The 516590-nt window shown below is 41.8% G+C and overlaps 5 protein-coding genes across 10 annotated transcripts; 2 read left to right on the top strand and 3 right to left on the bottom strand.

The window, feature by feature from the left end:
- Positions 1-25070: 25070 nt before the first annotated feature.
- On the top strand, positions 25071-66256 carry LOC141941654 (TOG array regulator of axonemal microtubules protein 2-like). The gene is given in 23 exon segments (XM_074864624.1): positions 25071-25172; positions 25555-25613; positions 31145-31285; positions 31561-31651; positions 31653-31695; positions 34100-34234; positions 34957-35241; positions 35693-35928; positions 37496-37668; positions 38710-38756; positions 40581-40774; positions 41710-41869; positions 43028-43192; positions 45264-45387; positions 47031-47136; positions 49385-49620; positions 50851-51009; positions 51886-52003; positions 52938-53041; positions 55653-55857; positions 57006-57222; positions 62736-62822; positions 65821-66256. Coding segments are annotated over 23 exon segments (3432 nt in total). The 3' UTR covers positions 66066-66256.
- A 13213-nt stretch (positions 66257-79469) lies between these two features.
- Positions 79470-90422, bottom strand: PCARE (photoreceptor cilium actin regulator). Its single transcript, XM_074863904.1, has 2 exons — positions 86403-90422; positions 79470-82193 (listed from the first exon to the last, which is right to left on the bottom strand). Exons 1-2 carry the CDS (start codon positions 90173-90175, stop codon positions 82064-82066), a joined length of 3903 nt encoding a protein of 1300 aa, XP_074720005.1. The 5' UTR covers positions 90176-90422; the 3' UTR covers positions 79470-82063.
- Positions 90423-98901: 8479 nt separating this feature from the next.
- CLIP4 (CAP-Gly domain containing linker protein family member 4) lies at positions 98902-131499 on the top strand. 6 transcript variants are annotated; one of them, XM_074863901.1, is made up of 20 exons: positions 98902-99001; positions 99537-99669; positions 100482-100543; positions 100987-101052; positions 102384-102441; positions 103026-103172; positions 105988-106127; positions 107023-107116; positions 108014-108175; positions 111505-111623; positions 113875-114111; positions 117433-117568; positions 118298-118438; positions 121028-121111; positions 124288-124428; positions 124879-125013; positions 127195-127318; positions 128111-128175; positions 128850-128922; positions 129573-131499. In XM_074863901.1, exons 6-20 carry the CDS (start codon positions 103040-103042, stop codon positions 129892-129894), a joined length of 2106 nt encoding a protein of 701 aa, XP_074720002.1. In that variant the 5' UTR covers positions 98902-99001; positions 99537-99669; positions 100482-100543; positions 100987-101052; positions 102384-102441; positions 103026-103039; the 3' UTR covers positions 129895-131499. The 6 variants fall into 6 exon arrangements, with proteins under 6 accessions (XP_074720002.1, XP_074719999.1, XP_074720001.1 ...); XM_074863898.1 differs by lacking the exon at positions 100987-101052 and having other exon boundaries at positions 100482-100609; XM_074863900.1 differs by lacking the exons at positions 100482-100543; positions 100987-101052.
- A 2518-nt stretch (positions 131500-134017) lies between these two features.
- Positions 134018-454341, bottom strand: ALK (ALK receptor tyrosine kinase). The gene is made up of 30 exons (XM_074863896.1): positions 453759-454341; positions 373057-373176; positions 361173-361337; positions 308010-308211; positions 245048-245175; positions 216035-216166; positions 207140-207271; positions 205534-205634; positions 194755-194924; positions 183606-183700; positions 182082-182225; positions 170941-171103; positions 166330-166480; positions 163912-164043; positions 162852-162996; positions 161820-162002; positions 160235-160333; positions 159153-159305; positions 157840-157938; positions 156040-156226; positions 153752-153842; positions 152739-152803; positions 151709-151838; positions 145986-146083; positions 144815-144907; positions 142989-143090; positions 141625-141759; positions 141002-141092; positions 137595-139672; positions 134018-134960 (listed from the first exon to the last, which is right to left on the bottom strand). Exons 1-29 carry the CDS (start codon positions 454339-454341, stop codon positions 138968-138970), a joined length of 4794 nt encoding a protein of 1597 aa, XP_074719997.1. The 3' UTR covers positions 134018-134960; positions 137595-138967.
- Positions 454342-501170: 46829 nt separating this feature from the next.
- Positions 501171-507125, bottom strand: LOC141941893 (ankyrin repeat domain-containing protein 9-like). The gene is made up of 2 exons (XM_074864869.1): positions 506005-507125; positions 501171-501783 (listed from the first exon to the last, which is right to left on the bottom strand). Exons 1-2 carry the CDS (start codon positions 506875-506877, stop codon positions 501775-501777), a joined length of 882 nt encoding a protein of 293 aa, XP_074720970.1. The 5' UTR covers positions 506878-507125; the 3' UTR covers positions 501171-501774.
- Between the last annotated feature and the right edge of the window lie 9465 nt (positions 507126-516590).

The raw sequence follows: 516590 nt of genomic DNA, 5'->3' as shown, positions 1-516590 counted from the left end.
TACAAACCACTGACAAATTGTTGGCGAATTTTTCATGCCTTGTGGCAAAACCTTCCATTGATACCTGTTTGAAGGTTCCTCATGATTTACAGAAGGCACAGAAAATGCAAATTTCTCTTTGTCTTGGGAGGCCAATGGAATAGTAAAGAAACAGTCTTTTAAATCCATCACAATAATTTCCCAATCCATAGGAATCATGGCAGGTGAGGGTAGGCCTGCTTGTAGGGCTCCCATCGTAGTCATGACAGCATTAATTTGCCATAGGTCATGTAAAAATAGCCATTTTCCTGATTTCTTTTTGATTACAAATACTGGGGTATTCCATGGGCTATGAGAAGGTTCAATATGTCCAGCAGCTAGCTGTTCTGCCACCAATTCTTGCAGGGCTTTTAATTTCTCAACTGTCAGGGGCCACTGATCCACCCACACAGGGTCATTTGTTAACCCGGTTAATGCAAGTGTTGGTTGTTTAACACCCTGCAACACAGTGGCCCCCATCAAAAATCCGTGGTAATTCTCACACCCCACTGAGATAAACAATCACGTCCCCACAAAGTTAAAGGTGTTACTGTAACATAAGGTCGCACTGTGGCTCTCTGCCCCTCAGGATTCACAATCATGACTGGAAGAGCAGAGAGCTCACAATGAGACATTCCCCCCAACCCCACAATCCCTGCGTCTGCCGCCACTGTGGGCCAATTGATCGGCCAGTCAGTACGACAGATAATAGTTACGTCTGCTCCAGTGTCCAGAAGTCCACGAACTTCAGCAGAGGGAGGATGACTGTCTCGGTTGTAGATGACACATTTCATGGGCGGACGATGAGTCTCAATGGGTTGTGACCAAAAAGCCATCGGCGCTCCGGTCGATCCGAAGCTGCCATCCCCATGGAGGTGCTGCTTTGCTTTCAGAACACAACTCAAAAAAGGTACAAGTTGAGCAATGCAAGTGCCTTTTGGAATTGTCACAGGTGGATAAGGAGTAGAAATCATAGCACAAATTTGTCCAGTAAAATCAGCATCAATAATTCCCATATGCACAATTAATCCATTCAAAGTGCTACTAGGTCTTCCAACCAATAGGGCACTTAGACCTCGCCCTAGAGGTCCTTGCGCATCAAGCGGCACTTTAACAATGTCTTTTGTTAAAAGCGTTCCTGTGTCGGCGGTGGATACATCCCTCCCTGCGGAGCCGGCGGTGGCGGCGGACAGCCGGTCGCAAAGTGCGGTTGAGGAGCCGCTGCTGAGCAGGGATTTCGTATCCTCGCGCGCCCTCTCGCGCTCTTCTTGCCGTGTCCCCAAAGCAGTTGTCCATTTACATGAAACTTAGACCGCCATTGCTTTGCAAAATGGCCTAATTTACCGCATTTGTTACAGGTAGTTCCTGTTTGCATTCCATTCCCCTGTTTCGAAGGGGATCTCTTACGTGGACAGGCTGTTTTACCATGCCCCTCTTGCCCACATCCATAGCATCTCACTGGTGCTTTGCTTTTCATTGCTGCGGCTAGTGCTGTCATTTTATGTTCTATAGTGCCTACTTTAGGGCAGGCAGCAACCATGTCTGATACAGAGGGATCACCCGGCAACGCTTCAATAATTTTCTGACAATCTTCATTAGCATTATCTTTTGCCAATTGTTTACATAGCATTTGCCTCAATCCCTCATCCTCTACCTTCCAGGGCAGCCGAAATCTTCTCTACGAATTGCAAAAAAGGCTCCCTAGGGCCTTGTCGAATAGCCACATACTTCTGTTTGGGGGCTGCCAATTCCATCGTCTTTTTCAATGCAGTGAGTCCCACCTGTTGAGACTGTTCCAATATAATAGGGGGCCAAGTGGCCTGCAGTTGAGGATTACTAAATGGCCCCTCGCCCAACAGTGCACCCTCCCCAACGGCTAATCAGGGGTCACCCTGCAGCAATCTCCGATTGTTTTGTGCTGTGGCTGGGGCCATTTGCCTCCACGTAGATTGAAACACCTGAAGTTGTATAGGTTGAAACAATATTTGTGCCAGATGAGTAATATCATAAGGTCATAAAAGATCTGTACTGATATTTCTGATTAATTGCATCACCTCAGGAGAATTGATTCCATACTTCTGAGCCTTATTCTGCAAATCTTGTAAAACTTTCCAGCTAATTGGAAAATGTTTATTTTTTCCTCAGGAAAACTGTGATGAAGATGAAGAAAAAGAGGAGCAATCTGATGAACAAGAAATGACTGTTGAAAAGGAAATCAATGGTGATTCTGATTTGGAACCAGAAAATGAAAGTGAAGAAGAATAGCAGCACGAAAGAATAATTTTAACAGTTCAAACAAGTGGGCCACCAAACTCTAATTCTGGATCATCTTGCTGAAAGATGCCATATTTGCATATAGGAAGTGCAGACTCACGCGCAGCCTGTGTGCAGAGGCACATGTGGGGCACTGTGCATTTCGGAATCCAGAATGTTTAACCATGCCAGCCTTCTCTTGCCCTATTTCCCTGCGCTTACTTATAGAAACATTTCTTCCACCTCATGGTCAGATTATGCATGTCCCATTTATAGGGACACAAACGTATCCAACGTTTGTCCAGGCACCACTGCACAGCGTAAGGGATTTTTGTTTGTCGTTTTTCATGTGGTGTGGTGACCTTATTTCCAAGTCATGGAAGTAAATAAACTTTGAATGTGATGAGGAGCAATACCATAGATGGCCAGCGGGTGTCACACCAGTTTCACAAAAATTCCTTGGATTACCGGGCAGGGAAGTCAACCTGTGAACTGTGCCTTTGAGGACAGCATAATCTCATTGTTGCTAAATACATCCTGCTGTAAGACGCTGTGGCTCCCATCCTCCCCTCTTGTTATTGTCCTACTTCCAAAGGGACTTAGTACTACTCCGGGACTTGGTGACAGAGGTGCTTCTCTTGCTAAATATTTCAGTGTTTCACCTGATTCTCGGAAGTTTGGTAGGGGAATAGGAACTGCCCATGTGGGATGCATACCTGTGCCTATTCAAGGTTCTGCTGTGTAAGGACTTGGAGTATGGATGTTTTGCTTTTGGTCTCCCTGCATGCTATGGGAAGTCATTTAAAAAAACAAAAGGTTTTTTTGGTTCATCCTTTCAATTACTTCTGCTAATGGCTTCTCTGTCACAAAACAACTATCTCAATGACCTTGGTTAAGAAGAAGCAAGCAAAAGCACAGCATGCTGTTGGAGAGAGGGTGGAGGAGGAGGACATGGAAAGGGAGAAAAGAAGGAAAAATCTAGGATGCACAACTAATTCTTAGAAAATTCCTGATTACTGGGAACATCAGCATGTAGACATTTGAAAATTGCACGTGAAAATTATGGACATGGCATATAGCTTGATAGCCAAGTTGTAGTTTAGGCTGTCTTGTGATGAAACAAGGGCCTGGTACTGTATTCACCCTTCTTTGTGTGGGAGGGAACTGTCTGGTGATAAGGAAGACTCATTCTGTGAACAGTTTTGCCCTTTGACCCTTTAACCAGTGCATACACCAAGATTAAGTCTCTTAAGAAACTCATCTGTGGCCTTTGGGATGTTGGTTCACTGCTCCCTGGAAGGAGGGGGCTGGAGAGAGATAATTGTGGCAGACTCTCTGTTTCCTTGCAGGTGTGTCCAAACTCACAGCTGTGGGACCTTGATGAAGCATCCAGGAGACTCTCAATTTTCCTGGTTTGTAGGAAAATAAGATATTTTGCAAGTTAATTTGTGGTGGGCAGCTCAAAACTTCAGTTTTGCTTTAGAGAGCAGTTTGATTGACAAGCAACAATTATTCCTACATCTCCAGTCTGCTAAAAGTGGGTGACTGCTACTGTAGCTGGTTGCCAGGTGGCCATACCTTTCCAGTTAGGGATCAGGTTTGGGATCAGTCTTGCCATATCCCTCCCAGCATGTAGGTCCCTAAGCTCTCTGACTGGGTGTGCAAAGCACCTGGAGTCACCGGGAGGGCTGCTGGAGCTCTGGTTTGAAGGTGATCTTGTAAAGCAGGTAGTGCGTAATACTGAGTTACGGTGTCTGGGTGCCTCAGCTCTTAAGTTGTGACAGCTGTGGTGGTTTTCAGTTCATCTGAACACCTATAAGGACTTGTTTTGAACCAGAGCGAGAGAGATCTATTCCTGTTAGGGCTGCAGAAATAACGTCTGGGAAGCCACTGCACTCAAGGAGAAGAAATAACTTGCTAAAAACTGTTTGGTTGTTGCCAGCATGACTGTTTTTGACTCGACTTCTGCCTAAAACTTTGTTTCTTTTTTAGGTCTTTTCTCCAAAACTACCTGATACCCAGCACTTGCAAAATCAAGAAGATCATAAAAAAAATCCTGTGTGGAAGAGAGTCTGGGCCTCTGCACGAGGAAAATTTTGTCCAAGTGCCTTCATCTCTGCTTCTGTTTTGGCAGCAAGATACAAAATTGCTCAGCAAGGAGGTATGAGAGATAAATAAGATTTGTGTGAGTGAATCTCATGTTATCTAGGAGTGGAAGTGAAGTCATGGTCAGACCTGGAACCTATCCAAAGCTCTTCCAATCACAGAGATGGGGTTAACTATGTTATTTCAAATACCTTGGCTCAGTAATGAGCACTATAAGTTATTGAGGAATAACTTAAGGAATTAATGGTGCATTTTGTCCTTGAGAAGAAAATATTTCCCTTAAGCTCCACAGAGACTTGGAGGGGAGGGGGTTGTCTCTAGGTTCTTTCTGTAATGATTACTGCACACACCAGCTTAGGACCCCCTTGATCTCTGCATCTGTGAATTGGAGGACTGTTTGCTTTCATCAGCGTTAGAGAACACTTGTCTGTTGGCTATTTTAATGACTTCCCAAAGGCCCTGCATAAAATAGTCAACAGGATTTTGATGCCTGATGGCACGTTTCAGAAGGAGCAGGCTTGTGTGTTTGTCATGCTCTCGCACATAGTAAACTCATTCTTTATATTCAGCTGTTGGCCGACGGGCGGCAATAAATGATTTATAACCATGGCAACAGTTGCTGTGGGAAACTGGCATCAACAAGAATCTTTTTTATGTCCACATCAATGAAAGTATTAAAAATCTTCCCACTCTGAATCGGGTGAGACCATTTGTGACACTTTACAAAAAGGTGGTGTTAGAGGTAAATCAGACTGAAATGATATCACAGAGAATGTCTGGTAGAGGAACCGATGACCCTTTCAGATGCCTCAAGCTGGAAGTTCCTATAATCAGATCAAAGAAATGGTTTTTGCCCCCAGCTGAACCTGGGTTTTCTGGGAAGGGGTATTGACAGCGAAGGTTGGTAGAAGCTGCTTTTGCTGGAGTTGCACTGTGTTAGTTCAGAGATTTCTGCAATGCAAAAAATCTCATGGTGTGAGCTCGGGGAATGCGGGAACACCGGTATTTGTAGTCACTGTTTCAGCTGACTGGCTTCCAGCACCTGTAGGTTGGAAGGAGCTTGGGTTCTCTCCAAACCTGTGGTTCTCTGAAGCTTTATTGTACATTTGGCTCCTCAAAGCAAGGTGTATAGCTGAAACAGACTTTGTAGATACAATTAAAAACTTGGCAAAGCTGTACATTTAGTGAAGGTAACTAACAGGATGAAGGGAAAGCTGTTCTGGAAAATATGAACTTTGGTTGATGCTTCAAACCAAATGACTTTACCTTTAAATAAAGGAAGTTTCAAAGTGACAATTCCTTTTCTACAGTCTCCTTATTTCCTTATTTGTGTTTATAAGAAGGGTTTTTCCCTCAATCTGTAAAGAAATTTCTCTCTAACTAAGGTAATTCCACAGAAGATTCCCTTTGTAAAGCACTGAAACCTGCACTTGCTACTGCTTCGTGAAGGGGTCTGATAACAATTTTGGAGCTTGGTTGGTGCCTGCAGGGATTGTCACCTCCCCCCCGCCCCCCCCCAGTTACATACATTTTAACTTAGTTTGCCAATCTTTGCTTATTCTGGATGATTTTTTCTAACATGTATTAGTGCTGTGATGAGTGATGACCACTGCTAGAATCTGCAAGCAGAAGAATTGCAACCGTGTGCTTGGCACCCAGCGTGCTCGTGAGTGCGCAGAGGACTTTGGCTGCACATCCCTGACTCTTCCAAAGGATCATCCCTGGAGCGATGATAAGCCAGCCAGATGCACACAATGTGCTGAACCTGTAAAAGATGGGAAAAATGAGTGTTTGCATTTCTATACAATTGAAGCCTGAGTGGAACAGCACTAGGTGGCATCCAGGTTCTTCTTGGTACTTCCAAATGTTGCAAGTAGGAAACCGCGCTGCACACGCTGGTGGGCTGATTAACACCCTCCTCCTCTGTCCTAGGCAAGGCCACCCTTGTCTCTGCACCACGGGTCAGAACTGCGGTCCTCACTGCTCTTCACGGATGATCTTTTAGTCTGACTGTCTTTTAGGAGAAATGTATCTTGTTATTGATGTAAGGTTGCTCCTAGCTCAGAAGTGGTGTCTGAATATTTTGCTTTTCTGGAAGCTTGAAGTCTGAAATGAGATTTCAATTCAACTTGGAAATAGTACATTTGCAGAAGAAAAAATGAATTTTGAGCAGACTAATTGTTTGATGCACAAAAAAGGGAGAGGATGAAGTGAATAAGAGAGGGAAAAGTTGAAGAGAAGTTTTGAAGTTTTTTGGCTGTTTTTATTAGGGAGAGGCTGAAGCATTTTATTTTAGTATTCTAACAGAACTGCTGACTTTCACTTTGGAATTGATTGGTTTTAAACTGACTTTAATATTTTCATTTAATCTCTTAGGTGCTCTTAAAACAAACCCCAATTATATCAGTTTTGGGTTTTGGGTGGGGTATTTTTTGTTGTTGGGCTTTTTCGTTTTTAAATTCCAGCACATTGAATTCATCCATCTGAAATTCAGATTTTAATCTGAAAATTTTGTTTCATGCTTGCTCCTGGCACAGAGAACTGCTGAGGGGTAGTACAGTGGGCAGCAGTGTGAGTGAAATCCTGCTCCAGAGGTGCTCACCAGATGCAAGATGCTCTCAGTTTTTCATGTTCAGAACTGCTCTGGGAAGCAGCGGTGTTCCTGGGACTAGTCATAGTCTAGCATCTAAAAATGGATGTGTTGATAACAGTGCTGTAATCCAAGCTATTTTGGAAAGGTGACCAAATGTCAGATTGCTTCTGTTGCTGGGCCAGGCAGTGAAACACCTAAAATACCCTCAGAAGGGGGAATATAGTTTTGGGGGGATTGGAAGAGACCAAATAACCATCAAAGCAGGTTTTTCTTCTTTTTTTTCAGGCTGCAACTCCAAGCTGTTGATTGCTTTGCAAAATGCTGGGGAAAATACAGCTCACACAAAACCGCTGTAGTACTCCATCCCCGTCTGCACTGCCTAGGATCTGTCCCCAGGCCTTTGTGGTCCATCACGCAGGCAAACCTCAGCATGTGCCCCTTTGAATGGGACTTTTGCCTCTTTGTCTCACGCTGCATCAGTCTGTCTTCTCTGTGGGGAAGGCTGTTGCAATGTTCTTAAAATGTTGGAGTGACAGAAAAAAAGGAAGAACTTGATGATCGCTTTTTAAGTAAAGCAGTGATAGCACTTTTGGAAATACGCAGAACTTAAGTGCACTCAGGGACCATAAAGGATGTCAATCCAGTCCTTGTGAGAAGATATCTGTAGAAAAGAGAGTTAGATAAGCGTGGTCTGTGTATCCAAATTAATTTATACAGTGTGTTTCTCTGGTGCATGAAGCTTTGCTAGTGTGCACAGAATCTCAGATTTCATAGATTTTTAAGTGTAATTTGAGTTCCTGTGGCTTCAAAAAACACCTCCCAAGAGAACCAAGCCTACTTTATTGGTGAACAGGCTGAATACACAGGTGGTCTGAAACAGCAAGTCCCCATTCTTTGCTGGCTGGCGTTCCAGTCCTAAAACCTGGTGATGTGGTTTTGTTGTCCACACTTAGCCCTTTCCCTGCTAGTAGGGGCCAGTGTGAAAAGGGGAGGGGATCAGAGCAAAATGCTGAGGTTAGGGCAGGGATAGCCGTATTTCTGTTATGTTCCTCAGGGGGTGCCTGCAAAAAAGCTATTCTAAATAAATGCCTCCATTAGTTCCTCTGTAAAGGCCATATTTTCCCCTTGATCTCTCCACAAGTCTGCTGAAGGCAGTGATGGTTGCAGAGTGGCATTTGCCACAGTTGAAACTTCTGCTCTAGACTGAAGTATGTGGTTAAATACATTGCAGAGGCTGCCCTTTTGAGAGGGTCTGATACTGAGATGTCACTGATGTGCTGGGAGTCGGAACTGGTAGAGAGAGTAGCTGGTATCCCAGAGGCCTGGGACAGTTGTAGGTGCCATCTGCCGAGGCTGTTGAGAGGTAGCGAACTGCTGGAGGGAGTTCAGCATACAGTGCTGAGGCCAGGTACAGGAGACAATGGCACTGTGTCACTCAGGAGAGGAAATGACTGATTAGACAAGCCCTCTAACTTTGAGGCCAAAGATTTATTTTCTCCTGAGGTTTTAAGACTGGAGCCTTAGTTGCATCTGCTAAGAAATGCCCTGAACATCAAAAATAGGGCTTGTTGAGTGGGGCTCCAAGTGTCATCGCATTATGGCTGTTGAAGGATTAGAGTAGATTCTCCTGTACAAATCTTCCTCCATTAACTGCCCCAGTCAGCTCGACACTTTCAGTTGCTGGATTGGCAACTCTTGTTCTTCTCAGCATCTCTACGTTTGTCAGTCCTTCCTTTGGTTATCACCTCTCACTTGCCAGGGCCAAATGATCAGTGCTGTTTAGAAAATAGCACTTAACACTGTTTTGTATGATAGTTCTGTAATATCCTGAAGAAAGGGGAGGCTTGGGGGGTCTCATCTGCTCCAGCTATCTTAACTGCAGCATTCTGCATTTCTGTACTCTAAAAGGGTTTAAAGTATGATTTCACAGGGAACAATTCTGGCTCAGTATGTGAGGAGAGGAAAGGCTGACAGAGCAGAAGGGAGGTGTATGTGTGTGCAAGAAATCCTTGTTCATTAGAAGTTGGGGGGGAACAAAAATGAGTGACTGTGCAAGTTCAACTCTGATGAGTGCCTCGAGGGAAGAACTCAAGTGCAGCCCTGTAATTTCCTTTTAGAAATATGAATAGAGCTGCAAGCAATGAGAAGTCTTAAAACAGCTGCAGATACCTTCGCTGGTTTTCCAGGCCTCGCCAAAGGGGGCCTCTAGGAGTTATCGTAGTGTTTTATACTGGTACCTCTTGCCTTTGTATGTGAGCTATCTCGTAGCAATTAGAGTGGGTTTTGTGGAGTCTGGTACCCCCATGTTTCTCTTGGAGCTTATGTGGAGATCCTATGTTTTTCTTCTCCTCTTGTCACTATAGTGCCAGTGTAGCGATGTCACCTGTGGTGGGTTGACCATAGCCAGCAGTCCACCCAGCTGCTCTCTCACTCCCACTCCTCAATGGGACAGCAGGGGAGCAAGTAAGATGGTAAAAAGTTCATGGGCTGAGATAAAGGCAGGGAGATCACATACCAGTGACCATCATAGGCAAAACAGACCCAACTTGGGGAAAATTAATTTAATTTATTGCCAGTTAAAAGAGATTTGGATGGTGAGAAGCAAAAGCAAAAGTCAAACACCACCTTTCCCCTCCTCTTTGTCCTGGATTGAACTCCACCCCTTCATTCCTGACACCTCTACCTCCCCCGTTGCCCTCGATGGGGCAGCGCAGGGGGAGGGGGGCTGTGGTCAGGCCCTTAACAGCTCCACTCTGCTGCTCCTTCCTCCTCACACTTTTCTCCTGCCCCAGCGTGGGTGCTCTCCATGGGCTGCAGTCCTTCGTGATGAACAGGCCCTCCCTGGGCCACAGCTTTCTTCAGGAAATATCTACCTCCTCCTCCGGTGTGCGCTCCTCCTCGGGCTGGGCGTGGGTACCTGCTCCACCGTGGGCTCCTCCCTGAGGCCGGCAGGGCAACCCCTGCCCTGCGGCCTGCGGCACCTCCTCCCCTCCACCTCCTCTGACCTTGGCGCTTTGCTCGCAGGGCCCTTTCACTTTTTTCCTCATGCCTCTTTGTCTTGGCGGCAAGACACTCTTGTCCTTTCCTTAAGCGTGTTTTTTTCCCCAGGGCAGCCCCGGGCCTCTCCTCACTGAGGCCTGTGCACCCAATACCCCACCAAAGAGTGTGTGCTAAACAGGTGCTATTAACTTGGGAACATTCAGGCACTGCTTCGATTTTGCTTCCTCCCTCTCTTCAGAGGGTTCCCAGTCTCATTCCAGAGGGCCGTTTCCCACAGCTGAGGGTCAGTAATCTGACTGAAAATAAGAAACTGCCCCCTTGACAGCAGTCCTCAGCCCTTACCTCGCTCTGTGGTTTCCTACTCCCTCCTCCCTTCCCCATTAGCCCTCAAATAGGCTCTGCAGGGTGCTTAGGACTTGCACCTGAACCCACAAACCTTTGCTGGGCACTCTGAAACACCCTGGCTATATATTATTGAAATAGCTTTGCTAAAGATGGCACAGACATGAAGGTGTATCCACCCAGCTCTGCCTTTGGAGTGTGCACCTGGTTTTGGAGCTGTGACGACCACCTGCCAGCACTGTGTATGAAGCTTGAGAAGGTATTTATAAATCAGCGATTGATGAGGTGGCTGCAAAGGGCTGTGAAATCAGCTAGTTGAAAATTAGGCAGAGGTTTGCAAGAGTACAAAGCTACAACTAACTTAACTGGCCTGTTTCACAAAGGTGAGAGTCGAGGTGTGCTTAATCAGGAATGTGTGAATGGGAGAGGTGGGATGGGGCTCAGGTCACTAGTCTTGTCCCATCTCTGCCAGTCCTGGCCTTGGTATTTTTGGAGCAAGGCAGGAGAGCCCTGCTGTGGGCAGATAGGCTATTTCATCCTAACAGAGGGCATAAACCCAGTCCTGATCTCTGCTTCAGAGTGCTTCATGTGAGCTGTTGGGAAATTTAGGAAGTAGACAAGAACTGAAGATCCCCAAGGGATCTGGTTTCCAAGTCACACCTCTGTTCAGATCCTTTGCACTCCCTAGGACCCCTCCTTGAAACTTCAGATATTCGAGGAAACAAAGCAAATGAAGCCAACCCCGACCTGTCAAGGCTCTTTTACCTCGCTCTCAGTGGAGTCATCCAGAGTGCAGCCTCTCTTTAAATCAACTTTATATAAGCTCTTAATTAGACAGCTTAAAAAAATAAATGAAGTGATGGCCAGATGTGAAAGAGGATAAGACATTGACTCCTACTTGGAAAGAGGAGATAGGGGCTTTTGCACTGAAATATATTTAACTATTTAAGTGCCAGGCAGGAGTCTAGAGGTTTTGCAGTTTTTGGTCAGGAGACTGCTGGTATGTTAGATGTGTTATAAAGGTTTTGTGATGAGCAGGCAAACCACACTCCTGCATGGTGGTTCTTGCTCTTCTCTCACTCCCTTCCTCAAAATATAGTGGATGGGTCATATGGTGATGCTGCCTCCTATTCAGGATCTGGTCTATCTTCATGTAAGCCTCCTAATATGTCAAAGCAAAACCCAAATAATGCAATAATGGACAGGCGTCGATTTACTCCTTCAGCTCTACTGCTGAGATACGCGGTTGTTTGGGGCTTGTGAGCAGAAAAGTTTCCCTGTGGAGGTAGCAGGGGGTGGGCTGGGTGCCAGGGGAAGCTGGTGGAGATTTGGGGCTGTGGAACTGTGTGGTCTTATGTCCTTCCGGACACTGGGGGCGCGGGAAACAGAAATGCCTTCTCCAGTGTTATCCAAGCAGTTGCAGAGCCCCTGAATATCTGTCTAGTAGGACACACGCAGAAAAAACTTATACTTTAACACAGCTATACCTTCTTTTGCAGCAAATGACTACTTTGTCCAGAACTTCAGACTCACCAAGAGTCCTATGATGAAAAACTAATACAGCAGGCTGGATGGGTCAAAGAAAGGTTGGTTTGTGTTTTTATGAATAAAATGCACGATCACGTTGTGATATCTTCTGTGAAAAGCTGTGCTGTGGTTGTCATTGCAGGAGCTTTTTTGCTTAGCTACTGGTTTGTTCAGTGAAATATTCAGAAACGGCAAAGATTCGAGAATTTTGGTACATATAATTGCTTGTTCAAAATTCAAACTGAAAAGCAGCTGTAATTTAGGGTTCATTTTGTTTCTGTTTTTTGCCCGCTTCAATTACTTGGGAAGCAGAAACAATGCCATATGGCTTGGGCACCCACTTGCGCATGTACCCCGAGCGCAGAGGCAGTAGTGTGGCAAATTGTTCCAAGAATAATTACTCAGCTGAATGTTGCTTCTGTGAGCTATTTGGAAAATATTTGCTAATAATCAATTTCTGCATAAAAGTCAGTATTGGTTTGTAGATAGCAAAATGAGCTCTATTTGTCAGCTAATTTATTCACAAACATTTCAACCAAAGCTTGTTTTTCTAAACAAATATCTGTGTCAATAGATACTGTTTTGCTTTAAAACTTGAGAGCTTTATTAGCCATTACCTGAAGCAGCAGCTAAGTTAAAACTTTAGCAAATCATCTCTTTAAATATTTAGCAGTAGAATTAAATAGGTGTTGAGAGCAACAAAAGATTTTTAAAATAAAACGAGGAAATTATCGGCAGGGGCTCTGAAGTCTATTTGCCTCCCTTGCTTCAGTGGCAATCTAGGTAGCTTTTTCCTGGAGAAGTGGCACATGAGGACCTTCCATCCATAAGTGCAAACCCTGAGTAGAAATGGGCATTACTCTATCACAGTGAGACGGTTGCAGTGTCAGGCTGCGTGGACTCCTTGGATATTGGAGGAAGGAATAAGCATGGAGCTACATGTGTGTAACTGTGTTCTTGCTAGGTTCTTCAGAACTGTGAGGCTGGCATTTGTCTTTACTATAGAAAAATAATCAAGAGCATTAGTTCTTGAGAGACAAAATCAAGCAGTAACTTGGAGAGGAGGTTAAGCACCGCTATGTGCATGCCTGTTCTTACTTTTCATCCAGCATCTACTGCAGCCCGCTGCAGAGGACTGCTGTGGGCAAGGCAGACCCTCGGGCTGACCCAGCGTACGGCCACTGGCCGCTCTTGTGCCACGCAGGGAACCGCTGCGTTGTCCTCTGCTGTATGGGTGCTTTACAGTCACCTTGCAGTGAATGGCATTGCATGTGGTGGGTGAGCAGACTGCAGATGGCTACATCCTATTTGACCAGATCACATGGATAACATTCCTGTACTTAAGTATAGCTATACTTAACGTATGGACCATACAGGTGTGCATTTCACTGATTTCTCCCCCCACCAAAGAAGGCATATTTTGCAGTCATGCACAAAATGTCTTACCAAACTGTTCATAGTCATATCTTCTAGAAGTGTGTTTCTTAAGGAATTGTGTGTCCTGTGTCCTGTTTCACTTAAGGATTGTCCTCCAAGTATCTTTCCAGCCTGGTCCTGCTTAATTTGTGAGGTCTAATGAGATCATAGCCCAAGGTGAAAGTATTATGTGGAAGCTGTCTGTACAAGTCAAATATATGCCAATCATAATGTATTCAAGTGTCCTGCAAAACTGTAACTCTACCAAATTACAGGGCCAATAGCTATATTTATCAGCAATGAAATGTGAGTCTCTGGGAAGGACAGATGTTTGAGTCTCACCACCTGTGACAGCTGGTGCATGCTATGGGCTGTGACAGAATTAACAGTGAAGATACGTGCCTGATGCCAGTAACTGCCTCCCTTTGCCTGCTTTGGTTTGGTGGCCTCGTTGGTTAGGCTGTGTTATTAGGATGGAAGAGCCGTGAATGATAAAGGCTGTAAGTCAGTGCAGCTGCATAGCCAGCAGCCACGCAGTTATGGATGACGAGAGTATTCCCTGTATGGTCCTGAAGATTAATCTAGAGGTGGTTTGTGTCATCCAATCCACGTGCAAGGGACAGTTAGTCCCTTGGGATTTGTTTTGGTCATGGTTAGTGCCGTATTGCCTTTACAGTTGAAATGCCCTGTGTGCTATGATATGTATGGAAACCGCATCATCTCTCCAGAAGGCAGAAGCAACTGATGCCACCTTCTGTCTTTTACTGTCTTGAAATTAGCAGTAGGTTGTAAATTCTTCTAGTGCAGCTTTGTGGAGCTGGTACTTTCTTTCCCTCTGTTTAAGCAAGAACACTGGCAAGCTGCCTGCCCTCCCCTGGGAGCCTCATCCTCCAGGTTTGTTTGCACACTGCTTGCCAAATGCCTAAAAAAAGGAACCAATCAGATTGCATTTGCTTAATGCATTAATGAATCTGCTTAGGTGTCATCAAGTCTCATTTCTTAGTGAGCTGTGACAGCTTAATGCCTCGGGACTGAATTGCTGAGGAGAAGTTGCAGGGTGATGGATAGCCAGAGGAGTGCTGGAACCTGAGGACTTGACCATGCCATGTCCCCCAGCCCAGAGTTAAACTCCCCTGGGTACTAATGGAAGCATGTAAACAAAACACAAAGATGAAGGTAGGTCTCCCTTCTTGTCATTCTTGCAGGAAACATGTTATTTGCTTTGTGGTTAATGCCCTTTGCCAAAGGTGCTTGAACTCCTTGGCTAGCTGCATGGGAATAGATTTTACTTATTAGAGTTTGAGTCATAGTTTCAAAAAATTTTTCTTTTAAATGGTCATTTGGGAATGCAGAATTATAATAACCTTCGTTATTCCTAGCAAATGCATGCTAGCTCCTTCCCTGTCTCCTGTGGTGATGCACCAACAGCTCTGTAGCAGATATGTTTTATGTGTAAGGACTGGTACACAAAATTCTGACACTTCTGAAAAAGCAGCCTGTAGCCAGTGGCACTGGTGTGCTGCGTGTCTTTTCACGCCGGGAAGGCCACTCGGATGCTGAAATGAGAGTGGCTGGCCTTTTGGTCAGCGTGAGGAGGGTGCCTGGATCCATCCATACAAGGGTGCACCAGTGCTTTTGGGGTGAGCCTTAGCAGATGTTCAGTTCAAACAGACTGCATTAGAGCTGGGAGGAACAGGTCTGTGATTTGCCTTCATCACACACAGTTAGCTTTGCCTTAAATGCCCAGTGTAACAAGTTTCAGGGCTCTGCAGCCAGCCTCTGTGCTCACTCCTTTGCTGGCTGAACTGGTGGCACATTCCAGTCTATCCCAGACAAGGCTCCGTTGCTGAATGCTGTGCCAGTGTGGATTGCAGGACTGTGTGCAAGTCTTGTGTGCACCGAGTCCCTCCCACAGTTCCTCCAGGGCTCTCCTTAGGGGATTCTCTGGGGACCGGTGGGACCAATGAGACTCCATTGGGCCATTCCTTTGCTTGACAAAAAAAATGTGCCGAGAACTTCCTCTCGGAAGCTACAGCTTCCCTGGGAAATTTCTAAAACTTTAAACTTCCCACAAAAGCACTAGGCATGTTAGACAAAATATGATTTTTTTTTTTTTTTAGTAGAAACTTAACAAGTCAAGCATTTGACATAAAAATGAGAGCTTTTTTTGTTTCAGATGTTTGCATGGCTTTGTCAAATGTTTCTGAACACCTCAACTGCTGTTTAGCTGAAAATTGTTTTGATCTTTTTTACCTGTTCTGTGGAAAATAACAGATCACAAGCAAACTATGTGTTTGGAGAAAATTTGTATTTTTATTGAAGAATGTATTTCCAGTGAAGCTTTTTATTGCATTTTTTAAAAAATGCACAGACAACAGGCTACATAAAGAAGCTTTATTCTATCTTTTAGTCTGAGTGCTGGAGGTTTTTCCCTGGCATTTAAAATCAATTACAGGTTTGCTATTAGCACTGATGGAAAAGAGAGAAGTCCTAAACTGTCATCTCTCCTCATGGTTTCCTGTGACTCCTACGGTTTAAAAAACCCCAGCCAAAACAAACTCAGAAACAAAGATTTGAGCAGCCAGAATCAATCAGTCCTAGGGTTTATTATAATTTCATGGTCAGTGTTTGCCCCACAGACCCAGAGATCTTTGGCAGCTGTAGAAAGGAAAATGACCTTGCCTGAGCCTCCAGCGGAACCTGTCATAGTATTAAGCTTGCTGTTAGACCCAGACTTCAAGGACACTTCTTTGGGTGCTTATCTTGCTACTCCTCGGTACAAACAATGCAAACCTTCACTGTCTTTCAGTAACTGCTCAAAAATAATCAAGTTCAGCATTAAGAAATGCCCGTGTTGATACAGAGCAGCACTTGATGCCCTACAGCTGAGCACAAAGCTTCTTCCTGTGGGAAGCTCACCTTTTAGTCCTCTCATTTCTTGAGAGGCAGCATGTCTTGTAAAAAGCCTCGCTAAAGTCTCAGAAAACGTTGCTAACTAGATGATGGAGTTTTATGTTTGAGAAAGATGGTGATGTCCTGGCTTTGGTTTATGATAATGGTGAAATCGCCAACATAATTGCTCTCACTCAGATGAGGAATTGAATGACACAGCATGAGTAAGGTGTATGAAAAAAGATTTGTTTCCTTAGCAGCTGAAGCTATCACAGTGGTATCCAAAGTATCTCAGAACTGAGCGATGGGAAACCAGTGACTGTCAATGCTGAAAACTTGTGTTTCCAAGTTCCGTGCCTCAGTTTCCCAATATGCAAAGAAGGGATAACCCTACTTAGCTAGTTTACCAAAATGTTTTCTTATCTGTGGCTGAATGCCTAGAGTTTCTTGCAGAAAAAGGCATGGTGGAGACAAAGTGCATGCTGCTGAATTTCCTTTGTTCCTGAGGAAAACACTGCCAAAAGAACCTCCAGCCTGAGCAAGCTTGCAGTGTAGCTGGGCAAGACCGTCACAAGATGTGGGGAAGAACATGCTGTTGCAGTCGGAGTGCAGAGAAGATATGAGAAGGTACATGACAATGCACTGCAAAACGCAGCACCCCGTTGAACTGCTGACCCTTGTTCTTGGTGAGGCCATGTGGGATCTACTTTGCAGGGCCCCGAGGAGCAGCTGGCTTGGGATCCACAAACTGGCTAAGTCACCTCTACCCAGGCACTAGTTCCATGTGAAATTTTTCACTCTGTTCCCATATTCTCCATTTTTGGCATTCACAAGGTCTCTTCTAGATGTACTGATGTTTCAATTACCTGCCTGCCTCTAGGTGTGGTCATGAGGCCTAATTTTGCATGGAGGCTCAAACTGCTTCAAGTGCTGCCAACACGGGATTTATGGCATTTCAATACACTTGTTGTTTGCCTCTTTTCGTGAGCAAACTTCACTTTGTACAAAAGGCTCAGCACACAGCTACCAGCTTGGTGAAAAAGAGCTGTCTGTTAAATAAGCTGTTCCCACCGTGCTGCCACCACCTCGGAGTGGGCAGGGGCGATGCCGTTCCTCCTCGCTTCTCCCACCGATGCGCTGTGCCCGCAGAATTCCCTCATACTTCATTTCTGGCATCTAGTGTAGATGACAGCTTGGCTATTTTTCATTTGTTATTATCATCTGCTGTGGGTTAGTGACTGGAAATCATTTTCTGCCCAAGACTGACAGGGATAATGCAATTCAGAAGAGGAGCCATTTCTCAAAATGTCCACAGGCTAGGCATGGCGACTGTTTGATTTTAGCAGGATCAGACTTGTTCCTCTAATTCCTACTCTTTTCCCCCCCAGCAGGTTCAACGAAGGGAAAAGAGGGCAGAACTGCTTCCTATATGATTTTATTTCAAGAACAGCTATATAAGCAAAACAAACCAACCCACCCAAACCCCACCACCCCTTTCACAAAAGTTAAGTTCAAGGTAGTCAAACAAAACTCTTCTCCACTGTAGGCACTGAGTTTTGGTTAAAATTGTGACGGTGAAAAGGGGAATATATCCATCTACCACTGCAGTCTTCTCCATGAATTTATTGTGGCCTGTAAATACTCGGATTTTGTGGGTTTTTTTTTAAGAAAAACCCACCAGCCTGTGCCTATTTTTCCTTTCCGTAGTGCTCAGGCAGCTAATTTCTGGAGCTGTAGAGAACTTGAATGGAAAGCTGTTAAAAGGAAATGGGGTCCTTCCTCATCATGTCTCGTCTCCATGTTTATTTTGTCACGACGTCCTACAGTACAGGAGAGCGAGGAAGAAGCTGTTACATCGTCGTCTGTTTGAGACAGGCTGTTACCTGCCTGTGAGTCTGGGTATCCTCCAGCTTGCGGTATGCACCGTGCCAAGCTCTTATCAGGGACTGATGGAAGCTGAAAGAGTTTTTCGGGACCTCTTCAAAGTTGATGGCAGGTAAAACGAGTTGCAGGCCTAATTTCTCTTGTCTCTATCTCCATTTCAAGTCTCCATCACCTTCATTACATGGATGTTCAAATAGCCTGAACAAATCTTTTCATCTGCTAGCACTTCTATTTTTCCATCCAAATGATCACACTTTTTTCTCTTTCAGAAATGAATGAAAGGAGATACTTTCCAGCTGTTTGTAAGACGTAAAGAAAAAGATCTGCTTCTCTGTGTCACTTCTCCCCCAGTGCATTCAGGGCTGGCTGCTGTCTGACCCATGCTGTGCTATGGGGGGTACCGAGAGCGCTTAGCAGGTCCAGCATCCCAAACATGGGTTGGTGGCTGCCACCTGGTAAAACATGGGGAAATGTGGGCTTCTAAACATGCCTGCCCTGCACCTTCATCCTTCCTCTCCATGGTGGTCCGTCTCTGTTACCATGATCATTGTTGTTTTACAGGTTTTGAGGTTTTGTGTTCTCTGCTTGTAATCTTCATGAAGCCTTCAAATCAGATGTGAAGTCCTGAAGCCTCAGCCCCGCACCCCAAAATGTGCAGACTTTCTGCTCGGCATGTGAACGGTATTGAGGGGAAAAATGGGGCTCTTGGGACAAGTGCAACTAATCTTTCTGTAGGAACAGAAGGATTTTAAAGTCTGAGGACTGAACTCTGCATCACTGGGGCTCAATTCATGTTTTTTTTGCCTTGGCTTTAATGTGGTGTTGTGGGAAAGTGCTTTATTTTTGTGCAGCTTTGATGTTCCACAGCTGCCTCATTGCATCCAGTAGCTCACTGAAGCACTTAAAAGCAAGTCATCAAGGTCTGTAACCCCTGCAGTTGCACTTCAAGGCAGCAGAGCAAGTAGAGCAGAGCTGCAGTTAGCACCAGCGTGCTGCTCTCTAGCAGTGGTCCGTGGTGCAGCAGCAGTGGAGCTAATGGACTTATGCCCACCCTGTTAGACGTGCACCAGCCCAGGTCTGCCTCCCAACTGACAGGTACTCATGCTGACGTTCAAGAGACCGGGCATTTGGTAAAAACCATAGCAGCTGGGTTCAGTTTTCAAAATTATTTGGGCTAAATTCTGGTAAACTTGGGGGAAAAGCTTTGGCCTTTTGAGTCATATCTGACCCTCCGGAATATGAGAGGTGTATTTGCAGACACTGCATTTGCAAAGTGGTTCACTGGCCCTGCTTTTGACATGCTTGTGTAAGAACTGGGGTCTTTTTCTTTTTCTTCCTTTTTTTTTTTTTTTTTTTTTTCCTTTGTCCATCTGCCCCCAGACTTTGTGTTTGCGAAGGGTGACCTGAAGTGATGATATTTTTTTTGTTTGTTTTGGTTTTAGGTCGTTTTCCTTGTTATATAATAATAGTTCTATTATGGTAAAGCAAATGAAAGGCAGACTTGCACTCGAGGGCAGGCGTTAGCAGATGGTTTCTCTTTGTCCCCAGATGAGGTGTGGCTTCTTGCAGCTGCTGACTCTTCAGGTAGCCAGAGCAAACAGACAGCGAGATGCCGCACTTGGCAGATAGTTAAAGCCTGCAATTAGCCAATATGCAGTTAACTAGATTAGCAACAGGGAGAACCAAGTGGCCTTGGTTTAGGACCATCTGATCCTGAATGAATTAGGTAGCAAAGCATGGTGCATCTACAGTGTCCTGGATCGCCAGAGGGTGTTAGAGGGGCTCTGGGCAGTCCTAAACTGGGCTGGTTTTCTGCTGCCTCATGGAGGTTCCTGTTCCAATTTGTGGGTCCTATTTGGGTACTGGCACTGGATGTGCTTGTATGTCTGGGACACCTCGTCCTTGTCCTCTAGGGCACACTTGCAGTTTGGAGCTTATTTGCCTTCTTCATCCCTTTGTATCACGAGTGTCCAAGACACATCCTGAAGTCCTTTTTTCAACCCTTACAGAAGTTAAAACATTCTCCATGACTTCCCAGGCATTTTCTACTCCACTGCTATATTTAAGAACCACTGGAAGTGGGCTTTTGTCTCATCAAGGTCTGATCTGGAAATGTGTCTGAGGTAGGTGGTGGGCAGGTTTTCATTGTGTAGAATTAGAGTCACTCAGAATGGAGATAATTTTATAATTTCATGGAAGAATTTGAGAACAAATATCAAATGTTCAGGTCTAAAACTTACTTTTTCACAGAAACAGTTGAAACAAGTGCATTTTCACAGATCACATCAATTTTGTGGAATCACTGCATTCTCCATCAAAAAAATGTGACAAAAGGTAGTCAAGATACTCTCTCCATCAGTCTGAAAGCCCCTAATCCCCACATGTAAAGCTCTGATAATGCTTAGCTGGAAGTTCTTAATATAGTACCTCTGTAAATGAGAACAGTGCCTTTAAACCCTATGTTGTTTTAGACTTCTTTTTGAAACACCTCAGCATTTTGCCCTTCAGCTGACTCAACCTCAGTTGTTGCTAGATCAAGAGAAGCTGTGTTTTGCTAGTCTCACTGCAGTTTATTTACTCTGAAATCCTAAGTGAGATTTGAAGTGCTTTTGCCTGCCTCAGTTTCCCAGTGTATTTTAACACTTCTCCAGTCACCTCATGAAGAGGTGGTAAGTGCCATTTGTGGCAATGCAAACTGCTCTGGGCTCATTAGAGGTAAATTGCAATATAATTAATTACAAGTCCAAAGTATTACTGTCATAAGTTTCCCTGACCTCAGTATTTCTGTGTTTTTATGCTTTCAAGTGTAAAGTTGTCATTTCCTTTCCTGTTTTCTTTCATGAGCTTTGTTCAGAGAACACATGTCCTTTAAGGAAACTGAAGCACTGGTTTTTTGAGAGTTTTGTTTCAGGTGTTGGCCTCAGCACGCAGCGGTGCAGAAGTCTTCCACTGCAACAGAGGTTTCTCAATATGGAGATGCTGAAGCTGCAGGTTTTTCTACCTTGCATGTTTTTGTATCGTAACAGCTCCTCTCTGCTTGCCTTTCATGGCCTTGAGGTGTGTGCCTTGCACACTTCTCTTGTCACTCCTTGATGATTTGATTTATTCTTCATGACAGCACTTGGTGGAGGAAGGGTTTTAGAAGGTGGTATCCCTCTCAAAGGCCTCGGCCTCTGCTAGTTAGGGGACAGTGTCTAATGAATAAGGAAAAGCCAGGAAGGTCTTGATGCTCCTCAGGGCTGGGCAAAACAGAGGTAGATAGAGAGAAGCAGATACAGCAGTATTGTACTCTTCCTGTTGTCTGTCCAGCTTTTTTGTCTCTTTTTCTATTACTGTGTATTCACGATTGATGAAAATGAACATTTTAAAAATAAAAGGCCTTCATACACACCTCTTCTGTATGTTGGTATTTCGGTTCACATTAATTTTTATCAGTGGAGGAGGCATTGGAGCACAGCTTGTACTTGTTACTGAAGCTCAGCTCTTTCCTACAAGTCTGCAAAGCTTCATTGGCACCTCCAGTACTAAATTAATAACCTGCTTCTGCTACTGTAGGTCATGTAACCAGAAGGTCTGTGTAAGCTCCCTGGCTCCAGACCTGTCTGCTGGGCTCTAATTAACATTTACTCATTGCGCTTGGGCTGTTTCCCTCATGGGCTTGGATGCCATGCAGTATCGATTGCCCTTGCCCAATGCACAAAAGTGGTTGCCATGGGGAAAGCCCAAGGGCTCCCAATCCGTCAGAGGTTACTGTGAACAAAAAAGAAGCTGCCTGCATGCCAGGAGGCTGCCGCAAAGGGCCGCGCTGCTCAGCAAGCGTGCTGTGTGAAAGAAAACGTGCTGAGAGGAACAGCTGAGCAGGTTTCTGGATACAAGCGTGTGAGGTGGCATGATTTCCATCCCTGCTGCGGATGGGGGGAAAAGCCCTGTTCAGCCCTGTGCTCCTGCCTGCAGTGCTCCCAGGCTTCAAAGCAGAGTCTGGAGGTTTAGTCAAATAAGTCCAGGATGTGTTTGTTGACATAGAGAGGCCATGCTTCATGTCTAGGGAAAGGGATTTCAAGGCAACTTGTTTTGTTAACTTGTGAGGGATGATTGGACTCTTCTGTCGGGGGGACTGGTGGAGGTTCTTGGGGTGCTATGGTTGGATGAGAGAGAGGGTTTAACCTTGTAGCAAGGTCTTATACCATGTTGTCTCAAGCAATGGCATGATAGCTGTCACCAGGTTCATTTCCAGGACGTATGTGAGTGCATGGACGCTGCCCCTTCCCCGTGTAATGTAATGCATCATTACAGGGTGTGCAGGTGACAGAAGAGCACGACCACGTGAGTGACGCTGCTGGAGGTGAAGTGGGTCTGACCCAAGGAGGGAAGGTACTCTGTTCCCTGATTATGGCTGCAGTTTTTTATTTCCTTTTAGAAAGGATGAAATAAAACTTTGGCTTACTGTTTTTACGGCTAAGCATGTAGTCTTTCAGGTTTCTCTTTGATTGAATCTGTCCCATCAGCTTCAGTATTACTGAACCAAAAGAAAAGAGAGTGTAAGCAGGTGCTCAGGGAGAGAGACTGGACATAGATGCTCCCAGGTGGTCTTAGTCTGACCAGCTGACCATCTTTGCTCTACTTTTGTCACTTTTGGTGATTTAATGAGGGTCACACTTTTCAGTGCTGCTAATGCTGTTTCCCCGTAGAAGTGCTCATTTTGAGACACCCAGGAGCTTAACTTTTTCACTAGAGCTGAGCTGGTAGCTCATTGCTGGCTCCTTAATTAAAGGGAAAAACCTAAAACGGTATTGGGGAAGTCCTTTGAAGAGCTACTGCCACCACTATTTTATGGTAATGTTCCTAGCTGATGGTGGGACCAGCTCTGTTAGATGATGCACGCATGTGTAGGAAGAGACAATTTCCTACCTTAAAGGGTTTATTGCCTTAAAAGAAAGTATTGAGAAAGGTGAACAAGCAGCATTTCTGCTATGCTTGCTTTTCAGGCAGGAGCTGGAGCAGATTGAATCTTGCCTAAAGCCCACAACACAGCTGAGGCAGAATTTTTCTTGTGTCTCCTAAGGTCTAAAGCAGTGCTGAAGTCCGAGGGCAGTCCTCTGCCTCTTGTTTGTAGCAAAAGGGAGAAGCCTTTTGAGAGAATTCTCCTGTTTCATGCAGGAGATGTCACATTTGGAGACCCATTTGCTGCAGTCAGCTCATTTTCTGCCATTCTGCGATATATAGGGTTGTTATTTTCTCACATATCTGATTACTCAGCCTTGGAGAAGCTGAGAGAATTGCGTGGTTTAAGGTGACTCATCGTAAGGCTGAATCCTTTACTCCTACAGCGCTGGTACCTACGGGGTGGCTCAGCAGTGGCAGGAGGATGTTTCCCTTTGGCTTTGCTGCTGCTTTTACCAAGTGATGTGACAGTCATCTCCCCAAATTGCAACAGGGTGCATGTGCTGCCTTTGCTAGTTGGAGAAAGATTGCTAACTCCTGCAGATGGTTTTCTGTGGCCTTTTTTCTCCTGTAGGAGCTGAATTACTGCACATTTTTACAGCTAAAGAGCGCCTTCTCACTTATCCGTTGGCTTGTAGGTTGGATACAATTGCTGAGGACTCACTGCTTAGTGTCTGAATTCCTTTTCTCATAGTACTCATGTGGACACTCTGCGTCCAAATGATTGTAAAGACAGCTTGAGCTGCTGTTACTCATAGTTAACAGAGAACCTCATGTGAGCCCTTGCACCTCTGCACAAAGTTTCTCTCTCTTTTTGTGTACATGGGTGTTTCTAAAAACAGCCAGCAGTGACCTTGTTATGGAAGACTTCCAAACTAGACATGGAAATGATGAAAATGTGATTATTTTTACATTTGAAAGTAGCTTTTGAATGAGCATAACAACAACAAAACACACAGAGTAGAAAACGAAATACCTGCTGTGCGTTGCATATTGCGTAATTTTCCACAGCCCAGGGTGCAGTGACTGTGGCCATGCCATGCTGGAGGGCCAGGCTGAAGGAGTTAGTTCTCCTCTTTTCCTAATCTTGCCTGAATGTGGTGCTTTCTGTAGGGCTGGTATGGATTTACACCCATCTAACCGAGAGGGGCTCCAAGCTCACGCTGCCTAGCTAAGCAATTTACTGTGCAGAGACGTGATCAAATCCTGCAGCAAAGGGGGTGGAAACTTTATCAGTTTCCAGCAGATGCGTTCTTTGCTGTTTGCTTGTGCGTTGTGCAAAGCTTTAGGGATGATTCTCGTGCAGCAGTCACTAGCAGGCAGGGAGGGACCGGGAGCACTTTGCAGTTCAGAGGGTGTCCCTGCCTGAAGGTCTGGGTGCTCCTGAGGTCCCTCGGGTCCTTGTGGCTGCAGCACCCGGGAATCTGCCTGCCAGCCCTACAGGCAAAAGATATTCCTTGCATCTCACGCTCCAGATTTCTTCAGAGAAGTGGTTGCTATGCAGCCTTGTTTATTCCTGGTATGTGACACTGTGTGCTTGCTGAGCTTGTACACCTGGAAGGGGGAACCTGTTGTCCTCCTGGAGAAGGGGTCTGGCTTGACAAATGGCTGTCCCTGCTTCCAGTTTTGGAAACACGGGGTCTGGAGCAGAAGAAATCCTCACTGCCCTGTGGGAGGCAACCCACAGCGGAGCTTTACAGCTCCTGGGGAGATTACGAGCTTAACAACGTGGAGCTAGATTTCCAAAGTGAAGAACACGCGTGTTTGTGAAGGAGGTTGGTGGATAGCCTGTCTCGTGTGCTGTTGCTTTCTCAGCAAGGTGGTGCTCTGGCAGGGGCTGGCAGGAGCCAGGAGAGGGGTTGCTTTTACTGTGCTCTGGTGGAGGTTGCTTGGTGCAAGCGTCCTCTCTCAGAAGGCAATAAAATCTGGGAGAAAGATTTGATGATTTTTCCTTTTATTTTTCTCTGTTCAAAAAGTTGTTTTGAAAAGTCTTAAAGCCACACAAGGGAAGCTTCTGCTGGGTGACTCCAGCTGTGTACCGGACATCTTGGGTGTCATTTAAAAGAGACACGGTCCTGGGAGGTGTGGAAGAAGAGCAATGATTGGGGTGGTGGATGGAAGGAGGGGAGAGGAGGACAGGCAGGAGCTGCAGAACAGACGGGGTGGTTTGCTGACAGGGGAGCTCCTCTTCATAAGAAGAGTGAGAGCCTCTGTCATGCCAGAATGAGAGCTCCCACCCTGGCTCAGCTGCTGCCCTCAGGCTGCCTTTGCTGCTGTGTGTGGGCCAACGGGCAAGTCTGTGCTCAGCTCCTGCTCAAACTTTCCTTGCTCTGACTGGGGCCAAAAAGCAAAAAGTACACCTTTGGTCCTTCCTGGACTCACACTGTTATTTTCCAGGTACAATCTAGGAAGGTCAAACTCAAATCACCGTTCTGAATTGTCCCCTGCCGAGGTTTAGGTCAATGTTATATGGCTCCTAGGGGTGATGGTTCACCACTGCAGGATGGTAATCAAGTCTGCTCTTGTCAATGGCTTAAATTGCTATGTTTCGCTAAGTTTAACATTGACACCTCACTCCAAAGGATGTGGGGGACAAGTGGAATAATTCTACTCCAAGCAAAGAGAGGAGAAGTGAACTCCAGTGAGCTCACAGGCTCTCTGATACGTAAATGTCTAGTCGCAAAGCAACACCACTCTGATGAACATACTTGCCTGCAGGTTAGCCTCTGTTTTCAAAGGGGTTTATTACTAAAAGTATGAATCTCTGAAAACTGGATCTGGGGAGTATGAGGAGGGAAGATCCACAGTCTAACGCATCTTGAATTTCTTTTGGGTTGTGGAGATGCTGACCTGCCACAGCAGCAGAGGGAGGACAAACCGAACTCTCTGAAGGGCTGAGATACAGGGACTCTGCTCATTATCAGGGGTGTTTGCTGGTTACTTTGTCCTGTTTCTCTCCTTCTTTCTGGAGAGAATGCCTTTGCTTCACTTTTTTTCATTCCCTTTCTTCCTGGTAATATCCATGCTCCCTCACCCCTAACAATTCAGCAAGCTGGGGCTCTGCTGCAGAGACCACTGCTGTAATGACAATGGTAACCACGTGTATTTGTGCAATATCTGTCATGCCAGGGCCTTTGAGAGCTTTGCAAAGCTTCTAAGCATCATCTGCATTTTTCAGTTGGAGATACTGACCTGTAAGAAACTAAAGTTGACCTGTTCAAAATCTGTGGCCTGCAGAGGTCACATTTATATGCTCCCAACTTTTTTCTGGCCTTAAGATTTATATTTCTATTTCTCTGCAGACCAGGCAACGAATCAGCAGCAGAGCTAGCCCTGCTTCTGCAGTCTTCCACTTTTCATGCTGTTCTTTGGCTATGTTCACTTTTGGACGTTGGAAGTGATGGCAGTGGGGCAACGTGGTGTTTTCTGTCAGGTCAGTGAGCCAAATTGTTGCAAGGTTTTGTCAGCCAGCTCTACTGTGCTGTGTGTCCAAATCTGGCAGCTCTTTTTTGTACCCCTCCCTGTAAGCACTGCAGTTTGTTGCAGAGACAGCGTGTTACTCCTTTACCTCTTACTGGCACCTGGCTCACCCAAGGTAGATGCTGCCAGCTGGTAGGTATTAGAAAATAGGTGTTTGTCCACCTTGACTGAAGATCCTGCACTGGGCCCTCCGTGCACTACAGTGTGGGGCTCTGAGCAACAGGTCAGATGCAAGACAGCCCCTGTGTTTAGCAGGCATCAGCACGTGGACACTTGGGCACTCTAAGGATTTAAATGCCTGTGGAATTAGATGATATAATATGGGAATTTATGGGAATAAATTCAGAGCAGTGGTAACTGTTGTATTTCAAGGTTAATACAGCACTAAGAATAGTACAGGGACTTTAGTGGAATAGATGTAAGAGTAATAAAATGGATAATTAAACTGGTCTCGTTAGAGGATATGCTCCTGCTTTTGCACATCAGCCCTGCACCTTATGCTCCCAGTGCTTGTTACTCATAATGAAAAATTTCAATACAAAACTCAGATCTTATGTTGCAGCTGAATAAAATTGCTTCAGATCATTGAGGATTTCCCTGCCTGATGATTACACAGGGACAGGACAAGAGCCCTTAGGATGCTCACTTGGAGTTACCTTGGATTTATGCAGCTGTTTGTGGAAAGTTGCTGTAGTCAGAGTGCTTGGAGTTGGTTTGTGCCTTTATGAAAGGTGTGTGGAACAGTATGCAAGGCCCTACCAGGAGAAAACTACTGGCCAGGGAATGTATTTTAGTAGCCCTCTGGGATGGCTTCACACAGAACTATGGGGTCCCTCTCCCCAAGGCAGCTGAGAGGAAGGCACTGAGGGAGAGAAGCCTGCTATTTCTAAGGAAGTGCTTTTACAAGAAAATGACGTGAGCCAACAAGCATCTGGCCTAACATTCTAAGACATGGGCCACTGGTTGGACTTAATTTGAGGATGTATTAGTTCAAGGTGCTGATTGTGACTGCTTCTGTACCCAAACTTTAAATGTTGGGCATCTAGAGCCTTTCCTAGAGTCCTTCATGGCAGAAGTCCTATGTGCCCTGAAGACTTGCTCTCAGAAGCAGCAGCTGATTGTTGCGTGCTTTCTCTAGTGCTAGCCCCTGCAGTTTTACTGCTGTCAGCTAATTCATGTTCATACAGCATTAGCACCCGGAGGCCCCTCAGGGTGAGGACATCTCCGCATGAGGTGCTCTACAACGCCCTGCGTGGGCTCAGGATCTTGCAATTTCAGGGTCTTCTTCAAAGTGCCTCAATAAGGAGGGGAAACCTTCCAGCACTTTTTGTGAGGCTAGGTTATGCTCCAGGCAAAGGTGTGTCAGTGTACTTGGCTCCTTCTCATCTCATTGTGCCCGGCAGTCACAGGAGCCCACAGAGCAATCAATCACCCACCTTTGGGGAATAACCAGTCTTGGCCGCAGCTCCAACAGAGAACGTCGCAGTGCTCAGTGGGAGCAAACTTGTGTACAGTACTCAAATAACTGTGGTGTCCAGCACAACACCTCATTAGAGCTGGAATGAGGGATTGTTCAAGTGCTTTTTGAAGGAGCTAATGAGGTTTGGCATTCAGATCAGCTTATTCCAAACTCTTGATTTGCTTCCCTGGGTTAGCTGCTGCTTGTGGTAACTCTTGTTTCATGGTTGAGCGGCCCTGCTCTGCTGAGAAGCAGCCATTGCAGGAGCTTTTGATAGGGGCATTGAACTTTTAAGATCTTCCAAATGAAAGCTGAGGGCAGAACTTGTAAAAAGAGCATCACATGGGTGATGCTTTTCATGTTACATCTTTTGTCTGTGCTCCTTGCCATGCACAGTAAACATTTGAGGAAGCAAGTTTACTGCTTCAGAAATTCCTCAAAACAGTAAATTCAACGGTAAGAGAAAACAGATTTTGGATGTGTAATCCCACTTGGATCATTGTGCAGAAAGATACAGGAGCAATTCTTGTGAGCTGTGTGTCTAACCTAAGTGGCTTTGACACCAAGAACTTAGAAAAGTGGGGAGAGATGCAATTAGGAGCACAGGGATCTGCCTCGTGATTCTCTCACAGGCCTGGGGAAACTGCCCAGTTCCACTAGACGAGGGCTTTTTACTCTACATAAAAACTTCATGCTACAGATGCATTATGGTCCTGTAAGCTGAAATCCACTGGCCAAAAAACCCCCAAACGACCGTGATCACTCCAATTTCATTTTACCCTCACAACAAGCCTCTGGCTGGTGAGATATTGGGTTCAACATCCACAGCAGCTCCAGTCCTGACAGGTTCTGTAGGGTTGTTGGCATCAGCATGCTTCACGTGACGATACTGTATGTTTGCTGTGCTGGGATGCCACCAGAGAAATAGCGTGTTAGTTGGGAAAGTAAGTAACGATAACATTAAATAATCTCTGTTTTCATTTACTGGGTGCTAGTGATCCAAAGAAGCTGAAAATCCCAGAGGATGCATTTCCTTTTGATTAACCCAGCAGAGGAATGACAAGGAGTACAGTTACTGTCTACTGAAACATCACAAGGGCCTAGAGCTGTTCAAATGCAGCTGGGTTTCATTTTTTTCCTCTTCAGAAACCATTTTCTAACACTTTTTTTTTCACTCAGCAGCGAACCACTGCCACTATTCACTCTACAGAGAATGGAACCAGCTTGTTTTCCATGCTCCTGTCAGCAGTGCCAAAAGATGAATCCTGCTCACTCAGCGCTTCCCCCAGGCTGCAGGCAAATGACTGCCATTATCGTTTCAGTCACAGTGGTGTTGGTGCAAGGGAGAAAGGGGTGACCCTACATAGCTGTACATTTGGGGGTTTTCACATCATGTAGCTGACCTGAATTAGGAACTATGCCCTGAATTTAGGCAATTAAGCCTTTGGGGGCCATGGAGGTGCCATAAGTAATGCCCTTTCTCATTACGCTTTATAGTGCGCTAGCATTTAGGTAGGACAGCCTGGCAGAGTAACAAAACTGAGACATGGAGAGCCTGGCTTTGTGTTACAGGGTAAGTCAGTGGCAGAGACAGCCTTCTAGCTACAGGATACACTCATTTCTGGTACTTACTGTTTTCTCTTGGGCATTTTTAATACCTTAAGCAATGGGGCATTCTCAGCTTCATTTAGGAGGTGATCTTAACCAGCCAAAATTGCCACTGGCATATTTCTTAGATATTCATCCTATGCAATGAGACCAAAGAAAACATACCTTAATCCCTGCTTTATGCCCTAATCCCACTCACAATAAAACCTCCAATCCTTGTTTTAAAGTACACAGTCCAAATAGATTTACATTTGTATTTTTTAGGCCATTTAGTGCCTGCCTTTCATTGAAAGTAATGGGAGCTATCTCTAAAAACCCTCTAAGCACCTTCATTCCTTGACCTTAAGCTGTCTCTGTGAATTATCTAGACTAACAAAAAGAGTGGAAGTCGGAAGTGGGTTAACTGTCTCAGCTAACTCCAGCCTTTCGGAAATCACTTGCTTTACTCTAGATGAACGCTTTGACAGCTTTTGAGCGGAGTTAAATATCTTGGGCAGGGGGTGGAGCAGTACAGGGCCTTATGAACAATTTCTATTGACATTTTCTTGAGGATACCATTTTATCTGATTGTAAATTTGATTGGTAGTAGAGTATCTAAAGTCCTTGTACAGGCACTCTTTGTTATTTGTTTTAAGCTTACAGAACATATTAATAGGGACCTGCCTTTGCTTCTTCCATTGAGCACGGAGGAATTTTTCCTTCTGTAATAATTTAACTGAACTGTGTCTGTGATTGATCCTTCTGACTATATTTAGCTGATAGTCATTCTGTTTGCAGAGATCTAGAGGCACCTAAGAGTGGATTTTCAAAAGCAGTTCACATTGGCACCCTTCTGTACTCACTGACGTTTATAGGAATTTTACTGCTGCCTTACCATCCTGACCTCTTATCCTAAGGTACGCTCTGGAAAATCCCCTTACTTCTCACTTAGACCGTAAGAAACGGGCTAATACGTTTAAGGAAGCTCAAGCCCTGTATGGTGACTGAAGTCTGTGTCAGAAGGTGAAAACAAATTTCTATAGAGTTTCGAAGTGAAAGCAACCAAACTGGTAAGGAAACGAACTGCAGGGACTGAAGCTGAAAAGTGTCACGTTTTGCTATAGCCCTAACCTGAAGGGCTAAGCATAAACCTCCTTTACCCTCATATGCCCTGCGAACTATAACGCTGTCTACATCTCCACTAGTCCTGTGGGATGTGCATTTGCTGATGTGAGCATGGTGGATAGTTTCTGGGTAGCTGGCATCCCTAAATAAGGGTTATGCTGTAGCCTCAGGCTTTCTGAGGTGCTGCAAGTGCTATAGGTACCTCAGCAACACTATAAATGTAGGCAATTTATCTACAACAGCAGTTTTTTTCAACTGCTTTTCTCCCTCCTTTCCCAGTGGGTGGCAGATTTGAAGTATTTGGCTTGTGGTTTGAGTTGTGGCTCAGAATTACTCATGGATGTGTCATAAAATCTTATCTATCCCTTTCTACAGAAAAAATCTTACAGACTGGTAGAAAGTGCTAGACATAGGGGTTACACCAACCAGTTTGCAGTATTGTTAGCCCAGTGCCCCCCCCCTTAAATCCCTGTACATTTGTATTAAAATTGAGCAAACTATCATATCCCTCATTTTTTCAGTTGTTGTTGGAGCAAGTCCAGAGTGGCGTTACAGCTCTTTGTTGTCAAATATGTGAAACGATGCTCCTGCTGCAGCGGCAGTGCTGAGTTCAGCGGGAACCACTCCAGTGTGCTGCGCTGGGCCCAACAGCAGCGGCCACGGTGAGAGACGTGCCTCTACTGCCGTGCTCATACAGCCATGGGGAGAGCAGCTGCTGGGGTGGAGTTATGTTTCCCCCATTATGTCAACAGCGATCTTCCTCCAGCATTTGGAATTTATGGCCATGATTTTGCTGAAAGCATAGCTTGAATGTATTTTTATGTTGTTTTAACACCACCTGACTTGAGCAGTTTCGTACACAGGAACCTCAGTAGGCAGGGTAATGCCAGGGATTGGTGGCTGTGACTTGCACTAGCTGTGTTATTTTTCCATGTAGGCTCCCGATGCTGCAGAGGAACCCACCAGCAGCTGTATCAGGCCCAGCGACCAGCAGCACATCGAGCAGACTCTCCTCTGCAGAGAGCCCAATGCCCCCCCCCCACCATGGCAACGCAAGATGATTTTGCAGCAGGTAAAGGACTGCAGCAGACTGGAGACTTCTTCAGCCAGGGCTTGTTGCAATCCTGTTCCTGCAGCCTTTTCCTGGAGGATGTTCGCCTGCAGCAGCAGTGACAGTGCCCAGGAATGCTGCTCAGCTCAGGGAGGCAGAGCGTGTACAAAAGCTGCATTCAAAGCGCTGATCATGAGAGCCTGGAGATGCTGGCCAGTGCAGCAACTATTCTTCATGCTGTACAAGTGAGGGCCCAGCCTTAGGGGCTGGGTAATGGGCAAGATATTGGCCAAGACAAGGGGCAGGGAAACAAGCTGTGTACAATTTTGAATTTTCAGGAACAGCCAAGATTAGAAATTTTTTGAGGCAGGCCCTGTTTATGTTGGGGTTGTGTGTCTCTGCAGTGAAGAAAGCACAGAATAAACCCCTGTAACAGTGACGCAGAACAAAGGAGAATGGTTGGATGGACAATCTGATCCTACATATAGAGTAATCAAATTAGCCCACTGAATATTGGGGACATGTAATGCAGAGGGAAGACCTTTTAGTTATAACACCTGGTGATTAACTGTGTCCTCGTACTTTCTGTGTTGTGAAGGGAAATAAGAAAACCAACAAAACCCAACTCAAAATTGAGTGGAAATTAAAGAAACAAAGCACTTTCAAACTAGCTTTTGAAAACATCTACTTACTAGACATTGTCAAATTCTAGAGACCATGGTGTGTTGCCTACCCTTTAAAAGGAGAGGGAAGGAATCCTGTAGCCATGGATGCGCAACTGCCAGACATGTGCAAATTTATAGAATGTTCAGCTGTCTGTCACAGTGCTGGAATGCAAGCGCATCACAAAGCAGAATAGCATGAGGGCAAACAGATCGCTGTGGACGCCAGGACTGCAGGTCGCTACTTGGTATGTCTTGTAGTTTAACCCCAGCTGGCAACTAAGCTCCACACAGCCGCTCGCTCACTCCCTCCTGGTGGGATGGGGAGGGAATCGGAAGGGTAAAAGTAAGAAAACTTGTGGGTTGAGATAAAGACAGTTTACTAGGTAAAGCAAAAGCCGCTCATGCAAGCAAAGCAAAGCAAGGAATTCATTCACTGGTTCCCATTGACAGGCAGGTGCTCAGCCATCTCCAGCAAAGCAGGGCTCCATCATGCGTAATGGTGACTTGAGAAGACAAAACACCATCACTCTGAACATCCCCCTCTTTCTTATCTTCGCCCTAGTTTATATGCTGAGTGTGATGCCATTGGTGTGGGATATTCCTGTGGTCAGTTGGGGTCAGCTGTACCAGCTGTGTCCCCTCCAAACTTCTTGTGCGCTCCCAGCCTTGTGCTCTTCTTGTGCTCACTGGTGGGGTGGAGTGAGAAGCAGAAAAGGCCTTGACTCTGTTAAGCACTGCTCAGCAATAGTGAAAACATCCCTGAATTATCAACACAGGTTTCAGCACAAAACCAAAACACAGCCCCATACTAGCTACTATAAAAAAAATTAATTCTATCCCAGCCAAAACCATCACAGTGTGTTAGTCTTCTATGGAGAAGGGGTGTCTGTTTTTTCCTCTCCATATCAAATGCAAAATCAAACACAAAAAGGAAACCTACAGAGGGTGGAAGCAAGGACAGGTAGCCTGGGAGGAATACAGAGGAACTGTCCAAGCAGCCAGGGATCAGGTTAGGAAGGCCAAAGCCCTGATAGAATTAAATCTGGCCAGAGACATCAAGGACAACAAGAAAAGCTTCTCTAAATACCTTGGTGATAAAAGGAAGACTAGGGAAAATGTGGGCCCTCTTTGGAAGGAAATGGGACACCTGGTTCCCATGGATACGGAGAGGGCAGAGGTACACAGCGACAGTTTTGCCTCAGTCTTCAGTGGCAAGGGCTGCAGCCACACTGCCCAAGTCAAAAAAGGCAAAGGTGGAGACTGGGAGAATGAATAACTGCCCACTGTAGGAGGAGATCAGGTTTGAGACCATCTAAGGAACCTGAAGGTGCACAGGTCCATGGGATCTGATGAGATGCATCTATGGGTCGTGAGGGAACTGTCAGATGAAGTGGCCAACCTACAGGGCAGATGACGAGGGGTTTTTTATAAGGGAGTATAGTGATAGGACAAGGGGTGATGATTTTAAACTGAAAGAGGATAGATTTGGATTAGCTGTGAGAAGAAATTCTTTACTGAGAGGGTGGTGAGACACTGGAACAGGTTGCCCAGAGAAGCTGTGGCTGCCCCCTCCCTGGCAGTGTTCAAGGCCAGGTTGGACGAGGCTTTGAGCAGCCTGGTCTAGTGGAAGGTGTCCCTGCCCGTGGCAGGGCAGGGTTGGAACTGGGTGATCTTTAAGGTCCCTTCTAACCCAAACCATTCTATGACTCTACGATTCTGTATTGCAAATTTGAGTAATTTGTACTGTCCTTCTTTTAAAGCTAAGTACCACACCCCGGTTGCTGTCTACTGTGGGAGCATTCCCAAATTCAAACCCAGATACATAGCTCTGCGAGGCGGAAGCATTGATTCAAACTTGCAGTTTTGTGGCAGCAAGTGGACCACTGAAGAAGAAGGTGAGGATGGAAAGGGGTTGAATGTGCATAGGTGTCCTCAGCCAAATGAAAAAAAAAGCTGATTTCAGAGAGAAATGTTCATTGGAAGTCAGTCCTCATGTGCTGACTCTGTGTCAGAGTAGGTGGCTGACAGAGAGCTGCAGATGATCTTGCCCTCCTCCAGTGGTGTGCATGGCATCACATCTCTCTACTAGTTCATTATGCTTTCTCCTTTATCAACAGTAGCCAGATCACGGTGTACAGTACAGAGACTGTGGCCCAACTGGCCGTGAATCAGGCATGGTAATGAGATGTGAGTTCTGTTTCTATTCTTGCTATTGATGTATGGTCTCGCCGTAGGTAAATTCCCAGTTCTTCCTCTGCTTACCCCTCAGATGCTGTAGAAATGCTGGCATGGTCTGCCTGCTTGCTGAGATGTCTTTATGCTTTCCAGAAATATCAGTAGCACTGAGTGGGTCTTTACTGGTAGTCTTCACAGAAGCCAAGTCCTGAAATGGGAAATTTTTTTTCCCTCTTACCAGTGGGGCCTTCAACCTCTCTCTCCTGGCTTGCTAACTCAATGCTGTTCAGAAGAATTAAACTGATGCTAGTTTTATGAAAAATACAAATCAACTGATCTTCTGAATGATTAAAAAAGCCCTTGAATGCCTCACTCATTAGATGGGTTGATTGTAAAGGTGTGAGGTCAGCTCTAACTCACTTCTCTTTTACCTGATCTACAGCTTCTTTTCAGTCCATATTAACAACCGAGATGAAAGAGAAGCCTAATTTATGGGATGGGGAACATCCGTACCCAAGGGCCATTCCTTCCCTGGATGGCTGGATGAAGGCTAGTTTGGACATCCTCAGTACTGGGGATGGTGGTGATCTCTCCCACCATTCTCACCGACCCTTGACCCAGCAACTCCAAGAGAGGGAGGTGAGCAGTGCTGCCCGAAAAACTGTTCCGATCAAGGACAAGCTGAAGATGAGGAGGATGTCTGAGGATCTCTTAGCCTCACATAGAGGTAAGGCGGGAGCCTGCCCACTCTCTTGTGGGAAGAAGGGTCTTTTCCCAGCCTAGAGAGCTAGCTGCCATTCCCACTGAACAGTTCTCCCCTGCATGTGCCCCCCTGAAATAACCTGCCCTGCTCTCAGTTCCCTGTGTAGCCCTCCTGTTGCTGTAGGAGTGCATAACTGGGGGGCAGGGAGAGGAGTGGGAGGTTGTGTGTGCAGGTGACATTCAGGGTAAGCACAGGTCCGTGGGCTCCCTGTTGTCTAACAGGTGTTTCTCTGATGGCTCTGTGGAAGTGGGTAAGTGTTGTCCACTGGCCTGCTTCAAGTGGCTGCCAGCATGAGCATGTTTCCCTGTGCAGTTATTTAGAAGTTTCCAAGAAATCTGTCCAATGAAATATCTAGCGGTGAGTGCTTTATGTTTGCAGTGCTGTTTCTATTACACTTTGTGTCTCTACTTTGCAGGCCTGACTAACGGCAGTGACCCTGGGGGGGTTCCCCTGAAGCCACTAGTTTCCACGTCAGCTTCCCAGAGGTTCCTGGCAACCTCCAAGCCCCTGCCTCCCATCCAGAACAGCCTTCCTCCCTCTGAGCTCAGCAGTATGAGCAACGGAGAGCAGGAGCATGGGGAAAATGGCACAGGCTGTGACGACAGTGATGGGGATAACAAGAAGCTGACGTCAGAGGCAAAAGGAGCTCAAGTAAGGAAACCAAGCCAAATCACATGTGGTGCCTCCTCAGTTTATTGCCCGTAGGCAGAGCTCTGAGATCTTCTTTCCCTGTGGTGCGAGTCCAGGGAAGCAGCTGATCCAAGGAAGAGCTCAGCTGGACGTTGTGCTGCAAGATGTCTTTGCAACATGCATACCACAGACTTCATGTCCTCAGTGTACATCAATAGGAGAAGAGGTGTCTAAATAGTTTCTGTGCTCTCTGGTGGCTCCTGCTGTGTTTTATGACTGAGAAAACTCCAGCAACCAGTTGGAGCAACTAAATGTGTCTAATCTGGTCAAGCATATCCTTCTACAGTTAGTAAAATACAGGCGTCTGTGACACCAGTGCAGACACACCAGTGTCCTGGTGGCTTTTTAATTCAGCTCTGTCTGGTTTAGATAGAAAAAGGTATCATTGCTGGAGCAGGCAGTCCTGTAAACTCAACTTGAGGTTGTCTCAGCTTTTGAGTTGTACAGTCATGTTCTCCTGCGCAGTTATCTCTAACAATATTTCTGGAGTTCAGGGGCTTCTGTGCAGCTTCATCCTCCCCCATGGGTCTGCCCATGGGTAAGTGATGGAAACTGGCAATTCTGGCCATGGGGAATGAAGTCCAGACCCCATCCACTCGATTGCCTTTGCAGGAGGGGCAGAAGCTGCAGCTGATTTGGTTTTGCCGTGGTGGACAGGAGAAGGCAGATGAATAACAGCTTTTGTGAACAGGATAACCAATAAAAGGCTATAGTGTACTTTATTTCAGTCTTACAGATACAGGGGCAAATGTATGCTTGACATTAACTCTGTTGGTTTCACTGGAGTTTGAACAGGTCTTGATCTGGCTCTTTAGCTGTGACAAGAATGATGGGATACTAAGAAAGGGTGTGTGTCTGCCCCCGCTCCCTCCATCCCCCTTCCTAGCCATGTCATTGGGGAGCCTGAAGTAATTTCAGCAGGCAGAGAGACCTTACGCAGAACAGCAGGGTAGGGAGCTCTGCTGAACTTCGTAAATGACAGTGAGCCTGAGATGATGAATTGTGTGGGAGCTGGAGAGCACTGAGCATCCAGAAAGCACATTAGCATCTGGGCTGAAGGCTGGTGGGGGACTGTAGGAAGGGTAGAAGCAGACAAAAATTAGGGGCTTGAGAAAAGCAGGTTTTGACAGCATGCAAAATGACTTTGTGGGGACTTGGCCAGAGTTCAGTAATGGCTGGTAGGCGCTTCAGGGACTGTGAGAGGACAGTGATCTAAACCCGTTCCTGTACCCTCAGAAAGGCTAACAGAGGCAATGGCACCCTAGAACATCCTTATGCCAAGCAGATGGATGCCAGGTGGTAATGCAGCCACTACCAGAGAGGTGAGAGAGGGGAAGAGAGTTGGCAACAGTGTGGGACACAGTCTCTCCCTCACCACTTCCCTTTCCATTGCCCATTCTAGGCCAAGCTACTCCATCCGCTTGACTTTTCCTGCCAAGTCCTAGCTGAGAGCATGGCTAAACTTCTTGTGGCATCAGAGGGGGAAGGTTGGATGCTCAAGCTGAGCACTGTGTTCTTCTATTTCCAGGCTTCCCTGCTGCCCTTGTATTGCAACGGTGGGGATAGGAAGAAGTCACTGGGATTGGCTTTGATTCCCCCTATCCCCAAGACTGCAAAACCATCTGATGAGGCTCCTGGCAGAAGCGCAGTGCCTCCCCCAAGCTCTCCGCACCTGGTTTTCCAAAAGGCCCTGGAAATGAGGTAAGCCAAGGTGTCTGCTTCTCCAATATGCCATTCACCTTGCACTTCTTGTCTCATGAGGTTATTTTGCTCAGTCAGCTCTCCAATATATTTAGGCAAACTTCTGTGCATTCACCATTTTGTGTGTCTGTGATGATCCAGCACAATATCAAAACTGACATCATACACTCTAAGAGTGGTGGTGGGGAGGAGGAGGCAAGACTTAAGAGAACCTTAAAAGCAGGTCCTCTGCTGAACTCTGATACCGATTCATCCTGTAATCTTTGTGGTGCCATTTGGCAACTGTATTGCATAGATCTGAATACAGCATCTGGTTTTGTGTGTGATCTTTCTGTACCTGCAAGAGTATGTTAGGGCAAGTATTGGCTGTTGTATAGCTGTCTGCAAATTCAGATGCTGCTTCTGTAAGTGTCAGTTGTAGCTTCTCTGTGTCTGGGTCTTCACTGTGAAATGAGAGCCCGGATAAATCTTGGTTTATCTCCAATAAATAAGGAGACATAGAAATATAGTTCCATGCTTCAGCATGACTTTTAAAATGCAATCTGAATATACTTACCTCCCAGTTGAGCGGGAAAAACCCTTTTTCTTCTTGGAAGAGCAGGGAGGTGTAATATTATTCTAAGGAGACAGCAGTGGTATTACCATGTATAACAAGATACTGCCGTCAGCTGAAGTCATGACCGGGCAAAGTTAGGCTTCTGCAGCAGAGTAAAGGCAGCCGGCTTAACCTCTCTTGCTGAGTCAGAAAGGACGTATGTAACAGTGAGAGCCACTTAGCTCCAAAAGGAGAGACAGCAGAATTAGATAGAATTGGCCCAAACTGAAGAATGACTTCTGTGTTTCAACTAGAGCTTGATGAGCTCTGTGTGACTCCAGCAACCGAAAGTTTAATAACAATTAATCAGCTTTGCATATTCTTGGGTTTATGAGTTGCATGTCCTCCTTCATCAGGACGACCACGCTAAGAAAGTTTGCCGCCTTTAACGCTACCCCTCCTTCTCTTTCTATCTCCTCATATATTCTTTTATTGTTTTTCTTAAGGCCAAGATCAGGCAGCAGAATTGAAGAGAAGACCGTTAAATTTCAAGGTAGGTACAGGGCATGGCTGTCCTAAAATGACCATAGGAGTCCTGACCCATGGGTGGCACTGTGAAAGTTCGGTTGAAAACCATCTTGTCACTTTTTTCAATTCCTTCATATGCTCAGATGGCTCCCCCAGAACCCAGTCACTGGGAAATGTGCTCTGGTGATTCAGTGAAAATGACTCCAGCATGGGGTTATGAATGGCAGGAGCTGGAGCGGGTACCTTGAGGCCCTGGAAATGCACAGCAGGAAAAGAAAACATCCCTGCACAGTCTCTAATGTCACAAAGATTAGAGAAAAACAAGGCATTTCACATGAAATGAGAAATGTTCCCACTCCTTCCTCCTACACTTGAAGGAGAAAACCTTCCCTTGGTGCAGTTTCTGAACCAAGGTCTTTGAGATATGAGGTAGATTAATCAACATTGCCTATTTTTGCTCTGGGAGAAATAGTGGAACCTTGCGTGATAGGAAGTCCTTGTGAATTTTCCATTTACAGAGAAAGAGACTTAAAAAAGGATCCAGCCTATGCAGGATCTGAGCTTTCCGTCCTCTTAAAGCACAAGCCTAAATTAAATGCTGAGTAATGAACTGAGGTTTCCTTTGTGCAACTCATGTGCCTCAAGCCACATCTGCTAGTTTTATGATTACCAATCTCTTCCCCTACTCTATCTGCATATGTCAGTATTGCAAACTGAGGCTGCGGTAGGAGATGCCTACTGGCTTCTCTCCCCTCCCCGCCTCACATTATCACTAGCGATAAGAGTTCTGCAAGGCAAAATGCAGTGTCTGGTGGATCTGTGTCAGCCAGTACTTGTAAGCTGAAAACCTCAGTGACACCGTTGCTGTTCCTTTGTCATCTGTGGGTTTGTAGCAATAGGAAAGATGAGAATTTAACAAATAATTTTGCTGATGTGAAAAAAGGGATAAGATCCACTGGTCCCTGAGCTCAGTGTTAGTTCTGCCAAATACTGGGCACGCCCCATAGGAATGATTCCTTTATTGCTGATATGCAGCTAGGAAGCTGAGTACAACTAGGGAGAATTATTGCTGAGTAAGTAAGGTGACATTTTTGCTGGATACATTCTGGACTAGAAATGAGCTATATCATGAAACCATTTTTCTCTCTTCTTATTGACCTGACCATTCTGCAGGGATAAAACCTCCCGATTTAAGAAAGTTATTCCTTTTTTACTGCTTGGCTATCACATGATTTTATCATCTGTGAAGCCATGTAAGGAATGATTAGTTCTCTGAGTTTTAACAGCAGTGTTGGAAAGTATTTCAGAATGAGCTGCATTGTGCTATTCCCATTAAGAAAATCAGCCTTTAGTCAGGCTGCCTGGAAGGTGGGCTGATCTGCTACATTTTAGAATGAAACTCCTTGGGGAAAACAAATTCTCTAGCTTCAAGAACACAATTCTGGTTTTGGTAACACTCTAGCAATCCTAAGCTTTTCTTTAAATGCCCTCTAAAATATTCCAGCAAAGAAGAGGGAATGTTGATTCTTCCTCTCTACAAAGGCATATAGCTATTAAAAAACAGGGGTAACTGGGAAAATGAGGATGTTTACTAAAATCAAAATGGATAGGAACAGATAAGAACCCTTTTGTCAAGAGCAATCTCCATCTTTTTGCTCTTCTTTGTGAAGCAAAGCTGCTCACCAGAAGCCAAGGGCTGAGGCCTGTATCATGCAGTAGTTCTGAGTCTGATGGCCAACAAAGTAATGTCATTTCTGCTGCCAGTGCACCATGGTAGTACCCCATCTCTTTGGAGAGGTTACATGTACCTTGCTGTTCTCACACACAATCTATATCCATGTCTTATCAGAGCTCCAGACTCTGGAACCCATCCTGCCTGTTCTCCAGCATCGTGTTGATGGTGGCCTGAAGTCTTCTGGACATTTATGTGAAACTGTGTTGTCCCCGTTAACAGGCCCCCCACTCAGGCAGATCAAGGAGGTGGATCATCTCATGAACCCTTCCCTTCTGAGTGATGACGACTTGAAGTACAACAATGGAAGGGTAAGGGCTAAGGACAGGGGTGAGCAGCCTTCCTCTTCAGTGACTGCTCAGTGCTTAGCACAAAATGTCACTGAAAATCAGTATCTTCCCCTCTTGGGGAGCAGCTTCTCCTGGGAATACATTTGACAGCTACAGAGCAATTGCTTGAGTATTTTCACTGGTGCAGAAGTCACTGGTTGAGACATGGTGGTAAAGTTACATGAGAAGTATTCTTTATGTACGAAGGCCAATTTAGAGCAGATCTGAACGGCAGAGCAAGTTACACATCAGTGAACATGTGCAAAGTGCATGCTCGGAAGCACCGAAGCAAAGATTATAATGTTGAGTGTAATAAGCAAGGCTGCAAACTAAAATGGAAGAGCTTGCTTTTTCTTGGTTACCTTCTTGCTGTATCTCGCAGCTCTCTCATTCTCATTTTTGTATTCATTAAGACCAATGTTTCTCCAACTTGTTTTCACATGACTCCGTTTTTGGACTCATGTTCTCAGAGAGCGTTTGAGTCCGTGAGAAGCAGCTGCGATTACTGTCTGTGAGTGTTAAGAAACAGCAAATTACCTCTCACTGCTGGTTATTGCAGATGGTTTTTATTCCCCGGCCCTGGCCTGTAGGAACTGAACTGCCTGTTCACTGGTAACGTGAGCTCTTCATATGTCTGGAAGTACTCCTCTGACGCTCTTGGTTCAAGCAGGGCTTCCTGACATAGATTGAGAAACAGTACCTTGGGCCAGTGGAAGGTTATGGCACTGAAGTGTTATACATCACTGGGTGTAACTGTATGCCAAGGTGAGGACAGGAGAAATTCTTCTGAAACTATGGGGATGTATATGGAGCTGCATTAAAGACTATGACACTCTACCACTGTGTTCCTGATGAGGTGTTTTATATGGTTCGTGTATCAATCTTTATGCTCCATGATGTATTTTCATTGCAACTAGATCCATGTTACCTTGTCCAAGTCAGTTCAAAAGAAAATAGACGAGAAGCGAATGAGACAGATGGAGATTTTGCGTAGAGAGAGGGAGAAAGAGAGAGAAAAGGAGAAGTCCTTGCAGCTTCCTACACAGAGTGTTGACCCTGGGGATACAGCCAAAGAAAGTAAGTGGTTACTATAGTTGTGGGCCTTTTTGTTCACTTGCTTGCTCTTTAAATAGTGTTGCAAATGTCTATGAAATCACACTGGAAGGCTGTTACAGTTGCATCTGAGTGAAAGTTAGAATAGGATTTATTTCCATTTTCCAAAGAAAAATACAGAGGCATGAAGCATCTTGCCCATGGCCCACACTGAGGCAGTCACAGAATATCACCTTCCCCCCTTCTCCTATCTTTCAGACTAGATAATTCTGTATTGCAAACTACATCGGGGCTTCAGACTCTCTGAGTCTAGCCTCCGGGAAAGGTGAATGGGTGAGTCCAAAAGAATGCTTTTCAACCAAGGTGCACACCAAGGTGGAAGAAACAAATTATTTCTAATTAAACCACAAACGATCTTGATCACATGATAGGACAGATTATGCTGCTCACACCACTCCCTGCTGAGGATCTCACGTTGCAGAGCTGCGCTGGAGCCCTTAGGCAGTGCTTATGTCTTACCCCCATGAGCCAGCAGTGTTACTGACTTCATCACAGCTGGTGGGCTCTGATTGGACTGCTGCATGTGCTACCATGAGTGCAGCAGCAGGGAACTTAAGAGTCAGCACTCAGCCCAAGGGCATTGGACGAGGTTCCCTGCTCTTTTTCTTGCTATTATTTTGTATACTGGTGAGGAGTGCTGAGGTGGGAGCCCCAGAAATGTAACTTCCCTATCCAGCCTCTGAAACAGGAAAGCAAAAGAAAAGCAGTACTGAGTTTTCCTCATTTCTTAGGGAAAGCATCACTGCATTCGCTTTTAAACGAGGGTAGATTTAGACTAGATATTTTTACAATAAGGGTGATGAAACACCGGAACAGGTTGCCCAGAGAAGCTGTCGATGCCCCATCATTGGAGGCATTCAGTGTCACGTTGCATGGGGCTCTGAGCAACCTGATCTTGTTGCTCATTGCAGGGGGATTGGACTAGATGACCTCTAAGGATCCCTTCCAACCCACACGATTCCATCATTCTGTGATCACTGTCCCACTTTAGTGTGCAACTGTTATGCTGGGAGTTGTTTGGGACAACAAAGGGATGTTTCCCAGCTCCAGCAAGAGTTCTAGACCTTTCCCAGCCCACAGCTGTCACTCTCCACTTTACAAGGTCCTTTTCGGTCTCTGCAGGCTTTGGCCCACCGCCTGTCAATGGGACAGATTTCATGTCTCCCAGCACGAGCAACGCACACGGAGAGCGCGCTGGTACTGCCTTGAGGAAGCGGGTCAACGGGCCGCCACTTCCCAGCATCCCTGTCATCAGCCAGGGTGACAGCTTCCCGCGCAAATCCTCAGGTGAGGACAAGGAGCACAAACTACCTCATTCTTTAACCACAGGTAGGATCTTAGGTCCAAAGACTGTTCTGAGGATTGACAGCAAACCTACTTTGGATCCATTCCAGCTTAGTGATACTGGAGCAGTTGGTGCTTACAGATCCGTTGGAAAGTTGAGCTGAATGAAGTAGTGGTAAAGCCTTAAGCTCTAGCTTCTGTCCATACCAAAATATAACACTGCTGCCGGGAGGCAGCTGTAACTGCAGGGCTGAGCTCCGGTGCAGCCTGGCAAGGTGCTCACTGTGCACATACATGTACCACTGTGATCAGTTAGCCACTCACCATCTTGGCCCTCTGCCTGTGCTGCTGTCTGGCTCTCCAGCCAGCTTTTCTGCTGTCACAGCAAGGGTTGTCTCTGCATGGAAGTTAGTGACTTGGTACAATCCTGTTGTTGGACCTACAAGTGCCTAACGGCTTCTAGGCTCTCCCATCCTACCGCCTGCCACGCAAGCTGGGAAGAAGCAGTGCCTCTTCTGTCCCCCCACCCAAATACGGTGGCTGTGTGTAGCAGACAACATACAGGAGAGGCTGTCCGGTCGTCCCAGGCTTCTTGCTACGTGCAGTAAATATACAGCAGATAGTGAGTCTGCAGTGATTCTTGTCTCTCCTTTGTGGGTAGCCTACCTTGTGTTATGATCCTGAGTAGCATGAGTTAAGAAAAAGGGAGCTAGGAATGATACTTTGAATGTTCTTTTCTAGTGATGCTACTCTGCTTTTCAAAATGGACCAGAACTATCCTGACGTGGCTCTCCATTCATATTGAATATAGTTGTGTATATCTACATACTTGTGCAGTGACATCACTGATGTCATTGACAGGGATATTGGTGACACCCAAATTAGGCCCCACCTGAATAGTTTTGATTTTACAGTTTCTCCATCCTCTGTACTTTGTAGAACATGCAAGGTAGCATAAAAACCCTACAGAGTCCATAGCAGTTCATCTAGATTCTGTGCAATATTTATACTCAATACTTTTAGACAGCTCAGGTGTTTTCATTTACACTTTAGAAAATGAGCTTTTGAGTGCAAGACATGAAATTTTTGACCTGTGGTGCTTCTGATGACAAATAGGTTTCATAACAAATGCATTTGTCATCTGAATTTTCTTATACCTTGTATATTTATCATCAAGAGAATGTGTTTGCCAACAATTTGCATTTATATTTACATATTTTTATTCTCAGTTCACATTTGGAAGGCTTTTTTGTCACAACTATCTCGACTAGAAATTGCATTTTTCCACAAGAGAAAGCTTAGGCACTGCAGTTTGCAAACAAGTACATTTGATAACAAATAAATTTCACCTCAGCATCTTCGAAATACAGGTAGTGGGTACCTCTGAAATAGTAAATATTCATAACACTTGGAAAATAGCAAAATCCATAAACTACTACTTTCCCAACAGTATGCTAAAATGTACGTGCAATCAGCTGCCTTCTGTCTAGAATATTTGAAGTAAATGGAAACAGAGGCACTGTCAGATTTAGAGGGTCAGGTATCACTGTTGCCTGGTGGTTGCTCCTTGGGGTTTCGCCCGAGCCCAACAGGACTCAGTTGTTCAGGCTTGGTGCTCACTGGGGGCATCTGGAGATGCTTCCTCGGAAAGTTACAGCGTGTCTCTGTTCCCAGTGCTCCAGGTTACAGGGAGGTGATAGAGGGAGGTATGTGCACATCTCAGGAGCTTACTCCCAGGGTAGCAAGTTTCACTGGGCAGCAGTGGCTCCCAGTGAGCATGAGCTCTGTGGCACTATGAATCTGCAGGCTGGCTGTGGTACCTCTATGGACTTGGGAGCTGGCTCTGTGTGTGCAATTTTCAGGATTAAACAAGGAGCTGGTGCCCAGCTGGGGGTGACTGGGAGATGGTTGGGTGCTGGGGAAAGCAATGAGCCAGACAGCAGGGAAGTCTCTGAACCAATGCCAGTTTGCACCCGTTTGTAGTCTTGGCTGGGAGACTGGCTTGCGGTCTGCTCGGTGGCGGGGTGCCTTGCCTTGGGGTATGCGATGCTGATGTCTGACCCTCTCCTTACAGCAAACTCGCTGCTGGCCAATGATCTGGACTTCCTGGAGTGTGGGGACACCTGGGAAGCCAGACCCGTCCCTAAGCCACAGCAGGAGCTGCTCAAAGCACTCACAGGGCTCAGCAGCGACAATTGGTAAGATAGACCCCTGTTCACTCTTTCTCCCTCTCAGTGTAAAGCTAAACTGGAAAGGTTTTTTCCTAGTGCCTCTGAGCCCAGATGTCCAAAGGGAACTAGTGAAACTACTCCAAAGCAGTCACAGTATGAAGGCGCGAGAGCAGCCTTTTACTTGCCTTGGTCCTAATAGCAGTGCTACAGCTGCAGCAGGTCCATGCTGTTTCCTAGCTTTGCCTTCTGGTCCACGTAACTGCAAACAAAATCTTCAGGGAAGAGGGAAAGTTATGGAACAATGTGATTTGCTGGCTGAAGCCAGAAGCAGGACAGAAGTGGTCTTGAGTTTAGAGTCTTGGGGGCCTCAGGTCACTGGCCCAGGTGGGACTGAGTAAGGATTTATCTCTGGTCCTGTTGTTGGCAGCAGCAGCAGGAGATGGGGCTTGCCTGTGACCTCCTGCATGTGAGTCCCAGGAGTGCTTACAGGGAGTTCCTATTTCTGGGGATGAACTTAGATGTGGTGCAGAGTTGCTCAGCCTGTCATTTCTTCTGAAGACCTCATGGCAGAAGACAAGGCAAAAGAAAAAACAATCCTTTCAGAATCTTGCACTTTAAGAATTCAACTTCTGCCTTCTCACTGCTTAATATGGGCCAAAGATGTTTTGTTGACAATCACAGTGTGTCCTGAAATTAGACGTAGACAGGAGGAGGCTCTACAAATTTCAGATAGTATTGGTTGTCTTTTTGATTTCTGGGTCAGCACACACTAGGGCTCCGTTCATACTGGGATAACCATGAACAATCTTCCACGGTTGCTTTGTTTTGCCCCTCTCCCCTTTCTCTTCCCTGTTCCTGTGTGGTGACCTGTGAGGTACAGAGAGCTGCTGCAGGTGTGGGGGGTCTGGGTTACACTCAGGGACCCCGGTGGGGATGGGTTCCCAGTCCTTGCCTGCAGCCCTGGTGAACCAGTGACTGCATCACGTGCCTTCATGCAGCTCAGGTCTTTCACAAAGGTAGTGCTGAAAGAGGTGGGTTTTTACGACTTTTAAATAACATGTTGCTGTTGTGGGTGTTATTTTAAGCAGGGAAAATCCAGCATTTTGGCTCTTCTTGCCCAGGTGTGCAATCTTTTAGGACATACTGCTTTTTTTTGTGGGATGGGATGGGGTGGGGCAGGTGTGTGTGTACGGCGTGTGGACTAGATTGCAGAGTGCAAACTCATCTCTGGAGTGGCAGTGCAGACTCTCACTCCTGAACTGCCCTCTGGGGATGGCGGAGAGGGAAAATGCCCCAGTAACAGCCAGATGGGACTGTATCTCAGGGACGGGGTACAGGGAGGGTGCAAGCAGCAGAAACACGGCGTAGTCTGCCAGCTTCTAGGAAGCAGCAACATCGGGACTTCATGTGCCAGGGATTTCAGAAAGGCTGTCTTGTTTAACGGTCACAAATTAACCCATCCCCTCTGAAAGCATCTATTTGCCTTTTGGATTTATGTGTGCTTCTGACTGCCACAGCATCCTGTGGCAACGAGTTCCACGACTGAATTAAGTGCTGTATGAGAAGCACCTCCCTTTGTTTGTTTGAGCTGACACTCTGGTAATTTCAGAGGGTGCTGCCTAGTTCTTGGGTGGTGAGAAAAATCAATCTTTTTGGTAATTGCCTTTCAGGGAGCAGAAGGCAAAGGGACTCTTCAGCGTCAGATGCCTGGCTGTCTGCCACTCAGAAGTCCTTCTTTCTAAGCTTCATGCTGTTTCCTTGGCAGTTACCAAAGAGGTAAGAATGTTGTGTTCAATTGCGTCCCTTGTGCCTTGTACATGGGTTGTAGAGTAGATATGTGCTTGTTCATCTACATGTGTGCTCAGTGTCTGCCTTCATTACTCATTTTTCTAATAGTTATGTCACCTATCTCTATGATCTGTCTGTACATACAGCTATATCCACTGGACATCTGTCTCTCTCCTCTTTGAGCTATGCCATATACAAATGCAGAATCTGAGACACTGATCAGGTGATTTGCAACAGTCCAGGTCTCTGCCCAAGCTGTAATTAAACACGGCAGCTTTTGCCTCCCAGCTTCCTCCCACTGCCTCCTCCTCAGCATCCTGGGGGATTGACTGCAGGTATTTATTTTCCAGTGTTTCCTGATATCTTCTCCTCCTTCCTTTCTGCGTGCTTTTTGGTAATTTGTCCTTCCCATTGATCTGTTGCGTCTGTGCACCAGTGGAATTTTGCGCTGCAGCCACTGGGTGCTTGGAGGGGCCTGGCTGTGGATCTGCAGGGCAGGCGCGCACAGCTTCACTATCTCAGCTCTCAGTTAATAGAGAGTTGTCAATCTGAGCTCCTTACTAACATCTGTGGCTGTATTTCCAACTTGACACGTGTCTGTGGCCTGAGCCAGCTGCCTTGTACTCTTACTACACGACTGCCAAATATATTAAGTTTTTCTTTCCTTGCAGAAGACAGTAAGACTTAGCTCATTTCCATGAAAATCAGTCCTTCTGTTATAAATGCAGAGGCAGAACCAGAAAATAGTTTTATAAATTTATTGAAATAAGAACAAGCAAAAAAAAGGCTTGGTGAGCCGGGGGGGGCTTTCCGGCTCCCCACCGACACACATGAGGTGGAGCTGTGCCACCCCCACCCTTATAGACTACCCTCATGCATATTCACAAAATGGGCGTAATTCTCCCCAAAAAGTTTCCACCTCCTGGCTGCGCAAGCGCAATAGAGTTTCTCGAACCTTCCCCAGTCCGCACACGCGCAGCAGAGCTTCTCGAACGTTCCCAGGTCTTTCTGGTGTTGCTGGGGGCTTCTGACAAGGGTCCCTCCAGTACTTTTCCACTTGCGCAATAGCAGTCCATAGGAGTCTGTGTTTACAGAAGAACTCCGAACCATTTTAACAACAAAACCACGGTAAATCCCCTTTAACTTATATGCATTGCAAAGTACCCGCAGCACACCTGCTCCTCACGTTAAAGTCACTGTATTTTATAACACGAATCACCATCATATTCTTCACACTTGTATCCAATATTTAATGATGTGGGAGGCTCAGATGCCCCTTGTGTTATTTCTGTTTAGATATGCAGTACTCAGATTCTCCCACTCTGAGAGCAGGGTTAGGAGAAGCAGCCCTTTCAGCTTAGCTCATCTGATTTTTATATTACTTTTATATTTCTGAGGAAATTTCCTCCTCTCTGTTCTACACACTCATGTTCAGAGACATCTTTCAGCTTTCATTTCACCCCAGTCCCAGATTTTGCTTTCACATGCACTTTTAGCACTTGTGTTGTTCATTGTTATTAACAGGCACAACTAAGTCTGGCAGAAAGAACCCCTGGTCTGTCCTTCAGAGTATCTTTCAAATGAAGCACATGACTGAGATGCTTCTTCCTTACCCTTGTGGGAGAGCCTTTTGGAAGCAGAGATCACTCCAGAACAGCACTGAATCATAGCTGTAATTTCATGTGGTCTCCAGGATCCTTGAGTGCCTTGAGTCCAACAGCTAGGGTTCTCCTGAGCAGATGGACTCAAGTCCCTGCTGTGAATCAGTCTGTAGGCTGGAGCCCGTATTCTCTGTTTCCTGGCTGAATGCTCAAACTGCCAGTGCTGCATTTTTGCACAAGGGGAAAGTACTACTTTTCCTCTATCTCGTCGTTATAAATTGTGCCTTTATAGTTTAAAAACAGCCCTTGCTTTAATTTGTTTGTTTGTTTTCAATAAAAGGGCTAAAATCAAAGCAGTGTACATTATGGGCTAAGTAGCACACTTTGTCCTAGGTGAAACTATTTTTTAGGCCTGCAGTCTCGTTAAAATTGTATTTTAGAAGTGGTCCTGAGGCCAGAGAAGAAGTTGCTATCAGAGTAAGCGTGTTTCTGTGCTTGTGGTCTTCTGCGCTTACCATGCTCTTATGTTCCAGCTGTACACAGCAAGAAGTCTTGTTGCTTCCTGGGACCTTTGTCTAGGGGAACATATTTTCTTTACAAGGTGATTCTTACATTTCCCTTCATGACTTGCCCAGGTGAACAACCTCCGCTCGAAGGTGTCTCAATTTGCCATCAGCACTCTTGGAGAGCTCTTCAGGACCATGAAGAAGCACATGGACCATGAGGTGGATGGGATTGCTCAGGTCTTGCTCCAGAGGATGGGGGACTCCAGCAAGTTCATTCAGAAAGCAGCCGACCAATCCCTGGATATCATGGTGAAGAGTGTGACTGCTGCACGAGCAATGACTGCTCTCATGGCTAGTGGAGTCCAGTATGTTGTTCTTCTCTTAGTGATATCCTTCCCCTTAAATTGTGTGGGCAGAGGGAAGGGATGGGAGGCAGAAGGGGAAGGGATGGGAGGCAGAAGGGGAATGATGGGAGGGAAGGGTCCTTTCTCCTGCATCTTCTGTGAACTCAGCACTTAGATTCTCTGATCAACCTTGCTCCTTTCTTCTTGACATCTACTTCTGTCCTACTACAGCCTATTTTTCCTCAGTCAACACTGCCTAGACGTGGTGAATGATGGGGAAGTGAAAGTCCCTGCAAAGGGTGGTGACATAGCCTGTGGCTTTGCGGGAAGAGGGACAGTGGCAATTCCAGCAGTGAGCGCCCTTTGATATTTCACAACGCTAACCACAGAGGCACTGGGAAAACCCATGCATCATCATTATGCAATTAACTTGAGAAATGAGGAGGCTAATTGCTGGGACATGGAGCAGATCAGGGAGAACCTGCTGGGTGCGGCACAGTTTGCACAGCAGGCGCAGCTCCTGATGAGAGGAGTCTGTCTGACTGTGGTGCCCTTAGAGCTCCACTTTCTATACAGATTCACGCTGCATGTTCGCCTTGAGATGGTGAGTCACTTTACAGGCGCCTTCACAGGCCGACTCCCATGGGACAGCTGAAGCAAATGCTGCTTTAAAATATTCGTGCTGTGCTTGATAGTTTCAGACACGCACCCTCTAGAAAGGACAACCTGGCTAAAATGACTGCTATCCTTTTGAAAAGGGTAGAACACTCAAATGTACCTCTTGCCAAGCCTGAAAGAACAAACTGGCTGCATTGCTGGATATTCTGCAGCTTCATACCCCACAGGGTTTTCAGCCCCATTTTTTTTTTTTCAAGGGTCTTCAGATTTTGGAGATAAACAGGTGGAATAAGCTTCAATCCTGCTGCAGCTCTGTCTGTGTAGTGGGAGCCCTCTGACGAGTCAGCATGAATTATCTTTCATTTCCCTCTTTGTCAGAGTTAATTTGGGAAAAGAAATTGAGTATCAGATAGTCCAGGGAGATTGAATTCCTCCCTCTTCCTTGCAGGTAGTCCCTCTGTACGATGCCAATTTTGGTTTTATCTGAGGACAGGATCTTCTACAGGTGGCTAAAAGTGCAGGGAGAACAGACGGCTCCTTCCCCCAGCAATGAGGGGGAGCATGCTATGGCTGAGGCCTGTGCTTCTGGCCCTCCTTTTTCCTCTGCTCCACTGTCTGTTCTCTTGTTTCCAGGCACTGCAACGTCTTGGTGCGGAGGTGTGCGGCCAAACACCTACTGACTGCGGTGGAGCGAATTGGAGCTGGGAAGCTCCTGTCGGGTGCACGTGACAGGACTGAGCTGCTGGTGTGCACAGTGGTGAGGTTTGCTCAGGACTGTCACCCGGACACAAGGTGATGATCTTCATTTCACCTCCTAAAATATGAAAACTGTTTGATATCTGTCAGGAAATGACTGTACTGGATAAGATGAGGTTGTCCAGCAAGGAGGACCATTGCCAAATTCCTGTGACTTGAATGATTCTTTATGCAGATCAGCTGAGCTCAGATTACTCAGTCAAACAATTTTGCTTGGTCTTATGTGCACAATGCAAAGCTGAAGCGTTGGCTGATGTTCATCGCTGAAGGATCCCAAGCATTTATTTCTGATAAGGTTAAGACTGTCCTAGAAAAATTCCAGCTGTCTTTAACCAACGTATTCAGTCTTTCTACCCCCTTTCTGCAGATTTAGTTACCGATGATAGTCACAAATTGTTCTTGCCAATCATTGTATGATGTTGTCATCTTGTGGCTGAATGACCTCCAAATTTCTTCTTTAAGATAGGTGTAGTTTCATAGTAGCAAAACCAAACCAAAAATCCCTATTTTGATTATTAAATTCCCATTAATAGATGGCAAGAACACATGAGCAACCAGTTGCCTGTGTGCATACATGTAGTATAGAATAATAAATAGTAAGCATGAGGTGATTTGCCCTGGCTTTTCTGCCAGTTAAAGGAAGATAAATTACAATTTCAGAGTGAAATTGAATTTTCCTGTTGCCCTGTGTTCTCCACTTTCCTCTTGTGGTCAGCTGGCAGCATTGTGCAGTGACTCCAAGTGAAGGCAAATAATCTCTCTTTGCTGAATAGGTAATAACCTTCTCATGAAGGTATTGCACAATGATGAATTTAAAATACCAGCTTATTCTCTTAACACGTTTCCTTTGTTTATTCCCAAGGGAGAAAAGACAGTAATAGTCTGTATTCATTTCTCTCTTTCCTGTGTTAGGTCTTATGGTCGGAAGATGCTGACTATATTGATGAGTCATAAAAATTTTGATACGTATTTGAAACAGTCTGTCCCCTCACGTGACTTGATAGATGTTATGGCAAGACTTAAGCAGAAAGTAAGTGCTTGGCAGGAGAAATGTCTCCTTTATGTAAGTGCTGACATCGCTAATATGAGATTAAATGTACCTAATCTGAATATACCAATCTCACTCTTCTTCCACTGAATCATTTTGCTTCTGGGAATGAACTGTTGATCCTCAGCCTGTTTATCTGCAGACAGTGAAGGAAGTAGTATCATTAGAAATAAAGTGGGTGTATTTTGAATATCAGCCACAAACAGGAAAGGGAAGTAGGAGAAAATGGTTTTACCTTCAAGCATAAAAAAACCAACACTACACCCTCCCCAAATGAAGCAAGGCAGTGAGAATAGTGCTTCTGATAAGCTAATAGAGTCTTAGCAACAAAGAAGTAGTAGTGCCAAGAAAATTTCCAAATATACAAAAGATGCACAAGGCAATCACAGTTAGTACATCTATTGTCTGTATTCTGGCAACACTGCCCTGCTGTCACGCACTGTGGAGCTGGAAGAAGCTTTATGAATTCAGCATCCAGTGGAAAATCAACCCTTTTTTTTCCATTCCTCTCCATTCACATTCGAGAAAGGAATGTGCCTTTGTGCAGGAACAGGGAGAGTGAGTGAGAACCAAATCCACTTGCAACGCAATGGGCCACCCTCCAGACAGTCCAAAGGTTTCTCGCTATTCCCTTTCAGGAGGCTTGTTCCCCACCAGTTCGCATTATTCCCATTTGTGCTCAAGACTCATGAATTCAGGATTTTACACGGCTGCCCATTATGGTAGCACCAAAGCCTTGGGTTATTGAAAACAAATAGTAGACATCACCGAATCTCTGACCTGTCTCCCTGTCTAAGTTACGAAGTGTTTTCCTAAGCCTTTCTTGGTAGCAGTGGTCCTGGTTATAACTTGTGTTTTAAACAAGTAATTTCTTGTTTTATCTTCTATAAATTCATGGGTTTTTATATATATGTAGGGCGGAGAAGACCATAAATGTGACCTTCCATCTGTGAAGGCCCCCAGGAAGTCTAGGAAGAGCAGCTTGATGACGGCCCAGCAAAACCTGTCTTCTAATGAAAGGTACTGAGCACTTGTGTTATATCTGACAAAGCACATGACAAGCTTTACATGTCTCTTCCTCAGTAAAATCTGGTGGAGAGGAGCTGTGCCAGAGATTGCTTCCTTGCCCTACAAATCTTTGTCCCAATCCAGTGTCAGGGGAGGTTTCGATATGATCCCAAGAGTGAGATTAAGACACAAACGAGGTCACATGCTGTACACCCAAACCATTTCTATTAGTGAAGAGTGGTAGCGATAGGACAGAATGGAAGGAAAAGACAGAAATCAGGCAAGCATCTGGAATAGAGTTGCAAGAATAGTCACCACCGTGTACCCAGCGGTGTCCCGTTGGTCCTCAGTCTTCAGTTCTTCGGTGGTGGGTGCGCACGCAGCAGAGTTTTCTGTTGCCTTTGAAGTTCATCGTCTCAGATGATTAGCATATCTGCCCACCTTTAGTTTTTCCTCTGGTCCCACAGGTTTTTGCTGACTTTATGCTTCATGGGCATGAAATGCTCGCCTCTTATCAGTCCGTTAGCAATGCATGCATGGTGTCTGGCGTAAACAATAGAGTCACAAATGGCTACAGGATGGAGTCAGTGATAAACATTTGGTGTCTCCCCCTTTGAGGCTTATGTAAGGAGTTTGACAATGCAACTGCAAGGGAGTGGGGGGTGCATCCTTCGATACACTCCTGCTTCCTTGGGTGACGTTCCTTAGACTAATCCAAAGGCCGCAGCTTGTCCTTGAGGTTTGCACAGACTCAAGCAAGCTTTGAGACAGTCATTTGACATTTCAGAGTCTCACAATCTTCTAGGATAAAAAATGTCTACTTCTGCATTAGGCTGAACACAAGTTGTCTGGCTTTCCACAAAAAGTGAGAGAGAGGAAGAGACAGCCACTGATTGCAGCTCAGAAGATCCAATGCAGTGGCCAGCACAGTGTTGTGGAGGCTGTGAGAGGGTCACGTCTGTCCTCTTTGACTTGGGACAAGTAATTTCAATCAGGCTGTTCTTACCTGAGTGGAGTCTTTTTTAGATGGGTGGTTTCATGAGAAGTCCCAGTCTAGAACAAAGATGCCATTCCCCAAAGTAGCACTTTCCATGCATGTGGCTTGCCTTGGCTGAATCATGGCTTTGTGACCCTCAAACAGTACCAGCAAGACAATTCCTGAGTAGTTCTGGTCAAAAGACATCTCAACGTGGACTTTTTCTGTAGCTATTCATGTCATTCAGACCCATTACTAGTTGTCTGGTGGACAGCATGTTTTTTTCCCCTGTGCTGCAATCAGCATTCAAGATAGGAATGTGGTACTTGCTGTCTGCCCATGTCAGAGGGAGATCTACTTGTACCTGTTCTCCTCTGATAACAGAGTGGATTTATTTAGCTCTGTTGCACTCAGTGGTGGCAGGAAGGTGACCACATGCCTCACTAGCATAGTTGGGATCTCCCCATGCTCATGTCAGAGAGAGGTTGATCCAAGAGAATTGTTCCCACTGGGTTTGTTAAGCTGTGGATACAGTACCTGGGGAAGCAATAATGTGAGCGTAGTGGTGGGATGTCTGGCTTCTATTTTTATCTCTGTGTTGTGGTTTAACCCCAACTAAGCCCCACACAGCCATCCGCTCACTCCCCCCCAGGTGGGATGGGGAAGAGAATCAGAAGGTTAAAAGAGAAAACTTGTGAGTTGGGATACAGACAGTTTAATAGGTAAAGCAAAAGCTGCACGTGCAAGCAAAGAAAAAAAAGGAATTCATTCACTGGTTCCCATCGACAGGCAGGTGCTCAGCCATCCCCAGCAAAGCAGGGCTCCATCATGTGTAACAGTTACTTGGGAAGACAAAACACCATCACTTCAAACGTCCCCTCCTTCCTCCTTCTTCCCACTGGCTTATATGCTGAGCGTGATGCCATATGGTGTGGGACATCCCTGTGGTCAGTTGGGGTCAGCTGTCCCAGCTGTGTCCCCTCCGCACTTCTTGTGTACCCCCAGCCTGCTCTCTGGCAGGGTGGGGTGAGAAGCAGAAAAGGCCTTGACTCTGTTAAGCACTGCTCAGCAATAGCAAAAACATCCCTGAATTATCAACACTGGTTTCAGCACAAATCCAAAACACAGCCCCATACTAGCTACTATGAAGAAAATTAATTCTATCCCAGCCAAACCCAGCACGTACTCTTACTGATCCTCTGGATCCTTTCAGATATGGCCCTTAATCTCTCAGGGCAGGATTCATCTGTTCAGATGCATCTGAGCTGTTTATCCAGATTCCCATACCTGTTGTAGAGAGACTTCTCCAGAGTAACTAATTTCCTTATAATACAGACACCTCCCATAAGATGAGGCATTTAAACTTTGAAGTGGTGCCTATTTTTCCCCACAAAGGGATGCTAGATGAGTACCTGGGAAGACATCTGAAGACAAATGAGATGAATCCCATCCTCGGTGCCTTGGTTTCTCTGAGTAAGCACTAGCAATAATGTTACTTGCAGATTACCTCCCGTAATGATTGTCATGAGATCAAGTTGTTTTTCAGGTCAGGATGTAGCTGAGATCACATCATTAGGAGGTCTTCTTGAGATATTTTCCTCACAAATAACTGAAGATATTATCAAAAGGTTTTCCCTTGTTTTTCAGTTTGAGGTCTCACTCTGATGTACTCAGTTTACCCCATCAGACAGTAGGTCGCACGTCTCTTCGGGCTGTGGAAGAAGCTGACCAGCTCAATGAGCTTTGCAATCTCCTGACAGCCAAGGACTTTCAGGCACGAAGGGAGGGAGTGGTGCTCCTCCTAGATCACTGCAAAAGCAGCCCCCGGTTCGTCTCCACTAACATTTTCCAGGTATGTAGAGCCTCTCTATTGCTCCTTTCCTGTTAGCTCCCTTCCCAAGCCTGTACCAGTAAAGTTAACTCAGTGTGTCTTGGCACTACATGTTGCTTGGGACAGGCTGGTCCCTTCTTACCCAGAATAATTTAATTCAACTCCAGGCTTCAGGGCAATGAATTTCAGTCCAGATGGCAGGTGCCTATTGGTGCTGTTCATGAGATGATGACAGAATGTACTGTTGCTGTAGCTTCTGCTGTCTCCTACAACCAGTTAGATTGAAATAAAGGAAATCCAGCCTCTGAAAGCTTGGCAATTATTCTCTAGAACTAAAATGGGTTGGGATGGGGGATAGAACTATCAGGGTGGGTTGATGTAAAAAAAAAAATATTTGTTTTTAAAGGATGCTCCTGTAAACTTTATCTTGTCTTGTGCAGACACAACTCTGCCTATTGAGTTCTGTCCTCATCCCTTTCCTGCTTGGGATTGTTATTCTTCCTGGGGGTCCTTTTTTCTCTTTGGAAAGAGGAGGAAAATGGCTAGAGACAGATCTTCTCTTCCTTCTTCTCCTAGCAGCTGCTTTTTTCCCCTTTTTCAGGAAATGGTGCCTGATAATGTGGCTGCCAAGGGACTGAACCTGCTCTAATGAGAACTGCACAGCCCATTAAACTTCAGAAGTCTACCTGTTAGCTAGGCAAATGGTCTAGATCCTGAAGAGTTCATCAGAGCCCTGCACTCCTCCAGATGCAGGTTCTGAGACAGATAAAACAAAACTTGGATCTCATCCAGCCACAGTTTTGGCAAAATCAAAACTATCCTCAGTACTTGAGACAATTTTATAGGAAGCTGGGCATCAGAAATACCTGGTTTCATACCTCTATACCAAAGATACTATTTTGCATTATTAAAATGGGATTAATTTAGTGATTTATAGGTAAAGAGAAACACCACATGAACTATCCTGTCCCCACCCAAACCTCTTAATAAAAGATGAAAATCTTTTCAACCAGCATGAGGTTGTGCAACCACTACAGGAGAACAATGAAATCGTGCTGGCAAGCGCTGACCTGACAGAAAGGATTACATTCATCTTTTGCATTGCTGGGTACTTGTTTCTACATCCTTTCTTGAAACAAAGACTTTCATGTCGTTTGTTTTCTTAACAGATTTTTGATGTTTTTGTCCTGAGACTTCAGGATTGCAACAAGAAAGTGAACCAGCAGGCGCTGGAGGTGCTGGCTTTGATAATACCCGTGCTCAAAGATGCCTTACACCCAGTGCTATTCTCTCTGGTATCAGCAGTCATCGACAACCTGAACTCCAAGCACTCGGGGATTTATGCTGCAGCTGTGAAAGCACTGGAAGCAGCCATTGCTCACCTAGGTAAGGCTGACCTCTGACATTGGCTCTCCTCAACTGCAGCTTTCTCCACCTTGGAGTTAAGTGAACACTGAGTCTGTTGATAGCTGTTGTCATCTGTGGAAGTATCCAGCTGCTGCAAGATGATTATGAAGTCCTGCCTGCATTCTCTCTATCCCAATCTGTTGTACGATGTTGTGATGTGCGGCTGAATGGATGCTGCTTATCACCTGGATCATGTGTCTGATTATTAATTCAGTAGAGAGGACATTATAGGGATTATTTTAAGTTCCTGCCAGAAGAGCTTGAGGGAAGTGACTAACATCAGTCATGATTATTTTTCTTCCTTCCTCCTGGGAAACTGCATGCATTTTGTTTTTATTGAATTGGATTTCTATGATGTGCTTTCTATTAAGTTTATATCCACGAAAACAAGATGAAAGGAATGTGCTTTTTCCTTGGAACGCATGGTGGGAAGGGTGGTGGAGGTTCTTTGCTCTTGCTGGACTTTGTTCCACACCGTGGCAGTGGCAGCTCTCCTGAGCAGATGCGTCTGGCCCCTGCTGACCTCAATATGAAAAGTTTTGAACTCAGTTACTAATTTTGCAGTTTTAGGTAGCAGTTTAGCCATGTAAAGCCCAAATGAAGATGTCCTTTGGAATTCAAAGATTGAGACCTTGAATGCTGTTATGAAAGATCATAGCAGAGATCAGATGAAGGATGAAATGCTTGTTCCATAGTCAGCCTGGAGGTCTCCACGTGTGTGGGGTTAGAAATGCCTTGACTTCCTTCTTCCAGAAGTGTAAGCAGCCCATTATCATCCCCTTTTCAGGATGCTTGAGCATGGGGCCACATATATACCTGCTGATGTAAAATATGTACCTGCAGTAGGGACAGGGTGAGGTCCCGATCTGCCCTGTGTCCTGAACCATGTCTTCTGCTGCCTGCCAGGGGCATGCTAAAGCTCTTGGGGATCGTCAGGCTTGCTTTGGCTGGGAGCACCTACCCTGCAGAGTGCACCTCCAGCCCATCCCCTATGGCTGTCCAAAAGCTATGTGTTTGCATGCCTTGGACTGGTAAATACAGTGGCATGTTCCTTCATGGGTAGTACTACAGAAGTCTACGCTGGTGTCTTCATAGTTCACCAAAAGAGTTTTTTAACAGCTACTTTTTGGTCAGTGTATTTGGAATTGTTCCCTTGTGATCTGCTCTAGAAACTGATTGTACGCATGTGGGTAGGATGTATTTCTTAGAAGCTATCCTGAAGTCAGCTCCCTGCTTTCCCTCACCTGCCACAGGTTTCAATTTGCCTTGATTTGGAGGCAGTAACCTAAAAAGAAGGGAGTCAGAAAAGCAGAAATGAAAGAACAGGAGTAAACTAGAACGGGATTATACTAAGATTTTTTTCTCTCACACCAGTTTTATGGTTGATATTGATGATTCACAACAGTGAGTACAGAAGGGTCTGATGGGGTTGGTTGCAGCCAGGGGACACGGTTGAAAACCGGACCCAAGTGTGTAGCAAGTGGTGTTCTCTGTGACTCGTAGGTTATTCTTAGGCACTTTGTTTTAGGCAGCTGGATCCCCTGGAGAATCCAGCTGCAAGGATGTAGTGGAGAGGTGTTGACATTCACTGGTTTTCTTTTTGCACACATTTCCATTGTGTAGGGAGACTCAGACTGCTCTGTGTAGCTTGCTGGAGGTGTTTACGTCTGCCCACTGAAACCCCAGTGAAGTGTTTAACGTTTGGTGAGAGGAATCCAGGCCTGAATTTCCCTTTTGATCTTCTGGTGTAGATTCAGCAGCACACTGGCAATACTTGTGTTACCACTGTCATCGCTGCAGCTGTGACCAGAAGTTTGTGGTCCCTGGGGCTCTTCATGTGCTGTTTACTCCAGCTCTGACTTCTGTTGAAATGTGAGATGAGAGCTGGTGTGTGCATACCTAGGCATGCAAGGAATTTGGTTTTGGAAAGATGAATGCCATCAGTAGAAGTGTTCACCAGGAGTGTTTTTACACTGATTAAGATCTACTATAGACAAGCAGGTTCCACATGAAGTGTTTGGGTTCTATGGTTGATGACAGGTTTGCGACTCACTCATGTCATTTATGCCATATTTCAAAGGACCTGAATTCCTGCCAGCTGTAACTGGTGAGCTGGGTAACCAGCAACTGTGGTGATGCAGTCCTTATGCACCAGTTCCCAGACAGGCTTGACTGTGTGCCAGCGTTTCCCCAAAGTCCCAGGAGCCTTCGGCTCTACGCTGCTTGTCTGCTTTGGTGCAGAAGGAGCTGAACAATAAATCCTGGAGTACAACTTTGCTAGAATTCAGGGACGAAGGGATTTTTGGAGGTTGTTTGGCCCCAATTTGACTTCCCAAATGAACTGCTTTGCTGTTGGAGTGAAGGGACACTGACCCATCAGAGCTTCTGCAGAACTGCTTTCTGGAAGGCTTTACATTACAGGCATTAGCTGGTCCCATCTATTTCCCACCTTTCTTCTTTGTCTTCTTTTGATAAAAGGGAATTTATGATTTGCCAAGTTCATTTCTTTAGAACAAACAGGTATAAATCCAGCTGTAAATGATGGCTTGTTCCACATGTTGTTCTGCATGGGGCAAGATTGCTATAGCCAATAACTACATAGCCAAGGTCTGCTGTAAATTCCCTTGCCACGCAGATTTATGTCAGCTGTGAAAATGCAGCACTGGGTGAATATGCCTGAAAAATTTAGTGTTGAAGAGGCAGGTCTTAAAGGGGAATGAACAACTTCCTCCACACCAGCTGCTTTGTGAACTCAGTGAATTTGCTGACCCACCGCCTTTCCGTGTCCCAAGTATAGGTTTGTTCCCAATCATGAAGCGGGGAGAAGGGTGTGAGATCTGTACTGCTTTTGGCCCTTACCCATTTTTTGTGGTGCCTGGTAGAAGGTTGGGGAAAAGTTGCAGAATCCTGCTAACAGAGGTTGTGGCAAACAGATCCCTTCAGGGTTTTGTATGGAGCTTTCTGTCATTCCCTTCTCACCAATTCTGAGAGAGCACTGTAAATTTTCCGTGCTGGTAGATGTCAGAACAGGAGCAAGGCACATCTGTCTCGCATCACACTGCCTTTACCCAGAGACACGTTCAAGCAAACAAGGTGGGATAGATTTTTTTGGTTCTGCTCATTTTTGTGAATGTTTGCAAAAATTCAAACAGGCAGCTGAATCTCAAATAATTCAAAATTCAGTTAGTGGTGGAAAGAAGGCTCTACTGGAAAAATGCACAAGCGAAACCTTCCCACATGCTTTAAAATTGTCTGCCTTTACAATTGAAAATCAAGTGGCAAATGACAAAACCCCCCCAGAACTCTAAAGGATTGTGCAACGCTCGTAGCTTAGAATAAGTGAGCGCAATATCTTGTCCCGTTGCTCCACTGAGTTTCATAGCTAAGAGCCCAGCTATTGCTTTGAGACTGGGTTGTCATGCCTCAGATTCTGAGGCTTCCTCATTTATCACCTTTAATCATCCATGCAAAAATGCAAGCTGATTAGAAAATGCCTTGATCACTTGATGTAAAAACAAAACCAAAAACCCAAAACAAAACCCCCCATCCCCAAGACCAAAATTCTACCTACAAACACACTAATTTGCTTCCAAATAACTCCTGAATAATTTGTTTAGCTTGACTGTGACATTGGCTTGAATGTCTGCAGCTGAAGGCCACACACATTCCTTAGCTGTGACTTGGGAACCTATTCCCACTCAAGGGAGCCACCTTGTAGATGGGGGCAAATCAGCAAATCAAGCCCAACTGCAATGGGACCATGACGTAGATCTTGCTCTGCTCTGACATCTGTCTTACCCTGTTCTCTGTCATGAGAGAAATGCCCTTCAGATGGCCACTGCCTGACGCCAGGGTGCAGAATCAGGCCAGCAGCCCGAGTAGCTCCCGGAGGAACCAGCCCTCTACAAGAGGGGAAGGATGTTTCTCCTGTAGGTGTTAAGGTAGCAAAGAGGGGGACACAGTGAAAGTGAGAGTGTGGAGAAGCAGATTCTTCTTTTGCTTTTATTGCAAATGCTGGGCTGCCTGTCCTGTAGCCAGCAGGTTTAGCTACTATGTAGCGCAGAGAATTAAAGCTGAGTTAATAAGAATTGAACTGCCTGCTGCCTTGTTTTCTCTAACAGCCATTAAAAGCTGCTCTGTCTTTAGGTCTCTCAAGGCAGCGAAAGTAATGGTTGGGTAAATTTGTTATTGACTCGAGCTTTACTGTTTCAAAATGCATGGGGCATTTGAAACCCTTAAATTGAAAGGTCAATAGTGCCTATAGATTCCTAAAAACCAAGTAAACAAATAGTTCTCCCTCACCCGCCCAAAACCCAAGTGTTCCCCTGAAAATCTGTGTAGATCCTGATATTAACGATTAATTAACATTTTGTGCTCCTTCAAGATCTCCAGATGTCAGGGTGTTTTTTTCAAAGCAGCAGCTGCAAGGTAACTTTCTGGGGAGGAACAGCAAGTATGAAACTGTGTCTGCCAATGCTGCAAGTGTGTGAAGCAAAAAGTGAAGTGTTTAAAAAGGTGAATGAGAAGAGGGTAATTACCAAAGCAGAAGCTTAATTAGGATAGCGGGATCACTTCTTTACTGCATGCTTGCAAGAAGATCATTAGGGTCTTCCTTTTTATATCTCATGCAGAAAGGAGCACTTAATAGCACAGTGCTACTTAAAACCACTTTGGGATTTGTCTCTGTAGCGGTTCACAAAGAAGTAGGTTGCTCGCTTTATCGGTGCCACTCCTGGTGACACTGCGAGGTATCGTAGCGCATCCCACGTGCGTTCTGCCTCCAAGAAAAGCTTTGCTTGGCTTATCGAAGCAGTAAGACGGGAGGCTTGCAGACCAATCCGGGCAACAGTTCATAAATTCAAACAAGACCCCAAATCAACAACAGGCAGCATAGGAAAACTAAAATACATATGATAGTCAAGTATTGGAAAATGAGTTTGTTTTCCAGTCTCTCTGCCAAGATCTGATTTGAGAGATGTTACAGGAGCCCCTGAGAGTGGATGGTGTTGGCAATAAGCAGTAATTCTCTGTTGTAAGAGTAACTTGGGAGTCTTGTCCATAGATCCCAACAGGTAACTTAAATCTTTAACACCAGCTTATCTTTAAAGTGTGAATGGATGTGTGGACTTCTGAGCCTTCTCACCCTTCTCCTTAGAGGAGGGAGGAGGTCACTTCTGCAAAGCTCCGGGACACAAAACCTTTTCACTGCTTACTTGGGACTTAAATTTTGAGGGTCCTGATGTGAAATGTTTAACATAGCTCCTTGTACAGCGGCCAACTTTGTATTTACAAATGTGAAATGAAAGCTTTTCTTTTTGAATTTAAAATCCCCCCAAGTAAAGCTGGAAGGAGAGAAGAAGAAAAGAACTCAGAAAATGATTGAAATTTACTTTATTTTACAAAATGCAGTTACCTCTGCCCTTCCCCCTCCCCCTTTCTTTTTTTTCTTATAACCTCAGCAGTGTGAGCAGAAAGAAATGTTTCTCTTTCAGATAACAGACTGATGCTGCAAGCTTTTGGCCACCGAGTGCGTTTCCTCAGCGGCCAGGCTCTGCTGGATGTCACAGAACATCTCTCAGGTATTGCCTGCTTCAGCTAATCTCCACTTCTAAATGAAGAAGTCTTCAGAGGGAACATTTAGAGGGAAAGCCTCTGAATAGACGGTGCAGTAGCTCATCAAACACTGGAAGGTTCTGAGCTTGTCTCTCCTGTGAGATACACGTAATAGGTGTATTTGGCAGGGGTTTGCCTGGCTGCTGCAGAGGTGTGCAGCATGTGAGATGAGGACAGCACTCGGGCTCCGGCGCTGAGCTCTCACTGGGGCATCTCAGGAGCTGCCTCCAGGAAAAAGAGGGGCTAAAAATACCCTGGCTGGCTCCTCTCTTTGAAGGACAGTACCGTAAATGTCGTGGACCTGGAAGAGGTCCCTTTTCTAACGTGAACAACCATCCTTCAGAAAAAATTGTGGTCACTGGTATTTCTGACAATCAGTTTGGTTTGTCATCACGGGATTCTCATTTTTCTGTCGGAAACTTTTGACGCTGAGTTCTGCAGAGCCTGGGGGTCATAGCGTAGGTGAAAACTCAACACACATGTTACAGGGAAGGATTTTGCGCAAGGCAGAATTTGGGGACGGAGGGGCAGAAGCCCAACCCATTTAGCCCAACCCACTGAGGCTCCCTGCCCGTGTTGCAGATATGACATTGGACTCCGAGCATTTCAGGGTGTGCAAACAGTCTATTTCTATATCAGTGGTGCCCGACACACTACAAAGGCAGCTGATAATTGATTTAGAATAGTAGCTTGCTATGTCAGCAATAGCCAGGGAATGGAAAAAATGATAATCTCAATATATACTAGAAAAGACTATTTATACCCTTGCTTCAGTTAGGGCTGAATCCACTGCTAATTATGCCAGCATCTTTTAATCCAAGGTTTAATACACTTTGCTTCTTCATTATGAATCTCAAAAGGGCATGCTTAGCCATAGCGAATGTGGAAGGGCCTTTAAAGATCATTTGCATAAAGTAAATCTCCATAAACATCGAATTAGTTTTACAGTTATTTTAATCTTTTTTCAAATAAAGCATCTGAACATAAATTGGGACTGCTTTAGAGGGAGCAGATGTTCTCTCTACGATTTACTGGAAACAGAGAGCTCTTTCTCTTCTGAAGCTCCATAGTGACCTCTGTGTTTAATAGCATTTAAACTCAAATTAACTCCCATTTTAAAATAGGTACCATAACCCTTCTTAGCAGAATTGTTTTTAGGTACTTTCAGGAGCTGTTTAAATGTTGATGACTTATGCTAGATTAACAGCATAGAGAAAATTGCGGTCCTTCCACTACAGAATAAGAAATGGTTACTTTATAACAGAATCACATTAACATTTTGTCCCGATCCAATATCGGGGCGCGTTCTTAAACGATCCCAAGAGCGAGATTAAGACACAAACGAGGTCAGATGCCGTACAATCTTGTGAACTTTATTTTCTATATCAACTGATAACAGCGATAGGACAGAGAGAAAAGGAAAGAGAAAGTCAGAATCCCTAAGCCAGAAAAACGGTAGAGATGCAGCTAATTACCGCCACCACCAGGGATCCAACGATGTTCCGTAGACTCGGCCTCGGTGCAGGTGGTGGTGCTCCAAGCTCTGCCGAGGTCCCAGCTCCAAGTAACAGGTGTCGAAGAAGGTCCACCAAGAGAGGAGTACGCAGTCCTTTTATTGTCCCAGTCCCCACGATTTCTCCGAAGAGTCCGCCCATTTCCACGGAGCTCATTGTAATATGTGCCGCCCCGTGGTCCTCCATACGCGCATGCCCAGGTGTTCATGCTGGCGGGGGGGGTCGACCTGCGGTGCCTTCAGCCTTTGCACGTCTTCCTCGCCCCGATTTCCTCTTCACCTGGCTCGCGCGCAGGTACAGCTTGGCAGGCACTGCCAAGGCTGTCGTTGTTCTTGCTTTGAGCGGATGTCATGGTTTCAACCAGGACTCTGCGTCTCCTCCAAAGCGTCCTTCTTCAGAGCAACAGGATGCTGAGGCCAAGAAGTGGTAGTCGTGAAGGCAATGTTGAGACAAACAAAGTCTAACACAGTTCCTTACACATTTCCACTGAAAAGAAAATAAGAACTCTGTCTCCAGACCATTTCAGATTTTGATCTCTCAGCAAAATCTGCCGTGCAAGGAGCCTATTGGTCGTAAATTTTTGTTTGTATTCAATATAGTTCAGTTCAGAAAATGAGCTGAGAGCAGACTTCAGAGAGAATGAGAGGGAACGCTTGGTTTTTGTTAGATTTCAGCTCCCTGCGTAAGATTTTTTTCTATCTCTATATCCCTATTTCAGGGAACATTGTGAGGGTAAATGCCATTAAAATTGCGAGATGTCCAAATGCCATGGCAATGGGGTCTGGGTAATTATCTAAGACATCCTGATGTTTGAAACAGCTGTTCATTAGAAACCACCAAGTATGAAGGGAAAAAAACTCAGGTTAGACCATTGTGCCAAAGACATCAGTTAGTCACTGATGTTTCTAATAAAACTGTCAAGTGGCACACATCTTTTGTGGGCTGGAGTTCTGAAGTGTGTTATTACACTGCCGTTTACTGTGTGCCACTGAGCAAAGGGAACTGCCAGATTAGACTGTTGGCATTTTTCATCAAAGGTCACCAAAAGAGTAATCATCCTTTTTATTAGAAATCTTTCAATTACCTCTCTAAGCTGCATTTCAGAATCTTCAGCAGCTGGTTTAGACAACTTCTGAATGGAAGTAAACAGCGATTTGACATTTTTGTCATTTGTAATGCAGAAGTGGATAGTGAAATGATTTACAAAATGTGTGTGATTCACTTTACTAAGTCTGTCACGGATGCAAAGCCTCTGATTTGGAAAAATTAAAGGTCCTCAGCAGTTGGTTGTTCTGTTCAGTGGATGATCAGCCACTGTTGCCTGTTTCTGGATCATCGGGCTCTTTGTGCTTGCTGATATTAGCCAGAAAAGGCTTCCAAGAGCCAAAAATAAAGGTAGGTTCTTGTTTGCATTAAGGTTGTTAAGAAGCTTATCTCTCTCACTTGGCAGTGCTCGTGGCATCTCTTTATCCCTCGAAACCCCAAGCTGTCAAGCACTATGCCCTGCCCATACTCTGGTTCTTTCTGGGAAACAGAGCCCTGCCTGTCAGAAGCAGCAATGTCAGGGCTGTGGTTGCCAAGCTTGCAAAGACCCTCAACCAAGTGATGGGCTTGAGCCTGAGGGACCACGCCGCCACTCAGCCTCAGCATGTGGCGAAGAACCTCTGGAACGTTTTGGGCCTGAATATCGGGTGAAGACTTGGTGTGCTCCAGGGAGCAGATGGAGAGATGCTGACTGGAACAGGTGGAGGCAAAGGTGGACTTGGTGGCGGCATTGGTTTTAGTCTGTGTGTTTGAAGAACGGGAGTAACCCTACAGAGTTTATAGGTACAGTTGTACATAGTATATTTTGAAAAATAAATAAAAGGAAGTATTTTTCAAAAGTTTTAAGAGTTCATGTTCTCTAAGAAACTTCCATAGATACCAGAAAAATAAAAGCCTGTGTGTAAATGCAATTTGTAACTGTAAAAAGGAAAAGAATATATTTATATTTATATACTTAGAAAGTAAGAGATGCACATATATATATATATTTACTTATGAAGTAAGAGATAGGCTTTGGAAGCACAGGGGCTATAGGATTAGACGTCTTGATTTGTGAAGCAAAGAATGAGAGACCAGGACCTGCTAGCCCCTCTGGGGGGAGGGGGTTATAGGAGGATGTGCAGCTCACTGTGTGTGCCAGTGTATGCCATAGGTGCCAAGCTACCAGGTGGCCCCTTTACAAGTCTCTGGTAGCTGCTGGTGCAATGACAGATACCTGAGATGTGCAGATCAAGCTCACGACAGCAGAAATCTCCCCCTTTTTCCCATTTCAGGGGATGCATCTTGTCTGTAGTCCCCTGTGCTCCCTCATGCAATGGACTGATGTGATGAGGTGGTCAGTGCCATTCGACTGCCTCCCAGCACCCTGGGGCACCCCTGGGGAGGTGCAGGAGAGGGGCTCGGGGTAGGGGGCTGTGCCACCTTGCAGGGAGTGCTGGGTGACACACGGGGTGCTGGGCAGTGAGTGGGCTGAGGGTGTCCTACAGAAGCTGGGGAGAGGTAAGCTGTGGGCAGGCATCATTTTTAAAAATATATACATTTTCTAAATATCTTTTTTTCCATCTTTTGAGAATTGAAGGGTTTGCCTTGTATGCAGACCAATAAAGCACTTCTGAACCTGAGATTCAGGAAACTGAGGAAGGAATGTGCCAGTCCTTCACCATAAAAGGTTTGGAAGCACAACGGGAGAAATGATGAGAGAAGAGAGGAAGGGCTGAAAGCAACAGAGGCTGATGCATCTGTATAATCAGATATGAAAACAGAGCAGCCCGATCTATGTTATATAATTCTCAATATACTGGCAGAGTTTTTGAAAGAAAGAAAAATGGAAGCTTTGGGGAGAAGAAAAAATAGGAAAATAATGGCATGAAACACACTGGGCCCATGGAAAGTTAGAAGAGCCTTGACAGGTTCTTGACAAGTACAAGGACCTTATATGAAGCTGGGAGGCCAAAAAATACTTCAGGGAGATCTGCCCATCACAGGGGTCTTACATTTATTTGCTGCATAGTTTGGTATGTCTAAAGCTATACAGGACTCCAACTTGCAGGATACTATTGTTGCATTGGGTCACCTCTTAAGGAATCCCTTTTTAATACAGTACTAAGGTGGTGAAATTATTTAGTAGACTATTCTAAAATGTTTTTTTGCTGATGTTTTTTGTTTTTAACTCCCAACTTTTGGTAGCAAGGAGCAGTCAAGAACTCATCTCTATGAAGTCTTGGCGTGTGATCTAGGCCAGGGACATGGCTTTGAAACACTGGTATCTCTGGAGATCCTGCAGAGCCTGGTGGAAGCCACAGTCCCTGCAGATCTGCTGGAGTATTTTGGAGTTTAGCATCTTGAGAAATTTTTCTAACACCTTACCAGAAACAGGAACAGCCTGGTAGGATGCAGTAGCATCGTTTTGCAGGCATGACAGGGTTCCAGAGAGTACATGTGTGCGCCCAAATGCTAAGGGTGAGATGCTGTAGAACGTTAGAGGGTGGCTGAGTTTAAATAGTAGATCTTGAACTATGTCACTTCATTAAGCACCTGCACTTTGCTTCTGCTCAAGATCTATTTTAACAGGCACATAATTTTTCTTGTTAGGTGGTTGGCATCTCTAGAGGGCCTCCTGGGTTTGCTTTCTCTACCTCAAAAGTTGTTCTTGCTGTTTCCCTCCTCTGCAGATCCCTCCCTCTGAAGCCCTGTAAACGCTGCTCTGCACAGGCTGCTTTTGCTGGGCTGAATAAAAGCTCTTTGATTTTACTTTCTCCTTGTCTGTGTTTGGGCCCTTGGGAATGTGGGGGGAAGCTTCTGCACTTGGGAGAAAAAAAACTTTTGTGCACATCATATGAGGTCTCCCAGAACCTGTTTTTATGCGTTTAGTTGTAGTACTTGCAAAGTAGGTTTGAAAAGTAACCCATGTAAACCGGTTCCTTAATTCTCTTTTAACCTCGAGTGGTGCTTTCATGCATAGTGTTCCCCACAGTCAATGAGAACAAAGCATTGCCTGCTGGTACCTATTTTCTGTCTAGATGTTTTATTTTTTCAACTCTCCAGATGAGACAGTTTCCCCATGAGAGGGGCACTCCTACCACAGCAAGATCAAATCTAGCTGATGGTGTGACTGCAGTGACAAGCAGAGGGGTTAATGGGGAGGAGTTAATTCAGCTCAGGTGAGCTCTCCTGCCACATGTTTGGACAGGAACACATCTCAAGTTATTAAGAAGCTACCAAGGTTTTTGGGTGATACAAACAAAAGGCAAAGCAGTGTTGGACCTTCTTCCAGGATGGTAAGAATTTAAATATTTAATTTTTCTAACTTATTTTTATTATAACTTTAATACAGAAGTCTTACCAGAGAGGATACTGTAAGCTGCACTTGCAGGGTCAGTTTAACTCATTTAATTATTGCATTTAATGTGCAGTGTAGCTGCTAACCCACAGAAGTTAGTATAGCAAAAGGAATGTATACCAGTCTTGTACATTGGCTTACTCTTACCCTACATCCTGCCAGAGCCCTAAGACAGACCCAGGCTCTCACAAATGGTTCCTCCTGCTTGCTGAAGGTAAGAGTTGTCATCAAGGGAAGGTGGGGGATAAAAGTTGACATGACTTCTATCATAAAGGAGTGAAGAAAGCTCATGTTCCCCCCACAGGGTAGGAAGAAGGTGGTCTTGTGCCATCATCCTGTTCAAGGGGGCATTAGAGCTCTGAAGAGTCATGAGCAGAGAGACTGGTGCTATGTAGTCTGAACCCAGTCTGCAAAATTCATCATTTCCTCAAATGGGCATTTTCTTCTCACCAAGAGTCAAAGCACGTGCTTGGTGTCACAGCTCGTCTGCTCTTCAGAGTGCTTGTGCCATGCAAATGGGTTAGCTGTACCCTGAATCTCCCTGTGAAAATGTAACTGCAAACCTCTTCAGGAATGTAAATGCATGAACTTGAGAGTGTCAATAAGACTTTGGGGATGGGCATGGTATGGAAAAATGAATGGCAAATAGGGAGGGAGGACAAGGAAAGAAGGATGAACCTGAAGTCTGGTGTGGAGGCTGAAGGTTCTTGTTGTAAATAATGTTGGTGCTGCTGTGAGAGGTGGGGCGGAGAATTAAAGAAAGCACATGAAGGGACCTGCTTTTGCAGAGATGCAGCTGGGTCAGGGAGTGTAATAGGGTGATTCTGGTAGAATTTGCTCTTGCCAAGGTTAAAGGTGGACTTGGGAATCAGCTGCTGAAGTCTCTCTCTCAAGCAGAGGGAGGGGGGCTGCTCTGAGGTGGCTATTTTAATCCTTGTTAAATAGTGATGATGGGAATAAAAGTGGTTGCATTGATACCAAATCTCTGACAGCTGACACTGAATCCTGATACTGCCTTTGATATGGGCAGAGGTGAGAAGACCACTCTAGTTAAAATTAGAGTTGACCTGAACCTTTAAGCCTCCCCTCTGCCTTGGTATCTTTAGCTGAAAAAAACAGTAACTCTGTTTGGCCAACAAACTGCCCCTGTGTATCCTTAAAATCCCCCCGATAGTTTTCAAATGCAGTTGGCAGTGGTAAAGGAGCTTGTAAAGCCTCTCTCTGCTAATAGCTGTGCCCTGAATAAATGAAGGCTGTGCTACTTTCACAGCCCTTTAGGGTGTTTCACCTCCTCTGCATTTGAGAGCAGAACATAAAAACTCTGTCCCCTTTGGAGGCTGTGGTGAAGGCTGCAGGATGCACAGGTCTGTCACTGCCTGCTGCTGGGTCCTGGAAAGGACGTATGTGCCCAGTGGCCAGCACTGCAGTTAAGCCCAAGCTCTCAGGCACAGCCTGAAGTTTCACGTCCCTTGTGATTCAACTCCTGCTGCTCCAGCTTCTCTACAGACGCGTGCACATCTATACACACACGTCTATGCACGGAGACACTTCCTCTACACAATAGTCCTCCTCTGTGTATACTGTCAGTATGTATAATATATTAGGCTGTAAAACTGCTCGCTGTTGACACATTTCTGTCAGTGCAAATAGTAGTACTTGTTATTTCGAGTAATGAAAATGGCTGTGGATATGATTGTGACAGTACTAGGATTTCTATTGCTTTGACTGCTGTATTATTCTGCAGTTTTTTATTTTCAGTATCGCCCAGTGCAAACAAAACATGCTCCTGTTTCCCCAGGGAACAGCCGTCCTCTGGCTAAACCAGCCCGATGGCTCTGGTGGGTGCCCTTGGAGGCTGGGCCTCTGCAGCTGTGGGCTCCCACTACACAGTCTGGCAGCTGCTGCAGGTACTGCTGTTCCATTCTCCAGTGATCCTGCAATTAATGCTCCATTCGAAGGTCATGGTAACAGCATGTCCCAATTCTGGTCCTGCCTGGGGCTGATAGTAGTTCACATTTTACACCTGTAGGAAGCTTTTTTTTTTTTTCAAACTTACAGATTGCTCTTGTCCCAGTAAATGTTGGCCTAAAATCTTCCTCAATGCAATTCCAATAAGGAATAAATCTGTCCCACCATATCCTTGCCTCACTGGCCCTCTCCTCCTCTTTGTCTTTTGCTGTGGTTTCTTTGTGTCATCTGCTGCTGCTATTGATTATTTGGCATTACAATGGTGCCATTTATTTACATGTTTGGGGGACGATGTACCCAAAAGGTCCTGTATAGAATAAAGTTTCCTAACTAGATGTATTCTGTGCTCACAATAGACCTGAACAAAGAAAACTTGGCCCAAATCCCAAAGCTTTGCACATTTGCAATCTCAGTAATTTCTGGCACATAGCCGTCTTCAATCACAATTTTTCATGTAAGAAGAGGAAACGTATTTCACTGGGAAAAGATGCACTGCTTTTGAAAAGACATATAGATATATATCTATTTACCCAGGACAGCAGTCAAGTAGTGTTGTTTGTAACTTGTTTGCAGAAGGACGAGTTGACCGTGAGGCCAATAACAGGTGAGAAGGGTTTCTCTAATCTATTTATATGCCAGCCTGGGTGCCATTCAGCCCAGAGAAATGTGGTAATTTATTGCCGTGGGTCAGCGCTTGCCAACGTAATGAATTCCTGTGTAGCTGGAACAAGCACTTCTGGGTTCAGCTTCAACTCTTGGTGGACTGCGTGATCATCGACAATGCTGCCTTTTAAGAAAGTATTTAACAGTTTCATTTCATAATCATTTGAATCTTTTAAGCTTACGTTTTAATTTGTGTCTGCCATTATTCCTCTGCCTTAGGGAAAAACACTTCACAGCCCAGTGCAAACTGTAACATTTTGACAGCAAATTCTGCATGGTTGCCAGTTTCTGATGTTACAAAAGAAAATGCATGTGTGATGTGTTAATTTGGTTTTCTGAAGGAAAAAATCTATTTTATGTGGCTGTGTGTGTTTGCTTAGCTATGGATCTAATCCTGCCCTAGTAAAGCCCAGGCAGGGCAGCATGTCGCAGGGAAGAACAGTCCATGAGCTTATAGGATTGCCATTGCCAGCACAGTGAATGTGTCCCTTTGGGTTTTCCTTGGAGACAAAATTAGGGATAGAAACTGTTTAGCCCCATTTCCTGCCCCAATATTCTCTCAGTTCTTTTTAACCCACAGTAAAGGCAGTGAAACTTTACACCTATCTGCACACCCACTGTTTGAAGAGTGGCACTTTTTTCCTCTCCTTAAATTCATTGCTCTTTCATACCAGAAATATTTCTTAGTTTTCAAATGTGGTAGTAAACAAACGTGGATGATGCATGGTCCTCCTGATGATGCTTCAGAGTACTGGTAAATGCTTGGCTTACAAAACTAAATTTAGCTATAGATTGGGTCTTGGCTCAGTTTTATGCAAATTTAAGAGGATAAGAAAATTTGAGATAGAAAACTTGAGATAACTGGATCCATTGGGCCCTGTGCTAGCTTTCTGCTTACCTTTTTGCAGGATTGGCTTGTCATCCGGAAATGGGTGGGCGAGGTGGTCAGCCCCAGTGCTGCTGCTTTGTACTTCTGGAGCATATCAGTCCCCTGGGAAGCATCATCCAAAGGACAGAGAAGCTCACACAAGTCCTCGTCTCATTTTTGCTGCAAGGAGTCTAAATTAAACCTATCAAAGGACTTATAATGTTATTAGTACACTGTTTATTTAAAGAAGTACCTTTCTGTTTTTGCTGGTTTGTAAACAACCTCTGAAGAGGTTACAACAAGCTTCAATGTGTGTTGGTAGTAAGCAGACTGCAGAGCCATTGGTCGGGCAAGGGAAACTGGGAATACACCAAGCATCTAAATGCTTGCTGCACTGCTTGCGCTGTGGTGTTTCCAGTGGCTTTTTTTTTTTTTTTTTTTCCTGCAGAAAAGATTAATCTAGCTATTTTGTTATCAAGAGAACTCTGTGGGCCTGGAAGTGGGAAATTGTTGACTTGCCTGGGCTAGCAGAGCTCAGACACGCAGTACATGCTTTCTCCCTCTCTTGGCTATTGGTAGGATAAATAACTTATCTGAGCTAGTTTCATCTTACCGTCCTCCACGAGTAGACTGAACCATGGTCTCCACTCGCGTCAAAACCACCACCAGAAAGAACGCGGTGACCCAGACGGAGCTGCCATGCAAACATGCAGAGGTCCAGGTCCCGGGCTGCAGGGAGTGCCTGAGCCTGTCAATCCTGTCAGAGGGCAGCAGTGACAGCACGTGTGTGCGCTGCGATCAGCTGGATGACCTGCTCAGCCTGGTGGCAGAGCTCAAAGAAGAGGTCACAAGATTAAGAAGTATTAGGGAGTGTGAAAGGGAAGTTGATTGGTGGAGTAGCACCTTGGAACCCATGAAGCAACAGGAGCAAATGGAGGCTCCAAATGAGGCAGGCGATCCCTCATCCTCTTGCTACCAGGCAGAAGGAGGGGACCTAAGAGATGGGGGAGGCTGGAAACAGCTCCCTGCTCACGGAGGCAGGAAAATCCTCTCCTGACCTCCCTCACCCTCCATGGTGTCCCTTCACAATAGATTCGGGGCCCTGGAACCTTTGAATGAAGGAGGAAGGGAATGAGACAAACAAGGAGGAAGACCAAGGTCCACCAAGGCAGGGTTGTTCTGGGCCAGGTATTAAAACCAGTTCTAAAAAGAACCCCAGAAGAGTCATTGCAGTGGGTGACTCCATTCTGAGGGGTACCGAAGGCCCCATATGCAGACCAGACCCGTTTCATAGGGAAGTCTGCTGCCTCCCTGGGGCCCGCGTCAAGGACCTCAAGGCAAAACTCCCCGCTCTAGTGAGACCCAAGGACTACTACCCTCTCCTGGTTTTTCAGGTCGGTAGTGACGACATTACAAGGAGAAGTCCTAGAGCAATGAAGAGAGATTTCAGGTCCTTGGGGAAACTGATTAAGGGGTCGGGGGCACAAATTGTGTTCTCCTCCATCCCTTCAGTTGAGGGGATGGATGAAGAAGAATACCGGAGAACTTGAGGATCCAAGACTGGTGTTACTGTCAGGGCTTCGGATTTTTCAGTCATGGGTTGGTATACAGGGCACCAGACCTTTTGGCATTAGATGGAATGCACCTGTCCCAGAGGGGGAAGAGGATCTTGGGGCAGGAGTTAGCTGGGCTCATTGACAGAGCTTTAAACTAGATTTGAAGGGGGAAGGGGACAAAACACCTGCCCATCTGAAGTGCATGTATACCAATGCACACAGCATGGGTCACAAAGAGGAGGAGCTTGAAGCCATGATGAAACAGGAAAAATATCATGTTGTGGCTATTACAGAAACATGGTGGGATGTCTCCCATGACTGGAGTGTGCCTGTTGATGGCTACAAGCTCTTTAGGAGGGACAGACAAGGAAGGAGAGGTGGTGGGGTGGCGCTGTATGTTAGGGACTGTTACAATTGCTTTGAGCACAAGTGTAGCGAAGACAGGGTAGAGTGTCTTTGTGTTAGAATCAGGGGGAAGGCCAACAGGGCTGATGTTGTAGTAGGAATCTACTATAGGCCACCCAACCAGGACAGAGAGGTGGATGGAATATTCTGTAGGCACTTAGGAGAAATCTCACGATCGCTTGCCCTTGTTCTTGTGGGAGACTTTAACTTCCCAGACATCTGATGGAAATACAACACAGCAGAGCGGGACCAGTCCTGGAGATTCCTGGAATGTGTGGGAGACAACTTCCTGACGCAACTGGTGAGAGAACCAACCAGATAAGGCGTCGTGCTGAATCTCCTCTTTGTGAACAGAGAAGGACTGGTGGATGATGTGGCGGTCGGAGGACGACTAGGGTACAGCGATCATGAAATAATAGAGTTCTCTATTGTTAGAGGGGCCAGGAGAGGGCTAAGCAGAACTGACATCCTGGACTTCCAAAGGGCTGACTTTGTCTTGTTTAGGCACCTGCTTGAAAGGATACCTTGGGAGACGATCCTGAAGGGTATAGGGGTCCAGGAAGGCTGGGCACTCCTTAAGAAGGAAGTGTTAATGGCTCAGGAACAGGCAGTCCCCAGGTGCTGTAAGAGAAACCAGCGACAGAGAAGACCACCCTGGCTGAACAGGGAGCTTTGGCTGGAACTCAGGGAGAAAAGGAAAGTTTACCTCCTTTGGAAGAAGGGACTAGCCACTCACAGTGATTACAAAGATATTGTGAGGCTATGCAGGGCAGAAATCAGGAGGTCTAAAGCCCAGCTGGAAATTAATCTGGCTTCAGCAATCAAGGATAACAAGAAATGTTTCTATAAGTATGTGAGCAGCAAAAGAAAGACCAGGGAGAGTATCCATCCCCTGCTAGACACAGGTGGAAACATGGTAACAAGTGTCGAGGAAAAGGCTGAGGTGCTTAATGCCTTCTTTGCCTCAGTCTTTAATAGCAAGACTAGTTGTACTGAGGGAATCCAGCCTCCTCAGCCAGAAGACAGACTGGGAGAACGCCCCCCCACATTCCAGGAGAAGATAGTCAGTGACCTACTGCATCACATAGACACACACCAGTCTAGGGGACAGGATGAGATACACCCGAGGGTGCTGAAGGAGCTGGCTGGGGTGCTCGCCAAGCCGCTTTCCATCATTTACCAGCAGTCCTGGCTGACCGGGGAGGTCCCGACAGATTGGAAACTGGCCAATGTGACGCCCATATATAAGAAGGGTCGGAAGGATGATCCAGGAAATTACAGGCCTGTCAGCTTGACGTCGGTGCCCGGGAAGCTGATGGAGCAGCTCATCCAGAGTACCATCACACAACACATGCGGGACAACCAGATGATCAGGCCCAGTCAGCATGGGCTTATGAAAGGCAGGTCCTGCTTGACAAACCTGATCTCCTTCTACGACAGGGTGACCTGCTTATTGGATGAGGGAAAGGCTGTGGATGTTGTCTACCTTGCCTTTAGTAAGGCCTTTGACACCATTTCCCACAGCATTCTCCTGGCAAAACTGGCTGCTCATGGCTTGGATGGGCACACGCTTTGCTGGGTAAAAAACTGGGTGGATGGCCGGGCCCAAAGAGTTGTGGTGAACGGAGTTAAATCCAGTTGGCGGCCGGTCACGAGTGGTGTCCCCCAGGGCTTGGTTTTGGGGCCACTCCTGTTTAACATCTTTATTGATGATCTAGACGAGGGGATCAAGTGCACCCTCAGTAAGTTTGCAGATGACACCAAGTTGGGTGGGAGTGTTGATATGCTCGAGGGTAGGGAGGCTCTGCAGAGAGACCTGGACAGGCTGGAGCGATGGGCTGAGGCCAACTGGATGAGTTCTAATAAGGCCAAATGCCGGGTGCCGCACTTTGGCCACAGCAACCCCCAGCAGCGCTACAGGCTTGGGGAGGAGTGGCTGGAGAGCTGCCAGTCAGAGAGGGACCTGGGGGTGTTGATTGACAGCCGGCTGAACATGAGCCAGCAGTGTGCCCAGGTGGCCAAGAAGGCCAATGGCATCCTGGCTTGTGTCAGAAATAGCGTGGCCAGCAGGGACAGGGAAGGGATCTTGCCCCTGTACTCGGCACTGGTAAGGCCGCACCTCGATGACTGTGTTCAGTTTTGGGCCCCTCACTACAAAAAGGACATTGAATTACTCGAGCGTGTCCAGAGAAGGGCAACAAAGCTGGTGAAGGGTCTGGAGCACATGTCGTACGAGGAGCGGCTGAGGGAACTGGGGGTGTTTAGTCTGGAGAAGAGGAGGCTGAGAGGAGACCTCATCGCCCTCTACAACTACCTGAAAGGAGGTTGCAGAGAGCTGGGGATGAGTCTCTTTAGCCAAGTAACAAGCTATAGGACAAGAGGTAATGGCCTCAAGTTGTGCCAGGGAAGGTTTAGACTGGATATTAGGAAGCATTTCTTTACAGAACGGGTAGTCAGGCTTTGGAATGGGCTGCCCAGGGAGGTGGTGGAGTCCCCATCCCGCTTAGGGATATGGTGTAGTTGGGATCTGTCAGTGCTAGGTTAACGGTTGGACTAGATGATCTTCAAGGTCCTTTCCAACCTAGACGATTCTGTGATTCTGTGAAATAGTTCTGAAGTACTGAGTTTTTCAACACAAAGAATGTAGCATTGTATTTATTTTTAATTGTCCATGGTGTTTTCTAGATTATGTCTTTATTTTGCATCTTAGAGGTACCCTGTTACCTGCTGTTGTTAATATGCTATGTGGACTGATATGATATTTGTCTAAGACTCAGAATTAGGTAACTGCTTACCAGGAGTCCTGTGTCTTACTAGCTGCTGAACTGCAGAGCACTGTGTGACAGCAGGGCATCCCTGATGCTCTCTGTTCCCTGGCTTATCCACATGAAAAACTGCTATGGAAACCTACTTGTATGCCAGGTCTCTTATGCTAATTAATGCATGTATGTATATGCATATGTTTTCTTTGAAATATAAAGATGAAAGGATCTGCCTGGATATCGGGTCATTGATAAAAACCTCAATATTCAAAAATGTCCAGAAAGATGCATTGCCTTGTGCCCTGACTGTCCATGTTAACTATATTTACAAGCATAGAGACACAAAGCTTCAAAGTGGAGGAAAACATTTAAAGAATAAAAAATTAAAGCCATTGTATTGTACTGGCAGGTTTAATTTCCAGTTTGGATGCAAGAGATATTAAACTGATATTAGTTATAAGAACGGATAAAGCTGCAAGCTGGAAATTGCCCCATTAGATGGACTACTTAGAGTCATATTTAAAAGCTAAGCAACTGGTGAATTTGTTGGTTTAGGTTTTATCTGTAGAGTCATCTCAGCCTTGCTACATACCTTTGTGTGTCTGCTGGAATGCTGGGAAAGTTTTGTTCACAGCTTTACAGTTTCTGCTCTGGGGAAGGACAGGTCTTTGTTAGCATCCTTAGGCTTCAGCTTTGGTTCATTTGTGTATTAAAGACCCAGTGGTTCAGTAGTAGTAATAATAATAAATGAAGGGCAGCCTGTAACATTGAAAGCTTTCAGTTTCTCTTTAATTGCTATATAATCAACTCATCTATGCCTCAAGGAAAACTTTATTAAAGCAGGAGGGATTCATATTGAGTAAGATAGGCTTATCGCCCCTTTCTCCTTTAAAATAACCTTGATAAAGGGTGTGCTCTATAGAGTCTAACTTCAGAAATCCTCACAGGGTTACTTAATGCAGTCACAGGGTTGTATATTAGTAAAGAAAGAGGAAAGAATATGATGAGGAGAGGTAAGAGGACAGATTTTGAAATTCAGAATGTCATTAAAGTGGAGAGCAATTAGGGGTGGTGAGGGCTGTAGATAATTTTGTGCTAGCAGTGGTGGAACAGGATAGATGCAGGGTGGGCATATGTGAGGTGAACAGAAATGGGATCAGATGGATGACGTAGTCCTGGGTTTTGATCACCTTGTCCTGCTGAGTATTTACTGTCTGTATCTGCACATCTTTTTTTGACATTAATATTTTCATTATTCATCTAAAAAGGGCAGTGGGCAAGACATGCAAACGTGGGATCTTTGCCCCCAATTTTCAGATGAGCCAATATAGAGTTGTGAGTTTGCATTAACCTTCACCTTTGCCTGAGGACAACATGGAAGTGAGCCCCTAAGCCATACTGTAAGCATTATGAAACCTTCAGGATCTTGCCCAGGAAGATCAAAATCTCAGTTTGAAGTTCATACCTGCAACATACATCTCTACATGTTGTAGTCATGGCGGCACAGAGTATATTTGATGTGGAAGGATTAATGATTTGCTCATCTAGAAAGATTTCTCTTCAGGGGATGTTGGCAGTTCCTTACTGGTGAGACGTGAGAGTAAGACAGTTTACTTTATCTCTGTTCTTTCCTTCCTATAGCAAAGGGGATAACTTCTCAGAATATTCCTCTTAATGATAAAACTTCATAAATGATTATGAAATGCCTTGGATGTTAAGAGGTGTGTCAGTGCAAACACTGTAATACCCTGTTTTTGTTGATAATCTGCATAGCATTCTCACCCATATTGCTAATATTCGAGGTAGTTCTTGAAGTCAGATAAAGCAACTGGAGTGTGTACAGTGCTTTGGTGTTCTAGTCATCTTCAGATGCCGAGGGTATGAAATGACAAGTCCCTTAAAGGTTTGAGATTTGAGCAGTGTCACTGGAAGCACGGTCAGCTGCCAGCTTGTTAAAGGTCTGCAGATAAAGTGCATCACGGAGCTGCTCTTAGTTGCTGCTTTTGCAGCTATGAAGCCCTGGCTGGAAAACAGATACTGCTTCACTCTGTGCTCAACCCCTCTGCAATGAGACTCTGCTGCAGTGGGTGCACTCTCATTTTAACCCTTAGGTCAAAACCACTACCCTGTGCTCGAGTTAGCCGTGGTTGTACCTAGAAGACCTACTGAACTGAGCACAAAATTGCCAGGTAGTTCAAGCTTAAATTGCGGCAGGGGAGGGGTGGAAGCACAGCTGACCTACACTCTGGTCTGTGAGTGTCCACGCTGCATCTTGTGGCCTAAAAAAAGACATATTTGCTTAATGGAAATGCAACCTAAATTAACTGATGTACCAGTAAAACACAAAACAAGACAAGCTTGTGCTGGGGTGGAGAAGAAGGAAGCAAAGGGACGTTTTATAGCACAGAGCACTAAGGAAGTAATCAAGAGTATAACATGGGCTAAGATTTAAGCTGGTTGCATACAGAATGTAAGAGAGATCAAACTCATACCTTGCATATAAAAACTCTGATTTATTTACATCAGTAAAAAATAAATCTTAAAGTTCGGTATGGTCTTATAAAACAATTGTATTCCATAAATGTTGTATTCATGAAAAATGGAAGCATTGTCCAAAAAACCTGTAATGTAAAAAAAAAAAAAAGTATTTTTTTAAAAAAAGTGGTGAGCCAAACTATCATTTTCTGCATACTATAGTTACTCTTAATCTCATGCTTGCAATGCAAATAAAGGGTTTACCTTCAATTTGTAAGAGTCCTGTACATTAACTGTACTGAAGAGAATCCGTTAGCTATACGCAATCATGAGTTCATGTTACAAACATGTAGGTCACTCCTGGAGAAGCTGTTTCTTGAATACGATGGTTAGTTTGCTGCAGCATCCTTAGCACAGCATCAGAATCCTCCAGCAGCGGCAGTGTTCAGGTGGGGTTGTGTTTGCAATGAGCCTCCTGACAACCACAGCCTTAGACAAAGCTGGGAGAGATGCTGTGATAGGATGCCAGCTCATGTACCACATCTTCAGGGGAGCCTGGTTTTTGAGGAAAGATGCTTTGGCTGAATCCATGTCCGACTAGCACATGTGTGAGGAGGTTTCCAGCTTGATTGCTGAAGTGAAGTGTTGCTCCATGTGCTGCTGCAGCTCTTGCACCACACAATTTGTTGCTTGGGGGATATAAATAAATACTTTGTCTTATCACCCATCATGGATGCTGGGGAATTTCAGCATGAAATCATAAAGAGATAAAATGATTGTAGTAGCTGAGCAGAAGCTGTCCTCCCACTCTGTTACATTCTCATCCTCAAAACTACATTTAGGCATGCACAATGCTGGTTTTCTGCTGTCGTGGTTCTGGTTTGTTTCTATTCTGGATGGTTACTGCCAGCAGAACAGACACACCCAAAATGCATGCAAAAATGTATTTGTGTTTTTATGCAGTTGGGAGAGAACTACACTTCTGACAAGGGGGAAGACTGACCTGCTGAGGTTATCCTGCTGATGATCTTTGCAGTATCTCCCTGGTGATTTTCCAACTTGATGGATAGGGGGTGGTGCATCTGCCTCTGTTATGACAAGGTGGATCTGTTGACATCTCCTGGCTGTTCACTATGGCTATGGCTGCTTTGTCACCTCAAGCTCACAAACCCCTGGCAATCCAGAGCATCTGTTCACTGCAAGATACTTTCTTATATTCAAACACCCACCTTAAACATAACAATTAAGGTTTCCTTGTGTCTGTGGCATAAAATGGCACTGAACTTATTGAAGGAAGGTTGTGATTAAGGCACTAGACTAAAACTTGGGGAGCTCAGTATCCAAAGGGGTCCCTTGTGCAGCATAAGACAAGCCTCAGTTCCCCCAGTGTGAAGGTGGGCAGGAAGGGTTAAAAATCCTGTGTGAAGATGAAGTGCCCAGATACCACCATCATAAAACCGTAGAAAAATTTTAAACTTTTCCTATCAAAATAGGACTGCAAATGGCTTTTTTTCTGGATCTTGTTCTGTACTAAAGTTGCATACGAAAACATGTCAAATTAGATTATTTAAAATTACATTAATTAAAAGTTGCATCTTAATTGTGATGATAAATTAGTTAGGTGAGCAAGATCCAGTAAATTCTGAACCTGTATTCCAATGGGTGCTGTAAAAGCCTAGGATTAATCAACTGTAAATAACTTGTGTTTTTATTACAACAATCTGTCTAGACTCTTCAGTGAAATTACAATAAATCCCCTCAAACTGCATAAATCAGAAAGACGATAAACCTGTTTCAGGGAGAACAGGATTCTCTATAGTAGTGTTCTCTTCTTTTACGAAAAAAAAAAAAAAGATACTCGTCCTTAGGTGCCTCAGGATTTATAATGTTGTTTGATTGGGCTATTACAAAACTACTCTAATCAGGATTAAGCCTTGTACCATGGAAACTAGAGGTGATGAGATTATGTGATAATCAAAGGTGATTTAGAAGATCAAAGCCTTTTTGAGGGAGTAAGATCCCTAATTTTGTTCTTTTAAAAGGGGTTATTTTGTTTTAACTTGTATTTGACCTTATTCTCTCTCTGCATGCTGATAAATACCTAGTGTAAAGACGTGACTTTGCTGAAGCCATTGATGTTTTTGCAATAAAAATTGATTCAGGATTTTACCTTCCCCCTGTAAATGCCACAACAGCCCTGTTTGACAAAACTGAAACTGTGATACCTCCTGAATAAATAACATGTCGAATAATGATAATTTCTGATAGTTTTTGAACTCCTTTATCTAAACAGTGAAACAAAGGACTTGGCTTCAGGTCCTGTCTTTATCAAACCGCTCTGCCTCAAACTAGCCCAGCTGCAAAGTGTTTCTTTTGCTCAGTGTAGATCTTTGAGTTAAACCGTGAAATGCAATCCACAGAAGAAGGAGCTGGCTACCACTCTGCTGATACTGGGTTGCTGGGGCCAGTTTGGGTTTTTAGATGCAACGCCATCATATTTTTTTTCTTGAGAGAAAAAATGAAGCCACATTTTGGGAGCTTGGGTAAGGCTGCTTCCTCCCTCGGCGCCCCTGGCCTTGCTCGTGCCTTTGTCTTCGCAGGTGCTTCTGCTGTCAGTCCCTCTGCAGCCCCTGGCCCACAATGTAGAGCTCGGGCTGGGAAGTGGATCTGTTGGACTCTTTGATTTCAGGACCGCAAGGGCTGTTCCAAGAGTCGCCTGCTTTTCTAGGGCTCTCCTCCAAGCTGCAGAAGGAAAGATGCTTAAGTTAAGAGGCTAATGAATTGTGACTTTTTAAAACAGCGTTGCTAAGACCACGTTAACCCACAAAGCACAAATGCTGCACAGTCTCCTCCTGTATACATACATGCTCTTTATCTGCACCATCCAGATTTTATTCTTGTGATGCCAAATGCATTGTATTGTCTCCCTCCAAAACTCTCTTGGGAAGCAAACATTTTGTATGTTCAACAGGGGATCAGTGTGAATCTGGGTTTGCTTGCAGACTGAGACAGGTTTGAGTGAAAAGCCTTGTTCCAGACTCCACTGGAGGAAAAGTCTTACCTCTGTTATGCATCTGCTTAGCTTGGTTACAGTGATTTCTGAGTACACCAACATGACTGTGGGATGGATATTCTGGTGGTATAAATCTGCCACTCTGGAGACAGGACAACTGAGACACAGAAAGTGTAAATGGTGTTCCTGAGGTTGCAGTGGCAATCTCTAGGGGCACAGGGACTTTATGAATCAGGATTGATTATAGCAGTGGAGCCAGTCATGAATATCTCACATCATGGGCCTTCGTGCTGAAATGCACCCTGTGTTGCTGTAACTAATTAAAGCGGCTTAAGCTCAACATGGGGAAATATTCTAGAGTTATCTGGGAATCGTTACTTTATTTTAAGTACATAAACTGCTAAACTGAATTAGCTTTCCACTACAGACAAGCTGTTATGTTCCTATTCTGACTGCTAGGACTTTAATGGTTTGAACTGCTGAAAGAAGAGGTTTGTGATACATGATCAGTCATGAAACTAATCCAGATTCAAATATCCCCTAATTGCAGAAGGTCTCACTTGGGCTGCTTCCTTTGGGCCCAATTCAGTCAACCCAACCCATTCTCAGGCCCTCCTTGAACAGTATGTTAATGGCAATAGCATTTAATCTTCTATCTCTGCTCTACCTCTTGGGAGATTAGCAGTCTCAATGAAATATTATTTCGTTTAACTGCATACACAGAAATCCTATTACAGATTAACAGGATTTCTACAAGCAGAGCAATCGTACATGTTATGCCTTGGTAAGATGCCAATAACTGCCGATGGCTGTCAAATGACCAAGCTTAGAAACCAGCAAAGTTAGCTCAGTCTATCCATCCCCAGGCTGTCCAAATGGAACCAGTTGTAGTGACGTGAGCACTGAAACCTGAACCTGAAACTCTTGTCCGGTATCCTAAGACTAAACACAAAAGCTCTGGCTCCAGCCCTAGTTAGGGCTAACGATGTTTTAAGTCCTGATATTCCTTAGAGCATGGGATGGGCAGGAGATGTGCTTGGGAAAGGAGCGCTTTTTGCCTTCTAGAGGGGCCGTGAGTGTGCAGGAGACACACAGACCTGCACACAGCACTGACATTTAATGCCTGGCAATGCTAGCCAGCAAAATGAGATGGAAGTTGCCTCTTTTTTTTTTTTTTTTTTTGGTGTTTCTGCTAAAATGGGGTGGGTGGGAGAGGGGACTCAGCTGCCTGATGAGGAACATGCTGCTTGTACAAGCTCCTGCCAGATTATCTTTAGCAGTCTACTTCTCAGTGAATGGATGTTCTAACCAGGCATGGAAAAAGTGGAGGGATATATCCCAGAGTTTGGGAGCATGGGGGAAACGGGCTAACTCACTGATTTTCAAAATGTTTTACCTATAAAAGAGCGATGCTCTTGCAGGTTTGACTGTGTCTCCCCTCCCTTCTGCAACTAGTGCTTGAAGCTCCTAATAACACACAAAACCTCCACACAGACAAAAAGAAAGGCATTGTAATATTTGGAGAGGAGAGGTAGAGCAAGGGAAGGAGTGAAGGAAAGGAGACTGACAGCTGGGTGGGAATAGCTTGTGATTTTGAGAGCAGATGCAAACATGGCCTGAATGAGGAGGTTTAGGTGTACAGCATCTGGTTTAGGGAGACCTTTTGAAATTTCCCTCTGTCATCTGAATGAATTTCAAAGTAGAGAAAGCCCTGGATGCTTAATGAACTTGAAGGACTAAGATGGATCAGAGTGTGGTGGTTTGTCTGCTATGGCATCTGCTATAAGAGCAGGGGTCAGCACCTGTGCATGGGGATGTGGTGCCCACAGCTGTGGCAACCGTTCTGGTCCTCAGCGGGAGGAGACAACCAGCAGTGATGTGAGGGGCTCTCAGAGCTTTTGCCACATGCTGATTCCTAAAGTGGTCCTTCTCTGCCCGTTGGCACGTTTGCTGTGGTATTTGTATTTGAAGTGTAAGAAAACACACAGTAGTGTATTGCATCTTAAATCAGTGCATGTGGTAATTAATGGGCTAAATTTCCCTTTTGCTTATATTGATATAAATTAGGACTAACTCAGTAGGACTACTTTTGATGTCCATTCATATAAATGGTAAGCTGAATTTGGCTCAGGATATATTTTGTTCTTCCAAATTGCTGTATATCATAACACTCGGATATGTAATTTTTTTCATGAAAGAGATGATTTTATTTACAGTGGTTTTTTATATTACTTTCTATGCTCTGACAGACTAGAATAGAAAGATAATACACCCCATTGAAGCATAAAGTAGCTAACAATTTATAATAGACTGTTTTTAAAACTGATCCATAAAACCGCCAGGGCTTTTGTCTTGCAAGGTTCGACATAAAGCCTCTTTTGAAAACACTTGTTTCTGCTAGCGGGCACTGGAGTAGAAAAAGCTGACTTCACACAGTACATAACAACAGAAAACCCAGCAACAACGTACAGAACTTTTAGGAAATCTTCAAATGTCAGAATATAATGTAATATTACAACTGGGAATGCAAAACAGTGCATTTCCCAGGGCTTTTTGCAGATTTTGTTCAGCATGTTCCTCTACTGTCAGTGTGGGAAACTTAGCCCTTATTCTGTCTTCGGGGAGGGAATGCCTGGACACCTGAGTTCAGTATCCATGACTGTCCCTGTACTTGCAACTCTCTGAGTGCTCGTGCACTTACACGTGCAATTTTATCTCCTGTTAGGGTTGGTCTTGCAATCCCTACTCATGGAGGTGACTCATGTGATTTCAGCTGTTCTGTGGCAAGAGTAAAAATACTCCTCTCATGAGGAAAGGTTACCTGAGAAGGGTCTTAATCTTCTTGTGTAGCTTAAAGCAGTGGTTCTCCACCTGCGGTCTGCAGACCCCTGGGGGGCCGCGGTGTCATCACAGTGGGGTCTGTGAATGCTTAAAGCAGGGGTGGGGAACGTCCAGCCCAGAAACATTTGATCTGGCCCACGGCAAGCACTGTGCCTCCTCTTCCCACAAACCCCTCTCCTAAATGCTCCTCTCATACTCAAGCCCACCCCCCCCAACCCCCAGCCTGCCCTCACACACTAGTATATTCAGTGCTAGTAGGGTTGGTGGGACCCACTTTGACTAGGCAGTTTTTCTCTTAAAGACATTTTCTTAACCCACCAGCCCTCTTTAGGGCCACAACGGGGCTGAAGTCTGTTCCTTCATTGTCTGTACAATGAATCTCCAGTACCTATGGGGGGTTTTCCACTTCAAAAACTGGGCTTGGGCTTTGGACCCATCAGACTTGCAATCAGTACCTAGATCTAAAAGCCCACACGAGAAGCTCAAAATTTCAAGCTATAAGGATCCATATAGATCCTTGACTACACATTATCTGTCCCCCATTCTTGCCAGCTGATTTGAAACATTCTAATACAGATTTCAGCTGAACAGTTTACTGTCTTAGAGGCTGATGTTAGGAACAATACCCTGTCTCTTTGTCCAAGCCCACCTTCTCATGGTTATTGAAAGATGTTTATAGCCTGAGGGTTAGTTCAGAGCTTTTAAAAATTGAATGTGGATGTCCTTAGCCCCCACACAAATAAGTGGAGTTCTATGCCATGAAACCAAAACTGAATTTTCCCTGGGGTGACTGTCACAGCAGATGTGTAAGTGTAAGGCTAGAGCAAGCCATGGAAAGTTAACTCTTCCCTTTATTCAGACTGGTAGTCTACTGAAATCTGGGCCAGACAATAGAATAGAATATTTCAGTTGGAAGGGACCTACAACGATCAGCTAGTCCAACTGCAATGTTATCTTTGCCCAGCCATCTGTTCTGCACATGAACAGGGAACTTTTCTGGGAAAGCCCTTAACAACATTAATTTCCCCTCAGGCGTTTAGAAAGCCAATGCAGTGCTATACTTCTGCTTTCTTGGTCTAAAGTGGGAAGTTTCTTACCTTGCTTGGTTAAGCATGGGTTCGCTGCCAGATGTTACGGGAGCTGGAAGACGAAACTGGACCCCTGGTCGGCGGTCAGAGAAACTTCTCTTCACAAATGGCTGAGGACTGGTGGCACTCAGGGACAGCTTTCTGATCCGGTCTCCAGGCTGCCGGAAAAGCAGACTACTCTTTTGGGAAAGCGATGAAGCTTCAGGCTGGCTGGTCAGCTCCACAGTGGGTTTGGTGGGTACCAGAGGAGGTCTGGCTTCGAATAAGGAAGAGGTGGCCAGGCAAAATATCGAACAGGCGTTGCTGCCCCTCTTGGAGGATGAGAGCTGGTGCTCGTCCCCAGCATCCAGCCCAGCTCTTGGCCCCTTGTAAGAGCGGGATGGGGAGGTTGGTGGGGAGGGGGTGGTGGGGAATGGAGGGGGGCTTGCATCTCGGCGGTAGGCTGGGGAGCCCAGCAGCTGGTGTGGCGTTGGCGAGCTTTGCTTGTGCCCTGCGGGAGGGCTGAGTGGTTTTCGCTGGGGTGGTGGAGAGGACAGCTTCTTCTGCAAGGGTGGGCTGGGAACCCTGGGGCTAGAGGGAGGACTGGGTTTCCTCTGCATGGTGGGTGAGCTTGTTTGCGGGTTGCTAAAAGCCTTCAGAGAGCGTCTGTGGTGTGCTGGGGGGCTGAAAAGCCGTTTCTCAGTTGGTGGAGAAGAAGGAGGAGTTCTCGTTGGGGAGACCCTCCTGGCAAATGATGAGCCTTTTTCATTTCTCCTGAGCGAATCAGGAGAACCGTGCTTCTGGTATTGCACTGAAGTCGCTTGTGAATTCGGCTCTTTGCTCTCTGAGCTGTTGCTCTGTCGTTTTGAAACTCCACTGGGATTTTGAAGAGGAATAATTTTATGGGTTTGCTTGTACAAATCCGCAGCCTCTTTTCTCTGGGTTGCCAATATCTCCTCCTGGCTAGGGATGTGCACGTTGGTAGGGTTCAGCTCCAGAGAGTACCTCTGCAGTTTCTCGTCCCCTGCTGCAGTATTCCTTAGACCTTTACTAGCCATCACACTGGGGCCACTGATATTTTTACTTGGCAGTAGGTCAATGGACTGAAGGGAGGCTTTCATTTTTGGGGAAACTCGTGATTTCTTAGTAGCATGAAATTCTGTTTTGGTGGGCTTTTTGGCATCTTCTGAAGAGTTCCCTTCTATTCTTGCAGTTTCTTCAGGCTCAGTTAAGTCAAAAGAAGTGTCCATTAACATTTCAGGTGGTGGTGGTGGCAGGTTATCAATGTCTTCATCAGTCTCTTCCTTTGTGTCCTTCTTGCTTAGTTCTGCAGCCAGTGCAGGAGGAAAGGCATTTGGAAAGTTAGAAGAAACTCCACTGGTGTTTGAAGTGTTTGTGCCTTCTACTGGTGAAATACGATGCTTAAGATTTAAAGGTGCCAGGCCTCTCTGAAAGGGAATGGTGGGTGGGATGACTGGAAGTCCAAATTTTCTGATGCACTTTATTGGTCCTAAAGATCTTAAAGGTGCAGCTTTTACAAGATCGTCAGTAGGACTGAATGTTTCAATAAGCTTTTTGACAGACTGTCGGGGGACACAGCTATTGCTACTGAGCGTTTGTGCTCCAGGAGGCTCCTTTTCTTTGCCTTCTGATGTCTCCTGGGGGGGCATAGTAGCTCTGAAAGGTTTCCAGCCTCTTTTTTCATCCAGCTGATGGGCAGGATTTTGATCAACCATAAACAAAGGGACTTTATCCTGGTTAGGCAGGATGCTGAAATTTTTTGAGAGGCACACCTTCAGTTTGCTAGAGGACCTAGATATAATTTGCTTATCCTGCAAGTAAGGTGCTGTTCTTGATTTCCGAGTCTCTGGTTTGTTATCTGTATCCTTCTTTCCACAAAACGTTTCCAGCCTTTTGCTTAGCTCTTTTTGAGTTCTCTGAAGCTCTAGGAGGGTCGGGTCCTCTGCCTGGCTTCTGAGGGACTCCTCTGACCTGGACCGTCGTTGTTTCCTGAAGGTTTTCTGGCTGCCCGTCGCTGTACTGGGCCTTGTTGTTAGGACTGCTCTTCCGCTCTCATCCTCTATCCATTCTTTACGTCCAGATTTAGCTGGGACAAACTTGATTTTTTCACTGATGGCATCTTTCATCTTCAGAATAATTTCCTCTGTCTCTGCATTCTCAGTCCTCTTGATGAACTGCCTTTGTGTGTTATCAGCGACTGCAGGCGAAGACAGGGGCCTCCTCGGCAGAGTATCCTTCCCCATTTCTGATAAACTTGTGTTGTCATCATCCTCCCCCAGGGTACTCTCTTCATCGTCGTCATCATCATCATCAGAAGGAAAATCTGTTGATTCACAGAGTTTGAAGTGTTCACCTTCCTGAGTGGAGTCAGACTGGAACGAATTACAGGAATGGCTTTTGCTCAAGCTTGCATGTTGGGGCATGGTAGAAATGCCTTCTGGTGCTCCACCCTGACAAGAAGTTGCTTCCTTACTCCGCATGGATGAATAAAATATATCATTAGAATTCCTTTCAAGTGCATAGTCATGGGATGCGGCTGTCCCTGGTGACACTGCCCCATCATGCACGTGCCCCACTGTTCTGGTGTGCTTTTGGGACAGATGTCCATATGCACAGGAGTCACATGCTTGTCCTCCATGCTGGCTGAGAGCACTGAACTCTTTGAGGGATTCATTGTCCACACCAATGCCACTGTCCTCAGAATAGAGAGTCCTGTCATCACTGCGGGACTGAGAGGATCCCACCATCGAGGCTTCCAGCAGCCTTACTGTCCGTAGCAGGCGCTCATCAAAGCTTTGCTTTGCTTTCAGTTTTCCTTCCAAGCTGCTTGCAGCAGACTGCAGGTAGCTGCATGTTTCCTTCAGGGCGTTGGATGTGAGGAAGGCCAGTGTCCCACTCAGTGACTGCATTTTATTGACTGTGTACTGCAGTAGTTGTTGCAGAAGATCAGGGTGCTCCTTCAAATTGCCTTTTTCTGCTGGCCATGCCAGATTCCCACCTACATCTTTGAGAAGATTTTCCCCATCATTGGCAACTTCTTCCAAGAGCTGGTTGATTTCATCAAAGCGAAGCATCAGAAAGCTTACCATCTGCTGTAGGAAGAGCTGAGTTTGGGTAGCCTGGTTGGCCATGTGAAGTATAGTTTCATACTTGGAGAGGTTAGGATTTAAGTAGGCGTACGCGCTCTGATGAGCCTTAACAAGCAGTTCTGGGAAATCTACCTTTTTCTCTGTCTCGCACAGGGCCAAAATGGACTTTTCTTTAATTTTGCCAGGTCGACCTTGCTTTGCCAGTTTATGACCTTTTTTCTTCTTTCCTTTCTTTGGGATTTGCTTTGCATTGCTTTCATTCTTGTCATCCCAAATGAAAGCTGATGCTTCTGATTCACAGGAGCTTTGCTTTCTGATCTGTATGGCCTCAGTGATGTGTTTTTGAGACTCAATCAGTTTGGACATAACAACTTCAGCATCTGTGGCTGTCCTCTCAATTTTCTTGTCTTCCCTGGAAATCTGGGGATCTGAATGAGCCTTGGAAGATAACTGCAAATTATAATTTTTATCCTGCTCTGATAGTTTATCCTCCTTTTCTCTCGTGTAGTCTTTCCTCTGGATTCCATATTGGTGGAATTCATCCAGATTGTAGCAAGATGTACCTTTAACCAGCAGAGGGATTCCTTTATCTCCTGGATCAATACGCAAAATACTTTTGGGTATATTCAAAGCCTTAAGATTACTTCTTGCAATAATGTTAGCAATCTCACTGCGAGAAGGTGTGCAGCCCATCTTTTCTCTGTCTTTTTGATTAAAAATCCAGATGAACTAGGGAAAACACAACAAAGAATCGAACTCACTGTTTCATCCCGAACTGCAGACTGGCCTCTTTCTCATGAGTTTTCCATCACAGTCCCAGCTTTGCTGTCAGTTTTCATTGTTGTTTATCTCAATCTCACGTGCTTACTGCCTAGGATCTGCTCTTGAAGTTCCATTGTCCATTCTGACTCAGGTTTTCTTCTTTGATTCAAAAAATGAGTGTGAAAGCTCTGCTGGATTTAGAGCTAATGGATTAAGAGGACTTGCGTGCCTCACTTCTGTCTTGACAGATGTCCATTACAAGTAAGATTTTAAGCTCATTAGGGTAAGCAGGCACCAGCCAGTCAGCACCCGTGTTGTATTTATAAAGGCAGATTTTTTTGCTGCATTATACTGGGAGGCAAAAGGACTTGGTACCTGTCCCTTCTTTTTTCCCTTGTTGCAAAAACATAACATACAATTCAATGCAGAGATCCAAGGAAGAGACTGTAATTTGAAGCCTTTTTGAAGTGAAGCTATTTGAACAGTCACGTAAATGCCACTAGATACTCCTTCACCAAAAGAAAGGTGACCTTGACTGAGTACATACCCACTGGAGAATACAAGACACGAAATCAAATGGGTTAAGAGATGTCTGCTAGACTTCTGCTTTAAGGGTCTTCAAAATTCTCCCCTACTTGCAAGTAACAAGCTGTTTACTTTTTCATTCTAAGACTTCCAAACAAGATTTTGATTTTTCTTCCTCTCAGGTGATCATTCTTGGAAAGTATTTTTTTCTCTTCTACATAGCTTCCTAACCTGAAAATTCAAACTGCACAATAACAGTATCTGTAGAATAAGTATCGCGTATGTTAAGATGGTGTCTGCATCTAGTGGATCTAAACTGTAGAATTTCAGATTAAAAAAAAAAAATTAATTTTTTTCCTTCCTCTGGATGCCCTGGGATAAAATTTGAAGTCACAAAAGTGACTTGCTTATGGTTATTATTATTGCTTACCGTTATTTTCATTGGCCAGGACTTAGTTCTCTTAACTGCAAGACTTTACGGGTTAAAACTCTAAGAAAAAAAGCTAATAAATTAAAAATATAGAGCCATTTCTGAAAAGAAAAAAACAAAGCCTACAAACCAACAAACTGTTTTTTGAATCATTTGTGAGGTCAGGACAGAATAAGACCACTCTGAAAGAGAGATTAAAGAAGCCAAAGTGGGAATTGGACGAAGATATTTATCTTTTCCAAGTGTTTATTTATGAAGGGTGATATGTGGATGAGGGTGATAATACCAGTCACGTCCAATTTCCCTCTTTATTACTCAGACTGGCCTAAATGGATTAATCTTTTATTTTCCAGATGCAGGTTTTCTACTGAAGGTGGCCATTTCTCAGTGTCGCAAAGGTTACAGACAGTGGTGGCCAACTCTAACGCTGGCTAGAAGCCTACTGCTTCTCTCTAGCAATGTGATCTCTAACTGTGTGGTCACAGGTATCTCGTCTGATTCCCAAAAATCTTTACACGGTGCCAAGCCTATAAAACATTCTCAGACTTTAAAGAACTGCTCGCATGCTTCATTCCTTGGTGCTGCACTGCAATAGCTGAACATCTGCATGGAAAGTCATTATTCTCTGTAGCATTATTGTTCAAATATCTTTTTCTGTTCAACAGGGGCAGCAAAATTACCTTGTTTTACAGGGGACAAGGCATTGTCCTGGGTGATTCCCAGGAAAAATTGTAAAACTCTATGCGCTTTCTCCAAAGTAATTTTTCTGGAACACATAAATTGTACTTAATATACATGATGGCCTAATCATTTCCCTCAGTGCTTTTCTGGAAAGCATCAGGTAATTATTTCCTGGCTCTGCTTCTTGCAAGTCATGTAGCTCATGCTCTGGCTGCTTAGGTGTCTTGCCACGATGTGGTTTCTATACAATGGTCCCAGCTCTTTTTGCATTCCCTTTTAGGCATGTGTCTAATGGGTTCAAAGTGGAGAAACGGAGCAGATTTAGGCAGATGTTTCATCCTAGTGATCCTAAGGGTCAGGATGCTGTAGCCCTCTGCAATGTCAAGGAAAACACAGTAGATCAAGCAACTAGCCTTAGTGCACCTCTTCTGTTTACAGTGGGAGTTGAGAGACATCTTTCTGTATCTGCTTAATATTTGTGCTATAAAATTTTTTGCGACTCCTTCAAAAAGCAGTTCCAACAGTTGCATCGTTTGCACTGGGAATTTTGACAATTAACTTTTTCTTTTTATTCACTTTTTCCTTTGGATTTACAGTCATGTCAGTTTTTGGGTTTTCTCTAGCTATTTTCAAGACATGCATTACCATCTTACAGGAAATACATGCATCGTTAAAAAAACGAAAAATCCTGGTTTATGATTATTTACTCTGCATCATTTATTATTTTAAATCAATATTCAGTTTATTATTTATTTATTATTAAACAGAGATCTAGAGTAATAGAAAATGTGTTTTAACAAGGCATCTGTTTTATCCTAACTTTAATTGCAGTTTGCATGTATATGTGACTATTTAATGTTGCGTCAAATTTTTTGGCTTCTTTGAGAGAGCAGAAACGTTGATGTGCCTGTTTCCAACCATGTATGAAACTGCATTTTCCTCATCAATATTCTTGTTACTAAGTAGTTATATTTTGCTTTGCATGTCTGAGGCACTTTAGAAAAACACAAATGCTTTACCTCATAGAAAATGCTAGGGAAAATGCTTTGTCTCATGGTCACGCAACAAAAGAGAAGACAAAACGGATAAGTTAGGAAAAAAAACAGTGATGGAAGAGAATATCAATAGGAGAATGACAAGGAAATATTTTTGAGTGTAAGGGGATTAGATGAATTTGTAATCTGTAATTTATGATTGCTATATGTTGATATCATCCCTAGTGCAGTTACTATAGTAATGTATTTTGGTTTACTGTGCTACTATTTGCAGAACACAAGTTGAAAAGGAAAGAGTTGGTCATGTTCAAGTAGATGCCCAAGTGTTGTTACCTCTGTACTTGCCGACTCAAGCAATTTTACAGGTACCCCAGATGAACACAAAACTGTGTTTGAGGAACAGACCTTAGGAAAGCACCAAAAATAAGATAATTAAAGATTAAAGGAGGCTTTCCCTTGCATGTGGACTGAGTGTAAATTGCCTTTGCTCTTCCTTTCACATACTTTCTTCCTGTTGTTAAAATTAGGAGTATTCTCATTTTGAGGGAGCTGCCTGGTCACGTAGCACTCCTCGAGGGAAGAACTTAAATGTTCAAACCCTGTCAGATATAGTTGGTGCAACAGATGATGAAAACCAAGGACTAGTGGTGAAAGTGGCACTATAAGTGCCCTAGAAAAAGCAAGAATAAGGCCCGAACCTGGATGGAGTTATATGGTACTCAGACCCCAGAGGTGTTACCAGTGCTGTAACTACGGGATAGATTTTAGGGCCTTTTATGGAGGAAGAGTCAGTTGATTAAAAACTGTAAGAAATTTCAGTGTGAAACTAGTAACATAAGCTTAAAAATTATGGAAACAATGAAAAATGATAATGAGGGACTGCTTTTGAGAGGCTGTGGGCTTTAAAAGGGGAATATGCATAAATGCTCATACCGGGTCTTAAAAATTTAAGATTTGTATTTGTGGATGGCTTCTGGGGAAACTGAATTTCTGCTCACTGAGGAGTTACGCAGAGCCTGAGTTTAAAGAACTATTTTACTCTGAAAGAAATTTGCTTTTTCTTCTTTTGTATCAGCAAATTGAATATAACCAGGGAGCTGTTCATATTGTTGGCCTAGATATCACTAAATAAATAAGAAATTGCTGCTTTTTATTTCAGCTCCTCCTGCAGAGCTGACACTGTTCTCGGAGATGAAGTAGATTCTCTCCTTTCTGTAATCGCTAACAGAAATACTTACAAAGCTTCATCCTGTTTCCCCTGTGGAAACCTGTTGACAATGGTAAGGAATAGGAATATCATGGTTTGAAGGAAATCTAGTTGCAAAGAATTAAATGAAACCAGTGAGTCTATACAGAGCCTTTATTAGTGGTGATGGTGCAAGCAAAAGATAAAATTAATCTTGATTCTGGGTCAAGGATAACCTTTTCAGAACTGGCTGTCTGAAGCTCAACTCATGCCTTCTCTTTTTTTTTTTATTTCTAAGTAAATTGCTTCAGACTGATTGCATGAGAATAAATATGAACTCAATGCTTTCAAAAACCTGTTTTGCAAAAACAGAGCCTTTTTTTTTTTTTTTTTTAAAACAGCAGCAGGACAAGAAAAAAAGTTATTGAAAACAGGTAGGAAACTGGTTTCTGCTCCAGAAAAAATACTTTATAAAGGAATTAACAGAGGAAGAAATATAAGTAGAAAATTAAAGAGAGTCAGTTTGAGGGGTTTGCCTGCACAGGGCTGTTGGTACACTCAGATGACCCAAAGAAGTCAAGAAAAACTGTATGACCACTTGAGTTCAGCAGTACTTTTGTGAGATATATTTACATTTGTCTATTATTTTTGGAATATGTATTCTGGTCACTTAGTCATAGTTTCTCTTTGCTAAGAAAACAATGGATATTCAAAAGCTTGCTATCTGTTATAGCTAATACATTCACTGCTTGTCTCAATGGTCAAGACAGTGGCTGACAAAAGGTAAGAGTTAGGGCCAAGAATTGTGTGCAACAGCATAAAGCTGTAAGTATAGATTTCCAGAGTTATGCAAATCTAGAAAATTAAAAGGGAATGGTTCCATTAGCCTAAGCAGTGGTTACATCAGTTCTCACAAGTGGAAGCTGATTTGTGGTTGTGGAGCAGTTTCAAGGAAGAAAGTTTCTATCAGGTGAGGGACTGGCAATTTAACAGGCAGGCAGCGGCTTCTGTCATTTCTAGTGGAAAGTGGTAGTGTTGATACAGGATCTAGAAGTGAGGTCCGGGTAATCTGTATTCCTTAAAAATATCCCAACACTCTATAGAGGAGAGTGCAGCTATTTAGCCTTATGCCTTTTCCAGTGCTCAGTGGGTTCCCTCACCTAAAGCATCTCAGGGTTTCCCTGAAAATTGAGATAGATGCAGCAGTACTCCTGGCTTCCTCTCGCAGAGCATCTCAAACCACAGTGTGCGCGCTGATAGCTGTGTGAAACCACATCAAACCCACAGGTATCTGGGAGCATGGCAGCTGCTGCCTGGCAGCGTGGTGTGCCAGGGCAGCCGTCCTGGTGCGAGTCCTGATGAGTGTGTGTGTGGAGCAGACATTTACTCTGGAGAGAGGATGATCTCCTTTTGCTGCCTCAGCACTAATGAGAGCGGAGCTGAGTGGCTCCTGCTGAAGTGCTAGGCTTGAGGCTGTGGATCCAGAAGCTGTGGATGTGACCTGAGGAGCTGGGAGTTGGCACACCTAGCAGAAACTGGAAAGGGCAATTTACACGGCAGGACGCGGGCTGATGCTTGGAGGGAAGGGTGGCGTGTCCCTCGGGAAAGAATGGGCAGGGCTGGAAAGACTGACGATGACCAGTAGCCTTTTTTGCAGGAGAGAAACCTCCTGACTGCGAGTGGATACACAGCTTCCTTGTTTCACACTCAGCTCTGAGGGTAGCTCCTGGAGTATCATTGTCTTTTGAACATGCTTGCTGTCCTGAAGTCGCACTGAAAGTGGTACGTAAGCGTGCTCACTTTCAGAACCTCTCTGCTGCCCTAATCCTTGCTCTAGAGTGACTCTGCTTGAAGCTGCAATGTCTTCCAAAGCCATTTAAATGATCCCTTTCCTCTGACATATAAATTTGTGAAGATGAAGGAACTGGTTAGTAATGCCCTATTTCTGCCCAAAGGAGAAATAAGAAATGAAATAATATTTTAATTAAAACAGGCTTGTTGCTCACAAGCATTGTTTCCCCATCTTCCTCTTGAGGTGGTCAGAGCTGCTGCAGCCCATTGTTTTGAGTTGTCCAGGTGCTCAGCAACTTTGCTGCCCATGGCAGCACCAAATGAGTCAGACAGGATAGGCTGAACAGACTTTTATTTAGACTCATATCCTGGCACGTAGGAGTGGCTGCAAAAGATATTATGAAAAGGTACAGAATGAGGTTTAAAGATTTTTTTATTTTTTTTTTTTTTTAAATTTCCATTGCAGGGGGGTGGAAGTCAGGACAGGCAGGGCTTTTTTCAGGCAGTGTCCAGTTTCCTTTGCGGTTGCAGCACTGAGTCACAGGATTCACTCTGAGCTAAAATGTTTGGGTTTTTGCCTTTACCGCTCCAATCAGAAGGATGTTCTAGAACCTGAGATGCTTTGTTAGGTTCTTGTTTTAATTTTCTAGCACAAAAATATTCACACATTTTCATCCTCATATTCAACATTACCTTTGAATTCACACACCGTTTTCCATGGTTTATGGCAGATGACAACCATACCCTCTGTCTCAGCTTTCATTCTGCTGCATTAAACGAGCCATGCTCTGGTAACCTCCTAAAATAGGCTCTTCTTTTCCTTGGCTGTGCTAGCCGATCATCTCTGGACATGCTAGACTAGCTGCCTCTCACTGAAAAAGAGTGGTCAGAACTGCATGCAATTTCCCAAGGAGATGGCAGAATCTGCTGGCCTGAACGCTGTCCTGCCACAACTCTCCAGTTATGCATCCTAAGATAAGTGTTGGCTTTTTATGCCATTGCATTGTATTAGCAGTGACGCTCATTGTGTAACTGTTGACTACAATGGCATTTTCTCTTTCTCAGTCACTTCCATATGGTGACCCCGTACATCAATCTTATGGTGGTGGAGTCCCCATCCCTGGAGGTATTTAAGAGGCGGGTTGACATAGCGCTGAGGAATATGGTGTAGTTGAGAACTGTCAATGTCAGGCTAATGGTGGGACTAGATGATCTTCAAGGTCTTTTCCAACCTAGACGATTCTGTGATTCTGTAGTTCATTCCTTTCTAACAGCAATTCTTTCATATTTTATTTTTCTCATCAGCTTGCTGTTTTTTCTGCCAAAATCATTAATGGAAAATATGAAACAAAGATTAGTTTTAAGAATAATACCCCAGGATGTCATCGGTAACCTCTCTCAGCCCAGTACTTTCCATTCAACTCTACTCAACACTGTTTCCCCCTGTGCTTGTGCTTTACTTCCACTGAAGTTCTCCTAAATTCTAGTCTTCTCCAGAATTGCTAATAATTTCCATTTCAGGCACTTCACTAAAGCCCACTATTCAATATCAGCCATAATACATTCCTTTGTCCAGAACATCAAGCATCTCAAAAAAGGTAGACGTCAACTGCCAATCCTAAGCTTGCATTTGATCTCGCTCACATCCATGTCTTTGGTTATACTTCAGACTCCTTTACTAAATACCCTGGAGGTGAAAATAGCAGGCCTGCATTCTCCTGGATTACAATATTTCTTTGCCTTTTCTGAAGTGTGGAACATTTCTAAGAAATGGAAGAAATATCTTAGCTTTTCTCTAGCCATCTGGTATCATGTTTACTGTCACAGCTGCAAGTCCATGTTCCACTTCTTTCAGTTTTCAAGTCTCTGGGATCCAAAAGCACTTGCAGCTCTTGACTTTTCCAGTACTTCACTTGAGGTAATTTCCACTTGTCATTCTCATTATTTCTCCTCCCTCCCCTCCGCACAACTAATGGAAAAACAACAACAAAAACCTGATTATAAACATCAGTTATATTTACTTAATAGTGATGCACATTGAGCATAAAAATATATCAGGACTTGTCTGAGTTTTTATCCAGGTCAAATTCCCCTCAAGTAGCCTGGGCTCAAGCCGTATGAAAATGGGTTTACCACTGCATGGGTTTCTCAGAGATTATCAATCTTTGGATTTAGATCCTTATTATGTTTACAGCACTGGATAAGCACCCCCTGAAATGCCTTCTTGGAAGTTGCTACTTTTGTTCCTGCCATTGGTTACTAAAATAACTGGGAAGTCCAGATTTCTGAGTTCTGTGCTTAAATCTGCCAGTGGTTCTGTGTGACCCGAAGCAAGTCCCTTAGGCAGCTGGTGGTGCAGAACCATTTCATGGCCTTAAGCGTTCCTGAGTGCTCGGCGCTGCAGTCCGCGGGTACCAAGCTCCGCGCCGTGTCTCTCCCTGCTCCCCATCCTTGCTCCCGGCCGTACCCCTGCTCCCCATCCTTGCTCCCGGCCGTACCGCCGAGCCCCATTTCTCTCGGGGGCTGTGCGCAGTGCGGAGCACCGGGATTGTTCCCCTGCTCCTCCCCAGAGCAGAGCCGCCTGACCTGCCGTTCGCTGGCCTTTCCATCGCCCCTTGGCTTTGTTTCTGAGCGCGGGCAGGGTCGTCCCCGCCGCCGGACCGGGGTTGCTGGGGTGTCCCAGGCCTGTCCCCACCCGGGCCGAGCGCGGGGGCCTGCAGCCACCCTGGGCCACACGGCGACCCCGGCCGCTGTTTGGGAAGGTGTGGGGGGGTGCTTAGAGACGCCTACTGCGGTCGCCTGCGGGGCGCTGCCCGCCCGCCGCCTTTTAGGAAACGCGCAGCCGGAACGGCGGCGCGGGGAGGCTGCGCGCCCTGCGGCAACGCCTCTGGCGCCCCCCCCTCCCCTCAGCGCCGCCGGTGCTACGGCTGCTCCCGAAAACCGGACTCGCCCCCCGCCAGGCCCTGCCCAGCCTGGCCGGCACCGCCCGCGGGCAGGACGGGGGCGGGGCGAGGAGGGCGGTGCTGGCCGCCATAGGGCGGGGGGCGGGGCGGGCGCGGCGCCGGGGCCTCGCTCGGCTCCCTCAGCGGCGGGCGGGCGGGCAGGAGGCCCCGGCAGCGCCCGGCCGCGCCCCTCCCCGCGGAGAGCAGGTAGGGCTCGGGGGGGGCGGCCGCCTCCCCGCACCTCCCGCGGGGGAGCGGGCCGCGGGCCGGCGGCCTCTCGGGGTCCTCCCGCCCTCCCTCTGTGCGGGGTGGCGGGGTGGGGGCCGCCGCAGCGGGCGGGCGGGCGGTTGGGCCGCAGCCGGCCCTGGCCCCGGTGCGCGGCGCAGCGCTACCCCCGCCCCGCGCCAGCGGCGGGCACACATCGCCTCGCGGGGCCGTGGGGCCGCCCGGCGGGCCGGGGTTGCGTGGGGCAGGGCGGCACGGCGGGGGCAGCCTGTGGGGAGCGGGGGGGCGGGAGGGGAGGCGCGGCGGCCTCGCGGCGCGGTGAGGTGTTGCCGCCTGCCCCAGCCCGCTGAGGCGGCGGCTGGGCCCCCCCCCCCCGGCTCCCTGGGGGCTTGCTCTGGTGAGCGGCCCGTGATCGGAGCCGTTCCTGGCTTTCTGCTGGGGGAGGTGGCGCGGGAAGCTTTGAACGAGCAGAGCCGGCCGGGACAGCTCCGAAACCTGAACTCTCTTAAACTTCCAGCTTCTCAAAACAAAGTGCCGTGTTGCAAGAGGGCCCCCGCACACCAGTGGAAAAACCAGTCTTGAGTGTACCTAGAGACACACTTAACATGTCCGCCATCCGTGCTGTAAATTTTATGGAGCAAGCAGATAGTGTATGTGCAAGAGTCTTGTTGTCTGAACTTAATTTTTCTGCTTCAACATATATGATACATGATAACTAATCCATTATACATGGTTGCTGTCAAAAGTAGCATCACATCTGTGACATGTTCTCCTGTCATAGTCCTAGCACAATTGTATTTCATCGCTTAAAGTGCTTGTGCATTTGCAAGTTTTTTTTTATAGCACTTGCAGGAAAACTTTGTGCTTTAACGCAAATTGCAAATCACAAAATCTGGAGTACGTAAAAAAGTTGGATCCAGTATTATACAACTTTTTTTCTTTTTTTATGCAGAGGTACCATGCACTTCTCTGTAATGTGTGGGTATCGGGAAACCTGTAGTTGCTTTTCAGTCTTGTCAACATAAAGTGTGTGTGCGTCTGATGACTCCTTCAAGTTTTCTTATTTTTTTTCCAATGATATTTCTATTTTTAATTCAGTTAGAAGAACTGTATGTATGGCTGTCAAATAGTAAGTATGATACTCTCTGCTGTGATAAACTATGCTTAGCAGTGGTTTGGCAGTGTTGTGAACAGGAAAATTCTGTCTTTTCTTTCATTGAATTTCTCTAACCGTTTCTTTCCGTCTGTCTAAACTTGTCTTACTAATGTAGGGAAATCATTGCTCTTCTGGAAGACCTTCCATTCCATTTCACCTGAGTCTGTATGTCTTGGATATTATTAATACCCCAGGCAGTTGTGGTTTTGCTCAGAACAGAAGTCGTTACAAGGACAACGTCTGCTTGTCTCTTTTCCCTTTCTTTGAAATAGTTTTCAACCTTTTGCTTTCCTTTTGCCTTTCCAGGTATGCATGTGTGACGTTAACTGGTTGTGATGTGCTTACACCTGAGCTAGCAGTCTCTGGAGGTAGTCACGGGTGCAGAACATGTTGTTGCCTTGACATTGCATGGTTCAGTACTCTGTCATGACATGGTAATATATTTCAAGATCCAGATTAAAATCCCATGGTGTAAGGCTGTGCACGCTTAGGTCAGTGCGTGTTGGCACTAATCTAAACATGCGGAGCCATTCTTTATGGAGTTGGGTCGACACATATGTTGTAGCACTTGGGTCTTCATGTCACCTACCCAACAGCACGGATTGTTTCCCTGCCTGCTTTGCTTTGATAGTTTGTGGGCTGAATTCTTGTCACTCGTGTGACAGATTGTATTCTGCCCTCTGGCCCATCAGAGTGCAAGATGCCCTGGATACTCGCAAACGCACAGATTCTGTTCTGTTCGGTCTGCTTTTCTGTGTGCAATAAACAGTCTTTTTTGTATTAATTTTCAAATGTCTCTGTTGATTTCTAGTTCCATCAACTTTTGTCATTGTACTTTGCAAATCTCACCTCTTCCTGTTACCATCTGCTCAATCAGGTCTGTCTACTTTTCACTGCGTTTCTTCTTTTTCCTCAGTGTTGTACTGGCAGCACTGTGCAGAAACCTTGTAATTCCTTTCCTGTCTTTTTCTAACTTAACAGGTTCAGCTATTCTCTCTTCTATACTCATGCATATTGTTCCTTTGTGCATTTCATGAGAGTGTCTGATGTGCTACCTGTGAAGAACTTGTGGATTTTTGTGTTTTACAAAGCTTTGTTGTGTTTTGTTTTGCTGTAGCCTCTGAACAATTATCAGATGGTAGCAAACTTATTTTACTGTTGCCCTACAAAAGAGGTTTAATTAATGACTTGCAGCTTAAGAGACTTTCTAGTCCCTCATACAAGAAAGCCGTTGCTGTCATGTTTCATGATGTCTATAAAGCCATTCAAAATGTAAACTCCAGCTTTTCCTTACTGGATGAAAATAATAATTGAAGTAATTAGCGATATTTTTGGCCTCGTTGAATCTAAGAATGCTTAAGCCAATGCAATTTGATAATGCTGTGGGAAGAAATAGTCCTGCTCTTCCCGGTGGCTTCCTTCTTGATCTTCCCTTTGTGCCAGCACATGCATTTGTACAGCTGCATAAGACTGAGGAAATAAACTAGTTGGAGAAAAATGAGCATTTTTCACGTGGACCTCTTTTCCAAGTTGAGTACAGGGTGAACTGTGCATAGTGTGCAAGAAGAGGAGGTTTTTGTTTATTTATTTCAAGATCAGCATCTCTAATCCACTGATAAAGTGCATTTTATATTAGAATGTAGATAATGTTAGGTTCCCAAGTACTGTGGCAAATTTATTTGGGAAATATCAGAATAAATACAGTCACATAGGTTGTTGTGTGTAAGATACAAAACCCAAAATAAGTCTCAAAACCAGACTAGTTTTTTATTTTTCCTGTTTACTCGTGTATAGATTATATGTAATAAAAACAAGCATGCCTTAAAGCTCCACAAATTCTTTCTGTTAAGCAAACTGGCTAAACAAATTCCTGAGTAAAGAGCACTGCATAGCAATCTTCAGAATAAAAATTTACATTGTTTAGTAGAAGTGCTGCTGCTTTTACCCTCACTATTTAACCATGAAAATTCAAGATGCAGAATTTTACTTTTTCAACTGTGAGATGTAGTCTCCAATAGTGCAATAATGCCTGTTGCTATTAAGAATAATGTTTTTGTTACTTGTTACTGAATTTGCCCAAGTAGGTGTCTTACATGTGGTAGCCAGCTCTCCTCTGATCTTAGTGTGTGAACTGTAGCTAGATTGTAACTTGGCCTGGTTGTTAGAAAATGTCACTGTAACTCTGTACGGCCCTCTTCTCTCTCCTAGGTTGCTCTAAGGCCTGAAGAGTTGACTGAAACACCAGGGTGGAGGTTACAACACTGTGGTAAGTATGCTATTTTAAAACATAGAGGGGAGAAGCTGGGAAAGGAGCTGGTATGGAATCATGAGTCCAGGACTGAATCACTTGGTGATGAATTGTCTGCAGCTTTGTGTGGGAAGATTAAAGTGCTGAGAATTTTAAAAGAGGAGAAGGTGATAGCTGGTAGCACATTCTTGTTCATGGTGAAGGAATGGAATATGCATGCAGAGTGTGAGGACAGGTACTTGATGCTTCACATTTTCATAAACCTATAAAACACACTAATCCATTCATCATCACTGTGTGGTTGCTAATTATAGCATTATTGTTTTCATTACTGCTTAAGGGGAAAAATGGGAAGAAATATGTTTTCCATTAATAACATGCAAGTTTAGTGATGAAGTGAAAATTAAAAGTTGGCTATCCTTGACACTGAACTCTACTAGCTTTTGCTAATGAACTTTATTAGTTTGTAAGAACGTAATGGTAGTAATAGTTTATGTTTGCAAAAAGGAAAGATTTTAGTCTCATTGTACATTATATCTTATGATAGAACTAATCCAGAGTATTTCTAATGAGGTTATTTATTAATTTTTTTCCTCCTAAAGTGGCTTTCTAGAAGATGACCATAGAGGATCTCCCAGAACCTTCCTTAGAAGGAGATTCCCTCATTGAAAGAGAACGGTTCTTATTCCCAAACTCTGAAACATCTGTTACTTTCTCTGTTGCTGCAGCACCAATGCCTTCAGACTGTGGTATGTACTTTTAATAGAAAATTAATTTGTGATCAGCAAAGAATAATTTTGAAATTTAAGAAAAGCTATCAACTCTTAATTTATTCCTTCTTTTCAGAAAAAGTTTACTGCTTCTTAAAGGAATTCTCTATTATTTTTTAAAGGAAATGAAAGATGAACACCCATGTTTTTTCTGTTTTTCTTATTGCATACATTTTAAATTATAATGTCCTTTCCTTGTTACTGTTTCTTCTCTGTCTATGGTCAGATGTTTGTGTTAAGATGTAAAATTGCAGTAATTAAATGTAGTTAAGCATCTACATCACATCTAAAAACTCTAGAGTTACACTTTTTGCTTGTGCTTTCAATTACAATAAACAATAAGCTGTAAGGGGATATTTCTATTGAAAGTGTAGATGTTTGTGGACTGTGAAATGAGTTTTAGAAAATTGTAGCAAGTATCACTTATCAGCTTCCAAAATACTGTTGAGTTGTCTTTACATGTATAAATTATAATACTTAAACAGGATATATAATATATTAAATGTCACTGTAGGTAAGGATCTTCATAGATAGCTACAATTATAACGCCTTTGAATATTGCAGATGTTAATAGCATTCGCATACCTTAAAAATTACTGCCTCCACCTCTGTTTTTCCCATGCATTGATTACAGCAATCAACTGTATTCAGGAAAAATAAATACATGTAATGTTCTGGTTTTGACAGCCTCGGCATTCTTGAGAGCCATTTGGTGAGTTAGCACAGGTTGGAAATTTAACAGTTCCATATGATATATTTTAGTACATGAACATGTGTCTTTACATGGTTTAGCCCTGTTCTCATAACATGTCTGCCTATTCTACTCTAAGAACTGTCATGATTTATTCCATTCTGCCTTCTTATCCCTTAGAAAAATTTTTGATTCATCCTTCTTTAAACATTGTAGTGTTGTGATATCTTCTAATAACACTACAGTATCACTATTATCTGTCCTACACAGTTTATGCCTACTCATTTAATAAAAGAAATTCCTTTTATAGGAGATCACTGTCACCTGTGTAACAGTAATGTTACTGAATCTGGGTAAAGAAGGTTAAACCACAACAGACAAAGATTCTTCGTTGTTACATTAAGTGCATTTATTTTTCCTTAGTACAGTTGAGCACTGTAAACAATGCATGGGAAAGATAGAGGTGGACAAAGTAATGTTGTAAAGTGTTTAGATGCCCTTGTCATCCTTTCATGGAACTTTTTGTTTTAAACAGATTTTCTGTAACATTTCTTTGGTTTACAAACCCTACATCTGACCACCTGTTATGATGGTTGTTATTAATATATTCTCATGTTTTTACCCTAGCATGCTGAACGTAACAGTCTGTTATTTCTGATATATAATTTGGTTCTGGTTAGTAGCTAGAAAGCTTCCTGGTAGAGTAAGAGTCATGCATGTTGTGTAAGATCATTAATCTTGTTGGGTAGTTGTCTATTTACTTTATAGCTCTCAGGATGTAATCAGCTGTGGTTTATGTGGAAGTTAAGTATTGGTAGATAAATCAGTAGATCAGTGTCCGTGCATGGCATGTAGGTAAGAAGCACACTTTGTGTAGTGCTGGAAGATAAGGGGTTTGCTTTTTTAAATGTTCTAGGTGCAAATAAAAGTTCATGCTAAATATCAGTGAATTTGTCCTCCTTTTTCATTCTTGTTGAATCAAGGGAGTGCAGTTAGAGGAACTCTAGATAGCCAGGAAGCGAGCTCCGTAGGTGCTTTTATCTGTTAATCCAATCTAAAGGGGTGGTGTGCTCCTTTTGAGGAAAGGTTATGCTGATTCATCCAGAGGTAGTTTGTACCATGTCATACACCCAGATGGCTGATGCTCTATTTTACTTAACCTGTATGTCTGTTCGGAGAGCCTTGTCTCTGCGGTTGATGGAAGCTGACATTGTACATTTTTTTGAAACCTTTTTAAAAGGCAACTCCCTGATAGCTGCAGTGGGGGTAAAAGTTCAGTGATTTCCATGATTCAGTCATTTGCTGATGACAGTAGGTTCTGCTTCCATTCCCTCTCCAAATAGCCATTGCTATCCAGATTCTGTCATATAATTTTCTAGAGCTGGAAGAACTTTCACAAATTTAAAATACAGTATGTGTATACACATGCACACACATACACCTGTAAGTAACATGAAATATCATACTTTAATGATAAGGTGTTTTTTACACCTATACTTTGGGTTGCCTGAAGCAAAATGAGGCTTAAAATTTTAAAAATAGATGTTTTTTCTGATCTTGGTTTGGTGGTTTAATTTTTAAAGATGTTTGTTACCTGTAGCTGCCACCAGCTGGGATTGATACATTCATGAAATATCTGAAAATAATGGAGCCATAGAATGCCTTCCTGATTTGTGCATGTGTTTATATTTTGGTATGTTTTATGTAAATTGTGATGGAAGAAGAAGGAAAAGACATGTTTTGTAGCATATGGAGAAATCATGTACACATTTAATCACTGAGAGCTCAAGAGACTTGTCTGTGCTTAGGAACAGCTTAGAATCAGCAGTCTTTGGCTGCACATCTCTGTTAGCCCTTGCCTAAACTTAAAATCAGTCTTGCAGTACCATTGGTTGCTGATTCAAAGCTTTTTCAGAAGTATAAGCAAGACCTTAGTATTAAAGGGAAAATAGACCAGATATTAAAGAAAATTCTCTAAATTAATTCAACATTCTGTGTGATTAGTAGTGAAGTGACTCTCTGCTGTTCTTTGCCTCTGAGTCCGAAAAACTAGATGTATGTTAAAACTTACAGTTGTACCTAATGATTCCTTTTTTTTAACAGAGTTTTCCTTCTTTGATCCCAATGATGCAGCATGCCAAGAAATACTTTTCAACCCCGAAACATCAGTTTCTGAATTGTTTGCTATCTTAAGGCAGTGGGTTCCACAGGTCCAGCAGAATATTGATATTATTGGGAATGAGGTGAGGTATAAATGAGATCCTTGAATGCTCTTAGTGTTAAAGAAATACTATGTTGACAATGCATAAAACCAGTTCATTCAGAAGCAGAACTAATCATAAACACAGATTCAGTTTCTGCCTTTTAACAAGTAGTTACTGATCAGTGCCTTGTATTCCACATGTCAGCTTTCATTCGGAAAGAGAAAGATGGTGGATAAAAATTCAGTACATTTGGATAGATGGCAGAAATCATGTTTCTTCTCAAAGCAGTTGTTTAGAGCCCCTTCACCTTGGTGTTTCAGTTTCCTGCTTAGCAGTAACTATAAACTCCAATATATAAAGTTACAGTGAAGCCTGACCTTAAGGGCAGTGATTCCAAGGCACAGAATGAGTTAGGAACTGAAATCTCTTTGCAACGTGCAGTAGGCTGCTTTCAGAAGACACCTAGTTTCTAGTAATTCCATCCTACTCTCTTATTTTTCTTTCTTCTGGATTACAGGTTTTTCTAGACAGGTGGGGAAGTATAGTAAAGATTCTTCCTACCGTAGTATGACTGGGGGCTTTTTTGGGGGGAAGATTGTTGAGAGATCAGAGAACAAGGGCGGGATTCATAAAGCCATTTTCCCATTGTTCAGTTAAGCAGTTAACTTTTCAGCATGTGAAATGTATGTTAGAATTAATAATATAAAGAAGCATTAAATTCTGTAAACAATGAAGGTTAATGATATCTAATACTATTTATTACATTTGTGCATGTTGCTCAGTTCTGCAGTTACAGTCTGTTCTGGCAGGCTTCTTTGTTATTAGCCATTGAAATGAATGCAGGAGACAATATATCTGAAATAACTTACTAAATAATACTGATGTCAGAGAGATGCCAGAGCTAAAATATGCTTGTTTCCCATTTGTCTCTCAGATCATTAAAAGGGGTTGCAATGTGAATGACAGAGATGGACTGACTGATATGACTCTCTTGCATTACACTTGCAAATCAGGGGCCCATGGTATTGGTGAGTAAAGAAACATCGTCATAGATGTAAAAAACTAATTAATTCACAAAGGCTAATCCCACTGACTGTTAGAGAATTTTTCCTTGCAGTGATTGGTTAGTGCTTGGTTTTGGCTCTCCTTGTGGCCATTGGAAAGGAAGATACAAACCTGTAGTGCAGTTATTGCTGTGGCAGTTGGGAGTAAGTTGAGTTAGTGGTACAGATATTGCAAGGAGTAGTACCAGTTTAATGCAGCAAAGGCTGTTTCACACTGGGGTACAAACTGTGAACTAAGCTATCGACAGTTTTCTTACATGAGTGAAACTAGAACATTTAGGTGACTGGCCACTAGAACATTTAGGTGACTGGCCGTTCTTTTTTTTTTTTCTTTTTCCTGACACGATCAGGGTGAAAACAATAATCTTTTGTTTGCATTACTGTGATCATAAATACTGGAAATAAGAGCATATTTAACTCTGTTTGAACATCCCTATTAGCTTTTCTGTGTTGTGGTATGTTTTTGTTGACCCGAACCCAGTTCTCTGAGTTTGAACTAAGTTTCTGAGTGTGCTCTGGCATAGGTTAGCTTTTTTCTGGCAGATCTTTTAACATAAACTTCAGCATTGTGTCATATCATTTTATTTCTTCTATCAGATACTAAAATCCCTGGTTTTCATGGATGGCACATTATTTACATTAGAGATAAACAGGTAGTGTTATATACTACAGCAGAGATTTCAGCCCTTTATGATAAAAGGCAAAGATTTCTGCATCCTAATCCTAAGAAGAAAGGTATAGTAATTGTTCTGCTGTGAGCTTTAAGGGTTTAACATACATTATGTGTTACACATAAGCATGGGCATGTTTTTTGAGGTCAAAGAAATCTCTAATGCATATTTTACAAAATTTACCTTGCAGGTGATGTTGAAACCGCTGTAAAATTTGCAACGCAGCTTATTGATCTGGGTGCTGATAGCAGTTTACGCAGCCGTTGGACAAATATGAATGCCTTACATTATGCTGCCTACTTTGATGTTCCAGAACTTATTAGTGTTATTTTGAAAAACGCAAAGCCAAAAGGTAGGCGTTGTTACTCTTGTTTCATGTAGTTGTCTGTATTTTGTTACTCTGTTGCCCCTAGGTTGTTGTGTAGTGTAAGTGTGGGGTTTGTTTGTCCATTATACATTAATAGTTTCTAATTTCTTACTCTTTCAGTCAGCCTCATTGGTTCATTTTTCTCTTAACCTATTTTTTTTTTGTTTACTCTGCTGATTCCATTACTGGTTTTTAAACTTGAGCTTTGTACAAGGTGGTAGAGAATTGTCTAATAGAACAGAAAGCAAACAGGTTAATTCTAAGTTGTTAAGGACTAAGAGAATATATGCAGAGAACCAAAGATGTAACTATTCTGGTAAATTTTTAGGGTTTTTAAGAATCTTTAAACATTAAGAAGTATTCTTGAAACGTTGGGACAAGGGTAGAGGAGAAGTGGGGATTTGGCAACAGCACGTGGCAAATTAGTGACTGAAGCAACTTTGACGTGCTTATTTTTCCCACTTCTTGACTATCTGGAAAGTCATATGTAAGGAACAGTTTGACTTTAGTGTTTGACATAAATAGCTAATACCTTTTGGAACGATAATACAATGGATTGGTATTTGGAGCCCTATTTATACTAATGCAAATGGAAATACCAAAATGGTTCTGAACCAGAACCATTTGTTCCTAATTTGGTCAGGGTATCAAAACCAGTAAGCAATTTTAATGCTAAAATTGCACAAATGTTCATTTGTTCTACTGAATATCATCCTGACTGTGCCATTTTGCAAAATTATTAATACACTTTTTTAGCTACTTGTAACTAAATTGTCTCAGAATTCTGCAAAGCTGATAGGTTTTGGGAGTACACAAGGCTTGCTTATCATGTCTTGAATCATCATGGAGGTAATTGTTAAACAGAGCTGTTATTGGTATGACATGCTTAAGAGGTAGCAGGTGTAGGTTGGTAACAAAAGACAAAATAAGACTGCTCAGTAGTTAAGTCCACATCACATTTCAATAGTCTGATCTCCATAATTGGCATCAGCAGATTAGGTCTTCTTTCAGATCTCATTTGCATTTGGTGTTTTCATCTCCTCCTGTGCAGTGCCTACAGAAGGGGTGGGAATTTGCTCAGATTTCCAAGGAAACCACTCTGGTTAAATGCCTTGGCAGTTGGCAACTCTTGGATAAGCAGATGATTTTTTTTAATCTCAGAAAACATATAAAATTTGTCCTGTGACATGAAAACAATGGATGGTCTGAGTGAATAGAAAGCATAATCTTAGCTCCGGACTTCATCAGGCAGTTCACAGAGAAGAGAGGAGGATGTACGTAGAAGGCAGATATGCCTTGGATGGATCCATACTGAATGGGAGAAAAAGTGGTTGTTAATGTATAAATAACTTTTCAAGACAGTGGTATACTGACTGAGACACCCATTGTGAAACAGCCAGTACCACAGATGTTTCCTTTTGATTTACTGCTAAACTATTTCCTTTATGACACTGCAGTTAAATTCTTTATACGGATTTACGCCTCAATTGTTAGAACAGAGATCTAGTTTGTTCTTAGATTTTTAGAGGTTTTAAATATAAAAATTATTAAAGGCTTAAGAATTAGAAATGTTGTGTGCCGCCATTAGACAATGAATGTAGCCTGCGTGGGTTGGTAATGACAGACCATTGCTGCATAGTTATTTCCCCTAGATAGTTTGGGGGTAGTTACTGGGTAATGTTTAATATATGTGTGTTTCTTTTTGTCACCTGTACTATGCCAACTTAGACCTAGAACATAGCTGTAAGAAAACAGTGTTTAAAAATTCCAAGCATGAAGCTTGCAAATCTGAGGAAGTCACACTAGTCTAATAAAATAAAAAAATCAACTTGTCAGTTACTTTTTAAAATAGGAGTACACGCAACTGTTGCTGACTCAGCAGCTGACATTACTGATCAGTACTTGTGCAAATTAGTTTCTATGTGTGCAGAAAATACTTGATAGCCTTATTAAACGCAGAAGTTTCAATGGTTGTATACAACTACACAACTTCTACTTAGTTTTAAACTGGTAATGGTCTTTTGACATTTGATACATAAAAGGTACATGAGCATATGTAGCTGTCATTATGGTAGCATCATGCGAATGCAGTCTTTTTCATGCGTGTGCAAATTAAATTTAAAATAGTTGTTTGTATTCTTACTAGTGCAATTGTAAAACTGTTAAAATTTGACCCCAAATTTGTTATCTTTGGTCTTTATAAAATTCAGAGTCAGTCTTTATTAGTATATATAAAGTTAAGATATCTATGCAGAGACATCTGTATTCATATATCTTCTGTATATATTGATGGTGTTTTTGCCCTCAAAATATTTATTTAATATAACTATAAAGATGTTAATACAGCTGGGATATATTTTGTTTATCATGCTGTGAGAAGGGCTAGTGGTTTTTGGGACAGAGACTGGTACTGGAAAATACTAGGAGACTGTACAGCCCTGAGGTGGAAAGTTTTATGTTCCTCACCAGTATTTCAAATTGGAACATTATTGCTAATACTCGTTGGCTTTTGGTTTGTATATTAAATCATCTGGCATTTCTAATTAACAGTCATATACATAATTGACTCTGACATCTCTCTTGTATAGTTTAGGAGAGGAGCCAAAGACTAAATAGACATTAAAACTCCAATCTTCTAGAACAGTAATAACTTCATAGCAGATTGGAAGATATATTGGGAACAACTGACGGAAATATACATTATGCTAAATCTCTTCTAGTCAAATGCAGTGCTCCATTTTCCAAACTATCGGTGCAAGACCCTTCAGAGTGCAATTCTGTGAAAACAAAGAAAATATAAAAATCACTAGCTCTTACTTCGTTCTTGGCCATTAGTAATTAAATCAATGTAAAGCAAAGGTATAATCAGATTTCTTTTGCTCCACTACCTGCTCACAAAGGAAAACTGGTTGAAATGCATCTCATTTTAACATTTGACACCTAGAAGCAATAAAATATAAATATTTCTGAAACATTAATTTACATGCAAACCTAAAGCTACTAACTTGTTAATCTTTGCACAGTAGACTGGGCATCCTGAATAGCAACAATTTTGCAGTTAAGTCGTCAGTGTTATAAAACGAATGAAAGTAAAAGCTCATCTTCCAGATTGATTTATGGTGTGAATAAACAGATGCAGATAAGGTTGATACTTAATGTAGAATTACTTCTCATGTGCATTTAGTACATGCATAATGGTGTCTCTGTATAAATGTTAACATAAACTGTAAAAATGAATGTCCTCTCAAGGGATCTGCAGGGTGAAATGTTCATGTTACGGACTTGTGTACCTCACATGTGATGTTTAATTGCAGATGTGGATGCCACCTGTAGTGATTTTGATTTTGGAACCGCTTTGCATATTGCTGCATTTAACCTATGTACAGGAGCTGTCAAGTGTTTACTGGAACACGGAGCAAATCCTGCATTTAGGGTAAGGAGTCAGGTTGTAGATTCACCAAAAGGTGAAGAAAGTACCTGGAAAAATTGAATGGTCTGTCCAGGATTTTGGTTAGCTGAATACGTGTTACATGGAGTGATAGTGCCTCAGACAAATTATCTGTAACTTGTAGTGGATGATTTTGTATGCTTTGTCATGCTTGTGTGTTGAAGTTGGTGTTTTTGTGTCGCAGTCTAGTTCATTAGTTCAGGTAGCTTTCAAGATGCTCTTCTATTTGTTGCTTCAACTTTCATTTGTTAATACTCCTTTGTGTCTTGCAACAGTTGTCATGGCAATGGTGGATCTTCTCAGAAATACAGGAGTGCAATCTCTGACCTCCAGAAATGCAGTGTGTTGCTTAGCAGTAAAGTTAGTCTTAGCATAAATAACTGATAATGAAGAAACATGAACTGCTCTGCTTGCTAACCAAATAATAGGCCTGAGTTAAAGTGTAACCTGCTGCTAGATGTGTCTAGCCACAAATCTTGGGTTTTGATTGGTTTTTGTGGGATTTTTTTAATGTTTTTTTTTGGTTGGCTTTTTTTTTTTTTTTTTTTTTTGCAGAGACAGTATCTCAGTTCTGCATTTTCAATTTTTTTTTTTAATTGAGAAATGATAATTGTTTTAAGGGTACTAAAAAGTCATTGTTTTATGTATCACTGATGGTATAAAATCTTCTGGAACACCTTTGTTTATACAGTTCTTCATGGTATTCAATCTAGATCTCTTTAAAAATCCTGTTTTTCTTCTTTGTCTCAGTATTTAGTGTGCATGTACATGTTTCAAATTCTATGGCACCTGTATGTTTCAGAGCGTGTTGTCACAGGGAATACTTCTTTGTAGTTGCACAAGCATTCTGAGCTGGCAGAAGGTGGCTCTGCCCTTGAGAAAAGCAATCCTGTGCCACTGGCCACTTTTGCCTTGCCTCTGCTCTGCCCCCTACCTTGTGTTGACACAGAGATTTGCAGGGCACCTGGTGGGCTGAATTGTGGGACTGATCCGACCGAAACAATCGCTAATGTGATGACTAAAAACTCAAACTCCCCACTCAACTTTAACCCAGCTATATCCTGTTTCTAAGGTACTGTGACTTGAATGGAGCTGACCTTTTACTTACAGAATGACCGTAGATTTTTAAGGAGTGGTAGGTGTTTAATTCTTCAATCTCACAATAAAGTTCTGACCAGAGACAGTGTGTAGTTTGCCTCTATGATGACAGCACAATGTAAATGCTGTGTAAGGATTATAGTTTTCTAGGACTGAGACAGGGAGATAGGGGGCTCAGGGGAGTTAGAGTTTTTAGTCTGTTTTTTAAGGAAACAAAGCAAATACAGTCTTGCTCTGCATCATTCCCTCTGAGCTTCTGGTAATTTCTGAGTCCGGGGGCTCAGTTGCGACACAATTTGGAAGACTGAGATAATTATGTTTCCACAAAGTTTGTGAAAACTTTGTGAAAATTGGCAGATAAGCGAAGATCCATACTAATGCCTTTGCTGAAGAAAGCGTGGGTAGAACTTGCCATTGTAGCAGCCTGACAGCCTGACAGTGTACTTGCTGTCTGGCCAGCTGGCCTTGAGTTAAGGTTAACTCCAGGTGAGCTGGGACACAACAACTCTGGCCTAGGGCGAGCATCACAGGGGACATACGGGGAATCACTATTGCTGCTCTCTGGGAATGGGAAGTGTTTGGAAAGGACTTTGTCCTTAATTCATCTCTCATGAAATAGTCTGTATCTAAATAAATCTGAACAGATTTATTTAAGCAGTTATATGAGACATCAACTTTGTGTATTCTATATGTGCAACATATGATTAAATTTTATCTTATGTTTGGAATATGCCTCACTAAGGAGTAAACTCATCACTGGGTAAAGATAAAATATGTGGGAAGTATTAGCTTTACAGTATTGGTATTACAGACCAGAATTCTTGCTTACTTTTCTAAATCTGTTCAGGTACACAGATATATACAGGTATGTTTTTCATGTGTTCTGAGTACTAACAGTGTTCTTTAGATAAAAAATGTTCGTAACTTAGCACTTTTGAAAATAAGCCACTGTAAATGCTAGTTTATGTATCTAAGGATGTGTTGGCATCCTTACTTGAAAATGTGGATGTTTTTATAGTTATTTATGTTCTAGGAAAAATGTCTAATGAAGAGGCTTAAAAACTTCATAAACTACTATGGTGTTGCCTAATCAGGTTTATCTCGTCACAACATTAAATCCTGTGCTATGTTTTTGCAGAATGACAAAGGGCAGATTCCAGCAGATGTGGTTCCCGATCCGGTAGATATGCCACTGGAAATGGCAGATGCAGCAGCCAGTGCAAAAGAAATAAAGCAGATATTGCTGGATGCAGTGCCTCTCTCATGTGACATCTCAAAAGCCATGATTCCAAACTATGATCATGTCACAGGCAAGGCCATGCTTTTATCGCTTGGCCTGAAACTCGGAGATCGTGTTGTTATTGCAGGACAGAAGGTATGATGAGCAACTTGGTACTACCCTCATAATTTCTGGACAATTTATTTATCTGTTTGGAGACATATCTCAAATTTGAGGGTCTGAAACACTTTCTGGAAGGTATGAACTCTGGATGACAGTGAGCATCTGGTTTCAGAAAGCAATAAGCTGAACAGTTATGTGTTAAAGAAAGTCACTACTGTGAAAAGCTGTTTTGACAGGCATGGCCTGCATTTTGTGTCTGTAACCAATTTTGTAACAGTCTCCTATAGCACATCAGCATGGCTAAGCTTTTATTAACATTTTTGGTGTCACATCAAAACGGTGGTAAAATTTACAGATTACTTTGTGAGTTGCCCAGCTTTCAGTTACGGGTATACATTCATCAGTTACCCCTAATGGTTTCCAGAAGGTGGTAAAAGAAAACTTCAATTCTGCTTAGCCTGTAGTAACCCGATTTCACTGGTGCAATGCAGCTAAAATATTTGAAGCAGTGCTGTGCCAGTGGGGTTGTTACATGGTTCTGTGGACGTATGAGAATGTAGCTAATACTGGTCCAGCTCAAATGTGAATAGCTTTTAAGAAGCTACCTCGCTAGACACATTTTAAAAAATGTATTTAAAAAATGTAACATTGATACTGCAACTAGTATTCATACTTTTTATTTGCTTTGATAGGAAGGGCTCTGAAATGATTTAAAAGTGCTAGAACTCTTTTAAAGATTCCAAATATTTTTCTGGTAAATACTGAAGGCATTTGTGAGCAAAAGTTTATGTTTGAGTAGCTTTACTTTTAAGATTTTTTCTAGTATAACTTCAGATTTGTAAGTGTCACAACTGAAGTGTTCTAAAGTGAACTCCGAGAGCACCGAGCAGCTTCCATTCTGTATTTTCATTTGGTGTATTCTTGAAATTGGGTCAGGGAAGGTAAAGTAATTGCTAGCTACGCAGAAGGCATTTTAACTGAAGTACATACAGGAAGCTGCTTATTCTTTAAAGAGAGTAAGAAGTTCATGGAAGTTTCTTCTACAGAAAGCCATTGCACAGTGAAAGCAAGGGGAGATAATGTAACTGCAAGTTAATAGAGGCTTTATAGCAAGAAAAGGCAGAAATTAATCCTCTTGCATATCTTTCCTCCAAGTATGGCCCATAGAACTGTTTGTACTGTAATGTGCTTACCGTGTATGGATAAAGCTTCCTGGATTTGGTTACTTTTTTTTTTTTTTTTTGAGTATGCTATTACAGTGTTTTTTAAGAAGTTGTTGGAAGCAGTTTTTCTGCTGCTGAAGGCCAGCCGGGCTTTCCAGCTAGCTTTTTTTAAGGGAGCCAAAGCTGTCATATGGCAGGTGGGAAGGAGGAATGTGATTGTGCTTTTTGGTCTTCCTTTTCCACGTCTGCTTTCCTCCCTTCCTTTCTTTGTGTGCGAGGAGCTGTTCTGCATTACTCCCACGTGTTTCCCACCCACTTTCTCCATTTGTCTGAATGGAGAAGTTGATCTCAGCCTTGTCTTCCCCTCTCCCTTGACACTCATAAATGTGTCCAGGGTGGGGCAAAAGTGAGAGCAGGATGATGAAAATGGTGCCCAATTCTTAACCTCCTCTTGGATCAGTTCTCATTTCCAGAATATGGAAGCTGAGATGAGGGCACTGGAATGGCAGCATTTTTACGTTCCATGTGTTTATGGATTCCTGTTCTCTTTCCTGCTTCTGCAGTCTCCCAACATATCAGCTTTAATGAAGCTTGAAAGCCAAGCACAGTAGATGCCAGAGAGAAAATGGATTCCTCTCCTGATTCCTACTGCACCTGTTGTTGTAGTTGTCTTACAGGGTAGGAATCTGCAAAAGCAGGTGTTCATGTGTACACGATTTGGGGTCCTCCAGCTTCACTGGCTCCTGCTGTCCTACATTATATGTTATCTGAATGGACACTCCATGAAATGTGAGTGCAGGGAAACCAGTAGCTGGGGGAAAACCTCTTTTCTCCCATTCCTGCCATGATTCTCATGTGTGAGATGCCCCCTGCTCCTTCCTTGCACAAGTCCTCGGGCTTGTGCAGAATTGGAGCCTCAGTTTTGCCATCTCCACCTCCAGTTTAAGACGTCTGCTGGTGTCTCCTCTCTGCTCAGTAAGTGCCCTTTGGCTGGTGCCTGGGGAGTGGAGGAATCTGAGGCTGCTTGGCCAAGCCTCCTCTGGCTGAATTTGATCTCTGGGTTGGTAGCTAAAAAGTCTGAGTCTAGATTAGCGTGATGTACCTGCCTATAACAATCAAGTTTAAAGGACATCTTCAGAGTAAAAGACGAACAGGCTCTGGGTCACATTTATTTCTTTACAGAACATTAAGAAAGAGTAGCTGGTAGGTTTTATAGTAAAGAAAAAAAATGGTTTCTGTCTGTTTACTCTCTGAGGGCTGGATTAGACAGTGAAGTCCTAGTACCAAATGAACTAATTGTATTAAGGTCACATGAGATAATGAAAACTGAGCAACTGAAAGATCAAAGGATTTTAGCACAGAAACTATTTAAAAATCAAATACAAAAATGGATTTAAATCAATGTTAAATGCATCTTTGTTAGTTATTCCTCCCCCATTTGGCTGAAGTGTGTGAGCTCATAATGTGTATTTGTGGGGACTGAGGTCCACCAGCAAGACTGGTCTGTCTTGATATTCTTGATATGCTTATCTGTTCAGAGTGTATGGTATAGTATATATTGAAACAACAACAACAAAATGTTTAAAACATTTGCTGGCTTTTAAAATTTTGTTTAATCATAAGGAGGGAATAAAAGGCTTATGAATCTTTTCCAAAGAAAAAATTAAGTAGACTCTGAAGTTTACCCTTTAACCTTTGCAATGTATATAAAAAAATGTATATGTATACTTATATGTATATATTTATACACACAGATATATTTATAGAATTTTTTTCTCTAGTATTTCCATGGAATCTCCAGTTCAGCAAGATTTCTAGGCATGATTCTGGAACTATTGTTGTGAAAGACACTGAAAGTAATCAAACTTCTCATTAGTCATACACTCCTGTACCTTGGTGACTTGGAGTTGTATTGTACTGACTAATGCTTACCTGTTATGAGAGCTGTCAGTAACCACTGCTTTTGTGTAACACAGCATATACGCAGAGAGACTAAGGTGTTTTGGAAGATGCATTGGCTGGCAGTGAAAGATAGGACTGTCAATGATTGGGGGAGACTATTATGTTTGTATTTCTCTGTTCTGATCAGAAGCTTGGAGATGACTTGCCTGCTTCTTTATAATCTATACTGTATTCTCATGAACAGTACTTGTTTAACAAAGTCATTCTCTGTTGATACTTTTTGTGTTAGGTTGGTACATTAAGATTTTGTGGCACAACAGAATTTGCCAGTGGCCAGTGGGCTGGCATAGAGCTGGATGAACCGGAAGGAAAGAACAATGGAAGTGTTGGAAAAGTCCAGTACTTCAAGTGTGCACCGAAACGCGGTATAACCTTTAATTTTTTTCTTAAATTGTTTAAAAACCTGATTTTTAAAAAAAGTTTTGGAAGATATGGACCTTTAGGGAGAATAAAAACACATAACAAATTCTGTTGCTTTTCTTCGTAGTGCTTTGTGTTTGTTTTATTGATTCTTTTAACTGTTCCTACTGTTTTGGCTGCAGCTATTTGCAAAACCATGGAAACAACCAACCAGTCAAAATTTCTGTTTATTTCCGGTTATTTCTGGTTATTTCCTTGAAACCGTGAGATAATAATCTTTCCTGTTTTTCCACCTATATTGTTGAAACTATTTTGTTTGTGTTGTAACAATAATGGCTGTGTTTCTTTACCTGCTTTGTCTTCCTTTCTAAGAGATTCATGCTTGTAGCTGTTTTCTAACTTTCAGCTTGAGGTATTTTAATTGATATTTCATGGACACTCATGATATATGATGTCTGTGTTTTGCAACAGTGGAGACTGAATGTTACCATTAGGACAAAAAGGAGATCCTGCTTGATAGTTTTACTGAAGTCCTGAATTACTTTGTTCAAGTTGCTCAATAAGCCTTTTGGTTTCACTGTTCATTTGAGCTAGTCCTTCCTATCCTACAAGTGCTTTGGCAGCATAACAAGCTATGACTGTGGCTGAAAAAAAACATAAATTAATTGATGTAAGAGATAGTAGCCAGAAAGTTTTCTTACATTCTTTTTTGTCACATACAATTTTCTCTCCAGGTATCTTTGCACCTCTTTCTAAAATAAGCAAGGCTTCTGATCTCAAAAAAAGCTCTGTACGAAGTTCTTCCATGCGGTCTTCACCTTTGGTCAAATCTAAGAAAATAGATGTGAGTCACATAACTTCCAAAGTGAATTCTGGTGAGTATTTTTTTTGTATGTTGAGACAGGGTAGAGAGATACTAATCCTCAAGAATTAGCACCAATCCTGTAAATCTTGGTATTAAAATACTTGTTTGGAATTAGTTCATCACTTGGAATTAGAAGGTGATAAGATGTTTATTAACTACATGTTCTTATTATTATAAGTTCACTAGCCTGTAAACTGGTACTGGAAGGACATTATGTGTAGCTGTTTAGTGATTATAGTGATCTGATGTACTATGACAGGTTATAGTTCACCAAAACATTTATTCTCAAGCCATTAAAGTAATTTCAGATTGGCTGTGATATCAGTTAAATGTCTAAACTTAATGTGATTCCATTTACTAAGATCTTCCTGGGTAACCTGAAACCTCTCACTGAAATCAGTGAAAATCTAGAAACTAATCTATATTCACCTTTATGTATAGTAATTGAAGAAATTTAATTTATTTTCTGGCAAAATAATCAAGGAACTATTTAACTGATTGTGTTTTATCTGCTAATTAAGTTATCTGAGTAAAACCAGAGGCAAATTAGAAGAGAAAGGATGTCCTTGTAATAAGGCCTCAGTCTACTGATTGGAGTTAAAGGCTCAGTCCCCGGTTCTGGTTTAGTTTCTTAGCAGTTTACTCAAATTACTTAATCCTTCTGTGCAAATTCCCTCCTTGTGAAGTAAGAATGATGCATTTTTTCTGTCTGCTTAGGTTCTAAGAGTACAGACCCTTCCCTGCTGTGTGTAGTCCCCACCATGCATAACCTAGCCCTGTGTCTGGCTGGGTACATAACAATGTCATTACGTTTTCATTTCTTTTGCGTTTTGAACCCTGTTTAGGTGACTCATACTAAGGCAGCACAGTGTAGGGGTGGAAGATACGCTTACAGTCTCATCGAGTTTACTCAAACACCCTAAAACACTACACGCTTTACCAGTAATACGCAGGGTTTAGAAACAATGTGCCAGGCTCGTGGAGGAGATGCATTTTGGCAGCATTTTGAATGACTTATGTAACTCTTCTTTACATAGATTGAGGGGGAAGTAAGCTTTAATTATGTGTATTTACAATTAGCACAAGATCTAAGCTATTTATAAATGGACATGTTGCGTAAAAAGCTTCTTGGAATAATTGGTTTGTTAGGAGTATTGCTCAGGAGCAGATCTGAGCTGACTTTTTTCTGTTAAATATTTTTCAATGTTTGATTGAGTTTGTTGTGAACTGTTTGTAACTCATTAAACTGTAATGGAAAGGACTGTTTCCTTTGTCACAGGCAGTGTGTTCCGGACAGTTTAGTCATAAACCACCTTTTCTGTCACAAAGGTGCATTTGTGTCTTTGTAAAATTTAAGCATTTGATACTTGGCTTTAAGTAAAAATCGGAGCAAGTTATGCATCATCTGCCCAGCAGAGCTTACATCCACTAGCAGTCATCTGAAGCTGCCGTTTGCAAGATGCTCTTGCGTTGAAAGCTCCATTAGAATTAATGTGCCTGACTGATTCACTGGCTGGAGTGGGAGGATAAAACTGCAGAGGCAGAACTTTGTTTTGCAGTGTTTGCGTGCATCGCCAGTTTACGTTTCTTTCTCTTAAACTTCATTCCTGCAATACGTTGGTTTGTAATGATCCAAGAAAGATTAATATGCTGCTTGTAGATATGGTTATAAGCTGCAAAGTAAAATATGATACTGTATAGACACTTTCAAATATGATTTGTTTCTACTGGATTTGAATAATCCATCAGATTAGTGATAATAGGTCTTTTTGAAAATTTTAGGAAAAGGATTACTGTGATTAAATTGAGAAATGAGTTATCAGTCACAAAACTAGTTTTTTGATCTGATGGCTTAATGGCTAAACCATAAAATTTTGGAAAATATAGTACATTTGCAAACTAGTTCAGTCCCTGTAGCTGAATTAAGCCAAGAGTTGTAGTTAAATAAAAAAGATGTGATTTTTCTTTCATGACAGGGAGCGGATAAATCATAGTTAAGCTTGTTCTTCTTGAGTTAGGGTAGGAAACTGTCAGAAATGCAAAATGACTGTTCACAAATTATAACTTATGTGGTAGTACTAGTTGATATGCCTCTCACAACATCGCTGCTCTAAGAGTTAGGCTCTTAAAAATCCTATTGGCATACTTCATTATTTGTAGACTGAAGATTTGGCCTCAAATCTCTCTCAAAACTTTTATATATAATCTTTAATGCAGAAATTGTGCAATTCATACTAGTGAATAATATACCTTAAGTACTGAATGTTGTTTTTATAATAGATGTAAATGTTTGAAAGATTTAAGTAAAACTCCTTCAGTATAAACATTAATATTTTGCAGACTATTGTTTAGCAAGATAGTTTGGAATGTTTTAATGTGTTAAGGGGTTTAACATCTGTGCTTATCCATCAAAACAATTCTGTAGTCTTGTTTTACCCATTTACCAAGAGTCTAAGGAATTGTACGGTTTTATCAGCTTTATCTGTGCATCCACTAATCTGCAAATCTGTCAGATTTTTTTTTTTGTATGTGACTTTCCTGCAGAATTATTGTTCATTGTTAGGATGTATATATTTAATTGTATATATTCTTTTTGTAGGCCTAAATATGGCAAAAAAAGACAGTGTTTCTGAAACCAACCCTGTGACTGCTAACAGAGGAAAAACTGTACCTGCAAAAGATGGTAACTAATTTTTTTTTTATTTTTTAACATCTTGAGAAAAATTTTGGATAGGGCAGAGGAAGTATTATTACTGCCTTACCTCTGTAAAAGTCCTATATCTACACTATAGAAAAAAGTTACCTTGCCTGTGTGTATTCAAGTCCCAAGTTGTACACATGTAGTTTCCTAGGAGCAACAGTAATTTGTGTGGACGTTTGGCTGGCGTTCTGTGTTGGTTTGGACAGCTTCTATCCATATACATGGACAAGAATATAGACAAGCCCTTAAAGCTGAAATCTGTCTCTTAGTAAATGATCTTACAGAGGATCTGCAGACTAAGGTTCTGAGGGAGACCTTTTGCCCTGTATCGTTACTACTTAGTTCTTAATGCAGAACTGTGCACATATTCTGATGGAATTTTTATTCTCTCCTCTATCTGTATGCTCAAGCTTGTATAATAAAGTGTTACCATCAAACAGCACTTAACAGTCTTGGCATTGTATTGTGGAAGACTCATAGTAACAAGCTTCAAATATGAAAAATGAAACTCTAGTTTTTTATGAATAATTCTCTGCAATTATCTAGTTTCAGAATTGGATAGTGACTTCTACTGCATCACTATTTTGTTTGCTGAACTTTAAACATAAAGGGATCTCACTTTCAGGGGTGTCTTCAACAAATTAAAATCAGGTCTCCTTTGAGGTTTTGTCTATTAAATCATACTATAAGTGTTGGTAAAAGCAGTATTTCTTTGAAATAATTTGAAGTGTAAATTTGGATATATCTTCTTTGAAGAAAAGCACCTTTTTGTATCCTCTGTCAGTGAACAGTTGTGAGGAAGAGACTTGGGGAAGAGGCTAGTATAAGGTATTTAAGCACTGTCCTATATGGTGCTTTTTCAGAGGTGAGCTAAAAACTTGTGTAGACAGAGGTTTCCAACATTTTGTTCATGGAGGGCACTTAATGGCTTGGTCTTCAGGTTCTGGTCACCCAATGAAATTAGCAGTACAGTGTCCCAGTTTGATGGATACGATGTGGTACCTGCAATTAATAGGATACCAATGGCTTTGCAGGCTGTAAGTGATGTGGAGTGAATTCTGGGATTTAGTGGGTTGGGAAAATCTTTACGAAAAGCCAGCATCCAACTTAGAAAGTAGCTGTCAGTGGTTCTTTGTCAAATTAGAAGGCTACTTCAGCTTGGGGTTTTCTGGAGTTTGTGCCGGGTCTGGGGTTTTTGTTGTTTTTTTTTTTTTTTAATCCCCAAATCCCCCCAAACCCCTTGACAAATTGGAATAAAGATCTTGGGGCAGAGTTGGGGGGAAGATGGAAAGGAGAAAGGACAACTACGAAGTTCTGCAGCAAGGCCGAAACAGTCAGCTGTATAAGGACACCCTGGGAATGGTGTGCCTGGTAACAATTTGTAGAAAAGTACACAGGGTTATTATTACGAGGTAAACGTGAGCCATCTGTGTCATGGCATTGCAAAGGGGGAAACATACTGGAATGTATAAAAAGGAGCGTCATCCGTGAGATGCACAAAGCGACCTGGATGCTCTACTTGGCAGAGGTGAGGCCTCGGCTAAAGCATGGCATGTAGTTTTAGACACTGCACTTCAAAAAGATGTGAATCAACTGGAGAGAATTCAGAGAAGTCACTGCAATAACTGGAGGTGTAAAACATGACTTAGGAGAAAAGACTGTTGGAATTTGTGATTGTGTGATTAAAAAGACAGAAGATTAAAGGGATAAACCAGGAAGCTTTCAGATACAAAGACCAGTGTAACCCATTCTGCATGTGTAACAAGAGTAAGAAATCTTGAGCTAAAACTGTGGTAATTTAAGTTTTATATTAGGGGAGAAAAAAACCTGTAACAATTCAGTGGTGAAATATATTGCTGAGGAAGCCCCGAGATCTCCCTGGTGGGAGGTTTTTGAAAACAGGTCAAATGTTCACCTGTCAGGAGTGATCTAACAAATAGTTGTTTTGCCTGATGGAAGAGGAATGGATTAGAGAACGTGCTGAGGTCCCTTCCGCTCTTCCTTCTCCTGCCCCGTGATTTCCCACAAAATGAAGTGTCTCATGAAGTGTCTGAAGTGGTTTAGTTTCAGCAGTTTTTGTTGCGTTCATGTAAAAGTGTGAGGTGGTCTGACCTCCAGTGAATCCATCACTGGACTGACTTCTAAATACGGACTCGTATGTGGTTGCAAATGCACATGTGTATTTATACCTTGGACTTGGGAGTTGAAGTTTGCCTGTTTAGTCACCATTTATTTAGTAGTTTGCATTTTCATTGCAGCATAGCTGCAGCCAGTATCTCAGAGTCTTTAGATTTCTGTCTCCAGATACCTAAGCTTTTGCTTTGACCCACTCTATTTGCCTTTCTGCAGTTCTTTACTGTTTTGCCACATTGGAGGATTAAATTGTATTGAACACGCTAACCCTGTGTTGATATCAAGGTGCTTTGTGAAAACTAATGAATTAAGCCTCTCAGTATTCTGGAGAGTTTGATAAGCAATATTATCTTAATCTTTCATATTGAGAAACTGAGACATAGACATGTCTTGCTGTACCCTGCTTCATTTTGGGCAGAAGCAGGTAGGAAAGGGGAGAACTGGGGGAGCTTTGAAAAGAAGAAAGCTGAACATAAGTCTTATTGGACAGTTCAGACATCAGGGTTTGCAAATGGAGATAAAAGTGATTTATTTCCCATTCTTATTTTATAGTACAGATTTTAATATTAATACAGTATGTAATGGAATATAGTAGGCTTTAATCCAGACAATAATTCACTCAAATAATGCCACCTTCCTTCCACTTCTCATCAGATCTTTAACAGGCTGGATGCTGAAAGTGTGGTGGTATGATCTCTTATTACTAAGGCTTCCATATTTTAATAAATATGCTCATAACTGTTTAGAAGAACTTTCATTGAGTGATAAAGAAAGGGGCTTTTGGAGACCTCTTCCAGCACTCACCCATCACCTTATTCCCAAGGCAGGGTCAAATGCACCTATGTCATTCCTGACAGGTGTTTGTGCAAATGCTGCTTAACAACTTCTGATTTTGGCTCTTTACTTTGTATTCTGCCCACTATGGAGAACACATAACCTCCTTTTGACAGAAGCTTTCCCTTCTGCTTAATCTGTCTTTTTCCGAATATGGTCTCTGAAGGACTATTTCCATTTATGAATTCTAGGTTTTCCTGGGTACAGCAGCTCTTCCTCTTCTACTACCTCCTTGGAAGGCAAACGGAATTACTCCAAGAAGCGGAACTCGACTGGCAGCAATAAAAAGGCAGTGACTAGAGTGTCTTCTGCCTCATCTAAAATTAGTGCTGGTATGGTCTGTTTTACTGAGGTGTATTGTCACAGGTGGGAGTTTACTGCTGTATTGAGTACTTATGTAGAACTACTTGTGCTGTTTCAGAATCTGAGATAGTTCAAGACAGACACTTGGAAAGTAGTTTAACCATAAACTTCAGTTTGGCAACTTTTAAAAAGTTTTTTAGAACATCTTCAAGAGGAAAACTGTTCTTATAATTGGTCGCTGTACCTTTCAACTGCAGAGAAAAGGCTGTAGTCCACAGTTTTCATGCTGAAGAAAACCAATTCTTTGTCTAGGCAAACTTTGCAATGTGTTGCCATGTATTAAAGGTACGCTATGTTAAAGATAGGTACTTTCTTTACCAATCGGCTCACTATTGAAGACTTTCTTAAATTTTAAAGATATAATTAAATTTTAAAGATAAAATCTCACTAATTTCAGATCTTGTTCCTCTGTTGACCAGGATTGTACAGTTCTTCTCCGACTACGAGGAAAAATCCTTTTGATGAAGGAGAAATTCAGGTTGGAGACAGAGTACTGGTGGTAGGACAGAGAACAGGCACCGTTAGATTTTGTGGGACGACAAAATTTGCACCAGGTATTTGCAGTACTCTTTGTGTATGTTGTAGAATCAATATGGAGTAGCTTACATGTGAGCTCATGAACGTGAAAAGAACTCCACCTTTTTCCTCACTCCCTCCAAAAAAATTCTAAATTTACTGGTGTGTTTCAAAGTTCTTTCTCTCTGAAGTTTCATCGAATGTTTTCCTGGCAGTTGCATTAAAGTAAAAAAACCTAATTGTTTAAAATGTGACTTTTACTTGTCCACTAACGTGGCTTAATTAGGAGAAATATTTTGAAATGTAGGATTGAAATTGTAGGTATTGTTACAAAGCTTTCTGAAAATCCTCAGTTTAGTCTCCATAGTTTATTAAGATCACATGCCTTTCTTTACTCCTTACTTTTTGTAGTAAGCCTTTTTGACAGAGCTCTCTTACAGTACTGGTACTCTTATCGTGTCATATACCTGTGTCATTCTCATCGCTTTGGCATCTTTAAGAGGGTAATTGTGAACATTTAAATCTTAACTAACAAACCTTTAGGTCACAGGACAGATGAAAAGTTACAAGCATCTCAAAAAGCCCCAAACACTACCACCATTTTCTCATCCTTCTCCCTTGCAGCTTCTCCCTCCCTTCTCCTTGCTAAAAACACACTGCAGTGAAGCTGAAGCCAGGCATTTTCAAATGGAAGCGAGTTGTTCTAAATTCTGGACACTAATTTCTGAACACTATTTTTTTGTAATCAAATTCTATGTTCTTTATGTCCTTATCTATAATCATCTTATTGCAAGAGTAATGCAAACTCAGTTGGTAAGTGTTGGTGTAAGCACCTAGTTTACATGAGGTCCATTTGACCGATACGGCAATACTCTGTCTTGACACTTGGGGGCATCAATATTTAAAAAAAAAGTTAGAATGTCAGAATGCGAGATTGTGGTACAAGCTACGTACTTTTTCACTCTTGCCCCTTTCCCCAGTTTCATTGTAGGCAGTTCTTAAGACACTGCGATTAACAGATTCTGCACTTTAATGTGATCACTCTTACCTTCATGTTGGTGCTTACAAAGTAAACAATGAGAAAAGGACTGGTTTTCCAAATACACTACAACAAGTGTAAAATTAGAAAGCTGGTCGACTGTGTAAGTCTCCTTCCTCTCCACTCCAAATTATGGAACAAAATTTTTTTGAGAAAAACATGGTATTGTAAGAAGTGAGGATGGAAGGATGACAAATCTTCACCATTTGCAAAACCAGTAATTTATAGAAAATGTAACAGATGCATTCTTAAGTATTTCAATTTTAATATGTATCAAAGCTCTGGAAGTTACCCAAACTTTCTTTCTTTTGCTGCAATGCAGATCATATTATTTAATTCTAAAAACAGGAAGGGGAGAACTTCTGACATACTGAGCCCTTCTAATTCATAAGTTGTCATTCCTGAGTTTCTTGAGCTGATAATTAGAATTATCATTTTATCCAGTGCCTTAGTACCAAGTGACTTGAATTAAATTTTGAATCTCTTGGGGATAGAAAGCATAAGGACTGCTAATGGAGTATGAAATTTAGCACCTTTACATAATTAGCTCACATTTATCACAGGTTATGAATGATCAAGCTTATTAACATCTTGATGCCTATTCAGTGTTCTGTACGAGATGAATTGCTGGCCAGTTCCGATTCTTACACCCTTCTCTCAATATCGTACAACCAGCCTTGCAATTTGTATTAATTATAACTTGCTAGATGGAGAGAAGGAATGAATTAATATCAAAACTTTAATTTTACTGTTGATGATCTCAGATGAGGCATAAACCATGTGGTCAGAGGACTAAAGAGGGGAACTTGAACCACCACTGCTCTTCTCTTCTTTCTCTTTTTGTCAAATAGCTACTGTTATATTCAGTAACGTTCTGCTTGGCTTTACTATATAGATCAGAGGTTTTATCTTTTCTATATTAAGATGTTAATAATTTTCTTGAAAGCATATAAAAATTCTGAGATAATTATCTTCAGATTTATTCAGATATAAATTTTGCATAGTTACATAGATAGTTATTTTGTAATATATATATATTTACTATTATTATCTAGGCAGTTTCTAACTAGAAACTGTTTTCCTTGGTGTGGGTGAATGCCAACTGTACCAACTGTCTAGATGAAGAAAAGCCTGTGGTCTTTTGTTCAAAATACCATGATTTTACTGTTTCGAAATGTAGGATTCTGGTGTGGAATTGAATTGGACAAGCCTCATGGGAAGAATGATGGTTCCGTGGGAGGCGTTCAGTACTTCAGTTGTCTTCCCAGATACGGTATATTTGCACCGCCATCTCGTGTACAGAGGTAAGCACTGAAGCTGTGGTCATGTTTGTGTTGCCAAATGCTTTCTTAATATGTTTCCAGTGGGAAACAAAGTTTGGCAGCAGATATGGGAGAAATAAATGTTTTCTTCTGCTAATGGAAGTTTATAACCTCCATTAAAAATCTGGTGGGTTTTAGATCAGCTTTTTGAAAGCAGAGTATAAATTGGAAATGCAGCTCCCCATTTCTCTTGCAGCCACTTCGTTTCATTCCAGGGCCTCCATTTCTGATACAGTCTGTGTTCATTAAACCTCCCTTTCATGACCCAATCCTGATATGCTGAGCTAAGTTTGGTTATAAAAGGAAGTTGCCCTTGGACATGACTGGAAATAACTATTCTCATTCCAGCTGACTGCACAGAGGAATCGAAGCATCCACCACTTTGTTTGTAGTCTCTTTGTTAGGTTTCAGGAAGAACATCCGAGGATTACTGTGCTCTTTCCTCCTGCAGTTGTATCTATAGTTACTCTGCCAGACATGTTTTTGCTTTTCTTTCCCTGAATATCCTAGCTCAGGCAAACTGTTAAAGTACTTGCCTCAAAATTATACATGCTCTCTTGCTGAGTAATAGGCAAGTAACTCGAAGAAACTAGTTTGCTCCGGGCCCCTCTTACATACCAGCCTGATTGCAGCTGAAATGTTAGTGTCTCTTGGGGGTGAATGGAAAAGGGAAAGAATCAGAACTTCATCAACATTTGACAAAGAAGGACTCCAGCAGTAGGTTTGTTCAGAGTTGAGTTGAAATGACTTCTTTGTTGTGTTACTGCTTTTCAGACTAACGGGTTCTCTGGATTCTCTCGCAGAGACTTCGTCGAGTAAAGTAAATCACACTTTTCCAGGTAGGAGCGTAAGACGCTGTGATTTGGCTTCGGTACCCTGCCGCAGGCTGCCTGCCATCCTACAGCCACAACCTACTGCGCGACAGCCGCTTTGCCGAGAGCATAGTAGATTTTCAAGGAAACCAAATGGCAGCCAAGAGTCTGGCTGGTCCCTTCCTAAAAACGTAGCCTGCGGAAGGAACTGTGGAGTACTATGTTGTTATTAACCCTATACTGGCAGAAATAATTATGTCAGAGTTAAGATGATTGACACTCTTCCCTTATTACTGTGTTGCATTCTAATCGGAGTTAACCATAAATTGAACCCGCTCCTTAACCTCAATTGGGATGGATGTGTGTAGGGGGGCATCCATATGAAATTACTAAAACTTTTGTGAGATACTTGAAGTAGTTATTTTTCTTTTTCCTTACCTAAGCTTTTTATGAAAAGGCTGCTTCAAATTACCCTTGTTTAATTTCATTTCTGTCCTCTCCAAAAATTTGAACAAGTTATGGACACTTACTTTCATGAAAAGTTTCATCCCTTGTCTTTCCCTCCAATTTGAAAATTGTGTAGTAAGTATAGTGGAAGCAGTATAAAAAAACCCCACAAAGATCTGAGTTCATAAAGGTTTTGTTTGTTTGTTTGTTTTTTAAGAAGTCATACACAACTTAATATTAAACTTTGCACTTAGGTTTTAGACGCAGTCTAAGCACCACTTCTGCATCTTCACAAAAGGAGATAAACAGAAGAAACTCCTTTCTTAGGTGAGTGTTTTGAGTTTAAAATACTTGGGTGAGCTGGCTGTTAGCTTTACTGCTTCTTGTTCAAAAGAAAATCTTTTTGTGTGTATAGTATCTAGAACCTTTACATGTTCATTTTTTTTCTTCCAAATGAACCAGTAGTAGACTGTTTTCCCGCATGTATCCAGGAGAACAGTCCTTGGATTCAGGTTGGCATTAAAATTGTTTTCCAATCGTTCATCACTGCAGCCTGTCCAAATTCTTGTATTTTCACACAGCTGGGTGAAGTTCCGAGGGTCTTGTTAAAGGGCTCACTTTGTCCTGGTGATCCTGACTGGCGCTTGCACGTTGAAAGTTGTTTTGGCTGAACTCTTGCAAACCCCAAATGAGATGCTTAGTACTGCTTAATGTACCAGCACTATCACCTACGGCAGGTATTGTAGATCTTAGCATCAGGTGAAAGGAAATTGATTTCCAAGTGTTTCAGACTGCCACATGTACTAGCCTGTTAATGCTATTACATGTTTTGCTAGTGACACAAGATCAAAACCAATTTTTTTCTTTAAAAGGGAGTTGAGGTTTTTTCCATGCACTTCCCTGAATTACAGATTTGCCCTGGGTGTTTTGTAGAAACAAGACCTTTTTTTTTTTTTTCCCCTTGTGTTTCTAACTAGATCCAAGAGCTCTGTGTTACGGCGCAGCTGGAGCAACACCACGACAGCTACCACTGAGGGACCAGTGAAGCTGCACGAAGGCTCTCAGGTGCTTCTGACCAGCTCCAATGAAATGGGGACAATCAGGTACATTGGTCCGACAGACTTTGCGCCAGGGATATGGCTCGGACTTGAACTCAGGAGTGCCAAGGGAAAGAATGATGGCTCTGTGGGGGAAAAGCGCTATTTCACCTGTAAGCTGAACCACGGGGTCTTAGTTCGACCCAGCAGAGTAACCTATCGCGGGATTAATGGGGCAAAACTTGTAGATGATATTTGCTGAGCCAAAATGTGCTCATACGTAGGAAATAAGTATTTTAAAGCACATAAGAACCCCATCTAGAATGCAAACTTATTTTTAAATTATTAAATCTGCATTTGCGTTTTACATATATAAGTATATATATGTGTGTGTGTATATATAATATATATTTTAATATATATATTAAAAAAGAGATAAAAGAAGTTCAATCGCATTAATAAGTAAAACCACTATTCTCTTTCTCTTACTGAAACAGCCCTTGCCTGGGAAGGTTATTGCAATAGCATCTTGGGTTTGAGATGCTGTATTATTGGAATAATGTTCCAGTTAGAGAATGCAAGTATCTCCAACCTTCTCTAAAGTTGCTTTGTGATTCATGCAGTATTTAAACGATTTTCCTCCATGTAGTAATGTACTGATAATGCTTTGCGATTGCCCGCTTTTGACAGAGGAGGTGGTTAATGAGTGACATTAGTCTGGTTACCAGGCACTTTGTCAATTCCAATACCAGCTGCTAGCAATAAGAAAGAAAAAGAAAAACCCCAAACCCCTTTTTCAAGCAGTTGCGAAGTATTTTTACATTTTATTGTTCAGATCCCTCCTCGTCTTTCCCTCTCCTATTCTCCCTTCTAGAACGCAAAAGGGCTGATAAATACAAGTATTTGCAGCTATCCTTGTGAACAGCAGCAATTAAATAAAAAGCCTTTAAAAAGCACAAATATGCTGCATGTCAGCCTGTATAATAAAAAGCACTTTTTGTTGTATGCATTTGTAGAAAGAGCTACATATAAGAAGCACTCTTTAAAATAATGCACTTTGCGCTCTCCTGGAGAGCTTTCCCTCACTTTTAAACTCTTTTTGTTTGGTGTGCTGCAGGCTGTGAGTATCACAGTTTTTAAATGCAGATAAACCCAGAGCAGAACTATACATAATAGCATCATCATAAATATTAAGTCTGTATAAATACAGCATGGTAATTCCTGCCAGTGGTATGGATTATATGCAGGTTTTTCAAGCAAGCTGTTAACGTTATTTGATTAATTTGTGATACATGTTTCTTTTAGTTTCCTTTGGAACAGTTTCTAGTATAAATTTTTTGTGGGAGTTATGATAAAACTAAGGATAGTTTTAGGTACAGCATTGTAACACACCTTGATGTGACATTACCTGCATATCAGCCTTTTAAAACTGCTAATATTTTGTCCATGTTTTAAACATACAATGTATTTTAATTGCTTAGCATATGTAAACGTTATCTCATCAGGATGGTTTTGTGTTCCAGAACAATCATTTTATTCTTAAATGATCTGCTTGCTCTCTTACCTACTTGAAGAAGTGACACTTTAAATTACATCATAATATCCTATTTTTAGACCGAATTCTGCTGCTGTTACCTTCTTTTAAATATTGCTGTAGCTATTTTTCCTGAGCTATATTTAAAATAATGCATATTGTATTCTAACTTACTTATGGGAATTTTTAATTGAATATAAAAGCTGTAAATTTTGAATGTAAAAAAAAATTGATGCTTTATATTTGAAGATGCAGATACTTAGTGATGTACTGAACTTTACTTTGTCCAATATCTGTTTCTTGCTGGTATTAGTAAAATGAAACCCTGGTGAATAGTATGGCAAAAAGAATTTTCATTAGGTTGTTACAGAACATACATCCTCTCACGTCTGTTCTCACATACACATTAGGCAACCAGGACGCAGCATGGAACAGCAACTGTAGAATATAAACCAGCAGTGTTTATATCTTCTAGCTATGAACTGCCCGTTGTCAAGCAAAGCGTTTGTACAGCACATTTCACTGGTTTGTCCCAGCCTTGTGCTCCTGGGTGGGCAGTTTAGTTTCTGTGATGAAACACTCATTATCAGAAATGCTGTTTTTCCCTGCCTGGCACGATGGAATGGATGTAACTGCTTCATCTGACGGGGAGCTGGAGTTCCTCAGGAGGTACGCAGGGGAGTAAGTGTGTGGGAAGGCAGCAAGCTCAGGCAGTTTGTTATAGTCACACCATTTCTGTGTCGCCTATCTTGCAGAGATGAAGGAATATATGAGAATGACCTCTTTCCAAGAGTTTTCTGATGCACTGGTAATTCTTTTTTTTTTTTCACCAAGGGGGTCAGGCTGCTCCTTCCACAGCTCTGTAGCTACACCCAGTTCAGCTGGAAGGGGGGTCTCAGTGGCCTGGGCTAGCAAAGCCTGCAGGACTTCATTGAATCCTGTCTGATGGGTAGAGAAGAGGGCGTAGGTACTGTCGGAGCAGTGCTGTAGTGTGCTTGCCCTTCAGTTTCAGCTTCAGCCAGCTGCACGCTTCTCCTGAAGGCTCTGGCTGTCATCAGCTCGAGCACTGCAGGTTAGAGGAGCAAGTCAGGACTGTTGTCAGTATGGAGCTGTTTTGGTAGCGCTGAGAATGTTCTGTGAGGAAGCACAAAGCACCGTAAATTTATGCAGCCTGAAATAGAAATAAATCAGTCCCTCCATTCCACAAGGGATTACTGATGGCTGTCTTCAAGTTGGTGCTGTGAAGGGATTTGTGCTTCCCTAAATCCAAGGTAAGTTGCCATAATCCTTTTCTCCCAAATCTTGCAGGAGGACACTTCATGTCATTAAAAAAAAAATCTGAAAATAACTGTCAGTGAAGTTTGAAATTAGGTGTTTTGCTGAGGTGTGTATGATCACAGCCCCAGACTCATTAGAAAAAAGACAAATGATCCCCAAAGTCCCTATAAACCGTATAAATAAAATATCTGTTTTATAAATAAATAAAGAGATGCTACCCAGCAATTCTGTGCAGACTTTCAGACTTGTCCTTGTTGCATGTCTCTGGGGTTCAGTTTCAGAAAATGTACTTCTTCAGTGCTCTTGGTAATGAAATCTTTCAAGCTTTGTTGGACACTGGCTGGAAAAGAGGGGTCACAGGTGTGACAGGAGGAGGAGAACTTTCTTGAGGTGTCCCAGGATGGGGATTTCATTTCTAGCGAGTTCAGGCCAGTTGGATTCAGTGATTGTTCTGCAGATGTCAACAGTAATGGTTTTCTGGGCAGGGAGCCCATGCTTTTAAAGAGTTGCTATCCAGCAAGATCTGAGGCACAAGGATCCAAAACTGGCACTGCAGATTTGCACGACATAACCTAGTTTCTCTGACAAGTTAGTTGTGTTACCTGTGAGAGTGTTGCATAGGTGGCAAGTCCAGCCTTTACATCATGGCTTTTACAGAGGTTACGTTTTGCAGAAGCCTTGTCAAACACCAGGTGGAAACTGAAACTGCATCCTTTTTCCTACCTCACTGCAGGCAGACAGCTCTGGAAAAATGGAAATTAGAGCAAAGATTGCCAGCCAGTGCCAGATTCAAACCAGTGTGTGGTGGCTGTTGGTGACTAGCTCTACGCCTAGAGGAGCAGTTAACAGAGGGAGGAACAGAACGGGGAGGGAAATGGGGGAAGAGGAGAGGTGCCTGCCAGATACCTGCTCAGGAAAAAAGTTTTGTTAACTAAACCACAGCACTATCCTGCGGGAGAATGAGGACGTGGATAAGCAAGTGAAAGAGAATAAGGTTTATAGGTAAGTCAGTCCTAATTTCAAGGACCACTTCTTGAGAAAGCAGATACCTATGGCATAGGAGTGGTACGGGGAGGGGAAAAAAGTGAGCACGTCAGGGCAGGAGCTGCCTCTTCCTCTGTTTGTCACAGAGCTCAATACTGGCACTCCACGGTATTAAAATACAGCTTATAATAAGACCTACTCAAAGTCCATGTCCAGATTCAAAGACAAATGCTGTCTTAGGATAGAAACATTTAGGAATAAAAACACCCAACTGCTCTCTTCCACTGTATACTTTGTTCTCTTTTTATACCGGCCAGTTCCCTGTAGGTAAAAGCCAGCCTTGGTGGTTTGTAATGGAAGGAATGGTGCCTTTCTCTGTAAGAAGCTGGGAGGTATGACACTCGCAGTGCCAACAGCTCTTAAACATGCTGCTGACAGCCAGAACAGCAGCTCTCTCAGTTTACCACCACCCCTGCTCCTTTGTGTGTCGGTGTACCTGCACACTTCTGTAACTTCACCCAGTAAGAATTGATGTCCAGAGACCTCCCTCTGACGTTGATCCAGTCATTACACAGCCCAACACAGAGAAAGCCAGCTACAGTCATTTTATTTGTCTTCATGCCTTGTGGTTCACTACACTTGTTTACAATACAAATACACTATTCAATACAAAATACTCAATGACCATATATTAGTATTTTTCTTCATAATATCCCTGAAGTGCACAGGCCCTTCCTTTATAAACAATGTTGCATAAACTGCTGTACATGAGACAGACACTCTTATAATGAAGCTTGTTACTAAAAGAAGCCAGATGCAGACAATGCAGACATTTTCCTGTGATGGGTTTAACTTTGGGACAGACAAACAGTGGTGTCTTTGCTGCTGTGAAAGGCTGTTTTATGCTATTCCTATGTCAAGGTTCTTCTCACCCAGAAGATCAGCTCAGTAACAGGAGCAGACACGCAAAGTTCAATCCTTCATAGCCTGTTTCCGACCTCTGGCATCACGCAGCGTGTGAACGACTGCGCCCAGCGCTGCTGCCGCTGCTCTCGCGCAGCGCCCGCGTCCCGTTGTGAACGCACGGGGGGCAGCCAGCGGCCCCGCGATACCACACCACGGCGAAAGCCCGACTCGGCCACGTTAACACAGCCCCTGCTCTGTCAGCCCGTGGTGCCTGTACCTCCCCTCGCCGCTGCAAAGCCCCTCTCCTGCCCCCGCTCCTTCCCCTGCTCCTCCAGGAAGCAGAACCACCCGCACTTCTTGTCTCGCTTCGCTTCCAGGCACACGATGGAGAAACAAGGTTCAGTGGTGAAAAGGAAGATGAAGGGACAACTAGAAAGGCAGATAAACAGGCATCCCAACCTCGGTTACCTTCAGCAGCTTACAGCGTCAGAAACCTACCTAACACCTATAGGAAACAGGGAGCATCCACATGGAAATAAGCCATTTTCAGAGTATGAGAGTGGTAGCACAGGATTTTCCCAGTCGTGCTTTACGTCCTGTAGATCACACTGCTTCCCGCTTTTCCACTGTAGGGTGAGGAAGACACATAAGACCAGAATGTAAATATTGTCAACAAAATAGATTAACAGTCTTAGAAACAAGTTCCTTAAAAAAATGTACATTGTCTCAATAAATGATATTAAAAAAACCCCAAGTCATCGACAAACATAGCTAAGAGAGTTCAAATAACTTGAATTTTTCTCTCCTACAACACAAAGCCTAGCGTGGAGGGGTTTAATAAGGGAATTTGGGATTTACACAGGCCAGGGTGCTTTGGTCTGCTGAGCTCATGGTGACTTAAGCCCCTGCTGTCCCCTGCAGCTCTGAGAACTGAACTGAGAAAGGTGAACCTTTCTGGATGTAGAAATTAAAAATTCCTACTTCAGGACTGGACAAAATGCTCTTGCTAATAGTCTACAGCTTTAGGACATGTGCTAGAATGAAATGGCTAGAAATTAGAACAGAAGAAACATGAACACTGAACACTTCCAGATGTTGTAAGAGAAATGCTAGAGTAAATCCTATGAAGTACCTTTTTGTGCAGACGTTAAGCCACCCCACCCTTGCAGTCTGTTACCTTCACCCCAGCACACAGAGCTGAGTTCCTGTGGTTTCCCTCTGCCCTTCTTGGCCTGTCCCTGGGACAGCCCTTCCCAGAAGCTTCTTTCCTACCTCACTGAACAAGCTGCTGCTGGTAATTTTTCCACCCAGGGCAAACCTGTGTGGCAGCTGCTGCCCCCACATGCTTACGGGTTAAATGGGATGTCATTTGTGAGCCCTGCAGCTAAACTGAGCTGGTGTAGCAAGTTGTAGTGCCCGAGCATTGTTATTCTAGTGACAAACAGGTATTGAGCAAAGCTTTCTTTGCACCATCCCAGTGATACACATAAAACCTTGCCTTGCCACTGAAATCCTGGCAATGCTTCGGCAACAGGGCAGATGCTTGAAGTCAAGAGATGCAACTGCAGAATGACCAGGAAACCGATTTCGATGCAGCCTGCGCACAAGTAGCAGAGCACCGCTTGGTCCAGGCAATTAATTAATGGAAATAATTTGTTACTGATGGTAGTATTTGTTTTCTAAGAAAGAGGACAGGCAAATGCACCAACCCTCGCTTCTGAGTGGCGATATTTGACTAGCATCGCTATTTACAAAATGTTTTTGCAAACTGGGGTCTGTGCTTGGAGAGCACACAGGGCTACCAAAATAAACGCTGTAGAAGAGCTCAGAGATGTTATGGTTTTCTACATTAAAAACAAGCCCAAACTAGATTTCTGAATTCCTCTGAATCCCAAGAGTTAAGAGAGCAGATTTAAAAAAAACAACCAGCAAAACCCAACACAAAAAAACCCCACAACAAAGCATTTTACACTGGAGACACGGGAAGGAAGCTTACTTTGAAACCAGCTGCTGGTGCTGAACAGTATTTATCTCAATGCACCGTACCCAGCAGACTGGAGAGTTTCAGTAGTAATTCACCATTTCCCCTGACCAGAATTATCTCCTCACGTACCCCATAGTTAAGACACAGTAATGTGTTTAGCTCCTTCATTTTTTACAACTCCCATTCTGTATTTCAGTTGAAATTCTACGATAAAACAACTGCACAGCACAAGCTGCAGGGCAGTCATCACGCTAGCACCATGGCTGGGGAAAGCCTGCCTTTCCCCCTTCACCCCCACAAACTTATAATTATCTCTTGCTGCTGGTGCTTTTAAAGCTTCTTTAGAAACGCTACCTTTAACACCATAACCTGGCAGCTTATCTGCATTTATGCAGCATCAGAGCTGCTGCCCCAGATCCAAGAATTAATAATTTCAGCTAGTCAAAGATCATGAACTTTGCAACTTTTTGTTCTTGCGTATTCTTTAAGAGCACTCATCAGTATACAGGTCAGATTCTGTCCTCAGTAACACCCGAGAGGCAAGGCAGCAAAAATTCAGAGTGTGCTCCTATGCAAAGAAGACCTAAACAAAACAGTGAGGAGCCTCAGCCCTTCTGAAAATGAGAAAGCTGGAATATTTAAATGAAAAATCGCTATTATACGTGAATAAGATACTAGTGTAAGAAATTGTTCTGATAGTGCTTACCTCCTGAATTAATCAGCTTTCCTGAGACTCTGGAAAACTACCCCATTGAGGTTACTGATCTAGAGACCAGTGTGACATAACACAACCCTAACTAAGCTGGGCAGAACCCCTCCCCAGTGGCTATTTCAGGACAAGAGCTTCGAGCCTAATAAGCCTGGAGATCACAAATATTCTCCGAGTTCAGGCTGAAGAAGCCTGTGTGCAGCAGCAGAACACCGAAGCGTGACCCTCGCTGGCCCCGCGCAGCAGCGGCGCGATGGATCCCAGCAGACGAACACAAAATTCGGAGCAGCCCCTGACTCAAGCTTCCCAACACAAGAGCACAGCCCCGTTAACCAACCACCACACACAACTGTGGCATTCGTCTAAAAAAGAGGTTTAGTCCTGTGTATCAGAGATGTTGGAAAGGCAAGTTAGGGGAGCACACTACCTCCCCCCTCGTCTTTTTTTTTTTTTTTTCCAAGGGTGGTGGCCCAAACCAAACCCTCCATTTCGATCTGCACATCTCAAAGGTCAGGAGTATGTACATGCGGATTCTGGTTTGTTCCCTTATGAAGACGGGAAGCTTACCTCAATGTTTGGATCCAGGGTCACATTCAGGGTCACGTCACTGAAATGAAGAGTCTCGGACTGAAGGACACCTCCACATTCCTTTGCTGATGCTCCAGTATGCCCATTTCCATGGAAATAGACACCCCTTTCTTAGCTAGTGTTCATGCTAAAACAGCTCCTTGCAACCCTAAGTTGAAGTTACTAATGCACATCTTTACACATGAGTTATTTCCTACATCTATGTTTTGACAATACACTTAACTGGAATATTTTTCATGCACAAGGTGTACAAAATGAGTCAATGCGGTGTTTGTCTTTAAACCACTATCGTACACATATTTTGTTAAAGGAACAAGGGTTCTAAACCCTTCAAACAGAGACAGTATCTGGCATCCGGATTGTGGCACGATGTTGTCTTCCGCCTTTATGTTGTTGTTTGTACAGGGCATGTCAAAGGCTACTGTAAACCTCTGAGGTGTGCGGGTGGCTGTCCATTTTCAGGGCACGGGGAAAGGTTCTCTCACGACCATGGTCCTTTAAAACTTCACCTTGGTTCCACTCCACACACACAAGTTCCTGATGAAGGACAATCCTACTTTTGTAGGACAGAAGGAATTTTAAAGGGCTTTACTCAGTTTTAGTGCTTAAGCACGGGAAAAAGAAACCAAAACAAAACCCCAGCCAAACAGCGCCCCCCACCCCAGAACGCCTCATAGCATCTACACCCATCCTCTGTGCTTCCGCTCCTCCCGCTTTCAATCGATGCAGTATGACCAGTGTCTTTCTATTGCCCTGCCAACACCCCCACAACCGCTGTGCATTCAAGGACTTTCAAAGACGGGACTGTAGCTGGAACACAACTTGGGAATGATGCCATCACGTCCCCATTCTGTGCTGTTGTATCCTTTTTTTGGTTTGGCTAGAGGATGCTCTCCCCAAACCCACTACAACCTCTGCCAGCTGCAGGAGATCTCCAGGTGTTCCACAGCAACCACAAGTTTGGCACGGAAAACCCCAGACATGAAACACTCAAGGCAGTGAGCTGCGGCTTGACACTTAAGCAGAGAACGCACAACTGAGAAAAGCTCACAGGAAGGGCATGACAACAACCATGCGTATGAGTTGATGCAACAGCAGCTGGGCCTTGCAGTTAACATCTGTTTCCTGTATCCTCCCTCCCCCTTGTTTCTTTTACTGTTTCGGGGGCTCCGATGATTTGAAGCCGCTCGGGTTAGTTGAAGTTACAGCTTCGAGGGTGGCACTTTTGGAGCAAGTTGGCACAAAATGGAAGGTAATGCTGTCAGATCCCTTGCTCGTGGTGTATTGGGTAACAGGACATCTCTTCAAGGCTCAGGGGCCACGGGGGGAAAAGTCAAGAGGGTCGAGGGCTCTCACGGCCCCTGCTGGGTTATGTGGCTCTTGCTTCTAAGGACGGGGTCCTCGTAACTGCTCGCGCAAGGTGGCGTGGAGGCTTCCAAGGGTAAGCCCTGCTGTTGGTATCCGTAGTTGACATTCCCACAGGGGAAGTGGCGGAGCCTAAAGAGAGGCACTTCTTTAACGCTTGCTGTTAGGGAAGATGGCTCTAATAGCAGGGAGGAGCCTGGCAGCCTGCCAGTCACAATGTTGGGCCCCACAGTACAGTTTCCTTCCTGTCCCACATTCTCCCTCTCGGGCACCTCCTTCTCCAGCAGAGAACTGCTTTTGCTGGCCTGCTTCTCTGCAAACCAGGAACCGTAGGTTGGATTCCAGAGGTTGGTGGGCTTGTTTCTGGAGCCCCGGCTTTTGTGCAGCTCAGAAGGGGGATTGGACTGGGCATAGGCCATGTTGATGTGTCCCCCCGCTGAGGCTGACTGCACCTTCCCCAGCACTGGCGGTTCCAAGGCTCCCACTTTCCCTAGAGGCTTTCCAGCAGTGGTGGCTGACGGCAGGGGTGGTGGAGATGGCAGAGTTTGTTTGTCATCCTTTCTGTCTTGGTGCGTGGAGACCAAGAGAGGAGGAATTCCTTCTGGATCGTCGGGGCGCATCGCTACCTTCTCCTCCTCTTCAGCTGATGGGCCATATTCTACTGGCAAAGCAGTGTTGATGACATCTGGATCCTGCCGGAGAGAACAATAAGAATTTCTCAAAGTCTGCTACCATCATGCAGACTCAGACTTGATTAAAAACTCGACACATCTGATGGCTGTCATGCCATAATCCCAGAGCATCGTCCCCACTACCCAGAGCCCACATTCCATGTGCAGAGGATGCTGACAAAATGCAGTTAGCTGTGAGATGCAATGGGATACCCTTAAAATCGAACTCTTCACAAAAAAGCGACCCTAAAACTCACCACAAAACAGCAGAGGCACAAAACCAATGAAAAACATTTTTTATGTCCAGTCAAATTTCCTGTGGGAATGTTGTTTTGAAATCTATATCATCTCGAAGTTCATAACATTCTCGGATAATATTGAGAAAGTTTCAGCCATGAAAGTATTGCCTCTACTCGACGAGGGAGGAATGGGAATGCAGACAGAAGGCAATACTGGCAGACCCCTTGAAGCCCAAATCTGTAGGGACTGCAGTTCTGAGCTATTTAAGCAGTTGTGAAAATTAAACTGAGAGAAAATGTGGTGATCTGGGCAACCTTTAAGTATTGCTAGATGCCACAGCAAGCTGTAGATAGCACAAAACAATGCCTCCCAGTCCCAGGGTCCAAACACACTACGAAAAACAGACCAAGCCTCCCAACCAGTGAGGGAAAGCAAACTGACTGAGGCAAATAACTGTGTGAGGCCACACAAGAAGCCTGCACTGATGCAGGCAGCAAAACATTTTCCAAACTACTCCACTCCTCATAAACTGAAAATGGTGGTAAAAAAAAAAAATCTGATTTCAGCCTGGAAAGCCAGCCACAGCCTTGCCCCGTTGCCTAGCCTTGGGATCCCCACGCCTTTAGCATGGCCGTCTCCGCCTGCCTTCTCCAGCGCGGTCAGATTCAGAAAATTGCCGACAGCTGCAGAAGGCACCCGCAAAGGGTGCTCTGGGCCAGGACCACTTCTGCTCAGCGCTGCCCATGTCTTAAGGGTTAACCCTGGCACGGAGGGGCTGACCTGAAGCACGTGAAGTGCGTAGGAGTGCTGCCCTGTCTTAGCTCTTCCGCTTGTTGGAATCTGTGCCTTTATAAGCAGCAGCAGAGCTACAGGTCTGCTATTTGTAAAGCTGTGTAAGCCTGTGCCTCTCAGCAGTGAAAGACAAGAAGGATCAGCCACCTGATGAGGTCAATATCCCAGCCACCAGTCCCAGGCCGACATCAGCCTCCCTGGACTGCTGACTGCAGTAATGCAGTGCTGCCTCCTCATCTCGTGTTCTGGCTTGCCTAGACCGCTCCTCAAGAACAGCCCTCTCCACCCATCTCATTTGAGACAAATGAACATCGGTACCTGAGTGCAGTACTCAATCCTCTCCAGGATTATGGCAAAATTTGGCCGGTCTTCAGGCTGGTGCTGCCAACACTGGGTCATAATGCGATAACTGAAAGAGCAGAACGGGAGATGCTCATAAATGGCAGGTCCTGTTGGTACATAACAGCTCGTCACTGCAGCTTAGAAACCATAAGCACACATCACCACTCTGACTTCTAATAAATAAGAGTGCTCTGCCTTCCCCGGAGTCGGACAACTGATGTACTGGGAACCACTGACATGTGGCCACCAGTGGGGTGAAATCCACAGCACATCAGAGAAATAACTCACCCACCCAAAATCCCTTGGACAATTCACTAACAGCAGGAAGGGAGCCCAGTTTTCCCTAGAAATGTTCCCACAGAAATATTGCATCATCTCTGACCAAACAAGCGGTGGCCAGTACTTCTCAAAGGGGCCTTGAATTATTCTCCAAAACAGACAGAAAAATTCAATAGTGGAGAAGTCACTGGCACTCAAGTCCAATAAGGCAGCTCAGCTACAATAACATCAATCTTAGAAGTCATTAATTTTTGACAAGAGAACAGCATTTGAAACAGAAACTTATTTGCATGAATGTATCAAAGTTAAAAATCTCATACACAGGGCCAGGGCAGTTTTTAGGTGGATCCATCCTTCCTCCATTGGTGACAAACTCCAGAACCTCCTGGTTACTTTTGCTAGGGTAGGGCATGTATCCCAAAGAGAATATCTCCCACAGCAATACACCAAAGGACCTGAATACAGAAGCGAAGGAAAACAAAGTGAAGGGTACAGGAATGGCCATCACCGAGGGGCAATGCCCTTGGGTGCAGCACTGTCAGCATTGCTCTTTGCAGTCTGTGCTCCAGCAGCTTGTGGAAGTCACCGCTGCAGGATTCAGACATAAATAAGCTGCATAGTTGAATGGGGACTTGGAATCTAATGAATGCTAGTAGCTGACTGTTAAGTGACTGGAGCCTATGATATAGGTAGGTAAATACGGTTGTTTTGCCCTTGTACTCAGCACTGTTCAACTAGACATAACAAATGTGAAAGTCGGTTTATGCTGAGATCAGTCACTGCTGGAGACAGGGCTGAGTGGAGCAGTGGCCTGATCACTTATGACAAACTTTTCCTCTTGAATAAGCTACCCTGTGTGAAATAACACGCCAGCAATTCCCCACTGATGCTCTGAGCCTCACAGCCCCCATCTGTAGCTCAGAGTACAATACAAACATTGCCTAGCTAACACCACAGCTCTGGGCCTGTGTGCTGTGGCCTGCAAAGCCCTGGGGACAACGGCTGGGACAGGACCCCGTCCAAAGCATTCATCTGGTCAGCTGCTTGGAAATCACAATCTTACTGATTAAAAATGGAAAGAGCTATGCGCAGCAATGGGAAGCTCTTCCACTTGGTGCTGAGACTGGCAGCAGCTCAGCTGTATGACAGAGTGTACCTCCACCCCCCTGCTGGGGCTCGCTCAGGATCTGTGTCCTGACCACCAGCCCCTTCCTCTCCACACATGCCCTGAGCTCTTCCCTCCTGCTCACCTGGTTTCCCTGCCTCTCCTCTGGCCACCAGCAACTCAAGAGCTCACAGTGCTGCTGCAGGCCAGGAGAAAGATGAAAGCCACACTACGTGATGCCCTTCTCCCTCACTGGCAGGATGGATCCCACCTGCAGTCTCCCATGCTGCTTTCCTCAGTGTGGAACTAACACCTTCCTCCCCATAGCAGCAAAGCAGCGCCTGCATCTGCCTCAACCTCCCTTCCCTGCCTGCTCACCTCCCCGGCAGCACCTCCCTTTGCACAGGTCTGATCTTTCTGTTCCCTTGTCTCCTCCAAGATTACTGACTCTGAAAGACCCAGCTTATCTTTTTAGTAAAGGAGAAATGAACAAGAACATGTGTTTTTTACAAAATATTCACACTTTACAAAAAGGGTTACAACACAGACAGACTGGACAGCGAGGGAAAGGAAGCTCACCATGTGTCTGTTTTTGATGTAAATATCCCTTCCATGAAAGCCTCAGGAGGCATCCATTTGACAGGCAACATTGCACACCCACCCTTCCGGTAGTAGCTGGCTCTGCAAAGAACAGACAAAAAGACTCAGCTAAGAATTCAGAAAATGCCATTGATTTGGGATTTTTATAATTACAAGTATTAAAATTATGAGCCAGAGGAGAGACTAATTTAGGTGAAACAGCATGGCAGAGAAGATGCTGAAGAGCTCCATTCCTTCACACAAAAACAGTGGAAATGGGCAGACCATGGCAGAACTGCTCTCATCTCCCTCGCTTTAGGCCCAATCTGGTGAACTCAAGTTATCCTTATCTGTGAGCATACTCTTAGTGAATTACTCACACGATACACTGTGGCTGGCAGAGCCATCTTCCTGCACTTTTCAGCCACAGCAAGATCTCCATCTCACCTCACATCTGGTCACCTTGATCATCCCCAACAAAAGTAAACAAAGCCTGTCCCACATGCATCCAGTCTAAAGCACTGCAAGTGAAATCCAAAACCCTTTGTAAGAGCTTGGTAAGGAGGATGCTTGGCCATTAGAGCTGGGGTAGTAGTACAAAAACCACCTCCGGTGCTCCTAAAACAGGAATTACATCAGTCCTTTAGTGTCCTCATCATTTAAAATAAAACGTACAAGCCCCAGATCCTGCTGACAGCTCCAGGAGGCTGCTCGTGCAAACTGGTATCACTGTTCATAACTACACAGCCTGAGCATACAAAGGATATTCCTGGACACAGAAACATGGGCAGACTTCAAAGGCACCTTTGAAAGCTCAGCACCAAAGTGTTCATCTTGGCAGCCGGTAGTGCTGACTGTGTGAGTGTGACAGATGCTACTTTGTCCCAGCAGAGTCCCACCTGACAGCGGGGCAGAGTGGGGGCTCTTTGTGAAGGGAGATAGAGGAGGGGGAAAAAAAAAAAAAAGCAGCTCTGATACACTTGCATTTCTGAAGGTAGCGCTCTGTTTGCATCACCTCAGGCTGTGATACTGTCAGATCTCAAGCTAAGCAGTGCCATGCCTGGCTTAGTAATTGCACAGGAGAATCCCTGAGCAGGAAAAACAGAAGGCGAGGCACTGGAATAAACAGTGCGGGTGACTGAGTACAAGGTATTCCTTCCTCTGAGTCAGAGGCAAATCAATTCCTCAGCACAGCAGGACATGGTGCTGCACTTCTGGAGGTGCTATCTGGAAGATGAGATATCAAACTGCAGCCCTGACTGCTCATGGTCATTAAAGATTTCCTGGCACTTCTTGCAAGAGCAGAGTAGTTAACCCTGTGTCCTGGCTGAATTCCAGTTTGGGTGATTACATTTTCCTGACCTTCCTCTGCACCTTCCTCCTTTGTCTGCAGTAAATTGAGGAGATTTACTGATGATACCACACCAAAGGGGCAGGGGTAGTATCAAGGAGAGAGATTAAACTCATAATGATTTGGGACCACAAAACAAAAGGGCACATCAATGCCATTCGCTGTGGAGAAAGTAAAGACAAGAAACTGAGGACAGAGTACAAGAGGGAAGAAAAATGCCTTCAGTGACCATCAGACTTCATTACCCAGAAGAAAGCTGTCAGGAGTGGGAGAAGTCTCCAGAGCACAGTTAAACTACGGGTGAAGGCAAACACCAAAAAGCATTAGCTGGGATTCAGCAGGGTGGGATCTCTCTACTCTTGTTTTGCTAGGGTTACATGGAGCAGCACACGAGCCTGCTCTCCTGCACAAATACTGCTCCTCCCTCATTTTAGCGAGCTTCCACTTGCAGATACCCTGGACTTAGCTCTGCTACCTGTATATATCCCGGGCCATTCCAAAGTCTCCAATTTTAGCCACTCTCCCAGGCCCTCGACAGGTAAGGAGGCAGTTCCTGGCAGCAATATCCCTACAAGGAAAGGGAAGAAAAGCAACAGAAAGAAAAGAACCACTTAATCATTCGACAATTTTGCAAGCCAGAAAGAAAACAAAGAATAGTACCTACTTTCCTGAGCTGCAGAGAGCCCACAACAGCCAGAAAAGTCAGTGTGCATGGGTAACTAGTGATGTCCCAAATTCCAATCTACCCCAACAGCAGGAGCAGTTCTGCTCTTCAACATTTCCTCTTTAAACTTCACGTAACATCTTCCAGCGGAAAGGATGGGCCTTCTGTGAGCCTCCCTTTACCCCAGGAGCTATTTTTAAGTCTCTAAGGAGTTGCAAGCAGTGGGGCTGATTTCAGCAATGTACTAGTCCCAACACCAAGCTACCTGGGGAATGATCCACCGACCTGTTCCTAGCGTGCTTGTTCAAATATTGTCAAACAGGTGTCGTACTGGCAGAGACAGGAGGAAAAACAATGTGCAGGTGTTGCTCTAAAGACTGAGGGTATGGGCCTGAATCTGTGTATGCGGGTAAAGCTCCAGCTCCAGCTCTGCTGGGCTGAAGTAAACCTTGAGATCTGAATAACATGGTGGCATACCTGGTGGGTAACTCTTTCAGAAGAGTGAGCTACAATCTCACTCTGCTCATCTCTGCTTAATAGGCAGAATTTTAGACACTTGCCTAACACCATGTTCTGCAGGAGCAGAGTGATGGTAGTCACGAGGTGTTGCACTTACGGCCGTACTTGTACAGCCGTTCTTTGAGAGGGAGAAGAAAAGAGTTCCAGAAAGAGCAGAAAGGCACAAAGCAAAATTCGTGATGGGGAGAGCTTTGAAGATTTCTGTCACGAGATTGTGTTTCCATTTGCAGAGTAGCCAAACAGGCTGCACAAGTGCAGGCACTGAGGCAGAGCCTTTCATAAAGCTACAGACCTCTGCAATCTGATTTATAGCACCTTTTCTGTTAATTGCTTCTATTATTTTGATTTTATCTACCTTGTTTAAAGGTATCCAGCCACTAGAGTGCAGCAGGACATAAACATACCAAGTCCATGCTGGCCTACACAAGCCATGCCCATGCTGGCACAGACCGTGTTCACCCACCTGTGGATGAAGTGGTTCTCCTCCAGGTACTGACACCCACAAGCAATGTCACGAGCGACATGGAGCAAGTCCAGCATGGAAAGGGAGGAGGGCTGATTCTACCGAAAGACAAGGGACAAATGTGGGTTAAAAGCAAGAACATGGCATGATTTGTCACTGATACAGCACTGGGAACTCTCCAGCAAGCGATGTAGCTCAGATGTTAATACACAAAGGGATTACAAAAATACGCAAGAGAGCATTCATATCCATGAACTATGCAAAGGATGTGCAGGCACAATGTCACACAAATCCCAGGGACAGAATCAGAACAGCTGGATCTGACTTTCCAGCTCCGTTGGGATGCCCCTGTGCAAATTTCCACCAGTTCTCATGGGAGATGCTTCTGAATTTTCAGCGTGATTTTTGAGGAGATCTGTAGCCTGAACTGGTTCTCACTCAGTTTCTTTCTATTATTGCTAGCTCCTCTCTAAAGTCACCTTGAACAAAGAGAATGACATTTTGTATAATGGCGTGAGTCACATTTGCTCTTTCCCTCCTCCACATCTGTGTGGGTTTTATCTTGCCCCTCAGAGCACTGGCACAGGTTTGCGTAGCCAACGGCTATGGAAGACTAAGGCTGCCAACTCCCTGCTCCTGCCCCTCTGATGAAGTCCACAGCCCTTGCCAGCAGGAGCCAGACGCTTTAGTGAAAAAGGCAGGCTTAGCACCGGCTTGCGTTTGTTGGCCTCTGAAGCCAAACCATCAGCTTCCGCACTGAGGTGTGAATCAGTGATCCCTGTCGCCAGTCCTGTGGGGGAGGAGGAAATCGCTGCTGCCAGCGGGGCGATGACAAACAACTGGGTGGCAGTGACTGCTTATTCCACAGCAGCCATTTGCTAGCTAAGTGTCTATCTGTGGCCTTGGTTATTGGACCAAACAAGCCTACCCCAGCCCCTGGGTCTCCCTTATGACACCCACCATTCTGCTCAGCACCCAAAAGCCACATCTGCCCAGGGGGCTCCCCCACTGATGAACAAACCAGCACGGGTTCTCCAGTGACAGGGACTGCCGGCTCTGCCAGCCCATCTGCTGCGATGAAACGTATCTCCAGACAGATGCGATGCTGTGCTGGCCATCCCACCTGATCTAAACCACTGCTAACTGGGACTGGAAATAAGTCCAGGCTCTGCAGCAGGCAGCAGCCAGTAGTTAAACAGTGCGCAATGGCTGGTAAAACCTGAAAAAGTCTTAATGTCTTCTAAAGAGATTAACTTGACTAATGAAATAATTGAAAAATGCTGCATCTCTGTGTGAACAAAGCCTGTTTTTTTCAGTGCGGTGCGATAAAATCATTTGTGACTATGTATCACCTGCCTATATTTTATTATTTACACAGTATAGTTCATTGCATATATATATATACTTAACCGATTCTTTAAAACACCAGACTACGTCTCCCCCTAAACCTTTCTTTTTGTAGAGTAACCATTTCCTGAAAACAAAGCCTCTCCCCCCTGCTTTTGTGGGGATGGGGGAATAATGTTTTTTGCCTCTGTGAGTTAAAGTCACTCATCAGCTACACAAGATGGCTACAGCAAGAAAGGATGCAGAAGCCTTCTTTTTCCCTTTCAGAGCATAACCAAAGAGAAATTAATGTCTTGATCTACCCATTCCCTTCTCTTCTGAGCAAGGGTCAGAAACTTTAAGTGAAAACCAAGTGAAAAGCCCAATTCTTTAGTGTGCAATCAATTCCAGATCTGAACTAGACTGCAAGACAGTCAGTAGGCTGAAGCCATAAGCTGATTTGAACAGCATAGCTTTTTTCTCTTTTTCCCTTTTTTCCCCTTCCTTCCCCTCCTTGGATGAATCCCTTCCACCTTTTCTTTGGCTAAACACAGTCCTAAAACAGATGTGACTGCCCAGCCAAGGACAATTTAGCCATGCAATTTGTTTGAAAAATGGAGGTTTGGGATTCATTTTGCAAGGGGAGCAGCCTTGAGACACCAAAGGATTCACTTTACAGCTTTTGCTCCCCAGATGAATGGACAATGGCAGCTGCAATGCACCGCTGCTCAGAGCAGGGGGCAGGTGGGAAGCACGAGTGTGGCACCTCCCCGGGGGGGGGGCTGAACCTTGCTAAAGGTGAATGAAATTCTGTGTATTGTTCAGTGTAATCACTGCTCTGTGCAACAGGCTGCACAACACAAAGGAGGGGAATCATTTATCCGTATATGATTTATCTTCCAGAGCTGTTCTTTGATTGCTGTGCTCTGCGAGAGAAAGATCAGCACTGAACTTCCCAGAACGGACAATTCTGCAACGCTCATAATGAGCGAAAGCTCCAATTCCAGGCGTCTCTGAATCTACCAGATTGCCTGTCTCCAGATGAGGGGGAAGGGGTAATCCTGCAATAGATGTGAAACGTTGTCAGAAATGGAACACAAACTGTTTGGGGCTGTAAATCCTGGACCCATGAAGTATGAATCTGAAGCTTATGGAGCAGACCTGGCTGGCATAAACTGACAATAGTGCACAAGAGTCACTGGTATTGTGTCAGCGATGTTGGATGAACATTTGGCTTACGCTTACGATCATTCTTGTTTAAAGTTCAGAAAAATCATTACATGTTGGTGGAACATTGCCTTCATTATTTACATGAAGAACACAGATGAACAACATGCAATAATGTGTGCTGGCAGCATCCTGATCTCCCATTAAGTTGGATCCCATGTCCAGATACCTCCTGCGGTAGCTCTAGCTTCTCATTTCATGTCCCTCACAATGTCTTAAGTTCCCCCTTCCCTTGCTTCACCTTCTCCTCCACCATTCCCTCTGCTCCCTTCCACGTTTTTCAGTGGCTGAGTGCACAGCAGCATGCTGCCTGTGTCTTGCTCCAAGTCACACAGGTTCTTGCTGGCCAGTGGCAAGCCAAACAAGACAACTGCTTTGCTCAGTGGTCGCTCTAGCACGGCGCTTTCTTCTTTCTGAAGCCTTGGAATTAATGCCAAGTTAATGCCTTTCACACCTCTATTAAATTTCACTGAAACTGGCAAATGAATTTGAAGTTACTGGCAGGGGAGTGGGGAGAGCAAGTAGGGGATGAACATGCAAATCTCTCTTTTGCAATCAGGCTGAAAGCAGAAGTAGGTGGGAAAGACAAGGTAGTAAGGAAATCAGCTGGAAAATACAAAACTGGAAAAAACCAAGGGGAAACAACAACAGTAATTCATACTGCACAGTAAGCAGCGCACCTCTGTTACTGAGTCAGTCAGCTAGGTCTTGAGTGTTCAATTAATTCCTGTTGGAAGCAAAGCTCATCAAAGCCTGTTTACTCTGCAGTGTTCCTGTCTTTCCATTCCTTTAATGGGCCTGGAGAGCTGCAAGTCCAGTCTGCTATGCCTGCCTTCTGCCTGTCTTCCTTGAATGAGCAAGAGGAGGAACAAAGCAGCTCAGGGTTCATTAAGAGCAGTGCAAAGATACATCCAGCGGTACTGAGCCACAGGCCTTATGTACAGAGACTCCATCACACCTCAAGTATGTGCAGAGGGTAAATCCACTTCCACAGCTGGATCCCATATTTCACAGAGCATAATGCCCCGCACACATCTCACCTCTCATCAGCCAGTCTCCTAGCATCATAGTTTCTGAGCCAGCAGTCAAACATGTGCACCAGAGGCTGATTTCTCAGCACTCATAGCTCCTCAGAAGCTGCCCCGGCAGCCAGACAATGAATCACCCTGTCATTCTTGCCAGGCAGCCACCACATGAGATGGTAGCAGAAGCAGGGCAAGGCAAGAGGAAGGAAGGTGTTAGAATTGGAGCAAAAATGTGTGCATCTGTTTCTGCACACAGTCAGGCTCTCCACATTCACCCTACTGTTAAAGAGGGACTGGAAACTGAATTTCTGAATCAGTTCCAGCTTGCAACTGCCCGTCTGCATTTGAACCTCAGCTTTCCCAAGTGTGACAGGCACGAGACAGAGCAGAAAACAGCAGCATCCGTCCCAGGTCTGCTTCAGTCCTGGGAGCATGTTAAATGCAGGAACAGAGGAGGATCTTCAGGTGCTGGGAACAGCCCTTGTGTGTAGTATTAGTTATGGTCAGTCTCAGATAACCTCAAACACATCAGGAAAGACAAGGAAAGGAGAGGAAAGGAAGGAGAGACTGCCAAGGCAAAAAGAGAAATACCAAGGAAGTAACATATGCTGTGCCTGGAGCGAACCATCACCTTTAGCTTTCACAGGGGTTGCACAGAGCTACCGCTAACAGAAGTGGAAGCCCTGGCATGCAAGGAGGAACTCATGAATGGGATAGGGGCAAACGGAAAGAAAGCCCTCAGATCAGAAGGCTCCCATGACTGCATCCTATAAAGATTAAGGGCTTTTCATCCACAAAAGCAACTGGTTCATTTTACTGCAAGTAGGTAAAAATTCCTGCTGTTAAGGACTAATGTTCTTGGTGCTTCCTCACAAGATTCTGATCATTACTGAGTTGGCTTCTCTCTCTAATATAATGAGCCAAAAAGATGCTTCCCTTGCAAAGTGATGGATGCCCTCGCCCGACAGCATCCTGTTTCACCTGCCACTTCACACATCTGGCACAGCCTGTCCCGGTGGTTTTGAACAAAGCACCTACCATGCAGCACACCTTGCCTGTGCCATTTTGCTCTGCACCACGTGAAAGCGGAGCCCACATTGCAAAACAGGAATTTCCCCATTCATCTGCCACCAAGTTCAGCCCATTTGTAGGAGCTAACAAGAGCATCTCTAGGTGCTACAGAAAACCAACCTCTATTTATGAAGACTGCTTCCTCAGATTTCAAACATTTTGGCTTCCTGGGTGTTTAGCCTTCTTATCCAGGCAGGAGCCACTTTATTGCAACCTATCCAAGGCTGCGGTGCTCCTGAGCAACACAGACCATTTTATATGTCTGAATACCAGACTGCAAGGAAAAAATACAGAGTCGATCTGTTTCCAGATTCCTTGAGGAAGAATCTCATTTATAGCTGTTAAGGCCAATTTGTGTGTCTCTTGTACTGATAAGATCCAGCATTTTGCCCTGTGTCAAAGAAATGTAGAGGCAAAGTATGAAGCTGGGTCCTGGTGCTAAACTTCACCACCTGGGTGCCTTTCTGATCCAGGGAATCAGGGGCAAACGTCATTCTTCTGAAATACTGATTCCTCTCTAAAAATTGCAATTTATTTCTCACACATTTCTAACTGACTGTCATTTCCTATTGATGCTGATTTCAGTGGAAAAATCTTTAAAATTCTGGACTAAAGATATTTGCTATTAAGTCAACAGCTCCAGGCCGGATTCTCTCCTTGCCTGTATCAAACTTGCACTGACAGATATCCACAGAAATGCACCTGATCAGCAGTTTAACTAACAGATTTATCATTACTAGCTCAATGCTTCCCCCCAACCCGCCCCCAGCTGGTGTGAGGAAGGTAAGAGTAGAGTTTAACTTTTTTTTTTTATACTTTGATTTTGTTTTCTTTAGATAGTATCTGCAATGTTATCTAGCAAAGTCCAGGGATGAGGCAACTCTGCATAACCCTAGCAGCATCTGTTCCCTACACATCTGTGTCCTGCCCCCACAGTGGTCTTCCAGCAACAGAAATTTTCTGACCCTCTAAAATGCTGGGAAATAGTAGCTGCATGGATCAGCTCTTTTATAGTTATGTATTTGCCTTGTGGCAGCAGCTTACTAAATAAAATTCAATTTTCTCTTTTCTTACCGGTCTAGGCCGTGTCTCTCTCAGGAATGATTTCAGGTCACCTCCAGCCATGAGCTCTAGCAGGATGAAACGGGGCAGTGCCTGCAAGCTCACCCCAATACAGCGCACAATATTCTGGTGGTTGAACTTGCTGTGGAGACACAGAGACTCAATTATGGAGCAACTTTGATCCAAAAAGCACAATTGCAGCAAAGAATCAAAATGTTTTGCTGTGGGGAATGTTTTGTTTTGTTTTTTGGAAAGTAACAAATCTCAAAGATAGGGTAACTGAGTAAAGCTAAAGTGCTACTCCTGCACTCTGTGTCTGTCTGCGTAGTGCAGAAACAGAGGCGGGGAAGGAGTGGCTTTTGGCTGCTTTTCCTCTTCCTATATTCTGCATCCTTTTTTGGGCTACAGCAAGACTTGTGGGCCATAGGAAGCAGAGAATGTCTGATAACAGAGAAAATTCTGCTCCTAATTTCCCTATCCAAGGGGCAGAAGCTGGGCTAGGGCAGAGTTGTTCCAAATAATATACTGTCACAGGGATCTGCTTATGTGGGGGATATTCCTCAAGGTCTAGTCTCTAATACTTCCTTATTTCTCCAGACTTCAATCTGATGGGAAACTATTTCCATGGATTCTAGGACTCAGTCACTGACATGTGACATGACAGCAGCATTAATTCAATGCCATCTGTTAGCTTTGACTAGTCAAACTCAGACTCTTAAGGCTTGTTTTTACCTCATGTTCTGATCTCTAAGAGAAATCAAAGGACCCTGTTATCAATTCTGAAGACTGAGCCTAAAGATTTTCACTTTGGATAGTGAAAACCAGTGTGACCCCTCTTGAAAATTTAGCCCATAATCATCTGGTGCCTCTTCATTTGTAAGTAGAAAAGGATGGTAATGCCGATCTTCTTTGTAAAATGCTGACAGCCATGCGTAAAGCTACTGTATAGATGTGTTGTGTGGACATCACCTCTCAAAGCACCTTTTTCCAGTGCTGGGCTTTGGAAACCTGCACAAGTGCTGTTCATCTTATTCATACACACCTAATAATGAGAGCTTCCATGAGGAAGTCCAGCTCATCTTGCTCCGAACACACTTCTGGCAGTGTCTGGAAAAGAAAGAACAGGTTAACAAGGAGAAGATATTTAAACTTACAGATGTAGAACACCTGGCACAATCAAAAGCACTAACATTGTCTGCAGCAATCCTTGTTTCTCTTAAAAGAAATCTCACTCTAAGGTAATAGCTAGACCATTACTAAACTAGACTGTGAAGCCTGTTGAAAGGTAAAGGTCAGAACACATGGTCCATCAACGCCCCTGTCATCCTCCTCCCAGCAAAGGAAATAGCCCAGAGTGCACAGGGAACAGTGCTCAATATATGGGACTGCTGTATAGAGAATGAGGAATGAGACCACAGCTCCTGAGCGCTCTGACAGTTCAGTACTCCTACCTCCAGCAAGGAACTATAACCAGCAGTAGGACTGTGCTGCTATGTAACCTCTAGGAGAAAACAAGCTAGATAGGCTGCTGAAGGCCTGGAGAACCCTACCAGGGTCTCTCAGGATTTAGCTTCACATCCAGTGCATATCCATCCTGTAAGGGAGTGGTGAGATCCCTGGAAAACCAGCCATCTCCTACCTGCAGGCTCTTTGGTGTATGTGCCAGCTGCTCTTGGCCCTGTGAAGACTTTTGCCCTCTGACTCAAAGGCTTTGTACAGATTACCACATCAGGTGTAGCAAGTGGAGGATGGACAGAGGATGGATTTATTTCTCATACCTGCAGTCTACTGCAGCTGTAAGGGAAATCTTTGCCTATTTACTACTTATTACTTACTTTGCCTATCTACTACTTACTCTTTTAATAGCCTCACAAGCCCATATGCTACAAGCTGTACCATCACTATGATAAAGTGTCGCAACAGAGCAGCAACCTTTCTAGTCACATCCTTCAGTACTATAGTAATGCTTAACTCATCTTCATTTTTATAATGCATTGGGACTCTTGGGTGAAAGGTGCATGAAACCATCATGATAACTCATACACTGTCACTTACTTTCACAGCCACCTGCAAGGGAGTGGGGTCGCTGGGGATCCCTGCCACCTGACCTTCATATACCTCACCAAAGGCTCCGTGGCCCAAACCCCTGGACAGACCAGAGAAGACAAGAAGGTTTTACTACAGAGAACACACATTATAACACTGTGGTCACAGCTTGCAGAATGGGCTCACAATTTTCATGGTAGTGAAACAGGGAGAAGTGGATATAGACACTGACGATACCACTCCTCACACTAGGCAGGGGACCAGACCTCGACATGATCCTTCCTGGACCTACAATGTATTTAACTGGTAGGGAAAGCAATCCTCAAAAGTGAATAGTCCCCAGTGAAATCAACTGGCACGGCAGTGTGTAACGGGTAGCACTCTTCTATGACTTTGGTGTCAGTGCTCAAGTGGTGGGCACTCCAAAGTAGGTCAGTAAAGCTATCTTGGTGTTCCCACACCCTAAACATGTTAACAGTTCCCATGATGTTTATGCATCACCATTAAAGAAAACATTGACTAAGAAACTAGGAAGCACAATGGTTCTCAAAGGACCTGAATTCTAAACCAAATATCTTTCCCTGATTTATTTTGTGATTCTGGGTAAGTACCTTAGCCAGTAAATGGTGATGATAGCACTTTGTGAAGCACTTGGCTCTAGGAATTCATGATAAGAACTGTTTCTGGCACTGATCATATTATGAAATTTACAATTTTATTTTGAATAAGGGCACAAGAAAAAGAGAAAGGAATTAAAGTAATCACACAACAGATTCTGTCCTATGTCCTCGTGATACAGATTTTGCGTATCTATCTATTCAGTCTTCACTTGCTTAACATCAAGTCAACTGGTACAACAACAGCTATACCACAGAGGTGGCATGTCATAACGACATAGCAAACTCTGGCAGAGAATGAGGCTGCATCCCAGATCCTGAGTCCCTCTTAACCCTGCATGGGCTGCACATTGGGCAGTAGTTTGAGCCTCTAAGAGACATTCCTCCATCTCTGTCTGGGTAAAAGGCTTTCAATAAGGCTCTCTTCTACAACATGCACTTTCCTGGTAGACCCAGGTCTGGCCTGAGCGCCGCATTGAATCTGTTCTCTGGTCTATCACAGACTGGTTTTGCATGGGCTGTTGCCCTCCTGTCTGTTCAAACAGGTGCTGCTAAGGGCAATCTGCTCTCTTGTTGCATAAGCTCCATTTGTAGTTTTGCCAGGATAAAGATCAGCCTAGGCAGTGAAACCACAGTGATGACTTGCATTGCCTGTGACTCAACCATTTCTTTTAATAACATTTTGTAGGTATCATCCTGAGACACTATTCTTGGCTAAGCCTGACCAACTTATTACAAACTAAGGGTATAAAACAGATCTCTACAGCTCATAACTCACCCTCCTCCCCAAAAGTTCACCTTCCCTGCCCTTACCAATTCCCAGCTGTATCCTCTGCTCTCTGCAGCTTGCCACACTTCAAAAATCCTTTCAGAGACCAAGTGACAAAGGCAGCAGCAGCGCAGGGTACACTGGAAACTTCCAGATGAAGTCCAGCAAGATGTGCAGGTAAGGGGGAATGAGATAAGAGACAGCAAAAATTTGCAGACTGCAGAGACTGCTCTGAGTATCATCTTTCTTAGCACCATAAGCTCCCTAGTCTTCCAAGCTCTCCTGCTTCCATTTCTTGACGTTTTGTGTAAAACTGCGTGGTATCAGGGTAATGTCACATTCACAAGTATCCTGCAGTAGAGCAAGGTGGGAAAGAACTCTGAATTTTCAAGTTTTTCTTAGGAGACTCCTTCAAACTTTCTAGAAATTCTGATCTAGACACGACTGTCCTGCTGGCTTTATACTCTTGTCTTTTTAATGCTGTCTGACAGTCTCAAACCCATTGCTTTTCCTGCTATTGTACTTAAGGTTGTCATCGTGTTTACCAAAGATCCTATCAAAGACTTCAAAAGAGCTTCCTACGAGCCTCAGCCTCCCCAGCATTTCATCCGTTAACACTGGAAATGGGCCAATCATTTCACAGGCTGCAAGAGATGTGTCTGAATTACTGGTGATGACTCTTCAGTTCCTCTCATAATCCCAGAAGATTAACACTGCACCTGTAAAAGGTTAAGGAGACTGCCAAAGTCTAGTCCTCTCCACACAAGCATAACTACTGCAGATTTACATCTTTCTTATGAAAAGGGGAATGAGAATTTGTATGTGCCTGCACAAAGACATGAGAGTAAGAGAGCCAGCATACGTTGAGTGTATGGTGGTGTGAAGCATGGGGAAGGCAAAGATGAATTTACCGGATGAGGGAGATGTTTTTTCGAGGCACCTCTTTGAGGTCACTAATGGATGTGGTCTTTCCTGCAAAGCAGTAGTTGGGATTGTAGTCTGTCATGATAGTGGAAGTACGCAGCTTGCTCAGTTTATATTCTGGGCTCTGTAATTCCATCTGCATGGCTTGTAGCTCCTGGTGCTTCCGACGATATACTAAATATGGAGAGCACAGTCAACCAGAGACACAGACTGACTTCGGAACAGGACAGCAGCCTGTCTTACACATTTTATGAAGAAACAGGCTTGCTCATGAACTTATTGGAAGAAGTAAAATGAATTTCACTTGCAGAGACCTTTGATTTCACAGTTCTGAGGTTTTTGTTTTGTTCTATTTAGTTTAATTGGACCTTCCAAGTATGAGTCCAGTTCCAAACTTGAGGGAGTCAGGGTATGACCAACTTTGCTAAATCATGCAGAAGTGACTAAAATCTGAAATGAATTATTGCATCACATTGTTCAAAATGGATAGATTAAACTGTTACCTCAGAATAACACATTGTACATTAAACTAGCTCATTTTGCAAAAGTGTTTCTAAACAACAGAGCTGGACTAAATTTGAAATCAGTTTATGGTACTGTTGTATTCCTTGAATCACTTCACTGATACTTCTGAAATGTCATTAGAAATCGCACCTTGAAAGAAGACATCCTGTGAATATTCCTTGAAATAGTAATTGATACTGCAGTCTTTTTTGCAAAGCAAGATGCCAATCCTGAGCAGGTTAAATCACTATTACCTTTACTATTGATTTCTGTGGGAAGCTGGATTGAGCCCAAAGACTGTGATGGTAATAGCTATTGCATCTTCTCCAGCAGATGTTGCTCAGGGGAAGAATTTAAGGGGTAAACATGCACTCACAAAGGCAGACGGATGTAATGACCTATCCACAAACCCTTCCTGTCCTCCATTTGCCTCCTCATTGCTTTTGCTTTGATTTTTTAAACCGCTGCTCTTTCCTGAGATGGCAATGATAGGCTAGTTGGATGGAAAGAGGATTACTCTTCCACTCCCTGAGAAGTAATTAGTAATTTTAAAGGGGTACTGTCAGGCCAGAAACCATACGTGTAGGGCCATGTGTGTGCAACTGATAACTCCTGAAATTCTTAAAACTGAAACAGCTGCACAAATCTAATTTAATAGTTGCCATTTGCTGCTCTGGGTACATCCCTCCCCTCCCCCAGACTATATACAGTGTGGACAAAGAAAGGTGGCAGAGCTGTAATTTGAATCCCTGGCTGTTTTTCATTGATTCAAATCTATTCTGCTTGCAATTGAATGCAGGTGAGCAATTGTTTAAAATAAGAAAATGAAAGGGTGAAAAATACCTTTTAAAATTTAAAATAAAGATGTCAAGAATGCCCACATCCTACTAAGTAACAGTTTGTAAAAGGGGAACCTAAGTGAGAATTTCAAGCTTAAATGTCATACATTAAGAGGCTAAATCTGTATGTAGGCACACAAATAAAGAAGCTTGCTTTTAGGCATTAAGCAGCAACAGCTTTAACAAAACCAGTGGCAGCTGTGTTCTGGCAGCTTTACACTACAACACAAGCAGTAATGTCTCTTTCGAGATGCAGTCAGTAACTGAAACCTCCTCAAATTGGTCATTGTGGTTAGAAACAACCACTGAAATCTGAAGTTAAGGCATGTGTGTGGGAAGGTGTCATTAAATACAGCAGTAGCTAAAAACCTGAATCCAGGGCCCAATTATCCCTGGCTCAGATCCAGCCCTTATATGAAATATCATTTGCAGAGAAACACTCACCTATCATGATTCCTGAAAAAGCCAAAATTAAAGCAGCCACCAATGCTGAAGTCACCACAGACAAGACCAAGGAGAGAGGAAGATGAACCACTGGCTCAGCTGTAACAGAGGCAGGAGAAGAAGGAGTTACATGTTTGAAATAATCTCCCAGCAGCCACTTTTTTGCAGACAGATTTTTCTGCTCTTCCTTCCATTTACTCATCTGCTGCTCCTATCGTGTAGGAGCAACCTCTGGCATGATCAGTTCTCAGGATCTATGACCTCTAATACCTCATTGTTTCACTTTCCTCAATTAGTATCAAGCCATTAAAACAGATGGTTTGCTACCAACGAATTAACATGTGCACTCCCTGGGTATGAAAACAAGACCATAAAAACCAGGGGCAGGAGGTTGGGGAGGTGGAAAGAACATTACATTGCCAGGGTTAAAGTGCTGCTATCAATGCCAATCACAGCAAAAGCAGAAGGAGGACTGCAATATATCATCTTCTAAATGCATCTAATCCAGGCAGAAAAACCTGGTAACACTAAGTGTAGTACAAAGTACTCCATAGCTGCATCCTCACTTGGGACCACAAGGCCTTCAATGACCATCTCTTAAGGTTTACTTCACCCTAGCAAAATGACCATGCTTTTAAGCCATTTTACAGATGGGAATGGTAAAAACACAGAACACTTTTCCCATGCCGGTGACAAAGCTGAGAGCAGGATCCAGAAACCCTGGAGTCAGTTGCTCTGACTGCCAGGCAAGAATATGAAGGAAACCTAGAAATGGAGCTCTGAGCGCTTGGTCTTTCAAGTAAGGCAAGTACAGGCACTGTCTTTAGCTTTCCTCAGGGGTCTCTCATGCAGAATTTCTTAGAGATTCTGCACCTGCGCCTTATAAATCCAAATCCACAGGAATTATATTCTCCTTCACCTTGTACACTTTTTTGATTAAGAGGACTGACCTGGAATTTAAGCTTAGCTGGAAAATTCCTTCAGTGAGCAAACTTTCATGATTTCAGAGCCGAATGTGAGCATCAGCGCAACCAGGCACAACATTTGACTCTCCTCAGTGCTGCCCAGTATGGCAAACAGATACTGTAAAGCAAACCAGCAATGCTGCTCTGTGCACCATTCCTCAGCACTGATGTGTCTATATCCTAGCAAAATAACTCTGCATCATATACTAGCAAGAAAGAAAGTAATTTTCAACAGAAGACAGTTTAAGAAAAACTACATAAAACTTTCAGGATGTCTTAAAAGTCCAAACTACAGATCATGCATTTTCTGTTTCACATGTTAGCAGCCTACCCCATATACCTACTTACCTATGCAAGACACACCATCCTCTGCCAACTCTGTGCCTGGTTCACAAAAGCAAATGACTTTTTGAGTCTCAAGATCAACACGGCACTCGTCCATCTCACAGTGACTGCAGTTAAGATGCAGCCTAATATCCACCTCTCCGTGCCCCTCTGTCACTAGGGAGTGGATGAAAGAAGCTGAGTTAATTACTGTAAAGATCATTCATATCATTCCCTTGGGCACTGACAGAAACATGGGACATGGTGGTCATGGTTGCCAGATGTGGCAGGGTGGGCCCCACCTAAGAAACTAATTTCTCCCCTCCTTCCAGAGCTCCTGTCCTTTTCTCATGTAGAAAATAACATTCAGCTAAATTAGCCCCACTGCAGTTGAGGTGCACTGGCTCTCTTTGAGCAGATAGTCCTACCAAGTTAGCAAGGAGGCTGCTGCTGAGGCTAAGGGAAACCTGCCCTTTCAGCATTCCATGGGGCTCACCCTTTTCTTTCCTGGCCTTTGCTCCCTCTGAGATCAAACACTGCAATTTTTTCAGAACTTTCTGGCTGAATCTATGAGGCCAGAGTGCATCTGTATTTGAAAATACTTCTGCTGTTCTAAAGCAAACATTTTTTTTTGAGCAAATAAATATTTTTGTATTTTCTGAGCACATCACAAACATATTCAAGACACTGACTTCTGGGCAAACACAGGCTGGAGGGGAAGTATTTATCACTCCCATGCACGGCTGGGCAGCACTGCACTGTTTTCTCTAGAAACTCCCTGGTCCAACCTGGATACTTTGTTGAGGGATGCTCTGAGGAACATGTTTGTAGTGAGTAGTCAGGTGCTTTGTGTGTTCCTCTCCTAAAGTATTGGAACTATGAGGCTCTGTTACCACAGAATCTACAGGCTAGTAGACTACTGCTGGGAAGTGTTTTCTAATAGCCTTGATGTTCTCTCCACCTGCTTTCTTCCTGCTACTTCTGTTTATTCTCCACTGGACTATGTTATGTAAGCTGTACCCAAAGGGTTGTAAAGTGTCCTACGGATGGAAACTATTCTTAACATGAAAGACACCCACTAGAAGACTTCTGACCAATGGGAATACCTTTAAGTGCTGGAGTGTATAAAGTACCAACTGGATTAATAAAGGACACACCATCCTCCCCATCCATCTCTGGGTCATTGTCCACTGCAGCATTGCCACCTACATCAAACCAGAGGTTACCTTAACAGACTGAGGCTCATTGGCACTAAAATACAGATAAGCATTGCAACATGCATGACTTCAGCATATTTAGGGAGGCATCCAAATGAGAAAAGAGAATAAATCAAAGTATTTAACATATACGAAACACTTAGCAAGTTGAGGCGTGAACTGCTGGACTTTTATCTCTAGAACTTCAATTTAATAGCAGCTTGTGACAATCAATTTCTAAGCTCTGTTCTAGGCAGACTGTTGCGAACTAAGGCACAAACTTAATTTTTAACCATTTGGATGCTGTGAAACATATAAGTCCTTCTTAAAATTAATGTAGCCAAGAGACTGGAAAACACCAGTACTCAAGGGCTACCTTCAGTGCCCTTGCAGATCAAGGCATGTACTGTGTCAGCGGAGGGAATGAATAATCTGATATCCTTCCTCTCCTTTGTACCCCGAAAGCAGGGTGGTCCACCAGGAGTGGGGACTGAAGGAATTTATGAGTTGCTCATTTGTGCTTGGGCATATAGCACATATCAGGAGCAAAGTATGAGTATAGAGCATATCAGAAGTACAGTATGGGCCATATATTTTGTACTACAAGCATGCAAAGACTCGCCCACCCCACCCAAAAATAGCTTTTCCTCTTTAACCATCTTCAGTGAAATTAAAATTATGTCATGTAAGGCATTCTGTTGGAAAAAGAAGCATTACACAGTAACATTGGTACAAAACATGCACTTAATCATTTAAACTCAATACTTCCTCTCAGGATTTCTAGTCTGTAATACACTTGATCTAAGCTGTGGAGAACTCGGGGTTAAAAAGTCCACCACAGTGCAGATGGCTGAAGAAACTATGTGGCCCAGGAGATTATGGGTTAGTAGAGATCTTGAATCTGGCCCACACCAGTTATAATCAACATAATGCCATCTGACAGCTGTCCTGAGACTCGCAGCCCATGAAATTAGCTCCTTGTTGACTGAAGTCAACACCACCATCGTTATATTAAGAGGGGTCCTGGCTGGCAGCCTGAGCCTCTGCCCCCAGAGACCACCTGTGCAGGACCAAGGCCCACCCACAGCAGGGCAGGGTAGAATAAGCTGCATCTTTCCCCTGGCATAAAGCCTGGCTGCCAGTCTCCAGGACCAAAACCCTCAAAACACAGGTGCTGGCAATGGGAGCACATAGCCTGTGGCTCCTCCTTCTTCAGCACTATAACCCCAAAATGGAAGGCTCAAGATTCACAGCAGGATCTTGATGGCACATTTTGCAGAGTGCAAAGCCAGAATTGCAGCTGAAGGACTGACATCTGGCTATTTGCTCAAAGACTAAATGCCATACGTTCATCTAGTGCTAAAAAGGCAACACACAGACATACTAGTACATAACAGTCAAATAAGCTAGCTATAGGAGAATTATCTATCAGCATTTTGCTGATCATTAGCACTAAAGGAGGGGAAGGGACACCTTGAACACGAAGCCACTTTACCTATATATCCTCCGCCTCCTCCACCTGAGGAGCACCCCCCTCCACCCCCTCCGAAACCCCCTCTTGTCTCCCACCCCCACTTCTTCATGGCCTGGGGGCAGGATGTTCCTCCAGTAGCACCTTCCAGCAAGGATTTTCCTGACCACAGGAAGGAAGTGTTATCATTCCAGCCACCTCCACCACCTGCAGTTAAGAGAAGACAAATGGCACAGGTAGGGGTTATCTTTGTGTAAAAAACACTGCAGATATCTGCAGAACAAGCACTCCTGTGAAGCACCTCAGCTGAAAATAAGAATCTCATGCCTTGGTTAGAAGAGGGGCTGTGCTTGCTACACAGTGCTACAGTGGCCTCTCTGTAGGGCTTTTGACCATGTTAATCATCTGCACCTCTTTTCACCTACCATACAAGGACAAGTATTTTCTATCGAAAATGTAAAAAGATATCCCTGCCTACACCCCAACTACTTGCTTCTGACTTAGAGAGCCTTCCTCTTCTCTTTGCAAAATATACTTCTGAAAAAACCCCACGTCGGTTCTGAAGTGGAACAAAAAGAATTTAGTGAAAGGTATGTGAAAACATGTCCCAGTCCCGCTCTAAATACAACATACTCACCAGTGACTCACTTTCAGTTCTGCTGGTTGTTCAGTCCAAGGTCTCTTCACAGAGACTTCTAGCCAGGGTGCAATTTTGCTCTTTCTGCATAAGCCAGGGAAACTGAGTATGTCTACACAGCACAAAACAGTGCAGGGAGCAGGACGGCCACACTGGCACTGCAAACTCCCACATCAAAAATCAAACAACTTTGCTTATGGGAGGTCCTACATTATTTTGGGAGAATGTTGTCATTGCTATGGCTGTACCATCTCCAATACCTCATTTAGGCCAAGTAGCCTGCACTGTGGGTACATGCCATATGCCAGGTTCCCCCTGAGCTGTGTTTTCATGAGTTTTGCCTCACCTTCTTGTGAGGAGGAATCTGGGAGTACCACATATTCACAAAGGTTTTCTTAAAAAGAATAAACTTTCCTTACCTGCAGCTCCTGAATTTCCATTCAACCCTGGAATAGAGGAATCGTTCTCCAGCCTTTCTGGATGAAATGTGTCTGTTTTGGCTCTGTAGGCCCTGCCACCACCTCCTGCTGCAATTATCAAGGGGACTGGTTCTCCATTCTCCATCTTAATAAATTCAGAAATAAAGGCAGTGTTCAAACTGAGACAGGCAGATGGAAGTTCAAACACATGCTAGTTACTGCATGTTGCACCAAGTAGGCATCTAGGACTGCTCAGCACTACAAATTACCACTGCATTATTTATACACCCACATCCAAAAGATTAATGAATGGCACTAGTCCTACCAAGTTATGCAATGGAGAACAGTGGTATCAGCAGCTCTATGAATTGTCCCTACAGTGCTGATGGCTCTTGGAAAGCTTGTAACGTTACCGTGTGATGACTTTCATCAAATGAAGCAGCTAAGGGACTGCTCTATATAGTCCGATATTGTGTCTCCACTGGTAAAGGACTGCTACACTGGAAACTGAGCATGCAGAGTTATGCAGAGTTATGTAGAAGCTTGGTGATCTAAACATATTGTTAATGCCTGAAACCGGTGCTTGGAATGAGTACAGAAAAGATCAGCAGTCCCTAGCTAGAGGGTTGCCAACAGAAAACACACAGGCTATCTCAGCTTTTCTTGTCATGCACCATATAGGCCAAATGTGTAGCTGAAGTCTACTGTTCTACAATGATAGATTTGAATAAAGTCCTGTGGATTTTGCCCTTTGCTGTAGAATTATGCTTCAGCATCTCAGCTTGCATTGAAAAAAATCCAGCTCAGACTACTAAATTTGCAAAGAAAACTCCAAGCCACTGAACCAAGTGTGGCCATACTGCGTAGCAGTTCTGAGAAGTGTGAAGGGCCAACTCAGCTCACTACAGCTATCAACTGGAAATGAAGCATACCCAGAGCTCACTTTGTGGACGCTTCCCCAGAGGTGTGTAAAGGGTTCTCAGATATTTCAGGCTGCGATACTAGAGGCAGTGGCAGGATGTGTTCATGCTGAAGGTGCACAGGGACTATGTTTCCATACCTTAAATATGTAAGTTGCGCCTCCCCCGCCTCCACCTCCTCCTGCCCATTCATTGACACTTCTGTTTGCACGTATTTCTTCTTCAATCACGTTGTTCTCTCCGATGCAGACTTTCTGTATAACATCATTAGTCTGCAAACAGAAGACCAGGTCTGAATTCTGGTAAGAAATCTCCATGTCCTTGTACACACAACGGCCTCATTGGACCCTTTGCCCTCCCAGACCAATAAATTGTCCTAAGCAGAAGCAAGTGAATGCTCTTCTGGAAGAATCTCACTTTTTGCTTCAACCTTTGTCAGAAGAATTTGTTGCCATTTTAGTTGAATTATTTTGAAGAAAACTCAGTGCTGATATTTATTAGCATGTAAAACAGCTCCATAAACTTCTAACATACAAGATGTACCAGAATTTACTGCAAATACATCCCAGCATTAACTATCTGTATTTCACCAGTGGGGGAAGGGTGTAACTCAGCGATGATGTGACTTGCCCCATGTCACACAACAGCCAAACGGCAGAGACATAGAGAGAACCCAAGTTTCTTTACTCTTCCTGTACCCCACTGGTTGGGGCCAGGCAGCCAATGTGCATCTATCCAGAACTAAGGTGTATTGGTGGCTCACGTAGATGTACCAGAGCCGGCTTTAACCTAGGCAGTCACAGCATGGACAGTAGCAGTGAGCTCAGCATGGACTAGCCACCTAATACTTATCTAGACTTCCAAGCAAGTTTTGTGTTGATCTGACGCTTATGCTGTAGCAGCAATTTTACTGTAGTTAGTTCAAAGCCCTCCGAAAGAGCTGCAGTCCCACCTTTGATTGCAATGTTGACCTAATGTTAAAGAAAATATCTCACTAAAAAGTCTCCGAATTTCCTACTTAGCATTTTTTCCCCTCCGCCAATTAGCACCAAATGTAATGAAACTTCTGTGTTAGGAAAGTCATGAATCCACTAACTGTTTTCAAACACATTAAACCATCATTTATAAATAATTATGGACTATGACCTAAGAGAGATAACTGTCGCTTAGATTTTATACTAGAGTGCATGACAAGTGCATGACAAGCAGGACTCTGCTGTGACTATTTGTAAGTTGCAAGCTGCAAAGCAGCCTCAAGTTACAAATTATTCTGTTGACCACAAAATGTGTCCTAGGTTGTGCCAGAGAATGAATGGCATCCATTTTGTGTGTGCAGACTTGCCTATGGAACTAAACAATCCTCCTTTCCCTAGTCTTCTCCTTAATTGATTCGGAGTTGGGTGGGGATGATTAATAAAATGACAAAGTCAATGACCCAAAGGAACCACTAGATTACAATTGAATTAAAAAAAAAAAAAATCCTTCATGGCAAAGACATAACTGATTACAATCCAATCTAGTAAAAGTCCCTTCTACAAGTCAATGCAATCTCTTTGCCTCAATGAAAGAATTACATTAGCACTCAATAAATTCTCACTAAGATTACAGTGGCCTGCAATTTAATGAGCCCATATATTACACTCAGCTGGAATGTCCTAGTTATAGACGTTAGATGGAAGTTTGAGTTAGAGCATTTCTCATTTCAAAGAAGCTTCATATTAACGCTTTGTTTGTAGATATGTATAATTCCAGTTTTAACATTATTTACTTCAGCACTCAGCCTTGAGAACCCCTCTTTCTTGTCTACAACCTTCAACCTTTCTCTGCTGTAACAGACTGCTAAGCTTTCATCTCTTGGATGGCAGCCATTAACAGTTGAGAAATGCACAGCATTTAAATGTCCGGCTCAAACCTGTAGGTGAAATTTCATCGAATAATGCTCAGTTTCCTCCATAAGAATCTCCTATTCCCTCATTCTCCAAAGAACACTAAACCATTAATAGATTGTTGTGCCTGCAAATGGAGGAAGTTGCACCTTTCTGTCAAGGCATTTGCAGCAACGATTGGTTAGTAACACAAAAATCAGGACTGACCCAGCAGTGATTAATTTGTTTCTCCCATTGCTAAACAGACAATAACCAAACAGGCTCTGCGAGGTGGGTGGCTCCAGAGTTGCAGAGTACTATAATGGCAGGGCTGGGCTCAACAGTGGAGCAAAGACAAAGCCCTCTGAAGTCAACCTTGAAGACTGATCTCCAGAGGGAAGGGAAGGCAGCGTTGTCTCTTCTCTCTGAAAACCCACACAGATGCTCTGAGATATGCTGATCAGTCAGGAACCTGTAGTGTATTATCAACAGGGCCTGAATGTTGAAGAGGAAGTGAGCACAGTGACATGGTACTTCATCTTTTCATACTCATGCCCTTCCAGTAAAACTGTTGCTATTCCTTGAACCATATAACCCAAACCCCCTCAAGAACAACGGGTTTCTCTGTGAACAGACAGAACTCCATGTATTTGTAGAAGGGATTAATGCAAAACAGAAAGGATAATCACTTACACTAGGACAAGCATCTTCTCCTTGCTGTCCCACCAAGATATACAAAGTATCATCCTTCTGGAGGTCAAAAATTCCCAGCACAGACACGCCGTGGGACCGCACCATGGTGTTCTTCCCTCCTTTCCCACCAGCAGCTCCATAGCCTGAGATGCTGCAGGAAAAAGAAAACAAGAGCCTGGCATCTGAGTTGTCCCAGACAGGTGGAAGGCAGTACAAACCACTTCTGGGCACTGAGTGTTTTGCATGCCTGAACTGTACACAGTGTCACAGGGCCATGCCCTGAAGACCTGACACTCTAAATAAATCTAAACCCAAAGCTTGAAGACTGATGTTCTCTGCTCCACGTGGACCTATGAACTTGGGTAGCTGCAAAACAACTTCTTTCACATTGATTCTTGGGCAAACTCTTGCTGAAGACAGTGAGCAAGTCCGTGTAGCTTCAAACTTTAATACATGAAACACATCTTGTTTCCCAGAGGGCATATGCTTGAGAGGTTTGCAGCCACAAAGAGAAAGAACAGAAGCAGGAAAACTGGTAAGTACAGCACATACAGCTAAAGGGAACATTAAGCAGGAGATTGGCAGGGGGAGATCTGAGAAAGCAGACAGCGTAACTGGTCCTGGTAGCATGGACCAGATGGGAAACAGCTCTCCTATTCCCAGGACCAGAGGAATATAGAAGAGTAGATGGACATGACACTACCTGCGGTAAACAAGGAAGGCAGAGGCCCCTGGCTAAACACACAGTCACCATGAACATCCCACTGTCTCCAGCCAGGAGTGGCTAGGTTGCATACACAGGCTGCTGCAGTCTCAATTAAGGCTCTGAGACTTTTATTTCAAGCAGTCAAGATTCAGAGGTCCTTACTGTTGTTGATGTACCCAAAGATTTGTCTGTACCACTGGATTGCTCAGCTCCTTCCCCTCCCTTTCTAAGTACATAAACAATTTACATACTTAAAGCAGCTTTGATGAAAGGGTTTCGAAGCACTTTATAAAAATCGTGATAAAACACACATCTCTGCTGCAACAAAAGACAAGAGTTACTCAACTTTCTGAGCAAGTGAGTGGTGGTATAGCAAGCTGAATTTAGATCTGAAATAAGCAGATGATTCTCTGCTGACATTAGTAGCTTTGCAGCTATTTCCATGAGAGCAAAATTCAACCTGGAGCATGTGACTGCAGGGCTGAGAACACAAAACTTCCTCTCAGCTTCTTACCAATTACAGTATAGGTGCTCTGCTTTAACTCCTCCTGTCCTCTAGCACCTAGCTGGTCTTTGACCAGCACAGTTCTGCAGGCAAACAGGCTACAAGCAGTACAAACCAGCAGTGCCCATCGTTCGTGAGCACCCTGAACAGGTTGGGCAGCCAGCTCACTTTCAGCCAGCAACTTGCCTTAACAATTAGCATGAGGAACTCACCTTGTGATACTGCTCTGAGGCAGCCAGCATGGAGCAGTTCTGATATCGAGGCCGCTATGGAGCACCAAGTGCCTCATAAAGCACATCAGATCCTTGCAATGTGACATGATTACCTTCACGCCACTGCTGATAACCAAAGCAATCATTCCTCAGTAAGGCTGCACTCGAGCCAGCAGAAAAAGTGATGGACACAGCACTGGGCTACCCTGAACAGATGCTGCACGAATCTGAAGACTGAGTTGATTTGCTGTAGAATTTTGTAATGGCTAATGAGGTGCACTATCAGGCACAGCAAGCTGGCGGGGCTAATCAGCTGAAATTAGGGGCCATATTTTTTCTCTGTATGAACAGATTTTGCATACAAAGAATGATGTCAGGAAGTTCAGGAGAACCCATTTTGGTCTCATTCAAAGGCTACAGAAAAAACCCACTAGATTTAGGTGACAGTCATTCCCTATTCAAAAGGGGTGTCACTATTTAAACAGACGGGTTATTTTGACTTCAAGTTTTAGCAGGATCCATTTCCGTAGGCACAATTTTCTTTTACAGGAGGAATCCATTCAACTGTACTGGCCCTGAAGAAAGATTCAGACCACCCCGAGTAGATATAAACAGAACACGGAACACCTTCCACTGTCTTCCTCCTTTTCTTTTACTATGATATTTGTAGGAACTGAAAAAGAAAACTGCATCTTCAGGAAGGATCAGGATGAGCAGACTGCACCGGCTGTGCAAACCAGGGCTGGAGAAAAAAAATCCACCTCTAGGTAGACAGGTCATGGGAAACACCAGAACTAATTTTGAGAATATGAGAAAATGCAGGGCCTAGCCTGGCAACCTAGAAGGACACCTTTTTGCATTCCACTGTGCCATGTTCTTGTGTTACCTTACAAGAAGGGACCAGAGAAAAGAGAGGACAGTGGAAGTGACAACAAATGGGGCACTCAGCAAAACGGACCAAAGACTCTTGCTTTAAAAATGGAAAGAATTCAGATAATGTAACGTGTAATTTATTACAGTTCACTTCTCTCATACTTGATCATAGGCTTAGATATGGGATGACAAGACCTTCTGAATGCTTAGAAGGAAATATGAAAATAAAAATATTATTTTATATTGCCTAACTTTATTGTTAGACAACATGCAGTCCTGTGGAAGCAAACCAGATGATTTCGTCTGTATCAGCACTGGAGCATGTAGGACTCGGTCTTCAAATGAAGCTGCCTACAGAGTGTGGCAGCCTACCCAGACCTTCACAGATGATGGGGTTTTCTGAGTGTGGTTAGCTTGTGTGAGCAGAGTTCTGTGCAAAGTTGAGCTTTCTGTCTTTGCATATACACATATTCTTTGCAATAACACATATTCTGCCTTGTGTTCACACAACCTATATCCCTATGCAATTATCAGTAATGTAAATCACTGCTTCACATTACACAGTGTAAAACACACTGATACAGCGTAACAACAGCTTTCTTAAGAGCCCAACAGCCAGCTGGAGGATTTTATCTCTGGGTCAGGTATATTGGAGATGGCTATCAGGCGAACTTACAGGATCCACATCACAGCAGGCCTGCAGGGGGGAGCTAAATACAGGCAGTGTGTCCAGACTCTGGGAAGACCTAGAATTGATATTACAACTTGACATTTTCCTAGGGCTATGCTATACTGGGGGACTCTGCTGCCCCGTCAGCAGCCCAGAATCAGGAAGATGTCAAGTTAATTTAAGCCCACAATTGCCTCCTCCTTTCCCCAGGCTGTGAATTCTCTACTATAGCCTTAAGAGGTGCAGAAGAGAATGTCATCCATTTATATATAGGTTACCAATGACATTAGCCATCTATTATCTATACAGAACCTAAAAGTCTGTTAGGTCATTTGTAGGACTTAAATAGACAGGTCCTCCCTGCAGGACCTGTGGTTTGTATTGTCTAGCAAAAATCAGCCTAGAGTTGCACTGGAATTCTGGCTCTTCTTGGGCTGTGATATTAAAGCAATGACAATGTTGTAAGTTTATTGCCTCTTCTCTTTTGGGCTATACTTCATAACCATATTTACTGAATGCCAGTCCTGAAAAATTCTATTCACCTCAGGCAGCTCATTTTTGATAGCTGAGTAAAATATCATTAATGTTTTTTTCATTACCATCAATCCCTGTGGTAATAGGCACTCAGGCAGAACTTGCGCCTAGCCTAGTCTAGCCAGTTTCTCAAAACTGTTTTGCAGTAGATTTCTGTTAGAGACTGACATCTATCCTCAATATTAATATTCTTTTTCTATAAAAATAATAAAAAAAAGAGAAGGTAACAGTAAGTTTTAACTGAAATTTGTTCAAAGCCTTCAGTGGAATGTTCTGCTTTGAAATCCTTAACATCACCATTGGTTTCAATAGGGAATGTTGCATAAAAAAACACCACTAGACAGTCATTGATTCAAACAGCCAGTTCTGCCTGCAAACTGATGCATGTATTGGCTTGATGTTACCATTCAGATACAGTGAACTAAACTTTGCTTGTACTTTTTTCCCTAGCAAGAGCAAAAAGAAAAAATGATTGGTAAAATCTGATGAAGTGGCATTGAACCATATCTGATCATCTCCATTTGAAAATAACTCCACAGAGGGATTTAAGCGTTAGAACCCTCAGTATCACAGAGCCTAAAATTTAGGTGGCTGGCTTCCAAAATCAATTCTACAGCGGTGAGCTAGGCTTACAGGCTCAACTTACCATGCCTAGATTCTAAACAGTCAAGATGCTGAGCACAGCTTGATGCAAGCTGTCCCGTAAGAAATGCTGACATACAATTGTGCCTCCTATACCAGGTGGAGAGTGAGAAAAACTCATTCTGATGAATGGCATATGGGATATGCATGCCTCTTGGCTGGGGAGGTCAAAACACTTGATTTACGGTTACTTATAGAGCTCTCCCAACCTGTAACCATTTAGACTAAAGATATGTCTGCCTCAGATGGTTGTTTCCCTCTCTTCTCTCTTTCCAAAAAGTTCTATCTCCCTGACAAGAAATCTGAGACTGGAAGGATTGGAAATCACAGGATCAGGGAGAAGTAAAACCCATGTAGAACTGGCCAAACTTCTGAATATAATACTTCATATATGCCTAGCATGTATCTGCAGCTTGGAGAAATTTCAAATGCAAAGATATATCATGACAATTAGAGATGGTTCTCTTACCTGTATGTGTTGGTTGCTGGTACTCTCCAGATCTGAATGCCTTGGAGAATCCCTTCAGCTCCGACGATCACACTGAGGTTGGAGTTCCTGTAGGCATCATTGCACTGGCTCTGTGTGGGGCCATAGGGTCCACTGGCACCACATGTTGTGAACAACCAGTGATCTGAAATGAGGACATATACAAAGCATGATCTGAACATCCAAAGACCACATAGCTGTTCTGCTCTTTATTCATTCTCTGTTGGACCAAGAGAAGAACCTGGCCCCTGAGGTTTTAGCCAGAACAAATACTCACAGAATTCTTTTAAAAGACTCATAGTGCTGTGTATCTCAGTACTTGACAGCTTTTCATCTACATCTCCTGAAGCTATCACAGCTATAAACATAGCTTTTTCTAAGGCTCAAAAGGCAAAGATCACAGAGTAAAATGCAACACAGACCACCCAGTTTTTGGGCTCTGCTCTTTGGGGTGTAAAAGTGCACGCTCATAACTTCAAGACTGGTGCATTTTAGCCCTTTCAGTTTCTACAGACGTTTGATTATTGAATTTATTTTATATGGGAAAGTAGCTGTTAATTAGATAAAAAACTGTAAATACAACAATATCTCAGTGATTAAAACATAACAACAAACTAATTGTATTTTGAATAATTATTTGCTCACAAGAGATTCAAGTCAAGCTTCAGAAGGCAAAACACCTAACTGAGGCCTGTAAAACAAGCATTCAGCTCTTTGTGTTCTAGGCCAGATCTGTGGGTGTAAATCAATGCACCCCTATTACAGCCATTTTCATCAACTGGAAGTACTATCCCTGTACAAATAGAGTTCTAGAACAAAGCTTTGCTAACTTGTGCCTCAAAAATCTGATTTTTTAAATTTGAATACATGGTGCTGAAAATGCCGTTATTTTCCTTAAGGAATCATTATTAGGGCCAGTGCAGTTGCAAGACCACAATGCTCTTGTAAAACTCACCCTAATGTATTTGCTAGTATATTAGGAAATATTTTATGTGTAATCAAAACTAAGATCTAGATGGTAAGGAAGTGGACCAAACTTTTCTGGTGCAATGATTTATCATTCATACTTATTAACAAGCTAATATACACAATCTAATAAACTCCATTAGTTAACTCTACTGCCATTAAAGACAAAAGACTTGAAATATATCTAAAGAACATTATTTCTACAAATGATGTTGGGCCAGCCAGCCCTCCTTATGGCTTTCTCAAAGGGCACCATTTTTCCCCTCAGCTTCCACTAATGCAATACAACGCATGCAGACTCTTTCAGCAATGATACTAATTAGCTCAAGATAGAGCTTGATCTGCTTCTTAGAATTCAAAGCTATTGTCTAAGCACATCTGGTCTAGAAATGATCATCTGCATGTGTCTGGATGAGAGGCGAGCAGTTTTAGCACTACTACTGTTATGGGAGCGGGGTTCACCCACTAGAAATACAAGAAAACATGTTAGTTTAGCCAGGCACGAGGTCTGAATTACCTTTTCACAAACTAATACTGAAGTTGAGCTAAATTCCTTCTTATAAAAAAGCTCAGTGCATGAAAGGGATCAAATAATATGGCAGGACTTTAAGAAATAAAGCGGACGGTATTTCTAGAAAACCTTTGTAATACAGTCTTGGCTATTCCAAGAAGCAATGCAAAACTACTACTTTAAGAAAGCTTCCCAATCTAAGTACTGCTGAGAGAATAATCTTCTCACTGCAAAATCTACGCCACCCCTCCTCAAAACTCCCCTGTAAGGGTCCTCTTTTTGCTGCTGTTACTTGTTTTGTATGGATACTTATATACATATTTTACTTATTTCTCCAATCCTTCTGCAATGGGTGGTGGTATAAAGCCTTAAAATTAGTAGATAGCAAATGGAAGAATTCCCCTCTCCTCCTCAGCACTCCCAAAAACCCAAGAACAACAGGTAAGAAGGGAAAAGCACCTAAGAAAGCAAGATCTAAAAGTTCCTCAAGCAAAATGCTTCAGTAGCTCTGATATCGACAGTCTTGCACCAGAAGTGACTTACGTTTATTCTTGCAAAAAACCCACCCCAAAACCAAAGCAAAATCTCACACAAAATGGAAGATGAGAGACTCATTGTGTCAGCTATCACAGTGATTTAACATTGCAATATCCCAGAGGGCTAAGCCACCTGCACTGAAACATATGTTTAGTAAAGCAGGCAGGTAAGTGTCTTCGTTTGGAACAATAAGAAGCCGTTTGGATGTCTCTGGTGAAACATCAAACATGTTCCCAAAGGTAGAAGCAGGTGACCTTCAAGGGGACAATAAGCCCCAAACAGGAGAGAATCAAAATGGAAAACTGAAAGTGATAAAACGTAGGACAGACCACAGCATGTGCATACTGCTGCTACGGTTAAGCTTTACATTTCTGATTTATTCCCTTTAAATAATTCTTGTTCCTTAGGCATTTGCTTACCCGGCCTTGGCAAAATTACCTCTAGACTATCACACATGTAACACACAGCACAGCTGGACCTGAAACTGGCAGCTCTCGACTCCCACCAGGTTCCAGCAACAGGGGATCAATGAACTATGTCTTACTCCAAAATGCTTTTTAATGGCCCTCTGTTTCCTTAAAAGCCCAATGCCCTGGTGGAACAGAAGAAAAACGTCCTCCTGCTGCAAACGTTATGCCTTCAGACTTTGAACTGAAGCAACCAGAACAACTTCTGTATTTTCTGCCTCTTGGACAGACTAGAGGGGGCTCACTTCCAGTGCAGAGACAGCGTCAGGGTAAGAGCAAACAATGCTGGTGATTTAAGATTAGTGAATGTGCATCTAGCTCTTAGCTAAAATCTGTCTTTTAAGAGCATGAGAGTGAGAGGAATGAAAACCCACAGATATGTTATGCCAGGGACTACGATGTAAGGAACCTGCAGATGTCTCAGCACAGGAGGTACTATCTTAGATTTCAGAAGCGGTCCTGTTGTAATCGATACTGTGGTATATACAAGACTGTATGTAAAGCCTCCCAGGTTCTGCAGCTGCTGCAGTCAGTGCTAGCAGACATATTTACTTGCTCTATTCAGGTAGATGGTAGACAGGAATGGGAGAAAACACATTTCAGAAGTAGCAGAACTGGGTAGTGGCCTTTGCCCAAAACATTGCAGGACACACAAGTGTCATTGCAGGTCTGGAACAAGTGAAGTCCATGGGGAGACAGCATCTGATTTGAATCAGCAAGGGTTTCAGTAAAACACAGCCAGGTGTTGCGCAATCTCCTCATTTGTCACCGCTGCATTGACTTGCAAACATGTAACAGCTTTGTCACTGAATTAAATGGGACAGAATATGGCATGGGAAGAAGTCGCCCCTCATTTCAACGTAATTAGGACAGATGGGTTTTAGCTACAATTCTAGATACAGACTAAAACCCTCGTACTTACCTCCCTCTGCTCTCTTAAATATTTCACAAAGCCAACCCTCAATCTAGCCCAAGATCTTAAACCACTGACTCAGTAACAAAAGAGTACTGCCCCTCTTAGATAACCCACCATTCTTTTTTTAAGTAAGAATAACCATTCACTCCCTGTAAAGTATTGATTTTCTCCTGATTCTAGAAATGACTGCAGCATGTCTCATGAGCTCAGAGAGAGCATTTCTACAGGTTGCTGCATGCCACAGCAGTTTACAGTAATTCAATCTGAAGCATTATTTTGATCTCCAAAGACTAAAGCAGCAGCACCGAATCGAAGGTCCTTTAGCAGCTAGGTGAGAAGCATAGATTTTTTCCATCAGTGCACAACTGTGGTCTGCTGCATACTGCACAGCGCACCTCTCCTTCCTTCTGCAGCGTGCGACAGGCTAACATGGCCAGCACAATGGGAAAAAAAGCAGGACTCTCCAGTCTAAATCTTCCCCAAAACTAGCAGATTTTGAAATGTTGCCCAACTTCACACAAGGTTCAGATGCCTGGTTTCCAGAAAGACATGAGCAATTCCATGATGAAAACTAACAGGTAGTTAAATGTAGGGTCCCTATATATTCTGTCACTGGCAGTTGCAAGATGCTGACTGTGTTTAAAATCTGGAAATTCCTGTTTGAGGCAGGGGAAAAAGAAAAGGAGTGAAGATTACACAGATTCGCAATCGGGATACTACATTTCAGTGAATAATGTATATATCAGTTCATTTGATGGAATCCCCATTTTCACAAGAAACGTGGCAGAGGAAACATTTGGTCTTCTGCCTGTTCACCCACACACCTGTCCTTTCAAGCTCCCTGGCAATCTCCCCAACAGATTGCTAAGGTCCCAGCAACAACATTCTGCAAAAAATGCCATTTTGGCTCTATTATAACAGATTTTAAAAATTCCTTCTTCCCAACTTTTCTTTCCAAATTACATTTGCTGATATATTTACACACCAAGTCACTCATGCTTATTTTCTTTTGCACAGCAAAAATTCTAGTTTTCACACAGCTTGGCTAGATACATAAAATGCACAGCAATCAAGGCACTGGATTTCAGCCACAGCAAAGGGGAGTGATGTCCTGCTCTTGGAAAACAAAAAGAACAATACCCCACACGACTTAAAATGACAAATTCATTTGAAGCTCTGATACTACTTGCAGCCCAAGGCAGCACTGCTGCAGGCTCTGCTGCAAATAACAGCCAGCCACAATGAAGAGAAAACAGTGGAGCAGAGCCTAAAGCACATTTGTACTCTAACATAGAAAGCAATTTCACTGGCACATACAGCACATAAACTCCATATCACAAACCAGACGTAGGCATTTTAGCTATACCTCAAGGGCCTAAATGTATTAACTGTCATTTGTTAAATTCAGCTGGTTTGAACGGAGGTTCAACTTGTTCCAAACCAAAACTTTGCTGTGATTTGAGAAAATTACCAACCAAGCACTATGGTACTTGGCTTCTTTTGGATCCTTGAGTAATGCACTAGTGAAATGCATCAGTGCTTTAAAACAATGTGTAGGCAGTTCGTAGAACTCGCTGCCACAACCTCTATTCAGGCCAAGAGGTTATTCCTACATCCAGTAGAGTAAAAATACCATTAATAAGGACTATAATAAGGTCTATTGCTTCAGGAGCACAAGAACCTCAGTGGCTAAACTTTGAGAGGCCAGAGGCCCACAGGCTAACTTCTGTTAGTTGTCCCTCAGGGAGCTCATTTTACTTCTTCCTCTAAGGCAGATGTCATCAAACTTGATACCAGGAACAAGCAGAACGCTTGCTTTCTCTATTTATAAAAACATTCACAGGCTCCCTTACAATATTTGGTCAATATGGGAAATCACAGGAAACTGCCCATCTTAATCTTCAGTATCATTTGGCTGCCACTGGCAGCATGGTATGTGGGGAGGGATATACCTTTTACTTGGTACATAAGCAATCTCAGTTATGCATTACCAGTAATTCCAGAGTTGGTCTGTGCTGCAAGTCTGTAGGCAAAATATACTACAACTGTATATAAGAAACACGTTCAGTGATGTAAGGAAGGAAAAACCTTTCCATTTTGCTTTGGGTTCTGCTGTTTAACAGTGCCCTGTGAGCAGTAATTTGAGATTATTATCTTTTCCAGGGTTAAACGTGCCAGAGATTAATGGGGTGGGGAGGGGGTTTGAAAGATGTCGGTAAATGGCAGAACTAGGTTGTGCTCACAATCACAGTCCCTGACTGTTAAGTGCGTCTACATAATTATATTAATGGGATATAAAATGATCATAGAAATTTGTGACCCTTGCCAGCAATACCAGACCAACTTACACAGGTACAGCTAGACTAAGAGGAGGCTGGCTTTTCAACTATTTATGGAGTGGCTATTTCTACCTCTGTCTTCATTTTCTAAATGAGGGTGGTAATGGAAGACTTGGACATGTTTTTCAGTTCAACAAGAGCAGTACCTGCAGTGATGAGAAATGTACCCCAGATTGATCCTGAGTATCATTTCAAAAAAATACTCAAAGCTTGATTCATGCTTTAGATTTTTCTTAAGTGTCCATACAAAAGGAACACTATCAGGGCATCCTTGCAGGAAATTATCTGTGGTCAGTATAGCAGGGCAAGGGCATTGCTGACTTTGAACAGCAATGAGAACAGCTTGTTTCTTGCTACCTTCTGAGCCAGAAACTAACAAAGCAGCATGAAGAAAACGAATTTTTTTCCCTTTCATGTTTCCCTTAAAGAGATAGCAGGAGTCTTCCATAAGGGTGTTAAGTGAGACATGCTACTAATTTGTTGGAATTTGTTTGTCCACAATTACAAAGAATAGTAGAAATGCACGTTAGATAAGAAAGACCAAAGTGGGTGGAGGTGGCAAAATTATTTCAAAACCTTTCCTGAGATTTATAGCAGTTTCTGTACAATTTAAACTTCTGTTCTTAAGAGTGAGCAGCTTTAAAATTTAGGTCTAAAATGTGTGAATTGACCTGTTTATTTCAATTGTATGATTAACTCTGGAGAGCAGTTATGCCTATTCGACTTTGTTATGTTGAGATCTGTTTGTATGTTGATTTTCAGTACTGCACCTTTGCTATTTTCAATCCTACAGAGAAAGCAAGTGTAAACACTGCAATAAAGAAATTCATGCCTACATAATCTGAGACCCCACCATCTATCTCTGAACATTTTCTATCACTATTCAGGATGCTACTTTTGTTGGGGGAAGGGCACTGAACTGTTATTCACTGTGTTAACTGATGCTTAATACAAAAATACAATTGTGCAGATACCTTTATTGCATTATGCCAACAGTTCAGTTAGTATAATTGCACACAAAGAGCAACCAAATGTAATTTTCTTTTACTTAATACTCGTTCCGCTGTTCCTTTCAGCTCCTTCATCTGATTAACTAATATGACTCAGAGTTCTTCCGAGAAACAGCCATGTAAGTACTCGTAAGAGGACTCTCCCTGATGCAGAAGACAAAATCTGTGCAACCACTAAGTGTTGCGGGGAAGAGACTGGAGCTGAAGGAAAACAGTAATCCAGTCTGGATGAGAAAATGATTTGATGACAGTTTCCATGCAAGAAACGATGGTTACACAATGACTGGTGGATATGCAGATCAGATGGGACAAAACAATGCAAGATTTGAGAGGAAGAAAGGTTAATCTTTTTGTACATTTCACAACACACCATTTTTGTACTGTGTGCCCTGACATGAGTAAGTTGTCAGTGGGACATATGAGAAGCTGAAACATCAAAAGAGAGGCTATCCTCATGGTATTTACAGCCTATTCAGAAGCACCAGAAATCTTTAATTAAAGCTTGATTGCTCTGTGTCTTGTTATCTCCTTTTGCCTACTGAGAATCCTGTTTTGTCTCCTCTGGTTTCCATGAGAGTAATTTGTTTACCTAGAGTTCCTCATTATTGCTCACTGTATCTTTATATGCCTGAATTTCCCATATTCTAGCCTTGTCTATAAAAGGAAATTGCATTGGTTTGATATAAATTGGCTTTTTAATTGGTAGTTAAACTCTCTGTAGAGAGATGCTATGGTTTGAGCAGCTTTCAGTTTTACTTAAACTAATACCTAATAAATTTAAAAACAAAGCCAAAGTAAGCTTGGTTTACATCAAAATAAACAGCGCACAGCCTTTGGTACAGACTTAACCATTTCAATCAAAAATCCTAGTTCCACTAAAGCTGGTTCAATCTTCTGGTATATGCAGGCTTTCTTACAACTTTTTTTGCAGGCTTCTTCTAGAATCAAGTTTCACCTGCAACCTTTCAGCAAGAAGCTGGCACTTCAGCAAATAACATGTCATTAATTAATTGAAAAGGAAAGCATTTGCATTGCTCTGTGATCATCTGTCTAATGGCCACCTTAATGGCAAGCAACTGTGTGACTTGAAACCTACAGGAATTTTTCTGTGTTGGTCCTGGTCATGATCAAGAAAGCTGAGAAAGCAACACCACCACATTAGTTGTAGTAATTCGGGGTCTCATTCTACACAGTGCATTCATCATCCCATGTGTGACACATGACAGGGGTTGACAGATTTCTGGAAGCTCTAGGATCTTCTACAGTGTGGCTGCATTATGTGTTTTGAACCTTCACTGTACATATCCTGGAGGCAGGCCAAGCCACGACAAGCAATGGCAAGACTGAGGAAGTAATTCACGGGGTACAGGGCCTGAGAACAGAAAGGACAGGGAGGTTGGTGGTGATGACTTCCAGCTTCTGCTGAAAATGAATTTCCAAGCACAGGCACAACCAGCAGGTGCATGTAAGAGGTTGTTCTCAGTTACAAAGGAGCAAATCGAGGCCCATACCCTTGAAAGCAATGGAGCTTCTTTGGATTTAATGTCATATAAACAAATTGGTCCCTGTCTTTCAGATTGTACTTCCTGCTGTGTAGGCTGAGCTGGCTTGGGGACTTGGGGAGGGCACTTTATTATCCTGTTGTCTCCTCAGCTATAGGAACACAGTTCTTTGTTTTAATATGATTTCTTAAGAAGATAATATTATAGCATGTGATCCATCACACAAGCCAAAGATCACATTAGCTGTAATTACTTTTGGCTGAGCTCATATTGGTCAATGCAGTCTTTGGGACTTCAGGGTGGTGCTGATGCTGTTGGTTCACTCGCACAACAGTGCCATCAAAGTAAAGGCCTTGACAGACTCAGCCTGAGGTTTCTTAAATGTATTACAGGATGCAGAAAGAAACAAGATTAAAGATGGGTAAAATGCATAGCCCAGGGACCAAACAAGCCTCTGCAGTGTCTACTGAGAGCAGGGATTCAGCAACACAAAGTAAAAAGGTGATTCAGTGCTGTGGAGACCCTCAGAAATGCAATGACTTCCCACTGCAAGAAGCTGCAGCTTAACTTCTCTGATTTCTGCCCTCCTGCTCCCTCCCAAAGGGGAGAAAATTGTTGTAGGAGTGATATCAAACCTCAAGGGTTAGAGACAGTTTTAGACAGAACATGAACAGGACCGAGGATCAAGCCCAGGAATTAGGCAAACTGGCTTAGATACCACAGGAATTGCCTTGAATTTTCATCCCAAGGTCATAACAAATGATTTTAATTGCTCAAAGTTCCTCGGTAACCTTCTCTTCTACCCCCATGCAATCTGACTCCTATTATTTCTACTATCCAAGCTTTTCTTTAAATTGCATTCCTCAGATAGGACAGGGAGCAGAAGAGCTACATGTCCCATCATTTCAGGTCTAGTGAGAAGTGGAAGTAACAAACTTCTCAAAGAAACCTACAGCCACAAGATTTCTAGCCTAACACCCATACACCCACTTTACATTAACTTTGCATCCAAACTTCAGGCCGTTCTCCAATCTGAACCTGATACCTAATGTTTTTTTTTGTTACTAAAACAGTAGGTACCCTGGAAGGAAATGTACAGCTGCCTGATGGAACTACATCACCACCTAAGCACTGACATTCCTATGGAAAGTCAGCCAGAAGTCCATAATCTACACCTGTGTATGGATCCTACCACAAGATCACTGACTGAAGAGCAATACTGGAAGTACTTAACAGTAAAACGTGGCTCCACTTTACAGGCAGGAAATGGAAATACAGATATTGAAGGGAACACTTCAAAGGATTTTCAAAGAGGATGTAAGGATCTTTTTGGAAATTATACCTTTGTGACCAGTCCAAGCTAACACACGACATCTGCAACAGAGGTAGACACAACCTTTACAGCTAAAGCACAGGTGAGCCCAGCCCACCATTCTCTCATATGGGCTCATTCCCTCTGTCTCTCTCCTGAGACTCCTGTCAGTGCTCCTGCACTTTTCTTGCTGTATGCTGCTCAGTACATAAAATATCAATACACTCCACTTGATGGCAACTCTTGGCCTACACTGCAGACCGTATCACCAGCCCCCACTTCCAGAGCTCACTTCACAAGAGAGTTCAGGTACCAGCAGCTGCCCTGCTGCGGCAGCACGGAGTGGCCTAATATATCCAGCTTTTCAGGCAGATTTTGAAGGCTCTGTGGAGCTTTTGACCACACTGACCAGACTGTTGTTGGTATCAGAGCTAACACCACTAGTTCATGTGTTTCAACATTACACTTCAGGTAGCAAAGTGAAACATAACCTAGTATAGAACAGACTCAAAGAAGTCTTTCTAAAACGGAGGAGTGGTAGAGGAGGAGGCAGCAGGAACAAATCCCTGGGCTTACTGACAAAGTAAAGGAGGCATATACCAATCACGCTCCTGTTCTCTACCTTAAGAGGGGTGGTATTTCAAATTGACAGGTAACTAGCTAGCCCTACGCGGGGAGAAACAGCTGCACACAGTGCTGAGGGTGGCTGAGTTATAGCAAGTGCTCATCTCTCCTGTAGTCACCCCCCATCTCCATGGTCAGCTCAGCTCCCCCAGGTAGGCTGGAGGTTGTGGCCATCTAACTCAAATCAGGAAGCTGGCAAAGAGGAAGGAAGGAAGCAGACTGAAACGGCACACGTAGAGCCCAAAACAGATATTGTGAATGTGTGGGCAAGCCTGGGAGAGGGAAGAGACAAACATCTGGGAGACAGTGATGTGAGGGGGAGGGAAGTGAAATCTTGCATCTATTTGGCCCACGTCACTAGAGTTAAGCTGGAAAGAGGAGGTGGGGGACAGGGGAGAACAAAATAACATTGACCATATAAGACTGACATTTCTAACTAAAAATCATGTTTTTAAAACAAAATCCAATGTTGTACTCTTTCAAATGGGCAATGAAAATATTACTGAAAAAGCAAAGCTATGTTATTTCAGACCAAGCCTATATTAACTAGAGATGGGCATTCATGTTACCACATGCTGAACTCAGTCAATTTGGCCACTTTGCTTTGATTCCTGATTATTTTCATATGACCACAACACCAAACAAACCTATCTTGCAGTTTAAAAGCACTTTTTACTTCAAGAGGAAGCTCTCTCTGGTTCTTTCTTTCACCAGCTTGCAATCAAAATCCAAGTTACAGTTAACAGCTAAAGGTAATTGCTTTCTAGAGCTTGTTTTGTTTTGTTTTGTTTGTAAGGGACTTGGGAAAAGCTCTGAACAAAGGCTTTGGAAATATTAAAAAAAAAAAGGAATCATATTGCATTTAGCCACACCTAACTGAAATCTGTACTAGCTGGAAATCTCTGCCATCTGCAAATGCTTCTCAGACCAGACAGTTACCTGCTGGACCAGAAATGGGGGCAGTGTTGAGTTGGAGATTTCCCAGAAGCTTTTGATCCCATCCAAACTTCTTCTGTCCACCTCTACTGGTGAGCAAATTGCTTGAGTCTGGAGTTGTACCTCGAGGTATCTTCTCTCCACTGACTAGAAAACAAGAAGTCACAGACTGGTTTACCATTGAGGGTGGCTTAGTCAGTAGGTAGTCCAAAACTGCAGCTAAATTAAGGGCTGCAGGCTCCTCTGCTGAAAATAAGAGCCTGCAGTCACAGGATATAACACTAGTAAAAGGAAAGGGCAGATTGACTTTCCATTGCTGTTATGGGAACTGTGACAGAAGAAAAATAAACAAGAATGAGTGGTGGGCAAAATAGAAAGTAAATGAAGACACAAAGCAGAAATACAGAATACAATCTTTAGCAACTGTTAGAAAGTTTCTCTTTTAGTCAGTAAAAGTACATGCATTCTTTTTAATGACAGCCTAATTTTAAGATCTCTTTAGAATACTGAAACCTGAGGTACATTGTACTTGTGCACAGAAACCAAAGGGAATTATTGGAAAGACTCATACTCCAGCCAATGCAAATTAACATAATACAAAGCAGATGAAACATTCTGACTGCTGCTGGATGAGGCAGTGGCTTAGAGGTTTTTCAGTCTGAACAGGGCTACAGAGGTTGTAGCTTCAAGCCTAGGAAATGAAAGAACACACTTAAATTCTTCTGTTCAACCCAAGGTAGGAATTTCATGTGTTCAGAGAAGCAATCCTCCAGTCCTCATGTAAGTTGTTGGTATAGAGTGACAGATCATTGAACACATTTACAAATTAAGCAATTCACTATGCATGAGATTATGAAAGATGAGCCAGACACAAACGTTCAATAAAAATCTAAAGAGGGTGAAATCTGGCAGCAGAGGTATAGACTGGGCATATTCTAAAGGCCAGTCAATCACAAAGTCTGGATCAGAATCCAAATTTTTCCCAAGAGTAGGAGAGAGTGAAGATCCTAGTTTCTGATTCAGACTTAAATGCATGTCAGTCCAAATAAAATAACCTTGTTCTAATTTAACTGGAGTATTGTGCCCAATGTTATTGCAAAGTTAGTGTCAATCACAGGATGCCTGTCTTTTCCTAGCCAGAGTCCAACTGTCATTCATTTTGATAACTGTCACACAGCAAACCAGGTCATGTGGAACTCTGTAATCACAGATTGGCTTCTGTATCAGCCTGGGTGGATAGGTGATGCTACTGTCTCAGTTGGAAGTTGACTCTCCCACACCATATGTCTTACTACCCATTTACTGCCAAGCTCAGAACCCATTCACTAGTCGGCTCTACTAATAAGGTATGCATCTGAACAGTCTCCTTCATCTAAGCACAGTTATTTCTGAAATATACCTTTACATTTCAAGAGTCTTTTGAAGATAACAACACTCAATCCCTTCCCCACAGTTTCAACCCCTTTCCAAATTTCAATTACATGGCAAATAAAAGACAAGTCACTTGCAGATAAAAGGAAAACTTACTTGTTAAATAACAGTCCAGACTAAGGGAGACATTGTCAAAAGCAATAATGGCATCAGATCCTTCTTCCCATGAAGCGATGATCTGAAACCAAAACCTGCACAGATTGGAAGAACAGGGATTAAATTCTGTTAAAGAGATGAAACTCAGAGCTCTTTGTAATTAAAGCAGTTTTAGAATGGGGGAAAAAAGCTTTTCTTTTCACACATAAAAATATTAAATTGACAGAGAAAGTATCCTCATCCCTAACAAGTAAAGATGACCTGAGGAGGGGGGCTGTATATGAATATAGGTAGACAGAAAAAAAGAATACAGCCCCTCTTCCCTCCAGAGGCATATAACCTGAAGCAGGTGCAAGTGTGTATGTGTGTGTGTGCGTGTGTGTGGACAGAAAATAAAGTCCCCTGGATTCTGGCACAGAAAAAAATCAGACACCTAAGTGATTTTATTCTCACGAGTGATTTACCTAAAGTGTTAAGAAAAATAAGTAGGCTGGGGCTTCTGAAGTCATTTGGAGTTTCTAAAAGGAACTGGCAATCAAAGGCTGAAACCAATTTAGAAAGTATTTGGTGTTGATCCACCCTCTAGGAAGCAAAGGATATCTAACAGTCCTGGCAGTCACAAAAGAGAGGAACTGACACTGGGTATTCCATAGGAAGAGCAGAACTCGTTATCTCCTTGTAGAAGCTGAGCAGGTTTGCTTTAAATCACTTCCACACTCTCAGCTGGCTTTTGCCGGGAAGTTCTGCCACTCCTACATTACCAGAAGAAAGATTGCTGTAGGTTCACCCTCAGTGGTATTACAAGTCAACAGGAAGAGCAAAAATAACCTATAACCAAATACTTCAAATCTGACAGAATATTGACCACGCATTAATTTAGTGCACTCGTGGATTTAGATTTTCTCTTAGCTTAGCAAGTTCATGCTCTCCCAATGCATATCTGTCACGTAAAATCGTAATACTCTGCTTAGGAAGGAGAACAATTTCTAAAAGCAGCTGACCAGGGCCCAGAAGTCAGATACAATGCTGAGAGGTTGCATCAAGACTATAAAAACATGAAACTATCATATGCTGTAGAACAAACTGCACCAGAATATGAAGTATTATTTAAATCTCATTCTCTGTTGTATCTTGATGTTTTACACCAGCGGAAGTTAAGCCATTCATGGGTCTCTAATGTAGATCTATTGCTGGTGGTTCCTGCTCTATCTTACAGATATAAGCGTTTAGCCAAAATGTGAATTATTGCAGGTGTTCCAGTTTAGATGAGAAACTGATGACAGAACAAGTTATTTTTGAGGAATAGCCTTATTTAATCAGAAAGGCTGTGGAAATCCTGTCCCTTCACTGCAGCAAGAATCTAAACACCAGCAGAAATTTTTTCTTCTCACAGACTCTTGTCTTTTATGCATAGCACCAGGTCTAAAATATTTTCTTTCAGCTTTTTGTTTGCTACCAGTATTCTTCCATTAGTTTTGTTGCCTCCTACTGTTTTTAAAATCTACCTCTCCTTTACCAACAAACCAACCTCACAAAATTCAAGTGAAGCTTCTCCGCTTATATGTATATTTACTTTGGGACAGCATATCTGAGTGTTTTGAATGACGGTTTTGACTGTTTCAGCCTCCTGACTCTGTCAATAAAGGTAACCAACTTCCACATTGTTCTCAAATACAGCACAGCTTCCACCACCAGAGATGACGGTGAGGTTTGGCATAAGCTAAAACAGACCCCAGGGATATCTGTGCCTTTTGAGGATATCTAGATTGAAGTGTTCTCTTCTGCAACTGGTGCTCTTGCTAAGCTACAGACAGGGGCACAGTCAGAAAAGCTGACCCAACCAAAGCAAAAACTTCAAACAGAAAAAAACCTCCCAGCAGCCTGTAAAAGGTGCAAAGGGTTTAGAACAGAACACAGTCCATTCACAACAGAGAAGAGCTGATATAGCTACTATGTTCCTCCTTCTTTATTTCTGGTAAAGCAAAACAATGATGCTTCAATACTGAAATTTCTCGCTCCTTGGAGATACACATTGGACATACAGAGAGATTTTTCTCTCTAAAATGGGCTTTTTATGTTCTAAAGACATGAGCAGCTGCTATGACAGAGCAGGTGATTGACACAAAGAACAGTGGATATGGTGAAGGAAGAGCATCCCTAGCATCATAGGAAACTCCAAACAGCAAGACATAATTTTCCTTGTTAAATGCAAGCTCAACAGGTGGCAGCTCAAAAGGCAAGCTCAAAAGGTGGCAGCTCCATCCAACCAAATCTGAAGATCATAAAAGTGCATTTTTTGCGTTCCCAATCCATATGAAGTGCAACTGCAGCCTGACGCTGCCAGAAGCCTCACAGTTCTTAGTTGGTATACCTGAAATCCACTGTGGGTATGTCTAGGAAGAGAACTGGAAGGAATGTAAAATCCTTGGATATTAAACTGGTTTCCAACTACATCGGCTGTCCTTCCCCTGCCTCTTCCCCCCATTTGCTCCACAGCTGACATCCCACAACACTTCAAAGCTCTAGCATAAACATAAACTGTTCAGTTCAAGACATGCCTTGTGAGCCTTAAACAAAAGGTGCTGGACAGACAAAGTGGGCTCTGATCTACTTTTTCCTGTAAGTTACTGTGCCAGCAGCAGAGATGGCTGAACCGTATGTGAACCAGGTCCCGAACCACCACAGATCTGGTATGTTATGGAGAACCAGCACCTACCTTGGGCTGTAAACTACAGGCTGTAGCTCAGCAGAAGCTTCTCCCTCCCTGTTGTGTGCTGCTGAAACCTCCAGGAAGAGGTAAGGTGGAAACAGATTCAGCTACACGTCTTTCAGTTGCTTGTGTCTGAAACAACTGTTTCAGTGTGCCCTGCACACATGAACAGATGAATGGTGCTACACTGAAGGGACCACTGGAACTGAGTCTCTGATGCGTTTGATCTTCAGCCTGTTTCCTGGGGGTACACACTAAATGCCACTTGAAGATGTGGACATTTCGATGTGTATTTATGTTTGTAACATGCTAAACTGAGTCTGGGAAATAAATTGGAAAGACAAATAAGCAGTTCCTTCATGTCAGCTTTTCCCTCCACTTCAGCAGACTTTAGCTCAGGTTGCATAAAAGAAGAGACAGATACTTCTGCAAAGACTACGACACACCTTCTTTGTACCTCCAGGCAAATAAATACGTCTGAAAACAGCTTCAGGCAATTTTGCCTCAGGCCCCAAGGTGTTATCCTCTAAGGTACTGATCATGTCATGCCTCTTCAGACAATAAAGGGTTGTTCTTATGAGAATACCAAATGTTCAGCCCCTAAGCACAGGAAGACATGATACAAACCAGTACTTCTGTCACTGAAGGGAGTGCCATTGAATGTGCCCATATAAGAATGCAATAGGTTGGTTTTTGCTTTTCTTTACAGTTCATTCAAGTTAAGAGACAGCCTTGCTGATTTCACCTGCAGGAGCACTGGGACCAGAACACTTGAGAAGTTTCCTGAAGTTCACCAGGGATGAAAAAAATTACAGAAGTGCCTCCAAAATACAAAAATCATGTGAATGCTAAACACTGTTAGGACCATCAGTGCTGCTCTGGTTGCCTATTAATCTGATTTTTTTTCTAACATGAATGCAGTTTCAGTACAAACCTTCTCTTGAGATCAGCATTTCTGCAACAAATAGCTCATCTTTTTCTCTTCTCAGTTTAATGCCACTATTAATTTAGAAATATGATGTCTTTCAAATTCCACTGAAACAAGATCATCAGTTAACCAACATTTCAATCTTTAGCTTTGGTGGTTTTAGCTTAATGGGCTAATTAAGGGAAATTTAATCAAAACTGAAGATGGAAATGTCACACATCAGTGAGATGGAAGAAACCCCACAGACAATTTCATTCCCTTGCCCCGTCTTTTTTTTTTTTTTTTCTTTCCATTTGATCCCTGAAATCAATGAAACAACTCCCTTTGACTTTGGTAGAAGCAGATACTGAAACACCAGAAGCATATGTTATTGCAGTGACTCAGTATAACGCTGGAGGTGACAACATCTCACCGGTATTTTTGCACAGATCAAAGTGGGGTATACTGACTGCACATCCACTACTTCAGCTGGCACCTGTACAGCACAGATACCGGTCCACAGCACTGTGTAGACGTATTCACTGCAAACACAGACACGGTGGTGGATGGCCATGAAAGAGTATTCCTGAAAGCAATTATACAGGAGCAGCAAAAATAGTGCTGGCAAGTTTGCCATGACTTTGTTGCTTAATAAATCGCAGCAACTTCCTCACATGGAATCACATGGAAATCCTCATCAGGTAAGTCTGTGTTTGTAAGCTAGATTTCTTCATAGGAATGAAAATATGGCTGCTATGAAAGGCTTTAATGGCTTGGATATTAGAAAAATTGTGACTTGACGACTGGTGGAAATCACTTCTTATTTACTTCTTATTTTTTAGCCATATTTGACCCCAGGAGCACGGCTAGAAAAAAGTTCCTTAGATGTATGACAACTGGGAAGTACAAGTTACGTCCTGCAGAGTTGAGTGTCAGCTGAGCTGTGAATGCAACTCATAAAAGGCTTTTTTTTTTTTTTTAAATCTGTTTGAGGCAGATGGGAAATGCTGTACCAGGTGGACAAAAAAAACCTAATCCAAATCTCCCCTTTGGGGAACATCAGCTCGCTCTCTGAAGGATACAAGTTTTACATAAATTCAAAAACCCCTCAAGGGTGACTACTGATCAAATATTTCAAAGTCACAGATAAGAAATGGCACCAAAGGCATAACAAATAAGCTTTTTTTGGTTTGCTTCTTTGGCCCAACCTGTGAAATTTGAATCTAGATGAACAGTTCCTTGAAAGGTAGAACCAAGCATATTCCATCTAAGTTAAATCTGGCAGAAACAGGATAACATCAAAGCTTCTGGGCTGTAGTTTTCCCCATTCCCCAGGATCTTTGAATCTTGGGTTTTATTTCAGTGTGGTCAGTATTTGAGCTTAATCACATCATCCTGGGTTTTCTGTGCAGTTGGTTGTCTTGGCTTACTTATTTTTTTCTTGATCCTAACAGAAGACTGGTTCCCCCCAGAATATCTGGGGCATATTTACAGAGGGAAATACAGAGCTAAAAACATGAAAATACATCTGCAGTTATGTTGGTATAGCCTCCATGAGGACAAACTGTTTGCTTACATCACCTATCCTTAGGGTCCTCATTGCACAGAAATGTTAGCTTTTAGGTGTATTATATCCTCTTCTGTTCGGAGGGAAAGAAAAAACATTCTCCTTGAATTGAAGACCTCAGAAAGCTGATTTTGTGCAAATTCTGCAGCTCCCTCCCTTCAGTAACAACTCTGAATTCTGCCTAAATATTGTTCCTGGCTCATACAGACACTTCAGGTTTCCATTAGCCAGACTCAGGCAGCTGTCTTCATGCCATTATTTTAGAAAGGTTCATAATCATTATTTTTTTTCTTTTTATCATAAAGATAGGGATTATTAACCAAGATTGAACGTTAATCTCCTCTGTACTCAATCCCCCATGCAGTGACACGATCACAGCGTGCCTGTACGTACAGATCCCATTTCATAACTTGTAATGTTTTGCCTCTGATGGAACTGATTTCTCTCTCTCCCTAGCTAAAATAATTACAGCTGAACCTGCTTGAGACCAAGGTACTTATGGAATGGGGAAGTTTCAGGTCACTAACCCTTATTACATTCAGGTTCCCATTAACTGCTCTGTTACAAATGATGCATTGTTAGCTCACTTCACAAAGGAATACTTACTATTTGGGATAAAAGACATACTTAGGTGGAATGAGATTATTTGGAGAAATATAAGCATGTTAACCAAACCCAGTTACAGTGACAGAATTGCCATGCAGGAAGTTACTTAATAGGTAGTAATAAAGGTTGAGATTCAAAGGTGTTATTAAAGGCAACCATGCAGAATATATACACGTACAAAATCTGTCACAGGTACTCTGCACACACTGTCACCAAAACCCCCTCTTTCAGATGAACAGAACAGCCATCAGCAGAATAACCCTATTTTGGAAGGAGGACGGTAGCAGACATAGTTAATGCTACAGAGCAGAAGAGCGATACAGGCATTAAAGTCTCACTCTGTTTTTAACAAAGTAATGTGGGACCATGTCAGAGCACCACCGTCTAGGCTTGTTAGATGGATATAAGAAGAAAGAATAAAGAGATCTGGGTGTAAATGCAACCAATTAATATATATGTGGTAATGTGTAGGGATACGTATGTTGAGTTTGTATGGGGAGTTGCTGTTTCTTCATAGCAGAATGGGAAGAAAGTTCAGGAATAACAGGAGACAAACAGGCCTCTGGGTACAAAATGTTGCCAAGAACTCTCCTTTCCTTTTTCTTCCTTGACGGGAAACCTGATGCCCAGAGACGTTTTAGAAAGAAAATCTGAAAGGAGTGTGAGGGAGAGACAGAGCAATGCAAGAAGAAATTACTAGACAAGAAGAGTGCTTAGCCACACTGGTAGAAATACAGCAGAGTGGTATGACTATGAGACAACTTCTTTTTACTGCTCTTTTTACTGCAGCAATGAGTGAGAGGATCCCCAGCTGCTTTGGCTGCCACTGAGATCAGAGCTGCTGAAGGAGCCAGACAGAACAAAGGGTCTCACTCCCGAGGTCTGAAAGGGAATCCCACTTTGATGGTAGACAAAAAACTGATGCGCACCGGTCTAGTTCATAATAATCCAGCAAGTCAGCAAGACTGGAATAGGTAAATAAGCCAGTTTAAATAAAGAAAGTACAATCATCTGGACCTGAATTTTGACTTGTTGCAACAGAATATCACCTTCTGAGGTAACTTAAGTCTGTAGACTTTTTTGCCTTCTTCCTCAGGAAGGTCACATCCATACCTAAGCTTCCAAGTAAGCCACATTTTTCTCTTTCAACATAATAAAATTCCTCAGTCCATGTTCAGGTGAAAGTCATTGGCAAGAAAATAATTTTGAAGCTCTCTGAGCACAATGGGACCAAAAGAAAATTGTTTTTTATTTTCTGAATGTGTTGCCCTGTTAAAAGGACACAGGGCCTAGTCTTGCTATCAGTGACAAGGCAAATGGTGCTGCTACTTATGACTGAAAATTTAGTTTCTAGCGACCTCAAGTAAACTCCTCTCACTCCTCTTTCCCCCATCTGGTCACTACTACTTAAGACTGGCTACAAATTTAGACTTTGTAATGTCAAAAAAATAAACTTGTGAAGACAGGAATCCAAGGAAACCTTTCTAACCAGTAGACACATTTACATTCCTTTTATATTTCTATACAATCTTCCTCTATCAGAAGACTGTACTGAGGTTGGACAGATTGCTATTAATACTTGTCATTTTTACCAGGTTCCTCTCACAGAAGTTACAATGAAATCTTTAAAGAAAAGGACAGGTTTAGTAGAGAATATAGGCCTTAAAAGACCAGAGCTTCTCTGCTCTGGCCTGGCTCATGCGGAGTCCACTTCCAGGCAACTCCAGCCAGGTGGCAGGTGAACCCACAGAACATTTAGGCTACATGGGACTCCGCACGGCTGGCCTCAGTTTCACCAAGGGAGCAGAAATCAAGAGAATTAGAATTTGTTTCTTAAAGCATTATTTTCCCAGCCAGGCTTAGCCTATTAGAACTAATCCTTTTCCACCCTTTACACTGTGTAGCAAAACTTCTTCTAGGAGGGTTGGTGATGATAAGCATCAGCCTACAGTAAGCCCCAATGAATCACTTTGTTACACATGCTTGTATTTTATCTATGTGATATACCTTGACCATACTGTTAAGCTAACAGAATGTCTAATTATTTGCTACATAAATCACTCATCTTCAATTACATCAGGCTTCTGTTTGCTCTTGCTGTCACATTCCCATGACTATATCACTATTAAAATTTAAACTCACATTTGCTTCTAACTAAAAAAAAATGTATAAAAAAAAGCCCAAACTACCAACTACGCAGAGATTTCAAGACTCTGTTTCGTACTTGCATTTCTGTGAAGTTAAAAAAGAACAATCCTCAACAGGCTCATCACTTATCATTGGAAAACAAATAGTAATTTTCCATCAAATGAAACAATTTTACAATAATGCAGTTCTCTACACTGCTCTCAACCCAGATATTTTAGCACTGCATTAATGTGTAAATTCCAGCAAGTAAAAATGACCGATTCTCTATCTTTCACTAACGTGTGCAGACATCTCATTTGCAGATAACACGTCCTTCAGGGAGGGGTAGGTGGCTTCATGGGGGCCAGACAAAGCACAGCAAGGATTGTTAGTTCATGCTGAGCGTATTTAAGTGGCAAGTTAAAATACAGCACCTCTGGAGACTTGGCCTTTTGCTTCTGGTAGGCACAATCTGTTCATCCAACAGTTCAAGCAACTCTTGCCCACAACTGGCTTCTTTAATTGTAGCTGCTTTGATGGCATATCCTTCACCAAGCCCTTTGCCCTTCCTCCCTCCCACACAGATAACACTGAGCATTTGGAATTGGGTTACAGCTCTGTTAAACCCCACACCACATGAGCCAACTCTCAAGAATGTTTTGCCCACAACTTCTAGAACAAGGAAGGATAGCTAACTTTGGGAAGATGTAAAAAGCTGGGACTTCAGCCTCTTTTAAGTCCACACAGAAAAAGTAAGCCCTCACACATGGTGAAATTGCAACTGGATGTCTTCCTAAGGATCAAATGGGAGGAAAGAAGACAATCTTCTCCTCATCGTACTCCTGGAAATTAAGCATGTGTCCAGGGTTGCCCAGGCTAACACAGTGCTAGAAATCTAACATCCCTCAGTCCCACTTTAGCTTCTTTGTCATACTCCTCCCTACTTTCTGTTCCTGCCAAATCACCTGAAATGTTCTAGCTGTGATTTTCTGCCAAAATATAATTTCCCCCAACAGCCTTAGGGATATCAAACATTTAAGAAATGTCTGTTTCTAAAGATAGAGCTGATCTAATTTCTTGGAAGTCTTCCTAATGATTCTTTGAAGTGCTATAAGCCAAACATGGAAATTACAGCTAAGCAGCTTCTGAACAAGCATGCTTTTGAGCAGTTTTAGAGCATATTATCTTATTATTAATAACACTTTCCATTCAGCCTCCCAATCACAATGGAATGTGCTTTACATTTTGTGTGGAACTGGTACACTGGTGTGCTTTATTCAAGAGCTTTACTTCTGTGAGGTGATTTAAACTTTCAGCTCCTCCTGTAGGAATATCTGCAATATCATGCTCCTTCTAACACAGACCCTCAGAGCTACTGACACAGGAACCAATTAGAAAAAGACAGACACAGGAAGCTTTCAGCAGCACCAGCATTGCATTCACTTCAATTAAATACTTCTTACAGTCCAATAAAACTGTCATTTATCTCCACAGTGTATATATAGATATATATATACAGACACACACTGCAGTCTCCCCACTACCATTTCAGTGTACACTTCCACAGAGTTCCTTCCTAATTTGTACATCAGTCCAGATTTCCTAAGAAACTGGTTTGAAATGGTGAGAAAGACACCTGCAGTATTTCCAAGTCTCACAGCAGATTTCTTCCTTCCCAGGAAGGACTGGTTTAAACTAAGTCAATCTTAGAAAAAAAAATTCATTAAAATAGTGCACTTTATATGAATAAATAAGGACAAAAACTTTTTCAAGAGACCAAAACTTCCAAGTTTTCCTTGCTTATGTCTTAACCTCCAACAAACTCCCTTCCCTCAGTGAACCCAGCTGTCTTCTTCTGTAAGTAATGGGGAAGCAAGGGTGTCAGCACCTTATACATAATAGTCAGTACCGTGTTATCAGCTTGAATCTGTGATTCCACATGAACCACTGCTAGCCTGGCTCCTAAGATCAAAGTATTCTCTGCCTGACTCTGCAACCAGAGAGAATTTAAAGGAAAGCAATAGTATAAGAATACAGAATAATTCAGGTACAAAACATTCCCCTGGCAACATTAGAAAATAAATCACATAAATAATAATGGCAAAATATACCATTCTTCAAAGGAAACACAGCTGAAGGGAATGAGGCAACCAGGTATTTTTACAAATGGTGCTTCAGCAGTGACTGCACAATAAGCCTAATGCTGACATTTTAAAAATCTTTGACGCACACATATTAATTATACATTCAGGACCGAAGCGTTGGCAGTGTCCTTGTTGTATTTGCAGCCTACATGCATCCCCAAGAGCCAGCAAGACAAAAGACATATTCATACAATGTTTGTTCAAACTTCTTATGAGGCAAACTATCCCTTAATGAAATCCATTATTTCTAGGGCACAGATTTCCAAAAAGACAAAGGACACCAGTGCTCATGACACAGATTGTAGATGCATCTTACAGCCTAAGGGCCAGGGCAGCAGGAGGTGAAGTATGGTCTGTGTCTTCTCTATAAACAGCGTAAGCCAGAGCACACATAAAAAGTAAACAATGAACAAGAGTATTCCATTAAAGCTGACTTGTAAGAAACAGCTAAAACAACACTCTTTAAATAAGCATATGCTACCAGATTAAGCATATGCTACCAGATAAACCTTTTATGCTTAAAGCCAGAATACAGTCATAACCGTGACAGTCCTTTATTAAGCTGCACCTCCTGCTACAGCTAACACAAAGGTGTTCAGATGCATCCTTGTCTCATTTTGCACAGGCTCTTCTCCCATCTTTTTGATCCTCAGATCTAGACACATTGAACACTGGGGGCTTTGATACCCAGAAAAAAAAATCAACTATGGAGCTCACATCCAACTCTAGCAAACCACATAAGAGGATCAAACACGCTACATAAAGCAGTATGTGAGGAGAATGATTATTTTCAGTCAATGAAATGGAGACACAGAAATTTAAGCACCTTGCTGTAGACTACCCATTGACCCGGTTTGTGAACCAAGACCATCACTCAGGAGTTCTAAAATTGGGTGCTTCACTCTAACTACTCAGTTATTCTCATTCTCCACCTCTAACAGAAGATAACAGGGGACATAACTGGGGACAAAGTGCTTCCACTTCCTGAGGGAACAACTTCCAGGAGCGATGCTGGCCATTTTCATTGTCAGGTAGCTAGTGATGAAATGAGTGATCACCATGCAGAAGAATGATGAGGAGACTCATACCTATCCAGTATATCTGGGAGAGGTAAGATCATCCACTGCCATATTCCCAAACCTTCACTGTTATCTGAATGCCAGAATGTCCGGCTCTGCTCCTTTCCTGTCTTGTTCTCAATCAGCACCAGGGATATATTTCCCAGCAAGACACCACGGATGAGCCATGACATTCGTAGCTAGAAGAAAGAGAACATACGAGATTAAACATCACAAACATTAGCCAACAGTTAACAAAATTCCCAACTCTTCTTTCATTTCTTTGTTTTCTAAACACCAAAAAGTCTATTCTCTCTCCCTTATGCTTATGTAATCCATTTAGAAAACTCCACAGATGTGGAAACCTGTAATACTTAGTACATACTATACAATATTGGAACTACTGGCTTTTCTTTTTGGTGAAATTAAGTCCAAAACATCTCCGTTTTAGTTTTCACATATGTGTCTGTAATTTTAAAGGGATAAGTTAATACCTCTGTTATCTGCAGTACAAAGATCACACTCCCATAAGATGCCACCTAAGAGATTCAAGTTAAGACTAACAACTTTTTCAGCAATAAACTTTTATATTTTGGCAGCAGCAAAAACACAGGGAGAATAGCTGCAATAAGCAGGCATCACTAGTAATCATATCCTCATCCTCCAGATACTCTGCAAAAATCAGTTTTTCCTTATCTCTTTCCAAGCTTCTACAGATTTTCCAATTAAAGTTCAGTAATATTTAGGTTTTTTATTAATTAAAATACCTTAGGGAACCTTAGTTTTCTAACATTTTTGTTACATTTAATGTAATTGAGCCCATTTCTATGCATTTATCCCTGTATATAAAATTATTTCATGTAGTTTTTCAATTTTATGACTTTCTCTCCCTCATTGTATGCAAAGAAAAACAATCCCTTCCACATCAGGCTACTGTTGAAATCCATGTTATATGAATATAGTCTTCTAATTTTCTTGGGAAGAAGAAGAGCTAGCTCTTTGTTGATAAAAAGCATAAATAAAATACACATATATATTACATGCAGCAGTTGGGTCTCATCTCAATAACCCATAGAGGTGAGAATGATGAAGGAATTAATTTATTAAAGCTACATTAATGATGGATTTTCTGGACACAAGAAAGTGTTCAGCATAGTATCTAGCATCCCTGCATGTTAAAAAATAGTGCTCTGGTTTTTAACACTTCAAAGCGAACACCTATGTCAGGAGGCTAGGAATTAAATTTATATTTTACACAGGAATACCTGATAACATTGCTTACTTTCTTTCTTTGATGGCACAGAATGTTCATATCCATTTCTCAGCATAAAATGCAACCACTAGATTTTGCTTGCTGTTCCTACTTCATGGTGTAACTCTGTTCTGGCAGCCAAGTCAGATTTAGGGGTCAAAAGGATAGCAGTGTTGCTATTATTCCTAGCTTATGCTCACAATTTCAGGGTGGGTGGAACAAAATTCTGGATACCCATTATATTAATTATCAGTACTGAATTTAGGTAAGCAGTGAAGTTCACCTGCCTGTCTCCAAAGTTACAAAGACATCAGTGACTTTGACTACACTGCAACACTATGACAGACCAAAAAATCTAGCTGTGGTTCTTCTCTCTTTCCAGTCCAAAAATCACTGCACTTGCTTGGAATCACTCCTGGGTCTGTTGTACTGCTAGCACATATGACACAAGCACTGATAAGATGTACAAACTGATATGCAAGTATGGGTCCATGAATCTATTTTGTTACATTAGGTTGACCAGACATTCAAGACTGATGTGTAAGGTTTTGAGTGGTTCAGCAAACCATCAAACCACCACAGGGGCCTTCCAGATCACAGCACTTCTGGAGACAAGCCACTGCTCAAGTCTGACTACCAGCTCACTCTCACCTCAAGTTTGGGAAAGGACTTGTGGACCCCCATGTTCATTTCCGTAATGTCAGACAGTGGAAACCATAGGATGAATTGTGAGGATTTTCACCTTGCAGACTGTGAGAGACGACTTGTAACTCCCCAAAACGAATCTAAGTCACTTGTCTCCCTCATCTGAGCAGGCCATGACACAGACACCAGAGAGAAAAAGCAGAGCCAAGCAGGAATGCCAGGAACTGCTTCAGATACGACACAAAGTGATGGTCAGGGAGGCAGCTGAGAAGGGCTGGGTTCATACCCACAGAACCAACACTGGTGGAAAAGGCTGCTGACAAATGTTTATGGTATAGGAGGCTGATGCCTTCGTACTTGACATTTGCATGGCTACTCTTAACTCTTAGTGCATACATAGTCTTAATGTCAGGTGACAAGATGAAATAACTTGGGCATTTTATATTTTCAAGTTCCTATGAAGTAAGGCTATTGAAATTACAGTGAAAATTGCTCTCCATTAAATATCGTTGGAATACCTTTCAGACCCACTTAAGTAATAATGTCCCTTAGAAAACTGATGAGGACTAAACTTTTTCTTTTTTTAAATAACTTTGGAATGCCAGTGGACATTTAAAGCATGCACCTACAGCAGGGAAAGCAACTCCTCTTACTGAGAGTCCATATGGGAAGTACTTTTAGGACCCTAATGCCAACTCTACTGTAAAGCACCATATGAAATTTCTAATACAGGTAAGTTGGAGCAATTTCACTGTGCCATTTTGACAGTTCAAAATTTGAGAGGTAAAGCCCTGAAGCTCCTACTATGCAGAGGCTTTCAGACCTCTGTCTCTTCTGAAGACCTGCCAGACAGTAAGAGGCAACATCTATATGGTCAGAAGTGAGAAAAGAGCAAGCCTTTGATAGCTATTAACGTAACACTAGAGCAAAAGCTGAAGCAATTGATGAATTGGAATGGATGCCTTTGCACACATGTCAGCTGTTTGAAGGAAAGACGTAGTTGGCATTAGATGTGGGAGATCAGCTCGTTGGCAAAGTGCAATATGCAGACTCTAATGAACTGGCTCTGAGTGAATCGACTGGCACTGTGTCCAAATGGGCATTTTTGGCTGTGATTTCCATGGTTTCTAAGCTTCACAGCAGGGCAGTCCAGGTCTTTTCACACCTGCTGAAGTGAACCAGAGCAGATGATGAGCTGGATACCATAGTAAAGACTTCCGAATGGGGCTGGCATTCATTCTACAGGATACGGCATCAATGATGGCAGATGGTACTACATACACGATGCGTCCTATAAGTAGTGCAATGGCACATTTGGAAAAATCTGTATCTGGGCAGTTGGTGGCATACCCCTAACATTATATATCAAACATCTCCCTCTGTGTTAAACCAGCAGCAAAATATTCAGAAGCTAGAAACACCACTGAGAAATTAATTAAGCATTGCAGGTAGACATTGGCTCAACGGCACCTTGCTTTCCAGCTTTAGAACCCACCATAGCTGGTGATTAGCTGTTCATATGCAAACCCACTGACTCAGTAAATGAAATGCTCTAAATTGATTTGGGGAAAATTAAAGGGAGAGAGAGCCCATGGTAAACACACAGCATATTGAGGCAAAACTTGGGTCAGATGGCCACATGCACTCTACTGCAAACACCATCTGGAACAATGTCTTCTGAGAATCCCCTTAGCCTCAGACTTTGTGGAATTTCTGAACCGACAAACAGGAGACTCAATTAATCCAAGAAAGAACACAAAACTAGTCCTTATCAACATCAACAGGGCTTGGCAGGTTTAACAGAGAGGTGAAGAAAAACAAGGAGGGTAGATTTTCAAACATAAGCTGCATAATTTCAAGACCACCTGAGAACTGAGACTTGCATTTTACTTCCTTATGCACAAAAGAAATAAAATACTGGGAACCTTCTGTGTAGAAGATTGGACCTGCTTACACCTGTGAGTCTACTTTAATGGACAGAAATATTCCAGTATGAACTGATGCTTAGATGTCTGATTGAGGACCAATGAAACACACAGCAGCACAAAAAAAGTCTTCAGTAGCCTCCGGAGAGTTGCTGTGTCTTTTCCCTCCCTTTCTGAGTGGCAATGCCCCTGACTATTAGCATTATGGTGCTACCTGGCAGGAAAAGCTTCATCTTCAGTACAAGTAACCAAAGAAAGGGGGAGAAGATGAATCTTCTTCAAACAGGACTTGGAGTCAGGTATTTTTAAGAAGACAGAGCCTACAGGCATCCTGATCTCAAGGAACTGCAGTAGTTGAATCCCACTGGTGGCTATCTTGCTACCTACACTCCAACTCTGCACCACAGGCTTACATCTTGTGAGACAGCACATTACTTGGCTCTCATGTCCCCAGTCCCTCTCCCCCATCTATAATACTTGCTCAAAGGAATTGCTCAAAATTTTCCTGACCAGGAACTGCAGATTCTTGAAATACAGAGATTTATTTTGTGAATAAACGTAACTCTCATCTTGGGTCTTTTTCACTGGACAGGAAACAGTAGAAGTTGTTTTCAGATGTGAATGCGCTGACCCAGTAAATGTAAGTAAGGCACTGAAGAAGGTTGGAAAACACCTCAACGTTGAATAGAAACTGAAACTGCAAGTTGGAATATGGCTTATATGGAATTATAAAATAGCTACAGACACCTTTGCCAAGTCTCAGTAAGTTTTGTACATGAATATGAACTACGTTTGAGGCATGAGTCTATCATATTGGCAATATTGTTTTTCTTACTAGAAATGAGAAATGGTTGCACACAACAGTACAAGCAAAGACACCTATTTGGACTGCTCAGCAATCTAGACTTGGACTCTTATGAATACAAGAGATGACCAAAAGGTCTTGGTCCAATTTTTTGGCCAGATCAACAACTGTGCAAGATCAGTCTCTCTTGTAGTCTGCTGACACTTCTGCTTTTGCTTAGGACTCAGATGTGCAAGCAAAAACCTTATGTAAATGATAAAATGATAATTAATTGATCTGACCATGTAGCTTTTTACCTAGGCAGGCAAGAGAAGCTTGTGTTTTATATGAACACATTCTCATGCTATTTATTTTCACATTATTTCTTACTTATGTTTACTTTTATAAAATCAAGAACCTAACAAAAGCACCTTCATTTCAGGAAACAAACAAAAATAAAGACAACAACAAAAGAGAAAGAAAGAGAAGGCGTTATTGCTGCCAGAGTACTGTGGAGTTTCCAGGCCTTCAAGAAATTTCAGATATTATAGATCCTCTAATCCAATGACACAGAAGGCAGGTGGCAAAGGAAGCAAGAAAACATAAAGACAGATAACAGTGAATAAGCTGTACAGATTTTAAAAACAACACTTTAAAATAAAGAAAGTATGCTAACAACATTCTGCAATATAAAGCACATGAAAGGCTGCGCTAGAGGCATATCTGTGTTGCATTTTTCATGCTCATAAATGTTCTGAGTCAATGTTATTACCATGTAGCCTTCTAAGTTATTCAAAGCTCAAGGAATAGAGGAGAAAGAGATGCTCTGCAGGTATCAACACGGCGCTCAGATTGAACTCAAGGAATGATTTATATTATTGATTTACATGTTTAAAAAAAAAACCCAACACTTTTGCATAGGAAGGAGAACTGAATTAATAACCACAGAGGATGAAAGTATCTTTATATCTATAAACCTGAATGAGGGGGCAAACTTCAACTATCCTGTTTTACATCAACATATTATGTTTATTTTCTAGAGAGAGTATGTTTACATTCAAAAAGTAATTTCAGGCTTAAAAGAAGCCTGGATCATTTAGTACTTACTTATACAACATAATGGTGCCTTTCAAGAAATAGTTAGTTGAAATGTCAAAATAGCATCAGAAAAAGATTTTAATTATTTTAAACACGGCCAAAGGCACAAAATGCTTTTACTATCATAGGAATCTGTTTCCACTGTTTTTCAGCACAACTATACCTTTTAAAATGTTTGACCCAGGATCTAACAGAAAAATGAAATAATCTGGCTCCCAGCCACAATGTAGTCCCTCTTGCAAAGAGTCACCTTTTGTGGAGCTGCATGCAATAACATTTAAGGCTAATTTCAAGTTCATCATCATGCAGTCAACACCACCTCTGTTGTTTTCTCCTCCTCTATTATAGCCTAGACCAAAATTGTTTGCATGGCTTTTACTTCTCAGATATGGCACGAAGGTCTATCACAGATTCCCTTGTGCTGAGCAGAGCACAGCCTTTCTAAAAATCAGTGTCCAGACTGTTCATGTTTCTGCAGTGACTTTCAAACAGAAGTAATAGTCATAATCCACCACAAAATGAAATGTCACAGGATAGATATAACCACTGCTGCCCAGGCAGGTACACACTGTACCAAGCCCTCACAGAATGCAATAGTCCTGGACCTGGTCTTACATCTTTTTATGACAGAAGCCCAAACACTTTGGGAAGACACATTTATGACTCTTGTGATCTACAGGCACCACAGTATCTTTCAAAGCCTGAGGATGCAGACGGCAGGGAGCATCTCTGAAAAATGGAATGAAAAGCAAGTCAATGTACGTGACTCTGCACTCGTACAGCAACAATGCTGGGACTGAGGGAGACAGGATTGCCTCGTTGTCCAGATGTGGGGAGCCAGAACTGAGTCTCCAGCTTCCACATGAAGGTGAGCTCCCTGGACACCTGCAACACTCTTGTGTCAGCTCTGTGACATCTTTGCAAAGTACTGAGAAGTAGGTGGTCATTACAGCCTGGAAACTGTGCACACCTAGGGGCTATCAACTGTGACAAAGCAATTTAGTTTTGCCATGGGCGATGTCTGAGAAGATAGCACTTCCCCTGGACTTTAATTGCAATGTGGTTTCCCAGATTCCCAGACAGCAGTAAAGCTTCTAATGACATGTATATGGATTTCTTCTAACCACCCCACGATCTTCTTTGCCCTGTTGGCCTTGTGCAAGCCAACTGATTCCCACTAAGAGGAGGGGAATCACAGTGTGAGGAGAAGGGGCGAATATTGCTCAAGCTCTATAAATTCTGCCTTTAAATCAGGCCACTGTTTGGATTAATTCTTCACACTTTATGTCCGTTACTATGCTCAATTACACGTGTTTTGTTTCCAATGAACTTTTACACGTGGGTTAAAAGATTTTCACTCTTGATTACTGTGACTCAGTTTGGTTCCTGAAGCGTTCCCTGAGCTTTTTGTTGCATCTCCCCTTTCTGGCTACTTCAGGGTAATGGAGCATCTCTTCATAGACCCCGTGTACCACTTTCTGCATTCCCCCAAGATTTAGTAGAAGTGCCACAGTTTCCCTCTTCCATATAAATCAGGTTTTAAACACACAGTTAATGGGGTCAATAGGCAAAGGACTCCACTGAATGTGCAACATGAAAAACATAACAAAGACTGTCTGGACTGCAAACAAGATAGATTCTCTGAAGCCAGCATACTCTAGCCAAGATTTAATAAAACAACAAAAAGAAAGAGAAAAACTAACTGAACCAAGAACAAAGGGCAGCATCACAAACTAACCGCTCTGACCTGCCAAAAGCACTGAAGAACAAAGAAAATGAAAACATAAAGCTGCTCAAAACAAACAGGACCAAAGTGCAATACAAAGCTATACACAAAGTGCAAGGCATATTAGGGCCAATCCCAAACATGTGTGGGAAAGTAGAGGCTGTGTTTATTATGGTATCTCCTGCATTCATTTTTACTCTCTTCTCATCTTTTGATGCATGTGTGGGGCAGTACAGAGTAGGTCAGGCTGATTTTTCCCTTTCTGAGTTAATGAGGAGCCTCCCACAGGGAGTAAATCCTAGGGGAGCACAGCCTGCAAGCAGCCCAGCATGCTCCTGATGACTGACCTCAGGCTGGAGAGAGCACAAAGATGGAGGGTCGAGCTTGTCCTGCACTTAGTGGCAATATGTATGCCAAGGATCATCCAGGCTCTGAAGTCTCCATGTTCTAGCGTCAGCACTGCTGCAAACAGCTGCCCAGAACCTCAGCAGGACAGGTGTTTGGACCAGGTCACCCCACAAGACTCCAGGGCGTTAGCAGTCATTTTCTCAGACTGTTCAGTCATCACCATTGCCAGTCTATCACAGTGGAAGATTAAACAGCCAGGCTGAGGGAGAAAAAACAAGCCTGAAGCATTAGCAAACTCTTTGTGGCTGGCACCCACTGTGGACTGCTTGTCTGTTTCCTTATCAGTCCTGGTTCCACAGACATTCTGGCCAAACCCCAGGATCCTCCAGCCTGGTAAAGAGCACTGCAGCAGGTAATGCTCCTCATGCTGAGGCTGAAGTAATTAATTCCTATGAACACCTCAGGCTAAAAGGCAGGGTGTCAGCATTTGCTATGGTGGGTGTAATTGTCTAACATGAGTGGATAAAATAAAAGCAAATTAAGGGATAAGGGGAGAAAATAGTAGCTTCAGTAAACAGTGGGTCTAGTAGTGCCCCAGAGCTTCCACGTAGCAGGGAGAGAAGAGAGGGGAGTCAAGATCAGCAAACTGGGGACGTCTGCTGGCCTCTTTGTCGCTCTCAGGGCTTGCAGCATATGGCCTCTGATAAAGTCCCATGCCCAGAGCAGGGGTAAGGCTCCACTCCCCCAGGAGAGGTGAGCGACCTGAGTGGTGGGGCAGCACACTCAGTCTCACCCCCAGGAGTTCAGCTGAGCTGGGCATGTTGATATGGGGGTTGACACGGCATACAAGGAGAAGGAAGGATGTTAAATGACAGGCTTAAGGACAGCCTCCATCATTAATATATATAGGTGCAGGATGTGAATCTGAGCCGAATCTCTCTGGGGTGCTGGAACCAGCTGTCAGAACAAGCCACTATGTAAGCGAACACGCAAGGAGAGCAAGCAGATATCTAAAGGATCACATGAGCTGGATCAAATACAAGAGGGAGGACAGGTTTATGGCTTGCTCTGACTGTGGAAGAATAAATGGCTCTAATTCGCACACACTTGCTGAGGTCCCTTTGCCACATGAATCATGAGTGAGTTTTGTCAGTGGGATTTCAGTTGCCAGAGAATCTGTCCTGGTTGTGACATGCCAGGTGGAGCTGTCAGCAGTGACAGGTAGAAGAAAACTCATCTTTTAGTGCCTGAACTTGAGCCAGTTCAATCAGGAAGTGATTGAGGGTGAATAAATACAGGACAGCATTATGATATTTTCACAACCTATTTTCTGACTATAATTTCACTATAAGGAAGTTTGTTGGCACCTACTGGAGGAATAAGTGCATGGGGGGGGAATATCTCCTTTCTCCTCTGTGTTGTGCTGAAAAGTGGAATTAAATTATTCTGCTCACAGACAGATTGTTCCAGTAAAATAGAATTTGAAGCCACCAGGGGCTCATTGAGAAGAGAAGCTTTTACACTATATGAAAAGGCAAGAGACAAAACCCTTGCCAAACTCCTTCACTCTTTATTACCGACAGCTGCAATGCTGGATGCGTCCGGATGCCTTTTAAGTGCCAAGGGGAGTGACGGAGGTGGGATGGCATGTGAGCAGATGAAATACATGGCAGCTTCTCCCCCAGCGGCAAGTTTAATTATTTGCACTGTTGTATACACAAGAAAAAATATACACATATTGGGAAATCATTCACTCCGATTCCTGTGTCAGGTGGATTATGAAAAACATTCGCTCTTGCTGGTCCACAGCAGAACAAGGTCTTAAAATATTCAAAACCTGCACATGCCTTTGTCACAAAAGGGAGGAAAAACAAGGTAGAATGTATTTCCTAAAGAAGGAGGACATGAATATGTCAAGAGAGCAAAAACAGATGAACTTTGCTATATGAACTGAGATATCCAACAGAAGTGAACCAAAGCAAACTTCAAGCCCAAGAAACACATTCTTCTACGTACTTGTATTTCAGAGGACCTTCTAATGCATCCCTTCTTGTCCTTTCTGCATTTTAAGATCACTGGATCATGGAGAGTCTCATTCTTTTGTCTGTTCAGCGCTCAACCAACAAAAACCAAACTGTGCTTTGTTACGATCAATTTTCCCAAATCCCTCTGCTCCAGGATCCAGGAGCTTATGTGACATTTCAGGGAGACCATTCAAGATGTGAAATGCTCTAAGTCACTAGCCATGGTTCAAAGTCATAAGTCATAAATAAATTCTATCACTGACAATATAATCTGTGAAGCTATAGACTAGAGTAAAAAGATGCAGACAGGTCATCTTTCTGTAAGCTGCAGTTTAAAGGTTAAGTACAACTGACTCAGGAATGACAACCATGTGCAGGGTTGCCTGGAAAGCCTTTAATATACTTGCTTAAGTTGATGTCTTATGACTGTCAATAGCTTCTGTGCTTGAATACAAACCTGGTTCCATTCTACATGAATTTATCTCTCCTGCTGCTAACATCAGGGCTCCTGTGAACAAGGCCTACACGAGGATTGCTAGGTTTGAAGTGCAGCATGATGAAGGCCAGCTCAAATCCCAGCTGTGCTAGAGAAAGCATGCATCATATTTTCTGAGCAGCTCAGGGGCAGTCCTGAAGCCTGTTCTTTTTTAGATCTTGCAAATACAATGTCTGTTCATGCAGTAAGCTGCTTCTTTCTGTTTACGTAATGCTGGCTGCCCTACCCTTACAGCATATACACCTCATTATGAAGATTGTTACACATCATGTGAGGCCATACAATGAGGACAGGATATGCCAGGCTTTTCAGATGACATTTTGTGGTATTTCAAGCAGATAACCATATCTTTCCCCTGCACACAGGGGCATTAAATAAGTATATTTTATAGATAAGCCATCAGAGAATGCGGTTGCTGTGTTACTGACCTAGTGTCTATATTTGAAAACCAGAGTCAGACACACAAAAAAGCTCTGTAAATTGCAAAAGAAAAGAAAACATTACAACTTGCCTCACAGGGGGAGTTCCTCAAAGGAGCTGGAAATGCAGTGCTGGTCATGACAGTGTTTGCTACTGCTGGTGCTTTGCTGGTGTTAAGGAGGAGTGCACAACCTGGATAAAAGCAGGAAGAAGGTCAAACTGCAGCACTCACTTTCTGGTTTCAGGGTTTGCGACAACACCTCAGAACCCATGTTAGCTGGCTCCTACTACAGCAGAATGCCAGAGAGCAAAATGCTTTTTCATTTTACTAGGGATGCAGCTTCACTTACCCAACAAACATAGTCGGGAAAGACATTTAAGGAGTCTGTCTACCTCCCCCCTACAGCTATCTTCCGTTGCTCCATGACTTCAGATTCATTCTTCTTGCAAGGCTGAATAACAACATGTATCTTTTATGAACAAAAAAGTAACTTGGAAGAGAATATTTATCCTGTCCAAAACCAAAACAAAATACAGCTATGGCAAAATACCACCAGGGTAATATTAATGCAGCTGGAGGCCTCTTTGCTCCTTTAATCATTTGTTGTAACAAGAGGAACAAGGGCAGTAGCGACACTAGGGTTTTACCTTGGCAGCTCTGCATGAAAAGGTGTGCATTTGAGCTGTTTCAGCTCTGCCCTCCAGCCCAGGAGGGTACCACTACTTGTTACCGCTACCAAATACCCAGTTATTTGGGCTTTCATTGAAACTGCCACTACAGCACAGACAAATCACGAATCAGCAGCACTTGCCAGCTCCTCACAGTACCCTCTTTCTAGCTCTTTGCCTTCGTGTTTACCTATGCTTCCAACACTTTGGGGTCTGTAATACTGTGGGCTAAACCATCAGATGGCATAAATCAAAATAGCTGCACTGTAGCCTATACCAGTTCACACAGAGGTAGAGAATCTTACTCTTCATGTTTAACTCTGGATCTAACTTTCTAAAGCAATGTTGGGATTATACACTATTAACTCTGTGTTATTATTGTCTCCCTTTAGATTGTCTGTGCCTCAGCAATAAATGCCTCCAATGATTTACATTATTGCATTAGGAAAAAAGCTTATCCTGGCAGGTAGCCTGTTTGCCAAAACTCAACCAGCAGTAGTTTAGTGCCCAAAGTATAAACCTTCAGTGGTTTGTACAAGGATTAGAAATGAACTACTGGGAGTTGGGTAGGGGAACCAAGTATACAGTAATTATACATAGAAGTGGAACCCAAGGGACAATGGAACAAAGAGAAGGAAAATTAGGATGCGAGCAGGGGAAAAAAGAAGCAGTACAGAGAAACAGAGAAAGTAAATCGGAAAATCAGAAAGAAAAAAACAGATGAGTATGGAGGAGGGTCATGCAGATGAACACTTGGTGTGAAGTTGTTTAGAAAGGGTCAAGATTTGTATCTGGTGTCAGTTGTGGAGACTTGAGCTACCACTCTGTACCCTCAAAACAGGAAGCGAGCAGGATAGTCTTTTGCTCAAAGCACTTAGGGTAGAAAAATGACTTTGGTTTCACTGGAGGCTGTATACGTAAGTACACAGGAAAACATGCCTTGTGTTTTATTCCCTTTCCCCACCATTTGCGTATCTTTTTTGATCGCTGATGTTCATTCTCTGCACTTACTATTTACTCTCACACACCTTCTGTTGAAGGAAAACGGTTGTGCTCCGGGCTTCCAATTCGCCATGGAGAAGGATGGGATGCAGAGGAGCCCTGCATCCAGCCGCAGTCCCCTTCTTCAAACGAACAGTAAAAGCCAGAGGGAAGCTTTTCTGCAAGAGGGAAAGACACAGACACATACAGAAGAATCCAGGTGAGCTGAGGAGACTCCTGGGCACACAGAGAAGCTGCAATGACTATTCTGACCTGGTTTGCCCAGGGCATGCGGGCACCTCCACAGCTACTCAGTCCTTTTGTGTGGAGTGATGCACATGCCTAACGGTGGGGAAAGTGGTGGCAAGGGAAACTCCCAGACTGTGACTAAGTGACTCCCCCACACTTTGACAGACCCGAGTGAGAGGACACATCTCAGTGTACACTATGGGGTCTCCTAAATACCCTGTGTCTACAGCTCCACAGGTATAAACCCACTCAATGTTGCATCTTGGAGATGGCTTCCTAATCACTGCTTCTGCAGCCCCACAGAAGGAAATCTCTGAGAGAGATAAGTTCCTAACAGGATTCCCCTCCCTTACAGTCTAGGTCTCTAGTCAGCCCAGCTCAGCAGCATGACCTCTTCTCTCTGGGAGCACTGATGCAGTCTTCGGTAAAGCACTGAATCCTTTTGTGCCTCAGTTTTTGCACCTGTGAATCTGTTTGGTGAGAAGAATGGATGAAAAGAGGATAGTTTATTTTAAACCACACTTTCAGGCTTTGAAGCCCACTCATTCTGTCACAGGCTTAGGATTTCAGGCAAGTTTCCAGCTCCAAACAATAGATACACTAGCTTTTTGCCTTTAAATTAACTAGTTTTAAAGTAATAGTCATCTCATTCAAAGCAGAAGGTAACTTCATGCCTTCCATCTCCTTATCTACCCACATTGCAAGTTCTTCTTATAAGCGTGCAAAGTACTGCTCTTTTTGCCCTGATCCATGCACTTATATTGCCATAGGTAAACATTGTCTACTTGGCCATGAATCACCCACTTCCTTCAAAACTCATGAAATATTTTTTCCCATCATCCTCAATGAATCCTTACTGCCTCTTCCCTAATTTCTACTGTTGTCTAGTTCTATTTTTGCAATTCTCCTCTTCAACATGAGGCCAGATTTTGTACTTATTAAGTAACCTCAGCAGAAAACATAAAACGCCATGTAAAATCACCACCACTATAACATGATTTTCACTTTTAGTGAGTCCATAATGATCCTTACTACAGATTCTGCACTCAGGGTGCAGCTGACAACTCTGCCAGGTACCAGAAGGCTTCCCAGTAATAAAAGGGCACAAACTGGGTTTTATGGGGAAAAAGGTAGAGCACAAAGCCAGCCTGGGTGAAAGAGGTGCCCTTTTAATATAGAGTTATGTTAGGCATTAAAGATGCCAGAAGGGAAGTAAAGAAGAGCAAGCAGTCATTTTATCCTGCTATATAGACTAACCAGTCCTTGGGGCTGGCAGTACAAACTCCCTGAACACACTTGCTCAGTGGGGGTGGTCCTTCTTCCAATAAACTAGAAAAACTGCTGTGACGAACAGATGTACCTGTAAAAGGAATGATGATATTCCTGACTTCTCACAGTTTTTACAGCACTGTGTACTCAAATCTGTACTAAAAACCAGTTTAGCCCATATTTGTTTTCTCCTTCCCTGTTCCCCTAAACTTTTCCTAAAATGATCTACTTTTTTGGTGTGTGTTTTTTGTTTGGGTTTTTTTTTTTTTTTGAAAGAAAGGAAAATAATACAGGAAATCTGTTTAAAATTGCAAGATAAAAATGAAATTTCATGTGCAAACACATTATAAAACCACATACCCAGGAAATTAATTTTTTCCTTTCAAATGCTTGTTAAAATTAGAATAAAAATTTCTTCACTTACACAATGTAGGATAGACTACAAACTCCTAAAGCAAAAGAATCTGCTGGTCAGGTGATACTGGCAATTTCATTAGCTTCTCTATGAGAAGAGGAGGTTCCTGAACTCAGATTTTGTTGTGATTATTAAAATTTTTCCCTCTGAAATTTTCTATCTATAAAGTGGATGTCAGACACTGAGGCACCAGTATTCAAACTCCAGATCATTCAAAATGTTTAAATATCAGCAGAACCCCCTGGCTGAGATTGCAGACCAATTAAACACCTGCTCACAGGGCTCAGCTTTGACTCACACACCTCAAAAGGCAATTCATTGTCAGTGGCACATGCACCTGCTCCTTGGTCTAATCTGAGAAAACAGCTGGGGAACACCACAACTGCAGCACCTAGACCAGAAATATTTGATTTTCTAGGAGCCTGAATCACAACTCACTTCACAGAGGAAACTGAAACAAATCTTACATCTGTGGCTTTTTAGTAGGGCCAAATTTGAACCTGGAACCTGACATGGAGGTGAGCGCCATGTTTTACTGTTATTTTCTGCAAGCACCCAAATCTGTTATGAAAATATCAAAACCTAGACCAGAGTTAAGGCTTTTTCAAGCTTTTCCCTTTAAAAATCTTTGAATTCATTCAGCCTGGTCTTTAAATGTGAAGCTGTTAAGCAGAGAAGTGCTTCCTTGTGTTTTACCCCTCTACAGAACTTGATTATATTTCATTGCGCAGCCCGAGGCTGGGATCCAAAGAAAATGACAAATTATAATGTGTCCTGAATTTCTACTGAAACAGCTTGGCTCAGTGTCCAACCGAATTCATTTCATGGCCATACGCTATCTAGGATGATGTAAACAAGTCAGAGCAGCAGGAGGAGTCATCTAAGTAGCAATCCCTGCCTGGAGGCCAGAAAAAGCTCACTGTTGATGAACAAGTAAGGGCATAAATAAGAAGCTATTACTGTCCCAGAACATTCCATTCCTCCTCCACAAATTAATTTTTTATGATTTTTCAGATGTCCCGTGCACTGGATGCATTTTCTCTGCTGCTCTTTCTTACTTTGAATACATACAGCACCTACAATTCCACATATTGCTACTCCACAAACACCTCTCTGGTTAACACTTCTCTTGTCAACATCTACTTCTCAATTTTCTGAATGTTTATAATTCAAACTCACATTAGCGCAGACGCTGCACTGATGAGGGAAAGCTAATCTGACTTTATTGGAAAATCAAGTAAATGAGGAGGCAGGAGTTATGCCTATTGAAATCTGCCATGTTGGATATTATCATTAGTGACAGAAACCTGAAAAGAATTAGACCTTAGTAAGATGAAGATACAGCTTGTGGATATAGGATGAAGAATAGAGAAATCCAGTGAGATTGGAGCACTGTGAGAACGTAAGAGTCTCTGCTTTTATTTGAGTGATGAAGTACAGAAAAGCTGTAGGGTGTTAAACTTGTTCCTAAGCAAATATTTTCAAGCCTTCATAATGAATTGCCTTTCAAGCAAAATCTAAGTAAGTTTAAGTTTTATTTTGTTTAACTCAGATTCTTCTTTTAATAGCATGAAAAATTAGCAACTGGAATAATTTATGAAGCAGATAGAGTGGGCTTTTGATTCAAAACTAGGTGTAAATCAACTAGATACTACAGTTTAAAATTTTGGGTGAAATTCCAGACCCATACTATAAAGGACACAAGCATAAAAGACTACTCTGTTATCACAGAATCACAGAATCGTCTAGGTTGGAAAAGACCTTGAAGATCATCCAGTCCAACCATCAACCCAACATTAACAGAACCCAACTACACCATATCTCTCAGCGCTATGTCAACCCTACTCTTAAACACCTCCAGGGATGGGGACTCCACCACCGCCCTGGGCAGCCCCTTCCAACGCCTAACAAACCGTTCTGTAAAGAAATACTTCCTAATATCCAGTCTAAACCTTCCCTGGTGCAACTTGAGGCCATTCCCTCTTGTCCTATCACTTATTACTTGGTTAAAGAGGCTCATCCCCAGCTCTCTGCAACCTCCTTTCAGGTAGCTGTAGAGGGCGATGAGGTCTCCCCTCAGCCTCCTCTTCTCCAGACTAAACAACCCCACTCCCTCAGCCGCTCCTCGTACGACATGTGCTCCAGACCCTTCACCAGCTTCGTTGCCCTTCTCTGGACACGCTTGAGTAATTCAATGTCCTTTTTGTAGTGAGGGGCCCAAAACTGAACACAGTCATCGAGGTGCGGCCTCACCAGTGCCGAGTACAGGGGTAAGATCCCTTCCCTGTCCCTGCTGGCCACGCTATTTCTGACACAAGCCAGGATGCCATTGGCCTTCTTGGCCACCTGGGCACACTGCTGGCTCATGTTCAGCCGGCTGTCAATCAACACCCCCAGGTCCCTCTCTGACTGGCAGCTCTCCAGCCACTCCTCCCCAAGCCTGTAGCACTGCTGGGGGTTGTTGTGGCCCAAGGGCAGCACCCGGCATTTGGCCTTATTGAAACTCCTACAGTTGGCCTCAGCCCATCGCTCCAGCCTGTCCAGGTCTCTCTGCAGAGCCTCCCTACCCTCGAGCCGATCAACACTCCCACCCAACTGGGTGTCATCTGCAAACTTACTGATGTATTGATATTATGTATGGACCTTTACCAAATTTAGGAGGAAATCTCAGAAGCCAAATAGATCAGCTACTCAAACAGTTTAAAGAAGCACATGAATCTTAAACATGAGTTTGTTTCAATGGCTGTCTCTATGCTAGCAAAGTTGGTCAGCCAAATTCTACCAGAAATGAAGCATAAAAAGGGAAAATACTTTTCAACAGTCAACAAAGAGTTATCCTTTAATGCCAGAAGGCTTTGCTGAGCTCAGAACTGCCAGAGGTTAGAATTTGTTGCTAAAAGTACAGCTTTTGATCAAGAAAGAAGCAAAAGGATTAGTGTATGCAAGACAGGAACCTTAAGAGAGCACAGCATGGCAACAGGTTGCTACTTCATCATTTTGCTTGCAGGGAGACTCTGCTGGGCTGTATCTATCACTAGGATATAAATTAATCCAGTGGTTTCTTCATGCATTTTTGCCTGGGAAGTAAACTGGCCCCTGTAGAATTAATTATCTATGCTTTTTTGGTCACTTACTCATGTTATCACAAATTCAAACTTTATAGGTTCCTATTCTAGCTGCCATCTGGTCTTTTGACAGATGTGTGCATGCACTCCTCCAACGACACAGCACAGCCTGAGTCACTCCTTTCATGAATCAGATGCTAGCCTTCCTTATCTCACCTGGCAATGTGTTTAACATCCTTAAATATCCAATGAGGCAAAGAGCGAAAATGACCCTATAACCAAGTGGTTATGAAATCTATTTGAAAGATGGAGGACATTACTTTCAATCCCTATTCCAGATAAAATTTATAAAATGGAGAAGAGCAACCCCAGGAGAGACTTGAGTAACCATTTTCTTCTGAAGTAGACCAGAACTCCAGACCACAGTCTTGGAAACTGCATGGAAATAGGAAATATGCATTCAAATTCACTTAGGCAGAAGAAAGAATCAGTCCTGGGTTTGTCATATCCTGAGTGAATCCTCTAAGTTCTGGGTCTCTAGATAATAAATATACTATCAGCACCTCCATTCTTTTTAATATATTTTTTTTTTAAATATAGCCATTACTTCCCTAACATACTCTGACGGATTAACCAATATTTTCCCAGACTGAAATATTTTGGTGAATTTGAGACAGAAACTTAAATAATTTTGGACTAGCCAAAAGTATATGCACTTTTTTTTCAGTAAAATTTTTATTTTTGCCCAGACTTGCTGCCCTGCAACAGAAGATTACTGAACCAAAATCCAAGATACTGTTAACTAAAAAGAAAAGTATAAAACTACTGAAACAAATTCTCCCTTTCTGTAAAGCAGAGCTCTGCCAATCTGCACTAGTACATAATTTGAATTTTCATCTTTGTCTTGTACCATACCAGGTATATTACATGCATGATTACTACAGTAAGAGGAAGTATGGGGGTTTTTTGCAGTAAATTATAATCCATAGATGAAATTACTAGTAAAGACCTAAGACTACCACTATGTGAAGTCTTAATGTTTGTCTGCAAAGTATGCTTCTGCAAAGTAATTTCCAGCATGGGACTTCCATCAGTCTGTTAAATCTGTATGTCTGATCCGAAATCAACACAGTTTGGCATCTAATTCCACATCCGCCTCTTTGAAGCTGTCTTTTGCTCCTGCAAGAATATTTGATTATGACTCAAACAGCAACATGCTTTTCTCTAGGGGTCATCCCTCTCTGATTTTACACTCTCTACACAGACTAATTGGTTGCATGCGGAACAAGCACCATGACATTTCATTGGCCATTAATAAGTAAAGAGATGTTAACAAACAGCAGGCTTTAGGGAGATTTTTTTTTTAGCTAAGAAAGGAACAAAAATCAAATGAATAGGAAGAAAAAAAAAAAATCAGTACCTGCACAGCTAAAAGACTGTGCAAGGAAAAAAGCCCCAATATCTTCTTGAAGCTCAAAGATAGAACCCTTTGGTTAATGGTAATTTTAAAAGCTCTCGTCTCAGTTTTGAGCATGGCTATACCTTTTTCTGACAACTCTTTTGTATAAGCAGAAGCATTTGGGAAACCCCTTTCTCTGCTTTATATATCTGAATCACTTTTTGTCACACTTGCTGATGAAAACATCTGCGTTGCTCGGGAGTAAAATGACAGCTAAAATGCCGAGAGATGACATATGTTTTGTGTTAGGCTGCCATGCAGATGTAACTGACATCTAAAACATAGGATCATTTCTCTGGTTTGTGTAAGAAGTTTTATGCCAACAATATTCAACACAGTAAAGAGGCAAAAGCAGAGAAATCAGCCATAGAACTGAGCAGGCTTGTAAGTGCATAAGCAGACATACCCACAACCCGAGCTCTTGGTAAGGCAAGCCAGTCTTTTTTGTTGCTTTGTTGGAAGATGGTGCTTTTTTGGGCCTTTTGGCCGAAATGAAGAACTCCCATTCCCAGTACCTGTGGTTGAACACAAGCTGCGTGGTCTTCTCCTCAAGCTAGGAAGTGACACTCTGCTAAACAGGCGGTAAGTATCTTCTGCTTTTTTAGATTTTCTCATTTACATTCTCAGTACATTCTTTGCTGACACAACTGTAAGTGCTACACTGCTTCATGCAAATAGCTACAGATGAATGCTGCATGGAGGGGGAAAAGGCAAGCAAACCAACCCCTGTGGAAAACGTATATGAGAGAGGGATTCGTCATATAACCACTGGCTCACCATGGGATACAGGGTGGCAGCTAAGGGCAAAAGCAGTGCCAGCCTCCTGATATGTGATATTTAGTGGTATTTAGATACAGAGATATATATGTGGTATTTAGTCTGCATCCATGAGCGGTACAACTCCACCTTGTAAGCTCTGCTGTTCCCACTGGTATAGACAGGATTACCCTCGCAAGGCAGAGCCATTTATAGCAGACAGACACAACTGTACCTGGACATATAGCTGATGGTAAATAATACTACTCTACTTCCAATTAAATGAAAATGTATTTAAGATTCTGATTATTATAATTTAATAGGGTTTTTTAATTAAAGTATAGAACACAATAGAAATAACATTACGAAGTTTTAGAGCTTTGTTTTAAAGCTCTTTAGGCAAAAAGTAGGTTTCAATACTACTAATATGCAGCATTATCGGTTCTAAGGAGCTGCAAGTCCGCAGTGATGACACTGTTCCTATGAAAGTGAATCTAATGTTCTCTGAGTGTGTGTTGTTAATTAATCTAATTTCAAATAGTAACAATGTCTAACATGATGGAAAAGCATATCATTTCAAGCTTTTAACTAGTTTACTAGATGATCCCTGGTCAAACCACTGTTCTCCACTCCAATAAAATATGTTACTTTATTTCTTTGTTAGCAGGAAAGAACCGGAATTTGCTAGAAGTTGTGTGTCACTCTTATGTTTATGCTAGAAACAGCAAAGGACCGTTAGTCTAGACATCACCTACATCAACACAGCTTGTTTGAATGACCTTACCCAAATTCTCCCCTGCTTTAGCTGTCACATATGAAAGCTAAACTGAGAATAATTGGTTCTTCTATTCCAAAGGCTTTTGCCGGTACTGGTATTTTGGTCAAGGAACACATTTTTTGCATACCAAATCAATGCAGCTCTGTTGATCAAAGTCCATAGGCTAGATCAGCTATGACACATACAATTTAAATTGGTAAATGATGAACTCTCAACAATTATTTTTCTTGATGTATTTGCCCTGTGGATAACCATATGGCTGACAATCCACCACTCCTAACTATCTGTAGCCTGGCAAAGGGAAAGATGCTGGAGGTAGAACATGTAGCAGTGTAGAAAAAGAGATAAGGCATCTTCAAGAAGGTCCTAAAGTATCTAGGTTATTCAGCACAATTACAAAGTATTCAGGCACAGCAAGTTTTCAGAAAACTCAGGCTGCTATCTGTCTTCTGCTGTATTTTATTAGACTACTGACTGCTGAAGAGAGGATAGAAAACAACAGGAATTACAAAGACACAGGAATTGGTCAAATACAAGCTACTGGCTCTCCTCATTTTTCATCTTAGAAGTTTTCTCCTTCCTCTCCCTTCTGCTACATGCTGTGCTACATTTTGATTAAAGGCTCTAACAAACTACGCATTTCATAATTCTGTAAGGCATCTAGCTATTCAGGCTATACTTTCTTTGCATTTTTGATCAGGACTTCGGAAGAGATGAAGCACTAAGAGCATCTTAAGAACCTGCTGCAGAACTAATGCAGGCGAGTACAGGAACATATTAAATGGTCTGCTCCAGGCAGACATCCAGACAAACTGCATGTGTTGTGGAGGATACTGGTCTTTTGATAGTAGTGAATTAGTCTATTAGTGCTAAAGTCTCAGGCATTAAAATTCAAAACAATCAATGCTTTTGAAAAAGGAGGATGCAGCCTGGGGGGTTGGATTTACTCACTGCACATATCTCCCTCATCTTCTCCCTCAGTGCAGTCCCTGATGAAGTCACACGCCTTCCCCAGCCTGATTGCCGTTCCATTCCAGCAGCTGAAGGAACCCTCCAGAGCCATTTTTGAGACAGAAGCATATCCTAGAGAAAAAGAAAACAAAAACCACTTCAGATTACTGAATTGCCTTCCTCCCAACTAACAGGTCACAGGATCCTGGATAACACTGAAGGTGAGAACACCCTGTGAAATCCCCTCAATCCAGTAACTACTTGATAAAGTAATTGTTTTATTTTGTTAGACCTGTTTAATCTTGTCAAATATCTAATGACCCACCTACCAGAAAATTTTGTTCCCCAGGCGTTTCTCATTTTTTAACTTGGAAGACCTCTTGACTCTTGAAAAGAGGGTTGAAATTCTGCAGTCTTCTCTGTGGTACTTCTCAAGAACACCACAATATGCATGATAGATTTTTAATTGTGTGTGAATTTACTGCTAGACTGATGGTCCTGAAGACTGATATCCTCTCTGTCTAGTTTAGGAATAACATAGCTACACAGTTTGGAAAGAACACAAGCTTTCATCATGACCTCCTGTCAACATGTATTACCTATGACTTGGGTGTATCACGTTGTCATATTCTCTCTGCAAGAGAGAAAACACTCTGATCTCTGCTTGTAATTTTCTTTCTCTTCTATATCCACTACTGCTCCTGCATCCTACACTCCCCTTCCCCTGAGTCAGGGATCCCACAGCAGACTCCATCTACCAAGATACAAAAATCACTAATTCATTTTACCTATGCTAAGCAGCAAAAGCCAGCTAGCAACGTGGAAAGGAGCCAACTCATGAAATAAGGTCACTGAACATTACAATTAGAGGCCAGTATCATCTATTCAGAAATCATTCTGAGTACTTGTCGCTTAGCACCATCCTTTTCTGAAGGCACTTGATTCCCTTGACAGCTGAGAAGTCAGAGATCATCCAGCCTGACGGCTATCATTTTCCTCACCGTAGGAATTCTCCCATCCTGAGTCCTTTGATTGTGGCCAAGTGAGATACCTAGGACAAGGCTTTTTTTTTTTTTTTCTTAAGAGACACATGCTCTATATCAGCCACCTGAAGGAGACAGAAGTTAGTTCAGCAACATCCCACAGTCAGCACATATGGAGGAGGCTAAGCTTGAGAAGAGCCAGAGCTCCTTCCACAAAAATCTGGGTGTAGATGCAATTCACCGAAAGCATCCTGACTCTCTGCAGAGGTGTGCTTCCAGTCACTACTCCTAGAAGGCAAGTCAAGAAGTACAAAGAGGTCTGTGCTGCCAGTTCCCCACTGCACCAACTTCTGCCCTGTCTCATATTAAATGGGTAAATGCTCAAGATTAAACCAAAGCCTCTGGGCAGAGTGAGCCATTGTTTGCCTAACTCATCTGTGCTTGCTAAACAGCGCAGCTACATCATGTTCTCTGGTACTACAGGGAGTTGGGAATCACTGGTGATTCAATTAGATGTGCACTTGATACTTTTATTTATATTGCCTGCCAAAACTAAAAATTAATGAAGCATGTAGGAAAACAACCACTATTTTTCTTCAAGCTTATTTTATGGCGCAAATCAATTCAGGAGTGGGGGGAATACATGCCAAACCTTTTTAATAAAGGGCCCTGGCTCCTGAAAAGGGTGCTCTGTGTTATTGTCAGCTCAATTTTTTGACTGCCTTAGAGCTGGCTTGCCGCATACAGGCTGCACAGTGCCCTTGTATTTCAGTCAGGGTCAAGGCATGACTACAGAGGAGAGCTTTGCAGAAAAAATAAGTAACTCAGAGCTGGTTGCTGACAATTTCTGCAGGCCCCTTGGTAAGGCTTTAAGGCAATAAGAAGATATCTTCCTCGGCTTTCCCATGCTCCTTGCAAAAGTGCACTCTTACAGACACCGCTGAGAGCCCTCCCTATGTGAGATGCAAAGCTCTTTGCATGTCAAAAGCCAGACACAGTGGGCTCAGATCAGCATGCAAACAGATGCTAGAAAGCTGTAAGAAGTAACTCTAGTAACTTAGTAGGTGATCCTTTCTCCTGGGGGTATGCAATGAACTTGTATGGCACTGTGTTGCTGGAAGTACCACCTAAAAAATAGTTGAGAGACGTGGCCCAGAGTGCTTCCATGAAGTTTGTAACATCATGACACTCTTAAACAAAATCTTTAAGTCCTACTCAAATTCAGAAGTACTTTTGTCTCTCTGAATTACCCCACAGATGGTTTTGAACCCCACGTTTATTACCAGGTCTCATGTCACACTCAGTTTATCTGCAATCTTTTCAGCAATGTCCGTGTTTTATCCCAGCAGCTGCTGGGATACAATATGCAGAGATTCAGAGGAGGGGTTATTGTAGGCAATGGAGTTGTTCTGTTTACTCAATGCATTATAACTTTGTAAAGGCACTCAGTTTTCCAAGCACATCACTGCATTAATGCTAATTATAATGGAACCAAGACATTCAAGAGCACCTACTGTCTTCCCAGGTGTCTTTGTTGCAGCCCAGGAGCACAAATCTCCTGAAGTCAACTGACTGTAGTATTTAAAAGATGTCAGTTGCAATGAGACATAAAGCAATTCCAGGATCCTTCCCTCCAAAAATAAAGCAGCAGATTTGCATGTTCATTCATCTCTGCAGAGATGGGGCTTGAATTAGCTCAGATTTGCATTAGACGTGTATATACATGCTCCTTGTATAGGTTAGAAAACACAAATAGCAAAGCTGTAACCCAGGGAATGGCTGGGCTCTGTGACAGTGCATGATTTATTCCTGTCTCCTGTTTCCTTGTTTACTGTGTGCACAAAAGCAAAATGAATTGGATAAAGGCGATGATTAACTAGTAAAAGAAATAGATAACAAAAAAAAGCCCAAATACAATTGATCCTTTTAATGTGCCACTTGATGCAGACGTTTGCATCCAAGCTCAAGGAAACTTAATTTTTAATTAAAATATTTGTAACAAAAATAGACATTTGATCTTTTAATTTCCCAGCCCCTATCACTCCTGGAAAGGTGAGACAGAATGACCTGGATCACTGAGTGAAGTGGCCTCAACTCACACACAGAAGATGTGTAAGGAAAGGAAAATGAATGGTATCAAGTAAGTATCAAAGTAAAATTTGTGGGAGACATCCTTTATATTTACAGCAGTGTTTATGTAGCCAGTGGCATCCATAAATTATAGCAGTCATTAAGCTGTACCAAGGCTGGCTTGGAGCTTTATAAATCATTATTTAAACAGCAACATTAAACAAATGGCATTTCAGGCTCTAAATTGAAAGGAGAAACAAACAACTCCTTGGGGGAACAAGTGCTGACTTTGTACCTCACAGGTCCTGTTTCTGAACACAGTCCAGCCTTGGCAGCGTTCAAATCCAGCACCAGACCCTGGACATAAATGACTGCTTGGGCTCTTGGCTGCCTATGCTTTTGGACTTAGTTTCCATATAGCAGAATGGACAAGGGGAAATCTGGCTTAGCCTAACGCAGGATAAGCAACTTAGTGCTCAGACTGTGGGGCCAAAGGGGATGTATTTCACTCTTCTGCAGATTTTCTCTGACTTCAGGTGCCTCTTTTCTCCTCCCCCCTCCCTTGACCAGCAGAGAAATTGAAGTACGCTGGCAGGCTCTGGTAAATCTGTCTCTCAGGAACGTGGCCATAAAGACTGTGATGTTTGATCACTGCAAAATGGGAACCTTCAACTTACTGTCATCACGCTTGGCCAGGTGGGATGGAAGAGTGAAGTTCTTACAGGCACTCACAAAGATATCCCTTATCTTGCAAACTGGTTATGCTGCTAATTATCATGCAAGATTAATCAAGCTGAACATAATTATACCTTCACGTGTTACATTCAACTTCCCAGGCCATAATTTTTAGTGCTATTGAAAGCTTTTGGGACCAACACAGTCAGGTAAAGCCCTCCTACTCAGCACACATTAAAATAAGAGAGCTTAATAGGACAGTACTTGGTTGTTGTTTAAAAACCCTGTCATTTTTACTCTGCAAAAGAAGGTGAACAGAAATTCCAAAGACCTGGATTGAATGTGCACCCGCGTGCACGTTTTGCCAAAAAGCAGCTGCTCTCTGGGCTATCCCTGAGAAGCCTGGTTGGACACAGCTGAATTGATTCCAACGGTTCTCAGGGCAAGACCCTGTATGCACACAAAGGGAAAAACTTCCATTTTTAATTGCACGTATGTAAGTAAGAAAAACATACCCATGGAAATCCACCATGCTTATCCAACATGTAATCCACCCATATGTGCTACTTCTCAAAAAAGAGAAACATTCCTACTATTTAAGTACACCTCTTAAAAAATATTTTCTAATGGGTTAGTGCCCAAGTCTAACATTCCTCCACTAAATGCCACTAAAAATCAGGGACTGTGCAACCAAAGCCATCCTTGGCAAATGACCATCGAACTCCAACATGATATAGGGCAGATCACATAAATCAAACCTTTCACAGGAGCTACACTGTCCTCATTTTCCAGGCACCCACCCCAGGACACCTGTATTTGTATCTGCAGAGAAGCCATGGTCACAGCTGCAAATAAGACCAGTGAGAGATATACTTGGAAAACACAGTGTCCTCAAAAAACTCTTTGAAAAAAGATGGACTCCAGGTTTCTCACACCAGGCAGCCAATATTAGTCAACACTTCATAATTTCTGGCTTTAATCTTTATAACAGCACTGTTACTGTTGCCGTCATTGCCTAAGGATGCAAGTGAAGCCACATTTGTAGGAGGGGGTGATTTCTTTTTACTAGACTATCTGATACAGGCAGAAAAAGCAGCCCATGTTTGTGTATGCCTGAAAGCTTGCCCATTTTTCCAGTTACATAAATTGACTTTCATCTTCTTATTTCACTTCCTATACATAAAACGGGAATAAAGTCATCACAAGAGCTCTGTGATGTTCATTTCATTAACATTTGTAAGGAACTAAGATGCTATGATAACAGAGCCATGAAAAAACCTGTAAGGAAATTATTCACTCTGTCTTCACAGTGCAGTTTGAATAATTTACAGGGTAAAATGAATAGGGCCATACATTTGATGAAGGTAGGACAGAGGATAGTAAATAACTTTCCACTGGGGGAGCACCCCCTGCCCTGCATGCTAAGAGTGCAGCATTCCCACAGTGAGCTAGTCCAAGGTGAGAAATCTTGCTCATTAGAGCCGCGTAGAAACAGAGTTTTCATTTCACAGAAAATGTCAAAATTTCAAAATGTATCTAACCATAAAATAAAATTGCCCAAATTTCTCACAGCACAAAAGTTTCAAAACAATTCTGGGTTGGAAATACTGACTTCAGAGGTTTCAACATATAACTAAATATTGTCAAAAACCCAAGAAATTTGAGAACATTTGAATTCAGACAAAGATAAAATGTTGGGCAGGAAACTCAAGTGGAAGCTTACTGGTTTGGAACTCACTTATGTCAATAATTCCGCCCACTCAGTTCTAACGTGCTGTCTGCTGCTGCTGTTTCAAAGTAGGGATGTTATGCTTGGTATACAAATTTTAAAACATCTACTCCTTCAGCCTTGCCTAATGCCAGTATGATTGCTTACACCGAAGAAAGCTTCATAGCACATGTGAGGAGCCAGCACTTGTTCACTGCCATGTTTCAGCAGCATGAACTTTCTACAGAGCCATACAGCATTCAGACTAGCCAGGCCCCCTGTGTTCTCTTGGAAATGCTTTTGACCAGGTCTAGTTACTTTTCCTACCTTTTGACTGAACGACTTCCCAGCATTAATGTTGATGTGATGTAGCTTTCTTGAATTTACAGCAACAACTAGCTTCCTTTGTACTATAATGGAATAAGAATGTGGAATAAGAAAGTTAGCTATATTTCACACTTTCTCATTTTTCAATTAGGGAAGTTGACTGAGGATCTAATATTTATCTTCATAGCTCCTGAGACAGCAAATAATTGCTGAGTGCAATAAATGACATGATAATGTTTTTCCCTATTAATCTTGCACAAAGTCTAGCTGCTTTTTTGTTTTTGTTAGGGCTCATGGTAACAGATGTATTTTTTCCTCTGATTGCTTACCAGTGAATAAGCAGCTCCAACAGCACATCCAAAAATTAATAGTAAGCAAGTAAACAGCAGCAGCAAAGTTTACAAAGGAAGTGAGATTTTTCAGCGTGCAGTGATACCTACAAAACTGAAAACGGCCAAAAGAGATGGAAAATACCTATTCCCAAACATAACTATACATAGTCCTCAGACCTTTTTTTTTAAAATTTCATCTCACACATCAGATCTTCAAGGTTTTCATCCCTAAATATGAACATCCCGACTTAGAACAATACAATGGGATAGAGTAATTTTGCTAAAATCCCAAATCTCATTTCTTTTGTTTGCTTTTTGTTGCCCTTGTTTCAATATCAGACTGTATTTGCTATTTGATTCCCTTTTCTCTCAGGTAACATTTCATCTTCAGGAGATTAAAAGAACCAACAAAACAAAACACCACCTCACCCCCAGTTTTCATACATCTCCTAAAAGCAGTGATTACTATATTTGTAACAGTAAGCAATGAGTTAAAAAAAAAGACCAAAAACACTTTTCTGTGATTTTCTGTGAATCTTTCAAAATACAAACCTTGGAGAGGGAAAATAAAAAGGTCCAACTTCTATTATTAGCTCTGCCATTCCCATCAGACCTCTCTGGGTCTGAATAGGCTTGGAGACCAGCTCTTATCAGCAGCAACCTCACCCATGGGAAACGCTGGGCAGACTGATTGCTAGCTCACTGGAAGATGAATGTTGCTTGCCACATGCGGCGGACGCTGACAAAATCATGAGGTGGTTAAGATCTCTAAGCTTATTTATAGACAACATGAGCAGATTTAACATGGGTCCACGCTCAACATCAGACATGGAGCTGAATATGAAATAAAAGAAGGCTGCTAGAGAAAGGACATGAAAATAGTGCTTCCAAACTTCATGCATGCCGCTTGGCTAAGAGCATATTAGATAGGAAAGCTGATTAGATAGGAAATATATGTAATTTTCCACATTTTGCTTCTTAGAAGACTTGGCTCAAATCCACTTTCAATTATTAAAGTAAGTTTTATTTTTGCCTATGCAGGTTCTCCAGTTCCAAGCACAACCAGCACTGCCACTACACATAGTGGATTTTTTTCAATTCTTGGTTCTTAAAAACACCACAACAAAAAACCCCTCACCATCAGGAACATCTCAAAGGTGAGAAAACTGAGGTACACATCAACCAATTTAAATTACTTAAATGAGACTGTAAATTACCCAAACCAGACTAACTGACTCCTGTTCTAACCTCTACCAGTTGGACTGAAGTTGCCCAGATACAAGAAAAAAGCCACAGAAAAGAAAGACTGGAGAAGACTGCTTGGCTCATCAAGAGTTGGTTCCACACAGATATAACCTCTCTCTGAACCCTGAAATAGTAGCATCTCAGTAATCTCTCAGTCATGTGCTTTTAGTACTGCCAAACCAGTCAGCAGAGGTATATTTGTATGCCTTGTCATGACAAACGCAAACAGAGGTATGACACTTAATTGTATTCAAACATCATTTTAGATAGGAATCATATTTTTCATTTCTAAAATGCAATTCTGCTTCCATAACTGTTTAAAGCAGTATCTCTCCTTTAGCTGTCAGCAGTATTAAATTAAGGTTTATGGCCTTACTGCAGATCAGTTGCTGGGGGAGATGGGTGGAATATCACAAATCAGCACAATCACGAGCACGTGTATGTGGTCCCTTTCAGCAGGGTGCAGTGATGCAGCCTCACACCACAGCCAAACGCTCTACTGTGCAAAGCAGTGGCCCCACAGTGGAAGAACAATAGTTGTTCCAGGTAGAAGCAGAAGCTTGCTGGGGGAGAAAGTTTCATGTCGTGTTTCTCTCCACTGTGTCAACCTCTTGTGAAACTCTGTCAGTGTGTAAGTGCAACAAATTGTCGTCAAGGAGTTAATTTCCATTTAATTTGAAAACTGAGCTACAATACCTCAAAAACTCGAAGCATAAGCAACATGAAATTGGACGTGAGCACTTGCTGTGAGAGAGAGCAATAGTATTGGTGACACATAACATGGTTTGCCACTGGAAGGGACTTAATGTGGATGGAGGCTGTCCAGCTTTCAGTTCTAGAGAAGCAAAAGGAAACACCGCAGTGTTACCCTACCCCCACACATCCCCAAACATCAGTATGTTGGTGGATGCTGTGACTCACTGGTGACTCTTCCGGCTGAATGCACTGAAAACTGCCTACATCTCAGTGCTCTGAAGCAAGTCCAAAGGGATGGAGAAGTAGCAGTTCTTTGGTCTTGTGAATCAGGCTGTGCTTCAAGGCCTTGTTATACTTGAATGAAATTATACCAGGAGCAAAGCTGCTGAAGGTCAATGGCACTCAGCATCAAAAAAAGCCTGGAGAACTACCCTTTCATGGAGTTGTCTCTCTGTCGAAGGACCTCTGCTAACCCTTGAACATGTGGAAGACTTATGAATTGGGAATGCTTACAGAAGAAAAACATATCAGCAAAGAACATAGTGATTAGTTCTGTGTCAGCTGAGGTACGTACTGAAGATATTAGGCAAAAAACACAAGAAGGGATGACATCACCATTCCAAGACAACCACTCAGGTTTCAGGCAGTCTCTCTACTGTCTTGTGGCATGCTAAAAGACACTTTGATTAATGCTTTCCACGCAAGATCTCTTTCCCAAACACATACTGAGGTGCAGAGAGAACCGTAAGTGTTGACCAATATCATAACTCAGAATTACCATGCCCTGAGGATGAGATGCCTGTGGGTTGCTAGCCACAGTAGAATAGTTAGACAAATGTTAAATAATATTAAAATGGCTTTTTAATTATTTTTAATACTGTGATAGGAATCTTAATAAAACAGTTGCTATGTGTAAAGACAGATCAAGACAGAACACGTCGTAATGTCTCTCTCTATGACTCTAGGTTTTCTTTAAGATCTTTACCCTTCAATGAGTAGACTGTGCAATCAAACTCTCAGAAGATTTTACACAATTACTCAGAAATGACGGTCATTTGTTTTACAGTTCTCATCTTCAAATTTGGAACCATAAAATGTATGCTAACCCAAAATATTCCTTTATATCCACTTTGTCAATTGGCTTTCTGTTGAGTGCAAGCTCCCCTTCAAGGTTCTTCCAACCCCTCTTCCCCTCATTTTGCTAACTGATTCCATTGGCCATTAATTAATCTCTTAACTATCATCAGCAATAGCATTAAATTCTCACAAATTTGCTACTGCTGTTATTATGTAAAATGCTCCTTCCAGCTGGATAGGTTTCAGCAAAGCGTAACACCTTGTTGACTCTAGATAAATCTATTTATACAATGCAAATGTACCTCTTCCTGGCAGACAAATCCTTTATAACTAAATCCTTTATAATTGCAAAACAATTCATTATACAAAATAGAGAAGTAGGAGGAACGACAGCTTACCGTTCATTCTTCATCAAGACCTAGCAAATGTAAACCTTTGGGTACAAAACAAGTAATAAAAAAAGAATATGAAACAGGGGTTGCTAGCCCCACTGCAGAGTAAATGGGGTTAGTCTGGTTTTGTGGCAAACAGGGCTAGTATGTTACCCATGAATAACTATGGGAAGGTCCAGGAGGAGCAGAGCACATGGAAATGACATACAGAACCCAACCCAGCCATACATACATAGTATTCTGGCTGACTTGAAATAAAAAAATAATTAGGCATATAAGGAGCTAAGAAAAGAAAATTATAAACCAATTCAGGAAACAATGACATTCTGTATACTTTCCACCAAAGATCTACTGGATTGTGGTGCAGTTTCAAAGGAGTTGTTGAAAAAAAACCCATCAGTTTAGAAGAGAGTTTCAGTTAACAAGCTGTACTGGATGGGACTCACTTGAAAGCACAAACTGCACAAACACACTGAATAATAAAAAAGAGCCACCAAACTTTCTTTTGGCCATAAAATGGACTAGGGGACACCTAAAAGGTACTTTACATTTAGATATGTCTAGACTTAGTCTTGAAGACCAAATAACAATTAACATTAACTTTTGTACACATTTCATCAAGTCTTCTCTCTGGGTAGTGGCCATCTTGGGAAGGTCAGCCATCTTAGGGAACACAAACTCTTCCTGTTTTTTACTATGATCCACTGGTTGCTCTATATTTGTACTTCCATTCATCTTAAGCTGCCCATGGTCCTCTCCGTGGTATAGTTAAGTTATACCGAGTGCAAAGGTGTTAGATACCCGCTATATATTTTTTACAAAGAGAACAGTTAAAATACCTGACTTGCAGCCCTCCCAGGGCTTTAACTTAATGGGATGTGGATGCAGTTCACCAGCTATAACGAATGTCACTGGCCAACTACTCACATCACTGCAGCACCTCAAAGCCTGGAATGTAACCCAAAGTGCACAGGGAATCTACATTCAGAAAGTTTAAAGAAATACTATCAACAAAATCAACTGCCCTGCAATTTGTACTTAAACCAGGAAAAATGTCTTTTCCAAGATTAAAATGCCTTTTCCAGGAAAATACTTTTCCAGGATTTCTTTATAAACAGCAGTAGGACTCTTATGCAGCAGTAGTTACAGTAAAGGCTCTCAACTCTACTTTGACCATGCCCTTCCTTCCCATCCCACAGGTAATTACTGCTGCATTTTAGTGAGCAATATAATTTTAAACAGTCTGTCAATGAGGTATCACAAAGATGATAAAAGTGCCTTGCCCTAGCATCTACTATGGATAAAATCAATGATCCACTGTCCCACCAGCGGTAACATAGTCAGAAAGCTCAGAGGACTCTGTGTCCACAGCAGCCAGGTCTTTATGGGCAACAGCCGCTGCATTCTCTGAAAAGTTTTCAGCAGAACAGGAGGACAGCTAAGCAAACTAAACCCTGGCAAAGACAGGGTGGCAAATCCAAATTATCAGTCCCCTGTGTGTGAAGCAGTTTCAGCACAGACAATAGCAGTTCAAGTTTTCTCTGCACTGCAAGAACTCACCCATCCTATGATTGTTCAGTCTGGTGGCAATCCTGATGGGAAGGTCTCTGGACAACTGCTAGTAAAAAGTAGAAGTGAAAGGTATCTCACAGCAGTTACTAGGCCTCTTCCAGACAGACCATGACTAAGTTACCAGCTCATCCAGGGTATTCCTGGAAATAAAAAGTCTGGCATCCTTTTCCCAATACCCAACAAAAGGAAGAAAGTATTTTATAACCAAGGACTGGTTATTATCTGGTTATCCCAAGAGTAGTATGGGACAAAGCCCTGGAAGGAAAAGGGGCCCAAGAAAGCTGGTTAATATTCAAGGATCACCTCCTCCAAGTTCAGGAGTGATGCATCCCGATGAAGAGGAAGTCAGGTAAGAACACCAGGAGGCCTGCATGGATGAACAAGAAGCTCCTGGATAAGCTCAGACATAAGAAGGAAACCTACAGAGGGTGGAAGCAAGGACAGGTAGCCTGGGAGGAATACAGAGAAACTGTCCAGGTAGCCAGGGATCAGGTTAGGAAGGCCAAAGACCTGAGAGAATTAAATCTGGCCTGGGACATCAAGGGCAACAAGAAAAGCTTCTATAGGTACGTCGGTCATAAAAGGAAGACTGGAGAAAATGTGGGCCCTCTCCAGAAGGAACTGGGAGACCTGGTTACCCAGGATGTGGAGAAGGCTGAGGAACTCAACGACTTTTTTGCCTCAGTCTTTGTTGGCAAGGGCTCCAGCCGCACTGTTCAAGTCGCAGAAGGTAAAGGCGGGGACTGGAGGAACTGCCCACTGTAGGAGATCAGGTTCCAGACCATCTAAGGAATCTGAAGGTGCACAAGTCCATGGGACGTGATGAGATGCATCTGCAGGTCCTGAGGGAACTGGCAGATGAAGTGGCTAAGCCACTGTCCATCATACTTGAGAAGTCGTGATAGTCCAGTGAAGTTCCCGCTGACTAGAAAAGGGGAAACATAACCCCTATTTTTAAAAAGGGTAACAAAGATGACCCCTACAGGCCAGTCAGTCTCACCTCTGTGCCCGGCAAGATCATGGAGTGGATCCTCCTGGAAACTATGCTATAGCACATGGAAAATAAGGACATGATTGGTGACAGACAACATGGCTGTTGTGCCTGACAAATCATGCCTGACCAATTTGGTGGCCTTCTACGACAGGGTTCCAGCGTTGATGGGTAAGTGAAGAGCAACTGATGTATTTTACCTGGACTTGTACAAAGCATCTGACAATGTCCTGCACAAGATCCTTGTCTCTAAATTGGAGAGACATGGATTTGACAAATGGACCACTCAGTGGATAAGGAATTGTCAAAGAGTTGTGGTCAACAGCTCGATGTCCAAGTGGAGAGCAGTGACGAGTGGCGTTCCTCAGGGGTCGGTGTTGGGACCAGTGCTGTTTAACTTTGTTGGTGACACGGACAGTGGGATTGAGCGCACCCTCAGCAATTTTGCTGATGACACCAAGCTGTGTGGTGCGGTCGACACACTGAAGGGAAGGGATGTGCCATCCAGAGGAACCTGGACAGGCTGGAGAGGTGGGCCTGTGCAAACCTCACAAAGGCCAAGTGCAAGGTCCTGCACATGGGTCAGGGCAATCCCAAGCACAAATACAGGCTGGGCGAAGAGTGCATTGAGAGCAGCCCTGAGGGGAAGGACTTGGGGGTATTAGTGGGTGGAAAACTGACTGTGAGCCAGCAACGTGCACTCACAGCAAGAAAGCCACTTGTATCCTGGGCTGCATCAAGAGAAGTGGGGCCAGCAGGTTGAGGGGGGTGATTCTCCCCCTCTACTCCGCCCTCATGAGACCCCACCTGCAGTGCTGTGTCCAGCTCTGGGGCCCTCAGTAAAAGGAGGACATGGACCTGTTTGAGTGGGTCCAGAGGAGGCCACAAAGATGATCAGGGGGCTGGAGCACCTCCCTTATGGGGACAGGCTGAGAGAGTTGGGGTTGTTTGGCCTAGAGAAGAGAAGGCTCCGGGGAGACCTTATAGCGGCCTTCCAGTACTTAAAGGGGGCCTATAGGAAAGATGGGGGGGGACTTTTTATCAGGGGGTGTAGTGACAGGATGAGGAGGAGTAATGATTTTAAACTGAAAGAGGGTAGATTTAGATTAGATATTAGGAAGAAATTCTTTACTGTGAGTGTGGTGAGACACTGGAACAGGTTGCCCAGATAAGTTGTGGCTGCTCCCTCCCTGGCAGTGTTCAAGGCCAGGTTGGACGGGGGTTTTGAGCCAGAAGTGGAAGGTGTCCCTGCCCATGGCAGGGGGGTTGGAACTAGATGATCTTTATGGTCCCTTCTAACCCAAACCATTCTATGATTCTATGATGACTGAGCACAAAACAGCCAAAACACAGCAGCTCAGCATCATTTTTTTGAGGTACTTCAAACTAGCACTCCATCTGTGTGTGCAGGGGCAAGGAATTGCTAGCAAATCACCTTCAGAAATACTGCCTATCAAATAAGGAATCTGACAGTCAGGATTTCCAAATTGGCTCTTATGCTGTGACCTTGGATAAGTCTCTTCACTTCTTCAAGCTTGCATCTTTGCTGCCCATGACAGAAAGAAATAACACTTTGTGGGGGATATTTGGCCTTGCTATTGTTTAGAACTAGCACTATGTTAATAGCATATTTTTGTTTACACAGAAAAAAAATAAACTCATTTTTAAGAGCTATCTAAAATGAAAATGTCCCCTGAAGAAGAAAAATATTTGCTTAGCATTACTCCAAAATATTTTGACTTGAAATAAAGTATTGGTTAGCTTCAGGAAACTTGTTATTGTTCAAAATTTGTTTCATTTCAGATATTTCATCCTTCCTTTATGCCTTTTAACATTGTTTCAAATAAAAAACCCTAAAGTCCAGGGAATAGGTGTTAAAATTTAGTTTCTTCTCTTACTTTTTTTTTTTGGTCAAAACACTTATCGAGTTTGATCAGAATTTTGAATAGCTTTGCCCCATGAAGTGGCATTTTTAACAAACCTAGAATAAAATGGAGATGCAGCTTACCCTTGTGTAACACATATAGCCACTCTCAAGTGAATGGCTATACCAAGTGTATCACTAAATGCTAATCACAAGCACAGAGGATGACAGAATCACTCGAGTCATTACCACATGCTAACGCAGCACCTGTCTGAGGAAGCCCTGCATCATTTCAGCTTGATCCCGTCCCCTGAAATCTTCTTGCTCGGCCAATGCACCAAAGAGACAACTTTTTACTATGTTAGCAATGACAGGATTGACAACATTCTCTCCATTTGGCGTGTATTAAAACGTGCAAATGTTAGCAAAACATGGATTTAACTGAGGGAACATCAGATTTCAAGAGCAGTGGAAGACAACCATGAAGCCTGCACAGTTTCACATGAGCACTATGGAGGTATCATGTTGCTATTGCTTTCTCAGTGAGAAGCAGTATGGCAAACAGTTAATGTAAACTCAACATTAAAAATTTCACTGACAATTAAGGTGACAGATTAAACTGATCTACATGCAATCTGCAAACTGACTTGGCATTCACTGATTAATGCAGTAAATTACGATACTAACATCTTACATGCAAGGTTATAAATCACTAACTTCACTCAGCAATGTGTATGTGGCGTCAAACAATTTTTGATGCTGTGTAAGTTATTAATTTTTCTGTAGGTGAAGCACTGAGTATCTATTACTGTTTTAAGATGAGATTCTGAACAGAGACTTTCAATTTCTGACCAAAATTACTTCCAGAGTTTGTCACTGGAGTACTTGATACTATTATAACTACTCAGATTTCCAAAATTTAAGTGGAAATTACTTTTCATTGTAGTGGAAAATAACAATAGAAACCTACCACCACGAAAGTCTGGGCCCACACTTCTTTTTAGTGGACACGCATTTGAAGGTGGAGAGATGCTTTAAAAACATGATTTATTTCTCCAAAAAGGTGCTTTCAAAAAACTGCATCTCTGAGTTCTGCTGATACTCAATACAATACAGATCTGCTCTTGAAGAAACTGCAGCAAGAAATGCCACAGAAGGACCCTGAGTTCTGTTATAAGTATTTGGCCCAACTACTGCAAACAAGGCAGAGTCCCTCTCTTAGGCTCTTCTACAGATGTTACTCTCCATGAGGCAACAGACCTCAAGTACTATCAACTATACAGTCACAAATTCACAAGGTAAAGGTATTCCCCTCCACAAATCCCAGGCAGTGCAAGGCTCTAGCCTTAGAACAATACTTCAGCTCACAATTGCCAAAACTAATGAGTTAAACTGGACTGTAACAAGATCCTGGAGTTATTTGTAGCTGTGGTACAGGTAAATCCCTTTGGTTGCAGGCACACATCCTCCCCCAGCTGCACTGGCAGGAGAGGTTATTGCCTCCATCTGTTCAGGACCGCTTTCCCTCCTGATCCGCTGATGAAGCAGTGTGTGAAGCAGTGTGTCCCTAATTTATTTCAGGCAAAGTCAGACAGGTGAGACCAGAACAGTTCTTACCTACTCAAGGATTTTATGTTAACCTGTCTCATTTTCAAATGGCAGCTGTTCTCTGGACTGCATTAAAACATCTTACAGACTCTTGTGACCTGCTGAAAGACTAGAGGAGCAAAGCCACAATACAATGGTGCTACAAGGTAGAGCAACTCAGTGGCTGTGCTGTAGTCACTTTTAAAAAATGTCATTCTAGTACGCGAGATAATTCTGATACATGATAACCTTACTATTCCATACAAAGCAATTTATGGAAGAGGGAGTATTTCCCTTTCCCCTTTTTAAAGAGGGCATACTGTGGAACATCAGACTAATTTCCACTACCTTTGCAGATTTGGGAAAACTCGTAAACACAGTTTGGTCTTTATCTGAGATATTCAGCTCTAGTCTGCTTCTAAAACAAGGAGAATGGAAAAAATTAATTACAAGTATGCTCAAGTTCAGAGGAAATTCTGTCTCAATTTAGAACTGCACAAGAGGGACCTTTCTTTAAATCAAAGCTGAAGATAAAAGGATGTGTTTCTGTATAGGAAACAATAGCAGCTTTTTTTCAGAATAGTATTTAAAATTATTAAAACACAATGCACATATAACAAAAAAAAAGTTTGGTACAATTTTGTGTTCAGAAAATAACAGTTTTTTTACATTTTCCTGATAAAGAACAAACATTGATTGCACTAATGTAATGGAATAGAAATTCCCTGGCATGACTCTTAATGGTATATCATACCTAAGAAGTCCTGTCAGTTGAAATTTAGGCTAGAACTCAATGATCTTCAGGAACTGGATTTGAAATTACTAACTCCTGAATGTAACCAGATATCCTTGCAGAAGTAGGATGAATTAAGGTTCCAGGCAAATGCTGCATATAATATAGATCTTAACCTCATTTAGAAGCAATGTTGTTTAAGGCTTTATTAAGGGATTGAGTTACTGCTTCTGCTTAAACAGAAGTGAGAGAGTCATTTGGAAGGGTAATAAAAATAAACAAGATAATGCAAGAGAGGGAATTGCACCTACTGGTAAGGAAGTAACTGAAAAAATAACATGGATCTTCTATTACCACTCTTTGGAAAGCAACATGGGATCCAATGTCCAAATGCAACTCAATTTAAGTAGATTTTTCAAAAAGCCTTCATTGAGGTCTCACATAAAGGAATGTGGTCAACAAAAAACCCAAAACTTTTACATATATGTGATTATGTGAGGATGCAGAGAAGCAATATGATCTACAGAGCTCCATTAGATGGCTCTTGGCTGTAGCTCTGCTTCTACCAATAAACCACTTCTGTATCTGAATGTTCTTTCGTGCAAAAGAATTGGTTTTGGTGTTTTGGGTTTGTTTTGTTTTAAATATACCTTCCTTTCTAGACCCATTCATAAAATATCTACAGATGGTAAAAACCCAGGGCTGATTTCCTTATACAGGTTTCCCAGAACAGCTCCTGTTTTTGTTTTTAGTCAGAGGCTCCTAGGTCTGACAGGAAGCATCCTGTCAAAGCTGCACGAATGAAGCTTGTTTTGGTAATGCTGGTATTGTAAAGTATTCCTGGATAGCACTATTAATCTTGCAGTCAACAGCCATTTAATTTTTTTCAGGGTTTATCCTAACAGAGTCTGAATAAACTCCTGCAAAATAATTACTATAAAATGATTTATCTAGCATGTTAACCAGTGAGCGTTGAGGATGTTCAATAGAGAATCCGTTTGTTAAAGATTCCTTGCCTGACACTATTCATTCGAAAGTGAGGAATGGGCGGGCAAATTTTATAGATTACCGGTATTAAAGCACCCACTGGCTTTAAAAGGATAGTTCTGTTAGAAATTCCAGGCTACAATTCTTCAAGCAAAGCATTGTCCCCTTTCTGACACTCTGATGATGCTATGATGTTAAAGGTGGAATGAATTGCTCTCTGAAGTGCCTCTTTTTCTCTCTGTTGACTACAGAGGGACCCCAGAGACTAGCTTTGACATGATGCCTAACTTTCAGATAGCTGAAGTCACAAAAGATGAATACCGCCTTGTCTAACTTCATACAACAAAGCATCTGAATATCTGAACTAAATCTTGCCTAGGGAGATTGAATCCCGTGATGTTGTGAATTAGATGACTGGTTTATTATACAGATTTTATTCCCTGACAGTTCAGTTGAGATCTAGACTGAGATTTGTGCTGAACTGCTTAGGAATTAGCTTTGCAAGTTGGAGTTTAGGAGAAGATTTTTTTTGTCTCTGATCCACTGAAAATATTTTCTGGCCTTTGTTCAAATGCTAAAAAAAGCAGCCAGCATCAGAAGAATATAGATGTGTCAAAAAAGAGGTCTCCTATACACTATTAAGACAAAGAAATAAGGAGAAAGGGACAAGTCCATTGCTTGGCTTTGTAAACTGGAAAAGAAACTGTCTTCATTTCATCTAACGTCTTTCCTACGCACTCTTTATGAACACTTGGCACTTAGTAAAACCCACATAAGTACAGCAAGATTCCTTAGGCAAACAGGGAAGCTCTGCCATGACCAAGCTCTCTGCCTGAGTAACTTTTGGAATGAGTGCAGTTTTCTAAAGAGGAGTCTCCAGAGACAGCACTCAATTATACCAACACGGTTGCAGCTTAGGCAATGCGTAGCATCTACTAAAAACTCAAAGCTGACAGCAAGTCTAATCTTTCCTGTTTCATCAGTCAAATCCCTCCACTTAAACTTTTTAGAGATGCACCAGTAAACTGCTGGTTATTGTTGCTGCCACAAATAGCCTGATTCTGTTCACTCACTACTTCTCTCTCATTTCTAAGATCGACGAAAGGGTTATTTAAAATTGTTTCCACTTCTTCACAACTAAATTCCACCCCAGGTGTCAGTTAATCTAATGCTCACTCACTGTGGCCCAGCCAAAGGGCTTTGGTCATCTTTATTCATCTGTTGCCACTTGCCTTTGTATTTGTGCTAAGGAATTCACAATCAAATTTCCTTTTCCTTTGCTTGTACTCAGTGCACGGCACAGACCAAACTCATCTGTAAGGACTGCTCTGAGATGGTATAGCAATATGAATAAATGGAAACAGTAATAAACTTCTCTGTAGTATTTACAGAACAGTATCACTGTGGGCTTGTAGCATAGGAAGAGTAATTTTGCACGACTGACTTCTATTTGGTGGCATCCTGTTGGGTCATGACACTTTGGTTTCATTTTGGCAATTACCCTAATTGTCCAGGAGAAGAATGCACTGTTTACTTGAAAAGTCAAAAATTAACATGAACCAGAGAATGCTCTGACTGTTATTATACTTGAAAAAGACAACTGTAATGCATTACAGACACTGTTGATGTCTGGTACTGCTAGTAACAGAAGAAGCAACATTTATTATAATTTAAAGGGAGCTACATGAAGTCACAAATTAGCCCACATTCTACAAATCAACAATTAAGATGAAGACTACTTGCTACAATATAAACTTATAATGGAGTAATAATTGCCCTAAAGGTTTTGTGATGAGATTAGATAGGCAGGAATGTTTTATGACTACAGGGAAAGAGGAGGAATAGTCTTGTTCAAATGAGTGAAATTGCCTGATTTCACTTGGGAGCAGAGGAAGTTGGAGGTGCTCCAAAGATGAAATTAGAAGAAAACAGAAAACACTGCAAGCATGGAAGACCACCACAAAGCACTTGTGCAAAGATGAGCAAGTCAAACATCTCTTGGAGTAGAACTTTCTTCCAACATACGATAGAAAAGGTTATTTTGCATTTCTCATTTGTCTTAATCAGTTGTAAGTTATATTTTTAGAAAATATACTTTGTACAAAATGTATTTTGCAATTCATTTTTTAAAAAAAATCAATGTAACTTTATAGCAATATGTATCATTGCAAGCACTAAGCGTCAGCTCCATTCTCCTTTACTGACAATAAAATGAACAGCTGTAACTGAAACCTAACTCTTCTTTTTTCCAAACCAAACTCTTCTGTTGGCTATGAAGAGCCCAGCAATGACAAAGAAACCGGTCCAAATTCGTGATGTTCCTATCAAACCTCTTGTTAGGCTCCTCCTTTTTCAAAAGCTTTGATAAATATATAGGGACAGATCTTCAGCTGATGCACACAGTGGAAGCTCCAACAATTAATAGGGTTAACGCGCAATGTGCTTTACAACTTTCACTAGCAGAAGCTCCACCCAAGTAACTTCATAGTTACTTCCTTTACTTTGGGAAATAGCTTGCATGCAGTAAATACTTCCGTTACTTTGCTGTCTAAGCCACTCGGCAATTTTTGTAGACAGGTGATTCACTTTACTACTATTTTGTTACTGATGTATACAATAAAAGTGCCTGATGAGTTAATACTGTTGCCAAAACTTTACACTTAGTGTTTCTGATCTTAGAGTGATTGCTTTCTTTCTGTTATGGTTTCATTAACATATGTTCATAAACACATGTACGTACACTGTTATTCCATGAGGTGCTTAAAGAGTCAACAGTGACTTTCTATAAATCAATAGCAACACTGATAATATTACAGAAATATGGAAATCTCATCCTTTTCATATTAATCTTTTTTTGTACTATATAACATGATGCTGGATTTATGCAGCTGTTGCTTGCAGCTCTAAATGACGTCTTAAAAATCCGGTGCATAATTTAGGCTTAAGTGGATGGAATATTCACTGCTGTAGTCTCCACAAAATCATTTACTCTAGATTGAGGCTCACACAAATCAACCAAAACAGCTTAGATCCCAGTATGCCACAACCCATCATCTCACAGAACCAGACAGATTGCCCCTCAACCCTTCAAAGTTTTTAAGTATTAAAATAGTTGCTTTGTTCATGTCTATTCACATCAAATGAGAAATCCACCATTGATACTATTTTTGGAACACGATAAAATCTCTCTGTAAGAGTTGACTAAATCGTATGTCCTTGTAGATCTAAAAAATATTTCCAAACTTCTTATTTTGCTTACCAATTTGCTGATACCCCATCAGTCATGCCCCATGAACAATACACTTCAACCTGGAACTGGACCCAGAGTCCAGCTGACTCATTTAAGTGCTTGCAACCTCCTAGTTGTACAAAACTTCAGCATTTCAGCTAGCAATCATTTAAAGAAGGGGGGGAAAAAGTATTCTTAAAATTTCTTTCATGTAATAAAACCTGGTTGGTAATTTAAGATCTTGCCACCCGTGTGTGACTTCTGGATCAATATGCCTTACTAGCAGGGCTTTCAAAGGCTCAATTCATAAAAGCCCTGTATGCCTCATTTATGGAGGTACTCCGTAAAACTGCCTCCATCGAAGCACAGTGCACGGTCTGTCCTTTCTCATCCTCACAGGTGGAAGGCATGCCTCAGTGCATTTCAGTAATGATGGCATTTTTGAAAACTCCTGGGGGACTAAGGAGCATGGTTCCCATTAATTTGTGCTCCTAAGTCACTTGGCAGCTTTTGAAACTTCCTCTCTTTCCCCACATTTTTCATTACTTCAAAGTAAAAGAATCGCAACATACAGGTTTAATGATCCTGACTGAGATTCTGATGTGCAGGTACTGGTTGTGAGTTTCCAAATACAGCATCAAGAGTCTCATTTGTTGAAAGGGCACGCACTCCTTTTCACAAAACTTTGGTCCCTCATTACAGATTCTTAAATTTTTCAGGGAAAAATCGATGCATCAGGTTTAGTCAGTTGGCATTTCTATTTATGTATTATGGATTTGTTTTGGAATTACAAGGTCAAGGCTTTTTGGTTTCAGTTGTTCTATTGCAGAGTGTCTAATTCACTGTATCCATCACTGCTGGCACCAACGTGCCACACCTCTCCCATACTAGATAAAGTGCAGAATTATTAAACAATGTCTGTAGCTTGGTGCAGCAATTGGTTTGCTAAGAAAGCTAGCTGCAGTAGACCATGCAGAAACAGAACAGCAGGACAAAGCAAGCACAGCTCCCTGAGGCAGAAAGAGGAAGGTTTTGGACAAAAAAAGGGAAGAGCTGGACAAGGTCTTACAGCAAGACTGGGGCAGATTTGCAATGAGACCTCTCAGACACAGAAAACAAGATGAACTTGAATACTTCAGAAGATAAGCCCTGAAGTATAGAAGTGCCCTGAGCCAAATATAAAGAACTCTTTACTGTGTTAAAGAAAGAGGAAGAATTATACTTTTTCTCAATCTTGTATGCATTGTACCATTACGGTGCAGTGGTACCTCAGAATCCAGCGTTGGTATATATGACACTTATGCAGGCTTTTAAAAAAATAAGGTTCTTGCTGCTGACATTATTTTGTGTTCTACAACTTGGAAGCACACAGAGAAAATCTCTCCTTGTCCCATCTTCTCCTCATTCTTGTTCTTCATCCTCCAAAAATTATTTTGCTCATCAATGCCCATTAGGCTCTGGTGAGACATGCCAGAAAAAGGGATTATCTTTCACCTGAACATCCCACCTATTTATCTTTGCATTTGGTAATTTTAAATGTTAATTGATTATTCCTTTTGCATTTCATTTAATTTTCACAATCCACTGAATTTCCCTCAGTCTCACTGGGTTTCTTTGCTGGTTCAACAGATTGTCCATCTAGTTAGTTCAGTCTGGTTGACTGACTGGCTATCTGATTAAGTTTGATTGCTTTAGTTAATTAATTGGATTGTAAATGTTTATTCCAATCACTTTCTAACTGGTCAAACTCTTTAATCATTTCCACTATCTAGACCAATTATTCCTGTGTGATATCCTGTCATTTGTTTTCAGTGTTACTGGTCTATCGCCATCTCTCCTTTTCTCATCTCTCCCTCTCTCATTTATTCTTTTGCTCACGCAGTCTGACTCCTACCCTTTTTGCTTGATCATCTCCCTCCTCTGTTCTGACTTTCTAAGCTTTCCTGCTGTCTCTCACCTCTTCTCAGAAACCACTGTAATTCTTCACAAACATGAATCAAGTTGCATAGCCAGGTCTTCACATCTTCAAACCAGTCCTGTTTAAATCAAAAAACCTTTCCTACAGCTAACAGGGAACTTCATGGATCTATATAAAACAAAACTCAGAGCAACACTATCCCTGACTATGTTTTAGCAAAAACAAGGTTCTGCATGCCCTCTGTTACAGGCTAGCAGTCTTTCAGAAATGTGGGGGTTTATTATGGAGAGAAAAACAGAGAGATAGACTGTCATCCACGTACACAATGGAATCAGCTTGCATAAATCTTTGAATCTGGAGTAATACTGGTTTAAAATCATTGGGTCATCCATAAATCATCATTGTCCTCCCCATTTCTCAAGTGATAATAGTGAATTCTATGATTGTTTCAATAAATCAAAGCAGTTAAAACATCACAAGAACTAAGTGGCAGCAATTAATAGTAATAAAAATAAGTTCAATTTGGGGAAAGCAGATTACAGAGTTCATTTTCTTTCACTGAATCAATGGCTCCCCTGTTGAAATAAGCCTTAATTAAGGGAGAAGGTCAGGATAAAAATCATATACAGCATTAAAAAGATAATGTATTGGCCAATTCTTCAAGGTGTTAAAAAGTACTTAAGACCCACAACTGCCAACATTTGCAGGGGAACATTGTCTCTCAAGCAGTTTTCAGTACCTCTTATGAGCAGGCCCTTCTCTTTTGATTATTAAAGCTTTGAATTTTAAAGGCTGAAATTTCCCAATTCTCAATGGCTTCTTAACACAAATCACCTGACGTTTTTTGAATTAGAGTAGATGAACCTGCCCACTCTGGTAAGACAGTAACTTTGCCAAAGAAACACCTACATTCATTCCTGCTGTGGTAGACTCCAGTCTTTCCACCTTCTGGATGAACGCATCAATTTTAAAGACCAGTTTTACGAGCATTATTGCACCATTTAAAACATTTCTTTGTACCTCCCTCCTCATTTCTTAAAAAACCAAATATATCATCAGTTGATTACTAAATAAACCAACAGAACACTAGGTTCCATTCAGCAACATACTGGCATGACTGACTTATGACAACCAAATGCTCTAGATATTCAGGTTCATTTCCTGAGCGTCCCCCCCCCCCCGCATTTGGTGAGTACACTAGTGCTCTAAATAGATTAAATTATTTAGCATAACCATCACTGTCTAAATTTGGCTCCGCAAGAAGTAGGTGCTCGCAGTCAGCAACAGAAATGCATAATCACTAATTCATTACTGTGAGAAGCTACTCTACCACTAATTGAGTTACTATGCCTTTCCTAGAGGCAATATTAAGGCTAAATTTGCTTAATTTTTTATTCCTAGCATTACTACAACTTAATTTTAAAAAGATGAAAATGAAAAATGAAAACAAAGATAAGCCCCATAACAAGTGCATTAAATTTATTTTACTTAAATGGGCACAAACCACAAGTGAAATAATTTTCACTTTGGAATTACCTTAAAAGGATTTCACTTCACTACAGCCACCACACTCATCTGTAAAGTGGTTTTGTCTCCAACACAAGATCCCTACAGGATTAACACACTAGCAGGTTAGAGAGAGTTTTTGGCACACTACCTGAAGTCAGAATAACCAGCTGTAGCTCATGGGGGAGCAGAAGTAGATGGGGAGAAAGGTGGTTGCCAAAGCATCTGGAGGCAAATATTCTTAAAATAGTAAGGCCTTTCCAAATGTCTACTTAGTGAAATTAGATCCACGGGAAAACCAGCTCAATGCAACTGTATAAATGGCATAGGCCACTCCAAGGAAAATGCAGCTAATCTCACTGATTTTATTTTTTTTTAAATGAAGGATACTCAGAACTTAATCCAAACATACTGAATAATTCCCATTGACTTGAATTAACTCTAGATCTATCCTCTGGCTTGGTAAGTTCCTTAACCATGGCATTAATGCCAAAGGAAACGCTCCAGCTTCCTTTACACGAAGATGACCTGGATACGCCAAGTAAGTATTATGGTAAATGTTGGTCCTAAACCTCAAATAGAAACAAGTACTTCTGAAATTCAAGACTTTTTTTTTTTTCTTTAAATCATGTATATTTTTCAGATTTATAACAACGGCACAATACTGACTGTGCTCATTGTTCTGTTCACCTGTTCCCTTGAATTTCTGGGCAGTGGTGGACCTCCAAACCATATAAGAGGACATGGCTGGTTCCACTTCTCTCCACTATCCCATAATTACAACTAAGCAGATAATTAATTAAAAAAAATATTGACACAATTAAGTTAGTTGCTTCATAGATGTTCTGTAAATATCTTGCAATTTTACTCAAGTGAAATTTACTTAGAAGTTATACAAAATTTTTGATTAATTATTAACATCTAAATTAGCTGTGTGTCATGTGGGACTTCAATTAGAAACCCCTGTTTAAATTTTTTACAGTGAGAAGAAACAATCACTGGAACCACCTCCCCAGGGACGTGGTGGAGTCCCCATCACTGAAGGTTTTCAAGATGTAGGTGGTCAGAGTGCTAGATAATCTCACTTAGGCTCCCTTTCCCACGAGAGGTTGGACCAGATCATCTTCTGAGGTCCCTTCCAACCTGGGCTGTTCTACGATTCTATTGGATACATTGATATTACTTCAGTTCTCGATTTTGAAGAGGTTAACTTCTCTAGGCAATTTTCCAGTAGGAAGCCTCAAGAACTCATTTTGAAAAGGGGCTCACTGGTATTTCATTAAGTTCAGTTAACCACAACATCCTGTCAGCAAATTAATTTATAAGACAAACTGCAGAAAGTGAGCATACGTGAGAAAACTGAAATGATACATATTCAGGTTTTGTCTGAATACACAAAACCATCATTTTAGTAATGATTCAGATACGTAAGTAATCCTGTTTGGAGAAAGCCCTTATTGATTTCCTGCAGTTGATTCATAAATCTGTTGTTAGACTATTTATCAAACAGAATCATGAAAAATTCTATCTGGCACTTGCTCATATTTCTTCATACATGTTGCAAGTCCATATTCTTACTCCTCCCTCACTATCTCTTTTCCCAGTAAAATCGCCTTCACGTCTTCAAAATTTTTTCTTTCCTGAGAGGTCCTCTGCTTTTGGTCAAGGATTTTGCTTTTAGTACAGCCTTAACTTCAACATTCAGAAATTTGAGTATGTATTATAATCATAAAATCATTACAGAACTAACTTCTTACCAGCTCTGAAGGTAATGAGTGTATTTCTATGTACTTTCAGTACCTGTGAAAAAAGCTAATGCTGAGTGGTCAGAAGCATTAAGTTAATCAACAACACGCAGCCTTTTCCCTCTCCAAAATAAATGTTTTTTATGTTGCTTACTGAGCTTGAAAACTTGAAAGCTAAGTGCTTCCTCTTGGACAGGCTGAGTGTCTGAAATAACTGCTTTTAACAGTCTTGGAGCATCATTAAACCTTTAACAGGTTTTAGAAGCATTTGATCTCCACACCCCTTACTTAAAAAGTTTCTTAGAATTGGTAAATCGAACATTGCTAAGTAAAACAATATCTTGTCATTTACTTGTGCTTACTATTAAGTACTTTAATTAAGACTTTTGGAAATAAGTTAGCAAATTAATTAATTTACAACTGCAATAAAAAAATCACTAAGAAACCCATTAAATATCATTAATAAGTCAATACATTACTTAGGAAATTAACTCTATTTTTATTACTAGAAATTACCATCAACTATAAAATGCCACTGTACCAATTACTTTACTCGTAGAAGGAACAAATTCTTAACTGACATTATTAAATTAATATATTACTTCTCTGTAATTTGTAATTATTTTTTGCTTTGGATACTGCATTTATTTAAATAGTAAGTTGTAAAAAAGAAAATTAGGCAATCAATAGTTTAGGTTTTACACACTGACAAACACAATCTGCTTCACATTGATGACAGTAATTGAAAGTCAATTGGCTGTAGGATAACAGGCAATGCCACCTGTTAACTGTCCTGATCCAAAACCTATAGAAGGCCAGCCTTTCTATTCACTGTAGCGGCTTTCTGATCAGAATCTAATCCTATGGTTCAGGAAAACTTTCTGAAAAAAAAAAAAAAAAAGCAGCACTTAGCACATGTCAAGTGCTAAAAAGCCCTTAAAGAATTAAAGCTAGAGGATGAAGTGCATGAGAAGAACAGTGGTAATTAACTACAGCAATCTATTTGTACCAAATACAGTTTTGGCCTATCCTGAGCATTTATAAAAAACACACACCCCCACCCCCGCCAAGAAAACAAACCCAAAAAACCAAAACCAAATGAAACATCTCAATCTGTAAGAGCTTTTCTCCTATCAAACTAACCCAATCAAGACTGATTATATGATGAGAATTGGGAAATGTGAAGATGCTCAAATGACAAATCACTTTGATTTTCTAATCTGCTGCACTGTTGGATGAAGAAGGGGAAATGTGAAGCACAATTAAGATATGGCATGACAGAGTTATGTTTCCACTCAATTTTTAATTAGATGGGATATGAATCTAGAATTTTTAAATTTAGAATTAAAAAAAATTAAGAATTTTATCAGTATCTGATTTTTTTTTTGAATTTTAATTCCCCATTCAATCCCAAAGAGTCTGTCATTTTTTCAGTTCAAATGCAATAAAAACCCTATCTTTTCCACGACGAAAGAACTCAAAAAATGGAATTCCCAGTGCTCAAAAGCAAATTCCAACCTCAGACTTCCATATTCTTCAAGCCCCTGTTGGCATCTAATTTAGATCCAAGCCTGTATTCACCTATGGAAATGGTAGCATAATTTCCTAAGACTGTCTATGTGCCTTAATTTATTTCTAAATTGTGTATATGGTCTTCAAAAGGCTTAGAAAAACTAGGCTGAAGGCTTGTTACTGCTTCTCAGGTGTTTCTTTCCCCAATTCACCCATGTTTTAGGTGCGTCAGTGACATTAAGTATCCAAGTAGCTAAGCTGCCCAAAGGCTTCTACCAGCTGCAGAAAAATTAATTTAGATTAATCTTTTCTTATTGCTTTCCCTATTTTCTCCAAGCCTAAGGTGCCACCCTCAGCTGCTCATCACCACCTTCTTTCTCGTAAAAGGACACAGTACCACATCGTCAGCTGTGTGCAAAAGGCTTAGCAGTTTCAACCAACCGAAAAAAGAAAAAGTGGTTTTATTCCCTGGGGGTATTATTCATGCACCGTGTCCTGTAAGCAGAGCAGGGGAGTACGCAATTGCTACAAATGTGTAGACAAAATGGGAGATTTTTTCCTCCTTTTGCCCACAATATATCTTAATAGCCTCAGCAACTGACATCTGTCATCTGCAGCACAATGCCCAATACTGGTATGAGCTCACTCAGCCAACTTTATGCTTTGACTCAGCTGACTGACCGTCATGTACCGCTCTCCTTCAAGTGCTCCCAAGAGAAGAATCCATGTACCTTCATGGGAGCTGAATATCTCCCGTAGTCTGTCATAAAATTTGTTGCAATGAATTCTCAAAGCGCTGTGGATTTGAATGACTCTATCCCATTCACTTTTTTTGAGGGGGAGTTGAAATACTTTATTTTCAGCTTTAGAGAGATACCAAGATGCGTTCCATACGTGAGCAGCAGAACAACAGGTGCAGGAACGTCTGAACATGCCTTGCGCTTTCAGCACAATGTCAGGCTGTTCCTTGTTGGAGCTTAGAGATCACCTTTATGTACGGACAGTGCAATAAACCCCTTAATACAACTGGCCTTTGTGGACAGCAACGTAAATAACCAAAATAATGTATATTCGCCAGCAGATTCCCCTGTCCTAGACAGGTTGAAAAGAAGGACATGCAGTATTCCAAATAAATAAAATGGACAAAAGGTGATGTGTTAGGTGCTACAAGTAATAATACTCTTCCCTGACATGTCACTTAAAGATTTCAGTATGATTCACAAGCTTCATAAAGCTGGTAGAACTAAAATGCAGCTGCTTCTGGCATGAAGCACTAAATTTACATACTTCAACTGATAATGGAGCTTGTATTTACAAAAGTAACCCTCATTAATGTTGCCCATTACTAAAATTCCACACACTACATCGAGCTGTTAGGGGTTACTCAGCAATAACTGCTTTGGAACATTGCCAAAGAAAGGCATATTTTACTAGAATCAAGTTTTCCACAGTTGTTTAAAAAAACAACCCTGAAATTTGTTACCAGGAACATCAAAGAGATGGGTTGCAAGTTATCTGTCTAGGAACCACTCATCTGTTCTACTTCCACTGCAGAAAGTGAAGTTGTCAGGATAGTCATCTGGCAAGCCAGGATGAATTCTACTTTGGTTCTCCCCAAATGAAATTTTCCTAGAAATTCTTTCTAAAGCGAAAAAAAACCCATCTTATTTCCTTGAAGAAGTTAAAAACTTCTAAGGCAGCATTAAAAAAAACTCTTCCCTGGAAGGCACCCTATATTTTTAATTTAAATGATCTGACAAGAAGCTCTAATTCTGTGAAGGTCCTTAACAGCCAGACTTCATGCTCCTCTCCAAAAAGGCATCAAAACACTATGAGCTAGAAGCAATAAAATACTCTACATTACCTGTACTGCAGTTCTTCATTGCAAAGGAATCCACCGCTGCTACACTCTTGCTCCCATTAACAACATACTCCAGTGAGATCCGAAATGGTTTCTCTAGATGTCCAACTCTCCTTTGAAGCAACACCCATCTGGTCTCATCATACAGCAAGAGGAAAGAACAAAGAGGAGTGGTAAGAAAGGCTATTTTACAAGGACTAAATCCCCCAAAGCAGCAGGTCCACATGTGGCCCTCACTCCCCTCACAGTGCTCCATGGTCAGGGCCTTTCCCTCACACCGGTTTTGCAAAAGCAAGCTTCTAAGCACCAAGATTTCCATCCAGCTAAGATGTGAAAAACCCAGATAAATAGTAACTTATTGCTCTCTTCTGTCACACTTCTGTGCTCCCGGATTTCTCAGATGTCTGCCTGCTGTTTAAAAGAAGCTGAACTTTCTTTGCAAAGCAAGCTGTAAAGAAATCTGTAGCGCACATGCACACCCCCTTTAAACATCACTACTTCTGCTTCTCACCGGCAAAGTCTCTTAGTCACTCAGGCAATAAGACAGTCTCCAGGGCTTGCACAATAGCTCTAATTCCCAGCACTGCGTCGCTGATTGAGGTAACAGGCTTTGCTTCTAATGTAGCTGGCTGGAATGTCTACATGTGCATGAAGCACTACAACTAAAGCATGTCGTTTCTCCTCCTCGCACTTCCTCCCCCTCCACCTCCCAAACAAACAAGAAGTCCCACCAAGTAAATCAAGAAACTAAAGAACTGGATTAGCAGCCCTGGAGACTAACATCCACATTTCAAGAGTGTTTCAACTTACTCTGCTTCTTGCCAAGAGTAAATGAGAACAAAAAGTCTGTATGGGCTTAATTTATTCTGAGATGCTAGAAGACATCAAGGCCTGGCTGTCTTTGACATCCACCTTCTCGCCTCTGATCCACTGGGTCTGCCGCCCCACCTGAAACACCTTGTCAGACAGCACAAGAACTACTCCTAGACCCTCAACTCTTACACATCAGCATCTGATTTAACTTTCAAATGTTCTGTATCCAACAAGACATGTCTGAAGGTAGACAGTAAAAATATAAGTATCTGTCTTTTCCCCAATATACTGGAATTCTGATCTGTAAGAAAAACTTCTAGGAATAAAATATTTGTACGATAACACACTCTGGCCCATTTCACCTTTCTTTCCTTGGCACAGACTGCCAGTAAAATCACTTCTTGACACCATTTGTGACAGGCGGCTTCCCAAGAGGCGTGTGTTACTTCAGCAGTGATACAGAGCCCATCACCCATTTCTCCCCAGTTTATTCTGTGCCTGCTCGCTAACCATAAATATTGTCAGAGACAAGAGAGTCTGTAAAGCCACTCAGTCACTACTAATCCACTTTTTTACATTTCTTCTGTTAAAGGAAAAATGCAGCACCAAGGAAAAAAGATCTCTTTGTAACATACTGTAACTGGTCAGCTGGAGCCAAACAAGACAAGAGGGGTCTAATAAAGCCTATTAGGAAATGTTCTTTACAGTTCAGCTGCAAGTTTTAAAAGATGAGAAGAAAAACTTGCTGTGTTTCCTTAAGCTGCTTTCAAACACCAATATTAAGCATTTTTGAGGAAGAGTGTAACTATTTCTAGTTGACATAACACATCAGGGGCAACACATTTTTCATTGCTCTTACAAAAATTTTTCCTCATCAAGTACCTCCATCACCCCCCGCTGTATGGGTTTGTGTGTGTATATGGGCTGTGCACAAGAACACATTTCTGGGAAAGTAAACCCACTGGAACAGTTGTTCTGATCAAAAGAAACTGCACAGCTGATCTTGCATCCATAACAAGAACCTCTTTCTCCAGAAGTACGCCAAAATTTGGATGTTATCAAGTTAAGACACGCTTCTGAAAGGAAATATAACAACATATGTGTATGACATCTGCACCAACCAACCATCATTTGTGCCTGCTACATGTATGAATCAATCCCAAATCACAGACCCTATACTGCTACTAGCTAGGAGACTTTTCTTTGCTCCAGAGACAAACACACTGTTTATCTCATCAGGGACACAACGGTGTCATTATGCTTTGCTGAACTGGACAAAATTCCCATCAGGCAAGGAAGCTGCCAACAGGTATGTTAAGGACCTAACGGAAAGTGCTAAGCAAGGGGTGCATAAAGACCCTGCTAACAGCTAAATGCAGTTCAACTTGCAACTCAGAAAAGCAAATGCTGCTTTTTAGTGATTTACTAGGTTTCTTCTTCCTTCTTTCCAGCAAGAAGAGTGAAACTAGACTGCTAAGTTTCATTTTTTGTTTACAGTTATTTTCATTTCCACATCTCCTCTTCTGACTTCTGTGATCGAGGTTCCTGCCTGAGAAGGGGATGCTGGCATCCTTGCTACTTTTCCATTCACTTCCCCCAGATAGATAAATCTGTTCTTACTGAAATTAAATAAAGCATTGATAGTATTTTAAATGCCTAGTTTCTGTGTACATTCTTTTTTTTTGATGTTATCTAAAGTTAGGCATATTATAGGGATTAGAGGATACGAATTTCCCTACAAATAGAGTAAAAAACCACCTTAGATTTAATTTTGGTTATGAAATACAGAATCATCTGTATGTCATGAAAATTGTTCTCCTCAGCTTCAGAAGACTGATAGATTTTAATTCCAAGTACACAGTGGCTCTCAACAATGATTTCCATTTCTGTGCTACTGCTCACCCTCTGGATAAATGTGCCAGGAGTTTTAGGAATTGCTTTTCTGAGTTACTGGTGCAATAACTTTAGTTTGAAATTCTCAGGCCTCTCATAGTTTACCACAGAAACTTTATTAACTCCCAGAGCTGTTGCCGAGCAGGTATTTTATATCACTGCAATGCAAGACTGGAAAAGGCAGACTCACTCAAGTCCAGATTCATTACAAAATATATTCATATTTTGTGGTACAAATTCCTACAATAGGTTGTCTGAGATTCAAAGATTCATGTGAAAAGAAATCCCAAGTATCAGCCTCTTTCTTCAGAGACACAAAAATAAATGAGCTAAAGATGACACTAACTGGTGGATTTATCAGGGACGCTAAAAATAGCCTCTGGGTCAGTAGAGAGACCTGTGGGCAAATTTGGATGGGAGACGATTCTGCTGTCATTCTGTGGCAGATTAGGGATTCTGATCTCCAGACTTTTCCATACAACACCCTGTATTTAACAGACCCATACTCATTTCCAGATCCTGTACTACAGGCTGCCTGGCAGCAGCAAGATCTACTTCAGCATAACTGATACGCATTAGATGTTAATTAGTAGTAGCTTTATTAAATTTCTATTAGTGGCCTATATGTTATGAATCTAATTTTAGAAAATTTTAGAAAGCATTTTAGCAAGGTAACAGAAAAGCTACTTCAGTCATCTTTTGAGACATGGGGAAATATCACATGTGAAACCTCTTCTTACTGACATCATGCTTACCAACCTGATAGCTTTCTACACTGAGATGATCAGCTTGGTGGATGAGGGGAGCAGCGGTTGTTGTTTATCTTGACTTTATCAAGGTTTTCAATGTTGTCTCCCATCCCATCCTCACTGACAAAGTGATGGAAGTACAGACTATGTAAGTGGACAGTGAGGTAAACTGAAAACTGACTGAACCACCAGGCTTAGAGGGTTATCATCAGTGGTACAAAGTCCAGCTGGAGGCCAGTCACTAACAGTATACCTCGGGGCCAATAGTGGGGCCAATAATGTTTTCTGTCTTCATTAATGACCTGGATAATGAGACAGGCTGCACCATCAGTAAGTTTCCAGTCAAACTGGGAGGAGTGTTTGATACACAGGATGGTTGGGCTGCCACTGAGAGGAGTCTTGACAGGCTAGAAATTTGGGCCAACAGGAACCTCATGAAGTTCAACAAAGGGAAATGCAAAGTGCTGTCTCTGTGGAGAAACAATCCCCTGCACCAGCACAGGACAGAAAGTGGCTGTGCAGAAGATGACTTGCGGATCCTGGTGAACAAAATGTTAAACATAAGCTAGCGATGTGTCCTCAATGACAACGAAGGACAATAGCTTCCTGGGCTGCCCTGGGAACAGCGGATCAAAGGGGTGACTGCTCCCTTCTTTTCAGCACTGGGAAGACACAGCTGGAGCACAGGAAAGACATGGATTTACTGAAGTGAGTTCAGCAAACAGACAGAGAGATGATTAAGGGACTAGAGCATCCGACATACAAGAAGAGGCTGAAAAAATTGGGATTGTTTAACCTGGAGAAGAGAAGGCTCAGGAAGGGTCTTATCAATGTTTATATGTTATGGGAAGATGGAATCAGACAGTGGTACCCAGCGAAAGGACAACAGGCAAACACAAGGTACCTTTGCTTGGATTGAAAGACAAGAAATTCCATTTAAACACAAGAGAAAACTTGCTTACTCTAATGGTGATTCAACACTGCAACAGGTTGCCCAGAAATTCTCCATCCTTGGAGATACTCAAAACCTGATCTGATATGGCTCTGGCTTACCCTGCATCAAGCAGGGAAGTTGGACTAGTCAATCTCAGAGGTTCCTTCCAACCTCAACCATTCTGTGATTCTGTGAAACTTAGTTCCCAAAAGCAAATTACAGCAGATAACAGATTGCTCCTGTTATTCTCTGCATAACCTCCAAGCACTCTACAGAGTGATGAATCAGACTGGTAAGCTGACAACTGCAAGGACAAAGGCATCAGTTACTGTGCACATAGCTATCATCTCCACATAGCCTTCAACATAAACCCCTATTTTTACCACAACATTGGCCATAATAACCATGATGATTTCTCTAGATACTGCCTCAAGCAATAAAAAAGACCACAGTTTAACACCTTAATTTAATCCTTTAGGTTGTAAAGCAACAGACTACATCGTATTGTTTAGGTGCTGCTCAGTGTCTCGATATAGCGGGCTAGATCCACCCAACAGGACCTTCACTGAAGTTACAGTAAGAAAGAAGTTGGATATCTAGAATCTGTAATATACCTAGATTTAGACAGAGACTAATAACACCGTGGTCTTCAGTGACAGAGTAGCTCAAAATCCTAGATCGAAATATTTTCAGACTTCAGATGAGTTCAGACATGGATGTATTATCTAGAGAGAATTCGTTGCTTAAAGAAAGCTTGGGCAACACCCAGAGTTTCTTTTACAAGGCTGTATCACTCTTCTCCAAAACAGAAAATGCTGCTGACAGAGCCCGAACACAGTACCAGGGCTGTATTTTCAAATGACCTTCTGTATTCTCATTCACACTCCTTAAACACGAAAGCATGCTAGAAACTACCTCGGGCCTTGCACAGCCCTGCAAGGATTATGTGTTAGATCCTGAACAAGACAGAGTACTTCTCTGTAACCTAACCTTTCTTAAACCTCCCATCCATGACTCAGTTTGCCAGGTACTAGATTTTGATTCCCCACTTCTATTTCACATGTAGTTACCCAGTTGCAGAAGCCATAATCCAGTTTTCACAGGAACTTAATTTCTGAGAGATATTTCTAGTTTAGACACTCTTCAGTTGTTCATGTAGCTTCAGGAGGAACACTTTCCTGATTAATTCTAATCAATACACTAATGCTTGAGATGCCATTTTGCATGCTCCTCTGGGTACTGCCAGCACTGATTAATTACAAGTACAAGTCAGGATGCTCTCATAGAGGCACTGAATTCAAAAAAATGTGCTAGAACTCTCAAGTGAAAACTCAAGCCAAAACACTTGCATCCTGCATTTGTCTGTCTTTATGGATAAATGATTTTGAATCCAATTAACACACACCTACTCATCGAGTGCTCTTTCATCCTGCTAAAGAGGGGTTTCAAAATGCTTGATTCCAGCAAGCTTTGGGACTTCAGTCTTGACATCCTATGTACAGCAACCATCTTTGTGACCATTCCCCAGACATCCATCTACATCTGGAAGGTAGAATTAAATTCCGTGCCATCAGCCAGCCTGACACCTGTGTTGCCACCTACGTCTTCAGTACAGGGCACTGTTGGTTTGCACCAGCGCCTAGGCATACGTTGTTTCACCCAGAACACTATTCCAGCCTGGCTCTGAGAAAGCCACTGCTTTCTCACATTTAGAGGCCAATTTGAAAGCAAAAGTCTTCAACATATTAAAACAAAATGGAAACAATTAGCAAAAACCAAAGAACAGACTCTTAAATCCTATTGCCTTATATATAGTAAATGAGGGCTAAATGCACCTAACTGTGAGGTGGGAAAGGAAGAGCTGCATGGCCCCTCCTGGGTCACGATTCAGCTTCCATGCTCCCAGCAGCTATTAACGGGAGGTTGAGGGAAGACAAAAACTTTGAACTATCCCCTCTCCTTAAGAAAAAAGCTTTCTGAATTCAAGCTGTGTTTTGCTCTCTCATCTCCACTCACCACAGAAAAAAATTGTGGAATTTTACAGACTCCTCATACCTAAGTTGAGTTACAGTGTGATTTTATTTCTCCAGGTCCAGGCTCTCTCTCATCTGAAATACTCCTATTGTTACCAACACTTATCATGGTATGCCTGGGAGGAAAATGCAATGTATCTCGGCAAGAATTTCGTTTTATCTCTTTGGTAAAAGGTTCAGCGAACTTTTGGGAATTACAAAATTAAATAGCAATAACAGCAGCTGCATCAGAGTATTTCACATCAAAATCCACCTGAGGCACGCTAAAGGTAGCGAAAAAATTAGAAGCTGATTTTTGAGAATGAAACCATGTTAAAGGCAGAATTAAAAATTATCAGTAGGAGTCCAAACGAAAAATTTTCCCCTTTTTCTAGATGAACTGGTGAAAGAATGTAACTTTCTCAATCCTGCATGCCATTGCATAATTATACAGGAGTTTATAACAGCTTTGAATCTTGCCTCCATACTGCTCCAGACTTCCTTTTGCTTCAGCAATTAATGGGCAGTGCACAAAGAAAGAACCAGACTAGACCTTCTCAGGCTGCAGCAAACAGAAAATTAGAAAATGTTTCCAAGAAGATGCTAATACAATTCTAAGAGACAAAAGGCGAAAAAATAAAATGACCCATAGGAGGCTGTGTAAACTCTTTTCTCATTAGTTCAAACAATGCAATACACTGTCTTGTAATTACTTTTAATTATCAACTTTAAATTAATTTCAATTTACTGCTCTTAAAACTACTTAAAAGACATCAGGGCCTGAATTTGATGCATGATGATATAGTCTTGAAAAGGATTTACTTTCTAAGATGGCAACAAATAAAGTTACTGCATATTAATGCAAGAGATTATTCAGCATTAAAGGAGGCAATTCTTGATGTGGAATGCAGAAACTTTGCAATGTAAACTCTTCTGCTCACGGAACATTCTACTTAGTAAGAGGAAAAAAAAAATAGTATACATTTTCCTCTATTGATTTAATGCCAATTGTCTTTCTACCCTTTCTATGGCCTTTTGCATAAGCAAGATGTAACTGTTAGTGATAACTTAAATACAGATAAGACCTTTATTAGTGTCATTGGATCAGACCTTTAACATCCCTGTGACTGGTTTCAAGAATGCTTCCCTGCCGTTCTCTCAAAATGCCTTTAGAAGATGGCTTGACAAAAGTTTTGCCATAAAAAAGATTAAATAATTGTAATGATTTTCTTTCCTTTTACTCTTTTAATCCTTTTTAGACAAAACTAGTAACACCACCACCATGCCCCCTAAGAAAATGCTCTGTAATTCTGCTAGTTTTGACCAATAAGTCAGACACAGCATGTAATTACCATGCCTAGAACGGGAGACTAACAAGATTTTGGCTCCAGACTGCAATGATACCACCTCACATGTGTTGGGAAGGAAGTTAACTCTACCCTCCTTTTAGGATTGCAATGCTGGGCTCTTTTGTACAGCTACTCACCTGAGAATTGTTCAACCAGGGAGATATGGCAATAGGGCAGAAGTTGCTTTAGGTTTCAGTGGGACACAAGTAAAGGATATTTTTACGTTATATTTATTCTTGGATAACAATGAAAGTTTGCAATTAAGCCACTAGAGTTTCATTGGTAGTAGAATCTCCTCCTACATTTACAGCATGCTACAAGACCACAACTACTGTACATGGGAAAATTTATTAAAATGGCAAAAGATAAAACCTACAGAAAAAAATATTTTCTTGTTAACTTCCATAGAGTTAAAAATATTAATATTTTTGTATCTCTTTCCTGAGTGTCTCTTAGAAAAATCACTGTTCCACAGACTTTGCTTTACTAACCTTGTTAAAGCAAATTCCCTGCTCTGAAAATTTGAAGACTTACATTTGAGTACTGTAAAGAGTTGAATCAGGTAAGGAACTGAAGAATTGCAGCCTCACAATTAAATCTAACTCTTGTGATTACAAATGAGAATCTTTTAATGGAATTTAATACAGAGGCCCTGGAAGAAAAAGCACAGGAACTGCAGAGAGATTCAAAGACAGACAATGAAATTACACTGTATGGTGGAAGGCAAACGTCTTTCCAACACAGTAATCTGGCACCTTTGCACTGGAATGTAACCTGCTAAATGGCATGGTTATTATTAGCTCACTTTTCCTTTTTAAAATATCTATGGAAAGAGTAACCCAGGTACTTACAGAATGATTTTTGTTACTGACCATTCTGAAATGTAACTTTAAAGCTACACGTATGCTGAGAAACTTGTCTACTCAAAAGCTCTGTTGGCCAAGTGGGGCTGAGCCATGAGAAAGTGTTGTTGTTTTAAACAACAGAACAAATTATTTTAATTAGCCACTTCATCACATCCAATAAACAGTTCTGAGTTTTTCATGGGAGCTCCCCACTGACATGACATGACTAATCACTCCAGCAAGAGACTACTGCAATTGCAAATACAGTAGAGCTAAGCAACTTGCCCAGAGGAATATGTTCACCTGGCACTGAACTTTCCTTTCTGCTCCCCGGTTAAACCTTGCAAGGTGGAACTTTCCTCCAACTCTTGAGAAATACATGGTTGGAGGCACTCCTGGGATGCTACAATTAGTAATCATAACCAAGATGTAGCATCAAAGCTGATGTGAAAAGAACAACAGCGCAGCATACTTTTCTGATGCACAATGGCTCTTTAGTGTCACCTCCTCCTGTAGTCCTCTCCCTATTTGCATATGAGCTTGATTACACTTCCTTTAATGAAACTAACACTGCCAAAAAATGAGATTTCACTGTATGAAAACAAATTACAGTAACTGCTGGCAGCATGTAAGCCAAGGCAATCCCAGGAACACTTAGCATTCATACAAACCATTACATCTTTAGATGCTTATACAGACCTCACAGCACCTTCACAAAGAAATCAAACACCTCATTTTTCAGGTGGGTGAAAAGGAGGCACAGAAGGTTATATGACTCATTTAGTCAATAACTAGATGGCAGAACTAGGATCAGAGATAAAAAATCCTGATTCTTACTCCTATGTCCTAATCCACTGCATCACGCTGCTTCTGATGAGGGTAATTAAATTTCATGCTTCAGGGAGTAACTTAATTGTCTTTGAGGATCAGAAGGAAATTCCATCCTCTCAACCCAATGTACAGCACTGCTTAGGTGTGCCAAAGAGTGGTTTTCATTTTTTTATTTAAATATCGAAAGTAAAAAATAATCTAATCTTAATTACAGTCAAGTACAGTCAAGGCTTCAGAAAGACAGGATGACTTTTCAAAGAGAAGAGTAGTGGCAACGTATTCTGAAATAACTGAGTTCTCAATAGTCATGTCTGGGAGACCAATTAAACTGGGATTTTTACCTCAGCACTCAGCAATGTTTTTTCATGACACAGCTAAAGGGGAGTACAAATATTGTGTCTGCTCACCATCTATATGGTGGAATAAAAGCCATGAAAGATTTCAGGTTCAAAGGCTGAAAGAGTGCATGAGAGGGAAGGTTTTACTTAAAAGAACAGCTGTGCTTAACTCCGTATTCTTTAGGGATATGTCACAATTATCTAGCAGCTTTAATAACCTAGACTTCAAAATAAGGTATCAATAAATCCAAAGAAAGATTAAGGACTAGTTGAAGGACTGTTTGGATCATAAGGTTCAGAAGGGTTTACAGAACACCTACTCCAGGCATTCCCGCTCACTACAAGACAGTCCCTAACCTCCTGTAAGAAGCTTCTAAAACCCCTTCATCAGGTCAAACCCCATAAAAAGCTGTCTGGTTAGAAAAAAATAGCCCGACTGGATTTCAGAGATTCCCAGAAACCAAAAAGGCTGGGAGATAATCCTCAGCAAATGCCACCTTTCCACTAACTTCAGCTATTCAGTGTCTGACTGCAACACAGAGGTAGGTATATGATTGCGTTAGGCATAGGGTGTGCCATACGTGGTGCAAAATAGATAAGTAAATAAAAATAAAACAGGGTGAAAAATAAATAGAAGTGAAATGTCTCCCATAGAACTGCACAATACAGAAGATGTCTATACATAAGCAATGTGAGGGGTAGCATGAAAGGAAATTGCAGGGGTGAAGACAAAAGATGTATTTCCTGATTAACGGCTTCCTATTCCAATTTAATTTGCTTCCTTCAAACAGACTTTTGAAAGAAATGACTAATTAGGAAGGATCTGAATGGGGAAAGATGAGGCTTGGAATGCAGAAAGTTTGTGTGCGTTATTGTTTACGTAGCAGGTACTGTAAGAGTAGTTACCCTGCTGGGGAAGGGGGCCTTTTAATTGTATGACTCTGAATGAAGAAAGATGTTAAAAAAAAAAAAGAGTGACTTAGACAATCATGTGGTTAGTGCACTCTAAGAAATGGAACTTGTGAGGCCAGTGTCTACTTGTCAGAGCAAATGGCACATCAGAAGTCATACAGAGCGTACCGCATAACAAATGAAATGTCAACTTCAAAGAGAGAAACACCATGAAAGTGAGGTTTGCACAGCTTTCAACATAGCAGCAGTCACAGCAATGCTATCACAGTTGATAACAATGTTCTCACAACCTTACCACATTTGGAATATACATGAGAATGACATCTGCTGTGTAGGTCCAAATAGAAGGAATGCTGCCTACAGTCAAGTCTAACTTCTGCCACACGTTGAGCCTGTTTCTGAACCACTGATATAATCTCTTTCATTTAGTACTGGCTATTTCCAAGAAAGAGAATCGTAGCAGGTCACATTGAACATCCAGAAGGAAAGGCAAGAGTAGATGACCACATCTGCTACTGCCTGGAAAGACAAGTTTAAGCCATTGTCTGGGATCTCAACTCCCCAGAACTTGGAGCACAGAGATGTTTTATTTAGCTCAGCATACATTTGCCTGTTAGTCTCAACATTTGGCATACACACTTACTTTGAGCATAAATAAGAAAAGCCTTGACAAGGAACATGCATAGAAAACAGACTCCACAAGATGTTCTAGTATAATTTACTGACTCCTCACAGTCAAATAAAAAGGAACCTAAAGCAAGAAGCTCATTTCCTTGGGTTAATATTGCCAATGAAATTGAAGGTGTTTTCGAACAGTGATTTTAAACCAGCATGAAAACATGATGACTGTCTTTAGTGTTTACTGATAAAGAAAATACCTAGGCCTTTTCATGCATTCCCAAAACACAGCAGTCCTGCCAATGCTGTTCATCTCAGTATCACATGAAATTGTTTTTCAAATTCAAGTAGTCTTTTTTTAAATTTTTTTTTTTTTTAAATGGCATCAGTAATTGCAAGTCAATAACATTCGCTAGGATAGCTCTTGCCTTTAGACACCATTCTGGGAAGCAGACCATGCACTGCAGCATCCTGGAAAGCTCAGAAACATGAGCTCAGCCTCAAAAAGCAAGTCTCACTTGCAAACTCACCTGTATTAGACAAAGACTGGAAAAAAAAAACATTCCACAATTCCCTCACAAGGCAGAAACGGGGTGAAAGGTCCCTGCTATGATATTCCAAGTGTGACTTTAGAAATACTGTGACATTTCTGTGAACTTAGGTATAAAAAGGTATACTTGGTGCCTGAGGATATTGTAAGGCTCAATTAAGTTAACAATACCCAGCTGAGTTAAAAAGGCCAAATTAATCCAGGCACCATTCCTAGAGTCTGACTTAAACTCTATTTTGAATATATAAATCAATCTCTGAACAAGGATGAGTTTTGCTATATGATGCAGCAACAACCTTTGAGCACTTCAGACAGCAAAGGCTGCAGGTATGCAAAGTATCCACGCAGGGGTACATACTGTCAGCTTGCCTACAGGCAGCATAAACTGGGTAGCAACACCAAGACTGCATTTCCTGACATTAATAATTTGTTTCATGCCACATCAAGAGGATTTTTCAATGTACTATTTTCTAGGACCGTTTCCTCACTGTTCCTCTTCTCCTGAACAGAATACAACCATAATCCAAGTGCTGCAGGCTGACAGGAAAGACACAGTAAAATTCCCAGCCCTTTCTTTCTTCCCTCATTGCTTTCCCACATGGGCTGCCTGAGTATTTGCTTCAGAGTAGGATTTTGCCTTTTTCATCAAAATTTAGATTTATTGACTCTCAAAGTCTCACAATGACCTCTAATTTTCCCTAACAAACATAACCACAAAGCTCTCAGGCTCCATATCTGCCAAGAACAATCAATACTGTTAAATAAAAACCAGCCTATGGACCACAGCGGACCTTGCCTCTACCTATCTCAAAGGTTTTATGCAGTTTCAGCTTGTTTATGGGTGAACCAGCTCTTGGGTAATTAAGAGTTCATATGCTTCTGCACAACTGTTTTTGTATGGATAAGCTGTCTCAGGATATACCAAACTCTAGTCACAAAGAGGTTAAAGCTGCCTGAGTCTGTAGGATATGTTGAGCTGAGCAATGGGCCGGAATGAAGACACCATTACGTTGAAGCTCTATCAGAGCAGTCAAGTGATTGTGTTTTAGTCAGTAACTGTCTCCCCACAGCCCAAATAGGTCCATGTTAGTCACTGCCAGCTGTATCCTGGCTTTGCCATTAGCCCACACTAGGATGACTGTCCACTGATTAAATGCATTCATCTGTCACGACAACAAACTCCTCTTTTCTGGACAGTACTTCAGAAATGAGCTAAAAACAAGGAGCAAAGGAAGGTATATCGAGAAAGGCTATGGGTATACTTGCGCTTCTGTTGACTGCCTGAAGTTTGAAGGCTTTAACAAGGACCACAACAGCAATTTAGCCCTTTTACTGCAGTCCCAAGGCAAGAGAGAAATGGGGGGCTGCAGAGCAACCAGTAGCCTGGGGCTTTCATGAATTAGTGTGGGCCCCTCCGAACGCTCTGCTCATTTACAGAACAATTCCAAGAAGCTCTTCTCTGTATGCACTAATTTAAAAATCAGTGCAGAATGTAAAAATAATGACCTTTTGGCCTAGTAACATTTTACATTCACTTGTAGTTTAAGTCATTGAGAATAATAGAGAATTAGGATGTCTGGTCTTGTAGGTAAAGTGAATTTACTCCAAAGAGCATTATGGCCTAAGAGCAGCTTTCCCTCACCCCCTCCCTTTTTCTTCTCCTTTTAAAAACTGAGACAACACACTAAAAGCTGTAGCAAATTCTCATCATTAGTTCTATCTAGCAAGTGGCTGTGTTTGAGATTCACATCTACAGAAAGGGCCCAGAACACACCACAGATCCATCAACATTTTCGAAGGTGAATGAATAAAGTACTTAGAGACCAGAGCAGCTGTTTCAATTATAGCATTAGCAGCCCAAGCCCTAAGCACTCAGTGCGTCTGGAAGCCCAAGGGTGGGTAGGGAACAGAGCCATCTCTGTGGATTATAATTAAAAGACCAAGGCCAATTGCACATTCAGAGCAAACAGGCAGCAAATGCTTTGGTTGCAGTTGGTCATTTTCTGTTTCAGCCTTCCAGATTTTTCTTTTTGCTTTGCAAATGTGAACAAACCCCTTTTAGAGTACGCCAAATACAAGCAACTCCAGCATTCCTATCCTGGTGTTTATATGTTTTGCAATTTCTACTTCATGAAAAGAAAAGATTTAGGCACCTTCTCTCCCCTCCTACTTTCACAGGGACAAGTTTGTATCCTGAGGCGCTTCGTGGATGCAAAAAGTTAATTTCCAAGCAAGTAATGACCCATGAAAATCATCGCTTCATTGTAACAAGAGAAATGGTGAATCTATGTACTACATTTCACACCTGCTGATGTGAGCCATGTAAATTCAAGAACTCATAATTTTTGTTAGTCAGACATCTAAGTTCTCAGACAACAATGATTATACAGAAAATGATGGAACTGGCTCAAAAAATGATGGAATTGGCACACACAGAGATTCCTCCCTTGAGGGACTTTCTGTTCAACCGCACACAATTGAGTGGACAAACAAACTAAATTCAATTTTACTAAACTCTGATAATCAAAAAGTCAGTTCTATTCCTCTGACGATACTGATACACCAGCATAATGTAAACCTTCAGCATTTTAAGAGAGCACTATAGCATAATGTAACCCTCCAAGCTTAAACATGAGGTGCCAGGGAAAGGCCCATTGAAGTCCTCATACCACTACATAAAGCTTCATGATGTCCACTTATGAAAGTGGGGAAGTAGAGATGCAACACACTGTAGTCCCCCACAAGATCTGCTAAAGGCTCACAGAAATTATAGCCTGAGGTCAAAGCAGTGGATGTGGCAACCTGTCTGAGCAACAACACTCTTTCTAGGATGGATGGATGGGGCAGGCCCTCTTCTGCTAGAAGCCCTAAAGTCTGTCTCAGTAAACATTCCACTTCAGTTAACTCACACATGAATTCTGCCAGTAGAAGAAAGATTTCTCAACTCTACAGCCACACGAGGAGGAATAGTTTGGATACTTCGGTAAGTAGATGTTAGATGAGTACCTTAGATAATGACAGTATGGACTGGAGCATCTGACATACCAGGAGAGGTTGAAAGAGTTGGGCTTGTTTATCCTGGGGAAGAGAAGGCTCAGGTAGCATCTTATCAATATGTAAAAATACCCTCCTTTGGCTCTACTTTGAGCAGGGGGGCTGGACTAGATGATTTCCAGAGATGCCCTTCAACCTCAACCATTCTGTGATCCTGCACGGGTAGAAGATGATCTACTGGCTAAAGATCTCTGTCTTCACTGCTGTTTTCTTTAACAAAGCACGCTGAATTACTGGTGCTCCCAGATCAATGGTACTGGAGGCTCAATAGTAGCCACATCTACAGTTTTTCTTTTTCAGCTATAGACTCAGAGCTTCAGTTGAATGAACCTAACTTGCACCGAAACAGGATACATGAATCTAATACAAGAAAATGCATATTATTATCAACTTACTGAAGTAATCTGTGCTTTGCTCCTGTTGATGTAGGCCGTGAAAACGCAAAGAGCTAGAAGAATATCAAGAGTAATTAATGAAGTTTCTGTCAAATGTTTCAAACCTCACTCCCCTCTGAAATTAATTTCAGAGTGAAAAATACATTTTCCTGTTAAATGTGCAAAAGTCAGTCCCTAGCAGCTGGTCCCTGGACCCTTCAGACCCTATTAGACATTCTGCTCTGTGCTTGGTTTACCTTGTACTTTGTTTTTCCGGTCACTATTCTCCATGAACACAGGAGGAAGGAAGAAAGGAGAAAAGGTTATTTCTTCTTGTTACTTCGTGTTAGCAAAGGGCAACATTCAAAACTCTGAAATGTATACACATCTGTGTAAACAGGGTACTGGAGAATATGGGCAGATCATATCCAGGCCAGAAAGTTCATCTGTTGGCAAGTGAGTCAAACAGTAGAGGCCAGGGAGAAGGGGAGAGGGGGAGTTGGAGAGCCATAGCGCTGGCAAGCAATGAATCAGGCAGAGCACAGACAAGCACGTGGATAAGAGCAAGATAGCCAAAATACATGCAACAGCACTAGCTGCTTCAGACACGATGCCCCAGAGGCAGTCAAGACTGTGACCACATTCTCTTTGTGGCTGTAGTTTGGGGTTCACACAAGATGGGAAAACAAGTGCTCTTTGAAGACTTCTGGATGAAGAGCAGCCTAGTACAAGACAAACAAAATAGTGTATTTCAATACTTGAAGGCCAGCATGGACTGACTCTTCCTCTGTGTAAACTTCTGACTCAGCTTTGCATTGTTTTCCCTTTCCTTCAGCCCTTGGGATTTCAGGGTACAGCCATGAGTCAAGAGCAAGGAAATACTCTGTGTGCTATTTAGCATTCTCTAAAGGGCGCCAGGCAATCCGTGAAACATTCCAGGGAAAAAGCCACTGAAAAAAAAATGATCTTTCTAGGGTGGAAAACCAAGCTGCACAAATTACTGTTCAGAGGAGACATCAGTGGTTGTTCTTTTCCTGAAGTAATCTTTATGAATAATCCTGTACTTACAACCTTCACAGAAATATCTGTTAATATCAGAAAGAGCATATAACTGAAACTTAAAGGAGTGAATCAGAAATCCTATCTAAAAATGCCTGAGGAAAAAAATACTATACCAAAAGGAGTTTTAATAGTGAATTTGAACATCATCATTTTCTAGGAAAAGGGGGGACAGAGACAGGGACCCATGAGAAAGGAAAAAAAGAATGGGGACAAGGTGAAGACAGCAGAGTAAAGACAGGACATAGCCTCCTGAAACAAGCAATCTGTCTAGAAATGGGTGAGACTACTGAACTTCAGTTCATGAAGAGAGGAAAAAAAAAATTCCGTTTCAGTGGAGAGACCAGAAAGGCACAAACTAACTAATGCCCCAGCTCTTGCAGTCCTAGTGATTGCTCCCAGTCTTACGTTCCTAACTTTTAGTCATATGTTTTAACTCAGCCAAAAGCTGATGGTGATCAAAAGCTGTTTGCTTCTAATAGCTTCTTAGATTCAAAGAGTTCAGCAGAGTCAAAGCCTTCTCCTCCATTCCTTTTTTATTTCTTTTTCTCTTTTTTTTTTTAAAAAAAAAACCTGTCAAGTCTCTAGATTATCAACCCTAATACAGGTTTTCACCCTCTGAGGACAAACTAGACTTGTTTGGACTATCATTTCAGCTGTGTCTCTAAGTTTGACTGAAAACCACCTGCTAAATATGAAAAAAAATATACTATTTTTATGCAGAACAACTACAAAATTCACCGGAGTTCAATAATCCCGCATCTAAACTTAACCTGAAGAAAAGGTAGTGACAATATGTGGATTATGCATCAGCAACGAAGTCAAGGTGTCAACAGAAAGGTATGTTTGGGGCTAGGGCAGCTGAGGTGGCAGTCAAAAGAAGTCAGCCGAGGCATACAGACAAGGAAAACTTCTAAAGATAGGAAGAAGCGACAGACAGACCTAATCGCAGTAGACAAGGATTCTGTATTCATATTTATGTGATGTCTGACAAAGTACAGAAGATAAAGATTCATATTCTCATCCTAGCTATTCTTTCCCCATTTCAGGGTGAGGTTCTCTTGAAAATCATGCTGGGAGTCTGTGCAGACTAAATCCTTTTCTTGCCACTAAAATTATTCCTGTAGTTTACGGTTGAAAAATACTGGCATTGCAGGAAGGCATCTCTGAATAAATGGAACACTTTGTCTCCAAAGAGGCTAGTTCCACTTAATGCATTAAAAGCAGATAAAAAATGCCAGAAGCATACTAAATGTCTGCAGTCTTTAGAGTCATGCCTGAAGAATAATGAAAGTGGGCATGACTCTGCTTCTGACCAGATCTAGGATTACCACCAGCCACGCTCTGTTGCTCTAACCACCACAAGCAGGGTACTGACAAACTCAGCAAGGATTTGTACAAGTTTCCCATAAAGATTCAGATTCCTATCTAAATTATTCTTTCTCATCTGAACAGATTTACCTACCCTTAGCCCTGATCCAAAGAAAGTTTCTTGATGGGGCCTTTGGAGTAACAGAGTTTTCTCCTAAGTTGTTTTTCTTACGCATGTTTTCTTCATCTCTCTTCACCTGCACAGAGCAGAGAACTACAGCTGAATCATTTATAATTCCGCAGAGGTGGGTTTCTGTGGGAATCATGTATGAAAGCAACAGGTGGCCAGAACAGCACTTTTAGATGTTCTTTCAGCTAGGCCTGCTAAGAAAATGTGTGCAAGCTGACAATGTACAGCAGCTGTGTCCAGCCTGTGTGAGACACTACAACTTGAAACATTCAGCAAAAACTGCCAGCAGCCAAACTTAACATACATTTGAAAAGTTTTTCTTTTAAAAAGCCCACCAGTAACCCAGTAGGGATTCCACTGGCCAATTACTGGGGAAAGGACTTCAATTGTATTACTTAACCTTACAGTCTGGTGTGGAATTAGAGATGAAGTCACCACTACGAACAGGATTTACTCTTGCAACCAAGTAAGTCTCATCTGTAGATGCATCCTTCTTTTCAGGGGATGACAAAGGAAAGCTGAGCTGAAACTCTTCTGACAGTGCAGGTGTCCCTCTACAGAGAGGGTCTGGATGGGAGAAGGAATTCTCATCTTCCAAAGCATGTGAAAACACACAAAAATAATGCTGGGATATAAAAAAAGAACTAGTAAACAGTCAGAATGGTTTTTCACCAGAGCTTCTCTATTTAGAACTGTGTCACTCCATACCAGAATGAGAAGCAGGTATTTTCAATGAAAAGGAAATTCTAAGAGAAAAGACAAATTACATGTCATGAACAATTATTTATGTCAGAGGCTCCTGACACGTGAGGATCCCTGGGTTCCAAAAATTTGTATTAAAGAGCAAGAAAGAAGCCTTCAATCTCAGCTTTATAATACAAAAGCAAAATTCAAAGAAGTAAAATGATACATCAGTGGGCATTTAGTATTATTTGGATAGTTCCTTTGGATTCTTCAGGATTCAAATGTGTACTAGCAATTACAATTTTTTTTTTTTTTTTTTTTTTGCTATTCTAAACTGCAGAAGACTAAATATAGGTATGTTCCTAAAAAAAGGCCTCAACATAAAGTCACAGAAAAAAATTACATGAAACTTCCAAAACAGGCAAAGCATGAAACTGGCAAAACTTGGTTCAGGTCTGGATTCCGCCAAATCAGAACAAATACTATGTCTAATTTCTAATGATATTGTTATGGCAAGAGTCCCTATACAATACTGAGTTTTACAAATCACTTTTCTTATAGCAACAGCTTGGTATGTTCTTTGAAAATGTTATGTTGTTGCTAGCTTTGTGATGCAGTTTATTCATGGGTGAATTTTGGCCTGCAAGCAGACTTTGCTCTTTTTGATTTCTCCAGAATCACTTCTCAAGGGAAAACAAACTGCTTCCTGAGGCAAGGACATTTGTACTTTGATGAAAATTCTGTGAAAAGATAATTTTCAACATACTGTTTGAGCTCACCTCTGCACAAGAACCCATGCTGTAGGATGAAAAGTAATTTCCTGAGCATAAATTCAGGCTTCACATCACTGACTTCTTCAACAAAAAACTTGCATGGAAAGCTTCAGTATCATTTGCTAGCTTGCCAAGATACCTGTTTACAACATTTGTTTGGTCCTTTTCATCCAGAGTTACAGACGCTCATTCCAAACAGGCGCTGGGTATGAGTGTACTGCTGGGTTAGGAAAAAGTTTCACCTTTCACTCTCTCTGGTGGGCAGTCTCTCACTTCTCACCTTCATGTACCTGACTGCATGCAGTCGGAACAACAGGCTGTTGGACTTTATACATCAGCAGGCGTCTGGAAGGGTGAACTGCCCTGTGCTGGGCCCGGGCTCAGCAGAAGGTATTAGCCTACTGGCTCCACAAGCTACTCAAACAGCTCTGAGGTAGGTGCAGCTGCTAAAAGCATCACTCCCTAGGTTGTCCCTGGTCCATCCTGTCTCTCAGGCAAGATGCATAGTAACTCCTCACATGTTCCTTGTTGTTGAAGATGCTTCAGAGTTTCCCCACTGTTATTCAAATTTCTCGATGGTAATTCTCATTCTGTTTGCTTAAAAGAGTATTAGAAGAATCAAATTATATCTATCTCAAAACAAGTGTATTTCTACCTTTAACAGAATAGGTTCAGTGAAGGTAGACAATAAACTAGAAGCAAATCTGGTGACAAGTGAAACAACCTGCAAATTGCAGTTTGAGTTCAAAGCAATTGCGTTTGGATCAGAGATCCTCTTATATTTCTCTAGTGAAAATGAAATACTCATTGCATGTTTAAGTGATGATTTAATTAACCAAGATCTTGAAATGCTTACAATTTAAACTTTGTTTTAAGGTGCTTTATTTTTTGCCCTGTACATAAAAACGTTCAAGTCTTGAGATCACTGCATAAATATTTCAGTAATTCAAGTCTAAATGTTTGTGTCCTGTCCTTCTGGGTGACTAACTCAGGGAGTAATACCAATGAGGTTTAGATTGTTAAAGCTTGCAAAAATTGACAGAAAAAGGAAAAAAATCAGATGTGTATTTATCAAAATATCATTTGGAAGATGAAGAAAGTGCATTGTTTGGCTACAATCAAATGCATGTAACAAGCAAATGAATGATTTGACAACTACTTCAAAAGATATCTTAAATGGTCTTCAGAATAAGGAGACGTAAAAAGAGGGTAGGAAGAATTAAATTCCACTAAGAGTGTGGTAATACCTCAGTGCTCTAACCAAGTCTGAGGCACCTCTCTGTGGAAAACACGGTAGAGACACTGTGAGGATACATCTGCCCCGAAGCCCTTAAACTATTTGGAGATGCTGAGAAAAGGCTGCAGGTCCTTCTCTCACAATCCAGTACTGTCAGAAAGCATGTATTGGCATTGCTACTTCTCATGTTTTCATCAGCCATCCTGTTTCGATTTGAAAATCTATTCAAACTGATGCTCCTATTTCCCCAGCTTTTATCTGAAAGGAGAAAATAATTTGCAAAATTTCACTTCGAGAAAGCTGTATGTGTAAGCTCTGGTACAATATTCTCAGCCTACCCCTGTCATTTTTCATCTTGGTTGCGCTGGATTGATAAGCCTGGCTGTTACCTTCAGAGCAATTACAGACTAGCGGCAGCACTGCAAGTATTTGCTCATTGCCCACCAGCCTGACCCAGCTACGACCTTAACAGAAGCTTTCATTAAGAAGCAGAAAGCAAGGTTGGTATCCAGCATCTCTTTATTCCTTGACCTACCCATTCGCACTGCAAACAAGAGTACCAAGTAATGTCAGGTGTAAGGGAGATTGCTGTGATCTGGGCACTAAGCGTAGGCTTCTCAAAAACAGGCATCGAGATGTGAACCTTACCCCATATGAAATCAGGGATGAACACACCTGCTTCACTGGGACAAGAGTCAGACAAATGTTCATACTTTTGAAAATCCCACCTGGATTCATTAAGAGTTATGCCAAGTTCACCAACTCATTTCAAAACAAAATGAAGAGCCTTTGGACAAAAATAATTTTTGATCCATGCAACAGATGATCAAGTGTTCAAAAATCTTCCCATTTTCTTCACATAAAGAATACAGTATTTCAATTTTCTATTTAACTTCCAGTTACTCTAACCTAGTTCATCAGGGAACGGCACACCACCTGATCCTGACCTTCACCAAGACACTCATGATCAACCAAATCAATCCATTAACTGCACTACCTCATACATCTATATGGCACTTAAGCGTCCACCCACACACCAGAAAACCAATGTTAGTCATAGCTTCGACGCCTTCTAAATCCCTCAAAGATCATTTGCAAACTATGACTTACAGTAGCAGTATCTTGGAGCTCTTTGATTTAAGGCACTTAAGAATCAGACTCTTCCATCCCACAGCAAGAAGTTCTTGTGCAGTGAAGTACCACATGGGATGTTATGTAGCGTGGCTGAAAAAGCAAAGCACTCACAGGACATTAATTAGCTCTAATTGAGTTAGTGCTCTAACCTTTGTCTGATACCAGTGTATGATTTCTTTTAAACCTTTTCTGTGAGAAACCCACTCATAGGTAATCCAGAGCCAGTCCTGTAAACACCTCTCTCCATCAGATTCTTTTATAATTAAATATCAGAGAGGGCACCTGCTGGGCATGTTTCCCTCTGTAAAATTCTGTGTTCAAAAAGCCTTCTGCTGTTAATCAGCACTGATTACCAATCTCTTTGGTGGTAATTGGTGTATCATGCTGCAAATGACAGCTCTGGGAGACATACAAAGTTTCAGCAAAGGGCATGACCATAATCCCGGTTTCTGATCCATGTGGATCCACTCCAGTGCCACAACAGCTAATTAATGCTCACAGCACTATAATTTGACAGAATGGAAGCAAATTTTGTCACTTTACAAAGCATTAGAACATGTCTTTCTGTAACACAACTTGCTTAAATCCTCAGGGCAGTGTCCTAAAAACAGAAATTTGATGCTGTCGGTGTCAAACTCAGTGAATGAATGTGGTGGCAAACACAGCTCTCAAAGTCATCGATCAGACAGTGCTTCTCTGCTCTTTGCAAGTTTTGATTACTTCATGAAATTTTTACATCTTTTCTTTCCTCAGAACAAATGGCATATGTTGAGGAATTCTTTTTTAAAAAATCATTTTTCCCTCTAGGGAAACAGTTTTTCGTCTAGTAAACATGTACTGTTACCTTTAGTTTCATTTTAAAACAGGAAAAAGAAAATACTGAGAAATTCAATGTAGAATGTGTGCTGTGGCTTTAATGGGCAAAGTCTCCCACAGTACAGCAAGAACATAACACAGCAAAATAAAACTAGTTGTTAGTGGGTTTTTAGATTTTGGGAGCAAGAGGATGGGACTGAATATTTACCATCTTTTCCCAGAAGCCATAATGCCAAATGCTCACTTGTTATTTTATGTTCCACCAAGGAAAGGCTGGAAAAAATGTCCTGTACAAATACCCAAAGGAGGTTACCTTAGAGGAAAAGATCTTAGTTTGCAAGTAAATCCTTAGACTAATAATGTTAACAGATGCAGTTCTACTTATTGTTTGGGAATTTAGTAGCTAAGTCTTAGGGAAAACAGGAAGTAAGAAGAAAAGCAAAATTAACAATAATTACAAATAGCTCTAATTCATCCTTCCACTTTTTGAGTGTTTTTGAACACGAATCAGTACTCTTACTGAGGCAGGGGAAGGTGGGAGCTATTTCGTCCATGTCCCTTTCAACACAGACATAGAATTAAGCTACTCTAATCTGTGGTCCACAATGAGCCTGTTCAATGCAACTACACTGAGGCTGCTTGAGGTCTCAAAGATGCAGATAGCAAGTGTTTCTCAAAACATTTTCTTGCCCAAATCTCTGAAACATGCTGATGGTTAATGCTAAGGACAGTATGGCTAAAAGGAAGAGGATTTTAATTGAAAAATCCTTTTTCAGTTTAGAACGACATGAGGGCATTCTAAAATGCACCCCTCTGTGGTACCTGCTTCATTTTATATAATGTACTAAATATGTGCAAGGAGAAAGCAAGCAAGAGGGTGAGAAAGATTGCGATATTCACCTGGAAGTCACCAATCCCTGGTTCAGTGAGCGTTCAAGAATGGTTATTCAGACTGATACTGCTGCCAGGAGAAATCAGAGCAGTAGTTCCAACACACACTGGCATTGGCTGTGAGACCTTCTCTAAAATACAAGTTAAATTTTGCCCCATCAAACTGCACAGATCACGACTTATGAAAATGCTACTGGTTGTCAGAAGCAGCTATTTTATTTCTGTCTTTCTCCTCTTCAGCATTTTTCTTCTCTTCCTCCTCTTCTCTTTCCCCAGTGTTGATAGTGTATGGAAGAAAAGTGGATCAGCACTTCAGTAGGATCAGGCAATAAAATTGTCTTCCAGCTTTTTTATTTTTTATTAAGAGATAATTATGACATTGCCTTTGTCATGCTCTTTTTACAACAGCCAAAAGGTTGAAAGCAGAAGAAAAGTTTGGTCACTGACTCATCTCACTGTGAGTAACAGAGAAACTACAGAAGGTTTTTATTCAGGGGTTTTGTTTTGCTTCTTTCTTCTCTCCTGCCTGTCTTTCATTACAAGATCAGGCCTTCCCTTGTGCTGGAAGGCTCGTTAGACGGTAGGTTATGACTCCACAAAAGCTATAACCTTGCTGTACAAGCAGCCCCAAGGGAATATTAAGTCAGGAAGCACAAGGTTTATTTTCAACTCCTGAGAAGCAAGGTTTAGAAAAAAACACTTTGCAAAAGCTGTCTTGCCATTCATCTGAAGGCTGAAGAAGCTGCAGCTGTGGCAACTATGATAAGGAGGTTCCTCCAGACCAAATGATAAAGAAATAAAGACTTGGTTTTGCTTTTCTCTTGGCTCAGAAATACAGTCCTATCCCTCCCTTTAGAAAGTGTCAGGAGGGAAGGGTGGGAACCTGAAATTCCCTTTAAAAGTAGTGAACCTAAGCAACGCATTTTCTGCACTGACCCCCTTTAAAACACTGAGCTAATTCAGTGCCCGCCATGACCCCTGGGTGCTGCTGAGGTGGCATGTAATGAAGGCAGAGGAGGCTGAAGCAATCAGGCGGGAGCTGCTGCTAGCCCAGCAGGGACAAGGAGGCCTGCTGCCAAACTGGTCAGTGGAGGGGAGGCTCCGCCAGCAACACGAGCTGTAGGCAAGCACAGGGAGGCCCTGGGAAGGAAGAGCAGCTCTCAGGAGAGCCTCGGCTTGTCTTCACACTGCTTGTCCCTGTGGCATCTCCAAATTTGAGTAGCAAAGAGATGATATGAAATGCTCACTCTCCTCTCTTTTTGGACCCAGTTACAGTTCTGTAGCTCTAAAGAGGATCAGCCCAAAAGCATACCCCATATGCTTGGTCAGGGTTCTCCATTCTCTTCTAATGTCCTTTCCTCAAGTACCACAGATCACTGTACAGATGCAGGTAAAATGAGGAGACACTATAGATAGGGGACTGCAAAGCAGAGACTGATGGCTTAAATCTGCTCCAGGGCTTTTAAACAGAGAATGACACTCATTATTTCAGCATTTGCTCAAGTCTCTACCACTTTCTTGTTGCTCTTGCTGTTCTGAAAATCGTGCTGGACAATTTCAAGCATACATTCTTCTGGAGTTCACATAATGTGCCTTGAGCAAGTCTGCAATGAAAGCCTAACCTTCCTCTGTACGTAACGATGGAAGAGCAAAAAGGTCTATCCTACTTTGCAGGGTTTTATAAAGTATGGAGGGAAAATGATCTTATTTCATTCTCCTTCTGAACTTTTCAACTCCTGAGAAAATGATTCTTCATCTAGTCTAAACAGAAGTGAAGCGTCTCAGCTGCTTTGACCACAGTGCCATGCTGTCTAGGAGACACTGGCTGATAGAAGGTATTGATGGGTCCCTCTTAGGATATCATTAAAGTTAAGTTCCTTTTGCATGATGAACTTGAGTACTAAGGAAGAATAATTTCCATGAGCAGCACAGGGAAATTCAGAAACTGATCTAAACACAAAGAAAGTCCAGAAGTATCTAAACCAGTGCAATTTATACCACCATTTGACCTTCTTCTTGAACATACTAGCAAAATCTAAATTGGTAGATTCTCCAATGTGGAGTCTTCTACCTTAATATCCTGGGATTCTCTGGTATCATCATTAAGTTGTCAACTAAGCAAACGTTACCAACTGGTAATAGAAATATAACAAAAAGCCTAAGAACACAAGAAGGGATATAGAATAGGGGATTTCTATAGTTATATGTCAACATACTCTGTCCTCTGCCACAGATTACACCTTCATAAATTTCTGTTCCTTTGCACATACACGACAAGTTTATACCCAGTTATATACATTGAGAGATGGAGGTGGACTGCACTGTCTCTTGATACTGGCCTTTTCCTACTGATAGAAGTTGTTTGACCTTGCAGAGAATACCAGAATTCTGGAAAGCTGCTGAGAGTTGTTCACCCCACCGAGAGTTATGAGAAGATCAGGATATACAGGCCACAGGATAACAGATCATAATCACAGAATCACAGAATCATCTAGGTTGGAAAAGACCTTGAAGATCATCCAGTACAACCATTAACCTAACATCAACAGTTCCCAACTACACCATATCCCTCAGCGCTATGTCGACCCGACTCTTAAACACCTCCAGGGATGGGGACTCCACCACCTCCCTGGATGGTCAGAATGTCAGATAATCTGGATGGTCAGAATGATCACTCATTTTTGAAAACTGAGGCATGATTTGTTAATGCAGATCTGTTTCAAACTTTTTAAAGCTATTTCCTTGTTAGTCAGTCTAGAAAAATTCTAGATGAGGGAAGGTCGGTAGGGCAGAACTTAAAATAGCACAAATTAGCTCATAGTAATATAGGGTCAGTAAGTATGCACCTGGGGTAAAAAGGTTGTGCAAATTTCACTGGCAGTCCTTAAGACAAACCATGGCTTGAGAACTTAGTGCTAAAATGTTGACATGTCTGGTTTTGAAAGGGTACAAGTGGGTGGTAGCAGCACAGAATGAAAGGAAGTGTCCTGATTGGAGAAGAATTACAGACACTTCCAAAATTACTCAATTTTGCAGTCCTAAATGTATATGGAGAGATTTAATCTAATCTAAATCTAAACTCATGTTTAACGTGCCCTCTGTTTCCATTGTTGAAATCTTAGACACCGAAATAAGGCTTTAGTTTGGCCTTACAATGCATTAAACATGGCAGATTCTGCTTTCAGTCATGCTATCATAAAAAGAGGACCAGTGAGTTTAACTTATTCAGTCTGGGTTTAGACCTGTTTAACATACAGAGCAATGACAGAATGGTTGTACTTAAAAATGTAGCACACCTAAGTTGAAAAATCACACTATGTAAATAGAATTAAAATTACTAACATGATTTGCTGTCATTTACAAAGAGATTTTTTTTCCTCATTTAAGTGAGAAAGCTAAGATAAGATCACAGAACACAACCTCATTCTGTTTCTTAAGCAAAACTCTTTTTTACACCAGGAGGGATTCCAAACAGCTTAGGTTGGTGTTTTGCCTATGCGGAAACTGTAGCATTTAGCCTGTACCAGAAAGAGAAACTCCTTCCACACAGCTCTAGCGAAAACTAATATCACCTCAGAGAAAAATCTCACGTAGTTGTGAATACCCTTTCTTTCAAGATATTTATTGACTTCCATACTTTTGTTTAAAGCAGAATAATAATAATCAGGCCAGGGCATTTTTCCTGCTAATAAGGACAAAGAATTAACTACTCACCATGCCAGCAGTCAATTTTATGCGAAGGAAAAGGTAAGTAACTACTTTCAAGAGATCAATACATGAGTTACAATGACAAAATTATAGTGGAACAGCTCATGGATGCAATCTCAATCAGTCAATTAAAAAATAAAAGGAAAAACATAGAGGTATAAGAGGTGTTACTGGTGCTTCCTCAAGCCCTGTCTACTGAGCTGTTGTTCAAATGAACTCTGCCAAACAGCCAGCCAAGATATTTTTAAGAATTAATTCCTTTTCAAGAAATGCTGTTTTGTTTAAGCGAGACCTTTTCCTATGAACATACTGTTCAGCTGGGGAATTCAGATTCCAGCAGAATATTTTCTGAAGCAGAAATCCCCTTTCTCCCCACACAAAAAAGAATCACAGAATCGCAGAATCACAGAATCATCTAGGTTGGAAAGGACAGTAAAATCAAAACTGTGGAATGACAAAGCCATTGGAAAAAGAATGATACGCTGTACTTTTGTAATGCCTGTATTCACCAGAAGCTATTAATAAAAAGTTTACAATGAGTAGAGATACTATAATGACTTATTAATGTTTTCCAACTTCTCTCATAAATGTGAATTTCAAATTTGGGGAATCATGGGGGTAGATTCCCATCCAGTCTGATTTTTTTCATGATAAGTAGTTGCCTCAGGCCAAGCACAAAATAAAATTTTCCAGGGTAATTATTTTCTCTGGTGTTTGGGATTTTTGGAGGAGGGTTTTTTGGAAAGGCAGGAAGCTTGAAACTGTGCAAAAAGACTGCCTTTCTGTCAGTTTTTCACAGTCTTAGGGGAAAAACATGGGAGATACTTTTTGAATATTCAGTGTCATATAACAAAAATCTGCTCATGTATGTCTCAGATTTGTCTCTTAAAAACCAGTGAATACTTTTGAAGCCCCCTTTTTCTCAGCTCCCCTGTGGAAAATGGCAACACGCACAGGTTTTATTACCAGATTTATGACCACATAATAAAGATAATCTCCCCACCTGACTGGGCCAGGGCAAAAACAAATCAGTATCTGAAGTATTCGAAATTCTAGTCATGAGTGTGATAAGAATAAAACCCCTAAGGAAATGAACAACTTTGTCTTCTGAGCAAGGCTTGAATCATTTCAGTAAATAAACCACAGAGGCATTAACTGAACAATGAGAGCAAAAAATTATTGCATAGCTGCTCATTATGTGAGCATCATCTATCCTCTGTGCTGAATCAAGTAAGTATCTTGTACTAAAAATACTATGATTCATATAATTAAAGACTGTACCATAATGAATATAATTACAAGAGGTAGAATTAAGATTGGACAGGAAAACATTCTGGCATTTCATAAATTTTAAATGCTTGATTTTATCCTTCAGTAATATTATTTGAATGTGCATATATATGTAAGAGTATAGTAAGAAGGAAAGAACACAAACAATAATGTCAGAGACTAATGTTCCAAAGACAATACAGATTTAAATCTCATTTTTAACTACAAGGTTTGGAGAATAAGATCACACTGAAGGGGAGAGAGGTCATGAGATCTCAGGGTGGTTTTGGTAAAAACGCATGATGCCTTATGCATGTTGCCATCTCAGACTAAAACTGAATTAAAGCAGTTTTTAGCTTCTGGATGCCTGAAAACCAGAGAAATGCCCCTGTTCTGCTTTTGCTGTGCCAAGGCAGACCCAGAAGTAAAAAGCTGACGTAGATTTAAGGATTTGAATACAGAAAGGCTAAGATTAGGGGCTCCAGTGTTGTTATTTAATTAAATACATGCAAACCCAAAAGCAAACCAAAATACCCATCCCCAGAAAAAAAAATGTTTGCAGGTGGCACAACCAAATAAAAAAGCAGTACAAAGGCAAAGAATGGAATAAATTCGTTGTCTGTTTAGAAATATCTTTTTAGAGTCAGGTAAAAAAATACTCATTTTTTTCCAGTTTAAGTTTTAAATTTATCTCCTGACAGCTTAGAAAGTCTGCAACCAGGCAATATGCTGGAGGAAAATGATCTCTTCTACAGCAAATCTCTGAAAGTAGACTTTTCTCCACTTTTAAAGACAGAACTTCCCGATTCACAAGGCAATTGTCTGAATGTTCTGCCAGGCTGCTGTGCTGGGCGGGAGGGAGTTAACTTTCTTCATAGTAGCTTTGGATTTGTGCTGAAAATAGTGTTGATATAACACAGGGATGTTTTTGCTATTGCTGAGCAGTGCTTCCACAGAGTCAAGGCCTTTTCTGCTTCTCACCCCACCCTGCCAGTGAGCAGGCTGGGGGTGCACAAGGAGCTGGGAGGGGACACAGCTGGGACAGCCGACCCCAACTGAGCACAGGGATGTCCCATGCCATATGGCCTCATGCTCAGCACGTAAAGCTGGGGAAAGAAGAAGGAAGGGGAGGATGTTTGGAGTGATGGCATTTGTCTTCCCAAGTAACCATTATGTGTGATGGAGCCCTGCTTTGCTGGGGATGGCTGAGGACCTGCCTGCCCATGGGAAGTAGTGAATGAATTCCTTGTTTTGCTTTGCTTGTATGTGCGGCTTTTGCTTTGCCTATTAAACTGTCTTTATCTCAACCCATGAGTTTTCTCACTTCTACTCTTCTGATTCTCTTCCCCATCCCACCTGCGGGGTGAGTGAGTGAGCAGCTGTGTCGTGCTTAGCTGCCGGCTGGGGTTAAACCATGACAGCTGCCCAAGCTAAGCTCACCATCCTGAAGCAAGCCTCCCAGCAGCAAAATCCACCTTGTGTTATTAAAGGATCACCATACTCAAAATATCAATCCCCTTTAAGATGCACATTTGCAAAAAAGTAACAATTCTGTTCCTTGACTATAGAACATCAGAAAACAATGGTGGGATAAATTTACCAAGAAGATGTTACCGGAATAACCAAAAGGTCTTGTCTTGCACGTGGCCACATGAAACAAGTAAGATGTAACTATGGTTCCCTCCTCCTGAAAGCAAACCAACCAGAATTCACTCCAGAATGTTCACCCTGTTCTAAATAGGGCACTAAACCACAGTGCTAAAGAAGGTGGTTGAGAAGTTGTATTGCACATTTCTCCCAAGAAATCTCTTAAGGACCAACTCTATGTGGATCACTTCACCTGCTCTTGGGTAAGGGGGCCGAATCAGAGTACCCACTGAACTGAAATCACAGAGAGAAATTTTGTTAATCAGAATGCAGTTCTGGAGTTTGGAGCTTAATCACACTGCTACAGACTGGAGAGAAGGGCAGGGAGCACATCTAACCTTGAGAATGACGGCATTTCCCCTCATTCTTTAAAACCCATTTCTATATGCTCCCAGCCTACCTTGCCAGATTTGTTTTCTTTCAGTTCTGTATCTTATACCTCTTGCTCCACTCTAACACAAACTCAAACTAAGTTTTTATTCACCATGTCTCCTAGCCCATCGCTGCTGGTACAAAAGCCACCCTGTACTGCAGATCTTGCCTCTTGGAACAGGTCTCATACAGCCTCACCTCGTTACTTTCCTACATCTGCTCAAACAAGATTTGAAATACAGTCTTTTCTCTGCTAGGTATGCTTTTCAAAATTTTATCACTTAACGTCCCAAAATGCTTTGGGCTACAAAAAGTGGCCCAAAAATTAATAAAGATGAACTGTATTAGTCTAAACACAAACTACAGCTAGTCATAAAATAGCATGCAGTTTTTTTGAAAGCTTCCACAAATCCTTTTCTTTTTCTGTCAAAATCCAGAATTCCACAGAAACTTGGAGTACAAAAGTTTCTGAGCAGCTCTAATAAAAACTAGAAGTTTTAGCTCTGTAGAGTATGTTTGTGTCTCCCTCCAAAAACCATGCACTAAGATGAAACCTTCATAGTGATCCCTTTCTTACAGTAGACAAAGTTTAAGAGGATTTTATCCTCTTCTGTTCATTAAGGTATTGAGTAGTATGAGGCAGGGTTTGCCTTCAGATCTTGTGAACCAAAGTCTGACTCCTGCCAAACAGAACTGACCCATCAGCAGGACACAGCTCAACCATAACTCACAAAGGTAGGCCAGTCTTAGATAAGGAGGACTGTGTGTTGTTAGAAGGCAAAACAGTCATATATCTGCCTTCATGTTCATGAGCTACAGCTGTAGGAAACCCTGCTGAAGCTTGCAGTGGTAAGAGTAGAACTCTGCCTGGAGGAAGAGGCAGCAGAGCTGACCAATGTACCGACTCCCAGGCGCTGGACAAAGGGCCGGCAGGTTCGCAGTCTTGTTTCATTCCCTGTCAGACCCCTACTTTACTACTTAAAGGACAGTCATGTTCAGAAACCCTGCTTGCAGGCCATTTCTGTGTGCATTAGATACTCCCTACTGCATTCTTTTGAAGAAGTGGTTGAACCAGAAGTGCCCAAACCATGAATGGTATGCTGCAGATTACGCCCATTCTTTGAGAGGTTTGAAGAGACAGCACTTGTTTCAAAGGTTGGGCATTTGTCTACAGGATCCCCTTGATTTAGGAGGGCATCAGACACAATGACTGGCAACAGAGTTGTACCTAGAGGCCCGCTGGCAGCAACAGCCTAAAACCAGCATACTAGATGCTTTTGCATTCCTTCAGAACAAGGCTAAGGAGCATTCAAAAGAGAGAACTTTAGATATATCTGCAGTTAGTTAAAGAAAAGGCAGATTCAGAAAGGGGTAAATACCTGGTACAGATAATCAGAGAATGAAATGTGTAAGGCATGTTTCAAGTTAAATGTCACTGCAGAAATTAAATGAAAAACCGGAGACTCGGTTTTTCTCTGACCAGTTCATTTGCTGCATCCTCAAGGTTAACGTTTATCTGGTTTTGTTAGACCAGTAACATTATCAGCTGCACTGAGGTTCTAATAACCATTGTATAAAACAAGGGAATTAATCTCAAAATACACTGAGACATGCAGAACTCAGGTACATCAATGCAAAGCCAGGGAGACTTCAGTTAATTGCATACATTCTTCATATATTTGTATCCAGAGTACATGGGAACAAAAGGTGTCATATGCTTTTTTTCTGCCTTCATATATTGACATGCCACATAATTCTGAACATTTCATGGAAACAAACAAACAAAAAAATATCTATCACTTCTTACTTTTGCTTGTATGTGTTTGTGTGCACACTTGTTCCTCCTGATGCAAGAGGAATGGGTGATGAACTTTTCACCCAGAATATAAAAGCAACATCAATGGCACAGTCAAAAACCTATGGACAATTTTCCATAGTTGATGTTTAGCTGATTGAAGAAACAGTGAGTTGGAAAATGAATCCTTTTCAAATTTAAAATATGAACATAAACACAGGCAAGTACTTTACTAAGCTATTCTACAGATTTGCAAATAATCATCAGTTTAGTATCAGGATTTTATCATCTATTTAATGCCAGGATGAGCACAAGTAGGTTTTGGTGCTGTTTTCCTTCCCTTCTACCAGGGAAAAAAGATGGCTTTGTACATATCATAGTTAACTAGAATTCAAGACATGGAAGTTTAACTCCTGAGCGTGTTCCCTGTTAGTAAGAGTGAAGAAATGGAGAGGGACCTAGCTCTCAGATGTGGGCTCTGTGGGTTGTTTACTTGAACGTCTGATAAGAATTCAAATGACAAATCCTGAAGAAAGAAATTCTCATTTCCAAGTACTTCTGCTATCCCTATCCCAAAGCATCACCACACACCACAAACAGTAAGTTTGCTCACCTAAGACCCCTAATTCCTTCAACTTAGATAACCCTATTGTTGTGGAAAAGTAATAAAATAATAATTTGTGCAAATGAAAATAGAAGTAGCAAAAAGCTGGATTAACCTCCCTTCCTACTATTTCTCCTTTTAAGCAACAGATAATGCCCTAATAGCTACACAAACTTTCCGAAGGAAGACAAGACAGAAAAGATACAGAAAAGATACCACCACTACCCAATGTAACCTGTTCTTTACTAATCATTTCCAAAGGACAGTCAGAGATGAACTCATGGTCAAACTGCACAACATTTTGAGAAAACACTTCTGAAAACAAATTTCACACAGCTCAGAACTTCCTGCAGTTGGCTTGACCTCCAAAACATTTACCACAACATCAGTAGCTTAGAATACATCACAGCTTCAGGTTTAAAACAAAGACTTCTGAGAAGTGTATAAACCTTTTCAAGTACTCCTGTTTGTAAAATGGAGATGGAAATTTCTTGAGTAGCTGTTCCAAATCCTAGCTTAGAGTTCTTCAATTCCTGGTCACAGAGGAACCACAAACACCAAAATAAAACTTAACTTTTGTAAAAGGTCAGTTACAAACCCTGAACTTCTGCAAAACACAGGGTTGAGTTTGCACTCGAGTTTCTTACTCAGTCATATTTGACCTGACCCTGTCTGGCCCTCTTCAGCCGTGACAGGTCACAGTTACTATTAATGTACCGTAAGTTACATTATTAGATGTAACTAGACCCTTGCTAGAAGTAACTAGGCGAGTAACTTCTTCCACGATCAGCTGGCAAGAACAAATACAATACTAACAGAGCTCAGGAACAACTGGGCATAAAGGACCCATGAAGAGGCAGGATTCAAACACTTCAATCCGTTAGTGACTTCAGCAGCCACTATACACGCTCACTTCCCAAAGCTCTGGGGAATCATAGCTTCAGAAATCTCTCCCTCTGCTTCTTCCCCCTTCCTTAATTAAACTAAAAAGAGTAAATAAGAAATACAGCACATGGAAACTTTTGATGTCCCTCAATAAATCTACTTGTCATTTTAAGACAGTGTTAAGATACTTTAAAATAAGGTATTTGCTCCAGGCTCTGCACATCTTCAGTCAATATGGCTTTGTAGGTCATTTTACGGAAGGACAAAACCCAGAAATGTACAGCAGAAGTTCAATTTAACCAAATTCAGATTCTTTGCATAAAAAACCCCATGCTTCAACAGTACAAACAGAATTTGAAAGAACAAATATTATGCCTGGATTTTGACAGTCAAACTAAAAAAAAATAAACCTAAAGTCTGCTCTGAAGTTTCTGAAGCAACTTAAGACTCTGTTCCTGAAAAATCTTAAGATGTGTGATTATTAAATGCTAAATACAGAAAACAATCCAATTTATTTTAAAAGGGCAGACATAACAGTAAATCAGATAGACAGTTTTACATGTTCCACACCTTGTTTAGTTCTAATTTCAAGGCAAAAGAAATTACAACAAACAAGAGGTGGTGGGCTACTTTGGAATAAAGTATTTTATTTATGGAATTAAGTGTTATTCTTGTGAGAGTATTATACATCTGCATAAGGTAGTGAAATGACGATGCTGAATTTTGGTCAACCTTCCTGGGAGCAGAGGGTGTGTAATACCCAGCAGGAAGAACCCTCAGTTTATATCACTTTAATAATCCTGCTAACAATAAATTAGGCTTGACCAAAACCATAATAATGCATTTCCTATAAATGAGATTTTAAAATGTTTACTCTGTAATCTCCAAGGAGCCACTAAAATTACTGCTGTTGCAGGTCTTGTTAAAGCCTGGTCCAGTTCAGTAAACCATATTATTCTGTGTATGGGGAGAATTACACCACTCCGAAAGTAATTTTTGCCTTGGGGATAATTAAATGCATATTGTGCCTTAAAGTTACAGCACCAGGAAGCCTTTGTATATTGAACTACTTTAATTAGAAGGCAGTTTACATATTTCTCAGCCCCAGTTTGTTGTCTTAAACATGCTGGTGAAAAATTTAAAGATGGCTAAAATTCCTCCTTCCATTTTTTACTTTGCTTAAATTACTGTTTATAAATAGTACAATGAATCAGGACACTAGAGCCAGAACCTTTCACTTACAGACTGGGGAGTAGTTTCTACTTACAGTTCTCTTCAAGGCAAGCCTTACAATACTTGTGTTTTAGAGGAGTTTGCTACACCCTAAATACGGCACGCCAGGGAAATGTTAGCAACAGGCGAGGAGAAAAATTTTTAGCTTTTTGTTCCAATTAAGCTCCCTTTCTTAACAGGTGACAGAGTGAACTCTGTTGTGACTACACAGCCCAGCCTCCAACTCCAACAATTTGGATTAGATGGATCTTTTTTGAAATCTGTATATTTTTGCATTATTAATAGGATACAGTTACATTAAATGAAAAAGACATGTGGGATATGCATATAAACAAGTAATAACAAAGTGTGATGGAATTAGTTTTCTCCACCACCCTAGCAGTTCACAGCCCTCCCCTCTGGGCTAGGTACTTTACTTGCATTAGCATGACTTGATTCACGTCATCTCCTCTTCATCCTCTTTTCACACAAAACATTTATTAAAAAAAGCATGAAAGTCTATTTTTGGAATGTTTATCTGAGAAGCCGTTTGGGACTCATGACCATAAGCAAGCAGTGCAAAGAAGCTGTTGAAATCACATTTCAAATTAGGTACCAATTTTGCTTTAGCTCCTGGGATTATACAAATGTGATCTATTCAGGTAGCAGAACGTAACACAAGTAGGATAAAGACCTGTCCATCAGAGCCCAAGCAGGCAACCCCAGCATGTGGTTACAGCAGGAAAGCAGGGGAAAGAAGTGATGTGCTGCCTATTCTACTGTTAAGATGACGACAGATGTGTGGAGACCCATCATTTTGAGACCACCAAAGCTAAGCAGCACAGAGAGCTGTGCTCATTTCTCCTCTGTTCTACTGCACTACATTCCTAAACCACAAAGATAGCTGTTTTGAATTAAACGGAGTCAGTGAATTTTAGGATGGCTGAAAAGAATGATGGATTGCAATTTACATGCTGCACGATACCTTCAGTTTAATTGGACATGTGTACTTGATGTTTCTTTCAAATCAGCTTTAACTGTAGACAGATTTGAATGGCCAGCAATCTGATCTGAATGCAAATTGAAATGCAATCAAAGAGTCTGAGTTGTTCACATAGAACATGGAGATTTGGCCCATTAAAGGGGAATTCAGAGGGATTTCATATCCTGATATGTTCAAGTGATTGGATCCAAGATTTCAAGACCCTATCACTACCTTCAGCAATTTTTGAAGGAGAAAATATTTGCTATTGAAGAGAAAACGGAGTAAAACAAATATAAATATAAGCAGAGACCTATGAAAGCAGAACCAGCTAAAAAAAAACCCATATACTGCCAATTCTGGTGTTGTGGTTCAGGCATGTGGGGCCTTAGGAAGTTCCCTCTGGTTTTTGTGCCTTAGTTTCTGGTCTCTGCAGAAGGTGGCTAAAATGCTTATAAGCTTTATACTGTTTTGGTACCTAGGCAAAAAGCTTACCATTTCAAAGGTTATTTGGAGGGATAGAAAGTCACTTACTGGTAGTTTTAAATCACACACCTTTTGTGTTTGTAACCAGAGTCAGCACATTTTTAGACAGCATGCGAAGTCATTACAGCTTGAACCAGGCTGCACGGTGAGGCAGGAGATACTGCACAGAATGAAAAAGCATTTTGCTGATGGTGTAGCCTAATGCCATATTAAAGCCAGAAAGCATATCAGAATGATGTCTTTCATGTATCACGTTTAATACTACATCTCCCTGATTACAGATATTTACACTGAATTTTCTTTTCCTGGAAGTTAGGTGCTTTTTTTAAAGATAGAATTAAATATAGGCAGAGTAAACCACTGTCCAGTTGGAAACTATAAGCAAGCACTGTAAGTACAAAGTATAACAAAATGATCCTAACTTTGCTTTCCTATGCTGTTAATAGAAACCAAGTTTAACTCAGTTTTGATCAAAGAATAATGGCATTTATCATGCCTTTGTTAGAAAAACCAAAAAGCACAGCACCACAAATGGCTGCATCTCACAGTTAGAGGCTAACTGCTTTCCAACTTTTCCTTGAACTTTGAACCACGTAAATGGACAGACAGCTGCAAAACGAAATGCAAGTTGTCCTTGAATTTGTAAGTCCTTACACATCACATGAAATGATTGTAAACCTCAGCCTAATCCCTGAAGCACCTGAATTATTACTTAAAAGTCCGTATTTGTATTGCCATAGCACGGTATTATGGCACTCCACCTCTTCCCATGTCATCCCAGTCCTGTGGGACTGAGATCCAGAAGGTTCAATGCTTTCATTAAGTTCATATGCAGGTACTTCCATTTGTGCACTAACACAGAAATGAAGCACACTTTGTTAAAGCTGCACATTAGATCTTTCCAGATACAGTCACGTGTCAACAGCAGCAGAGATGAAATGCCGGGCTGCACTGTGGCACTGACATCTGATACAATGCTTGAACACCACGTTGGGCCGCAGTCCACAAGGAGAGTCAACTTAGCAGTTGGAGGATAAGAACATCACTTTGCTGATCATTTAATGAGTTTGGTCTTCCATCAGAAAAGAACAAGCAACAGCATCAGCACTAAGTACAAATGGTTTCTGTTATGATAAAGAAAAAACATTGCTTTTGATTGTGTGATAGATTTCAGCCAGGCTTTCAAATGCAGAAACCTCATTTGTACCCAAAACAGACCCCTTGGGCTTTAAGTAAGACAGATGCTTGAATGTGAAAATGAGCAACTACTGAGTGACATTTTCTGTACACAGCTACTTACTAATAATTTAGAAAAGTGGATGTAATAGGTACCCAGTCATCTACGTCTTCAAAATGCTCTGCCTCGCCATCTCTTGTGAATTCATTACAAGTCTTGCAATATTTGATGTCTTTCTCAATGTCAAATAACTATTTATCTCTAAAAGTTCCTAGCCATCATTGCTTTGGGGAAAAAAGGTTTAAAAATGTGAGGTAAGGTTTTAAAAGCTTGAGGCAAATTAACAGAAGTTGCCAACAGTATTATATTCAAGCCAGACACATGATTTATGAATACTAGGGAGTGGAAATACGACTAACAAAAAGAAATGAGAGAAATTTAGTACAAAAGTGTATGCTTTATAAAGCTCATGGTCTAATTAAGAGTACTAGGTACACAAAATAAAGTATTTGAGCAGATGATAATATATAAGGACCCAAACCAGAGCCTCACTCTCCATTAATAATCATTATAAATTACAGATATTTTAAGGCAATCCGAAAATTAACCTCCAACACAAGCAGGCATTGCTTGGGTAGGTCCTGCCCCTCTTTCTTCCAGAGCTGCAAATTAAAATGTGCTAGTGAAGCAAGTGAAAAATATTATACTATTTCAAAATCCACAGTGTGGGAATTAACTTTGTTTTCATTTAATGTCCCAATTCTGATCATTTCTGTAACGACACAAGAAAGAAAACCAAAATTCTGTCATCACCCCCGAAAAGATCATTTTAGCAGAACTCAGTGCCAAGGGCACTGATTTACAGCCCTAAAGCACCTGTAGCTTAAAGCATTTCCCCAAGGCTTCTTCAGAGAAAGCATAACTAAATCAAGCCAGACCCTCCCTGAGTACTGGCTGGTGAGGCCAGAGTCCTGCCAGCGGGGGCAACAAGATCACCAGTATGCTGGTAGTGACCCAACTGAGTTTGGTATATTCAATATGGCAACCTTTGACTTAGTTCTGAATGTAATTGAGGCTGGAGAAAGCATTTATCCTGTGAATGTCTCCCCTCAGATGGCAAGTTTTTCAGGCAATTCTCCTCAAATATGCTTTTGTGATGGCAATCCACACCGTATGAATCTCAATTCAATTGCACACCACGGGATCATGCTGGATGAAGAATACCAGGATTCCAGAGAGCAGTAAGGGAAAAACATTTATCCCCAGCAGACCAAGCTGTTGAGGATTTGATAAAATACAACAATGATTCCTTCTCCTCCACAATGACATGCTGACCCTATGGGTATTTTCTCCCATGTCTCCATCCTCACAGATCACTCTTGTTGATAGAATTGCAATATATGGGGTAGAAGGGAACATAAATACAGAGCCAGCAGCAGCGGTATCATGCTGAAGCTGATCAATAACAGCACAGAGCTTCTGGGGGTTTTGTTTTGTTGGGGGTTTTATTTTCAAGAAATAAAGCCATTCTCTCCCTTAAGTTTCACAGAAGGCGGGGAAACAGTAACTTTCGCATCCTGCAGAGGGTTTGTTTCTGGAATCAGACAGTTTGGGCAATCCCCAGTCAAGGGGTAGCACAGATCTAGTACAGGTAACTCCTGCGAGAGTCCTGTCCGAGTTGTGCTTTCAGAAGGCAAGCACACCTACACATTCAGACGCGGACTGTAGCATGACGGCTTCAGCCACTCTGGGCTGCAGCCACAGCATGTGCAAACTCCTACTTGGTGCCATCTGCACACCTTTGCAAGTCCTTGCTGCAAAGTCCTACCCCCTGGGCTGGGCTTGCTGGCGAGACCCAGTCCCACGCCACACGGTTACATGGCATTCAGCCCCAGACTGAGGGCTGTAGGCCCAGAGCAGCGGCAGCCCCCACCAGCGGGGGAGCCTGGGCTGTCCGTCTGCTCAGCTCATACCCATGTCTGCATTAAAGCAGAAGACCAGGAAGACACTCGAAAGGGCGCAGGAGGAGTGAAGTGTAAGAATGAAAATCAGCCTTGGCACCAACTTTTCCAGTGAATCTCTACGTTACAGTATTAATTACTTTCATTTCACGTGCAGGCTGATTTACCCAGGACTGGTTATGTCTGACATAGATGACAGGAGCCCCGACCTTGCCGTGTCCCCTGACATTCCATACCCCAGCAAAAGATGCGTATAAGAGACAGGGGCTCAGGAACTACAATGCGACATTGCCAGGGCAGTAGTTTAGTGTTAACAGAAACAGTCCTGGAATGTGAAATGCACTTTTGGGTGATTACACTGCCTTCATTTCATTGAGAACATTGGCATTTCACAAATATTATCTCTCAAACGTATTCACTGGATTAGGAAAAAACCAAATTATTGTTAATTATGAGATCCTGAAAATATAATCATCAGACTTAAATTTCTGTATCTTCTATTTAATCAAAGTGTACAAACAGCAACAAAAATGTCCTTCTCAATAAATTGAGAAGAGTCTCCTCATTTCAGAGCTGTTACCATTTAAGTATACATTGAAACATTTAACATTGAAACTGTAAGATGTAATTGGCAAAATTGAACTTGATATTTTTATACCTAAACTAGTAGTAAATAAGCTTACACTGTGCTCTGGAAGTGCAGTACGCATTTTTCTCCTTGCACATCACCTGAACATGAGATATGCCAGACTGTTGATCTCACTAGTTCTTCAGTCTGCCTCTAACATACAGCCGCTACACAATACTTGGGAAAGAGATAAAAAACAGCAAGGCTGTAACACATTAAATAATTGTTACAGCATGATAAACTGAAAAGAGATCAATCTTTCCTGACCTCTGCAAGATATTAAATTCCCTACATTTATTCTCTTCCCAGGTACTGGATGAACCCAAACTCAATGATCTCACAGAAGGAAATAAATTCACTTTTGAATACTCATTTCCTAAGGAAAATAAAGACGAAATAGAAACTCTCTAAGCTGCAACGTGTGGCTTCAGACCTGACGTGACTTTTCTGAAAGTTCACAGGAATTTTGACTGATCAATTTGAGGTCCATCATGAGTATGCAACATTTAGGAGAACACAGCTAGGGATACAAAACAGAGCTTCAGCTGAAATGAAGCGATGGAAATCAGAGATCAGGGTTCCATTTCAGACAACAGAATCATACAAATATTGGTTGGAAGTCATCTAGTCCAATAGACTCTATGATGATGTGCACCATGCCCTTTTCCAGGGACAGGAATGAAGTTTGTGAGTTCCTCAGGTCCTCTACTTTCTTGCCTTTCCAAAAAACTTGTTACACTTGGTATAACACTTGTTATTTACAGTCATCAGGAATTTGCCAGCCGCCTTCTCAATTACTATAATTTGTCATAGATATTATACACCAGCCCCACAAACACATCAGCCTAGTTTTTCAGGACCTTTGGGCACATCCAGCTCCATGGATTTGAATGCATCAACCTTCTGTAAGCAGTCCCTGACTTGTTGCTCCTCTGATGGTGGCTGCACGTCTCCTTTCCAAGCTGTATTCATATGCACATAGGTCTCAGATCAGGCTTTGCTTGTGAAGACTCAAGAAACTGTTGAATTTCCTTGTACTACTAGAGTACCTTCTCATTAGCTTTCATTTTTGCTACTCATTCATCTCCAACTGGGCTTTGGTATGATTTTGGATAAATTACGTAGGTCAACGTTTTCACAAATGCCCACTAGTTTGGGTTCATAATTTGACTTGAAGGCAAGAACTGACACAAGCTTATGATATAACTTAACTTGGGAGATCTATGTAAGGAACCTAAGCCCTTGAAACAGTCAACAGACAGTGAGGTTGAAGCTTGTGGAAGTGGTGTGAAAAGCCCCAGTGACATTGCCAGCTGGTCAACCACAAATGCAGGCAGACTTAGCAGATACGAAGGTGGTTTACAGTGCCTCATGACTATGATTTCTATGAAACAACGAAAGTACCTCCTAACTAGGGCCTCATTTCAAAACTACACATGAGCACTCAAACATTTCCAAAAGATATTGCATCAGAGTGTTTATGTTTTGGGTGGTTCAACATCACATAGTCTTTAACAAAGTCCTAACATTCCTCAAGGCTGAGGAAATCAATACAAAAAGCCTTGCTCAGCATCATCCAGCAGGTCAACATCTGAGCTGGATGCAGACCTTCCTTCTCTTCCTGGCTCAGTCAAAGACACTGGAATGCATTGCTTGTACACAAAACTGAGTGCACATTATATTATTACAAAAGGATGAATTGCTTAGAAAGCAACCGGAGAAACATTTGCACACCAAGGACACGCTGTAAAGTGAGAACACATATTCTGTAGCTCTTCATAGAGACACAGGCAACAACAACAACAACAAAAAGCAATTGGAACTCTGAAGTGGCATAAATCTGTTTGTTATATTAGATGTGTACATGGTATAACACAATCTCAAGACTAAGAAGTAAGATCCCAGTCAGTCAGACAGAAGATGCTAACAAGCTTCAAGAGCTACTTGAATTTAATTCAGTGTGTTAAATGGATCTCAGGAGGGGTCTGTGAGTCAGATCCTCCTGCAGGGGACTCTCACATGAGAATCTGAAAGCCAGCAGCATCAGCACTGTGACAAAAGTTGTATGGTACAGAGAGGGTGACACGTATGGAGAGCTCAAACAGACTAATGTCAACCAAGCAGCAGCTGGGGAGAGAGGTGGCAGCAGTGCATACAGAAATGCTCTAGTGAGTCATGGTGGGAGGAAGGGAGCAGATTAAGCTCTTAACTCACTTGCACAGACATTTACTCACTACTCATAAAACCAACACACAGTTATAACAGTTGTCACAACTCAAAGCCTCCTTCCACAGTAACAATGATTATTCATATGGCCAAACAACACAAGCTGGGAGACAAGCAATGCTTAACAAACAAGCTATCAGTTGTAATACATGGTATTAAAGCTACTTAGTCAGAAAAGAACTAGAACTTTGTAATAGCATCTGATGTTAAAATTATTAAAAATAATTTATTAAGAAGACTCTGTTGGGAATTTTCTGGCTAAACATGTTTTTGTCTGAAAATGAAAATGTAATGGAACAAAACTTTTGATAGAAATATACCAATCTCAAGTATACTTCTGCCTCAAAAAAGTTTTTCATTTCATGGTGGAATTTCTGTTAGCAGAGAGAGGGATCAATACTCACCTCACCCCAAACACCACTAGAATAGACAAATCCCAGCTACGAGCCAGACAGAACAGTATCTCAAGGCTGATACTCATGGAGAAGTGAGTGGTCTAGGCTGTGGGCCTACTGTGTGCGCCAGGACATATCCCAGGCTGTTCTGCAGGATAGAAGAGAATGGCCTGACAAGGAAACACATACCTAACACCTGAAAAGGTGTTGGCTTTGTTACAATATAAAACAATTAAAGGTAAAAAATGAATTAATGACAAACAAAAACTTTCCTAAGATGTTCTTTTATTAACATAATTCTTTCAAAGCCTAAAGCACCTACTAGCTATAGAAAATGCTAGGGTAAAAAAATTAAAATCTAAGATGTAGAAAAGCAGATAATCCAGCATCAACTTAATGCAAAGTTTTTTGAAAAGCTCCTGGAAGCTTCCACTCCTGGAAAAGCCTTGAAAAACTTCCACTCCTGGAAACACAATATTAGACAGAGAAACTGGTAACTCTCAAAGCCAAATCTCAGCTTTCACATTTGGGTCAATTTGCCTGTTTGGCCAACTCTCAAAGTCCACATGGGAAAACAAGGCAAGTCATATTGCACATCACACAATCCTACCACCTGTGTGCTTGGATCTGTCACAAGATGCTGGCAGCCTGCAGAATGTAATACTGAAGGCTAAATGCCCTCCAAAATTGCTGTATGCATTTCTGATTGAATACCATGTGGGATATCTGTATACTATATGCTAGAAACGAGAAAGGAAATGGTAGAAAGGAAGGGTACCTAATTTAGCAGATCACAAGTGGGCATCTCACCACTGATTCAGTCAAGAGCAATGAAGTAATGAATTTCCAAAGACCACTTTAGATTTGAAGAAACTGTGTAACTTAAGGACGTGAAAGTTTTCATCACCAGCACTCTGTGCTGTGAAGATTGAATTTACGCTTAAGTATCATGCTGAACTAGAAAGCTGATAATGGTGAGTGAGTGAAAAAGAGCTAAAGAATAAAAAGAGAGCTCAGCAGACTTCAAAATTTCATTCTTTACCACTGTACCTCTGCACCACTGGTATTGCCTATCTTTCCAGAACAAGGCTCTCCTGCCACTTGTCCTACTCAAGGAAGCCTGGATTGATCTGGCACATCAACAACTTCTGAGAGAGATGAATGTCAACTGTTGTTTTAATGAGTAGAGATTTGGGTTAATCTTACAGTCTTTATAGCAGCAAAGACTACACACAGAATGTTTTGGATTGGTCTCTTAATTTTAATTACTGAGTTTTATTTGTTATTCTGATGGGGAAAAAAAGATTCCCTGTGCTAGGAGACAGGGGAGTACAAAAGGGAGCAACAGGGACACAGCGCTAGTTAGTGGTCCCAAGTCTGACCTTACCCTCCCTATGCTGTATAACTATCAGGTGTTTACATGTGAAGACTACCACCTTTTCATACAAGGCAACAGCAAAGGCTATGAGCAATGCTAGGAAGAGCATATCCCAGCAGGTCAAGTGAGAGTTTTCAACTAACAGGAAAATATTCTTTCCATGTCACCATACTGACTAGTGCTGGCAACCTGTATTCAGACTTGGCAAGAGTCCACCACTACCACCACTGATAATTTGTTGAAGTGATTACACTCGTTGCAGCAAGATAGATGGATAATAATAATGAGATATGGAATTGTCATAGGTGTGTCTTCCAGCCTCTTCTAGTCTGTCTGAAGGCAAAAACCACCTCCAACCTCAGAGGCGGTGGTGGTGCAGAGTACTATACTCTCTCTCTAGGACTCAAACATTTCGGAATCTCTATAAATTTCATGCTTTGCCCAATATTCAGAATTAGGGCAGGTTTCACTTCATGCAGACAAATTTCTCTGTTCCTGTTTCCCACTGAACTCTGGAAGATATTTTAAGATATGATACCTGCTCTGGGCAACAGTTTATTTTGAACAGTGAAGTGATGCCATCTGTTGCTCTATTTTATCGGACTAAAGCCATAAAATCTCTCATTATAAAATTTGCTTTTAGCACTTGGAGAGCTGAAGGTTGGGATCCCAATTATGGTGGTGTGATGAAGACACAGCACTCACAGAGAACAACAAAAAAAGAGCAGTATAAACAACGTGATGACAAAAATTCTTTAAGGTTCAGAGCAAGCGTTCAGCAGGACAAAGGCTCAAAAATGAAGAAGTCTAAGAACACACACACAACTGACACAGGGCTGCTGGACTCTGAATACAGAGTTGTGAACAGTCCCTTATGATTGCTGGTCTTCTAATCAGTTATCTGTAAGACAGCAAAATGACTTACTATTACAAACTTATTATTTGATAAAGTCCTGCAGATTTTTACCTGAAAGGTGTTGTGGAAGTTCAAAGCATTAAATTATATATGGATAAACCATGTCATATATTAGCATAACTTCTTTGTTCCTCTAGCAATTTGTCCTTCTGCCTTAGTGAACTTCTCATAATATCTCCCCCCACCCCCAGGATAAAATTTGCTAGCAGTCAGAATTCAGACCTAAATCAACATCTATATACAAAATTCACTTGTCTGACTGTTGCTGCTTGAAACTGATGTATTGAAATTTACTTTCAAAAATTTCACTTAGAAGACAAAAATTGCAAGGCAGATCTGGGGACAATTTCTCATTTTTCTTAAAAAATTAAAAAAAAAAAAAAGAAGGGGGATGACATTTAGGTGGGTGAGAGATTTCCACAAATTTCTTTCACTAAACTTATCTGCCACATGTTGAATACATTAAAACTGAAAGATGTAAAAATACTCCATCATCGCAGACCCCGATTCTACATATTTCATGTATTAGGAAAGCAAAATACATCTAAAACATGGTTGCACTCCTGGCTGATGATTTAAGACTTGACTGAAAGACTACTAAACTCTATGGACAGATTCATAATCAAAAGAGCTTGAAATGGGCACTGAAAAGACCTGATGTTACCTTGTTGAAGACATACACCATAAGATACCCATTTTTCTAAACATTAAAAACCTCATGCTACACTTAACTGATGTTATGCACACCTGATGACACACTTCCAGTTGCCAGCCTCTTTAAGTGTTTTACACACATTGCTGAATTCAGCCTTATGGCACCCATACTTGACAGGTTATCATCCACTGAAGAAAAAGCAGGTATGTTTCCAGCAGCTATTTGATCTTTTAAAATCAGCTTGTTTTAATTCAGATTGTACCTGCTACATGTGTGGTTCCTGCAAATATCCTTATAAACACGTTTACTATTACAAATGGTCATGGAAGAGTAATTTAAAAAGAAACAGCAGAGTACTCATAACAAGCCCACTTTGGTCTCTGTTTTTTGGGAACGATGAACACCACAGGAAAAACCTAATTTCAAAACATTAGAAATATTCAAGGAAATAAAGAGGGAAATACAAAAGCCTTTCTTAGATTATTTTCTGAGTCAAGCTGCTTTATTTCTAGTCAGCTGGACACTGATAAGCACCTGTGTAATATGCTGTGCTTGCATCATAGATGGGGCAGCCATGTATCCTCTACAAAATTAAATTACATAGTCTCATCACAGTATGTCTTCAGTGCAGTGCTAATTAAGATGTCTTCATTCACACCTGAGCTCCAAGATTACCTTGGATGGGCAACCTCACGGCAAATCAACACTTGTGTTACTCATTCTGCAATAGTGCTTCACTCTCACCCTCATTTCTCCAGAACTTTTGGGGCTTGTATCTTGACAGCGTGTGGAACTGCAAGTAAATTGAGTGGCTCCGATCATTTACCAGGCGATTGTGAAGAAGAAAGAAATTCACTGTCATTTTGACTACAGAGGCAGGATATCTGGGGGTGCCACTGTGGCTTGCAAGCTCAACAGAAGAAAAAAGAAAATTAACTACTTTCATTTAATTAGAGAGTATTTCACTGATTTGCTAGAACCATTTCTGGCTAGCAATAAAGTACTTAGCAAATCTCTTTCAACAAGAAGCATTTTGAGAATACACTGATAAGGCTGCACTATAATATCACTAAGATGTTAATGATACTGTTAACATAAGTGTAATGTAAATATAAATGAAGGAATCGTGTTGCTGATACGGATTAGACATCCTACTGTCTTGATGCAACATCATTAAGGCACAATGCGAGCAGTACGTAAGATTTAAAAGGCAAGCTTTAGGCAATGCTTCTTTGGAGCCTTCTTCAAGGAAACTATGTCCAGCATCCCATTCTGCCAGGCCACAACAAAGGGTAAGACACTGGAGTGTTTCCAGAAAGCAGTAATTATAACAGTAGAAAGAAACCAATGTTAACTGCATCTCTTGATTTCTACTAACATCAGCCTAGGTCTTCTGTAAATTCAGAGTGATTTGTCAGTCAAAGTGTTAAGATATTACTTTGACCCCATGTAATCTTAGGCCAGCCTGACAGTCTGCCAAACTGAAGAACTTTAAAAAAACCACCATTTCTTCCTCATGCCTTTTATATAAGCTAAAGCAGAAATTAGAAATAGGACCCAGTTCCCCGTAGACTCAGTTTTCTGCAGCTTAATGGGGCAAACACAGAACTAGGAAGTTCAGCGGCACACCACTTTTGGAACAACTGTTGTCTCTAAGACTTTTCAATTTATACACCCAGAAACTAACACACTAAGAAAACATAATTTCTCTCTCTCTCACTTTCACACATATTTGAAGCCAAATTCCAAAGTGCAAGTACATATCAATAATTTTGTTCAGAAATCACAAGATGGAAATTGAGGTACGCAGTCAGAGCCAACTAAACACAGCTCAGAGAGAAGAGTTGGAGGCTGTTTCTTGGGAGTATAAAGGAAGCCAAGTGGTGGACAGCTTGGCTCTCCAGTCAAGGGAGGACAGTAGATGAAGATGAAGAAGGGACACTTCTTCCTCTAGGAGGGAGGCTAGAGGAGGAAGGAGAAAAATCAGCATTCTAACACCACCAAAATAGCTTTCTGCTAGCAACATGTTAATACAGAAACTCTTAATGATATTTTAAACTTTCTTCCAAATTGTTGTGAAGACAACTGTGACCTCCTGCGCAAGGTCATAAAGTTAATTACAGTGTAAGAAGGTAATGAAAATAACCAGCTTTCCAAATGTACACCCTTCCTGGGTGGAGAGAGGGGAGTGGATGAAACAAAGCATTTATTTAATTCACAATTTTTAGGCATGGTGGGAAAAACGCAATTTGCACTCATAGCACAAATACTATTATTTGGTAATATCCAACCTCTACAACATGAGGTCTGTCAATTCAGTGTGGGAGACTACCCTTTACTAGGTATATCCAGCAGGTCACATTTTCACACTGGAAAACCTTCTTCCATTTAAGCACAGTGAAAGTGACAAGATTCACATATTCAGACACTATTAGTGTAATCCAAACTACATGTGTAAGTCCATCAAGTATCCTAGGGACAACAGACTCATCATTCTGCAAAAGTATTAACTTAAATTTATAGGGTAGTACAGATATAGCCAGATGCACAAAATCTTAATTCTGCTTACAGAAGAAATATTAACTATATCTTTCTTCCCTCGCCCTGTAATACACACAATTCTCATTTGAAACAATAGCTGAATATGCAATAATAATTTGTAATATGAAATACTGTTAATGTGTTTCCTCTGAGAGTTCTTTTTCTAGAATATAGCAGAAACTACTTTTATTGCTCAAGTTTTCATTACAGAAATGCCATAGTACATATATCTTTGGTCTCCCATGTACCTTGCTACAGAGCATGACAAGCTAATGACAAGGCTTTTTTCTTGCCTCCCCCGCCACCCCCCTTTTTTTTTTTTACTATCAGCAGTGCACTAATATTTAGATAGATTTACTTTGGAGCAGATAGTAAATGACTAGGAAGCTGCTTCCATTTCTCATTCTCATTCTGATTAATGAGCTGGAGGAACACTCCCTCCTTTCCTCCTCCTTCTGTGGTTGAAAACATATTGAGCTTATGCCTCTTCTACACCATTAAAAAATAATTTTAGAATTGCATTCCCTAGCAGATGGATGGGACTTGCATAACACTGATGGCTTTTCCAAAAGGAAATAAGGATCAGCAAAGCCACCTTTCAGCAGCCATTCCAGGATGAAGGATGTAAGAAGATACAGTACCACACTGTTGAAACAGAGTCAGAAAGCCAAAAGTATGCGTGCATGCATGCGTGTGTGTGTGTCTCTCTTTCACACATACAAATTACGTGCACAAGCAATGACCAGCCCATAAACAAAAAAGCCCTCACTCCATATAAAGTCAAGCAAAAAGAGAAAGCGAGAGAAAACAGTAGCTTTTTAGGGACTAGAGAGAAAAGGCCGGTTCCATTATATAGCATAATGCACTTGCAAAGAGAAATAATGAGGAAGAAAACCAGGAATATCACATGCAGAAAGGAGTAAATATCAAATATAGCTCAGTGAGTACTGAGAGTGGTCCAGAAACAAGACTGGAGAGGCTTCTGGGCTACATGAGCTGCGAACAACAAATTTTTATAGTAGTTCATGTCTCCAGTTTTCAGGAACACAAGGATGACCAAAACCATTGGCCTTATTGCCAACTTTTCTTCCTGACAGACAACCTGGGGATCTTCAACACTGAAAAACTATCCTGGTCAAAAGAGCTAATTGTATAAAAAAGCAGTCAATAAAAGCTATGTCTTTGACCTTCAAGAACACCCTGAAGTTTCCAAGAGGATGCTTCAAATACTTTTCCGAGGTAAAAAGGCATCAAAATCCATTTTACACCTAAATGTCAAAAAAACCCACAAACCTAAACCACTCACTATGGCTGTCACAGGCAAGGAACAGAAACCAAGTTCCCTTCTGATGGATAACTGAGCAACAGCTGAGTAAAGAATGACATTAACCTGCAGAAGTTATTACCACTGCTTGCTGTGCCAGTACTGAACAGTTACATTGCAATGAATGTTGTAATGTAAAACAAACTCTATTATCAGTCAGTAGATAATAACTGAGCACAATCGTGGCATAAATTATTACAGAAGACTACAAGCAGAAGTCATTAAGAAAAAGTCAATACTGGGAAAAAGCAGCCATATGAGCCCTAGTAACAAAACAAGTCGGTAAAAGGCAACAAATTTCAGATTTGAAATCTAGCAATATGACAGACAACTTCTTTTTCACTCAATAATTAATAAACTTGTCCTACACCAGGGTGATTTTTCTCCACAAAGTAACTTTACTCTTAAGTCTGAGAAAACATGGGACCCTTTTGCTTTGTTATTACACTTCATTAAGTTCAAAAACCCCAATTTGTAAAGTAGCATCACAATTGCATTTTTAAAGCAAAATATGGATATTAATTTATCAGCATGCTTTACTTTGCTATAGTTGACCTGCAGTATTCCTCTCAGAGTCAGTTCATCATTCAGTTGCACACCTTATGATGCCATACTGCTGTATGGCACAGCCCTACACAGACACTCAAATGGTGGTGTTACTCCTTGTATAAGGAGTTTTCCCATCAGCACTCATGATGATGCTCCTCAAGTCATGCAACTTCCATGGCATGCCACACCATGGCTGGAGAAGATGTGCTGCCTCATCAGAGGGATAAAGAACAATCCCTGGGAAAAAGGACGTACAAACTTTGCTGCGCATGAACTAAGGCAGCAAAATGACATCCACTGTAAGCCTGAACAGATAGCTAAGAAAGTATTTGGGATCAGGCCAAGCAACCAGTATTTCATCTAGCTCGCCATAAGGAAAAACACTTAATCAAAACTGAACTTTTCCCATGAAAAGTTCTGATTCCATGGAATATACAATTACTGGATAAAAGAAATTGTGCAATTGTCCTAAATTACTTCTGGCTTTTCAGTTGGATACAACATGTTTTATTCCTGGTTTTGCCCCCTCCATGACATCCCTGAGACTCCATTATATATCAGGGGTTTCAATCTTTCTAAATGGCAGTTTCTTGAAAGTGAGAGCTCGTTTCACTGACTTGCAACTTCTCTCCCAGAACGCAGGCAATGGAGAACATGTTCCCTGTTCTGGAGCTAAAATGTAGCCTATCCATTGCAGTTAAGCCAGTGGCTCTGTCAGAAATGGAAATCTAAGACATTCACTTGCTTTTAAAAAAAAAGAAAAAGAAAAAAAGCCCAAAAACCATACTATTCAAGTTGACTGTGAAGGCAAATAACTCAACTAAAAAAGCCATCAGGATTTTGCAATTTTAATTTCTCTGCTCATTGAAGCTTTCTACTTTAAGGCAATTAAAACCAGGCATCAAAGGCACACGAAATTGGGCTTGGGTAGTGATTAATTTGAGAAAGAAATGTTCACAATTCAGTTAGACAGACATAATTCAGACATCCGTGTCTTAGGAGTGGGGAAGATTAATGCAATAAGGAGAGCTGGGAGGGGCACAGGGAAGAGAACATGGAAAGAGTATGTAGAATGCCTGTCCCCTGCAGGGTAGAAATGTATCTGCCATGTGCTGCTCATGATGAGGACTCAGAAACAGATGCAGAGCTACAATTTTCCTAGGCTATGAACAATTCTTTTTTTTCTTTTTTCTCTTAACTTTGCCTTTACAAGTGTTTCTGCATTGCAACAAATGCATAATCTAGACTTTGTGCATATGCTAAAATCCAGTGGATTAACGCCTGCTCCCCAAACAGTGCTGATATCAATTGCTTTGACTCCGAAAACCCAGACATCAACACTATTTTTCCCCATTAAAAACTACACTTTACTCTTCTAGTAAAGATAATGCCATAAATGCAGTGCCACTCAGCTGCACTTCTACTGAATACCAACTTCACTAATGATCTGCTAGAATCTCTTTAATGCTTGATTGTGTCCATCTGTATAGTACCACCTACTTCAGCCAGGGTCTTAATGTTTTTAAGAGTCCTTCAGATCACTTGATGAAAGCACTGCTGGAGCTATAGCATCACTTGTTTCATTTGTGTGGCCCTTTCTGGGAAATTTACCTCAATGAGGCTGGTTTGCAAGCCTCTAACAAGCTGGTGTTTGTGTCCTCTTGGCAGAGATTTTCCTCCAGAAGTGGCAGCTGAATTGCACAAGGGAAGGTGTCCAGTGCTCACCCGGGGCTGTAGCAGGCAGCACCAGACCTGGACACACAAAATAAGCTGCTCTGTGCTTCCCCCAGTGTTTGGAGCCAGAACATGTGAAGAAAAAAATATATCTGAGTTAAAGGCAACCAGGACAGAAGCTAGAGACAGGGAGTGAAGATGAAAGGAGAGAAAGAATGAGACCTGCTGAGGAGCTGGAAAGTCTGTTTAAAAGAAAAGCCTGTAAGACAAAACTAGAAGGGAAGAGTATGTTGAGATAGAAGGAGCAGGAAACTCGCTCTGTTTTCAAATTAAAGAAGTCAGTAAAATTATATAGGATTTTTTTTTTTCCTTTCACAATAGAATACTGGCAGCAAGCAATAAGTGAAAAGAAAAAAAGGTGTTCTCAAAAAAAACATTTACAAATTGATAGCAGTCTGATTGTTGATAAACGTTAAAGTTAACGGTATCTCTCATTGTTTGAGAGGGATTGTTTTACCTGGCACTGTCAACTGCAACTGCCTTGATACTGGTAATCAAAATCCCCTATCTAAAACAGAAATAGTAAGAGCAGAGTCATTCCCTTTCAAACAGTCCAGATATATGCCCCAGCCTTGACCTGGAGAAAATACCTAAAGGAATGAAAGAAGTTCCCAGACAACTGGCTTTAAAAAAAAGGAAATCAACTTGTGTCAGATGCTATCTAGAGACCTCTAAGAAATGAGCCTCTGAATAGCTCATCTGGCTTGAAATAATAACAAATTGCAATCATCATGGTTTTGATAGGGATCTGAATTGTCAAAAGCATTAGCCCACACTTCCCACACCACAGCCTCCTGAAAGCCAGGCATTTAGAAAGGAAAGGAGCAGAGATGCAAAAAACCAGTTGCTAGACTTGAGAATGCTGTCTCCATTCAAACTAAGACAATATCCAGATGGATCATCTCATGTTTTGATTTTCTGGTGTGGTACTACATTTAGCTAGACACTCTTCAGATATTTAACATCCTAAAAATAATCAGGTCATCCATTGCACTTAGTGTACTGATAGCAATCTTCCAACTAAAGTTATCTTAACATCAGAGCAAGCACACTGCACAGGGAAAACTTTTCTACACTTTGTATTTTTCTTCTGCTGAAGAAAATCAGATTACTTGGCTTCTTTATTAAAAAGTATTTCAATGTAAATATTTTGATAAAAATCTTCCCCTTAGTGTAATACTGTTCTGTTATAAAGGCATCATAATAACTGGCCACCGACCTGAATATGAGGGACAGCTGAGTTTGTCTCATTTACTGTACTGCTTGTATTCTTTGCTAGAGGAAGAGCAGTCATGAAAACTTCATTGCCTTGTGAAAGATTTAGACTTGCACCAATCTTCTGCAGTCTTATCCTCATGCAAAGTTCATCAAGGATGGCAGACAGTGCTGCTGGTTCAGGTCCCAGTTTAGAATAGCTTTTCCTTGTCAAAAGGAACTTTATTACGGGTCTTTGTGGCCTCAATCCACCAGCGTGAATGGCATGCCAAGCCAGGGATGTTCAGCAAAAGCTCCAATTACATTCAGTAAACAAACTTCACTACTGCTATTTCCAATAGAAAACCATATTTAGGCAGCCTGATATAGGAGGCAACAAATACCATAAGGTTACAAACTGATGTTTATAAAGAGCTGGCAACTGTACTCGGTGACTTGGGAAACTCAGTGTCCATAAAGAAAACCAGATGAACACAACCATTACAAAAAGGTAGGGAAAAGGCAAATACTTTGAAATGCAATGAAGAAGACTGTTCATTTCTGTATACAAGATAGCAAAATGCTACTGTGCAAGCCATGAGTGTTTGTGACTTTGCTATATTGATTCATTTTAAGAACACACATTATACAGCACAGTGTGTGGAAAAGCCTTCTGCCACAGTGCACCAGTCAAGAAATAGCTGTATAAAGCAGATCTGACAACGTTGTCTGAAACCTGTGCCTTTGGTGTTGATGTCAACCCAAAACCATGTTTTTGCCAGACTAGCCTCTGACATTAATGGTTTGCCACTGCCAGTACAAAAGAGCCCTTGAGACAGTATTTTGTTACAGAAATATAATTTCTACTGTACCAGACATGTGCCACAGAAAACAATAAAATTGCAAAGCAAACAAAGGTAGCTATTTGACAGAAAAATGACAGAAAAATGCTTTCAGGCATTAGCAATAGTATTTAACAAATATGGTACACAAGTTTTAAATTAAAAGCTCTGCAAAGTGCTTCACACTGGTGTCAAACACTGCAGTCCTCACTGTATTCCTGTGGAAAGAAAGCCTGTTCAGTACTTTCCTCAATCACTGAAAAAAAACCCAAGCTGCCTCCTCTGCCACCACAGCAAGCGTCAGAATCTAAATAGTTTCTTAGCCTTCATTTCCTTCAAGTTTCCAGGAGGGAATTCATTGAGAATTAACTTGCAAATTCCTGTTGACTAAATCTTGATTTCTTTTTAATATGCAGAAATAAATTGTAAATTAGTGGTCAAGTTTATCAGAGTTTTCTTTCTTCTTCCTTGAGTGGAAGATACCCGATTTACCAGCACTTGAGAATAGCAGGAACCATTCTGGGTGAGGCAGCAATATAGACAGTGTTCTTTAAAGTGAGGGTGCAAAGCTGCGCCTCTGGACTTGACCCCTGTGGTGCAAGTCATGAAACACAACTGAGATAATTTAAGAGCAATACCTGAGAATCAGACTTCGAATGCAGAATCAACCGCATTATCTCTTAGCAGCTGGACAGGTCAAGGACATGATTTTTACGTCTTGCAAGGGTATCAGCACCTAGTTAATAATTTCTCTCTGAATTTGAAGGGAGGAGTACTACCTTGTACCTTGTAAATCTTCTATAGTACTTACTACAGCAGGGTAGATTTGCCTTGGATAAGACAGAGATTCTTAAGCATTAGCAAGGAAAGCCCCAAGGAAATTGTGCACAATGACAAAACCACGCTCCAAGGTGGGACAGCCGCAGAGGAGGGTTGCACAGAACTCAGAAGGTTTTTAAGGTCAAAAATAAGTAGGAGATACAGAAAGCAATTATACCGCAGGCTAGTTATAAAACTTTGCCAACAGCAGAATGACAGAGAGCTTAGCTTGAGGGGAGCAGAAAAATAACTAGAAACAAGGCTGGCAATATTAACGAGGTGTGCTGCCTAGTCTCTGGAAAGAAATGATGGAAGCATTTTGGCTGTGGGAAAGCATACTTGGACACTATGTAGCAAAGGATCCTGAAGAGACTGCTTGCAATTCTGTACAGCAGAAGGGACTCCTAAACGAAGAGAAGAAAGATGACAAAATGAAACGTGTGTGCACGCATGGGAAGAGGAGGCTGGGTGGTGTGTGTATGTGTGCTGGGTTGTTTGCCTGTTTAGGTTTTAGGAAAGGGAAATTCATCCTGGCATGTCTACGCTGATAGGAAGTGCAACACGGGCTAGTGTCAACATGGGCCTGTAAAGATTAGTTTGGGATGACTGAAGTAGAAGGCTTGGGTAGAGAGGAAAACAAGAGATCTATAAAACAAGGAAAGCAAGTTAAAGGAATGAGAGAAGCGAACGGAAAAAACCAACCCAGACTTTGGAAAGTAGTAGCTTAACCAGAAAAGAGGAGCCTGCAAACAATTCTGAAGGACACAACGTATAGAAGTTTAAGATGACAGATTTTTGTGCCCAGTATTTGGACAGTATAAAAGTTGGATTAGGTTTCTTACAGTGGTCTGAAGAAATTGTTTCAGTCATGTAAGAAATAATTTATATTAAGGAATCTTTGGTTTCAAAAGAACAAATACCCAAACCAGCCACTTTTAAGGGTGCCCCAATTCTGTTACCATGGTCAGTTTGGCATCATCTCTACAGGGTCAGATGTGCCAGCTTCTGGAGTTTCATGCACAGAAGCAGCTCCCAGAGCCCAAAGAGGTCACCGACAGGTGCTGCAAGTTTTTGGGAAACCACGAGAATCCTTGGGCCAATGCACACTGGGCATCCAGCTCACCACCTTAGCTCTCCTCTGCTACAGTGTATTCAGCACCATGTTAAAATAAGCAGAAAAGGCTACGCCAATAGGTATCTATAAAACTGAACTCTTACCCGGAAAAATAAGTTTATTTTTCTCCTACTGTTCCATTCTCTACACATTAAGTAATTTGTTTCTGTAGTAAGCTGAATTTTGATATGTTTGACAAAAGTTCTCCTCTTTTGCTACTGCTGCTTTTATTTCAACTTTAAAATGGCTTTTTTCCCCCTGTTCTTTCTTATAATTGTAATTGGAAATAGACTACACAACTCTGGCCTTCTCATTTGCATTTGAATCTGGCAAGCATCAACAAAAAGAAGCATTGCCACCTAATAACTGTCTGATAACATGTATCAGAAGACAAGAAAGAGCATTTTCTTCCTGCTACTGCCCCAAACTGATTTGCAGTCAGTTCGGTTTGGACAGTAATCAAGTGGGGAAAAAAAAAAAAAAAAAGTAATTGCAATTACTCATTACTGAACTTACATTAGTTGGCTTTGGTTGGTTCAAGAGGTTATACAATATTTGTGCTTCACAACATGATATACCATAGTGAATGACACTCAAAATTCAGTTTCTGGTAATATTAATACATCATTCTTTGTAAGAAATAGTTCGCTTCCATACAGATGTTTGTAAGAGGAAATAAACTGCTATGGTCCAATCTCAATTGACAATACAGTAAATCCTTCTGGAGCAGTTTGAAGCTACTGCTTTGTTGCACTTGAGGTTACATGCAAAAATAAGACATGCTCTAAAGCAAACCAATGCTGCATAAAATCTACAAAAAGGATTCAAGTTTATCTCAAGAAATAATATAGCACTTCATCAGCAAGAAAACCACTATGAAGTTTAAAGAAGAAGTGTACAGACCTGTACCTACCTCTAGTGCTAAAGTGACAACTTAATCTACGTAATCTAGTGCTCAAGTGGAATGGGCAAACAATCTTTCCACATCTGCAGACATTTGTATATCAGGTTCATACTGTTTCATAAAGCTTTGAAGGGCTCCATTTCACCTTACACATTCTGAAGGGTTTTGATTTAAATCTCTTCATCCCCTGAAAACAAACTCCTCAAGGTGCCACAACCAACAGAGTTAAAGCTTTCTTCAGATCTAAACTTGAGATACCGAAAAAACCAAGGTTGTTAGGTGGAGATGAAAAATTTCTTTCCAAATACAAGCATCTGCTATGAAAAGGACTGATTCTTCACAGGTATCAAGGACTACATCCTTTGAAAAGGGAAAGGGAAAAAGAGACACACCAACATTTTTTCCCTCTTCTTCTTTCTTTGCATTTAATTTGACAGACTGAAAGGGACTAAAAGTTGGCTAATGGATAACAGCACAGGAAAACTTTAAGTGCTAGTTTTCTGTCTAGAACAATTGAAGTTTCCTCTCTAAAAGTAAGGATTAGTGGTGCCTGGCCACCAAGGCAGGAGAATTCTAAGGAATTCATAAATGCAGATTATTTTTCCAGATTACCTGAATTTCTCAAATGTGTAGTTTAGACTGAATAACTTAAACTCCTGATTTAGAATTCTCTGAGACTAAAATGTGCTGTAAATTTTTTGAGACATATTTTGAAGCCTAAAAATGAATTTAAGTGCCTATATGAAATACCCCCATTACACACACTTTGGTCTTATGTTGAGGTCCAGGGATTTGCAAAACAAAGGCTTGAATTTAGAGAAGTGTTTTTTCAAGGAGAAGGAAGAAACCCCATCCACAAAAAACACCAAGCAATTCATATTATGACTAACCTGAGAAATGTACTTTTAAGGTTAAAGGGTTCCAAGAAAGTAAATTCCTTCTACTAAGTCCATGGTCTGTGAGACAGACTAGTGAAGGTACTGGAAAGAAAGAAAGAAAGAAGAAAAAAACAAAAAAAAAACCAAACAAGAAAAGGAACAACACTAGTACAAGAAATAACCTTCAGACTTCAAGCCCCAAGGTCAAATGTGACAGATGCTAGTGATTCCTTCATTTATTCTTCTTGACATCTATCAATGCAATCAATCTTGAGTGAAGTTGTAGATGGCAGAAAGGGAATAGCCTAACATGATTTGTAGTAACCTTCAAAGCCAAGTGCTTTCTATCTGTTGGAAGTGCTCTGTGCAGAAATATACATGTACCTACTAAAGTACTGGCTATATGAAATAGTAGTATTTTATGGCTTCCTTGCTCGTGCATGCATGTCCAGATCTCAGGTTTTATTTAGGAGACACCTTTTACTTCAGATTTTTACACAAAAGTCTTCAGCCGAATCTCAAGTTTGGTTAAGGCTCCAGACTAGTCTAGAGGTCTTACTCACAGTTCAAAAATCATATATGACTGGCAAAGACATTTTATGTGGTTTGTATAGTTATGCTTAAGTCAAAAGATGTATAGCTCAATACCAACAATTCAATGCAGGGCTTCTACAGTCCACATCCCCTAAGCGTGAGGTGACAGGACAGATCATGTTGATCTGTCAGTGCCACAGCCTCAACTTTCCCTTGTCTCTAAAGTGTTGCAAGGATTTGTAGGAAGAGACAAAGTTCCACTAATGTGAAGCAATTACAATCTAAAAAGACACGGAAAAATATCTAAGAGAAATTACTCTGCTCTTTTCTATAGAGAAAAAGCAGCAACACGACAGAACAGGCGGTGTGCCCAGATCATGCAGGAAGTCTGGGATAGATGTCAGAAGTGAACTCAATCCAGTAGTTCAAATCTTATCTTTTAAATCTACATCTGAACAAGGCTGGCACCCTGGTATTCCTGCTCAAGTAGCTGATCTGAGGAGCTTTGCTGCCTCTCCTCTTCAAGGAGACCTCAATTACCTTCAATCATGTGAACAGTATTAACATCCACTTGTTACATTATTTTTTGGACAAAGAACATGAATATGAAATTAGTGATGAGGGAGGTCTGCAATAAAAGGCCAAATTGAAGTTATGCTATCATTTGCTATGGGCTTATTAAAACGTTTGGTTTGATATAGAGCGTATAATACTGCAACTTACCATTAATAGTGCAGGTAGAGATGTAAAATAATAATGGTAATTAAAATGAACAATGCTATTTTTGTCCTTGCCCAACTCTAACTTCTCCAAAATACACAGATCAAACGAAATAAAAATCAATCCTGTACTACAAACTCTAACCTGGTTGACAAGTTTTCCTCTGTGTTTCCCCACTCTAGTAAGCACATTTCCAATATTACTAGCTTTATAATTATAAATTTAACAGATGGGAAAACAAATAAGAGGTGAAATGAAATCAGTGGCCATGGCGACAGTCTGAGAAGCACCCAGAAGTCAACATTCAAATTGTGGAAGTAACTCTGCTTTGCCAAATAACCAATATGCTATGTAAGCATACTTGCTGCCTCCTCACCTTCGGTAACACAAAAAAGGAAGTCCATTAAATAGCAACAAGAAAGGATTGTATACAGCACCATGGGAGCAGAAAACCAGCAAAAGACATCTAGTGGTATTTGGGGTAAATCAGAAAGGGCTGTGCTCCATGGCCAGAATTATAACAACTCTTTTGCCATTACCAAGGATCTATAGCACTGCACTGGTTCTCTCCCTGTATCATTTTCAGGAGCTTGTAAAACACAACAGAATTGCAAGAGATGCCAGAAGAGACTCACCACATCAAAACCACATGCACAAAGTCAGATCATCTAGATACTCTATCATACAACAAATTGAAGTCTAACAGAATATAGTAATGTGTTGTTCCCCATAGAGAAATCCTACTGATTGCTTAGGACCTAAATTAGAGAAGGTCTAACCAACAGTGTTCCAAAGCCCACAGATTAAATACAGAGTAAGACCCTTCTGCTCTTCAAAAAAAAATAAAAAGGTATACAATTCTGTTGAACTGATAAAGAAGGACATAATTATATTTTGAGTGGTAGGCATTGTTGCAATTATTATATAGAAAAGTTATTATTGTATTTGGCAAAGTTCCTGTATAATACAAAACCGGCATCCCTTTGCCAGCCTCTGGTGTTTCATCACTCAGGAACCATTCACAACTATCACTTCTGGCATATTCTTCCTGGTGTCTGTTCCATCTGCCCTATAGTGCTGCTATGTAATGCATCTTAAATTAGCTAGCTTTCTTCCTACATACAATAGATCAGCTGCAGTGAAATATGTCAAGTAAGAAAATAAAACAAATATGCATCTTCCACACAACAATTTCCGTAATGACTATGCCTCATTATGGAACTGGTACAACTCTAGTCCACAGGCTTGGGCTATTTTTTTCTAGAGAAAATGAGACCAGAGGAGCAAACAGAACATCACTAGTTCTGCCTTTGAGTCTTTGTGCGTGCTGAGTATCCATCGAAATCACACCTGGTATTTTGCACACAAAGACAACACAGTTGAACCCTGGCAACAAATAAATATTGGGCGCTGTGCTGTCTCTACTTGACTAATAAAATTTCATAGCTTTACATATATTCTACTTAAAATCAGCTTCAAGTGCTGTCAACTGAAACCTTTGCTTGCCTGGTTTCACCCTGAATGAAATAGTAATACCTGACAGCATCTACTTTTTTCTCTTTTAAACGTAGGTGAACTGTGAAGACCTTGTAAGATATATTAATATATGTAATTCAGGTTATGTGGTTTAAAAAGAAAAAAAAAGAAGGGTGAAAAGATACTGACACTGTGCATAGTTCAAGATATGAGAAAAGCCACCCTAGAATTAATTTATTGCTTTGCCACCCTTCAGGTGCATTTGTTCCAATAAAACATACTCTTCCTGCTATGAGCTTGATTTTAAGCAATGCATGGACTCGCTACTGCACATACAAGTCACTGGGAACTATGCACACTTTATACCTCTTGGTATAACCTACCTCGATAGAATCAAAGAAGTGTCACCTGTGAAACTTTAAAAATGTTTTTATTTCTAGCACAGGCTTATCACTGAGGAATTCAATTACCTTGTGCCCAGAGCTAAAATTCTTATAAAATTTTAGAAATCACGTGGTTATAACACGGTCAAAGAATTCATTACAAAACAACTCTGCAATTTCCAAGACAAAATAAAATATTAAACAGAGCAGATTTCCACTGTAGGATTGCTAGTTCATTTAAGAACTTTATTGAATTATTCTTGACTTGCAATCAGCTATTCTTGATTCCTATTTAAAGAAAAGAAGATTTTTACAAAACTGAGATTTGCATGTTTTGTTATCAAAGCTGGGATAATCAAATATTATTGCTCCAAACAAAGGGCAGAAGAGCACTCATAAATCCTGGAATGAAGGTTTAGGGCAAATGGTAACAAACTGCTACCCTTTCATCTGTGGCTGCAGTCTATGGGTAGATACTTAACTATCCCTACGTGACATTTATGTGGGCACAATATCGGAGCCTTTCTGCATTGCTGAGCTGGGGGAAGAGCTACTGCCCCTCACAGTGAAGAGACAAGACCACAGGGGGGGGGGGGAAATGAACCAGCCAGTTGCTCCAACTGCAAAGTTTTATAGCACACAGAGTACCAAGGACTCAGCCATACAAAATCATGAAAGCCACAGGCACATCCTTACTACCCTGTGTGCCACAGAAAGGCGGCTGGGGAGCAAGCTACACTTTTTGCAAGCATATGGAATAACCAAGCTATAACCCAAACCACCTTCTTTAAAAGCACAGACCCTCTTTACTGTGGTGACAATCTCCATCTGCCACACCCAGCTGAGTAGTCCATATTGTCTGCAGCAGATGGCAAAGGTAGGCATTTGTTACCATAGTTAGTGATCTTTCCCTTCCCTTCAAGGCTCCTCACATTTGGCACTTGCCTGTGCTCCTGGTGAGTTTTGCCTGCCCACAGATCCAAGCTAGAGCTCCTCCATGCAGCACAGGAAAGCATTTTACACACAGCAGTATTCCCTGCAAGTGCCAAGGAACAGTGGCATTGCCAATGCAGGAGGCACTCTGCACAAAGCATGTTTATTAGCTGTGACACAGAGCACAGCATTTGCAAAGAGCTAAGGAAGAAGACAGCTGCTGCAGCTCCCCTAATTACCTTTCCCCAGACATCAACAGTAATTTACAATTTGGATGATGTTGCTGGAACTAAGTATGATCTAGATCCACACACAAGCTCTCCTCCTCACTTTTATAGGCCATGTGTTAGATGAGAATTACAACTATTCAAACTGTTTCTATGAGTTAGGTTATCTCCTGTAAGGTTTTTTATTGCGCATTCTCCTTTTGCTACTGGAAAATACAGAATTTGCTGTAGACAGTAATCAGATAATCACATCTTGTTACAAGCACAAGCCAGCAGGACTTTGCTATTAGAAACTCTATCACACCAAAAGAACATTTGAGAAGCTTAGTAAAAATTATGCTTCTGAACACGCATTTCACAGCAGAAGTAAAAAGTAAAAATAAAAAAGATCACTATATAGAACAGGTAGAACATGAGACTCACATATATGCAAATTCAATTCTAAGTTACTCCACTACTATAGCATTTTGAAATATTTACTGTGTTCAGCTCCTGCTGTTTTGCTGCTAACCAGATTTTAAAAAAATGCACAGGAAGGCTGACAAATTATGACATCATCAACAATTAAGATTAATTACACAAAGAGGATAAAGCATTTCAAACAGTTGTACCCTTGAAAGATCAAAAGCTTTCCTCCTCTGGCAGTAGCTCTGAACTGCTTTATTGACAAAAGACAGCATTTAAACAAACACAAATGCAAGACAAAACTTAAAATGTATGCAGACACATAAAACTGCAAAGACTCAGTAGATATTCTAAGCCCAATAGTATACTTGGATAAAGAGGTAGTAAAAAGAAATCAGATAGAGCAAATTAGACAGAAAAGCTTTAAACTTAGGATGAGTATCCACACTATGTCTGTACTTGCAAGTGCTGAGAATAAAGAGGATGTTGACTCAGAGACTCACTGTTACATGGATCCAGTAGTTTGCTGATGCTTTGTATAATGAAGTAAGCACCAATCTCCAGCTTCTACAATAATTTAGACCCACGTAAGACAAACATCTACTCCATGTAGTGTCCCACTCCCCTTAGTAGATGTGCAGCATGCATTTTGTGCCTGTACTTCTACACAATCATGTGATTCTTCTCAACTCAAGCTGTGAGTCAAATGAGAGGATAAGACTTACCCATGTTTCTCTGGACTCTCCACTGATAAGATTTCACTGCTGCTTTCATCAATCGGAAGGACACGAGCAATATATTCTCCGCTCTGCTGGTAAAACTTATAAACAGCCACTTGAACTACACATTGGTCACTGCTGCTTCTCAGCCAAGGGCTCAGGATGACAGGGCTTGGCCTCTCTGATGCATTGAGAAACAGAAATGAACCTAGAACAGATGAGGCAACAAGAAAGCTTTAAGAACAATAAAAAGCCCAAAAGCCTCACACAGTACAGATGAATACTTGTCATTTTTATGCCACAGCTCACTCTGTAGTCCTTCCACACCTCCCAGTCAAAGATTATCTTTGCCAGCTAGTTTGGAAAGTTTGCCCGTTTTGTATTAAACCCATTAAGATCTTCCCGGGCAGGTCACATTTCAACTCACCTTTGGATGGTCTAAAACAAAGATTACATTTAGATTTAACTCCTGGAATTAAAGGCATAAAAGTGGAAAAAGCCATACATATTAATGGCAGGGCAAAATAACAAACAGTAACAATAAAACTCAATCAACCAAGAGACTTCCAAAGTTAAGTCCAGGCAGGTGATTAAGGAGTTTTAGATTCTTGCTTTCATGTACTTATTCTTCCTGGACTTCATCCCCATCTCTGTAACCTCTCAGGTGTGGTCCAGACCCAAACATTATGGCCTTGGTTCAGTGGGATCCTTATTTGACAGCTCTGATATATACATTACTATTTTTTAAGTAATACTTTATCTATTCCTCTCACCCAATTAAAGGACACAAATTCAATAGCTGTACTTTTGCTCTTCTATAAACAGAGAAGTGCAGCATTTTTAAGTCATTAGAGTCAGGATAAAGGCCTGACATAATTTTATTTCTTCAGCAATTCATTCTAATGTATTAATTTTATATGCAGCTAATCCACATTAAACATTTCATTATTATCCAGTACATTGACTCCCTTGGCCTAATCCTTTTTCAATACAATATGAGGCTTACCCAGTGGGACAGAGGTAATGTATTTTCATCACACTGTTGCTCATATCAGGTAAGTCAAATTACTCCCTTTTGGCAGCTGACCAATTTACCAATTTGTCCACAGAGCAAGCACGCAGGGGTGTGTAGTTGGTAAATGAAAGGTGCAGATAGGTAAATGGAAGGGACCAACCCCTGAAGCAAGAAAAATTGTGATACTCCACTGATTCTAGCAAGACTGGTCAGATAATCAAGACAACGAGATTTTAATTTCCTGGAGCATCCATTAATAAAGCCTGCCTGTTAATACTTAAAACATGCAGATCTGATGAACAGTTTAATTTCATAGAGAGAGAAACTAAGGCTCAACAGGTCAGTAATTTAAACCACTTTTTAAGCGTGCATGAATTTTAGCAGGAGCAGCAGCTTGTTTTTGAAAATACCAAGGCTGAATCTTCAGAGGAATGATTTTCCCCATCACTGAGCATGGCTCAGCTGAGATCCAGGGTGCCTATGAAATCCTGTGGAGGGGCCACAAATGGATCCTGTTCGCTTTCCCCTCGGTGTCTAAACTGTGGCCACAAGGTGCAAACCAGCCACTCTGAGCTCCTGTGGTAGTTCACCTCATCCTAAAATGGATCTGGTGAATTGTCCTTTGGTGGTTCCCATTTCTCTCCACTGAACTGAGGGTCAAGAGCTCAGATTTTAATACCTTACTGTCAGATACCAGTTTAGAAAAGGGGAATTGCACTCGTGCTCACAGATGTCCCCTTTGAAAAAGTCTGATTTGGCAATTCATCTCTGGTCACACACAGGGTAATAATGGAAGGGCTAAAAATGAAACCTGGATTTCTGTCAGTCATCATGTTTCTCTTCCATACACACAGTTATCATAAGCAGCATTTTTGACATACTTGTCAAAAACAGTGGTTTTGACATTGGCATTACGTTATTGACATATCTAAAACTAGAAAACATTTGTACTGAAAGAAACACACAGAAATACATGAGGTACAGCCTGCTCAAATGTTGAGGTTTGTAAACAGAGAGGAGTAAAATGTAGTTGCAGCATTTTTTTTTTATTAATGAGATTCCTTTATGTGAAATAATAGCGTTTAATCCAGTTACTAATGGAATGGTTTGATGAGTTTAAACAAACTCTGCTATTGTCACAATTATATATACACAGTATTTTTGCTGGTCAGTAAAATAAAAACAAAAACCCAGCCACATGTATCATCCTTCCCTGTCTCTCCCCTTTGTTGCAAACAAAAGAGAATTAGAGCACTAAATCTTGTGGCTTTAATTGTACCATCCCCATAAGAACACTGAAATCTATGACATGAAAGGGAGCAAAGAGACTTCTGCTGGTGGCAGAAAGACACTAAGTGTCGCAATAATTACTGATGGTAACTTGCCAGGTGAAAGAGCCATTTGCTCATCTTACTGCCTTGCAACAGGGAGTCAGATTTTTAAAATAATAAACAAAGGCAGCTCTCCTTCCTTCTTTTCTTGCGGTGGTTCTAAATAAAAGAGAGCTTCCAAGGATAGTCCCTCTTATGCCCTAACTTGGGGCCAGGTTTGAAGCATCAGTGAAGTCTAGGAGTAGCCAAGGCTAGCTGCTACAGCAAATTCCTGAGATGGTCACTAACCTCTTTTGTTTTGGCTTTTATATTTCTACTCCCTATTTACAGGGCTCCCTCTTTGCAATTGTGGCTTATTACTTATTACATGGCCACTTCCACCTACTGGATTATATTACTAAAAGAAATACAATGTTGCTATGGTGAGGGCTACCCCAGCACACTCTCCCAGGACTCTTGGAGGAACAGCCCCACACCACGCTGCTCTGAAGCGGTGCCTAGAAAATCACTCTGAAGTCCTGGTTGGCTATTACAATGTGTTGGCCTCATCACTGGTACACTGTCTTGCCAGAAATGTCCTCCTAGTGCATACTTTTGGGGAGATCACCTACCTGGGCAAATACTAGAGCTGTCACAGATTATCTTTTTTAAAAAAAAAATAAAATAAAATTTAAAAAGGGAAAGAATAAACATAACTTTGTTCTTGCTTTTGAAAGCTCAACCATCTTGCGGGTGACTTCCCCGTCTGCTGCGGTGTTCTCCTTTTGCTCTTACTGCTCGTCTAGTCCATAAATGCTAAGGAAAGAACGATCAGCGCCTCATTTGGCTCTGGTGTTACTGGAACTGTTTCCAAAGCTGAAATGAGGGATGTTTGCTATGAAACCACATAGAAAGTGCAGAGGCTTTGTTACACAGCAATAAACTTGAAATGCCAATTCAGACAAATGCAGTTTCACGAATTTGCTGTCTCCAAAGCATACATGACTATCTGTCAGTCAACTGCATATATACACACACATACACAAAGACAACAACCCGCTGACAGAGACTCAAATCCTCTTTCGTTAAAGTTGACAGGACTTATGCTACTGAAATCAATGGCTTCAAACCCCACAAAGGAATAATTAACGTGTCTAAAGTGAGAAATGATACATTTTGAACAGAAATCCTTACACTTCTTCCCTCAAAGGCAAAATCTCTCAGTCACTGCTTGCCACTGTTTCATGCGACAGTCTCCCACGGGATCAATATGAGCACCATTTCCATGATCAGATTGAAGACTACTACTTAGAAAGAGTTAAAAGATCACATGGAGATCAATTCACCATGCATGCCAAGGGAGAGAAGAATATTCTGTTTCACGCCAATGGACTTTCTGGGCAAAATTAGAAGCTACATGTTCACTTGTATTTTCCTCCAGTGGGAAGGAATCCCTGTGGCATGCTCTATCTGAGATCATCGTGCAGACCCGTAAGACTCTAAGGTGCCAGCTATGATTTCCTTGCACTTACTTTCTCCTATTAGCTTGCAGCTCTAATAAGGCTCTTGGGATCTTCCTGGGTGAATAGCTAGAAAAAGCACTGTAGCTTCAAACAAACTTCTGCTGCTATTTAGATATCAAGGGATATAAGCTGAGATGAAAGGCCCCTTCACGGTACATGCTGCCAGTGTCATGTTCTATTGCTCAGGACTCTGAAGGGTCTATTCACTTTTCAGAAAGATGTTCACCAATGAGTCATTTCAGGAGTCTTCTGCTACAGGTTTTAAATCGGACTCTTGCTGCACAGCGCAATGCTGATATTAAAGAGGTGCAGTTAAAATAATCACATAGTAACTAGATATACAGCCACAGACTCAGGCACTTAGCTCTGCCTGGGTCCTGAGCTCATTCATCGTCATCATCACACAGAACCATGTAGTTGCAGAGGGAACAGCATTCAGTACTTTTCACCAAATACACCTGTGTTTGCGTTATATGCCAGAAACCCTACTAGCTGATATTGTTCGGTGGTGTTTCAGAAACTGCTGGTCTAAATGCAAATACTTAATTTTCCACATTTCCCCTAAACGCTCACAAACTGTGGGAAAAACCTACCAATAGCAGTCAGCTTCTGATCCTGTTTTTCCCTACCTTTTTAATACCTGCAGCCATAACGCAATGGTTTTATTCATCCTCATGCGTTGTATCTGATAACATTTCTGGCAACGTGCTGTCACTTCAGACAAACACACATGAAAAGATATGCTCAAGCACAGGGAATTATTGCAATTGACATAAAAGCAGTATTACAAGACAAATTAATATATCTTGCATGAAAAATTGCTGTTGATCCTTTGGAAGCTTGTTTACAACATTTTAACATTCATGTCACAAAAAGGGAAGGGTGGCTTATCAGCTTAGTAGCAAGATGTTTCTGAGATGATGAAGACAGCGTTGAGTTGCGCTGTTCAGGACTAATGAGGTAACAGAGATATTTGTAAACAAGAAAACTGATGCTAATGTGTGTACAGAGGCACGATGAATAAAGCACCTGTCCAAAAAAGTTTTCAAATGAAGGGGTATATACTGGTAAGACTGCAACTCAAAACTACACCAGCAAGGAAGCCCATTCCTACAACCTCTGGCCCAACATCCTTGTTTGATACGGATGCACAAAACACCTGACAGTCATGCCAGTGAATGCTGAGGCAACCCTGAGATGTTCAAAAGACAGAGCCATCACTTGGCCCTAGGAACTGGGCAAACTTAGTATCCTATTGCTAGCCCCTTTAAAAGCTGGTCATCTGATAGGTACCCAATGGCTTTGAATGCACCCTGCTAACTGCTCATACCTTAAATCCTTCCTAGTCAGTCTCAGGGTAAATGCAGTAGAGCCAGGTCAGGTTCTTCTGCTAAACAACTGCATGGTGCTCAGTGAGGTCAGTGCACCCTATTGCATCCTTTGACCTTTCTGAGGCAACAGTCTAGGAGAGTTGACTGCAGGCCAAAAACACAGCAGCCAGAGAAGTTACAATGAAAAATAAAGTTCTCCAGGGAAGTGTTCACTGCAGAAAACAGCAAGCAGCTCTTCTGGGACAAACACATGGACGCAACTCCTCAACTTGCACCTGAGGTCTAGGAGATCCAGCATGAGACGTTCTTGTATACCTGATATCGCACAATCAAATGAGATCCTAAAGACATGACATCAAGCAGGGCAATGGGACATAATCAGTTAAAAAGTGGCGTGCATTAGAATTCATGAAGAGGGAAGTTCACATTATTTGAAAATAATATTTGGCAACACACCCAAGCCAACAGTACACACAGAGCAGACATCCAGATACCTGATACGAATTAAAGTATCCCCATGCCAATTCAAGCAGATTTCTTCCCTAATAACTAAAGACCACAGTTTTGTTATTTTAACTTATTTTCTTGAAAAGCAAGGCTCAAAACACAGCTAGGCTGACAATCTGATCAGTTATAAAGCAGCAATTTAACAATCCTTGGCAAAACGGATAGATTGTTATTCTGAACATAAACTCCATCTTCCTACTAAAAGGATTTTATTACCTTTCACGTACAAGTTCAATACTCTACCAGATTAAATTAGAGCTGTAAAAACTATTAACAGTCAACGTCTGTTGGGGACTGTACAGTAGAAAAAAAAAATTTAAATCAAGTTTTATGGTCTTTGGAGATGCTGACTTGAGAGAACATTTCCACTAGTATCACAAAACATCCCACAGAGCTGGTCTTTGGATTCTTCATTTTACACAACTTCCAAATTAAGTGTTCAAGCAAAACTCTCATAGCAGGAGCTCAGTAGTTGGTAAAAGCCCTGGAAGATCTGGGCGCTACCTGAGTGACAACATTAAGAAAAGATACTGCTATACTTTTTCTAGGCTTATTTATATGGATTTTCTAATTGCCTCATCAAGGCTCTAAAATGTGCTGAACACTAAGAATGTGAATAGTCTCCAGTGCTGAGTGCAATGTGACTGTATAAGAACCAGAAGATTTGCAACATGCTATACTTGCCTCTGACTTAAAATTCATGAAGGTAACAGCCTTTGAATTATTACAGAATTTGGAGCTGAACAATTCTTAACAGTCTAATTATGGTAATTGGATGATATCTTACTTCTTCTGAAGTCGATCAGAGTTCTTGCTATTAGCTTAAATAGAACCAGGACTTCACTTCTAATACCTAGCAGGTATGTGAGCACGTTTCTCTAGATGATGCAAGAGCAATTCAGAAACACTAATGAATTCATACTAACTCTTGTGGGCATGTAATATATTTCACAAATGGACAAGTTAAGGTACACATTAAACAACTGCAAACAGCATGTGGCCAAGATTGGTATCAGAGCAGAGATCTGCAAGTCAAAGATCTTTAAAATTACCTTCTATTCAAGTATTTTTCATTTCCTAAATATAAAGAGGAAGGTAAATAATCCATCAACGCAAAATAAAGTCAAATTTTGTCCTCTCACTAAGGCATCAAGTAAATTTGATTTGCCTCATATGATTTCTCTTAAATTCAAAGACTTCACTCATATAAAACCTTCTCCCTCAAACAACCAATATTCACTGTGATCCTTGGGAACTGCAGCAATGCTATAGAAACATAACTTAAAGTTAGGAAAGACAGAAGTCCTCCCTTTTTTCGTATTCGAGTCCCAGAAATTTTCCTTATTAATTTACCCGTTCTCTCAGAGGCAACCCTGAAGCTTTACATGCAGAGGGAGCAGCCTCCTAGCAGTGACCTTCACACAGCTCTTTTACAGGTTTCCCCTGTTGCTTCCCTAAACTCGGGTGTAGTGTGTGAGCTGAAGACCAAAGGAACATTATTATAAAAATTTATTACTATTTATCAGTTTAAATTCCAATAATCCCTAGCATATCCATATGGAAAATTGAATCCCATCACACTACTTACTTTAGATAGACAACAATAAAAGATGTTTTTCTCACGAAGCATTTTACATCTAGTTTTTCAAAAGGAAGAAGTCAGAATGAAGAAGAAAACAACTAAAAGCTCCAGGTATTGCCTTCTGTAATGGGAGTTAGAGCCAGATGCTTTTACAGCCCAATTCTTAAATGACTCAGCAATGTTTGCTCCCAGCTGAAAAGCACTGAACTGAAAAAAGTAGTTAGTTAATTAAAAACTTAAAATTCAATGCTGAAATTAAAATCTTTCCTAGAGAATGACAAAAGATGTTTAAATAATTCAGTCTTGCACAGCTGATTAACCAATATGCATCCTCCCTTTTGCTCCTGACGGTGGCGAATGGCAAGTTACTTTTGAGATCTCTGTTCCGAGACTAGAGGATGGGAGAATTTTCTGTCACCATGAGCAAGACAGAGAAACAGACCCGAAGGGAAATCTAAGAGGAAGCTGGTTCTGTCAATAAAAACAGAGAGGCAGAACGCCCGTTCAGTACTTCATAGCGTGCACGGTAGTTAAGGGGAGGGTGTGAAAGGAAGCCTAACGGTGTGCCTCTAGTTGCCACTTCGCTCTCGAGTGTGCTTATTCGATTACACTCAGGAGGCTAGAAGCTTAAAAATTAAGAAGTTTGACAATACTCTAATGCGCAAGTACCTGAACAGAAATGTTCCTGGAACAGAATGGGTATTGCAACAACTCACAGTTCAGTAACGTCAGAGACCACATTAAACAAGTAGCAAGTACTGCGAGTTATTCCCCTGAAGAACTAGAAAAGCCACAAGAGAAGGTGCATAATTAAATCTATTTGGTGTAGTCCTCCTCCTTTTTCATTCTGTGCCAGGATTAAACTCATCACATAGAGGCTGCCATTATGTCAGCTTTAAGTGCACAAGAGTCATAACTCAGACCATTGGAGAATCACAAAACTGGTCCACAGATAACATAAACAAGATAAATCTTGAGTAGATGGTGTATTTTAATGTCTCATACATTTTAATCTGTCCTTGTCAGCCTCTCCTTTACATACATACATGTACACTCATACACACAGTACCACAAGACAATTAGTTGGCTAACTCTCCCCAAAATGATTGGGAAAGGTGATGATCCTATCCAGAGCTTGTCGAATGCCTGATAGCATAAAGCATCTGTTGCCAAATTCCTGCCCATCCTGAGGCTCAGCCATCCTTCCTCCATCTCTAGTCTCCATGCCACTTCCATCCCAGATCTGCCTTTCAGCAGCTCAGTTATCAGTTCTGCACTATCAATTCCGCATGCCAGTTTTGCCTGGCAGACCCCTTTCCACTCATCTTTTAGCTCCAGAGCTTCCTCATATTTTCTGTGCTTTCCTAAGTCATCACTGCAGGGATGACAAGACAGAAGAGTGCCTTGGCACACCAGTTGTAGGATGGAAAGAAATGCAGATGGCAGAAACCTTTTGAGGACCACTCTGCTCTCCTGTGAAAACTGCACTGGCTGCTGGTTTTCCTTCCGCTGATTCAAAAAACCCACTTAACATTCATGTATAGGAAAAAAGCAAGCTTCACCCACATATCATTTGTCAAGGAGCAGAAAAGTGAGGGGACAACAACCCTTTCCCCTAGGTCTGACAATGGGCTAGATCTTCCCTGAACATTGACAGACATGCTGAAAAATGACGTGGCAATCAATGAAAGAGAACAGGAGTCCAGGAGCTTACATATAACGACTTTTCCCTGGGCCTTCAGATCATTTATAAAAAGTGTTCTCCAACAAGACAGTTAAACTTCACATTTAGATAGCATTTTATAAATTCAAAACATTGCACAAACATTAACTGATTAAACCCCAGGATTCTAAAAAGCCATTTTTCAAATTGGAAAAGAGCACAGAAATGAGGGGCTTGCCTCCTTAATGCAATAAAATCAGGCATCACACAGAATTAGTAGTTTGAACTGCTGAAGTGCCAACGATATTATTTATGATGGCAACATTCATTTGAAAGAGCCGGTTTCATCTGCTTCTTGCAGTTTGCTCTTTAATGAAAACTCTAACTAATTTGCCTTGTTCATGAAATAAAACAGATTCTCCTTTCTGTTCCAGAGGTAGTGGCACAGGTGAAGGAAGGAGGATGTTTCAGATGAAGGCTATGTGTCCTGGTGAGATCAGATCTCAATAGAATGGACTCCAGCTGTCTGGTCCCAGTCCTGGCTTCTGGAGTGCCTTCCAGCACAAGGAAGGAAATGGCCTGCCCACTGCTGTCACTGTTTTAAAACAGGATCACTGAACCACATGAACTGGAAGGCCCCTCTGCAGGTCTTGGTCCAACATCCTGCTCCGAGCAGGACCACCATCAACACTAGATGAGAGCAGCTGCAGCTTTGTCTGGTCAAGTCTCAAAAGCCTCTGGGCATGAAGATTTGACAGCCTCTCTGGTTAACCTGTTCCACCACTGCACCCCCCTCCTGGGAAAAGTCTTCCCTAAAGTCTAACCTGGACCTCCCAAACAGCAAACTATCGCCTTTGTATCGTCTGCTATGGCTGAGAACTATTTGCCTCAGCTGTCTTTGTATCTCTCCATTGAGGGGCTCTAGGCCACCACTAGTTCACCTCTCAGACACCTCTTTCCAGCCTAAGCAAGCCCACCTCCCTCCAGCTCTCTGAGGGGGTGTGTCCTGTGGGCCCCTGAACACACCAGCAGCCTCTACTGGGGCCTGCTGATTTCTCCACATCCACCTTGATCTGGGAAGGAGAACTGAGGATGGACACAGAAACCCAGGTGTGGCCTTTACCACCACTGGGCAAGCTGGCATAGTAACTTCTCTCAGTGTCGGCTGCCTTCCTCCTATCTTATTTGGGGTTGGATGGCTGCCTACCCTTTTTGTGATGGGTTGGGTCCTCTGTAACCTGCAAGTCCTCTTCAACAGGACTACTCAGGCCACTGCTTCCCAGCCTGAGGGGATGCTGCACCATCAGGTCCTGGTCCAAGGGCAAAGCTTCTCACTGGCAGCTCCATAAGGCTCCTGTTAGACCAGTCCTCAAGTTTACCAAGGCCCCTCTGGAGCAAAACTGCCATTCACTCCATCAGGCAAGCCTCCTCTCCTCTCAGTTGAGGATCATCTACAAATTTGACCAGTGACTCATCATCCAGGTCATGGATGAGGATATTGAGCACTACCAGCCCTAGTACTGGTTCCTGGGGTCAGCTCTGCTCAGTGCCGGCTGCACTGGGCATGAAGCACCAAATATTATTAGCCTCTGAGCCCCAAAGTCCAGCCAGGTTTCAGCCTGCCCAACTGGCTGCTCACCCACCCAGACCTCATTAGTTCCCACATGAGAATGCTGGGGATGATGGTGCCTAAAGCCTTACTAAAGTCAAGGTGAAGTACATCCTTTGCTTACACAGCCAGTCATTTGACACAGAAGGACATCAAGCTGGTGAACTATGATTTGTCCTTGGTAAATCCATGCTAAGTGTTCCCAATTATTTTCTTGTCCTCTACCTGTTTGGGAATGGAGTCCAAGAGGACATGCTCCATATTCTTTCTAAGGACTGATATGAGGCAGATCAGTATATAGTTCTCCAAGTCCTCCATCTTGCCATTAGAAATGAACGTACTACTAATATATTCCAGTTGTCAAGGACCTCCTTCAATTGCAGTGATTTCTCATAGATTTTAGATACAGCACCTTTGGGTGTACCCAGTTCCAGGGATTTGAATGCATCCAACTTCTCTAAGGAGTCCCTAACTTTGTGCTCTCCCAATCCTGGCTGCCCCTTTCCTGAAACCATGCTGTTCCATGCCAAGGTCTGGGGGCTGTCTTGGCCTGTAAATGCACAAGAAAGCCACTGAGTACTTCCACCTTCCCAGTAGCACCTGTCACTAGGTCGTGTTGTCATCTCCTTCTAAAAATGCTTTAACATGTACCAAGGAAGACCAATGGATCGTTTCTAATACTTTTTTTACAGGGTCTAGGAGTCTCACTGAAGGCCAGACCTCTTTACAGAAAATACGTTAGAAAGTCACTGCACCAAAGAGTCCAAGAGAATGAGGGAAAAGACAGCTGTCAGCTATGAATGGACAGACAGTGACAATGGCACAAAAGAAAACAAAGAGGAGCTTCAGTCATGTCAACAGTGACCACTAAAGCACATGTATCTCAAAATATTTCTGCTACAATACCAAACCATAATTCCCATGCCTTGTCTCTCCTCTTCAGTTTGCTATTCTTACTGTGATTGCACTGCAATTCACTTAGAAATTACTTTTCAGCTGAGGAAGAGCCATTTCTTCTTTATTTATTCCGTAAACTTCCTATCACACTTTTGGGCTCTAAATACAATGAACTGACTGAAATAATAAGGACCCTGCTTTTTCCAGTGCAGACAACCAAACCCTCCACTCTTCTTGCAAACAAATACCCGTGGGGCTTCAATGTGGGTTTCACATGAGTATGAACTGTAGAAGTTCAAACTCCCAATGAACATTATGGATGAAAGACTTTACAGCTCTTTTGCTCTAAAAACAAAACACGCAGCCACAGGGGATCTGCCCACTGAACAGGGCATGCCAATCATCTCACATGTATGCCTTTTAAATCAATTCCACTTCTCAAGAGATAAATGTTTATCTTAAAAAATAACAAATTTGGACAGGACAAAGCCTAGCTATAATGGAAAAAAATTACACAAAATTCAATTAAACAGTACTAACTGTTATACTTCATAGGAGTTTTCTTCTTTGTGGAACAATCAGAAAAGAATACTTAAGCATCTCTGAAATGTCATCACAGCCCTACCAAGCATTTCTGCCTCAAAACCAAACTAAGGAAGACACGTACACTATTGTTTGGGGAGAGGTGGGTGGAGGTGTATCTGCAAAGTGGTACAAGGCTCTTCTGATCAAATACATTCACTTTTCAGCCTTATTGGAACTATCTAATGAGAGAAAAAATCAAATAGTCAGACTTATCATTGTGTTGGCATCCTGAACAAATTACCTTTAGCTCACTGACATTCTAATTTTCTAGAAACAGGCATAGTTATGCTAAGAAGGTTATGACTTGTGTATCTATCTTGGTTACAATTATTCCATCCTCTTTTCACTTCCCTAAGATAGAGCATAAATGAGAAATTCCATTCTATTTGTTTTCTGTTGGCTGTAGACTGAGAGAACTACTGTCTTATTAAAAGACTATCTCCCTACTCTAGTTTTAGCCTGAAGATAACAGAACAAGGACTGGATGGCAGGGTGAACTGGAAATGGATTGTGGCTCATAACATGGATTTTACACAGCCCAGGATAGCACTCAAGCGTTTAGAAGCTGGCTCTGCCTGACAGTGATTCCAGCTGACGGTTTCAGTGAGTCCTCATCACAAAGCCATTACCATTATCAGTACTAAAGTGAGACATTTTGGTGAGGTGGCGTAAAAGAAACTTGTGTGGCTCCTGTACTGCAGATACACTGTGTATTTTGACCTCAGTGCTGTCTCATTATATCTGCATTAAGCCCTAAATGCCTCCCAGTGCTTGTCCCTATGGAGCAAAAACACAGTGAATGGCACTTTTGAAATGAAGAGGTACATCAGATAGCATGCGCAAGAGGTACAGAAGTGATTTAGGAGCCCAAAGAGATCTGACCCCTGAGTGGCAACAGCTTACCTTAACACAACTGTTCTCACCCTCAGCTTTTCAATGATAAGATGACATACCTGCTAGTGAAGCACTAGTAGAAACACCTCATTTCACAAACTGATGCTTTATGGTAAAGTGGTGCAGTGTCTTATGCAACATGGTATAGATGAAAGTCAAAAGCAAGAAGAGTGACTTTAAGGTACTTCTGAGAAACCACCCATGTTGTCTTTAAATTCACAAAGGTCACTGGTGTTCTACAGGGCAACAAGGAAAGGTGCTTAGGACTTAGTTTTAATAAGGCTGCTTCTAAAAGCCTGTACTGTAAATCACCATATTATTAAGAAAGGAAAGATCCTACCTGTTAATTCACTTTTACACCATTCATGTAATTTGCCTACATCTTGCATTTCACCTGCAGGTCAGTTTTCTTTGCGTGACTATGCTGCCTTCCTTTCCTAATTGGAGGCATTAGCACAAGGCTGCCAAAACTTGTGGCAAGGGATAAGTTATTTAAACCTAGACAAGATTTTGCTTTCTTTGACTTCAAACAAAACCTTATGACCAACTGTCAGATGATCCAAGGTTCAATAAACCCATGGTTTTTTGAAAGCATCACTTCTGGCCTTAAATCAGTCTGACAGCCTTCTTTTAAGGATGGAAAATAAACTCCCCTAGGAATAAGCTAGTGGAGGCAGCAGACATGTAAGCTGTAATACAACAATGAAGAGCAAACAGAGAGTTCTCCTATTTCTTGTGACATCCAGCCGCATAGGATTTACTGCTATGGCTTTTCAATAACCTGAGCCCTACACAGAGCAAATGTGCTATGGGCTGTTATGAAGTGGTTGGCACAGACTCCATAAAGGTTACAGGAGATACCCAAGCTTCACTGAATAACTCTCCCTCCCTCTTTTCCTTTTAGATAAAGGTAAATATTGCAAGGTCATATGCAGTAGAAATACACTGCTGACAGCACATCACTATGGAGGCACTAATAAGCCCATAGGTATTTGTGCATATATGTCATATTTGACAGCAGGCACTTTTACAGTTCCTGCAGGCAGTATTCTTCATCCTAACTGGCAAGGTTTTAATGTTTTTTTTATTAAGCTGTTTTTTTTAAAAAAAAAGGGAATAACATGTTTTTTCTGTTCATTACAAATGCAGAACTGATCCTGAAGGGAAAAATTGCAGAGACTTTCAGGCCAAGGAGGCTTTCAAACCATTTCCATCTTTGAAGATGAGGTATCAAGGTACTTAACTTAGTTAAGTCTCAGTATGGCTGTAGCCCTTGTTCTAGATGCAGTTGATAGGTTTTTTTCCTTTAGGACAAATGTGTAAAAGGAAACAAACAGAACTGGTGAAATAAAAAAAAGCTGTCTTCTTGTGGTGGCCTTCACCACTGAACAACTACCACCCAACATGACTCTTGTATCAAGAGAAAAGGTACAGTAGTCACTTTCAGCTCTTGCCATTCTTGTAGGAAAGCAACTGAATGGGAACTCTGAACACAGGGAGATGAAGACAAGAACATTGGTGAGATGCATGACACCACCATCCTCTCTCTTCAGGGCTATAATGCAGCATTCAAACACAGACAGATGAGATGGGGAATCAGCACCTTTGTGGTTTAAGATACCTGATATTCAAAGCCTCTGCCAGAAGCTAAGCACCCCTACATGACAGCCAAAAATGGCAGACCTGGCTCATAGTGACCATTTCTTGCTATCCTATAGACACTGGCACCTTCCAGACCACAACCAAATTGAACACTAATAGATGTGTCAGTGAGTCTTCATTAATTTTTAAAATTTGCATAGAAAATAGTATTAAGGCCAGTATGATCACTGGACCTCGTACTTAGGTAGTTTAAATAAAAGGAGACGATTCCAACAGTTTGTTTTGCAGTGGCCCTTCGCTGGGATCCCTCTCTAGCAGTGTTTCAAAGATAAAGGCCTTCACACACTGTAGATACTCTAAGGAAAGTCTCTGAAAACAAGTTTGAAGCACAATGGAAAATTAAGTTTTCACTACTGCTTCATAGACATCACTTGTCTAGTGAATGTGAGAGCCATTACTTGCAAAAATATCAACATGGTACATTGACTAATTTTTCAAAGAAACTAATGAAAATCCACAAACTCTTTCAGGGTGACCCTGAAACAAATTATCATAGGATCATAGAATGGTTTGGATTGGAAGGGACTGTAAAGATCATCTGGTTCCAAGCCCCCTGCCATGGGCAGGGACATCTTCCACTAGACCAGGCTGCTCAAAGCCCTGTCCAACCTGGCCTTGAACACTGCCAGGGAGGGGGCAGCCACAGTTTCACTGGGCAACCTGTTCCAGTGTCTCACCACCCTCATGGGAGAGAATTTCTTCCTCATATTGAATTGAAATTTACCCTCTTTCAGTTTAAAACGGTTACCCCTCATCCTACCACTACACTCCCTGATAGTCCCTCCCCATCTTTCCTGAAGGTCCCCTTTAAGCACTGGAAGGCCGCTATACGGTCTTCCTGGAGCTTAACTTTGAATTATGTTGTACATAATCTTTTCTTCTTTAAAATACTGTATAAGGTTTACCACTTTTGAAGGTTTCAAATACCAACTGCAGAATGCCTTTAAATGGAGGAATGTCTTCCTTTATTTGGAAACAGCAGACAACTAGAACTTGGTAGTCATTTTACATCACTGCACAGCTCACAAAACCAAGAAAACATTCTCTTGAGAAAATACTAACTTGGTACAGCTAGATGGAAATCAGATGACAATTGTATTACAGTAAAAGCATCAACTCTGTAGTAAGCGAAGCATACAAGACCCAACCCACACCCTATATACAAAGCCATAAAAGACAACCTTCATGGTCCTATACAGTTCAGTCTGAAGTCCTCAAATTAAGAGGGCAATATACAGCAAACTCTATTTGATACTATGGCTGGAAATACTAAAGGATGTTCAAGGGTTTGACATCAGCCTGCTATTTGCAGGTTGCAATACCTTGTGCAGGGGAGATGAAGGCTGATCAAGGATCATGGCTCATAAACACTTGGAACATAAACCATTTTGAAATATAACAGCACTCAAAAGAATCAAAATATTTCATATTTTCTAGGAAGCTTAAGTACTGGTTAAAGCTAGCACCACCTACATTATAGCATACAGAATGATCTTGGCTTCACAGAAATAACAGTGACAATTTGTTCCTCGGCCTCTAGACTTCCAGCAGGGCTATCAATTTATGACAGAGGATTTCTGTCATGTGGATACTTACCCAGTCGGAAACCGAGTTGCAGCTGCTATTTATTTCATGTAGATCATCTTAAAACCTTCACAGCTGGTAAATTTTGGCCTTTATAATTCAGATACTTTTAATGTAGTACCTTTTCTCCCCAGCCAGCTGCTTCAAAAAAAAAAAAATCAAATCATATCTGCCTTGCCATTTTGTCAGTGATGCACCCTGTCACAGGTGCTGACACTTTCTTCAACTTTGCAGTTATTATTTCAGATAGATCAAGAAGACATCCCCCCTCCCACCTTAGCATTCAGTGTATCAGGTGACACTTAAGAGGATCTCAGTTATAAGAGAATTGTCAGTTTTAGGGAAAAAAGCACTAATGTCCTATCATAATTTCTTAGTATTGGGGTCTACTTGAAATGAAAACCTTTATATAGTGAGAAAACAAAGACTAAATTAGCCTAACCTTTATCCTTCTACAGCTAGCAAGTTACTCCACTTCTGTCCTGAATAAAATCTATTTTTATCTTCTATGAGCAAAGGAACTATTCCATGCTTTCCCTCTCCCTCTTTGAGCATGTACTTTCATACACAAAGCACCAAGCCTACTAACTACACCACACCTCACATGCACATAGCACTTACTGTAAGGAGAGAAAAAGGACGAAGATCACATACAGACAATGTGTGTGTACTGGTTTTGACAGGAATAGAGTTAAATTTCTTCATAGTACCTTGTGGGGGGCTGTGTTTTGGATTTGAGATGAAAACAGTGTTGATATAAGACAGGGATGTTTTCGCTATTGCCGAGCAGTGCTTACACAGAGTCAAGGCCTTTTCTGCTTCTCACCCCACCCCACCAGCGAGCAGGCTGGGGGTGCACAAGAAGCTGGAAGAGGATACAGCCAGGACAGCTGACCCCAACTGACCACAGGGATACTCCACACCATATGGTGTCACGCTAAGCAATAAAAGCTGAGGGAAGACAAAGGAGGAGGGGGATGTTCAGAGTGATGACGTTTGTGTCCCCAAGTAACCGTTATGCATGATGGAGCCCTGCTTTGCTGGGGATGGCTGAACACCTGCCTGCCCATGGGAAAGAGTGAATGAATTCCTTGTTTTGCTTTGCATGGCTTTTGCTTTACGTATTAAACTGTCTTTATCTCAAACCACAAATTTTCTCATTTTTACCTTTGTGATCCTCTCCCCCCATTCCACTGAGGGAGGGGGTGGGGGAGTGAGTGAGTGGCTATGTGATGCTTAGCTGCCCACTGGGTTTAAACCATGGCAGGGTGTAACTGGACAAAAGGAAGAATTTTCAGTACCAGGCTGCTACTTGTTGATGGGGTAAAAATTGTTAAGACAGAATTCTGACGTCCAACTATTTGGGGATTTGTTTAAAAGGTTGAAATAAACACAATTGTGTACTCTGTCAACCTATAACTTAGTATTGCTTTTCCTGTCCAAGCAAAGGTAACTTCTAAATACATATATCTATAAATATTTAAATATTAAAAAATTAAATTAATAAATTTAATATTTCTAGAACACTGAGAGGATATACAGTTTAAAAAAGAAATCTATCTGTGTTTTTTCATTAAAGCAAATAATTTTTTCCAGGCAGCTGTCTTAACCTCACTGTGCCTGGAATATTCATGTTGACAGGCGATTGCTTTGTGCTACATTGATAACAAGCCAATTACAAAGTATCTGAAAAAAATGGCCTCCTATAAAATTACACTGTAGTTAATGAAGCACAGATACTGCCCCTAAAATGAAAAAGAAAACCAAAAAACAAAACCCAACAATCCAGGAACCTGACTATTAGATGTACTAGTAATCTGGCCATGAAATGATAAAGGTTTGACATCCCATAAATTGCATGCATCCAGTTTGGCTGTCGGGAAATTGCTTGCATACAAGTCACCTCAAATCCAATAAGCTTTCCTGAAAGTTTGATTATAAGTGAGATTATAACTCTATTATATTAATCACTGCAGAAGAAGCAGACAAAAAACCCCATACCAGACAACACCCTAATTGAGAACAATAACAAAGATGAATAACATGGTAGTTCACGTAGGTGCCATGGCTTTGTAATTGCTAAATTCAATTAAAGGAAAAAGAAGTTGGAGATTCTGCTGCTGCTGTGATTTGCATATTACAGTTCAAAAAATAAAGCCTTTCAAAAACTAGACTGTACTGAAATCAATCCTACAACACTAACAGCAAAAAGTTCTGAAAATTTTTGGATTACAAATGTTAATATGAATTTTTAGTGAATATGCATACAAGAGAACTGTACACAAAAGCCATAATAAATATTTTGAATTTCTGTAGCACTTTTCGTCTGAGTCTTAAAATGTGATTCATAATATATTAATTCTCAGTACCTACCTCATGTAAGCAAATGTCATACAGGGATTTAATTTGCTCGCCCGGAAAAGCATCACGTTTTGAGAAAAGGCCAGCAAGCCTTTAATGGTGTCAAGTAACACTACGAAATAGGATAAGAAATGAAGAAGCTCTTATCCAACCAAGTAAGATCTAGAGAGGTGTATCCCCACATCAAGACCTCAGCTATTATCTGCAACCGTCTTTTACAAAAATACAGTTGTCTCTATTTGCTTAGGCAAAAGAAATAAGACTTTTTTGCAATTTCACAAATGTTAGATTACAAACCCTCAAAAAGGAGGAATACCTTTACACTTTGCCATTTTGCTGCTAAATGCAGGCCACCTCCTTGACTCATGTCTTCACTATGGCAAGCACATAATACACTAGCTTACAAATTGACACATTTTGCCCTGGGGAGAAAGATGGAAGCAAAACAAAAAGTTACTGATGTTACTGCAACTGGCCGTTCAGAGAGCATTACTCTGACTGCCAATGCACCTCATAGAGATGTTCTTCAGAAATGTGCCCACCTACAAAATTAATGGAGGGGCTAAACAGACACGTGACTATCACAGCACACAGACATGAACACGTAATCTGTCTGAGGATTTTCCACAGCTAAAACAAAGGTAGCAAAGCAATGGCAGTAGGATCAAGGTGAGTACCTACAGAACAAGATTAGAACCAGGATTACAGAAACCTAAATTTATTCTAAGCCAAACTACAAGATGCCAAAGGTCTGTCTGTTGGTGGGCTTGTCTCAAAATATTATTTTTTAGTATTTTCTTATGCCTAATTTTTAAAGGCCTAAACAAAAGAATGATTTAAAATGAATTCGCATTAAGTGTACCAAGATCATTAACAGGCTAAACAGCAATATGCTTCCAGGGCGGGCACCATGCCGCCTCCAGACAAACCTCATTATCCTTCTGAACTCTAGTTAGAGAATAAATGGATTGACCTATATATTTCATGTCTAAATTTTATTAAAGATTAACTTATTTATTTAGCATTCAGCAATGGCAGCAGCAAAGGTATTTGTACTCTGTGAAGTGGTCTAGAAGAGGTGAAGGGGGTGACCGAATGAACTTTGTTGATGAGACTGGATTGGTTGCACAGTGCAAATTCCTGCAATCAATATCACTTTTTGTATGTATCCTTCTCTCTGCTCTAGGTACTCAGACATAGCAGCTTTCTTGCTCATCTCACACTCTCAGTCTTAAATCACTGGTATTCATTTTGCATTTTTCTTATCTCCAGTTTTGGTATTTTTCCATCCTGTGCAAGCTGGTTTCTCTTTAGCTATTACCTTGCCTGCTGCAAGTAGTCTTGCTGATACTTCATCATCTCTACCAGCTTCTAAATCCTGCTTGCCATCATGATCTTCTACTAATTTCCTTCTCTCTCCCTTCTTTGGGATTCAGCCATGAAATCAAAGATTAATCAGATACCAGACATACACATTATCATCAGATTAAATTTATCACAGCTGCATGTTCCATTGCCTGCAATGAATGAAACTGAAGCACAAAAAAGAGAAAACATCATGAAACATCTGCCAACCACCTAAAATCATCTCTGTGACCAAGCTATGCTAGAAGGGGTACACAGCCTAATAAATGCATAATAAAGGGGGTAGAAACCAAGGCCATAACTGAAAAGTGATCCTGCTTCCAGCACATCAGACCCAGCAGCAAAGACTGCCTTTGAGGAAGTACAACTACCACGCAGTTCTAGTCTCAGTTCTGAAGCATACTTTACGGTCTTTGGTGAGACTTTTTTGTTTGCTTGTTTTTAAAGGCAAGTGAGGCAGGAGTCCTAAAGGAGGTGATGAGAAACTTGACAGTAATAGAGTGAGCAAATGAAAGACAACGCTGGGTCTATGCAACGCTTCATCAGGCTGCTAACGCCAGCTGACCACTCACATGTCCCAAAGCCCTTCAGAAAATTAGTTTCTTTTATAAGTTTTTCTATATACTTTGGATCCCACAATATTGTCTCAGTCTTCCTTCTTCCCCTGGCAGAAAGGAGCGCTTCTCCCCAGCTACATTTGATCCATGCAACTTGCTAGACAGATAATCAACATGAGCACATCTACTGGCATGCTGAAACATGCTACAGAACCTGCTCAGGAAGGTGGTGGAATCACAGCAACAGCTGCAAAAGAATGAGTGTTCAAAAAGCAGTTTTTTCCCCATACTTAATTTGCAAAAATCAGAACAAGACTTTCTTTTAAGAACTTCTTATGACAAGAAAACACTGAAAGGCAACCAGAAATATTTCCTAATAAGTAAATGCAATCCTATAATAAAAAAAATAAATACTTGACCTCACCCAAAGAGCACTCAAATTATTGGAAAATTTTCCATTAAAACATGTGGGTTTTGTAGTCTTCTCATCAGTTTCAGGGAGCTTTGAAATAACGTTTTTCATGTAATCTGCTTCTAAAATAGGAGTGTATTTTTAATTAATTTAGTACTTCCCTGTCCCAGGAATACAGATCCTGGAAGCCACTGTATTACAAAGAATATGAATCATGAAATGTACCTCTGGTGTATCACCGGACCTGGTGGGTCTTGTTTTGTTTTAAATACAGCTGGTCTTTGTAGTACATCTTATCAAGGCATTTCTAAGGTGCACATTGCCATAACTGAATAACGTTGGAATATTCTATTAATTTAGCCATGAATTATCTGTAAACAGATGGAAAGTTTTACAAACATGTTCTGTACTGGAAATTATTTGATGAGTGTTTTGTGTGCAATACAAATTGCTCTTCAACTGCTTAGGAAGTATGTGTCTTAGAGAATTCAATATTCTTAATTTACTGTTTGAACTTTTATGTTTGCACTGTAATGCAAATGCACCCTCTGACTGGATGAGCATTAACTCTTAGGAGGCAACACTCCTTTCTAGGACTGACTGACTAAATGCAACACTTCTATGTAAAGCAAGAAAATATAAAAGAAGAGTCAGACTGGAGAAGAAGATTAAGCCACAATACGAATAAGCCATTTCAAATAGAAATCTTTAGATGAGCAAGCAGCAGGCTTAAGATAGCGTTTGTAAAAGCATTCCATTCTACTCTCTCCAGCTAAGAGACTGCTCACTACATGATGGTCATCTTATTACTGGAGATCTCTCCTTTACTAGAGTCAGGGTGCAGAATATTCTTCTGAACCTGGACAGCAGACTTTCCTTAAAAATCCTCCTTACCAGGATCTTATCCTACGAGGCACTCCATGATCTACTACTGATTTAGTCCCACTAGACAGCTATGCAGCTACAAGTTTTTGTTACTCTCACGCTTGCTTGGGCCTGGGGCAGTGTGCATTTTTCAGTTGCGTCAAAGGAAAATACGGAGTTTTTGAAAACTACTGTCCTGTATTTTTTGAGAAGAGATTGGATATGCACCAATAAATGCAGTGTTCACAGCCAATCTCCCAGCTCCAAGTACGAAAATAATTGTTTTTCTTAGAACAAGTAAACAGCTCAAAATTCAAGAGTGTCCTCACATACTACCTTGCTACCATGATACGAATCCACTCTAAGGACTGGCTGACAGGGTACCTGAGAACCTTTGGCTTCACTGCTGAAGCTCTCAACAGGGGTGGCCGATTAGTGCCAGCTTGTGTGGACACTTCTTTGATGGAAAAGACAATAGTTCTTCAACACATTTCCCACTTACTATCAAATGCCCTGCAGACAGCAATGACTTCCAGCACCTGGTGACTGGACGAATTTGAACCAGTGACCCGGGTTTGAAAAGGTCCCAAACCCATTACCAATCTCCTGTTTTAGCAATATTTTTATTGCTGTGAAGACAGAAGGCTGGTCCTACCAGTTTGCCATTCTGCACCGAAGCACAGACCTGTACTGGCCAGGAAGCAAAGAGCACTTCTCCAAGCACTTTGTTTTGTTTCGAGTTCCTCACCTGCGAAGTGATAGAGGTGTCAAATAGAAGCCTTGGCCAATTGCATAAATCAGATTTTGCTTAAGTAGCTAATGTCAACCTTGGAGGGAAGGGTGGGGGGAGGAGATTAAGTGTTCATTTCCAGAGACCAGCACATCTTTTGTGCTTCAAAAGCATTTGAAAGAATATAAATCAAAGCAGAGTATGAACCAGCAAAGCTAATTCACTGCCTAGCTGTTTCATTTCAGTTGCATCTTTCTCAATCTCCTCAGCCAGGTAACATGGCCTTTCCTTGAAAGTTAAACAACAAATCAAATAAGTGGGTGCTGGGAAGAAAAGAAGAGGGGAGGAGAGGTAAAATTTATTACTGCCTAAAAGGGAAGGTGACTCATAAGAGAGTGGTATTAACAAAGTGACAGTATGAGACGAAGAGGGAGCGCTTTGAACTCATTCTAATGATCTAATGACTAATATAATCCATTAAGAAAAGCAAGGGCAAGATCTTTTTCGCTGATTAACGTTGTACCTTATCCATGTTTTTAATAAAAAATTTAATATATACTGCTCCTCCGCTATCTGCATGTTTAATTAAAATGCTGAAAGCTTCCAGAAAGTGTTCATTTCACACCATCAGATGAAATAGTGAAATATCCAACCCTTCACCATGGATCTGGAAGCAGCAGAAGGAGGTAAGAAGGAAAGGAAAGAACTGTATCATAATAAATATAAGAACACCTGCTGGTTTAGCAACGTACCTGTTAAGTATGGTGTATGAAACCCCTAGACAAATACTACAAGAATTTAACACTAATCTTTTATGAAGCAGATGTTTTATTAAAGCTAAAAATAGCATAAAAATATTACAATTCTGCTCTTATGCTTCAGTGATGTAGAAATGAATGTAATTTACTTTTAGGGACATACACAAACTTCACACAAATATAACCACAATATTTTTAAAAAAAACCCAACAAAACCAAATTCCATATCTCCACACTCCCCATTTACTCTACAACTGTATATAAATCTCTAATGCCCTCAAACTGAAATTAAAGAGAAGACCCACCTTCTTGATATCTATCCAAGCATTATGCAATCACTTAAAACTGTGAGTTTCTGCTATCAGAAAAGATGCATCAGCATGTATGCAACCAAGGTTCTGCTGAGCACTGTATATGTTCAGACTGACCAATTGCTGTAACACATTTTAAAAGCGGAATACATTATTAAAATAAATCCAACTCAAGTGAGCAGTTGAGCTACTTCTTGTTCAAAATAATGGACAGGGATCCAGATCCCATTTCACTTGTCGCAGCTGGACTACCCGATCCTAATCTTGACTGCATTCAAAATGGAAGCCTCTTGCCAAGACAGTGTTCAGCTGATTCGAATGGTGGCGAGCCAAAAGCTCTGTTCGGACACAGTCCATCCTTCAGAGCACTTTGCTACTCTTAAACCAACATATTCAGTACTGATTCAGAAGTAGGCTTTAGTAACAGCAATTACAGCTTGCTTTTTTTAAAAAATGTGTCAAAGTAGGTATGAATTGTACTAAAAGACTGCTTGCTAATTGTTTGCAACTGTTTAGCATTGCAGCAGTGGCTTATTATTCATAGGTATTTTATTAGCAAATTCAGACAACACTTGTGACTTTGTAGAGTTTTGAGCAAATCACTGTTCATTCAAGCCATGCTTCTTTTTGCCTTTTATTTTTTGAACGCAGTCAACACTGGTGTATTTGTGAAAGACATGGCTAGAGTCTCTCTGAAGTGTTAGGGTTTATGTTTAATAACTCCTAGAATAACAGGGAATTTCCAAGAGAAATTCAGCATTACATCAGTATTTTTAAAAGATTTGAAGAGGTGATCCTGTCATTCTGAACACCAGAGAATCAACACAGGACAGGTTAAATGGCTTCAGAACTGACTGATGACTCTTACAACACAATAGACAGGAGATGACTACTAAGTAAACATTTTCATAAGGGGGAGGGGAACAGGTCCTCATATAAAATATACATCCAGAACAATACAATAGAGAATAAAGTCTGCAACTGGCATAAAGGTAAGGCAATCATGAATAAATGTCAAATCATTGATTAAGAAGAAAGCCAGTTCAAGCAACCTATACTTTACTAAAGTTCAGTGCTAAATGACATGAAGGAAGAAAAACATGGCAATAGTGATCCTTTGAAGATACTTGTTCTGGCAGTGACACCAGAAGGGACATGGTCATAACATTGGATGGTCAACTGAACTTGCGGTTGCAGTCAGGCACTGCCACCAGCCATGGTGAGAGGCCCAACTTGTGTTGCTCTGACATGATGACCAGACTGGGCTTCAAGCACAGTCATCCAGAAGTTTTGGCGAGCTGGTACCTCTCGGTATCAGCAACACAGTTTTGGGCCAGACAGTGAGAGGAAGCAGAGTCTGGAAGAAGTTTGACTACATCTAGCTAAACCCTTTTACATAGACACAGCCTGAACTCGGCATTTTTTAAAACTGTTCTTTTATAGGGCAAAAATAAACACTTCTAGTTAAGTAATGAATTACTTTTCAGGAGAACTGCTGTATAAAGGATAATCTGAACATGACCCTTCCACCCCCAAAACCCTTTTCCTATCTTTCAGTCTGTTGAGATCCCCAAATAAATTACAAGTACAATACACTGCCATTATCAGAAATTTGATGTTTTCACCCTCTCTCTTCAAACAACTGAAATAATGCAAGACTTTGACAATGTTTAGTGTGCTTTGCACACTGCCACTCAACACAGCAAGCAAAGCAAATGCTAGCCATCTCTCACCAAGGTGTATTTTTAATAAATAACTTACTGGAATCAATATAGAGATTACTAGATCAATTTCTATACACTGTGTACACAGGAGGTCAGCTGATCTAATGGTCTCCTTTGGCCTTAAAATCTATTAACTAATTTGTTTTCTACAGATGACCAAACATGACTCCAAGAAGAACAGTCTTCATAGTCTACCACCCTGGACAAGGAAAGGGCAGGGGAATCCACCTTGGTAAGGAAATGTTTTTTACTAGAATGTGTCTTCAACTGATACCATTCAGTTTAGGTATAAATTGGGATATAAATGTGGTATCTGAGAGCACTGACCTGCTGAGAAGATGAATGATGTTCTAGATGTCTGCGATGAACTTCCAGACAAGCATACTATCAGTACTGATCCTTAGCTTAAATGTTTTTTCTTTTCCAACATGAAAAGCTATGGCAAAAACAATTAGAAAAATGCGATGTCTCTCAGTATATCCATAGCAGAGACTGTCCAAAGGAAAAATATTAAAGATGCACTAAAGAAGGTGGAGAAGTCCAAAGTAAACATGATTAATATGTGAACTTGGATTTACAATGCATAACATGATCACTGGTCTAGCTTCCTTGGAGTATCAACTGTGGCAGATCAAAAAAAAAGCAAAGTGCTTGTCCTGCATGCAGTTCAACAGTAGCTTATTGGCCATGAGAAATCAGCTTCTCCCAGAGGCTGAAGGCTGCTGTGTTACACTAACAGTACCCTTATTCAGCAAAAGGTTTAGAGAAAAGAATGTGAACTTCCATTAAGATATGCAAGGTCTAGCCTTTCATCTGAACTTATTCACCCATTTTAATGCTTTGTTACTATATAAACTACCCTGCTGCTGCTGTACATGATGGTATTCATTTAGTTTTATTGTATCTATGATCTTTAACTACTTACAACAGCTTTAAGAACCTTATACATTAAATCAAATGTCAAGATGATCATGTCACTCAGAAGCTCTTCTAAAGCTTAAAACAACAGCCTACAAGTGTGATCTCTCCGGAGGCTGACTTGAACATACTGCAAGTAGTCTTCCGAACAATGAGTAAGACTCCTACTACAACTCCCAAGCTACATGAAACTTCTATTATACAAAGACAGGAAATTGTTAGACTACAAAGGCAAGTGACTGCTAAACCTACATTCTGGGGAAGGAAAAAAACCAAAACAAAACACCACCACAAAAAGCAGTCTCCCCTGAAAGGAACTTTCAAGAATGTTCTACTCATTAAGAAAACCCTAACATTCATCCCAAAGGTTTTTAAACCACAGTGACGGCTTCATTTCTTTATACGACCACATCTGCAGCAGCATGGTATGGGGACAAAGTCCAGGATCGCAATCAATACTCAATCTTATTTAAAGTGCTATGCAGTACCACCAACCCTGTGAAGCATGCTGCAAACTGACCGGCAACATCTTGGGAGTAAATCCCCATGTCCAGGGCAAGAATATTTTGAAGCATACTGCCTAGATTTATAAGAATGCAAAGACAGTGCAGATGTGCGACTTCCAGGCTGAAAAGAAATCGTTAGAAAAGATGGAGAGAATTAAGGAACGATGCAATTATATACAGGAAAAAAATTAATCTTACATGAGCTCTCTGCTACTTGCAGCAATATTCATGAAAAGATTTTTGCAGTTTTTCCAAGTTTAGTCCTTGCCATGCCAATACGTACATTTTTATTTTGAGGCCACTGGGCTGAAATATGGAATTGCAAATGTCAACACTGTGATTTGCTAGGCAGGACTACAATTGGAAGTGGGATTGTATCCTTCTGAGTTCTTAATAAAAACATGCCCAATCATTCCCTTTAATAGCACTTTCTCTGTAAAGTATACAGAATCCTCTAAAAAAGGTCATTTCTCTTTTGTAAAAAGGATAAAATTTTTAGTTATTTTAATGTCCTTTCCTTCAGAAAACTATCAAGTGATCTAAACTATCAAAGACCATTATAAATTTTTATTAAGCTGCAAATACAGTTCAACTCAAGAACAGGTAATTGCCATTATAAGCATAAAACCTCCAATGATGATTAATGCATTACAGGCAGAAGAGAACCGGCTGCAGAGACAGAGCAGGAAACTGCTTGAGAGTGCCCAGGATGCCCCAGGGCAGTCCAAAGTAGAACTGATCCACACACCTTCAACGAAACAATTCAAATCAACTAATACATGCAATCTTTTTGAAACCAGGATGCTTCCTAACCTAATTTGACAAATGTTTCACTGGGAACGCCTCTTTATCAGAGATAGGATTGCTAGTCAAAAACAGAGAGAGAGAGATTTCCATGCCCCCCCTCCCCACCCCGCTTTTGGAATCGTTTAATCACACACATCTCTTTAGTCAAGACAGATTACAAGTCAATCCAAGCCCTGTGAAAGGTAGCAGAGAATGGTATTTCTACCAGTGATTGCTATGAAACCCAATGCAGTGGAAAGGGTTTCTTTCTGTGAAACCCAAAGTGATAGTTCTGCAAGGAAAACACAAGAAAATTTTGTGGAATACAAAAAAAAAAAAAAATCTGGTCTGCAGGATGTAGATTGTGCTAAACATGTTTCACCTCCATCAAAAATAAATCAATGTGACTGACTGTGCTCTTCTTGCATCTCCAACAAAGAATTTATTAACTTTCTGCCATTTTATATTGATTTTGTATAAAATCATTTAGAAACCTTCTCTTTCTGTAGAATATAAGATGATACATCGCACATAGAAGTTATGTGGGGTTTTTGTTTTAAAGAGATAGCAAGGACGTGAAAGCTATGAATAGTTACAGGCAGCAATTTTAAACACTTCTGTTCTAAGTATAGACTCTAGGCACTTTCAATCATTCATGCCAATTGTTTTTTACACTGATTCCCTGAAAAGACAGTGATTCCAGAAAAGCCAATTTTACTTCAGATTTTAGAATCTAAGATTTTCAGGGTCTTTTCACTGTAACTCCAAACCCTGGCATATGGTTTCATTAAAAAAACTTATTTCCTAAGACATTTAGATATATAAAAGACTTTTGTCCAAAGTTGCGTGCCTAAAATGTGTGCACCTTTGTATATGTTGTAAAGTATGCCAGTGAAGGTTCCCAGGAAGGAGCTGTTATAAGAGTTCATAGTGACTGCAAGAGTGCAGTCATTACGCTCATTTTATGCCACTGAAGGGAGAGGTCTTGCCCCCTTTTCTGTTTGCAATGCCCTAACCTTTGAAAATCCACAGTTCTTACGCTAAAGGCCACTTCCTCTGCAATAAATCTCATTGTCACAAAATCTGCTCAGCCCCCCTGACAATGCTGCTCCACGCTGTGGCAGCAGATACAACAGCCCCATTTGTGATTCCAACCAACCTCTCTCCTCTGCCCCTCCAGGCTTCCTCCTTTCCTTGAACAGCTCTTGAGAAATACAGTTTGGTCTCACATTAGAGTGCAGAAATCTGTTGCTACCTTCTCTGCTTCGTATTGTTTCTGAAACTTATTATTTAGGTACAAACCCACATGCATTTATTTATGTTTTTAAATACAATTTCAAGAAAAGAGAGAATATGCTTTCCAGTTAGTTAGCTACCATACTGATGGCATGATCTCTTTGCAAATAAACTTTGCTCTTGTAGAATTTGGCTTTGTATCAACTTACATTGTAAATTGCAAACTAATGAATTTGTATTGGCAGAGGAAAATGTTTCTGCTTTTACAGACTACAGCATTTACTAGTAAACAAGATTACTAGGAACAATTCCCAGTTTCCCCAGCAACTTAGTTACTTGTCTCTTACAAGGCTCATATGTTGATTCATTCCTCTCTGTGGTCCCGGTGTAATGAGTCTACTCCTAACCGCCAGATAAAATTATAGCAACTGAATGCCAAGTTTTGTGAGTTCTGATATTCTGAAAAGTTAAGAGTATACCCAAGTGCTGGGCACAGAACTTGGTTATATCTTGATGTCACCAGAGCTCTAGGTTTCTCCTTTAGGAGTATCCCTCAACATTTTTGCATGTCCTTTCGATCATTAAGCTCAAAAAAAGATACACAGATTGAAATAATTACCTATCTTCTCAGGCCTCCTCCCATCTCCCTGTTTTGCAAAACCATGGAGAAACCCTTCAGTTGTGAAGCCAGAATTATTGCGCAAGTGGGAGTCTACCTACAGCTATTTAGCAGTAGCCCTTGTAATATCGTTCCTTGGCCCTCTCATCGGTACCTCCCGAGTGCATTTTCTTTAGAATAATGGGAAGACACTTGTTTAACTTTCCAGGAGCTCCAGCTCGCCAAGGCAGTTTTGTAACTTAAACACTCTTTACATTTGCCTCTGATTTTTATCAGTTACAACTGAGTTTTGTGTAGTAGTTGGAAATATACTGTCAATTATAAAATGACATACCAGTTACATAATCAGCGTGACCAGCTAAAACCACACTGTTGATAAAAGAGCAATTAATGGTCTTTATCTGTATTCTTGGAAAGCTGGTTAATAAAGAGTGATCTAAGAGTAATATGTTATTTTACCTGAGAAGTGAATTAAGCCACACCACTTCAATGGCAAGTTTCTGAAGTAGCACATCTGAAGTACTGATACACATTAAACTATTACAATAATGTATTTCAGCAGAGTTGCTAAGCCCCACTCAAAAGGGAAGCACAAATCACTTTGCAAACTACGGAAGAAGTCCACCAAATCAGTGAAATGCTTTGTCCAGATAAAGAAACATTTGTATGAAACTTTCTAACTATAGTCTGGCAAGGCTTAAAGAAAAAGCACAAATAAATAGCACACATCTGCTATAGACAGATTTTTTACAGGCTGTTAAGAATCTAACAGTGCTCAGGTATCTCAATCCCATGGAGATAAAGGAGATTCTGAAAGCTTTTTTAAAAATAATTCAATAAATCTACTCTTTTTTATTTTTTTTAATCAAAAACACCACGATTTCCTGTATGTTAAACAGATCTCCACTAACATTAGAATGAAGAAAAGTCTAGCCATTGAAATGTATCAGTTTGAAAACTGATAAAAGAAAAACCTTTTATAGAACACACTATTAGCTTCTGGTACTCACTGCAATAAAGTATTGAAGCCAAGAGCATTTTTTTTTTTTTTTAAAAAAAAAAGGAAAAAATAAGAAAGAAATAGCTTTTTATAGAGAAAAAAATATCCACAGCTCTAGGGAGAAATGAATGATTGGTTATGACAATGTAAACCATCCCTGCTGGACATGGCTGGAAGTTGGGTTTAGGTGCTTATTCTGCTTATTCCATACCTACACATTAGAGTGCTTCTTGCACCAGTCCCTCAAAGAGTACGATATAGTACTAGTGTTGGCAACAACATCTTAAATGTTATGAAATGCTAGTTTCATGGCATGAGAGCTCTCATCTTCAGTCTCAAACAAAATTGGAAATGTTATCATTGTCGTTCCCAAATCAGGGCCTCACCACAGGTTAGTTCATTGGAGGTCATCATTAACTCTCAGCCTCTTCACAATTAGCACCTGTAGGAGATTCTGGTTTCATTCTTAACAATTTACAGGGGCAGACAAGTCATTTTACGAAGCTTCTCTAACAGTACAATCCACAGATACCTAAGCATATATGCTTACAACAACCAAAAGTCTAAGGGCTTATAGGGCTTTTGTGCTTTGATGAAATTCTATACGATAATGAGAGAAATTTCCTACAACTTAAGAAATGCTAATTTATCCCCCACATTTTCACACACCTCTAGAGAAAAGCCTGAATTCCTACCAAATTGAACTAATATACTTCATATTTACATGCTTCTGTCCCAAATTAAAGATAGGGAAGAAAAATTAAATTGAACAAGAACATATTATCACATTTCAGGACTTGTGGACAGATTTGACAGTGGAAATTCCATGGTGAGTATTCTTCTTTTAAAAAGTCCAGCCTAGTTTTGATGTCATGTATGATATGGATGGCTGACATTCACAAACATCAAAGATGTTAAGGGAAGTTACTTCTATTTGTTTTCAGTTAAAGGAAAGTTGAGCTTGCCAGTATATCTGCTGTAACAGTTGAAGTTCTCTACAGCTTTTGCTATTTCCACTAATCTTATTAAGGTGATGAATGACATAGTAAGACTTACCTTAGATCAGATGCAAGTTTAAGGCCATTAAAACCCATCAAAGTAGAAGCTGCTACACACAAGAACACATAAAGTACTTGTTCTAAGCACATATATGACTCAAAAAACACAGAGGAAAACACATTCCTCTTTTACAGAAGATGGTACCATGTTCAGCCATGAAGTAGCATTTTCAGAATCAAAGCACAAAATTTAAAAAACGTATAAAACTAATCAGATTTAATTTAGCTGATAATCTCAATGCCATAACCACCTGGTACCCACAGACCTCATGCAATTACTGCATTATACTTTCTATGTTTGTCAACCCATTTTCAGGCACTAATTTACCAAATGATGATTGCTGTTTTCATGTACTATATTAGCTGGAACATAGAGCCCTTGATGTAACTTGCTCTTGTCTTTGAAAGATCTTTGCCAGAAGTTTCATTTTTAGACTGAAATTAATCTTAGATTTTTTCTTATAAGGAAAATGGCTTGTTCCATGTACAAAACTAATTTTTAGCAGACTGAAGGATGTTTATACAAGTTCATGTATATTTTTAAGTTGTCTTGCTACAACTTTTAGCAAGAATAAAAAAATCCAGGTTTAGTTCATTTAAACCAGTTACCATAATTTAATTATGTTCACAATGTTGAGGATAACTTGTAATTGTAACATTTGCTCATTCAGGATAATTACTTCTGTTAATATTTTGAATTTTCTAAGGGAGAAAAATGCAGTCTCTAGAGTATTTTAATTTTTCTCAGCTGACATCTTCAAAAGAATTAAATTTTATAAGTGGATAGCCCTCAATAAAAGCTAATAAATTCCAAAGAGAATAGCTCAAGCAGACATTCAGAGAAATCAGCTCAAGGAAAACGCTGTAATGTAACATAGTTTTTTTCTGTCTGCCTGACTCCTAGATCATGCCAGGCTGACACGGGTTAGCTGTGTGGCTTTCTGTCCAGTATACTGCATGTGCATACAACACTTAACGCTGTGAGGAGTAAATGTTTAATTCCTACATTGGGACTGTAGGACCAATGAACAATAAAAATTTCATCTTTAGGCATCACTGGACAGTGACGCTCCAATTTTCAGGGCTGAAAGCATAGAACTCCACATATTGGCACAAAGGACAAAGATGCTCAGCTATGAATGCTCTTCAAGAGGGCTGGCGTGGGCTTCCAGGGTTTTTACTGGGATGAAGCTATCACAAAAAAACCCCATGTTGTTGAGGTGCTTTATCCAGTTAGAATTCCAATCATAGAACAGCCCTGGCTGGAAGGGACCTCAAAAGATCATCTGGTTCAACCTTTTGTGGGAAAGAGAGCCTAGGTGAGATTATATAGCACCCTGTCCAATCACATCTTGAAAACCCCAGCAGTGGGGAAGTTCTTCCACTAAATGATTGTTCTTACTGTAAAAAATTTCTTTCTTATGTCGAGATGAAACATCTTCCAGTGCAACTTGTATCTGTTGCCCCTTGTCTTCTCCATGTGACTCCTTGTGAAGAGAGACCCTCTGTCCTCTGCCTTTAACTACTGGAATAATGTGATGAGGTCCCCCTGAGCCTTCTCTTCTCTGGGGAGAAAAGACCTAACTCCTTCAGTCTTTCCTCACATGGTAGGTTCTCCAGCCCTTTGATCATCAAAATTATGTTCTGTGTAAAGAAATCAGGTTCACATTTTTGCACATGGGTATGCATTTTTAATTTCAGGGGAGGTCAGAGACAATTCTCATCCCTGAGAAGAGCACCATTAAAACCCTATTATAGCACTGAAAACTCAATTCTCTTCTTTCTTTGACTTTGTTCACTACTCAGCAAAATGTCTTCTTGTTAATTATCGACTTCATCATCGAGGGACAGTTTAATCACAAGACTGTCTGCAGTTCAGGCTATCACAGCCGTACTTGCAGGGAATTTTGCACTGCACATAATTGGCCAGGTAATTAGAATACAACATCCTTAACTGCTCAGTTACCAAATGTAAACGGTGCAGCATGCAGTGCTTGACTGGTGGAGGACTGGGGGGAACCAAGGCAGCTGTCAAGTGCCTTCTTCACAGTATAGCTAAGCTTCACAGTGTACTTTTACTTCTTCACAATGTAGCTAAGCAAAGGGCCTTGGTGGCTTACTGCCTCCCTGTTCTCCTGTGGGATGGTGGAAGCCCTTTCATTCTGTGATGTAAAAAGAAAATCAGCAAATTGACTGTATTTCAGGACATCCAAATCCACATGAAAATAAAACCATAAAACCAGGATTTTTGAAAAGCAGAGAAAAGCCAGCATCCTGACAACAATGTCAAGTCAGTGCAAATATACTTTCATGAAGCAGTATCACTGCTAAAGTTGACAGTGCTACTGTGTGGGACAGCGTGCAGATGCAGGCTGGGAACTTATTACTGGATCTGCATGGTCTGAGCTACGGGCGTTTTCAGCACACCGTAGTTCTGTGTAAGTGGACAGGTGCAGCTGGGAAGAGCAACCCTGCTCTGATAACTGCCTTATGGACAATTCAGAAGTTACCACAGTATGTGGCTCAGAGCAAGAAGTACACATAACAATAATACCAGGAAAGGCAGTTTGTTCATCTGTTGATGGACAATATGAAGTGCTGTTAAAACTGGCTAGATTTACCCATTCCTTCACTGGAAGGCTAATTCACAGCTCTGATACTTTGTAATCTTTTCTTATTTCCATGCTAAATGAATCTGTGGCCTGTATTTGTTCACATGTTCCTCAGTCAACACTTCCTCCTCCTTCAGCTAGCTCTCTTCTGTAATTCAACACTCGCCTTTCTTTCTTCAAATATAAACACCAATATCTACTCCTCATGTCAGGAGACTAAAAAGGACTATTTTATAATCTCACCTGATGTGACAAGATCACTGCTTCTAAGCACCATTCTAGGAACCCTTTTCTACACCTGTTCCCATTTTAGATTTCCTTTCTCAAACGTAGCTGACCAGACTGGTATGCAGTACTCTGCATTAGGCACTATTACTGTTTTATGCAATGGAACAGCATATTCTTCTTTCTTCCAGAAAATCTTCACCAGTCTCACAGCTGACTGCTGTGGCAATTAACAGAAACTCTCAAGTCTCCCTTACCACTTCGACTTCCAGCCAATAAAACCCCTGCTTGGAACAGAAATTCTTACTATGCTCCATGTACAAGATTTTTCATTTTCTGCTACAGTTTTTGCCTCCAGGACTCCAATCCTAAAAGCATCACATTCTTACTTACTTTATCCCACTATTATATTAGCAATGCCTCTCAATCCTATGTGGTCATGTTTATCCCACTGCTTCTGTGTTCTCTACACTGTCTAAAGGCAACGACCAAAATTCTTGTATCAGTTGGTCCAACAATCCTATGCCGTTCTCACTGCTCCTCCTTCAGGAGTTCTCTCTTCAGCTTGTGAAGAATCTGCAATTGCCCACACAGGCTTTCCAAATGCAACTTCAGTGCTTCATTCGTACGGGAACAGGATAAGACATCTCCAGCCATAGAACAGTACTGATAAAATTTGTTTCATCTTTAAGAGAAGAAAGTTGTTAATTCAGGGCATTTGCTACTTGTCTGTGTTCCCAAATTAAGCCTTCCTTTAAGGAACAAATATAACAGCGTGAAATTCTTTAGCAGACAAGCCCTACAGAGAGCTGCTTTCTGGGCAAGAACAAAGGAAACTTTTGCAAGAAGCAGCTAATTCAATTGCTTGTTGCCTTAGTGTCCTGGTTACATTAAACCTGCACAATATGATTCTCACTGGAAGGAGAAATCATGAGCCAGACATAATCATTAGGCAAACTCAATCATGTTTATATTATTCAGATATAATCAGAACCTACTTGTCCTTATCATTGTAAGGTGTTTGAAAAGCACAGTGTTTATAGCAGGGGGCTTGCCACACCCCCCCCCTTCTTCTATTGTAAGGCTACAAAAGATAAACTACTAGACTCTCCATTTCTTTGTAAATTCGGTTCAGCCTAAAAGAAATTACTTTGCTACAGTCTTAAAAAAAAAAAGTAAATGCATAGAATATTTATGATTGGGCAAAGACAAACGCCTTTGAGAAAGTGAGTCAGATCCAGAGTTGTGATAATCTGTGTATGCACTCTGAAACAGAAACACTTTCTACAAACCAGTGTCTTTAAAATGTATCGAAAATATAAACAATACATAAAGAGAACTTATATTCTATTCCAGGTTCATATAAATTTACCATCATTGATATAATTAGAAGCTTTATACCATAGTGTAGGATCAAATATCCTGCAGGTTCTAACTAAATAATTTCCTTAAATTAATTTTCTTCAGAAGCACTACACTAATGTAGAATCTATCTCTTGATAAATAGAAAAAACACTGAATTTCAATAGGGCTATGTTACCTTATCTTAAGGTAGTTTAGGACATTACCCAGAAGCTAATTTGATTTAGCATAAAGGATGGCCCAAACTTGTCCAAATACCTGGATGAAACAGCCAAGCTTTCAGAGGAGTTCACCATACACGTTACACATTTCATGTAAACAGGACTTGCAGGATCTCAGAACTCTTGCAACAGCCAATCTTTTATATTTAGCTACAAAACCATGTTCCAGGGTTTTGGATAACCTCCACTTACCAGGGATGGATATCTTTTAAATCATATTCATTTAACAGTAATATTTTCTTGCTAAAAATCTAGAAAATTTTTTGTTATCTGAATTAATGCAACAAAACCAGTTAACAAAGTGAGTACTTTATAGCACAATGCTTCACAAAAGGTATTTGTTTAAAACAGGGGCCTAGACATTAAATAACCAATCAAAAGGTCACACAAGTCAAAGCTAGAAACTTAATGCATGCTTTTCAAGTTCCATATCTTCTTTGTATCATTACTTTAAAAGTTCAAGAATGTTCTCATTAACCTGCAGGAGTTATGAAAATACATGACTGTATTTTAGGATTCTTAAGACCCCTAGCTACAGTCTTGATATTTAATGGAAAAAAATAATAATAAAAAGAGAATTTGGGACTTTATTTAAAAATAAATCCATTCTCACTGGAATCTAACAGACTCTGGAAATCCCTGATGATAACCTCAGCCTTACAAAGCTCTCAATATTACTCCTATTTCTTTTTCTATTTTCAGAAATAAAACACATGCTACTCCCCATCTAAAGACTTGTCCACCCTTCCCTCAAGGGCAAATGACTAAGACACTCTTCTTATATTTGAAGTACTTGTCCTGCCTAAAGAACCCTGTGATGTAAGAAGTCATACCTATCTCACCGGATACTTTGTACTTTGCAAAGTTACTGTGTCTTTCTTTTACAAACCATAGCTATGCAGTCATACCAGCAGTATAAACTAACATCATTTATCATTAATCTCCAGCCCTCCAGCCTTTACTGACTCTGGCATGGTTCTATTAAACTTCGTGTTTCATTATAATATGATTTCAATTCAGTGACTAAACATATTTACTTTGAATTAAGATTCACAACTACCCAAGACAAATGCTACTAAACCTGTGGCCTGTATCATGATATTGTGTCGAGAGAACAGGAAATAAAAAGTAAAAGTTTAATCCAGAGTGAACTGGGATTTAACTCCTTTCTGAAATCACTGCAGCAAGACCACTCTTAATGCATTTAGCAACAATTAATTCTCAAAGCCAAAACAGCTGCACACTGCTGATGCTCTCCAGATGCAAGCTAAGGAATTAAATCATGGGATAATTCAATTGGAAAATTGCTTGTAATTATGGAGAATGCAGCGTCTGCTTGACTCCTCGTGGTGATTGGTAGTTGCTTTAAGAATAGTGAGGTAGTCTGCGCAATGCATAGTGAATACAAATAAGTAGCTGTGTTAGGAGAAATCTCATTTAGTTTCACAAAGATATGGGTTTAACATTGTTAAAACTGTATTTGCTGACATTAATGATAATCCATTTTCACTGTCCCATTACTGCCAACGACCCACTATCACTTACACACAGAACAGTAATATTAACTTAGAGCACCTTCCCTCTGAAGGAACTCAAAATACTTTGCAAACATACAGAACATGGTCCTACTCTAAACAACAATGATCCAAAAAGGGTTTGTTCTTTCTCACCTCATTTAATATACATGCAAGCAAACAGGCTTGTCCTAACATTTAAATCTCTGATGCCACAGGGCTGACAGCTTCTGGGAATGAAGAAGGGTGCTCCTCCACTTCAAATATTAAAAGTAAAATTCTCAGTTATGATTCAACAACAGAGGAGCAGGCTGCACAAAGGTCTAGCCAGAGACCCTCTAGTATTGCTAACAACATGGAAAAAATCCAGAAGAAACTGGTCTTTTGGATTGACAGTTACCAGTGCAGGAAAACAACTATCTTGTCATCTGTAAACTGAGCACATGTATTCTTAAAATAACAGGATGATGCAGTGTTCTACTCTCTTTGTAAAATAGTCTTAGCAGAACTGATCCTTATTAGCATTACAACATTTGACAGAGTCTGCTGACTATTTTGAAAGAGTCTTGGCTCATTGGCAAACTGAGGGACAAAATGGCTGCTGTATGTGATCGTATTTCTACTGAGTCAGTGATGGAATGGGAAAAACACGTAGAAATATTGATTTCCAGTTCCTGGTTTAACTATTAAAACACACACCTCTTAGTTTATAAAAATCCAGTTACGGTAGCAATGGTTACTATGGCACATTATATTATCTGTGTTTTAGCTACTGAAATGTTTGCCTGATTTTTTTTTTTCTTTACTTTAAAAAACATTAACAGAAAAACCTTTAGGGAACAAAAGATCAATTATTTAAAAGTGCATTCACAAATCAATCATCCAATATTAAAGTTGAAGTTGTTATTTTTAGCACTATTAACTACACAATAATTAAAATTGATTACAAAGTCATAACCCCTCATTAAGTTGCTGTCAACTGGGGGAAAATTCCTCAAAAGCAATTTTTTTTTTTTTTTAAAAAAAGTGATTGTAAAAAGATTCCCATCAATTAAAGAGACATCTGGTAATATGGAAAAGGTGATAAATTATGTCCTGTTCTCAGTGCTAGTACTCTATAAACCAAAGGTGGTGCAGGGGAGAAATCCTTATGGTTGTTATCTCCATCTGAAAAGAAGCAGAAACACCATTGTGTTGGGGCTGGTGACAAGTCATTCTCTTTCTATGAACATGTTCTGTGCTGACCAAAGTGCAGGTCTCAGCAGCAGAGCTGACATGCTCTCAAACAGATAACACGTTCTGTCAATTCAATACTGCAAAAAGGCAAGCCTTGTATTTCAATCTAAGAAAGTCCTTAAGCAACATGCTGTAAGTATTTGAGTAGTCCTAAAAAATACAGAGAAGTTTACATATTTTATTGTCACACAGCAGATACTGGTCCTTAGCAGGACTGAGGCCTACAGGAGAGTTTTTCCAGTACTTTGCTACTCCCCTAGTTTTCCCCTCCCTGAGCTACATGCCACTGGTTTCGGTTTTAATTCTGAAGAGAAATAAGATGCCGAGTCCCCCCCTCCCCTTTAATGTAGTTTTCCAAATTGCCGAGGAGTTCAGTGTTCACAAAATATAATGCTTCTTCCCTCTTGAACTTGTTTCACAAGCTTGCAGTACAGGTTGTCAAGCCACTGTTGGTCTAAGTTGCTGGTCTAACACAAACTCTGTAAGGGATCAAAGATGATTAACTGGATCACACGCAGAAATGCCCTGTGCAGAGGCAAATCTCACTCCAGCCTTCCTCCTGTCCCTCACCCCACGCAGAGAGCGTGGAACATCCACATATATAACAAGCAGTAATTTCCCTTGAGCATACAGAGGTGGGGAAAAGTGACACCACATGACTTCCTTACACTACCAGCTGGCATCTCTAAGGTAAGAAAGGCATTGCACCCATGTTAAAAAAAATAAAAAAAGCTGTGGCTATGCTTGCTTTCAAACCTGTAGCCAGGCTGCCAGTGACACAATGCACATCCCTATCATCTCATGACAGTGTCAGGCTTTAAGGAACATCCCAAATTTCAGCTTAACATGCTCTTTTAGCCAGACGATGAGAAATCAGGAGCTACTTCAGCAATTTCACAAACAGGCCCATTGCAAATACACCTAGGCTAGCAAAATGACACTCCTGCAGTCTGTACCCCTTCATCCAACCAGCCCAAAATGCTTTCAAAGGAGAACAAGAGGACAATATCTGTTAAAGATCAGAGGAGGAGGAGGGAATAGGAAGGCATTTTTCAGAAATCGTAACAAAAAAAAGAACAAGGCTTTGATTACATTGCAGGAGTGAAAGAATAATCTGCAGTTCACTGAAGTTTCTGCAGTCTGTATTATGAATAGTAGTTTTGGCAACAAAGACTTGTCCAGTAACTCAGTTTCCTTAAAAAAAAAAAAAGTTTGGCTTGATGATAAAAGTAGCATACCAAGTAACCAATCAAGTAATCACCGAGTTAGTTAATTTTTGCAAGTCAGTTAGGTCATTCTTGCTGCAACAGCATTAACAGCTTCACACTCAGGGTCAGGCTTTGGTGCCCCACCCTCCCCAAGAGTTAATGGATGCAACATTAAATAACACACACAGCAATCAATTTGTAGCTCTAATGAAGCACGTTTCACCTGCCCACCCCACAAAGCACTCTTAAATGTATCATTTCATACAGATTAAAAAAACCCCAACGTAGTAGAGAGTGGTTAAAGGCACTGTCTGTAATATGCGTCTTTTCCATCAAGTTAATTCCTATCTCTTAATTCAGGGATATCCCAGCCAAACTCCTCCATGCAAAAAAACTCCTCCCCCAAGTTAAGTGGTGCTTTACACACAGGTGAGGTACCTCATCTGGTTGGAGCTCAGTTATTTCAACTACACTTTGTCACTCACTCTGTAATGAAAATACAAGACAACAGTCACTCAAGCAGTGCCCCTGCTCCAGCACATTTTAACAGTTTCCCTTAACCTCTCCAGACAGACAGCTTCTCACCATAAGTCAGTGGAAAGAAATGGAAGTGCTCAGCTTCACACAGACTCATCCATGACATAAATTCCCCAAAAATCTCAGCTAAGCACATAAGCAAATGCACAGTACCAATACTATTAAAAGCACATTAGCTCTCATATGACTTTGCAATGGGATTTCTTATCACTACAAGGAAAACCTGAACGCTGACCCTCAAAGTTTCACCTGCAGTGATACACCCCTTAGTCCTGTCACTGAGTCCTGGCAAATGCCTGCTGTATGGCAGAACAGGATAGTGTTAATGGAAGCCCAAATTCATTTTCTAAATAGTCAACATTTTAACTTTTAGTTCTTGAGTTTTCCTTGGTTTTAAGTCAATCAGGGATAATAGTGCTGAAACCAAGCACCCCAAATATTCTAGAAGTCCATATTCAATTCAGCTTTACATATGACAAAAATCTCTTGAGTCCCTTGGACAGCAAACACCTACCATTAACCATTCATTCTGCACGTTGACCACAGAGAGAACTGCCTGCAGCAGGTCAAACACCAACCTTGAAAAGGCCTGGAGTACATTTTAGTCATCCCTTGCATCAAAGACATTACAATTAACACTATTTTTTCAGGAGGTTTACAGATAACTGGAATCCAAGGTTTCTGTTCTCTAATTAGGTGATCAGTTCCTTCAGAAAGCTAAAACTCCTACACCTCTACTCACCTTCCTCCATGGATGAATAAGACAACAAGTTACCTATCCTACACTAGTACTCATACTTAAATAAATGTCCTTAAAGAAACTTGCTATTAAAAGTGTTAATGGTTGCTCTTCACTCAGCTGTTGCCACTAATTGCAAATGGCTTGGCATCTTTACTAAGTAGTCATTTTTAGAACCTACTCTTTCTTAACAGATACTCCTTTGGCTTGGTTAGTCATTGGAAAGGTCATTACTTTAGGTGGAAGCCACAGCTTCTGAATTAAGATATATAATACTTTATAGTATCCTTATTCTAGGACTCTTGCTTTTAAACCTTGATAAACATTAATTATCTAAGGTGTTAATTCCTCAGGAATCTTGATTTGACAATGACATGATGACACTAAATATATTGCTCTTAGCCAGCTGAATAGATAAACCAACAACCACAGAATTAAAATGGTTTTACACTACGGTGTAATTAGGCAGTGAGGCTACCAGAACAATCTTTTCTTTTCCCCCCGACCTAAGAAAGTTCAGTATGTAAAATTCCAAGCCCTGTATGTCACAGTAAACTTTCCTCTGTAATGAAGCGACCTTGTTGACATGCAGGATCAACTCAGGCAGGCAGACAGAGCCTGCCCTCTCCACAGCTGGCTGCCTGAAAAGCTGTAATTTTTTAGGGCAGTCAAACATAAACCATCCTCTGCCTCCTCCCCAAATAATTCTACACCTTCAAGGAAAAACACTGGAATTAAAAACAGTGGAATTAAACCTGCATCATAATGTTGTTTTAACATGGCCTTTTTATTTCTTCAATGCTCTAAATACACACCTTGAAACCAGAACATCCTTGAACCTTCAGCTGCTCAAAATCAATACCAGAGTTCTGCAGCTCGGGCTTTTCTCTGATAAACAAAATTGCTGTGACACATGAAAAGGATTTGTGATCTAACCTTTATTATGCTGTTCATGTGCCTTGCAAGGCTCCAAATGACTGCCAGAGATGACCACCTGTGGTATGCAGCAAAATGCTTCCCTTCATTGCCTGACCTTTCCACTTCCCCACTGGAAGCACAGGAAAGTGGCAAGATGACCCACACTAAAAGCAACATATGAAGTGAATTATTGTAGTTCTGTCCTACGTGAGGTTTATTCTTTTAATATAGGCAATGGCAAGCAACAAACCCTCTGGTTCTGCTGTTTGAACACCTCTTCAAATCTGGAGAAGTCTATTCATCATCTTGTTTACTAGTGTTTACACCAGATAACTTAGAGAGACAGACTCTGACAGAAGAGTGGGAAGATTTGCTCACAGCCATAGAACAGAAAGAAGAAAAAATGCAGAACAATGGCTAAAAGCTCACTATCACACTTCTTGAATTCTTAAGGAAATGTCATTTAGAGTTAAGTGGTGCTTGCTTCTCTCATCTCTGTTATGACACTGGAACAATTCAGCTAACAAAACTGACTTTCATCCGGGTTTGCATGTGATATGAACAATTAATATCAAGTCAAAATGATTTTATTTTAAAATAGTCTTTTTTCATTTTAGCAAAAGAGACACTCCTATTTATCTTCTTTTAAATCCTGTTTATTTAGGGAAGGTAAAAGACAAAGGTCAAGCATTTCTAGATTGTTTGCATTTAATAGACAAGAAAGGCTGTGCCACTGACACTAAAGGGTCTTAAGGTGACTTAGAGAAAGCGATTTCTTTACAAAGAGAGGGATGTACAATATAATTCACTGCACAGAAAGGCAGTGTTGCTCAACATAGAAAGGGGGTCTAGGATTGGAGATCCCAAATCAACAGCAAGATACTGTAGTATGTATCCCAGCAGACATGCAAGAAAACATGGAGGGCCATATTCTATTGCTCCTCTCAGCGCACAGTCTCTGACACAAGCATGTCTGGAGAGTGAGAGAATATTCTGGAAAGTCTGGTCATAAGTTTGCTTCCCTCTCCTCCTCTCCCAGTATGGCCTTGTGTTCGTACAGAATACCATCTGTTTAATCACTGTGCTCTCAAAACAAGCAAACAAAGAAAACAGATGAAAACTTCAGGGATAACTCCTAACTCATAATTGAACGGAAGATTATTCATTAGAATCTAGGCAAGTTGCCTGGGGCTGCCTAAACAGGCATTGCATGGTATTAAGAAAAAAATTTTTTTAAAGATACAAACCAGAATTCTCACTCGGTAGCTCATCCTTAAACACTGCAACCTCCTGTGGTTACTTCGAGTAGGATAAAATAAGCATGCTCAGTTTAATCTGCTATAAGAGAAAACTTGAGGATTATACAGCTAAATTCATAGGTCCCACTCCCCTTCAAGGTAAAGCTAAATGAAACTACTTTGGTCAGCTCTAATATTAACAATTCCCGTGAGTAAGATTTAAGCTCTGAAGGCATATCTATGGGAATACTTCTTGCTATGCCTCTGAAATAGTACATGCAGTTGGTCTTTCCAAAAATGAGATATTACGCAAGTATTAGTACCAACATATTCTTTACAGATTTGCGTCTAAACAAGTCAAATTTAATCAGAAAACCAAGGACAGAAATATTAAAAATCGACCTTCTCTTTCTTTACCAAAATTTACCTGTCTCGATTAGGCAAAATGGTCAAACTCTACTTGGGTTTAGCTTAGCTTGCTCTAAGATCCCGACTGAATCACGATATTTTCTCTATCATTGAAATTAACAATTTTTTACTTCTGTTTAATTAGTTGGGCTTTGTTCTTGGCAAGAGTCACAGCAGTAAAACCTCTTAGCTTTCAGAGTTCTGTGACTCTCTTTTAATGTATTCACTCAAGCATAGGTGTGTAAGATAGCTATTGCAACGCAACAACAGACACATTATCATTGATGTGAAGGACAATAGTGAAAATATTCCAGTTCCTGTCAATTTACTGATGCTTTTAATATAATCTCACAGAATAGGTCTGTAGAAAATCCCACATGATGATGTCTATTTATTATAAGTGGACCAGGCCAACTTCATGACAAAAATACTGTAGAGCAACAGGTATCTAAATGTCAGTACTAATTAAGGTGCAAGAGACACAAATTTGGCACAGCTAGGAACACAACACACCTTGGTCTATTGATTTAACCACACTGTGCTTTAGTTTCTCTTTGATGACATGGAGAAACACTTCTCCCAACACTTTAAAACTGTATGAGGTGCCTTATTTAGTAGACCATTCTCAGAGCCTCATAGGTAAAGTGCTAAAGAAGCACAGGTTATTGTAGTAATTGGCAATGGATATAACTCAACAATGGTTGGTAAGGGGTGGTGATATGTAGCCAAGGGGCTACAAGGCATACAGTGTCTTGCTGATACTCCTTTGTCATACGTTATATTTTTATGTACAGAGCTGTATGCATGAGCTGTCACTAGCATGGTAAAAAAATAAATACACAGAAAATAGAGGTAGCAGGCAGGCTAGAAAGAAATTAAAACTATCAAATAACAATTTCTTAATTCATTGAATATTCTTTGCTATATTTTTTTCTATACTTGAAAAGTTCAATTTAAAAAAACCAAACACAAGATATGCTTGGATGTACACAGCATTCAGGGATAAAGAACATTGCCCCTACATCACAGAGAAAAAAAAATTACGAATGTGTGTTAATCCAGCAGTCTTTTCCTATAAAAAGGTCAAATACAGACAAGAGCAGGATACACTTCCCTCCAGCTGTCCTTTTATTATTCCTCTCATCTTGCCAAGGAGAAAGTGTCTCTAAGAGTAAGAAAGAGACCATTTTACAACCCATTTATTCTTCATTGTCTATGCCTTTTCTGGATATACTTGTTGAAGTACATTAGTCACAGGTATGCAGCAAACCATTAGAGCATACTAACATCTGATGCACACTGAAATTAATTTTTCTTTTTCAGCTTGGGGAACAGAGTGCTTCACGTTGAGTTGCACGCAAGTCTTCACTGAATTAAGGAGTGAACAAACAGGATTTCTAAAATCAACAAACCCACATGCTTATCCATAGTCCATATAAATACATACCTACTCTATAAACAAACACACTGTCCTACAATGAGACAATAATTTGCCTCTTTAGAGAAGGCTCATTAAAGGGAAATAATTTTCCAATAACAAAGCACAAGTGGAGTACTAATGAGGAGAGCAAGCTGCAAAATGCTAAGAACACCTGGTCCATTTCTTGTACTGACAGAGTATGAGCTGAAATTTGACCATCATAAAAAGGCTCCATTTTTCTTCCTTCACAGCCCAATGGGCTCTGGAAGCAAGTTTGGTTTGCATTTTGTGTATTAACGTTGCATAAATTCCTGTGGGGCTGTGTTGGCAACATATACATATCAAGTGTTACAAATTGAGTATCAAAATTTAAATCTCAACCAGAACAGCCAGAACTATTCACTGTAAATAATATTTTTTATTTTAAAACCCTCTCTGTTTACAAAGAACTTGATAGTCATCCCTACAAATCCATAAATCTCTCATTCGCAATAAGATTGATGAATAATTCTCAGTCCATGTGTTGCTTTGAGATCTCACTTAATTCTTCTACTATTTCATTTGTGGTATGTAGCTGATCCTTCAACTCATACACAACAATTATTTCCACTGACTCAATGACTAAATCTTAAAGAGGAAAATAACTAATAGAAAACTGAATCCCACTCTGAATAAACAAAAGTGTGAAAGTTTACAAATCTTCACACGATACCTGCAGTTTATCTGAATGCTTAAAAATAATAAAACTAGGGTGGCACAATACCACAGCAGGATCTTTTTAAGGACTATTCAACCATCTGGACTGAATCTTTGCAGACTAGGATGATCTGCACTCTTCTCCAGCATTAAAAAGAGGTGTGCAATAAACATTCAGGTCTGCAAGTTTTTTGTCAAAATTTGAGATAGGTTCAAAAACATTTTTCTTCCAAAATAGAAATTCTCATGAGAAGACAATCCTGGATTTTTTCCAGACCTACACTGTCAAAACCTCAGACTCCATGTATTGATTTAGTAAAGGAAAGAAGAAATACTCCGGTATCTTGTTTAAAAGACACATAAGATAGATCAATTCTATGAAATCAAGGCATATCCTCAAATCAGTTTTAAGGATTAATTAAAGGGGAGTCTTCTGTCTGTCTAGTGTGAGCCCAGCTACTCTCTTTACCCTTTATTCTTTTCCCTTGGTAAATACCTATCTTTTTCAGAGGGATTTTTTTCCCCCACTTTTTAGTGTAATTGTTAGTGTTACAAGTCTTTTTTTTGCTTAAGAATCCTACACGAAAAATTACTTCTCAACTGTTTACTTCTGGCAAGCCCACATTGATTTATACTCTACTGTTTTGTTAATAAAGTGATAATCTGAAACAAAATATTATTTATTATCTTTTATTATCTGCCTCATTCTTCTTTGTTTGAGGAATCATAGAGTCAACAGCCATTTTATAATCCTGCAGTTCATTATCTCCCATTTGCTAATATGCTCAGTGCCTTAGCCTTGCTCCATTTCTTTAGTAATAATTACAAAAATCAAAAGCACATTAACACAATGTGCAGATACTTCTTGTTTTAGAACTTAGCATGAGAGCTTTTCAACTAATCAGTAGCTGGTTAGGACACTATCCTCATTCATCTCCCACTTTCCCTGCCATCCTTCATGAAAGTTTAATCTATATTTTCCATTAAGGAGTTGTCTCAATTGGTGTTCACATTTGCAGGGTGGCTTATTACTTTTTTGATTCTTATTTGAAATGGTGGTCGTACCTCCCCAACTTATCTCTTCATCTGAAATTTTTATCAAGCAGCTGCATATTTTCATGGTCCTGAAATCTTCAGATAACAGAAGCAGAAATTCACTTCATCTACAATCACAAGATTTAGAAGTGGAGCAGGCAACCTGCTTGCATCACCATAGTCAGGAGTGGTCAAGCCTCTAATCCTTCAAGTTTAAAACTCCATTTATGGTTGGAAACAGATCACACTGACATTTGATCAAGCACAGATCAGGATCCAATTGTCTGACCCAAACTTGTTTCGGATCCAGCTGCTTCTGGTCCTTCCTCCTTAAATACACAAGATTAACTTTGTAACTAGTGTTTTTACTCTTCCTCTTCCTTGTAAAATTTGACTCAGAAGGTGAAGTGCTAAGGCTTGGACAATAAGCCCAAGCCAGAGTTGACCTATAGATGAATCCTGTACATTTTATAACTGATAACCATTGTGCTAATAGGTATTATACTAAGTTATAGCAAACCAACTATTCTGATGTAAAAGGTGGGAATACTGAAGCCTGAGCAACAGGCCCTGAACTGAAACTGCTAACTCCATATGTAGTCATTAGTGAAATATAGAAGACGTAGCTTAAACATCATAAAACATGTCTATCTTGAATGTATCCTTATATTTCTTTATGTGTGAGCAAGATAACAAGGCCACAGAAACAGTTGTCTGGCCTTGTGACCTTGTTCATAAATTAACTAGATAAGCAGGGAAACTCCCTTAGCTTCTCCCTTAAGCCCTGGCCAGGCTCTGGGGGAACCTAACATGAGATGAAAACCAGATATTTCCGCTTAAAACAAAGGTGCCAGTTATTCTGGCTTGTCGATCTCTGGTATATAAGGCTGGACCCTCTCACAGCGACTTTGGAAGCCTCACCTACGGGTGGACACACCGTGTAGGATTTCCCACTTGCCGGGACAGGCTCTCCAAATCCTCGCTGTAACCGGGGCTGCCCAGCCACTGCGGGTCTGGATGATGGTGACGTAGGCCAGTGGTGATGGATCTTTGTTAATCACTATTCTCTCTCTCAGGTAGTAATGATTTGATGCATTACCCTGTATTTTCCTATTTGTTTAAGTGCACTGTTCTGTCTTTTATTACTGTATGTTTTCTGTATTATTCTGTTATATTATTTTGTTATTTCTAGTAAAATACGCCTGCTCTTTTCACTCTGGTGTCTGAGTTTAATTGATATCCCTAATCAGCAAAACAGAAGGAAGCCATGACTGTGCTGCCACATCAGGGACCACAATTATTGCCCTCCACAAGTCCATGGGCAACACAGCAATGCAATGTCGCTGACAGGAATCTGAGCCCCTGCCTCTCTGGAGGAAGGAAAATACAAGCACTACGAAGAGGTAGCAGGAGACATGAATTCTGGAAAGGCACACTTCCTGATGGACGTTACCTGCTACTCAGAGCTGTATCCTAGAGGCCCTCATAGTACAGAAAACCCTGGGTTTGAATCAGGAGTCGAGAAGCACAGAATTTATGGCTGGTTTGACCCATCTCAAGTTTATCAGAGAGGCAAAGGACTCTTTCACTTGAGCGTGACAAATACATACATCCACAGCTGCAAAGTGCAACTTCCTTGGTCTACAAACTCTGTCATTCTAACTGTAAACTGGGTTGTCTAACCTGCCTCCTTAGGAAATACTGCCACAGTTGCAAGATCTCCAATTCCTCATATTTCATTACAATAGACTGCAGTACATTTGCTGGTATAATATATTATGAAGGATCATAAATAATTAAGAATTAATCACACTTGTCAAAATAAATAAATGCAGTCAGTGATGTAGAATGCTTGAATTTTTTATAGCATCTTTTTGCTTATTCATGAATTAAAAGAAAAGAAGTCGAGTAATCCACAATGGATTGCCTACTCATTACAGCACATACAGGCCTGATTTAGATCCCAACAGTGGAGGTTTTCCTGTCAATCTTTAGCACCTCAGTGGAATTTTAACCTTAAATCTCTGATCCTGCAGAAAGCTACCTAAGTTTGACTTGGAAATATTTGTAGCTCCAGCAGATCTTCACGTACCACGCAGGGCCTAGCTGGCAGATGCACTAGTGATTCTATCACCCACTGGTCCATTTACAAGACAGAGGGGAGGAATTGAGGGAAGTGAAGCATTTTAGCACAAAATTTCAAAAAAAAACCCTACAAAGTACCTTGATACCATCCCTTCTACAGATTTCTATAGACAGACAGTCCTGCAGTTCTTCCTACCCAATATTTTTGCATGGTTTGATACCATTCACAAGGCTTTAGCAGAATAGCAAATAATATTAAATGTTTAAATAGCACCTTTTCTCTGACTCTCCAAATTGGTCTGAAACCCTTAGTGTATTTCAATCTTTTTTTAAAGGGAAGAAAAAACTGGGGTGGGAGGTGAGGGAGGGACATACCACCACACTAACCCTACCAGCACAGAACAAAGATCCATTAACTTCAGACATCTGGCTCTGAAAAAAGACAAGTGTAGATACATAGGAAAGATTATATGAACAGGGAGAGCAAATGGTTGTACTTCCCCACCCCTGGCCTTCAGGGAACTATTAATGCAAGGACTTTCTGAGTCAGAAAAGGTAGCCTTGAGAATTTAGTAGCTGTAACTATTTTTCTTTCCTGTACATAACCTGTCAATTGCACACCCATAGAAGGTTTTAGCACCAACAATATGCTGTGGAAAAAGGTTCCACAGTCTCACTGTTTGTTACATACTGAAGGATCTCCTTTGTTTTGAACCTGACAACTACTAATTTCATCTGATGCTGTCCAATTCTGTATTAGAAGAAATAACCAATATTCCTTCTGTACTCATCCTCTCGGTGCTTTATAAAGTCTTGGGAGTTTATAAACCTTTAGACATCTTTTATAAAGATTTTATAATATTCTGTGACTTTTATAAAACTCTGCCATGTATTCCTTTAGATTTTTCTTGCAGGCAGGGTATCCCTAGTTAATTTAAACGTTCCTTAAAGACAGCCATTACATACTTTAGATCATCCTTGTTTCCATTCTTTTAATAACCTTCCCAGCTGTACTAAATGATTTTTGAAGCATGGGAACCAGAACAGAATGCCATATTCTAGATACAGCTGCCCCACACATTTATACCATAGCATATTGCTCCTATTTTCTAGTCCCCTCTCAGTAAGTCCCAACATCACATTTACTTTGTGACTGCTACTGAGATGAGTTTTCACAGCTCTATTCTTATCCCAAAATCAGCTTAAGTGATTACAACCAGCTCAGCATCTGCCCTTATATATGCCAAACTCTGGTTATTTCTCCCACCACCTCAATTCAAATAATTTAGACTAAATTTCACCTGCCACTATTATCCGGCTAAGCATCTTTTTTCAATTCCTTGTAAACCAGACCTCTAATCATTTACCCCAGATAATTTAATATCAAACTTTGCCACCTCACCATCTATCCCTATTCAGAAGATCAATGATTTGTGTGACACCACCTGCTGAACGTGCCATGTGAGTGGAGCACTCAGATGTGACTGTAACGAAATGCTGAGACACCTAAAACTAGTTCTTCCTCTAGGTAGCTTGATCCATGCTGATTTGTTCCGATTCCTTGAGTCTGAGCTGTATCATGCTGCAGGGACAGGCAAAAATACAGTTCTTCCAATACCCCTCTTTGGGAGATCTACCAATGATTTCCTACTGAACCTTTTACAGAAACTTATATGAAGCACAATGAATCATACCCAAGGCATTTGACTCTATTAATGTCTTGACATGACTTGATAGCCAAGTGACAAGGATGAGCTAAACTACCCCAAAATCTAGTTACGCTATCTGTTTATCTCTGTGCATTACTGTCTGCAAAGGAGATGAAATGAGATTGAGATAATTGGAAGTACAATTTGCAGGAAACAGTGGGGGTTGGAATTACTGTGCTTAATTATTTCAGATTGAAACAGACCACACAACTATCTGTGCCAAGCAGCTGTAATTAAAGTGATTTAAAATAGAGAGATGCTAGCTCCAAGTGTTGATTTTCAAATGAGTCTTTATACGCACAAGAGTTACAGTCATCTATGAGTTGCAGACCTACAGCTCTGAGGGGCTTAAGGGAAAATTACCACTATATCCAACATGCCTGATAATTTAAAAAAAAATGAACAAACAAGCAAATTAAACACCCCAAAACAACCCACCCTGGCATCCCACAAATCTAAATCCACTCAATGTGACACTGGGTACTTGCTCCTCAGAACAGGAGAAAACAGCAGAACACAAGCTTCAGCCTAAACTGCCTATACTCCAGATGAAGAAAAAAAACCCAAAACTTTGGTCTTAGAAATGGAATTCTATTCCAATAGGCAACTGGAAATCATCAAGCAATACTACCCTTGTTTTTGGGCTACAGGGCAGCCAACAGTCTCGCCGCCTTCTGCTTTGACAGACATATAAAACTGAATACAGAGAAAGGTATAACTTTACCAAAAAGAATCCAAAAGAAACATACATTGGCAATATGCAGCACTGCAGCAATCTGGCCAGGCCCTTCACCTGGAACAACACATTTATTTCCTCATGGGTTTTCCCCATTTTTTTCCCCCCATTCCAGGAAAGTGACAGCTACTCTTCTCAACTCAAAACAAGCAGGTTTTAATTCCTAAATTTCAGCAGCAGCCAGCTTCCACTAGAATTTAAGAAAAAGAACAACAGCAGACATTCTGATTTACCTCAAACTTCCGCTTAACTGTATCTCTGTAGCAAGAAATTTAGTATGCGCATCTATGTTCCTTGATGTGAAAATTAGAAGATATTTGCATGCATCACAAATGTGGTCCATCTGCTTTACACACGACAAAGATCCCGCCAAAATGACTTGGTTTGCTGATGAATCAGTGCTCAAGCAATGGGCCTTAAAAGTTAATTTATAATGGCTATCTGGGGAAAAGTACTATACTATTGATATGGATGAGAAAACAGAATTAAAGAACATGAACGAAATCAGTACTGAAACTTTTCCTCAGTATTTGCCTGAACATAAGAACTGTTACAAGCAGTCAGACTGCAGGTCTGCAAAGTCAAATGCCATCTCTGACGCTGGCTACTAAGAAAAGGATCCTTTCACTTGCAGCTTTCTGTATAAGAGGCTTCTTGAGTCAGGGAGTGTAAAAAGACTATTGAATTAAATAACCAGTGATGAGTGTATTCTGCAAGAATTCATCTGATCTTTCTTTAAACTTATGCATATTTCTGGCCTCCATAACATTAATTCATGCATCTTATACCATGGTTTATTCAGGTACTACATAAAAAATATCTCCTCTTGCTTGTTCTATACCCGGCACCCACTAACTTCACAGCTGCTTCCCATTGCTCTTCAACGTGGATTTTCATGGACTCCTAAATCCTACCATCACCGACAGAATAAAGAATCTTTTTTCTGTTTATTTTTTTCTAGTATGGAAACTGTTCCATATCCCTGATAATCTTTGTTGTTGTCCTTCTGTATACCTCTTTGGTGGCCTGGATAAAGCTTGCAGCCCTAACTCCCCCATTTCCATTCTGTAGCTCCATCCTCATCAACACTACCCGACACTCACGGGGTGAGGTTTCAAGCAGGTGTCACTAACAGCAGGAAGGATGTTAAGAATTCTTCTGCTTTCCCAGAATTAGAAGAGCACAAATATACGTAAAAATCTTTTTAGAACTTATAATCTTAATGAAATATGCTGCTGTTCACAGCTATGATCATGAGCGGGAAAAATAATTCCAACAAACCAGATTTCCTTGCAAGGAAGGAGAAAAAGTCTGTTGCACTCCCCTCTTACCAGGCTTCCTAGCTCTCTTTAGAGACAGGAATTTTTTTTCTTATATTAAGGGCAAAACCTATCTTTTGTTTTCTTACCAGACAGAAAACCTAAGCCCTGGACACAAGGATATTGCCTAAAATGGTCTGAAAATACGCAAGCAGTAAACAGGACCTAGAGCAGAGGTAAAACCATACTTGATTTTATTCATCTCTTCCAGACACTGAATGACCTTAAACATAGGCACCACAGTACTGTTCTTATGCAAATACTGTCCATGGCATGGGTCGGCCTGATTCAGATTTTACACAGTACTATATTCGTTGTTTTGTTTCTCATATGCATATATTTATATAGCAGATTGCCTTTAGACAAAAACATCTTTCATGTGTAGAATGACTCCCTTTGTTTGTCACACTGTTTGCATTGTCTGCTGCAGTAAAAGGATTATAGGTGTCTTAAGAGGACATGTTTGTTTGGGTGGGGTTGTGGGGTTTTTTGGGTAGGGATTTTTTTGGCGGTGGGAGTGAGGGTGTTTTGTTTTTAAAACTAACCACTACACTGAAGGCATTACATAGTTGTATTCATCTTACCTTTAGGTGTATTCTCAGAGTGATCTCTCTCTGGCCCATCTGGGATGTTTAGCAGTGAGATGTCCTCTGCACTCAGTCTGAGCCAGGCAGCACTGCGGGTTTCCTGATCTTTTGAGGTAAGGGAATATTCCAGCTCACAAGGAGATTCAAAATTGCAGTCAAATACTGAAAAAGAAAACAGACATAGAACATACCAGGTTAAATAAATGCAGCTTCCTCTGTGCTGGAAGGTGTGTATACACAAACACATGTGTATACACACTCATTTTATACTTTAGTAAGTTAGGGCTTGCTTTTTTCCATAATGAGGTAGAAAAAAATGGAGGAAGTCCATAAAACAGACAGGCAAAAATGTGTCCGAAATGGACCACACTGAGAGGTTCATTATGGAGGTAGCAGCAAATCAGGAGGAGAGCCCAAGAGCCAGTAATTCCCCTTCAGGACAGATAAAAGGGCAGCACAGGCTAAAGCAGGGAAAGGCATCTTCTAGACTGAAAGGGAAATAGTTTAGTCAATTGATAAAATGGGACAGAAACTAATCTCTTCTGGGCTGCTGGTTCAAATTTAACCAGGACCATTATAGTAAAAAGACTGCCAACATGCTTCATATTCATGTTCCACCTCAGTGAGCAAAGGACTCTGCAAAGTGAGTTGTCTATCTTGGGCATGTGGGACATGCTGGTAGCCACAGGGACTGTACCCTGAGAAGCAACCTTCTGACCCCTTGGGTTTGAAACTCTTTACTGAGGCAGCAGAAGCTTGATCTGCTGTCGCAAAAGTTTAGCCTCCAGGCAGTACAGTCAGCATCTGCCTCCAACACAGACGTTCCTTTTTGAGTTGTTTCTCTTTCAGAAACCAATTACCCTGCTGGTGCAACTATGATTCACTTCCCAGGGTCCAATTTACTATCACACCATAATTCAAGTTGCTTAACACAACATGCAGTGATAACCTGCACAGATTATGCTTTTAATCGTCAACATTGCTAAATCACTACAGTTGGCACTCAACACAATATTCAGTAATGGAAAGAAACTATTTCTGAACTAACTCAATGCTTATTAAAAGGCTAGATGCATTTGAAAAAGCCCAACCAAAAAAATTCAGCTCTTCTTTGGACTTTTCTACACTGTCCACTGTCCTGCCATAGCTATGCAAGTGGAACAAATAATCTGAATTGACATTAGTCAAATTAACTATTTTTTTTAAACTTCAATTACATTCTCTATTAAACATCTAATTTCTTCTTAGTGTGCACAGATTTATGTAGTTCAGCCTATTCTCCTGGTGACATAACATTTTCTAATCTGAAGGTTAATACCGTTGCCCTCTCACTATACTTTGCCCAGCTAATTTGCCTTTTTAACAGCAAGCTGGAAGGAGCAGAGTCTATTTTTCCCATTTATATTTGATTTTCTTAATCAGGTGCTTTATCATTTACTCAGCATTTTGAACGCTTCACAACACCATGGAAATCATATAATGTAAGGAATCCATATACACCACAAGCAGGAGTAACAAGGTTTATACATATTTCCTTAAATTTGAATGCACAAGTCGCTATCCTTTTCAAACTTCTATGTTATCAACATAAATTTCATGATACATGAAGCGCACTTCAATTTAGGCAGCAGGGAACAGTGGATATATTCATGCTACACAGTTTACTACTGCAGTATCATACCCAAACCTCACACCACTTATTTCTAGTCCCTTAGATGTTCTTTCAAAAAAAGAAAAACAAACCCAACATTTTTTTAACCCTATAAAGTGTTAAGAGTCTATTAAACTTTGTATCAAAGCCCAAATGGACAAAGGAGCAACCACTCAGCTACATGTTACAGAAGATATATCATCATTACTGTATAGTTTAGCTAGGGGGAACACCTCAACTAGTATGTGCTTCAAGGCATTTCAAGGCACTGTCAAAAAAAAGCAGGGGGGAGAAACACAGCTCATGTAAGGACTTTTTTGACGGAACCCACAGTACAACAGAAGGGAAATCCTGGGCCAAGGACAACACGTGGCAAGAGCAATCATTTCAAATCAACTACTTCATTCTTCATGGGCTTCTCTCCCCCACCCAGTCAGTCTCTCATATTTTCAGGAGCTTTCCATCAGTCACTGCTTGCTTCCACTCCTCTCCCATCCAGCTGATGGGAAGAGGAGCCTTTGTGCTCTCTTACCCTCTTGCCCCCAGCAGAGAAGCCCTTCACAGATATCCACAAGGCACTCTCATTTTCCTCCTCCAGTCCTCACCCCCGACAGACTGATTATGGTGCCTACAAGCACTCGATAGCCAGCTCCTCCCTTCAGTCTCACTTTCCAGAACCTCCTTCTCAAAAGAGAGCTATCAATCAGTTGTGGAGCCCTTAACACAGCAGGCCTCTGACCTACAACTGGGACAACTTAATTGGGGTATGTGATTAAATAACAGTCGTCACATTTAGTGTTATGACCCCTGCAACTAAAGCCTCTGCCTGAAGGGGGAAAAGTAAAGGAGGAAAGGCAAGTAGCAATACTATTCCCTTCCCTTGCAATGAATAGCCTACAGAGAAGTGGACATGATCTAACATGCCTGTTGTGGTCAGGCTGAATGGCCTTTACAACAGGTTATTCCTTGACAGAGGAGACTTTTTGGCTCATACGTCTGAGTGCATCTGCGCTTTAATGAAAACATACTTGCATGTTTTACAGAGCTTGATAGTCCCCCCACATCACCAGAATATCTGCACTCTTCATAGGCTCTTATTTAAATTAATCCCGTATCAGACACAAATTTCAGTGCTATTATCCTATTCAGTACAAAGAAATGATGACAAAGAAATGCTATCTGATGCAGCACAGCAAAGTCTATGCAAACAGCATCCAGTCTTCCAAGCGTAATGTTAACTTCCTACCCTCAGGCTTTCCTTCTTTCACAATGTCCTTCACTATTGACAATGTAATATACTTTATAAAAAAAGCATTATATACACCACATACATTTTTTTCACTGATAAGCTGTTCTTGGTGTGGTAGCTCCTACAAGACCATATAAACCACATTTGCAAATACAGAACCTTCACAATATTTGAATTGCTGCCACAAAGTACCTGTTATTTTTTATGCCTCTGCATAAAAAAGGTCTTTCTCCTTCCTTTTTTACTTTTGTCTTAACATGTTTAAATGCGACATCAAGTTTATTTTTTTCTTGCCCAGCTAAGCACATAAAGAAGTAGCCATGTACCTTTGGAAGCTGAATAAAAGCCATTCTGCCCTTTTCTGAAAAACAGCAAACACTGCAGGAAAGGTAATTAAATCTAACACAACTTTTAGTGATTATTTTTTAAACCCACTACCAATATAAATTGACTAGATACAGAGCTTTAGGACTTGAATAGAGTGCCTAGTCAGTAAAGTGGGGGGTTTTGTGATTTTTGGTGGGTTTTTTAGAGATATGTCACAAAGATTTATATCCAGTATATGCATTTATGCCACAGCTATATTGACATTATAGATCCTAAAGGCTCTATAGGAATTTGAGTTCCAGCAAATTGCAAAGTCTCTTTTTAAATATAGTGCAAAAACCCCAACCCCTTGTCCAACAGTCTTTTGCATGTGCAACCCCTGGACACTAGAGAGACAGAACAGCTTATTTGTTAGAAGCCTACTTCATCACCATTACACCTTTAAAGAGGAAACAAAAGTGATGCTTATAATCAAATTAAGGTAAATACCTGTTTAAGAAAGTCTGTAGATATCAATCATTTCAGTTCCTGATATGTAAGAAGATACAGGATACCAACCATAGACTGAAAAGTAAATTAAGCCTATTCAATTGAAAAGACAGTGGAATCTGTGTATGTGTGTGTCTGATGACGTTAGAGTCTTGTGGGTGCTTCAATTTATTTATTTTTAATCAACGTACCTAACAGCAATAATTTGTGCACAAACAACTAAAATATCTGGCAAGTACATCTGTTTTAATTAAACTGATTAGAGTTTTCTAACAAACAAATGACTTAAAATAGTAGCATAAATAATACGCCAAAACAGAGTAACCTGCAGGAAATACCCTTTTACATTGCTGCAGGTCAGGTGATGAATCATTCACTCTTTGGATCATCTTAGATCATTTGTGTAACCACACATCACAGACAAAAATAATCTCATTTGAAGAGAGATATAGAAAGCCTGTTCTCATTAAGAAGCTATTCTGATTATCCTTTCTTCAGCTGCCCAACAACAGACTAAGTTTATTTGTTTTAAACCACATCTCCTTTCAACCACAAAAACCCTGACCAGCAGGTAATTTCCTCTTAGGCTACTCCTTTCTAGTTCTACGTGTGTCTGACTTAAAAAGGTCCTTCTCACTCCTGGTCTGCCGACTCTTACAAATCACTCCTCCTGCATTACTCTCAGCTGGTCACCCCTGTGAAAAGGTGTGGTTGCTTTCTCACCTGACTACAATAGACAAGGGAGCAGGTGGAGGCTCTCTGTTCTCAGAAGGACCAGCTTACAGATGTACATCCTAATGGGCATCTCATCAGCTTAAACACGACTAATTTGTACTACATCTACAGATACAGATGCACAATGTAGAGGTCACTTACACCAATCAAAACAGGACCACAACCTCCCTCAAGAACACACTTCCTCCAGTGGCAACAATCGCAGCAGCAGTGGAGAAACATAAAATATTCTTGTGCAGGATGTCTTTTTTTTATACAAATATTGACAGATATTCCTTGTGGAGGAGACATAATTTAAATTGCATAGTAGAGATGTGCTCTGCTGAGTGAGCTTTGAGACCTCCATCAATACCCACTAACCTCTATTTTACTGATGTTATAAGGCCTATAAGCTTTTAATTTATGACAGGGAAATGACAAATTGATTTTCCAGTTATTAATCCTAGGGACAGAGCCAGTTCCGAAAGCCCTCCCCATTCCCTCTGGGTAGAAAAGGGCACAGGGCATTCAATCTAAGGGTTTCGATTGCCTCATCAGGCCTTTCTGAATTTCTATCCACCAATACAGGGGTATACACATGGGGTGATGCAAGGAAGCCTGCAGTGATAAAATTTCTCCCCAGAAATGGAGCATAAATAGGAGACTCTGTGCTCTTTGGCTGTCAGCTCCCCAGCCTGCTGAACACCCAGGAGGACACCAAATACAGGCCAGGCCCTTGGAAGCGAGCATTGCTCCGCTGGCACAAAAAAGGGGTGAAACTCTTTGCAGATAGATCCCTAGTGTCACCTTTTCACTGTGCAACTGGAGGTACAGCAGCAATTTAAAATGAGCAAATCCACCACAGGATGGAAGGGCATGGGAAAAAACTCAAGAGGAAAGGAAAAAGGTGTCGGCAGTCATGCAAACTGAAGAGGAAAAACAATTGCAGGGTCTAACTGCCTTGTTCCTGCCAAGAAAGCAAGCCTGAAGAGACATTTTCACCTACTTCCTTCCACTGCTCAGCACTAAGAAAGGGCAAACTAGCACATTTTAAGGGATAGTATGTCACATGTATCTGTGCTGGGCACCCCAGGCCTTACTATCCCTAGCAAATGCCTGCACCAACAGTAACTGCCTGGTCTCTGGGCTGCCACTCCAGGTGCTGACAAATGTGAGAGCAGCAGCATGGCATGACAGGGGAGGTGAGGAACTGGGAAGGCACTCGAGGAGCCCCACGGCATCACTCCATACAGCACAGCTTTGGGGTCCATCCTGCCTGACACACCTCAGTCACCTGCAAGTGAAGCCGTGAGGAGAGCAGCTGGGCAGCCCATCAACCCCTCTCCCTGCCCTGAGACACAGCGTGTGTTCATTGGGGACCTCCTTTTAATTTAAAACTACTTAGCACAAGTTAGCTTATTGCTCTGTGTCCTTCCTCTGCACCAGCAGGTCTTCATGTATGCTCCCCTGACCTTGAGTTTACCGACAGGAACACCGCTGTTCCCTCATGGTGTTGACGTTTGGTCACGATGAGCCTCTCCTCACTCTCTCCCCTCATGACCCCAGCCCACCTCACCCACACGCCACCCCAGCAGCCATTTTGTGACCCCACAGCCTGGGCCAGGCACAGAGCCCCAGCCAAACCCCAGAGCGGGGTGAGGCAGCCGGTCCCTCACCTGGGGGTTGGGGACATGTCCTTTTGGCCAGCTGGGGTACAGAGGAGGATGGGAGGCGTCCTGGTGGGGCTCAGTGAAGGTAAACCCCCAGGGTCTCACCCCATTTGCCTAAGACCCCCCCACCCTCTTCAAGGCAGCACCCTGTCCTTTCTCTGCTGTTGCCCAGGGATTCTTCACACTTCCTCACTCCATGGAAGCTTCCCAGCCCCTCCGCCTCCAGCTCGCCGGTGGGGCTGGGGTCGCAGCCCATCCCCTCACAGCAGAATGGCAGCCCCTGCCCCTGGCAGGGTGGTGGGAGACTCCGAGGGCTCGTCAAAGTTCACTGCGTGCAAGGAAGCCTTCAAAGCAGCCAGTTTCTCCTCAGCATCCCTGGGGGGGTATCACGGGGGCACCACTACCTGCCAGGCAGGGTCAGAGCCGGCTGCGACAGCGCTGCTCACCCCTTCAACACCTGCCTTGGAAGACAAATGTTCAGGTTTCCCTCAGGAGGGGCTATTAAAGCTAGATTGCAATCTGAAGAATAAAAGGTTTTAGAGGAGCAGTACCCCACAGGAGGCATAATTTCACTGCTCTTCACCCCCGGGAAGAGTGCTCGGGCCTCAGTGTCGAGCACAGGGTGAGCTGCCTGCCTCCCTGGGGAGCCCAAGGCTCTCCTCATGCCAGAAGCATTTAAATTAATCCTCTGGGGAGTGAGCCACAGCTCGATGGGCCACTGCTTAGAGAAAACAGCAATAATGCAACCATTCACTTATTTGTTAAGAGAATCTTTAAAATGACAGCATATACTTTATATCCACCCAGCTTCTCAGTGCACACCAGGGACTGAATCACCAAAATCTTTGACAGTTGCTTTGTTCGGTGGAAATCAAGCTACAAAGAAGAGGGCCAGAACTCCTTTATCAATCAATTACAAGCACAGTCTTTCAAGACAGCTACAGAGAGAGGTGCAAGGAGAGGGTGTGGGGAGAACAACCAGCAATAGCCCTCATTTTCATTCCTCCTGCTCTAAGAAGTGACAGAGCTCATCCTCCACACGAGAAATATTTGTCCACCAAGCCTCCCATGCATGCAGCAAAAACAATAAATGAAAGTGCATTTCTAATGCCAGTTCTGGCCAAAAGACTGAAGTACCGACTAACAGCGATTGTTAGAAAACATGCTCCAGTTGGCGCAAAACAGCGGTTGGATGAACTGTCATATTTTGACAATTCATACAAGGGACCTCTTGCATAAAGTTTGAGAGATCTCTAGAGAAAATGAATACTTGAGAGACAGAAAGAAAAGACATTTGTTGTCTTACTGTATGTTATTTTATTATTGAAAAAATGTTGAGCTGTCATTGATGTATTATCTGCAGATGAAAGAGGATACAAGGAAAATAATAACTTGAAAGAAAGTAAAAAATTCTCCCTAATAAGATTTTTTCTTCTTTCTTGCTTAGCACAGCCTTCAGTTTAACTAGGCAGATGCTGCTTTTCCTGTGATTTTCCTCCCCCTGGATTTCAGCACCATTGCACATGGCAAAAATACCATCTAATTGTTAAACAAGAATTCTTGCATATGTATATGGGGTCACAGCATCTGCTGGTTTATATGGAACAATTCTATTCATCTGGTGTGAATAACTGCTGTTAATTGAAGTCTTACCCTATTACATTCATAACACTATTTCTGAAACTATGTTAGAGTACTTCTAAGATTGCAAAAAGGATGTGTTTGAATTGAGGTAGTACACCACTTTTGCAATATCTTTACTAAGAAAGAATTAAGTCATTTTTCCTCTGGGACAAAGTATTATTCTCCTCATTTCACTCCTGACTTTATCTCACCTTCCAAACAGGAACTTGTAACAATTAGTTCATATCCATGCATCTTACTATGCTATGCTGAGCCAAGTATCATGATAGCTTTATCATTCTGAAGGTGTCAGTATTAGTGTGATTTGTTGTAGATTTATAAAACAAGTAGTCATGGGAACCTAACTGTAACACAAATTCATCTGGCTGGTGCCCTCTTTCTCTCCATCTTCCCTTTTGTTTGACGTTCAGACTCATTGAGTTTCATGTCAGCATTATCTATCTGGTATCCAGCTCACATGAATGAAATGGTATTTTGAATGCATGCACATGAGTACTTGAATTCAGCAAGTTGCACACAACCTACCAGAGAAAAAAATTAATAATCTGACACCTCACTGAGCAACTGCCACGCTACTGAGCATCAAATACACAGTGAGAATGACCCCAAATTATTCCACAGTAAAATTAGTCCAACACATTTAATTTTTTTTTAAGCGAACCCAGTTCAGGAAATCATGAGCTCGTCACGGATTACATTCCATTAGAAAGTGTAAAAAAAAACCCAACAACCCTGTCAAATTTTTTCTGAAGACATAGAGCTGAGTGAAATTAATAAGTTGTTATTAGAAGCCATCCTTTGGATTATGCTTTTAGTACCTAAATCAAAGCTGTGAATAATTATGCACTTTTGAAGGTATGTGCTCCTCCTCTGCTGAACTCATCTTTTGTAGACATTTTTAAGCACAGTAGTCATTTAGTAGCTGAATCTGCTATTTCCCCCAGAGTTTTAGTCCCAGTTAACTTTGGAATCCAAAACACTACTATTCCCTAAACTTCAGGGGGGAAAAAATAATCTGTAAACTATATTGCAGAAGTCTGACACAACCTGAGAGAGGTACTTCTGTATTTTGCACAAAGATGGTTCAGAACAGCCAAGGAATTCAACTACTACTGGGGGGATCTGGCAAAGAGATGCACAGACAGCACGGTGGCATAAGAAGAGTTAAAAAGCAAAAGCCATCTCCTGTTCCCAAAAGGTCCAGCATGGCAACACTTATGCCTGTTATTCTCATAAAACGTTGTTTCTTTTAAAACAGATTTTAGATGGGCTGAATCCCATTTGATTTTTTTTCCAATTGGTAGCACTTTCCGCCGTTGCTACCGTATCCTGCCAGGATCATGCTCAAGGTTCAGTGTTGTCGGCTGGCCTGGGGGGAAGTAAAGGATGGGGCAGAGAGGGGTGTATTAACTGCGTGAAGGCTTCCAGACCTTAAGGGGCACCCGTCGTCTGGAACCCCTGTTACAGAAGCTTAATGGATTTTATGCAGTGGACAATTGATTTCTTATACAATACCTATACAGAAGAGAAAATTAATATTCAACCAACCAGGACAAGAAATGAAATATGTGGCTGGGTGCAGTTAATCATGTAAGCCTCAGGACAGAGTTCCATCAGTGCTGCAAATGGGAGATTAATACGCTACCGTAAGTCTACACATATGCAGAATGCATTAAAAGTTTGTTCTAGCCACAGGAAATAGTCTGCATGTACCTCAAAGAGAACAAAAGAAAACACAAAAATATGGAGATTTGAAGACTCCTCCTGCCCTGCAGGCTGAATTCCCAGATAATTTTGACTTCATGTGGCTTATTTAATCTTTATTTTCTGAAAGGCAGGTGGATTTTGCATCTCTGAGATGGTGGATGACTAATCAATGCTTGGATAGAGACAAATCTAGAAACCTCTAGACAAAAGAGAAAAAAGGTCTTGTGAATGCATCACTCTCAAGTATCCTGTTGTGCCAGTGATTATCTTTTGGGATTGCTGCATGTAGTTTCAAATATATCATCAAGCACTGTTCCTGCCAGAACTACTAGAGGCAGTCTGTCAGAACTTTTAATGCTGAGCGAAGGAGCAGAGAACTTAGTTTGGCAGAGGGAGAGGGACCCGATATTTCAATTTACTCAGCCTTTCAATCAAAGAGATTTCTCCAATAGCGGAACACAGAGAAAAAGTAATTAAGACAACTAATATTGCCCCACTCCAGCAATGTCAGCCAGTTAATTAGATGGGTCCCATCAGATGATTAGGCAAACAAAGTTTTGATAGAGTTTTATTGAGCACTTTGTAATCACAGTCACGCTGGGAGCAGCAAGGAAAGCTTCTGACAGAAGAGGAAAACACTCTCGTAGTGAAGGATTGCTGGGTTTTATTTCTGCTAATGATTTACTGTATGATTTTGGATTAGCCACTTAATCAGAAGGCAGGGGTGGTCCTGGGACAAGGTTACTCGCCTAAAGCTTGGATAGTCCAACTTTGTCTTCTGCCTTGCTCCCCTGAGTCCCTGCGTGACCTTCACAGAGTTGCTTAGATCCAGAGCCAATAATCAGCTGCTGAAAGGCACTGTCCATCCCTGTCATGCTCATAGCAGTTCTGGACAGAAACCTGGACAGAAATAATATAAGCTGCAGGTATGTAGAGGAATAGAGAGAAGTTTTAAGAATTGCCCTCTTAAGCTTGGGTTATGCTTACAGGCTCTACTCCACGTCCCCAAACCAGTCCCCTGCACACTGCATATCTGAATCGGCAGGCAGTACGTCCACATAGCGATGCTATGGGGTGTTGCAGTCTGAAATGCGTGTCTTTGAGGGCTATCGCCACCCCTTTAATTTAAAGGAGGTTCTGCCAACTTTTGGAAATTAAGCGCAAAGCTAGAAAAAATGAAATTACTCCTGCCTCTCTTCAAGATTCTCCAGTAATTTCAAGATACATGTCCTGAATTACACCTACTGAGGGAGAAAAGTTTAGACTTGTCCTGAGTGAAGATTGTGTTTTGTGTAACACCTCAGCAAATTCCTGCCTTTCCTTGCAAAACAGATGGTTGGAATATGGTAGAATTTGGTCTTGTGCAACCAGCTAAAATCATAATAAATCATTTCTGCTTAGATGCAGTACATTTATCTCCATGTGATGCTGTCAGATGGAATCAATGCTTTTAGGTTTTAAGAACAAAGCCTTCCCTTAGAATAGTATTACTGAGAAACTGAAAGAGTTTAGGAAGAAGTAATAAAGGATAAATTAAAAATCATTCTTGCAACTTCTGAGAAAACCAAGTGAGGGAAAAAAGATTGTACTACTGTCCCTTCCAAAATGAAATTGGTGTGTCCTCATCATTCAAGCAGATACAACAGCTAGGAGCAGATATTGTATGCCAGTGGAAAGAATATATATTGCACACATAAAAGGCTGCAACATAAATTTGAAGAAATATGGGACTTCTTCATATAGGTAGGTCAAACTTTTCCCTCAAGCAGATAATTACAGGCTTAGGGTGAGTAAATCTTATTAGCCTCTCAGCACCTTATCTCCCCTCATAGAGACTGGTAGTAGATATATAGTAGATATATTCTACTTCAGTCACTTTCTGGATTGCATGTTAGATATTGCTTTATGCAGTCCGGTCCTAACTACGACTATCGTATTTCACGGTGGAATGGCTATGGATAGTCAGTAAATAGGTCATACCAGAGAACAGATGAAAACAGATTCCCAGATTTTGGAAGGGGTGAGAGTTATGAAAGGAGATGGCAAGAAAAAATAAGTTTGGTACACAGCTCCTCTCTTTATAATATCGCTGGATTCCAACATACCACTCAAATAGTACAGTCTGGAACCTTGTTTCTGAGGGAGCAGGGCAGGCTGGGGCAGCCCAGGTTATCGGGTACCTCCGCGGAGATAGCGATGGCCAAGGACACGTTGGGATAGACGGAAATGTGAATCCTGGGCCCGTGGGCAGGGTGGGGAAAGGCCCCAGAGGTGGCTGCTAAGGGACAATAAGGCTTATTAGTGCCCTCAGGGACTGACAGTATGGATATTTTATCATGAATTTGACTTGTCTTGTTTTGTTCCAGTATTATACCAGTATCCTTAGGCAGTTAGTTACAGCCTCCTGAGGATAACATAAATGCTACTCACTGTGTCGTCCTCTATGAGAGAAGTAAGGCGATGTATCTCTCATGACCCAGGTCAAGTTCCAAGCAGAGTAACCAGAAGGAAGAGAAAGGCTGCTTGCTGGGAGATCCGAAGTGCTCAGACCTTTCATTTTTAAAGAAAAGGAGAAAAAAAAAAGAAATATAAACATTACGTATGACGTAGCTGTTTGTACGCTACACATCAAGTGCAAAGATCTTAAACAGCTTTACAGACCATATGCAACAAGCACCAATATTCAACTACTTCTTGGTGAGTTCTTCCTTCCTGATGTGTGCGCACACAGGGAGACAGGAGATTAATTGCTTTATATCACAAAATTATCGTCACCTAGAAAAACTGTCAAGTTTAATCTCACGCTGATTCTAAGTTCTCTTTGAGCTTTCAGTTCCTCAATTTTTTTAAGTTTTGTTAGCATGAGGAGATCCCGTACATGGAACAGGCAAACATCTACCTAGCTTTTGTTCAACAACCCAATGCATCTCAAAGATACTTTTGAGGATTAGAATACTACAGTGACCCAGAACGTGCAAGGATCTGTACAAACCTGCACTAACTCTGCAAAACCGTGATGATATTAAAGGTGCAAGAGAAACAGTATCTGAAATAACATGCAAGGTCAATGAGCAAAGCAGAATTCTATAAGGTTTGAAAGCACAGATTTTCCCTGTGAATGTTTAAGTTGGATGTTCTGAAGATAATAGGATCTTGAGTATTCCCATCTCATTTTCTGAGGTCCTCAGAGGAAAGGTAGGATTTAACTTTGTAGAAATACAGGCAGGCAAAACTTGTGTTTGTAAGGTTTGTTTGATGGAACAAAATAAAACTCTGGATTGGTGATATGTTGTGATTTCTCACAGAAGGCATAAAGAATTTGTTGTTCAGAAAGAAAATAAAAAGAACAGGTTTTGATCTATTAATATTTTTGTCAACTAAGAATACTACAGTTGCTTGCTTGAATTCTAGTTTAGGTGCAACACTAAGCTTTGCTGTAATAACAACAAAACAGTTTGATAATACCTCTCAATAAAAAGTTTGGTAAAACTTTCTGTAACAATAGGAATTAAGTAACTTAGGGTAATAATTAATTCAGAGTGCTGAAGAACTGTGCTCTTGAATGGATAAATAATATCAAATAATAAAAGACACATTTAAGTGGATAATAGTAAAGAAGGTAAATGGCTGAAGCCTTGAGGAAGACACTGCTTCAATTCTGTTGAAGATCTGCATATCCCTGCTTCCCACTTCCACTGAAGAAAAACGTGAAAATTTCAGAGGGACTTGTCAGAAGTTTAAATACCAAGTGTGAGTTGTGCCCTATCTCATTCTCACTGCAGTCTCGTTTTTAGCACGCTCCTGTAACTGAGTAGCGATAGCAAAACCAAGAGAAAAACAACCATTCTTATGTAAGAGCTGTAACTCTTGCTCACTGCTTTGAGCAATAATCTTCAAGACAAGAATGGACTCCACACTGTATTGTAAGCCATTCTACAGTGGAAAAAATTTAATATCCCTAATGGCTCAATTAAAACCGGTCTCTATGCTAAGTTACGGTTACAATAACTAAAGATCCTCTGCGTTGTCTGGAATGTAGCGACACAGAAGATCAGGCCAGTGATTTATGAGGGTAGGTACCAAAACTACTGTCCTGCCTTCAACTGTGAATGATGAAGTGATAGGTAACAATGGAATAATCTTTACATTGGCTTTTCCTTCCTAACATCGAGACACAGCTGACATCTTTCAGTAGCCCCTGATGCAACTGGTTGTGGCAAATAATGTCAGGTTTCATTACCATAGTTATAATAGTTGCTAAAAGCAGACTTTTTCCTACAAATGTGTTTCACTTTGATGCTAATATAAAATAATAAGTAAAAGAAGAATATTAATAAAAAATGACCTCCTGAATTAAGCTGGTTTTAAAAGCAATGTGTGTTTTGCTTGAGTGAGATGTCTGACTAGTATCAATATCCCTGTTATATAACATCTGTACCTAGTGACTCTCCAAAATGGGGAATGATTTAATATCCTAAACACAGATCACAGGTCTCCTACAGATGAGAACACTGGGGCCTCTTTACCCCTAACAGACCAAACACAGACATCATTCATTTAGTAATGACAGAGAGCCAAGCCTTGGGGTCACAATCTAGTGAAAACTTCACACAAATGTGAAAAACTGACCTGCTCCCCATCTCTATTCCCATGGCAAAATAATCTGAAAATCACTGACATGCATTCCTCTCCCTAATTCTGCAGCCACAGAACTCGAAATTAAATCACTGTTACTACCCTGACCAGCCGTACCTGGGAATCAGTAACACAGCGATCAGCTGCAGTACCCCAAATTCCCTGGTACTCCTCACCTTCAGAGAAATGCTTCTACACATTGCATTCTTCAGAAATCATGCCTACGCTCACACTCAGCTAAGTGGAAACGTTCCCTCTGTCACCAATATATGCAGTAAATTGAGATAAAAAATAAAGTTGAACATCTGAGCAGAGAAGACAGGGCTGTCCAGGCACCTGAACCTCCCCTCTATCAGCAGCAAGAGGTACATAAGAGATAGCATAAAAAATTGAAAGTTCTTCTCTATTTTTAAAGAACAGAATGGATTCAGTTCAATTCATTTTAGCTTAAGAACTCCTTTTCCTCATATTCTTTAGGATTAATTTTGGAACTTCATCTCAAATTATTTTCTTGGGCTATTGGTCTGAACTTGAAGACAAGAAGATTGTATCAGAAGTTATGAATCTTTCCCAATTAAGTTATCTTCAGAGAAAGATGCTGGGTAAAAGGTTTCTGTATAGCCAAGAGGCTCAGTGAGGAATGATTTGATTTCAGAGTGAGCTATAGGTTAGGAAAAGGAGAGACCTTTCCTCTTCCACCTCCAGGGCATTTTACGTCCAGAGATGTAACAGAAGACTGTATCAGCTAAATAAATGCTTCTTGTGCAGCAAGGGTAATGCAAATGTAGACCACACTGCACCATTTTACAAAATAAAGCGATTTTCCCCCTCTCCAAAACAATTCATATTGAAGCCAAGAAGCACTAAGAAAATTTTGTCTCCTTTTTAAATATGCTAACCTCCCATTCTGGTTGTCTGTACCAGGGTGCTCTGTCACTTGTCAACAGTAACCCTAACCTTTAAAAAAAATTAATGGATTAGCAACTGGAAGCTGACAGCTCCATTTTTACTAGCCAGAAGTATGGCAAGGTACAACAGAGGTTTCTCTGATATTCCTGCCTAAAGGAATATCCAGGGCCAAATCCTGATCCAAGATACTCCATCACAGGTAGAAACGTGCACCTGAAGAGAACATTTGACATTTCTGGTTTTAAACTTGTGCAAAGGAATTTCCTTAGGGGATGTGAAATTCGTTCAGCTCACCAAGAGTTTTGGTAAAAAAATAGAAAATGGTTCATGTGTACTGAAGTCAAGCCTCAAGGCTACAAATTCATTAAATAAAATATTTATGTATTATTTTAATGAAAAATACCTCTTTAATAGAATAACCCTGCACGTTCATATAAAAATGGAACAACAAGAAAAGCTGTCTACTTGGGTCGTTTTTAAACAAACAGGATTTCCTCCCTTTTTTGCCCTTTCTGAAAGAAGGAAGAAATATCCCCAGCAATTAACATACATAGTTTTCTAAAGTTCTGTGCAGTGCAGAAAAGTAATTGAATTTTTATCAAAACACTATGCCTTTTTTAACCAAAAAGTGCACCTACATGTAACCAAATATTGCTTATTACTATCTTTGGATATTGCTTCATTACACAGTGGATAAGCTTTCTCACTTTGCTGGGCTATATTATTCCCAGTTTCTTGGTGGTAAATCTGAGGTGACAAACCTGCATCTACCTGTTCTCTAGATATCAGAGTTGCAACAGATATGTAAGTTAATAACCGAGATCAATGTGTACTTTCAGCTACATCTACACCCGGAAAAATCTCAAAATCATTCACTTTTGTTTGCATGGAAATCAGAAATCAACATGAGTAGTGTTTGTGCCTCTGGTTTATAACAGCAGTCAATAGAGTAGTTATTAGCAAATATTACAATGTTGTGTTTAGAAACAGCCTCCATTAAGATCTGGATTTTCCAATCTCTGCCAAAGCCTGACATTTCAGAAAAGGTTATTCCAGTTCTAAGTAAAAGGTAGCAATTTTCCACGGAAAGCGTATTACACAATTATCTTTTCCCCTATTAAAAAAAAATTTAAAAAAGGCCAAATGGAAACCTCTGCAGACTCCTCCTATAAACCAGAGGCAGGCCGAGGACATCCTGGAAGAGGCAGATCCAAGACTGTGGGGCCCTGAAGCCCAACATCTCCATCTTGCTTAAGAGTTCTCAAGATCCTGCCATTTATGAGGCCCTGGCTGGCTATGACCAGCAAGATGTTCGGGCTTGCCTCTGTCTAGCTGAAAGCACACACCCCAGAGCTCCTTGATGAAGGTTTTTTGAGCTCCTGTCTCCAAAGAAGTTCTTGGTTTCAGTTTTTGGGGGTAAAGGGATGCAACTGGGGGGAAAAAGATTGCCTTAGAATTCCCTGTAAGCTCTCAAAATCACAACTGATACCCACGATCACACTAACAGTACTCACACAGCCTCTTAGAAACTTTCACTTTTCCCCTCTTCCCATCTGCAAATATAGTCAGTCATCCATGAAAGTGCAAAAACCACATTATATCGAGGTGACCAAGCAGCACCAAAACCAACAAACAGCCCAAGTAAATGCTTCATGAATAATCCAGACTCAATTATGCTCATACAAATCATTGTCTAAATGACATTCAGAAGCAAAATTCAAATTCCGTTTATAGTCAAGATGGGGAACGAGGCAAAGGGCAAGCTCATTCCATGAAGTTTCTTGCTCTGAATAGTTGGTGAGCTTTACTTACAGTAATGGGTGGATGTACTCCAGGGCTTCTTTTTACAACCTCTTCTAAAGTACGAAAATGTTTGCTGACAGTCTGTCAAGTTTATCTTTTTCAGTTGGAAAATGTATTTAATAATGCATTATGTTACAATGATTTTATGTCATATCGAAAGCCTGATGAGTGCAAATAAAACGATAGTATGTGTGTCACCAAACCTGTGCTGGATTACTGCAGAGAAGAAATTTGCATTTAGTGGGCTGTAGCAGACCTGTGGGTAGTGGATTCAGTCAGACGTACTGCACGAGGCATAGAAGTGATCAACAGAACTGACTGGCAGATGCTTGATGGGTAAATTTGGGAATAGCATACACTTCCTGTACATGAAGCATGTGTCACTAATAAAAATGTAGTTAACTCAACAACTGTGTTATCATTCTGGATTTTTTTTTTGTCTTTGTACAACTTATTTTAAAATTTTCTTTTAACCCCTTTCTGTTAGCAAAAGGGGTTTTTTTCCATCTCTTTTTCACAGGTAATATTAACTTTTGATTGAAAAAAACCCCAAATGCCTCAAAACTGACTAATTCAATCTACAAACAGGTACTCCACAGTCCCATTCTTTTGTACTGACTAGGCAGCCCCTCTACCTACCACATCCCATGGACATTTATTGATGCAAGGAGAATCTGTGCTAATCTGGGAGATACGGCTTGATCAACAGACCTTGGCTCTGGAAGAGGAGCACAAAACATCCAAATGACAATTCCACCAAGGCACTGCGACAGGGAAATAATAGCAAAGTATCATGTGTTGCTGCTCATTACAGGAAAAAAGTAATCCGCATTTTCCTGTTAAAAATGCAGGGGAGCACAATATTGTTTTCTTTGCGGCTTTCTGTGAATTCTTCTTAGTATTTGCATGTATATTGTAAAATCTGAGAAGTTTTTTAATTTCTACTTTGAAAGCAAGTGGCACGCAAAGAGCATTAAAAAAAACAATTAAAATGACCAAGTTTATAATCTACCCAGCTCAGCTAATATAGTTTAAAAATATACTGCCATCTAGAGCATACTACTGCATCTCAGATGCTCTGCAGCTGCTGAAGACCTGCCCAGTAAGACACCACAAAACGGCAATGAATCACTGATAAAGAGCTCAGGGTCTCAATTACAGACCAGACTAGGAATGGCTTAAAGTTGTTACTCATCTGCGTATGTACAAGAAACCTCTAAAAAAATCCAGCAGTAGACTGATCGTTGCTGTAATAACCTTTTACAGCACAATTAAGCATCTCTGGCCAACACAGAGAAAACAAAGGACTGAGCATTACTAATTGAACCGCTCTCAACTCTAGTTTGTCCCCTCAAAAGTTCAGGTGCTGGCAGGACTGTGTCAAGGGATGTGCTTCTCCTGCTTGTCTAGCCTGTAGCTTTGCTAAACAAAGGCGAAAAGCCCTTTAGCAGCAAAGCTCCATGTACAAACACATATTCTGAATTTTGGATGCTGGGGCATTGTATCAGCTTTTAGATATTTTAGGATCACAACCAGAAGAGAGGTGTTGGGGTGGTGACTTTGTGGGGCTGTGGTATTTCAACACAGGGCAATACTCACCCTTGTCTTTGGACTGATACCCAATGCGTCTGAATTACTGACCAGGTATGCAGTGAAAACCAGAAGCCATTATCTCCAGCTGTCTCCTGCAGCACAGACAGACCTCCAGACACTGCAGACAGCAGGAAAGAGCAAGATAAAGTCTGTGGAATTGCTAACCTTTCCACTAAGGCACACTAAAGTACTTCAGGTTGTGGATGTTCTGAATTTTTTCTGTATGTGTAAAAATAGAGTGATCCTTCCACTGTTGTCTGGTGTATTTGTCTAGCTTAGAAAAACCTCCAACAGAACAACTGAAAGGCAGTATTAATGTTTGGTACGTGTGTGTCAACATTAGAGAGTTCCTCCACGCGCTGTCACCGGGAGCCCTTGCAGTGCCTGCTGGACTGGCCCCAAGAAGGACTCTTCGTTACAGTGCTCCTCGTCCAAAGGACTTCAGAACAGTTGCTTACCAGTATGATTACTATACCAGTATATATTCTATATATATACTATACTATACCAGTATGATTGCTGTGCCAGTATATATGCTATACCAGTATGATTCTCATCTGTTACAACTGGGGTCCCGATCCCACGTATTCTCAGTGTCCATCTATTTGCACATCTCCGATTACTCCGCTACGTGTACTTTCCCTTTGTCTGTACCCAGTCAACGTAACCTCTAGAAGCATAGTGGCCAGGTTTTCAAGGAAAAAAAATAGTTGTTTTGACAGCGTTTTAATAATTCATTACATATACTGACTTCAAACCATAGAGTGCCTTTACCTCGGATTTCTGCATAGCTACTTCCATATTTAACACACACACCCCCAGTGGGAGTCTCTCATCAGATCTGCACACTTCCTGTATCATTTTAAGCAGTGGGATTAAGGAAAAAGAAAGAAATAAACCCAGAAACACCTCCTGCTCTTTATACACTTAAAACCCTCTTTTGTACTACATTGACTGTTTACTAAACCAGAATGCGTATACAAACTTATATCACTAAGCAGTTATCACTTTAACAGAGCTGCACCTATTTAGATACTCAGTGGCCCACAGTACTGCAAATTTTAATACAAGCCCTTATTTTTCTCAACGTCTGCCTTTTGATCTGTCTCTTGTTTTCAAGGCGTGGCATTCAATGCTCACTTATTTTTGTGCCCATGTTTCTTAAGTGTCAGTGGACAAAGACACATGCAAAAATCCCTTGAACATGTAAACGTCTGGGGAATGAGTATTTGAAGGTTTCAGTGCAGACCTGAATCTTCGTGGTCTGCAGGAGGCTTTTCACCCTCAGAGCAGGCAGCCTGCATCACCTTTTAAAGACTTCTTTGATCAGGAAGAAAATGGTGGTAGGTTACTTCTCTCCCACACTTTCACACCGTGTCAGTACCTCTGGCTCTGGAGACACTCGTAACAAAGTATAGGGAACATTTTCTTCTTTCATATATTGCAACTAAATGCCCCCCTTCCAACTCAAATCCATCTACAAACACACATGACCTGAGCGTTTAAAACCCTCTCTTCCACTGCACTGCGGCATTGAGCTTGGATAGGGGGTGAAGAGGAGACAAAGTTCATTTTCACACACCTATTGCATATCAGAAGGAAGGACAAACTTTTTTCCTATGGTTGCTAATACAGACACAAGAGGCAATTCCCAGTTCAGCCTGAGTAAACCTGGGAGGTGTCTTTACTTCACTCTAGTTGATTTATCCAGGTTTCCCCAGGGAACTCACAGTCCCTGTATCCTATACTACCTGCGACATATACCCCTTTTTTCCTCAAAGAGCATGGGGCAATGTCCAGAACAGTCACTCATCCACCACCTGGCATAAGCCCACCTCAGGTGCAAGCCAGCCTTGTTTCGCTGTCTGGAACCATTCAACAATGCCAGCTGCAAATGGTGGCCAGTAAATTCTGGTTATTTGGAAGAAAGCAACAGCAGTAGCATAAGTCAGACTTATTTTTCCTCATTACTATCATTATTACTATTATTGCTTCTGTAAAAGGAGGGAAATTCTATGCTTATTGCACAAGTGCATGTGAAAAATAATGTTGGCAGAAGGCTCAATCATGGTCCCACATACAGAAATACAAATCCAGGGGCTTATTTTTAAGTCAGACATCCCCACACCTTCACATTTAAAAGAGGCCACAGGCAAAGGAAATAAAATACAGGAACTTCAGGTAAAAACTAGAGATTTCCTATACAAAAGAGACAGAAATCCTGGAGCGATGCCTCCCATAGAAACTATGCCTCGACTGTACCACACAGACAGGGAAAACACTTTTAGAGAGGTCACTGCAGCTCCAGAGCCTTTGTCCAGCTTTAATACATGGAACAATTCTGAAACTGCAATCCAAAGATGGCATTTTAGAAGAAGAAACTTTTAAAAATATGCCTGCTGAATCAAAACATAAAGCAAACACTCTGAGGAATTATATGAAGCCCTACATATGTACCACAGACACAAACTGTGAAGCAGTGACAGTTATGAATTTCCTGCCATTTGTATGGCTAAAACCATTTCTTTACTGCATTAGGCATTTTTGTTAAGATATAGTGTTGCAGAATAGCAACAAATGTGCAGGGTGTTTTGGTACCAGAGAAAATACTAGACATTTGTTATTGGTAGGCAAGCTGCATTTTTTCTAGAAATAGCAAAAGGGTGCGATGACTATTTCAATCTAAAACACAGCTGTCTTGGCAGTAACAATAAAAACTACTTCATATTCCCTTTACTGGGAAAGATGCCAATGTGCTTATATTGTCTATTTTCACTGCAACATTTAATTTTGCTTAAGGTAAAGGACAGCATCTCTGACTACAACTGTGGGGTATTTAGATGTGAAAGTACTTCTTAAGGAAGTTCTGCAAGTGCTGCCAAAATGAAGGCCATAAAGCATCTGAGTGAGGCACTAGAAACTCCTGTCTTCACCCAGATAGACACCTCTGAGTTGACTATGAGTAAAGATTGTAAAAGGGAAATTACTCGTCATTCTTTTTTTCAGGTGCAAAAGAAAAACGAGAAGCAGTATTTTTGGAGATACCCTGATTTTTTTGGTGTGGTTTTTTTTTGTTGTTTTTTACCACTGTGGCAAAAGTTTGCTCTGTACAGCTGCTTTCCAAAGATCTTAAATGTTAACTAATCCTCAGCATTCACATAAGAGAGGTGAGTGATGCTGTAAAGCAGCTGATACCACTAGCCACCACTATCCTCTGCTGGATGGCACCAGAGTGGTTCAGTTATGTAATACGAAAGACGGTGCTCCAGCTCAAGGCAGGGCCTCGTGTGTGGGGCAGGATGGCCCAGGTTACCTCTGCTGATGCAAACCATGCTGCTGTGAAGTCCTACTCAGCGTTATATTTGGCTTCTGGTATAAAGATGACCATGCAAATACTCAACAAGACAGTCTAAGATGAGTAGGAATAGGCAGGTTGTCCTCATCTGCCTATCACAGAAAGAGGAGCTTTCTGTTTTCTCTGTTACTTATTCCCACATACTGCTACAGCCTTCCTCAGATGTGGCAAAACTGGTGAGAAGGGCTGGGCTAAATGGCCCACAAGGAGCTGAAACATAAGAAGCTGTAAAACAACTAGTGGAAGACATGAACCACATGCAAAAAATTGGACATAATGGATTTGATGCAGAATTATGTACCTCTTATGTGTAAGGGTACTAAGAAACCGTGGGATTAAATGACCTGCTCAAATTCACTCTGCAAAATGGTAGCAAAGTTTAGAAAAGAAAACACCCTTTACTGTTTCCTTCTCCCCAGGGTAGTCCAGCCCTGTCTGCCAAATGGCTTCAGTCTATCTTGTGAAAGTGAAACTGCGCATCTGGAACAGAGCCAGTGTGTGGATGGGGCTTTAATCTACACAAAAATAAAACAAAATAACCTTGCAGGAATATCTAGAACGACAGTAAGATATTTTATACTGATTTTTGTTTTTAATTTTTCCCCAAGTTTATGTCCACCTAAATCCTTTCCTGCAAAAGAGAAACAACATTGCTTCTCCCCAGAACCAGCACTGTTCAAAGAGAATTTCCCAAAGTGATTACCGAAAGGCCTGTAAGAGAAATGATTACAAATGGCTGAGTTAACTGCTCCGGACGGCCTCATCAGTCATCATAATGTGGTCTCAGCACCAGAGTCATCAGGACAGGCAACTTGTCATGACAGATGACACCTCTTCAAGAAGACTTCTTCCCATGGCTTTTCCCCAAGAAAGTCCTCCTGGGATAAGGTGCTTGCAAATAGCAGTCATTAAGCAATAATCAAGGAGGAATCATCACCAGCTGCCTTCAGTGAGCTGCTTCAGTGTTGGGGCTTTTTTTTTTTTTTTTTTTGGTTTTACCTTCAGTCTCTGAGTGTAGAATGTTTTATCTGTGTGCACGTCTTGAAATCAAAGTACTTTGGGCAATTGCTCTAAGGTGAATTTAGAGATGATGATAAGAGCAACAAATTAAGAGAGAGGAGGCCAGAAAAGGCTGAGACAGCACCACTAGCCTCCCGCTAGTTTTCCACTGCCAGCCCCAAATGCTGTAAAACAATTTGCAATCTATGCCTCATTTTCCACATCTAGAAGAGTGTACAGACCTATATTGTAAGCCTGCTACGGAAACTTCTAAGTTGAATTTTTTTGAGTGTACAGCACCTTCAGTGATGAGCACCACACTAACACCCATTATACATAAAAGCCAATTTATCATCCCATAGATACTGTTTTATGAAATGGAACTCAAGAGAGCTAATTCCATTCACAGCTCTTCTTATCTGAAATGGAATCTAAGATAAATTGTGTAGTTTCTCCTTTCGCCTTGTTCTTTCTGCTACTAAAATGGAAGTAATGATGCTCACTGGGTTTGGGAATCCTTGGATAAAAAACCGTGCATATTTTTATGAAGAAATGTCTAAGCAAGGTTTTCAAAATATCATTTCCCTTAAAATCAATTGTCCTGCTCCTCACATACAGTTTTTACTATGGCAAGGGTAAAAAGCTTGTTTAAGAAGAGCAGTTGGCTTCTTAATGACACACATCTCAGTCACAGTGAAGAGGCAAACTATTTGCAATGAACAGTTTGTTTGTGAAATTTGGCACTTGTTGGCTGTTTGCAAATTGTTCATGGACAGACCGCAGTTGATGATACTTTGAAATTACTCAAATATTTACTGGGAACAGATTTCAGCCCTTGGGGTTTTTGTTTGTTTGCTTTGTGTGGTACTCCAGCTATGCACCAGTTGGTCTTTCAAATGCCCATGGTACTGAATAGGTGCTGGATCTGAGCAGCAATCTGAATTTCTGCTTTGCAGGAAACTGTGATTTCTCTTTCTTTCCATTCCACATGCTGGAATGAACAAGAATAAATCTGAAGTTTCCTGGAAATAAAATCGTATATAGGAAAACAGCTTGGGAGTAAATGCTTTTGTGTAAAGGAATTAAATTTTAAGTGTTTCATGTCAATTTTACAGTGAAGTATGCTATAGTATAGTTGCAAATGAAGTAAATTATCCAAATGCTTCATTGCGGTAAGGTCAAAACAGTTCATTCTGATTTTCTCACAGGCTGAAAAAGACCCCGGCATTTTGTGTAAATTGATATATTCCCATAGGAAGTCTAGTTTTCAAAATGATATTTCCTGATGGGAAATCTGCCATTAGAAAACAACTTGAGTAATTCTCATTGTTATGCTTCTGACAAGATACGACTTTGCTATGCAGCTGCCAGAGCACCTCTCTGAGAATCCCCTGACAAGGACCTTGAACTGAAGAAGCCACTCAGCTTGGCCAGTCTGAAAAAAACTCGTGGGGAGTCAATAAGGTCTTTTAGAAAATTTAGTAAAGACCTAAACAAAATGAGCACAGTTATGGTAGACTCAGAAAATTCAAATTAAAGAAATTCTCTATTGGCGACAAACTTTAGATGGATATATATTTTTACTGACAGAGAAGAGAGCTGCATGTCAGAGACACCACAACACACTGTGGGAATTACAACAGACTGAATCCCCACCAGAATGATGCCACTATTCCTTTTATCCATACTCTTCCTTGATAACACTGGCAGGCAGTTTCAGAATGAAACACCCACATTTTCATTTCCTTTGCAAAAAAAATTGGCCTTTCTGTTTACACACTGCCTGTACCTGCAGCCCTAGCCGCACCTTTAACTGTGTTACAGTGCAAGCAGCTGATCCATCACTGAACGCAGTGAGCTGAACTGGCATGTGCAGAGCTGCAGAGCGCCGCTCTGTAAGTTTGCATCCCATCAGGGAGGCAAGAGCATTCAGACTTTTCATAATTTCTGGTTTTGAATTGGGAGAAGTCTTCTGAAACAATCAGTTTTAAAAACTTCTTCCAAGGCCTGCCTAATGTCCCTCTGTCAGTGACGGTATTAGCAATGACAGAAACTATCAGGTGAGGAATTAGGGTATTTTAAAGGTTCTTTTCATACAGCGTAGCAAGTAGAAATAAATGGCAGCCAGTATCACCTTAGCAGTCAGCCCTCCAGAATTCATTAATGCACTGACTGTGCATTACCCAGGACTACGGTTTGAGACATTCTGGGAAACTATAAAATTACATGAAGAATAAGTATTTATATTAAGTAACTTGATATTAAAAACTGTTGTAGAGAGTTATCTTGCATTAAAATATTTGCTGCATGCCACAATGCTGTCTTAGAGCATCTTCCCCCCTCTAATCTGCATGCTGTGGAGATGACTATATGGGCTCTAGACACGAACTAAAACTGTCCCGCTTTGCACATGACAAAAGTCACCCCAGATTCCAACCACTCAGATGATCTGTCGTAGATCTTAGAGTCACATATCCATACTCCTACCTCAGAAAAAAGTACTTTGTGAAGGTAAGCAGCCTTCTTGCCAGCCCATTTACTAAAAGAAATCCAGGCAAGAAGAAAAACAGGGAGCTTTTCTCCCATGATAACTTTATCTCAGGAGAGACTCTGGTTCAGCAGGGTGTCTTAAGTCTGTAAAAACTGTAGCAGGTAACAGAGAAAGAGACCACCATCCTACGGACACACTGCAACTTGCAAAGAGAGGGTATGAATAGTTTGATAAAGTTTCTGAATTATACAGAGGTGATCAGATGATGCAAAAGAAAAGAGCATGGTAAGAGGATTTTTACCACCAGATCACTAACTTCATCACCTGGCCATCAAGGCAACTCTAATACCATTTGGTGGTCAGGGTCCTGTTTTTTCTAGGACACTTATCCCACATCTTGATGATAATAAGGGCCCCAATAAGACATTTTAATACCGAGAGCATCCTCTTTCCCATCAGGATCTCCTCAGTGCTTATCTGCCTCCGCCTCAGCTGTCCCTAAGCCATTATGGCCTCCTGCTCATGCGTGTCCTATAGTCATTCTTCTGGGCTGCTAGAAGCAGTCTTCAGGAACTGCATATATCTACTTCAGTTTTGCTTTATTTCTCCCCCTTCCTTCCTCTACTCAAGCGAAGTACTAGGGACAGGCTCTCTCTCCCTGCCCTCTTTTTTTATGTCCCCGCTCCTGCCCTGTGACTGAGCATGGGAGGCCTAGGATTTCTCATGCCATCAAGTGGGAACTACTTTCTTGGCTCTGGGAGCTAGTACCAGAGGCAGCACTGGCTCCAAGGGGAGGTCTCCCCTGGCATTTAGCAGCCAGGTGACTCACCAGGGCAAACCTTGGTCTGAAGCACCTGAAGGACACTGAAGGGATGGCAGGGTATAAGAGCAGACCAGTTCTCACAGTGAGGGACTGAGTATGTTCTTCTGTGGATGAAACCCGCCTCTGCCCAGCTCATGGAGAGTTTTCAATTAGTAGTTGTCATCTCAGAGGCTTGTGCTCCCTGAGCATCCGCAGTCTAACATTTGTCAGGGAAATAGTGCTAACTTGTCCAGTCTGCCCTTATTGCATTGCTAAAAATAGTAATTAACCTGTTTTTTCTGCTCCTTGCTATCTCTGGAGTACACCTGCTTACACAAGGTTGATCAGAATCCAGCTCACTACTCACAGGAATTAACATCATTATCTCCTCGTACAGACTGCCTGAACTGCAAATTCACTTTCCCGGCTCTAATTTTTAATCTGCTGGTAGTTCTTCTGCTTTCTGACCATTGAGTCCTGCGCTGCATGTGAGAACGTCAAGAACTTTCCCTCCTTCCTCTCTGTTTCCTATTCTGAAACTCACTGTTTCCTGCTTTCTCCTTCCTCTCTGTTTCCTGTATCTCAGGGCACTGGCCTCTGTGTCTCCAGCAGCACCTAACCTGCCATTTCCATAATGACCAGATAGAGCTGGAAGCTCCCTACAGTGCATCCACTAAAAATGAAACTAAGACAAACTCCTTCAGTCAAACTCTCCTGAATTTCGAGGTGTGCAAAATCAAAACCCAGACTGGAACCCTGGCTTGGAGGGATCTGCATCATCTCACGTCCAGTAACTGCAGAGTACGATGCCACTTCTATTGTAGTCTAAAAAAGGATTTATCACAGACCTATCACCATTGACAGGTTAATCACAGTGCTGTAATCAAAATCCAAAGTGCTACTTTAAGTCTATTTTTGTGAAACCTTGACACCAGATAATCAGAATTGATATGGGATGAAATAAGAAAGATTGCTCAGAATTTCATCTAAACTTTCTTTAAGATAATGTTTGGCTTTTTTTTCTTTCTTTTTTTCCTTAATTGAGTTCCTCTCTCTTCTAGGTAATGCTGCTTTTACAGTAATACAGATTCAAGCTGTATTTTTACCAGCCACAGAAACAGATCAGAATGCTGCAGGCACACAGGTTCTCGTCTCTTTTTCCATCCAGTTCTGCAAGTGTTGTGGGTCAGTATCCAAACGATCGCTTCCTTAACCAAATTGAATAACACCTCCCAGATTTTAACATAACTCTGGTGCACAGAAATCACCTGTGTAAAAATATTGTAATGGGACATTATATTAATGCAGCAGCTGGACAATGAAAAATGCAATAATTTCCTAACCTGCAAACACGACCTAGGGTCAGAGTTAAGCTGGGTTTCTTCTGTCCTTCTACAGTGTACACAGTAGCAAAACCCCTGTAAACTGAAATAATGATCTCAGTTAAAGCTGTGCAGTCCTAGTGTTTTCAGTGGTCAGGGTAGGTTACCCAGCAGAACCTGGGTTAACAACGCCGTTATGGATAACACTCAGGTGCCTGAGAGCCTCTGTGCTGTGCCAGCTGTTATTTTTGGTGGATATAATACAGGAAGGTGGAGATTGCAGCTTGCTCAAAGCTGAATTGGTTCTGCAATGCTAATAGAAGTAAAAAGCAATAAAACCCATCATGTTGTCACTAACAGATTTTATATGTGTCTGAATGTACACGGGGAGTTACTCTATTGATTAAATAAGGACCTTTTTTGAATAGTCATTCTCTAGAGTAGAATAGCATTTTAAGATTGGTAGTGAATTACATTCATTTGGGGAGTTCATCAGGATGCTGTGGCGTTGATGATTTTAGCATGCTTCAGTCGTGCAGTAAGAACAAAACACCCTACTATACCTGCCTGCAAGGTTGGTTTGAAGTGGAAGCAAAATTCAGACCAATCCATAGCTATTGTGGGGTGAAAAGCCAAAGATTTTGCTAATATATAAAGCTTCCATGTGCTGGCTAAACATCGGGGATATATGTTGCTGAAGAAATTAAAAAAAAATCCTCTAAGTAGTTTAAACATTATCTTTACCAGTATCTTACTAGTGACTGAGCTCCAGGCAATACAGAACTAGTGAAAAACCTAAAACCAAGCGGGATACAACCTAATGCCCGCATCCTCTGGCAGAATCAGAGAAAGAAAGTTTCTCCTGTCAATGTATTGATTTTTCCAGACTTGGCTCTTTTTTTTTTTTAGAACAAATACTCTTTGGAACTTAACTTCATGCTGAAATGGTGGTGGTAGGGAAGAATGTAATATTTGTTTGCTTTTCTGTTTTTAACTGAAGAAATTTGTGATCCGGCAGGTATATGTGATCTAAAGGAGCTAGAGGGGTAAGTTTACTCACTGTTGAAAACAAAGACAGAAAAGGTTTGAAGACCAGTGAATTTCCTTAAACTCAAGGAAAACTCTCCTTGTAAAACATTTCTAAAGAAATTTCTTGCTAAATTCAGCAAAATTAGTGGAATTACATGGAGGATGAATAGCAGCCACTGGTGCTTAGATTTATTTTCAGTTCAGACTAAGTTTGGTTTTAAATTCAAGTATGTGGATGACAGTGAACCAAGGGGTGCAGCTGGTATGCCAGAGGGCAGGACTGCCATCCAGAGGGACAAGGACAGGCCAGGGAAACGGGCCAACGGGAACCTTGTGACACCCAACAGGGACAAAGGCAAAGCCCCGCACCTGGGAAGGAGGAAACCCCTGCAGCAATACAGACTGGGCACTGCTGGGCCAGGGAACAGCTCTGCTGAAAGGGCCTGGGGGTGCAGCAGGCTGGGCATGGGCCAGCAGGGCTGCAAAGATGGCAGACAGCATCCTGGGCTGTATCAAGAAGATCACAGACAATAGATTGAGGGAAGCGATTCGTCCCCTTTACTCAGCGATTTTTAGACCACTGGATCCAGTTTGGAACACCCACTACAAGAAGAACATCAGTTAACTGGAGGGAGTTCAGGGGAGGCCACCAAGCTGCTTGGGGCAGGAGCACTTGCCCTGTAAGGAGAGGCTGTGGGATTGGGGTTTCTGCAGCCCAGGGAAGGGATGGATTGGGGGGACCCAACAGCAGCCCCTAGTACCTAGGGGAAAGTGACTGAGAGGTGGAACCAAGCTTGTCACAGAGATGCATGGTGGGAGAACAACAGACCTGGGCATAAATTGGAGCTGGCAAGGTTCTGACTGGACATAAGGGGGGAAAAGAAATCCCTGTAAGAATGACCCAGCAGCGGGACAGGAGTCAAGAGAGGATGTGCAGGTTTTCAAGCCCTGACTGGACAAAGCCCTGAGCAACCTGGTCCAAACTCATTGCTGGCCCTGCTTTGGGTAGGAGGATGCACTAGAGACCTCCCACACTCCCTTCCAACCTGAATTGCTCTAAGATTCTATGAAATAATTGATGATATCCATAGCACATTTTCAGGATGACTTAGAGGACTGATGAATTTTCATTTAAGAAAGACTTCTGATGGCTTGGTAGAAAACCTATTTTGAATGCTTTCCACCACTGAAAGCACAAAAGCAAATTTCAGCTTGCATGAACCCCAGCAGGTCAGCCTCAAATATTTTGCCTACAGATACCTCTTCTGGCTTCCCTGGGTAGTTTGAGGCACACAATAGTTTCATTTTGCAAATGGAGCAGCAGATAGTCAGTTTAAGCAATTTGCTCATGTTTGTACGGATTCCATATCAGAGACCAGAGCTAAAAGGCGTGATTTGCTCTTATTTTGCACCAGAAACATACCTTCCAAGCATTTGGGGAACATTTTGAATGCTTGGTATATTACATAAAACCTTTGCATAATGATTATAATGTTTTAAAGACAGTTTCTTGGTGCTTCTTTGCAGAATACAATACTGTATAATTCATTACTGAGAATAGCAGAGACTCAAACCTCAGCACTGAGCTTTAAAACAAAAAATAAACAGAATTTCCTCTTTTTTATTTTTGTTTTTCATTCTATTTGTGTTCTAGGAAACTGGCCTAATAATGCCACAGTAATTCTATAAGTACAGCTTAATCTTAAACAATAACAACAAATGAGTTTCATTTGATCTGTTCAAACACAGAGCGTGTTTGACAAAAGCGCCAAGGGCTGCTGGTGTTAGAGGGATATTGGCAGAAGCCGTTTCCTCAGTTATAGAAAGGAGGAAAGGAGACCATTTTTAGCATTTGCTGAGGCAGTTGCAGCAGATTAACTTTAGATCAATGAGTTGCTTGATTATTCTACTTCACTCTCGAGTCTCTTTCAAGGCTTCTCTACCAACCAGGAAAATAAAAATACAAATTTAAAACACTCTCCCAGTCTTTATCTTCATTCACAAAGAAGGGATTTTTCAAAAGTGCCTGTATGTCATTTGCAGCAAGGCAGAGATGCCAAAGTGTCCCTGGGTATCACTAACTACCTAGTGAGGCAGTGGGCACCCAGAGGCATTTTCAGAGGGGCTTTGACAACTCCGGGTTGCAGCTGTGTTCTTGTTGAGAAATAGTTTAAAAAGTACATGATTCCCATTTTTGTTTATATGAATCCCTCTCAATTCTAAACTGCCCTTATAACTTGTTTCCCTCTTTCTCCTCTTCCCCCCATGCTAATGAGTCCCCCCTGGCTCATGAGTCATTTGTAGGACTTGCAAAATATTACACCTGCATGCACATTCTCCTGTCCCACCTTGTGCCCAGCAGAGCTTGGAAAAAGTTAAGCTGGGGAACTCAGAGCTTTACCTGGCATAGTGAGAGCCACACACTTGTAACCATGTTGGGAGGCATCAGCTTTTGCTTACAGCAAACTGTATGATCAGAAATCCCTAAATCTGCCTTTCCAGAGCTCCTTGACTTCTGCTCCAGCCCTCCTGACTCCATGTTGCTCACTTACCGATCCTGCTCAGATCCAGCTACCTTTAGACTCAGTATTGCTCTACCTGAGATCTTCCATGTAGGCAAAAGAGCTGCCTCTTCCACATCCGCTATCAGTAAGAGTCACCCTCGGTCGTGGCCAGGATCCGACCAGCCTCTGGAGCAGAAGGCTTCTAGGAAAGCCTTTTCCCTAAATGCTGAACACAGCTAGGTATCTGGCACTAGAACACTGCGAGACTGGCAAACCTATGCCCTCTGATTTTAGCAATGTTTTAACATGAAGACTACTGTAGAAACTTCTAGGCTCCTCTTGGCTGTCTTAAAAAATAATTTATGGTAATATTTTGAAAGCTATTCTTCAATAAAACTATCTCTAGAACAACCTCCTGCAGCATATAAGACTTCCTATTTTACAGCAAGTAGAAGAAGTCCGAGTTTCATATAATTGTTTTTCAAAGCTATGCCCGTTTCACAGATGAGGTCTGCTTAGCAGACAATTATTTCTCTACCTTTCTATGGCAATCTGCCTATGCCCTGAAGCAGAACTTAAGCCATCTTGAGTTTGTTATTTTTCCCTTTGTTCAGCTCTGGTTTGTTGAATGTTTAAAACAAGATATACCATCCCTTTCTGGGCTGACATCAGGTTCTTAATAAGAGTGCTCTGGGATTTCTCCCTTATCTGGCAAAGTCCTCTGTCCTTTCAGTTACATAAAGTAATGGAATTTGTAGTCATATAAATGCATTAGTGTTGGGCAATGTGATGAACAGACTTATATATTTGTACAACACTGCGAACGAGTATCATAATGTTTTACTGCCTTGCAACTAAGAAGCCAGTGCTACAATCATTTGCTCATCTCTGTACACAAGATATCCATTACTCCTAAAAGGGTGTGAATAAAAAGCTTACCAAACTGAGAGACACAGTAAAACAACTGTTAACAACTGCGTTTAAAAAAACAAAACCATCCACCAAATCCGCCTGCAAGATATCATGCAGACCTGCTTGAAGGAACCTTGTACTTCCTAACACCGGACACAGTTCCACAGCCACTCCGCTGAAAGCTGTTCAAACCTCTCTTGGACTTCCAACACTGTCCACCATAGGAACAAGACCTGGTTTAGGTTTTTTTCTAATAAGCCTGCCAATTTTCCTCAGACTCTTTCAGCATCTTTCTCCCTTTCATATAGGTCTGGTTCTGGCTACAGCAGATATGGTAGCACACAGGCTCAATGCTCCCCAATGCCCCAAAATACTACTCAAGGCTATTGCCACAGTACCAAAAGAAACTGGCATCCTTAGAATTAATGGTGCTTTCATGCAGCCAAGGAGCATCCTGGTGGCAGCTCTCCCTGAAAACCATGTTAGACCAGCTAAGCTCTCTGACAAAATGTAACGGATGAAGAAGAAAGAGCTCTTGCAGAACAGGGGGGCTGAGAGACATGGGAACGCCCACCAATGCTGCTTCACTGTGTCATTCTACATACACACAAAAAATAAAGAGATATTAAAAACAAAGACGTGTGTGTGTGTGTGTGTGTGTGTGTGTGTGTGTGACAAGAGTGGTTTCCTCCCCCTTTCAAAGGCTCCCACTAGCAAGAGAAGTAGGGAGGCTTGGCAAGAGTATATGCCAAAATCAATGCTTCCCAAAATTTTGCTGGAAATAGGACTGTGAGCTTTTTCTGGTGACTTCAAGTGGTAGAAAGAACACAGTCTGTGAATGCAACAAATGGATCGACCTAGAAATCTTGCTGATTTTTACCAGAAATCTCATTGATACTAAGCTTGATTTGAAAACAGAAAGGTGTGTACATGATCTAATATATGCAATAGCCAACACTTTGTTTCTCTGTGGTCTTATAGCTTTCCCATTAATTACACGTACATGAAGTGGGCACAAATCAGTTAAGGAATTATCTCTTCCTTTTTTTTTTTTTTTCCGAAGCTACAGTGAGCCCCATGGAAAAAAAGTAAGGTTTTATTTTGAGCACAGCTGTTCCAGTCTGTTCCAGAGCCTGACAAGCAGTTTCCTGAGCCTCAGGTTCAATGGCTATTCAGGACAGAAGTCTCAGGAATTTGGGTAGTTTAATGTCTGCTTACTAGCAATGTAAGATTTCCCCCCTCCAGTATTAACCCAGTCATGCTACTTCCCTCAGTCATGTTTCTATGTATTCCCACCAAGTTATTTTCTCAAGCCTTGAGAAATTTGAAAAAAACCATAAACATACATATATATGCACGTAATATACTGCACACACTAGCAATTCAGCTGACTGATTGGAGGTAAAAATCAATTATTTTTGTCATGCAATCAAAACATTGACTTTTGGCATCTTCCAGAGACTATTTTTTTCAAATCTTTCACATTCATTGCAATAAAAAAAATGAAGCTGAGTTCTTTATCCAAGAGCCTTCAGATTTCAAAAAGATATTTAAGCTTAACATTTAAAAGTTAATTCTCCCTTGACAATGTTGAGAACTTCCATTAAAGCAAAAATTATTATTAGCATTCTGTAACCCTTTGTAAACGAGCCCATTGTTCAAATAAACTGACCTCTGCAGCAATTGACCTTAACATTGCTCAAAAGCTTGACAGTCAATTATCTTCTGATCTCCCTTCAATGGGCCTTGTGGCTGGAATAACCAATCCATCATCTGGAAGGTAAGTATAATAGTGTCTCACGGGCATTTATTCACTACTTATGCCATAAACACACTGTTGTAGAATAAGTCGAGAAATTCTGTCTCAATCCCACTGAAGTGTACCTAAAAAGCAACAATGCACCAAGAAGCTATTCTCCCTTGCAAATACTTCTGAACACACAATGAGAACCACGATGAAAAATACCTAATGGGTCTAACACAACATCATCTACTTCTTGGCAATACCATCAGACTCACACACAGTACTGGACTGTGACTCCGCCAAATATCTCAACTCCATTAAGTCTGTAGGACATGGATTTTGGGGTGCTGCAGGAAGATGTAATTCTTTTTCTCTCTCTGGCTCTTTTGCTTCCAGTCAATCTGACCCCAGTAGGGGCCTGGGACCTATTGCCAGTGGGGGCTTGCAACAGTTGAGACTACCCTTCCCTCTCTCTGGTTTCCAAAGCACGATCTCCCCTTCCCTACACACAGCTGCGACCCCCATGTTCCCTGTTCAGCCCACAAGGATGGGAGCTCTCTTTCATCACTCTGCCTGGATGAGCAAGGAGACCTCCCAACACAGCACCACCACTTTCACCCTGGGAACACATGCACATGGGTGGATTAATATTGTGGATACTGGAATATCACTGGTGCCTGAGATTCCCCCATTGTTTGCTGCCCTGGGCACTTACAATTGCAACACTGCGATGGCCTTAATACATCACCCTTCCCTAGTGCTGATTCAAAGTTAAAATGCTATTTACCATTACATCTAGAACAGTGAGGAGTTTCTTTTCAGCAAACAAAAAAATCTTCTGCACTCAAACCTTTGAACTTAAGTCTTAAAGGGTGATAGAAAGGGTGATATAACTTCTAATATCACAGACTATACAATATTAAACCTACAGAAATATTGGTTTATTGCTAATAAAGTAAACCTCAGCTGTGCTCAACCTTGCTCACACAACAGAAACTAATCGTATCCCTAGTACACACATTTCTTGAGTAGAAACTATGCATCTTTACAGCATAGGCTTTCATAAACAAGGCTCCATAGAAACATAAAACCCATTGAAGCCTTTGTCCAGGCCTTTTGTGGGGGAAAATACAGACATCCTGGGAGTTGGAGAGCAACAAGGAAGAATAAAAACCCAGGTTTCTTGAAGAGACAAACAAGAAAGCATGGAGAAGGAAGCTGGAGAAGAACAGCAGGCCAAGAAGCAGTAAAGCACATTACACTGGTACTTAGCTGGGTGGTAAATCCTGCACTGCCATTAGTAACTCTCCAGCGATTCCTTAGAACTGAGGCTTAGGAAAGCCGTACAGGTAGCCCTGTATTAGCCAGTACAAACTGCTGCAACCTTCACTACAAGACTAACTTTGAGTTACTCGCATTTGAATGTTTCCACGAGCTAGAGCAGCTCACATGTGCACACACACTCAGTACTGTGCCCACACAAGGCAGCTCACAAACGATGCCAAGACCTGAAATTTTAAGTATGTAAAAATATTCATTACTAAGCAAAGATGGTTCCTGATGGACAGAAAAGCAGGATGATGTGAAGAAAAGGATTATTATAGTAGGATGAAAGCATTTGAAATTAATAAAACAGTTATGAACTGTCTTGGCGCTTCATGGTACCTCCTCTTCTGACATTTAAAACATGCTTAAGATTATCCTGAATGTCAAAAGCAAATATATACCAAGGACAACCACCACAAGACTCATCAGCAGTTTCTCTGTTACTACTGAACTTATTAACCATGTGCAAGAGAACAGCTATGACTAACGGCTATAAAAGAAACCATAGTTTTTTGATCCTCAAAGGACCAGCCACCTCATTTTTCAGGTGTGTCTGGTCTACATAAGGGTCTAGCATTTCAGTAGAAGCCACAGTTTCCTGGGTGTCCCCTGGTATGGGAACTCAGAACTCAACAAACCTGGTACAGCTGCTTGTTAGCTGTGGTGCTTTACAGCAGTGTGAAACAGTTTAGGACTGAGTCTACAGGACTATGCTCCACATTTACCTGCTTGTTCTTTCATGTATAAGATGGAAGGTGCTGACCTGTCTTTTGACTTCTTTTACTTGTCAGGGTTGATATCCCTAACTGGTGATCAGATTTTATAATTCTGTGGATTCTCAACTCCAAAGAACTCAGTCCCCTTGGTGGCATTATACTTAGTAAAACCTTTCACTGCTCAGAGTAAATAATCTTATGCTTCTTGCAGAAGCTGAAGAAGTACCTGTCCTGGACCTGAAGTCAGCCAATGCCAAAAAGGGACATGCAAATTATAAAAGAGCCATCAGCTACTCCAGGGAAATATTAATGACTTTTATCACTTGCACACAGCAAACCCAAAGCAAAATGGCCACATTAGTGTGAGTGCAAACAACAGATTGTAACAGGGATAGAACTCTGAAAATGTGCTGTATATATTTATTATAATGAGTGATCAATTGTAAAATATGAGAAAAGTGCATCTTCATTAAGCTAAGCTCTGTTTTCCAGCTAGAGACATAGCAGCAAGTTCAGATAGCAGAAACGAGATCTGAGAAAAACAGTATAAAGTAGGATTACTTTACTTAATGCTTAGGTAGCCTATGTCTACCAATTAGCTAGCTCCCACTTCATCTTGGCCGTTTCTTTCATTACTGGAAGCTCCCAGAGGAAGTAATTTTGTAAGAGAGAGCACCAGACGGGAGAGTATCAAATAGCCAGCTGCAACAAGTGTACATAATTTATCAGGATCCTAGGAGATGGCGCTGTGGGAAAACTTTGAAACTATATGTAAAGTCCAGCCACAGGGGAGGAGAATTACGTTGGCTGCCACTATAAGCATTCCCTATTTCTGTTGTGACCTGACCTATCATCTCCAGCCAAGATCAGCTCTATTTTTCTATGCACTGTCTGCACACAAAGAGAAATACATTCCCTGCCCCAAAAGCTTTCTTTGTGCTCCGAACAAAGCCACAGAAGACGTGTGTTGGCAGGGAGGGGACTGGGTATTGCTGCACAGGTACTTTTGAAGACATTTGCTAAGCTAATACCCTGGCTCAGCATACGGGCGTGAGTGTGGCGCTACATGTATTAGCGCCAGAGATATGAGAGCAAAGTTTTCGTAACTTCTACTCACTGAAAAACTCTCAGGGTATTTTTGACAAAACTAGGATGTGAAGCACAGGCTACCAGGTAAGTCCTGCTTGGGAGAATTGCCTGGGGCTACATACTCAAGTTTTACCTGTGATTTCATATGCATCATTTTACCTTGTCTTGCATGGCTGGGTAGACTGTTCCTTTATACTGGGAAATAGCTGCTATATTATGGCATGCAAGTGGTTGTTTCAATGATGAAGGTGGGAGATGAATTGCTGGAAATGTGTGAGAAACAAAAGCAAAGCCACTTGGTTGACAAAAGTAGGAAAAATTTTTGCTTAAAAAAAGCTCAAAATGAGAAGATTGTGTAACACATAGTTGATGTAGATAAAGCTGTTGTGACACTGGTAGCACACTGTTACTCATTCTTCATTGCTTGGTTATGATCTGAACTTCCCTCATATCCTACCTTTGGGTAAAGAAAGGAAACACATTGCATAAGTGCTATGTGCAGGCAGGACTGGAGAAAGCAGACCTAGATCACTTACAATTAAGTAAGAAAGTTTCCTTTTCATTCTTTATTTTTTTTAAGGATTAAAAACTTGATTTTTCAACTCCTCTCTGGAAAGTAAATAGGCCTTCAAGGAGGACCATCGAACAGCTAAAAGGTGGTTTTTATTTGTGTGTTTTTAATAGCACAAATAAAGAATCTCTGGCAACCTGTGACAGGGTGACAAATAGGCAACCCTTGCGATTATTATTAGCCCATCTGTGAATATCCACAGTGGAGTGCTCTGAGGAGAAAAAGCATGAGACAGAAAAGAAAGAAAGTACCCTGCCATAATTTAAATTCATAAACAGAGAAAATATGAACACGTTTCATTGTAGTGTGCAGCCTTTAGTGCCGGGGACCTTGGCTCATAATAATTTAAACAGCCAACAATATAAGATTTATGGAAATAATTTAGCATTTCTTAAACAAAAAGTCTGACTTACTCATCTCATACATATATAGAACTAACACTTGAAAAAACAAAGCAGATAACAAAAGCCACTGTTATATTTACCAGAGTCTTAAAGTGATATTACTGGCTTAACTTAGGTCCCAGATACACTGACTTGCCAATCTTAGTATGAATATTTTATAGGTATACAACAGTATGCATGTAGATGGTATTTTTCCAGGCCCAATTAGCATTAACACATGCAAAGACAAACAGATGGAGATATGAAGAGAATTTGCAATGACCGCTGTGTTTCCACAAACCGAGGGAACATTAGATGCCAGCAAATGAGCGGACAAGAAAGGATGTGGCTGTAGAGGTGCTAAAGCTGTGGCACAGGAAGGGTGAAGCTCATGAAGGAACTTGCATTTAGAGGATCTTTGAGAGGGAAAGAACTTGGCCTAGTTGCTGAGGTAGACCAGAGTTAATTCTCCTGGCTTTGGATGCTTTTGTTTGTTTGTTTTTAATGGGAAGAGGAAAAAAAAAAAAAAATCTTCAGGTTGTCCTGCTCAGGAAAAGAGAAGACTTCAAAAATCTCAAATGCACACACTTGCCTAACATGAAATAATTCCTGCCATCACCTTGTGATGAAGCAAGCTTTGTCAGAAATTCGTTGACATAGCTTTAGATCTAATCTGAATTCTTTCATGGCAATGGTCCTTACATTTCACCCAGTTGCTCCTTTATTAAGCCCCATCCCTTCTGTTCAAAACAGATCATCCAGAAAAGGCATTCAGACTTGACCTGGAGGTCTTGGCAGAGGGAGGACTTGCTGTTATGCTTTGTTTCAACACTTCATTACCCGCTCTTCCCTTGATAGAAATCTGTGCTCCAAGTTGGGATTTGTCACTTCGCACATACAGGTCCTTTTCCTACCTTGCTCTCTGAATTAACATCCACAGCTACTGCCAGAAGGAGAAAAACAGGACATGAAGTCTCCCAAAGTGACCCCTTGATCTTTTGCTGATCACCTAAAGGGACCAAGGACTTCAATTCTCTCATACTAAAGCATTTCCTTTGACTATTAAATAATTTTGCAGGCTTTTCTTCATTACGATACAGGTCAGGTGAAGGGAATGGATGACTAGATATGACCTTCAGGTGAGAGCATTCAACCAGGAAATGGGTAACTTAGGTTCTGCTTCAAAGAATATTCAATAGCTATACACAGAGCAAAATAGCTTCTAGAGAAGAAATTGAGAGAGACAGAGTGCTTGGCCAGCTGAGATTATCACAAAAAAAGGTCTTAAAGGTCACCTGGACTTCGAAAGCCCAGTATTTTAATCTGCTGCCTTCCCTGTAAAAATGATTTGTTCATTTTTGCAGAAGCACAAGTTTTTATTTATGTTCTACATTTGCTTTCAGTCCTTTCACTCTTCCACCTCTCTGGAACCTCATTTTTGACCCGCCTATGCGTGTATAAAAAACTTGTGTCTGACGATCATCTGGATCCCTGCTACATAGTACGAGCTGAGGCCACACTCTTCAATAATGCATGAAGCTGCAGCGCTCGCTCCTGTGCTCAGAAATGCAAAAAAGGATGTCTTTTAAATGGCTTGCAATGTGCCAGAGACAAATAAAAAGCAAGTTCAGTAAATATCAGCCTATCTCACAGTAGAAATTCACCTCTCTGTAAGGATTCAGATGCAAGTAAAAAGTTACATCAAAGTCCCACTGCTGTAAATTTAGGTTAGGTACCACACTCTGAATTTCATGCAGGATTTTTTAACACAGTCAAATGTCCCTATACATACTACAATAGCTCTTACCCAAAATTCACTTCATAAATTTAAGGGTCTGGCTGGACAGATATATTATGGCAAGATAAACTAGCATGCCAATTTGCAATGCATTAGCCACTCCACGATAACTGTGCACATCTGTGCTCTTACCCAGCAGTACAGGAGGCAACAGCCTACTCTTTCTGAGGATGCCTTGTCCATGAGACACATCAGACCTGTCACACTGCTGCACTAAGATCACACCAAATACAGGCAGAGCAAGCTCCAGGATGTCTAAACCCTAGATATGCCCTAAACATCAGTTTCAGATGCAGGATACGGGGTCTAGTGCACATGATGATGCCTCTCTAGAAGCTGGGTATAGGAACTTAAAGAACCTGCTACTTCTCCATACCAGAATGAGATCTGTAGCTAGCATAAAGGCCTGGCTCTTCAGTGCTGTTGTCCCTGGTTCAAGCCTCTTGGATGAACACTGTAGCTCATGCAAATGGTGACATGGTACATTATAAACAAAAGATCACTCCTAATAAAATGTGTGACAATAGTATAATCTTTGTAAGAGAAAAATCAGATGGGCTGGGAAGCATCTAGCTAAGTTAAACTGTCTTTTCTGGTGGGGGAATTTCACAGGAATTTTGTTCAGGCATATGGGAAAAAACAAAAGTGGGGGCCTTGGTTACCTTAGGATGGGGTATCAATCCCATAGGGCTGACCCAGAGTCTTAAAACAGGGATTAAATATCTCCAGTGAACTCTAAGACAGGCCAGGTTTGCACATAAACCATTTAATTTTCCTGTGAAGAGGACCAATTTGCAAGTAAAATCAGCTGTCCGAGGCTTTTTTTATTCTGAAGTTGGTAATTTTGTAATTATTGCATAGTTAATTTGGGGGGGGGGGGGGGGGAAACAACCCAAAAATCATCCATGCCTTTTTTCCAGATAGCAAAAATACTCAGAAAACAACAGGAATTTGTGTCAGATTTCAGCAATTCATTTTCACTGGTTTTGTGTAGCCCTCTACACAATGGGAGCATACCCAACCTCAGCTCTCCTTCTAAAAGGTACTTCCACAGAAACTTGAAGTACAGAAACTCAAATGCTACCTTGAGCTGTGATGTTTCCCTGAATCAAGGTCCCTGACAGAAACACTGAGACTCTCACAGTAAGAAATTGCCAGTTGTCCTGTTGCTAAATGAGTTCAGATCATATCCATCATAATAAAAGTAATTTGATCTAATGCAGCATTAATGCAGACACAAAAGGTACAAGAGAATCTATTGCCATTAAGTGATTCATTGATTTGCCATTAAGGTGTTAGCATTTTAATTTATTTAAATTATTTGTTGCATGTTAAATGAGCAAAATAAATATGCACGTTATGTTTTGCTCAACTCCTACTGTTGACAGAAGCAGTGTCAGCAATATGCCCTGCTCACATTTGGCTCATCACAGCGACCTCGATAGAGTAAAAAGTCAAACACAGCATTCAAAGTCAAGGTCCGAAGTGTCAGACAACTCAATCCAGACTGAGGACTTTACAAATGCTCTGAGGCTTAGCTGTGCTAAGCACCCACCAATAGTAAAAAGCAGAAAGGCTCCAAAGGATAGGACCCTGAAGGTGAAATCTCCTTTTCAGTGCCATGGCTTTGCAAAATACTGTATCCTCATCCTACATGGGATAATGAGATGTGGCCCCATTTCTTTAGCAGACTTTATGCCTGGCTGTGTTACAATGCACATTTCTTAACAGAGCTCACCTTGCTACCACTTGAATCTAGTTCATGCACCAGGAGCATTAAGCTTGCGGTTTATCTTGCCTTGCTGTTCATCTCATTTGCAAATTTTGCAATTATTTTACAATTTCTCCAGATCTCCGATACAATAATGTTAGGTAACAAGAAGTTTCTGGGGAATCCTGTGTAGAAACATTCTCTTTGTAAAATAACTTGTTACCTCAATGTGCTTAATTTAATTAATATGGCCTATATTGCTTTATGTAGTGCTTTATCATTCATATCATATCGGATAAAATAAAATGCCTCAAACACGTCTTAAACTGTGCTGGATCAATACAGTAACTTTATGACATTATAGAATCTATGACTAAAACATATACTGAGACGATTTATGAGCAATGTCATTTGAATCTGTTCAATCTGTATTTTCATAGTTTAGCAAGGAAAGGAAAAAAAATAGATGGGCAAAGGGGGAAAAAAAAATCTGTTGGGGATGAAATAATGGTTATACCATGAGAAAGAGGGCCCCAGTAAGTATGATCTCTCTGTGTAATTTATAGCCTGCTGGCAAGGGCTCAGACACGGTGTGAAGATGGACTGCAGTCCCCACTCTGTGTGGCTCAAAGCAGGGCTGAGAAGGCCCAGGGAAATGTCACAACCCAGCTGTTGGGGCAGCTTTACATTTGCTCTCCATCTCAATTATTTTAGGTTAAATTCAACTGCCTTAGGAGGGAGGGAGGGAGGGAGAGAATGCTGAAATATACCCTGCAGCCTGGCCATAAGGGTGGCTCAGAGGCAAACTGCTGTCCTCAATCAACCAGAGATGTGAACATGGGTCTGCTAATGAATGCCTCAGCTGATATTAGGGAGGAGCTATGCTCCTTGGTTTCCAAGTCTTGTGAATCTAAACAGCAAGATGCAATGGTTAATAATTTTTCATTTTTCTTTCATTTTTCATTTTGATTAAACTCTTTACCAACATTCCCCTACTCCTTTCTGCCAACAATTTTAGTAGTTGAGATCACGTTTCATGGCTAAGCAGCCATTCTCTTCAATCAAAATGAAGCAGAGCACACATGCTCCTGCAGCAATGGCCTGGTTTACGCCAGATTACTGATTTGTTCACAGATCTAGTCTCCCCAGCCCATGCTTCATTTGGTCCAGCCACAATTTTGTCCTTTTTCCCTCAAGGACACCTCATTCCTTCCCTTTGTGTTTTCCCCTCCTCCCTGTTTACCTTCCTCACCTTGTACTGATGCAAATGTGCACAGGGCTGCAGCCTGAACTGGATCATACCCAGGGAACAGCACAGTGTGTTAAGCAGTTTGAGGATTTTATTTTTTTTAAGCCCTGCTCACTTCATTGATTGTCTTCCAGTTAAGTCCCTCAAGTAAGAGCTGTGATACAGCTATGGTGAGTGCCAGAAGGACATAGGCAGGAATGAGGGGAAATGGTGAAAAGTCAAACTGTCTTGGCCACTAGAGACACCACAGAGTGAAGCCTTCGCCCCTATCAGGGTTGTCAGAAGATCAGAAGTGACTTTTTAATGACACCTGATAGATTCAGGGCTTTAGTTTTCTACACTCGCTAAATTGCATATCTGCACTTAGTGCAAAATTTGAGCAATGGTACCGGCGGGGGTAAAGGAAAACAGAAAATTAACAAGGCAGATTTGCACTTGTGAATGAACCTTCAGACAAACTGGCAATTTTTATAATGATGAATGCTCAGTTTCCTCAGTTCTTTCTTAATAGGATCACGAAACAAATTTACCGTGATCTATTACGAAATGATCAGGCAAAGCTTCAAAAAAGCCACACAACCAAGGCCAATTTCAACATTGCTTTAGCAGGCAATTTCACCCAGAGATGAAAAATTCCTGGAACAGCTAAACCAATATTATGCAAAAAGTATGTTGTATATACCAAGAGCCAATTTTGAGTCTATCACCATAGCATCTAAGCAAACAAGATTATAGCCTTGCAATTATAATAAGGATGAATTGATTTCGTCTCCCCTCTGCAAGTCCCGGATTTTACGATGGCCTTCAACAAAATAATGTGTTAATTCAATGCCGTTTCCATTTTAACCATATAGAGTCCTTTTTTCTTTGCCATAAGAATGAAGTATTAGGAGTTATACTTTGCTTGTGCATTGATACAACATGATATAAAGGACTGCGTGGTGAATCTTTACTTTCTGTCTCTGTAGCCATGTTCAGTTCGGTTTTTCCACAGCTTGGTCAGGATGTACCAAAAGAAAGGAGTAAGACCATCTATTGTTAATAGTAATATTACAAGGCATTGTAGAGGGAAAAATTATTCTCCTACTGTCAAAGAAGGAACAGGCTATGATTTTGGCTGAAATTCTAGAGAGATGTGACTGATAAAATGATAGCCCCATCCTACCTGGTAGGTGTATTCAGGCCCATGGAACTACGTGATTGAGTTGCATTTTACAGGACTCACAGTCCTGGGCAATTTAGTCATACTGGGATTTTTCTATCACAATCAAGAAGTAAGTATCTGGTACCTGTGGAGCAGCAGCTACACACAGGCTGCTGAAAGCAGTGGTGATGACTCCATGCATGACTGAGCTGTGGTGGACTCCTGCCACAGCAGCCATTCAAAGTGAATGGCTTGAGCCCTCCATCTTCCTTAATCTTCCTGTATGCACTTTCCTATTTTGGATTCTACCGTTCATATTTATTCAGCATTTTGGATTGCTTTATTTCCATCCTCCCTGTGCAGTTACTTGGAGGAAGTTATCGTGCTGCTATCAAACTGCAAATAAAGTCAGGATATTGAATCACAGCTTTCATAATCCATCAGACATTGCAATTCAGAGGAAGCTTTGGAGGACCAGCTTGAAAGATGTGGCAGAATCCGAACACTAATAAAATGTTTCCTAGAGGAGCCGGTTGGATTTGAAGGTATATTACCCACAACACTGCTCACAACCTTTTCAAGTGGCTGCGGCTGCTGATCAGAGTCAGAGAACAGCTGCACCAGCCACTACTCAAGGTTAAAACCACTCTTGTGCCGCGCTTAGGTGTGTACTGTGCTGTGCAGGTGCACACTGACCACAGAATGAGGCCCACAGCATGCCACTGAGTAAATCTAACGTCTCGCATTATGTAGCTTTCTTGATAGGCCTGACAAATTACATCTTAATTTTTGCTTCAGATTAATAAAGCAAGACTGATCTCTGGAAACAAACATCCGTGGAACTAAAGGAAACATGCAAGGAATAGCAATACAAGCCTTTCCTCCTCCATAAATCCTCTCCATTTTCCTATTTAGCTCTTACAGCACTATGAATTAGTAAATCTCAACATGAGATAAGCTGCAAGACATTTTCACCATTGCATGTGGAAGGAAAATCTGAGGTCCAGTTGATAAGAAGGCTCAGATGGGTAGGAGGCAAGAGACTAAATGGAAAACCCTTGTCAGAGTAATGCATTCTCCTTAGAATTCATGGGATGACATCCTGTCAGCATGACTTAGTCTCAGCCATCTCAGGTTGGCTATTAAAGAAAATCTCTTGGAGAACAACCACCAGAATGGGCCTATATTCTCCTCTTATGTGTAACAGCAGGTCAGAGATGTATACAAGTACTTCTCGAATGGGAACAAAATGGTCCAGACAGGGTTATTCCGAAAGTTCTCAACCAGAACGTCACAATTCTTACTCCAGACACTACTTAAGACAGTGAGGCCATCAAATACACTCAAGGAGGGAACTAAAGCACTGTATCAGCAGAACTAGATGTTAGTCAACACAAGGATAACAGGGAGTAGGACTGTCTTACCCACACAAGATGCAGTAATAAAGCCAGAGAAGTCATGTATTTCTCTGAATTACAGATAGCCCAGCAGATAATCTGTAACATTGTCAGTTCACAGAAAGAAAGAACTTTTGGCCAAATAGTTCTGTTTGCTCATCACTTCCATGAGCTCATTGTTCATGCAAACCTCTCAGTTACTTTAAAAAATTAAAGCAAGCACAGGAGCGAGCTACTCAGATGCTGGATAGAGGAAAATATTCAAGTGGTTTAGAAGTGAGCAGAGAGTAGAATTTTAAGAAGGCTGATTATTGCTTCAGCAAGTTTTACGGAAGAGAAAATACATCACAAACGGGACAGATCAGCCTTTTTGAAGGAAATGGATATTGCTTTTAAAAAGCATATCAAAGACCTCTTGCAGGCAGGCAGCATTTGTCTGAGATGCAAGATGTCTATCTGCAGGTACTCAGATCCCTATAAGAGATGTTTGAAGGTTTTGCAGTCACACTGAGGGGAAGAATTCAAGGCTTAAGAAGGGCAGAAGCGACTTTCTAGAAAAGGGACATTGGATATGTAAGCTGAGGTGTTGCAGGAGAACCAAATCTCAGAGCCTCCCTGCTGATTTACTGTGTGGTTAGAAACAAAGCTGGTGGGACTTCACAAAATGCCCACTGGTTTAAAAGAGCTGCTTGGGAAAGTGTCCACTTACACCTACACAAAAGTCAGTGTCTGCAGAACCAGTATCTGAAGAGCATCATCTCCAAGGGCAACAATACAGATACAAAAAAGAAAAAAGAGAGGTAACTTGCATGTTGAGTAGCTCCTTCTTTAAGGCCAACTTCCAGGCACAGGTTGACTAGCTGAGCTCCTTTTAGATGATCAGTACTGTGCTAACAAGGCCAGCCCTTCTTACCAGGCAATGGGCCTAGATGCTGTCTTTGTTACATCCCACTTCCTAACAAATTTAAAAAAAAAAAAAAAAAGTGTAGGAAATGTCCTGCCCATTCCCATCCTCAGGGTGGAGGAACAATACAGATCTCTCTCTTGCCCCAGAAACAGTTTCTAACATTGATTCTTCCAATTCTCACTTTGAAATGGGAACATGAACCATCAAATATTTGTTTAAAAAAATCCTTCTTTTCCAGTGACAGACAAGGAACTACACAGAAGAAGAGACATTGAAATTTCACCTTTTTAGCATTTTAGCTATAACTCCTTCCAATGAAAAGGAACAAAGCAATCAAATATTCTCTGCAGTACTTGTAAACTCAGCATCTAACCAAGGTACCACTGCACAAACCAAGACTGACAAGAAAAAAAAAGCAAAACTCACTTGTCTTATTTCACTGGGGAAATCAATGATGAAGTAATACACAAAATAGATGGTTAAAAGTAATTACACTGACATAGCACAATTCTTTTTTTTTCCTCTGAAAAACAAAAACTAGATTTTCAAAACACTTGTACAACTGATAATTTGCAATGTTGTTCTAGTGAGTCTGCAAGACCGCTTTTTTCATAAATATATTATTTTTATCTTGAGAGCATTCCATCAACAATGTAAATAAAATAGGCAGGCAAAAAAAAAGCAGATGAATAGAAGGCAAGAAAAGGAGGGGGGGAGAGAGAGAAGGGGAGAGAGGGAAAGGGGGGAAAGAGGGGGAAAGCAGAGGAAAGAAGGGAGACAGAAAGAGGAACAGAAAGAGGGCTAAGCTAGCTAGCTAGCTTCAGTAAAGTCAAATAATCCCAGGTTAAGTAGTAAGCAGTAATAGCGAGTGCATATGGGAATCAGGATGCATAATATATGTTTGGAACAGAAATAGAAGGAACAAAATAGATCATATTTCAAGGAAAGAGAGAATTGGAGAATGAAGAGAGAAGAGTCAGGAAGTAATATAGTATTTTTTCCCATTACTATAGGACCAAATCTAGAGGCTGTATATCAGTGAAGGAGGCAGTTAGAATATTACAGAATGGATATAAAATCTGTAAAATATATGCAGCATTATTCAAAATGTATTTTCAAGCAGAATAGTAACGGCATATCTTCTGGCTCTGGCTATAATACTAGGGTTTAGACAAAGCATGCTGGGGAGCTAACCAAAAGGAAGGAAATGGAGAAATGCCCAGCATGTTTCAAGGACTAACAGGAATGTCATCAGCAAATAAGGATAATAAAACCCACAGATGATGCCACAGTAAGGCAATTTGCAACCACTGTCACATCCTAGAAATGCCCAAATGTGATGCAGTCTCCTGGCTTTCCAAATTTTTCAAATCTGTTCTATATAAGGACTCTAACCCCCTCTCCTGCCTCCTTTCTGCCACACTGTCCTCACTTCAGTTTTCCCCAAAATTGGTTTCATTAAAACAAAACCAAACAAAACCCACAAAACTAAAATGAGAATAGAGCAAGGTTTGGCCCAAACAATCTTCTCAGCTTTGGGTTTTCCCAGATCTTCTGCCTCACCTCAGGACTTTATCAAGCGGAGCATTACGTCCCGCCTCCCTCCAATGCACAGTCTCCCCAGAGTGGCATTAATAAATCACCTTCAGGACTCCCAACCCCAGCTAACAAAGATGGTCCACAAAAACTGAGAGTTATTCCTGGGGCTACAGGACAGAATATCTTGCATGTCTTATTTTCTTCCTCAACTAAGGAGTACAGTTCAGCGAACTTCTCCCTTGCTAATCCGTGCTTTACTTTGCAAGTAGCTGTTCCAAGATTAGTGTGCAATGCATTAATTTATCACCCTCACAAGAGCTGCCATCAGGCCCTTTCAGCAAGCAACCCCAAAAGCACAAACTCCCAAAGAGGAAATCCTCTGTCAGCCAAACACAAGTCATGCATCCAGGTATGAGCTGTACCTTTACTATTAGGTTTTGCAATGAGGGCTCATATCATCTTTATACCACTGTCCTTCTCACTCAGCCCACTCAAAAATAGCTTAGAAATGATTTAAAAGGAAATGTTATGAAAGCACCCAGAGACAAAGCTGGATTTGATATTAAGATGCAGTGCTCAAGAAACTTGAATTTCAACAGGTAAATGATAACCCCACTGTGAAATCACACAGCTTTACCTTCACACTGAAACAGTGCAGTGAATATACAACCAGAGGGAGAATGTTCATTCAAAACCAGTAATAATAGTTTTTTGAAAACCTCAGACACACTTGCTAAAGCCACATAAATTGTGATTTCTAACCTAACAAAACTGTGCTTGTAGAAATGGCATCACTGTGTTCCCCAGTCACTGCCCTTCACCAATTTCAAACCCACATCTTTTGATTCTCAGATAAACTGCTGTTTTCCCCTCCCAAACCCTGAGACAAACCCTGAGCTCTTTCCAGTCATCAGTAACAGGAGGACTTGATAGCCTGCATTATCTACACCAGGCAACACAGTCAGAGAGGTCCCCAAGTGACACCCAGAGCTCACTGGTAGCAGGACCAATGTAACCACCTTCAGATTACAACTTCTGCACCTCATCTGCACGCAAGTGCCTGGCATTACCCTCCATACTCCTTCACACAAGGGAAACAGGCATAAATGAGCTTCTGGAGGGACAGGCAGACACCTCCAGCACACAGAGAACAGCAAACCAGCTGCGACCGACTTGAGCAAAGGTAGAGCTGGCCAACAGCTTAGTAAAGAGGGGAGAAGTTACGGCAAAGATCAGTGAGATGCAACGTGCAGGGAAAACTGCAGCACTATTTACACAGCAGAGCTGCATTCTCAGTGACTTTTGACAAGTCACATTAAGTTGTGTAAATAGCCATAAGGCTGGTAGTGCATTTACTTAAAGCCTAGCAATTCGAGGTGGGACAGTCACTGTGGGTATTAGTTATGAAGTTGCTATTCTGCTGGGGTGGGAGAACACAACCACATTTCTCACAGAGAAAAAGAGGACCTGCAGGAAAGGCCACGTGCAGTGTCTGTTCCACATGAAGCACTCCTGAACTCCATGCTTCATCATGCTGCTGATCCAAAACAAAAATAATGAGCTGAAGAAATGTCTGATTATTTGTTATCTTTTGCCATTTACACACATGATATACAAATAACTCTGTGAGGAATGTTCTTATACATCTGGCCCAGCTACAAGTAGAAAGGAAGAAACCAACTACTTGACAATTTTAGCCCAGCCTGGCATTAACGAACAACCTTAATGAGCTTTGGGTAAATATTTCATTCATTAGTCAACTCCCATTCACAGTGTGTGGAATCTGCAGTTACCGCAATGGCTGCAGGTGAATGCAGAGATATACTGTGCTGGCTTTAAAGTAGCACTTGGTATCCAACCCCCACACGCTGCAAAGCCCACCTGAAGGGCAAGGTGCATACCGCAGCTCTGAGTTCCATGATGCCACAGGTAAACCAGCTGAAAGCCGTCTGTTGTAGTCCTGAAGTGCACCACAATACAAACTCTTACACGAGTTCAATTTGACGGCAGATCCACGTGCTTGCTGTGGTCTCTTCTTGCGAATATGCTGCTGGGTCTACTAATACGGGGACTTCCCAAAGCAGCAATGTGAGGGGAATGCTCTGACAGCTGAAAGAAGTCTAACATTTGAAATCACAAGCATTTGCAGTGGAAGTCTGTACCATTACCCCTGAAAGCTGGAATACGGCAAGTGACAGGAATCTGACAGTGCTTTCATTCAATCTATGAGAGTTTCAAATTACGACTGTCAACTAGATTCACTGAACAGCTTATGTGTAAACATAAGCTGGATGCATTGGCATAATAAACGGTCAATCAATAACAGTGAAAGGACAGATTAATAAAAGTTGCTTCTGTCAGAGGACAAATTGAGGACATCAGAAAAGATGAAATTCTATGAATACAATTGCTTCCTGTGAATAGTAACATTCAGCTCTTGTTCTGATTAGATGGAATTGGTTCAGATGAGCATCAAAAACTTCTGAATGCTTTTCTAAAACTGCTGAGGCTTGTCAAAAATGCACTGCGCCAATGCCAGAAAAAAACAACAAAGCAAAACACCAAAAACTCTCAAACCAATTCTGAAAAAATCCATGGGATTTTGCAGCCGTCCTTATCTACCCCATTTGTGCCTTCCAAGTTTTCTTATCTGCTCAGTAAATTTCTATCACACCCTACCTTCAAACTCTGAATGGGTTTGGACGAGTAAACTGTGCGCTGCTTTGCCTCATGCAACTCTAAGAAAAATAGCCAGTCAGTCAAGCCCAGGTTCTAAACTCTTTACCATGGGCAGAGATGATGATATATGGGATGGAAAAAAAATACAGCTTGATTTTTCTAAAAGCAGCATGAGCTAGCCACATTGGCAGTTAGAAAAAATCTTGTTCCGACTTGTAGTGCTGAACAAATTTGATGGATTAGTCACTCACTGAGATCTGATATAAAGTACTAAATTACTGTATTGGACATTCCTCTGAACACAATGCGTTATATTAAAATATATAAATGTCATCATTTAGAAGATAGCTCTCTGGCAATGTTCTTAAAGAAACAAGACTGGTGTGCCCAGCTGACTTGGTATTTAGACACATGAACACATGTGAATAAAAATATCATCTGAGTCTTATCTGAAACATTTTTTTTATCCTATTGACCTAGCAATCCACTTACTCCTCATGAAAGCAAAAGAATATGTTAGTGGTTATACCCCACCTGCTCTAAATGCAAAAAATCCCCAGGCAGAATTTGGAAAGCAGTGGCAGAGGAGCTGTTTTTTGTCTTTAGAGACAGAAGTTATATCCATGGAGAGATGGACATTAATAAGGGAATACCGTCTAAACAGTCAAGCTATCCCAAATGATAATCCACTTCAACCAGGAGTCACAGAAATTATTAACTACTTGCTGCCTTATTCCTTCTGTCTTCTGTCCACAGGGAACAAAACGGGGGTGCTGAGTGAACTAAACAATCACTAACAGAAGCACAACACCTGGGAAAACAGTCAAAATGGCTTCTGACACTTTCAACCTCAGAACTGCTGCTGGTGGCCCAAATACTGGATCTCCCTCACTCCTGCCATAAAGAAGGTAAGATTTCCTTCTTAGCGAGTGAAAACTCATTGAATTTACACTGAACAGCAATTGATGGAATAAAAAACGGAGTATTATATGCAGCATGTAGATGTTATGTTGAAAACTTTATTTTTACACATCCTCTGAGGTCCAAGAGACCTTCCATGTCCAGGATTTGAAGGCACCATTATACATTACATACAGGAGCACAGCGACAGTGCTGCAGGATTAAGGCCACAACAAGATAAGAAATAGCTCAGAAACAGCCAGGGATGCACTCCTGCCCCTCTCCAACCCTAAGCCCATGCATCTTCCCACATTTCTCATTGCATCTTCAAGAGCCAGGTACAGGAAATGCATATTCCCTACAGTGAGAAGAGTCATCAAACTTGAATTGAAGGCTTATGGATTTTTAATATTTATTGCTTTTCATTAAAGGATTTCAAAGTACTTCAGTTAAAAAGGTAGGTTTTACCAGCAGTCCCAGTTTACAGGCAAAGAAAGCAAAGGGGTTAGGCAAATCGGTCCACATACATCAGCTTGCAAATTGAAGACTTAGTGACAGAGTGCAGAACCCTCATATCATCTAGGATCATCTTGAATGACATTTCTCTATCTTACTTTGCCTTCTTTAGTGTAATCTAGCTGCCCTCAAAACCCAAGATTACTGTTACTGCCTGCTTCATGAATATGGCAGAAATTAGGCAGAACAAAGAAAAAACACAAAGCTTTTAAAATGACAATCAGAAGTGCCAAGGTGTAGAGTTGTGGTCCAGTCTTTCCATCATCCCTTCCTAAGTCTACACTATCATTTATCGCAAGCTTCTGAACAGAAAAATGAAAGCATTCCATTTTTTTCTTCTGAAAAAGCAAGGTTTTCATGGAGTCAAAATTTTCAGTTTTGGTAGTGAAAGTGAATTGCTTTTCTTCATTGAGATTTCCTATGAAAAACAGAAAACAATTTCTCAATACCTCTAAATTATGCCATTAGATACTATAGAGGCTGTTTCAGTCTTAGACTGGAAAAGAAACACAGAATTTTGTTTCTGTCCAGCAATCTTTCTGCTGAGTCTCCTCTATATTCATTACAGCCTGTTCCTATTTGTTCTCTGCCATAAGTCAGTAGCAAAGATTTTTTTAAAATAAATCCATCAAGTCAGAGCTGGTATCATATGACCAGAGATATAGCATCTATATTCAGTAAAGAGGTGGGCGATCCAGACATACAGACCTTTTAGCCCGACCCTGGCAGAATTCAAGGCTGAACAGGTTCTGAAGTGTGAAATATTGGGAAGGAATGGAAAAAGGGTTGAAAGCTGTCTTGGGTTTAGCAAAAGTTGGCAGATCTAATACAGATATTTGCTAAGGTAATTGATTTTTCTAAACAAGGGCAGTGGCTTATAGTCCACCTGTGCAGACAAAATATTTGAGGCAGTGCCATGGAGGGAATCTATGAGACTGGGAAAGCTGAAGGTTAGTGGTGGAGCTGAGAGAGTAACAAGGGAGTAGCTAAAAGCAAAGTAGTGATAACTGGCTGTCCTGGAAGGGGAACTCACAATAAGAGGTCTTCAGACCATTCCTGCAAATATTGCTGGATACAAATCCTGTAGCTGATTTCCAGACTGAATTGAAACAACCATATATTACAGAGCTGTAAGGAGTGTTGGGGAAGTTACCTGCACACAGAAACAGGGACTATTTCAGTGTTATTCACAATGACAGTAGCTCACCCTTCTGGGAAGAGGAGGAGGAACATAAAGCCTTAAATGAAAATTTGGATGCCTGGATAGAAGTACCAGACTATGGAGAAAATGCCTATATTGTCATATATTAATAGTAATTACCAGCCAAAACAAGACATAAGACACATCTGAACTGTCAGTCTGAGTACAGATCTGCTCCGGCGTGTTTCAGCAGGATGAGTTTAAATTCAATCACATGCATGGCTGTTAGTGTGAACAGAAAAACGGAAGGGGACCAAATATCAAATAGAAATACAGAGTGAAAAGGTAGAGGACTGTCATCTTTAATAAGCCCGGAGATAAAAAGCAGGGGAAAACAGAGACATTAAAGCCAAACCACGTTATTGGCGTGTGAGCAAACAAATACAAATTGATGTTAAGAAAGTATACCTGTAAATGAAAACAAAGTTTCTGAACAGCAGAGGAATGAGGTTCAGCAATAACCTTTTTGCAGTAGTAATGGCAAGCAGGAAGGGAATCACAGCTACTTTTACAAGGGGTTATTTAAATCTTAAATGGGATTACAACTGAGACTGCAGGGAGGCAAACATGATGATGCAGTATACACCATTCCTCCTCCATTAGGTTTGTCTTTAGTTCTGCAAACTAATGAGTCCTTCCTCTTCTTTGTACAGAGCATCTTTCTCATGAGAGACAAGAGGATTGTTAAGAGTCCTGTGTCAGCAATGTTACCTTTGGCCACTGCAATGGTTAATTGTAATCCCATCACATGGGGTCTGGTCTTGAATGGTTCTGAAGCCCTTCGATTCACATGAAAATCAGTAGCATCTAGAGTAACTGATGCAAGGGACTTCTACTAAGAGGCTTCCTTTAACATGAGTACATCTTCCAGAGAAACACCATGTACATAACAAACACCTGAAAACTATTCAACTCTAACAGCCACTCTTGTCACTGCACTTTTCCTTATTTTTTGCCTTTTATAAAGCATCTAATTTTGGTGTAAATGTACTTGAACCCGCACAGAACAGCACACTCAAGCAACCAAACAGCAAACCAAGCAAAAGGAAGACAATACTATTCAAGTGTTGTCATTCCTGCCTCATGTGAGCAAGGTGGCACTGTCTTTTGAGTTTTCTATAGGCTGTGAAAGAGAAGGAGGGAAAGCTGGGTAAAATGTGGTCAAATGTGTTATTCTCATCATTACATGAGGTTAACCCTGGGCATGTATTGTAATCATCATAAAACATCAACAATCAGATTTCTTTTTTTAATTACCCTGACATAAATTGGGAGTAACTACTCTTAAGACGGCACAGGGACTACCTCCACAGCAAGCAAAGGCTACAGAGAATTGCCTGCACAGCCAGAAAGCCCACGGCCCTTAGCTGTGGCAAGCAGCTCGATAGTGCCTTGGTAAGAGAACTGCAAACCAGAAACAGTGTGCTTCCACTGCTGTAAAGGTAAGTCCCATCTGCATTAAATATCACAGCAGCAGCCAAAAACTGTTGTCAGCCCAGATCTGTTCAGGCATTCAGTGAAGGAAGATGTCCTAGACAAGTTGCTGCAGAGGCAAATTCAGTGTACATATCAGAAAACACCAAGCAGTAGGAAAAGACAATATTCATGTCCACCTAGGCCACAGTCCAATGGACGAGGTGGCACAGGGTCAAACAGTCCAATGGACGAGGTGGCACAGGGTCAAACAGTCCACAGAGGGAGGTCTAGGACTGCTTAAGTTCCTGCTGTCACCAGAAGCCTGCATGAGGCTCTCCAAGAAAGCTGGTGCACAGATCTGTGGATAGTTGGAGCCCTGGTGTGCCAGACAAACATTTTTTTGTGCTGTGGTTCAAAAATTGGCCAGAGAAAGCATGTGATGTTCACTGGGAAAAGGGAAAATACGATACTATCCTTGAGGACCAAGGTTCAGTTCTCTGCCACAGGACTTGTTATGAATTACCTGCTGATCTGATGGGCCTCTAGACTCTGCAAGTCTGGGCACCCACACAGTATGGAATTTTCTAAACATTATTTAAGGTTTTTAACATGGGAATACCAACCATTAGTTCCCTGCATGGTTACTGCAAATATAAGTACCTGAAAAAATTGTGAGGTACCCAGATGTTATGATATTAATAACTTAGATTGACAGAAGCTGGTCATCCTTTTTAACATGGCCTTGATAATTGGCAGATAACTGAAGGATCTATACAAGCCCACTTCACTTCTGTTGAAAAGCAAGATGAAAAAGGTAAATCTTTGAGATAATTGGAGCACACTAATCTTCCCTAATTATCTGTATTTCTCTTTAGTACCTTCCATCCTCCCACTACCAACTCTTGCTTGCTCAGGCTGTTATCATTGCAGGAAATAAACAAGATTTCAATCACACAGCCCCTACTTGTATCCCTGCCACAGCTGCAATGAAGAACAGGCTGATGAACAACAAGAAGAAATACTGACAAGCAGAGGGTATCCGTTAACCTCTTCAACAAAGGACATTGAACACTAGGTTTGATTAGGGAGAGTAGGACAGCTTAAGAGTTAGCACTCCTTCCTGCAAAATTTAATTAGATTGTGATCAACAGTCCTAGTATATTTGTCCAACAGTGACTAAATTAGCCAGTGCTTCTCTGAAGAGAGTTCTTGGACTTCTTGTTCATAGTTGCCTGAAAATACCACCTCAACACTCAACAGAAATCAAAAAGGCAACTTCAGAAAACATTCAAAAAGAAATCAAGAAAAAGCAGGAAAAGTAATTGTGCTACAATTCTGGTCCCATTTTCCCCTCTGAGATGCCTACCTCTTCCCCTCATTCTCAACACAGACATGAAAGAGCTAGAAAAGTTTCAGGCAACAAAAGGCAACAAAAATGATCAGCCAAAGCAGACCTGGAGAACTTAAATAGGCTAGAATTCTTCAGCCTGGTAAAGAGATGGCCAAAGTGGTTTATAATAAGGGAATATGAAAGGATGACTTGCAGGGAAAAGATGGTAATTATTTTTCATAAGTCAAAATGTGGAAGTTCACAGTAAAGTCATCTGACAACTTTTAAAACACAATTGTTTCTCAAATGTTACAGTTATTAAATTGTGACACTCAGGTCCACAAAATGTCATAGAAGTACACAGGGTTCCAAATGCAATGAGAAAAATTCTTGGAAGAAAGGTCCATTAGAAGCTATTAAACAGGATGATGCTGATGGAACTTCTACCTCAGGAAGTTCCTCTGCTACTAATTGCTGGAAATTGGGATATAATACTACTAAGGAATGCACCACTTTATACACGCTCTGTTCTTACACTTTTTTTAAAATAGTTTTTTTTAAAAGCTATGATCATTGGCAGACATAGGTTCCTGGTCTGATCCATCATAATCATTCAATGTTTGAATGATGTCAACTATTTCTGGAAGCCAGCAAGGATGATTACGCTCACTTATTGCACAAGACCAATGAATATTATAGAGCTGCACCATCAAACTCAGTCTCAGATTTGTGGTACAGCTACTACATGGAGGATGTCATTACAAGACTGCAAACGATATGAACCACCAACTACTTTGTGGATTGTTGTCCTAGCTGGTTACCATTCAAAGTCTTTACCTTCTCTCATTTCTGAATTTATATTACTCAGATACTCAGTTCTTTTACTACAGCCATATATCTTGTATCAGCAAGAACTGAAGAAGTCTTCAGTGTTACTTGTACAGTTAATAAGATCAGAAAGTGCAATGAGATTCATCCAAATGAAAGACTCTATTCATACAATCTTTTTTTTTAAGTCATAGTACATAGCTGTATCTAAAGATGTGTAACTGGTCTGGTAGCTGAGGTTAAATATTAAGGGAATGCTGGAAATAATAATGGGAGGTAGAGTGTTTTTTAGGCTGGTGGCTGAATTATCCCAGGAGGGAAAACAAAACATGATGAGCCACCAAAGTATGCTAGCTTATCTATCAGTTCATCCAGATGATAAGACTACACAATCTTTGCTGCTTGCTTTCATTTGTGGTTGTATGTCATGGTTTTAGCATTCATAAGATCATTCAGGCTTACAGAAGCCTCATGCAATATTAAAATGTTTATGCAACCCCTTTCTGTGCTTTAAGCAGCAACAACAAGTTCTGAGTGTGCAGAGAACAAGAAAAAATAGGTTCCACATCTCAGGAGAAAACCTTACTCCAGTCAAACAATGGTCTCTGAGCCATCTTCTGATTAATCAGAGCAGTAATTTTTGTGTCAATTAGCGCCATTTGCATTCCACCACTCTTCCTCTCTTGGCAAGTGTTTTGAAGTTGCTTTTGGGCTCAGATGAATCAATAAGCTAAAGAACATGCTTCTATTTCAAGAAATTGTCTCTTCAAAATAATTTTGTCCCAACGAGTAAAGCATTCAAGCTGTATATCACAAGATAAAGATTAAGATACTTAAAAAAGCATGCCACTTCGATCTAAGTGGTATTTTACAGAACCACTTGATGCTTAATGAGATGTAAGTGCTATAAGCAGCAAGCTTCAGATGAGGATCTGGAGAAGACCTCCACTTCATTGTACCTTGGCTTAGCAGCACGAGTTGCTTCACGGCAAACTATCACGAATGGAGTAAAAAGGGAAAAAAAAAAAAAAAAAAGGCAGAAAAGGGTTCTGCTTAGTGTGAAGGGACTCTGATGTTAAGAGAACCAGCTTGCTCAGATACACAGCTGGAATGGGACTGTTTCAGAGGCACAGAGGGCTGAAACAAGAGAATATGGGATAAACTGAGCTCTACAGAAAAGTGGTACACTTGTACCCCCTGGAGGTTTCATGCCAATTCTGTACTGCTCACATACCCACTTGCAGTCTTGGACCACAAATTCAGATGGAAGCAGCAGACCCTCATCCCATGCAGCTTTCATCAGCATGTTACTTTTCTGGTCCTCTCTACTACAGAAATGCTCTATTTACACTGTGTGCAAAGCTCAAGCCTCAGTTCCCAGCTCATGTTTCTCTCTCGCAGTTAGCTGCAGTTTTGCCAGAGTAAAGAAGTCAAGCTTAGTCATAGGTTGGGGACTGCATGATCCCATCTCCTCACCACTGCATAACACTTAGCAGCATACTTTGTCTACATGGCAAAGCTAGATCCTAGTACCAGTCTGGATGATAACCAAGAAATTCTTTCTTTACCTTCATTTCTGTCAGCTCTTTTTATGATGTTTCCTCATTAGCAGTTAAGTTAAACATCCTACTACGTGTTGCCCATTAAAGATTTAGAACTGGGATAAAGTCAAGCTGAAAAATTGATGCTCTGCACTTAGTTTGACCATCCCTCACACAGCTGCTGACATGCTTGACTGGGGGCCCTCTGATGAACACAATGAGCTGCATATGCACTATCAAATGCCCTGCAGGCACCCCCGAGCTGAGCAGCAATGCTCAAAATGGCACTTTAACAAGGCACCAGAAGACTGTTTAATCCCACGTTGCAGCCTTCTGAGATGATGATCACAAGGAAGCTTCAGTTACTCTTTTTTTTTTTCAATAACATTAAAAAGGTTTTATTCTTTAGAGCAGCAGGGTTTGCATCCTTCAGTAACAGTTTGGAAAGCATGGGTTTGCAAACCTCCTAACAATGTGGTGCTCGCTACAAACACGTTAAAACATGGTCTCCGAATCCCACCTGGTAGCATGTCTGCAGCTGTGTAGCCAGCACTGTGCTGCCTGTTCTGAGTCAGGCCATAATGCCAAGAATGGTCTGAGGTTTTTGACACTTCACAGCCAAGCATGGCCTCTAGTTGCTCATTTTAACCCAGCTGGACACTTCCCAGCAATACACAGTCCAACATGCATTAGCACTGATTGTTTGATCCAGTGATGAACTCCATGTATCAACCAGCCAAGATTATTGATTTTTTTAAACTTGTTTACTTTCAGAGATTCTCAAAAGTGATTCTTTTCTGAAGGAGTTTGAAGGCAGTAGGCTTCACAAAAGGGGAGAAAGAATAAAAGGCTTGACAAGACTATGTAGCATTCGCTCAGTCTAACAAAAGAGCTACAGAAAACCAACACCTATAAATATCCAGCAGTGTTTTCCCCCTTGTTTCTAGGCATAGTATTGCCTCATTTAGTATCAGAGACAGCTAAAAATCCGTCTAAATACACCAGTTCTATTATCACCTCAGCTGTCTGATCTCAAAAAACCCTCACAACACAAAACCCCTGAACTGCTCCTTCCAGAAAGATTTGCTGCCTTCTAGTTCTTTTTTCTGCTTCTCCATGTCCTAACTTGCACATCTCTTCTCAGTTCAGATTAAATTTATGTGAGTAATTGAATTCCCAGTTCTGCTGCAGAATTGGTTGGGGAAGTCTCTGTGGGAAAGAGGGTAAAATCTTTTTGCATCCAATATCCCTTGCTCTTCTCCATCTCTAAAGTTCATCTGAGACTGGCTTCCCAGGAAAGTGCCCTATAACCAGTACGTTACAAGGCCTTATGAGATGGATTGCCTTCAGTTTCTCCTGCTGGAGTTGTCCCTTTTTGTACAAAATGCCTGAATATTTGTGGCCAGTCCAATGGAGAGAAGATGATGCAGTGACCTTCTAGGGATGGGTCTCTCCTGGCAAGTGGGACACAAGCTCCAGCTCTTGCTGAAACGAATACTCAAGAGCTCTGCACAAAATGGAGCAGCATCCGACAGGGATGCAAAGAGCCCTGCGTCCCCCACTGAATGCAGCACTGCTTGAGAGCTTCGGTGCTCTCCTGCGATGTCAGAATTGCAAGTCCAAACTTCTTCAGGCAGAGAAGGAAATTAAACCCTGAATTTCTGCAGCCTGGGTGACCGCTCTAACCAGTTGGTTAAATACAGAAAAGAAAACCATGGGTCATTTTTATAAATCTAACTCCTAATATTTTTTCCAGCTGCAACTATTAGGTTAATATATCCAGAATTTGTAAATAGTTCCAACAAAGAATACATTTCTTTCTTCATTGAAGAAATTATTCTGCAGAGGTGCAGTCAAAGAATACCAGTGAGCTGTAATTTAGACTGTGACTTTTCCATGGCAAGGATGACTTTACCCAGTGATGAACACCAGTGGAGTCAGGATCTTATATCATTCTCAGGCAACACCCTCAAGGAAGAATTAACAATATTTATTTTATCATTTTACACTCAAACAATTAGAGTGTTATCAGATAAAACTCCCAATCAATGCAAAAGGCACTAGGAAGCCTTGTTAACAGCGACTGGTACTCTGACACCCTCAGCTCCTCACAGCCCCTATGAAGTGCTGTGACCACAACTCATGTCTGCAAGCCTTGGTGGCTGGGACCTCTGCAAGCATCTTTCCTTCATTGCATCCACTTGTGCTGAACAACCTCATTTGGAGCTGCCTCAAACAGCTCGAGAGGATGTGGCATGGTGCTGCACGGATAGTTCCCAGTGTACCAGACAGCAGTTTTGGGGTTCTCAATCTTCAGCTAAATTGCCTCAGTGGGATTTATGTGGAATGTAGGTACCCAGGAAGCTTTGTGGATCTGAGCCCAGAAAGTTTTAAAATGTATCAATACAAATGAATAATAATATATAAGAGAGTTAACATCTCTGGGGTGGAAGGTAATTGCCCATTCAGATCTCTCCTTCCTTCCTTCCTGTCTCATTACAACTGCCCAAAGGATATCAAAGTTGTGGCATTTCAATTAAGGTGTTCAAAATACAGCTCTGAAAATTCAAACTCATCTTGAAAGCCAGAGAGAAAGAAAAAAGAAAAAAGCCCACAAGAACAGTTTGCCCAATCAAACACGACAAATTCAGCTCCAGAACATATTTTAGTCTTTTTAAGTTTAACACAAAATACATCAGAATGGTAAATATCTTGTCTGCTTTTTAAAAGCTAGAAAATCAAATATCTTCCGCTGGTGAATTTGTCATATTTGATTTGAAAAGCACTGATTTTTCTCTTCTGTGTTTCATTTCAAAATGAATATATACAATGTAAATGAATTTATGCAATATATACAGCCTCCTCTCAAAGAGGGCCATTTGTCAATGGTACATTAGCTAAGCTCTAAGCTGCTAGCACAACTGACACAAAAATAGAACAACTGCAATATAAAACTATACGCAGCTCATTGCAGATGCTGAAACCTGTTAATGACATATTAGCAATTTACAGAGGATATACTGCAATATTTTCAGGCAGCATGTGACGAAAGTATACACATGTGTACACGAGTGCAGCACCTTCTTCAAATTGGTATTTCCTTCCTCAAATGCTTAAGAAAAAGATCTGAGTTGTGGCCATCTCCTCTCCCTACTCTCCCTATTTCTTCCCTGCCCTTTGACAGGAGCTGGCTGAAAAAAGTAGGAAGAGTGAAGAAACGGGTAAGATGTTCTACTCCCTTACATAAAAATGGAAATGAAAACTCTTTTTAAAAGATCTGGCTAAACCAGGTATGATTCCAAATTGGAAATGTTGCTAAGAGGCTCATGGCTGCCACAGCTGAAGCAAGGCAATCTGCCACGCATTGCTGCAGTCCAGCCCCTGCAGTGCACTAAACCTCCTGGGTCAGGCAAACTCACGTACTGTTGCTGTCCCTGGCTGAGATGCACCACGGACGGTGTAGCTGAGTTGATGCCAACCCCACAGGGGAGCTCGCTTCTCCAGATACTCACAGGCAAGCATTCAAGTCCATACATTTTTGAAAGCTCATGATTTTAAACCCAAATACTGGAGGCTGGTTTTGCTCTACTTTACTTTTCCCCCCTTTGCCACACAAAGAAGATACCGTCTTTTCACAAAAAAAAATCCACGGTTCCCTGTCAATTCCAAGAGTGGATTTTATTTTATTTTTTAAGAAAAGCTATCAAATACTGTAAGGCTTGCAGTAGAACTGCAGGAGTTGGCAAAAGTGCAGCTGTAATTATAAAGCACTATTATTCTCTGTGAAGTTACAGAATATTTATATATGGGTGGCATCCATGAGCTAGAAGCCAACAGACCAGCTGCCCCAGCACCCAGACCCTCGCCGGAGCGGGGCCAGGCAGCGCAGACAGCACACCAGCCTCGCTGGCAGCATCGGTGCCTGCCAATTCGGGTGCCTGATACCAAGGCACCATTTACAGCCCTTACATGGCATCAGTATAGCTCTGCTCCTGATGGCTGGTGCTGCAACAGCCCAGAATACAATTTTAGCTCTATGGATTACAAGAGCGGAGAAGATCTAGCCGTCACATGAATGATATTTGTGATTTAGCACTGTAAGACTCTTAGGAATTATTTTTTTAGGAATTTTTTTTTTTTGCATGCCACCTATCCAAATTTTCAAGACTGCAATGCTTTCTCATGAAATAAAGGCAGTAATACCATTATTAAGCTCTTTCTCTATATGATAAAAGTGAGACAGCTATGGTTCAAAGTTGAGATCAGTTTTAGTCAGTATTAACTTTTAAGAGAATGTACCATGTTTTAGCCATATATTTAGACATGTAGTTGGTTGACTCCTGGGACTTAGTTATGGAGAATTTAGATTCTATTTGATCACACAGGAAGAGCAGGTACTAGAGCACATTCAGATTTCTAGAAAGTAGAATCTGAATTACAATTAGATGTATCTATCTAATGAAGAGCATGTCTTAATGCCCTAATTATACAGTCTCAGCAGCAGGGTGAAATATGAGATATTGAGAACCACTGACCAAGCAATTTTAAAGGTTGGCCTAACATTTTTTGTATTCCTTGAGGAGGAAGAGAACAAGTATTTTACGTTTCTGAGAATAATGAAGTAGGGATGAAAACAGTGATCATGACGGACTAATCCCTAATTGCCAGATAAATCTGTGTAGCTGTCTGACACCTGTATAAACAAATGCTTACTTCACTCCTATAAAGCCCTTCCATACACTGGACAGTTCCTATAACCTGGCTCCAATTACCTTTGAATTAGAAACACCGTTCTGAAATATCCTATGGAAACAGATCTGCAGCCTGATCCTGGTTTTGACTCCCTGGGGGAAATCTGCCAAGTTATTGTAGCAATGTTCTGAAACTCTATCTGCTGAGCATTTCTGGTCCAGAGAACATGGAATTGGTCTAGTGGTGGCAGCCCTCAGGGCTGAACTTCTGCTTAAAGATAATATTAGATGGTCCCTCTTACTACTTTGTTTAGATTTAAATAATTTACATACTAGTGAGTACAGCTGAGAAAAGCCCATTAATAATCTGCACCTAGACAAAAATACACACATAAATAGAAAAGTATCCTCTGAGCTGGCTTCCAATCACTCAGACTTCAGTAAGACTGAACAAGTTAAACCGTAGAGTGAGATCGGGGGAATGAGGAGACGGTGCTGAAGAACACCTTATGTTCAAGGTGAGGGGCAGCTCACGGGAGAGAAGAGGGGACAATTTACCCCCTCACTCCCCTTCCATGCTCCTTTGCAAGTTTCTACCCATGCATTTCCTATGCTATAAAGAAAATCAGAGAAAAGAAGGAAAAAAAAGGATTGGACTACTGGGAAAATATAGTCCTCAGAGGAGGCAGCAATAAATAATACTTGAAAATAATTTGGTTTTTAATTAAAAAACAATTGGGACTGAGGGAACAAGAGGTTCAAGAGGTTCAGCTAAGGTGTGATTTAACTTCAGCACCTAAAATAATGGGGGGGGGGGGGGGTGGGGTGGTGTGGGGAAGATTATAAAAATAAATACAGGTCTACTGTCCAAACTACCTTGTGGACATGGATCCAGGCCTTGATCTGTCAGAGGACTAAATGTTCTTTGTTTTTTCACAACCCCACACTCTCTTGTTCTTGAAGCACATCCCTCACTTGGTGCCTGCCCTGCTCCTGGTGACACCCATGTAAAGACCTGCCACAGTCTTCAGCATATGGGTCTGGGGTCTAATTTATGACATCCGAGACATTATTTGCAAGAAAGAGTTTTTCATTTTCTAAATATACCATCACTAAAGGATCACTACTTTCCCAGCACTGGCCATTTTGCTGGCATGAACATGCTCATATAAAGGTAGATTACTCTAGTTCGGGAAAGAAAGCAAGTTCCACATCACGTAGCGTATATCTGACACACGCACAACACTGTCTGCTCCAGTGTTTGCATTGCCATAACCATGTGGCAGAGCAGCAGGGTCTGGCGTCACACCCAGTTATCTCCAGTTATTTTAGCATCCCATTGCCCTGTGGTTTGACCGTGTGAACGCTCAGACAAAGCAGTACAGTATCCAGGTTTGGGCCACGTGACAAAGCTTTGATTTACACACTGATAAGCAATTGTGTACACAGTTGTACTAGACTTCAGCTATTAGATCACAGATGGAGATCCATTTTAATGTGCTAATAGTCTCATTACCTACCCATTTCAACCATGAACTTAAGAGTATTTGGGGCTCTGGATTTCAGAAGAAATCCTTGATTAAGAGCCAACTCATAACCTTTAATTAATTAGCAGACAGCCAAGCACAACATCCTTGAACTTTCAGGAGAATTAGCGTAAGACATCTGAGCAATTAGTTAGTGCATTTCAGAATCAGACAAGACAAGAGTGCACGAAGGGAGAAAAAACGTTTTTCTGGAGAAATAACAAGATATAATCCCTATTCCATGGGGGAAAAAGAAAGAAAATCAGATGTAAAAGTACTGGTTCTAATTTCATCAACATTTCCTTCTTAACACCCAGGGTATTCTAGGCCTTTTGAATTTTTGCTAAATAATCAAAATGCTAGTGTTGTCTGAACTGCAGTCAGCTTGGCAGTTCAAGCCAGCTCCAGGAGACGCTCATCCAGACTTCCCCACAGCCATCTCTCAGCAGAAGGTGCAGTATGACCTTGCTGATGAACTTCTTTCACACACACAGAGCCCAATTCTGGCAGAACCAGAGATCCCATGAGATCAGATGACAACATGATTGTGCAATTAAGAGTACCGACAGGAAAGTCTGCTTTACAAAGCCACACTCAGTAATCCTAGGTAAATCACTCAGGAGTAGTCTACACATTTATACAATCTACCTACCTAATAGAACTGTAATGAGGATTCATTAATTTTTCAAGTGTTTTGAGATCCTTGAATGAAAGCAGGAACTTCTCCTTGCAGTACTTTAACCCTGCTAATTCCAGACAGGCTCAAAAATGAGGAAACATGGGACATGAACAAAACAAAAAGCCCAGTAAGTATTCGAATCTCAGAAGGGGATTGCATCAATTTAACTTGGGGGAAGAGCTGGATTTCAGCCATATTTTATACCATCTAAAATGAGAGAGGAAATTGACATGTTCCATTCCCCTTCTAGGCCACTTCTAGTGAAATTTCATAACATCTGTTGATGCTAAATACTTCAGACTAGAAGAATCCATTTAAGACTATTTTTTGCAAGACCATACCATTCTCAAGGGTTACCACTTGGGTGCATTTAAGGAAACCACCCCTCAGAACGTTATTTCATGCTCAGAATGGGAAGGAGGATAAAGACCAAGACCTCACTGCTGATTTGAAATGCATAATGTCACTGGGCTACTAGATTATGACACATTCAAATCCCATTTGTTATCCATGGCCTGACATTAGTTCAACAGTTAACAGCAAGTCTGTTTGAACTAAAAATTGATTGAAGACAACTTCTGCACAGTTACTATCCAGCATGTTTTTGTGACACAGACCTGACTGTTAATTCTTTCCCTTCATGGTTTCTGGGAGACCTAATAATTTGCTTTTAGCAAAATCTTTGTCACTCTGGGCACAGAAAATGACCTCCTAATATTTGTTTATTCGGTCCCATCTTACTCGAATCCCAGGTTTTATGTATTGCTTTTCAGACGTAGCTTTTGATGTAAAATCGTAAAAGCATTTAAGCAAATTATGTGTTCGATTCCCACTATGTATCAAACAGAACTTCAGTACATCCCTTTTTCTGGTAAGCTCCTAATCTAAATTTTGAGTCATATGCAAATAGTGAAAATCAAAAGAAACTTAGCTGTTCAGAAAAAGCCTAAGTTCCTCACATGACAGTTAAGCTTCCTAAAACAGGAGACTGGAAGGAAATAATGCATTCTGAGTAGCTTGCAAAAAGCAAAATCTGAAATGCTCACACAAGAGTGCACATTCAAGCACCTGCATATATTGCTTATCTTTGCATGCACAGGTAGCCTGGGCTGCACTTACAACTTCATTTGCCATTTTTCTAATAAATGCATACAGAACTAAGTTCTTCATGCCTCCTTAAGCCCAGTTTAGACTGGGACCACAATGCAGATGTAGAAGCGGGAAGTCATTGCTGTTTCTTGACTTCCACAGAAATGTGGTTATGGCATTTCATATACTATGCAGAAGGCTACATGGTCTGTAGGGGAGAGTGGGAGAAGCCAGTTTTCATTCCAACTGCTTAGGGGTTCCAACTTTTTACTCAAGTTGAAATGTTACATAGAATATCTCTATGGACTTTTCCCCCATCTGGGGGAATTTTCTCAGCCATCTTCTGGCTAGCCGTACATTATCCTCAATACCTTTGACTGTGTACTGTATAGAGTCAAATTTTTTAGTAATTCTGCTAAACTTGACAAAAATCTGACAACACTTCAAAAAATTACGGTGTTACAGCCACCAGTGACAACAAGACACAAGGCGTTTTGATGGCTTCCTTAAGAGCATGCCACAGGGCAGTTGCAGACTCACAGGCCTCTCCTTAAGACAATAACACAACACCTGACCAGGTATTTTTTTTTTAGCCTGACCTTCAAAAATTATCTTCAAGTTACCACAAGATCACTAAGACCTCAGTATATGACTTAAGAATGCAACTACCCACCAGTAGGATTAGGTCTCTTTCACATGCAGAATGAGGGGCCTCTGCAGAGGCTGTTTAAGTAATAAAGCAGGCGGTCTACACGTTCAAGGGGCTGCACTTGTTCATCTTTTTCCAGAGGTAAAGGTAGTATATGGGAGAGGTTATTTCACCAAAGGAGGAGGAAAAAGAAAAAGAGATCATACAAAATGATCCGTCTTCATACAGAAGGTCACAGAACTTTCAGGATGTCCAAATATGTATCAAATGAGGAAGATGTATCTCTTGTTCTCGAATAAAAAACATTTCAGAGATTTCAGAAAAAAATTCAAAACATGGCCAGTTATGCAAGACAGGCTAAATAAATAAAGAAAATAAAGAAAACAAGGACAGCCTAAAGGAAGTGTCTCCTATTGGGAGACAGACTTCGCTTTAACTTCAAGAAGCTCTGTAAAGTTTATCTTACACAGCTGATTATCCCCATCTCTAGAGACTTCAACCTATGTTAGGCCACATATATGTGCTTCAATAGGAGAAAAAAAAAAAAGAAAAACAAAAGAAAAAAGGCAACAGAGAGCAGACACCAATGTTCATTTGCATTCTGTGCAGTATTTGTATCAAACACAAGTCACAATAGGATATTAGGATGATAATGTTATACATTATAATGTCCATATGCATATAAACACATGTCCCTTAAGACCTTCTTTACTTCTGTTGATACTTTAGAAATTATTCATCTGATTAATGAATTATACACTGAATTTATACATTAATGCCTAATACTTAGGCCCAAATAATTCCTGGACTAATATATTATTTAAAAGCACGTAGGAAGATTAGAAACTGGGTTAATTTACTAGTATCTAGCTTCGGGCTCCAATTTTCTTAAAGACAAATTCAGTACCCGAACAGGCAATTGGACGTGCAAGGACATAAACTTTCAGATGTTTCAGTTATTAGAGCTGTTTAAATAGATTATTTATATAAAATGGAGACAACAGTATAAGTCACACTTCAAAACGGTAAACTAAGAACTAAAAACCAAAAGCTCCGAGAAGCATTTTGTGAAGTTTTGAATATCCAAAATCGATTAATATTATCTGCAATAGGAAGAAGCAACGTCCGTGACTGCAGTGACCTTTTAGCTCCTTTGCTCTTAGACACAGCAGAAGCTGTCCATATTCTTGTACTCTGTGGCAAATGCAGTGTCAGATCTAGCTCAACAAAAATGGAAGGGAAAAAAAAGCACTTTGTGTCACAGTTACGTGCAGGACACACTGACATGTAGGTGTACACACTACAAAAATCACTTTCCTTCTGAAGAAACTGTTTCTGTCCCTGCAGTTTGAGGGTGCAATTTTCAGAAAATTGTATCAGACAGAAGCCCGTCTTCTTTTACTAAACCAGACTATTTGATTGATTTTAATCTCATTAGTATCTGCAGATGTCCTTAACAGAGATGGTTTTGCACTTTCACTTCATTCCAACCTTAAGAAAAAACCACAACACACACACACACAAAACCAAGCAAATGTTACGAAGTGATTAAATTGACGCTGTCAAATTCATTGGCTCCATCTCAATTATATTTTTCTAAAACAGTTATAGATCAACTATGTTCGAAGATTTAACAATCACCATGTGATGGGGAAATTCAGCATATAGTTTATATGAGGTTTACAGATTTTACTTATGGAACAAGCAATTCATGTTAATCAATACATTGATTTACAATTGCTGCCAACCTTTCAGAAGCCCAAAGGATGGCTTAGCAAAACTTCTAGTGTTTTATTTATACTCTTGCAAGTAGTGAGACTTTGCTGTTGCTGATGTTGTCCATCAGTCCTTCCATAGCGATGCTAGCTCCATCTTCCCCAACTCAAAGAGAGTACAGAGAGTTGGTTATCACTTTCTTTAGAATTCAAGTTTTCCCACAATAAAATACCTTAATATGCTTATTTTTGAGAGAGGCTAGGACGTCCTAGCTGAGATATTACTCAAAAGAAGTCTTTGGCAAATGATCAGCATGGAGAATTCTCTTTTCTTAAGCTCTGAAGGCTGAAAATTATAAGGAATCAAAGAACACTATAAAGTGGAAAGTTTTGGGCAATGTTTTCTATAGGCACTGTGATCTGGGCTCTTAGAGTGCTGTAAGATGCCTGTTCAAAATACTGCATTTAAATTAATCCTTTCAGTAGCTTTTACACCATGTCTTTTAGTACATGATATGTTTTACACCGTATCACGTACTAAAACGTGGTATTAGTGGTTCCATGCTCTGTATTCATTCAGGAGTTACTGCTCCATATCCATAATATACTGCACTTATACAGTGGCTCAATTATTTCAATATATTGCCAGCTTTCAAGGGAAAACATTCTTCCCTGGATGCACTATACAAAAACAGTTGCATGTACAGACCAACAATAACAGCTCTAAGGAGAGATAATCAACTTTAAAGTGAGGTCGATGAACCACCAAATAGATTACTTGATAATTGCTGCATGAGAGGAACTCTGCCCACCTCGGCGTTTCACATGATTGCACCACATCTTATATCTTTCTCAAATACATTCTGAAGTTTCACAAGCTCTGCATTTTAGGACACTGCAACACAAAAGGAGCAGGGAAAGGCTTATTCCAGCATTTGCTGTACAGCCAACCATAAATATTTTGAATTCAGCTGTCCCTAAGTGAGAAGAGGGTAGAGACTATTAAATAGAAATCAATGGTCATGCTTCATATATTACTTGATGTTTTACTTTTTCCAGGGCTTTGATTATAAAATGTAACACAGAATGAGCAGATGCGCATCTCCTGTTTTATGCTATTTTTCTCTGCTTTGCTGCCTTCCCTGCTCCTTGTCCTGTTGCACTGCATCCTAGGGGAAAGTGGATGAATTTCTGCAGGGAGATGACGGTGCAGTCGCCATGTTTCTCTTTTGTTGGACAGCAGCACTGCATGCACACTTCTTGTGTTCCAGAAAAGTACTTACAGACAGGAAACAAATTGCACAGTGTGAGCTTAAATACAGACTAGATCAGGCATACTTACAAATAATTGACTTTTGATAGTTGCCAAGTGGCATATTCAATATTTAACACTAGATTGAATGAAAAGCATAACGGGCAATCGCTCCCTCCCCAAGACCATCACCACCACAGTTTGCACTCTCCGCAGCAGTCTCAGCAGAGTCCAAAGCCTGTGTGAGCTAAGGGTGATTCAATTCTTTGTTGCTCCTAAAAATAATCCTATAAGAGCAAGAATGAGGTCTCAGAGACAGAAGCTAGTCATACCACCATTTGTGTTACAGCACCACAAAAGGAGTCCAGGATTTTGAAACTTGAGGCACATAAGAGCTTTTGAATATTATATTCTGTGCTATGTGATCAATCATATACTGAAAAGGGTGAATGGCCAGTGTGAACATTTTACAAACATCCCAAGCAGTAAAATATATCCACCAGCTTCTGGACCACTGTTTTTAAATCTGGTGCATGCAGTCACCAGTGATCTGGAAATACAGTAATTTGTTAGAGCTATATAGAGAGTTTTACTCAACTGAGAAAGAAAGGGGGATATAAGCAAAAGGGAGTGAAAGAATATTTTATTGAAAACAATACTCCAGATGCATCCAGAACAGTCATCTGGGAGACATATAAAACCACGACATACGGAATAGAGTTTTTGTGTTCTTCCCAAAGAAAGTAAAAACACAATATAACTTATAATTAGTACAAACAGAAACGAGGTTAAATTCACAGTCATATATTGCCAGAATGATTCTAACAGGCTGAATGAAAAAAGCTTATGTAGGCAGAATTTCAGCTTGCAGAAATATGAGATATTTATCTGAGTTACAAGACAGCGAGAATGACAGAACCACTAAATTCACATGCAGGTTTCTAAAATTAATTTTTGTTCATATAACGAACTGTCAGATTGCCAACATTGACTCTATATACTCTGGAGCCACATACTTCTCTCATATTATGTTGTTCTTACTCTCTTAAAGACAACAACTATTTTTTTCTTGCTTCAAACATAATATTTTAGTGTTTCTCACTGATCAGGTGAATCTTTGACTAGGGGACCTTCCTGATGGAAACACTGCGAGGGGGGAGAAGAAGCACAAGATAATTTACATAAATCTATTGCAATTATTTCTCCTTAATTATGCATGCAGCTGGCTCTATTTTAAGACATGCCATTGCACCGTGCACACAAGCAGTAAGGGTATCTGTCACTCCATGTGTCAGCCTTTAACATTCTCACCCACCTGCCTGCGAATCACTAGCAGCAACCAAAAAGAAGCAGTCAGGCTTGTGGCCACCTGCCATTCATCAGCATTGTCAGAATACTGCTGGTGCCTCTTCATATTTCTCTCATGTCAAGCCTTTTTTGCACTGTATTCAAAATAACAGGTCAATTTGTTCTTTACTACTAAGTTACTCCATGAACTTCTCATTCACTATCAAATTAAGCAGCCCCATTTTTGAAAACAGTCACACAAATCTAAACTGTCAGTTAAAAACAAGTTGAATTAGTGCAAAAAATATACACAGTTGTGTTTATATTAATTAACACTGGCTTAAGATGAAGATATGTTAAACTCAGCTTTAATCTCCTCTCTAATGACACTGCTGTACTTTTTTTTTTTTCCTGGCAAAGATTCTATTTTTAGTCCCAGATGTTTTGTTCAGGTACATATCAAGGAAGTGCTATGTTTGTCCAGGCTTCTAGAGCATGGAGGAACCTTATCATTGGTAGAAGATACCCATGCTGTTGCATCAGTGCTATGTACAGATGCTCAGGAGAATCAGGATCTTTCCTCAAATACAAGGCAGCACCTGGAAACCTCTGCCATCCACAGCACAAGCACACATACCACAGCCGTAAAACACCAGCACAGTAGGTTTGAAGCTTACTTATAAGACCTGGCTGTACTATCTCCCCAGAACAGAAAGAAAAAGTGAGGTAGAAACTTCCTACCTGGCAGCCCAGCAGGTCTCTTCTGCACTATCACATCTGCTCACATATTTACACGGATGCCTGCATTGTTCACTGTCACCTGCCCAACTCCTGCAACTTCTTTGGGACAAAATATCTCATAAGGACATCGCTCTCCTGGCTTCAGTACTGAGGAGCAGTGTCACAAACTGGTCATAAAGAGGATGTCTCAAACAACTTGAGTGGGACACCCTGTGGGGGAGAAGCAGAGCAAGCTCTGTGGAGGTGGGGTGGTGGGCCATTTGTCTCCCCTTCCCTCCTGTTGTTGCCCAGAAACAGAACTTGCCTCACTGCAAAAGTGCAAGCCAAAGAAAATGAGATCCTTCTGGAACAACCTATTGCACAGACATAAGAAAGACTCTTTAAAGACAACACCGCACCTGTGTTTTTGTTGACCCACCACCTACGGACCAAGCTTGTTACTCTACAACAACGCAGGATCCAAGGGTCGTGATTCCCCTTTTTCTATCCCCTCCACTTCTCTTTTCTCTTTCCTCCTTCCTCTTTCTGCTCTCTCTCTCTCTCCTTCTTACATACATGCACGTATGTAAGTTTTGTACAAACTGCAAGTGGTTGTTACGAAAATAGTCTCATTGCCAAACTGCCTTTATTCTCGAAGGTTATCAGTTGACCATTGCCAAATTGTCTATTTGCTTGCTGAAGGTTATCAGTTGATCCTGCCAAATTGTCTCCACCCATTCACTAAAGTTGTCAGTTACAAGCATAATTGTTCCTCTGAGTCACTGTTGTGACTCAACCCACCCTGTGTCTCCGCCAAGTAGAGACTGGCTCTTCCACCGGCACGCAGGCTCTCGGGGAATTCAAAAGATTCACCTCCCTCATAACCCACTGCATGGGACAAGGCAATTAGTCATGATGACCCAACATGAAACTGTTGAGAACGGTTAACAGTCTAGCAAGAGTTAGATACACCTAACAATTCAAATAATGGGTTGTTTCCTAATCTGATATGCTATAACATTTAGCTAGAAGCCAGGGTCTTTTCACATGGAATTCCTATGTATGGACTTGTTTTTTGGCATTTGCAGTACTATTCATTCTCATTTTGCTAGAATGAATTTCCTATGTTTGGGAAATGAGCTTGCATGACAGTCTAACACATACTAACAGCAGGGCAGCATCGCTACCTTCTCTTCTTTCCACTCTTCCTCTCCTTGCCTGCCTTCTCCCAAAAAATAAAAAAAAATTAAAAAAAAAAATATGAATGTAGCTGGTAAAACGAGAGTCAGAGCTCACCAGAGCTAAGTATCTATCTCGTACTGATTGAAAAATGGCCCCTATCAGAGGTCATTTACTTGGTGGGACTAGTTTTCAAAGCACTGTGAAATCCCATTATAGTGGGTAGAAAAAGGTCACTGGGCTTCCACAAACTGTCCTTTCTTATCACTGAAGCTTATTTTTATTTCAAATATCATTGTTATTTGTGTTTCATTTAAACTATTGCGTGTGAAGCTCTGAACTCAACTTTTAATTTGTGATAAAACTGACACACAGTCAATATTGAAAACGATAAAACAAATAGGTCCTTAGATTGCACTAAATTATCGGTATAGCGGTAGGCATTATACAAGATGCTAAAACCAGCATTTTGTTTGGTAACACATATAATAAAAATGATTGCACCTATTTTGAATTTTTCCTTGCAATGCTGCTGTGTAAAGCGTTCTGCCTGTCTTTAGTATTTTATCCTACAGCGAAACATGGGGAAGAGACTGATGATGCATCCATCCAGTAAAAAATTAGTTTTGATCGCACAATGAATTGTTAAAACCATGCGTGTACCACACAGGTCAATAATTGCTATGGCATTCAGCACTGAACGTCATTCATTGACATAAAAAAATGTAAGGGGTTGCAGAAAAACAACACAGACTCATCAAACACCTTGTTCTAACAGCTATTTTTGAAGCAAAGGATATAGGCTATTAGAGTTCAGGAGATTATGAAACCACGCAAAATCCACTCATTCATGGAGATAAGATTTATCGAATCACTAGGACACATTCCCCCTGTTCTTTTAAGGTATTTCATAATAACACTGACAGATGAAAGGCTTGGATGCCTGGCTCCTTAGCCCATAACACTGCCAAAACTCCAAAATTTATCAAAATGACAATTCAAAGCTATTTGCCCCTAGTTATTATAGAAGGGTCAGTTGGATTTTACACAACTCATCTTAAATGATTGATGAAAGACACCGGAAAGACAGTCACCATTGCCTTCCAGGTATGCAATGCATTGCTCCAAGCTGAAATGCTAGACACACCTCAGGATGCAAAACACACTTTAGAAAAGTTATTGATAAAACATAGGCCTTGGAGAAGCATCATTATTTTTTGCTATTAATAATAAATGTTTTCTATTCCTGTGAAATGTATGTGTATCTGAAAGGATGTTTGAGGAGGAAATGGAAGAGAGGTTGGTTACAGGTGAAGGTTGGGCTAGAATTGGAGAAGCATTCAAGGCTAAGGTCTTGCAAACAATTCAGACTGTCAAAACACAATGGTGAAGATATTGTCAGATTCATTCTTCTCTAAAAATCTGGACTGGAATCGTATTTATAAAAAGGACACTGAAAATATTTTGGCCATATGCAATATAGAAAGTAATATTTGAAGCTGCTGTAATCCTCTGTTCTATACCCTTTGTACAATGTCAAAAAAGGCCAAAGGAGAACTGACTCCTTTTCCTGAGATTTTCTCTACTTTCTTAATAGAGTTAAGGCCCAAATAGAATGCAGACAGTTATACGATTAATTATACCACCACAGAAGAACGCAACCCAGCTCAAAAGAGCAAAAGGAAAGCAGTGTTTGTACTTCCACAGCCTGACCTGCCAATGCCCCAGTCTGATCCTAGGAGGCAAAGGTCTGCAACAGAGTTGGACGCCATCTGTGTTTGCATTCCCAGCAACGCTAACAGATGTAGCTGAAAAGAAACAGCAGTTTCTTATGGCTTTTATTTGGGGTTTTTTTGTTGTTTTTTAATTTATTTTAAATATACAGACAAGGATAAATTTCACAAAGAAATTAGCTATCGTCATCAATTTCTTGAAGCTAATCCCAACAGAGGACACTTCTTGTCTCTGAGAGGCTTTGTCACCTATACTCTTAGCAGATGTCTATTCAAAAAACCACGAACTACTTTATGAACAGCAGAAAGCCTTGAGGTCACTTTTACCTATTTTCCTGCAATGCATAATCTTCAAAATTCATTTCATTTTTTCATGATAATTTTGTGATCTCTTTTGATGCTGAAAATATTATTTTCTTTTCTTTCCTGGGAGGAACTGCATTTTTAATCAGGCTTCCCAGAAAGAGCTTTTGCTGATCTTAATGTGAAAAGAAGTCTCCAAAAAAAATATACCCAGGAAATGTTACTTCAGAATGACAGAGTTTGTCTGACAGCATGGAAGATGAAATGGCTTAGGTCCTTAAATTATCTCTTCTCTACAGACCACAGAAGAGTGTTTGGAAAGCTGAACACTGAAATACGGTTATGTCTAGAGACTGCTTGGCTTCTACCACACATCACAGGAACATCTGGAGAGACGCAATTAGAGCACAAACAGCTGCAATGCCCGTGCTTGCTAATCTGAATTGTTTCATTGTCACCTTGTGCTCCCTCACTGACTGCTGCATCTACCGAGTGACCTGCATTTTATAACTCATTTCTCAACTGTGTTGTATTATCATACAAATATTAAACAGCAGTAGGTTCACTGATCTGTTAACAGAGCGGGCAGGTGTCAACGGGCTGACCTGCTGTCTCTGTGAGTGAGCCAAATAGTAGTCCTGTGTAACAACCAGATACCCAAGCCGTGCCCTAAAGCAGTTGGAGAACTCGTGCATGACATGAGATTCGATGATTTCATCAAAAATCTGTCACTCTCCTGATGAGAGACACTGCTTTATTCTGCTGATGTGCATGGTAAGCAATCACGTATGCAGAGTACCATAAATCTGAGCACAATACTCCAAGCAGAGAGACTCAGATTGCTGGCACTCACAAAAAGACAGAATAATACAGTTAAGAACATGTATCACAGGGTAGCACAACACAGCTCAAGCTGCCTTAAAAAAGCCTGGCCAAATCCTATTTGATGATGTCTGCAGTCACAGACCACAGAATCACAGAATGGTTGAGGTTGGAAGGAACTTCTGGGCCTGTTTAGGAATTGCTTAGACAAAACTCATTGAAGTTTTTGGTGTGCCAAGAAACTGATTTGCAGCTCCTAAGACCAACTGTAATGGCCTAGATGTTTGCACTTCGCATATCTCATCCAGGCAGAGGAAAGCCACGATCTTCAGGTACCGCTCAGCTGACATTTTATTACAGCCATACAGTTCTAACTGGGGCACAAGAGCTTTAGTGACCTGGGGAAGGTCACTTACCAGCATAGGCCTAACGGTGGCACCGCTGGCAATGCCACCCATCGTCACCCATCACCAAGCACTGTCCTGGCAGGTGCACCAGGCAGTGACTCACTGCTGGTTTTACCTGGGGTAGTGGCATGCATTTATCAGCCCTAACAGGTAAATTACATCAGACCCCAAAAAGAGGGAGGAAAAGAACAAAGTGAACGATGTGAAGTATTCTAAGATTAAAGAAAACAGGAGGTCAGAGTTTATCATCTTCCCCACATGATCAGAGATGTTCCCCAATGACACAGATAACAGCACAACCTATTCAGCGTAATGCCTTAGGAGAAAGCCAAATTCACTTCTATTCCCTACCACTTCAGGAGAATTGCAAGGTTCACTGATGTCATTATTTAACTGAAAAATTAGGATCGTGAAAGACTATGGATCTGCTACAAAACTTCACTTTCCACCACTCTTAACTCTAGCAATTTGTCATTTTCTTGGGCATCAGTCTTACTTGTTTTGACCTCCTCAACAGCTCCAATTATAAACACTTTTAAAAACTGCATTTCAAGGAAAATGATTGACAGGTGAAATCTTAGTTGTTTAATATATTAGTAAATATCTTCTGTTATTGAATAGCACAGGAATAAGCATCAACACTGGTGAAAAATGGAGTCCCTCACTATCAAGACATCAGTTACACAAGAAGTAACTCTTAATTTTATGAATGATCATGTCTGATTGTGAAACACTGAAACTGCCCTTATCTCTCTCTACTTTAAAGGGTAAAGCTGCCTGCCTCATCTTCCATTTAGCCAGCAAAAAAGTTGACAAGCCAGTAGTTTATCACCTTGCTGTGGAACCTCCCTTAGGTTTGTCACAGATTTAGTGCTACTCAGAGGAACTGCAGCATGCTGCTTTTATGGCGTGCCTTTGAGAGAAGAGTCACTTGTTCAGAGATACAATATAAAAAATGGGAAGTCACATCAATGCAGGTCTGCATAGGACCAAGTCATGACATTGTCAGTCACAGCGAGGTACAATTTCCACCACAATCAGCCTCATTGGAGGAAGAGGCCATTTTGGGAAGGGATTCCCATTTGCTGTAGTACAGTATCATAGCACAGCATGTAGCTTGCTCAGATAGAAAAAAAAAGGTTTTAACAGAGAAGCTTCTGGTAAAAACAGACAAACGAGTTTGCTTGGAAAATAAAATCTGACGGGTCTCTGCATTTAAAGCAGGTGAGATTCAGACCACTAGAGCTGAACTTGCCCCTCTGCAGCTCCAACTTTGGGTCTGATCCAGAAGGCCTTTTATCTGCAGCTTTCTACAGAGGTGATTTTCAAAACTGAGCCTTCATGAAACAAACTCTGGCTCCAAAAGTCAAGCACTCTCCCTGTCCTTGGACATGCATTGAAAGGAACAGCTGAAACTCCCTGTGTGTGACCCCAGAAGTCTGTACCAACAGTAGATGCTACGGAGAGGCAAGAGGTACCTGTGTTTTACCCAGAGAAAACAGAACTGCTTCCAGACCTTGCAGGATTCTGTTCTTAAGAGACACATAATCGTTCCAAGACAATGGAAGTCTCCATGAGGATCTGGCGACAAGCTTTAGTGAAGCAGGGACCAGGGTTGGGAGGCCAGCGGTAAGGCTTTAGACAGAGAACCATGTTCTCAAACCTACTCTGAAAGCCAGGCTTTTGTTGCTAGGCTAGGGACACACCTGGAGCATCTCAAAAAATCACTGTATAAAGCTTTTCTTCTTGGAGTATCAGCATGAAAATCCTGAGGCAGAACACAAGTTTATACTGTCTAAGATGACTCACAGTGCACCCATGAGAGAGAAGTCTTGGTCTTGCCATGAAATCAAAACTATTAATAAAATAGATGTTTCCCAGGTTGTTACCCCAAAGCGACAATCAACGGACCAGTTTAGAACCCAGGAAAAAAATATTTCTGAATCATTTGCTTGAACTAACACAGGAGATTAAAAGGTACTTCCATGTTAGTTGTAAACTAGTTTGGATAAGAGTTTTCATTATATTTTAGGTACTTTGCCTGCTCTTCCTTCTGATAATTCTGTTGATGTGACTTTAATATAATCTAGTCTGATCTTCATATTATTTTTCTTTTCCTTGAGCTTTTAATCTGGACCCCACTAACATCCCCACGTGCTTCTGGCGAAAGGGATGAGAGTGGTGATAAAAGACATGATAAGAGACAAGATCATATTTCAGCTCTTTATCTTTGCAGATGGGTTTGACTATCACAGCCCCTTTGGAACAGATTTTAGAGGCAGGAACAAGGCATTTTCTGTCCCTTCTAGAGTAAAAAGTGGTGTTCTCCATTCAGATGGATATTTCAGGTTAGCTGACTTTTTCTTTTCAGAAAGGACATTGCCTCATTTCCCCCCTTCCAATCCTTTGACCCTATTTTTAAAAATAAGTTATTTTCAAACTTCTAAGTGACAAAAGTGTATTTGAAATAATGTTAGTATCATATACTGAGAACTTTTCATGGGGCAGACAGGGCAAATTTGTTAACCTTTTTCAAATATTTCAAGTCTGGGATACCATGTAAAAGTGCCTTACCACGAAGGCATGACCACAGTAGCATAGGCAGGGCAGAGAAGGGGAAGGGTCCTTATCCTCAGTTAGGAGACCCACCTGGTCTGTTTGTGCTGTACTCCCTGGGGTAAATCAAACATATTTTAAGTAAATGTAAGAAACTTGAAACTAGGTCTTCAGAGATGCAATGCTTAATAAACAGTGGATGTAAAATTTTTAAGACATGGCTGTCAGAACCTTCCATTTCTTTAGGTATATTCTGATAAGTCTACAAGTGCTTTTCTCCTGTCACTGGACTCTGGAGAGCTGACATTTTTCCTTTTGCTTGCACTAAGAAGTTGTTACTACTTCATTCCCCTTGCTGGGCTGATGTTTCCCTTGTTTTCATTCAACTGAAAACCCAGACATAGGATGACAAAGGTCTAAGAGTTGGCTACAGCAGGAGGTGTTTAAAGACTAACAACCATGCTACAGTGCAACAGTTTATGTCAAAAAGCCCCTTCCACAAAACAGTAAGAATTCAAGAACAAGGGCTCTCAGCATCCCACAAGCTCATTTGGCCTGTATCAACAGTACAGACAATACTGGTTTGGCCACTAAACTTAGCACCAATGTCTTCCTTTGCTTACCATCTAGACTAAGTGCTGACAAAATTGCTGCCAGATTGAAAAGAAGTTCTATTTCTCCTCTTCTGACACAAAAAAAATGGGGTGTGCTGTATCTCCCTGTGCACTCACAGCAGATGGCCCGATAGCAAAGAGTGGAAAAGGTGGTTCCTGCCTAGCCTGGATGTACCTGAGGAAAGCAGAAAAGTGGAGTAGATGTACAACAGGAAGATGCCATTGGCTTCAGTAGACTTTGGATCAGCCCCTTATGCCTCCCATCAAATTCCAGTCCAAGGTCTTCAAGAAAATGTAGAAATTATGACTGCATGGAAGAGAAACCCCTGCCTATGCTACAGCCTAAATCTGGGACTTGTCTCCACTCAGTTTGATCATTCTTATGGGATGACAGTCATTGCTTTCTCCACAGGACACAATACTTCAAAGCAAAGTAATATACTGCCTTCAGTTACACTAATGCAATCCCCTTTGATTTATTTCTTCTACCATTTCAGTCAACATCCCAGCGAGTCATCTACTTACCAGCTGCACATCTGCTTGACAGCTTTAGGGATCCTTCTCAAGCAATAAGTCCTGAATGTCTTTCCAGTGTCTTATGCTCCAGCTCTTTACTGTTTAGAGGATATTGCTCTATTTATTCTCAGCTTCATAGTCCTCTCAATGTTTATCTACCAGCACTGCCATCTTTCAAGCCACTGTACTTACAGATAAGGCCTTCTGCATCTGATTACCGGTCCAGTTATTATTTGCTGGTTTGTCCTCTATATTTAGATGTATTTTACATATTTGCTGGCTTCATTTCCACACACTATTATCCTTGTCAGAGACAGAGAATAACAGTTTCAGTCATAACAATAATCCTGTAGCCAGCTCCACTAACATTTTGCTAATTCTGCCTCCTGCTCATAGCCCCTTGGTCATGATATTCAGAGTTAATAACAGCTTGCAACTTACAGTGGAAGGGAAAGATGAGCTACTCTTTCACCTGTTGGGTTTTTTTATTATTTCCAATAAAAATACTGAGATATGTGTTGTCTTTTAAACTTGGTATTTCTACTGGTAATAAAATACACCTTTAAACTTTTATTAACTAACTGAAAAGGAACCTAGGGTATTTTTTTTTTATTTACGTTTCACTTGCATGATCTATCTAAGGTCATGAGTTTTCATCTCCACAGGAAAATCTGGCTAGATGAGATCCAAGGAGGATCTCACCGACTTCAGCCTCAACCTTACAGCAAGTGCTCAGTGAGATACTTAAAAGAATTGTATTTTGGTTGCAAAATAAATCCCAGTGCTCAGACCCAGCTATGTTCTACTGCAGTCTCATCCTGGTTTTCTTATTGGCTTGCACTTCTTAGAACAAGAAGTCATTTCTAGGTTTCCTTCAGCATCCCTATCACCATGTTGACAGATAGCCCTTAGACAATTCGATCCCTTGGTATACCAGTGTACTCACCTGTGGGTGAAGTGAGAATTACAGCACATTTGTCTCACAGCTGTTCTGTGTTTCCTACCTAGGAAGGGGCTCTACGAATGCATAGCATTACTACCTGCAGAGGCAACCTGACCGTCCAACTCCTCAAGACTCAATCTAGTATGTCATTGTCTGTTTTCAAGCCTGAACGGTGTCTTTCATTACACTAAAGGTCTTCCTTCCCATTAATCTTGTTGAGCAGCTCTCCTCTCCAAGCTCTGCTGCCCACAATTTGTGATTCCTTATTGTTGAGCATCCATCACACGTAAAATCAGTCCTAAGCACCCCATTACTCACATATTTAGAGATGTCAAAGCAAGGCCTCCATGTAGCTCCCAGAGCACTTTAGAATTCCCTTCTGCTTTCCCATCAAAAAGGCAAAAAGGACATAAGCAGACAGCATCTTATTTGAACTTACCAGGGAGGTAGATTTCCTTATACAGAAAGTTATGAGGAGGAGCAAGGCAAAAAAGGCAACTATACAGTACAATTACAGTTAATGAGGCATGAACATCACAAGGTTCAGCTAAGCAAGGACCCAGTCCTAGCTCCTTCAGGTGACTTTTTCAGTGCCAATACAATAGGATAACTTTCTGTGACAACCCTGTATGAAAACTAAGGTGAGTCTCCTTTCTCGCATTGTAATTTATATTAGACCACTGTGCACAGCACTTCAGGACTCAGAAACTATCAGAGTTTTCTTCTGCTCAACCTGGTCTTCAGTTTGGTTCAGGGACCATCTCCATAAAGTTATGATGCGTACATACAACTATGACCCAATGAGATCAGGGAAACTGGAGAATATCTGGAAAAAAAAAATCACTAATATAAGGTGTCTGAAGAAGTTTCATACATTCAAGAACTTCCATTATTAGGATAAGCCTCACAGGAAGTTGTTGAGCTCGTCTCTAAATGGCATCTCTGAAAACTTTGAATTCACACTTATTATTAAAGGGGAAAGGATGATCAATTGGTCCCCAGAGTCTATCCACTAATGGATTCCTTCTCCCAGCACAGGATTGCTGTAGCTCATTCATTCACTCATTCATTCATTCATCACTCTGCAGTTGCGCAAACAGACTCTGTAAACAAAAACTCTTCACCAGCAAACTCCCACCGTGCTAGCAATATTAAGTGGCAAGCATATGAACACCCTGCAGAGAAGCAGAGGCAAATAGTTCATTGATATTTCTTTTTCTTCTTATTGGTATAGTTGATACTGCTTTACAACCGATGTAAAAAGATAGGTTACACTGGTAATAAACCTCAATACATTAAGTCTCCATACAGACTGGTTGCTGAAGGCTTAATATCAGTCATAATTATTATCCATAAAATGTTATTGAATCAGATCTTAAAAGTTAATGCTGCTTTGTTTCAGGAGATAAAGGACAGTAGGCTGGCAAGGCAGAGAAGGAAACGTTGGGCTTTTGATCAATCTTTGTGTGATTTAAAACCTTAACCACAAAAGGGAGTGGGCACTTCAAACATTATCCAAAATCCTATGAGCTGGCCTAAGCAGAGTCCTGTGGCAACAGTGATTACTCAGAGGATGTTTTATCTTTGAACTTGATACCACTGCCCAGATGGAAGACGTAACTCTTTTCTTAAACTCAGGACTGGCGAACAGTGCCCTTTTAAGACAGCATTGCACTTCAGACTCTGATGTGCACTTAGTAGGTAAATCTCCTCAGCACAGAGGGGCTTTCCTAAGATGGAACCTCGCACCATCCATTTAAGCCCTTGTTGCTCACAGCATCACCTTCAAAAATGGACATTTGCCTTCAGAGCCCTCACGTTAATACTAGAGCTCCCTATCTGCAAAGCAGGTGCCCTGACAGAAGGCATCAGGCAACTGGTTAATGGAGCACGTAAGCTGCCTTAACATTTACAGCTAATAAAGACTGATATCCTCCCTGTCCACAAACATTTTATTCAGCTTTCCACACTCACAATATCACTAATCCAGCCCTCCCTTTCCCTTTTTGTAGTACAGTACTGCAACAGTCTGAAGCCATTACTCATCTCTACAAAGAGCCAAGAGGAAGAAACATGAGAGCTGGGAAGGAGCACAGGGGACCAGCGTGTGTGTCCTCCCTGCCAAAAGCCATAGTGCTTCCCAGTGAGAGAGAGACCTTGGCTCCTATGTAAAATGAGCCTCGTCTCCTTCTTTCCTTGGTTACTCAGCAAATACTAATCATCGTGTGGGCACCCCAGTGCCCTGTAAAGTGAGACATTTTTAAAGTTGACCACAGGCTCTAGTCCTTTAAAAACAAAGGGAGCAGGTTCTGATTTCTGTGCCAGCTCTCAAGCCAGCCCTGACTAGATTCACTCCCCGCCTCTGTAATGCACCTGTTTTGCAAAGCAACCATTAAATTTGGAAGCTTTATGGAATACGACATTTTTCAAATCTAGAAAGTATGCCAAGGAAATCATGCAGAAGGGTAATAGGAAATACTTGCAGGAGACCTATTCTGAATTGTCTCCACATAGATAAGGCACAGAATTCCTTTCCTTAAAGATTTTATTAACCTTTTGCTGATGGAAGGAGATTACTGATTGAGAGCTAGATGAGGTCAGTGCAGCAATTATATTTCGAATCCTCTTCAAATAAGGCTCTTGTACAAGGTAAGAAAAAAAGTTGACAAAATGAATTGTTACTTAAACCGAGTCTTTTAGAAGAATAATTAACCTATAATAACTATTCTGGCCTCCTCTCCAGCCCTGAAAAGTAATCCTTTCTCATTAGTTTCAAGTTTAATTAGCATCAATAATGAAATGTCCCTCAGAAATAACCACTGCATCGTGCTCTCTAATGCTGACATACACTGCCCTACAAACAGAAAGGCCACAGGGCAATGTCTGAAGATAGGGAGAGGCTCAGCAGATCACAGATGCTCCCAAAACCAAAAAGCAAACAATACTGTAAAAAGCATGGAATGTGACAAAAACAGATTTATTTGAAAGACAAGTGTCGCAAATACAGTGTGGAGCAGAGAAGACTCGAAGATGGTTTTGGCAACAACTGCTGCAGTATTTCCAGTGAGTTACTGAGCCTCTCAACTCTAATTTCTTGTTCTTTCTTGGCCTTTTGGCTGAAGCAGAGAGAGACATCACTATTTAGTATATTCTATATGAGAAAATTGTATTCAGCACTTGCAGTCTAACATAATCAAATAATGCTTTTTCCATCCCTGGCTTCTATGATCTCTCTGTAAAATAGATACAATAATGCTTAGCATTGTCACTGGGGTGATAAGGCTTAAAGTACTTTGAGAATCTAACATGAAAGATGCTATAAAAAGCCCAGACATTCTGATGCATCTGAGATAGCCTGTTAAGTAATGGGCTAGCAGAAACAGCAGGCGAATGCCAACGTACAAGTTGTAATTAGAGGTCTGCTGCAACTTGCAGAGCTCTGAAGGATCACCACAGATTTCTAATAGGTGAAGTCACAGATATTCAGCTGCATGTCACAGGCACTACAGTGACTGCATTCAGAAGAACCATGCGAGCTTTCAAAACCGAGCTGGAATCTTCAATAACAAGTCCTAGAAAGAGTATGACATACGGAGAAACACCATTTCCGATATGGCTATTGATGCATATCATTCAGTATGCACTTAGACTAGTATTACCTCTTCCTAACAGACATCAAGAAATACACAGCATAAGAATCCACACACGGCCATGTCACACCGTACTCCCACCCTCACCACTGCAGTATCCCTGCTTTTTCCATGACCAAGTGTTCTCTGCTCTTCACCTTACACAGAACCATCTTCTCTCCCTTTGCCCAGCCTGTAACTCAGAGATAAAGTCATGGTTTTCTTTCATCACAAGGTTTTGTAAGACATGAGACCAGACAGAGATGCTTGTCAGTAAGAAAATGGGGAAAAGGCTGCAGAAAGAGCCTGCACCTCTTTCTTGACAGTGCACTGCTACTGGGGAAATCCCAATCTAAAATGGATTCAGCATATGCCCTGGTTTGGGCAGGAAAGGTAGTTCTTCTGTCTTGATGTAAACGTTGGACTACCACTGAAAGACTTCTGAGATTTGCAAACTGGACTGAAGAGTTGCTAGAGACAAGTTATAAAGGGGATGCCCCACATTTCTAGAACCATCTAGATGAAAAGTTCCTGCCTAGTATCTCCACTTTGCCATCTGTAATCCACAAAGGAACAGGCAAACCACTGAAGTTTTAAACAATCTCAAATCCCCCATTCCGTGTTCATTTCTGATACCTTACGTAGGAAACCATAAAGGGCAAACCTTCTCCCACCATCTCCACAATGTTTGCCATTCCCAGGACAGCCAGTGCTCAGCTACCCACTACCCAACAGCAGCCCACACCTGCAGCTCCTCACTGCAAATGGAGATGGTGCCCAGGCGCAGCTTCTAAATGCACCCTGGCCACGAGCAGAGGACCCACAGCCTACCCCACTCCCCCTCACGTTTCATGGGGCTCCAAGCAACCCTGACCAAAGCCTCACACAGTATTCAAACTACAAATCTAAATTTGACCATTTGCTTCAAGATAGGTGGCATTTTAATAGTCAAAGGCAGGGCTCATAATTTTTCAAAGAAACAGAAGCTCAATCTCTTGTAGCATCAAACAAGACTGATGCTATTTTAAGTTTCAGAAGTTTGCTGTCACTGAAGTGAAGGAAATAGCAGTCCTATGATCAGCACTGCAGAGATGGGAATAAATCAATATGGTAGGCTGTTTTAGCTTTTCCCTTAGAAATCTGAGAGTTCAGACTGCACCTTATTGTCTTTATTGAGGTTCTTAGAAAGTAAAAGCACTAGTAATCCACAAAAAATAGCACCTTCTACCAACAGAGTTCAAAAGCAATCAAAACTACCCTTGCCTTGCAAAGGAAGTATCTGCCACAAAGGGAAGTATTCCATGTCGCACAACACGTCAGTGGCAGAGCTCTGTATACACAACCCCTCTTCAGAGCCCAGTTCCTCATGTGATTCTCTCCTCCTCCCTCCTCCCTCTGTGCCATACTGATGACAGACCCAATACTGCAAGATAATCGAGTTGGAAGTCAAAGCAGAACTCGATTCTTCCAGCTACTCTTGCAGCTACCTACTGAAGTTCTTTGGCAAAAGGAAAACTAAATGCAAAATATTACCTGATATACTGTTTTCAAACCACAAGGGTCACTTCAGGTTTGGTACCTATTTTTCCATGTTTGATTCCATCTTTGTACAATAGTTTACCATTTTCTTTAAAGCGCCTGGTGTTAGAAACTTGTCTGAAGTCTGTTTGCAGCCAGCCACCAGCTCTCTCTCCTGGATACAGCTAGAACACTTCAACTATGTCATAGATCCTACACGACTAACAAGATGACTCTCCCTCACTATAACTGACATAGTTTATAGCTTCTGAAAGCTGAGATATTTAAGTCCTACCTATGCTATTTCAGGGAATTTCTGAGTAGCCATGCTAAGCAGGATAGTGACCACCATGAAGCTACTTGGCCACCTGTCATAAATCAAAATACTCATGTAAATTAGACTTTAGTCTCAAAATGTGTTTCTTGCCTAAATATTTAAACATATAAATAACCTCCAGCCATTCCAGCTTGTCATTTTAAGCTTTCTGACATTTATTGTTCACAAGAAAAGAAAGGTCAGACTTATCAAATCTGCATTTATGCTTCCATGACATTTTTCTCCGACCAAATTTTTCTGAATTAGAGAAGCAAGACAAATGTGGCACCTTTCATAAAGGACCTTTCTCAGCTCAGCATTGAGGTCTCAGCAGCCCCATTGAGCTCAGAAGTGGCTTCTCAAGAAACAGATGCTGTGGCTCAGCGGATAGAAAGAGATTTGGAAAGCAGGCAACCTGAATTGCTGTTTGCTGTCAGGTAAATCACTTGTGCCAGAAAAGTCCTAGTCTCAGTACTCTAGTTCTGGGTAGCCCAAGTGGATGCTTTGGTATGAGAATTAAAGACAAGAAACGTCCAGGCACAGCGTGGAATTTGCTGCCGCTTGCGAAGAAAATCACAACTTGGACTCCCAAAACACCATCACCCCAAATGAGTTAGCACTGATATATTGAAAAGGTGATACCTTCTTTACTATGATGAGGCTCATTTATTTGGGAATTTTTGAGTAAGTGTTAAATACTACCAATCTCCCCTCACTTCTTCTACTTTTTTGAGCTAATTCACAAACATTGTCACAAACACAGATTTTATTTCCTATCATGTAATGTTCCTGTGAGATGTGCAGTGAACAAAATGACCAGATTACTTCAGGATACAATTCAATCACACACTGCAAAACCACCTCTGATTTTGAAGAAAGTCTCTGCATTTGTATAATAAAGCACTTAAGTCTCCCGGTACACTTTTTTGCTGTAGGTATTTATTCCCTGTTTTTAAGGATGCAGAAATAAAAGCACAGCAAATTTAGAGAAAACATCTTTTTTAAATGTGCCATAAATGTTCATTCAAATAAAAAAATAAATATAATAAACTGATACTTGTGCCCCTTTTGGTGTTTGTTTATGGACATTTTACTGAACATGCTTATGAATAACAACATTCATAAGAACAATGAGCCTAAAAGTAAACAAAATTTGCAGAAAACAGACCTAGAAATCAAACACATTGCGCGTAATCCTGACTCCCACTGAAGATGAGCAACACCACATAACTCTGGTCCAAGCAAAACCATGTGGAATAGTGATCACAGCACGTTTTCCATGAACCGCTCAAAGACTGTGCATCACTTCTAACTATCTGCGAAATAACTGGCAACAAATTTGCAAAGCCCTAAATTTTTGTGGTCAGCAAGAAAATAGTGCATAAGGCACCATCAGTCAAGAGGCTCATATGCTATGAGTTTTCCTGGTGCTGACAGAGTAGGAAAGTGACTTGGAGAGGAACAGGCAGGAAAGCAGCAGGACCAAGGATCATGCTGCCCACAAAGCCAGGCAAACCCATCACTAGGCAATCAGTTTCCTCTTCAAGAGGCATTTACAGTTCAAGAAGAAGCACTGTGGACTGACTAAATCCACATTTCTGGAGAGCACCAGTGACTGGAGGTCTAGAGGGAGGCGCTACAGACCTACTACTCAGGGCAGAAGGACTGGGAAAGATGCTCCAAAGCACACTTAGGATTTGCTGTGATTTAGCAACTGGTAATCAGCATGCAGCACGCTGGCACCCATGACAACCCAAGGGTAGAAAAGAAAAACCTCAATTTGCACTAGTTCATGTCTAGAATAAACTCAAGTGCAACTCGGGCCCGTCCTTAAGCTTTGGACTGGCAAAGCTGGCCTGATAGCCAAGGCAAAGTGCAAAACCCCAGCAGAAAAGAGCAAACCCACTTGCACTACAGTGAAGACCTTTCAGAAGCCCTACTACAATGCTTCAGTCTTATTCAAGTTTTGCCACTGATTTATCAGAAGAGCAAGATCAGATCTCAGATGTCGCATACAGTCAAGGAGGAGAGAAAAACAGAGAGCAGCTGGAAAGTGACTGATGTCTTTTACCAGTTTTCTGCTCAACAAGGCACAACTCCAAACTTTGTTCTTTGAAAACAGAAAAACAAGAGCAAAAAATATCAAAAGATAAATATAACTACAAGATCTTGATTAAATGCTGGTACCTCTAAGATATGCAGCAAGAATTCTGCGGACTTTAGCACAATCCGATTTCAGCTTGGAGATCTGATTTTCGTTTACAAAATGTCCACTTTCAAAACCACATTTTCCTCTAGTCTGAAGTTCTTTCTAATCTTTAGGCAAAAGCTTCCTCCCACAAATGAGTTCAGGTGCATGGTAGCAGTATCCTAAAGATGTAAAGCTTAATTGCCTCAGCATTATAATAGCATTGGTATGTAGTGAATGCAGACAGTTTCAGGGAGAATACATGTGGCAAGTTAATAAAATTTTACATGAAGGCCACAGTGCAAGAGTAGTATTTCGCCTAGCCAGAGGATGAAAAATTATGCATTGCTATTTAGAAAATATAATTGGAATGTTAAATCTATTTCATGAATGAAAGTACATTGACCTTTAGAGGGAGAAATGACTCATTTTCATCCCTGTATGCCCCTTTTTAACATATGCTTCCCACCTTTGCATATGTAAGTAGCAATTAGTTTTCATGGGAAGTTATTTTATGGCCATTTCAGCTTACTAAACTTCCTGAGTAAACTCACAAGAAACCTATTTAGTAACATTTGTGGCTCAGGTGTGCTACAGGGAGTGGATTGGCTACCTGTGACGTTAACATGAAAAAAATCCAAATGCCAGTGCAGGGTTAGGGTGCAAGGGCTCTGGACCACTCTGGAGCCTGTGTGAGTGTAGAGCACTCACCCTGGACTAACCCAAAGCCATGCCTACCCACACCATATTTTCTGTGGGATGGATTTGCCAAGAAGGCCTCTCCAAGACCTCTGCACAACATGCGCTATCCTATCTGATCTTAAAGTCCTGGGAGTAATTTTAGCTCAGCAGCAGGGGATCAGTCATACAAGGGGCTGTCAGTCCTGATGCTCAGACAGTTCTTTAATGGACAGTCTCTATATAGAGACAATTTAGGATTTTTCTTCAAGAAAGCTCAGTAACCTGTCCAGAGAGTACACTGCTACAGAGACCCACTGTGTTCCGACACTATACGGCAAATCCCCTAAGACCAGAACTAAAACTGGCCAGGACCCTTCTGACGGAAAGGTTCGCTACTGTTCAGTTTCCCTTGGCAATGTACTGGCCCTTGGAGGTAGGGTGGAATTTCCAGTCAAAACCAAAGACAGTGAGAGTGAAATCAACAGCAACCTGGTACTTGGGAGGTTCACCTAAAATATGGGAGATCTGCAGCACTGCGATCCTCTCCGAACTCACCCCTCCATTCCTCTGCATCTTTTGTGGTGTGTTTTTCCACAGGCATGACTGAAATGAATTTGACTTTTTTGTCCCAGAGAAGCAGTGGGGGAAGGAGAAGAAGCCAATATTAATTCTGAAAGCATTTCCAAGAGAGGAAAACTCTCTCCTACCCAATTTTGAAAAGGCCAAACTGACACAGAAATGGTAGATGGGCTGAGGACCACAGCTTCTCTAAATAGAAGCTTTTTCTTGCAGGATGCTCTGTTCCCACAAGGATAAGTGTGTGAGAGAAATCTGACATCGAGAGCACCTGCAGGAGAGCCCTGTAAAAATTCCTGTGAACTTTATAGTTTGTCTGTTAAACAGCAGCAATCCAGTAAGTACACCCTTTCCTAATTGTTCAGTAACACACTGAGACAAATTGCTTCACGCTTTGTACGAGCATGCTGTTAAAAAGGAAAAAGGTTCACTCCAGTTAAATATCTTTGAGCTAGTACTGGAGAGTATAACAGTTAAGGAGAAGGCGGCATTTACAGGATTCTGTTGTTACCTTTAAGGTCAATGGGAATTCATCCCTTTGCAATTTTTTCTCATCCTAAAATATAATTCATTCTCCACTCACACAGAGGATAATTTGGTGAAAATAATTTAGCAAGGTAATTATATCTTTTCCTGGGAAGTACTGCAATCCTGGGCATCTCCAGCAGAGGAGAGAAAAAAAAAGGCAAAAAAAAAAAAAAAAGCTAAGCATGTCAACATAAGTGAAGCAGCTTTACATTGTTGATGGGAGGATTGTGTTGTTTGAAATCCATTTCCAATTAAGTTAACCAATGAAGGAAAGGCTCACTTGCCTTTAGGAAGGGCTTTAGTTAAGCCCCTACACATTAGCTGCAACGGTGTTAATAATTGCTGGAATCTGCACGCGTATGGGCTGGTGGATGCTGTTCATGCTGTTATCACTGTGTCAGCACATCCTGCTGTCGGCAGGGCTACACGGCACAAATTTAAGCATGGCAGTGACACATGGTGTTCACATAGGCAGCACCTTTGCAAAGCAGCAAGAATGGATTTTTAATGTTTTTAAACAAAGCCATGTTACAAATCCAGTGCAATGTCATGTAACAGTAAGGTGTCACTGCTGAAAAAGCAGAGATGCAATTTTATAGTGACACAACTTATGCATGTTAGCAACCTTGGTGTAGAATTCAAGAAGACACTAGGATTTTTACAGGAGATTATGAAGAGCTGCTCAGAGAAGTTATCACTGCGATACAGGTAAATGAGGTCCATATTCCTTCCCCCTGCTTCTCCTTTTCCTGCATCCCCTGTGATTGACTTTGCACAACTGTGTTGCAGTAAGAACAGCAGAGCCTTGTCTCCAACGTGATTTTACAGGGACATAGCTAACTAGTACTTATCTGTCTGGAAAAACGTGAATTTCTTCTCAACAGTGAGACAGCAGACAACATCCAGAGCCTGTGGGTTTTACTAACTTGGGTTAAAGCTCCATCTGCATTGTATTCATATGATCAGAGCACCTGTTAGTTCACATGTATACCCTTCACCCAGGTTAAAAACACACCTTCATCCTCAGAGCAAACGCATGCCCTCCAGCTCCCTTACTGCTATAAGCACCCAAGACAAGACAGCATTAAAAACTAAGGCTGTGTCTTCGCTGCCAAAGAGGGAGATCTGTAAAGCAAAGTAACTGCTACTCGCAATAAATTCCCAAAACAGAAAAAAGAGACGGTGGGGTTTGCTGTCTTTAATTTTTATTAATTATTCTTTTTTTACTGCAATGTAGCAAGTCAAGACCTTGCTGCCAAGGTAGGATGATGCATCGGCCTCACCTAGCCACCTTGTGGTAGAGGGTACCCCTGCGTTACCCCTGCCAGAACTGACACAGGAAGAGCTCGTCCAGGTATCTCACTTGAGCCGCAAGGTAAGACTGACTCACGCCCAGCCTGCTCTGACAGTCCGCTTTGATTTTCATTTCAGGTGGAAAGAAAGAAGATGGGTTCAGTTTGTAGTTACTCGGATTGCTGGCCCAGCTTTTCAAATGAGCATCAAAAATCAGTTGCTCCAACTCTGTATTCAAAGCCCAGCACTGACTTGTCTCACCTCTTGTGAATTTACTTAAGTATATTCTGTAGTCCATTAAGTAGGTGGCTACTCAGGGACACACCATTGACTTCTACACAGCTTCATAAAAGCTGCCTAACTTAACTCACCGTGACAAATTATTTGGCCCTGCAGTCCCCTAGGTATTGTATTCTTTCAGTGGGAGAGCCTGAATCACAGCTCGCGTTCGAGGTACAATGCACACACAGAATGGAAATCCCTCTTAATCACTGGCCCAAAGCAGAGACTCGATTTGAGGTTACAGAGTTGCCCCATACTCCTGACTGTAAACCACTGCCGTCCAGAACCAAAATTTTAAGGCAGGTTCTCTCTTCACAGAAGTACCGGTGCTACACAAGCCTCCTCAGCTGTACAACTTCTTGTCTTGCTCTGCGGAGCTGACACAGTGCAGTTCACTAAGGAGCCTCTGTGGTTTTAAAAGGGACAGAAATTAACTCAGATCCAGAGACATGAAACTCAGAGGAAAACCTGCTTCTTGCAGGTTTGGCTGTCAGCCATTAGCTTCTACGTTTAAAGAAGAGCAATAATATTTATACCAATACCCCACAGCATTAATGCACAAATTTGCTGGTCAGCCCCAGCTTTGGAAAGGTTCGTGCTGTTCCCTGAAGTCTGCCGGCATATAACCTTGGAAGCAGTTGCAGCACTTTGAGGAAGCTTCCCTTTTTCAGATGCTATTTTTTAAGTTTCGAAGAACCCGATCTTGCTGTCCTTCGACTAATGACACTTTAACCTTCGGGTGTCGCCTGCGACTGCCTGGCACAAACGAACTCCTGGCATTTCGTGAAAACCCCTCAGCGCTTTCAAGCTCTTCCTCCTGGCCCCACAAAAGCCCCTCCATACACTTCGCGCCGGTAAAGCGCGGCCCGTAAGGCCGAGCCGCTCCGGGAAGCCGCGACTGCTCGGGGGAGCTGCGCTCCCTGCACCCGCCGGGCGGGCAGCCGGCGGGGCTCCGCGGCGGGGCGGCCCGGGCCGGGCGGCCCGGTGGAGACAGCGGCCGACCGCGCCGGGCCTCCGCGCCCGCTGCGCCGGGGGGGAAGTCCGCGGGGGCGCAGGCAGCGCGGGCGGGGGGCGCTGCCCGGCATGCAACGCAGGGCTCACCTGCCGCCGAGACGTGGAAGAGGAGGCGCGGGCGGGCGGCGCGGATGGCCGCAGACAGCCCGCGCTCGCTGCCCGGGAGGGCGCCGCGGCGCTCGGGCATCAGCCGCACCCGCAGCCGCCCGTCGCCGGCGCGGAGCCACCAGGCGAAGAGCTCGGTGAGGTTGAACTCCAGCTGCGCCCCGGCGGAGCCCGGCGGCGGCTCCCCGGCGCAGCCGTCCCGCAGGCTGCCCTCGCCCACCTCCAGCACCAGCTGCTTGGCCCGGCGCAGCCGCCGCCCGGCCGCCGAGGGCCCGCCGGGGGGGGCGGGCGGCGCGGCCCGCGGCAGCCCCCCGCGGGCGGCGCGGAGCAGAGGCGCGCAGTCCAGCCGCAGGCGGCACCGCGCCGCGGCGCTCCCCGGCGGCCCCAGCACCAGCTCCCGCACGTAGGTGCGAAACAGCGAGGGCACGACGAAGTCCACCGCCAGGCTCCTCCTCTGCAGCCGCGAGAGGCCGGGGCTCTCCCGCGGCCCCGCCGCCCCCGGGGCCAAGCTCAGGGCGAGGCAGGCGGCGGCCAGGAGGCGGGCGGCCAGCCGGCCCCCCGCCATGACCCGCCCGCCCGCGGCGGCCGGCAGCGCCCCGCGGGGCGCCGCGCCCCGTCCTGCGCCGGCGAGGGCAGGCGGCCACAGAGCGGCGCCGGGGAGCGCTGCGCCGGGCTGGCCCGCCCGGGGGGCGCCGGGCCGGGCCGCTGCGGAGGCCGGGGAGCGCGGGGCCGCCGCCGGGCCGGTCCGCCCGGAGCCGCCGCTGCGCGGGCTTTGCCGGCTCCAACTACCCGCCACAACGCCGGCACTACCCGGCGAGCGCTGACATCACGCCCGAGCCCGCCCGCCGGCAGCCAATGCCGTCCCCGGCTGCCGTCAGTATGCAAATGTGCCGGGGCGGGGCCGGGCGCGCGGCGGGGGGGCGCCTTCATTGAGAAAAAAAATGGCCCGGCCGCCCCTGCCGCCCGGGCCGGGCAGCGCCATCCCTGTCCACGTCGCCGGGCCGGGGGCTGGGGGAAGCGCCGTCCCCGGGCACGGGGCTAGGGGAGCGGCCGTTCGTGGCCCGCAGGGGGAGGCCCGGCTGCAGCCGCACCTTCACATGGCCCGGCGGGACCGGGCACCGGCCCCCGAGCCTGGCCGCCCCCCGCGCGTGGTGAGGGGCCCCGGGGTCCCGCTCCCCGCCGCTTCTCTCTCTCTTCTCTGTCTCTCTGTGCAAGCAATGATGTACAGAGCTGTTCCTCTTTTCCCTGTTCCTCTTTTCCCTTCCCCTTCCCCTTTCCCCTTCCCCTTCCCCTTTCCCCTTCCCTTTCCCCTTCCCTCTTCCCTTTCCCCTTCCCTCTTCCCTTTCCCCTTCCCTTCCCTTCCCTTCCCTTCCCTTCCCTTCCCTTCCCTTCCCTTCCCTTCCCTTCCCTTCCCTTCCCTTCCCTTCCCTTCCCTTCCCTTCCCTTCCCTCTTCCCTTCCCTCTTCCCTTCCCTCTTCCCTTCCCTCTTCCCTTCCCCCTTCCCTTCCCTTCCCTTCCCTTCCCTTCCCTTCCCTTCCCTTCCCTTCCCTTCCCTTCCCTTCCCTTCCCTTCCCTTCCCTTCCCTTCCCTTCCCTTCCCTTCCCTTCCCTTCCCTTCCCTTCCCTTCCCTCTTCCCTTCCCTTCCCTTCCCTCTTCCCTTCCCTTCCCTTCCCTCTTCCCTTCCCTCTTCCCTTCCCTCTTCCCTTCCCTCTTCCCTTCCCTCTTCCCTTCCCTTCCCTTCCCTTCCCTTCCCTTCCCTTCCCTTCCCTTCCCTTCCCTTCCCTTCCCTTCCCTTCCCTTCCCTTCCCTTCCCTTCCCTTCCCTTCCCTTCCCTTCCCTTCTCTCTTCCTTAAAGTCTGACATTCTCAAAACAATCCTCCATGTCTTTCCTGGGGGGGGGGGGGCGGGGGGGGGGGGGGAAGGTGAGAAACAGGGGGAAGAAATCTTAGAGCATAACTCATTCTAAAGAACTGAGCAAAATTCTTCCATTTCAGAATGAAAACAACAGCCTTAAGAAAGGTTCATGCAACATTTTCCCCTTTTCTACCTTTAATAAATACAATATAATTACTGTAATCACGTTAGTGCTATGCCTTAGGATAGCTAATCATAACTCATTCATATTTCTGGAAGTTGCCTATATGAATTAATGACTTATTATTATCTCTTTAGTTTGATACTTAATGCATGTATATTTTTATAATCCAGGTACTTTAACTATATAATCATTAGAGTGCAATTAGTCTGTCATGCGGTTATTCTTCTGCTTATATCAAATTAATGTTAATACACAGATATTGTGGAGCAGAACCACAGTGTAATGCCTCCATAATTGTAGTGCCGAAGAGTGTAATTGCAGGCGCGATGCTAGAAAAGGGAACCAAGATCTTGTCTGTGCAGAAGAGTTGAGGAAGGAACTTCAGGGCAATCGCCAAAGGACGAGTTAGATAATATACTTCATACAAAAAAAGCCACTTCTGTGCCGTATTCAGCCTCATACAGGTGCACTAATTCAAAGCCCATCCAAGATGGTGGCATGTCCCCAACTGGGCTTTGGACGTACCCTCATTTTCCCCCTGCTCTTCCTATTTCACAGTCCATTAGATTCACTTGCCCAATAAGTGACCCCTAATCCTTTGCTTTTAAGTTTGAGTAATACTTTGGGGCTCAGTCTTCCTTTTGTTAGAAGAGGAAGATGACTGGAAACATACTGAAATACATGCAAGTAACATAAAATCCACAGAAGTGTTTCAAATTGATCTGTATGCTTCTATTCCTTTGAGCTCAGACTCCTTACTGGAAAAAAATGGACTAAATTAATCATGGGTCACCAGTCTTTTCGTTCAGCCTCTTCTTTTACTCTAGTTGATAGCCATATAAATGTGCACAGTCGTGGACTGAGAACTACGTTTTCAAACCTGCCCTCTTCACCGTGTTATTTTGGGCTATCATCTCACTCCACCTGAGTATCACATGCTAGTGAGAAGAATGGCAGTTATTGCAGAACATGGTACGCTGGGCACAGGAAATGTTCTGAACATCTCTACAAACAGTTTATCGTGGGCTGTTTTCCTGCTTGCACAGATCAGATTTCCATCAAATGAAGTCGCTGCTGTGGGACTTCCACAGTTTTCAGTTCTCGGTATTTTCCTCTGGGATTCAATCAATTTGAGCCTAATGCTGCGCTCATTTTGGTGACTGGTAAGTCTCCCGTTGACTGTAACTGGGTAGACACAGATTTTCAACTCGTGTACTAGGAACAGAACAATTTAATTGATTCCTTTACGCTCAACATCTTGCTAAGATAGACCATGCCTTCTCAAATGTACTCTTTATCTTGGAAATGATACAGGCATCTCACTGACCTTCATCTTAATGGGGAAGTCAGAGTTGGCTCCAATGATAAGTCAAGTTGCCATGACTAGAAACTTCGCTCTCTGATCTCTCCTCAGAATGAGATCAAAAATATGTGGTGGCACACTGCAGCCTTCTCCCACACTCCCCATTCCTATTTGTGGATGCTGTCACCTGAAGTGGAATCAGCCACTCTATCTTTTCAGCCTCTGCCTTCTCTACTACATTTGCCAAAAAAGCTGTGGAGCAGGAGAAGGTTTTGTGATGTGCCTGACCTAGGAGTAAAGGAATTTGGTTTTGGTCAGTGTCACTGGTGCGGGCACTGTACAGACCTAAGTGGCTCTGCCACCTTTTGGGGGGATGTTCCCTTGGGGACAATATGGAAAAAGCCCTGAGATGTCTGGCAACAAGACAAAAGGTGGGTGGTCTCTGCCTGCATTTAGGTGGTGATGCAGCTCTGCATTCCTAAAGCACACATGGCACTCAGTGAAATAGTCTGCACGTGCCTGGGAAAAAAAAATAGGGTTCTGAGACTCATGGCCGCTAACAGACTGTTATTTAACAGTCCCAAGGAAATTAGGTAGTGCATCAAAGTATGTAGATGCGTACTTTTCCCACTGCATTACCTTGTTTCATTCCCATGAAACACAAGAAAGTTAGAGCTGAAAACTCAAATGATGAGGTGTCTTTATTAATAGGCTTTAAATGAAATAGGAACAGCTGTTAATACATCGGAAGAGAAAAAGTGAAAATGGACCCCATAATGAATGAAGAGAGGCAAAGAAATCAATGAGGGATCTCCAGTCATTGAGTTGCTGGCCTGCCTTTTTATCTCCTTTTTTAACTGGTCTTTAACAGGAAGAGTGGTATGGACATTTGGGAAGGAATAGAAGCCTGGCCAATACAGCTGCTGCTGAAGGCCAGGTAAGGAAACGCTTTGTTCAACTCTGTGATAGGTTGGGATCAGCAAATCTGGACAATATGCTTCCCAGGTTTTTAATTTAGCTAATGAATTGACTCTGTCACTGGCAATTAATTTTGAAAAGCGGTGAAAAACCAAGGAAGTCTCAAAGGATGAGGGAGGGGGGGATTAAATACAGTACTAACCTTTACAATGGAGGAAAAAGTCACATTAGTAGGTCTACATTTCAGCCCCTGCAAAAGGGGACTTCAGTGGCACCATAGTGGTGTGCGAGAGCTGAGGGTGTGACATCCCTGGAAGGCACATTCTGCCGATAAAAGACTCACAAACCTCAAACACTAAAAAACTTTGTGCCAGGCAAACTGTATGACCTGTTGAGGCTCTAATTGTAACTGTGTAGATGTTGGAAAAGATCCAGTAAATTTCACATATCCACATTCTAGCAAACCTTTGCCAGAACTTCATGGGATATATTGCTAGGGTAATAGAGCTGAGCAACATCGTGCGGCCTCAAAATCAATCAGAGGTATCGGAAACTGGAGTACTGTGAGTGGAAGATGGGTATATAATAGACTGAGCAAGCATCAGAAATCGCTTTGTTTTAACATTTCTGCTTGTACTTAGCTAAGAATGCAAACAGTGTCAGCTCCTTAGGAAGCACTGCCTTGGGAAGGCTTCACCACAGCCAAATGTGGGGATTGTAATTTGGACAAGCAAAAGGAGAGAAGTATTGTTGAGGAACTAAGCCGAGCTATCAATAAGGAGATGGTATTTAAGCACAGTGTTTTTCAGCTAGATTTTGGGAAGAAATAGCAGCTACTGAGTATAAGCACTCCTGGTGGTGTTCAGAAGAGAGGGAGATGCCATTTATGTTTTCCCCCTCCCACTGAGTTCCCAATACAAGTCATCAGTTATCTGTACTCTGGGGATATGTTAGATTGAAGGTGCAGTGGCAAGATCTCAAAGCAAAGTGTCTGTAGACAACAAACATTTCAAAGATTGATCTGAGGATGGGGACCAGTCCCAGACAAATTTTTCTGTGTCTACACATGTCAGCTTGGCAGGAAGAATACAGAGGGAACTGGCAATGGGATATGGCGATGTACGTTTTGTCTGGGACTCTGTAGGAAGAGAGCAGACTTTGTGGAGAAGGAGCCATAGTCCCTCCTTGCAGTGTGGCCTTGCTTCTCAAGCCTGCTGAACTAAACTGCCTGACAGGTGTGTTACACCAGTGGGATCCGGCTGACAGCCCAGCCTCTACTTCTGTAGATCTTCCCTCAGTAGGATTAGGCAGAACAATCGCTGATCAATTTGCATCCAATTTATGAAAGGCATGGCTTGATTTCCTTACTCTGCCTTGCTGCTCAGAGTCCCAGGAAGAGCGAGACTTTGATCCAGGGCTTGTAATTGAGGGGCCAGATCTGAAAGCCTGTAAATCTCAACCTTACTGACTTCAATGAAGCTATTTTGAATTTACACTAATGAGGCAGAAAGTAGATTCTGGCTCTTGCTCCTCACTTTGTAATCACTCTGGCTCCCTGAGACAAAGGCAGTGAATCAACAATGCTCATTATTTCATTTACTGCTTTGCTTAAGCTACCTGCCCTTTCTTTGGCTATTGAGTTTCTAAAGTATCCTTCCATTTGCCAAGCTAAAGCATAATAGCCTCTTTTATTACCTTCTTTTTTTCATCTTCCTCATCATGTCAATTAGTGTGTTTGCATTTTAACAGAGATCCTGCCTGAAAGCATTCTGGCTGCTAATGTCACAATTAGTGTTTCTTTCTGTTGGACCAATTATAGGTGATAATGTTACTATTTGACAGTGTTTGTGTTCTAATTAAGAGCCTGATTGCAAATTTGGTGCTCAATTCCAGCCAAGCCGCTGCATCTGCATTGGGTATCCCCTAGTCACAGCTTTCTACATGTCCCTGGAATTATACATGGAAAATGAAAATAGATGAGTCATCACTTGTATGAAATACTTTCTCACTTTCATCCAGATTCATCTCTCCTCTTTTCTTATTGAATACTCCAAGCATTTTTTCTTATTTGGTGAGAATCTTTATCAAGGACAGAGCATGCCACAGATAAAAGCAGGATGGAGCTTTTGAATGACAAGTTTAATCCATCACTTAATGCCCGCACTTTCAAGTGTCAGCCATGAACCACTGTTTGTTAACATCCCCAGCACCACGATGCATCAGTACAACACTTTTGCCCATTAAGAAAACCAAACAAATCAATGCTGAAGATGTGTCAGGCTATAAAATGGGAAAAACCACCCTGTAAGGCAGGTTTTGGTACAAAAGTGGAGTAAGATGAATTACTGTGTTTATAATAGGAAAAAATGCCATTCTCATTTAAAAAACAAAACAAAACAAAACAAAAAACCCAAACAAAACCGGTCTCATCTTACTTTTAGCACTATGTAAAATAGCATGAGGACATTTGACAGCATTACCTTTCCTGTAATTCTGCTTACCTCACCTTGCATAAACACAGGGGTCTGCTTCTAAGTCTGCACCAGAGTTTACATCCCTTTGGGTGCTGGTGTGCACAAGAGAGGTTATAAAGCATATGGGTAAGAACAGAGCAGGATGGGAGCTGGTAAGCATCATGTTTGTGCAGTCTGTGTTGTGATTTTCATACCATGTAGGATCAAACACATCACCAATGAAGCGTGATTTCTTCCCTCATCACCTGAACGAGCAATATACTGGCACAAATATGAACTTGCCTTGCTTCAGTGCCCTCAAGTGAATTGTGCTCACAAGAGGGAAAAGGCCAATTTTATGGCATTTGAAGTGATGGTTGAAATTTCAAAAGCAGTCAAGCTAGCTGCAACATTCCTGTTTCACACATACCTAACGACCTTGTAGAGGAACTCTGTATCTGGGAAGCAGTTTCTCCAAGAGGACTCAGTTGACCACATTAATTCAAAAGAGCTATAGTGGGAAATCAAAAATGTTTTGGCATATTTTAATGTGCCCAGTGTGAAGCCTGGTCCTACGCTGACTGATGCAACCCACAGTTCCCAGAAACAAGGTCTCACTGAAAAGCTGTTGCTGTGGCTTCCTTTCACACTGGCAAGAGCTCTTGCTGCCCAGGTACTCATTAGGCAGCTCCCAGTTGGGTCCCGCCTTCTCCCAAAACCATTTAGCCGGATAGACTGCAGCACCAATGACGTTTTGGACACAGGTTCCCTGTCTCTGAACCTTGCAGAGGAAGAGCAACCTGTAGCTCAGATTATCTGAGTCCCCAGGTCTAGTGCAAATTGCTTTAGAGCTTAAAGGATTTTCCCTGTAGGTGCTCTGGACTTACAATTCACTTCTTCAGGGTTTTAGTTAAACATATGCGTAAAACATACAGACACGCTTATGCAAAGATTTAGAAACACAATCACTTTTTACTTTAAGTGCTGATGTACGCAAGGAAACAATAAAATACTGTGTACATTTCTCTGCCTCCATTTCCTGACTACTGTCATAGGTTCTCAGGCTTTTGAGGTGCTCAGGAATCCTCTTTGAGGTCACAGCTTTTCCTGTGAAACAGAGAACCTGTCTCCCTTGTATAGCTATGTGCCTTCTCCCTCAGCCAGCCCCCCTCTTAAGGGGGGTATACCACCTTTCCCTTTCTTGTCCAAACTTCATGTGCCTGAAATTCTTTTGATTTTGTCCAGGTTGCCATGTGCTATGATTTTCAAGGCTCCTACTGACACGTGGTCTTTTTGAACAACCTGTCTGGGACTCTTCTATTCTTTGAACACCAGAGTCTGTAGCCAAGCTAGTCTGGAATGCCTTTCATATAAAACCGAAGCATTTGTGGTTTTGCTGTTTGAGAGCACCAGTCAGACTACCTCCTTGGTACGCAGACATACTCCCCCCAAAATTGCTGTGAATAAAATATTTCTAGGCTTGTGGCTTGGCACATCAGTGGCTTTTGAAACAATTTCTGAATTCCTTATAGGCACTAACACTCTTAAATCTCATTCTCCAGAAATGGAACAAGTTCACTGAGGCTCTTTAGATTATCATGTTAGGATCATAGGTCACATCTTATCTTACTGCAAATGGAGTGAAAATGACCTTTTCTGAGAGGTGTACTGCCACCTTAAATTCAGGCAGGTGTATACATCCAACCATCTTGTTTAATGTTTGTTGTGTTATCACAGAAGCATGATTTTTTCCATTTCAAAGCAAAAAATAGCCACAGCTATTCACCTTCTGTCTGTGAGGCTAATTTAATGCTGAGTCAAGCACTGCAAGAGAAATAATGAACAGTTAGCGCAAATACAAGAGACTTTAGGGAGTGGACTCCTCAGTCCACTGATAAGCTGATATTTAGGGCTGACAGCAGAATCAGCAAACTGCTTAATAAAGATGAACCCACTGCACTTTGGGGTTGCTTTTCCTCATTAATTTCCTAAAGTAATACTTCCCCAAAACTCAGTGACTGCCCAAGGGTCACTGGCTGTAAGGTCTCCCTCAACTGTTGGGGTGTGTGTGTGGGGGGTAGCGTCAGGAATTCCTGGAGAGATTTGTGGGGATATTGCCCTTCTGTGTGACAAATCCCTCAAATATCCATTTGCCTTTGCTCTAAACTTTTCAGGTTGGATAAAAAAAGACAGTAATGCTTAACTGAAGAAGGCTTTCTTTTGTATCTGAAAAATGCAATGCTGTTGCAGGCACTTTTGAAACATGTTTGTGATACTCAGTAGCGATCGCAGTGACTAACTTTAAATGGGAATATGTTGGCTGGTGGCCTAATTTTCGTACATGATGAACAAAAGCCTTTCCCATTAGCTTCAGTGAGATTGTTGCTCAGCATCTGTGAGGTGTTACTCTGTGCTCCCAGATGTTGCTGATGTCAGCTTTAGACAGGCTGTCAACCACAGGAGGGTTTTTTTTTATTAAAAAAAAAAAAAAAAAAAGAAATGGAATGCCCTCGTAATAAATACAATGTTTCATTTCATTGTAAATCCAGAAAAAAACAAAGTTCTGTATATTGCAGAGTGCAATGGAAACTGTCCTCAAGAGTCCTCTTCACATGCCTGCCAATTTTAATGAAGCAGTTGGTTTCAGATAATACCCAGTATAGATAATAGGTTGAAGAAACCAGAGATCTGTTTCACTGTTTCTCTTGGTGCAGCATGGCTATGAAATCCCACCATCCTAATTTGGTACTCTTTCACGGGTGCTTTGGGATATATAAAGGAGGAGCCTTGCTATCAGGGTCACAGAGCTCTAAGACAAAGCTAAGGAAGCTCAGCAGCTCTCTTCCTTGGAGATGATGAGGACTGAAGAAAGACCGAGCTGTTCTGGGATAATATATGAAAAAGGTACCCTACCCTCATCCCTAGATTACTAATTCTCTCTTCCTTGGCAAGTTTTTTCTGCTTGGATATTCACAAAAATGAAACTCACTGCCTGTGTACCAAGGTTTACTGAAATTTGAGAGGTACTGAGATACATCTGCCAGCCACTATTATTAGCCTGAAGCAGCTTTTTGTTAATATCTTGAAGGTCTTGGCTTACTAAAGCCCCTCAAATCATTCATGGAGACATGCAAATGTATTTGTAATTGCTTCTGGTTTTCAAGTAGACACAGACACTATAAGTTTATAAACTGTGTGCATCCTTCCTCTGCACTAACTCATAGGAATTCAGTGATCTCATCTGGTCCTCTGTTCCTATAGCAAACAAAATGACAGGGCATAAAACAAAGGCCAAATTTCCAGATCTTTCAGGTAATGGAGAAAAAAACCATTTAATTGAGAACAGGCTCTTTTCAAGAAAGTTCTGCAGCACTGTATGAAGATGTTCTTAGTGATTAAAGAGGGTGTTTTATAAAAGCTGCATAATCAGGCTAGTATTCTGTCTGGAATGTCCCTTTTAGTCATCTTTCTATTCCATGTGAAGCTTTAATACTAACAAGCATAAACAAGCTAGGGTAAACCTTGAATTTACTGTTATTAATAGGTTCCAATCTGCTGCAATATCATCCCATGTCTCTCCAGGCAATTAAAGTTGTTTCTTGCTTTTAAAGAAGCTTTAATGGGTGCAGCCAATGGACCATCTATTATCATGAATGAACTCAATTACTATCTTAGTCACGATCAATATTTGCTTACACCAAGTTAGGAAAAATACTGAAAGCTTACAGAGTGGTTAAATGGCTGCTGATGTTAAGACAGCAGAAAAGCCTGAGAGCATTGAGAAATGTACCCTTAAATAAGTGCAGTTTGTCTTGATATTTCTGAAGTCATCCAGGAAATAAGTGCTGATGATCATCTTTTCTGACACTGGTACTGCGAATTTGCATCAAGGAGATAAAGACTTACAAAATCTCTCAGTGGGGGAAGGTTAAAAATTAACTCGCTGTTTTCCCAATATGATGAAGAATGTGTTCTAAGAAGCAAACTCTCTACAAAATGATCTCCAAATAAGCCAAGCAGATGTACATTCATGTTCACACAGGTGACTGGCCTAGGTGGAAAAGCCACTACTGGATAATATCTCTGGACTATTGCCAACCAGCTCTGTAAGAACTTAGCGGAGGAATACTGTGTCCCGACAGGATGACTTTGCTTCCCCCGCAAAGGCAGCACACTGGGGTCAGAAGAATTGATAGTCTCATAACGGGCTAAAAAGCAAGTTCCATCAGAATCACATCAATGGAGTTGTCTGCATCATCCCCATATGATGATTTAATCATTCCACAGGGGGCTATTTGGTGATTTGGATGTTGGAGGGGGAGTTTCTGAACTCTATGTTACATTTTCTCTGAGTCACTTAACATTTCTACTTCAGTTTGCTGTTTTAAAAACTGGCTTCATACTCTGGGAATTGAAAGGCAGCTAGGAAGGAAGAGGTTGAAAGAGTAGGAGAAGCTAACAAAAGGGGTCACAGAGTTTAGGATAGCTGGCTTCCTTGCGAGTTTGTGTTTTTGTTTTGGTTTTGGGGTTGGTTTTTTTACATTAAGGCTACCTCCAGTGCAGTCACAATGTTATTTTGCCTGGGAGGATCATCAGTGGGAGACCCTGAAAATCTCCACCTTTTCCAGGTTTTACTGGCTGTCCCAGATGATTAAGATTGTCTTTGCTTTAGCACAGCCATGAAAGGCTGACCTATATTTCAAAACAGGCTAGGAGACAATTAATTTCTTCAGGCCCTTCTTGGACGATATCCCAGAGTATCCATAGAGCCTGCCAAGCAAACCATCAGCAAAGGATTGCAGATTTCTGATGGAGAGGTTTGTTGATGGTCTATTCCCTACATGGCGATAGAAACATTCTCGCCAGGTGAAAGGAAGAAAAGAGCTTTCAATTAATCATTTACACTTCACAAATGAATTGTTAAGTAACAGTGGGTCAGTCATTTAATCTTACTGAATCTTAATTGTCTGTCTTGCAGATGAGCTGAGATCACTGTAGTGTACATGGTATACAGTCGAGAGACTGTTGCAAGTACTAATTTGTATCGTGCTTTGCAAAGGTGTGAGAGGTCATGCAAGACTAACATCTGGAGTGACAGTGGGCCTGGTTTGCAGCTACACTGTGTTCACTGAGGCAGCATGAAAAGGTATCGGCAAGGATGGAGCTTTGGTTTTTCCTCCATGAATCTGTCTAGTGGCTTTATGAGTGCAGGTAACACTCTGATTGCTTTCTGTATACCAAAAGACTTAACTGGATTCAAAGGGTGATGAAAAAATGCATTCAAGGTCTATTAAAAAGAAAGTTGTGTCTTCCCCCAAACCTTAGACATCAGCTTTGGGGGCATGTAAGTATGATCACAGTAGACTGTTCTGCAGGTCTTCTGAGACTTATTGGCAGCCCTGAAGATCAAGGGCACTAGCCAAACCAAAACAACAAAAAGTGGTTTGAGTTGTTCAGACCTGAAACAAACAGGCAAACAAAGGAGAATAGTTTCCCAGCATGAAATACTCCCTTATTCCCCTCCTCCATTTCCTCCCATCAATCATTTTCAATCAAATAAAATGTCAGGTTGTTTTTAGGTTGTTTTTGTTTGTCCTTCTATTTCAAAACTTAAGTATAAATGTTTTAATGAAACATTCCCCTTCGGGAAACAACAAACAAACAATTTTAGCCTTCACTCAGAAATGTCTGTTGCTAACAAATTTAATATCAACATCAGTTCACAATCAGATTTGGACTGACCTAAATTTGAATTTTTCAACAAGTGCAATATTCAAACAGAAAACTGTCCAAGCCTGAACTGGCACAATAGTTAGAGCAGCTGCTCTCCTGTCTACAGCCTCATGAAGAATAAGATCTGCTCTCTCTTTTCCAAACTTTTAGCATAAAGAAGGGATCCAATTCTATGTCATCATTACCTGCATCAAACTTCAGTACAACCAGTGTGAAGAAGTTTATTTTCACAAGTCAGTGCAGACTCTGGCCATGCAGAATGCTCACACAGTTTATTAGAAGTGCTGAGAAGTTCTTGGACATTTCTTAACCACCACATTCAGTATTCAGCTTGACTCTACTAAATGTCTGGATGCACATCCAAGCAAGAAAATAAGAAAATCCTGTTGAATCAAGAAATAAGTATATTTTAATCACATGTTGAATTGCACTGTTTCCGTGTATCCTTTCCTGATTGCTTTATAATCTTAAAAACAAGCAAAAAAGCCCCAACAGATGGAAACCTGCTTTGCTACATAATTATTTTTGTTACTATTCCCAACAAACAGTCACACACTTTTCTTAGATATTTGCTTGTTTAAAAGTAATTTAAGCTTCTGTTGCATTCTACACTTGGCACAAAAGAGCCCATAAAGACACCGACCTTGGCAAGAAAGTTTATTTGTGTTCCTCAGGCCCTAATCCAGAGAGGTGCACAGCAAGCTCAGCCCCTCCTGAAGTTGAGGCAAGGCCCTTGGAGATTAGGACTTCTGAGACTGTTTTATTTCCATTGACTTCAGACTTGCAAGCCTTTGTTTTTCATCTTTCTCGGAAGTTATTTTAATTAAAACAAAACAAGTCAGAAAATCACACATTTCAGCAAAGCAAGGTCTAAAATAGCCTTGTCTCTTTGTGTTTACTTACTAGGTTCTCTTCGGAGTTAGGCTTCCATTTTAAAAGCATGTTGTATTCATGTAAAGGGAGACTGGAAATTTCCACTCTGCAAATTTTCCCTAGAGTATTTCTGTTGGGAACTGCTCTGCATAAAAGAACAAATTTGCCATAGAGGAAAGTATAACTTCCATCTTCCTTTGACATCCAAGCAAATCACACAGAACTAGCATGCTGCCCATGTGGAAGACCTGGGTTTCTATCCCAGTACCAGATGACTAGGAGTTGTCAGTGCGCTACAGTGGTGAAAAGCTAGTCTCATTCTAGGGTGCATCAGGCCAGGCTTTGTCAGTGGAGAAAGGGAAATACCATATACAGTGTTGGTAAGGCCTTGTTTCAGATACCGCAGTTCCTGTCGCCTCTGTTCAAAAATGATAAACTGAAATTAGAAGGGGTGCAGAGAAGGGTTTCTAAGATGAGTTCAGGAACAGAACATCCAGCTTACAAAAAGAGATAAAAAGAGCTTGGCTTGTTTGGCCTAGCAAAACGAGACTAGAGATGGGAGATAATGACTCTTTATAGATACATCAAGGAGTAAATATCGGGGAGGGAGAAGAATTATTTAACCTAAATGATAACGCTGGAACAAGATCAAATGGATATAAATTGGTCATGAATAAATTTAGACTGGAAATTGGGGGAAGGTTTCCAACTATCGGAAGAATGACATTCTGGAATAGCCTTTAAAATAGAGTAGTGATGGGCAAAGAACTTCAATTTAAACTTGCGATATGAGTCCTTGAATAACCAAGTGGGTCTGAAAAAAAAGACTTCAACAACTATTTGTTGAAGGTGTTGCTTACACTATATATTTACGTAAAATTTATTCCATGCTCTGGAGCTTCTACTGATTACCTGCCAGGGATAGGAAGAATCTTCTTCCACTTCATACATAATTTTGCTTCTCAGGCTTTTTTCTCCTTTTTTCCTTTGCCCTGAAGTATCAGGGATTAGCCACAGAAGAAGAGAAGAAGTAGAGATAGATGCACAGCCATCCCTCAAAGTATTAAAATCTTCCAGGTGGATTTGATTATTTTATTGTCCACATACCTGGCTTTCCACTGATTGCCAGATCTGATGTCCGTAGCTAATTTCCTCCCAGTTCGGCTTTTTACTGAAGGGCATAGACTTGTCCACCACTTCAGACCACCTGAAGATTTAATCTAACATATCCTAAATATTATTATATCCAAAATATTATTGACAAAGTCAATCTCTTGCTTCCTTTCTGTCACAGATGATGGCTGGAGCTGAAAGGCTTTGACGACAGTCTGAAATTCATGACAGGGTATGAAAAGTGTTCTGTATTGGGCAAGGGCTGGTGCAGTAAGGCCAAGCAGCTGTTCCACAGTGCACAGGATGACACACCAGGATGCAGGCCTTCCAGACATGGATTAACTGTGAGTCTCAACACTTTGAAACACAAATGGTGATAAAGTGTTTTGCTGTTGCTACAAGAATGCCTCTTAGCCAGCATTCATTTTCTCCTCATTGTCTTGTGGCCAAAGAACAACATGTCATGTCTGGTGCTGTTTCCTATTCCTTGCATCCAAAACTTAATCAAAATCCTGATGGTTTTCAGTACAGTGAGACATGGAAAGAGGCAGAATTTTGTCAAGGCAGTAATCATACTGCATCATCACTAGTCAACCATGCATTTTCCCTCCAAGATCAGCTGTAAGTGCAAAGGAAGCTCATGTCCACAGCTTAGGGTCAGTTTTTCCATAGTATTTTCCTTTCCTTACCTGCTAGCATTTTCATAAGACTGTTGAACTCATTCTCCAGCCCAGTACCATCACGCTGAAGCTTCTTGCAAGGCAGAGTTTTAAACAAAACCTAGGCAAAACTCAGCCCTTCCTTTTCCTTTGAAGAAATCCTAGCCTTTCTGCCCATTCTCGATACTATTGCCAGCCTCTCCTTCCCTCTAACCTGACCTGTGTCAGGATCTGACATGAAAGAACATCTCCCTCCTACAAGCTGTCTGTGGCTCCCTACAGCTCAGTCACTGGTCATTTATCTGCTTGATCTGCTAATTGTACAGGGCCAGCTAGCTCCCTGGTCCATGCTGGGGCAGCATATTCTGTTACAGTATTTCTGTAGCCCATGAAGCCCATGTACTTTGAAGATGATGTTAACATTTACAATTAGGAATGCTCTAAATAAAGTCTTTACTCTTTCCTTTACATATCCCAGAAGAAAGTCCACTTGGTCTGCAGATCCACTTGGTCCTGCAGGTTTTGCTTATACCAGTAGCCTGTCGTCTCCAGTATAGACACATGTCTTAGTAAATGAAGGTTAAAGGATTAAGTCTTTGAATTCTGTCTGTCATGCAAACTCTCACCTGCTTTACAGAAACCAGTAGTATAGCTTCAGAGATAAAAAAAGAGCAGGAAGACAGAAGTAAGGGGGAAGGGAGGAGTTTTCAGCTGAGATTTGAAATGAGATGGAAAGCCAATGATGCAGAGAAATACAGACAAGCCTGTTCCAGATGGCAGGAGGCATAGAGGAGAAGTTTCTCATCCCACCTCTGGCCAGACTGCATGGAGGGACAGAGAACAAGCAGTCTTTTTATGAAATTAAAGGGCATTACATGTTGAAAAAAAATAAAAAGAAATACTTCTCTGCACAGGATGCAGTCAACCTGTAGAATATACTGCAGAGAAAGTCATTGAGTTAAATACTAGGTCTGGATTTTTATAAGAGTTTGATCATTGTGTGATTATTAATAACATGCAGAGCAGTGCCAGGTAACTTAAAGGTAATCAAATTTCAAAACTTCCTAGGATAAGCCATCCCCTACCAGAGTCAGCAAGACATGCTAACCTTGGGATGTAAATGCTCAAACAAAACGCCACCACTAACTGGGAGCCATACAGGGAAGTGTTGCCATCTGCAAGAACCAAATACTGATCCCTGCTGGAGACCAGGCACTTGCCACGCTGACCACTGCTTATGCCGTTTCTCTATGACCTTGGTGTTGTTTGTGCTCATCAGTTATGCTGTTCCTGTTCATCTGGGTGTTCAAATCTGAGCATGTCTTCCTTTGTATAGTCAGGGAAAAAGTGAAGTGCTGTGCATCCCAATCCGCACTCTTGGAGGATTACTGAAGGTCAAAGCTAGGATAACCAGCATTTACTTCATGCAGGGTTGCTGTTATCTGAGCAGTTCAATTAAGATGAGGCTGAAAGGAAAGCAGCTGGGGCTTTAAAAATCTCATCTCTCAACAAGCCCGTCTTCGTGCCCCATACATTTTATCTGCTTGTCTCCTGTTCTTGGAGAGCCCTGGGATTCACCAAAATGTATTCAATATATTGGGACCTTCAGTTACTGCCCCCCTCCGACATTTCCTCACAGGGATCTTTAGGATGTTTCAGGAATTTAGCAGGTTGGAATGAACAGGAACAACAAAAATTACATCAATTTCATTTGGAAAAAAATAAGCATAATTTTTTAAGACATGATAGGAAAATTCCTTCTCTCCCTTTTTAACCTGCTACATTCATTAGTTACAAGAACATTCTCTGCTCACATCAACCTTTACACCTGCATTTGACTACCCACAAGATCTGATGCAAGGCAGTCCTTCCTTGTTTCTGCGGGACTTGTGGCTGAACGCTCCTGACATGCACAGACAGTGCAGGGCTCAGCACAAACCGTAGTGTCACAGCTACATGCCAGCTGGTGAGGGGCATTACAGCACTGGTGACCAGCTTTGAATAAAAGCACAGAAGTTAAAACATTTATTCAGGAAGTGAGGGATGAGGATTCGTTATGAACATGCCTAGAAGGAAACTTAAGTTTGGGTAGCAGGCACGGATAAAGCACTCCTGTCTCTGTTGGAGCCATCTCCTATGCAACAAAAAATGCAAAATTCACATGCCATAAAAAAGGAAAGAGAGAGAAACACCAGGAGAAGGAGTGAAGGAGTGCTGGGTGAGTTGGAGGTTGATGGAGCAGGGGAGCAGGAGCATATGCTGCAGGTGTGGAGTGAGCGCATGGGCTGCAGGACACAAGTATTCTGCATGCATCCTCCATTACCAGCTGGAAGCACAGGTGAGACACACAAGGGACTTCCTATTGTGTGCTTATTTCAATTGCTACCTCTTTGCTTCCAGAAGTAGCAGGGCTAAAGGCTACAAATCACATTCTGGCTTACTCTAACTAACTGGGCCAGACCCTAAGGAGTATAACTTTTCACTTACAAAGACAAAACCAATCACCAACAATCTGCTTCTGAGGCCAAAAAGACCAGCTTGCTAATGAGGGACTAAGAGGAGTCCATTCTGTCTGAAAAGACAATTTCACACCATCCCACTGTTCATTTAAATGTCTCCTTTAATAGCCAACTTTTTTACTATTAAGAGTCAGAATACAGTATTTATTCCTATTACCCAAAGTGTGGCCCCAAGGATTTTAATGGCAACACAATTTTTATTCCATGTAATGGAAGAAGAGGTGCCCTCTAGCTGGGATATGAGGAATTACATACTCGGGATTACATACTCTAGCATGGTCTTCCCATTTGGTTTGGAAGCCATATAACAAGATAGAACAAAGTCCAGAACTTGGGTTTTGGAAGAGAGGGAGGGTTTTATGTATTTGCCACTCTAGTTAGGTTCTCTTTACTAATTTGGCCTCCTTGTCCAGAAACAGGACCAAAAATCATCCATGGGAGAAAATTTCCCAATGTAAACTAACAAAACAACCATAAAAAGAGGTCTTGTTTTATGACATGCTCCACTGGTATTGCAGCATTCTGCCTATGTGGGCATATTTTCTAACACATTATGCAAAAACAAGTCAGGGAAGATGCTGAGGATTGTAATTTTCTAATTTAATTCTGCCATTTCCAGTAATGGAAAGCCATACTATGGCTATTTATCTTCATAAGTGACAGATGCATTTCATTAAAACTTCCTTAAATAATTTCTCATGGCACTTGAAGAAGGAAAAAAAGGAGTGAGAAGATATCTATTTTGTAAGCACACACGCATCAGTGTTTTGAGAGCTGTTAAACACACAAATGATCTATGACATTGCATTAAAGAGGTCAAGTAAAAAGACATTTGTCTGGTGTTTTTTGAAATGTTGATGCCTGTTGAACACATCGTGAAACAATCTGACATTGACTGTTGCTGGATGAAAATACGCTAATAATATCACCGTACAGATATAATGACTGCCACTTGGGAGAATCCCAAAGCTCAGTGTAATGCTATGACAGACAAACGCGGATACTGCTGAAATGCTGCCATGTAGGAGCAGGAGGATGCAGCAGCTGTAGAGCAAGTGACTCTGCAGAATAATTTGGCCAAGAAGTGAAGAACTTTGTATTCGGTTGAAACTGTATTTAAATAAGCAATGTTCCATGGCAGGTGAATATTCACCTAATTTTCTTTCTGTGCCAGACAACTGATAATGGAGCAATAAAATGTCTTTTGAAGAAATCTGCATCATGTGCTGATGCACTTCTAAAGGGTGGAGGTTCTGTGTAAAGTCCTAGTCCAGGTCTTGGCATATAGGAGTTACAAGGAAACAATGAAAGCATCGGAGAAGGGAGAGCTGCGGGTGAGATCATGTACCATTTTTCTCTTGTCCTCATATTTCATGCAGTTTAGAGAAGCTTGAAGGCTTGCAACAGTTCCTAGAGGGTCATGAGGTCAAGGAAAATCACCAGTGCTTCTAAATCATTCTCCTCACCCATTCAGTAAGCCCATATGGAAGAAGATGGGATGGAGAGGTTTAGAAGTAGCATGGTCATTACGTGCTCCTCAGTTTCCCATATAGATTAACTTTTTTAATTAAGGGGTTCACAAAAGGTGACAGAGTGGCAAAGAGAGCCTTGCCCAAACTCCTGTCTCAGAAGCCTATCATCCAGCCTAGCAACTGCTGCCCAACGATGCTGTCAAAAAGGCCAGTGACTGGGTGAGCTGTTGAGAAAGAATTCACCTCTAGAACAAGGAAGTACTCTTCCATATGCTGGTGGTAAGGATGAAGACGTTTTCATGGTCTGTAGACAATGCTGTTCATACTCTAGGGTCCCCTTGTTAAGGCCCCAGAGCTGTCAAGCGAGTTGGAAGAGTGCCTGCAGTCCCTGTTGCCATCCCTCTGGCACTCTGTCCCTTTGGCCTCAGCACCTTTCCCTGACTCTATGTTTGCTCTCAGCTCACTGAGCAAATAAACCCAAGTGAATAAGCTATTCAAGAAATGCTGCCCTCTTTTTGGTTCGTGAATCTTGCAATTCCTTCTCACTCTTATTCCAAACTACTCACTGAACACGCTCCATTTGTTATTCTTCCCCAGTGGAGTTTGTTGAGAAAGAAGTCATGGTGAGTACTAGAGCAGTGTAAATCAGCACGGACTAGACAGGTGGTGGTGGTCTTCTTCCCACACTGACTGAAGAAATTCTAACTCTGACTAAAAAAAAGTCACCTTCTTAATGGAAACATTAGCAAATGAGCCAAAGCTTTCTTCCTCCAGTGTGCTTAGAAGAGGTGGTTCCCATAAGTAGGGTGCTCTTAGTGCTTTTCAGAAGGGCAGATCCACTTGGTTCAGAGCAGCATCACCCACGGCTTGGTACAAAAGCCCACAATTTGGGGCCAGGGTCTGCCTCCTCCCTCCAGCCAACCTGGAATCTGCTATGATTGTCAGGGCACCCACTGCCCAATACCCTCTGTACTTCATCAGGAATCTACCTCCTTTGAAAACTCCAGCTGTAAAGCTATTTTAGATCATGTCATTCCCAAGTTACCTGAACCTGTTTCCCAGTCAGCACTGGGGCCCTCAAATATAGAACCTCAGCAGCAGCAGGAGTTCAGCACGTAAACTGGGGTCAGCATATCTAAGACTTACCCCTCCTCTTCCCCCACAGCTCTTGAAGTCAGTCTTTATTCATATATTATGGCAATGCCGGATGAGGTGAGGCAGAACTCCTGCAGGTCTCTTCCCTTGCTCTGTTTTCTGGTGTTATTACCACTGATGCTTAGTCATGCCAAATTCATGACAGTTGCCACTGAGTCATGATGGCAGGTGGCTCTGGTTGGCCCTGGCTGCAGGTGGATGAGACCACCTACTTGGGCAGAGGGACTAGTGCAGAGGAAGCCACTCAGAGAGCGACTCAGGGGAGCTAGGCTGGCAACAAGAGCTGATGTTGTCAGCTCATCAATAAAACCAAGTTTTGGAGGGGGCTGAGCTTTCTTACTCATGCTCTGGTGTTCAGAGCATGACTCAACTCGTTCACACCACAGAGCACTTGGAGGCCAGTCACAGGGAAAGTCTTTCATCCAGTATTTCAGCTGGGCCTTCCTGCCACCGCCTCTTCCTTTCCCCTTCTGTTTCTGTGCAGGTGATTAGTTAGGACTGATGTTCCATGCTTCTGTGGAATGGCTTAGCCATTACCAAAAAGCAGAAGTCAAGGAGGGAAGTAAAAATTTCCCTTGCAGTTAATCACTGGCCACACTGTGGAACTCATCAAACTTTGAGGAAGTAATTGAAGCTATTTGCACTTGTGGAAAATGGGAAAGACAAAAGTACAGGAAATTGCTTGTTGTTTTGCTCTCAGCGCCACAGCTATGATTACTCTCTTGTTGGATGAGATTCCTTTCGAAGAAATGGCTTCCAGCTAAAGGATAAAGAGACCAGTCGGATCTTCTTTGGTTTGTTTGTTTTGAAAAATCCTTTTCATGCTTCCTCTGATCCACAAAGACAATCTTGGTACATGCAAAAATCACCCCCTGGAAAATGAGGAACTGTAAGGCCCAGCTGAACACACTGCTCTGGCAGCTTCACCTGTCAGATATTTAAAACTGAGGAGAGTTAACTAAGAGCTCTTAGTGGATCTGAGACACACTTGGTCAAAAATTGTTCTTAATATGTAAAAATGTAACTTTGCAACAGAAATGACAGATTTGCACTTTTGCTGAATGTTTGGAATGGCCAGTAACAGACTTCATTAAGATTTACCATCATATGAGGCACATGTAGTAAATACAATAAATAGACTGTCCTGAGCATCAGGTCTCTGACTCTGAATGGACAGACTGGTTCATCCTCCCAGGATGACGGATCCCCAAGGTGGCCAGAGATCCCTCTGAACACACATGCAGCCCATATTTCCTGGAATGTCCCTTGGAGATGGCTGTAGCAACAGTCTCTCCCAAGCCCAAATCCCTCATAGTCAACCACGAGACTGGAACTGTGAAGGGAATAAGGGCTTTCTGAGAACTACTTCCATGTGACCCAGGCATGCCAAGAATTCATCTTGATACCTCTATCTTGATTTCCATATAATTGCTGTGAATTGCATCCCTCTTGAGGTACACGTTCATGTAGCAGTACTTAAAATTGTGACCTGAAGAAACTCAGGGTACTTCACAATATTCTGTGTACATGAAAAGCGTCTCCTGCCAGTTCTTCTGTGGCCTCAGCAGAGTATGACAACATTGAAATGACTGGTTGTTTACTAGACCAGATCTTCAGGTGACATAAATCAGTGTGGCACCATGGTCTTCAAGCCATTTGTAGCTTAAAATCTACATCAGTAGGAGTAGCATGCACAAGGAGAAAGTGTCAAAGTTCTATTTCTCTTTTCCCTGCCTATTTCCTTTGTTATTTGATTATCTCTGTAGCAACTGAAATATTTAATTAGATACTGAAATGAACCTGATATGAGTGTCCAAGCCATTTTACATTCAAGTGAATGAGAGCACCTCAAAGCAATGACAGAAGCACAAAAGTGACCACTAGAGGGTTTCAAGGCAAGAAAAGGGTTAGCCTGATTTTTTTGTTAAGGTATGAGACTAGTTTAAATTTATGTGGGAAATCAAATAAATCCCTGTAATAATGCTGCACTGGGTTCTGACATTTTCTGATTGTCAGTAGAATTGAGAGTCACATGGATTTGTCAGATGGCACATGATAAAATGCGAAGTATGGTGGCAAACATGACATGAAGGTAGGAGATAAGTCCTGCTTTCATTTGTACATGCAGACTCTTGGTAGAAAACACTTTTGGATGTTCACTAGGGTGTATGAGATCAGAATTTTATACTGTGACTTGCCTTTTAAGGCATGCCATTGCCTATGATATTTTAATGGCATCCATGGGGATATACACATAATATTTCCATGATGATATATGTGGAAACAGCTCCTCTGAAATCTTCACCCACTTACATCAGTGAAATGTTTGGCTCTGATTCTGGATTTTGTTTCTTTCTTCCTTTATCTTTCTTTTTAAGACATTCATTGCATATAATTGATGGAGTTAAGGTTTTTGTTTTCACCTCTGCAGGGCCCATTTTGTCACTCTCTCATTCCCTGCCCTTGCCTTCCCTCTTCTTTCTTACCCTGTTAAATCAGACTCCATTTTTCCTCCAATTGCTCTGCACAACCTTGCATTCTGCATATTGACCTTTCATATGCTGCCGTTTGGATCACCAGCTCTAGCCATTACATTAGCAACACACAATTACACCCTCAAGGTAGACTCAAGTGCAGATTCTACCTCTACATAAATACCTTAATGAATGGAAAGATGCTGATGTATGTTTGAAGTATGTTTTCAGCTCACGTACTAGAGAAGAAGGATTCTGCAGAGACTTGAAACTGTGGGTAGTGATGGGAGCATTTTCCAAATGTTTCTGTTCCACCAGAGTGCCCTCTGTATGGTGCTGTTCTCTGAAGTGCCCATGCATTATATTTTTTTCTAGAGGTTATTGCCAAAGCCGCACCCAGTTGTCACAGGGGGGCTGTCACATCTTCTGAGCTCACATGGGTAGCTCTTGGCTGGTGTGAGGACATGGCACTTTCAGAGGAAGTGTTCTTGGTGACTTATTTGATCAGTTTTGCCTTTGGTATGAACCACCATCCTGATACGCTGTAGTTTCGTGATACCTGTTGCGGTTTGGAGAGTTTGATGTGGCCATTAAAGTTCCTGTGCCTTTTTTTTTCTTTTTTCTTTCAGAATTCAACATACATTTTTCTGTGAACAAGTAACATAAGAACTGAAGCAACTCCGGCCTCCCTCTCAACAAAAGCACAATCTGACAATGAAAGATGTCAGCTCTGACATATGAAAGAATTTGCCCCATGGCTATGTGGATAATGAACATATAGCTATGTGCGACATAATCTAATGCTTTCTTTATAGTCTTACAGTTGTGTTAAATTGAGCAGTATGTGAAATGGTGATTTTCAACCAGTTCAAGGTATTTTTTGTCCAGATTATCACAAATAAACTTTGCTCACAGCCTCCAGACCACGGAGAATGAACTATCTTTCTCCCTTCTGGGAGGAATTCCACTGTGAGAGAAGGGAATTGGAGAAAAGGAACAGTGTGAGGCTATCCTGTACCATCCGTGTAGAAAGAGATATCAGTCTCCACAGTGTCTCTCAAGGGCCCTGCTGGCCATGTGATACCAACTGTGACATTTGGCCTAGAGCAGAGATTCACCACAGGGTCCAATACCAATTTGTGTCTTCATAGTTCACCAAAATAACCATCAGATATTATTTTACATAAAGGCATGCAATACTGCTTTTCTTATATTCTTTACTACATTGATTTTGCAAATGGGATCTCCAATTTACGGAAGTCTTGCTTTAGCTTTGTGCACAAAAAAGAATCCTTCTAAAATTAGTAAATGTAATAAAAATCTGTGACATGAGTGGTCAGTCCAGTATGTCTGGTTAATTAACCAGTTCAAAAAAGGTAAGGAAAAGAGACCACTTCTGAAAGATCCCAGAAGGAAAACAACTTATTACCAGTGAAGCTGTTTCCCTCCAACATATTCTAGGTTATGCCAGTGTTTGGTGTAATGGCTTCAGTAAATCCAAAGTGAAGTGATGGAATGAGTAAGTGTGTGGAAAGAAAAAAGGGAATTTAGCCTCCTTTTGCACTCATTACAGAAAGACTTATGCAAATCTTGTCCCTCATAGAAAAGACTTTCTTCACCGAGATCTTCCTGAGGGGAGATACTGTGTCAATCAATGACTGCCTCGGTGGATCTTTGATCATGCTATGGCCCTGCTGGCAAACACGTGCAGCCTCCCAACCAAGGCAGGTCTTCCTCAGAGCTAGAGCTGCCTGATAACAAGGCTTTCAAGAGAGAGGGAACTTCAAATATGCAATGCCTTTTTGCTGGGCTTGAAAGAATTAACCACAGCAAAAACTAGGCAAGCTCACAACATGGGCTCTGTCAGGATAAACATGACTCTGAAACTCTGTAAGGCTTCTGGAAGTGGGAGAATGTTGCATTTCTTCGTATATCATGTGCAGAAAGGAAAGCTGTTGCACAGACATTTGGAAGCTTAGGTCAATATTCACCATCCAAGGATTTAAGTCCAATCAATTCACCTACTTTTTCCCAATTAATTACACAAACCTGCTTGCTTTTCAAAAAGCTGGACAAGAAGGCAACCCATAGCTGAGGGTTTCTAAGCAGTTTCATCTCACTGCTACCAGGGTTTGACATTTCTTCTTCCTTTGCCTGCAGGGCTGCAGTGCCACACAGGTAGTGATACTGCTGCAGGTACAGGATGTCCACAGCTCCCCTCCCTCTGATCTGTGGTGTACTGCTCTAGCCTCATCCTGTGCCAAACCTTAATAGCCAAGCCACAAATCTGGGATGAAGACCTTATTTGCAGAAAAATGCAGTGTCATGACATAACCTAGGCTATTAGTGAAGTCTGCATGCATTTGGGATAATCATTTATGACTGGAAAAAAGAAAAAAAGGAATAGAGTGAGGGGAAAATTGCTACTTTTGATTTTGACATTTTCTAATAAAAATCCTTTTCTTTCTCATCCCAACAGGATCTTTCAAGGCCAAATTCAGTCACACTTACTTTTCAAACACTAAAACAAATGAGTCTCCCTGCAACACACAACTGAAGCTCAAAACTAAAGCCTCCTGGTCAGATTTCACTCTGGGTGAACTCAGCCAGATACAAATTTTCCTGCTTTACCTATGCTGTTGCAGAGCAGAGAATAAACTGTTTGCACAGCTCAACCATTAGAACATGCTTCCACATTTAGCCTGCTCAAGAAGCAGGTGCTGGTAGAGAGTACAGTGTTCACAAACAACACACGTTTCCACAGACACACTTTTAATGCAGAACATAAAAATATACAATAAAAATATTTATGCAAGAGTTGAAGAATGGGCTGTGAGCTCTCAGCATATAATTCTGTTTTCAGTGGGATAAGCAATTTTTCATATGCTTTGGCAAATTTTAGCCTAATTAAAAGAACAAGTAGGTAACTACTGATAGTATATGTGGATAAATTAGAGCAATAATCTAGTCATCCATTACAAACCTATCCAAAAATTTATGAGGACTTTGATGAGGTGCAGATGGGCCTCTTACAGCAAAGATCATAAGGAGTCTGGAGGACTCAGGATTCAAAATTTACACATTCTATGAAAATTTGCAACTCAGGGCCAGTTTTGTTCAGTTGTAGAGAAGTAGAGAAAACTATCACTATGTGTATGGTGGGGTCACTGTTACATACTAATGACTTGTTTAATCTGCTGCGTTCTGCTGTCACATTTTTTCTTTCATCTCCTGAAAACTGACCTCTCTTTGTCTGGCTCCACTTCTCATACTTCAATAGCATCTCCACAAAAGGGTCTGGAATGTCAGCAGAGTTATCTTAATGTTAAGATTCCCCTTAATATCAGCAAAAGCTGTGAGCAAGGGGATCTGCTCATTGATGGCAGCAGGTTTCTGAGATTCTGGTCTGACACCACAAGGCAGCCTTGACTGTCCAGCACTCACTCTGTGTCTATGTGGAGAATCGTGGCTCTTTGAAGGACACCTTCCTCACTTGGAAGGACACCTTCGTTGGGGACCTTGGGAATTCTGATTGGATTGTTATCCAAATCTATCCAAACAGACATTTGTGAACTATCATGCAATTCTGGTACAAAAAAATTCCCTCTTCACTCTGTAAGCACTTCCACAGGCATCCACTTTCTGTCATCCTTAATGTACAAGGTCTTGATGTCTCCCTGTGATGCAGGGCTGTTAAACAAAAGACAAGATGACCTGAAAAGCCCATTCTTCTCTAACTACAAGTTTGCACCTTTCTGACTCTCATTCTGGCTCCCCCCACCCCCAGTGCACTTTAACTGCTGGAAGAGGGAAAATCCATGTTGGATCCCAAGATCTGGGCACTGTCTGACACCTTCACATCAGGAAACTCTGGCAGTGACTGTTACTGCTCCTTGATGTTTGATCCCAGGCCTCCCACACAGGGCAAGATACAGGAGGCTCAGTACCTTGGAGGCCAGAATGGTAAGAAATACAGATCCCTGATGAGAATGCAGGAGACGTGAGTCAGACATGAGCAAGACCCAGATTACTGTGAACAACACACCATCTGAGCAATATCCACTTAATAATGGTCAGAGAGTCAGTACGGCTCTCATATTAAAACAACTAACATCTCCATTTTCCAGGATCCATACTAATATTGTGCCATTCAATAATTTGCATTTCAGCCTGTAAAAATCACTATTCTTTTTGCTGTCTATAGCATTAAAAATTGGCATACTTCTCAAAAGAAAAGATAATCTTTTCACTTGTGATTTCAATCAGTAAAACAATCCTATCTCCTGCTTAACACGTCACTTTTCACTTTGAAATCTCATAGTTATCATCAATGAATAGGCTGTATCTTGCTGAATGTATAGGAAAATTGAGGCAGCACCTGTGCTTTTCACACTCTGAACATTTGATCAAAACAGAGCGTCAGGAGGAGATACACACACAACCTCTGCTTCAACCTCTGGAGAACACTGCTTGCTTGCCTGTACACATTAGAGACACAGAGGTCTTTGCACAGATTGAATTTAGACATTTACAACACCTGTTCACTTCTCTAGCGACGCTCATAGGTGGCTTTACATGTGGCAGTAAGACGTACAAAGTCCCTTGTTTATAGTAGATTGAAAGAGTTGCCTTTGCTCTTCCAGTAACTCCATTTGAGACGTGATTAGACTTCATGATATGTCAAAAAGAAACTCTGAAATGAAATGAAATCACCATAGTACCATATGCCACACTCAGCCTGGGCATGGCAAGAGTAAGTTAAATTCACTATTGCAGCTGTCAGAGTGAATTTGTTTGCTTTTATTGGTATATGACTCAGCTTTAATATTTTTCTAAGACAGTTCTTGATAATTCTATGGACAGATAAGTAACATTAATAACACAGAAGAGTCAGTCATTTCCTTCCAACCAGCCTAGTAAACTTCTTCTGGGTATAAAGGGAGGCAAAACAAGAGTCAGACCATCCAAATTTTCTTCTCTGGAATGGAATACTCCTAACCTTTCTGCCCTGGACAGATTTTCTCATTAGTAAGAGAAAGCATTATTCAGAGAGTAGCGCACAAAAGTTAAAAGTACTGAGTTCCTATCCTAAGTCAGAATATTGCCTGTGGTGATCTTCAGGAGCTCCTCCCACAGCCTCAATTTGTTGGACCATGAAATACAACTAACCACTTCCCTACAGCACATATGCAGTAGGGCCTTATCAAACTTTCAATAAAGTACTTGGTGATTCTGGGATGAGAATATAGAAGCAGAATCAGATGCTGCTAATTTATACATGTTCTTCCTAATCAGATGTGGAATTGCCCCCAGTCCCAAAATAATTAGTCTTGCACCAGTGGAAGAAGTCTCCTGAAGCTTCTGGAATGAAAGGAGAAAGAAAGAAAGAGGAAAGGAGAAGAAAGGATGGAGCCACCCTTAGATATCAGTTGCACAGATAACCTTAATTCTCACATTTCCTAACCTCACATTTATGTGATGTTGCACATCAGCAATGTGAGTGGCTTCTTGTGAACAGCACCTTTATTTACTGCTGCTGAATTCATTTTCCTTTAAGAAATAAAGCTCTGTTACTGCTAGTATTATTGGTCTGCTCTTTCCATTTTCTTACAGGTTTGAACTAAATCCAGTCACCACTTCTTTCTCGTGAAGTGATGCAGAGCACTGTGCTTTGGTTTGATGCAAAGTGTCATTTGGTCTTTTTTAACTGTAACAAAAGGAGCTGGCTTTGCCACAACTATTGGGTTTTGTAGATCTCTCAAAACAAGTCATAAATTATCTGTGACATTATATATTTGTGATACTACTTCAAACACGAGCATTTCCATTTCCTTAGGCTAACCCCTACTGCCTCCTCCCACAATTTCACATCAGTCCCTAACGCTATTGCTCCCATCCTGAGGGGCTGTGTGAAAGCTGGGCATGTCTATTAGATGGAGTTAATTCCTTTCAAGCTCCTTCTGTGCATGGCTGTGACTGACAGAGACGGGTGCTGTTTGCAAGTGTCAGTGGAGCATGACCTCGAGTTAATACACTGAATGATGAAAGAAAAAAAGATTTCATTCAGCATGTGAACTCTATGCTGAGATTAGCCAGAAGTACTGAGCACATACAAATTGCTGTTTTGTCAGCACAGCGCTTGGCGGAGTTTTTAAATATTCCAGCTATTCTAAGCCATCATCCTCAAGGCTGGGGCAACTAAAAAAAGAGGAGCATCAAAATAGCATTTCCAATCCAAACACCATTGTTTTAGATAAGAGATTTGGACCTGGATGCTTAGAGCAATGCATGACCTCCTGGCAGCTGCAACCCTCAGTTTGATGTGAAAGGACTTGCAGCAACATGCACAGAACTGTTTGCAAAACTCAGAGAAGGGACCACAAGATAGGCAGCCTTTCAGTGGTAGACGCTGGTTTAACTCCAGCTTGGCCAGGAGCAATTGGAAGTTACAAGGATCTCCACAGTCTGTCTGACTGCTTGTGCTAATTGCTCTCATTTCAGTTGTCTGTGGACATAAACTGGTCTTCCAGATGCCATCTCTACATCTGGTGTTAGCAGAGCAGTCAGGGCCACAAAGGCCATGGTAGGTGACCTCTTCTCTCACCCAAGTAGTTCTGTCTGGAGCTGAGTCTCTGTCTGTCTCGGGGGCACTGCCTGCATTAGCGCTCAGGGTGCAGATCTTATCTGCAGTTGGCTAAAACTTTAGAAGGTTGGGGAAAACCTCAGGAGAATATCAGTGATATTTTTTGCAATTTCTCCCCAGCTATATAGTTGGTCCTTTCTTAGAATTTAAAAACCAACAGAACAGTTAGCAGAGGGATTGAAAGAAATACAGTTTCCCTCTCTCCTCTGACTAGTTCTAGCAGTAACTATCACCAGAGGCAGGATTGCAGAGAAGATATCAAATCTCTTTCTATCTGTGCTTCCTATTGTTGACTTTGACAACTTCATCCATTTAGGGTCAGATTCTATCGTACATTGCTGCTTTGAAACCAGCAGACATTTGGGGCAGACAATAAATGCAGAATTTAGGGTATAATAACCTCGGTACTTTCAGTGCAAAGAATCCTCTGTTCACCTCTCTTCACTGCCCGTCTCCCACATGCATGGTTCTCTTGCCTTTCTATCTGACCCTGTGTTCAAAAACATCTGCATCATCTGTTCCTCTCACAGTCTTAACTGAACGAGCTGCTTCTATTTCCACTGTCATCTATCAGTTTTCTGAGTCCTTTAAAACAGCAAGATCCAAAGTGTTCCTGTCTTTTCTTAAAGGGGATCAAACCCTAAGACAATGCTACTGCATTCTTCTCTTGCCCCTCTTCTACCTCCCCTTTTACAGCTGCCTCAGGGAAAAGGACATACAAAAATCAGCTTGAGAGGCAGAGGACAGTAAATGCCTTCTTTTGTGGAGGCAGCAATAGCTACCCCAGGGTTGCTGCAGCCCATTAAAGCTAACACACAGAGATCTTGGGGCTTCTTTCTGTTAATAAACTTTGCTTTTTTGTTACTAACCAGCAGCAGCAGCTCTTAAGAAAAAGATTTTGCTGAAGCCTATCGATTATTTGAGTCATTTCACAAGCAGATACAGTTTAGACTACCAAATTATTGTCAATACTTCTGTGCATCATCTGGTTTTCCCCCAGCAACCCCCATCACGTGCTGACCCAACCCAGAGCTGTTTTAAAAGACATGGACTGCAGCTCAAACTGATACAAAAAGTATCGCAGCTGGTATTGGCCAGTTTGTCATTCTCCATTTGCTTTTTTTTCTCTATTTGTTCATCCGCTCTGCTCTCTCACATGGTTTCTCTCTGCTTTTCATGTGGGTCGCTTACAGTGCGAAGGAGTAACCAAGGGGAGAAAGGAGAGGGCATCTGTATTGACACTTATGCAGAATTATATACTACATTGATATACTATTGAATACTATATTGATACACTACTACTTGTCAAGCACTTGCTCTAAGGATGCGCTCTCATTCACTTGCTGCTGTGGGCAAAAGCCAATGTCATTTGTTTGCAAGGACATGCACACCCAGAAGACTCATGCTTGTCGCTGAAAAGATGGGTTGGTCAAACTGCCGGTGAACAGCAGAGTTGAGTCAGCAGTACAAAATTATAATTAAAAAGAAAAGAAAAAAAAGGGAAAAGGATCAGGCAGCATTTCCTAGAGAGCTCTGCAAGCCTGCTGGGACCCTCTTAATAGCCTGGCAAACGTTGTGAGTGGTGTGCAGGCAGTTGCCACTAAACGGTGCATATGGGAGAACTCCAGCAACTCACCATCCTCCCACAGCCTCAAGACTGGAAAATACCTACAGCCTGCGATTCAGACGTGGTAAACTAGACTTGCTCTGCCACCTCCTGGCGGTACCAGATACCAAACAGAATTTAATATGCTAAACAGCCTACTTGCTATCTTATACCCTTTCGGGTCATGGGCCTGATCTAAAGTTCACTGAGATGACCAAGCTTCAACCTAGCTCTGGAAAGTATATGCAGAATGAATTGAGACATAGACAATGCCTTTTGGACAATAAATATGAAAGAAAAGCTTTGCTCACCTTACATTGCACTCTACGCATACATTTTAAAACACAATGAAAGCATCATTAGAATTCTTTCTATGCCTGCTTCTCATACAAATGTGTTTTATGAGAGTTACTCACCTTAAAGGGGAGGGAGATCACTGCCTCTAGAGGTATCCCTGATGTTGTAGTTGTAAGACTTTGTCCTCCCAAATGTTTAGGAATCTGCTTCTTTATTGCTCTGTGGAAAGGAAGCTCTGTAAGCATTCAAAAAAGGACTATATGCTTGTTTTGTAACATGGGACTATAATATGGAAAAAAGCTTCTAGTTAATATTCTTCTTCTTTCCTTCCTAGCTTGCAATGTCTAGCAATATTTCCTACTAATGTTGGTGCAGGGATGGAGATAGATACTGACTTTCATCTCTGTACAGTATTCTGGCTTTACTGCTCCATAAACAGCTCCAAGAGAATAATAATAATATGATGTCATGATTTATAAGCACAATATAGTTTTTTACATTTTTATACAGTTTCAAATAGTATTTGCTTTCACAGTTTCCTTTTATCTGAACTTCTACTCAATAGAAAGTCATAGAAAGTCTCAAGGAGATATACATATATAGATAAAAAGACATATAACCTTTGGCAATATGAGTCCACAGTTAAAGAGAGAATATGGGATTCAAGCTCTTGTTGCTTCCAGGTCTGCCCTTTAATCATCAGTTTACAGCCCTCCATTATTCCACATTCATTAAGAACTCTGATAGTCCATTAAGTGATACTACACTTCCGAAAAAAATTTTCAGAAAATGTAAACCTAGACAAAAGCAACAGTGACTGCATTTTGAAGCCCACATTATCTTTGCTCTGCAGCTGAGTAACATCAAATTCACCTGGTAGGAGCACATTCTTTCCATGGTTTACATGTGTGTGAAGAAGTGATGTATTTTTAATGAGATTTATTTTCATGACAGGAATTGCACTGACAATTTGCATTAAAGATAAGCTAAATGAGCTGTTGAAGAGTAGAACTAGCTTTCTCACATTTGTTTCCTGTAATTAACCCATATAGTATGTTAATTTTCGATTAGCCCTTACGCCATCTATGAGATCAAAGTCATCCTTCCATAAAATCTTTGATCACCTAATTTTCTTCATGTCTGTTAACCATTTGAAGACATAGCTCACAGAGAAAAATTATAAAGGCATTTTGCTTTAATGGTCTACCAGAAATATACAGTAAGGGTTTTTTCCTATTTTGTCTCAAGTTGACATGGCCATCGTTAAAATTTTCAGCTGGACAGAAATTTATATTTTCAGCCACGTTTACTTTAAGTACCTAGTAATTTATTGGAATTATCAAGTCACTTCCCATGTTAATCAAAAATAAATTGTATTATACAAAACCCTATTGACCTCCAAATGGAACTGAAACCTTTTAGGTCCCCAGTACAGATCCCTACCACATGTGCTAATAAGTAATTGGTAGCAGTAGACATCTGTTATCATCCACAGGGATCAGCTGCATGAGGGAGAAACTCAATCAACAAACCTGAGGGATGTAGGATACATACGTCATCACCAGATAATACAGATATTTGCCAACAAACAAAGAAACATGGAGACTCAAGAAAGACTTAGATTGTTTCAATGCTGGATGACACAGAACAGACATGGGGCTGTATAAATGCTGGTTCTGCTTTCCCTCTGCTCATTCTCCTTCCTCACAGCTCCTTCCTTCCTATAATATCAAGTCCTAGTACAGTCCCCAACCTTTGCCCTTTTTATCTGCTTTACCTGCTGGCCCTGCTCCCCACTCCTCACCCTGCAGTGCTCCGCTCTCCACAGGAGAAACTGCCAGCAATGGGTTGCAGCATGGAGCAGCACACAGGCAGATGAGCTGGCAGGGAGAAGCTGGAGGGCTGGAGGATGCTCACTGCAGATGTCACCAGCCAGGAATTCAGCTGCCAAATTCTAACAAGCTTCTACTGAGGGTGTCCAAATTAAAATTAGTCACAGTTTATGATTTGGCCGATTCATGTTTTCCTGGAGACAGCGAAAGGGGCTTACTTGATACCAAAAATGCCTTTTTTCTATAAAGCCTGGAAGAAGTAAGAGTCCCAAGTCAAAATATTGCAAGATTTTTAACCAGGTCAACATATTTGCTATACTCTCATTTTTATGTGTGGTTGAACAATTTTATATAAAATTTTCCAAAGTCTGGCTGACATGAGCTGCGGAGAAAGGGTGCCAAGAAAGACCGTGTTACAAGACACTTTAGGTGATACCTCTGCCACATCTGCCTTCTATAACAGTACCAAAGAGCCTAATCACATCTCACTGCAGTAATGGAAACATTCCCCTCACCCTCAGTCCCACAGCATGAAGCACAGGAGAGGCATCTTGAACTCTTTCTTGACTCCAACAGTCACACCAGAAAAAAATAAGGAACAAAGCACAATATACACCTCACCCAAAGGACATAAAGTCTAGGCCTGGATACCAACTTGGAACATGGAGTCTCTGTGCTGCTAAACTGCTAGCACAGCCCTGGCACAGGTCTGGTCTGGGTCAGCTACCGCTCTTCCAGACAATGCCTGCACACGGTTTGGGGGCTGACAAAGGCTACAGATTGGCCCCAGTGGGCAGTCTGGATGCAGCTACCTTGTTTTGGAGGCTGCGTGAGTTTAGCTATGCCTTGCCAGGAGTTTACTAGTTTGTTTACTAGTAGTTTGTTTACTACCTTGCCAGTTTGTTCACTAGTAGAGAGAGATTCAAAGAGGCTCATAGCTCCAAAAAATGACTGTGAGGACCCAGGGAGATAGTGTGACTGTAGCTTACTCCCCACTTACTTCCCCTTCCATTTATCATCAAAGAAATAGGCCAGTGGTACTCAGGTTGTTAAACTTGCCAAGTAAGGCTGTTAAACTACCTATTTGGAACAAGAGTTTTTAAAATTACAGCAAAAGAATAAGGAGGAAGGTCATTTTTATACCCATAGCAAGAGACCAAAAAGATATCAAGCACATTTTGTCGGGAGATGAAGCCAAGGATCATTACTTGGAGGATTCAATAAATGTCATTAGCATCTGTACTTTTCCCACTTCGTTCTTCTTATGACATCTTGGCAAAGTGCTAAGAACTATTTATAAGGAAAAGGTTATGGATGCTGGCAGATAGGAGCAGATAGGATCACAAGAGCTTGAACTTGAGGAACATTATCTGCCAAATTAAAAAATAAAAAAAAAGAGCTTTTGGAGCTAGTGAGGAAAGATCAAAAAGAACTAACACGGCAAAGAGTTAGTAAGAACTTGCAGTAAGAACTGCAAAGGTAAGAATGACAGAAGATGTTTTAAAATTGTGTACAAGAGTGCAAGCATCATAATAGGACCAGGAGTTAGAAACAGGAGAATTCTAAAATTTTCCCTGAAGCAAAGGGAAAGTGTAGGCAGAACATCAAGGAACCTTTACAAATAGATAGAGAATCATTTATCTGGGGAGAGAAGTGAAGAAAATACTTAAATCAGTGCCATTCACAAATGAATTAAAATCAGTGACTTCCAGTCCAGAGGGAAACTTTAAAGGTAGATTTTGGAAAGCAAATATGGTTCAGTCTGTCATCCTTTCTCTTTGAATCTGGTGACATAGGTGGTGCTAAAGCCTTGTGAACCTGTAAGGAGGAAGATAAACAAACCTATCACTGATGATAATTTAAAGCAGATGACTAAGGAGGAAGGAAAAAGAGAACTACTTCTCTGGCACCATCAGTCACAAATCAGCCAGGTTTAAGTCAAGGCTGCAAAACTTGGGGAATCTGACAAGCACTTTGAAAAATACACCAAAAAATTATTCTGACAGATACTGCAGCCCCCTTCAATTAGGAGAGTTTTAAGGCCTACTGCAGAAGCAACAGAATTAGTAAAAGTTAAAAAAAAAAAAAAAAAAGGTTAAGAAAGAAAGATGCTGTTCTGAGAATAGAAGCAAAAGCATATTCTGGTGTTTAGACCATTCAATTAAGTTAGCTGTGTGGATTAACCTTGCGGGGAGGTGACGTGAGCCTGCAGCCAGCTCCAAGACCTAATACTGTGTTGAAATGCAAATCTTGAAGAGCAATTATGCAAAAACTCTTACTAGGCAAGTTTGGGGGGGAAACCTTAAAAATAAATTGTAAAGAACAGCCTGACCAGAAATGAGGCAGCACTGTGTGGAATATCAATTGTGATGCCAGGGGAAAGAAATGAAAGGAATGTGTTAAGAATGTCAACTACGACCTGCTGTGAGACACTGAAGTTCCCCAAGGCATGAAGTGAGAGCAGCTAGCACTGTAAGCCACCAACCAGCTGGATGTATATCCGGCCCTTCCTACAGCCAAGGAGAAGAGCTGGGCATTAGAGATGCTTGGTCCAGGCCTGGGAGAGCACCCTCACCTGCAGGAGAGAGCAGGACTGCTTCCAGAGCATGCCTTGGAGGTTCGGTCTCTCACAGCTACACCACATACTACCAGAAACAAATGGGGCATTCTGCATCCCTGATTTTGCTTAGGAATAAAGACCATGCCCTCTCTTCAGAACTCTGTAGCAAGGCTGGATTAGGTGAAAATGGATTCCCGGATACAGGCAGAGGACTTTTGTTGAGTTCTGCAAATACAGAAAACTCTGAGAGCCAAACCCTCTCATAACCTGTGAGCATTCACTGATCAGCTTTCTGACATTCATTTGCTCAGGATAAAAGAAGCATGCTTCTCTGTTAATGTTAAGTCCGACAGCAACGTAGCTCCTTGCCATGAACAAGTAACTTCAGGGTTTTTTGTGCACCTTGATCCACTTAGAGGAGAATTGCAACCTTTATTACTGCCTAATTTTCACAATTTACATGGACCAATTTTTGACCCTGGAGTAGATTAGTGCACTCAAGACTGCTGAAATGTAGGCTATTTGCTCATTACCCCTGAAAAGACAGAAACAGAGTCCAGTGAGCCCCTTCCTTCTGCCTATGCTTAATATTCCCTACGTGCTGCCTGTCCCAAGCTTGAGGAAGGGTGGTCTGGTAAGCTCCCAGCACCAGTATGAACAGCAGCTCTGGCAACAGTATCAGCCCAGCTGCTTTCTGGACTGGAGAATCACAAAATCAAGAGAGAAGAGCAACAGCCTTGTCTTTGATCAATTGCTGCTGCCTGGTTGGTCCCTTCAGAGAGGGTGATGTGACAATTCTCGGAGAGGCTGCCTGTGATCCCAGCCTGTGCTCTGTGTGTATTAGAGGAGCACTATCCCAACTTGTCTTCAGAGCTTCAGCCATGCAGCCTCTCTGCAGTAGTGCACTAGTAAGGAGAGAGTGTGACCACATACTGCCTACAGAAGCAGGGACCAGGAAACACGGTTGTTTTCCTCCGCATGTTCTGTTAATATCAGGAAGTAAAGGACCTGCCTGTTCTCCAGCACCTCAGTCTGGCATTTGGGAAGCAGGGGAAACAGTGTTCACGTTCCTTTGAAGAACACTTTGACTGTGATGGGGTTAAGAGAGAACCAAAAGGAGACACTGCTGCTGTAGCTAAATAGATGCAAACCTCCTTCCCAGTGCTGGATTGATGTGACATAAAATATAGAGTTGTAAACTCTGTAACCTCACGAACTAGCACAGTATAAGATTAGAGGCACCCCCTTAAGTCTGCTCCCTTGCATGTGTGCATCACAACACATCTCTGATGACATGATTATATACGGCTTCTAAAATAATATAATATCAGGCAGTTTTGTTCTACAGCCTTATTTATTACTTCTGAGTCTGTTGTCTCTATTTAATCTTTTCCTGCCTGGAAGAACATCACTCCATCAGTGAATCAGCATCTCCAGAGAGGAAACGAAATGGAGCCACGTTCATAATATACAGCAAATCGCTGTCTTAACACTCAGTTAATGTTCCATAGTGGATTAAGAATTATTGTCCTAGTATTTCAGCTTAGTCCAGATTTAGTGCCCCAGTGGAAGAATTAAGGAGTAGATGAAACAGTGCATGTAAAGCTAGTTTCCAGAGCAATAGAGGAGCATGTTGCTATCCCAGTCACTAAGGCAGGTATGTAAAAATCAAGGAGTTGTCACAAAGTAGTTCCCTTTTCACAAAATCTTAAGTAAGGGGAGAAAAATGCATCTGGATACCACAAGAGATTTCAGCAGTATTGCTGGAAAGAAAACAAAGATAAGCTGTTTAAAGAAAATTATTTTAATGAGTGCAATTATAGACAGAAATATGACTAGTGCCTCCATGTGTTGTTATGGATCATGTGGTTAGGTACTGCCTGGATTGGCTACAAAAGACTTTACAGCAGCTGACGCACACGTCCTAAACCTTTATTCACAAAAGATTCCCCCTAGAGGTGAGGTCTTCAGTGACGATCTAAATTTGAGAGGGATTTTCTCTCGACTTTCTATCTATATCCAAGGAATATTCCTGCAGCTCCATATCTGGCCACTGCTCTCCCTTTCTCTTCTCTGCCTCTGACGTGCTCTTGCAGGTTGGTGATGACTAAGGGTTGTTGAACTGTGTGTGTTCTGATGAGATCTGAGCTGTAAAACCCAGGAAGAAATTCCCCCTTGGAGCTTCATATGATCCTCACTCTTCCTGCAGCTTCAAATATCAGCTGTGCAACCGTGAGCTCACACATCTGACTCACCGCTTGTAATCTATTTTTCTCAGCTCAGCTTTGCTTTGGCAATATTGCCACCCCCACGTCTCTTGCTGACTGAACACCAAGCAGATTAAATCCTGATCTTTCTCTTTGACTGTCTCCTCTTTTTCTCTTTTTTTTTTTTTTTTTGTATAACTAAGATGCTGCCGTGTCCCTTTTCCTTCAGCTAAGTAGCCAGACAGCTCCGGTTGTTCTCTATAATCTTTTGCACATTAGGCTATACTTAAATACCAACAATTCTTCTTTGCAATTCTTCTCTACAACTGGGGACAGATCATGCTCTTGCCCACTTTTACCTTATCTTCTGCCTGATGTTATCTCCCCCCTTACTGTCCTCTCTGACACTGCAGCCAACCCAAAAGTGCAGCTTCCAGATCAGCCTCATGCCCTGCATAATGACAGAATCATTAACACTTACTTTTCCCTCCTCAACCTTGATTTCCCACTACATTATTTTCTACACATCTCTGCTTTCCAACCTTTATCAACCTGCTTATCTGTTTCTGACATTTACTTTGCTGTTCTCCCCTCCATTCTGACAACAGTGCTGACTCTGAGCACCAAGTATGACTTGTTTGTCACTCTATCCTCTTCCTTTCTCTCATGCTGCTATGACGTAAGTGACATTTTTTTTGACCTGGCAGATCAGTGACTCTCCATTTGACAGTAAAGCTGTCTCTGTCCCAGGAGCCATGTGCAATGACACCCCATTTTCCTTCAATCTCTCTTCAAAACCTATTTCACTTTAAGACAGAGACAGACATCATAAAACCAGAATAGCCAAAATACACAACGCCATTGGGCTTGCTGAGGGGACTGCAGCCATGCATTTCTTCCTTGTGCTGCTAAAAAAAAATCCACTCAGTAACAGAAAGGGAGAAAATAATTCCCGTTACTCAGCACGGCATGATATACAGAGACTGAGAAAGAAACATCAAGGTTTTAAGTCCATTCTGAACTCATGGCCTCTTCACTGAACTATACAATGTCTACGCTGAACTATACAGTTGAACATGCCACTACTGTCTCCATTACCATGAGCCATTTTACACACCCATTCCTGGGAGAAACACATGGGGCTGTCGGTTTCACTGGAATATGTGATGCATTTTCCACTGACCCTGTGCAAGCTAAGCAATGGCATAGGCTTACATGCTGCAATGTGTTGGTCTCTTATCCATTTCTATAGGTTAGATGTTTACTAACTGGACTAATTACATTTTCTGTTATCAGTTCTTCCATGTCTTAGCACTTGCTACTGTAAACTGATACCAGATATCAATCTTAAACATTCAGGAACTCTCCCACTGTTAGGCTGTGTCCTTCTGATCTGGCTTAGAGAAAGATGAAGGGAATGGAGTTTACGTATTACACTAACATGGGGTCTCTTCCCAGAGTCCCAGGCATGTCCAAGGTCATAACGTCTTCCTGTTACCAGAACAGGCTTTCTGATGAGTCAGTTCCTAACACTAGCAAGTGGGCCATCACTTTGAACTTGGTCCCTCATGTTGCTGTTCAATGCAATTCATGCTATTTTGAAAGGGTCTGACCTTGACCAGAAAGCCAGCTGAAAAGTGCCTTTACAGAAGTGTTGGATTCAGGAAGAATAGGAATAGAGTTCTTCTGCTACTAGCTCAAGTCAATCATACATCAGTTCTGCTCTTCATTTTCCATGCTAGTCCATGCCTCATGACAGGAGACTGTTGGCCAAGAAAATGGAGGCACATTCTTCCCTGGCGAGGAGGTAGATAATGCTGCTAGTGTAGAAGAATGAAGTGGACTCTTATGAGATCTCTGGCCTGTGTTTTCCACCCTCAGTGTTCTGTGATTCATCTAATTAAGGTACATAGCCTGGAAAACAAGAGGCAATTTGGAACTTCTACTCATTAGCTGGGTATGAATGGGATTTTTTTTTTCCTCTTGACTGTCTTCATTTTATCTGCGGCAGTTCTTCGTGACTCAGACTCCAGAAGGGCTCATGACTGTGTGGGTTGCCTCTGGCAAAGGCAAGTAGCTTGAAAGTAAGTGTCTGTCTGTCTGACTTTTACTTCTCTCTGAAAACAAACACTGAAAAGCCTATTCCCTGTGCTGCTGACCCAGCTGCCGTGTCTCGCCTGCTTGTTGGGATACAAGATGATTAATCTCCTTCTACATAGTTCAGTACTTAAACCATATGTGAAGGGGGCACACGGGCTTTCAGATAAAGCAGGGATAAAAAAAGACTTGTTTTACGCTTAATGAAGAAATAATTTCCTTAAGAACAAAAAGCTCCTCGCAGCCAGTGCTTATAAATTGCTTAATTGGAAATACACATAACAGTCCTATGAGGATTATCTGAGTGCTTCTGGCTGGAATTAGAGTCAGGAAAGAAAAGTTATTTTAGAGATACTAATAAAACAGGAGGTTGTGAAGGCTTCTGGGATATATACAGATGCTTTATTTTAGGCTTTGCATATAAAGCTGATTTTTAACTGATTTGTTATTGGTTTGCAAGCTCTGCTGATTAGCCTTGAGGCAGAGAGGAGTGAAAATAAAGGGACAGACCCCCAGATCAGAGAGTGATAGCTCCGGAAAGCTATACTGATTTTTGTTAGCTGAGACTTTAGGCTATCAGGCCTGCTACCACTGTCTAGGGAGCTATCTGAGATTTAATCAAATGTGCTAGAAACACAGCTAAAGACATCTCTGGCAGTACCTTTCCTTGCTCCTGATAGATATCAACCCCCTTGGCAATCCTTTGCTTTCTGTAGGAGACAACCATGTTCACAGGCAGGCTCCTTGCCCGGCCTCAGTGGAAATGCCTTCCTCCATGTCCTGCCACAGCCAGTCTTACCAGCCTCCTCTTCAGAAAGGGGAAAATGGTGGCTCCTGCAGCTCCTCCACCTCCGACTCCTCCGTCTATAATGAGCTTTTTTGCACAGGAGTAGTGCACCAGCACGACTGCCTCAGATGCCTTTTACACGCTTTGCTAAACACAAATATGGAGCCTCTCAGTCACCCACCACCAGCTTCAGCCACCACAGCTTCTCCTGTCCCTTGGAGACAGCAAAAATGGGAAATGGCTGACGGCTCTTCAGGGCTGAAACTCATCTCTGCCCAGCGACCCCCACAAGACCTGTACAAAACAATTTGCTTCTGTTCATAGTGCTTTGTTTTGAGCCCCGCTCCATGTTCAACTTCTAGGCTGAGGCCCTTCTGTTGCAGGAATAAACCCCAAATCTTTGGTGGCTGACTTTAAAGGCACCTGCACCACCTTCCTGGAACTGATTTTGCTTATTTGCATTTGGTTCGGACACTGCGTCCACAAGTTGTGCCACCATCCTCGACCAGGTGCGGTGAAGGGCGCACGGCGGCGGCGTCGCCTCACGGCCCCGTCGCCTCACGGCCCCTGTCCCCTCACGGCGGCCAACTGCCGCGCCTTCCCGCCGGAAAGGGCGCGGCGCCATCTTGCGGTCGGCAGCGGCGCGGCGGCCCCTGGCCCACCTGAGGCGAGGCCGTGCTGGTTTTCAGGCAGCGGCACCCACCGGGATGCTCAGTTTTGTTCTGGAAAACACTGACAGTGTCGTGGAAAAAAAAAACAAACAAACAAACAAAAAAAAAAAACAGCCAATTGCGGTGTGCAAATGATCATCTGTAACAGTGGCACAGGTGTAAGAAGTTGCTTTACTTCTTCATGTGCCGCAGCTCTCGAAGCCAACAAGCCAGGGCAAGCCTGGGGGGAGGGAGGGCGGTTCATAATCCCCTTTTATTTTTATCCTGCCTTGCCCAGCTGAGTTTCCTCCATTTTATGAGTTAGAACCTTTATTTTCTCTTCTAATAAAAGGTGGCATTTGAGTTCAAAAGCCCCACAGGGCTCTTGTGGTACTGACGATGAAGAGAGGAGGAAGAAAAGGTCTAGATGGATCCACTTCAAAGCTATGGCGATTTGAGAACCGATGGTGAAAATGCAGGGAGCCATGTAGTGAATTAGACAAAAGCCAGGCAAAACTGACCTTTCAGGCAACCTGCAGAAACAAAAGAAGAAAAAACACTTTAAAGCATTTGAAATGTAAAACTTAAACACAGGGCTTTCATTTTAAAATACACTCTTTTTTTTCTTGCTTTTAGCTGGTGAGAGGATATTCATTAGCAGCTTTCTCAGGTTCAACAGTTTTTAGATTTTATTGAGGATGGTATAAAGGTCCACACGGAGAATAACAGCAGTAGCTGCTACAAACGAAAGCTGCAGTTGCCTATTAAAGTCTGTCCTGATCTTCCTAAAGGCAAGGAGTTGCCTTCCTGAATCTTACAGCAGTTACACCAGCAGGTCCAGCATGGGGTCTTGGTGACCGCGCCAAAACCTGGCAAACTGGCACCAGCAACAAACTGGGACGTTGTTTTGCCCCAGTGTTACTTGTGGAGTCCTGCCTGGCTGAGGCAGGGTCTTTTTACCTAGAGAGCAAAAGAGAGAGTGAGAAAAAGAAGTAAGACTCATGTGGGTCCTCCTCTTTCACATCAGCCATGATGCTTGCTTGTGCTTTCATGCTGTATGTCATGTGCAGTAATTATTAGAGATTTAAATTTGGGTGTTCATTACCCCCAAGGCAGTGGAGTCAAAGGCTCAGGACACGATGGAAAAGGACTCCCCAGGTCTAAACATCAGCAAAAGGGGGCTCAGAATGGGCATGGACAGGTCTAGGTTTGGATTTTGTCATTTAATAGATGTTTTATACTTGAAGGGATGATGATGATGTGTGTTGGGGTAAAACTGAGACCTTCTGAAACCTAGTTCATGTTTTCCAAAGAACACAAAGCACAAATCTGCTTCTGGAATCTGTTAATTCTGCAAAAGGAAGGCTGGGTAATTTTGTGGGAAAGCTACTCTCAGCCTCCCTGATCCCAAATTTGGGTTACTTACTGTACCTTACACCTTCCTGAAGCTCACCAGATCTGAGTCAGGTGGTCTAAGTAAGCATGTGGATTTCTGAGTGCTTAGGGAACACAATTTAGGCAGAGCTCTTTCTTCCTATCATTTCTGCTTTCCTTTCATTAAATCCCAAACTGTGCATGGAATGTAATTTTATCTCTGTCTGTCACCATGCAGGGTTCTGCCGGCTGGCACAGAAGTAAGCCAAAGCCTGTAGCTGTCACTGAAGCTCAGTTCTACCCACAGGAGTCCCATAAAGAACATTTGATCAAGCAATCAACTATATCGGTGAGAAGTTCAGTGTCTGAAAATATATGCATCACAGCTGAAAATAGCATCTCTCTAAGGTTTGTAAATTCAAAAAAAAAAAAAAAGACTGCTTAGAGGGTCACTGCCTAACACCTTCCAGGCAGAAGAACAGAGATTTTTGTCCTGTAGTTGCTCATTTTCATCTTCAGTCAAAGCCTCAAAATCAGAAAAGACTTTTCAAAAATCTTGTCTAGATTTCCCTTGCAATCTCAAAACAATGTGCTTTACACTGTGATGGGAGTTGCTCCAGAGGGACAGGCATTACCTCATTGATAGAGACCCTATAAGTACTTCTTTCATTACGTGAGCCTAATTATGTTGGGTGCCATGTACACATAATACAATAATGTTCTTCAGAAAGTTTTGGGATGAGGTCAGTAAAGAGAGACAGAAGTAGAAAAGCAGTCCAACCTGTATTTGTCCTGGTACCAGAGACATGTATGTAGAATAAGGTTTTCAGATCTGTATATGCACTGCCATATTTTACAAGCCTAAAATCTAGCTTTTCAAGTCTTTAGTAGAAAGGACAACTGAATGGGGAAGTACCCCGGTGAGGTGTTGAGCTGCTCTGCTGACTTCCGTCCCACACTGGGCAACACTTCCATGCTGGGGGAGATACTTCTGTAAGCAGACTTTGTACAATTTATAAAAATCTTTAGGTCCTTCTGATGTACAGTGCTTTTTCATTCTGATGTCTCCTGTCAGAACAGATTTTTCTGCAAAATGTACTTTCATAAAAATTGAATTGTTTGTAAATGACTTATCTAACTTAAAAGGATAGAGAATAAAGGAGAGATCCAGTGGACATAATGTATTTGGATTCTCAAAAAGCTGTTGGCAAGGTTCCACACCAAAGGTTATTAAAGAAATGAAGCTGTCATGGGACTGCAGGAATTATTTCATGGAGTGAAAGCTGGTTACGGCACAGCAAGCATGGGATTTAGCGGTTGGCATGAAGAAGAGCCAGCAGTGGAGTCCCCCAGGGATCAGTGCTGGAACGAATTTGGTTTAATATATAACCAATGACTGGAGAAAGGAGTGAACAGTGATATCTCTGTGTTTGCAGTGGTACTGGCCTTTTTCAAGTATGCAAACACCACACATAGCAAAAGACACCTGAAGGACCCTGCTAAACTGAGTGGGCAAAAAGGTGACAGATGAGCTTCAATGCAGATAAATGTAACTTGCTGCAGTAGGGTGTTGTGGATGTGACTGTATCAACAGGCTCAAAAAAGAATTATACAAATTTGGGACATCAGATCAAAAGATGAATACTGAAGGAGTAGGCAAGGGTGGACCCAGCAGTGCGGTTTTTATGGCCCTATTTTGACAAAAATTATGGTGGAAGAAAACCTGAACGAAGTTTCAGCTATCAGAATAGTGTGTTTTGATAAAGAAAATTTTTGTCTCTTGGTTTTGGGTTTTTTTTTAAATTGTGCTACTATTGAGGAATTTAAATGCATGCTATTTTCATTGTTTTATAGTGCTTTAACTACAATATATGATAAAATATTAAAAATAAATTATAAATAAAATATTACAACATTATCCAAATGTTGCTATTCTTTAAGAAATATTTTGATAGATCTGGATTGGTTTTCTCCTTTGTAAAACTGAGTCCATACCAATGTTGATAGTTTGAATTTTCATTCCAAATCAGAATTGAAGCGTCTTTTGCAATATTGTATTTTTTGGTGGAATAGAAACATCAATTTCCAGTCAGTTCTAATGATTATTTCCTTTTCTAATGCTTGTCAGCCTCTTCTTCTCCCATTTCAGAAGTCTTCACTGTTATAAGAATATCAAGTCTGCTCTAAGGAAACAGTTATTTCTTGCATGCACATAATGTACAGCATGATAGAGGGGGGCTTGGTTCAGCATTACTAGAGATCTCCCCTGTTTAATTTTGTATCAAAGAACAAGATCTTCTACTGCTGAAGTTAAAAGCAACCTTGGAAAGGACTAATACCCCCTGCCTGGTTGCTCAGTGCCCCCATCCTTTGGGTGGCACTGGCACTGGTGTGACAGCACCTTGGCCCAGCTTTGCTGGGACTTGCTTAGTCGAGGGCAGGAGTAGGGAGCTGGTAGGCAGCAGCAGGGTGGACCTGTGTCTCCGAGCCACTTATGCCAGTGCCTGCTTATGTCAGCTTGAACACTTCATGGCCATATTTCTCCATAGGAGACAAAGACCATCTGACCTAGATGTCAGCCAATGTGTGGACAGTAAGGGCATTATATTGCCTCAGTTTTGAGGCTGGTACCTGACGTTCTCTGTCCCTGAAGCCAAGCTCCAGGATAAAGTGGCAGGGGGTGGTTTCTGTGCTTTTGTGGTTCTCGTAGCTTGTACTGCAGTTTGAGATTCTCCAGACTATTCTCCCTATTTCTGTTTAACTGTAGGATCTGCTTCCCAGAAGGGATCTTGCCATACTGCCTCTCCCAATCCTTTTCTTCCCTTCTTTTCTCTTAGGTTTTCTTCTGTGAGTCTGACAACTCTGTGATAATCATTCCTCCTCCTCAGAGCTCTGCAGAGGAATATGCCCATCTGATGGCGTGGGTGGGCATAGCTGGTGTACAGAGCACAGCTATCTTCTCTCTGTATGTATTCATGAGATTCACCAAAAGCCTTCCCACTAGCAGTAAACCTCTGCTTCACAGGAGATCCATAGCAAAATACAAACACACTTTACTAGAGCTGGAACTGGGACCCAGTCAGGAAAATTGTGATTGATTTTCCAATTCAAGCAGCCTTTGGGAGTCACCCCCCCGAGAAACCTGGCTTCAGAGTGGCTTCCAAACTGCTAGAGACAACTGTGGGCGTCTTTGGGAGCTGGATCCTGACAGCCGCGCAGTCATCCATACCATCAGCTGAGCGTGGTGGTGCAGCAAAGCGCACTGCCTGCTCCCAGAAGGCGTTGCTGCTGTGCTGGCCAGACAGACATGGGCTAGTATGGGACATGCCAAACCTATCATCAGCTGCATTTGGGGTGACTCACTCAAGTAACTGAGGTGTGGGCAGGATTTTGGTCAATGCGTCATCTGCTTCTGACACTGCTTCCCCCCGCGCAAGGGAATACACCCATTACATTTCTCTCTATTTAAATACCTGTCTTGCTGTCTGCTGGTGCGTGGGCTACAACTAACTACAGCTGTAAAGAACCTGATACCTAGGTGAGACTGGCTCTGAGGGATGCATCAGCCCAGGGCTCCCGCAGCTGCCAGAGCCGCTCACTAGTGCCCTGGCAGTCAGCCTCAGCAGAGCTGCTGGGGCATGAGAGAAACTGAATCAGATTCTCATTCTCAAATACAGGAAGGGTGGAAGCAAATAAGTCAGAAATACATCTTTGGTGACCACATTCTAGTGCTGAAGTAGTCAGGTCTAAATCTCCCACTACGAAGGCAAGGAGATAGTCTTGGCCTTTAAGTGAGATCAGTGAAACAATTCCCCTTTCTGCCTTCTTCCTTGAAACCAATAACTTATTATGCAAGCACAGGCTAAAGTACTAACTCCTTTGGTTGTATCTTGTATGTACTAGTGCGCATTGAGGAGATCTGTGGGTACAGTTGGCGGTGGAGTCCAAGCCCTGTGATCATTGTCATCATCAAAACCAGCTACCCGTCATCTGAAACACTGGGTAGCTTTTTTTGGCAGGGCAGCAGAGAAGCTGGGCGGTCTGTGTTTGTGCACAGAAGCTGGTGGATCATTACCCCAAGGAGAGCACAGCGGGTGCGAGGTGCGCATCTGCCTGAGGGAGGACCCTGAGCAGCAGCTGAGCCTACAGGAGAAGTTGGAGTTGGTGCTGCAAGCCTTGCTGGGGCATCTTTCCATACAGACAAAAACCTTAGGAAGGAAAGGAGCCTGTCGATGGCATACAAACCAGACAGGGAAAGGAGGCTGCTGCATCGTTATATTCACTGGAAACAGCTTTGTCATAAGCTCCTGTGAGCTGAACTCAAACCTAAAAGATTAAAATCTCCAAAACCAATTACCATTCGCCCCTGTTGAGCCTCTTCTTCAGATTCATCACCACCTTGCAGCAGATCTTGAAATGTGGGTTCACCTCATCACTTGGGGTCATCCTCTGACAACACAGCCAGCTATTGCAAGCCTGTGAAGGAAAATATTATCTTCTTCAGCTCACATTTTTGGAGGTAATGGCTCAGCAGTCAGAGTGAAACCATCAAACACCAGGATGAGCCAAAGCAAAAGCAATAGATACTGGTGGGTGGTTTTGACCGACTGGCTAATAAAAGACACATCACGTTTATACTTCAAGTTTATTATAGTAATACAATCAGATTTTCACAGATAATATACCTAATTATATCAGGGTATGTATATATATTTTATTCCCAGCATGTTACAATCTTTTTATCTTCAACCATGCAGTGAGTAATGTATGAACACAATTATATGGAAGATTTTTTTTTCCCTAAAAAAGAGAAACCAAAATTACAAAAGTATGGCTTCATAAGAAAGTCATATTATACAATGAACATTCATTTGTATTTGGGCATGGCAACATTCAGTCTTAATCGGTGAACAGCATCTGTCACTATCATGCTGATTCTAAAAAAGCCAAGGGAACTGGGAACAGGGAAATGCCCATCAGTGTTAAAGAGATGGAAAATAAATATCTATATACATTCACAGTACAAAAAATGTAAAAAATGTTTTCAGGGATTAAGCGTCACATTTATTTATATGCTGAAGTCAGAGTTATGGAGCCTTGAAGAATATAACTGCACAAACAGTTTCTGTTTTCCTTTAGACCAACAAACATCAGGAGTGATGCAATTGACTTAAAAAGCGTTACTTCAGGTGTAAAGAGGTGTAACTGAGGTCAGAATCTGGCCTGTCCTTCCTGCTAATGGTGCTGCAGAAATAGACAGAAGCATAGCGTTAGGAAGTCAAAGGCAGCTGAATTTTGCTGGCAGCCCAGAGAAAAGAAAGACAAAGATGTATCTTTAATAGATTTTATTTAAAAAAAAAAAAAAAGGGATTAGAGAATAAAATGTGGCCACTATCACAAACCCGTCTCTGGATGATTGTGGTTGTTGCGAGCAGAAGCCCTTGTGCTTGGTGTTCAGAGGCCAAACACCCATTTCAAGAGCAAAGCTGCTGCCTCTTTACAAGAGAAGAAGAAATGTCCTTACCTGTTAGCAGCACAGAGCTTGGGACACACACTTATCTCGTGAAAAGGCTGCTTTCTCCAGGCAGTGATCACGGATGTGTGCAAGTACTGGAGCCGGTAAGTATTGTAAGTCAGTTACGAATTTTACCAGGAGAGGGCAGACAGAGACACAGACGTACATATGCCCCACATGCACTCACACGTTTACACACACAAAGACACACACACGTACACGTACATGCGCACACCGAGTCGCTCACTGTGCACACTGAAGTGATACTCATCGAGACTTAAGTCACACACATAAACACACAACTCGGATCCTTACAATGCTACTCCTCAAAACTGAAATTAAAAAGATGTAACCTGCAGAGCCAACCTGTAATCCAAAAATTAGCAAAGACTTTACCCTCCCCCTTTTCTCTCTTGCCTTTATTCTTTTTCCAAGTTCAGAAATACAGATCTTAGCTACACTTACTCAGTATCTATATATGCAAAATGTAAACGTCACTACACAGCACCTAGCACCTTTTTGATTAACAAAGTCACTAACATATTTGTCATGCAAGCATAGGGATTTTTCAAGACTACGGACTGTCAGGTTGCAGGAAGTGTGGAAAATATTTTGAGTTTACTTCTGCTAATGACCTGGCATGGAAAGAATGGAGAAAAAAATTCAACACAGATGGGGTTGAGGTAGATTTGGCCATATCTGATGTAATGTCACTGTACTGAGCAGGAAGACAAATGGAATCTCAAACTAACAGGCAGGTCACCACAAGATAAGCAAACCAGGATTAAGGAGAAGATTCTTCCATTCCAGCAGAAAGACACGCCATCCTGCACTCGTATTACTACAGGTGATGAAAAGAGTTGTCACTACAATGCTAATGGCCCTACACTCTGGCCCAGCAGGACTGCTCGTGGAGGTCCGATGGGGGCTCAGCAGCTGAGGGGCAGCTGGTGCTTGAGCTCTTGTTAAAATGATCAGGAAAAGGAGGAATGAGAGGGCTGTGGAGTGATCATTCCAGTGTGGGTAGCTGCCTGTTGCCCACTGGGCTGTGCACACCAGAATTTTTGCATGTTGGCCAACAGCGGGACAGCAGCTTTTTTCCAGGCTGTGGTACCAGGCACGGATATACCTCAGAATTTGAGTTTCTCGAGCAGTTGCTGAGAATCTATCTCTTATGCTCTGTCTGGGCCAGTGGATAGAGGGTAGCCTCCCACATGGACAAAAGCATGCACTCAAGCATCCTGGTGCCTGCTACAAATCCACCCAGAAAGCCTGAAGTGCCTGAACCCTGACCTTTGCAATGATCCACAACTATTACGGTCAAAAAGAGATCCCTGCACCATTTTAGATCCACTTGCTCCCAGTGGGTTGCTTTGGCTCTCTGGGTACGGCCCCCTGACTTATTAGAAAGTCCTACCTCTTAGTGTCAAGAATCTTTACCTGCCTCCTTTGAGTTGTAAATTGAACAGCCTTCCCCTCCCTCCTGTCTTTTCTGAAACTCTTTATAGCACCAAAACTCTCATGGTTTCAAGACAGTGCAATAACAGTTGACGATTTCCTTTGCCTCCTTCCCCAGGATCTCTGCTCCTGGGGCCTAATTATTATTCTAATAATATCCATCACTAGCCTCCTCCGCCTCTCGCCCACCGACATCCGGATGAGATACCGCATTGCTGCTGGGGCAAACCCACTCCTGCTCCTCTGGACTCCAGGGGTGCCACACGGGCTGTGCTCTGCACAGCTGCTCTCGTCAGCCTTGGGCAGCGAGCGCCTGCTTTGTCCTCTGTCTCCAGCGTCGGGTTTCTGGGGGCTGCCAGGGCTGGGGAGCCTGCAGGGCTTGGCAGAAGCAGCTCAGCCAGGGCTTATAATGCAAACCGGCCTTCGGCTCTGCTTTGCTTCCCAAGCTGTGACAGCCCCCGCCTGCGGCAGAGACTGCCGAGCAAGCAGCCTCTCCGCAAAACCCTCGCCTAAGGTCGACCCTGTATTTCTCCCCACCGTTCACACCCTCCCCCATCGCACAAGGAGGAATAGAGGACACAGATGGGGAAAGACATGCAAGTCCCCAGGGGCAGGGGTGGAAGGACACTGCAGCACCAGGGATGTGGGATTTCAGGAGAAGGGTTAACCCCTTCGTGGCCTGCTTGGCACTTTTAGGGCTGGGCTGACATTTTCTCCATCTTGCAAGCAAGCCTGCATCTTCACCTAGTGCAGCGTGGGCAGCACTGGCACCGAGGTGCTTCCACGGCACGTGGAAAGGGATGAACGGGAGGAGCATCCTGGTGTCTCTGAAAGGATGTTCCCGTTGGCTGCGCCCCACACGTTGCACAGCCTCGCAGGAAATCTGCACCTGGCTGTGGCTGCCATCGCCAGCGTCCTGGCACACGGGAGGTACCCGCGCACAGGGAGACCAAGCGGAAGCGCTCCCTGTGCTGATGGAAAAAAGGAAAAGGGTGCAGCTCCAGCACAGCCGCCTTGGCACAAGCAGGGAATTAGCCAGATGGTTTTGCACGGAGCAATTGAGATGTGAATGCACATCCTTTCTTAGCCAGAGCCTTGCTAAAAAGGGGTTTGTGCCCCACAGCCTTTGGTTCCAAATTTATTTAAAGAGATGAGTAATTTCGTCACTGCTGTTCAGTACGGATCTGGGGAAATGGGTTACGCTACTTCAGCAGAGCAGAGGGTTGTGCTGACAAAGAGAGAACACTGGGGTCCAAAATAAGGGATGTCCCCCAAAGGGAGTTGGGATCCTGCCACTGCTCCATTGGTGCTGAGCATGACCAGGAGAGCAGGACCAGTGCCTTGAACAGACAGGGCTCTGCCTGGGCAGCAAGGCGCAGAGGCCCCCCAGAAAGCAGGGCAGCCCCAGCTCCGCCTTCTGCAAACACACCCTGCCTGCAGTGCTCAGGGGAGTCAGTGGGAACTTTTTGTATTTTCCAGGATCAGGCCCTCTCTCTGGACCCGGGTGGCAAAAATACTCTAATTGACAACAAGTGACAACTTCTAACAGCAGAACATCACACCCCAGCTTAGGATAACTAGCAAATGCTGGTGGCTCTGAGACCCCCTTGGTAAATCAAGTTAGTGAGCTACGTCTCTTGTGGAGGTACGTTCAACCCTAAAACACAAGTCAAGGGGAAGGACAGGGCTTCCACTGGCCCTGCTCTGATTTCCATTTGTTTACTGGACAGCAGGGAAAATGGTTCCTTCCCCATTGCACAAGTCTGTAGAGGCATCAGGACTGGGATTGCCTTTAACCCTCTCACTCCCAGGTAAGATAGGATGCTTTCTGTTAGCTATGCTGCGGGTCTCTATCCCCCCCACCAGGAATATACACTCGCTGCCCCTCTCTGAACTCACACCCTCCAGCTATGACCTGTTGTAAAGCAATTCAGAAAAATCAGGTACCCTGCAGAACTGCCTCTACGTCCCTGCAGCATCAGCCATGGACTTTTTGGTTATTGCTAGATGATGCTAGATCATTGTTAGAAAGGAAACCTGATGTTTGAACCCTGTTGGCATGGGATGGTGTTTCTCCCAGCTCTAGCAGAACACAGTCCCATAGTTACACCATTTGAAAATCCCACTGGGCACGTAGTTCCTTTTTACCCAGGTAAGTTACACAGGAGACAGTTATCATATTGGGAATTCAGATACACTGGTACCAGCTGACAGCTAAGAAACCAAACATAACACAGTCTCAACTACCCTTAACCCTTCACATGCACAACAAAACAGAAAACAAGGAAGGCTTTTGCTTTTAAAAGTGCCGTGTCTGCAATCAGTTAGAAAAGACATTTAAAATCTTGTCACAAAATATTGGATTTTCCAGCATAGCCTAATAGGTTAAGTACTAAAATCACACTAAAATGCAGAGGGTGGTGGATGACCATCTCCCCTAAGTTGCCTTTGAAAATCCAAGACCCAACGAATAGTCAAGGAAAAACATTTACCACATTTTTTGTCGGTAGCTTTTTGCCATAGGATGGTAAGGGCTTTAGTGCCTGAGGTATAGGTAGTTCCTGGATGCTTTTAGGGAAGTGGGAGGGGGGAAGAGTCTGGAGAATAGTTTGCATAGCTTGCAAATATAAAGAAGCAGGTGTGTTCCCCACCAGGCTGTTGAATTTGTCTTCCCCCAGCAAAGCTGTCCAGTGGTCCGGATGCTCCTGCAGAACTTTCCGCATCTTAAACTGTGGGTTGGGCATGAAGAGCAAGAGGTAGTCGAGGCAGAGCTTCTTTGATGCCACATTGACTTTGGAGTCCCACATCTGCTCCAGGATGACATCCAGTGGGGTAAGCCCTTTACTGTCCTCTATCCTGGGAGAAGCTCCATTCCCGAGGAGGATGAGGACTGTCTCTGACCTCAGCAGTTCACAGGCAAGATGCAGGGGGGTTTTCCCATCTTCCAGATGAAAGCAGCCAGTCCTATTGATGTAGGAGTTCAAGCTGGGGAGCTTGTGTGCAATTTTGATGATCAGCCCCAAGATATCTCTCCTGTCATATGTGACCGCCATGGCCAAGTGAGGAGCAGAGGATGGGCAATAGCAGAAGTGTTCCCCAGGCACCTTGAGAGCCTCCTCTGGAAAATGAGACAGCAGATACTGAGCATAAGGCAGGTGGTTATGCACCACTGCATAGAGAAGGGCTTCTGAAGGTGAGTAGGTTCTTAGGCTGGCATTTTCCTCCCAGTAAAAATACTCCATAGTTCTCATGTCTTCCAGCATCCACACAGGCTTGTGATCTCTCACAGCCTGGTAGAACATATAGGATAAGAACTTGCAGTGCCTGCTCTGATCATCCTGCAGGCTGGCCTGGTTACTGGCCATGGCTCAGCAAATAAAGAGCAGCTCCACGTAAAATCACTCCAGACTGTAAGATGTGTGCACTTGGAATGCAGATCCCGATGCTGCTGCAACCTTCAGGCTGTCATTGCTGCCTGGACTGCACTAGCTGGAATGCATGGGCTGATCATCTCCACCCATTCATTGTTTTTCCCCTCACTGCAGTGGTTTTGTTTAGGTAAGCACAATCCCACAGGCTCGGTTAACCCATGCCATGCAAGCAGATGGTTAGTAAGTACATCCCGCTCTGCGCGTGGCACAGGTTACTGGAACGCTGTCAGACTGTGAGTGATTTTATACACACAGCTAGAGAGAAGAGAGGGAGAGACTAAAATTAGCTTGAGAGGTGAGGCGGATTTCTGTCTGCATTTCATGTCTAACCAGATCAGCTCATACATTGCAGTAAGTGCAATAGCAGTATTCGTCTATTTTTTGTATGTCACTCACACACACAGCTCATTATAGAGTCAAAAATATGTAGCAGTGTAAAATGCTCCACAGCTGATAATACACACGATTATATGCTCAGGAAATCAAGGGATTGGGACTGTAGCATTAGGAAGGGATCCCTATTTTATAAATAATGGTATGGCTAGCCACTTAGGAGACACTGATGTTAATGGATTGTCTATAAGGCATTAGTGATGTTTAAGATCCCAGCATTAATCTCTGCAGAGAAAAGAGTAGAACAGTATGTAGATTAACTATGCCCAGAGTCATAAAGCATATTGCTCGGTTTAAACGCCTGCCTTTGTTTAGCAAGGAAATATCTGAAGTGCCTCTCAATTGCACAGCAAGTACATAAACAAAAGGTTAATGGCCAGACCCCACTGGCGGATGGAGAGCTTTGATCTAAACGTTTCTCAGATGTCACCTTTCAGGACTGGGGTCAGAGCCAGTTGCAATGGGGAGAAGTGGGATTAAGCAATCAGATTGGTGCAATGCCCTGGTAAAACACAGAGGACCCAGGCCTACAGGCTTGAGGGGGTAGTGCCTGTTGGATGAGGCAGAAGGACCTGACCAAAATTAAATTCACAGAAAAGAAACGAACTGAGCACACTTTATAGCAACTTGAGTTTACGGGAGGAGGGCTTCCATGCATCTTATAAATCAACCGATTGCAGTAAGATGGTATCTCACCATCTTGATAAGAAAACAGGGAAAATACAGCAAATCCAGAATTCTTTTTTCATTTAGCAAGGAGACAAACATATATTCAGTATATTCAAACTAAAGAGTATTCAAGTATTAAATCTGAACATCTCCAAATGATGTCTGGGGTCATCCAACGAGACAACCAAAGCCACTCACAAAACTGGGCCTAGATCTAGCACATCTTCCAAAGTTCTGGATGTTCCAGTCATTTCATTTTAGGGTCAGTTTTCATATGGTTGGAATAAACAATATATGTCCAATTTTTGCCCACCTTTACTGTGGTTATGCATGGAAATGCTGCTACATAGGTCTTATACCCATGGTCATAATAAACCATGTGTATGCTCAGGGCCAGATCCAAAGCCTGCTGGAGTGCACAGCGAGGCTCCCGCTGACTCCAGCATGCTCTGGGTCAGGCATTAGTCGAGCACTTGGAGACACACATTTTGTTTCTCCAGTTGCTAACCCAAAGCATCTGAAACTTGGACTTATGTACTCAGAGGAGAGGTGAATTAGTATTTAAGTGGATAGGCTCTTTTGCCTAAAGCTTTCACATGGCTTTTCCTACTAGTAAATCATGACTATACCATAGGAATTACATGGATTTCATTATTTCCATGTTGCAGGTACTGGAAAACACACACAGACTTTACATAGCTCAGTTTTACAGAGCGGCTCACGGATGGGGCTGGGCACTGAACCGGGAATTGCTGTGTCTTTGCCCAGGGGTTTTAGCCATTAAGCAACCCTCACCTGCTACAGGTGTTAAGATAAGGCTCCCCAGGGAAGTGGTCATAGCACCAAGCCCGTCAGAGTTTAAGGAGTATCTGGACAATGCTCTTAGTCATACGGTTTAGTTTTAGGTAGTCCTGTGAGGAGCAGGGAGTTGAGCTTGGTGCAGAGACACACAAAAGTCAGGAGAAGAATATTCAGCAAGTATTTCCAAGAAAGAGGGAAGCCGAAATCCCAGAATTAGGAATGGCCACCAGGCTTATAGCAATCACCTCTACAGGATGGGTCCAGGATGTCCAGGATGTGAAAACATCTGTAATTACAGGTTAACTTGTAATTACAGGTTACACTGTAATTCTGCCCAGGAAGCCCAGCACAAAACTAGGGGAGCCCTTTGCATGGTTTGCTCACCTCTGCGTGGTGTTAAATGGCACAGGTCTGCCTGCCATGGTGGCTCCTGTCCTTGACCTGTTTTGGTTTTTTCCAGCAGTTTAGAAAAGCTGAAGCTGAGGGCACATGTTTAATGGCAATGCATCTCTTTTATTACAAGCATAATGCATCTGTAAAACATTATAGATCCATTAGAAATGGAAGACATTAATGTGGAAAGCGTTACCGAGGAACTGGAAGAAGATTAGGAGTTTGGAAGTTTGTGTTTATTTCTTTGAATTTTGATCTATGGCTAAAAATAATGTATTCTAACTCATAACATATTTGTTGTGGCTTCCCTTTTGGCCAAAGTGCAGTCTAGAAGGTGAGCAGAATCAGTTTTGACTCATCGAGAGAGCATCCAAGGGAGCAGGAGCAGTTTTGAAAGGTGAAACTGACAAAAAAAGTTGATTTTACCCAAAACACCTTCTACCATTTCATCTGAGACCAAGGCTCTTTAGACCTCTCCTGGGTAGAAGCATTTATCACATTTTGATGGTGATTTCAGCTCATAAAGAGATTTGGTTATTGTGAGCCTGTGAGCAATATAGCGTGTTTCTGAGTTATTCAGGAATCTTCTTACAGTGTTATGCTCAAAATATTGTTTCTGGGCAAAAGGGAAACGTACCTTATATATAAGACAAGAATTTATTGTTAGTATAACTGAAATCTTAGCACTCTAATAAAAAAATCATTACTAGTCCAGGTCTAATTATTACAGAAAAATAAATAATACTCCTATGCAGAAAAAGCTTCAATAGTAGTAGTAGTAGTAATAATAATAATTTAAAATTGTTATACACACACTTCTTAGCTGCTACCCCTATTCCTGGTGTTATGCTCCCCCTGCCCTTGCTCATCTGGGTCCAACTGGTGATTTCATTCTGGTGGTGGTGTTACAGGGAATCGTCAGCATCTGGAGTCCTTCAGTGGGAGGAATGGGAGGTTGATGGCACTGGTTTCTTCTTCCACACTCTAGAATCTTCTGGGGGTCAGTTTTATGATTGTTAACATGCTTTTACACCTTGTTTTTTCTTTATTGGACTGAAACTCCATTATACATCCAGATTTACTATATATGTTGATTATATACATGTAATATACTATTTCTTTGTCCTCTTTGCTACCCCTAAAACCATTTTTGTCCAGCTCTGTATCTGCATTTCTCTGACTGATCATAGGTGAGTTGTTTGTATCAGTGAGGTCTCCAGAGCCAAGCCTGAGCCTCGTCTCACACCATCCCATGCCTGTACTCCTCTGCACCGTATCCTCTGCCTCCACTTCTCAAGACCTCTGCTGTCATACCAGGCCTATGATTAACTCTATTAACTCTAGCATATTAAGTTGGAGTCACGAACACCTCATGGTGCACAGAAGAGCTACTTGTTACCGCTATCTGTATAAAACTATAGTTGTTCCATACAGTCCTAATCAAATCAAAACAAATCAGCCATAGCCACCCGGTCAGAATGAAAAAAATGTTCCTACAGCTAAACCAAATTTAAACAAAATATCAGGCAGGTCAATAAAAGTCCAGGCAAAGCAAGCCTGACAAGCCTCAGTCCTGAGCCTTTGCAAACTCAGTACAAAACCTGTGGCCTGTTACTAGCAATGGCCATACTGTACTGCAGGGATAGAGGGTTTCAATAGCTCCTGTTTCTGGAATAAACTGAAGCAGAAAGGCTTTGTGTACTGCATACTACTGAGAATGTGGCTTAGGCTTATCATCCTTTCTCTGTCATTTCTTCCTCCTGCCTCTCTGTATAAAGACACAGGGAGCAATGAGGAACACCATGGGATCAAGAGCGGATGAAGATACCTTCTGGAAACGGACAAAAACAAAAGCAGATTTTGCTCACTGGGACTGAGGATAAATCACTTGTTTGGCTGGGAGCGGGGCTTTCACATTTGTCACTTCACTGACTGATGGGAACAATGTATTTCCTTACTTTAAGGGAAGGACAGGCATGCCACAGGCCTCAGCAATCTAGGAGCTAATTTGAGCTGAACTCAACTCCTTCCTGACACATTTTTGCCTGGGCACACATGTGAAAAACTTTAAGGAAGAAGCTGCTTGGGAAACAGAACAAAAGGCTTTGGTGAAGATTGGGACCATCTCCAGCATCCTACATCTTTCAAAAACTCCAATGAGATGTTTCTTGCTCCCTTTCTTCAGTAACGTTTATTGGCATCTGTTGTGGTTTAACAAAAATTAACTCTATCCCAGCTGAAACCAGGACAGCATCTATTTCCAGGCACAACTGATGTCAATTCCTCTCTGCCCTTTGCACAGGAAGGGCGCAGGGTGATCTAGCCAGGACATACAAAGCAATTGCCAGGTATCAAGTACCCAAGCACAAAGCAAGAGAGTTACTGAAACCTGATCTCGTGATTCAGAGGCATGCTGTTTTTCAGTATCCTGTCTGCCTGTCTTCTTTCATTCCTCAGGAAAGAAAAACTGTTCTGTAGGTGATGGACGACAACCCTTCAGCCATGGTGAGCCTCTACCAATGCTCACTGTGTCCTGCTTTCCATGTCCAGCCCAGACTGCACAGTGCAGCTTGCTGGCATGCTGTGTGATGAGTTAGCACCCTTGTGCAGAGCCCTACTGCACTGCAAGGCTGGTTTTACAGGGCATGAAGGGTTTTTTTATACACCTACCAGCCCTAATTCATCCAGCTGACTACACACGGCTTTGAGATGGTGGAAAAATCTACAGTCTGACCTGTCCTGAATTGCACAATATCTCACTTCTGCTTGCAGGATTCAAACAGTGAATGAAACGATCTCTGAGTATATGGCTAGAAGATGGAAATGAAAATGAGCAGAGATTTACCAGTTTGGGAAGCATTTGAATTACATGTAATGGGACCAGCTGATGTGCTGTATGCAGAACAAATCAATCCCCGGATGGTTATTTACCTGCAGAAGTTGGGAAGTGAAAGATAACTACCTAAAACGCAACAGTCATATGCAATATATGTAAGAGGGAGTCATCTAGAGACAAATGGAGGATATTCAGATTATGTCCATGCTGCTGGTTGAGCACTGCTGTATTCCAGACATATGTCCTGTTCATACTGCTACATTCAAACGCTTGTACCAAGACCTGGAGCCCTCACAAGAGATAGGGGAACCTGGGCAACACAGTGTTTTCCTGCAGGTTCTTGTTTATCCAGCCTGTGAAGGGCTGAGCCTGTTGTGTACGAGTTTCACCTAGTGCTTCACTTCCCAAGTGCAACAAGTCTGAGCTCTACCGCAGCAAGCCACAAACAGCATGTACAGAAAATGCGTGTATCGAGGGGGCTGAGTGTGCCTCCACTGTTCCTTTGTCACTTTTAAGCTCAGGGTATAGAGAGTCCTTGATGTCGGAAACGCTTCCAGCATATATGGGTGTTGATAAGGGGCAAACCTTCTAGAAACAACACCACAGTGTGGTGGTCACCGAGAGCATAATGGGCATAATGGATCAATGCAACATGAGCATCGTGAGAGCAATGCCAGATGATGAGCTTCCTTGTAATGCACTTACGGCAAAGTGGAGCCTGCTGCAAATCTGATAGTATCTCCGCAACTCTGAAAGAAGGAAGGTGTAAGGCTGAAGAATCTTCTGTGTCTCCAGTTTCACAGGATAATTTATAGAGACTACTTAGGTACATCTGCAAAGTTTTCTTCTGTTTCTTACAGGATACTTAAGCAAAATCCTTGGCATTATAATGTTGTGGTCACCTCGTGCTAACACTTTGTGTTACATCCTTCATGTCTGGGAAGGAATAGCTGAGAGAGATGCAGATAGCAAAGCATGAAGAGTCATGGGGTTAGCGAAGTTCTGAACTCTGGTCCCTCACAGCAATTTTCATAAATTTTTAACAGTATTTCTTGAGTTATGATGAATATTTTTTCCTTTAATCCATTTGCTTGCTTTAAGGAACAGAAGCTATAAAATACGTGGCAGATCTCTACCCCAGGTGAAAGCTGAATGCTTTTTTTTGGAGCCACTCTCATCTCTTCTGGCACATATAACCTCAGTGTGCATAACTGCATGGCACAAAGTCAGAGACCTATGGCATAATACCAACTGTGGCCCCCGACTCTGAGATACGACCTCCCTTACCTTCATTTGAGGGATGTGCAAATATTGAGTCTTTCCCAAAGCAATTTTCCTCCTAAGTCTCAGCAGGAGGAATGACGCAGGAGGCAGACGCTAGGGTCTGAACAAGCCTAAGCAAGGGGGATGGGTGCTGAGGTCTCAAGTTGGACTGAACTTAGGACAAAGAGTGAGCTGGGTCAGGAAACGGGTCAGAAGTGGCACCTAGGTGAGGCGGCAGAATTGAAGAGTGAACTTTCTCAGAGTGCTGGAGGAGACACGGAGCAACAAGGTTCAACTAGTATCATCCTTCTGCCTGTGTTCTGAATGGGACTTGCATACACATGGGATCCAGGGCCCAAATAAACTATTTGTCTTATTGAACTCTTTGTTTCCAGGGAAACTGCTTGTGAGCAGCTGGTGGGATTGCCAGAGCCTGGGGACTGTCGGGTGCTGAAGGCTGGTCAGGGCAAAACCCCTACCATCATCAATCAAATGCTTTTCCTCTGTTAGCTGCTGAGGAGGGACTGCCCCTTTCTAAAGGCAGGCACTCGGTAAACACTGGAATAACTCCAAAGGAAGGGTAAAGATGTTTCTAACTCTCACTGAATGTCATATATCTCTTCAAATATAGGTTAGATCAAGTGTCTGGAGGATGAGATGTCAGCTCAGTTTAATCAGCTATGAAAACAACAAGGCTCATTTTATTCCGTTTTTTTGAAAGTGCTTTTGAGACCTGATTGCACAGAGCCTGCATGCCAAAAATCCTGGTGTCTCCCATTTCTGTGAGCCCATTTGTTTCAGTTCCCAACTCCTGTCCTAATTTGAGACTACATCTCTCAAAGGCGGTACATAAATAGACAGATTACCATGCCTCTTCCAGAAAGTAACCTGTCAGCTGAGCTCTGTTTAAAGAACAAAAAGCCCTTGCAGACAGTCTGTGCCTACAGATACACTGAACCAGATGCTGTTTTTCCAGTGAATGGCTGAGACTGTGAGACAGTCTTATATTGTTTGACGTTTTCCTTCCTCGTGATGATTAGGGTATCAGTGCCCTGTTTTACCATACCTCTATGTAAATGTCAAGGCTGACAACTACTGAGAAAGCATTCAGGAAGGCATGAATACATTTAGTTTCCAAAACTGATGAAAAGCAATGCTTTTTTACACAACCCATAATTAACCTGGGGAATTCAGTGCTACACAATATCAATGAGGCTAAATGCTTTACAGTCTCCAAAGTAAGATTTTCTTTTTTCTGTAAATATTAATGTCTTTGTTCTGTGCGTACACAGCAGCTGACACTCCACCAAAACTGAGACTCTGAGGTCCTACCACCACGTAGATGGACAAGTAAATAAAAAACTACAGCCGTGCCATTCCTAACACAATAATGACAAATTTGACTGAACCTTCTTAGTAGTTCTAGTGCTGCATTGATATTGCAAACAAGAGCTTGTCAGAAAGTTAACATCTGTGCATTTTTGTGTGGGAAATGCCAGTGCTATGACCTGCTTTGCAGAATGTATCTGTTTCATCGCACATTTTGACAAAACTCATGGTTCAGAAAGGGATGAAGTGTTTTAAAAATTATTTTTATTGAATCCATTACAAAAGAAGAATCCAGGTTGTGAGCAGCTCTGTTAAACCCCACAGTCTCCAAGTTTTAATCCCAAAATTAACTGCTGGAGGCTACTGAAAACAGTCTTCAGCCTTAGTATCATTACAAAATTATTAGTATCATTACAAAATTATTTATTAGGAAAGTCTTTGCAGTGTCTTCTGAGGCCTCAGAGACTGAGAAAGACTTCAGAGTTAATTCAGTCATCAAGAATGCCAGTTCCTAGGCCCTGCATTTCATTGTCTCATAAATATTCTTCATCCAGAGCCAAAGATAACCACTCACCACTGTGTTCTCCACAGTTTCCAGTGGGTTTTTCTGCAATGGGATTTTAATCTGGGGTAAGTGCACAGTCTGATCAGCAATAAGCACTTCAGAAATACCTGAAAATGTTATTTGTCCAAGTAAAATTCTTCTGGACTTTATTCTCTCTAATGCTTTGTTCAAAGAACTGTATTGGAATAGTGAATTCCCTGAACACAGCACTTGTGATGACTCAGCCAGTGACAAATTGCTTCTACTACCGTGTATAATGAGATCAGAGCCCGCTAACCTACAACTGGTCATCTGTTTCCTTCTTCTTTATGGTTTAATGTATATGTGAAGTTGGCCAGTGAGAATTTGCTCAATAGCGGATGGATTACTAGCAAAATGAAAGCAGGGAGTTCCATAAGGCTGCTTAAAGGAGAAGCATTTTGATGCTTCAGAAATACTTTGACCACAGTGGTTTCCCACTAAATCCGTTGAGGTATGATGTTTGCTCGGACCATGAACTTTCTGTGGGAGGGCTGCTTCATGGTTAGTCACCAGCACCCAGGAAAATATCATCCTGGACACCCCTGAGCTGTCTGACAATGCAAGTACTACAAATATCAGAAACCTTGAAACAGCTGTTAGTGCATAACAGCCTTTAGTGAGATCCCAGCTAACAGCTGTTAAATTGAACACTAAAGGAGAATTTAGAGAGATCTTTACAGTCAAAGCCACTGACTGAAGCTTCTGGCTCATATATCTAGTTGATTCAGGGCAGAAAAACAAATTCTATTTGTGCCTTATTAAACATCCTGAAATATTCATCAATAATGCCCCAAAGGATGTGGAATTGCTTCAGCATACTGCAGTATTTAAGTTAATCACTCCGATATTCCATTTAAAAAGAGTCTTCTGCCCATCATGAACAAAACTATCTCATTTTGATAAAGTTGATAACTGGTGATAAGGAAAGAACATTTACTATAAAGAAACCAAGGTGAGAGGCAGAAAGAAAGTTCAACTTTCAGATCTTTGCTGGAATTTAGAAGGATGGTTTACATTTTCAATATACATGTTAGTTGGGTGCTGGTTTTCTTTTGTGTTCTTTTTTGTTGTTTTTAGGTGAAAACCTAGGAAGTATGAAACTTTTTCCCTCCATAAAATGGAGTCTTCACAAACTCGTGTTTACAGTCACCTTTCTGGGTGACTCATGCCAGACTGCCTTTGCAAACAGTCATTCAAGATCTCTATAGCGAGGTATTGAAATTAAACCAAAACATCACTGTGGCTCTCTTTTCTTAATGGGGTATGAAATAATTTGCAAAAGGAGAGATACATCACTGGCAACAAAATTCCTCTGAGTACCACCCTAATAATACTAATGCAGGCTAATGAAGGGCCATGGCCTATATTCATGTTCTG

The sequence above is a fragment of the Strix uralensis genome, chromosome 3, assembly GCF_047716275.1.
Source record: "Strix uralensis isolate ZFMK-TIS-50842 chromosome 3, bStrUra1, whole genome shotgun sequence".
Taxonomy (NCBI): Eukaryota; Metazoa; Chordata; class Aves; order Strigiformes; family Strigidae; genus Strix; species Strix uralensis.
Note: the sequence above shows the minus strand (reverse complement) of the source record. Positions and strands in the feature narration are given on the sequence as shown.

Bases quoted from the DNA above. Each gene is read 5' to 3' on its own strand.
- PCARE (XM_074863904.1), bottom strand. From the start codon at position 90,175: ATGGGCTGCACACCTTCTCGCAGTGAGATTGCTAACATTATTGCAAGA. The intron at 82,194-86,402 runs GTAAGAAACTTC...TTCCTTCTGCAG, and splicing joins CCCATGCTTAACCAAGCAAG to CTTGGAGGAGAGCCCTAGAA.
- CLIP4 (XM_074863900.1), top strand. From the start codon at position 103,040: ATGACCATAGAGGATCTCCCAGAACCTTCCTTAGAAGGAGATTCCCTC. The intron at 103,173-105,987 runs GTATGTACTTTT...TTTTTTTAACAG, and splicing joins ACCAATGCCTTCAGACTGTG to AGTTTTCCTTCTTTGATCCC. The intron at 121,112-124,287 runs GTAACTAATTTT...TATGAATTCTAG, and splicing joins AACTGTACCTGCAAAAGATG to GTTTTCCTGGGTACAGCAGC.
- ALK (XM_074863896.1), bottom strand. From the start codon at position 454,341: ATGGCGGGGGGCCGGCTGGCCGCCCGCCTCCTGGCCGCCGCCTGCCTC. The intron at 216,167-245,047 runs GTAATGTAGAGT...CTTTTTCTCTAG, and splicing joins AATGAAGAACTGCAGTACAG to GATATGCTTCTGTCTCAAAA. The intron at 146,084-151,708 runs GTAAGAAAAGAG...GTCTTTCGGTAG, and splicing joins GAGAGACACGGCCTAGACCG to AATCAGCCCTCCTCCCTTTC.
- LOC141941893 (XM_074864869.1), bottom strand. From the start codon at position 506,877: ATGGCCAGTAACCAGGCCAGCCTGCAGGATGATCAGAGCAGGCACTGC.